This window comes from Schistocerca serialis, chromosome 2 (assembly GCF_023864345.2).
Source record: "Schistocerca serialis cubense isolate TAMUIC-IGC-003099 chromosome 2, iqSchSeri2.2, whole genome shotgun sequence".
In the NCBI taxonomy this organism is placed as follows: domain Eukaryota; kingdom Metazoa; phylum Arthropoda; class Insecta; order Orthoptera; family Acrididae; genus Schistocerca; species Schistocerca serialis.
The window spans coordinates 124,556,527-125,133,242 of record NC_064639.1 but is presented as its reverse complement, the minus strand read 5'-3'; the positions used below and the strand labels follow the sequence as shown (position 1 = coordinate 125,133,242).

Sequence of the window (576,716 nt, the reverse complement as noted above, 5' to 3'; positions counted from 1 at the left end):
CGGTGGGCTGTCGACTGGCGAATAATTTTCGAGCAGCAAAGGTCGACACCTTTTCCTTCACTCTTATTTCCTGGATGAGCTTTTCGTCCTTAAAAATGGGGCAATCTCGAGAGGAGGGTTTGGGACGTAAGGGCGAACGGAAATTATCTCATAGCCTGCTTTGATTTTCGATGGGAATTGAACTTTGTCAAATGTCAAGAAGACAGTGCGGGTTGGAATGATGTTCGTGTCAACCCTTTTCATAACCCTACGAACAGCCGTTACGCCCTGCTCAGAAAGGTAGTGCTGAATTTCTTCGTCAGACAATCCATCGAGGGAGCGTGTATAAACGACTCCACGTGAGGAATTTAAGGTACGGTGCAGTTCCACCCGGAAATGGAAGGTGTGGAGCAGAGAAGAATGCAGCAATTTTTGAGCCTGGAGGGCACTGTGTGTTTCTAACAACAGGGTGCCATTCCTTAATCTGGAACAAGACTTTACAGGACCTGCAATTGCGTCGACACCTTTCTGAATAATGAAAGGGTTGACCGTGGAGAAGTCTTGACCTTCGTCAGACCGAGAAACAACAAGGAACTGTGGAAACGATGGAAGAACTGACTGTGGCTGAGACTCAGTGAACTTACGTTTGTGAGCAGACATAGTGGAAGGTGAGGAAACCATTGCAGAAGAATCCCCCATGATTACCGGCGTCTCCGATGGCGCGCTCCTCCCTTGTGGGGGCCCTCACTGAGGGCACACCCGCCTAAGGTCACACCTCCCGACAAACGGACGGAGGGACCAATCGGCACTTTCGGAAGGTATCAGCTCGGGTAATCACCCCTCCCTGGGCCTGGCCGTTACCAGGGGGTACGTACGTGTCCTACCTGTCTACCCAGGGCGGGGAATTACGTGTTACCCCGTCACCGGCTATGCATGGAAGTGCGTGGGTCGGCCTTCGGACACGCACAGGGAGGAAAAAAGAGAAAGGGAAAGGAAAGACGAGGGGGTCTCAAACGCCGCAGCGGAGAAAAGGGCAAAGAGAAGAGGGAAGGAAAAGAGGGAAGGAAAAGAGAAGGACAGAGGAAGGACGAGGACTTGCAAGTGTAGAAAGCAACGAATTTTGAACAGTTTCGAGCGTCCGTCTCCGGACGTAGGCACAAACCATACTCCCAGAGGGGGAGACAGGGAAGGAAAGAGCCAGAGGTGAGGGGGAAGGCGAAGATGGGGGATGGGGAAGGATGCGGAAAGGGAAGGGAAGGTATGCAGCCCGGAAAGGAAGGAGGGCCACATTAGCTCGGGGTCTCGTGCTCGCTACGCACGTGTCCACAAAAGAGCTGTGGACCCACTGGGGGGAGCTATAGGAACTGTAACAGGAGCGACAGTGGCAGCATAAGTGGACGTCATACGTACTGGATCCAGTCGTTCAAACTTACGCTTAGCCTCAGTGTAGGTCAGCCTATCCAGGGTCTTGTATTCCATTATTTTCCGCTCATTCTGGAGAATCTTACAGTCCGGCGAGCAAGGGGGATGGTGCTGCCCGCAGTTGACGGAGATGGGAGGCGGGGCACATGGAGTATCAGGATGGAATGGTCGACCACAATAGGGACATATGAGGCTGGAAGCACAGCGAGAAGACATATGGCCGAACTTCCAACACTTTAAGCACCACATCGGGGGAGGGATATAGGGCTTGACATCGCAACGGTATACCATCACCTTGACTTTCTCAGGTAACGTGTCACCCTCGAAGGCCAAGATGAAGGCACCAGTGGCAACTTGGTGATCCCTCGGACCCCGGTGGATGCGCCGGACGAAATGGACACCTCGTCGCTCTAAGTTGGCGCGCAGCTTGTCATCGGACTGTAAAAGGAGATCCCTGTGGAAGGTAATGCCCTGGACCATATTCAGACTTTTATGGGGCGTGATAGTTAAGGAGACATCCCCCAGCTTATTACAAGCGAGCAAGGCCCGCGACTGGGCGGAGGATGCCGTTTTTATCAACACCAATCTGGACCGCATCTTGGACAAGCCCACAACCTCCCCAAACTCGTCCTCTAAATGCTCTACAAAGAACTGCGGCTTCACGGATATAAAGGATTCCCCATCAGCTCTGGTTTCAGACAAGATACCTGGGCGAATACACCTCACTTCCATCCAATGCCTTTCGTTCCTCCCATGGTGTGGCCAGGGAGGGGAACGATTTGGGGTCATACACATTAGCCTTAAAGTGAGCTTTGGAACGCTTAGAGACTGCTGACGGCTGGCCGCCAGCGAGAGATGATGTACCACGCTTCATTGCGGGTCATCCGCCCTGATGCCACCTACTTCGACCAAGGGCCCTCCCCACGGGCGCCACCCAGCCACAGCAAAGGCCACCTGGCAGGAGGGCCATTGACGGGAGTCCCGATGCCCCAGGGAGATGGGCATCTACTCCTTGGCATACGTGGGGAGTTAACGGCGCAGGCATCAGTAGAGCGATCCCTGTGTTGTCAGGGGGCTACAACCAACAGGGTACATGGCGGCCCCACCACAACGGACTGGCTACCGTGCTGGATTTCAGGTGACACGTCGTCCATGGTTTTTATCTGTGCAGAAACTGGCACTGCTCATCGCATGGCGGAAAGTGCATGCAGGAACGGATCCATGCCCAAGAGATGGAGAGCGGGCATGACTGCAATGCAACGACGAGTAAGCTGGCGAAAGTTCTGAACCCAAGATGGACACAATGCATGAAGTAAGGCGCCCTTCCTCAATCGGCTCGCTCTTCGGAACAATTTAGAAAGATGGAGGACAAACCCGAGAGGGGACCATCACATAAGGCCGAAACATTTGTGACTCCTTTTAGTCGCCTCTTACGACAAGCAGGAATACCGCGGGCCTATTCTTACCCCCGAACCCGCAGGGGGAGAGATTGTAAAAGCCTTAAAAACGACAAATCGCCATAAGCTGCGAGGAGTACTACTTCCAACCATGATGAAACCGAAGTACTGTTCTGTTTCCAGTCGCTAACCACAGCTGACTAACACTGTCCCCCTACCCACATGAAGTGACATCAAAACACAAATGAAATAGCTGAAGGAGGGGAGCGCAGGTGGAGACAGAATAAGAGCCAAGATGATCCAGAAAGGTGGTGATAATCTTGCAGAACACTAACCGGTGATAATTCCAAGGATCGAAGAAAAAGTACCAACAGAAATGGGAAACGCTGCTAATATATCAAGCCCATAAACGAGGATAACACAAATGTGTGTATTATCGATGAGTGGCCCTGCTTAGTCTAAGATAAATGATCCTGTCCAACTGCCTCCTGTAAAGAACTCAACTCTTGACAATCAGTAATTGGTGAATTCAGACTTGTCTCTGGCCAGGGCATTGAACAGCAGAGCAGATCTTCGTTCTCTGACAGTTCACTGAAAAACGAATAACACGGTAAAGAACTAAAGATTTTGTTGACTGAACACCTGGGAGCGTTTCTCAAAGGGAACCTTTCATATTAAGTAGAGATCAACTCTACGACCCATGCAGGAAACCAGTCCTACAGCTCAGGGTCGTTGCTTTTGTTCAGGTATGTCTCGAGACCGCTCCGAGTTCAGCTACACCAAACGTTGGTCCTACCCGCTTGCTGAGGTATGTCAAGTATGGAGAAGGGAACTCTTAACTGCCTGCTTTCCATTGGGTGACTGCATGGAAGTGAGTTAAAAATAACGCGAATAGGTTTTTCGTTAAGTGGAAAGAGTGGTAGAGAGACTGACTATGGAACAGAGAGGCGATAGTGTCAGTGGTAGAGACAGAAACTAGTGGAGACAGTTGCAGAGAATGAGAGAAGCTTATACATCCTCGAGTCATCGTCGCCGATTGTGTGTGTGTGTGTGTGTGTGTGTGTGTGTGTGGGGGGGGGGGGGGGGGGGGGGGGGGGGGAGGCTTGTCAGCTTTTCCGCATCCGCTGTAGCCACGTTTTTGTTTCCCGTGCTAGGGGAGTACGAATACGTAACTGTAAAGAGATTCGGTGGAAAGATTTAGAATGGTCCACGATTTTGTGCTCTGAGAGGTGCATTATTACGTTGTTGGTGGTGTACATCCGCACAGAGGGGATACCCTCCTATATGAATACATACATTTGAAGCGGGAAAATCTGTAGTAAACAGCTGGTGTAATAAAAACATGGAAGAAACGCCGATAAAAGCACAGTGACATTATTAGCTGAAGACTCAAAATCTGAGAGATTTGCAGTATTCTCTGACTGACTGTATAGTGTCCAACACTGCATTCTTGTGATGCAAGTAAGTACTTTAGCTAGAGCGATTATTACAATGAAATACCAGTTACGGGAACAGCTACTGTATCTTCTATGTCGCTGTACGTGACTGTCAGAGTGTGTCACTAATTATCCATCCCAGAGCCTGATACCAGTATGATGTTGCCTAAGTCACAGCTTCCAAGGACAGCAAAAATATTCTCGTCAGTATCTTGCGTGGTTATTGATCAAATTAAGAAATTTATTATACCATAATTTGCTCATTAAGGCGTACAGTATAGTACAAGTTCAACGAAATAAGACAAATAATAGTTAGGAACTGGAACAACGGAGTGCTTGTCGATTCAGCGTATATTCCGTGTGTATTCCTGGAATTCATCCATCCAGTGTTGGTGAATGAGAGCACTTACTGACTTCCAACAAACTTTACACAACTTAAAACCTTTCCTGAACATTTTCTCGGTTACATGCTTCCTATCAGTTAACACATTAACCAATTTACAGATCGATCAGTCTGAAGATCTTATGCATGGGATTCTTTATACAATCAGAGTTTAGTAACAACATCTTTAAGACCTCTATCAGGCACATCATTTTCAGACACATTTACAGTCATGGTAATATCACTGTAATGACACGTTTGCGTTGAAAATAACGTAAGCACACTAAGTAGTAACTTGTAACAAAGTTCTTTGTTTTTTATACGAGAACTAAACTATTTTGCAAACCAGTATTTGAATAATACATTACTCCGTTCATAAACATTATTTTAGTGCAAATACTACAATGATGAAACCAAGTGTTTTGTTCGGTCATTAGAAGTGAAGACATTGGTTTAATTCATTGGAGAACTTTGCTACAAATTTAACAGACTTGAGTAGTATTTCTACAATGAAACCTGAACAGATAATTGTATGGGCATCACAGAATAACAAGGTATTTCTATTACTGCATACCGAGATTCATTAAGGAAGACTGAAGGAATGTCTGTTAAGCGCAAGCAAGATTTTGCAGTGCTAGATAAGTTTCTCCCCAACAAAGTTTTCACAATATACAACTCTCCAAACTTGTTTCGCTATGTTAATGTCTATGTTAAATTTTCAATGAACAACAAACTTCCAAAGAACCCAACTAACATTGGGAATACCAGAGGAATTTGATGCTAAATTTGTGAGTAATTTGATATCTAATAATTGCACATAATTCTACTTGTTACACAGCAGCAAATGTTTCAAAACTAGATATACAGAACACTGCATAGATAATTGAGTTTCAGTAATACAAACATTTGGCATACATCCGACCATTAAAATACAGGGTATTTCACGATTCCTGTTACAGGCAAGCTTAATTGATGAAGTTTTGGTAAGGAGCTTATGTCTAGAATGTAGTCTCCTCTACAACCCATCAACGCCTGTATTAGGAATCGTGGAACACCCTCCACACATGGGACAACAGCGAGAGCATACTATAGATTTTGTATCATCCTTCGGGTGGCGAGGAGTCGAAGGACATTCACATAACCTTCAGTGCATCCAAACACACAACAGTAAGACATCCGTAATGAACAAGTGCAACAGCCAAATTGGCTTTCTCGAAATTTTACACGAGTTGTAGTTTTGTGTTCATACACAAAGTACACTGAATTATACTGAGCACAACTCAGTCTCAATTATTGTATAGCTTGGCAGTTTTATAGCGAGTAGCTTGACTGTAGTGTCACAATAAATGAATGCATTACAATAGATAAGGTTCAAATCCCGCGACATTTTTTTGATCACAAAAATTGAGTGGGTAACCACACTTTACAATGTTTATACAAGTCTTAATTTTCACGTTATAAGGAGAAATTACATAGAAGCTCTACATTCATATCACAATCTTTCACAAATTACTCTATTAAATAAACCTCTTTATTCCACTAGCTTTATCATCTAGTCAATCACTGCCCCCCCCCCCCCCCCCCAGAATATAGCAATGGAAAACTTAGTACCAGAATGCGTGTACATGAAAATCAAAGGTGTGCATTGCAAAAAACACATTTTCCTGTAAAAACAACCACACCAATCCAGCTGCAGAGTAGTTGAACAACGTTGAACAGCTCGGTGTGTGTATTTTATTAAAAATACATCTATATTTAATGTGTTTGTCATCACTGAGAATGAGCTGAACAATAAACCGGTTGAGCGTTTATGACTATTAAATTTGTGATTTCTTTCAGAACATTTAATTCGAAAATCATTCATTCTGCCTACCTATTATATGTAAATTATTCATATGTTATATTACAGCTGTCAATTAACCTAACTTATCCAGTACATTCATTTCAACATGCACATTACATTCAACGGAAGTTACGTTACTCGAGATACTCATGCTATTGCCTCGATGTTAGTCGAACACACATTTCGTCACCTGCGGCAGTTGGATCTTCCACAGGCTCTCTGCTGCAATATTCTTTCCGAAGAGAGGCAGAGAATAACCATAGAATATTCAGTAAATAAACATGCTATATGAGTATTAAATACAATCAATGGGAGAAGAAGCAATGGCACATACATAAATAGCTTTAATTCTGCCCTTGCTCGTGTGACGTTCTTGTCCCCCTCCCGGTCACAGCTGATGTCACTGCAATACATCACACCAGAGGTAACTGTAACTGGTATTACACTGAAGACAGATCAACAAAAGTGATTGGGACACAACATTTGCTCTCACGATAACATGTCTCTTCGTACTCTGGTAACCCGTATCACTGCACTGAAGAACGTCAACAAAAAAGACTATCCAGAATTAAAGTCTCCACAGATCTTTGAAGGCAGGTGGTAATACCTTGTGCCACGCATCACATTGCACTCTGCTTGTTATCCTGCCTCCCTCAAGAAATATTCAGATGTAAGTCCGGTACCAGACCGACTTAGGAACGGCTGCCCACAGAGCAACCACTGTTCTTTGAAATGTTTATGGAACGCTCACAGTCCTGTCACATCTCACTGGTTGGCCCATGAAACATCGTGATAGAATGGCGTGAAAGCGGACACCTTGGAACTTCCACTAAGGCTGGCGTCTCGCACTGTATTCAGACTGAAGTAATAGTCCACTGGTATTTAAGATTGCATTCAGCTGAAAATTCTTTGAGATACAACGATGTGTTACGAGTGACTGTCTGTGACTGCATGCTTTGGATTCTAACTTGCTTGTTTATCAGTCGTCGACTACTCTTCGTATCTTCATATCTTTGTATCTTGGTTTCTTCGCTCTTATGTTGGACGTTTCAGCAAAGGGTGAATCAAGTACATAACACGAAGAAGTGGGCTAGCTGGTTGGCAGGTACAACTTATTTGTCACAGTTTTAACACTTTTGTGAAACGATGTTGGCTTATGGGCAGCTTATGTACCGATCCCAAATGGAAGACCGCAGGTGAATATATTTCGGGCCTTTTGTCACGCTGAGTGGACATCTTACCGTCTTTCTGTCACCAAATGTGCTGAACCATCTTCTTCAGTAAGAGTCATTTCTTCTAGTAGTGGTCACCACAATACAAATGAAGACGTCTGTGTTGTCTGGGGGTGACTGTACTTCGCCACAAAGCACACTCTGTACACAGCCTTAGAAGATGCAGTGTTTCAGAGTTGTCACTGGTGCCTTAATTTCAGCAACGGTCCCCCACAATGTTTCTTCAATTTCACTTCAGTCTTCTCTTCACATCTGGCATTAACAGCATTACTTTCGTTCTGTCCCTCAGGAACATCCAACCCAGTAAGTAACGCCACAGTGATTTTGGAACACCAATCTCCTCTGTCTCAGTTCTTCACTCATCTCGCTGCAGTGTTGAAGTGTTGTCCTTCTCTCTAGGATTGTCCCTGTAGTAATGGCTCCAATATGGGGTTACCAGTTTCCACTGTTCTCAGTTACTTCTTTTGGTGATGATACTTCCGAGAGCAGCAACAGTTACCATTTTATGTGGCTTACGTATCTCACCCACTTCACTTTCGATGCAGAGAGACGTCCCCAACTTCAGGTCACATTTTTTCCAAATGAGAGGAGTCGTGGGTGAACGAACACTGCTGTCTACAAATCCATTATGGCCTATTCTGATCTCACCATCTCTTCGTCAGCCTTTATGTCCAGGGCTTGTCCTCAAGCTTGTGAGTAACAGGATTCTTGCACGTATAGATTACCAGCCTTGTCAAGTAACCCTCAGTCATGAGGACCACACCTTATCTTGCAGGTTTGCACACCTGGGAGGGCTGACTTCGCTTCGTCTATGGAGGCCATCCTGCCCATGGTATTTAAGGTTAGAGGAAGGAAATGAATGACACCCTCGGGCCTCGCAACCTAATACCGTCGGGGTCGAAAAAAAACAAGAGTTGGCCAAGGGAGGCCGACAGGAAAGAAAAAAAGAGGTCTGAAAGTAAGGGGAAGCAGTTTCAGAGCAGCCAGACATGAGATTGTGTCAAATAGTCATTGACGATCTTCCAAAAGATAAAGAGAAGAAAGATTCTTATATTAAGCGTTAGATTACAAATATTACTTACAGCTTGCTTACATGGGTTGTTGAGTGTAATAAACGCGTTTTTTCTCTCTGTGCATAAAAAGGTTTAACAGTAACAGAACTGTTATTCAATAAATGTAATTTCTACAACATGCAGACACTTTACAGAGACTTGTTACATGCAACATTCAATTAGACACTGAAAGCTGTGTATGTTTACCTGCTACACACAGGTTACTCCTTAGCTAAAAATTATATTTACTAGACATGACAGTACTTTCCTAATTTTAATAATAGTTGAAATAACTACCCATGATGTTTGAACTGGTCATAATACAAAAGATAATATTCTATACAACCAACTTAAAATAGTTGCAATGAGATCTTACAATCGTTCTCTAAAATACCAAGACATTCAATGTGTGTCTCTACAAAAGCATCGTTGAGCAGTAACACACGGCATGTTTAGCACAAAGCACACACATTTTAGAGTGATGTGACTCCATCAGTTGAAATATTATAATGCGAAATTTATTGTCATGGTGGTAACCAAATGCATCTTTGGGTTCGACTACGTTCAAATGGCTGTGTGCACTACTGGACTCTACATCTGATGTCATCAGTCCCCTAGACTTAGAACTACTTAAACCTAACTAACGTAAGGACATCACACACATCCATGCCCGAGGCAGGATTCGAACCTGCGTGTCTTGGTTGAAGTCATTGTTTAGAGAAGCCATCACATGCTCTGTATGTAATATGGAAGCACATAGGCACTTTCTAAAAACATTATGTAGCCTGTTCTGTAACCGATGTAATGAAAAATACAAAGTTTTAAAAATGACATTTAAAAGCTCTTTCACACATTCTCCACACATGTGGGCTAACAATTTATCTACTGCATATCAAGTTTGATTATCACTTGTTCTATGTGAGTCCACAGCCTTCAAATATTCCAAAAACGTACACATTGTTATAGGCTGTAAGTTAATCATTTATTTGATGTGCTACTGGCCAGTTTAGACTACCATGCTATTATCAAGCACCTATGAAAAGAGCTTACCAACACAAAGTAATATTGTTTATTTCTGTAGACAGTATAAAAGTTACATATTATGACAGTCCAATTTCAGTTTGCATTGTCGGCCATTATTTAAAGGTGCGGCACACAAAATTATCAATGCACATATGAAGCCATACATGCATAATAGAATCCTATGTATCAAATGCAAATTAAAGAGAATTTAAGTATGTGAATATCTGTAGACAGTATAAGTTTATAATCAAGAGTCTGTCTTTTCACTTCAGAACCACATTGTATCATGTACAAACCACAATCTATTAGTAACATCAACATACAGAGTCAAGTTCTAGTTAGCTGTTCTCATTTCTGCCAAAGACACAATGAAGACAATATAGAAGTCAATCTATAATGTAAGCACATATAACTGAACGTTTAACATACATCTTTAAAGCTAATGTAGGATGTTTTACAAATAGCTGGGTAAAAGTTTCAGACAACTGAGGAATAATATTTTAAGTATTTTCTAATTATGGAACATGTACCACAAATGTTAGCTGTAACTTACATGAAGGTCAACAAACATTTTCTATATCAATGGTTTACAATATTGTGTAGTGCATAAATCTGCAAATATCGTTACGTCTATATGGGGTGTACAGAATAAGACATTTAGTCTTCTAACTGAAATTCATGACGTTCTGATTGGAACAAACATTTGTAACAGTCGTTTTACAATAATGTAAGAGCTTCAATAATGGCATTTTGTGAAATGCTTATGTCTCCTTTCAAAGAGAGCAAATTAAAATGACATTGTACAAATATAAATTACAATAGATTTGTGGAATACAAATATTTTGAAGAGCATTTCTGGATAAGGAAACCAGCTGTAAGCATAGAAATTCCAATTTCATTAATTACTTTTAAGTACCAGTATACACTTGCAGTTCTCAATATGTCAGAGAGTCAACCAACATGAAAAATTATTGAATTTTACGCTAACTGTTGAATACATATCATGAGTCTGTAACAATGTGTATGGAAATCATATCAAGACAGTTAAATTTTTCTGTTGACATTATTACTAAGAAAACTATGGCTTCTTAAACTAATAATTCCTTCCTGACAAGCGAGAATGACCAAAACCAGCTGCGTTACAAAAGTAACATCCCACTAAACTATGGCAGGTAACATACTGAAGAACATACAAACAATGAGCACCAATGCATTATATGTAGTATTAGGTAAAATCAATTACATGCTAAATTCGTACAAATGAATGACAAAAATATTTTTGTTGACTACAGCTGTGTTACTATTTTTTTTAAATCATCAGAATGACAAATATCTGTACTGGGCGTATGTATTCTTGCTGTAAAGGTGCCATCAAGCGTAATAGAAAAGGCAATGTACAAACCTTAATTTATGTTAAAGGCACGAAACTCCCTTGTCAAAGGCAGCTGAATCACTAAAGATACTCAAGTCTGATACAACTGAATCATATCAAGCAACATATGATGTATTATAGTGCCATCTCTTCATAATGTTATACTTCATAAATGAGACAATGTGTTTATCAAATAATCATATCAAATAACTATCCCTACATAAGCTGATGCACAATCACATTAAATTGCCAGGCAACACATCAACAAAACAACAAGTGCTTTGTAATGAAACGATGAATCAATTGTATCAGTAGCACATGAGACAAGGGGGTGGAATGTGAACTTTAACAGGCAACCAGTATTACCGATCATACTGAGCGTGCTTCTGACATTTTTATATGCACAATTATTCACTGCAAAGTGAACTATCCGCAACTGAATCACAGACGTTCGCACATAAATATATTTACATGAAAAGATATTATACAAATATCACGAATTTATGATACAAGCACTCTCACATAGAGAGGCTCAAACGCCCAGTGTAGCTACACATAATGTTCAGGTAACAATGTAGATATTACAGTTAGTAATAGGAAACCAAGCTCAAACTACCATGTCATGTACGTAACTATAACCTATTAAGTAATACGATAGTAACAAGTGTCGGAACATGTTAAGCTTATTTCTATGGTCAAGTTTCAAAAGCGCGGATAAAAACTATGGTAATGGAAAGGCTAAAGGACACAAAGCGGGTATGTAACACATTTGTTGATTTAAGCCTTGTTTATCTCAAATGCATATCATGGAATTCAAAGAAAAGGAAGTGTGTTAAAATTTTACACTGATAATATAGTTTTCATAGGACAAGATTCATTAGAGCTTAAGCAAACTTTGAAAATGTTATTGGAGAAGGCCAGATACAAACTAGGAGAAAAAAACCTTTGCTACTGGGTTTCTAATTGCTGTTATTGTTTCTGTTGACTAAGCTGCCAATTATTTGAAGCTGTTTTATACATTGCAGTTTCTTTGAACTTCTGATACTGTGCTAAATCCTTAACGACAGACATTTAAAACATTGCCAAGTTATAGAACAGTGGATGAATATAGTCTTTCTTGTGCGTCCTGATCCGCTTTGCACACAATTTATGACAAATACGTTTTTTTCTTATGTTTAACCTTTGATGCAAGATTGTACCTCTTAATCAGCAAATGGTGACAATAATTATATGTAATACTGGAAATAAAAAAGCTGATTGCATTAAAAAAAATTACGTTTCTGTTGACCCAAGAAGCTGCCTGATAGGCAAGACGAAACTGGTACTGCATGTCACCTATCTGGTTAGTCTTTTATTAGTATCGGTGGAATTGCGTTTAGCGGAAAAATGCCCTCTGTCCTGTGTCCATCCTCGCCTGTTTTATATTTAACATCTGCCTGAAGTAGTGAATGGTGTAGAGTGCGATTTACCATGTTTGCACATGACACTAGCATGGTAGCAGAATATCTGTTAGGACGATGAGTGGAACATCTGCGAATTATAGCCTCCTTGACCCGTAATGGTGGCACCACAGGAATCGGAGGAGAGCAACGAGGAGTCATGTGGTGGAGACCAGTGTGACAAGGTAATGATGACTGCAGTATGTCCTTACTTCCATGGTAAGAGTCCTTGAAATTGTCGGTTTGGGCTGAGATTACTGATGATTATTGGACTTCCCTATGGATTAATATGGTGTTACTTGTGGCTAGAAAATGATTTATTCTATACGTCAGCTTGCACATCCCTATACATTTCTATACCTCCATTTTGCTTAAAGCTGTCTTGCATTTTCGTGGCTCGAAGAGGCAGATTTTTTCTTTTCTTCCGATGGTCGTGGCAGTATCAGGATATTCACAGTTTGAGTTACTTACGACTTTTCTCATCTCGCAATACCCTTCTGATCACATTCCCCATCTTGTTGGCCAGATATGGCATATGGCATTGTGTGTGAGAAGTGTCAGCAGTCAAAGCCGTTTATTACTTCAGTAACACATGGACAGAGAACATTAGTGAGTACATTAAACATATATTCTCACTAGTTATATTGAATGGAAGGTCAAACACTCATTGCTTCTAACCTCTGATGGGTTTGATGTAACCCTGTATAGAGATGTGGGTTTACTTAAAGATTGTAGCAGAATGTGATTAACTGATGTATATAGTTGTGTGATTAATAAGAGGAATGAATTTGAAAGTGAGAATATCCTCATTAATGCTCTCACTGTAGTTATGTGACTAGTTCTTGGAAACTAACATTCTTGAAATCGATAGCCACCACACAACAATTACGGTTGTTTCGATCTTGTGTGAAGAAATGAGTGTGACAGATGTTGCGCTTGGATGGGCATTCCAGTCCCAGTAAATGTCTGCGTCTGTAATGACTTGACATCAGTTGCCACCGACTGGTGGTTAACAGCTCTTAGGTATAGTGGGAACCACAGTGGATGGGTGAACTTCGGTTGGCCAAGGCCTGGTCAAAGGAAACTACGTTGCATTCTGTTAACCTCGTTTTCGCCTGTGTTTCACATCATCGTTATTGCATTTGATGTATCATATGTTTCAGTTTTACCTTGGGTCTAAGGTGTGTGAACTGTGGTGTCACCGCCAGACACCACACTTGCTAGGTGGTAGCCTTTTAAATCGGCCGCGGTCCGGTAGTATACGACGGACCCGCGTGTCGCCGCTGTCAGTAATTGCAGACCGAGCGCCGCCACACGGCAGGTCTAGAGAGACGTACTGGCACTCGCCCCAGTTGTACGGACGACTTAGCTAGCGATGCAACACTGACGAAGCCTCGCTTATTTGCAGAGAAGATAGTTAGAATAGCCTTCAGCTAAGTCAATGGCTACGACCTAGCAAGGCGCCATTTATCCTTTGCTATGTATCTAATGAAGCATGTACAGTAACAAGACCAATGTTCACTAAATGTGGATTAAAGTTAAGTATTCCAGAAGTTACGTACTTTTCTTTATAGCATTCATTACGTATCCTGTTTCAGACCTCACGCCAGCCTGCGTGAGTTTAAACGCGTGACTTTCGGTTACCCGTCACTTGTGGACTGGCTGTCTTGTCAGTCCACAACATGAACTGTGTAAAGATTTTAATTTATCTCCCACTGTTTACTGACCTGCATGTCTGTCTCACTCATTGACTTTGCTTACACGATTATTTTGCGACTTAAAAAGCAGGTTTAGTCTCAGCGTTCTAATAAATTGTGCAATTGAAGGACTTATTACTTGAATGTATGATTCTTGTGAATTCCCTTAATTCGTCTCTTTTGACGTAAAAATCTTGCCACGTATTTAACGTTTTGTTTTAATAAGCGTTTTGAAGTGTTACTCACCCTTTTGAGACCCTGTCCTTGCTCCAGATACCACTTGGTATGACTTGCTGTTAGCTTGCGTAGATGGGGCCAAAAAGAAGTTAAGTCTATCTAAACTGCATAATACACACAGAAAGCTAGATTAATACAATGACAGGCAGCAGGTGAGTGAGTTGGTAGCACCACGTTCCTGGGCATTTGCACCAACTGCGACATACACTAGGAACATCATACTCATCGAACTCGGAAAAAATGACCTCAGCAGCTTTTGCATCAAGGATGCTTTCTCACATTTGAGACGAAACTGCCACGAAAGCATCTTAGTTTGTTTCTGAGCACTCTGTGACACCATACAGAATTATGTTCTGGACCATCTATTCTCTTCCCCATACTATCTCCACTGATTAGTAATGTGAGTAGACTCATGTGTAAAATAGGTGGAAGAATATCCTGTTTCGAGTGTTCTCAGCGGGCTAAACGATTTGACAGTGCTTGTCAATAACTTATTTCTCTAATTTCTTTTGCTATCAAAGACTCCATTGTCTTTTTGAACACAACTCAGCATATCACACCTGTAACATTTAGAGATTCTCCGCGCTTTGTATCTGCACAGCAAGTGGACTAATGTGTGCAAACTTAGCTTACCACTTAGTTCAGATGTTTTGTCTACTTATGCGCTGTCTTCAAGCCCAGGGTGTTATTCTATATAAATATGAACCTGACCCTGTGAATCAGCTAATATCATGTGCGAATGGTAGCAAAAATCATTGGAAATGCTGTTGTCACTTAAGTCGGCTGCATGAATTCAGGTGAAAGTATGGAGTATATTCTACGAAGACGAAACAGCTATTCCCTTATTTGTTCTCCATACAACTTATCAACTGTGCTTTCAAGGGTGAAGTGATGCACAAAAATCATTTTCAGTTACTTTCGACACTCAATAACAAAATATTTAACTTTTGACATTGAGCCGTGGTGCGCCTTTTCTGGCACACCAGCTATGTGGCACGACTACGACCTTTGCCCCTGTTGTGATCTGCCGGTGGGTACTGGCGGTAGGGGAGTTGGTCGTCGGAGTCCCTACGAGGCGCTAGGAGGCACTTGAGAGGACGACGCAGCAAACACATGGGCTCAGCCAGCGGTTTGTGGTGGACCTGTCTGATGTCAACTTCAGGTGCTGCTCGTCGCATTGCTTTGGGGCCTGTTTTCTCGGAGAGACCCAACCCATGAGACCATCCCTAACAACGCTCTCCTTCGTATGTGTAAGTGGTTTTGGTGCCTTCGTTTCATCAAACGATTTGCGTTGCAGCGAGTGTATTTGTTGGTCGGTTGTAAGTTGTCGATATAAAAGCAGCCAGCAGAGTCTGTGAGACTGTATGCAAACCAGGAATTACTATTTGCTTTAAAATCCGCTGGTTAGATGACTAAGTGCAGATTGCCACTTAGGGTTATTACCATCAAGTGACGTCCCTGGTACATTGCTGTATAACCAAAGTTTGCAACCAGTTGTTCTCTTATTAGTAAAACTTGTAAAGCTAGTCATTTTATGTACTTCCTTATATACGTGCACTTACTGAATGCACTTACTGGACAGTAATTGGTTTGTGTATTCTATTGTTTATCAATTGTTTAACGCATACTGACTGATGTTTGGTTGGTGTTTGCTGTGTCTTCTGTGGTCTGTGTTCCAGTTCCTGCCAGTTGGGATGCCTGGGTGCGCCGCCACATTCCGCTTCAGTGCACAGAAGCTGTGACGTGTCATCCAATGGGAAGTGACTCCCTGTTGGGCACCGGCGTTTAGGTGATGTTTTGGACCGCTGGTCTGCTGCTCCCAGTATTTTAATTTACGTCACCTTTTGCCTAGGGGAGCCGGGCGTAACTGCCCATTTGATGAAAACCTACTACCTTATGTTTTTTAAAAAAAAAACTAAATTTGCTTGCCAATGAATTATATTAAGTGTAACGTATTGTACTGGTTGTGTTTTTGCTAAAAAAAATTTACTTCAGATTTATTGTTCATTAACTAATTCTAAAGATGGCTCAGATAATTTCATTTGCTGCTTGCTTGAAAAGGAAACTATTGGGCATTCTGGACTGTAAGACAGCCACATGTTGACAGTATGTAAGCTGTTTTATAAATGTAGTCTTGAATAAATTATTTATTTATTGACCTACTAGTGCTTGTTGTTTAAGGAGTGACATTATAGGGGCCTTGTCGTTCCACGCTAATCCCGACTTCCTAAGCTACATATTGAATTTGTAGGTGTTTCCAGGAAGTGTCCTATATATGACCCTGTGTGGTGCTAGGAAACCAACAACTGTCTGCTAGACAATAGCTGCATGTCTCAATGTATGCGAAGACATTATAGAACAGAGAAAGAATGACATATCAGAAGCTCCTTTTACAGTGGCACATACCTAGGAAAATGGGAGCAGTTGGTTGGTTGGTTGGTTGGTTGGTTGGTTGAGGTTTAAGGGACCAAACAGCAAGGTCATCAGTCCCTTGTTTCAAATATGCGCCATTCCGCTAATGGGACAACTCAGTAACGTCAGAACAATAAAACGGAAAAAGGGAAAAAGGGAAAAAGGGAAAAAACGTAAAAAGGCAGTCATGTTGTCATTGGTAAAAAACAAAATGAGGGAAGTCGGCAACAGAACGAACCCAACACTATGCTGAAGCAGCATAGGCAAGACCACCTGTGACTGAGAGGGTACAACTGCTATAATGTAGAAAGTACGTATGGGAATAGCAAGACTAACCAAGCCTTAAAAAAAAGGGTAAAAACAGAGTAAAAGTGGAAGAAAAGAGGAATTCGGTCAGGGAGGTGAATCAGGAATCTCCGAACACTGCTTACAGTGGGAGACACCCAAACACTCACCGCCCCGCCCCAACACCAGAGAGAGATTAAAAACCTTAAAACTGAGAATAAAAACCACTTTCCCGGAGGAAACAGAGAACCAGAGAGACCATCCGGGAATCGTCAGCCAACATCAAAGGTAAAGTGTGGGGGAGTCTGTACTTAGCACGCAGAGCCAAAAGAAGGAGGCATTCAACCAAAATGTGGGCTACCGACTGGAAGGCTCCACAACCACATAGTGGGGGTGGCTCATCACGCAAAAGAAAACCATGGGTCAACCGAGTATGGCCAATGCGGAGACGACACAGTGTGGTCGAGTCCTTTCGGGAGATGCGAAAGGAAGAACGCCACGGGCCTGGTGTCACCTTAATTGCACGAAGTTTATTAGACAGGGGAAGCCGTAAATCCGCTGCAGGAAGGGTTACAGAAAACGGGGGGTAAGTAACTGCTCCCCCAGCCAAACGATCAGCGAGCTCATTAACCAGGATACCCACATGGCCAGGGACCCAAAGGAAGTCAATAGAACAGGCAGCACGGTGAATATCAGCGAGATGGTCATGGATGGCAGAGACCAAGGGATGGCGCGAAAAACACCGGTCAATAGCAAGAAGGCCACTCATCGAGTCCGTGCATAACAAAACGCGGTTGTGTTGGGATTGTTTAATAAATGTAAGGGCCTGAGAAATTGCCATCAATTCCGCAGTAAACACCCCACATGTAGGTGGCAGTGTTGTGTCTAGGCAAGACAGCCTAGACACAATGAGAGGAAGCCGAAAGGCACGCGCTTAAACTCACGCAGGCTGGCGTGAGGTCTGTAACAGGATACGTAATGAATGCTATAAAGAAAAGTACGTAGCTGCTGGAATACTTAACTTTAATCCACATTTGTAGAACATCGCTGTTGATGATGCATTAATAGAATTTCAATATCAATTGAATACGGCGCCTTGCTAGGTCGTAGCAATTGACTTAGCTGAAGGCTATGCCAACTATCGTCTCGGCAATGCCGCTCTGCAGATGCCATCGAGGAGGAACTAACCCAAATGCAGAAATCATCCACATACAGGGCAAGGGCGACCAAGGGACCAACAGAGGCCACAAGTCCATCGATAGCAATGAGGAAAAGGACACTCAAGACAGAACCCTGTGGGATGCCCGTCTCCTTGGTCCGTGGAGAACTAAAAGCAGTACCAACTCGAACTCTGAATGACCGATGCATCAGGAACTGGCGGATAAAAATCGGGAGTGGGCCCCGAAGACCCCACTGATGAAGGGTAAGTAAGATGAGATGGCGCCAGGTCGTGTCATAGGCCTTGCGAAGGCCAAAAAACACTGCAACCAAATGGCGGCGCTGGGAAAAAGCCTGCCGAACTGCGGATTCCAAGCGTAGTAAATGATCGATTGAAGACTGTCCCTCTCGAAAGCCACACTGGTAAGGCGACAATAGATCCCGAGATTCGAGGACCCAATTGAGCCAACGGGCTACCATCTGTTCAAGTGACTTACAAACAACATTGGTCAAACTAATTGGCCGATAGCTGTCAACAGATAGGGGGTTCTTACCAGGCTTAAGGACAGGAACCACTATGCTATCCCTCCACTGAGAAGGGAAGTCACCCTGGATCCAGATACGGTTAAACACCCGAAGAAGATGTTGCCGTTGTTGAGCACTGAGATGTTGAAGCAGTTGGTTATGAATGGAATCTGGGCCAGGGGCCGTATCGTGAGAAGAAGATAGAGCAGAAAGAAATTCCCATTCAGTAAAATGTTCGTTGTGAGATTCTGACTCACAAGGGGTGAAACATAAGGTGGAAGCTTCAGCCAGCTGTTTTTGATGAAGGAAAGCAGCTGGATAGGAGGCTGACGCTGACACCACTGCAAAATGGGTCGCAAGATGTTCTGCAAGAACTAATGGGTCCGTACAAATGCCATCTGGGAGGTGAAGGCCTGGGAGGGTGGACTGCCGATGGCAAACTTTGAGAGAACGAAGTGTAGCCCATACCCATGACAGAGAGCAGTAGAACCAAGGGAAGAAACGAATCGTTCGCAACATATCCGCTTACCCTGTTTGATCAAATAATGGGCTTTAGCACGGAGGCGTTTAAAGGTAGTACGGCTGGCTACGGATGGGTGCCTCTTGAAGTGTTGCAAAGCTCGACGGCGATCACGGATGGCAATGGCAATGGCCGTACTCCACCACGGGACTTGCCGGCGACGAAATGGTCCAGATGAGCGCGGGACAGCAAGGCTAGCAGCGCGAACAATCGCGTCAGACACGTCACGGAGGACGTCATCAATACAACCCGACAAAGAGGGAGAAAACTCGACCTGTGCAGTATATAGAGGCCAATCGGCGCGGTGGAAAGACCAACGAGGTAACCTCTCCATCGGGGAGCGGGAAGGGAGCGTGATAATCAACGGGAAATGGTCACTATCACAAAGGTCGTCGTGTGGCGACCAGTGTAATGAAGGGAGGAGAGAGGGAGAAGAAAGAGAAAGATCAATGGCAGAAAAGGTACCATGACCAGCACTGAAATGAGTAGGGGAGCCATCATTAAGAAGGCACAGGTCGTGGTCTGCAATAAATTGGTCTATAAGGCACTGCCCCACAAAGGATGATGAGCATTAAAATCCCAAAGGAGGAGGAAGGGAGGAGGAAGTTGCTGAAGGGCAGTTAAGGCAGCAGGTGTAAGAGTCCTGTCAGGAGGGAGATAAAGATTGCAGACTGTGACTGCAGAGTCTAAGTGGACCCTAACAGCAATCGCTTCCAATGTAATTTGGAGAGGAATCCACGTGCTAGCAATGTCTGTACGGACCAACGTACAAACGCCACCAGAAGCCCGCAAGGGTCTGACCCGATTTCGACACTAAACACGGAACCCACAGAGGGTCGGTGAGTGAGTATCAGTAAAATGAGATTCCTGGAGAACCACACAAGCTGCAGAGTAGGACGAAAGAAGGGATTTCAATTCCGGAAGGTGACGATAGTATCCATTACAGTTCCATTGGAGAACCACAGAACGATGGTTTAAATGAGGGCTGAACACGCTAAATCCAGTCATACCGCCGGATCCCCATCCGTCACCGACAAGGAGGGGGCGACATCCATGAACGACAGGTCAGAATCCGGTTGTGAAGTCGGGGAAGGGATCTCCGGTGACACCAGAGGCTCTTTGTCCGGGGACTTATGTTTCTTCTTCTTTTCAGGCTGAGATCGAGGAGGACTGTGTGGCATAAAGGAGCCAGCTGCAGCAAGATCAGGAACAGAAAGAGACCGGGCGACCTGGGGGCCGACAGACCGCGGCTCTCGCGGTCGCCGCGCAACAGCAGATCTTTGACCTGGAAGGTGCCGGGAAGGGGCATCCCGGGAGTGGCGCCCTTGACCGGCAGACGCCGAAGAAGTGTCCCACTCCTTCGGCTGGGGAGGGGGAGCAGCGCCCATAGGAGGTGTGGGAGCCGCAGGGGAGGGGGGAAGGAGAGGGGTCCGGGATGGGGGTAAGGAAGGGGGAGGAAGGGGTGAAGATGTAACCAAGGCGTAACTAGATGTCATGGACACAGGGTGCAGTAGTGCATATTTCTTATGGGCCTCTGTGTAGGTTAAACGATCGAGGGACTTATACTCCTGTATCTTTTTTTCTTTCTTATATACTGGGCAATCTGGTGAACGTGGAGAATGACTACCATGACAATTTACACATACAGGAGGGGGAACACAGGGACTCCCCTCATGGAGTGGACGTCCACAGTCACCACAGAGAGGGGCCTGGGAACAGCGAGAAGTCATGTGGCCAAAACGCAAGCACTTAAAAACACCTCATAGGAGGTGGGATGTACGGCTTCATATCACAGTGATAGACCATAATCTTAACTTTCTCAGGAAGGGTATCCCCTTCAAAGGCCAGGATAAAGGCACCAGTATCAATACAATTATCTTTAGGACCCTTCTGAACATGCCGAACAATGTGAACACCCCACCGTCCGAGATTGTCCCGAAGTTCCTCATCAGTTTGAAGGATGAGGTCCCTGTGAAAAATCACCCCTTGTACCATAAGAGACTGATGAGGGGTAATAGACACAGGAATTGTGCTAAGATGGGTACAGGCACGAAGGGCCGCAGATTGGGCAGCTGAAGCAGTTTTTATCAGCAACGAACCCGACCGCATCTTGCTCAGGGAGTCCACTTCGCCAAACTTGTCTTCAATGTGTTCCACAAAGAATAAAGGTTTGACACTGGTGAAAGTATCCCATCAGTCCTGGTGCAAACTAGATAACGGGGGAAAGGTTTTGCCCCTAGACGACGGGCCTGACCCTCTTCCCAGGGGGTAGCCATGGAAGGGAAGGCCGAAGGGGCAAGAGAAGCAGCACTTGAGGAATCAGTTCCACACAGAGAGATGGCAGCAGAAGAATGGCCAGAGTTTTGGACCCGTATGCGTTATCTGCATAGCGTCCGCCCTGATACCACCCACTCTGATCAGGGGCTCTCCTCACGGGCGCCACCCAGCCACAGCAAGGGCTGTCTGGCACGTCGGCCATTGCCGGGTGTTCCGATGCTCCAGGATGACGAGCAACCACTCCAAGGAATGCATGAGGTGGTCACAGCTCAGGTATCAGAAGTGTGATCCCTGTGTGTTCAGGGGGGCTCAACCAAAAGCGTACATAGCGACCCCACCACACGGGCTGGCTACCGTGCTGGCTACGCACCCTAGCATCAGACAACGACGTGAAAGAAAAGGTGGAATGTACTAGGAGGGCACACGTCGGAGACACTAGGTAAGGTGCTCTTCCCCAAATGGCTCACACTACGGAGGAGAAATTTTGTAATGGAGGTCAAACCCCAGAGGGGGACCAAGGAATGCCAAAAGGAGGAGATGATGACGCAACAAAGCCGGAGTGTAAAACCAACAGAACCAGGAGGATAGCGGGGGCCAACATAAGCAAGGGCACCAATAGAGGGATAGGAGAGGGCGAGGGGAAAGGAGCATGGAGGGGAAAGGAGGGGAAGGGAGGGGAAATGCAGCCCGGGAGAGAAAGAAGGCCGCAATGGCTCGGGGCCCCGTGCTCGCCATGCACGTATCCAAAAACGAGTTGTTAACCCCCTGGGGGGATGGGAGCAGTTGTTTATGTCAAAGGAACAGAGAGGATTAGAGAAATTCTACAAAACATACTGTTCATAAGAAATGATGTCTTGTCATGCAGGGAAGTTGTACAAATAACTGAGATCAACTACGCTAGAGACGATAATGCAGTGATACGATATTGTTTGTGCGATTTACACTGTGCCTACCGAATATCCAACACGACCAGAATAGAAATGCTTACCTGCTAACCAACTCACGACACTACTAAGTTACCACCAAAACTGGGGAAGTAGTATCTACAATCTCTTTCCTTGGCCAACAGGTTGTTCAAACATATTAACACCCTGCTGTCGTTGTAGGAGCCCCAGCCATCACCACATGCAATGACGTTATCCATGAACTGGTACCAGCTGTGCAGCTTTGGTGGAGTAGGCAGTAGGAAACAACATCCATTTTGTTTGCAATGCTCAAGACTGCAGTGCCTTCATTTAAGCAGCTTGGATCTAGAGAACGAAACTAACTCACGTTTTGTCACTTCTGATGAAAACCATCACTTTGTCACGATAATTCAAAATTGCTTCAGATTTCCCTCATATTTAACACTGCCTCGCTCCAGCCGAAATCGTGGGAGCTATACCACTGATGTTAATTCTTCTGTCGAAATGGAACCTACAAACAGCTGATTGGAATGACTTCGTGTAAAACCTTGATGCATGGCTGCATTCAATTCCTCTACCTGCCGATAACGTCAACAGCTTTGTGAATGCAGTTACCGTAAGAGCAAAGAAGCATATACCCTGAGGGTTTCGAAGGAATATATACCAGGCTGAGGCACGAGATGTCAGGGACTCAACAATTTGAACTTCCTGCCAGATTACAAGCTTTGCCTTTAGTGTTAGATTTCTCTACAGACACACTGAAGCAACAATCTCAAATGAACTTTATCGCCCCCTTCTAGAGACTTCTGAAACGCGAATAGGTAGTCAGCATTGGTCAAATGTACAACAAGTCGTCTTTCGATCCCACACGAAACTGTGCATGCCAGGTCCAGGTCATCATCACATACTCATGTAAACTTTCTGAAGATGATGGAAACTTATTTACCAAAGTGATCTGGTATCATCTGTCACAAAACATGGTTTAAAAAAGCTTTAACGGTGTGAAATGGATCATCATCATTTCATACAGTAGACCCGGTCTAATAAATTAATGTAAGCGAAATATAAGCAGTAGCTAGGGTTTCCTCCAAAATGGCTCTCCTCAACGCGAAATATTAGTCCCACTGCTCTTTACGCATTATATAGAGGAAGTGCCAGAGCCAGCTCATGAGAAATTTGGTTAAGCTGCACATAGGAACAAGGCACAATATTTCTTGAAATGTGGAATACTGTCCTGGCTTCTAATATGTGTGCACCGACAGTAGTTCTGAACACGGAGGCTGACACCTAATCCTACTAAGACGTCGCTTCTGACAACGCAGGGCCGGCCACGATGGAAGAGCGGTTCTAGGCGCTTCTATCGGGAACCGCGCTGCTGCTACGGTCGCAGCTTTGAATCCTGCCTCGGGCATGGAAATGTGTGATCTCCTTAGGTCAGTTAGGTTTAAGTAGTTCTAAGCCTACGGGACTGATGACCTCAGATGCTAAGTCCCATAGTGCATAGAGCCATTCTGAAAACGCAGGGAGCACACAACAGATACGCTGTGTCGTCTCCGTGCAAGCCGAGAAGTGGGCGCCTGTCCAAGGAACACCGGGACTCTGGACAAAGGGCTTCGAGCCAGGCTGACAACTCTGACTGGCTCATGTGCGTAGGGCTGTCGTCCAGGGCAGGAGGCACTGACCGATATCCAGCGCAATGAAAACCAAGCTTATCAGCTGGTTGTTTAGATGCTCCAGAAATCCCTCCAGCCTGGTATGAAAGTTTCGGTGTGACCTACAGATCTTTCCTTGCATATCGTGGCCAAAGGAGGAAAGCAAAAACGAGCTACCTGAGGAAACTCCCTGCAGTTCCTGGTTTGGACCTGGACTGAGACGCTTCATTTGAACAACTCAACGTATGTTGTTTGCTGATAAGACAGAATAATCACCCAAACCAAATTTCTCTATCAAGGGGAGCAAGAACGCCCTATACCTATTACGTTGTAATTCAATACTGATGTTCCATTTTCTCAGAAACTGAACGACCTCAAATCTTTACCGCGTATTTTATTACTTCTACTTGTAAGCCAGGATTAATAACATACATTATTTAGTTACGAGTTGATTTTGTTAGTTTTGTCGTTCAATTGCTGCAGTACGCTGAGAGGTAACAGTTTAATAGACGTTTTTATTGATTATTTTAGTTCCCAATATAGTCGATCAAATGTTTTTACGGAGTCATTTTCAGGAAGTCAAGTTGTAAGATTCAGATGGTATCATGGTGACATGGCACCTGCTAGGAACTGCCAGGCCCGTAAGTAGCACTGTCTGTATCGTCGTCACCCTGCCAAATTAGACGCTTCCGTTTCCTGCCTTTTGCTGCTTTACTTATAAAAGCCCATCGTGCACTTAACGCAATTATTCAAACTCAATGCATTCGCTGAAAGGCTTCCATTGTGTTGGCTCAGTGATGTTAAGTGGTTCTAGTATACCTTCAGTCATCCATGTTAGCGTCATTAAACGTTATCACAGCATTACAAACAACTAGCTATAGGGTTTTCATTCCCTGGAACACATGGTATGCGGGTTTGAATCACATTAATGGAAGATTAATTTTAGTTGTGTGTCCAACCGAGAAGACATTTGGAGAAGAGGTGACGATGAACTAACACTAAAAACTGATTTAACAGCTTCCAAGATTCAAGATGGTCGCGAATGACCCTATTTTTGGCACCATAAAATCAAAACAAGGACAGCAAACCATGTCAGAACCGCGACAACACAAAGACGAAAAATGAGTTGAATCGACTACACGTTAAGCCCTATGGACGAAAGGATAGATAGCTGAAAACAGTAACGTGGTGAGAAGTCTACAAAATACGCCACACAGAAACGGAGGTCCTGAAGTAAAAATAGAATGGTAGAACGCGGTCGATAATGTGGTATCGATAACAACGATGCTACTGCATAGTTTCATAAGTTCGCACTATGAGACACCGATGACAGCGCAGTCTAGCCAGAGCGGGAGAACTCCACGAGTTCCGCTCCAGATTCTGCCCATTTGGTCAAGGGCAGACGGCCAGGACACTTAGCTTCAGCTTCGCACCTCATTGCATGTTATGTATTCTTTTTGCTAGAGTAAAGGTGATTTAAATTCCTACTGCAGTACCGACGTGTATTACCTTTTCCTGCTCCTACCCATGCGCCTCCTTCCAGGCGGGATACAAACGATAGCCTGCTCCTCGTACGTAAAACGGCTGAAGACTCAAATGGCAAACGTAAATGAGAACGTAAGTGGTTAAAAGAAGGGCATTGCGTCAGGAAATGGCGAACTGTCAGAAACTGAGAGCAAGGAGTGCAAAGTGGTGGGGGCGGTAGCTAAAAAGGCAGGGCCCAAAACGCAACTTAGCTAACATGATCTCGCAGCCAGAGGGCCGAGACGAAGTCAGGCGAGTCACTAGGAGAACGTGTTGCCACGAAGGGAACACGACGTGTTAACAGACAGGAACACAGAGATCGGAGGGAATGGAAGAAGTAGCGGGCCGAGGTAAAAGGACTGCAGTCTTGGCAGCAGAATCAGCAGCCTCGTTTCCTGTGAGACTGACGTGACCAGGAACCCACACAAACATCACAATGGCTCCATCAGGAGTGAGCAAGTGACAGCTATCCTGGAGCAGCTGAACTACGGGTAGGACGGCGTGCAGCACACACAGGTTTCGAAGGGCGCTGAAAATGTCTGAGCAGATGACGTACATGCCGGATGTACTGTGTGGCCTCATACAGGGCACAGAGCCCTGCTGTAAATACTGAGCAGTGTTCTGGAAGCCGATACTGGAATACGTTGGCGCCGTTGACGAAGGCACACGCTAGAACACAGTCATTCCGAGCGCCATCAGTGTAAATGAAAGTACTATTGCGAAATTCCATGACAAGGTCGTGAAACTGAAGGTGACAGAACGAGGCTGGAGTAATGTCCTCAGGAAGTCAATGAAAGCCAAGGTGAACACAGGACGCCGCATGAAGCGAAGGTGGTGAAAGGTTCACACCCACCAGCAAAGTTGCAGCTAGCATAGAGTTAAGCTGCAGAGCGATAGCCGAAAGTGAACCACAGGAGGTATCAGAAAGGAACGCGCCCCATTCTGGCGATCAAAGAAGTCTTCGAAGTAGGAAGCGTTGGATGGGTGGCCACATGTGGGAGACGAACAGCATCCATGTCTGCTGAGATGAAACTCACAGCGATAGGACAGCGGTAGTTCGGCAGCTTCAGCATACAGACTCTGGACCAGGCCAGTGTAAAAGGCGCCAGTGGCTGAATGGGTCCTACTATAGCGTATGGTATTGAGACAGTGGAACAGGGACAAACGTGTAGATGCTTAGACAAAGCCCCCCCTAGTCTAGTTTCGAACAGACAAGGGACCGGTACAAACCGAGGAGGGTGGTTGTATCCGCTTTCCATGAAATACCGCTGAAGACACGTAGGACATTGCGGAACCACGTACAGTGGGCGACCAGGTGTGACACTGAGGAAATTTTTCAATTGATCTTGAGCCTCAATAATATCAAGCCTCAGTAGTTTCAACGAATGTAAGGGCAACAGGCCCACGATGTGAAGACTGTGAAGGAAACAAAATGTGCCGCCAGAAATTCATACCAAGTGTTTTGTCAGTGGAAAAGGACATACCGTTGTTGACGGTCCACGAATAAAGACGATCGAGACAACGTTGAAGACGTTCCTGAAGGAGGTAAGTCCATGGATAACTGCAATAGATAGCAAAATCGTTATTGGTGGGCGTCTACTGCTTCCATTTCGAACACAGGCCATGATAGGGTTAATGGTGAGAGTGAAGAGCACACCGCTTAGGACGGAACCCTGATCCACACCGTCTTCCTGGATGAAGGTGTCCGACAAGGTAGAACCCCCATGTACCTCCAAAACTAGGTCTTTTACAAATTACTGAAAGAAACGGGGCATGCACCCATGGAAGTCCTACATGCAGAGGATACCACTCCTCCAGCAGGCGTCGTGGGCTTTCTCGAAATAGAAAACAACGGCCACAGTCTGGCATTTTCACAGAAAATCCTTCGTAGTATAGGCGGACAAAGTGACGAGATGGTCAACTGCAGAATGGCGCGCTCGAAACCCACACTGTGCAGTGGTTAGTGAATTTCCATACCAGCCACGCATGTTCCATATGTTCCATCACCTTACAAACATGGATGGTGAGAGAAATGTGGTAGCTAGAACGGAAAGTTCTTCTTCTTACTGGGGTTATGGATGGGTATGACAGTAGCTTCAGCCCAGCGTCTGGGGAATCTGCTCTCCACCCAGAGGAGATTGGACGTATGAAGGCGAAAGCAGTTAACATTTAGATGGTGCAGAATCTCTCTTGCAGACATTTTCTGGCCCTGGGGCGGAAGATCTACTACTGACAAGCGCGAAAATTTGACACACACATACACACTAGCCAGCTACTACAGATCGCCAAATGAGAGTTTCATCCGTCACGTGGAGCAGTGGATCACACTGTACGAGTCTGCCCTGAACTCTTGTTGCCAGGGAGATCTGCCAGCTGCTGCCACCTGTGATGGTCCACACCCACGTGCAGCCCCTGCTGGTGCTGCCACCACCACTACTGGCGCAGCTGCCCACAGAGCTGGTGCAGCCGCAGCAGGTGCCACCTGTCCGACAGCTGGAGCTCCACTTGCAGCTGCATGGGCATCGCTACTGCTTCTCTGCCCACTTCTCCATCATGTTGTGGTGGGTTCATCCATGCATTCAGGGAGCACCGACAGATGTGGCGTAAGAATCATGAGGTGGAGTCCCATAATGGCAACATGCTGTACAGTCTTAGATATAAAAACTGACTGCCGGCGGGCTGTCACAGAGACTAAGACTGTATGTCAAGTGCCCGGTAAATATCTGCCCCGCTAAGGCATTAGTCGAAACAGGTCCACAAAGAACGACCATGTCGGCAGTGTACGTCAAATGCAGCAATTTACGGAAGCTGGAGAACGTGTGCTGGACTGGTGTTGTCGGTGAGCAGTATATAGTGGACTGTGTCCCGAAGGCACAGCTGCAGATTGGAATGGCACTCCTGCCTATGTCCATCGACATCGTGGAAGAGCAGCCAATGGACCTTGCACTTGGCTTCGATATACTGCGTGCGCACCGTTGCTGCATCTACTTGCAGCTGGATGTGCTGCGTGTTGCCATAACACGGAGACGCCATTCCTACTGCAGTGGGAGCTGGCAACAGCACACAGTCCTCACAGATCAGGAATTAATTATAGTTTTCATGAATCTGTATTCCAACTGGTGTTGTGTACCATCCCCTGTACAACAGCATCACTTTTATGTTGACCTTCGGTATACACACGTATTGCACCAGTCCAATTGGTGTCTCAGATGTAACTTCAATTTCGTAAATGTTTGACTTGAAGTGGCGTTTTGTATGCATAATGTGATGCTTTATTGTTCAAAAACAGTTTTAAATATTCCACACTCTCCTGTGGCAATGGATTATATGAAATAATTTAAGTGTATCATACTTGTGAAACTGAAGTAACCTTTCATACGTTGCAGTTGCTGTCATGCATCTCTAGAGCCATCAAAGAACATCACAGTTATGACGAGACGATTTTAATTTGGTCAGACCATAACGGCAGACGTTACCCCGTATTACATCATCGCACAGTAACCTTTGTCTGGAAAACCAATCCAGAATACATTGTCAAATATGCTGGAACACCAACTACCTACACTGAGTGTGACGTAACAGGAAATACCCCACACGTGTACTAGTTGAATATATGACACACTTGGGATCTAGTTACGAGTCAGCCTTGTTGACAGTATTTGATCGAAAGTGTGAAGGACTCAGAAGTAGGATTTACACGCACAAGGACCTGTGTTTAAAGGAATAGCAGTTACTGTCAGATACGGTATGAATGTTTGATGTAACGCACGTGAATTAAATGAAAAAGGAAATAAAATTGAAAGATCACTCCTACAATAATAATTCTATAGTTAGTTTTCATTCCATTTTTACTGCACAGGATCGTCTATGTTGTAGGAAGTGTATAAGGTGCGGGGGAGATACTTAAGATCCTCCCGCCTAAAGATCAGTGATGTTGATGGACATGGTGGCGGGGGAAGGGCTATTGGGAGCTCCTGAAATGCAAGGTGAGAGTTTATGTTGTGGCCAGCAGAGAGGGAGGGCTGATTGGTTTCTCTGATACCAGTAAATGCGCGGTTACACGACTCGTGGTCTTCGCGATCTTAAGTGCCGCCAAGTGACAGATTCTGCCCATCAACGTGCGCGATTTTGACTTCGGTTTTCGAACTATGAGACAATTTCCTTATACGTGGATTAGTTTACGCATTTGAGCGTGAGGTCAGAAGAACTGGCTTAAGAACGCATTCAGACATTTGAGACTACCGTTACTCTTGTGCTGCTACTTGAGTTGCAAATGGGTCATTCATATTAGGTGAGCTCATTTTATGTCATTAAGGCCGACCATTCAGTAGCCGCACTTGCTGGTTAAACGTGCTATTAATGTTCTGCAGAGAAAGGAGTAGAAACGTTTTCTAACAACGGTTACAGCCAACAAGCTCTTGCGCAAATGTGGCACAACGTTTCCACGATACTCCGTATGTGGTATATAGGGTGGTATCAGTGTAGCATACATTCTTGCTGTGCTTTCACTGGGAAAGTACGTTTAGTAACTTTTAATTCGCTGCCATCAAGCATCTGACCGCAGGATCACCAGTGCAATGAACTGAATCGTCATTACATTATCATGGCGCAGAGCAGACACTGTACAGCTCGAACGCGATTCATCTACAACGGAGGTTTTTAACGAACACACTCGTACGTTAGCCCAAGGCAAGTTACGTCGCACAATGAGGAAACTGCAAACTTACAGGTAGTATCAATCTAGCCGAGCTGTACTCCGATTCCATGTGCAATCATTCGAGCGGGAAGGAGTGTAAACTTTAAAAGTGATCTTAACCGAGACATAACAGACCTGTGCTCTTATTGAACGGTTTAGTGTTAGGACTACTTAGTGATGGGCAGGCATTTTTATGCTGAGCCCTGCGGGAACCAGTGGATCGTACCTTTGTCTATGTCAGCACGTCAGCTGAACACTGACAGCTCGCATGATATTAACAAACAAATGCTGATCGAAGGTCTGGTGGTAGAAACGTCCAAACAGCCCTTAGGAGCACGGTATAAGAATTGCAGAAGACGAACTTTTTCATTACTTTTCAAATTTAACCTAGCCGTTCCTCAGGCATTGTATACCAGTGCGTAAGGGAGCGAAGATTTTGCTGTCAGCACTTTACACCCTTATTTTGAAGCGAAGACATGCTTAAAGTGGAGTAATGAATGTGACTTTACCCCGGCATTACAATTGTCTATGTATGTGTTCCTTTTGAATTGAAGAGGATATATATGTTTCCTTCCTGACGTTCAGTTGCCGCAGAACGTTATTCCATAGAACAATATACAATGAAAATACGCAAAATGTCAACTCACTCACTGGCCTCTCGCCAGTATTTTTCGATCATTCGACGTGAAAATGTGGCCAAAGTAATTTGTTTTACGAGTTCGAAACTCTGTTTCATCGAGTTTAATAATTTCGACGTTTCCACCCTAGTTCAAATGGTTCAAAATGGCTCTGAGCACTATGGGACTCAACTGCTGTGGTCATAAGTCCCCTAGAACTTAGAACTACTTAAACCTAACTAACCTAAGGACAGCACACAACACCCAGCCATCACGAGGCAGAGTTCCACCCTAGTTATTAATTCGTAACAATTTGTTATATTCATGTAGTAGCTCTACATATGGAGAGTAGAATGTCTTGCCTTTCTGAAACAGAGTGGCACCATTCACGGATAATCACTCAATAACACTTTTAACATCATTTTCCACTTCTACTGTATTTATGATTGATACAAATACCGCTGTTGTCAGCAACTAAATCTGCTTGTTGTACGTTAGGCCTGACGTCATGTGCTTACGACAAGTTGAGGATTTAACGTAAGCCTCGAGCAACCTCCCTAAGTGATACTCGCTAGTCAGGCGAACCTCAGCTGCATTGCTCGAATTATTGAACTGCACAGAGAGAAGTCACCGCTGTGAACCTAATGTTTCCAGGAAGCCATACAGCACTCCTCCGTCAATGGCCCGTCCAAACGAGCTTCCCAAGGAACCTTACATAATGACGTTTCGTCAGGTGTGAATCCACTTCAATGGGTCAACACACCATGATATCGCTAACCTCTATGACCCCAGCCCTTCATTTATTTCTTTAGGTTTGTGTCCACTACCGGATACCTTCTGGAAGTATTTGCGACTGTTTTTGACAGTACCAAAGCTTCGGACATTCGCTTCGGCACGTTAGGTACAGGAAGTTGTTACAGAAGATATTTGTCTTGCTATCTAACCATTGGTTCGTAGCATAGGTACTTTAACAGACGAAATAAGGGAAGGGTGTAAATATTTTATTATGGTCCAGTTCAATGGTACATTGTGATGTGGTTTTAAAATGTGCCTATATAATACTATTGAAACTGATGACAGGAGATGACTAATATATGTAACATACAATATCTGTAACCCCCTGACTCAACCATGCATGGTGTAAAAGCTTTTTTACGAATGTTAGCCGAGTTTAACCTCGGCTTACTTTAAATGTGAAATGTCCATAGTGAATCTCGTCTGACCTATCACATACACCTACTTAACCAACCTGAAAACTGCCTGAACGGAATATTTTATGTGTATGTGGTGTGCATGTGGCATGTTCTTTCTGACATATCCGAAAGGAACAACACCATTTTGATCCTGCAGCGAAGACGTACTCTGACAAAGGAATTGCAGACATTCGCTGAAAGTAGGCATTGATTTACATCAATGGCTAAAGTTGAAGATTTGTATCGGACCGCTATTGGAACCGGGGTCTCCTGCTTACCAGGCAGATAACCTGACCACTAAGTCATCCAGGCCAACTGATCGTAAGAACTGCGCTGACTACACCAGTAAGCCTGCCGTCAAACCCCAATTCATAATTTATGCACACACTAAGAATATTATATGCGACTGCAGCTGCAAGACGCTGCAGAAATTACGGATCAAGAAGGTGAAACTCCTAAGCAGACTAGCCTTCTTACTTTGGTGTCGGGAAAAGGAAGTGATGTCGCAGTTCGCGAACCTACGGCATCCTGTCAACACTACCAAGACGAAACGCATTTAGCGGCTGGCTGGTGCATCCCTAGCACAGGGAACACATACGGATCACGAGGCTGGAGCTGGACAAGAACGCCAAGAGCCTGTTCACTCTCGACCTACGTATGGCTTCCTGTCTTCCAGCACACACTTTGGAATGGACAGAGGGCAATACTTTTGCTAATAGCGAGCTGATCAAGGAGGAGGCCAACGAAAAGCAGTGTAACAAGTTCCTATGCCTTCCATGCGTACGACAACAAGTTAAAACTTGCGCTCACGAGGTGGTCATTAATCTGACGGAAAGAGAAGTGCATTAGCCAACTGTTTCGGTGCTGTCAAAAGGCCTGAATTTCGCCTCGCTCCAAAGACGTTGTCAGAATGCGGAATGATCAGTGAGAGAATCCCTCTTACGGTCTGTTCCACACCAGAGGCTGCAAGTAAGGAGAGACATTTGTGAAGTACTTGAGAAGGCAAAAATGCCTAAGAACAACATTTCGGCTGCAGAGCACAAGGCACTACGGGTACTTCGGGAAGACAAGGATATAGAGGTCCTAACAGCGGACAAAGGTAATGCAACGGTGCTGATGATGTCAGAACATTATTGGCAGAAAATCGACACCCTCCTGCAACATCCTGCTTACAAACAAGTGGGAAACGACGCGACTGCATTAGTGACACGCAAGACCATCGAGATGCTAAGTAACTCAGGAATAGACAAGAACACTACGAGGAGACTGTACCCGAGGGCACCAGCACCACCACGCCTGTACGACCTACCAGAAATTCGTAAGGAGGTGGTTCCATTAGGTCCGATTTTGAACACTATAAACGCGCCGACATACGGCATTGCCAAACATCTGGCAGAGGTGCTGAAACCACTCGTAGGGAACTGTCCCCACGATGTGAAAAACTCGGCGGAATTCGTCAAGGTACTGTAAGAAATGCGCTTGGATGAAGAAGATCTGTTAGTTTCGATGTGACGTCATTTTTCACACGCGTGGCACTGTTAGATTCTCTATCACTGCTCGACCGACACTTCGATGAGGACATAGGTCAACACTTTCGGCATGTACTAACCACCACCTACTTCAAATGTGGTGGGAAATTCTACGAGCAAATAGATGTAGTTGCTATGGGTTCCCCCTTAGCAGCAAACATGGCTAACTTAAACGTGGAATTCTTCTACGAGGTAGCATTGGACACGGCTCAACTGAAACCGAAAGCATTTTACAGATTTGTGGATGACACCTTTGTGGTATGGCCACATGGTGAAGATGAACTACTCGAGCTCCTGCAGCACCTCAACGGTATACATTAGAACATCAAGTTTACCATGGAGCTAGAGAAAAACGGAAGCCTACCCTTCCTGGACCTCCCGGTTACTATAAACGTTGGAGGCACGCTGGGAGATTCGGTATACAGGAAGGGAACACTTACGGACCAATAACGCTAGGAGCTGTCACCATCCAGCGCAACGCAGCTCTGTACGTAACACCTTGGTACACAGGGAGAGGTCCATTCGCGACAGGAAGAACTTACCGAGTGACTTACAATATCTAAAGGAGACCTTCAGAAGGAACGGCTACAGCGAAAAACTAATAGGGAGAGCTTTGAGGAATAATAAGAAGCGGAGGAGAGAGACCAGAGGACGACAACACAAGAGACTCTGCGTTCCTGCTGTATGTGGGACAAACAACAACGAATATCGCAAGGATGCTTAACAATCACCAAGGGAAGACCGTCTTCCAAGCAACAAAGAAAATCAAAGATATTCTTGGATCGACCAAAGACCCACTAGGATTAACGACACCGGGTGTTTATAGAATTGGATGTGGAATGCAGTACATAGGGCACACGCAACGTTGCATTACACAGCGTCTTCGACGGCTTGATAAGTCCGCGGTGGCGGAACACAGCATTCCTTCGAGTTTGAAGAAACGAAGTTGTGCAACTCAGGCGGATTTTGGAATTCGGTGATAAAAGAAGCGGTGGAGACTCGTCTGCATGAAAATTTAATTCATTGAGAGAGTGGATACCATCTCAGTACAGCTTGGGATCCTACAATTGGGAAAATTCGGCAAGAACGCTCCAGCCCGAAGGGGTCCGCGGCCGGCGTTGATATGAATAGACACCGGGAATCGATGCCTGCACGCGCGTCCCGCGCCCGCCCACCACCACCACCACCACCACCACCACCAGTGGCGCCAAGCGTCCAGTGCGATTCCGCTGGCACGTGATTGGTCTGCGCCCGGAATCTGATAGCGGTCCAGTGGCTACAAAGGCGCGTGACAGACAGGATCAGGCTCATGAACCTCGTCATGGAAATGATGAAGGAATTCAGGGAAGCCCAGAAGCAGAACACACAGATCCTCGCTGCCCTTCAGGCAACAGTCCAGCAGTCGCTCCCCTCTGCGACTTCCTCAGTACTATCAAAACCCCATCATGAATAGACGACCAAACATCCAAGGCCTGACGATGTGCGTCTTTAACGCAGACGGCATTGTTAATCAAGAGATCGAGTTCAGAGAACTTATGAAGGAGTTCTCCATCGACATATGCATGATTGGGGAAACCCACCTAAAACCGGGAATAAAAGCAACAGTCCCCAACTACATTAGCTACCGTAAAGACAGGCCAACCCAAGGCGGAGGAGTGGCCATATACATAAAATGAGGGATCCCACCACCAGGTATTCTTACCAGCTACCAATAAAATCGAAGCAGTGGCGGTGGAAGTAACCACTGCCACTGGATCCCTAACAATTGTTGCAGTCTACCGACCCCAACATGACCAGATAGATGAGGGAGACACAGCTGCTCTAGGGCAAATTGAAGGCAAACTCATAATAGGGGGAGACTTCAATGCCAATCACCCTGACTGGAATTCTAGAGTAACCTCCAGAGCAGGCGCCAAACTAGCGCGCACCCACCACTTCGAAACATGGGGTCCAGTCGAGCAAACGCATTTTCCGAAAAACGGAAGCAGGCCCGATGCGTTACACATAGTTCTCACTAGGAGGATCGCAGGATTTGTGACCGCAAGGACAGTCAACAGAATGTCCTCCGACCACAACCCAGTGATTCTAGAGGTCGATGTGAGAGAATGGGTAGCACTCCCACGGTACCAGACGTCTTACAATCGTACAGACTGGGAGCGATAACGAGAAACTGTCGCCTCTGATATCGCTCGCGCTCCGCCACCTACTGCCGAAACAGTAGAACAAGCGCTACTAGACTTGACAGGCACCATCTTGCAAGCAGCGGAAGAGGCCACCCCACCACAAAGGGATGGCCCTCCACCGCAAATACAGCTCCCGGAACACTTGCTAGCTCAAATTCGACATAACAACAGAGTAGCAAAAGAGTGGAAGATCACCAGAAATCAGGCCACCAGGAGGCTGCTCAATCGTCTACAGAGAGAACTGAAGGTAGCGCTCAATGAGCACAGAAACCAGCAATGGCAAAACCGCCTCACAGCTCTCAAAGTAGACGGTCATACACTATGGAAAGCAACCGAACAGTTCACAAAAAAGACGTGCTAGGATGCCGCTACTGCACGGCGAGCGGGGACTGATCTACAGCCATGCTGGGAAGGCCAACGCCCTCGCCGACTCCTTCGAGAAGCAGTACCAAGCGGCAGAACCCCAGGATGAAGAGCATGAAGAGGTAGCCAGTCGTCAACTGGCTGTCTTCCTCAATGCTGAGGAGGACCCAGAGGACGAACCCATACTTTTTGCCCCCGAGGACGTGGCAAGAGTAATCAGGTCCCTCCCTACAAAAAAGGCGCCAGGGCACGATAGTGTCACAAATCAGTTAGTCAAAAAACTCCCACCCACAGCGATCACACACCTCGCGAACGTCCTCAACGAGATTACTCGTTCCCGCGAGTTCCCAGCTTGCTGGAAACATGAGGAAGTGGTCGCGATACACAAACCAGGGAAAGACCCTCTATTCCCGCAGCACTACAGGCTGATTAGCCTCTTGCCAACTCTCAGCAAGATCTATGAGCGCCTCCTGCTAAGACCCATACAAGAACATATTACCAGAGAGCAAATTCTGCCGGATTTCCAATTTGGATTCCAGCAGAACCAATTTGCCCCACAACAGGTCATGAGAATGGTTCAGGCAGCCACAGAGGGCTTCAACCACAGAGGCTACTGCGGGATAGTGCTACTAGACGTAGCCAAAGCCTCTGATTCAGTACGGCATAGAGGACTACTCTTCAAGTTGTACACACAAGGGTTTCCCAGGAGCGTAGTTCAGCTGATCAGGAGCTACCTCACGAATAGGACGTTCTCCATCAAACTAGAAACTACCATCTCCACCAGAAGGCGTATTCGTGCCGGGGTGCCACAGGGATCAGTCCTGGGGCCCGTATTGTACAGTCGGTACACTGTGGACACTATAACGGCCCCCCTGGTGCACACTGCGCAGTATGCGGATGACACAGCCATCTACACAAGAAATGCGAACAAGGACCTGGTCATTCGTAGGCTACAAAGGGTTTTAGACGACACAGAAACCTGGGCCCGTCGCTGGCGAATCACCATCAATTCTTAGAAGATGCAGGCAATGCTGATTACCCGAAGGCTCGGAAGGCGCGAACCTCATCAACGTCCCCCCCTCCACCTCCACCTAAATGGAACCCAACTCCCCTGGCGCAGAACCGCCAAGTACCTTGGCCTAACCTTGGACTCTCGTCTTACAAGGTGGTCTGCGCCAGAATGTCCATCCTACACCCTATCCTGAACACAACCAGCTCCCTTCCCTGCCCAGTAGCAGTAAATGTATACCAGGCCATGATCCGGCCGGTAATGGAGTATGCGTGCCCTGTCTGGGGATACACGGCAAAGCAGCACCTGGACAAACTCCAGAGGCTGCAGAACCGCGCCCTCAGAAGGGCACTGCATCTACCTCTTTGATTCCCCATAGACGACATGCACGCCGCAGCCGAAGTCCCACTCCTGAGAGAGCGTTTCCAGGATCTGGCAAGGGCCTTCTATGAATGGTTGGTTGGTTGTTTGAAGTTAAAGGGACCAAACAGCAAGGTCATCAGTCCCTTGTTTCAAATAGACTCCATTCTGCTAACGGGACATCTCAGTATAGTCAGAAAAATAAAACGGATGAAGGGGAAACGTAAAAGGGCAGTCACGTTGTCATTAGTAAAAACAAATGAGGGAAGTTGGCAAGAGAACGAACCCAACACTATGCTGAAACAGCATAGGCAAGACCACCTGTGACTTAAAAGGTACAACTGCTATAATGCAGAAAGTACGTATGGGAATAGAAAAACTAACCAAGCCTTAAAAAGAAGGGGTAAAAACAGAGTAAAAGGGAAAGAAAAGAGGATTCCGGTCAGGGAGGTGAATCGGGAATCTCTGAACACTGCCTACAGTGGGAGACACCCAAACACTCACCGCCCCGCCCCAACACCAGAGGGAGATTAAAAACTTTAAAACTGAGAATAAAAACCACTCTCCCGGAGGAAACCTAGAACCAGAGAGACCATCCGGGAATCGTCAGCCAACATCAAAGGTAAAGTGTGGGGTAGTCTGTACTTAGCACGCAGAGCCAAAAGAAGGGGGCATTCAACCAAAATGTGGGCCACTGACTGGAAGGCTCCACAACCACATAGCGGGGGTGGCTCATCACGCAAAAGGAAACCATGGGTCAGCCTGGTATGGCCAATGCGGAGACGACACAGTGTGGTCGAGTCCTTGCGGGAGAGGCTAAAGGAAGAACGCCATGGGCCTGTATTCACCTTAATGGCACGAAGTTTATTAGACAGTGGAGTAGCCTCCCAAGAATTGGCCCATGACTGTGCAAAGTGGGATTTGATGTGAAGCCGTAAATCCGCTGCAGGAGGGGTTACAGAAAACGGGGGGTAAGTAACTGCTCCCCCAGCCAAACGATCAGCGAGCTCATTACCCGGGATACCCACATGGCCCGGGACCCATAGGAAGTCAATGGAACATGCAGCACGGTGAAGATCAGCGAGATGGTCATGGATGGCAGAGACCAAGGGATGGCGCGAAAAACACCGGTCAATAGCAAGAAGGCCACTCATCGAGTCCGTACATAACAAAACGCGGTTGTGTTGGGATTGTTTAATAAAGGTAAGGGCCCGGGAAATTGCCATCAATTCCGCAGTAAACACCCCACATGAGGGTGGCAGTAGATGATTTTCCGTTCCAACAAAGGACGTGAAGGCATACCCAACATGATCAGCAGATTTAGAGCCATCAGTGTAAAAAACAACAGCATCCCGAAACTCCCATAAAATTTGGCGGAAAAAGGAACGGAACACCACCGGGGGGATGGAATCTTTCGGACCGCGGCGGAGATCCATCCGAATTCGAGGCCGAGGAACTAACCAAGGAGGGATGGAGGGGAGGGAGCGAGGAAGACAGGACAAAGAAGGAAGCCGAAAATCACGGGTAAGGGACGCAAGGCGCAGCCCAACCGGTAAACCCGCCCGAGGGCGGGAGTCAGGCGGGCGACGTCCATGGTCTGGGAATAGGATAGAATAGGAAGGATGAGCGGGAGAAGAACGGATAGTAAGGGCATAAGACACCAGAAGCTGGGACCGCCGAACAGAAAGGGGGGGGATCCCAGCTTCAACCAGGAGACTATCAACAGGGCTAGTAGGGAAGGCACCGGTGGCCAAACGGATACCACGATGGTGGACTGGATCCAGCACGTGCAGCGTGGAAGGAGCAGCTGAACCATAAACTTGACAACCATAGTCCAAACGTGACAGAACTAGAGCACGATAAAGACGGAGGAGGAGGGAACGGTCCGCACCCCAGGAGGAGTGGGCAAGGAAGCGAAGGACATTGAGTTTACGGAAACATCCTACCTTCAGGAGTCTGATATGGGGCAGCCAAGTGAGCTTGTTGTCGAAAAGAAGACCTAGGAAACGAAACTGTGGAACCACAGGCAATCTTTGTGCAGCGAGATAGAGCTCTGGATCAGGGTGGACCGTAGTACGGCGACAGAAGTGGACCACCCGCGATTTTGAAGGAGAGAATTGAAACCCGTGGGAGAGGGTCCATGCAGAGGCACGCCGTATAGCCACCTGGAGCTGCCGTTCTGCAGATGCCATCGAGGAGGAACTAACCCAAATGCAGAAATCATCCACATACAGGGCAGGGGCGACCAAGGGACCGACAGAGGCCACAAGTCCATCGATAGCAATGAGGAAAAGAAGGACACTCAAGACAGAACCCTGTGGGATGCCCGTCTCCTGGGTCCGTGGAGAACTAAAAGCAGTACCAACTCGAACTCTGAATGACCGATGGATCAGGAACTGGCGGATAAAAATCGGGAGTGGGCCCCGAAGACCCCACTGATGAAGGGTTAGTAAGATGTGATGGCGCCAGGCCGTATCATAGGCCTTGCGAAGGTCAAAAAACACTGCAACCAAATGGCGGCGCTGGGAAAAAGCCTGCCGAACTGCGGATTCCAAGCGAAGCAAATGATCGATTGGAGATCGTCCCTCTCGAAAGCCACACTGGTAAGGGGACAATAGATCCCGAGATTCGAGGACCCAAGTGAGCCGACGGGCTACCAGCCGTTCAAGTAACTTACAACCAACATTGGTCAAACTAATTGGCCGATAGCTGTCAACAGATAGGGGGTTCTGACCAGGCTTAAGGACAGGAACCACAATGCTATCCCTCCACTGAGAAGGGAAGTCACCCTGGAGCCAGATACGGTTAAACACCCGAAGAAGATGGTGCCGTTGTGGAGCACTGAGATGTTGAAGCAGCTGGTTATGAATGGAATCTGGGCCAGGAGCCGTATCATGAGAAGCAGATAGAGCAGAAAGAAATTCCCATTCAGTGAAAGGTTCGTTGTAAGATTCTGACTCACAAGTGGTGAAACATAAGGTGACAGCTTCAGCCTGCTGTTTTTGATGAAGGAAAGCAGCTGGATAGGAGGCCGACGCTGATGCCACTGCAAAATGGGTCGCAAGATGTTCTGCGAGAACTAATGGGTCCGTACAAATGCCATCTGGGAGGTGAAGGCCTGGGAGGGTGGACTGCCGATGGCAACCTTGGAGAGAGCGAAGTGTAGCCCATACCCGTGACAGAGGGACAGTGGAACCAAGGGAAGAAACGAATCGTTCCCAACATATCCGCTTGCTCTGTTTGATTAAATAACGGGCTTTAGCGCGAAGGCGCTTAAAGGTAGAAAGGCTGGCTACAGATGGGTGCCTCTTAAAGTGTTGCAAAGCTCGACGGCGATCACGGATGGCAATGGCAATGGCCGTACTCCACCACGGGACTTGCCGACGACGAAATTGTCCAGATGAGCGCGGGACAGCAAGGTTAGCAGCGCGAACAATCGCGTCAGACACGTCACGTAGGACGTCATCAATACAACCCGACAAAGAGGGAGGAAACTCGACCTGTGCAGTATATAGAGGCCAATCGGCGCGGCGGAAAGACCAACGAGGTAACCTCTCCATCGGGGAGCGGGAAGGGAGCGTGATAAGCAACGGGAAATGGTCACTATCACAAAGGTCGTCGTGTGGCGACCAGTGTAATGAAGGGAGGAGAGAGGGAGAAGAAAGAGAAAGATCAATGGCAGAAAAGGTACCATGACCAGCACTGAAATGAGTAGGGGAGCCATCATTAAGAAGGCACAGGTCGTGGTCTGCAATAAATTGGTCGGTAAGAAGACCTCGTCTAGATGGATAGGCACTGCCCCACAAAGGATGATGAGCATTAAAATCCCCAAGGAGGAGGAAGGGAGGAGGAAGTTGCTGAAGAAGGGTGGTTAAGGCAGCAGGTGTAAGAGTCCTGTCAGGAGGGAGATAAAGATTGCATACTGTGACTGCAGAGTCTAAGTGGACCCTAACAGCAACTGCTTCCAATGTAGTTTGGAGAGGAATCCACGTGCTAGCAATGTCTGTACGGACCAACGTACAAACGCCACCAGAAGCCCGCAAGGGTCCGACCCGATTTCGACAGAAAACACGGAACCCACGGAGGGTCGGTGAGTGAGCATCAGTAAAATGAGATTCCTGGAGAACCACACAAGCTGCTGAGTAGGACGAAAGAAGGGATTTCAATTCCGGAAGGTGACGATAGTAGCCATTACAATTCCATTGGAGAACCACAGAACGATGGTTTAAATGAGGGCTGAACACGCTAAATCCAGTCATACCGCCGGGTCCCCACCCGTCACCGACAAGGAGGGGGCGACATCCATAAACGACAGGTCTGAATCCGGTTGTGAAGCCGGGGAAGGGACCTCCGGTGACACCAGAGGCTCTTTGTCCCGGGACTTATGTTTCTTCTTCTTTTCAGGCTGAGATCGAGGAGGGCTGTGTGGCATAATGGAGCCAGCTGCAGCAAGATCAGGAACAGAAAGAGACCGGGCGACCTGGGGGCCGATAGACCGCGGCTCTCGCGGTCGCCGCGCTGCAGCAGACCTTTGACCTGGAAGGTGCCGGGAAGGGGCATCCCGGGAGAGGCGCCCTTGACCAGCAGGCCTTCTATGAAGGTTCCTCCAGATCCGGAAATGCACTCATCCACTCCCTAGGTCGGTATGACTTGTCCCACAACAAGCACAAGCACCCCATGATGTTCTTCGACGATTAAGTCTAAGAGAAAATCCTAATACCCAATCCCTTAATCCTGTTCGTTCCTATATGACATCCATCATCTCGCCTACCTCAGGCAAGTACCAGACACAAACAGAACAGTTATATTTCACAGACACCAAAAAACTACAGAAATAATCACACACACGTACACAGGGGAGTAAAAGCCGAAAGGCTACAAACTCCCCCTCACATTTCCCCAAAGAGGGGAAAGTAACAGATTAGAGCAGCAGCTGCATTAGTCCAGTCGGTCGGTGCCAGTTGTACTGATCGGTGATCGCGCGCGGAGCTGCAAGAGCACTTACGAAACCACACTGAGCCGTAAGGACCTGCTGGCAGGTTACGTCTCGAGGGTGCGTAATGCTTTAGAACTTACGCATACGAAGGACGCAGGGGCGACCAACTGCGTTTTTATTAATATACAGTTTTGTGCTCAGCGCCCTCTGAGGGCAAAGCAGCCTCAGAAAGCATTTACAACGGTATTGTGTTTTTCGCCGCTGCGGGATGTCTTACGCAGGTGATGCCTTGGGGTCGAAGCAGTCTTCCGCTGTCGATAGAAAGCGCGTCTCGTCGCTGCCAGGGGCCGCGTTTCCGGCCGTTTCGAGCGCTCCAGCTGCTGCAGACCCAGGCACTGCCCTCCCCCGCCCCCGTCCCCCGCCCCCCAAGGTTAGGGCAAATGTGGGCCAGGGCCTGGAAACCGGCCGCGGAACCGCAGGGAAGGTTTCCGCCGCCGCCGTCGTCGTCCGGACCTCCGCGACCACTAGTTCAATAGGGCCAGCAATGCAGCCAGGCCAACTAACGGGGACTACGAAGGCTCTAACTGGCACCTCCTGGCAGCAGTCCCTTTTTTCGGCCCCGACATGAAATACACCGAATGCAGTAATGCACAATACGCCCACAGCAAAATACATCGTCAGTACCTGCGATCCCGCCCCTCCTCCCCTCGGCCTTAGTCCGCTCCTGCTTGCCAACGCCCGAAATTGCCTCGCCGAACACATCTTCGACCTAAGTGGCAAGCAGAAGTCCCGTCAACCGACCAAAATCTTTCCCAAACCCGGAACTGCTACCAAACCCCCTACTCGATCTCAGTTCCTCAAATACCCCTCACTCAAGAGCATGTCCACAAAGCAGCAGCGTGCAAAGAAGGACAGGAAAGAGAAACAAAAAGAGCAGGAATCCCACCCCTAAACTTAAATCCCTCCTACACCTGAGGAGCCCACGGTTCCTGAGCCAACGACAGCACCTGTTGTCACCCTCGAAGGGTACCAGGAAACTGCAGCCCTGGAAGCGAACCGCGAAAAAAGCGAGGACTGAGGGTTTTGTGCTGGCGAGAAAAACCTATCGCCTGCCGAGACTTCTACCTGCCTGCGAAGTGGATCTCACTGCAAACAGGTTTCAGGCTGTGGCTGATGCATCAGACGAAACACGAGAAAAAAACAGCACAGAATCACACCACACACGACCTCCCACCGATCGTCTTGGAGTTTCCCGCAACTATGAGGAACTCCACGACATGATGAAACCACAACTCGAGGCGGACAACTTTACAGCAAAACCAACAGGGTGGGGGGGGGGGGGGGGGGGCAAAAAGATTACTCCACACAACATCGAAAACTACAACACCATCAAAAAGGCCCTCACAGACAAAAATATACCCCATTACACGTTCCCCACCACCAAGACAAGGAACAAAAACATTGTCATTACAGGACCTCCCAATACAGCTCTCGATCCAGGCAGTCAAGACACCTGACAGCCCAGGGATTTGTAGTCAAAACAGTAGTGCAGATGGGTAAACATGGGCCAGAAAGCAAGTCGCCACTATTCCAGGTTACTGTGCCAGACACACCGCAGAACAGACGCAAGATAAAAGCTGTTCTGGCAGTCCCTATCACCACGGAGCCGCTCCTCCACAACGACGAGGTTGTGCAGTGCTTCAGGTATCGGACTGGATCACATTGTCGCCCATTGCCAGATGCTCATGCACCGTAGAAAATGCGCCGAACCCCACGACATTGGCACTTTCACAGTAAAACACATGGACCCGCAGGTAAGGTGCGCGCTGTGTGGGAAAAACCACACAGCAGGGTACCAAGGCTGCAAGGTCCACAAAAAAAAAAAAAAAAAAAAAAAAAAAAAAAAAAAAAAAAAAAAAAAATCACACACAGAAGGCGAAGGGTGCGAAGGCCGCTCCCCACACACGAAAACAAGACAGCTGCCCCATCAAACCACACAGAGACAAAACAGAAAAACACACACAGACAAAACTTGTGTAAAACCAAGGTCTGACACTCCAAGGGCAACATATATAGAGCTGGTATCTCCACCAAAGAACCACTAAAACGTCGAGAAATCGGTGCAAGCCCTGTCACAACACCAGAGACACATGCAAGAACACTGGGAAAAACAACAACCAGGTCCACCAAAACGGAGGAAGCTCTAGGGAACCCCATTGGATCAATTGTTAGGCATTATGGTGCAGGCCATGAACCTCATCATGGAACTGATGAAGGAATTCAGGGAGGCCCAGAAGCAGAACAATCAGATCCTCGTTGCCCTTTAGGCACCAGTCCAGCCGTCGCTCCCTCTGTGACTTTCTCGGTAGTTACAAAAATTGTTATATTAAGAGGCTAATCCATTTGTGCCAGTAAATAATTGACCAAGGTTATAAATCGATGACATTGGAGGTGGACTGGTGGGTATATTTATTTATTTTAAATTTTCTTCAGTGTGGGATCCTGCCAACTCGTGTAACATAACATACTAGGCACCCTATTTTCTCTGATAGCTAGAAAACATAGAACCAGATATTAATGAAGTTTCTTACAGTAAATGCCAATACTTCGCCTTTTTTCACAATGAAGTGTCACAAGCAATTGGCGACATGCAAATAATCAACGACCATCGCTATATACAATTTCCATGCTGACAACTAATATAAGGCAAAGGTCTCATCTAAACAGTTAGGCACTGTGACGTCTCCCCCACTTCCAGCGTCTCAGAGGCTGCAGTAGCGGCGCTAATATTCCCTTCGGATGGAGGCCGCCGCTGCCGTCGTGGTGGTGGTGCGGTCCTAGTCAGCATATCATTGACTGATATCTCACATCCTTCTTTGCAGTTACGTTTCATGCCGACGTTCAAGTGCTTGATGTTCCAGCGTAACATCAAGCAGAAGGTTACTCGTATCCACCATACTACGGTGGGTAGAAGGCGGTGTTTTTGTTCTGACGGACGTAAAAAACATTAGTAGGGGATGTCATGTTAATTTTACCGAAGAGAGTGTAATTACATCGATACAGTATGTAATGACAGTGAAAGTAAACGAGTGGGGAAAGGACTGTTGCAGCACGTGCATGGCCCCAGCACGCAGCGGACAATTAGTTCGTTGAACGCATATGAAGTCTCTGCGTTGGACGTAGCGAAGGTATTCAGCTACGAAGTTAGTGGGTAACCAGACACGTATTGTCCAGGAAGTCAAGGGAAAAATGGATGGCAGAATGTGGACCAAGTCCAATTTTTCGACGGCTATTAGACTGAGCAGTGTAATAGGGACCCTATGACCAAGTATGCAGTTATGTTAAAGGCTATGTAGACTACTAAAGTCTTTCCTCTATGATTTGAAGCAAAGAGAAAAGCTAACGTTGCAATCCAGAACGATGGAAAAGGGGGGTGGGGTGGGGGAATACGGTATTGATGAAGTCCTATCAACTTATATGAGCATCACCATCACCAAATTAATCTGTGTCGGTAACAGGGAGCAGGTTATTAAGAAGGTACTAGAGTCTGACCTGGGGTAAATGCATGCCGTCTTTCCACGTTACGTATATGTTCACTAACATTCCCGTCCATATGGTCCAGAACGATATTTGCCACAATTTAAGACCCCCACAGTTGCTAGCCTGCAGGTGAAATTACAGATGTCCTTTTGATTCTAAACTAGGTCGTACACGTAAATATCTTTTAGTTTATCGTCATATGTGCTTTCAAACACAAGGTGCGGGTATGGGGGTCTCCTTTGGCGAACTGCCTAGCAAATATTTTTATGACCAAGCTCTATCATGACGTCTTAAGTATTACCGAAGCATGAAGGTAATATTGTGATGTGTAGCTATCTCGATTAAGCATTATTCTACAGATATTCAAAGAAGAAATGTTGGGATTTCCTTGTTGAGTTGAATAGTTTGCATGCAAACGTCCAGTTCACCATATAACATAGCGAGGGAGGGAGGTTACCTTATTTGGATATGAATATTTCCCTAAAGGGCTCCGGCGTGGAATTCGATGTTTTCGAAAAAATCTTCCACTACTGATACAATACATCAGTTAAAGGCCAGGTACAGGACTTGAGAAGAACGGAAGTCAGAAGATGGAGACGCAATGCAGCCGGAGAGGAGAGTGGGCGGGGATCGTCCAGGAGGCCAAGGCCCCACGCAGGCTGCAGCAGCATGGAGAGTTAGTTAGTTAGCACATAATGAAGTATCCACAACTGACCTGGTTACCCACCGGCGCTCAAACCATCCTGTTGCGTATATGATGTCGGCTTTCCGATGTATGCTTAGGACCTAATGAGTTTTCGGAGTTACGCAATCGTTCCAATAGCGACGAAGATGCATGGCACCAGAAAATTGAACTGTTCTGATAATTTTTCGTTTTTATCTTTCCACTGCCGCTTCTGTCGCCGTTTTCTGAGACGGCAACAACGTTTATTAAGCCTATAGCGACGTTGTCGGCGCAGACAACCGGGTCCGCATGTCGTGGGGTCGAACGATAACAGCACTGACGGATCAGCGGGTTAGCAATTTTCTTTTCGGTCAGGTTCCATACACATGAACTAACGTAACTTCACTTGTCTGAACAGTGCTTTCAGCTTGGTCACTAACCGGCTACAATAAGTTATGTTCTTAAACGGCGTATTTTTGCTCCCAGATACCGAACGTTTTAATGGAAGCTGATCGACGAAGTGAAATAACTGCACTCAAACCTTTCACATTTATCAGCCATACTTGCAATACCCACGATTCGAAGCTATTTTACATAACTGGAATCCGTTACCCTGAGAGCGAATAGTTATGCAGTTAACCCTTAACCACTTTGTAAAAAGCAGACTTTACAGAAGACATCTCCTCCTGCTTTCTGTACGAATTTCCGCAGTTCAGGAAACCCAACACTGGTTTAAGGAGACATGAGGAAATTTTAGCGATGTGCATCTGAATTGTAATAAGGCGGTGATATACATCGAGACGTGGCGGCTTCTTTGGAGTCGATCCATCGCTGTTTGCCTTCGTGGCTTCATTGTCGCGTCGTGTGGCAGGATGGCGCTCCGGGCCCGGGGGTGAACTAAGCGAGGGAGACTGAACTGATGGCAGGAACACCAGTAGAACACTGGTCCTGAATGACTCAGCATCCACATTTTAAACGGAGCAGGAGTTTACAGGCTTTTAGCCTACCATACGCTCGTCAATATGACCGACACTCCGGGATCACATGGTCTATCAAGCAAACCTCGTCCAGGAATGCTCCTGGTACCGCTGGCATTGAAAAACGTGTTTTGGAACAGTTCACGAATGAAGCTGAAGAATACTTCGCGTACGTCACGAATGCCGTCCTACGGCACGAACACTTCCCTGCGTCTGGGACGTGGCCAGGGACAATATCCAAGAAGCCAGGAAATACCACTCCTTCCCACAGAAATATCGACCTAGCAGTGATGAATTTTCAACACCTGTCAAACGAGTTAAATACTCAAAAGATTCACCAGGAACTTTATCAGCATGGACACCCTAAAACCGCCAACATTTCGCTTCAAGATTCACGGTTCTACTGTCTTCCAACACAAGAAGTCCACTGTATAGTATAACACAGACACCTGCACCACCCACAATGATATGACGGCTGTGTTTCTGAAAAATGAGAAGGATTATGATCGCTTATAGCACAACGGCCTCATATGCAAACTTTGTTTTCATTTCTGGTAAGTCTCTGAAATAATAGCTACGAATGGAAATGCAGAAGTTTGATGGACTTTTTCTCTCTGAATGCCATCATGGATTCATTAAAATTCCAAAAAGCACTTTGATTGGGACACGTCGTGCGATTAATATAGCAATACACAAACATTTGTAGTCCTTAAACGCCAGGCGGACGAAACTTTGCCCTTCGAAGTTTCTGGAGAAATATAATGCCGCCCGCAGTGACACAAGGCGATCTTTTGTCAGGCGGTTGGCACAACAGTGTTCCACACCGCACAATATGTCAAGAGGAGTTGGGTGGAGCGAGGGTGTGGTGGGGGGCAGGGAGGGGAGAGGAGTGGTTTGGCTGTATGTTTCAGCCGCCCACCCGACATCCCCAGAATGAGAGTGAAACTGAAAAATCGGATATGGGATATGGTGATGCAATAGATAAATGTAGTATATTAACAATAAATTTCTTGTTCTTGATCAGGAATGTATTCAGTAACACCAGATCACCTAATTAGGCGGCGTGCTTCTGCAGTGCGTTGATGAGGCCTGTCAGCTGCTAGCTTTCTTCTCTAAAAAGCTGGCCACCTCGGAAAAGAAGGAAGTGCGTACGACCGCCAACTTCTGGCGATGTAGGAAGCTGTCTAATACTTTCGTCCTCATGTCGAGGCTCGCGCCTTCACAATATTTACAGACCACAAGCCGCTGACATTCGCCTTCTGGAAAAATGTGAACAGTTCGCAGAAACACCACATTTCGGGATCGCGTCACTAGCGTCTCTCTACACGTTACTATGCAGCACTTGCACAAGCACGGAGGTCAGACCACGAATTGCAACGCCTGTTAGGAGATGTACTGACGTCAGTGCAACTACATCCCGTTCGCACTCCAGGTTCTGGCGTGCAACTGCATTTCGGTGTGTACAGTCAAGTCATGTCCACATCAGCTTCCGAACTTCCGACAGCAAGCTTTCGAATCCCTCCACGGTCTGAGCCACCCATGTACGCGATCTACGCTCCGTCTGGTTCTACGTCGCTTAAAGTGGCCGGGAACAAAGAAGGATCGTGGAGTGGACTAAGTCTTGTCTCCAGTGCCAACGCAGTATAGTCACAGACACAAATATGCCCATTACGTAATTTCTCCGAAGTCACAGTGAGATTCACAAACCATGTTGACGTCGTCGGACAGCTGCCGCCCTCAAACGGCCAAAGCTACCTGCTCACCATCGTCGACAGATTTACTCATTGGCCCAAAGCAGTACCAATAGATATCTCGGCCGAAACCTTGGCGCATGCCTCTGTGTCGCACTCGATATCGCCGTTTAGCTGCCAGCTCAACGTCACCACCGATAGCGGCAGACAGAGTCTGGATTGTTCGCGAAACTGTCAGTATTTGGCGGCATGAACCATTTTCGTATAACCAGCTACCACCTGGCAAGCGTTTTGGTTGCTGCCGTGGATCTCTGTGCGCTAGTCGTCGTGTGACACGGTGATCAACTGGCCGCTGTTATTTTTGCCTGCTTTATCTTGCTGATTAAACCAGTTATTCAGGGTCTGGACAGAAAGGAGTGGGAACAGTGTAAAGTTTACCGTCTTACCTCCTTGCCTAGGTACGGCAGATGAAAGTTGATGTCGTCAAGCCCTGAATCAAAATTGCGCAACGGATAACTGGGGAGAGGAGCTTGAGAGCGCTACCTAGAGAGCGTGTCCTTTCTGTACGATACTAGGCAAGGGGAGGAGGAGGAGGATGATATTGATGTTTAACGTCCCGTCGAAAACGAGGTCATTACAAACTGAGCACAAGCTCGGCTTAGGGAAGGATGGGAAAGGAAGTCGGCCGTGCTCTTTCAAAGGAACCATTCCCGCATTTGCCTCGAGTGATCTAGGAAAATCACGGAAAACCTAAATCAGGATGGCCGGACGCGGGATTGAACCGTCGTCCTCCCAAAGTCGAGTCCAGTGTGCTAACCACTGCGCCACCTCGCTCGGTACTAGGCAAGGGGCTGGAGGTCTCACACGATGTGTGGGTCCCTGCATTCTACATCTTTTATTTTAACTAAATTCCTGTAACTTTACTTCTTTGTGATTTTTAAAGTATGTTAAAGATTGACGACAGTTGATATCCTATTTATTTTAAACATTATCACTCTACTTTTCGGCGATATCAGCGATTGTTTCAGTTTACAGATGTTACAATTTTACAACTTACAGCACGGGTACATTATATATTAATCTGCACGCACATTTCTACGGGTAAGACGGAATTGCGTTGGCCAAATGTATACCACCAACGTCTCCCAATATTTTACATAGGACATTCACTGAGTGAGGAGGATAACGGGCAAAGTGGGGACCAGATACTTTAACACAGGGGGCAAATTCCCGGAATTAAACGAGCACATTTATTACCTTACCCATTCCGAAGCTGGAAATAAAAGAATTAGTACAAATATTCAAATACCTCTCTTCCATGCGTGAACATTGAGACAGACGCACTAAGGGTACGTCTGCTAAGCTACCCGTCTTCTGTAACACTCCTGGAATCTGGCGGGGACCCGGAGGTGCTCCTGGGCCCCGGTGGAAGTGATGGTCGAACCACTTGGCCGTGACCAACCTCTCCACCCCAAATCTTGTGACACTGGAAAGTCTTTGACTTTTACCTACCTGCGCAGTCTCTGATCCCCTACCCAGGAGTAAGGTTGGCACTACTATACTACGGAACTACTTCCCAACATAGATTTGGCCACTCCTTACGGAAAGGTGTGAGGAGGATTAGGAACGTTCATGTGCAGATTCACATTCACGTACAAGAAATGCATAATACACGACACATGTAAATACGTATTATGAAGCCTGACATTTCTTTCCACCCGCCCACATGGGTTCTGTTGCACCCGCGGCCGGCCGCGTCGTGTAATAAAATTGGCTGCGGAGCCGCCTCTGTTTCTATTTTCCGGTGCGAGCGAGCAGCGAAACCTAATGCTTATAAAGCGCAAACTACTGTACTGTTTCACAGTTTTGGACAATGGTTACAGCCAAGAAGCTATTGCGCAAATGTGGATGATTTCCACGCTACGATGGTATCGATCTTTATCGGAAATATGGATGGTAGCGTACTTATTTTGATTTCCCTGACGTTTTATGTTTAATAACCTTTAATCCGCATTATATGGCTGCCCTCGACCGTTTGACTGCAGTATCGCCTGTGTAGTTGATTGCTGTAAACCCTGATACGATAATGAGCAGTCGAACACTGCACAGCTCCAACCTGACCCATCTAAGAACTTACTCGTACATTAGCCCACAAAAAAAAAATCAAGTCGCAGCATGAGGAAACAACGTCATACAACGTGATACATCTTCCTACAGTTTACCATCCTGCCAAGCTCAATGCAGGACAGCTACCATCAGTTGTAGGAAAAACTGGAAATGCCCGTAATCAAATGCATACTGTGGTGAGACTGACATACGGATTACAGAGCTTGCACGGAAAGCTATTTCACAACTATCACTTTGAGGCGTCCCAATGACGAATCCAACCTCTTCGTACATACCATACGACTGGACTCAAACGGAAGGGAGGAACGGATAAATCCTGATGTCCCAATAACCAAAAGGACTATTTGGCGTAGCTGTCGCCAATACACTGGCCAGCGAAGAGATTGCGAGAAAATTAATACTAAGCACCGGAGAAAGCGAGCCTATTAGGAGACGGGCCATCGACAGCCTTGCAAACGACGCGCCGCTATCGCCCTCTCGACCGCCAGTATTGATATCGCCGAAGCGTACCAGAGAGCCCAGACAGTCATTCAGTGACAGTTGCACTGTACGCACCAATCAGCCTCTGTCTCCGGCAGGACATCGCAACTTGACTAGCACTGAGGCTAACGGACTATTATGTAAGATGTTGTACCACAACACCTAGACTATCTTAGGTAACGTCTTATTCTAATGGATAAAGAACCCTTTAATACGTGTGTGCAGTTGTTCGATAGGTGGTATCCTTTTTCTATAAAGCAACATCCTCACCTTGCTTCCCATGGTACAAGCCCATAGTGACAACGAGATGGAACGAACAATATTGTCCTCTTGAGTGAGAATTCACTCCCTAAGCAATGGGCTCCTCTCGGTACAACCTGAAGAACAACTTTATTCAAGAAGTTGCAGCTCCTTAACAGTCCAAGAAGCTATACGAAATGCATTATTAAAAGGTAATCGGCACAGGGAAACTTTTGGAACTCTGTTTACATCGTCGTTTTATATTGGCACACACATCGTCCTATTGAGACCTGTGCAATTTAAGTGGCACATTGCATGGAATGCCATGCCGCACACGCACACTGTACTGACCTGCAGTTCTGGTGAGATACGGTTACGAGTCGGCACGGTAACTGGAGACATACTGCTCCGCTCCCTTCATTTTCGGAGTAAGATTCTTGTAAGCAAATCGTCGTCGATGGACCAAACGCAACGTCGAACTCAGTAGCAGTGGAACGGTGCCAATATTGTGACCAATGCCGCAGTATCGCGAGTGATGCCGATTGGGAACTAGTACCACCGATATCAGCCACAGACGACAATCGGCAACCTGATTTGCAGTCACCTCAAGGCTTCCTATGATGAAGACGTCCACACAGCGGTTCTCATATGCCAATGTCACCAAGGAGATGATATCAGGCAACTAAATGATTGCTAATACTTCACTACCGTTTACGGAGACTGACTATGCAAAGAATACTGTAGTATTTCCTATGGAACAACACAAAACAAATCAAACATTATCATTTAGTGAGCCTTAGTTTCTTTTGTGGGAGACGCTGAGTTGGTCGTCGTCTGCTAGGAGCAGGTGATGTTTGCTTCTCGTTTGGAGGGTAGCACAGGATGACCAACTTAGGATCCAAGTACCTGGACACAGAGGTTTACCCCTTTTAGTGTGAGGTTGGTTTGTCTTTGTCAGGTTAGTGGCGAAAGCGTACACCTCTGGTAGTTTTCGTTGCACCGGTAGTTAGGCGAAGCTCGGTGGAGGAAGGACACACTGCATCTAGCGGTTGGTGTGTACAGTTCGTAGCTCCTAGAGAAGGTCTCTGCTGATAGGAAGTAGGTCGAATAAAAACTTTCTTATGTTAAACCCATGTAATATTTAAGTACTTCAGCGCAACTGAAGCGCGTGTAGTTATGTATTTTCGGAATGTGACAATTATTTTGTTAAGAAAAATCGGCGCTGTTGGTGTTTGAAATTGAAAGTGCGGGAATATTAGTGTTTACGAGCGAATGTGGTTTTTATTATTATTTTCTATGTTTTCCTTGAAGATGCTATTGTATCATTGTGCTCGTCTCGTACCTCCTGTGTGGTAACCAGAGGTGTACAAATTCCCCTTGCAGCCTGCTTGCCCCTAGCACCTCTGCAACCATTCATGCACGTCAGCCTGCCGCGATGTAAACACAAGAGTGCGCGTGTACTGAGGCATAGTGGGCAATGCGGGCGATACGGGCTCCCGCAAGCCCGGGCTACCTGGGTTCCCGCAAGCCTGCCAAGCTTCACGGGACCCGCTCAGCTTGCTGCGCCTGACAACAGGTTGCGCTGTCAAGCTACCGTGACTAGAGTAGCCAGGTAGTTAGCCTGCAGTTCATTTATCGCAACGGTGGAGGCAGCACAATGAATAGGTCGAACTTTAGTGAGATTGAAAAAAAATTGACAACTGGCGAATACATGCTGGTAACGAAACAGAGCACAAGTGCCGCATGGGAAACGTTTTCGTGTGTTTATGAGGCCGCTTCAAATAAATCGGTAGGTGTGTCTCAATGCAAACTATGTAAAAAGCTCTTAAGTACTTATTCGGGAACCTCGAGTATGTTACGACACGTGTGCAAATTTGACAAGCAGTTCCCTCACTCCGTAAATATCTTGAAAGAGGACAAAGATTTAGTGGCCGAAAAGTGCGTCGAAATGTGTGCTAAGGACCTGAGACCATTTAGCAGTATAGAGGGAGAAGGATTTCTTAATTTAGGGCAGACACTGATCGACATAGGTAAAAAATATGGCTCAGTTGATATTAAAAATGTTATGCCTTCCCGAGTGACAGTAGCTAGGAAAGTTCAAACCTTACCTGATAAAGTGCGCAGCAAAATGCTCCCAGATATAGTGCATGCGATTCGTTCTGGTATATGTGCCAGTACAATTGATCTATGGACAGACAATTCATTACATGTCCGTGACAATGCATTACATAAATTCTGACTGGCGTTTGAATAAATGTGTACTCATGTGCTCTGCGTTTCCTGACTGCCCAAAAACTGGCTCGAATATTCGAAACGAGTTGGAAGATGGCTTAGAAACTATGGGTGTTTCTCGTGAAGACATTGCCAAAATTACGTTTGTCACAGACCAGGGCACTAACATTGTCAAAGCTCTCTAAGTATATCAGCGTCTTCCATGCATGGCTCATAGTATAAACACAGTCTTGAAACATGTTCTGAGCGAACAGTTTTTGAAAGAAAATGTTCCAAATATATTAGCCATTCTTAATACAGTGCGGGCTACGGTTTCGTACTTCAAGAGAAGAGGTCTCTGTGTGAGACTGAACTCATCTTTAAAGCAGTGGGTTTCAACTCGTTGGAATAGTTATTTTGACATGCTTGTATCAGTCCATTCTCAGATTGATTCAGTGAAGGCTGTTTTACATAAGATGCTGGGTAATGACCACCATATATAACTGGCCAGCTTATAGAATTTCTTAAGCCGTTTAAAGAAGCCACAGTTGATCTAGAGAGTGACAAGGATCCAACCCTACCTTTAGTTCTACCGTGGTTTTATGCCTTAAAAACTCACTGTACCGTACGGGATAACGATGAAGAGGTTTGTAATTTTATTCCATCTGAATATTATAGAACCACTTGTGAAATATGTATGTTGAGAAAACGTATTTTCAGGACATGAAACCTTTGAAACAAGCCGCTGATGCCTTCCTAGAACAGAAAATGTGCGTTAGTATGTTGCATAAAATTGCAACGTTTATGGTGGCTAACTACCCGCACATTAAGAAGTTAACCGAGAATGAAAAAATTGAAGTTTACCAAGCAGCACGACAGATGTGTGCTGAAGGTTAGTTCCTAAGATAATGCATATATTCTTCATCTACATGTACATGGTTACTCTGCAAGACACACGCAAGTGCTTAGTTGAGGGTTCATCGAACCACTTTCAAATTATTTGTCTCCTTTTCTCGAATTTCGCGCGGGATAGAACACCTACAGCTCTCCGTCTGAGCGCTGCTTTTTTGTATTTTATTCTGATGATTATTTCTTCCAATGTATATGGGACTCAACAATATCTCTTCGAATTCGGAGGTGTAAGTTGGTGATCGAAATTTCATATATAGATCGCGCCACGTCAAAAAACGCCATCGTTGAAATGATTTCCACCCCAACTCTTGTGTAATTTTCGCGACACTCTTTCCCCTGTTTTACGATAACACCAAACCAGCTGCCCTTATTTAGACTCTTTCGACCTCTTCCGTCAATAGTAAGGCTCTCCAACTTCGTAGCAACGCTCCAAAAGAGTGGTTTGTCATTAAAACGCCTACAGCATTTTCTGTGTGTCCATTCCTATTTAAGTAGGTCGTAATTGTAATCCGAGGTATTAAGTAGAATCTACAGCCTTTAGATTTGACTGGTTGATCTTGTAAACGAAGTTTAACGGACTTAGTTTAGTACACACAGGGATAACCTCGCTCTTGTCATTATTTGTTGCCAACTGCTAATTTTCACACCAAAAATATATACGAGTACCTTATTTAAGTTGTCCTGCAGTTAGTTTTGATCTTCTGGTGATTTTACAGGACGATAAATGATAGCATCATCTAAAACCTATTATAATTTCAACTATGTGTAGTACGATCTTCACATTATTCTGCAAATATTAATTGGAACCTGTACAGTTTCAGTACAAGTGCCCAATCACAGCAACCAAGAAACAAATCCAGAGCCGTACAAAATGGCGAAATTTAAGGAGTGGGCAGAAGAGCCTCCTCTCCTACATGATGAAGTCAGCAGATACTTGCAAGAACACTGTGTGAACGAGGGAGATATTCTACAGTGGTGGAAAAATAACTCCCAACGACTTCCTCGACTTGCGTGTGTGGCAAGAAAAATATTAAATATACCAGCCACTAGTGCGTCTAGTGAGAGAATTTTTAGTTGCGCTGGAAACCTAATTAGCGAAAAACGATCACGTCTTAATGCAGACAGACTTAACGATCTCGTCATAATTAATTCAAACACTAATCAGCAGACACATTGAAAATACAGTAGAACATTAAACGGGAAACTAGGAATTTGAGCGCAAATTTACTAATTAAGAGTGCAGATTTCCTTCGTGTGCTTTCTGGGCGTCAATTTCTGAGATAGAAATTTTGTAATGCATACAGTTCATTAGAAATTTTGTAATGCATACAGTTCATTTTTATTTTAGACTAAACTTTTTGATTTCAATCCTTCCAAGTGACATTAATTATTGTTTGTAAACCATTTTCTATTACTTGGGTTTGCAAAAGTAGCCAAATATTTTTAGGAGTATCTGGTTTGGCCTAAATAATACTTTCAGGGGAACTGAAGGAAAATTTATAAAGATTTTATGTTGGAAAGTGTTCTGCAAAATAAAATATTCATTTGTGGAGTAAGGCAATACACATTATGAGTTTAAATTACAATTTATTTTGTTGAGTTCCACACACATTGCAAAATGTAATTTTATTCTTGTATTTCTATATTAAGGGGAATTCCACATGCAGAGTCAAGATGCTGAAGACCTAGACACTACAAATACTCCTAAAATGAAGAGCGTCTTTTTCCATGAATGTATTGTAGTAGGAATATAATGGAAACTCTGAGCCACTCTCCACAGCGTCTATATCTGCGTCATGAGGTTTCAGACTCGTCGTTTAGGTCTGTGTTATGAGGGTCTAGAGTTGTCGTTTAGATTTGCATCATGCAAGTAAACACTCGTCGTCTTAGTCTGCATCATGATGGTCCGAAATATGGTCCCCTCATGATGCAGACCTAGACTACAAGTGTGGACTCTCATGACGCAAACGTAGGAGCCGCGAAAAATGGCTCAGGGTCGCCATTGTATTCCCAGTACTATAGTTTTTAGACGAACTGGATACGAAACAAGTCCTTCGATTTTGTTAAAATGCATTTTGGCAATTTAGAATGATTTTTCCAACTTCGAATGAATTCACAGAACCAGTAAAATACATCCTGGAAACGTAGTTAAATATTTATATAATTGGTGTCATACTTCGCTGAAACCATACTAAAGTTAAAGAATCTAGACTTTCAAAATCTTAATTTGGTTCTCATTGCAGTACAGTGGTTAATAGGGGCGTAGATAATTTATTCTTCTGGGGAGGTGACGAATCTTCTTTTTGGGGGGGGTGGAGGTTCACTTCTTTAGTACAAATATCCATCCGTTTCGGTGTTGAAAAGTGCAGCACAGACTGCATTGCGTTGCCTGGGCATTTATTTATTCCATACTCTCGTAGTCCATCTTCCCTCCCGTATTTTCTCTCTATCCATTTAGTCATCTCCCACTATGTCTTTGATCACCTCCACCCCCCCCCCCCCACTCCCCATCCCTTGGCCGGCCGAAGTCGCCAAGCAGTTCTAGGCGCTACAGTCTGGAACCGCGCGACCGCTACGGTTGCAGGTTCGAATCCTGCCTCGGGCATGGATGTGAGTGATGTCCTTAGGTTAGTTAGGTTTAAGTAGTTCTAAGTTCTAGGGGACTGATGACCTCAGAAGTTAAGTCCCATATTGCTCAGGGCCATTTGAACCATTTTTGAACCCATCCCTTGGCCCATCTCCCCCCCCACCCTCTATCCTTCTCCTCGTCCTCTCTCTGTTGGATTCCGCCACCTCAGTTCACCTCCTCTTCACCTATCTATGAAAACTCATATATATCTGTCAACTTTTGTGGTGATCAGTGAATCAGTGTCAAAGTTTATTGCTAGGTAGCATTTATTGTAATACTTTTTGATACGCAGCATTGATAGTTTTGTTTTCTGGTGCGTAAACAAATGAAGTTAAAGGTGTCCCGACAGGGCAATATGCGACATACAAATAGCCATGTGAAAAACATGATTTTCAAGATTGATGCCACAAACATATAACAACTGCCCCTGCGATTTATCTATCGACATGGCAAATGTAAGCTGCACTGGAAATTATAACCGTTTAAAGTCGAATGGCATGTCGGTCGGAATCTTAGTGATATTGGAATCAAACTGTCCTCACCTTTGTACTTTCCTTTTAAAATTGTGGCTTCGATTACGTTGTTCTTTAACTTCTTCCCCGCAAGCCGGGTGCCATTACAAAGACGTGGCTGGTTTACCTTTCGCAACATGATTGCCGATCCGACTTAATTACAGATTGGAAGGCGGTAATCCGGGGAAATCCAGCGAATTTAAAAATTCCGTAGGATAGTTGACTACATCATCTTAGTTAGTAACGGAATAAACCGACTTGTATGTCAGCAATTCGCCAGGTGTCATATTTTGAATCTGAAAATTCATTTCGTTAACATCAAGGTTTTTTGCAGCCAATATAACACGTTCACTCAACCAAAAATGGTTTGCAACTGTTAAACGACATTTGTTGTGCGCGAATTGTCCAACACAATGACTGTGAATGTGTCAGACAGCTCTCAAATTTCAAAAAGATCATAGACATTTCGTTTAAAAGAAATGCGTATATATATATATATATATATATATATATATATATATAATGAAGATAATCTTCAACCTATTGAAGAAAACAATCTCGTTCAAGGGTTGCATATCAGCCAAGGGTTCAAATTGCTGAAGCAGGCTGAGGAAAGTAGGCGCTCTAAGCTCTCAAGTGAGGAGAGAAAGCGTCGTGGGCAGTTGCATCCTGTCTCTGCTGAGGTTGAGTACTATCCTCCATCAATAGAAGATCCTCAGAAGTATAAGAGGACCTCCCCTGCATCCACTAGTCAACACCTCAACAAGGTGTTACACAAGAGCCGGCCTACACTACTTGACAGGGGTCTACTCATCTATCCCCAGGAGGTTCAGGTTCAATCCCAGAATATTCTGAGTCGTGTACCTACTGGTCTGTGGAAGAATCCCCCTCAGCTGTACTACTCAAATATACTCACCAACTCATTAGACGAAGAGTATACCAACCAAAGCCCCACTATGGAGGAGGAGACAACTCACTTGGCATCTGAGGTTGAAAATGGCGACATCGGAGGTGACCCCATGGCAACAGACGGCAATGATATGGACAACATCCCACAACCTGAACCAACTGGAGGTAATCAATCAATAGGACTTCCTCCCCCACCAAATGGCACTCATTGTGGTACATGTACATGTAACCCATGTATCTGTCACCACAGCCAAGACAGCGCACAAGGTGCATCATACGGCCCATTGTATGAAGCAAGCACAGATAGTGCTACTGCTGAGAGTCCCCTCATTCTTAACCTGGAAGGGACTGGGGCCAAGCGCAAGTGGAAATCAAGTGCAGATTTCCATACAATGACCCATACAATAAGCGTTGGCCCAGATCATAATCAAGGGCTGTTAATTGAGGCTCCAACGCTGCCCGAGAATATATATATATATATATATATATATATATATATATATATATATATATATATATTGAAAGGTGGCTACACTGTGCCACTGCGCCAGAGAGTGCGCCAAAGAGTACTATTAAGCCGCCTCCACAGTGCGTGTTTAGAGTTCGTAGCAGTCTGTGGTTGTCGAGAGTTCATGGCAGTCAGTGCTTGTGAAGAGATCGTAGAGGACAGTTTTGTCGAGAGCTCGTGGTTGTTGTGAAGTTGGAGCAAGATGTTGTAGTAAAGAGTATAGTTCCATGTCTTATGCAGTTATTTGATGGGAGAGATAGCAGATGTTATTGTAATGAGTGCATTTCGTCAATATATATGAAGGTAAAATTTATAATGTTCCTTTATTAGTTGTGTATCTGAAATAATGTGTCACTACAGGTTCAGTCAACAAAGCATCTGGCTTGTGTTCTTGTATTAGAGTGAATTTTGGTTTTCTTGCGTAATTATAGTTTTTCTAAATTTCTTTTGTCACGTCGGTATAATTGGTATTTAAGAATTCTTGTCTTGTTTGAGAAGAACCGTGCCAGATGTGGACGTTGAGTCACACTCCCACATACAGAACAGTTACTTTTGTGCTTATTGGTTTTGTTGGTTTTTTAGTTGCTGGGGACTTAATTAATTAACTGTGTTCACGAAAATTTTCTTACATTGTTTGTTGCAGTCAGATAGCGTAATAGTACTAGTCAGGGCCAGCCGATTACGAGACTTACGTAATCGGACAGACAGTTACAAAAGTATTTTCAATCACATAAATTTAAAAAAGCCCCCATGCACGTGGCGACCGCTGCTTCGGATCGTCCCTTGGATTCTTTTGATTGTAAAAATAGTAGATGGTAGTACTGTTGTAGTAATTTGTAGTTAGTAATTGTAGTCTATTTTGCATGTGTAGATTTGGTAATTGTCATTCTTCTAATGGTATTTTTTTTCTCAGAATTAAATTTGTTGTCTTGTCTATGGGTTTGACAATTTAGTGCAATTATTTCAATTGTTCGATTGATCGTGTTTGAGGGAGACATTGCGTGTGAATAGTATTGTTGGAGATAAGGGGTCATTGTGTGTGATTTTCGTACAGTGACGAATCTTTCGTATATTTTGTAAATGATTACGCGATCGATGAAAAAAGTAAAAATGATGAATAGTGAGTATAACGAAATTGTTGACATGGCGAACTCGCCAACAGAGGAAGACAGTATGGTGGATAATGGAGTTGAAAACAATGTGATAAGTCGGGAAAATAGTCCGGAACCATTTCAAAATTTTTCTCAATCAGAAAATTCACAGAATACGAGATCAACGATAGAAGATTCTGAAATAGTATCGAACACAGATAGCTTTACAGCTATGACGAAGGAAACTGGTTTTGCGGGAAATGTTAGGGGCGAAAATAATTTTGAAACAGTTACCATGGGGCAGTTGATGAGTGCTATATTAAAAATGGAAACACGGTTTGGATCTGAATTAAAAACAGTGGGATCAAGAATAGGAAAAATGGAAACAGAGATGGGAACTTTGCGATCTGAAATTAAAAATGACATAGGGACAATGGAAACACGAATGGAAACTTTAGGATCTGAATTTAAAACAGAGATAGGAACAATTAAAACAGAGATGGGAACAATGGAAACACGGTTAGATTCAAGAATAGGGACATGTTTCAAAAATATGAAAGATGAATTAAAGAAAGAAATCAGAGAGGAAGTACAACCAATTTTGAATGCTCACAATAATAGATTAATTGCAGTAGAAATCAGACAAAGGGAACAGGATAGAGAACAGGAAGAAAGAGATCGCGTGATAGTACAAAAATTTTCAGAGTTAAATTTACAACGTGCAAAGGATAAGGAAGAAATATTTGAAAGGATCGAGGAATCCGTACCAAATGACAGAATAAATAATCTAACACGACAATATGAACAGTTAACTACCAAATGTGTCAATACTGAAACGCGAGTCGCGACACTTACGGAAGATGTAAACAAACAGAAAGAAAAAATAGGCGACTTATCGGAAAGAGTTGAGGAAATTTCAGATAAATTGACAAATCTTAGTTTACATGGGGACAGAGATTCGGATGATACAGCCCCATTACCATTTGCAGAAACCGAAGAGTATCAGAACATAAATAAGCATGTTGAAAATCAGGGAAAATTTAATGAACGTGTGAAAAGGGAATTTGAGGCATTACGGAAGCAAGTCAAACAAATTGAAGGCGAAATAGTAGGAAAGGATAGTAGAAGGAACTTAGATTCACAGATAGCAGAGGGGTATGAAGAAAGTAATTTATTTCATTTACGAGAAGCAACAAGAGAGCGCCAGGCGCGTGAACTTGACAATAATCGACATTCGGACTGGGACAGACGCGGTAGGTCTTTGTCGCCACGAGGCGAAAACTTTGACTATAAACACTTTTTGACTGTCCGGAAATTTAAGATCTTCCGTAATTCTAAGAATGACATACATCCATGTGCATGGTTAGATCAATTTATGTACGCACTTCCACCAAATTGGCCACTAAGTCACAAACTGGAATTTATGTGTGGATATTTAGAAAACGAACCGGCGACGCGGATGCGCGCACTCATTAGAGATTGTAATAATCTGAATGATTTTTATCATGCATTTCTATCGGCATATTGGTCCGAAAACACGCAGGACAGAGTTAAACACAGTCTTATTATGCAGCGTAATTTCAAACAGTCTGAGTTCCGCACGCCGGCAGAGTACTTTGAAGACATGATTCGAAAGAATCCGTTCCTGTCCAACCCTTATAGCCCGACTGAATTAATTCGCATTTGTTTAACTAAGTTGCCACAATCCATAAGACAAATTGCTTTAGCTGGAAGATGTAAGGACGACATCGAGACTTTTAAGACTTTGTTGCAAGAACTTGAGTATGACAACGACGACGGGACCTCTTGTAACTTTTTCAGTAACAGTATTTACAATAGATTTCCAGAGGAAAGAGATAGTGATCGGAACGGGCGTTATGTGAGTAACTTTGAGAACGATAGACGTAACAGACACGACAATAGATACCAGCCCTATGACAATAACAGACGTTCTAACAGAAATTACACAGACAATAGCGGTAATTCGTACCGAAATGATCAATCATACGGGAACAGTAATCGGTATCATCAGGGCAGAAATTATTCATACAGTAATAGAAATTCTTACTACAGAAATAATCAGGGTAGTAGATACAACAATAATTTCAGAAATGACAGTCGAAATTACACAAGAAGTAGTTATGCAGACAGACAGGAAAACAGAAATTTTAATAACAGACACAGCCAAGAATTTGCATCTAACAGACAGGAAGGACCTAATTGGCATCCTCCACGTGACAGAACTTCAGAGAGACAAGTGCAAATCGTAGAAATTGATCCGCGAAATGACGCGAATACTCAAAGACGTGACGCAAACAATCGACAATGACTTGTAGCTTCGGCTTCTGGCAGCAATATAGACGGTTCAGAAAGTAATGACACTACGACTTTACACTACGTACGCCTGGAAGACATGAGAGATATTTTATTAGGCGAAAAGGAAAATAATGTAGACGCATTTTTACACCCTGTTATTGAAATATGTGTGGGTAAGAATAAGTTCACTGCAGTATTAGATTCTGGGAGCCCACTGAATGTCATTAGTGAATCAGTTTTTCGTATATGTGAAAGAACTATTGCCTGTCCTGTGTTACCTATTTCTAAAACTACAATTCGAGGTGCGATTTCTGGAAAAAGTGTGGAGGTCAGACAACAGACCAATTTAAATTTCATTTGTCAAGGATACGAATTTTCTGCTAATTTTATTATTGTTCCATTACTCAGTACACAAATTATTTTAGGTATGGAGTTTCTTAACGCACATAAGGCAATTTTGAACTTTAAAGAAGGAAGTGTAAATTTGACTGTTGCTGGAATGCCGAAATGTCTAAAATTCTTCGAGTGTTTAACAAGATCTGAGTCAGATACAAAATGTTTAAGGTTTCTTACTTCTGATGTTTTCGTTGAGCATTATGACGACAATGTGTTTATTCATGATAATGACAATAGATACAGAGACGCGATGGATGAGATAATTAATAGCGAAGAGTTAATTAAAGAGAAGGTTAAGAAAGCTGAAGTGCCAGATGACGTTGCAAGAGAAGAGCTGCACCACATTTTGACTTCACATGCTACAGTGTTTAGTCATCACACAGGAACTATACATGGCTTACAATATTTATTTAAAGTAAAAGAACACACACCATTTCGCGGGAAAACGTACGCTATTCCTTTGGCTCACAGAGACAAGGTTAAGAATGAACTTCAGTACATGTTAGATCAGGGCATTATTGAGCCTGCAGTCAGTCCTTATACTAGCCCATTACACGTTGTTCTTAAAAAGGATGGATCAATTCGTCTGGTTCTGGATTCCAGACAGATAAACAATATCATTATTCCTGAAACTGACCGCCCACAAAATTTAGATGAACTTCTTCAACATTTCCATGGAATTAAAGTTTTGTCCACGATTGACATGCGCGCAAGTTTTTGGCAAATAGAACTCCACCCTGATTGTAGAAAATATACTGCCTTTTTAGCTTTTGGTAACTGTTACCAATTTCGGAAATTACCGTTTGGACTTACTGTATCTTCAGCAGCATTCATTCGTAGCTTAAATGAAATTTTACCTGTTTATCTTCGTGACAATATTACTTCTTATGTTGACGACATTCTTATTGCTAAACGTTCTTGGAGTGAGCACAACAAAATTTTGGACTCATTATTACGTATCTTTGCAAAAGTTGGCATGACAGTGAACTTGGAAAAATCTGAATTTGGTCGTTCTCAGGTGAAATTTCTCGGCCACATTATTTCTACAGAAGGTATTCTCCCTGATCCAGAGAAATTAGATGCTATTCGTAATTATGCTGTTCCTACTACAAAACGTGATGTTCGTAGTTTCCTTGGTGTCTGTAATTTTCTTCGACGCTTTGTTAAATTGGACGATTTGGCCACACCTCGTTTATGTGAACTATCCGGAAAGAAATCTAATTGGTGTTGGGATGAGGAAGCTCAGTCAGAATTTGAACAGCTTCGTGATGCTTTAGTTGCTGCTCCACTTCTTTCACATCCGGATTTATCTAAAGAATTTTGTTTGGCGACGGACTCATCATACAAAGGCCTAGGTGCACATTTATTTCAAGAGATAGAAGAAAACGGCGTTGTAGTACAGAAGACTATTGCATTTGGAAGTCGTGTTCTTTCTAAATCAGAAAAGAATTATTCGATTACGGAACTTGAAGCTTTGGCGGTTGTTTGGGCTTTCACAAAATTTCGCACATTTTTGTTTGGCAGACATACTAAGGTTTACACCGATCATCGAGCTCTGGAATTTCTTATGTCAACAAAATTAACTCACGGCAGATTGTCACGATGGGCGCTGTACCTACAGGAATTTGACTTTAGTATTGTTTACATACAGGGTTCTTCAAATATTGTTGCTGATGCTTTATCACGTGCACCTATGGGTTTGAAACAAAGTGCTGAAGAGGACTGCAAGGAAGACAATTATTGTTTGATGTATATTCAAGGTGTTGCGTTTGAGAACTTTATTTCGTCTTCGCTCCAGGACATCGCTAAGGAGCAAAATAAGGATCCTATCTGGAAGGACATTAAGGAGAAGTGGAGGAAAAAGGAAAGCGTAGCGATTAGACAGCATTATTTAGTTCGCAATGACATTCTTTTTAAACGAAAATCGGTCGACAACTCCGTTTGGTTAGTTTGTATTCCTGATGAGTGGGTCAATAAATTGATTTGGTATACGCATTTCAGTTATGCACACTTTGGTCCCCGAAAATGCTTTCATAAATTACGAGAAAATTGTTACTTCAGTAATATGGAAAAACGTATTCGATCTGTTCTTGCCAAATGCAAATTATGTCAAATGGCTAAGCCTCCAACGATTTCTCACAGAGCACCGTTGTTTCCCGTCATTCCAGCGAAATTAAAGGAGATGGCTGCAGTCGATTTGTTTGGTCCAGTGGTTCGTTCTTCTAATGGTTTTGCGTACATTTTCGTAGCAGTGGAACTGACATCAAAATATGTGTGTTTTACACCTTTACGCAAAGCAACAGCTCGTTCAGTATCTAACGCTTTCATCAAACATTTTCTTAAAGAAGTTGGTCATGTTGACAAGGTTATATCAGATAATGGATCACAGTTTCATTCTAAAATTTGGCTTCGTACTCTTCAGCGTCGTAAAATTAAACCAATCTTCATTTCACTTTTTCACCCTCAATCTAACGCTTCAGAGAGATGGATGAAGGAAATCAATAAATTGTGCCGTCTTTATTGTCATCAGAATCACAGAACTTGGGATCAGTATCTTCATATTTTTCAAAACATTCTGAATGAACTCCCTAATGATTCAACTTCTTTACCGCCTCTATTGATATTAAAAAATAAAGCACCGACAAATCGCATTTCTGAAATAGTTCCTTTTCCACCTTCACGGAAACTACGGCATTCTGAAGTTGTGAACATGGCTCTACGAAATATTGCATCCGCGGCTGCTAGAAGAAAGAAATCGGCGAAACGTCCTGGTCGTTTAAAAAATTTGTCAGTTGGTCAGAAGGTATTAATTAAGTCCCACCGTTTGTCTCATAAAGGAAAAGGCTTATGTCGCAAATTTTTTCTGCTTTATAACGGTCCATACAGAATTCGCAAAATTATACATGATAACACTGTTGAAGTAGAAACTCTTAAATCTCGACGCTCTAAAGGAATACACCATATATCTAACGTAAAAATTTTTGTGGAATGACGTACTCTCCGCATGTTTACATGTAGCTGTTAGTTCTACAAAGTATAAGGATACCGCGCTGTGTTTTGGCGGCGGCACATACTCAAAGCAACAGTCAAGTCTGCGCGCCGCACAAGGCAGTCGTTGACCGCGAACAATTGCTTCCTACGTCACGCGCCTACAGCTGATCGAGCGCTCAGTGCGAATGCACTGACAGCCGTAAACAAATACACAGTCTAATTTCTCCGACTAAATTCAGTATAAAGCTATAGTGACTTGATGAATTTTGTTATTAACATTCAGTATTTTTCAGGATACGGTTGTATAAAGTATTTAAGACCTTCAGGTAAATTCTGTGCGTGTCCGACGTTAAGACGACTTGCTATCGAGAAAATTTCAGGAAGAATGTAATTTCGAAGAAGAAACTAATAAACTAAAAAGGGTAATTATTAATTGAGTTCATTTTACAGGTAACATATTTCCACTTAGGTACGTACTTTAGACATAATTTGCTGCTCGCGATTACGTGATTCATACTTTGTGCTAATTTCATGTTCTATGGATTTACTTGTGAAGCGACGTGCTTGTATACATTTACTGATTTTGACAATTATTGATTAATGAACTGGGTCGACTTGTATATATTATGCATCGCTTGGCTACTATGCTTTTTCACTGATGTCATATTTTTTAATTATGTGCCTGCTGTGCTTATTTATTTAAATTATAATTGTAACCTGATTTATTGTGCTGATGTGTTTAGGTATGTAAGTTATACTTTGTGATTTATCTGCTTGCGCCTTCATGTTTACTTATTAAGATGACATATGAACATTTATTTGCTTATGCTGATATGATGCTAATGACCTGTTTATTACGTAAGATATATGTTTGCTGCTTTTTGTATGGATTACATATTTACACATTTCTGTTTTGTTGCCATAACTGCTCTTTAATTTGGTGTATAGCAATGCTGATATACTGTGTATAAACATAGAGTTTAGGTCACACTACTGTATTAATTATAGATTGTTCGCTTGGCAAAGCCTCGTTGTAGGAATTGTGCTGCATCCACTAGTTGACATTCTGTTCTCTACTGGTGTATTTACTCGCTATTGCTTGTTTTGCTTACGCTCAGTGCCTTATATTTTAAGATAAGAAAATTAACTGCTATAATTCGACGAACGACATTAGTACAAGAAAGTCATAGAAGTCACATGAGCTGAGGTTTTATGGAAGCTGTATAAATTTATGCTAATAGGAAGGAAGCTAACGACATGACATACCAATACTAGGTTTAAACCATTAATAGTTATTACACTGCATTTTTCGTGAGCAATTGAAATAGGAAGTGACACTTGACACAAGAAATACTCCAAATGTTTGCTTCTGCTATGATTCTTGAAGTGGTGTACACACTGTGAAACATTATGATTATTCACACTCCGTAATCGTACTTAATTACTGAGAGTTATTCGAACTAAGTCTGTTAGAGGTCAGGTATGCATTTCTTTTATTTAATGATGGACAAGGAACCAAAATGTATCTTATAATTTATAATGAGTAGAAGATTGGGTCAGATGGATTACACAGAGGTTGTGTGTGGACACTGTGTCTTCGAATTGTATGGGATGCTGAATTGAGGTTTGCATTAGGATTTTATCTGTACTTGTTCGAGGAGACTGACTAGAGGAAAGAGTTGTTATGGAAGTGAAATGATATTGGTGCTGAGGTTTATATTTATCGACGTATTATTATAGGTATTGAGAGTATATGAAGTTGTTTGTGGACAAGAGGTAAGGTAAATGATGTTGATGATAAGAGTTATATGTATCGACGTATTGAAGAAGTATTAGTGACGTATTGAGATTATGTGATGCTGATGATTATCGAAGTTTTGGTGTATAAGAGGTAAAGTAAGTGAGGAGCATATTTTTTTTGGTTGGTCTTATGGAACAAGGAGGATGAAGAGAGCAGACTAGAACACTAAAATAGCAGGAAGATGGTCTATACACACACTTTGTTAAATAACTAAGCAGTATATACTTTTTTTTGGAGAGAGGAAGTAATTGCATATCTTGGCTCACTGACAGTTGTTCAACAACAGTACATTTTGATCTGGCTTGGCAAACATTGGTCTTGACATGACTATGACGTTGACTTAACTATTATTGACTGTTATACATTGCTGCCAGTACTACTTGATACACATGATGAACATCAGATTTAGACAGAATTTCAGTTACACAATTAACACTATTCAATTACACAGTAGTATTTAATGTGGATGAGAGATGCGTGAGTGTGTTTTGTGTGTTTTCCTTTCCTAATCCTACCCACCTATCTCCTAAATATTATTTTATTTGTTTGTAGTGGCTTGCACTGACACCCATGAATATTATAGGTTTACTGGTATTTGTGTATTGTAATAGTTAATAGGATAATTATCTGATATCATTTGTGTGTCTGTTGTGATTTGTATGTTACTGTAAAAGCATCTGTATGTGCATTCAAACTATTGTTCATGCCTGAACTGTCTGATTAGTGAAGATAAATATTCTGAACTGTTACCTGCACTTTTCAACATGATGTGTGACATTTGGTCGTGTTTAATTTCTGCTGATGAACAGAGTGATCAGTGCTAATGAATTTGATGGAACTGCTTCTACTGAAAAGATGTCCCCTGTTGCTGTGTGCACCTGATCAACATTGCTGATGCCACTAATGGACTGTTTTTACTGAAATGGTGTCACTTGTTGGTGTTTGCACCTACTCAACATTGCTGGATGCAACTGATGAACTGTTTTTACTGAAATGAAGTCACTGGTTGCTGTCTGCACCTACTCAACATTGCTGGGTGCCTCTGATGGACTGCTTCTACTGAAATGGTGTCACTTGTTGCTGTCTGCACCTGCTCAACATTGCTGGGTGCAACTGATGGACTACTCCTACTGAAATGGTGTCACTTGTTGGTGTCTGCACCTGCACTCAACATTGCTGGGTGCAACTGATGGACTACTCCTACTGAAATGGTGTCACTTGTTGGTGTCTGCACCTCCACTCAACATTGCTGGGTGCAACTGATGAACTGTTTCTACTGAAATGAAGTCACTTGTTGGTGTCTGCACCTACTCAACATTGCTGGGTGCAACTGATGAACTGTTTTTACTGAAATGAAGTCACTTGTTGCTGTCTGCACCTACTCAACATTGCTGGGTGCCTCTGATGGACTGCTTCTACTGAAATGATGTCACTTGTTGGTGTCTGCACCTGCTCTCAACTTTACTGGGTGCCACTGATGAACTGCTTCTACTGAATTAATGTGACTTGTTGCTGTGTGTACCTCTTGAACTTTACTGGGGCCACTGATGGTCTGCTTCTACTGAATTAATGTGACTTGTTGCCGGGTGTACCTGCTAAACTTTATTGGGTGCAACTGATGGACTGCTTCTACGGAAAACATGTAACCTGTTGGTGTCTTTTTTTGTATAAACTAATCATTGAAAACATTTTATGTGAACATTTGTATAAACTGATTTTTTTTGTATATTGTGTAAACTATTATGTAAAGCCAAATGCATGAAAAGAAGTTGTATTGCTTACTGTATTTCATATATTAGGTTAGTAAAAGGTCAGTGCAAAGCCAAAATTTTTAACTAATTATGTGATGTTTAGGTATTAATATTATCTTTTATTTTTGTCTGTATTTTTGTGGACGAATTTGGTGGTATTTTCACCACCAATGCTGGCAAAAATACCATCAAATTCTGGCCTGTGGAGGAGGGGCATATGAAAGGTGGCTACACTGTGCCACTGCGCCAGAGAGTGCGCCAAAGAGTACTATTAAGCCGCCTCCACAGTGCGTGTTTAGAGTTCGTAGCAGTCTGTGGTTGTCGAGAGTTCATGGCAGTCAGTGCTTGTGAAGAGATCGTAGAGGACAGTTTTGTCGAGAGCTCGTGGTTGTTGTGAAGTTGGAGCAAGATGTTGTAGTAAAGAGTATAGTTCCATGTCTTATGCAGTTATTTGATGGGAGAGATAGCAGATGTTATTGTAATGAGTGCATTTCGTCAATATATATGAAGGTAAAATTTATAATGTTCCTTTATTAGTTGTGTATCTGAAATAATGTGTCACTACAGGTTCAGTCAACAAAGCATCTGGCTTGTGTTCTTGTATTAGAGTGAATTTTGGTTTTCTTGCGTAATTATAGTTTTTCTAAATTTCTTTTGTCACGTCGGTATAATTGGTATTTAAGAATTCTTGTCTTGTTTGAGAAGAACCGTGCCAGATGTGGACGTTGAGTCACACTCCCACATACAGAACAGTTACTTTTGTGCTTATTGGTTTTGTTGGTTTTTTAGTTGCTGGGGACTTAATTAATTAACTGTGTTCACGAAAATTTTCTTACATTGTTTGTTGCAGTCAGATAGCGTAATAGTACTAGTCAGGGCCAGCCGATTACGAGACTGCGTAATCGGACAGACATACTAAAACAAAAAAGATTTTCTATCAATATTATATATAAAAAAGCCCCCATGCAATATATATATATATATATATATATATATATATATATATATATATATATACATACATGCAGATGTAAATATTCAAAAACCTTCTCCATGGAAACATGCGTACATAGTGAACTTTCATGGTAACCCGCAAACGATGTCAAAATCTTTTGTAAGGTACTCTCTTCAATGTACTGTCCGAAATATTATGTAGACAGTGATGTTCCTCTTGATGGTCAAGTGTGCAAAATTTCTTCAAGATCGGAATAAAATTGTAGGTTGGTGTAGAAGTGTGTACGTAAAGTACCCTCCGCCATGCACCATTCAGAATTTTAAGCAGGCAGCGCCCTTCATCCTGCTTTGAATATCAAGTGTGCCAAATTTCATCAAGATCGGAATAAATACGTACAATTTGTCGAGTTCCGTTATGTAAAGGAACCTCTACATAAAATTTGATATGGTGCATGGCAGACTGTGACCTTCCTCTTGGTTTCAAGGTATAGTGTGCAAAATTTCATCAAGATTGTATGCAATACAAACACACGGACACAATGAAAACGCACTTTAAGTTTTTGTCAAATTTTACAATTTTTCGGTCGATTTTCGAAAAATTTGTTTCATAAAAACCTTGTCCTGAGAATTACGAACACAGCAAAAAAAAATTTGCCGAACTGGTCCAGGCGTTCTCAAGTTTTACGCTTATCAAAACATTTGGCAATTAATTTTTATTTATATACACTCCTGGAAATGGAAAAAAGAACACATTGACACCGGTGTGTCAGACCCACCATACTTGCTCCGGACACTGCGAGAGGGCTGTACAAGCAATGATCACACGCACGGCACAGCGGACACACCAGGAACCGCGGTGTTGGCCGTCGAATGGCGCTAGCTGCGCAGCATTTGTGCACCGCCGCCGTCAGTGTCAGCCAGTTTGCCGTGGCATACGGAGCTCCATCGCAGTATTTAACACTGGTAGCATGCCGCGACAGCGTGGACGTGAACCGTATGTGCAGTTGACGGACTTCGAGCGAGGGCGTATAGTGGGCATGCGGGAGGCCGGGTGGACGTACCGCCGAATTTCTCAACACGTGGGGCGTGAGGTCTCCACAGTACATCGATGTTGTCGCCAGTGGTCGGCGGAAGGTGCACGTGCCCGTCGACCTGGGACCGGACCGCAGCGACGCACGGATGCACGCCAAGACCGTAGGATCCTACGCAGTGCCGTAGGGGACCGCACCGCCACTTCCCAGCAAATTAGGGACACTGTTGCTCCTGGGGTATCGGCGAGGACCATTCGCAACCGTCTCCATGAAGCTGGGCTACGGTCCCGCACACCGTTAGGCCGTCTTCCGCTCACGCCCCAACATAGTGCAGCCCGCCTCCAGTGGTGTCGCGACAGGCGTGAATGGAGGGACGAATGGAGACGTGTCGTCTTCAGCGATGAGAGGCGCTTCTGCCTTGGTGCCAATGATGGTCGTATGCGTGTTTGGCGCCGTGCAGGTGAGCGCCACAATCAGGACTGCATACGACCGAGGCACACAGGGCCAACACCCGGCATCATGGTGTGGGGAGCGATCTCCTACACTGGCCGTACACCACTGGTGATCGTCGAGGGGACACTGAATAGTGCACGGTACATCCAAACCGTCATCGAACCCATCGTTCTACCATTCCTAGACCGGCAAGGGAACTTGCTGTTCCAACAGGACAATGCACGTCCGCATGTATCCCGTGCCACCCAACGTGCTCTAGAAGGTGTAAGTCAACTACCCTGGCCAGCAAGATCTCCGGATCTGTCCCCCATTGAGCATGTTTGGGTCTGGATGAAGCATCGTCTCACGCGGTCTGCACGTCCAGCACGAACGCTGGTCCAACTGAGGCGCCAGGTGGAAATGGCATGGCAAGCCGTTCCACAGGACTACATCCAGCATCTCTACGATCGTCTCCATGGGAGAATAGCAGCCTGCATTGCTGCGAAAGGTGGATATACACTGTACTAGTGCCGACATTGTGCATGCTCTGTTGCCTGTGTCTATGTGCCTGTGGTTCTGTCAGTGTGATCATGTGATGTATCTGACCCCAGGAATGTGTCAATAAAGTTTCCCCTTCCTGGGACAATGAATTCACGGTGTTCCTATTTCAATTTCCAGGAGTGTAGATAAAATGGCAGCATTAAGTCTCTGAATTAGATCCTGATCGTGGGCTTTCAACGACAGTTTAGTACTTGTCTGATTACCTAGGAATTTGAACTGTTCATTTTCAGTAATCTTTCGCCCATTATATGAAATTAAATATTTTCGTTTTGTTGAACTGTGTATTATAAACTGTAAAAACAGTCTTATCGTGATTTTGCGTTTGTATGAAGGATGAACTAGTACGACTCCAACAATGTGCGACAGCACGAGCAACGTCTGAACGAGAACACCAGCCTGCAGCTGGGAACAGTACATAAATGACGTACATGCGAAACATATGAGAGGATCAGTAATTTATTTACGAATCCCGAAGTAACAATTGCATTTGAAACTAACAATACTTTGCAAAATAAATTAAGACATGCTGTAGGTTCTGATAACGATAGATTTCTCAGATCAGTGGTTTACAAGATATAATGTGGTGGTTGTAGAAAAATATACATTGGCCAAACAGGCCGGAGCTTTACTATACGATACAAGCAACATACATCAGGTACCGCTCGAGCAAGATTCTGGATTCGTCGGTGGGTTCAACAGCGAATAATACCGTACTGACACTACGTCGTTCGGTAACTACTGAGTCTTCATTCCGTGTCCTTATTTCATGTGCATGTACATGCGTCGTGTCCATATTCTCTGTAACTACCATCACTCTGAAGTAACGTACTTCAGAGATTTGGAGATCGAAATTCGTTTCGTTGTTTCATTTGAATGTTAGAAATGTTTTAGAAGTTGCTTATCATTAGGAATGGTATTATCGAGAAGGTATGAACATGCGGAAATCCAAACCACCAAGAGACCCATATACTGGGTGATATAAAAGTCAGTATAAATTTGAAAACTTAATAAACCATGGAATAATGTAGATAGAGGGGTAGAAATTGACACGTGCTCGGAATGACATGGGGTTTTATTAGAACAAAAAACAAAGTTCACAAAATATCCGACAGATGGCGCTGAACAGCAAAACGTCTGACTGCGCATGACTATAATGTATAAAAGGAGCTGTAATGAGAGAGTCAGACGAGCCAGCAGTCGCAGCATGTTGAAGTTACCTGAAAAGGCGCTTTTACTGAAGCTGTATAGTCAGAATGGGGAATGTGCTAGTTCAGCGTTACGATCCTATCGCCATAGGAAGGGGATTCGAACGGGTAAAGGTCCGTTGACAAATGCAGCTGCGGCGAGAATGATTTCGAAGTTCGAAGCCACGGGTTGTTTAGACGATAGATCCCGTAGTGGCCGACCGAGGACAAGGCGTAATTCTGCTGAGACAGTTCAGGAAGAAATGGAGACTGTAGCGGGTTCGTCTATGCACGGGGATGTAAGCGCTCGTGCAGTCGCACGTCGAACCGGGATTCAATACACTACTGTTTGGTTGGCACTGAGGGAGTGAAATGTCAGGCTTGTGGGTTGGTGTTTCACTGGGGAGATTGTAGCGGGGGAGCTGTTATAGTGGCAGATGAGGCTCGCCAATGGAATTTTAGATTATGTAGCCGTGACAAGGAAATCGTGGAACAAGGAAAAAGATTTGTGCCCTTCAGGCTCAACTAGGAATGGTGTGATTTCTGAGGTTTTCTCCTTCTGGCCAAGACTTTTTACCTGTTCCCAGCTCCTATAGTCTCTTTCCCCCTTCAGCCTGTCTAAATCAAAGTACTTTTCAGATCCCAGTGAGCGATCAGTCTGATTTGTCACCTGAAGTAGAAGAGCCTCCAACAGTTTTTAAGCAAGTAGGGTGCAGCAGACGCTGAACAACTGTAATGCTAGGTCGGGAGTAAAGTCAAGCAGAAAGGAAACAGTACTGCTTTAGTTAGCAGTCACAGGAGAGGTGTAGGCCAGTTGCTACAGGATAGGCTAGGAGTCCAGTACCAGGTCACAAGCATTTTACAACCTAGTGCTAAGCTTAGCCAGGTTACAGAAAACCTAGGGGCCTCGTGCAAAGATTTTGATAGCTAGGACGATGTCCTTAGCTGCATGTATGCCTAGAAAATGGGGTAAATTCAGAAGGTATAGCTGTCTTGTGTCTCTCTAAATACCATGTAACGGCAGGGATGGAGAAGTTAAATTTAAGGGATTACAGATTATCATCTTATTCATGTAGAGTCAACATGGAAAAAGTAGTTGCTGCTTATACAAAAACTGGACACGACGTCAAAAATATTGAAACAAGAAGTTTTTGTGTAGATCAGATCCTTTAAGCATGTGCTTGTGAGTCGCTACTGCTATGTACTTTTATAGTAATTGTAACAATCTACAGATCCCCTCAATGTAACTTACAGCAATTCATGAAACCTCGTGAGGCATTATTTAGCTATCTGTCTGACGAAAAGAAGCAGTTGTGGTGATTTTAATGTAGATTTCTTATAAGATACGGATAGGAAAAATGGGCTAGAATCTTTGGTTGTTTCAATCTAGTATCTGTTGTTAATTTTTCAACTCGTGCGCAGCAGGATAGTAGGTCACTTATCGGTTATGTTTCCATAGAGAGTGCTCAGGTAGAAACAATGTGTAGCCAGTTGTTAATCGGCTATCTGATCTTGATGCTCAGTTAAGGGAATAAACACACAGCACCTTACAGGATTCAGGCAGGTTCATACAAGGCAGGGAAGCTTATTAATGAGAACAGTGCAGCCTAGACGAGGTGAATGGGATGAAGTATACACAGAAAATAATGCTGATACCACATTAAATTTATTCCACCGCAATTTTGTCTCGATATTTGAGAGTTGTTTTCCTGAAACGTTATCCAAAAATGCCAATACAAAGTCAAGTGAGCGATGTATTACTAAGGGAACGAAGATGTCGTGTAGGAGGAAGAGGAAATATATGGACAGGCCTTAATAAGGTCAGGATCCGACAGTGCACAGCATACCACAGCAATGAAGCTAAATAATGTTGTTAGTGATCGTACACAAGTTGCAAGTATTTTTAACACTCGCTTTCTGAATGTAGCAGCAAAAATAGGGTTAAAAGGTTCAGTTGAAGAAAACAATGTTAGAAATGTCATTCCTCAGGACTTTAGGCCTTTAAAAATAGCACCAACATCCACCACTAAAATTAAGAGAATTATCAATATACTGTACTGAAAAACAAGAGGTAATGTGGTGTTGATGGACTCTCTAACAGAATTTTGAAGTGTTGTTCTGATTTAATAAGTGGAGTCCTTAGCGATGTACGTAATGCTTCGCTGGCACAGGGAATTTTTCAAGACCGATTGAAATACGCAATTGTCAAACCTCTTCATAAGTGAAAATAATTTACTCAGTATGTCACAGTTCGGATTCTGGAAGGGTTATTCGACTGAGAATGCTATCTACAAATTTACCCATCAAATAGTACAAGCCCTAAATAAATTACCGCTAGCTTGTATTTTTGTGATCTCTCGAAGGCATTTGACTGTGCGGATCATGTCACACTCTTAGAAAAAACTCAGTTTTATGGAACTGAAGGCTATACACACAGCTGGTTTGAATCATACTTAATAAGGAGAAAGCAAAAAGTTGTGCTCAGTAACACAATGTTGGGAGGGTGGTAAATTCTAGTAAATGGGAGTTACCACAAAGGGAGTCCCACAGGGTACAATTTTAGGTTCTCTGCTGTTCCTTATTCATGTGAATAACCTCCCACTTAACGTTCAGCAAGCGGAACTAGTACTTTTTATAGAGGACAGGAGTGTTATAATATATCTCATTCCAGAAAAAGCAGCTTAAGATATTGTCATGGATGTCTTTCAAAGAATTATTAAGTGGTTCTCAGAAACTGGACTCTCCCTTAATTTTGAAAGAACTCACTATATCCAATTCTGTAAACCGAAGAGAGTCATATCGACAACTGATGTGGCATGTAAACAGGGCTCAGTTAACAGGGTAAATTTCTCCAAATTTTTGGATGTTCAATTAGATGACAACTTTAAGTGGAAGGGACATATTACTGAACTTCTCAAACAACTAAATTCATCCCCTTTCGCTCATCGTATATTCGGTAGTCTTGGTAACAAACAAATCAGCCTCCTAACGTACTTTGCGTATGTCCACTCAATAATGTCTTATATATTAGTTTTCTGGGGTAACTCACCAATTAGACAAAAAATATTGATTGCACAAAAATATTAGTGAGAATAATTAGCGGTGTTCACCCAAGGACGACATGTAGGCACCTTTTCAAGGAGTTACGCATTTTAACTGTGCAGCATCAGAGTACATATATTCGCTAACGACATTCGTTACAAATAATCCATCTCAAATCGCGATGAACTGTGATGTTCATACGTACAGCACTAGAGGGAAAACTGACCTTTCATATCCGTTACTGAAGCTGTCAGTTGCTTAATAATGTACTCCTTTTTGAGCAACAAAAATCTTTAACGATTTGCCCAACAACAAAGTGTCTGGCAGGCAGCAGATCAAGTTTTAAATCTAGCTTAAAATCATTTCTTTGTGACAACTCCTGTTACTCCATGCACGAGTTTGTTTCACAAATGGTAAAAAAAAATTGTACCTCTAAATGTAGTTCCATGTGCATAATTAAAAATTTCAGTAATATTAATATTAGCACTATTTAATTTGTGTGTGTGTGTGTGTGTGTGTGTGTGTGTGTGTGTGTCTCTTGTAATCCGACTTTTTCCACATCATACCGATAAAATAATCGTGAAAATGATCTACGGAGCATAACATAATAACTAAAACTAAACGAAAACCACGGAGAACGAACATCTATATAAAATTCGATCAATGCGAGGAAGGGGCAACGTAGGAAAATAATAACCGAACGAAGAACTTCTGACGGCAGATTACGGATGCAGCAAAGTCAAATCAAGAACGAAATTCACATATACTTCACAGAGTTATTAGGAAATGCGACAACGAATATCTCGGCGGACGATTACTTCATGACGAGATTGACACACAGGCTCGACCCGGTAGGAGTAAACAACCTGTTTACTCAAACTACAGAAGAAGTCGCAAACGCTACAACACGAAGTCCGAAAAAATAGCCTTTTGGGCCTGACGGTATTCCGGCGGAGTTTAATCAAAAGTTCACAAGAAAGCTGATTCCCAAATCAACGTTTATCTGTGACGAACTAATGAATCCCGCCAATGACGTCCCACACGACTTCCTAGAAGGAACCATAGTTCTAATCCCGAAACGTCCTGCAGGAAACCCTGTAACAAATTTCAGGCTCATCACTGTCCTGAAGTGACTGTAAAATATTTGACCACATCATACATTAAAGATTAATATCAGTAGTGAACACACTGACTGGATCATACCAATCTAGCGTACGGAAAGACATGTCCATCTATGACAGTATCTCTGTAGTCGCACAGTATTTCCATTGCTGCAGCATATGAAAAATTGCGACATCGTATCACTGGACTTAGAGAAAGCGTTCGATACAGTCGACCATGCTTATCTTTTTCGCACTATTCGAGCCATGAACTTTCCCAAACGTTTTATCGACATTATTAGAAATTTTCTGCAGAAGTCAACATCGACAATAATTTTAAACGGTCAATCCACTAGACCCATTGCAATGGAAAGTCGGTGCGAGAAGGGTGCGCAATGTCTATCCCACTCTTTTCAATAGCAAATCGAGCCATCACGTTTTCGCCTGAGCCACAACCTGCAAGGACTCGCTACACGCGGCCATAGGATTGTTGCAGGGCATATGCCGATGACGTTGCATTTATTGTCAAAGGCAACGACGTGATAATAAATATGAACTATGTGGAGTGCTTTCTCTATTATCTGGTGCGAAACTGAATAGAGGTCCGGCTTAAAGGATACTGGAAGTGGATTAGGAGTTCCCATTCATGGACCAATAAAGGAAACTGTATATTCACCCCTAGACTTGACATGGTGACAAGGAGTATTCGGCAGACCATCGCAATTACAGATGAATCCTCACCACCATCCTTGCCTGTATACGTCAGCACAATCTCCGTACTCTTTCTATTTCATCGAGAGTGGTTATCGTGAACATTTCTTTACCCTCTAAAATAAAATACGTGCAGCAAGTCCACCCAATGCCGAGGGAAGTGGCGAACAGGGTGCTTTTGGCCACTTCGTCAGCGACGGCCGCATCTTCAAAGTCTAATACCAAGCATTGACTCTACCGACTGACAACGGTGGACTGAATCTCACAGACGTGTACAATAAAGCACAATCATTGTACGTCTGTATAACATATAAACTGTGAAAGCGGTCAGTCAACAGTGTTGCCGCATTTCTATTAAGTGAAATAGCGTCAGCAAGCAAAGACGCCCCAATTGACGTTCCCCACATCCCAAATGATGACCTAAAACATTTCTTCGTAGGACATAGCTAGACCGGGAACACCTGAGAAAGATGTAATGGAAGTCAAGAATATATACCAAAATTTAATATACTTTCAGACAAAGATCATCATACAACAAATATACGTCGGTCACGCTTGGCATAATTTCTGGAGGACCACCACCACCCGCATTTACAAACAGAAGTGCGGTCTTTGCGGTATTATTTTCAACGAACTCCAGACTACATTCCATTTATTCATCTGGCGGATTCGCCTTTGTGTATCACTTGCAACCTGATTGACACAGATGAGCATCAATTTGTCTGTGACTGCTAACGACATATGGCTGCCAATCAGAAAAAAAATTCGCAACTATGCAGTGAATATGGCTGTATTTGGCAACTCCAAGGTGCCTACATTCCGCCTCTAAAAACAATGCCGTCAATTGGTTGAAGGTACACGCAGTAGGTAGCATTGTCCAGTAAAGAAAGGAGCGAAGAAGATTTTTGGCGTACATCTCTTACCAGCACCACAAGCTACTACGCATGAATAATTACTATGACACATACGCCAACTTCCTCAGAAGAACAGTCATGTTAACTTTGGTCGTACATGTTTTTCATAGATCAGATTTTCTCTCGTTCTTCCATGTTCTGAATCGCATCATCCAAAACATCACTTAAGAAATGTTTTCTTTTCGCAAAGGCTTCGAGTACTGTAGAATTTTATCTTTTAGGCCTAATCACTATATGAAATTGATTATTGTTGTTGTACCATTTTCTGAATAAAAACAATTGATAGCGCTTCTACCATGTAAGCAGGAGATCCCGGGCTCGAGTCCCGCTCGGGGGCCACATTTTCAGAATGGCCTTTTAAGTTTTGCAATATGCAGCGGTCCTCTGTATTATTACTCAGTATCTGCTGTTTTGGGTATGAAAGCTGCGATATGTTTAGTGTAACTGATCTAGTGAAAGGATCTTACTGACTGTGTTGAATTTATTGCAGTAGGGTCTACCACAGTTGCATAATCATTTCTGTCTTCCATCTTAGTGATTGGACAAAAAAGTTAGGGAAATTTGGGCTTTTCAGTACTGAATTGAAAATTTATTCGACTGAGAGGCGGGAGGTGCACACACATTGCCGAATGGTTTTCGGGGCTGTGGCGTATCATACGGAAAAGCAGGAGAGTAGCTTTCTCCCCTCCTCGAAGCCTTTAGGTCGTATTTTTGAATAAATTTGACTGAATATTTGCATCCATTTCCATGTTCCTTTGAAGGTATGGCTTGCCCTGACAACGATACCTTTGTCGAGTGCCAGCACTAGGCCGCGCTCTCTAGCATATAGACGATGACATCTTTGTATGAGGAAGTAAATTACATTAAAACATTCACGTGTATGTAATTACTGTACTGCAGTTATTTTTATCGGGAAAATATTGGTAGAAATCGCAAAACCAATACCAATGTCGCTAGGTGAAACTGCTTCTTCCCTCATTCTCTTTGTGCATTCTCTCGTAACATGTAATGGTTTAACTCCTTACACATTTGTACCTGGCCTACGAGAATTTGTAAATCTCATGTAAAATCGGCATTTCCCTTATTGTGAAGCGTTTGCCCTTTCCTGATGCTGACATAATCCGTATTCGGCGCGGAAATGCCACGCTGCTCAACCCGGGACTGGACGGCAATCAGTCGCAGCTGCTATCGTGCTACCTCGGTAACAGCCCAGGGGCTCCCAGCAGCAGCCATAGGTGGAAATGCTACCTCATTCAGTAATTTCTTATGATGCAAACGTTGTAGTACTCACAGTATCTCTGCTTTTCCTACCCTTGCAGAGCTCGCATTCCGAAGATGGCCACAGAAGTTGAAATCCGTCACCTTAAGCAAGTATCATTGCGATGTGCACTGTTATACTAAAATTACTACAACACACCGCTGTTCTGTGCCGGAAGTTCTCTAAAGTTACGAGGCATGTGTAAACCGGACAGCCGGTTACGATTCCAACATCAACTGCTGCTTGTTCGCTTACAATTAAAATTACTTTTTTGCGGTTTCTGGAAATAAAACTGGCCGCCTTGAGGTAGATTGGATTGCTTACGCTGCATACGACACGTTTGGTATACATTTGCAGGTTCCGAAGTCATACTGCGGGGCCTTAATGAAACTAATACCAACACAAGGATATTTAAGAGCATCAGTAATCCCCTGTTCCCTAATTCCTAACGAGTATGCGGCCGGATATTATCGTCCGGACGACACCGTCTTTCGGGGACCCAACTGGCTGCCATCCTCATGTGGGATGGCAGGTGCTGGATGCTCTTGAAGTGCATCGACATTTATTAGCTGGGAAAACCTACGCAATCACAAAGTAGATCTTGATTTGCTGCTGCATCCATTACTCTAGTAGCGACCTACCGGCCCCTCGTCATCCCGCAACTAGGCGTTTGTACTATTAGTAAACAGAAGGTGAAATACACGGTCTCTGCCTGTTATGGTTGTCCCACCTGATGTCATTCTTGTAGTGGAGACTACAAGCTGACGAGAAATTGTTACTTATAGAAATTATCCATCACTTTCTCATAGTGTCTAAACAACACGTACTAAAAAAATATTTACCCTTCTAGTAATTATAGCTCATTTGACATGGCAGCTTTAGATGTTGAGGAATCCGGAGGCACACATCACCTGAAATTGTCTTCGTTCTATTGCAAGGTGTCCCTTACCACCAGCATTTTACTATATCGTATCTACATTGAAAGCATAAGGGTAATTCTACGGGTAACGTGTGTAAGTGTTCACGATATGTGAAGCCAAAATGCACTATGTGCTGATCACTTCCAGTGAGGTAGACCAGTAATGCTAAACTAAGCCGTCATACGCATTGCCGATTTCGCATAAGCAACTGTCGAAAGAAGACAAAAAGGTTGGCCAGGCGAAATCGTGGTTGAAATAGAGAGTAAATTGCGTCCCCATGAAAGAACTTCGCGGCATTTGTAGCGTGAAAATAGTGGAGCCCGCAACAATGAATGGGAGGTGACACGCCCCCCTGTCAGCATCGCACTGCCACCGCACAGAGGACTGTACAGAGCCGAGCATTGACGCCTCCACCCCTGTTCATGACCACCGAAGAACCACGCAACGGAGTCTAGCTAGGACACAAGTGCCATTGAAGCCTCAGCAGAAACTATACTTTTCAAATGTAAGCTAAACATTTACAAGAGTAGAATTTTAAAAGTAAAGGATCATTAGATGCATATAACTGCAAAGACAGTTGTAAATAATCGACACCACTGTGACAATGGTTCGCATGAATTTACCATTAGTATGACTCTCGTGCTTGATTCTCTTTACGTTCCACCTGGTGATGTTATCAGCCGTCTCCTAGATATTTCAATCACATTTATCATTCAACGACTGTTGTTTCAGCAGGCCTTTATTTTCGTGTTCTACATTTCTGACACGGGTGCGTAGTCTATGACCCTTGCTGCCATTCTTGCGGCCTAAAACAAAACGAAAAAGAGTTATAACGACTACATATCTATAGCTGTCTCCTCTTCCGTCGATTGGGATAAACAGGGACGTGCAGAAAGGTCTGAGTGATACGCCACAGAGAAACGGAGGCTTGAGATGGAGACTGCATGTTCTTTGCCATATTGCTACTAAGGATGAAAGTAAAACGCGGTCCATAGCCCGCGCGTCATTGACTAAAACGGCCGGAAACTCAGACCGCAAAACCAAGCGGCAACGTAAACGGTTAAAACATTGGACATTCCGTCAGAAGGTGGCGGACAGCTAAAACTTTGGGACAATCTGTACGAAGTGGTGGGGGAGCTCGACCCAAATGGCGACGGCTGAAAGGCAGTGGCCTCTGCGCAACCTTGTTAAAATGACCTCCCGGCGGGACGGTAGAGACTTCGTCCAAGCCGCTGGCAGATGCTTAATAAGCTGGAGCTTATTCCCGTTAAGGGAGGACCACTGGCGATGCCAGAGGGACACCACCTCCTGACCGACGGCAACACAGAGATCATCAGGGGGAATACAGGAACTAGCGGGCTGAGGTACGATTACTACAGCCTCGGCAGCAGCGTCAGCAGCCTAGTTTCCTGAGAAACCGACATGACCAGGGACCCACAAAAACATCACACTGGCTCCACCAGTAGTGAGCAAGTGACTGTTTCCCTGTACCCGCTGGACTAAGGGATGGACGCTGTACAGCGCACATAGACACTGAAATGCGCCGAGTGAGTCTGAGCGGAGGATACTATCGAAATGCTGTGTCGTCAGATGTACTCCTTGGCCTGATACAGGGCGAAGAGCTCGGCTGTAAATACTGAGTAGGGTGCCAGAAGCTGATATGGAAAAACACGGGTGCCAATGACAAAGGCACCCCCCTCACCATTGTATACACAGTTGCCGGTCGGTCTGACTAAGGTACTATCGCGAAGTTCCCTGCGAAACTCAAGACTATAGACCGAGGCTGGAGTAGTGTCCTTAGGAAGCAAGTGAAGGACAAGGTCACCTTTGCTTCGCGAAGCAGCCCAAGTTAATGTTAAGCCGCCTAAGCAAATACGGAAACTGGACTCTCGGAGGTAACAGCAGACGGACGAGCGCTCCACACTGGCGATCAAAGGAATCATCTAAGGAGGCATAGGATGGGTGGCCATGCATTGCACCCTAACGGCATGCATACCTCCTGAGGAGAAAGTCAAGACAGGAGTAGTTCTGCGGCTTCAGCAGACAGACGCAACTGAGCTGGTGTAAAAGGCGCCTGTGGTCAAACCGATGCCATGATGGTGGATAGTGTTGCGACGGCGTAAGAGGGATGGGCGTGCAGACCTATGAATAAAGCACCCGTAGTCGAGTTTCGAACGGACAAGGTACCGGTACAAACGGAGGAGGGTGGTTCGATTGGCACCCCCAGGAAGTACGATTTAGGACACACTGGACACCGAGGACACACTGGACACCGAGGACACACTGGACACCGAGGACACACTGGACACCGAGGACACACTGGACACCGAGGACACACTGGACACCGAGGACACACTGGACACCGAGGACACACTGGACACCGAGGACACACTGGACACCGAGGACACACTGGACACCGAGGACACACTGGACACCGAGGACACACTGGACACCGAGGACACACTGGACACCGAGGACACACTGGACACCGAGGACACACTGGACACCGAGGACACACTGGACACCGAGGACACACTGGACACCGAGGACACACTGGACACCGAGGACACACTGGACACCGAGGACACACTGGACACCGAGGACACACTGGACACCGAGGACACACTGGACACCGAGGACACACTGGACACCGAGGACACACTGGACACCGAGGACACACTGGACACCGAGGACACACTGGACACCGAGGACACACTGGACACCGAGGACACACTGGACACCGAGGACACACTGGACACCGAGGACACACTGGACACCGAGGACACACTGGACACCGAGGACACACTGGACACCGAGGACACACTGGACACCGAGGACACACTGGACACCGAGGACACACTGGACACCGAGGACACACTGGACACCGAGGACACACTGGACACCGAGGACACACTGGACACCGAGGACACACTGGACACCGAGGACACACTGGACACCGAGGACACACTGGACACCGAGGACACACTGGACACCGAGGACACACTGGACACCGAGGACACACTGGACACCGAGGACACACTGGACACCGAGGACACACTGGACACCGAGGACACACTGGACACCGAGGACACACTGGACACCGAGGACACACTGGACACCGAGGACACACTGGACACCGAGGACACACTGGACACCGAGGACACACTGGACACCGAGGACACACTGGACACCGAGGACACACTGGACACCGAGGACACACTGGACACCGAGGACACACTGGACACCGAGGACACACTGGACACCGAGGACACACTGGACACCGAGGACACACTGGACACCGAGGACACACTGGACACCGAGGACACACTGGACACCGAGGACACACTGGACACCGAGGACACACTGGACACCGAGGACACACTGGACACCGAGGACACACTGGACACCGAGGACACACTGGACACCGAGGACACACTGGACACCGAGGACACACTGGACACCGAGGACACACTGGACACCGAGGACACACTGGACACCGAGGACACACTGGACACCGAGGACACACTGGACACCGAGGACACACTGGACACCGAGGACACACTGGACACCGAGGACACACTGGACACCGAGGACACACTGGACACCGAGGACACACTGGACACCGAGGACACACTGGACACCGAGGACACACTGGACACCGAGGACACACTGGACACCGAGGACACACTGGACACCGAGGACACACTGGACACCGAGGACACACTGGACACCGAGGACACACTGGACACCGAGGACACACTGGACACCGAGGACACACTGGACACCGAGGACACACTGGACACCGAGGACACACTGGACACCGAGGACACACTGGACACCGAGGACACACTGGAACCGCATACAGTGGGCTGCCAGGCTAGACATGGCAGGACCAACACTGTTTCCTATCGAACATGAGCCCCAGCAGTTTCGTAGTTTCAACTAACGGAAGAGCAACACGCCCGAGATGTAAAGACGGTGGGAGAAACCAATTACATCGCCAGAAATTCATACAGAAGGTTGTGAGTGGAAAAGCGAAAGCTATTGTCGATGCTCCAGGAGTAAATGCAAACAAGACATCGCTGAAGACACCGCTCAGTGACACACGTCCGTGGAGAACTGCGTTAGATGGCAAAATCGTGAACAAAAAGGTAGCCGGAGATTCTCTTGCTGACACAGGCCATTACAGGGTTAATCGTGGTAGCAAAGAGAACGACACTGAGGACGGAACCTTGGGACAGACCGTTTTCCTGTCAGAACCCACGTGCACCTCGAAAATTTGATATTTTATATCCGAAGGAAACAGGGCAGGCTGCCACGAAACACCCACGTGTAAGTAGTACACAGGATATCAGTCCTGCAGCAGGTGTCTTAGGCCTTCTCCGAATAGAAAAACAAGGCCCAGTATGGGATTTCCGCAGAAAACCATTCATGACATGGATGGACACAGTAAGGAGATTGTGAACTGCAGAAAGCCATGCTCGTAATCTCGTAATTGCGAGACTACAGCCACCATACCATCTGGCCATGAATCGTATGTTCCATTACCTTGCAAATGCAGCTGGTAAGAGAAAGTGAACAGTAGCTAGAAGGAAGGATTCTTGTCCTTACTGGTATTAGGTATGGGAATGACGATGGCTTCACACCAACGACCGGGAAATGTGCCCTCTGCGCAGATGCGGTTTTACGTATTCAGCAGAATGTGCTTGCCTGCAACATCTCAATGTGGATGGCATCTGGCCCTGCGGCGCACGATTGGGATCACCTGAGAGCACGATCTAGCTCCCTTATAGGAAAGGCGGCATTGTAGCGTTCACGATACGAGGAACAGAACGGATCGCCCGACACGCCTCCGCTCGTTTCCCATGATGGAAGGCAGGGTGATAGTCGTAAAACCTCGAAACCTCCACAAAATGGAGGCCCGAGGTGTCAAATAGGAACAGGGTCCACGATAACATTATCTGCTGCAGTCAGGCTGCAAAGTGGGGAATGGACGATCATCCTCGAGGATCATCAGAGGTTGGCCCACACGATCGAAAGGAGAGTGGAACTGTGGAAATATCTTGCCATCCCGAAGAACACCAGACGATACAAAAACTGTTTATAATGAATGTGGTTCTCCATACGAGGATGACAGTTAAAAACGCGGGGAGCACGTCTGCGCGGGCGAATTGCGTCGACGACGCCTCAATCCAATTAGGGAACGGGACACAGCATTGTAGAGACAAAGTGCGAGGAATGGAATGTTCTGTGGCGGAGAGGGTGAGATGTGGACAGCAACAACTTGAAGTCGGGTAGTGAGAGAGATTATTTGATTATGCATGTCATCCTGGGTGAACAGCCTCGCTCCCCAATAGGAGCAATTGCTGTCCTAAACGGATTGGAAGGGCATGGGCTGCAAACCTTCCATTGGTGGAGAGTTAGGATGGGGAAAACGTAGGTGTCACCACAGCGACTGCCGAGGGTCAGCCTTCAAAGACACTGCTACAGGGCACAGAGGCAGGGGACCCTGCTCCATGAAGTCTACAGAAGTGTCGCGTCGACATTGTCGTTCTGTCGGCTAGCCAAGTCCAGGGTAGAAAAATGGTTGGTGGTGCACACCCGCAACACGGAGGTCGGCCGGGCGAGGTTATCATGTGGCGACACCATCGAAGAGATCTCAGTCGGCGAACGAGAAGACCATTTCCCTTTGTTTGAGTACTTTGAGCCTTCCTAGTTTGCACACGAAGACTCAGATGTTGGTTGGGTGGAGGGACGTAGGGTATCATCGCAGGAATTTTCCTTCAGTTCTTTCCAGTGTGCCAGCTGTGTAGCAAGTGACTTTGCCCTGTGAGGCAGAAGTCTGGTGGCTTGTTGCGTAACTGGACGAGAAGACAGCGACGCTACCATTACGATCGGAAATTTCAAAACATCCGTGTTAAGTTTGAGATCGCATGTCTGTGTGGCCATGTCCTTCGTGTAGGGAGATGTAGCAAGAACAGAACTGTAATAGTCTGATAGTAGATGGCGCGTTTTCCGACTAGCCAAGAACTTTCGAGCGACCGGGTAAGGCAGTTTCTTCTTCACCAGAATCTCCTGGACAGCCAACTCAACGAATACACCGGACAATCGCGGCGGAGGCGGCAAGGTAGCCACTGCAGTTGATACATCGGGGACGAGAAAGCGGACAATCGCCCTTGTCAGCATCGCTACCACAGGTAACATTATGCCAGATGTCGACACGACATTCGAGTGTGGTCATAACAATGATCCTGGTAGCAGCGTATCATTAAGTTCGCAATGTATGGTCGTACTGTGGTAACTTCACAGCCTGCTTTGACCTTTGATGGAAAAACCCGTCTATCAAAAGTTAGAAAGAGAGAGTTTGTGTTGGCACTAAGGATGCATATACTTCTTGCATCGCCCGATGGACTGCAGTGACACACTGATCAGAGAGTTTAAGTTTGGATTTCTCCATCAGTCAGACCATCAAGCAGCCTAGTATAATTAACACCGTGGGAAGAATTCAGCGTTTGATGGGCCTCGAAATTAACGACAGAAATGGAGGAATACAACTGCAAGCAGCTGTTGTGCTTGAGAATCGGATATCTCCAAAAGCAAAAAGCCATTTAGTAAACGAGAACAGGGTTTCACTGGGTAAGCAAGTGCTTCAAAACCTTTTTTGAATAATAATCAGATTTACCGTAGCAGAGGACTGACCGTCTTCAGTAAGTGCAACCAACAGGAAACGTTTTGCAGTTGGGAGGGTCTTTGAATCGTTAGCCTCTTTCTCCTTACGTTTGGTAGACGTTGACGGTGAGAAAGACGACTCAATCGGTACGAGACGATCCCCGTTGATTGCCATCATCCTCGATGGCACGCTCCTTCCAACTGAGGAGCCCTCAGAAGGCAGCACATCTACCTTATGTGACCGTTCACATCTCAGGTCACCCCGTAACGCCTGACAGAGGGACCATTCCGCAATTTACGCAGGTAGCGGCTCAGGCAGTCACCTCAGCCTGGGTCTGACCTTTACGAAGGGATGTGCGAACCCTATCTGGGTATCACACGATCCCAAGTCACAGGTTGACAGTAATCTGTTGCATGTCAGACGCTTGCGCTGGCCATCAGGAGCGCACAGGGAGGAAGAAGAAAAAGAGAAACCGCAAACACCGAAGCGGAAGGACGGGGGAAGCGGAACGTAAAAAGAAACAAGGAACGAAAGCCTGTGAAGAGATTGTTCTGGTATCTCCTACTGAATGTGCAAACCATTTCCAAGAACATTCCAGCGATCTTACAGAAACAAAAGAGGATAGAAATGCAGCATGGAAGAGGGTAGACGCTGCAAAGGCTGGGGGACCCGTGGTAGCCGAGCACGAAATTTCTGAGGAGTTGCGATCCCCTGGAGGCTAGTTTCGTCACGTCTTAAAAGAAATCACATCGGGTAATGACACTGTAAAGTAGCCTCTATCAGGAGTAGCAAGCCAAATTACGTTATTGAATTAGCTGAGATAGTAACTGTCTGCATTAAGTGTGTCTTAACAAAATTCATTTTTAAGTATCAGATTTATTTAACATATTAGCCTTGTCGGCGGTATTTAATTGGAACTGTGATGAACACTTTTCCTTGTCTCTGTGGGTCTCACATAGAGTCACACACAGTATCAATGTTTCATGTAACATATGTAAAGTAACTGTAGTGTCAGTAGCGTAAGGCATGGTGGCTAAGTTTGGTGACATTGGTGGACGTGGGGAATGTGCCGTTGGGAGCTGTTGAAATGCGAGGGGAGAGCAGATATTACAGGTAGGAGAGAGAGAGAGAGAGAGAGAGAGAGAGAGAGAGAGAGAGAGAGAGAGAGAGAGAGAGAGAGAGTTCGCTTTTATTTGCAGTGAGTGGAAGTTCAGGTACTAGTTTTGTGATTTTCGTCATAGGGAGTGCATCGAAGCGACAGATACTTATCACAAACTTGTGGTTACGACTTCGGCTCTCAGACCATGAGACTATTTCGTTATACGTGCGTTATATTACGCATGTGGGTATGGGGTCGGAACTGGTGTGCAAACACACTTGGAAATCAGAGCATATGAACTCGAGACTACCGTCACTATATGCCGCTACTCAAGTTGCACATGGGGCATTCTTAGGAGAGTTAATCGGGAAAATAAAGCTGCTGAATGGTGGTCCTTCATGAAGTAAACTTATTCAACCAGTTATTCAGATTCTGGAGAGGAAAGAGTAGAAACATTTTCGAACAATGGTTACAGCCAACAAGCTCTTGCGTAAATGTGGTGGAAGATTTCCACGATAAGACGATATCAATCTCGATAGGAAATGTGGACTGTAGGGTACGTTCTTATTGTGATTTCCCCGACATTTTATGTTTAATAATCTTTAATCCGCATTATGTGCCTACCCTCGTCCATTTGACTGCAGTATCGCCGGTGTAGTTGACTGACTACTCACTATTTTATCGGGCCTTGCAGCGGACTGTGTACACCTCCAATCTGGGACATCTACGAGCTAAGTATTTAACGAAATTACTCGTACGTTAGTCCAGAAAAAATTAAGTCGCAGCATGAGGAAAAACGGAATAAAATCTTTTACAGCTTGCCAGCCTGCCAAAATCAATAGATGGCAGGTAGCATTAGACATGGTCAACAGTTGTGGGAAAACTGTAAATGCCTCGTCATTAACTGTAATCTTTATGTCACAGTCTCAGCGAAGTATGCAGAGCTTGCAGGGAAGCCATTTGGTAGTCATCATTTTGACGCGTCCGAATGACGAATCCAGCCTCTTGGTACATACATCTAGACTCAAGCGGAAGGGAGGAAGGGATAAACTCTGAAGTCTCAATAACCAAGAGGACTATTCGGCGAAGGTGTCGCCAGCACACAGGCCAGCAAAGAGGTTGCAAGAAAATCGATGGTAGGCACTGGAGAAAGCGAGCCTATTAGGAGAGGGGCCAACGACAGCCTTGTAAACGACGCGCCGTTATCGCCCTCTCTGCCGCCAGTATTCAGATTGCCGAAGAGGACCGGAGGGCCCCGACAGTCATCCAGTGACAGCGATCTTTTACCACTACACCGGGACTATATTAGGTAACTTCTTATTCTAATTGATAAAGAACCCTATTAATACAAGCGTGCAGTTGTTCGATGGCTGGTGTCCTCTTTCTATGAAACAACATCCTCTCCTTGCTTCCCATGGTACAAGCCCACAGTGACAACGAGACGGCACAAGAAATATTGTCCTCCGGAATGAGAGTTCACTGCCTAAGCAGAGGCCTCTTCTCGGTACAACGTGAAGAACCATTTCATTCAAGAAGTTGCAGCTCATTATCAGTGCAAGAAGCTATACGAGATGCACAGGAAAACTTTTAGAACTGTTTCAATTATTGTACTATATTGGCACACGTACCGTCCTGTTGAGACCTGTGCAATGTGAATGGCACACTGCATGGAATACCCAACAGACACTGTTCTGACATGTAGTTCTGGTGAGACACGGTTACGAATTGGCGCGGTAACTGGAGACGTACTCCGAAAATGAAGGGAGAGCGACAGTATCATTACTAAGAGAAAATCGTCGAAATAGCAACCAGATTCAACGTGAAATTCTCGCCGTGGATGGACCAAACTCAACGTCACAGCCAGTAGCAGTGGAACGGTGCCAATTTTGTGACTAGTACCGCAGGAACGTGGCTGATGCCGATTGGGAACTAGTGTCATTGACTTCGGCCATCGTCATCGGCAAACTGATTTGCAGCCGTCTCTAGGCTTCAAATGATGAAGGCGTTCACACAGCGATTCTCATATGCCTATGTCACCAAGGAGATGTTATCAGCCAACTTAATGATTGGTAATGTTTACGCAGACTGACTATGCAACAGATAGTGTTGTTTACACGTGTTTTTTCACGTGTAGTGCAGCCGTCAACAAATGTTACTTGGCCTGCTAACATAATGAATAACTTATTATTTGAAGTCTCCTCAAAAATGAACTTGCGTGCACTTCGTGGAAAAATTCTAGTCCGACTTGCTAAGTACAGCTGCAGATGTGGTTGTGTGTATGCAACTTTCCTCACATCCAGAAATCTGACAGAGTGTCCGTTTTATAAAACCGGAACAAATTTTAATAAGGATACCGGACCAAAGTTATAATGTACGAACTATTCAGTACATATAATACGTACAGAGTCATCGTCACAGCGCTAGTGGTTTTTCCGTGTACCATGTATGTCAGGGCAGAAAGAGATGCAAAATGTAACGTGAAATTTATAGGAAGCAAGATTGGTCTATGTGACTGACAATTAGTTAACGAATGTTATCCGTAACATGCCAAACAGCGATTCCATTGCCGTTCCCTCTCGTGGCGTATGGAATATTTTTCTGTGCTCCGTGTATGCCATCATTTGACCGGGGAGCTGTCTAAATTATAGAGGTGAACTAAAGTGACAACTTTTAGTCTTAACACCAGTCCTTTAAATAAGCACGCAGACATGTTAGGAGGTAGGCATTTTTATGCAAATTCATGTGTGTACCAGTGGAACATAGATTTTTGCATCACAACTCACCAGCTGATGATCGTGAAACTTCATTGGATATTGCGAGCAACTTCTTATGAAGGCTCTGACTGTCTGTACTACCACCAATTCCTCAGGAGCATCTAATAGGATCTGACAAGGAGGAACTTTTTTTAGCAAGTTCTGTAACTCAACGTAGCTGTTTGTCAGGCATTGTATACTACGGGGTAGGTCATCAAAAACCTTGTGGCAACACTGCACCTCCATTTTGAGCGGAACACATGTTTAACGAGGGTTAACCAACGTCATTCTATTCTGGTATCTAAAGTATCTACGTCACTGTTCCTTTTGAGCTGCAGTGGACTTACACGCTTTGTTTCCTGAGGTAGGAGAGAAGGAATGTTTGGTTTAACGTCCCGTGGACATCGAGGTCATTAGAGACGAAGCGCAAGCTCGGATTGTGTCAAGGGCCGGGAAGGAAATCGGCCGAGCCATTTCAAAAGAACTGCCGCAGTATTTGTCTGGAGCGATTTCGGGAAATTACGAGAAACCTAAATTGGATGGCCGGACGGGGGTTTCAACTGTCGTCCACCAGAATGCGGGTCCAGTACACTAAAAGCTGCCCCGCCTCCCTCGGTCTCTCCCGGACGTCTGCTTAGCCAAGAACGTTATTCCGCACGACATTTATGCAAAATACGTGAACTTACTCACTGGTGTCTCGCCGAGATTTTTCGAATATTCGACGTGCAAATGGGCGCCGAAGTAATTTATACGAGTTCGAAAATCGGTTCCTTCGAGGTACCTGATCAACAGGGACAAAAATTTCGACTTTTCCAGCCAAGTTACTTCCTCGCCAGTTGTTATACTGATGCAGTACCTCTAGATGTGTTGAATAGAATCTGTTGCTATACCGAAATTGAGAGCGAGACCTTTGAGAGAGAAACACTCAATATTTTTAAGAACACTGTTTTCCGTTTCCATTCTGTACCACTCATCAGAAACTCAGTTTGCTTGTTGTACGTTAGGCAAAACGTCATGTTCTAATGAGAAATTGAGGACCTAAGATTAAGCTTTGTGGAACCTGATCAGTGATCTCTCATTATTCGTGAGGATCTCACCTGCTTATCTCTATCTAATTATTTAACGCCAAGAGGAGGTATGACTACTGTGAACTTCATGCCCACCGGAAAGAACAGACGACTGTCAACGGTGCGCCGAAACCTTGACGAAATGCCGACGTGTTGTGAAGTTTGACTCTACTTGCCAGGTCAATACATGGTGATATCGCTATCCTGAATTTTTTTTTTTTTTTTTTTTTGTTTGTGGTTTTAGGGCGCAAAACTTCTATGGTCATTAGCGCCCACCCCGTGACGTAGAAAACCGGAAAAAAACGAAATTTAAAATCAGCAGCAATGGAAACAGTCAGAAAATTGGAGAAACTAAAGGCAGAAGGAATGCTTAAAAGTCCACTATAGAAAGGGGTTGGTTGTCCACAAAAAAAAAAAGCTTCAAATGACTGACGTCATTTCACTGTCACTAATAAACTGTAGAACGCGGTCAGCTGAGCGCGTGTCATCTGCTAAAATCGACGATAGATCAGGCGATAGCTGTAGACGGGAGCGTAACGGATTAAAATAGGGGCATTCAATTAAAAGGTGTCTGACCGTCCACAGCTGAGAGCAGTGGGGACAGAGTGGGGGAGGATCACCGCTTAAAAGATGTCGAGGACTAAAAAGACAGTGCCCTATCCGGAGTCGAGCTAAAATTACCTCCTCCCGACGACGCGTTCGGGAGGAAGAGGTCCAAGCGCAAGGAACGGCTTTCACTTCCCGCAATTTATTGTGGGGAAGTGTTGACCAATGCACATGCCATAATTGAGTAACTTGGCGACATAAACCGCTCCGTAGATCGGTAAACGGAAGAGACTGAAGAGCTGGCCGAGGAAGAGAGACTGCAGCCTTGGCCGCTATATCGGCCGCCTCATTTCCACAGATACCAGCGTGTCCCGGGAGCCAGAGGAACGCCACTGAGACGCCCCCCAGGTGGAGCAAGCGCAGACAGTCCTGAATCCGGTGGACCAGAGGGTGCACAGGGTAAAGAGCTTGGAGACTTAGGAGAGAGCTGAGAGAATCTGAGCAGATTACGTACTGTATCCGCTGATGGCGGCGGATGTAGTGGACAGCCTGGAGAACAGCGTAAAGCTCTGCAGTATAAACCGAACACTGGTCGGGAAGCCGAAAGTGATTTGGGGTGTCGCCAACAATATAGGCACTCCCTACACCTAACGATGTTTTCGAGCCATCGGTGTAAATAAATGTGGCTTCCGTCATTTGTGCACATAGAGCAGCAAATGCCCGACGGTAAACAAGTGTAGGGGTACCATCTTTGGGAAATTGACATAGGTCTCTGAGCAAGTCGATCCGGGGACGGTGCCAAGGCGGTGCTGTACCCCAAGTTGTCAAGAAGGTTTTAGGAAAGCGGAAGGAAAGAGAATGGAGCAGTTGACGGAAGCGGACTCCCGGGGGTAGTAGGGAGGAGGAGCGGCCTGCATACCCGACATCAAAGGAGGCGTCGAAAAAAAGGTTATGGGCTGGATTAGCAGGCATGGAAGACAGATGGCTAGCATAACGACTCAGAAGGACTGCCCGCCGATTGGACAGCGGAGGTTCAGCAGTCTCAGCATAAAGGCTTTCCACAGGGCTGGTGTAAAAAGCTCCAGACACTAAACGTAATCCACGGTGGTGGATAGAGTCGAGACGCCGAAGAATAGACGGCCGAGCAGAGGAGTAGACTATGCTTCCATAATCCAATTTCGAGCGCACTAAGGCGCGATAGAGGCGGAGAAGGACCACCCGGTCCGCTCCCCAAGAGGTACCATTCAGGACACGGAGGGTGTTAAGGGAACGCAGACAGCGAGCCGAAAGATAGGAAACGTGGGAGGACCAGCACAGTTTTCTGTCAAACATAAGACCCAAGAATTTAGCGACGTCGGAAAACGGAAGGCTGACAGGACCTAGATGTAAGGAGGGCGGAAGAAACTCCTTACGTCGCCAAAAATTAACACAAACGGTCTTACTGGGTGAGAAACGGAAGCCGGTTTCGATGCTCCACGAGTAGAGGCGATCGAGACATCCTTGAAGACGTCTTTCAAGAAGGCTGGTCCTTTGAGAACTGTAGTAGATCGCAAAATCGTCCACAAAGAGGGAGCCCGAGACATCAGGAAGGAGACAATCCATAATTGGATTAATGGCGATGGCAAACAGTACAACACTCAGCACGGAGCCCTGGGGTACCCCGTTTTCTTGGGAGAAAGTACGGGAGAGAGTAGTGTTCACCCGCACCCTAAATGTGCGCTCTGCCATAAATTCGCGAAGAAAAAGGGGCAGCCGGCCTCGAAAGCCCCAAGAGAACAGTGTGCGGAGGATGCCTGTCCTCCAACAGGTATCGTACGCTCTCTCCAGATCAAAAAATATTGCTACCGTTTGGCGTTTCCGGAGAAAATTGTTCATGATATAAGTGGAGAGAGCAACAAGATGGTCAACAGCAGAACGATGCTTTCGGAATCCGCATTGGGCTGGTGTTAAAAGACTGCGGGACTCCAGCCACCAAGCTAAACGGTAATTCACCATACGCTCCAAAACCTTACAGACACTACTCGTGAGAGAAATGGGGCGATAGCTAGAGGGGAGATGTTTGTCCTTTCCAGGTTTCGGAACGGGAACGACAATAGCTTCCCGCCATCGCCTGGGAAAGGTACTGTCGGTCCAAATTCGATTATAAAGGCGAAGGAGGTGACGCAGGCTATGGGTTGATAAATGCAGCAACATTTGGACATGGATACCATCCGGTCCTGGGGCGGAGGAGCGAGAAGTAGAGAGTGCATGTTGGAGTTCGCGCATGGAGAAAACAGTATTGTAGCTTTCGCGATTTTGAGAGGAGAAAGCAAGATGCCGCACTTCTGCTGCACGTTTCTTCGGGAGAAACGCTGGCGGGTAATTTGAAGAGCTCGAAATCTCAGCAAAGTGCTGACCCAATGAGTTAGAAATTGCGACGGGGTCCACTAAGGTATCATGCGCGACAGTGAGCCCAGAGACCGGGGAGAAACTAGGCGCGCCTGAGAACCGTCGAAGCCGACTCCAAACTTCCGAGGAGGGAGTGAAGTTGTTAAATGAGCTAGTAAAGAATTTCCAGCTTGCCTTCTTGCTATCGCGGATGACGCGACGGCATCGCGCACGGAGCTGCTTATATCGGATACAGTTGGCCAAAGTTGGATGGTGACGGAAAATGCGAAGAGCACGTCGCCGCTCACGTATTGCGTCACGGCAGGCCTCGTTCCACCAAGGAACTGGAGGGCGCCGGGGCAATTCGGAGGTGCGTGGTATTGAACGTTCCGCAGCTGTGAGAATAACGTCGGTAAAATGTGTGACCTCATCGTCGACGCTGGGAAAGCGACGGTCATCGAATGTCGCTAGAGACGAAAAAAGTGTCCAATCGGCTTGGGCAAACTTCCAGCGTCGCGAGCGCATATATGGCAGTTGAGGCTGCAGTCGAAGAACACATGGAAAGTGGTCACTCGAGTGTGTATCATCAAGGGCGAACCATTCGAAGCGCCGAGCTAGCGGAACAGTACCGACCGCAAGGTCCAAATGGGATAAATTTGCCGTGGAGGCAGACAAAAATGTAGGGACCCCAGTGTTGAGGCAGACTAGATCCGCTTGGTGGAAGACGTCTAGCAATAGTGAGCCACGTGGACAAGGATGTGGAGATCCCCAAAGCGGGTGGTGGGAATTGAAGTCCCCAACCAGCAAATAGGGGGGTGGAAGCTGATCAAGAAGATGAAGGAGATCAGCTCGTGCCATTGGTGTAGACGATGGAATGTATACCGTACAAAGAGAGAACGTGTATCCAGAAAGGGAAAGACGGACGGCGACAGCTTGGAAGGAAGTGTTTAAGGGGATTGGGTGATAATGGAGAGTATCATGGAGCAGAATCATGAGTCCTCCATGGGCTGGAGTGCCTTCAACTGAGGGGAGGTCATATCGGACGGACTGAAAAGGAGGGAGAACAAAGCGGTCATGGGGACGCAGCTTTGTTTCCTGAAGACAGAAGATGACCGGCGAGTAGGATCGTAAGAGAATCGACAATTCCTCCCGATTGGCGCGAATGCCGCGGATATTCCAGTGGATAATGGACATAGGGTGAACAGAAAATGGAGGAACGGCACCAAGGGTGCTGTCAACTCAACGACTGCTCAGAGCTTGCGACCGACAGCATGGAATGGCATTCAGTCGAAGGCAGAAGATCCTGATCCATAGGTTGGTCAGGAGCAGCTCCTGCCACCAACGATCGGCCAGTTGACCGGCCACCAACAGTGCGCCTCGGCGACACAGAAGATGGCCGAGGGCGATTTCCGCCAGGTGGTGCTGTAGATGGGACACGCCTTGGCGGAGAAGGAGAGGAACTGTGTTTCTTCGTAGCCTTCTTGGAGGTATGTTTAGATGACGGAGGAACCGATGGTTGTGAAGTTGCAGTACGTAAAAACTCTTCACGAGAATGCTCTTTTTTTGTAGACTTGGCGTCTGACTTTTGGGCTCGAGATTTAGCAGAACCCGACGAAGGGTGAGCCATAGAGTGGGCAGGCGAAAGAGGTGAGGTTGAACGGGCGATCTTTGCGCTGGCCGATCTGACGACCGTGGTACTAAATGTGAGATCGCAAGTCTGCGTGGCCGCCTCCTTTGTTGGCCGAGGAGAAGCAAGGACAGCGCTGTATTTTCCTTTCTGAGGCACGGTGGGCTGTCGACTGGCGAGTAACTTTCGAGCAGCAAAGGTCGACACCTTTTCCTTCACTCTTATTTCCTGGATCAGCTTTTCGTCCTTAAAAACAGGGCAATCTCGAGAGGAAGCAGCGTGGTCACCCATACAGTTGATGCAGCGAGGGGATGGAGGTGGACAAGCACCCTCATGGGCATCCCGGCCACACGTAACACATTTGGCCGGATTGGAACAGGACTGGCTGGTGTGATTGAACCGCTGACATCGATAGCAACGCGTAGGGTTCGGGACATAAGGGCGAACGGAAATTATCTCATAGCCTGCTTTGATTTTTGATGGGAGTTGAACTTTGTCAAATGTCAAGAAGACAGTGCGGGTTGGAATGATGTTCGAGTCAACCCTTTTCATAACCCGATGAACAGCGGTGACGCCCTGGTCAGACAGGTAGTGCTGAATTTCTTCGTCAGACAATCCATCGAGGGAGCGTGTATAAACGACTCCACGCGAGGAATTTAAGGTACGGTGCGGTTCCACCCGGACAGGGAAGGTGTGGAGCAGAGAAGTACGCAGCAATTTTTGAGCCTGGAGGGCACTGTGTGTTTCCAACAACAGGGTGCCATTCCGTAGTCTGGTACAAGACTTTACAGGACCCGCAATTGCGTCGACACCTTTCTGAATAATGAAAGGGTTGACCGTGGAAAAGTCGTGACCTTCGTCAGACCGAGAAACAACAAGGAACTGTGGCAACGATGGAAGAACCGTCTGTGGCTGAGACTCAGTGAACTTACGTTTGTGAGCAGACATAGTGGAAGGTGAGGAAACCATTGCGGAAGAATCCCCCATGATTACCGGCGTCTCCGATGGCGCGCTCCTCCCTTGTGGGGGCCCTCACCGAGGGCACACCCGCCTTAGGTGATTGTTCACACCTCAGGTCACACCTCCCGACAAACGGACGGAGGGACCAATCGGCACTTTCGGAAGGTATCAGCTCGGGTAATCACCCCTCCCTGGGCCTGGCCTTTACCAGGGGGTACGTACGTGTCCTACCTGTCTACCCGGGGCGGGGAATTACGCGTTACCCCGTCACCGGCTACGCATGGAAGTGCGTGGGTCGGCCTTCAGACACGCACAGGGAGGAAGAAAGAGAAAGGGAAAGGAAAGAAGAGGGGGTCTCAAACGCCGCAGCGGAGAAAAGGGTAAAGAGAAGAGGTAAGGAAAGGAGAAGGACAAAGGAAGGAAGAAGACATACAAGCAAGGAAGAAGAAGAATGCGGTACATTTACAAGCGTCCGTCTCCGGACGTAGGCGCAAACCATACTCCCAGAGGGGGAGAAAGTGAAGGAAACAGCCAGAGGTGAGGGGGGGGGGGTGAAGACAGGGGATGGGGAAGGATGCGGAAAGGGAAGGTATGCAGCCCGGAAAGGAAGGAAGGCCACATTAGCTCGGGGCCCCGTGCTCGCTTCGCACGTATCCACAAAAGAGTTGTGGATCCCCTGGGGGGGCTATCCTGAATGACCCCAACGCTTACATATATGTAGATATGTGTGCACTAACAAGTGACTTCGCTAGTGCTTGCAAGCTGTGTTTACTCTTTATCTAAAAGCACTGAAACGTCTCTGTGGAGTCGTTTGATACGACGCTTGTCTCGGTGGATTCTGAGCATCCGACTGTGTCCACCGCCTGATTGCGGTTTAATTTTTTAACTCCCCGAAAGACTGAGCAATCAAACTACGGCTCATTAAATATTTTGATTTTGTATTCCATAGGAAATCATGACCTGTACTTCGGACGGTTTGTTTCTGAATGGACCACGAGTAAGTTGAAACGGTTGCCTCGCCGAGTTGATTTTTCTGCCACGAAATAAAATTATTCTGGTACTGCACCATTAAAATTTCTTACATGTGTACTAGATTTAATGCCTAATTTCTGAACAGTTAACTCGTAATCAAGTTTACCGCGTGCTGAAGTGCGGCCTTTAGTAAGCGGCAGGCGCGGATTCAAAATGTCGTAATCTACTATACAAACCTCGCGAAAGGGATAAACCTCTTTCCAAGCTAGTGCATTAGCATAATGGTGATAGGTATCTCTCCTAACTACTTCTGTTGTGGGTATATACATGGAATGAATGATTGTGTTCCACTTCGCTTGTGTGTGTTTTTCCTTTTCTAATTGCGCTATTCTCCAATCTTTTTTGTGAATTATTTACGTAAATTTTTTATTCAGGCACCAGTCTACATCTACATCTACATCTACATTGATACTCCGCAAGCCACCCAACGGTGTGTGGCGGAGGGCACTTTACGTGCCACTGTCATTACCTGCCTTTCCTGTTCCAGTCGCGTATGGTTCGCGGGAAGAACGACTGTCTGAAAGCCTCCGTGCGCGCTCTAATCTCTCTAATTTTACATTCGTGATCTCCTCGGGAAGTATAAGTAGGGGGAAGCAATATATTCGATACCTCATCCAGAAACGCACCCTCTCGAAACCTGGCGAGCAAGCTACACCGCGATGCAGAGCGCCTCTCTTGCAGAGTCTGCCACTTGAGTTTATTAAACATCTCCGTAACGCTATCACGGTTACCAAATAACCCAGTGACGAAACGCGCCGCTCTTCTTTGGATCTTCTCTATCTCCTCCGTCAACCCGACCTGGTACGGATCCCACACTGATGAGCAATACTCAAGTATAGGTCGAACGAGTGTCATGTGTATTCATGGGATGTGCATCAAATTCTGTCATGAAATTAATGCGCTACGTAACAGATAAATTCAGTGTCCTTTATCTTTCTCATTGATGCAACTTAAAAAATCAGGGAATAGAATAGTAATTTGAAAAGTGAATCTACTTGCTTGTAATGAACGAAAAGGGGAGCAAAAACAAAAGTGAACGGAGTACTGTCTCAAAATTAAGGAATTCACACGTAATTAAACAAGCTCATTGATGTCTGACATACAATGCGTTTCATCTTGTTGGTTTCTTTGAAAAAACTTGCATTCTTATAATTAAATTCTTAATTAAATTAAACTGATAAGACCGAATTGGAAATTTTCTTAATTGTTATGAACGGCTTCTGCTGGTGGCGGCCCTGTAATTTTTAAATTTAAAATTGTCCTTGTGAGGTGGCTTAACCAGAAATTGTGCATAAGGGTTACATCTCCATTATTCTTGGCACGTAATATATGGAGCCTTGGCTGGGATCAGTTTACTGTTCTACATACATACATACATACACACTTTACAGCACCGGACAATGTAATTTCAGTAACTTGCTACAGAAGCTAATTGGCTTGGTATGTGACCATTGGTTTATTAATTAAGTAGCTTCACGGACAGACTGCATACGGAAGGGTATAAAAACTCGTTATGATCTTATTGGACTGTGAGCGTCATCAATTAGACAATTCATACATTATCTACTATGCGTCCATATATTGGACTGTGTTTACTACTTGGTTGCTTTGAGGTTCTTTCCCAGTGAAGTAAACATACCGCTGGCACAGAGGCACACCGCGAACTGTCCATTATCGACAGGACCATACAGTTTGTTTTCAGCACTGCACTGACGTGCCACATGGAGGTTTACAGCACACTGATACAGTCAGGATGGCGGCTGTACTTTCAGCAGGCCCCACACGGTAAGATGTTGCCGATCGGTGACTCCTCACTCAAAGTGGTGAGTGATGTGTGGAGGATATACAAAGAGACGTGAAATGTCATACGACAACGACCACGGCAAGGTCTGTCGTTCGCAACACTAATAGAGGGTCGTTTCGTCCTCTTTTTATTCCTGTTTACAAAGACCGCTCGCTATTCCCCTTTCTGCTAAGGCACTGGAGAACGAATTTGTAACACTCGCAGTGATTGCCGAAAATAATGGGTATAAACTAGAAATTTTAAGACAACTCTATAAGAAGAGAGTAAATAAGAGAAGCACGACTTCATTATATTAGGTACCACGTCTGATGATAACCATGCGAACGTTATCTTCATTCCTTTTACAGGTAAAGCATCACATAGAACACGGCGAATTCTACAGAACCATGGTTATAAGGCAACATTCTACCAGTATCAGCCTTAAGAAAAATTTAATCCACTCTTTAAAAACAGTTAAGGACAATCTGTCTGTCCGGGCTATATAAAATCACATGCGGTGGGTGCCCTAGCTTTTACATCGGCCAAAACAGGGAGAGCTTTGTGAGCAAGATATAAAGCGCATTTGCCAACGAGAAGTGGGGACGGCATACGGGGTTCGACTTTCGCCGAGCATCTCGTTCAATTAATACTGAGCTGTTGCTCTGACAGTTAAAAAGGAACAACGCTAGGTATTCTAGAGGAGCTGTAAATTTTTAAACACTTGCTATCCGATAAAGAAACCCTTCTCAGCAATCAGCTGCTTCTGATAAATAAAATTTTTTTCGAAAGTTTCCCATCTTTGTTACGTTTGGTTTAATTTATCCCTGTTACATTGACCACAATATTTCTCTCCTGGTTGCCACATACCATGTTCAGACATCAAGCCTCGCGCTTCCCTTTACATTTAAGTTTATCCCACTACTCTTTCACGAGAATTTGGACGCTAAAATAGTCACATTTAACAATTATGCAGCACAGTAAGTAAAACTTTAGTGCTTTAAATACTTCCCCTTTCAATAATAACGATAACGTTATGGGCATATCGCATTTCTTACAGTGTTACCTGGGGAAGAATACTCCCATCAAAGGTACATTTTAGATTTTATATTAGTAAACTTGACCTATGTCGGTCAATACTAGTTACGTGTGATGACAGGGTGTAACTGGGCGTGCAAACACCCGTAATTAAATTACAGATGATTAAGGTTTGAAATAAGTGAGACAAGTAAGGTGCTCGCCATTAGGTATGTTTGGTGGTGATACTTTACGACTTAAAGCACGTATGGTCATGGTGTAAAGGTTATTCCTATGCTTTATACATCCAACCAATTAAATTTTCCTACAATTTACTAGAATTTGCGTATAGTTAATATACATAGGGACTTCGGAACTGACAACCGTAACTGTAAGCAAACTAAGCATTATGTAGACGAACACGTGATATACAGACAGTCGATATACAGCCTTGACTCTCCGTATGCGCACGCGCAAGAGATGCTATGTGCTCAGTGCAGTTCTGCGTGCAACCGTCATTGCCAACGTAGCTGCCGCTACCAACCAACCAACCAACCGCGTGGTGAAGCATAAAATTACTATAACATTCCAGAGTAAGGCTAGATTAATTTAGCCAAAACCTGGTAGAGACCGAAAATTCGCCCAACTGAGGCGGATTCTTCAATATAAGGTTGTAGGTTCGCTAACTATTATGACCTGCAAGTGAACGTGGTAGCAGCTAATTATAAATTCTTTATTTGTGAAAAACGGTCAGAAAAATCGTATCCCGAGTGGATAATAGATTTTTTGTATGACGAGGACATGCATTCTCATCTGTGATTGTGGTGCTTTATATTCCGACGTTATTATGCGTGATGTGATTGCATAAAGTGTACCTGATGTCGAACTCTCAAAACAGATTTTGAACAGTGTGTTCCATCATTTCAGCAGGTAGTGCAAGTACTAGATCAGCACGATTCAGTGCCCTGTCTGCTGATAAATTTGAGCAGCCAGCAATTTGTTCGATTTAGTCCCTTGTTTGCAACTAGCCCACTCAGCAGCAGCTTGCATTCGCCATGCCGCTTAAGCAGCTCACTCAACAGGCCACTACACTGGCGAACACAATTAAGTCTTGCCCTCCGTGTCCTTCACGGCACAAACGCCCCGACTGCCCGTGTCAGCAAGCTCAGGGTTACGCTTGTGGTGGGAAACGACATGTGCAATCGGTATGTTTGCAATGGAACGAACTTACGAATTCACCAATCTCCCAAAAAATGTTGTCATGAAGTACTTGTGATGAAGGCAGTGTATTCCAAATCTGGAACTAGGAAGCATGCTGTTTCTTCAGTAATACGCCAGTCTCACTTTTCGTTCACTTTCTCATTAGTGAGAAACGTGGGAAATTTCAGTTGGATAAGGGTGCCTCTGACACATTGCTGAATAGTCACACATATGAGCTGTTGGGCGTGGGGACCCTGTCTCAAATTACCAAGAAGTTGACAGGTTATAATGGACAAAACATTCCAATTCTCGGAAAATGTACTTGGCATATGCGAGCGATACATGACAGGCAAACACTTTTACAGTGCACGAATCACGTGATTGTGTGAATATATTTCGTCTTGATTGAATTTATTTGTTTGGCTATAACATTCAGGACATTGTACTCTTTTGCATGGAATGCATACACTGACAACACATCTTGCTGAAAGAATTCCCAGAACTCTTCTGAAAGTTTATGCAAGGCTAAAAATTTTGTTGCACGTATTACTGTGAAAGATACTGCTCAGCCGAAACTTTGCCAGGCCAGAAATGTTCCCATTGCATCAAAGGGCAAAGTCGCTGTTGAAGGTCTACAGTTGCAAGATGCGGAGTAGTGGCGCCCATACAAACTAGTCAATGGGCAGGCCCACAGGTTTTGCTCCCCAAAAGTTTAGGTCGCTTTCGCGTCTGTGTTGACCTTACGTCTACAGTCTGACATACTTACCCACTGCCACAACCAGAGGATCTCCTGGACACATTAGGCGCTGGTCGCTACTTTTCAAAAGTTATTTGCGCGACGCGTGTCTTCAAATACCGCTCCATGAAGAACCTCAAAACGTGTGTGTAGTAAATATTCGTTTGGGCTAGTTTAAATATTTCGTTTGTCTTTTAGCAGTGCTTCCGCACCCGCCATTTTCCAACGGTAGTTGGAACAGCTGACTAAACAGTTTTGTACTTCAGCAAACTATTTGGACATATTGTCGTCGCAGGTCGTACACCTGCAGAGCATATTGCAAATTTACATGCTTTGTTTCGTGTGTTATCTGATGCAGGACTAAAAGTAGACTGGAAAAGTGTGATTTGTATTTAAACCTGATTTGCAGTATCTTGGTCATGTGAAACAGTCGAAGTGTACATCCTCTTCAGTCGCACTTGTTAACCTTACGAGATTTGCCAGTTCCTCGGAATTTCACAGAATTTCAGACAGTCGTACCAGTACGAAACTGTGTATCGTCCGACAGCTGAACTTGGTAATGCAGACGCACTTTCACGTCTTCCGATTGGCCCCGATACTGACGCTTCTGCTTTATCTTGTCACATCGACGCTCAGGATTCTTAATTGCTTCTATCTTTTACGCTTAACTGTAGGAAAATTGCGCATGTCACTGAAGCTGATTCATGTTTGATCAAGTTGCTAAGATACATTCGTACATCTTCGCCTCGTTCCCTGCATACGGTAAGGAACTCTTGAGTATGCTGATGTTTTGCACGTCAACATAGCCTATCTGTATAGAAAGTAGTGGTTCTTGTTCAAAATGACAGTGGACAGTCACGTTTGTTAAAAATCCAGTGTCAATACACACGTTTGACTGTTCACTGACGTTCTTTGCCAACCATTTGCCTGCTATAACGACATTAGATTGTGGCTCAGCTGTCGTTTCTGTCAACGTTTTGTTCCCAGAAACATAGCCATCATACTGAATGATTATGCTGGTGTAAGGCAGTAAAATTCGACACGGTGGCAACCACGGATGATTTCATTAGTGTTGGTAAGAATGAACTGAAACAGAACTGATGTCGATTGCATGTCCCGTGAAAGACAACTTGGTGCTGTCAAGCTTTCTCCAAATGGTCATGGTTTCCGCGGAACGAAGCGAACTTCCGGTACTTTAAACTGACGGCGTGTGTTGCTGACTGCACACACCCGCGCTTTCTCAGGACCCTCACCCCACACTGAACCAGACCCGACGGTCGCGACCGCACTGCTGAGTACCTTCCCTCACTCCTCTCTCACCTCAGAGGTCCGCTATTTCCCACCATTTCCTTGCAACAAGCTCATTCTAGAGATTTCCTCACTTGTCTTCATGGGTTTGGCCAACCATGGGGTCGTCTTTGGCAGCGTATGTGCGTTACTGTTCAAAGCATTAGTTCACTGTGAAGCTGGTCCGTTTCGCCTACTTACACTAAAATTTTTGTAGCAGGTCATACTGATGACTTGCGGCGCGCCCAGACGTTATATGGGTCAATATTTTTCAGCCCTTCGTATGTCCCTCCCAAACTGTGCTTGCTCAGCGGTGAGAGAGTGCGCAGGAGTAATTTCTCAATACATTTTAAACACTTCATGTATGAACAACTGAAATTCCTATCTAACCCAAAATTTCTGGCCCGAAGATCAATTGGATATTTGTTCGACACACGGTATGGGTCAGATAAATGTTTATCGCACAGCCGGAAGCCCCTCGTGATACGTTTTCCGTAGAGAGGCGCTCCGTCAACGGCCAACCGAGAAACAGACATGAAAATGAGGACGGGAAATAGTTGCCTGAATTTTGACGAAATAATTTCATCAGCAGTCATGTCCGCAGCTCGTGGTCTAGTGGCTGTCTTTTGATCATGGGGTCCCGGAATCAATTCCCAACCCGACCAGGAATAGTCTCTGCCTGGGTATTGGGTGTTTGTTCTATCATTTCACCATCATTCGTGAAAGTGGCGAGATTCGATGGAGTAATGGCGCTGATAACCGCGCAGTTGAGTGCCCAAGTCTGCGAAAGCTTCGTGCATTGGAAAGATATCTGACAGCCAACAAATCTAAGATCAAGGAGGCCATTAATAGATGGCAATTTTGTGACTCATTTGTGATCCACCCCTGCACGTACCTCGTTATCCGACATCGTTTCGTCGTGATTAATTTTGTCAGTAGATCAGATCTCTTCATATCCTCTTTCGTAGGAAGCACAGCACTGGGCTCAACGCAGTGATGAATGGGAGGAGGTCCTGTAGACACACCCCCTAACAGCACAGCAGCGCCGTCGCACCAAGGTCGATATAGAGTCGAGCATGGACCTCTTACACCGCAGTTCGCGAACTCCGATGAAGCTAGATCATCAGTGCCATTCAGGTCTCAGATGGAACTGTACTTCCATAAATGCTGAACTTTTACTTCACGGGAAAAGTTCGTAATTGTATACTAAAGCGTCACATGACGCATGCAAATGTATTTTCATATATAAGGAACGTTCAAAAAGACACGAGCTCGAGGCATGATTACAGAAACCAGTTCCTGTATGTTACAAGTACTGGCCCTGGCTGTTGAGACCCTTGTCCCACTGTGACACAGGGTGGTGAATGGCTGGCTCAACAAATTCCCGGTGCTGCGATGTTAACCAGTTCCTCACGTATAGCTGGGCGTCGTCGTCCGAGGTGAATCGAAAAGGTTATGTTGACGTTTTTCTTGGGCCAAGATGGCCCCCTTCTGATTCACGTCCTGCGGCATGGGACAACAGTGAACGCCCAGCGTCACTCTCAAACCTTGACCGCCCTTCGCCAAGCAATCAAATCAAAACGACCAGGCAATCTCACCCGTGGGGTCATTCTGCTCCACGACAATGCACAGCGTCACACGGCCAACACAGTCGCGGCACTCCTGCGTAGATTCAAAATGGAGGTTCTCAGCCAGCCTCCACACACTCCGTACTTTTCTCCCTGCGATTACGCCATTTTTGGTCCCCTTAAAAAGACAGACACAAACGATTCACCTCGGACGACGACGTCCAGCTGTACGTGCTGAACTGGTTAACATCGCAGCCCCGGGAATTTTATGAGACAGCCATTCACCGCCTTGTGTCACAGTGGGACAAATGTCTGAACAGCCACGGTCAATATTTCTAAAACTATGGTTCTTGCAACATCTGAATGCAATCCACAAGAACATCCAGTTTACGATGGAAGTAGAGAAGGCTGGTTGCTTGCCGTTTTTGGACGTCTTGGTTACTAAGAGGCATTCTGTCTACCGTAAGCCAACACATACGGACCTTTACCTGCAAGTCATCATCCTTCACATACTACCGGCGTCCTTAGAACGTTGTTGCACTGGGCACATGCTTCTGATGGATACGCCTTACAAAGGAGCTGGAACATTTACAGTCGGTCTTCAGAGGTAATGGTTACTCTCCACATCAGATTAGAACAGCGCTAAGAAGGAAGAAACGTGACCACCCAGAAAATCAACAAGTTAAGGAGCTATAAGTCCAGGGCGATCCTTCCATACAACCTTTCATCTAAAATAGACAGGACCCTAAGGAAACATCAAGTTAAAGTAACCTTCCGGACACCGGCGAGCGCCCTTCTCGGTTACGATCTGGGTCTGCGGAAGGCCGGGATCTTAAATTCCTTGCCAGTGTGGCAAAGCTTACATCGGTCAGACGACACGCACAGTACATGAAAGGTGCGATGGACACCAACGCCACACTCGCCTTTCGCAGCCCAGTAAGTCGGCCGTAGCTGAGCACTGTATTACCATGGGACACGCTATGGATTTGTCTGCCACGAAAATCTTGGCCCCAGCGAAAACTTTGTGGGATTCAGTAATTAAAGAATCTGTGGAGACACGCCTGGCGCAAAATCTTACAAATCGTGATGGCGGTTTTCAACTGGACAAGGCTTGGGACCCGGTGATCTCTAATTTCCTCTGAGAGAAGACAGTTTATTCATAATGACACGTCTGGCGACATCTGATGTCTGTTTTTAGCGACGCGGGCGCACTTTCCGACAGAGGGCGGACATGATGTTTTCACCTTTACGCATGCGCCTGCGCTCCACAGATAGAACAGTACCTCCAGAGGGCGCGGATTCCGATAGAGGACGCTCCTATGACGGAGTCCAACGCGCATGATTTTTCGCGCCACTTTTTACTATAGACTCCGGGACCTTGCAGCCGCCAGTGACTGACACTCACCTTAAGATGGCTGGACGATTGCCAGCCGAAATATCGTGACAAGAAATCAACATGATCCGGCTGCAATACCGACATCTTATCGAACACACAGGGACTGGTTTCTGTAATTATGCCCCTTATATATGATACACTCCTGTGGCAATGCGTTCTATGAAGGCACGTTCCCTGAGACGGCGAGTGACGGTCTTCCTGCTGAGACAACGCACGACAAATACAGCAGACTGACAAATGGGTGGTTCACTGAAACGGCGTATCTGCTGATCGTGAGCTGCTACTGTTTTGCGGCGACGGCCAAGAGGCCTTCCTTTCAGGTTACCACCCTCTTCCTTTCGTCTAATCCACCTGGCTACCGTCGACTTGTGAAGACCCATAGTTCTTGCTGTATAGCCATTTGAAAATCCCTCAACATGGAGAGCTATTATAGCGCCCTGGTCTACCTCAGCCACATAGGCCATTTAGCGTTGACTGAATGATTCGTCGCTGTTAGTATCTGCTGCGAAAACATCTCTAGTAGGAAACAGACTGCCTCCTCCACGACTGCAGCCACAACGCAACGGCCAGGTATGTGAACCACGGAAATCGATGGCATAAACGAGATATCGCAGGCCCGCACCCGTGTCTTTACATAGTGAAGCAACGTACAATCTGTAATTTTTTCCAGAATGGACGGGTCCGCTTTTGTCATGCCTTATTCTGATAAATATCACGTGAAATCAAATGTTAACCTCTAGCATATACGGCAGGCCTAACATGAGAAACATTTCTGAAATATCTGAGGCAACCTGAAGAACACTCCGTGAATTTTGGCTGCAGAAGGTTGCCTTATAAGAAGTAAAACGTGCCTATTGAAATACTGTTATTAGGATAAACATCCCGAATGACTGTCACAAAAACATCAATTTCTACGTTTATGTCACCGCTTGTGAGTCCAGAATGCTCTATGCAACAGAAACTGATCATTTTGCCATTTTCTTTGCGAAATTGCCGGCCTATTCATGTCTGGGGTAATAATAGAGGGTTGTTTGCTTGGATTGTCTGCTACCATAGTGAACGGTGTTTAAAACCGAAAACAAACCAGACTTCCCTTGCAGTAGCGAACTCGATGGAGGCGGATAGACCATCAGTAAAGAAATTAAGAAATTCTCGCTCCTCACTACTGTTGTAGAATGTCTTACTTGTTACTGCCTACTTTTTTTCCGCTTCTGCCAATAATTGAATTGACTTGCGTGAGGCACTGAATGATTTTTAACTGAATTTCGTTATGAATCCTCAAGTATTCATAAATTTGCACATTTTCATGGTAGGTCAGCAACGGCAATCCAGTGTTACTGGTCTGAACATTGACCCAGAATGTTTCGCGGTCGAATGCGCGGAATATTGTGCTAATTCGTAAAGACCTGGGGTAGTTTCTCTTACTAAAGCAGTTATGTTATTTCGATAAGCTGAAATGCATTTTTATTAGTAAAGTTCATACTAATTAGCGTTTCTTCTTTCATTTATATCTTATATTTACATGTTTTTAACGCACTAATCTGGATTAATTTAGTCTTACACATGATTGAAAACAGTGTGCACAGGCGTGAAATTTATGAACTATCCGAACTTTGTCACAGTATGTTGGTAGCACTTCGTCGCCTTGGTTCTTATGCTGTGTAGCAGACTTTAAAGCTGTGGCGATCAGCATAACGAAAAGGCAGGGGTCTCGCTTGTTTTGTCCACGACTGTACATCATGCAGGATGTCATGTCCTTGCGAGATATCAGGCTTATATTGGATCCTGTGCTTCTCACTAGTCAGTTAATTTGACCAACCTACGCAGGTGAAATTATTCTAACGCCACGGAGAGGTGTCACGAATGTGGGCCTTTTATCTCTCAGACACAACGCAAGACTCCGTCAATGGCACATTCAGAGCAATCTTACCGAGTAACCTTGACGCGATGGCGACGTCAAGCATGATCCACGCTTAGGTTAATACACCGTGATTGAGTTTAACGACCCATACCTGCACTTTTTTATATTTGTGTCCACTGCAAAGTGACTTTCAGGTATTTGCAGCTATGTTTACAATAGAAAATGTTTCAGCCAGGCGCTTCGTCAGCTTGATTTCAGGGACTTGCTAGAGCTGCTGTTTGACTTGGTATCTCACCATTAGCTCATACCATAGGTCGTTGCATTTGCTGAGACCAAATACGGGAAGAGTATGAACTCGTGATTGGTCTAACCGTATTGGGCCTTCTTATGTGTGGCTATGATGTGCATGTATAATTTTGTACTAATTGATAACAGTGCATTGTGGTAATGATTTTTGTTTTTTTTTACAAAGATCTGTAGAATTTTATCTTACGTAACTCAAAAGGAATTCTGAAACGTCCACAGTGGAACATGTCCCCCTGAATGCGAATGTCTACTTATACATAAAATGTTATATCAACATATCTTGTCCGTTCTTTTCGATGTGTCCCAAAGGAAACAGACCATATATATATAAAATGGTCAATGTCGTGCGTAGGTGAGAATAATGCGCGTGTGCACTACGTCAGCAGTGTGTGGAGAAGTTGAGAATTTTTGTTTCACAGGATATGTGCGAGAATAGTCCGGTGAGTTGGTGTGACCTCTGCGCCATCAGGACACAGTGGTCATCCCATCTGCCTAGTATGCGGAAGAAGCAGGTTCGAATCACAGTCGGGCACAAATTTTCTACTTCGCTATTGATTTAAATCAATAGCCACTCACAATGCCTGTACTTTCTTTGTGTCTAAATATTTAAGTGCAAAGGCGGCAAATGTCTTTCTGGAACTTACTTTCCTTTGATCCATCAACGGAGGAGTAGAGATGAACTTTATGTTGGGGTTTATCGAGCCCTTGTGCTGTGCAGTAGCTGCTGTGCATTCCATTTGTACAACTTTTGCTCCATACGGAAAGATAGTCAATTCCAGGTGTTTTTTAATGTGGCCAGTATTTATGGCCAGGTACTCTTCAGTACTTTCAATGTTGCTGTGACATGTAGTCAACGCAGTCTCTCCTATCAACACAGACTGGGAACAATAGCGACAAAAATAAGAGAAAAAGAGCGTTAATACTTCTCACCGATTTCCTTGTGTTTTCTGTTGAAGTTTCACCGGCGTGATCCCTCAAGCTAAGAAATGGCGACCCGGATCACTTCCTGCCCGCACCGCCCCGCCTACCCTCCCTCTCCCCCGCGCTAAAGCGACTTCCAGCCCAGGTGCTTGTGCAAGTAAAACATAGCAACAGAATGGCGAAGAAATGAAATCAAACAAGAAATCATCGCAATAGGTGGTGTCTGCTCCATCGAGTACGAGAAGAGGTAAATGTTAAACGACCGTCAATCCCCTCATGGCTGTGAAAATGCAGGACAACAGTCCCTGGCAAGCCAACTACCTGTTTACGAAAACACTCTTAAGGTTGCCACCCCTACAGGGCGAGAGTTCGTCCGTACGAAGTCAACGCATTCGCCTGACTATTTGAAGAAATTGTGACCCACAGAGGCAGAATACTGGGAACACGAAAAAACTCCTGATGGCAGTTCGCTTTATTTCTCACACGGGAAGATTACGTCGCCGACGTCACCGCCTTTTGAACAGAGGAGGTAACAAACAATCATATCGCCGTATGTCGGTCGGAGACTGCCGGCAGAGGTACAGGACCATTATTGCAAGATGTAGAACATAAGGTGGAAAAGTTGTGGATTGAAAGTGGAACTAAGTGAGCCTACACAGCAAATTATATGGCCAGGCTCAACGCCCATGACGGGAGTATATAAAATCAAACGCGGGTTATGTGAATGCTTTTACATGGGACAAGCAGGGCGAGAGTCCAGAACGAGGTTTAGAACATGGGTAGGGTATGCGATCGACACTAGCGCATTGGGTTTTGAATTAAAAGATGAAAGGTGTACGCTGGCTGTATTAGAAATTGGATGTAGATGTGTCCACAATTGTCGTGCTAAACTCCGCAAGCCATCTGACGGTGTGTGGCGGAGGGTACCTTGAGTACCTCTATCGGTTCTCCCTTCTATTCCAGTCTCTTATTGTTCTTGGAAAGAAAGATTGTCGGTATGCCCCTGTGTGGGCTCTAATCTCTCCGATTTTATCCCCATGGCGTCTTCGCGAGATATACGTAGGAGGGAGCAATACACTGCTTGACTCTTCGGTGAAGGTACGTTCTCGAAACTTTAACAAAAGCCCGTACCGAGCTATTGAGCGTCTCTCCTGCAGAGTCTTCCACTGGAGTTTATCATCTCCGTAACGCTTTCGCTATTACTAAATGATCCTGTAACGAAGCGCGCTGCTCTCCATTGGATCTTCTCTATCTCTTCTATTAGCCCTATCTGGTACGGATCCTACCCTGGAGAACAATATTCAAGCCGTGGGCGAACAGGTGTACTGTAACCCACTTCCTTTGTTTTCGGATTGCATTTTCTTAGGATTCTTCCAATGAATCTTTCTGGCATCTGAAAATAGTGATCATAGAAAGTTGATCGTCGGTAAAGCAATCACTCCTAATTCCTACTCACGGAGAATTTATGGAATTAACTGCTTCCAGCTGCTGACCTATATTGTAGCTAAATTATATTCGATCTTTTTTATATGTATTCGCAGCACATTACACTTTTCTACATTGAGATTCAACTGCCATTCCCTGGCGTCAACTCGTTGCAGATCCTCCTACATTTCAGTACAATTTTCCATTATTACAACCTCTAGATATACTACAGCATCATCTGCAAAAAGCCTTAGTGAACTTCCGATGTTATCCACAAGGTCATTTATATATATTGCGAATAGCGACGGTCCTACGACACTCTCTTGCGGCACACCTGAAATCACTCTTACTTCGGAAGACTTCCCTCCATTGAGAATGACATGCTGCGTTCTGTTATCTAGGAACTCTTCAATCCAATCACACAATTTGTCTGATAGTCCATATGCTCTTACTGTGCTCATCAAACGACTGTGGGGAACTGTATCGAACGCCTTGCTCAAGTCAAGAAACACGGCATCTACCTGGGAATCCGTGTCTATGGCCCTCAGTCTCGCGGACGAATAGCGCGAGCTGGGTTTCACACGATCGTCATTTCGAAACCCATGCTCATTTCTAGTCTCCAGAATAGTCATACTCTAACATAATACGTGTTCCAAAATTTTACAACTGACACACTGAGGAAGGGAAACAATATACACATCTGAGAGGAATTAGAAGTACGCACATTCAATGAAGTAGCTCCAGAACTGATCATCAACGTGCATATCAGAGAATGGTTTCTTAGTGTTTTTGCGTGAATTTCACAACAAAAGATACCGAAAGTGATCACTTTTCGGAAGCTGGGCATATAGACCGCAACCTTTCCCTTTACTATTACTTGTGCCTACAGTGGTTAATAAATATCACGTTAGTCAGGTTTTTATCAATGGTACTGGAGGAAAAAGTCTTCAGTTTCCGTGTTTGACGTTGAATCGGGAAGTGCACTTCCTATGTTAAAAGGATAACATACCAGAATCACAGAAGAATTTGTCTTGATTCAGTAAGCAGAGTAGTACATAGGTAAGAGAGTAAGTTTCAACGTTTATCTTAAAAAGATAAATTTTTTTGTGTTAACTGTTTTACGCTTACGTGAAATCGCACTCCCTGTGTTTCTCTGTTTTAATGTCTTGACGTGCAGTGAAAAGTTTAGCATATTCATATCCGCAATAATAAACGACAGGATGAAACAAATTTCTTTAGCCCTTATGTTTGACGAATGGTCAAGAAGCGTGGCTGAAAGGCTAAACCAACAGTTTCGAGTCTTCTGCACTCACGTCCTTCCAAAACAAAATATATTTTCTATAATTTTTAACGCACTTCCTTGTATTTTGGACTACTGTAATGTGTCGTTTAATGTCCACATGTGCAGGCACGCAGCATGTACATTTCGTTATTGGTCGCAGTCTAAATTTTTTTGAACATACCGGAATACCTAACACTTCTTAAAAGCAAAACTGTCATCCGTTGCTGCCTTGTGAGGACATAGCTGGTACAAAATGTGTACAAGCATCCCATATTACATATCAGCTCAACTGAATTTTCAGCATAAACTAAGTTTCGCCTTCTCACAGCAACGCACAGACTGCATTCAATTAGTATTAGCAAATGCTGAGGCTCCTGGAATCCCTGACGATTCTTGCAACGTAGTTAACGGTGTTTTTGAGGGGAGTAGTAGTTCGGTTACGGAACTTGCAGTTGTGAATTCGGATGTAGGACCGCGAGGCTATTTCGTTGTTCATGGACCAGCTTACGCATCTGAGAGTGGTGTTAGAGGAACTGGCGCACAAACAAACGCACGTAGAAATTTCAACTTACTAGAGACTACTGTCACTCGTGCTGCTAGTGAATTTGCAAATGGGACATTCTTACAAGGTGAAGGTATTTTGTATCATGAAAGGCCAACATTCAGGAGCCGTATCTTGCCAGTTGAATCAGGTACTCACGTTTCGAAGAGATAGTGGACACATTTTTTAACACTAGTCGTAGCCAACATGCTCTTGCGCAACTGTGGCGAAAGATTTCTATGATACTGTGATATCGATTATGATACGTCATCTGGAGTGTCGCGTACATTATTACTATGATTACCCCGATCTTTTATGTTTAAGAAGCTTTAATTATCATTACGGGGCTGCCCTCAACCATTTCACTGCAGAATCACCATTGAAGTGGATAGACTGCTATACGCCCTTGATACGGTAGTGACCAGAAGCTGTACAGCTCAAACATGAGACGTCTGCGTGCCAAGCTTTTAACCAACAGACTCCCACATCAGGCCACGGAAAATTAAGTTGCACAATGAGGGAACATTTGTACGCAAATTTTACGGTTTGTCTGATACTACCCAGCTTCAATTGAGCTTTGCTGGCTTGTGCAGTCCACGAAAGTTCGAAGAACTTCGCAGTTCATCAGTTGATGACGAGGTGTTTCCACATTGTCGTAAGACCGAAATGGAAGAATTACGAACATTACATGGAAAGCTATTTCACATCCACCAGTTTGCAGGCGTCCCATTGACTAACGCAGCAAGATATTACCAGACGACATTCGTTTGCAGTAACCCACACAGCCACCCTGTCGTCACCGTACTGTTAGTGTTTTTTCCGCTTTGTTCACAACACAGCTGACGCTTTTTTTATATTTTTTGTTTTGGTTTTGGGGCGCAAAACTGCTATGGTCATTAACACCCGGTCTGTGACTTCGGAAAAAGATAAACTAAAATGGAAACCAGCAGCAATGGGAACGAAACTGAAAAAATTGGAGAAACAAAGCAGAAGGAAAGCTTACAAAACCACTGCAGAAAGGGGGTTGGTTGTCCCCAAAACAAGCTTCAAATTACCGACATCTCACTGGCACCAATGAACTCGAGAATGCGATCGGCTGATCGCATGTCATCTGCTAAAATAGAAGATATATCACGCGACAGCTGTAGACGGGCGCATAACGGAGTAAAATAGGGGCACTCAAGTAAAAGGTATCTTACCGTCCACAGCTGACAGCAGTGGGGACAGAGTGGGGGAGGATCGCCGCTTAAAAGATGCCGATGGCTAAAAAGACAGTACCCTATCCGGAGTCTAGCTAAAATTACCTCCTCCCGACGACGCGTTAGGGAGGAAGAGGTCCAAGCACAAGGAAGAGCTTTCATGTCCCGCCATTTATTGTGGGTAAGTGTCGACCAATGCGTGTGCCATAAATGAACACCACGTCGACATAAAACGCTCCGTAGATCGGCGAAGGGAATCGATTGAATAGCTGGCCGAAGAAGAGAGACTGCAGCCTTGGCTGCAATATCGGCCGCCTCATTTCCACAGATACCAACGTGTCCCGGGAGCGAGAGGAACGCCACCGAGACGCCCCCCAGGTGGAGCAAGCGCAGACAGTCCTGAATCCGGTGGACCAGAGGGTGCACAGGATAAAGAGCTTAGAGACTGAGGAGAGAGCCGAGAGAATCTGAGCAGATTACGTACTGTATCCGCTGATGGCGGCGGATGTAGTGGACAGCCTCGAGAACAGCGTAAAGCTCCGCAGTATAAACCGAACACTGGTCGGGAAGCCGAAAGTGATTTGGGATGTCGCCAACAATATAGGCACTCCCTACACCTAACGATGTTTTCGAGCCGTCGGTGTAAATAAATGTGGCGTCCGTCATTTGAGCACATAGAGCAGCAAATGCCAGACGAACATGTGAAGGGGTACCATCCTTGGGAAATCGACAAAGGTTACGGAGCAGGCAGATCCGGGGACAGAGCCAAGGCGGTGCTGTACCCCAAGTTGTCAAGAAGGGTTTAGGAAAGCGGAAGGAAAGAGAATGGAGCAGTTGACGGAAGCGGACTCCCGGTGGTAGTAGGGAGGAGCGGCGGCCTGCATACCCTACATCAAAGGAGGCGTCGAAAAAAAGGTCATGGGCTGGATTAGCAGGCATGGAAGACAGATGGCTAGCATAACGACTCAGAAGGACTGCTCGCCGATTGGACAGCGGAAGTTCAGCAGTCTCAGGATAAAGGCTTTCCACAGGGCTGGTGTAAAAAGCTCCAGACACTAAACGTAATCCACGGTGGTGGATAGAGTCGAGACGCCGAAGAATAGACGGCCGAGCAGAGGAGTAGACTATGCTTCCATAGTCCAATTTCGAGCGCACTAAGGCGCGATAGAGGCGGAGAAGGACCACTCGGTTCGCTCCCGAGGAGGTACCATTCAGGACACGGAGTGTGTTGAGGGATCGAAGACAGCGAGCCGAAAGGTAGGAAACGTGTTGAGTACCAGTACAGTTTTCTGTCAAACCTAAGACCCAAGTATTTGGCGACGTCCGAAAACGGAAGGTTGACAGGTCCTAGATGTAAGGAAGGTGGAAGAAACACTGTACGACGCCAAAAATCAACACAAACCGTCTTACTGGGAGAAAAGCGGAAGCCTGTTTCGATGCTCGAAGAGCGGAGGCGATCGAGACATCCTTGAAGACGTCTTTCAAGCAGGCTGGTCCGTTGAGAGCTGTAGTAGATCGCAAAATCGCCCACAAAGAGGGAGCCCGAGACATCAGGAAGGAGACAATCCATAATTGGATTAATGGCAATGGCAAACAGTACAACACTCAGCACAGAGCCCTGCGGTACCCCGTTTTCTTGGGAGAAAGTACGGGAGAGAGTAGTGTTCACCCGCAACCTAAATGTGCGCTCTGCCATAAATTCGCGAAGAAAAAGGGGCAGCCGGCCTCGAAAGCCCCAAGAGAACAGTGTGCGGAGGATGCCTGTCCTCCGACAGGTATCGTATGCTCTCTGCAGATCAAAAAATATTGCTACCGTTTGGCGTTTCCGGAGAAAATTGTTCATGATACAAGTGGAGAGAGCAACAAGATGGTCAACGGCAGAACGATGCTTTCGGAATCCGCATTGGGCTGGTGTTAAAAGACTGCGGGATTCCAGCCACCAAGCTAAACGGTAATTCACCATACGCTCCAAAACCTTACAGACACTACTCGTGAGAGAAATGGGGCGATAGCTAGAGGGGAGATGTTTGTCCTTTCCAGGTTTCGGAACGGGAACAATAGCTTCCCGCCATCGCCTGGGAAAGGTACTGTCGGTCCAAATTCGATTATAAAGGCGAAGGAGGTAACGCAGGCTGTGGGTTGATAAATGCAGCAACATTTGGACATGGATACCATCCGGTCCTGGGGCGGAGGAGCGAGAAGAATAGAGGGCATGTCGGAGTTCCCGCATGGAGAAAACAGTATTGTAGCTTTCGTGATTTTTGAGAGGAGAAAGCAAGATGTCGCACTTCCGCTGCACGTTTCTTTGGGAGAAACGCTGGCGGGTAATTTGAAGAGCTCGAAATCTCAGCAAAGTGCTGACCCAATGAGTTAGAAATTGCGACGGGGTCCACTAAGGTATCATGCGCGACAGTGAGCCCAGAGACCGGGGAGAAACTAGGCGCGCCTGAGAACCGTCGAAGCCGACTCCAAACTTCCGAGGAGGGAGTGAAGGTGTAAAATGAGCTATTAAAGAATTTCCAGCTTGCCTTCTTGCTATCGCGGATGACGCGACGGCATCGCGCACGGAGCTGCTTATATCGGATACAGTTGGCCAAAGTAGGATGGTGACGGAAAATGCGAAGAGCACGTCGCCGCTCACGTATTGCGTCACGGCATGCCTCGTTCCACCAAGGAACTGGGGGGCGCCGGGGCAATTCGGAGGTGCGTGGTATTGAATGTTCCGCAGCTGTAAGAATAAAGTCGGTAATATGTGTGACCTCATCGTCGACGCTGGGAAAGCGACGGTCATCGAGTGTCGCTAGAGACGAAAAAAGTGTCCAATCGGCTTGGGAAAACTTCCAGCGTCGCGAGCGCATATATGGCAGTTGAGGCTGCAGTCTAAGAACACATGGGAAGTGGTCACTCGAGTGTGTATCATCAAGGGCGAACCATTCGAAGCGCCGAGCTAGCGGAACAGTACCGACCGCAAGGTCCAAATGGGATAAATTTGCCGTGGAGGCAGACAAAAATGTAGGGACCCCAGTGTTGAGGCAGACTAGATCCGCTTGGTGGAAGACGTCTAGCAATAGTGAGCCACGTGGACAAGGATGTGGAGATCCCCAAAGCGGGTGGTGGGCATTGAAGTCCCCAACCAGCAAATAGGGGGGTGGAAGCTGATCAAGAAGATGAAGAAGATCAGCTCGTGCCATTGGTGTAGACGATGGAATGTATACCGTACAAAGAGAACGTGTATCCAGAAAGGGAAAGACGGACGGCGACAGCTTGGAAGGAAGTGATTAAATGGATTGGGTAATGATGGAGACTTTCATGGAGAAGAATCATGAGTCCTCCATGGGCTGGAGTGCCTTCAACAGAGGGGAGATAATATCGGATGGACTGAAAATGAGGGAGAACAAAGCGGTCATGGGGACGCAGCTTTGTTTCCTCAAGACAGAAGATGACCGGCGAGTAGTATCGTAAGAGGATCGACAATTCATCCCGACTGGCTCGAATGCCGCGGATATTCCAGTGGATAATGGACATAGGGTGAAGAGAAAATGGAGGAATGTGGCCAAGGTCGCTGTCAATTCAACAACTGCTCTGAGCTTGCGACCGACAGCATGGAATGGCATTCAGCCGAAGGCAGAAAATCCTGATCCATAGGTTGGTCAGGAGCAGCTCCTGCCACCAGCGATCGGCCGGTTGATCGGCCGCCAGCAGTGCGCCTCGGCGACACAAAAGACAGCCGAGGGCGATTTCCGCCAGGTGGTGCTGTAGATGGGACACGCCTTGGCGGAGGAGGAGAGGAACTGGGTTTCTTTGTAGCCTTCTTGGAAGTATGATGTTTAGAGGAAGGAGGAACCAATGGTTGGGAAGTTGCGGTACGTAAAAACTCTTCACGAGTATGCTCTTTTTTCGAAGTCTTGGTGTCTGACTTTTGGGCTCGAGATTTAGCAGAACTCGACGAAGGGTGAGCCAGAGAGTGGGCAGACGAAAGTGGTGAGGTTGAACGGGCGATCTTTGCGCTGGCCGATCTGACGACCGTGGTACTGAAGGTGAGGTCGCAAGTCTGCTTGGCCGCCTCCTTTGTTGGCCAAGGAGAAGGAAGGACAGTGCTGTATTTTCCTGTCTGAGGCACGGTGGGCTGTCGACTGGCGAATAATTTTCGAGCAGCAAAGGTCGACACCTTTTCCTTTAATTTCCTGGATGAGCTTTTCGTCCTTAAAAACGGGACAATCTCGAGAGGAAGCAGCGTGGTCACCCATACAGTTGATGTAGCGAGGGGATGGAGGTGGACAAGCACCCTCATGGGCATCCTTGCCACACGTAACACATTTGGCCGGATTGGAACAGGACTGGCTGGTGTGATTTAACCGCCGACATCGATAGCAACGCGTAGGGTTTGGGACGTAAGGGTGAACGGAAATTATCTCATAGCCTGCTTTGATTTTCGATGGGAGTTGACTTTGTCAAATGTCAAGAAGACAGTGCGGGTTGGAATGATGTTCGTGTCAACCCTTTTCATAACCCTATTAACAGCTGTTATGCCCTGGTCAGACAGGTAGTGCTGAATTACTTCGTTAGACAATCCATCGAGGGAGCGTGTATAAACGACTCCACGCGAGGAATTTAAAGTACAGTGCGGTTCCACCCAGACAGGGAAGGTGTGTAGTAGTGACGTACGCAGCAATTCTTGTGCCTGGAGGGTAATGACTGTTTCTAACAACAGGGTGCCATTCCGTAATCTGTAACAATTACAGGACCTGCAATTGCGTCGACACCGTTCTGAATAATGAAAGGGTTGACCGTGGAGAAGTCGTGACCATCGTCAGACTGAGAAACAAGGAACTGTGGCAACGATGGAAGAACTGTCTGTGGCTGAGACTCGGTGAACTTACGCTTGTGAGCAGACACAGTGGAAGGTGAGGAAACCATTGCGGAAGAATTCCCATGATTACCGGCGTCTCCGATGGCGCGCTCCTCCCTTGTGGGGGCCCTCACCGAGGGCACACCCGCCTTAGGTGATTGTTCACACCTCAGGTCACACCTCCCGACAAACGGACGGAGGGACCAATCGGCACTTTCGGAAGGTATCAGCTCGGGTAATCACCCCTCCCTGGGCCTGGCCGTTACCAGGGGGTACGTACGTGTCCTACCTGTCTACCCGGGGCGGGGAATTACGCGTTACCCCGTCTCCGGCTACGCATGGAAGTGCGTGGGTCGGCCTCCAGACACGCACAGGGAGGAAAAAAGAGAAGGGAAAGGAAAGAAGAGGGGTCTCAAACGCCGCAGTGGAGAAATGGGCAAAGAGAAGAGGGAAGGTAAGGAGGACAGAGGAAGGACGAAGACTTGCAAGTGTTGGTTGGTTGGTTGTTTGAGGTTAAAGGGACCAAACAGCAAGGTCATCAGTCCCTTGTTTCAAATAGACTCCATTCTGCTAACGGGACATCTCAGTATAGTCAGAAAAATAAAACGGATAAAGGGGAAACGTAAAAGGGCAGTCACGTTGTCATTAGTAAAAACAAATGAGGGAAGTTGGCAAGAGAACGAACCCAACACTATGCTGAAGCAGCATAGGGAAGACCACCTGTGACTTAAAAGGTACAACTGCTATAATGCAGAAAGTACGTATGGGAATAGAAAAACTAACCAAGCCTTAAAAAGAAGGGGTAAAAACAGAGTAAAAGGGAAAGAAAAGAGGATTCCGGTCAGGGAGGTGAATCGGGAATCTCTGAACACTGCCTACAGTGGGAGACACCCAAACACTCACCGCCCTGCCCCAACACCAGAGGGAGATTAAAAACTTTAAAACTGAGAATAAAAACCACTCTCCCGGAGGAAACCTAGAACCAGAGAGACCATCCGGGAATCGTCAGCCAACATCAAAGGTAAAGTGTGGGGGAGTCTGTACTTAGCACGCAGAGCCAAAAGAAGGGGGCATTCAACCAAAATGTGGGCCACTGACTGGAAGGCTCCACAACCACATAGCGGGGGTGGCTCATCACGCAAAAGGAAACCATGGGTCAGCCTGGTATGGCCAATGCGGAGACGACACAGTGTGGTCGAGTCCTTGCGGGAGAGGCTAAAGGAAGAACGCCATGGGCCTGTATTCACCTTAATGGCACGAAGTTTATTAGACAGTGGAGTAGCCTCCCAAGAATTGGCCCATGACTGTGCAAAGTGGGATTTGATGTGAAGCCGTAAATCCGCTGCAGGAGGGGTTACAGAAAACGGGGGGTAAGTAACTGCTCCCCCAGCCAAACGATCAGCGAGCTCATTACCCGGGATACCCACATGGCCCGGGACCCATAGGAAGTCAATGGAACAAGCAGCACGGTGAAGATCAGCGAGATGGTCATGGATGGCAGAGACCAAGGGATGGCGCGAAAAACACCGGTCAATAGCAAGAAGGCCACTCATCGAGTCCGTACATAACAAAACGCGGTTGTGTTGGGATTGTTTAATAAAGGTAAGGGCCCGGGAAATTGCCATCAATTCCGCAGTAAACACCCCACATGAGGGTGGCAGTAGATGATTTTCCGTTCCAACAAAGGACGTGAAGGCATACCCAACATGATCAGCAGATTTAGAACCATCAGTGTAAAAAACAACAGCATCCCGAAACTCCCATAAAATTTGGCGGAAAAAGGAACGGAACACCTCCGGGGGGATGGAATCTTTCGGACCGCGGCGGAGATCCATCCGAATTCGAGGCCGAGGAACTAACCAAGGAGGGGTGGAAGGGAGGGAGCGAGGAAGACAGGACAAAGAAGGAAGCCGAAAATCACGGGTAAGAGACGCAAGGCGCAGCCCAACCGGTAAACCCGCCCGAGGGCGGGAGTCAGGCGGGCGACGCCCATGGTCTGGGAATAGGATAGAATAGGAAGGATGAGCGGGAGAAGAACGGATAGTAAGGGCATAAGACACCAGAAGCTGGGACCGCCGAACAGAAAGGGGAGGGATCCCAGCTTCAACCAGGAGACTATCAACAGGGCTAGTAGGGAAGGCACCGGTGGCCAAACGGATACCACGATGGTGGACTGGATCCAGCACGTGCAGCGTGGAAGGAGCAGCTGAACCATAAACTTGACAACCATAGTCCAAACGTGACAGAACTAGAGCACGATAAAGACGGAGGAGGAGGGAACGGTCCGCACCCCAGGAGGAGTGGGCAAGGAAGCGAAGGACATTGAGTTTACGGAAACATCCTACCTTCAGGAGTCTGATATGGGGCAGCCAAGTGAGCTTGTTGTCGAAAAGAAGACCTAGGAAACGAAACTGTGGAACCACAGGCAATCTTTGTGCAGCGAGATAGAGCTCTGGATCAGGGTGGACCGTAGTACGGCGACAGAAGTGGACCACCCGCGATTTTAAAGGAGAGAACTGAAACCCGTGTGAGAGGGTCCATGCAGAGGCACGCCGTATAGCCACCTGGAGCTGCCGTTCTGCAGATGGCATCGAGGAGGAACTAACCCAAATGCAGAAATCATCCACATACAGGGCAGGGGCGACCAAGGGACCGACAGAGGCCACAAGTCCATCGATAGCAATGAGGAAAAGAAGGACACTCAAGACAGAACCCTGTGGGATGCCCGTCTCCTGGGTCCGTGGAGAACTAAAAGCAGTACCAACTAGAACTCTGAATGACCGATGGATCAGGAACTGGCGGATAAAAATCGGGAGTGGGCCCCGAAGACCCCACTGATGAAGGGTTAGTAAGATGTGATGGCGCCAGGCCTTTTTTTTTTTTTTTTTTTTTTTTTGTGGTTTTCGGGCGCACAACTTCAATGGTCATTAGCGCCCTGACTACTCTAAGAATGCACCGCGAGGCACAAGTTGACAACAACAACTAAAAGGGAAAACACAATAAAAGACAGACTGACAGGCATAGGATTAAAAAACATCATCAAATGTCCTTAGCGAGGTGTGTCAAATTGATAAAACAAAGAACACGAGCAGCTGCTCGTGGGTCATCCGCTAAAATGGCATCGAAAGTATTAGGCAGGTTAAGATCGAGGCGCAGTGTGTTAAGATCAGGACAGGACATTAAAATGTGTCTAACCGTCAGCAAGTGCCCACATGGGCAGAACGGCGCCGGCGCAGCCGTCAGCAGATGGCGATGGCTGAACCGGCAGTGTCCAATTCTTAACCTTGCTAAAACGACCTCCTCCCGCCGAGAAGGGCGTGAGGAGGACGTCCAAGCCACGGGAAGAGGTTTTAAGGCCCGAAGCTTGTTGTCGGTAAGTGCAGCCCAATCGGCATGCCACAGCGACACAACGCGCCGACAAATGACCCTGCTAAAATCGGACGAAGGGACACAACAAGAAGCTGTCCGAGGCTGGAGGACCGCAGCCTTGGCCGCGGCATCTGCAGCTTCGTTCCCAGGGATACCGACATGGCCAGGAACCCACATAAAGCTAACCGGCGTACCGACGTCCACCAGCTGCTGAAGAGAGCGTTGGATCCGGTGTACGAAAGGGTGAACCGGGTACGGATCACTGAGGCTCTGGATGGCGCTCAGGGAATCTGAGCAGATGACATAAGCAGAATGTCGGTGGCGGCAGATGTAAAGAACAGCCTGGTAGAGGGCAAAGAGCTCAGCTGTGAAGACCGAACAATGGCCATGGAGCCGGTATTGGAAACTTTGTGCCCCGACAATAAAGGAACACCCGACCCCGTCATTGGTCTTAGAGCCATCTGTATAAATTAAAGTCATGTCGATGAACTTCGAACGAAGTTCCAAAAAACGGGAGTGGTAGACCGAACTGGGGGTGACCTCTTTTGGGAGTGAGCTGAGGTCAAGGTGAACGCGGACCTGAGCCTGGAGCCAAGGTGGCGTGCGGCTCTCGCCCACTCGAAAGGTTGCAGGGAGTGAAAAATTAAGGTGTTGAAGGAGGCGACGAAAGCGAACTCCAGGGGTAGCAAGGCAGAGACATACAACCCGTATTGAAGGTCAAGAGAGTCGTCAAAAAAGGAACGATAAGACGGATGGTCGGGCATTGACAGTAGCCGACAGGCATACCGACAAAGCAGTATATCGCGCCGGTAGGTGAGTGGCAATTCGCCAGCGTCAGCATGAAGACTCTCTACGGGACTGGTATAAAATGCTCCGATCGCAAGTCGTAAACCCCGATGTTGTATGGAGTTGAGGCGGCGTAAGATGGATGGCCGTGCAGAGGAGTATACGAAGCTCCCATAATCCAGCTTGGAGCGGACGATCGACCGATATAGACGAAGTAGGACGGTTCGATCCGCTCCCCACGACATACCACTGAGAACACGGAGGACATTTAAAGAACGGGTACAACGGGCGGCCAAATATGACACATGTGGAGACCAGCTAAGTTTCCTGTCAAAGGTAAGGCCTAAAAATTTGATTGTCTCCACGATTGGGAGAGCAACGGGACCGAGTCGTAAGGACGGTGGGAGAAACTCTTTGTAGCGCCAGAAGTTAATACAGACCGTCTTCTCGGCAGAAAAACGGAAGCCATTGGCGACACTCCAGGAGTAAAGACGGTCAAGAGAACGCTGAAGACAGCGCTCCAGGACACGTGCACACTGCGCGCTGCAATAGATGGTAAAATCGTCCACGAAAAGGGAGCCTGATACATCAGCTGGGAGGCAATCCATTATTGGATTGATCGCGATGGCGAAGAGAGCGACGCTCAAAACTGAGCCCTGTGGCACCCCATTCTCCTGGCGAAAGGTGTCGGACAGGACAGAACCCACACGTACCCGAAACTGTCGATCCATTAAAAAGGAATGAATAAAAAGAGGGAGGCGACCGCGAAAGCCCCATGTATGCATGGTGCGGAGAATGCCCGCCCTCCAACAGGTGTCGTAAGCCTTCTCCAAATCAAAGAACACAGCCGCGGTCGGGCGCTTCCGCAAGAAGTTATTCATAATGAAGGTCGACAAGGTAACCAGATGGTCAACAGCAGAGCGGCGCCTTCGAAATCCACATTGTACATTGGTAAGTAGGCGTCGAGACTCGAGCAGCCAAACCAATCGAGAGTTAACCATTCGCTCCATCACTTTACAGACACAGCTGGTAAGCGAGATAGGTCGATAACTGGAAGGCAAGTGCTTGTCCTTCCCCGGCTTAGGAATCGGGACAACAATAGACTCGCGCCAGCATGCGGGAACATGTCCCTCAATCCAGATGCGATTGTATGTACGAAGAAGAAAACCTTTACCCGCAGGAGAAAGGTTCTTCAGCATCTGAATATGAATAGAATCAGGCCCTGGAGCGGAGGACCGTGATCGGCCAAGTGCGGTTTCGAGTTCCCGCATGGTGAATGGGGCATTATAACTTTTACAATTCGAGGAGCGGAAGTCAGGTGGCCTAGCCTCCTCTGCCTGTTTGCGGGGGAGGAAGGCAGGGTGGTAATGAGCGGAGCTCGAAACCTCGGCGAAAAAGCGGCCGAAGGCATTGGAGACAGCCTCAGGGGCCACAAGGACGTCATTCGCGACCTTCAAGCCAGAAACTGGTGAGTGGACCTTAGTGCCAGATAGCCGGCGCAGGCTACCCCAGACAACAGAAGAAGGAGTAGAACTGTTGAAGGTGCTTGTGAAAGCAGCCCAGCTGGCTTTCTTGCTTTCTTTAATAATACGACGACACTGAGCACGTAATCGTTTATAATTAATACAATTCGCCACTGTAGGGTGGCGCTTAAAGGTGCGTAAAGCACGTCGACGAGCACGTAAAGCGTCTCTACATGCTGCGGTCCACCAGGGGACCGGTACGCGACGTGGAGGAGAAGTAGGGTGAGGGATGGAATATTCAGCAGCAGCGAGAATGACTTCCGTGAGGTGTTCGACCTGACGATCGCAGCTTGTGAAGGTTTGATCCTGAAAGGTAGCCCTGGAAGAGAAGAGCTCCCAGTCTGCCTTGGAGATGGTCCAACGAGAGGAGCACGGAGAGGGAGTATGCTGCAGGAGATGGATAACACACGGGAAGTGGTCGCTCGAATATGTATCAGAAAGTGCATACCACTCAAACCGGCGTGCAAGTTGGGGAGTACATATAGAGAGGTCTAAATGGGAATAGGTGTGAGATGTGTCCGAAAGAAAAGTAGGGGCGCCAGTATTGAGGCAGACAAGATCGAGCTGGTTGAAAAGGTCTGCTAACAAGGAGCCCCTCGGGCAGGATGCTGGAGAGCCCCAAAGGGGATGGTGGGCATTGAAGTCTCCAGTTAACAAAAATGGTGCAGGTAGCTGAGCAATAAGTTGCATCACGTCTGCCCTGGTAACGGCAGATGACGATGGAGTGTAAACGGTACAAAAGGAAAACGTAAAAGTGGGGAGAGTAATGCGGATGGCAACTGCCTGCAGGCCGGTGTGCAACGTGATGGGATCGTAGTAAATATCATCCCGGACCAGCAACATAACCCCTCCATGAGCTGGGATACCTACCACAGGGGGTAGGTCAAAACGCACAGAGGTGTAGTGTGCCAAGGCAATTTGATCGCATGGGCGTAGCTTCGTTTCCTGGAGGGCTACGACAAGCGGATGGTGCAAGCGGAGCAGCAACTTCAAGTCCTCTCGGTTGGAGCGAATGCTGCGAATATTCCAGTGAATAAGTGCCATCGTAAGAAAAGAAAGATGAGAGAAGTGGTCACCTCGAAGGCCGCTTAGGGCCTGGCTTCGAGCGAGCACTGCCGCCGCTATCAGTAGGCGGACAGTCATCGTCCATTGGGTCTATAGGGTCATCTGCCATCTCGGGAGGATGGCCGGGAGGGGGAGCTTCCTCCGCCAGTGAACGGCCAGATGTACGGCGACCAGCGGTGCGGCCAGGCGAAACGGATGACGGCCTGGGGCGGCAGCCGCTGGGTGGCGCAAGAGAAGAAATGCGCCGTGGCGGGGAAGGAGAACTGTGCTTCCTATGCGCCTTTTTGGAAGGACGTGTAGTGGAAGTACCGGTCGAAGGCTGTGAGGTCGAGGTACGGAGGAAGTCTGCACGGGGTGGTTCCTTCTTGAAGGCCCGTGCATCTGACTTCGGTGTCTTCGTTTTAGCAGAAGCTGAAGAAGGTGCTCGTGTCTGTGGGGTGATGGGAGGAAGAGGAGACGTCGACCGCGCGATCTTAGCACTGGCCGAACGGACGACCGTGGTGCTGAAGGTCAGATCGCATGTCTGGGTTGCTACCTCCCGGGTAGTCCGAGGAGAGGCGAGGACAGTACTGTATTTCCCCGCTGGGAGCAGCGTGGGCTTCCTACTAGCCAATAGCTTGCGAGCAGCCGAGGTGGACACTTTCTCTTTGACCCGAATTTCCTGGATACAGCGTTCTTCCTTATAGACAGGACAGTCGCGGGAGGATGCTGCATGGTCACCCTGACAGTTCACACAACGAGGAGACGGAGGTGGACAGTCACCCTCATGGGCATCCCTGCCACAGGTGACACATTTAGCCGCATTGGAACAAGACTGTCGAGTGTGACTGGAACGCTGACACTGGTAGCAGCGCGTAGGTGTCGGGATATAGGGGCGAACAGAAATAACCTCGTAGCCCGCCTTGATGCGCGATGGCAGCTTAACACTATCGAAGGTCAAGAAAATTGTCCGGGTCAGTACAAGGTCATTGTTGACCTTTTTCATGACCCTATGGACAGCCGTCACGCCCTGCTCAGCGAGGAATGATTGAAGCTCCTCGTCAGTCAATCCGTCGAGGGAGCCAGTATAGACCACACCACGAGACGAATTCAAAGTTCGGTGGGCCTCCACCCGGACAGGGAACGTGTACAGGAGGGTGGCCCGAATCAGTTTTTGTGCCTGAAAGGCATTCTCAGTTTCCAGTAATAAGGTGCCGTTACGCAACCTGGTACAGGATTTGACAGATCCGGCTATGGCATCTACGCCCTTCTGAATAACGAAAGGGTTGACAGAGGAAAAATCCTTTCCGTCCTCAGTTCGAGAAACTACGAGGAACTGTGGGGCAGGCGGTAGTACTTTTGTCACTGTTGGCTGGTCACGTTTCCGTTTTTGGGTCGAAGTCGAAAGAGATGGAGTAGAATCCATTGCGGAGGAATCCCCCATGATTGCCAGCGTCTCCGATGGCGCGCTCCTTCCTTGTGGGGACCCTCTCAGAGGGCGCTCCCGCCTTAGGTGAATGTTTACACCTCAGGTCACACCTCCCGAGAAACAGACGGAGGGACCAATCGGCATGGTCAGAAGGTATCAGCTCAGGCAATCACCCCTCCCCGGGCCTGGCCTTTACCAGGGGGTACGCGCGTGCCTTACATGTCTACCCAGGGCGGGGACTTACGCGTTACCCCGTCACCGGCTACGCGTGCGAACGCGTGGGTCGGCCTTCAGGCACGCACAGGGAGGAAGGAAGAAGAGGAAAAAGAAGAGAGAGAGGGAGAAAGAGGACAGACTGTCTCAAACGCCGAGGCGGAGACCAGAGAAGGCAAGGAGAAGAAGGCAATGAGAAAGCAAGGGGAAGAAGGCAATAAGAAGGCAAGGAGAAGAAAGCAATGAGAAGGCAAGGAGAAAAAGGCAATGAGAAGGCAAGGAGAAAAAAGCAATGAGAAGGCAAGGAGAAGGCAAGGGAAAGAGTAAGGAAGACAGTGAGGTTGAGAAGAGCAAAGAAAGGAACCTACAAAAGGAAGGAAGAAACGAGAAGTGAAAAAACCAAAAGGACCACGATGATAGGTCGTGGAACCGTCCGTCTCCGGACGCAGGCGCGAACTACCCCCGTGAGGGGGATGGACTCCTTTTAGTCGCCTCTTACGACAGGCAGGAATACCGCGGGCCTATTCTAATCCCCGGACCCGCAGGGGGGGGGCGCCAGGCCGTGTCATAGGCCTTGCGAAGGTCAAAAAACACTGCAACCAAATGGCGGCGCTGGGAAAAAGCCTGCCGAACTGCGGATTCCAAGCGAAGCAAATGATCGATTGGAGATCGTCCCTCTCGAAAGCCACACTGGTAAGGGGACAATAGATCCCGAGATTCGAGGACCCAAGTGAGCCGACGGGCTACCAGCCGTTCAAGTAACTTACAACCAACATTGGTCAAACTAATTGGCCGATAGCTGTCAACAGATAGGGGGTTCTGACCAGGCTTAAGGACAGGAACCACAATGCTATCCCTCCACTGAGAAGGGAAGTCACCCTGGAGCCAGATACGGTTAAACACCCGAAGAAGATGGTGCCGTTGTGGAGCACTGAGATGTTGAAGCAGCTGGTTATGAATGGAATCTGGGCCAGGAGCCGTATCATGAGAAGCAGATAGAGCAGAAAGAAATTCCCATTCAGTGAAAGGTTCGTTGTAAGATTCTGACTCACAAGTGGTGAAACATAAGGTGATCGCTTCAGCCTGCTGTTTTTGATGAAGGAAAGCAGCTGGATAGGAGGCCGACGCTGATGCCACTGCAAAATGGGTCGCAAGATGTTCTGCGAGAACTAATGGGTCCGTACAAATGCCATCTGGGAGGTGAAGGCCTGGGAGGGTGGACTGCCGATGGCAACCTTGGAGAGAGCGAAGTGTAGCCCATACCCGTGACAGAGGGACAGTGGAACCAAGGGAAGAAACGAATCGTTCCCAACATATCCGCTTGCTCTGTTTGATTAAATAACGGGCTTTAGCGCGAAGGCGCTTAAAGGTAGAAAGGCTGGCTACAGATGGGTGCCTCTTAAAGTGTTGCAAAGCTCGACGGCGATCACGGATGGCAATGGCAATGGCCGTACTCCACCACGGGACTTGCCGACGACGAAATTGTCCAGATGAGCGCGGGACAGCAAGGTTAGCAGCGCGAACAATCGCGTCAGACACGTCACGTAGGACGTCATCAATACAACCCGACAAAGAGGGAGAAAACTCGACCTGTGCAGTATATAGAGGCCAATCGGCGCGGTGGAAAGACCAACGAGGTAACCTCTCCATCAGGGAGCGGGAAGGGAGCGTGATAATCAACGGGAAATGGTCACTATCACAAAGGTCGTCGTGTGGCGACCAGTGTAATGAAGGGAGGAGAGAGGGAGAAGAAAGAGAAAGATCAATGGCAGAAAAGGTACCATGACCAGCACTGAAATGAGTAGGGGAGCCATCATTAAGAAGGCACAGGTCGTGGTCTGCAATAAATTGGTCGATAAGAAGACCTCGTCTAGATGGAAAGGCACTGCCCCACAAAGGATGATGAGCATTAAAATCCCCAAGGAGGAGGAAGGGAGGAGGAAGTTGCTGAAGAAGGGTGGTTAAGGCAGCAGGTGTAAGAGTCCTGTCAGGAGGGAGATAAAGATTGCATACTGTGACTGCAGAGTCTAAGTGGACCCTAACAGCAACTGCTTACAATGTAGTTTGGAGAGGAATCCACGTGCTAGCAATGTCTGTACGGACCAACGTACAAACGCCACCAGAAGCCCGCAAGGGTCCGACCCGATTTCGACAGAAAACACGGAACCCACGGAGGGTCGGTGAGTGAGCATCAGTAAAATGAGATTCCTGGAGAACCACACAAGCTGCTGAGTAGGACGAAAGAAGGGATTTCAATTCCGGAAGGTGACGATAGTAGCCATTACAATTCCATTGGAGAACCACAGAACGATGGTTTAAATGAGGGCTGAACACGCTAAATCCAGTCATACCGCCGGGTCCCCACTTGTCACCGACAAGGAGGGGGCGACATCCATAAACGACAGGTCAGAATCCGGTTGTGAAGCCGGGGAAGGGACCTCCGGTGACACCAGAGGCTCTTTGTCCCGGGACTTATGTTTCTTCTTCTTTTCAGGCTGAGATCGAGGAGGGCTGTGTGGCATAATGGAGCCAGCTGCAGCAAGATCAGGAACAGAAAGAGACCGGGCGACCTGGGGGCCGATAGACCGCGGCTCTCGCGGTCGCCGCGCTGCAGCAGACCTTTGACCTAGAAGGTGCCGGGAAGGGGCATCCCGGGAGAGGCGCCCTTGACCGGCAGACGCCGAAGGAGTGGGACACTTCTCCGGCTGGGGAGGGGGAGCGGCGCCCAGAGGAGAAGGTGTGGGAGCCGCAGGGGAGGGGGGAAGGAGAGGGGTCCGGGACGGGGGTAAGGAAGGGGGAGGAAGGGATGAAGATGTAACCAAGGCGTAACTAGATGTCATGGACACAGGGTGCAATCGTGCATATTTCTTACGGGCCTCTGTGTAGCTTAAACGATCAAGGGACTTATACTCCTGTATCTTTTTTTCTTTCTTATAGACTGGGCAATCTGCTGAACGTGGAGAATGACTACCATGACAATTTACACATACAGGAGGGGGAACACAGGGACTCCCCTCATGGAGTGGACGTCCACAGTCACCACAGAGAGGGTCCTGGGTACAGCGAGAAGACATGTGGCCAAAACGCAAGCACTTAAAACACCGCATAGGAGGTGGGATGTACGGCTTCACATCACAGCGATAGACCATAATCTTAACTTTCTCAGGAACGGTATCCCCTTCAAAGGCCAGGATAAAGGCACCAGTATCAATACGATTATCTTTAGGACCCTTCTGAACACGCCGAACAAAGTGAACACCCCGCCGTCCGAGATTGTCCCGAAGTTCCTCATCAGTTTGTAGGATGAGGTCTCTGTGGAAAATTACACCTTGTACCATATTTAGAGACTGGTGAGGGGTAATGGACACGGGAATTGTGCCAAGATGGGTACAGGCACGAAGGGCCGCAGATTGGGCACCCGAAGCAGTTTTTATCAGTAATGAACCCGACCGCATCTTGCTCAGGGAGTCCACTTCGCCGAACTTGTCTTCAATGTGTTCCACAAAGAATAAAGGTTTGACACCGGTGAAAGTATCTCCATCAGTCCTGGTGCAAACTAGATAATGGGGGAAAGGTTTTGCCCCTAGACGACGGGCCTGACCCTCCTCCCAGGGGGTAGCCACGGAAGGGAAGGCCGAAGGGGCAAGAGAAGCAGCACTTGAGGAATCAGTACCACGCAGAGAGACGGCCGCAGAAGAGCGGCCAGAGGTTTGGACCCTTATGCGTTTCATCTGCATAGCGTCCGCCCTGATACCACCCACTCCGATCAGGGGCTCTCCTCACGGGCGCCACCCAGCCACAGCAAGGGCCGTCTGGCACGGCGGCCATTGCCGGGAGTTCCGATGCTCCAGGATGACGAGCAACCACTCCAAGGCATGCATGAGGAGGTCACAGCTCAGGTATCAGAAGTGTGATCCCTGTGTGTTCAGGGGGCTCAACCAAAAGGGTACATAGCGACCCCACCACACGGGCTGGCTACAGTGCTGGCTATGCACCCTAGCATCAGACAACGACGTAGAAGAAAAGGTGGAATATACTAGGAGGGCACACGTCGGAGACACTAGGTAAGGTGCTCTTCCCCAAATAGCTCACACTACGGAAAGAGAAATTTTGGAATGGAGGTCAAACCCCAGAGGGGGACCAAGGAATGCCAAAAGGAGGAGATGATTACGCAACAAAGCCAGAGTGTAAAACCAACAGAACCAGGAGGATAGCGGGGGCCAACATAAGCAAGGACACCAATAGAGGGAGAGGAGAGGGCGAGGGGAAAGGGGTATGGAGGGGAAAGGAGGGGAAGGGAAAGGAAATGCAGCCCGGGAGAGAAAGAAGGCTGCAATGGCTCGGGGCCCCGTGCTCGCCACGCACGTATCCACGAAAGAGTTGTGGACCCCCTGGGGGGACTTGCAAGTGTAGAAAGCAAGGAATTTGTAACAGTTTCGAGCGTCCGTCTCCGGACGTAGGCACAAACCGTTCTCCCAGAGGGGGAGAAAGGGAAGGAAAGAGCCAGGGGTGATGGCGGGGGGGGGTGGGGGGGGGAGCCAAGATGGGGGACGGGGATGGATGCGGAAAGGGAGGGTATGCAGCCCGGAAAGGAAGGAGGGCCACATTAGCTCGAGGTCCCGTGCTCGCTACGCACGTATCCACAAAAGAGTAGTGGATCCCCTGGGGGGGATGGTAACGTTAACGTCCCCCAACTTGTCACAAGAAAGCAACCTGCATGACTGGGCGGAGGATGCTGATTTTATCAAAACTGACCCAGAGCGCATTTTGGACAAGCCCTGCACCTCCCAAAACTTGTCCTCTAAATGCTCTACAAAGAACTGAGGCTTCACGGATAGAAAGGATTCCCCATCAGCTCTGGCACAGACGAGATACCGGGGCGAATATGTTTCACTGTCATTCGTTTCCTTTCGTTCCTTCCAGTGTGGCCAGGGATGGGAACGATTTGGGGTCATAAACGTTAGGTTTAAAATGAGCCCTCGAACGCTTAAAGACTGCTGGTGGCTGGCCACCAGCAAGAGATGATGTACCACGCTTCATTGCGGGACATCCGCCCTGATACCATCTACTCCGACAAAAGGCCCTCCCCACGGGCGCCACCCAGCCACAGCAAGGGCCACCTGACAGGATGGCCATTGTCGGGAGTCCTGATGCCCAGGGAGACGGGCATCTACTCCTTCGCATACATGGGGAGTAAACGGCTCATATATCAGTAGAGCGATCCCTGTGTTGTCAGGGGGCTACAACCAACAGGGTACATGGCGTCCCCACCACAACCGACTGACTACTGTGCTGGATCTTAGGTGCATAAATGTCCAAGGTCGTCGTCGCAGCTAAAAGCAACAGTGCAGCGTGGTAATCGCACCCAGGGACGTATCCTCGCCCAAGAGATGGATAACGAGCTGGACACCATTGGAACGATGAGGAAGCCGGCTAAAGGTCTCGATGCACGACGGATACAGTGCACGATGTAAGGCGCCCTTCCCCAATTGGCTCGCTCTTCGGAAGAATTTAGAAAGATGGAGGTCAAACCCGAGAGGGGACCATCACAAGGCCGAAACGTTTGAGACTCCTTTTAGTCGCCTCTTACGACAGGCAGGAATACCGCGGGCCTTTTCTAACCCCCGAACCCGCAGGAGGGGTGTTTCAGTTATCAGCCGCCTTCGTTTCACTAGGTTTTTGTTTGGTTTTGTTTTACAGAGTAAAAACCATGAAGGGTCACACGCGCCCGTCTCATATGTAGAACAGGAAGACACTGAGGAGTTAAAAACGACTACACACCAAACGAATCGACGGAAGGGAAGGCTGCTATAAACAGTGATGTGGAGAAATGTCTATCGTACGCCACAGGGCAACGTAGGCCTGAGCTGGAAATTACGTGTTCTTCGCCATATTGCTAAGACGGATAAAAACTGAAAGGCACTCGACAGTCCGCACCTATTTGCTAAAACTGCCGATAGCTCCAACGGCATACCCAAGCGGGAACGTAAACGGTTAAAAAATGGGCATTACGTCAGTAAATTAGAACTTAAGTGGCGACAGCTAGTATGTCAGTGCCCTATACGCAACCTAGTTGAAGTGACCTCCCAGCAACAGGGCCTGAGGTCGGCCAAGGCGCTGGGAGTGGTTTAATAACCTGGAGCTTATTCCCGTGAACGGATGCCAAAGAGACCAGGAACTGACAGACGGCAACACTGGGATCATCGGAGGGAATATAGGAACAAGCGGCCTGAGGTACCGAGGACTGCTGTCGTGGCAGCAGCGCCAACGACCCCTCTTCCTGGCACACCTACATGACCAGGAACCCACAGAAACATCACAGTGGCTCCACTAATGGTGAACAAGTGACAGTTTTCCAGGACCCACTGCACTAGGGGATGGGCGCTGTATAGCGCACGTAGACTTTCAAAGGCGCTGAGAGTCTGAGCAGAGGACACAACCGAAGAAGCTGTGTCGGCGGATGTACTCCGTGGCCTGATACAGGGCGAAGAGCTCGGCTGTATATACTGAGCAATTTCCTGGAATCCTATATCGAAAGACACGGGTGCTAATGAAGGTACACCCAATCCCACAGTCAGTCCAACAACCATCAGTGTATACAAAGGTACTATCGTGAAGTTACATGCGACGGTTGTGAAACTGAAGGCGATAGAGTGAGGCTGGAGTAGCGTCCTTCGGAAACGAATGGAGGTCAAGGTTAACATGAGCCTCTTCACCAAACCAAGGTGGTGCAGCGTTCACACCCTCCTGTAAAGTTGCAGGTAGTGTGAAGTTAAGCCGCCCTAGCAAGTGCCGAAAGCGGGCTCCAGGAGGTAACAGAACAGGGACGCACCACATACTGGCGACCAAAGGGATCATCGAAGGAGGCGGCGTAGGATGAGTGGCTATACATAGCTCTACAAATCTTTAACATATTGAAGCGTGTCAGCAACTGTGAAATGTACAGAAAATAAACAATTTTTCAGCCTTCAGTTGAAAGGTAATTTTTACTCGTTTACCTAGGTTTCGATTCCAGTAATGGAATCTTCTTCAGAACCTATAAATTAAACCACATACGGACATATATTACTCACTAAAAAGCATTATCAGTCTAATGATTGAATAAAGAAATCATGATACTTACAAAACACTGGCCATGTCACAAATAAAAAATTAGTAATATATGTACATATGTGGTTTAATTTATAGGTCCTGAAGAAGATTCCATTACTGGAATCGAAACCTAGGTAAACGAGTAAAAATTGCCTTGCAACTGAAGGCTGCAAAAATTATTTTCTGTTGCTGACACGCTGCAATATGTTAAAGATTTGTAAATTTGTACCTGCCAAGACGAGTAAAGCAGCTAACAGATATTTGGACAGTGTATAAAATACTGAAAACAGGTATGGCAATATCTTTCATTAAGCAATCCAAGCTGTCAAATGTAGTACCTGATTTTGTAAAAGGCTATATTAGTACCGAAGTTTGGTCTTAAAAGGAAACTCTTACACCATATTTTAAATGAAGGAAGTGCTGAGTTTTACTCCAAGAAAGACAGCCTGAATGAAGCAGCTTATGAACTGTATCTTGAACGTTCAAAAATTTTCTACATTTAATTTTCAAATTGATTCTTTTTGGATGCATATTAGATTATGGTTAGCAAACCGTAAAACCGAAATTAGTGTTAGACATGAAAGAAAGCTAGCCAAATTAGAAAATTGTGTTGAGGTTTCTGGCGTTCGTAACATGTAATGGGGCGGCCGCCCTAACCAAATTTTACGAACGCATAGTGAATAAGACTAATATTTGTTTCTCCGAAGCTGAGAACGGGTTTTTATGTAAAGGTTTCAAGTTTAATGTACAACCTAAATGTACTTCTCAAAGTGTAGAAAATTTAATTGTCGACCTCAAAGTTGGGCTTGATTGCGTATTTTTTGCTATTTTAGAACAAACAAGAATAGCTTATGACGCCTGTAAAATTGTCCAAAAAGATTACTCTGTTCAAAATCCTGTTTCTACTGTACATCAAACGTTGAAGAGCACTAATCTTAAGCTTAAAAATAATGAAGCACTGATAACTAAGGCCGACAAAGGCAATTTCCTAATTATCGCCCACAAAAGCGAGTACATCCGTAAAACGGAAATGTTTGAGGAAAATGGCATCGTGCCAATCGAGGTGGACCCCACACCCGTGATCCAAAACGAGATAAGGTCGGCTCTTAGCAGTACAAAAAAGTTAATCGGCGAGCTTTATAAAAAATGCCTTATAAACATTAATCAGAAACCACCTATTTTGAGAAGCCAGTTTAAGGTTCATAAAATTTCTTATCCTATCCGTCCGATCGTTGACGGTACCAAAAGTGCATACCACAAACTAGCTAGGTTCCTACACCGTAAATTTAAACAGAATTTTGTGTTTGAAAAAGATTTCTCCGTCAAAATTTCGGTAGACGTGGCCAACAAACTTAAAACTTTAGCCTGTTCTAACATCACGAAACTCCTATCATTTGATATTAAAAATTTATATACTAATGTACTTGTTGAACAGACGATGGACATTATAGAAACCAATTTGCGATACGATAAAAAATTATCTGCCCCTGAGATCGATGAACTAATGGTTCTGTTACACACCACCCTGAAGTACAATTATTTCTCTTTCAATAATAAAATATATTCGCAACCCTGTGGTCTAGCTATGGGCAGCCCGTTAGCTGGTATCGTGTCATTTTTATAAACTCAATGGAGCAGATGTTTTTCGGAATTATCCAGATTTGGCAAATAATATTCTATGCGAGATATGTAGATGCCTTGCTGTTTGTGTTTGAAGGTTCCCATGAAAAGCTAGAACTTACTTGCCACTTTCAATAACCTCCATGAAAAAAATTGTTTCACGCAAGAAAATCAGACAGCTGAAAGGACCTTAGACTATCTCGATCTGACTATCCATTATTGGCAACAAAATAGATTTCGAAATTTTTCGGAAAGCAACCTATTCCGACATCATCCCAGCTGATTCCACCCAACCTCAGGCCCATAAAATGGCCTTTTTTCACTCTAGTATCCATCGAGCCCTTTCCATTCCGCTTTCGCCAGTCAACTTACAGAACGAATTAAAAGTCCTCGAAAGCATCGCTCAGAATAATGGATATAATCGCAGTATAGTGAGACAGTTGTTCAACAACAAAAAAAAACACGAAAGAAGCCTACCACCCTTTCCAGTTCAGGTACTCACAATCAACACCAGGCAACGAAACACACATCAGTTCCCTTTATAGGTAACATAACCTATAAGGTAGGTCGTTTATTAAAAAACTAGGGTGTAAAGTTTCGTACTTTACCACCAACAACTTCAAAAAGAATTTAGTTCATTCTCTGGATAAAGGTAATGATAAATCATCGCTGTCAGGTGTGTATAAAATCACGTGTGCTGAATGTCGTCCTTATTACATTGGCCAGACAGGAAGGGCCCTGTCTGTTAGGTTTAAAGAGCATCTGCCGACAAAAAGCGGTGATGGAACTCTAGGATCTACATTTGCTGACCATCTGGTCCAAAAGGCGCATGCTCCCAGGCCTCTAAAAGACGCAGAGCTTTTGCATAATGAAGTTAAGGGATGTACGCTGGACACCCTCGAATTGCAAATTTTTAAACATCTTAATATTGATAGAGACAACTTAAAGATCAGCTGCATCTAAAAAAAATAGAAGTTATTTGAAGGATTTCAACCTTTACTCCAGTGGAGTTGACCCACAGTCCGCTTCGAATGGCCGATGCTGTTTCCCTATCTGCTTTGTCCCTTTATTATAGTGCGATTGTACATGTGTGTCTTTGTATTTCGTTATATGCGTGGTAATGGCACATAGTTGCTACGGCGTTTTTATGTTAAAGACATTTTATGCTTAGCACGCATAGTTTCGACACTAATTTTTAGTCACTGTAGCGGGGCTTCGCCCTCTTACTGTAATATTTACATGGAAAAAAAATTTCTTTATACCTTTGCTTTGTAGTTTGTTCTCAGGTAAATTGTTTAATGTTGCTATACCAATAGATAGGTTTGTCCTTTTGTAAGACGGCTTTCAGTCACATTTTATTTATATGTATATTTGCTCTAAGTAATTTTGAGACAGTTCGTCTCTCGCGCCTGAGCTTGCGCTCGCGCATGCGCTTGGCCGCGGCCGAGCCTCGCCGCGAAACTGCTCGCGACGCATAGTTTCCGAGCCGCTCACCTGTGGCCCTTATTTCTGGCCGGCGTAGCTCCGTCTACGTTCGCCTTAATCGTTTTAATTTTGACAGACGTAATCTTATGATTATGCGTCTTTATTGTTTTAATTTTTGATCTGTGACATGGCCAGTGTTTGGCTCTCAAAATAATTAATTTTTTTTAAGTATCACGATTTCTTTATTATTCAATCATTAGACTGATAATGCTTTTTAGTGAGTAATGTATGTCCGTATGTGGTTTAATTTATAGGTTCTGAAGAAGATTTCATTACTGGAATCGAAACCTAGGTAATCGAGTAAAAATTACCTTGCAACTGAAGGCTGAAAAAGTTTATTTTCTGGCTATACATAGCACTCTAACGACATGCATACCTGTTTAGAGTCACGGCAGGAAGACAGGGGTAGTTCTGCAGCTTCAGCACACAGACTCAACCTGGCTGGTGTAAAAGGCGCCTTTGGCCAAACAGATGCCACGAATATGGGTGGTGTTGAGACTGCGTAAGAGGTATGGGCGTGTGGACGCATAGAAATAGAACCCATGGTCTAGTTTCGAACGGGCAAGGGATCTGTACAAATTGAGGAGGGTGGTTCCATTGGCACCCTAAGACGTACCATAGAGGACGTGGACGTTGATTAACCGCATACAGTGGGCTGCCAGGTAAGACACATGGCAGGAGCAAGAGTTTCCTCTCGAGCATGAGCCCAGAAATTTCGTAGTTTCAATGAACGGAAGGGCAACAGGCCAAAGATGTAAAGACGATCAGAGAAATTCCATCGCTAGAAACTCATGGGCGGTTTTCTCAGTGGAAAAGCGAAAGCCATTGTCGATGCGCCAGGAGAGACGATGCAGACATCGCTAAATACGCCGCTCAGCGGGACAGGTCCATGGAGAAGTACTATAGATGGCAAAATCGTCAACATAAAGGGAGCCGGAAATGGTCGGCAGGTGATAGGCCACTGTAGAATTAATGGCGATAGCAAAGAACGACACTCAGGACGGAACCTTGCGTCACACTGTTTTACTGGATAAAGGTGTCCGACAAGGCAAAACCCGCATGCACTTTAGAAACTCGGTCTTGTAAAAATCCCCGAAGGAAACATGGCAGGCGGCCACAGAATCCCCACATGTAAGGAGTACGGAGGATACCAGTTCTCCAGCACCTGTCATACGCCTTTTCCAAATCGAAAAATACGGCCACAGTGAGGTATTTCCTCAGAAAACTATTCACGACATGGGTGGACAAGTTTACGAGATGGTGAACTGCAGAATGCCTCGCTGGAAATCCGCACTGTGCGTTCTTCAGTAAATTGTGAGATTCGAGCCACCACACCAGCTGAGCATGTGTCATACGATACATTACCTTGCAAATGAAGCTGGTGAGATGGGGCAGTAGCTGGAAGGAAGGTTTTTGCCCCTACCGTGCTTACGTATGGGTTTGACGGTGGCTTCACGCCAACATCCCGGAAATGTTTTCTCTGCCCAGATTGACTTGTGCTCTCCTTCCGTTCACCAGAGGGGGTCACGCTGCTTAGTGTGCGATCGCTGGCGGCTTTTAGAGAGAGAGAGAGAGAGAGAGAGAGAGAGAGAGAGAGAGAGAGAGAGAGAGAGAGAGAGAGAGGAGGTACCAGCGTACAGGCAGTTGCTGGCATGTGGTCCACGTGGACGGTCGCGTTTTGCGTGTGGGATTGTATCGTGCGTTGAGCTGTTTTGAGGTGAGAAGCCACGCCTCGTCGCGGTTTCGGTTACGACTCGTCCAGAAGGGCGGTGAGGCGATGTCCCTGGAGGCATGATGTTCTGCCGTTTGTATTATCGAGTTCCCGGCTTGTTGTGGTAAGATTGCTCTTATGTGTTGTAACCCTCCCCTCACCCCCCCCCCCCCCCCCACCTGCTGTGACACACTGATCAGAGGTACGTTTCGATTTCTCCCTCAGTCAGACCATCGAGCAGCCGAGCGTAAGAAACACCATGGGAAGAATTCAGCGTTCCATGGGCCTCGACATGAAGAGGATAGCCATGGACGAATACAGCTGTAGACAGTTTTTGTGCTTGAGAAGCGGAAGTTGTCTCCAAAAGCAAAAAGCCATTTCGTAAACGAGAGCAGTATTTCTCAGGGGAAGCAATTACACTGACCTTTCTGAATAATGAACTGATTTACTGTCGCAGCGGACTGCCTGTCTTCAGTACGTGAAACCAAGAGAAAGCGTAGTATAGCTGCGAGGATCTTTGAATCGTTAGTCTCATTCTGTTTACCTTTGGTAGACACTGACGGTGAGAAAAGTGATTCAGTGCGAGACAATCCGCGATGATTGTCACCGTCCCCGATGACACGCTTCTTCCAACTGAGGGCTCCCTCAAAGCGGCGCATCTACCTAATGTGATCGTTCACATTTCAGGTCACACCTCCAGAAATCTTCACCGAGGGATCATTCGGCAATTTAGGAAAGTAACGGCTCAGACAACCACCTCTGCCTTGGCGTGATCTTTACCGGGGGTACCTCCGAACCCTACCTGTCAGCCCGTGACTTGGAATTGTTTGTTACTCAGTCACCTGCTACGCGTCAGACGCGTGGGCTGGCTTTCAGGAGCGCAGGAGGAAGAAAACGAGGAACCTCAAACGGCGAAGCGACAGGAGGATAGAGGTAGTGGAACGGAAGAAAGAAAGAACGAAAGTCTGAAGAGACTGTACTGGTATCTGCTACTGAATATGCGAAACACTTCCAAGAAGATCCCAGCCATCGTCCCGAACAGGACAGACACGCAGCATGGACGGGAAAAGACGCTGCAAAGACTGGCGCCCCGTGGTGGTCAAGCGCGAAGTGGACGAACTCTTGCGAGTCCCCTGGGGCTGGTTTCGTCGGGTCGTAACAGTCACCGCATCGGATAATGACACTGTACAATAGCCTCTGTCAGGAGTAGGCACCCACATTATTGAATTTCCTGAGGTAACTGTCTGCGTCAAATGTGCCTTAGGAAAATACTGAGTATGTTCCAATTCATTTCCAAGTATCACATTTATTGAACACAACCTTGACGGTATTTGATTGGAACTGAGAAACGCTTTCCCTTCGTGCTGTAGATCCTACTGTTACTTCTGAAAGTAGTATTGGTGTTTCATGTAACATACGTAAATTAACTGTAGTATCAGTAGGGCAGGCATGGCGGCTGGAGTTTGGTGACATGGGTGAGCGTGGTGGTGGTTAGCTTGCCGCTTGGGGCTCGTGAAATGCTAGGGGAGGGCACAAATTATGGCCAGCGGAGAGAGGACTGACTTGGGTTTTATTTGATGCGAGTGCATGTTGGGCTGCGAGATTTGTGATTTTCGCCATCGGAAGTGCAGCCAAGCGTCAGATTCTGAACAAGGTTGCGGTTATGAATTCAGTGTCAGACCGTGAGACACGTTATACATGGATTACTTTACTGATCTGGGTGTGGGGTCAGGACAGCTGGTGTCCAAACGCACTTGGAAATCTGAGTATATCAACTGGAGACTACCGTCACTATGCTGCTATCTGAGTTGCACGTGTGACATTCTTGCAAGCATGAATAATTTTACTTCATGAAGGACCACCATTCAGTAGCTTTATCTTGCTGATTAAACCAGTTCAGGTTCTGGAGAGAAAAGAGTGGAAACAGTTTCGAACAATGGTTACAGCCAACAAGCTCTTGCGCAAATGTGGTGGAAGATTTCCACGATACGATGATATCAATCACGATATAAAATATGGCCTGTAGCGTATGTTGTTATTGTGATTTCCCTGACTTGTGATTAACAACCTTTAATTCGCAGTATGCGGCTACCCTCGACCATATGACTACAGTATCGCCAGTCCAGTTGATGACTTATCAGAGCGTACAGCAGACACTGTACAGCTCCAACCTGAGACATCTACGAGCCAAGTTTAACGAAATTACATTAATCCACAAAAAATGATGTCGCAGCATGAGGAAACAACAGAATATAACCTTTTATAGTTTGCAATCCTGCCAAGCTCAATGCAAGACAGACATAGTCAACAGTTATGGGAAATCTGGAAATGCCTCAATCAACTGTGTACTGTGCTGAGACTGTGAATTAACGATTACAAATCTTGCAGGGACAGCTACTTCGCAACTATCACTGAGGCGTCCCCCTGACGAATCCAACCTCTTGGTACATACATCTGGACTCAAGCGGGAGGAAGGGAGGAAGAGAGAAACCCTGATGTCCCAATAACCACAAGGACTATACGGCGAAGCTGTCGCCAACACACTGGCCAGCTAAGAGGTTGCGAGTAAATCGATAGCAGGCAACCGAGAAGGCGACCCTATCATGAGAGAGGTCAACGACAGCCTTGCAAACGACGCGCCGCTATCGCCCTCTCGACCGCCGGTATTCAGATCGCCGAAGAGGACCATAGGGCCCTGACAGTCATCCTGTGACGGCTGCGCTGAGCTGCCTGAGAGACTGAGTGGTGTGCACAGTGCGACTTGTACTTGACCAGCACTGAGGCTAACGTGGACTATTGTAGAAGATCTTGTACCACAACACTTCGACTATCTTAGTTAACGTCTTATGAATAAAGAAAGCATTTAACACACGCATGCAGTTGTGTTATAGAAAGAGCCACCGAACAACATCCTCTCCTTGCTTCCCATGGTACAAGCCGAGTGTGACAACGAGACGGCACAAAAGTTATTGTCCTCCGCAGTGGGAGTTCACTGCCTAAGCAGGGGCCTCATCTCGGTAAAACGTGAAGAACCATTTCTTCAAGAAGACTCAACTCTTCAATGGTCCAAAAAGCTACACGAAATCCATTATTGAAAGGTGATCGGCACAGGGAAACTTATGCAACTGTGTTTGTATTATCGTATTATATTGGCACACACATCGTCCAGTTTGAGACCTGCACAATGTGAGTTGCCCATTGAATTATCGAACACACAATCTGTTCTGACATACAGTTCCGGTGCGATACGGTGAAAAGTTGATGTACTCCGAAAATGAAGGGAGGTGAACAGTTCGCTATTTCGACGATTTGCTCACAAGAATCGACCAGATTGGAAGTGAAATTCTGACCGTGGATGGACCAAACGCAACGTCACACCTAGCAGCAATGGAACGGTGCAATATTGTGACCAATGCCGCAGGAAAGTGGGTGATGCCAGCTGGGAACTAATATCCTCAGAATTGAGCTTAGGTTCACTTTGCGAGAAAATTTTAGTCCGACTTGCTAAGCTTCGCTGCAGCTATAGTCATGTGTGTACAATTTCCGTGTGTGAGGGAAGTTGCGGATTGTTCGTTTTATACAAACTGAACAAATTTTAACGAAGATCTCTAACCAAAATTTTAATGTAGAAACTATTCAGTACATATAATCTTTTGCCGAATGCGTGCGGCAGTCATCGTGCTACTGGTTTTTCCCTATACCATGTAGGTCAGGGCAGAAAGTGATGCAAAGTGTAACGTGAACTTTGTAGGAATAGCAAGACTGCCAAAAGATAGGATCTAAATTATAGAGGTGATCTGACGTGATAAGTAACTTGTGTGTGCGCTTATTTAATGGATTGGTGTTAGAACTACATGTTGACAGGTATGAATTTTTATGGTGAGTCCTGTGTGTACTAGCGGGGTATAGCCTTCTACATCACAGCACACCAGCTGAAGATTGTGAAACCTCACTCTATTCTACGAGCAACTGCTGAGGAAGGCTGGCTGTGGAAACGGCCACCAATCGCTCAGGAGCATGGAATAGGATGTCTAGGAGGAACCTTTTTAGTAAGTTTTCAGATTTAACCTAGTTCTCGTCAGTCATTGTATACTACGGAGTAAGTCATCAAAAATGTTCGTGGCAACACTATACACGTCCATTTAGTGTGGAAGACATGTTTAATGTGGGGTAACGAACGTCTTTTTCTTCTGGTATTGCAATCGTCTACGTCTTTGTTCCTTTGGAACTGCAGTGAACAAACCCGCTTTCTTCCTGAGGAAGGAGGGAATTTAGGTTTGGTTTAACGTCGCGTCCACATCGAGGTCATTAGAGACGAAGCACAAGCTCGGATTGTGTCAATCATGGGGAATGAAGTCGGCCACGTCCTTTCGAAGGTACTACCGCGGCATTTGCCTGGTGCGATTTAGGGAAATTACGAAAAACCTAAATTGAATGACCGGAGGCGGATTTGAATTGCCGTCCTCCAGAACGCGAGTCTAGTACGTTAAAAACTTCCCCGCCTCCCTCGATCTCTCCCAGACGTTTATTTACCCAAGAACGTTATTCCATATGACAATTACTGTTAGTATGGAAAATACGTCAACTTACTGACTGGTGCCTCGTCAAGATTTTTCGGTGATTCGTCGTGCAAATGTGCCCAAAGGAAGTTATACGAGCTCGAAAATCCGTTCCTTAGTGTTAACTTATCTACAGGGACTAATTTCCTTGCCAATTGTTCTATTGATTGGTAACGTACCTCTAGATCTACTGAATAGAATCTGTTGCTATTCGGAAACAGAATGAGACCCTCAGAAAAAACCACTGAATAATACTTTTAAGAACACTGTTTTCCATTTCTATTACCGTACGTATGTTTGATACCAATACTACTGTTATCAGTAACTGATTTTGCTCGTTTTACGTTAGGCAGAACGTCATATCGTTATGAGAAATGGAGGACATAAAATTAAGCTTTATGGAACCTGATCGGTCATCTCGTTGTTCAGGAGGATCTCACCACGAGGTGGTCTCACTACTGTGAACTTTCGACGCACCATTGACAGTCGTCTGTTTCCGGTGGGCATGAACTTTGACGAAATGGCGACGTTTCGGTAACTGACTACTTGCGAGGTCAATACACGGTGATACTGCTAACCGGAATGATCTCAACCCTTCATTTATTAAGGTTTGTGTGCACTAACTAGTAACTTTGCTAGTGATTGCAAGCTGTGTTCACGGTAGAACTAAAAGCACCGGGCAGGGAATTTCAGGAACTTCCTACAGAACCTACCTGGCTTTGTATCTGACCATTGGTTCGTACCATAGGTAGCTTCACTGACAGTCCAATTTGACCATAACGAGTTTTTATACCCTTCCGTATGCAGTCGGTCAGTGTAGTTGTTCTGTGATTGACGACACTTATTGACATAGTGTTACGATATTATGCCTGTGAACCCTATTATCCAACCGTGCATGATTGAAATGGTTTTCCTTTTCACAAAGGTTTGGCCTACAGTCGTAAGATGCAGTCTACGATACCAGGGTCTCACTGCCGTAGGCACCTCGTGCATTATCCACTGTGAGCCCATATATTGGACGGTGTTTACTAGTTGCATACCTTGTGGCCGATTCCCAGTCATGTTAACATACCACTGCCAAGGCCACACCGCAAGAAGTCCATTATCAACAGGTTCATCCAGTCTGTCAACACTGCAATAACGTGCTACAGAGGCTTACAGCACACTGGTACAGTCAGGATGGCGGCTGTACTTTCAGCAGGCCACCCACAGTAAGATGTTTGGGATCGGTTACGTGTCACTCGAAGTGGTGAGTAATGTGTGGAGGAGGTAGACGGACTTGAAATGTGAAAGAGACCTTGCCGTGGTCGTATTATGACAACACCAATGCAGGATAGTTTCGTCCAACTGTCGCCTGCCAGATGCGGAACACCAACGGCCTGGGCAACAGAGATTCGTATGTCAGGCCTAACAGTGCGTAGGAGATTGCATCAGGGTGGTCTTCGTTTCAGAACACCACTGTGAAGTCTTCCACGGCACCGACGGAACCGTCGCAATCGAAGGACCTGGGCCTTTGCACGTCAACATTCGATCATTGCAGACCGGAGTAACGTATTTGCTGACGAGATCGGTAATGGTTTGCGACCAGACACTAGGCGTGTAAGTGTTTGGAGAAGCGAGACATACTGGCGTTCCTTGTGTCGTCTAGCTCAAGTCCATCCGTGTGCAAGCTGAGTTGTCATGTTCTGAGCGGCAATAATGATGAAACGACGGACCCTTTAATTCCACCTATGGCAATTTCAGTGGTCCTGGAGGTCTCCAAGAGATCGTGCAAACGATTGGAACACCTTACAAAAGTGAAGACGGTGACAACCTCTTGGTATCTGGAGACAGTGCAAGACTGCACTGTATCAGTGTCTCGGTATCTTCACAGATGCATCATCAATGGAGTGCATTGGGCAGCACAGCCCCCAGACATGAATATGACTCAACATCCATGGTGTAGCAGCGTAACTTCAAGCGCCGGCACGTCTGTCGGGAACGTGGAGGGCTGTGAAGAAGGTGTGAGCCAACTGCACGCGGCCCGTCCCCTCTCTAGGACAACGCGACGGCAGCGCCCTCTACGCGAGGAGAACATTAGGCTGCACCCGACTGGCCGCGGCCTGGTTCTGCGAGATCTATCGAAGCGTCAAGACCAGGGACCTCGATACAAGCATCCACTGTATTACTTCACTTGTATTACGACATTTATATACTGAAGAGTTGTATTTTGTCTGTCGCCGTTTCCCTGTCACATCTATTTCAGAGATTTAAGTAGAGTTTTTTCTGTAGTAAAAATTTAGTAATACGATTTGCTTTAATTGTTGTCTAGCGATACGAGAAAGCAAGTTTCTTAGGCACCCTGTATTTGGCGAGTAGGCAGGATGCAACAGACAGGACCTGTTTAAGGTCGTCATTGTAGAACATCTACATGACAATTCGCAGGACCTCAATGAAACTGCCGTCGAGGACGACATCACTCCCGAACATGAACTTCATGGTCTCATCCAGAGCATACCTCGCAGAGTTGAACTCATCCATGTGCTCACCACTGAAGACTGGTAGTCAACACCACGACTAAGATTTACACTGTTTTTATTTTTAAGATGTATACTCAGGAGAGCACCTGCTGTGTTTTCTATTTATTTTCTTGTAACTAGCCAAAATATTTCATTCTAAAAATAAGTATTATGTAGATTGTTAGTAAGGAATGGTACAGATGTCAATGGCTGTATTACAAGAAATCATTTTAGTGAACGCAGATATTCCGAACTGATGCTGAGGAGTGTATATATAATTTGGGATGCTACAGTCAATGGTCTCCTCAGTGCAGATGCACTCTATGTGAAATTCCGCCAGTAATCGCAGTAATGGACAGGTGCACCAGGCCAACAGCGCGTAGGCAAGTTGAGACTGGGTATGACGGGACACCTGCTAGGGTGGTCTGTGCAGCTGCCCTGACCACTGTGTGTGGATGAGGACGTGGGCAGCACATCTGTCTTTTATGCTGGAGACGCAGATTCGAATCAGAGTCCGGCACCAATTTTCAACTTCCTCCATTGATTTGTATCACTGTCCACGTGCTTCTATTGTCTAATTTCTTTGTCACGAAATATTGACAGAAAGCTGGCAAATGTAGTTCTGGAACTTTACCTTTGATGCGTCTACGGAATAGTAGAATTGAGTTTTGGAATCTTAAGGTAATTATCCACCCCATGTGCTGCGGAATAGCTGTTGTCGATTCCATTTGCGGAACTTTCGCTCGATACCATGTGGAAAAATAGTCAATTCCAGGTGTTCTTTTAATAAGGTCAGTATTTATGGCGAGGTAAACTTATATGATTGAGCGTTAACTACATGTCAGAGATTACAGTCTCTTAGTAACACCAACAGGGAACCGTATCTAGAAGTTGTGTCACCGCCAGACACCACACTTGCTAGGTGGTAGCTTTTAAATCGGCCGCGGTCAATTAGTATACGTCGGACCCGCGTGTCGCCACTGTCAGTGATTGCAGACCGAGCGCCACCACACGGCAGGTCTATAGAGACGTCCTGGCACTCGGCCCAGTTGTACAGCCGACTTTGCCCGAGATGGATCACTGACAACTACGCTCTCATTTGCCGAGACGATAGTTAGCATAGCCTTCAGCTACGTCATTTGCTACGACCTAGCAAGGCGCCATTACCAGTTTATATTGGGATTGTTTTATGTATCATCAAGAGCGATGTACACCAATTATGGATTAAAGTTAAGTATTCCAAGATTTTCGTACTTTATTTGCAATTCGCAAGACATTGTCCTGTTCCAGACCTCACGCCAGTCTGCGTGAGCTAAACGCGTGCCTGTCTGCTACCTCCGAGTGGCTTGGCTGTCTTGCCAAGTCACTACAGAAGTAGTAACAGAAAAAAAATCATGATCTTTCACCGATTGTTCTGTTTCTTCTGTTTGCTGAGAAGTTTCACCCACGTGTGCGGGGAAGCCAATAAATGACAACCTAAACGTATTCCTGATCCGTCCGCCACACAGCTATTCCGACCACAGCTGCTCACCCAGATAAAGCATAAAAACAGGATTGCGAAAAAACGTAATGCAGGAAGCAGGTGTTTGCTCAGTAGAGTACAAGTAAACCTAACTGTGTCACTGGGTCATTGCCAAATCGCCTCGTGCGTGTGAAAATGAAGGAAAACAATCGCTAGCAAGCCACCTACCCGTTTACGAGAAGACTTCACGATGCCACCTCAGCATGGCGAGACATTGTTCAGGGCCCCACAGTCTCACTCCGATGTACCAAAAGACAATTCCGAGCAGCACAAGCAAAGTACGGGGAAGATGAAACAACGGCCAAAGAAATATGGCTTCGTTTCTACCAGAAAAGAAGATTACGTCTCTGACGTGGCTGCCTCGTTTACATATGGTAGGCGGTCATTTGGTGTTCACAGATGCCTCAAGAAAGCTTCAGGTCACGACCATCTCACCACCGAACTTATTGGACACCTGTCCCAGCTAGCTGCATAAAAATTAAGGTATCTCCAACGCGGTCACGCGATTACAACAATGAACGACACAATGTGAATATGCCTGCAAGGTTATTAGAACTGTGTGTGTGTGTGTGTGTGTGTGTGTGTGTGTGTGTGTGTGTGGGGGGGGGGGGGGGGCTGTTGTCAGTTTTTTCACATCCGCTGTAGCCACGTTTTTGTTTCCCATTCTAGAGGCGTATGAATACGTAACTGTAAAGAGAATCGGTAGAAGCATGTGGAATGTTCCACGATTTTGTGCTCTGGCAGGGGCATTATTACATTGCTGGTGGTGTACATCTGCACAGGGGGTATACCCTCTTATCGGAGTACATACGTTTGAAGGGGGAAAATCTAAATAGCTGGTGTAGTAAGAACATACAGGAAACGCAGATAAAAGCACAGTGACATTATTAGCCAAAGACTGAAAATGTGATAGATTTGCAGTATTCTCTGCCTGACTGCATTCTTGTTATGCAATCAAGTATTTTAGCTACAGTGGTTATTACAATGGAGTACCAGTTACGGGATCAGCTTTATATCTTCGATGTCGCTGTACGTGATTGTCTAGGAGTGTGTCACTAATTATCCATCCTAGAGCCTGATACCAGTTTGATGTTGCCTAAATCACAGCTTCCACGGACAGCAACAATATTCTCGTCAGTATCTTGCGTGGTTATTGACCAAATTAAGAAATTTATTATGCCATAATTTACTCATTAAGGCGTACAGTATAGTACAAGTTCAACGAAGTAAGACAAATAACAGTTCGGAACTGGAACAACAGAGTGCTTGTCGATTCAGCGTATATTCCGTGTGTACACCTGGAATTCATCCATCCAGTGTTGGTGAATGAGAGCACTTACTGACTTCCAACAAACTTTACGCAACTTCAAACCTTTCCTGAACATTTTCTCGGTTACAAGCTTCAGATCAGTTAACAAATTAACCAATTTACAGATCGATCAGTCTGCAGATCTGATGCATGGGATTCTTTATACAATCATGGTTTATTGGTACATCGTTAAGACCTATGAGGCACATCATTTTCAGATACGTTATACAAACATGTTATTTTCAACGCAAACGTATCACTGCAGTGATATTACCATAAGCCCACTTACTAGTAACTTTTAACAAACTTCTTTGTTCTTGATACGAGAACGAAATTATTTTGCAAATCAGTATTTGAATAAAACGTTACTTCGTTCACGAACATTGTTTGTTTATAGTAATATTCGCACTCAGATAAAGTGTTTGGTTCAGTCATAAGCGGTCAAGTCATAGGTTTATTTCATATGGAGAACTTTGCTACAAATTTTACAGACTTGGGTAGTATTTCTACAATGAAACCTGAACAGATAATTCTATGGGCATCACAGAATAACAAGGTATTTCTGTTACTGCATACTGAGATTCATTAAGGAAAACTGAGGGAAAGCTTGTTAAGTGCACGCACGTTTTTGCAGTGCCAAATAAGTTTCTCCTCAACAAAGTTTTCACAATATACAACTCTCCAAACTTGTTTCGTAATGTTATTTATGTTAAATTTTCTATGAACAACAAACTTCCAAAGAACACAACTATCATTGGGAATACCAGAGGAATTTGATGCTAAATTTGTGAGTAGTTTTATATCTAATAATTGCACATAATTCTACTTGCTACACAGTAGCAAATGTTTCAAAACTAGATATACAGAACACTGCATAGATAATTGAGCTTCAGTAATACAAACATTTGGCATACATCTGACCATTAAACTACAGGATATTTCACGATTCCTGCCTATTACAGGCAAGCTTAATTGATTACATTCCGGACATGAGCTTCTTACCAAAACTTCGTCTCCTCTACAACCCGTCAACGCCTGTATTAGGAATCGTGGAACACCCTCCACGCACAGGGCAACAGCGAGAGCAAAAACTATAGATTTTGTATCGACCTTCGGGTGGCGAGGTGTCTGACATCCACATCACCTTCAGCGCATCCAAACACACAGCAGTAAGACATCCGTAATAAACATGTGCAACAGCCAAATTGGCTTTCTCGAAACTTTACACAACATGTTCTCAGTGTACTTCAGTGTACTTTATGTATGAACACAAAACTACAACTCTGTTTCAATTATTGTATAGCTTGGCAGTTTTATAACGAGTCGCTTGACTGCAGTGTCACAATAAATGAATGCATTACAATAATGTTGAAATCCCGCGACAACATTTTTTTGATCACAAAAATTGAGTGGGTAACCGCACTTTACAATGTTTATACAAGTCTTAATTTTCACGTTATAAGGAGAAATTACATAGAAGCTCTACATTCATATCACAATCTTTCACAAATTACTCTATTAAATAAACCTCTTTATTCCACTAGCTTTATCATCTAGTCAATCACTGCCCCCACCCCCCAGAATATAGCAATGGAAAACGTAGTACCAGAATGCGTGTACATGAAAATCAAAGGTGTGCATTGCAAAAAACACATTTTCCTGTGAAAACAACCACAACAATCCAGCTGCAGAGTAGTTGAACAACGTTGAACAGCTCGGTGTGTTTATTTTATTAAAAATACATCTATATTCAATGTGTTTGTCATCACTGAGAATGAGCTGAACAATAAACCGGTTAAGCGTTTATGACTATTAAATAAATGGCCAATACAGTGCCTTTGTGATTTCTTACACAACATTTAATTCGAAAATCATTCATTCTGCCTACCTATTATATGTAAATTATTCATATGTTATATTACAGCTGTCAATTGACCTAACTTATCCAGTACATTCATTTCAACATGCGCATTACATTCAACGGAAGTTACGTTACTCGAGATAGTCATGCTATTGCCTCGATGTTAGTCGAACACACATTTCGTCACCTGCGGCAGTTGGGTCTTCCACAGGCGCTCAGCTGCAATATTCTCGCTGAAGAGAGGCAGAGAATAATGCTCTCACAGAATATTTACTTACTGAGTATTCTATGGTTAAATACAATCAATGGGAAAAGATGGAATAGCAAAGCTGCAGGAATGGCACATCCATAAATAGCTTGTGAAGAAGTGGAACTGAACTCTGAGTTATTTGTTTCCCCTTTAATTCTGGCCTTGCTGGTGTGACTTGTCCTCCTGGTCACAGCTGATGTCACTGCAATACATCACAGCAGAGGTAACTGTAACTGATATTAAACTGAAGACAGATCAACAAAAGTGTTTGGGACACAAAATTTACTCTCGCGATAACACGTCTCTTCGTACTCTTAACCCGTATCACTGCACTGAACGACGTCTAGAAAAGACTTTTATTCTGGATAGAATTCACAGATCTTGGAAGGCAGGTCGTAGTTCCTTGTGCCACGCATCACATTGCACTCTGCTGGTTATCCTGTCTCCCTCAAGAAATATTCGGATACGAGTCCGGTGTCAGACCGAGTTAGGAACGGCTACCCATAGAGCTACCAGTGTTCTTTCAACTCTTCATGGAACACCCAGTCTTACCACACCTCACAGGTTGGCCCAAGAAACATCGGGACGGAACTTCCGCCAAGGCTGTCGTCTCGCACTGTATTCATTCTAAGCTGTCCGCTTCCACGCCAGACGGTTGTAGTAGTCCACTGGAATTTAAGACTGCATTCAGCTGAAGATTCTTTGAGATACAACGATGTGTTACGAGTGACTGATGTACAAGCTAATCAGAATCCAAATCATGAAGTCACAGGAAGTCGTCGGCTACTCTTCGTATCTTCCTTTCTTGGCTCTTATGCTGGACTTTTCGCCAAAAGGTGAATCAAGTACACGACAGGAAGAAGCACATGCTGGCTGGTTGGCAGTTACAACTTAATGTCACAGTTTTAACACTTTTGTGGAACGAAGTTAGCCTACGGGCAGCTTATGTTCCCATCCCAAATGGAAGACTGCAGGTGAAGATATTTCGGGCCTTTTGTCAAGCTGAGTGGACATCTTATCGTCTTTCTGTTACCAAAGGTGCTGAACCATCTTCAGTAAGAGGCATATTTGTTCTACTAGTGGTCACCAGAATACAAATGAAGACTATTCGTGCAGACGTCCGCGTTGTCTGGGGGTGACGGACAACTGTGAAACACTGCGTCTTCTGAGGCAGTGTACTGAAGCGTGTCTTGGGAAGAAGTACACTGGTGGTTCGTAATTTCAGCAACGGTCCTCCACAATGTTTCTTCACTTCAGTCTTCTCTTCACATGTGGAACCAACAACATTACTTTCTTTCGGTCCCTGAGTAATATGCAACACGGTACATAACGTCATCGTAATTTTGGAACACCAACACAAATCTCATTTGTTCATTTAGTGCAGTGCTAAGTGCTGAGCTTACCTCGAGGATTGTCCCCGTGAGAATGGCTCCAACATGGGGTTACTGATTTCCATTTTCCCAATTACTTCTTTTGGTGATAATACTTCCAAAAGCAGCAACAGGTACCATTTTATGTTGTTTACGTACCTCACCTACTTCACTTCTGATGCACAGAGACGTCCCCAACTGCAGGTCAGATTGTTCCCAAATGAGAGTAGTTGTCGGTGAATGATCGGAGGAACACTGCTGTCTACACATCCATTATGGCCACTTCTGTTCTCATCGTATGTCCGCCAGCCTTTATGTCCAGGGCTCGTCCTGAACCAACCACCTCTTTCTCAGCTCTTCAGCACTGCAACACTGCAGCGAGATGAGTGAAGTGTTGTGCTTCTCTCCAGGATTGTCCATGTAGTAATGGCCCTAATATGGCTTTACCAGTTTCCACTGTTCCCAATTATTATTTTGGTGATGATACTTCCAAGAGCAGGAAAGGTTACCACCTTTCATGCACAGAGTCTGCATCTATGGAGGCCATCCTGCCCATGTTATGTAAGGTTAGAAGAAGAAAATGAATGACACCCTCGGGCCTCGCAACCTAATACCGTCGGGGTCGAAAGATCAAGAGTTGGCCAAGAGAGGCCGACAGGAAAGAAAAACAGAGGTCTGCAAGTAAGCGGAAGCAGTGTCAAATATTCATAGACGATCTTTCAAAAGATCGTCTCACTTCTGACTGCTCTGAAACTAAGAGAAGAAAGAGTCTTGCATTAGACTACAAGTATTACTTACAGCTTGCTTATATGGGTTGTTGACTGTAATAACAGTTTTTTTCTGTCTGTGGATGAAGAGTAAAGTTCAACAGTAACAGCACTGTTATTCAATAAATACAATGTCTACAACATGCAGACACTTTACAGAGACTTGTAACATTCAATTAGACACTGCAAGCTGCCTGTGTTCACCTGCTACACACAGGTTACTCCTTAGCTAAAAATCATATCTACTAGACATGGAAGCAATTTCCTAATTTTAACAACAGTTGAAATAACTATGCATTATGTATGAATTTGTCGTAATACAAAAGATAATATTCTTTATAACCAATTAGACAATGATGGTACTTCGAAATGGTTGCAATGAGATGTTACAGAGACATTCGATGTGTATCTCTACAAAAGCATCGTTGAGCAGTAAAACACTGCACGTTTATCACAAATTCGACACATTTTAAAGTGATGTGTCTCCAGCAGTTGAAATATTTTAATGTGAAATGTTTTGCCATGGTGGTAACATAGTACATGTTTGGGTTCAAATACGTTCAAATGTCTCTAAGCACTATGGGACTCAACATCTGAGGTCAACAGTCCCCTAGACTTAGAACTACTTAAACCTATTTCAGTATATTGATAATTTTTTTATTATCAATATACCGTAATTTTACACACAGAGGAAGAAAGGACTACAGAAGTTGAAGATATCCTTAGGTTACTTAGGCATGGATGTGTGTGATGTCTACTTAAACCTAAGGCAGGATTCGAACCTGCGATCGTAGCAGCAGCGTGGTTCCAAACTGAGGAGCCTAAAACCGCTCGGCCACAGCAGCCAGCATGTTTGGGTAACGACTGACTTCAACCAAGACAGAAAGGATCTATTCTATTACATAGGTTACAGAACAGAGTAAACAATATTTTTCGAAAGTTCATATGTTCTTCTATATTACAGTGAATGTGATGGTTTCTCTAAATAAAGTTTATAAATGACATTTACAAGCTCATTGACACATTCTCCACATATGTGGGCTAACAATCGAACTTGATATGCAGTAGACAAAAAATTATCACTTGTTATGAAAGTGTACAGCCTTCAAATATTCCAAAAACGTAAAAATTCTTATAGCTCTATGTTTATCATTTACTTAATGTGCTATTGGCCAGTTTAGACTATCATGCTACTATCAAGCACCTATGGAAAGAGCTTACCACTGCAGAGTGATATGTAGCTTTTATATTGTCTACAGAAATCAAAAATGTTATCACAATTTAATTTCAGTTTGCATTGTCGGTCGTTATTTAAAAATGTATTACCCATCTGCACAATGTTGCAGAAAATGTAGCACACAAAAAATTATCAATGCACATATGAAGCCATACACGCATAATAGAATCCTTTGTATCAAATACAAACCGAAGAGAATTTAAGTATGTGAATATCTGTAGACAATATGCGTTTATGATCAATATTCTGTCTTTTCACTGCAGAACCACATTGTATCATGTGCAAACCACAATGTACTGGTAACTTCAACATACAGAGTCAAGTTCTAGTTAGCTGTTATTTCTGCCAAAGATACACTTAAGACAACGCAAGTCCATCAATAACGTAAGCACATATACGTGTACGTTTAGTATACCTCTTTAACGCTAACAAAGGATGTTTTACATCTAGCTGGGTAACAATTTCAGGTAACTGTGGAATAACATTTTAAGTATTTTCAAATTATGGATCATGCAATGCAAATGTTAGCTGTAACTTATGTGAAGGTTAACGAACAATTTCTACATCAATAGCCTACAATATCGTGTAGTGCGTATATCTGCAGATATCGTTACATCTGTATCTGCATACAAATTAAGACATTGAGTAATGTAAGTGAACTTCATGACGTTCTGATTGGCACAAACATTTGGAGCAGTCGTTTTACAATGCTCACAGGAACGAACACTAATGTAAGAGCTTCAGTAATGGCATTTTATGAAGTACTTATATCTTTTGAATTTCCTCTCTTTGAAAAGAGACATAACACAAATGTAAATTACGATAAATTTGTGGAGCAAATATTTTTAAGAGCGTTTGTGGATACGGAAACCAGCTCTACACATAGAAATTCCAATTTCATTAATTACTTTGAGATCTGCAAGTTTATACTAGTAATTCAATTTGTCAGAAAGTCAACTAACATGAAAAGGTATTCAATTTTACACTAACTGTTTAATACATATGAGACTAACAGTGTGTGTGGAAATCACATCAATACAGTAATGATGTCAAAAACTATGGCTTCTTGAACTAATAATTCCTTCCTGACAAGCGAGAACCACCAAAACCAGTTGTGTTACAAAAGTAACCACTGATGAGAGTGTGGCAGGTAACATACTGAAGATCATACAAACAATGAGCACGAATGTGCATTATACATAGTGTTAGACAAAAACAATTACATGCGAAATTCGTACAAATGAATGACAAAAATATTTGTTGAATACAGCTGTGTTACTAATTTTTTGAAAAATCATCAGAATGACCGATGTGTCCAGAGCGTATGTAGCTGTAAAGGTGCCATCAAGCGTAATAGAAAAGGCAATGTACAAACCTTAACTTATGTAAAAGGCACGAAACTCCCTTGTCAAAGGCAGCTGAATCATTAAACATACTGAAGTCCGATATAACTGAATGATGTATTACAGTGTCTTATTTATTAAGTATATCATTATGAAGAGATGGCAATATGTTTATCAAATAATATTTAGTAACCATCTCTAGGTAAGCTTATGTACAATCACACTGAATTTCCAGACAACACATCAAACAAATCAGCAAGTGCTTTGTAATGAAACCATGAATCAATTGTATCAGTAGCACATGAGACAAGGGGTGGAACGTGAACGTTAACAGGCGGCCAGTATTACGGATCATACTGAGTGTTCTTCTGACGTTTTTAAATGCACCATTATTCACTGCAAAGTAAACTATCCGCAACTGAATCGCAGAAGTTTCCACAAAAATATATTTACAAGAAAATATACAAAATCACGAAATTGTGGTACAAGCACTCTCACAGAGAGGCTCAAAACAGCAGTGTAGCTGCATGTAAGGTACAGGTAACAATGTAGACATTACAGTTATAAATAGGAAACCAAGCTGAAACTACCATGTCATGTACGTAACTATAACCTATTAAAGAACACGATATTAACAAGTGTCAAAACATTAAGCCAATTTCTATGTTCAAGTTGCAACAGCATGCAATAAAAACCGTGGTAATGAAAAGGCTAAAGGGTACAAAGCAGGTATGAAATACATTTGTTGTTTTCAGCCTTGTTTATTTCAAATGCATATCATGGAATTCAAAGAAAAGGAAGTGCGTTAAAATTTCACACTGATAATATAGTTTTCATAGGATAAGATTCATAGGAGCTTAAGCAAACTTTGAAAATGTTATTGGAGAAGAGCAAATACGAACTAGGAGAAAAAACCTTTGCTACCAGGTTTCTAATTGCTGTTGTTTCTGTTGACTAAGCTTCCAACTATTTGAAGCTGTTTTATACATTGCAGTTTCTTTAACTTCTGGTACTTTGCTAAATGCGAATGCCAATGTTTTAAATGTCTGTCATTAAGCAAAGGTTTGAAATTACTGTTTGTTGGAAGCAGCTCAATGCTCTAGTTATAGAACAGTGGATGAGTATAGCCTTTTTTGTGCATCCTGATCCGATTTGCACACAATTTATGACAACTATGTCCTCGCATGTTTAACCGGTGATGCAAGATCGTACCTCGTACTGAGTAACTCGTGACAGCTATTTTATTTCCAGTATTACATATAATTATTGACCGCATTTTAAAAAAATGCACGTTTCTCTTGACCCAAGAAGCTGCCTGATAGGCAAGACGAAACTGGTATTGCATGTCACCTATTTGGTTGGTCTTTTAGTAGTAATGGTGGAATTGCGTTTGGGGGAAAAAATGCCTTCTGTAACGTGTCCATCCTCGTCTGTTTTTTATTCAACATCTGCCTGCAGTAGTGAATGGTGTAGAGTGCAAATTAACCATGGGCGGCACATCTGGGAATTTATAGCCTCCTTGACCCGTAATGGTGGCGCCACTTGAAACTAAGGAGAGCAATGTGGTGGATACCAGTGACAAGGCAATGATGACTGCAGTATGTCCGTACTTGCACGGTAAGACTTCTTGAAACTGTGGATTTGGGCTGAGATCACTGATGACTGTTGGACTTTCCTATGGATTAATATGGTATTACTTGTGGCTAGCAAATGATGTATTCTCTACTTCAGCTTGCATAACCCTACAAATTTCTATACCTCCATTTTGCTTAAAGCTGTCTTGCATTTTTGTGGCTCGAGACTGGTGTAGTAGAAGGGGCAGATTATCCCTCGTGTCAACTTACTTCCGATGGTCGTGGCAGTATCAGGATATTGACAATTTAAGTTTGACTTTCCTCATCTCTCAACACCCTTTTGATCACATTCCCCACCTTGTTTGTCAGATATTGCATTGTGTGAGTAGTGTCAGTAGTCTGAAAGCCTTTTATTACTTCAATGGACAGAACATTACTGAGGACGTTGAACATATGTTCTCACTAGTTATCTTGAATGGAAGGTCAAAGAAGCATTGCTTCTAACCTCTGACGAGTTTGATGTAACCCTGTAGAGAGATGTTGGTTTACCCAAAGATTGTAGTAAAATGTGATTAACTGGTGTATATAGTTGTGTGATTAATAAGAGAAATTAATTTGAAAGTGAGGATATCCCCATTAATGCTCTCACTGTAGTTATGTGACTAGTTCTTGGCAACTAAAATTCTTGAAATCAATGGCCACCGCCAGAACAATTATGGATGTTTCGATCTTGTGTGAAGAAATGTGTGACAGATGTTGGGCATTCAATTTCCAGTAAATGTCTGCGTCTGTAATGACTTGAGATCAGTAGCCACCGACTGGTTCCCAGTATAGCTAACAGCTGTTAACCACCACAGTGGGTGGGCCAACTTGTTTTGGCCAAGGTTAAACATCGTTTTCGCCTTTGTTTCACATCTTCGTTATATGATACATCAAATGCAATGTTTCAGTTTTACCTTGAGTGCAAGGTGTGTAAACTGCGTAGAGATTTTAATTTATTCCCGACTGTTTACTGACCTGCATGTCTGTTCCACTCATTGACTTTGCTTGCACGATTACCTTGTGATTTAAAAAGCAGGTTTTGTTTTAGTGTTAAGAATTTGCGTAAGTGAAGGACTGTTAGTTGAATGTATGATTCTTGTGAATTCTCTTTATTGGCCAAGATTTTTACGTCAAAAGAGACCAATTAAGTTTAGTCTTAATAAGCGTCTTTAAGTGTTATTCTACCTTTTGAGACTCTGTCCTCCCTCCAGATACCACTTGCTGCGAACTCCTTTTTGGCCCCACCTACGGAAGCTAAGTTGATCTACACTGCATAATAGTGACAGAAAGCTAGATTAATACAATGACAGGCAGCAGGTGAGTGAGGTGGTTGCACCACGTTCCTGGGCATTTGCACAAACTGTGACCTACACTAGGAACAGCAGCTTTTGCATCAAGAATGCTTTCTCACATTGGAGATGAAACGGTCATGAAAGCAGCCTAGTTTGTTTCTGTGCCCTCTGTGAAGTCATACAGAATGGACCACCTATTCTCTTCCCGATACTACCTCCACTGATTAATAACGTGAAGAGACTCATGTGTAATGTAAGTACAACAATATCCTGTTTCAAGTGTTCTCAGCTGGCTAAGCGATTTGACAGAGCTTCTCAATACATTTATTTCTCAAATTTCTTTTGGTATAAAAGACTCCATTGTCTCTGAACACAACTCAGCATTTCACACTTGTAACCTTGAGAGATTGTCTGCACTTTGTATCTGCACAGCATGTGGACTAATGTGTGCAAACATAGTTCAGATGTTTCTTCCATTTGCACATTAAGTGGTAAGCTGTCTTCTCAAGCCCAGGGTGTTAGAAATTCTATATAAATATGAACCTGGCCCTGTAGATCAGCTGATATGTCCGAATGGTAACAAAAATTATTGGAAATGCTGTTGTCACTTAACTGGACTGCATGAATTAAAGTAAGATTATGGGGTTTATTCTACTCCCTTTTTTGTTCTACATACAACCTAACTTGTGCATCACTTCACCCTTGAAAGCACAGTCATATTCAGTTACTTTTAACAGCCAAGAACAAAATATTTGGCTTAGGACATTGGGCCATGGTGCGCCTTTTCTGGCACACCAGTTATGTGGCACGACTATCGATTACCCGGCTGTACTACGATCTTTGCCCGTGTTGTGATCTCCGGTCGGTATTGGCGGTACGAGAGTTTGTCGTCCCCTGAAGCACCTCCTAGCGTCTCGTAGGTACTCAAACGACCGAGCGAACACATGGGCTTGGCCAGCTGTGGCGCAGCCCGTCTACCTTGCAAGACGGTCGCGAGTTTGTCGTGGACCTGTGATGTAAACTTCAGGTGCTGCTCGCCGTATTGCTTTGGGGCCTGTATTCTCAGAGAGACCCATCCCTCGAGACCATCTTTAACTACGCTCTCCTTCGTATATGTAAGTGGTTTTGGTGCCTTCGTTTCGTCAAACGATTTGCCTTGCAGCGAGTGTATTTGTTGGTCGGTTGTGAGTTGTCGAAATACGAGCAGCCAGCAGAGTGTGAGACTGTATGCAAACCAGCAGTTACTATTTGCTTTAAAATCCGCTGGTTAGATGACAGTGCAGATTGCCACGAAGGCGTGCGTATGATTTAGGGTTATTACCATGAAGTGACGTCCCTGGTACATTGCTGTATAAAGAAAGTTTGCAACCAGTTATTGTGTTTTTCGTAAAACTTGTAAAGCTAGTCATTTATATGTACTTATATACGTGCACTTACTGTTCAGTAAGTGCATTCAGTAATTGGTTTTTGTATTCTATTGCTTATCAGTTTAACGCATACTGACTGATGTTTGGTTGGCGTTCGCCGTGTCTTCTGCGGTCTGTTTGTGTTCCAGTTTTCTTCGAGTTGGGATGCGTGGGTGTGGCGCCACATTCCGCTTCGGTGCACAGAAGCTGTGACGTGTCATCCAATGGGAAGTAACTCCCTGTTGGGCACCGGCGTTTAGGTGATTTTTTGGACTGCTGGTCTGCTGCTTCCAGTATTTTAATTTACGTCACCTTTTGCCTAGGGGAGCCCGGCGTCACTGCCCATTTGATGAACACCTAATATATCATGTTTTTAAAAATTAAATTTGCTCGCCAATGAATTATATCAAGTGTAACGTATTGCACTGGTTGTATTATTGTGCAAAAAATTATCTGAGCTATCTTTAGAATTACTTAATGAACAATAAATCTGAAGTAATTTTATTTGCTGCTTGCATGAAAAGGAAACTATTGGTCATTCTGGACTGTAAGACAGCGACATATTGATTGTATGTAAGCTGTTTTATAAATGTAGTCTTGAATAAATTATTTATTCATTTATTAATTACCTACTAGTGGTTGTTGTTTAAGGAGTGACATAGGGGCCTTGTCGCTCCATGCCAATCCCGACGTCCTAATTTAAAGACATATTGAATTGATTATTGAAAGTGTTATCCGTAACTGTAAAAAATTTATCACATGAAAGAATGGTTCAAAAAGTTCATGTACTCTCCACCAACTCAGTGCATTGACCAGCTACGACATCATAGATGTCATTCAGCTAATGAAGATTTTAATCGATGAGAACCGTTCTTGTAAGGGTAGGTTAGTATCGTAGTTTTTGATACTCAGTGGCCAAAGCGCACTCAAGCTGGAGTGAGCAAAATTTCGACTCAACATTTACTGTGGCCTAGTAAGTGATGGTACTTTACCAAGTAGCATCTGCAATGGCGTTGTCTTGCGCTGGATCCGAAACTAATTCTCTGGCCTTGACTGAATTCGCAAGTCTCAACTCTCGTGCGGTGCACAGAACGTTAATTTTTCCCCAGTCGAAATAATGACTGTTTCACACTTGCTAAGGGTTGGAGCAACTTGCACAGCTTCTTTGCCCACAAGAAATTCCTGCAGGAATAATTAACTACCTATTTTCTACCCGCTGCCACGAAACTTTAAGCGGTATCGTCCACACTTCGCAGGAAGCAAAGCTCTCAACACCCTCGCTATTTTCCTCACACTTGTGCGGTCCACCGCGAGACGAGAGAAAGATTTAGGAATTTTGGTCCTGAAAATGCTTTTATATAATGGGGATCTCCCCACTGAGGCGTCTGTGTCGCCCAGTATGGCTTCAACAAATTGCCGTCTCACTAGATGGGAATTTTATTTTTCTTGCCGGCTCGCAGCCTAGCCCTGTTAAAGCTGTCCAGCCATTTACTCTTGGTCCCGGCCATATTCACATTCGAAAGAGAACGGCGAGCTTCAGTGCAGAAAGGTATAAGGACAGAATACATTATTCCTTCGAAGTGAGATTTTCCAGTGACATTAACCACCTCCTCGGTTCATCTCCAACATGCGTTTCACTTTACCAATATGGATAGGGGCATGATTAAATAATTTGGCTATTGTTTTGTTAGTTTTTGGTACATTAAATTACTGAAACTCCCTTTTGTTGATATACTTATTTTCTGACCATCTCATACTGTATTGTACTGTCATTATGAATCAAACTCATGTAAGATCCGTAAAACCTGAACGCATTGTAAAATCTGGACGCCTTACAAATTCAAATAAAGGAATGAGAGTTACGTAACTTGATACTGCTGCGGGCAGATGGTACGTATGCTGCTATAATGTTTTCACCTCCTTCCCGCTGAGCTGAAAAGCTTACAGAATATTACTCCGAAAGTCAACAGCACCAGTGTCTCCCACCCATCATTCTACTCTGTTGAGCAGTATGTGAACGGACACCTTACATAAAGTAAGATGAAGCTTAGGAGTTCCACAATTGACAGCTGTTTCAGGGGTCGATGTAGCTTCCGATCTGTAGCTGTTACCAGGAAGTGTCCTACAGATGACACTGTGTCGTGCTACGAAACCAACAACTGTCTGCTGGACAATAGCTGCACGGCTCAATGTATGCGAACACATTGTCGTACAGAGAAAGAATGCCATTTCAGAAGCTCCTTTTACAGGGGCACATACCTAGGAAAATGGGAGTTGTTTCTGTGAAATTAACATCGAGAGCATTAGAGAAATTCTACAAAACATATTGTTCACAAGCAACGATGTCTTGTCCTACAGGGAAGTCATACAGATAACTGAGATCAACTACTTTCTAGAGGAGAGAAAGCTGTGATACGATATTGTTGGTGCGAGTTACACTGTGCCTACCGAGTAGCCACGACCAGAATAGAAATGTTTACCTGCTAACCAACTCACGAGACTACTAAGTTACCACCAAAACTGGGGAACTAGTACCTACACAATCTCTTTCATTTGTCGACATGTTCTTTAAACATACTGACACACACTGCTGTCTTCATAAGACTCCCAGCCATCACCACATGTAATGACGTTATCCACGAACTGGTACCAGCCGTGCATGTTTCGTGGAGTAGGCAGTAGGAAACATCGATTTTGTTTTCAATGCTGAAGACTGGTGCCCTCATTTATGCAGCTTGAATCTAGGGAACGAAACTTGCGTTTTGTCACTGCTGAATAAAACCATGGCTTTGCCACGACAGTTCAAAATTGTTATCTGCAGGTAGAGGCATTGAATCCAGGCATGCATCAAAGTTTTATACGGAATCTTTTGAATCAGCTGTTTGTAGGTTGCATTTGGACAGAAGAATTAACATTATGAATGGGATAATTCCCACGATTTCTACTGGAGCGAGGCAATGTTAAATATGAGGGAAATCTGAAGCAGCTTCGTGAGTGTAGTTACCATGACAGCAAAAGCATAAAACCTGAGGCTACCGAAAGAATAAATTGTTAAGTTCCTGACATCTCGTCTCAGCGTGGAATATGAACTTTCTGCCAGATTACAAGTGTGTGCTAGACAATAGAACTCTACACCTTTGCCTGTAGTGTTCAATTTCTCTACCGACTGTTACAGATATGCTGCAACAACAGTCTCAAACATCTTTCGCTTTCATGAATTTGCAGCCTAGGATATCGTCTGCAGACGAGGCCTACTGTATGAGATGAAGATAATCACATTTCAAAAGGTAAAGGCTTGTTGAAAACCTGTTTTGTAACCAATGATACGAGGTAGCTATAGTAAATAAAATAAGTAGCTAGGGATTCCTCCACAATGCCCCCCCCCCCCCAAAGCGGGGGGATGCGACAGAAACAGCTTGTAAGAAATGTGGTTGAACTGCTGGTTGGGTCATACAAACAAGGCACAATTTTTCTTGGAATATGGAAAACTTCCTTACATCTAATTTGTCTGTATCGACAATGCTTTTGAAAATGGAGACTTACACGTAATCCCTACTAACACGTCGCTTGTGACTACACAGGGAGCAGCACAACAGATACGCCGTCTGTCGCCTCCGCGCAAGCCGAGGAGTGGGTGCCTGGCCTAGGAACTCCAGGACTCTAGACAAAGGTCATCAAGCCAGGTAGACGTAACTGACTGACTGGCGCATCTGGGTGGGGCTGTCGTCCAGAGCAGGTAGCATGGTGACCGATATCCAGGCCAGTGAAAACCATCGTTATCAGCTGGTGGTCTACATGCTTCAGAAATCTCTCCAGACTGATATGAAAGCTTCGGTGTGGCCTACAGATCTTTCCTGTTTTGGCCACGCCATGTGAGGAAAGCTAAAACGAGCTATGTGCGGGAACTCTCCTTAGACTTAGAGTGAGAGGCTTCTTTTGAACAACTACACATATGTTTGGTGATGACACAGGAATTTGGTTTGGGTAATTATTCTGTCATAAGGGGAGCAAGCACAGCCTATACCTATTACGTGGTAATTCAATACTTATGTCCAATTTTCTCAGAAACTGACAGACCTAAAATTTTACCGAGTATTTTGCTACTAATTGTTACAGCCAACAAGCTCTTGCGCAAATGTGGCAAAACCTTTCCACGATACCCAATATTTCGAATACAGAATGGTGTCAGAGTGTAGCATACGTTCTTGCTGTGCTTTCCTTGAGAATTTGTGTTGAATAGCTTAATTCGCAGCGCTCAAGCTGCATCGCACGATCACCTATGAAGTGAACTGAATCGTCACTACACTACCAGGGCGCAGAGCTGACACTACAGCTCGAACCCGAGTCACCTACAAGCCAGGTTGTTAACGAACACACTCTTACGTTAGCCCAAGGGAAATTACGTTGCACAATGAGGAAACTGATGCTACCTTTAAGATTGCTATCCAGCCAAGCTCAATGTACGCTACGTAGCTTGAGGTATGGTCAATGCTTGTTCTCGGTAATTTGGAAATGCGTACAGTCCTAATCCCTGAATATAAGTTATCACAAAGCTTTCCCTGTAAGCTATTTCACAACTATCACTTTGTCCTACTGACGAATTAACCTCTTGTTTCGCACGTAAAATCTCACGCTGAACGAAGGCAGGAACCAAGGTTAAACCCTCACGTCGGAATAATATGTTATTAGAGACAGAACAGGGATAATCGGGAAAGAATAACGAAGCAACATGGCTAAATCCTTTTCAAATAAACCGTCGCACCATGTGCATTGCGCCATTTACGGGGACCATTGAAAGACCAACCTGGATGGCTGCCAGGAGACCTGAATAGTGTCTTACAGAAAGCGAGTTCCGTGACTGACGAGTCGGTTCTTCTCGATACAACACGAAGAACCATAAGCCACTAACAGCTAACAACTATCTTACTGAAGAAGTTGCAGCTCGTCAACAGTTCGAAGAACTATACGTAATGCATTATTAAAATGTGACCGGCACAATAAAGTTTGTTAGGAAGTCACTGTATATTCTCGTATTGTACCTCCACACGTATCGTCCACGCTGAAACCCACAACGAGACCGGTTCATCGTCAGGACAGAGCGTCTGTTCTGCTGCGGTACGGTCAACAGGTGCAGCCCAAGGTCCGAGTGTAGTGTAGCCTTAACTTGAGATCTACTGCAAAAAAATGAAGGGAGCGGGACAGAACCATTCTTTTAGGCAAATCGTCAAAATAGCGACCAGATTCAACGTGAAATTCTGGTTGTTGATCGACGAAACGTAATGTCACACCCAGCAGTAGTGGAACGCTCCCATTATTGCGACCAACAGCACAGAAACGTGGATGATGCCGATCGGGGAAATAACGTCATCGACATCGACCACAGACGATAATACTCAACCAATCTGCCAACTGATTTGCAGCGATTTTAAGTTGCTTGACTTCAGATAGTAAGTTAAACACTATGGCAAGCCAACTTAGAAATAAGCTTGTGCGGAAATAGACCGTACGTAATTGGACACTGAAATAGAAACAGCTACAGCCATGCTAATGATGTGTGACTGGCGTTGCGTCTGTATGTTTCATGAGCCGGAACAAAATTTAATAAGCATATTGATCCACAACTGATGTACGCACTACTCGGGTAACTTCACCTATACGACGAAAGATTAGACGTACAGTCATCGCCCTACCAGTTGTTCTGTATGCCATGTATGCTAGGACATATATAAAATATACAGTTTAACCTGAAATATAATGGCCTACTTTTGAAAGGCGTCACTGGCAATGGAATAACCAATAATGCCCCCTAACTCACCGAATACCCATTCCGTTGCACTTCCGTCTCGTGGAGTGTGAAAGTTTTCTGTACTCCGATTCGATGTGCAATCATTCGAGCGGGAAGGAGTGTAAATTTTAAAAGTGATCTTAACCGAGGAATAACAGACCTGTGCTCTTATTTAACGGTTTAGTGTTAGAACTGCATACTGATGGGCAGGCATTTTTATACATACTGATGGGCAGGCATTTTTACGCAGAGCCCTGCGGGAACCAGTGGATCGTACCTTTGTCTATTAGAGCACGTCAGCTGAAGACCGTGACAGCTCACGCGGTATTACGAACAAATGCTGATGGAGGCTATGGTGGTAGAAACGGCCACCCAGCCCTCAGGGACACAGTATAAGAATTGCGAAAGACGAACTTCCTCATTACGTTTTCAAATTTAACCTAGCTGTTCCTTCGGCATTGTATACCAGTGCGGTAAGGGAGCGAAGATTTTGGTGTCTCCACTTTGCACCCCTATTTTGAAGGGAAGACATGCTTGAAGTGGAGTAATGAATGTGCCTTTTTCTCCCGGCATTATAACTGTCCTTGTCTGTTCCTTTTGAACTGCAGTGGATACATAAGTTTTCTTCCTGACGTAGAGTTACTGCAGAAGGTTATCCCACAGAACATTATACAATGAAAATACGCAAAATGTCAACTCACGTACTGGTCTCTCGCCAATACTTATCGATAATTCGACGTGCAAATTTGGCCAAGGTGATTTGTTTTACTAGTTCGAAAATCTGTTTTATCGAGTTCAAATATTTCCACGTTTCCAGCCTAGTTATTAATTCGTCACAATTTGTTATATTCATGATCGGTGTGGTATCTCTAGAAATTGAGAGTGCAAATGTGTTGCCTTTCTGAAACAAAGCGACCATTCACGGAAAACCACTCAATAATACTTTTAACATTACTTTTCATTTCTCGTAGTGTATGTATGTTTGATACAAATACTGATGTCAGCAACTAGATCTACTTGTACGTTAAGCAGGAAGTCATGTGGTTACGAGAACTTGAGGACCTAACGTGAGCCTTGAGGAACCTCCGGAAGTGATTCTCGCTAATCAGACGAACCGCGCCTGCTTTGTTCGTATTATTGCACTGGACGGAGAGATGTCATCGCTGTGAACGTGGTTTCCCGGAAGCCATACAGCACTCCTCCGTCAATGGCCCATCGAAACATTTTTGCCGAGATACCTTACGTGATGACTACGTTTCGTCAGGTGTCAATCCACTTGAATGGGTCAACACAACATGATATCGCTAACCTCAATGACTCCAGCCCTTCATTTATTTAGGTTTGTGTCCACTACCGGATACCTTCCGGAAGTATTTGCGACTGTGTTTACACAGTACCGAAGCTTCGGAAAGTCGCTTCGGCAAGGTAATTTCAGGAAGTTGTTACAGAACCTATTTGGCTTGCTATCTTACCACTGGTTCGTAGCATCGGTAGTTTAACTGAGACGAAATAAGGGAAGGGTGTAACAACTTTGTTATGGTCCACTTCAATGGTGCACTGAGACATGGTTTCAAAATGTGCCAATGTAATATTATTCTAATTGACGACAGGCGATGACTAATATATGTGACATATAGTATCTGTAACCCCCCGACTCAACCATGCATGGTGCAGAACTTTTTTTACGAATGTTAGCCGAGTTTAATCTTGGCTTACTTTAAATGTGAAATGCCCATACTGAAACATGTCTGACCTATTACATACACCTACTTAACCAACCTAAAACTGCCTGAACAGAATATTTTATGCGTATGTGGTGCGTATGTGGTGTGGTGTGTTGTGTTCTTTCTGACATGTCCGAAAGGACCGACACCATTTTGATTCGGCAGTGAACACGTACAAAAACAAAGGAATAGCAGACACTCGCTGAAAGTAGGCATTGATTCACATCAATGGCTAAAGTTGAAGATTTGTATCGGACCGCTATTGGAACCGGCGCCTCCTGCTTACTAGGCAGATAACCAGACCACTAAGCCATCCAGGCCAACTGATCGTAAGAATTGCACTGACTACACCAGCAAGCCTGCCGTCAAACCCCAATTCATAATTTATGCACACACGAAGAATGTTATATGCGACTGCAGCTGCAAGACGCTGCAGAAATTACGGATCAAGAAGGGGAAACTGCTTAGCACACTATCTTTCTCACTTTGGTGTCGGGATGATGAAGTGATGCCGCAGTTCGCGAACCTACGGCATCCTGTCAACACTACCAAGACGAGACGCATTTTGCGGCGGGCTGGTTCAGCCCAAGCACGAGAACACAGCCGGGTCACGAGGCTGGAACTGGAAAAGAACGTCAGGAGCCTGTTCACTCTCCACTCACGTATGGCTTCCCGTCTTCCAGCACACACTTGAGAATGGATAGACGGCAATAGTTTTGTTAGTAGTGATCTGATCAAGGAGGAGGCCACCGAAAAGCAGTGTAACATGTTATTTCGCCTTCCATGTGTACGACAACATGTTAAAACTTCGTCATTAATCTGACGGATGAGCAAATTGTTTCGGTGCTGTCAAAAGGCCTGGATTTCGCCACGGTTCCCAAGACGTTGCCAAAACGCGGAACCACCAGTGGTGTGGAACAAACCATAAGAGGACGCCCCTCAGAGGTTGCAGAAGAAGCGAGACATTTGCGAAGTACTTGAGAAGGCAAGAATGCTTAAGAACTCTCCCGCGTGACAGGCGGGGATACTGACAGAAGAGCAAGTATGGCACCAAGCTTTGGACCTCTAACAGCCTTACTTTGTTACCTAAGATCAGAGGGATTATTTAGGCTAAAACGGGAGGCTGCTTGTGTAAGATCAATGGGACACATGCCTTACAAAAAGACTTGGTTCAAGTGCTGAAAGGAAAATCTGCCCATGAATGCTCTTCAGTTATAACTCCTTTAGCAGATACTCTTCTTATGGTATGAAGTCGTAATGCTCATAGGATATTCTTTCCCATCTTACGTTTTACTGCAGCTTGCAAGGTTGATGTCACTGAAGCAGATCCTATATGGAGGCCAACCATCGAACTCTTGAAACTTGTTAACTTTTCAGGAGATGGTGCTTTTGCAATGTACAAAAGAATGTGCTCCCTTTGACTATTTACTATGCATGGAGACATGACTGATTCCCAGGCTAAGCAGATTCTCTATCATAGCATGTTTGGAACATTTAAGGAAGATTTGAACCTACTAAAAGAGATAACGAACTTTGGATCATGGAGTACAAGATCGCAGCTAGGGAACTGTCTTAGCGGAATGGGAAAATGAGATAAAGAGGTCCAATTCCAACCCATAACCGAGAGATACTACTAAAAATTGGCTTCAGCAAACGTTTCCGGTCTTTTAAGTGCATCATACACACAACTTTCTTATCAAGGTGTGTTCAGTGGAAAAAGGAGACAAATATTTAGTCAAGAGTTCTATGATGCAATTGGAAAGGGAATGGGGACTTCAGTGGGGATACGGTCTCTCGATGACTTACAAAGTGTGTCTAGAAAAGTGTTAAAAGAAGTGCTGAAAAGAATCAGTGCAACGTCCAACGTCCTCAACATGGGTACTGTAGAATGGAGAACAATGTAGAAGCTGACTGATGGAGAAGGGAGAGCCAAAAGCTCTCCGTGTTCCTACTTCACATCTATATTTCCTTGAGCCTTCAGAAGATGAAGAAAATTGTTGTTGATGTATTTAATCGTTGTGTTATAATTCATATTCTTCTGTATTCCTGTGGCTGCAGAGCACAATGCACTACGAGTACTTCGGGAAGACAATTATGTAGTGGTCCTAACAGCGACAAAGAGAATGCGACGGTGCTTGTGGCGTCAGAACATTACTGGCAGAAAATCGACACCCTCCCGCAACATCCTGCGTACAAGCAAGTGGGAAACGACGCGACTACATCAGTGACACACAAGACCATCGAGTTGCCCAAAAACTGAGGACTATGAAAGAACACTGTTAGAAGACTGTACCCGAGGGCATCGGCACCACCATGCCTGTACAGCCTACCAGAAATTCACAAGGAGGTGGTTCCATTACGTCCGATTCTTAACACTATAAATGCGACGACATACGGCATTGCTAAACATCTGGCAGAGGTGTTGAAACCACTCGTAGGGAACTGTCCCCACGATGAGAAAATCTCGGCGGAATTCGTAAATGCACTTGGATGAAGAAGATCCATTGGTCACCTTCGATGTGACGTAATTTTTCACAGGGGTGGCAGTGGAAGATTCTCTAGCACTGGTCGACCGACACTTCGATGAGGACATAGGCAATGTAGAAGCTGACTGATGGAGAAGGGAGAGCCAAAAGCTCTCCGTGTTCCTACTTCACATCTATATTTCCTTGAGCCTTCAGAAGATGAAGAAAATTGTTGTTGATGTATTTAATCGTTGTGTTATAATTCATATTCTTCTGTATTCCTGTGGCTGCAGAGCACAATGCACTACGAGTACTTCGGGAAGACAATTATGTAGTGGTCCTAACAGCGACAAAGAGAATGCGACGGTGCTTGTGGCGTCAGAACATTACTGGCAGAAAATCGACACCCTCCCGCAACATCCTGCGTACAAGCAAGTGGGAAACGACGCGACTACATCAGTGACACACAAGACCATCGAGTTGCCCAAAAACTGAGGACTATGAAAGAACACTGTTAGAAGACTGTACCCGAGGGCATCGGCACCACCATGCCTGTACAGCCTACCAGAAATTCACAAGGAGGTGGTTCCATTACGTCCGATTCTTAACACTATAAATGCGACGACATACGGCATTGCTAAACATCTGGCAGAGGTGTTGAAACCACTCGTAGGGAACTGTCCCCACGATGAGAAAATCTCGGCGGAATTCGTAAATGCACTTGGATGAAGAAGATCCATTGGTCACCTTCGATGTGACGTAATTTTTCACAGGGGTGGCAGTGGAAGATTCTCTAGCACTGGTCGACCGACACTTCGATGAGGACATAGGCAAACACTTTCGGCATGTTCTAACCACCACCTACTTCAAATGTGGTGGGGAATTCTACAAGCAAATAGACGTAGTTGCTGTGGGTTCCCCTTAGCATCAAACATGGCTAACTTATACGTGGAATACTTCAACGAGGTAGCATTGTACGCGGCTCCACTGAAACCCAGAACATTTTACAGATATGGGAATGACACCTTTGTGGTATGGAAACATGATGAAGATGAACTACTCGAGTTCCTGCAGCACCTCAACAGTATACATGAGAACATTAAGTTTAACATGGAGATAGAGAAAAACGGAAGCCTACCCTACCTGGACCTCCCGGTTACTATAAACGTTGGAGGCACGCTGGGACATTCGGTATACAGGAAGGAAACAGACCAATAACTCTAGGAGCTGTCACCATCCAGCGCAACGCAGCTCTGTAACACCTTGGTACACAGGGCGAGGTCCATTTGCGACAGGAAGAGCTTACCGAGTGAATTACAATATCTAAAGGAGACCTTCAGAAGAAACTCCTACAGCGAGAAACTAATAGAGCTTTGAGGAATAAGAAGAGGCGAGAGACCAGAGGAGGACGACACAGGAGATTCTGCGTTCCTGCCTGCTGTGGGACAAACAACAACGAAGACCCCAAGGATGCTTATCACCAAGGGAAGACTGTCTTCCAAGCAACAACAAAAATCAAAGATATTCTTGGATCGACCAAAGACCCACTAGGATTATTGACACCGGGTGTTTATAGAATTGGATGCAGAATGCAGTACATAGGGCACACGCAATGTTGCATTACACAGCGTTGTACGGAACATATCAGAAACATGCGTCTTCGACAGCTTGATAAGTCCGCGATGGCGGAACACAGCACCAACGAAAAGCATACCTTCCAATCTGAAGAAACGAAGTTGTGCAACTAAGGCGGATTTTGGGATTCGGTGATAAAAGAAGCGGTGGAGATTCGTCTGCATGAAAATTCAATTCATTGAGAGAGTGGATACCATCTCAGTACAGCTTGGGATCCTACAATTAGGAAAATTCGGCAAGAACGCTCCAGTCCGAAGGGGTCCACGGCCGGTGCTGATATGAACCCACCGGAAATCGACGCCCCCTCCCCACCACCGGTGGCGCCAAGCGCCCGGTGCGATTCCGCTGACACGTGATTGGTCGGCGCCCGGAATCTGACAGCAGTCCAGCGGCTAGAAAGGCGCGTGACAGACAGCATCAGACCACTCGCTGAGTGGCAGTCAAGGGTTGAGCTTGCTCCTCTTACTCGCACACTGTCAGTCATAGGCCCCCACTTGTACGGGTGACACACTAGGGGTATTTACGGCTTTGCTCTTATTAAAGAATCGGCGGGAACCCAGTCAAGGTCTGCAGCAAGGACTTACGGCGGGCAGGATATTTTTTGGCGACGCCCAACATTAAAATTGTCGTGTCCTTTTTCGTTCTGCGGGATGACGAGCTCCAGTGGTGCTTTGGGGTCGAAGCGGTCAACCGCTGTCGACAAAAAGCGCGTCTTGTTGCCGCGGGCCGCGTCGTCGGCCGTCTGGAGCGCCCCATCTGCCTCAGAGCCAGGCTCTGCCCCCCCCCCCCCCCCCCAAGGTTAGGGAAAATGTGGGCCAGGACCTGGGAGCCGGCCGCGGAACCGCAGATAAGGTTTCCGCCGCCGCCGATCAGACCTCCGCGTCCACTAATACAGTAGGGCCAGCAATGCAGCCGGGATACCTAACGGTGTCAACGAAGGCTGTAACTGGTACCCCCTGGCAGCAGCCCCACTTCCCGCTCCGGACATGGCGAGAAACACAGCAAACAATGCAGTCATACACAGTACGCCGACAACGAAATACATTGTCAGTACTTGCGATCCTGCCCCTCCTAACCTCGTCCTAACTCCGCTCCTGCTTGCCAACGCCACTGGCACACTCCCCGAGTACATAGCGTCCATGAAGAGAGGCAAGCAGATGACCCGTCTGCCGACAAAAATCCTCCCCAAACCCACCCCCTCGTCTCAGTCTTCCACCCGCTCCAAATACCTTAAATCCCCCCCCACTCAAGTCCACCACATCCAACCAGCGGCGTGTAAGAAAGGACAGGAAGGAGAAGCACTCGAAGGGGAAGAAGAAATCCACCACCCCCACCCCAACCGCTTCCACACCCTCTGAGGAGCCACCACCCCCGACAGCACCTGTCGTCGCACTGGGAGGGGACCAAGAAAAACTGGCACTGGAAGGGAACCGCGTAACCGGGCAGGATTCCGACGGTTTCGTGCTGGCGAAGAAAACGTTACGCCAGCCGAAGCTTCCGCCAGCCCGGGGAGTGGAACCCACCCCGAACAGATTTCAGGCGGTTGCTGATGAGCCAGAGACAACAGAAACCACAACGCTAACACAGAACCAAGTCGCCCACCACCTCCCCCCGATTGTCTCAGAGTTTCCCCAAAGCTATGAAGAGCTCTTCGAGCTGTTGAAGGCAGAAACCGGGGGAGGCAGTTTCCAGGCAAAACCTGCTGGTGGAGATAAGATCAAAATCACACTACACACACTTGAGAACTACACAACAGTCAAAACGCTTTTTAAAAAACAAAAACATACCACACTACACGTTCCCCACAACAAAAACAAGGAATAGAAACATTGTGATAAGAGACCTCCCAAGACGAGTGTCCCCCCAGGCAATCAAAACAGACTTGACTGCCCAGGGGTACGTCGTCAAGGCAGTCCAGCAGATGGGCAACATCAACAGCAAGTGGCCACTATACCAGGTCACACTCCCAGACATCCCCCAGAACAAAAGGGAGATAAAGATGGTACTGGCTGTGCCTGTCACCACTGAACCGCTGCACCGTAAGAACAAGACGGTGCAGTGCTTCAGGTGTCAGGGCCTGAATCACATCGCCGCCTACTGCACCATGCCAGTAAGGTGCAGGAAGTGCGCAGAGGCCCACGACACAAGAACATGTGCTCTTCTACACACGGACCCACAAATAAGGTGCGCGCTGTGTGGCAAAAACCACACAGCGGGCTACCGAGGTTGTGAGGTCCACAAACGACACACACAACAGGCAAAGAGCGCAAAGGCGGCCGCCCCCCCACACACAAACAAAACACCACAAACCCACCCAGACACACAAGAAAACGAAACATGACAACACACACGGACAAGGCCTGGGTAAAACCAAGGCCGGACACACCGAGGGCGACTTATGCGGAAGTGGTTTCTCCTCCGAGGAACCATGAAAGCGTAGCCCAATCATCACAACACCAGACACTACCATGAGAACAACACTGGGAAATACACAGCAACAACGACCAGGTCCACCATGACGGAGGAAGCCCCAGAGAACCCCACATACACTCCCCCCCCCCCCCCCCCCCCATGGATCAGTTGTTAGGCGTAATGGTGCAGACCATGAACCTCGTCATGAAAATGAAGGAATTCAGGGAAGCCCAGAAGCACAACACACAGATCCTCGTCGCCCTTCAGGCAACAGTCCAGCAGTCGCTCCCCTCTGCGACTTCCTCAGTAGTATCAACACCCCATCATGAATAGACGACCGAATATTCAAGGCCTGACAATGTGCGTCTTTAACGCAGACGGCATTGTTAACCAAGAGGTCGAGTTCCGAGAACTCATGAAGGAGCTCTCCATCGACATATGCATGATGGGGGAAACCCACCTAAAACCGTGAATAAAAGCGACAGTTCCCAACTACATTAGCTACCGTAAAGACAGGCCAACCCAAGGCGGAGGAGTGGCCATATGTAAAACGAGGGATCCCCCACCACCAGGTATTCTTACCAGCTACCAACAAACTCGAAGCAGTGGCTGTGGAAGTAACCACTGCCACTGGACCCCTAACAATTGTTGGAGTCTACCGACCCCCACATGACCAGATAGATGAAGGAGACATAGCTGCTCTAGGGCAAATTGAAGGCAAACTCATAATAGGGGAAGACTTCAATGCAAAACATCCTGATTGGAATTCTAGAGTAACCTCCAGAGCAGGCGCCAAACTGCAACAACTAGCGCGCGCCCACCACTTCGAAACATGGGGTCCAGTCGAGCCCACTCATTTTCCGAAAAACGGAAGCAGGCCCGATGTGTTAGACAGCTCTCACTAGGAGGATCGCAGGGTTCGTGGCCGCAAGGACAATCAACAGAATGTCCTCCGACCACAACCCAGTGATTCTGGAGGTCGATGTGGGAGAATGGGTAGCACTCCCACGGTACCAGACGTACAAACGAACAGACTGGGAGCGATACCAAGAAACTGTCGCCTCTGATATCGCTCGCCCTCCGGCACCCACTGCTGAAACAGTAGAACAAGCGCTACAAGACCTAACAGGCACCATCTTGCAGGCAGCGGAAGAAGCCACCCCTCCACAAAGGGATGGCCCACCGCCGCAAATACAGCTCCCGGAACACTTGCTAGCTCAAATTCGACACAAGAACAGAGTGGCAAAAGAGTGGAATATCACCAGAAATCAGGCCACCAGGAGGCTGCTCAATCGTCTACAGAGAGAGCTGAAAGTAGCACTCTATGAGCACAGAAACCAGCAATGGCAAAACCGCCTCACAGCTCTCAAAGTAGCGATCATACACTATGGCAAGCGACAAAACAGTTTACAAAACGACGCGCTAGGATGCCGCCACTGCATGGCGAGCGGGGACTGGTCTACAGCCATGCTGGAAAGGCCAACGCCCTCGCTGACTCCTTCGAGAAGCAGTTCCAAGCGGCAGAAACCCAGGATGAAGAGCATTAAGAGGTAGTCAGTCGTCAACTGGCCGTCTTCCTCAATGCCGAGGAGCACACGGAGGACGAACCCATACTTTTTGCCCCCGAGGACGTGGCAAGAGTAATCAGGTCCCTCCCTACAAAAAAGGCGCCAGGGCACGACAGTGTCACAAACCAGTTAGTCAAAAAACTCCCACCCAAAGCCATCACACACCTCGCGAACGTCCTCAACGAGATTACTCGAACCCTCGAGTTCCCAGCTTGCTGGAAACATGCGGAAGTGGTCGCGATACACAAACCAGGGAAAGACCCTCTATTCCCGCAGCACTACAGGCCGATTAGCCTCTTGCCAACTCTCAGCAAGATCTATGGGCGCCTCCTGCTAAGACCCATACAAGAACATATTACCAGAGAGCAAATTCTGCCATATTTCCAATTTGGGTTCCTGCAGAACCACTCTGCCCCACAACAGGTCATGAGAATGGTTGAAGCAGCCACAGAGGGCTTCACTACAAGTTGTACACACAAGGGTTTCCCAGGAGCATAGTTGAGCTCATTAAGAGCTATCTCACGAATAGAACTTTCTCTGTCAAAGTAGAAACTGCCACCTCCACCAGAAGGCGTATTCGTGCCGGGGTACCACAGGGATCGGTCCTGGGGCCCGTATTGTACAGTTTGTACACTGCGGACACTCCAACGGCCCCCCTGGTGCACACTGCACAGTACGCTCACGATACAGCCTTCTACACGAGAAACGCGAACAAGGACCTGGTCATCCGTAGGCTACAATAGCTTTTAGATGACACAGAAACTTGGGCCCATCGCTGGCGCATCACCAACTCCGAGAAGACGCAGGCAATGCTGATTACCCGCAGGCTCGGAAGGCGCGAACCACCTCAACGTCACCCCCTCCACCTTCACCTAAATGGAATCCAACTCCCCTGGCGCAGAACCGCCAAGTACCTTGGCGTAACCTTGGACTCATGTCTTACGTGGAAACCCCACATAGACGAGGTCCACAAGAAGGTCTGCGCCAGAATGTCCATCCTATACCCTATCCTGAACACGAACAGCTCCCTTCCCTGCCCAGTAGCAGTAAATGTTTACCAGGCCCTGATCTGGCCAGTAATGGAGTATGCGTGCCCCATCTGGGGATACGCGGCAAAGCAACACCTGGACCAACTCCAGAGGCTGCAGAACCGCACCCTCAGAAGGGCACTGCACCTACCTCTTGGATTCCCCACAGACGACTCGCACGCCGCAGCCGAAATCCCACTCCTGAGAGAGCGTTTCCAGGATCTGGCAAGGGCCTTCTATGAGGGTTCTTCCAGATCCGGAAACGCGCTCATCCACTCCCTAGGTCGGTACGACATGTCCCGCGATAAGCATAAGCGCCCTATGACGATCTTCGACGATCTTCGACGATTAAGTCGAAGAGAAAATCCCAATACCCGATCCCTAATCCAGTTCCTTCCCATATAACACCGATCTTTTCGCCTACCTCAGGCAAGTACTAGACTCACAACAAACATCACAAGTCACAGACACCAAAAAACTATAGAAAAATCACACACACACACACACACACACACACACACACACACACACACACACACACACACGTTCACAGGGGAGTAAAAGCCGAAAGGCTACAAACTCCCCCACACACACTTCCCCAAAGAGGGGAAAGTAACATGTGAGCAGCAGCAGCAGCAGCAGCAGCAGCAGCATCGGACCACTCGATGAGTAGCAGTCGAGGGTTGAGCATCGCTCCTCTCACTCGCGTACTGTCAGCCATAGGCCTCCATTGCACGGGAGTAAAAACAGAAGTGATCTCTGCCTCTGTTTTTATTAAAACATTGACGGGCACTTGCGCCGAGGTCTTGTGCCCGAGGTATTAGCACGGACGGCACTTTGAAAAAATTTTGCATGGCGTCGCCTGGCAGAATTGTCATGTCTTCTCGTCGTTGCGGTATGTCGAGCTTGGGTGGCGCCTTGGGGTCGCGGCGGTGTCTTTCCGCCGACGAAACGAGGCGTGTTTTCTTGTTGCCGCGGGCCGCGCGGCCGGCCGTCTCGAGCACCTCAGCTGCCGCAGAGTCAGTCTCTGCCCCCCCGCAAGAACAGGGAAAAAGTAGGCCAGGACCTGGAAGCGGGCCGCGGAACCACAGAAATGTTTTCCGCCGCCCCCGTCCAGAATTCCGCGTCTGCCATCGTCATAGTAGGGTCAGCAATGCAACCGGAAAACCCAACGGTGACAACGAAAGTTGCAACTGACAGCAACCTGGCAACAAGCCCCCTTTCCGCCACCGACATGGCAAAAATACACAATACGCAAACAAATACATCGTCAGTATTTGCGATCCCGCCCCTCCCTCCCCCCTCCTCAGCCTTCTCCTGCTTGCCCACGGCTGTAACCGACTAGCCGACCACATCCTCAACCTGAATGGCAAGCGTAAGTCCAGTCAACCGACTAAAATTGTTCCCAAATCCGCAACTGCCACCCAACCCTCTACCCGATCCCAGTTCCTCAAATCCCCCCACACAAGTCCACCACATCCAAGCAGCGGCGTGTAAGGAAGGACAGGAAGGAGAAACATACCAACTGGAAGAAGCACTCCACCACCCCCACCCCAACCACTTCCACACCCTCTGAGGAGACTGCGCCCCCGACAGCACCTGTCGTCGTCCTTGGAGGGGACCAGGAAACACCGGCACTGGAGGGGAACCGCGCAACCGGGCATGATTCGGACGGTTTCGTGCTGGCGAGGAAAACCTTTCGCCAGCCGAAGCTCCCGCCGGCCCGGGGAGTGGAACCCACCCCGAACAGGTTTCAAGCGGTGGCCGATGAGCCAGAGACACAGGACACGACAACACAAAAACAGATCACCCACCACCTCCCTCCGATCGTCGCGGAGTTCACTCAGAATTACGAGCAACTCTTCGAAATGTTAAAAGCAGCAATCGGGGGAAGCAATTTCCAGGGAAAACCTGCTGGTGGTGACAAAATCAAAACAACAGTACACACACTCGAGCACTACACCACAATCAAAACACTTAACAACAAAAACATACCCCACTACACATTCCCCACAACAAAGACACCAAACAAAAACATTGTCATCAGAGACCTACTGAGATGAGTGGCTCCCCAGGCGATCTTAACAGACCTGTCTGCCCAGGATACGCCAAGGCGGTCCAACAGATGGGCCACATAGGGAGCAAATGGCCCCTGTATCAGGTCACACTGCCATATGTCCCACAAAACAAAAGGGAAATTAAGATGATCCTGGCTGTCCCTGTGACCACTGAACCACTGCGCCGCAAAAACTAGATGGTGCAGTGCTTCGGATGTCAGGGCCTCAACCACATTGCGATACACTGCTCCATGGCAGTGAGGTGCAGGAAATGCGCAGAGGCCCACGACACAAGAACATGCAACATAAAACACACGGACCCGCAAATATGGTGCGCACTGTGTGGCAAAAACCACACAGTGGGTTACCAAGGTTGTGAGGTCCACAGAAGACACAGACAGCAGGCAAAAGGCCGCCTCCCACACGCTTAAACAAAACACGACAAACCCAACCAGTCACACAAGAAAACAAAAACAATACACACACACACACACACACACACACACACACACACACACACACACACACACACACACACACACACACACACAGAGAGAGAGAAGGCCTGGGTAAAAGCAAGACCCGACACACCCAGGGCAACCTATGCAGAACTGGTTTCTCCTCCGAGAAACCATGAAAGCGTGGTCCTGTCACCACAACACCAGTCACAGTCACAAGAACAACACCGGGGAACACACAACAACGACCAGGTCCACCAAGACAGAGGAAGCTCTAGGGAACCCCATACACAGTGCGCCGCCCGCCCCCCCACGGATGAGTAGTTAGGCGTTATGGTGCAGACCACGAACATCGTCATGGAAATGAAGGAATTCAGGGAAGCCCAGAAGCAGAACACACAGGTCCTCGTTGCCCTTCAGGCAGCAGTCCAGCAGTCGCTCCCCTCTGCGACTTCCTTAGTAGTTTCAAAACCCTGTCATGAATAGACGACCAAATATCCGAGGCCTGACAATGCGCGTCTTTAACGCAGACGGTATTGTTAATCAAGAGGTCGAGTTCAGAGAACTCATGAAGGAGTTCTCCATCGACATATGCATGAGGGAGGGACACACACCTAAAGCCGGGAATAAAAGCGACAGTCCCCAACTATGTTAGCTATCGCAAAGACAAGCCAACCCAAGGCGGAGGAGTGGCCATATACAAAGAAAGAGGGATCCCACCACCAGGTATTCTTACCAGCTACCAACGAAATAGAAGCAGTGGCGGTGGAAGTAACCACTGCCACCGGACCCCTAACAGTTGTTGCAGTCTACCGACCACCACATGACCAGATAGATGAGGGAGACGTATCAGCTCTAGGGCAAATTGAAGGCAAACTCGTAATAAGGGGAGACTTATATGCCAAACACCCTGACTGGAATTCTAGAGAAACCTCCAGAGCAGGCGCCAAGCTGCAACAACTAGCGTGCATCCACCACCTCGAAACATTGGGTCCAGTCGAGCCCACACATTTTCCAAGAAATGAAGGCAGGCCCGCCGTGTTAGACATAGCTCTCACTAGGAGGATCGCAGGGTTTGTGGCTGCAAGGACGATCAACAATGTCCTCCGACCACAACCCAGTGATTCTAGAGGTCGATGTGTGACAATGTAAGACGTCTGGTACCATACAGACTGGGAGCCATACCGAGGAACTGTCGCTTCTGATATCGCTCACTCTGCCACCTACTTCCAAAATAATAGAACAAGCGCTACAAGACTTCCGCTGCCTGCAAGATAGTGCCTGTTAAGAGGACACTCCTCTAGGAAGGGATGGCCCACCGCCCGAAGTACAACTCCCAGAACGTCTACTAGGTCAAATCCATCACAAGCACAGAGTGGGAAGGGAGTGGACGATCACCAGAAATCAGGCCACCAGGAGTCTGCTCAATCGTCTACAGAGAGAACTGAAGGTAGCGCTCAGTGAGCACAGAAACCAGCAATGTCTACTGTGAGCTGTGAGGCGGTTTTGCCAATCATACACTATGGCAAGCAACCAAACATTTCCCAAAAAAACGCGCTAGGATTCCGCCACTGCACGGCGGGCGGGGACTTGTCTACAGCCGTGCTGGAAAGGCCAACGCCCTCGCCGACTCCTTCGAGAAGCAGTTTCAAACGGTAGAACCCTAAGGTGAAGAGCATGAACGGGTAGTCAACTAGCTGTCTTCCTCAATGCTGAGGAGGACCCAGAGGACGAACCCACACTTTTTTCCACCAGGGACATGGCAAGAGTAATTAGGTCCCTCCCTACAAAAAAGGCGCCAGGGCACGACAGTGTCACTAACCAGTTAGTGAAAAACCTTCCACCCACAGCGATCACACACCTCGCGAACGTCCTCAACGAGATTACTCGAACACTCGAGTTCCCAGCTTGCTGGAAACACGCGGAAGTGGTCGCGATACACAAACCAGGTAAAGACCCTCTATTCCCGCAGCACTACAGGCCGATTAGCCTCTTGCCAACTCTCAGCAAGATCTATGAGCGCCTCCTGCTTAGACCCATACAGGAACATATTCCCAGAGAGCAAACTCTGCCGTATTTCCAATTCGGGTTCTGGCAGAACCACTCTGCCCCACAACATGTCATGACAGTGGTTGAAGCAGTCACAGAGGGCTTCAACCACAGAGGCTACTGCGGGCTAGTGCTACTAGATGTAGCCAAAGCCTTTGAGTATGGCCTAGAGGGCTAGTCTACAAATTGTACACACAAGGGTTCCCCGGAAGCATAGTTAAGCTGATCAAAATCTATCTCACGAACGGAATTTTCTGTCAAAGTACAAAATACCACCTCCACCAGAAGGCGTATTCATGCTGGGGTGACACAGGGATCGGTCCGGGGCCCGTTTTGTACTGTCTGTACACTGCGGACACTCCAACAGCTCCCTGGTGCACACTGCACGGTACGCAGACGACACAGCCTTCTACATGAGAAAGGCGACCAAGGGCTGTTAGGGTTTTAGATGACACAGAAAGTTGGCGTTTCACTATCAACTCTGAAAAGACTCCGGCAATGATGATTACCCGCAGGCTCGGAAGGCGCGAACGTCCTCAACGTCCCCCCCCCCCCCCCCCCCCCCCCTCCACCTGAATGGAACCCAACGCCCCTGGCTCAGAACCGCCAAGTACCTTGGTGTAACCTTGGATTATCGTCTTACGTGGAAACCCCACATAGACGAGGTCCACAAGAAGGACTGCCCCAGAATGTCCATCCTATACCCAATCCTGAACTCAACCAGCTCCCTTCCCTGCCCAGTAGCATTAAACGTGTACCACGTCCTGATCCGGCCGGTCATGGAATATTCGTGCCTTGTCTGGAGATAAGCGGCAAAGCAGCACCTGGACAAACTCCAGAGGCTGCAGAACCGCGCCCTCAGGAGAGCATTGCATTTACCTCTTGAATTCCCCATAGATGATCTGCACGCCGCAGCTGAAATCCCACTTCTGAGAGAGCGTTTCCAAGATCTGGCAAGGGCTTTCTATGAAGGCTCTTCCGGGTAAAGAAATGCCCTCATCCACTCCCTAGGTCGGTATGACACGTCCTGCAAGAAGCACAAGCACCCCATGATGATCTTCGACGAGTAAGTCTAAGAGAAAATCCCAATACCCAATCCCTTAATCCTCTCCCTTCCTATATAACACCAATCATCTCCCCTACCTCAGGCAAGTACCAGACACAAACAGATCATATTTCACAAACACCAAAAAACTACAGAAATAATCACACCCGTACACAGGGGAGTAAAAGCCAAAAGGCTACGAAGTCCCCCTCACACTTCCCCAAAGAGGGGAAGTAACTAATGAGAACAGCAGCAGCAGCATCAGCATCAGTCCAGTCGCTCGGTGCCAGTTGTACTGTGCGGTGATCCCGTGCGAAGCTGCAGGAGCACTTACTCAACTACACCGAGCCATAGGGACCTGCTTGCAGGTTACGTCACGAGGGTGCGTAATGCTTTAAAACTTGCACATACGAAGGACGCAGGGGCGACCAACTGCGTTTTTATTAAAATACAGTTTGGCGCTCGGCACCCTCTGAGGGCAAAGCAGCCTCAGAAAGCATTTAGAACAGTATTGTGTTTTTCGCCGCTGCGGGATGTCTTACGCAGGTGATGCCTTGGGGGTCATGCGGTCTTCCGCTGTCGATAGAAGGCGCGTCTTGTCGTTGCCAGGGGCCGCGTTTCCGGCCGTTTCGAGCACTCCAGCTACTGCAGAGCCAGGCTCTGCCCACCGCCGCCGCGCCCCCCCCCCCCCCCCAAAGGTTGGGGAGAATGTGGACCAGGGCCTGGAAGCCGGCCGCGTAACCACAGAGGTTTCCGCCGCCGCTGTCCGGATCTCCGCGACCACTAGTTCAATAGGGCAGCCGTTAGGTGTAACGGTGACAACAAAGGCTGTAACTGACACCTTCTGGCAGCAGCCCCCTTTTCCGCCCCCGAAATGAAATACACCGAATGCAGTAATACACAATACGCCCACAGCAAAATACATCGTCAGTACTTGCGACGCCACCCCTCCCCCCTCGTCACAAGTCCGCTCCTGCTTGGCAACGGACGAAATTGCCTCGCAGAACACATCTTCGACCTAACTGTCAAGCAGAAGTCCGGTCAACCGATCAAAATATTTCCAAAACCCGGAACTGCTACCCAACCCCCAACTATCTCAGTCCCTCAACCCCCCCCCCCCCCCCACTCAAGAGCACATCGAAGAAGCAGCGGCGTGCGAAGAAGGATAGGAAAGAGAAAAAGATCAGGAATCCCATCCCGCAACTCAAATCCTCCTCCCTACACCTGAGCAGCCCGCGGTTCATGAGGCAACGACAGCACCTGTCGTCACCCTGGAAGGGAACCAGGAAACCGGATATTTTGCACAGCAGCTCAAGTTCAGCCTGTATTTTAGCACTGAGGGCTTGATGGCGTAATGGAATGCCGCAACAGGTTGCTTCTGTCCCCTATCGACCAGTCGTCCCTCCTATCAACGCTGGATGAAGTCAACCATATTAAAGTATCCGAAGGCGCCACAGGAATGCAAGTAGAATGCTACTGTGGACTGCGCCATATTGTACTGTCTGGAACAAAGACTGCCGAAAATCTTTATGAACTGGGGTACCTGACGCGAAGTCGTGAATATGGAAGTAGAGCAGAGGATGGAGCAGCCATGGCGTCCCTCAGGAAAAGAGAGAGAGAGTGAGAGAGAGAGAGAGAGAGAGGCAGGCAGCAGAGGACGTGGGCGAGACCGAGGTAGCGTGCAGCAGCAGCAGTCACGGACACTACCCGCACCAACGATTTAGGGTCGAGTGAAACCCGTGCCGCCAACCGTTCCTAAACCAATGCACCTGTCAAAGACACCTTCGAGACTGTCTAATGACCCTCTGTGGCACGAGTCGTTCGTCATAGACGGTGATAAGGGCTTTGTAGAGGATGCCGGAGAAAAGGTTTACAGACACATTTGATGGGTTTGTGACCCTTGTCAACTCCACGTATGTAGTAGTGTGTGCAGCTGATCGAGAGTTTAACAAATATGTGTTCCAAGGCATGTATCAACATTATATCATGCACTTGTGGGGGAGAATTGCCGCAATTCGGGACCACGATGGTAGAGCAACGCCAGAAGGAAAGAATTTGGTAAGGTACATTCGGTCAAATCAGTAACCAGTTCACTCGGTTATCAATGACTACTTACGAGGAATTGGGAATTTTGAGGACCCGGATGGTATCTTGCATAAATTTCGTTTGATGAGACTCACGAATCCGACAGTATTCGACCGAGTTTCTGGATTCTTCAGTCATTTAGATGTAAATACAACTTATACGAGGGACTCCCGCACCAGGTGTTGCAGTACACCAGGTCAAAGACATGGAGTACACACTGAACAGACAAGCTCGAGTACGATGGGATTTACCCCCTGAACTACGACCAGAACACGTGGTGCCTCCCCAGCAGCGGCGCCGCCTCCGACGGATGAGAATATGGAAGACTATGGAGAAGTGGGCAACCAGGAAGCGCAACCGCAAGAGGCAGGACAGCAGCAGCCACCACTGGCAGCTCCCCCTCAGCAAGCAGCTCCTGGACCACCACCACCACCACCACCACCACCACCACCACCACCACCACCACCACCAATTGTCCCACTGTAAACTTAATTGGATGGGCACCGGCTACAGTGCTAACACACGAGCAACAGATGCTGGAGAGATTGGGAATACCCGAGGAGTTTCAAATCGACTACCCTAGGTTTGCACTCAACGTCGGGCTATTGGAAGCAATTGCAACAAGAGTTAGAGCCAGTAGTTCGAAGTACAAATTAGGATCGCCATTGCATGAACATGCAAGTGGATCTGTGGCGCAGTGTCCCTTTGTGGAAAAAGAATTTACAGCAATACCTTTTTCACGACTGAGGTACTACTGTGATGGAGTACGCGGCTCCTCCAGTTAACTTGACAAGAATTGCCGTAGCATCAAGAGTAACGAGCTATAGGGTAAGGAAAGAACCTGACCGAGATGGAAGACGCTATTGGGCGTGTTATGATTTCAATCAATACGCAGACGTCCCTCGAGCATGGATTGACAATAAAAATTTACTGTTTGAGTTTCGTGAGGTGGAAAAAATAATGCAGACAAACACGGCTTACACCGAAAAGGACAGGTTACGGACTCCCTGGGTTGATGGAGGAGCGATAAAAGATCAGCTATTGTACTAACTGTACGCATTCGGATTCCTGGTCAAAACGTCGAACTCTTGCGAAGGTATTTGTCCAGCAGAAGCTTCTGCGTTAAGATGGACACCACGACATTCTCCGAACGCAGGAGCTCGACTTACACAGGGTTCGTGCAGGTCCCTGTGTTATCCGTCTCATACACGAATGACACCGATTCACTATACCTTTCATCAGCCCTCTATTCTGATGACAAAGTGTTCTCAATCAACAAATATTACAAATGAACGCGTTGTCCCTTTTGCAAGATGTGCTACCGCAATTGAACCCAGTGTTGTTTGTAACAGGTAGCCTAAAGAGACTGAGGGCATGCTTCAGACTGTTGAATGTGAATAAAATACCCACTAAGGGAAGGCATATATTGTCTGCTTAACTTTGCCTTTTCCACCATGATGTGTCTGAAGCAACTGCGACATGCGAATAATCTGTCTTTCGCTATACACAATTTCCATGCAGACAAATATAAAGCAGAAGTCTCATCTCAACAGTTGGGCACAGCCAGTGCCCTCACAGCCAGTGCCTCCGAGGCTGGCAGGAGTGGCAGTTATATTCACAACGGGAGTGGCCTCTATCGGAAGAGGTGTGGTCCTAGCAGGCTGTTCCAACCGAGCTCCAGGGAGCCGGAGCACTCCAGACCGGTCACTGCTACCGCTAGGAGTCTGCGTGGAGGGGGAAAGCGAACTCACTGCCCCCTGGCCGCAACTGACGCAATAATCCGTGTTTAGTGACAGCTATGAGTAGCCGCGGGAGCCCTGAACCTCTATTGGAGGACACCTTTCTATTCATTGAGAGGGATGGTCGTCCGCAGTGTCTTGTATGTCATGAAGTATTTAATTCTGCGAAGAGGTACAATATACAACGGCATTATACAAGTCTTCACGCAGCGCACTACAATCAGATAGAAGGCGTTGCACGCAGAGAACTGGTAGCGAGGCTTAAGAACAACGTAACAGGAAACTCAAGTTTAAAAACGGTTTCGTAATACGGGGGGTATCAAAACATGCAACATAGTTTGTGTTCTGTAATGCGTTTATGATTTTCACATGAATGAGAGCGGAGAAAATATTGAATCTGCAATTCGAGGAAGATACGGGGACGCTCACATCGTTGCGACGAGTGGCAAGCCATTTTCGGTGGGATCACTTGTAAAATCGTGCATGGTAGCAGTTGCAGAACGTTTCCAAGGGAGGTGCAGGCATCTGAAGGCGTTTGCCTGTCGAAGCAAACAATGTCTCGTCGAATGCTGGACATGGCAGCGGATTTAGAGAGACAGCTCAGGAAAAAGGCGGAGAACTGTAAGCTGTGTCGGTCCTTTCGTCAAGCGCTAGCGAAAATGCAACAGTCTTTGTGCGTGGTGTCGACATGAAGCTGCAAGTAACTGAAGAACTCTTGGATGTGGTACCACTCGATTACACCGCAACAGGACGTGACATTTTTGAAGCTGTTTGTGAATCCGTGGGCAATATGAATCTGCCGTGGGGGCGTGGGATGAGCTCCATTCAGTAGCGACAGACGGTGCACCACAAATGATCGGTTTTGCTTCTCGCTTGAAAAACAAACTCAAGGACGAATTCGGGATAGACATTTTGACTGTTTTATTCGCCAAGAGGCACTATGTGCTGAAACATTAGATCTATGTGGCCTAATGAAAGATGTGAAGTGTGTGAATTTTGTGCGGCTTCACAGTATGAATCATTGCCAATTCAAAGGATTCCTGAAAGATATGGAAGCGGAGGATGGGGGATATACCGTACCACAGTACAGATCGTTGGCTGAGTCGGGTAAAAGTTCTTTATGTTTTCTTTGCCATTCGTGAGGAAATATCCCTTGTTCTCGAAATGGAAGGGGAAGAAATGCGTTGTCTTAAAGATACAAAATGGATATCAGACCTGGCGTTCCTAGCTGACATGACTATGCATCTCAATAATTTAAATGTCATTGCAGGGCAAAGGGCAGCTAATCGTTGACATGCACGACCAGATCAAAGCGTTCATGTAGAAGTTACGTTTATTTGAGAGGCCGATGAGTAATGGACATGTAACATTCTTCAATCGTCTTGCTTCTTTAAAACTACCTGAAGGTACTACTTTCGGCGATTACCAAGCAAAGTTAAAGCACCTCACCACGTCGTTTGAAACACGATTCCGAGACCTCACGTGTTTGGAAATGGAACTTAAGGTATTCACACTCCATTTTCAGTTTCCCCCGATGACTTGTCATTGTCACTTCAATTGGAGATTGATTTGCAAAATTCAACTTTGTTGAAAGAGTTACTGCAACACGTTGGATTTTTCACGATGGTATCGTTCATTACAGCAAGAAACATTTCCCAAGCTTCTCACCAATGCCGCTCAGATCATGTGCATGTTTGGATCTATTTATTGTTGTGAGCAGCTTTTTCTCAGCACTGCAAAGAGTAAGAAAGTAAGGAACGATCGTTTCTTCAGGATGCAACCATGAAGGCCATCCTCCGCATTAACGCTGCGAACACTTTGACGCCTGATATTTCCGATCTCGTAATGAAAAGAAAATTTCAAGCTACAGAGGCCCAATGAATTTAGTATGCAATTTCTTATAAAACAGTTGTTTGTTATTTCCTGAACATGGTATTTCCTGGTGTAGCATGTCACCACGTCTTAGCAGCTAAGAGTGTGAGGTTGTCGATCTTGTAAGACGCAGCTGGCACATCAAAACGCTCGCTTTGCCGCCTGCCTCAGCCAGCCGTGCCACGTGCCGGCCCACTTTACTGGTCACAGCGAGCGACACGGCTCCCTGGAGCAGGGAGCGCTCCGCGACTCAACGGAGCCGACGAGCTGGAACAGCGTCAGTGTACTAATGGCTGACATCTCACAACCTTCTCTCCCATTACCTTCCATGCCGACGTGCCGACGTGCCGGCGCTTGAGGATACGTCGGAATATGAAGGATACGGTTACTCGTAACCATGATACTACGTTGGGTAGAAGGGGGAGCTTATGTTTTGATGGACGTAAGAAACGTTAGTAGGTGATGTCATGTTAATTACACTCAAGAGAGTGCAATTACATTGATACAGTATATAATGATTGTAAATGTAAACGTGATGGAAACGGACTGCTGAACCATGTGCAAGGCCCCAGCATGCAGCAGAGTATTAGTTCGGTGATCGCATATGATGGCTCTGCATTAGATGGAGCTAATCTGAGTACTGCTGAGCGTAATAAGGTTGCTATTGCGGTCAGTATGTTGTTTGGTATAACAATGTGAATAGGCTTGCGTCTGTCAGAGTAACTCACGACGTGGTACACGGAGTTTTATTGAGGTATTCAAGTACGAAGTTTGTGTCTGATTAACCAGTAATTGTCCAGGAGGACAAGGGCAAACTGGATGTGGCTTTAGTTGAGTGGCAGTCTGGACAAAGTGGAATTTTTCTAAGACTGTTAGACCGAGCAGTGTAATAGGGACCCTACAACCAAGCATGCGGTTATGTTGAAGGCACTGAAGACTAAGGTCCACCGTTTGAAGCATAAAAAAAGCTAAGGTTGCGATCCACAAGGATCGAAATAGGAGGGGGGCGGGGAGAGGGGTGCACCGTATTGATAACGCTCTAGCAACTTACATAAACATTACTTTCACCAAATCAATCTATGTCTGTAATAGGGAATACGTGACGAAGGTATGCAATGTGTGACCTGCGGAAGGCGTCTTTGAACGTTACGAATATGTACACTAATTTTACTGTCCATCTGGTCCAGGATGATACTGGCCTCAATTTAAGACCCCATAGTTGCCAGCCTGCAGATGCATTGACAGATATCCTTTTGATTCTGGATTTAGTCTCACACGTACTTATCTTCACGTTTATCCTTATATGCACTTCCAAACACAACGTGTGGTTATGTTATCTCCTTCGGCGAACTGCCTAGAAAATATTGTTACGACCAAGTTCGAGCAAGAGGTATTTACCATTACCGATGAATGATAGAAATATTGTTTAGGTCTCTCGATGAAGCGTTATTGTATAAATATTCGAAGAAAAATAATTGTGATTTCTTTGTGGAGTTAAATAGTTTGCATGCAAACGTCCAGTTCATCTTAACGAGTTAGGGACGTTGCGATATTTGGATATGAATATTTCACTACGGGGCTCCAGCGTGGAATTAAAAGTTTTCGGAAGAATCATCCACTACTGATTCAATTAATCGGTGAAAGAGTAAGTACAGGACATTAGAATAATGGGAGTCATAAGGTGGAGACGCAAGGCAGCCAGAGAGAAGAGTGGCCGCAGATCGTCCAGGAGTCCAAGGCCCCACGTGGGCTGTAGGGGCAAGGAGAGTGAGTTGTTAAGTATACAATTAAGTATCCAGAACTGATCTGGTTACCCACCGGCGCTCAAACCATCCTGTTGCGTATACGATGCCGGCTTTCCGATTTATGCTTAGGACCAAATGAGTTTTCAGAGCTACGCAATCGTTCCAATAGCGACGAAGATGCTTGTGTTGGTACCAGTAAAAGGAACTGTTCCGATAAATACGCAAAATTATCTTCAAACTGTTGCTCTCTGAGAAAACGGCGACAGAAGCGGCAACGCTTATTAAGCCTATAGCGACGTTGTGGTTGCAGACAACCGGGTCCGCATGTCGTGCGGTCCAATGGTAACAGCACTCCCCTCAAAACCGACCTATCAGCGGGTTAGCAATTTTCTTATCGGTCAAGTTCTCCAGCTATGAGGTAACGTAGCTTTATTTGTCGGAACAGTGCTTTCAGTTTGGTGACTAACCGGCTACAGTAAGTTATGTTCTTAAAACGCGTTTTTTTTTTCCGGGATACCAAACGTTTTAATGGAAGCTGATTGATTAAGTGAGTGAACTAACTGGACTCAAACCTTTCAGCTTTATCAGCCATACTTGCAATACCCACGATTCGAAGCTATTGTAGATATCTTGAATTCGTTACCCTGAGAGCGAATAGTTATAGTCAACCCTCAACCACTTCGTAAAAAGCAGACTTTACAGAAGACATCTCTTTCTGCTTTGCTTTCTGTACGAATTTGCGCAGTTTAGGAAATCGAACGCTGGTTTAAGGAGACACGAGGAAATTTTAGTGCTGTGTATCTGAACTGTAACAGGGGGGTGATATACATCGAGATTTGGCGGCTTGTTTGGAGTCGATCCATCGCTGTTTGCCTATCGTGGCTTCGTTGCCGCGTCGTGTGGCAGGGTCGCGCTCCGGGGCCGGGAGTGAAAGAGAGAGAGAGAGAGAGGGAGAGAGAGAGAGAGAGAGAGAGAGAGAGAGAGAGGGAACTGATGGCAAGAACACCAGTAGAACACTGGTATTGTTACACCCAGCAGTCACATGTCAAACAGAGCTTTCAGCCTGGCATAGGCTCGTCCAAATAACCGACACTGAGTCACATGGGCTATCAAGTACACCTTGGCCAGGAATGCTCCTGGTACCGATGGCATTCAAAACCTGATTTGAAACACTTATCGGATGAAACTGAAGGATACTTCGTATGTGTAACGAATGCCATCCTACGGCACGAACGCTTCCCTGCGTTGGGGAGGGGGCCAATGTCAATGTCCAGGAAAGACTACTCCTTCCCAAAGAAATATCGAGCCAGCAGTGATTAGCCAGTTCAACTAGTGTTGAAAGAGTAGTACTCAAATGACTCACTAGGCACTGCTTCAGCATGGACACCCTGAAACAGCGAAAATTTCGCTATAGGATTTCGTATAGTGGAACACAGACATCTGCAGCACCCGCAATGCTACGAAGGCTGTGTTTCTGAAAAAACGAGAAGGCTTTCGAACGCTTATGGCACAACGGCCTCATCCGCAAACATTTAAGGTAAGTCTCGGATATAATACCTAAGAACAGAAATACAGAAGATTGATGGGCTTATTCTCTCTAACTGCCACTTACAACCATTATGGATTCACAGAAAAAATGAAAAAGCGCATTTCTTGAATCTACTAGTATATTGCTATATTCATCGCACGATGTGTCCCACCAACATTTGTAGTCTTCAAATGTCAGGCGGATGAAACTTTGCGTGCGGCATTAAATTTCTCCAGAAACTTTGCCCTTCAATGACAAGACAGTCTTTTGTCGGACGGTGCGCACGACAGTGTTACACGCTGCACAATTTGTTGCGACGAGTTAGGTGGGGTGGGGGAGGGAGGGAGGGAGAGGAGGGGTTCGGCTGTCTGTTGCAACTACCTACTCGACAGCCCCAGAAGGAGAGTGAAACTATGAAACTTGGGATATGGGATATGGTGTTGCAATAAATAAATGTATTTTTAATACACTGCATTTCTTGTTCTTACTCAGCAATGTATTCAGTAACACAGAATCACCTACTTCGGCGGCGTGCTTCTATAATGCGTTGATGAAGCCTGTCAGCCGCTAGCTTTCTTCTCTGAAAAGCTGACCACCTCGGAAAAGAAAGCAGCGCCTACGACCGCAAACTGCTGGCGATGTATGAGGCGGTCAAATACTTTCGTCCTCATGTCGAGGCTCGCACCTTCACACCACAAGCCGCTCACACTCGTCTTCTGGCAAAATAGTGTTCGCGGGAGAGACAAACTGCCTTACGTTGCGTAACTCACCACGAGCGTTCAACTAATTTCGGGATTGACAATATCGTAGCGGACTGTCTCGCGTCAGCAGCGTCTCTACACTGCACTATGCAGCACTCGCCGAAGCACGGAGGTCAGACCAAGAGCTGCAACGCCTGTTACAAGGTGCACGGACGTCACTGCAACTACAACCCGTACACACTCCAGGTGCCAGCGTGAACTTTATTCCGATGTGTCCACAGCCGAGTCACGTGCAGAACGGCCTCCGAACTTACGACGGCAAGCTTTCGAATCCATCCACTGTCTGAGCCACCCAAGGCACGCTATATACGCTCCGTCTGGTTTTACATCGCTTCAAAGTGGTCGGTAGCGAAGGAGGATTATGGAGTGAACGAGGTGTTGTCTCCCGTGCCAACGCAGTGTAGTCACAGACACAAATATGCCCGACGTCACAGTGAGATTCACTTATGTTCACGTTGACGTCGGACAGCTGCCGCCATCAAACGGCCAAAGCTACCTGCTCACCATCGTCGACAGATTCACTCGTTGGACCAAAGCAGTACCAATAGATAGTATCTCGCCGAATCCTTGGCGCATGAATTCGTGTCGCATTGGGTAACACGGTTTAGTTGCCAGCTCCACGTCACCACCGACAGCGGCAGACAGTCTGAATTGTTCGCAAAACTGTCGGTATTTTGCGGCATGAACAGTTTTCGGACAACCGGCTACCACCTGGCCGTTTCGGTTGCTCCCGTGGACCTGTGCCCGAGTAGTCGTGCGAGACAGTGATCAGAAAGCAGACAAAAACCACAGCGGCAAGTTGAAGTCCCGTCTCCTCGAAAATGAAAGAAAGGGTTAAGAAGGGCTGGCGGTTCTATTCTGGCGACGTCATAGGACTATGAAAATGGTAAAATGAAGCATGACAACTCCTTGAGTCTCCAAGAAAGAGGAGAGACTGGTGACAGTGCCAGGCCAGCACAAGGCAACTGGCAACTGGTCTCTAGCCAGCTACTACAGGTCGCCAAATGGAAGTTTGATCCGACATGTCGAGCAGTCGATCACGCTGTACGAGCCTGCCCTGGACACTTGTCGGAGAAATCCGCCAGTTGCTGCCACTTGTGCTGGTCCACACCCACGTGCTGCCACTACCACTGTTGGAGGAGCTGGCCACACAGCTGGTGCAGCTGCAGCAGGTGCCACTCGCCCCACACCTGAAGCTCCAGTTTCAGCTGCCGTGGGCATCGCTATTGCTGCTCCGCCCCCTCCTCCAGCATGTCGTGACAGGTTCATCCATGCATTACGAAAGCACCGACAGATGCGGCACGAGGATCAGGAAGTTGAATCCCGTACTGTCAACATGCTGTACGTCAATTGCTGGGTCAATGGCTGCCACACCAACGAAGCGGCGGCGTATGTGGAATGCAGCAATTTACGGTGGCTGGCGAACTTGTGTTGGATTGGTGTTGTCGGTGAACAGCATATAGATGACTGTGTCCACAAGGCACAGCTGCACATTGGAATGAAACTCCTGCCTATGTTCAGTGACATCGTGGAAGGGCAGCCGATGGACCTTTTACTTCGCCCAGATATGCTGTGTGCAGACCACTGCTATTTCGGTTTGCCAACACTGCGCACCCGACAGAACAAGCACAACCTAGAGCAAAACCTACAGCAATACCGCCTGTTTGCCTGTTCTCTCAACAGGAAGAGGAATGGCTCGAGTGGTTGCAACAGTTACGTAACTGCTTACAATGTACCAGGTACTGTGAAAAGCCATTACTTTCTATCCACAGTGGACAGGGCATTGTTCCGAGTTACAAGCAACCTATTCCGTAACGCCACTGAGTGTAATATCATATGAACAGATTTTAGATTCTTTAACTATTGTGACCTGCAAGTGAATGTGGAAACAGCTAGGTATCAATTCTTAAATTGTAAAAAACGGTCAGAACGAATGTATCCTGAGTGGGTAACATTTGCTGGGTATAACGAGGACATCCCTTTTCAACTGTGATTGCGGTGCTTTGTGTGCAATCACATCACCCATAGTAACTTTGGAATATAGTGCACCTAATGTCAAACTTTGAGAACAGATTTTGGAACGGTGTGGTCCATCATTTCAGCAGCAGGAAATTTCTTATGTTTAATTCCTCGTTCGCAACTGGCCCACTCATCAGCAGCTTGGCTCGCCACGCCGCTTAAGCAGCTCGCTTAACAGGCAGCTACACAGCCGAACACAATGAAGTCTTGCCCTCACAGTCATTCACGGGACAAATGCCGTGACTGCCCTGGCAGCAAGCTCAGTGGTACGCTTGTGGTGGGAAAGGACATCTGCAGTTGGTAGGTGTGGTGTCACCGCCAGACACCACACTTGCTAGGTGGTAGCCTTTAAATCGGCCGCGGTCCGGTAGTATACGTCTGACCCGCGTGTCGCCACTATCAGGGATTACAGACCGAGCGCCGCCACTCGGCAGGTCTAGAGGGACTTGCTAGCACTCGCCCCAGTTGTACAACCGACTTTGCTAGCGATGGTTCACTGGCAAAATATGCTCTCATTTGCCGAGACTATAGTTTAGCATAGCCTTCAGCTACGTCATTTGCTACAACCTAGCAAGGCGCCATTACCAGTTACTATTTATACTGATACATGTACCGTCAAGACCGACGTTTTTCATTAACGGATTAAAGTTAAGTATTCCACCAGCTAAGTCCGTTTTTCTGAATTCCAATTTCCTTGTCCTGTTCCCGACCTCACGCCAGCCTGCGTCAGCTAAAACGCGTGCCTTTCGGCTTCCTCTTGTAACCTGGCGTTGGCTGTCCTGCCAACCGAAACAGTAGGTTTACACACGAACAAATATGGGCTTCGTGACTAAATTTTTGAGAGAGAGGTGAATTCTTATGTCATGAAGGCAGTGTATTCCCAGTTTGCAGCTACCAAGCATGCAGTTTCGTCACTAATACGGCAGTCCAGCTTTTCGTTCAGTTACTCATTGGTGTGGAACGTGGGAAATTTCGGTTGACACGGGTGCCTCTCTCACATTGCTAAGTCGTCACACATATGAACTGTTAGGTTCCCACGCCTGTCTAGAAGTAGCAAGCAACCGACGGATTATAACGGACAAGACATTAACATTCTCGGAAAATGTACTTTGCCTGTAATGTATCGCTCGCATTTGTGAACATTGGCTTTTACAGGGATACAATCACGTGATTGTGCGAATGTATTTGGTCGTGATTCATTTTATTTGTTTGGCTTTAACTTTCAGGACTGTGTTGCCACTGTCTGCATTCAAGGCAAGAGACAGTGTAGATCTTGCTGAAAGAATTCCCCAACTCTTCTGAAGGTTTAGGCAACAGTAACAATGTTGTACATATTACTATGAACGACAATGCTCAGTAGAAACTTTACCAGGCCATAACTGTTCCCATTGCACCATGGGACAAAGTCGCTGCTGAAGGTCTACTATCACAAGGTACCAGAGTTATGGCGCCCATACAAACCAGTCATTGGGCAGGCCGACACGTTTTGCTCCCCGTAACTTCAGGTCGCTTTCGCTTCTGTGTTGACCTTACGTCTACAGTCAACCCACGGACTGTGACTTATCCACTGCCACGCCCAGAGGGTCTCAGTGGCAGATTAGGCGTTGGTCGCTATTTTTTAAACGATGATTCGCGCGATGCGTGTCTTCAAATATTGTTCGATGAAGAACCTCAAAATGTGAGCGTAGTAAATACTAATTTGGGCTTATTTAAATATTTGCGTTTGTCTTTTGGCAGTGCATCCGCACCCGCCATTTTCCAACGGTATTTGAAGGGAGTGGAACATGTGGCTGCTCAAGTATCAAACTATTTGGACATATTGTCGTCGCAGGTCGTACAATTGAGAAACATATTGCAAATGTACGTGTTTTGTTTCGTTTGTGATGTGATGCAGGACGAAAGTGTAGACTGGAAAAGTGTGATGTTTTTTAAACTGAGCTGCAGTATCTTGGTCATGCCAGTCAGGGTGTACATCATGTTCAGTCACATTTGCTAGCCATATGCGTTTTTCCGTTTCCTCGTCATGTCACATAAATGCTGGCAGTCTTAGGGAGAATGAGCTTTGTATTCGGTTCATACCGAATGCGGCACAAATCGCAGCTCCATTGCATCGCTTGTGTCGCAAGTATGTTTTCTTTGTTTGGACAGATGAGTGCCAAGTAACTTTTCAGAAACATGCATTGATCAGTGACCGACACTTAGTTCACTTTGATCCTGACAAACCGGTTGTACTTCAAGCTGACGCCGCCTCTTACGGGATCGGTACAGTCATTTCGTACAGCATTGGTGATAAACACAGGCCTATTGCTTTCGCATCAGAAGTGTTGTCCAAAGCTCTGTGCCACTATTCACAAACTGAAAAGGAGGCTTTGGCTACTGTGTATGCTGTCAGCAAATTCCACCGCTATTTGTATTGCACAACATTCTACTTAGTAACATATCACAGGTTATTCAGTCCGTATTCCATCCGACGAAAGGTTCCTGTACGAACTGTCCAAACATTGCGAAGATGGGCTTTGTTGTTGTCTCAATACCCGTAGGAGACTGTGTATCCTCCGACAGCTTAACATGGTAATGCGGACGCTCTTTCACGTCTTCCGATCTGCCCTGGTACTGACGATTCTGATGCATCTATTTGTCACATTGACGCTCAAGATTCTGAAATGTTTCCATCTTTTGCGCTTAACTATATAAAAATTGCGCATGCCACGGAAGCAGATTCAGATTTGAACGTTATGCAAAGATACGTTAGCACATCTCGGCCTCGTTGCCTGCATACCATAAGGAACTGTGCAGTGTACCGATGTTTTGCATGACACCATAGCCTAGCTGTTCAGAAATTAGTGATTCTTGTTCAAAGTGGTGACAGTGGACAGCCACGTTTGTTGATCTTACGGCTTTGTAAAACTAAGTGTTGCGGTTGGTTCACCAAGGACAATGCCGATTGATCGCACGGATCAGTTAGTGGATGAACACTGTTCTACTTGGGCGTCCATACCCTGACAAGTACAGATGACCCATGTGTGGAAGACCAGTCCGCTCCGTCACAAAACGTCTGTCCTTGGGCTAAGTCGTAATCACCATGGCAACGTGTGCATTGTGGAACTTTCATTGATTGATTGTGGTGGACTCACATAGCAAGTTTCCTTTTGGTGTGCCAATGAACTCGACAACGGCATACAGCACACTTCAGGCGTTATCCTCTATTTTGTGCCTCGAAGTGCCTTAACTCTTAGTGCCTGACAACGGCCCTGATCATATCAAATGAATTTGAAAATCCTGTGATCGCAATGGCATACAGCATTCAAGTAGTGCACCGTTGTAACCACGGTCAACATCCGAAGCGGAACGTTCTGACAGAACCTTCAAGCAGCAGATGGCGAAACTTTGCTCCTCACATACCAGGGATCGAGCATTGCAACCGTTTCACACCCACGAGATGGACCATCGCCGGCGGAATTCCTTAACGGCCGCCACCATCGGTAACTGCTCCACACTCCTCAGCATCCGGCTCCGAACGAAGGCCTCAAGTATCGCTTCGCGCCGCATGATGCTGTCTCTTACACGGTTTTTAGCGGCATCAGACTGTGGGCGCCCGGTGAGATCGCCCGTCGACTTTGCGCTTGCATGTATCTTACTTCAGGTCCAGATGGCTTGTAGCGCCGGCATCACTATCAAATTTGCCACTGTCCTTAGCGCGATCTTTCTGTCTCTCTTCCCCCAGATTCACCGATCCCGAGAACAACGCGGCCACAGCAGCCGCGAGAGGGTGCCATCACGACACCGAGGCATGACCCCATTGAGACGGAGCCTTCGCCTTGTCTCGTCCTACCGAAGGAGCTGAACCCGCCCACACTGCAGCAGGCGACGCCTTCCGCATCTGGTTAGTGGCCTCCGGAGGTGGACCCGTACCCTTCTCGTCGTTTTACAGGGAACATTTCCGCCAGACCGAAGGCTGGATAGCGGGGTACGACATGAATCTTTGCGTCAGCAGGAGTAGCTTCCGGTCCAGCGTAGCGCCCACCCTCTCTTCTCCCCCGCCGTTGACACACTCCCTCCACGGCGACGGTCCGTCGCCTTGGGAGGGAGGGAGGAATATTCCGGCGTGACATCAAGCGCCGGCACGTCGGCCTGGAAGGTAACAGCTGAGAAGGCTGTGAGAGGATGTCACCCAATAGTAACGCTGTCTAGAACCGCACCATGACAGGAGCTGCACCTATACGAAGGGAATGTAAGCGCCGCTCATCTACCTACGGCCGCACGAGAAGACGAGCCGTCACCCCAATTCTTCAGTCGTGACTTGCATGGAAATTGTATACATCCAAGGATATTGATTATTTGCATGTCGCCAAATGCTTGCGACACCCATGTACAACCGCTAACTTAATTACAGTAAATTGACAATATTTAACTCCATTAATAAGAATTGCGTCTGTGGGAGGAAACAGCATCCTAAGCAGCCTGTATTAGACGAGTGGGCAGGATTGCACACTAACTCTGGTAGAACCCACTGCCCACTAGCCTACATGTGGAAAATCCACTGGGCGAATTACACAATAACTCGAAATAACGCGTTCGATTGTGAATTAGCGGATGAATCTGATGATCATTTCTTCATCTCATCCTCCAGAAGAAAAGCGAAAGTGCTTTAACAGTTTGTGGGGGACTCCCACAACCCACGAAACATCTACCCTGCAGGGTTCGTTCCAGAGATCTACGTCAGCAACATCAAACGCTCAGGAGATTACGGCAAGCAATTCGAGTGAGGATTGGATTATGCACATCACGTATGACATTCGTTGTTGTCGACCAGGACGTCCATGCTCTTCAGTACGTAACTGCAGGAACTTTCACACCAAAGTTCCAGGACTGGCCTATCACAAACAGTTACGTACCACAGCTCTATAAACAGAAGACCATCTAGAAACAGACTCGGTAGGACAACATAAAAGACCTCTTCCTAGATGAGACTGCTGCAGCTGTACCAGCTCCCAGTGTTGACGAAAAGGTTAAGAAGAAATAAGCTTTTTTCCGTAATCCAGCCGTTTTTCGTGAACATCAGACAATTACTGACAGCTGAACAAGTAATCTCGCTGAGATGTACTATCATTTACCAACAAGTTAGGTAATGAACATACCGCTAGAACGAAAGGAAAAAATGGAAGTTAATTATGTAATGAAGAGATTCATTGTGAATATCTTCTAATAAGAACGTTACACAGTACGAGCTTTATGTAAATAATGCTGTGAGAACGGGAAAAGTGTGCGTCTTATCACTACCTGTGATTCACTTACATATTACATTCAGTTAAGTAGAAATTCAGCATTTGACACCATCTTGGTGATCTCAAAACAACCATGTAGTAGCCATAACAAAGATGAAGTACGAATTGATTTCTGTAATGAGAGAAACCCTTCATTAGGTAAATGCAAAAATAGTCTCATCCTACCCCTTCTTTTGATTCTGGTGTTCATAAAAATCTATTATGGACCACGTAGAAAGTTCAAAGTAAGTCAAGCGGGCCCATCTTCAGTCCATGATGTAATGAAGATTCACCTACAGAGGATGGCAGGAACGTCTTGTCACACTGGTCACTCCTGAAATTCGTGAGACACCGACCGTCGATAATGGAAATCCGATCTTTCACAAAGTGGACGAAGTGAAGGTTATGCAGTATCGCCTAAGATCCACCTACGAGAATCCCTCATGAACAGACCAAACAAACCATTTTCTGGGAAACCTATGGGATACTGCACGCCTTATATACTTTGCAGTTGACAAAAAGAAGTGAAAAGTTAAACCAAATTTGATGGAAGAACCAGTCAATCAAAAGTGAGGAAAGGTGCGCGTGCGTGCGAGCGCACTAAGGATCCAAGTACTTTTTGCATCGCCCGATGGACTACAGTGCACGCTAGGCTGCTCAATGGTCTGACTGAGGGAGAAATCCAAACGTACTTCTCTGATCAGTTCCAATAACACCGTAGGAAGAATTCAGCGTTTTATGGGCCTCGAGATGAACATGATATCCATGGAGGAATACAGCTGTAAACAGTTGTGCTTGAGAATCTGAAGTAGTCTCCAAAAGCGAAGAGCCATTCAGTAAACGAAAACAGGTTTTCAGGTTTTCACTGGGGAAGCAATTGCATCAACACCTTTTTTGAATAATAAACGAATTTACCGCAGCAGAGGAGTGACCGTCTTCAGTATGTGAAACCAACATGGAACGTCGTGCAACTGGTAGGGTCTTTGAATCGTTAGCCTCTTACTGTTTACGTTTGGTAGAAGTTGACGGTGAGAAAGATGACTCAATCAGTGCGAGACAATCCGCGGTGATTGCCATCGTCCACGATGGCACGCTCCTTCCAACGCCTGATAAAGGGACCATTCCGCAATTTAGGAAGGTAGCGGCTCAGGCAATCACCCCTGCCCGGGTCTGACTTTTACGAAGGGATACGAGCGAACCCTGTCTGGGTAACACACGATTCCAAGTCACGGGTTGACTGTCACCTGTTTCATGTCAGATGCTTGGGCTAGCCTTCAGGAGCGCACAGGGAGGAAGAAGAGAAACCGCAAACACCGAAGCGGAAGGAGGGCAGGAGAAGGAGAACGAAAAAACGAAAGAAGAAACGGAAGTCTGCGAAGACACTGTCCTGGTATCTCCTACTGAATGTGCAAACCATTTCCAAAAACATTCCAATCATCTTACCGAAAGGGAAGAGGGCAAATGCATCATGGAAGAGGATAGACGCTGCAAAGGCTGGGGGCCCACGGTAGCCAAGCACCAAATTTCTGAAGAATTGCGATCCCCTGGAGGCTAGTTTCGTCAGGTCATAAGAGACATCGCATCAGTTACTGACTGTACAGTAGGCTCTTAAGAGTAGCAACCCATATTACATTACTGAACTTGCTGAGACAGTATCTGCATAAGTGTGCCTTAAATAAATCTGATACAAAAGAATTGGTACATATTCAGTACCTAGTTAACGTATTAACCTTGTCGACGGTATTTGACTGGAACACTGATAAACACTTTTCCTTGTCTGTGTAGATCATACAGATACGTTTAAAGGAATTGAAGGAATAATGTTTCGTGGCAGACGCGGTATCCATGTTTCAGGTAACATGCGTCAATTGACTGTAGTATCAGTAGGGAAGGCATGGTTGCTGAAGTTGGGCGACATTGGTGGACATGGTGGTGGGGTATGTTGTGCCGTTAGGAGCTGTTGGAATGCTAGGGGAGAGCTGATATTACGTCCAGTGTAGAGAGAGAGAGAGAGAGAGAGAGAGAGAGAGAGAGAGAGAGAGAGAGAGATATAGATAGATAGAGACACTGAGTGGTGTGGTGTGCACAGTGCTACTTTTACTTGACTAGCACTGAGGTTAACGTGGACTATTAAAGAAGAACTTTTACCACAACACCTCGACTATCTTAGCTAACTTCTTGCTCTTATGAATAAAGAACCCAGTTAACCGTTGCAGTTGTGTTATAGAAAGAGGATACCGGCCACCGAACAACATCCTCCCCTTGCTTCCCATGGTACAAGCCGAGTGTGACAACGAGACGGCACAAAAGTTATTGTCCTCCGCAGTGAGAGTTCACTGCCTACGCAGGGACCTCTTCTCGGTACGTGTAGAACCATTTCTTCAAGAAGTCTAAACTCTTTGTTAGTTGCATAAGTTTCCCTGTGCCGATCATTTTAATAATAGATTTCGTGCAGCTTTTTGGACTGTGTTTGTATTATCGTATCCTATTGGCACACACATTGTCCGTGTTGAGACCTGCACAGTGTGAGTGGCACATTGAATTACCGAACACACAAACTCTTCTGACATACAGTTCCGGTGCGATACGGTTAAAAGTTGACGTACTCCGGAAATGAAGGGAGCTGAACAGTACGCTATTTCGAAGATTTGCTTACAAGAATCAACCATATTGGAAGTTAAAGTCTGACCGTGGGTGGACCAAACGCAACGTCACACCTAGTAGCAGTGGAACGGTGCCAATATTGTCACCAATGTCGCAGGAACTGGGTAATGCCACTTGGGAACTAATATTATCTTCAGAATTGAGCTTAGGTGCACTTTGCGGGAAAATTCTAGTCCGACTTGCTAAGCTTCGCTGCAGCTATAGTCATGTGTGTACAATTTCCGTATGTGAGGGAAGTTGCGGATTGTTCGTTTTATAGAAACTGAACAAATTTTAATGAAGATCTCTAACCAAAATTTTAATGTAGAAACTATTCAGTACATATAATTTTTCGCCGAATGCTTGCGGCAGTCGTCGTCGTGCTACTGGTTATTCCCTATACCATGAATGTCAGGGCAGAAAGAGATGCAAAGTGTACCATGAAATTTGCAGGAATAGCAAGATTGCCAAAAGATAGGATCTAAATTATAGAAGTGATCTGAAGTGACAAGTAACTTGTGTGTGCGCTTATTTAATGGATTGGTGTTAGGACTACATGTTGACAGGTAGGAATTTTTATGGCGAGTCCTGTGGGTACCAGCGGGGCATAGCTTTCTACATCACAGCACACCAGCTGAAGACTGAAACCTCGCTGGATTCTGCGAACAACTGCTGAGGTAGGCTCTGACCGTGGGAACGACCACCAATCGCTCAGGAGCATGGAATAGGATGTCTAGCAGGAACTTTTTAGTGCGTTTTCAAATTTAACCTAGTTTTTCGCCAGTCATTGTGTACTACGGTGTAAGTCATCAAAAATGTTCGTGGCAACACTACACACGTCCATTTAGAGTGGAAGACATGCTTAATGCGCGGTAACGAACGTCATTTTTTCTTCTGGTGTTGCAATTATCTACGTCTTTGTTCCTTTCGAACTGCAGTGAACATACCCGCTTTCTTCCTGGCGAAGGAGGGAATTTAGATTTGGTTTAACGTCGCGTCGACATCAAGGTCATTGGAGACGAAGCACAAGCTCGGATTTTGTCAAGCATGGGGACGGAAATCGGCCACGCTCTTTCAAAGGAACTACCGCGGCATTTGCCTGGAGAGATTTAGGGAAATCACAAGAGACCTAAATTGAATTGCCGGAGATGGGTTTGAATTGCCGTCCTCCCGAATGCGAGTCCAGTACGATAAAAACTGCCCCGTCTCCCTCTATCTCTCCCAGACGTTTATTTACCCAAGAACGTTATTCCATATGACATTTACTGCAAGAATGCAAAATACGTCAACGTACTGACTGGTGCCTCGTCAAGATTTTTCTATGATTCGTCGTGCAAATGTGCCCAAAGCAATTTATACGAGCTCGAAAATCGGTTCCTTCGAGTTACCTGATCAACAGGGACTCAAATTTCGACATATACAGCGAATTTATTTCCTCGCCCATTATTATATTGACAATTGATAATGTACCTCTATGTGCTGTATAGAATCTGTTGCTATTCGGAAACAGAGTGAGACCCTCAGAAAAACCACTCAATAACACTTAAGAACACTGTTTTCCATTTCTATTACTGTACGTATGTTTGATACCAATACTACTGTTATCAGCAACTGATTTTGCTTGTTTTACGTTAGGCAGAACGTAATTTCTTTATGAGAAATGGAGAATATAAAATTAAGCTTTATGGAACCTGATCGGTGATACCTCGTTCAGGTACATCTCACCTGCTTATCTGTATCGAATTATGTAACGCCACGAGGTGGTCTCACTACTTTGAACATTCGACGCACCATTGACAGTCGTCTGTTTCCGGTGGGCATGAACTTTGACGAAATGGCGACGTTTCGGTAATTGACTTCTTGCCAGGTCAATACACGGTGATACTGCTAACCGGAATGATCTCAACCCTTCATTTATTTATGTTTGTGTGCACTAACTAGTAACTTCGCTAGTGATTGCAAGCTGTGTTTACGGTAGAACTAAAAGCACCGGGCAGGGAATTTCAGGAACTTCCTACACAAGCTACCTGGCTTTGTATCTGACCATTGGTTCGTACCATAGGTAGCTTCACTTACAGTCCAATTTGTCTGTAACTCGAGTTTTTATACCCTTCCGTATGCAGTCGGTCAGTGTAGTTGTTCTGTGATTGACGACACTTATTGACATAGTGTTACGATATTATGCCTGTGAACCCTATTATCCAACCGTGCGTGATTGAAATGGTTTTACTTTTCACAAAGGTTTGGCTTACAGTCGTAAAATGCAGTCTACGATACCAGGGTCTCACTGCCGTAGGTACCTCGTGCATTATCCACTGTGAGCCAATATATTGGGCGGTGTTTACTACTTTCATGCTTTGTGGTCGATTCCCAGTCATGTTAACATACCACTGCCAAGGGGCACACCGCGAGAAGTCCATTATCAACAGGTTCATTCAGTTTGTCTTCAACACTGCAATAACGTGCTACATAGAGGCTTACAGCACACTGATACAGTTAGGATGGCGGCTGTACTTTCAGCATGTCACCCACAGTAAGATGTTTCCGATCGGTTACATGTTACTAAAAGTGGTGAGTAATGTGTGGATTAAGTACACAGAATGTGAAATGTGAACGACAGACCTTGCCGTGGTCGTATTTTAACACCAATGCAGGATTGTTTCGTCCAACTGTTGCCTCCCAGATGCCGAACACCAACGGCCGGGGCAACAGGGATTCGAAAGTCAGGCCATACACTCCGTAGGAGATTGCATCAGGGTGGTCTTCGTTCCAGAAGACCACTGGAATGTCTTGCATTTCACCGACGGAACTGTCGTCATCTAAGGACCTGGGCCTTTGCATGTCAACATTCGATCATTGCAGACTGTAGTAATGTATTTGCTGACGAGGTCAGTGATGGTTTGCTACCAGACACTAGGCGTGGGTGTGTTTGGAGAAGCGCTGGACGACACAAGGAACGCCGGTACGTCCCGCAGGTCCATCCGTTTGCAGGTTGAAGTGTAATGTTCTGGGCGGCAATAAAAATGAAACGGAGGCCCCCCCCCCTAATTCCTACAAATGGGCATTTCAGTGGTCCCGGAGATCTCCAAGACATTCTACAAACGATTGAAACGTCTTGCAGAATTTAAGTCTGTGACAAACTCTTGCTAGTCGGCGACAATGCAAGACCGCACTGTATCAGTGTGTCGGTATCTTCACAGATGCAACATCAATGGAGTGCATTGGCCAGCACAGCCCCCAGACACGAATGTAACTGAACATCCATGGTGTAGGAGCGTATATTCAAGCGCCGGCACGTCGAGGGCTGTGAAGGTGGTGTGAGCCAACTGCACGCGGCCCGTCCTCTCTAGGACAACGCGACGGCAGCGCCCTCTATGCGAGGAGAACATTAGGCTGCATCCGACTGGCCGCGGCCTGGTTCTGCGAGTTCTATCGAAGCGTCAAGACCAGGGACCTCGATACCAGCATCCACTGTATTGCTTCACTTCTATAACTACTTTTATATACTGATGAGTTTTATTTTGTCTGTCGCCATTTCCCTGTCATCTATTTCAGAGATTTAAGTGGAGGCATTTATTTTCTGTAGTAAAAACTTAGTAATAGGATTTGCTTTAATTGTTGTCTAGCGATACGAGAAAGCAAGTTTCTTAGGCACCCCATATTTGACGAGTAGGCAGGTTGCAACAGATAGGACCTGTAAGGTCGTCATTGTACAACATCCACATCTAACTGGCAATCTGCAGGACAATGAAACTGCCGTTGAGGAGAACATCACACCCGAACATGAACTTCATGGTCTCATCCATAGCACGCCTCGCCGAGTTGAACTCATCAATGTGCTCACCACTCAAGACTGATTACCAACACCACTATTAAGATTTACACTGTATTTAAATATTAACATGTACGCTCAGGAGAGCACCTGCTTTGTTTTGTATTTTCTTATAACTAGCCATAATCTTTCATTCTAGAAATAAGAATTATGTAGATTGTTAGTAAGGAATGGTACAGATGTCAATGGCTGTATTACAAGAAATCATTGTAGTGAACGAAGATACTCCGAACTGCTGCTGAGTTGCGTATATATAATTAGGGATGCTACAGTCAATGGTCTCTTCAGTGCAGATGCATACCATGTGAAATTCCGCCAGTATTTGGTTGGTTGGCTGGGGGAAGAGACCAAACAGCGAGGTCATCGGTCTCATCGGATTAGGGAAGGACGGGGAAGGAATTCAGCCGTGCCCTTTCAGAGGAACCATCCCGGCATTTGCCTACAGCGATTTAGGGAAATCACGGCAAACCTAAATCAGGATGGCCGGACGTGGGATTGAACCGTCGTCCTCCCGAATGCGAGTCCAGTGTGCTAACCACTGCGCCACCTCGCTCGGTGCCCCAGTATTTGGAATAATGGACCGGTGCACCAGGCGAATAGCGCGTAGGCAAGTTGAGACAGTGTGACGGGTCGCCTGCTAGGGTGGTCTGTGTAGCTGCCCTTACCACTGTCTGGATGAGGACGTAGGTAGCGCATCTGCCTTGTATCCTGAGACGCAGGTTCGAATCAGAGTCCGGCCCAATTTTCAACTTTCCCCTCTGATATTGGCTTCCCACGTGCATCTATTGTCTAATTTCTGTGTGTCAATATTTCGTGACAAAGCTGGCAAATGTATTTCTGGAACTTTACCTTTGATGCGTCTACGGAATAGTAGAGGAATTCTGGAATTTTAAGGCAATTATCCACCCCAGGTGCTGCGGAACAGCTGTTATAGATTCCATTTGCGGAACTTTCGCTCGACACCGTGTGAAATATAGTCAATTCCAGGTGTTCTTTTAGTATAGTCAGTATTTATGGCGAGGTAAATTTTTATGATTGTAGATAACGCTCAGTCTCTTAGTAACACCAACAGGGAACCATATCTAGAAGTAGTAACAGAAGAATCATTAAGATCATTCACCGATTGTTCTGTTTCTTCTGTTTGCGGGGAAGTTTGACCCACGTGATTCGGAAAGCCAATAATTAATGACCTAAACTTATTCCTGACCCGTCCGCCACACAGGTATTCCGCCCACAGCTGCTCACCCTGATAAAGCATAAAAACAGGATTGCGAAAAAACGTAATCTAGCAAGCAGGTGTTTGCTCAGTAGAGTATAAGTAAACCTAACTGTGTCACTAAGCCATTGCCAAATCGCCTCGTGCCTGTGAAAATGAAGGGTAACAAACGCTAGTAAGCCACCTACCAGTTTATGAGAAGACGCTTTAGGATACCACATCAGCACGGCGAGACATTTTTCAGGCCCCATAGAAAGCCAATGCACTCGCCGATGTACCAAAAAACAATTCTAAGCACCAGAAGCAGAGAAAACTAAACAACGGCCGAAGAAAGATGGCTTTGTTTCTAACTGAAAAGATTACGTCTTTGACGTGGTTGCCTCGTTAACAGATGAGGCATCTGGAAACAAATCGCCTACCAAGAAAGTTTCAGGACACGACCATCTCACCAACGATATTTACACCTGTCACAGCTAGCTGCATAAAAATTAAGGTATCTCAAATGGGGTCACGCGATTACAACCATCAACGACGCAATAGGAATATGCCTGCAAGGTTATTAGAACCATGTATGTGAGTGAACAACATACACCGGAGAGATTTTTCCGTTTTCTGTTGCTATTAGAAGAAATGTGTATGGATTAATGTACTTTGTTCCTGTATCAGCCGTTTTAACGTATGTCCTCTAATCATAATTTTGAGCTGTATGCCCTTCTCTTCAACTGATGCAGTTCTTCCTCCCTTTTCAGGTTCCTGTCCTGCTACTCCTTAAACATCACCCTCGGCAACTCTGCTGCTTGTTCCATATTAGACAATACTTTTTTTTCTACTAAAAACTGACAGGTTTAAGCTGAGATGATTGTAAAAGAAGGCCACAATGATTGTGTCTTGTCTCCAGTTACTTCCCCTTCCCTTCAACACCAAGTCAAAATTGTTAATGAAATACTGTTTCTCAAACGTATGTGGTACGATACAGCAACAGGTGCCCCCAATTTGGCTGTGCGCCGTAGGTACATTTCTACTCCAGCAACAGAGAGGATTAAGCTTGTTCCTTACAAGTTTTGGCACCTTGATGTTCATGTATGCCCCAATGAAACTAGCATCGTAGCATCAAAGCATCGAAGCTATAGGATCTGTGTACGCCCAAGAGCTGCGGAAGTGGATGCACAGATAGTGTTCAGTAAGTCAGCAGAGGTACTTCCTGTACAACACACATTGGTGCAGTCACGACGTATTCTTTAAATATGTTAATAGAACAGCGAACTAGCCAGTAACACTTAACTGTCAGTCGAAGCGATCGACCTGATGCCTTTATAGTCACCGTTTGTTGAAGACACTAAAATGCAACTATTTCACAAATCTACATCTACATACTCAACAATCCACCATACGGTGCGTGGCGGAGGGTACCTACCACAACCAGCATCATCTCTCCCTGTTCCACTCCCAAACAGAACGAGGGAAAAATGACTGCCCATATGCCTGTGTACGAGCCCTGATCTCTGGTCTTTCCGCGAAATGTAAGTTGACGGCAGTAAAATTTCACTGCCGTCAGCCTCAAATGCTGGTTCTCTAAATTTTCTCAGTGGCGATTCACGAAAAGAACGTCTCCTTTCCTCTAGAGACTTCCTCCCGAGTTCCTGAAGCATTTCCGCAACACTCGCGTGATGATCAAACTGACCAGTAACAAATCTAGCAGCTCGCCTGTGAACTGCTTCTATGTCCTCCCTCAATCCGACCTGCTACGAATCCCAAACGCTCGAGCAGTACTCAAGAGTAGGTCGTATTAGTGTTTTATAAGCGGTCTCTTTTACAGATGAACCACATCTTCCCAATATTCCAACAATAAACCGAAGACGACTATCCGCCTTCCCCATAACTGCCATTACATGCTTGTCCCACTTCCTATCGCTCTGCAATGTTACGCCCAAATATTTAATCGACGTGGCTGTGTCAAGCGTTACACTACTAATGGAGTATTCCAATATTACGGGATTCTTTCTCCTATTCATCTGCGTTAATTTACATTTATTTATATTTGGAGTTAGCTGCCATTCTTTACACCAATCACAAATCCTGTCCTAGTCATCTTGTATCATCCTACAGTCACTCAACGACGACACCTTCCCGTACACCATAGCATCATCAGCAAACAGCCGCACATTGCTATCCACCCTATCCGAAAGATCATTTATGTAGACAGAAAACAGCGGACCTACCACACTTCCCAGGGGCACTCCAGATGATACCCGCACCTCCGATGGACACCATCGAGCACAGTGTACTGGGTTCTATTACTTAAGTCTTTTTAAATAAAACTAAAGGCATAACCCACGATATTATTGAGTGTACAACTCACCATGCAGGAGGTTCACAGTAGACTAAGGTATTCAATTCCAGGAAGCATTGTCAGAGAGAAAGTTGGACAGCTCTCCGACTAACATGCAATGATTTCGTCAAAAAGGTCAGGGGTCACAAGGAACTGGACTGGAAGGACCACGCACTACTTAAAACAGCAATGGAAAATTCAAAATTCGAGAGCCTAAGGTCAAAAAAGTGAAATTGTATGACCATCCACTCCCAGATGTACTTCAGATGTTATTCAAAAGGCGATATTTCAGGCATAGTGATGATTGGTCCATCAAGGCCTCAAAATTAACAGACCCCATTTCGCAAATCCTACTGTATTTGACGCCTGTAAGATTCTTCGTCTACCTCACAGCTACATTTGGAATATTGTCTCGCCTACGAACTGAACTGAGTGGCACCCTTGTGACACCTTGATCAAATCTTATTTTGCTGCACACAATTTGAGACTTAATTCGTATGGGCCACCACAAATATGTACATTTTTCGTACCTTATTTTAATGTGTCCCAAACGTAAATAATGTCACGTTTTTTGTAGCTGATTTGTCGATCTACCCTTAGTTGGTAATGAACGAACGTGCGTATGCTTTATTAGCAGCTTTATAGTTTTCTCTTACTGGCCTAACAATACATAACTAACCTTTTAATCAATTTCAAGAGATCGCTCTGTTATACATGTAAGTTTACTAAAAGCTTAGTGAAATGTTTTGCAGTAATCTATTCATTGCATGAGACCGCACCAGTTTTCGTTCTTTGTACTACGATCTGTACCTCATTTACAGTATCGACCAGCCTGAAATTATCCTCAACGGAGTAGATTTGCAGTCGAACACACATCGCTCGTGATAAAAACTATTTCTGCAGGTAACTACTAAATAAATATGGAATGACGTACGCGAAAATACCCAACGTTTTCTTCAGTTGTTGGTAGCTTAACTGGACGGGGATGCTATTGTAGAAGTAACTAAATGACGAATAAAACCAACACTCCAAGTTTACCCTTGCTTCGACGAACTATTCCTGGATTTATCCTGTGATATTGCAACTGGCCCGTAGGATAACAATTGGTAAGCAGTCGCGTGGATCAGTTCCAAAATGGCCACTTTTACAACTGGTATCAGTATTTAAGTTATTGACTAAGTTTTTAACTAATTATGTGCTGAAGTCCCATATCAAAAATAGTGGACATTATTCACAACCCAGTGAACTCTGTTTAGCCTTGACACCCTTTTTCTCTCTTATTAATGATAATTTCGTACAGAGAATTTCGTACAGAGACTTTTAAACCTTTAAGGAACCTTGGAATTCTGTATATAGAACAATGCAGCTAATGAATTACGAGGAAAGCTCTTAAACTGTGTGAAACCTAAGTGTGTGTGGCACCACAAATGGCTTCTTACATCACATCAATAATTATTTGAAGGCACCCATCTACTTTTGCAGGAGACTGCAGTTTAAAAAAGGAGCAATCGTTTCCCACTTCTGCTGGAGGCTGTAGGACCTGGTTTCCAAATGAACGCCCCAATAAAGGATTTAGTATTAAAAGGCCAGATTACTGACGTACTTTATGAGCAATGCTGTATGAAGGTAATATAAATCTTATGCCGACAGCAGGAAAAGGGTCAAAAATTATTGATCCTCATTTTTAGATAATGATGACTTTAGTTTATCCTAATTTTGTCGTAACATCTGATTTACAAACTGATGCCTGAACGATTCTTCACCGACCTCCACAACGGAACATAATGCAACACGCCCCTCACCAGACAACATGGCGATTGGTAAATCATGAACTACGACCCATAAAATGAGTAGGAACCTATCCTTATATGAAGTAAAAAGCGAATGAATTCCTCAACAGACGTTTGGTACACCAAAGCCGAAAGCATGCTGTTATCCAAGCTTGATTAATGAACCCTGGATCGGATCCCAACTTATAAGGAATGCAATATAATAAGTTAACCCAAGAAAGAGGCACGATATTTTAGAACTGTTTGGGCAAATTGAAGATCATAGCACAGAGGGAAATCATTTGTAGACGTGTATCAAATGTTAGCAGATAATGGATCCGAAATGTGATTTAATCAAGAAGAAAAATTCTTGACTATTTTCTCCATCTGATTTCTACGTTTGTGATTACAACTGTTAAATGTGGAATCTAAATCACACACCACATTCTGGAACTGGGTCACTACCAGGATCAACGTGATTCAGTGCACGATCTGATCGATAGAATAACCAACCCTGTGTACGTTCTGGATCAATGGGTCACCAGGAAGCTACAAACATTTATCGAAGTGAGTCAGGACTTCATATACGACTTCAACAAAGGTGCCGAGGGAACAGCGGGAAATAAGGTGGAATCGAGTACGAGAAACAGTTGTCTTAGGACGACCATACGAAGCTTACTTCGAGTACACTTAACCAGGAAGAAGCGTGTCAGGGGTTCGTGCCAGTCAAGTGAAACTGAAGGACCACTAGTCTTTATGCGACATTAAGTACAACCCACTTGCTGATCAGTTTTACCAAAGCCTGGGTTCAACACAAACCGGTACACGCTAACATACGTATCGATTAAGATCTCTTACATATTGTGTGTAGAAACAGCATAATACACCACAAAGTTTTTATCGAAGCTATTGTAGCTTAACAGGGTATAGAAATATGTTTTTGGTATTTCCAGTGATGAACATTGACTTCTTTTGGTTCTTCTGTAAAACTGACGCTTTGGAGTTAATATATTAATACTTGGTGCCGTCAATATTGCTACATTAGTAAGTACACTTGTCTTACATCTAAGGTACTCCCAAAATTACTTGTTATTTGTACTTCGTCTAAGGCATGAACAGAGGTATGCTGGTACTACGAACAGAGCTGTTGTGAAGCTACCGGCGATATCAGCACGTGAAGCAACTGTCAGTGTTCGTGTTGCGTGGCTGCCGAAGGAAAGCACCTCCTGACACGCATGAGAGATTCATGCAATTAGTTAGAATTAAGTGAAGAGTATTGGTTCAAATTCAGTATAGCGCGCCACAGGTGCTCCTTTCGTGCTGTTGATTACAGCAGTAGTTGCAACAGCTATTGCTTTATGACTAAGTAATAGTTTAAATCGTGCCTATACTCTACCTATTTGATGTGTAAGTGAACAGTAAGAGGCTTTATGAGCAGGCATTCATCAATGCAGCTGGCATGAAAGTGTTCAAGCAGGGGGGTCTGAACGTCCTTATCGATAGACCAAGGGCGAAGGGCTAATGCATTGTGGCTGTTTTGTTAGCAAATGAAACGGAGAGAGTAGTGAATTTTGATTGACATTTCATCTGGCGACATGCAACACCTGGTTTCCAGAAAAGAATAGGCACATGTCAAAAATGGTTGTATGTTGTGTTTGTGTCCAATTACAATGTGGAAGGGCAGCCAATGGACCTTGCACTTGGCCTACATCCGCTGCGTGTAATAGTTAACATAAAGTTAATGAAAATAATGAGTAAATGATCCGCTTCCGTACAATATACCGAGCGCCTTTGGCGGTGCGCACGGAACTACTGACGCACGGGCGCGCGGACAGACAGTAGGCGACTGCGATCCTTGCAAACTGATCAGTTTCCTGTTTTCTAGGTCGTAGTACCTCAATAGTTACTTATTTACACGTCTTGATCCGTATAGAAAATTCTTAAGGCCATGGAACGTATCGATACGTGAAATTACAACATACAAGTGACAACAGACAAAAAGCTTATGAACCCAAAGAAAGTCGAATCATCAGCTTAAGTAAACGCAATCTACAATGTAACATAAGACTCAGCTTAATTATTCAAAGTACTCTTAACGGAACTCTTCATTTAGGATTTGCAAGCGTGTGGATTACTGCTAAGATTTTCGAATTCTTGTGGTAGCTTATTGAAAAGTGGATGCAACAGTGAACCGCACCCCTTTATGCACTAGAGTTAAGTGGGATCCCAAAGCAGATTGGATTTATGCTGAGTATTAACTGAGTGAAAGCTAATTCTTGGGAATAAGCTGATACTGTGAACTATGTCATACAACCACAGTGCCGCCTGAGAGATCAATCCGCCGAAGGCGACTCTCGATATACGGAACATAAGAACGGCTGTGGTAGCCAAGGAGTACACAGCCAGTCGCAGTACTTATGCTCGCCCGAGGCGCCGCTAGGGCACTTCATGTGTCGCTGTAGTGCAGTTGTGTCAGTCTACAGTTTGTAGCCGCGCTCAGTGGCCAGCCAGCGCCGAGGGTTAGTCATCGTCTGCAGCTCAGTGATTGTCGCGATGAAGTCTTTCTAGCCCACTTCCAAGCTGGTCTTCAAATTCCCCGGATTCGACATTGAAGAATACGAGAGATTAATTCGTCACTTCAAGATTTGTGAGTAGCGAATTATTCTACAGACGCTTAGTCTAGTCGCTTCTACAGTTGTCAAACAGATCATGGACTACAACAAGGTAATACAAACTTTCTTATATTGTACTCCCGCCAATAAATTGTGTTTTCCTGTTGTAGCTACCAAGCTGTCTTGGCAAAGTAGAACCCACATTCCACCTCCTTGCCTACCTGATGATTGACTTAGTTATGGTGGAAGATCGAGAGCCATCATTAACAGTAACGTGCAGCCAAAAATGTATATATTGATGGGGCAATATCGAAATACCCAGACTAGGTAATAGGGGTAGACAAGAAGTTCGCGAATTTAGACCACTTATTGCCGGAAAGAGCCCGATTCTGAGCCAAAACATTTTTGGGGTAGCACTTACCCTTCTAGAAGGGTACCACCATATGACATAAGCGAATGGAAATCAACGAAGTAAACTAATTTTCGTGTCGAAAAATCACTTCAGATACCGTTCAAATAGAGAAAATGGCAGCATTAACTCTTTGAATCAGATCCTGAACTTGAGGTTTCAACGACTGTTTAGTACCTATCTGATTACCTAGGAATTTGAACTGCTCATTTTCAGTAATCTCTTGCCCATTATATGAAATTAAATAATAAACTGTAAAAACTGTCTTATCGTGATTTAGCGTTTGTATAAAGGATGAATTAGTACGACTCCAACAACGTGCGACAACACGAGCAAAGTCGAAACTAAAACATCGGCCTGCAGCTGGCAACAGTACATAAATGACGTGCATGCTGAACGTATGAGATAGGATGAGCGATTTAAGAATTCCGAAGTAACAATAGCATCTGAAACTACAGTTATACTGTAGTTATAACAGTAGATTTCTCATATCAGGGGTTTACAAGATACAATGTGGTGATTGTAGAAAAATATACGTTGGCCAAACAGGCCGGAGCTTTACTATACGATACAAAGAACGTACATCAGGTACCGCTCCATCAAGATCAGTCTTCCGTCATCATGTAAATAAACATCCAAAGGGACGGAACAACAATTTTCAAGTCCATTACGCTAATAGAGGCTTATTAAATATTTTGGAGGAGATCGAGATATACGCCCATTAGGGAGATGAACCGTCTGTGCTTCTCAATGAGCATTTGGATTCTCGTGGAAAACTTTATTTTGATCTCTTTGACGAAATTCTACTAACACGTATGTACTGTCAGAAAATCATAGGACCCAGTTGTATCCATGGCAGATATGTACCTTAGAACAGTAAGCAATTATATCACAAACTAGAAATGTTGCGAAATAAGACTCCATTGTTAATAAATTTGTTTCATGACATTTTAAGAAGTGTAATATCCTTGCACTCTGCAGCTGATCATATTCCATTATTACATATATCACAAGTGGAAAATAAAGTTAATACAAGAGACAATCCAGCGTAAGTGTGTACTTGCAGTCGAGTCACAACTCACATCGATATGATGCCGCAATGCTTAAGACCTCCACATCATCGTGGACTTTTAAACTATTGTGGTAATACTACCTTAGCCCGTAGATGGCACTGAGTATACATCGTCTGTACAGTTATTTTAAAGCTTTTGATCTTTTATACAATATTTAAGTAGTTCCATGTTTGTAAAGCGATTTTTTATATGTATATTTTTATGTTATTATACTTTATGTTTTGACGATTATGTTAACCCGTTTTACACTGATTGGTTGACGTGAGGTAGAGGGAGAAGAGGTAAGCGGAGCATCTTCGTATTTAAGCGTATGCCCGTCAATTCCGCTGGCACCAGTTGACATCACAGCAGCTGGTAAGAGTGCTCCACCTACCATCTTCGAAGGACGCCATGGTTATAACAAGTCTTATTGTATTTTATCCTTTTAAATATTTTGTCGAACTAGTGAGGTTTACATTACTTTTTAAATTAAAATTACATGTCTGATGAAGGTCATGTGATATGACCGAAACCGGTCACCTATGTTCTTGTAGCATAGGTGGTGCCATCAAGACAATTTTAAAAAGGAAAAATTACAAACATTTGAGTTCCTTAATGCAAAAATATGTAAAATGAAGTTTTCATTTCTTGAGGTTAAATTTTCATATTAAATTCAGATATAATACTGTAATGTTTCTCCGTAGATCTTGAGGCACTGAATGGATGAGAATCATTTCCTTACGACTAGTGTGTAAACTCAGCTTCGCAAAACGCCGCGTTTCTGATCGATATTTAGTATCAGATTTCAGTATGAAGCATGCACTCTTGATTCATGGATATTTCCCATTTGAGTGCTATAGGCTACTTCATTCTTAAATGAAGTCGCTTGTGAGCTCTGCAACTTCCATGCATTAATTTTTATTTACATGACAAACCCTATTTTCAGGGCTATATTTTATTTTGGACTAATGGATCTATGCAGATATTTGTAAAAACGGTAATGACATTCCATATTTATGTAATACTGCCGCCTTCTGAAGAAGATAGATTTAAATCTGTCGAAACCCATGTGAAGATTACTTTATCCATTGCAACTGGTCGGCTGTTTTTAATCTTATTACGTGGAACCGTTGCTGTTGCGCAGCTATGTTTAAAATAAGAAGAATGAAGTACGAACATACATTCTCACGGATGTAACGCTAAGTTATATCGTTTGAGACAGCATGGACGTTGTCCCTATACGCGAATGTTTGCAGTGTCATCTACTGAGTTCATGGAAGTATCAACGCGGCAACATACAGGCTACATTGTCTGTGGAGAAACCAGGGATCTTCGATTCATTTTATTTCATCCCACTCCACGTTTATGTTACTGTATGCTTGAATTATCGATTTTGTTCATTACCTCTTGATGCCTTTTATCTGGCTGGGAAAACGTGAGACTTCTACGATTTTGGTAACTGTCTGGTTTTTGTTTTTGTAGTTGATACTTTTGATAGCTGTTAAGATCACAATGCTGTGAGAAATCGTAACGGAACATCCACTGAACAATGAGGGTAAACCGACAGAAAGAACGGCCGCCATCTTGAACTTTCGTCAAAGTTTCTCGCCAATGTGAAACACTACGTGACAAACGTCGCGAACAGCACCGTACACGGTCGAACATCTGGCAAGCACAATTAATTCTGATAAAATGTGATTGTTTACAGGGGCCTTAAAGCGTTCCGGCAACAATGAGGCTTTTCTATAGAGACGTTTACAGAATGGCGTATCGATTTGTTGCAGGAAGTGCGCGAAGGTGCTGAGCCCGGCCCACTACAATTGTCCAGGATCTCCTTACAGCGACTGGACTATAGATTCTGTTAGAGAGTGACTTGCGGTTCAGAAGAACGGAACGGTAAGTGTTTCGAATCCCACATGGCCACAGTGACTATGACCGGAGCGGAGTTTTCACGGTTTGGTGCTTAATAGTGTCCCACATAACGCTGCTAAATTAGTACGGCAGTTCACGCTGCAGAAAAATACGCTGCAGACGATGTCTTCATACGCCTTGAAGACGTCCTCACACAGGTCGTGTTTTTCATGGCGAAGCGCGCCAGAGGACGTGTCTGTTGCCACACGCTCTGAAACCACCTGCTCCCCCAGGAATATCACGTGATCCTCATTGTGACTGCGACCTAGCGCTCTGCAGCGGCTGTCAGCGCCATCTGGCACGTGAATCTTTTTTATGAGACTTGTCGCGCGTGTAATAGCTTCATTAGCTCTTAATGATTATCGAAGGAAAGTAGAGGAATTAGCGAGGAAGATTCTGGACTCGTCGATGGGTTCTGAAGTGTTGGCAGAAGAGCCAACACCGTGTTGCTAGAGGAGGCCGAAATGCACGCGTTTAATTACACGCAGACTGGCGTGAGGTCTGGAACAGGTCAGAGAAATAAGACTAGCAAAACAGGAGGTACTGGTAGAATACTTAACTTTAATCCAGAAGTGTTGTACATCGGTCTGACGGTACAGGCATCACAAGTTATATATCTACTGAATACGGCGCCTTGCTAGGTCGTAGCAAAGGACGTAGCTGAAGGCCATGCCAACCATCGTCTCGGCAAATGAGCGTGATTGTCAGTGAACCATTCCTATGAACCTCGGCTGTACAACTGGGGCAAGTGCTAGTACGTCTCTCTAGACCTGCCGTGTTGTGGCGCTCGGTCTGCAATCACTGACAGTGGCGACACGCGGTTCCGACGTATACTAGCGGACCGCGGCAGATTTAAAGGCTACCACCTAGCAAGTGTGGTGTCTGGCGGTGACACCACAGGTTCAACAGCGAATAATTCCGTACTGACAAAGTTATTCGGTAACTACTGAACCTTCATTGAGTTTCCCCTTTTGTATTTAATGGACATGTGCATGCGTAGTCTCCATATTCTCTGTGACTACCATCACTCTGAAGTCATGTTTTACACGTTTCTCATCATTGCGAATGGTATTACCGAGAAGGTATGAACATGGGAATGTGAACAACCAAGAGACCGATATATATTTTACAGAACGTTTCGTACTACCAAAACTTAATTGTTATTGCTGCTGGTGCTGATTTAGCGCCTGTGTCTTATGTAAATGGTCAATTACCGGATCAATTTGAAGTCTGTAATACACTAATCGCCTGGAGTAGAGATAGCTAGAAACGACCACTTCCCCTTTCAGGAGTATGCTCGAACGGTTGAGCAATTTCCCTTGCCGTATTACGACGAGCAACAAGTAAAACTTAGTTTACAGCTCGCGCTGTATCTACAAAAAATAGTTGATAATTCTGATGGAGAACATACATTAAAAGACACTTACAAAATCGGCATTGGGTTAGGAAACCGCGCACTGAATGGTTGGTTGCCGTAAGCACAGTACTGCGGATCTCCACTTAAATGACGGCGACAAACGACAGTGACACAATAAGCAGCCGAGCTAAAGTTATCTAGTCTCTAGACGAGAGGGGTGGAGGGAAGTCTTCCAAACCGTCGATGGGTGTTTAATTTTCTGGAGTTGGTTCTCATATAGAGAAGATCAATGCTCATGCCAGAAGGACACTGTTCCCATACGCAGGAACAGGGTAGCTTAAACGTTCAACTGCAGCCTTGGCAGCAGATAAGCGTAACCTTAGCTGAGTCATCAGCGAGCAACTGGAGGCTTTCGTGGATTCGTTTCACTGGGTATAGTGCACGGTGGTTCTGTAGGGCACTAAGCCTGAACATAATAAACTTAAGAAGCCAGTGTAAACTTTACTTCCTCACAAACTGGCAGTTATATTAACATTTCTTACCACTGTGCAAACATTCCTGTCGTGTTCCATTTTGAAACTAAAGTCGCCCATACAGATACGTTGAATGGAAGTGTAAGAATGGATAATGCTGTAAATGCATTTTTCAGTTAACTCAGGAATAGCAGCAAAGCAGCGTACGATGTGAAAAAATTCAAGAGAAGGTAAAAAATCGTCTCCGAAATTTACAAACTCAGAGCTCCAATAGTCACAAATTTCCTGCCAGGCATTCGCTGGCCACCTGTACAGAAAGGAAGTATCTGTTAGCAATGTGTAACTCCTTAATTGGGAATATTATCAGGCTTATTCTTACCTACGTGAGAGGTGACCGGTAATATCGGAAATTAATGAAAAGTTTTCTAAAATTATCGTATCTCATCAGAATAAAGCCCACAGCAAAGTAGTGCCCCAGGGAAACCAAAGAGGGTTCGACGTGGCTACGTTTGTCTCTAAATACTATAAAAACCATGAGCGGCTGTTAGCTCATGCCTTGTTTTCTCTGCTCTGATTCAAAGTCTACGCAGCTGCGGCGTGCGATAGAGCTGGCGTTTCCGTGTCAAGGTAAGAGATGAGGGCACTTTCGTTGACCTGCATTAAAGTTACTAATTTATACATCAAAGGTAAAGAGTTAAGAATATCTGAAGAACTGTGGACCCGACAGAAAGTAGCGCTCAGTATTAAATTCTATTACATGCCGAATAACCGACAATACGATCTGCAGACTATACGAAGAGTCAAATTAAATGTAAGAACGGAATTGACACTCGGCTTTGTGAAATTAAAACTTACGAAGTTTGACTTCGTAAGTCTAGTAATGGACCATAGTCCTTGCTACAGTATCAGTGATTGACGATAAAAGTAACGGACGCCTTAGTTGCCGTAACTGCTGAGAGTTATTTTAGGATCAACCCTCCTTTTCCTATATACAAAACGCAATCAGTCGATCATTTAATTATTAAGTAATCTTAAAAGGGTAAAGTGTTTTCAACAACAGCGGATCAGTAAATAATAACTAACATCGAAAGACGTTATTAAGTAGCTTAACTTTGTTAAAGCAGCAACAAATGAAGGCTGATCGACTGAGTAAAAAGTCAAAATTAATTATCTTTATGGAAACCCAACATTTAGTCGCCGTTGCAGTGAAGATGTTTGTGGCTGCTCGATCTCAGGTGTCGATATAATGAAAAGTCGGGCTGTGCAGTAGAGAATATCTTAGGTCAGAGAAGTCTGCGACAGCAGATCGACGGAGGACGACTACAAGCAGTAACACTTGTCCTTTCGGTTTGAGTGAACTTACACGACATCCGAAGACACTGCACGTGTGTACCACTGGGAGTTCACCGTATCTATAAAACAAATTACATTGAAGTATCAATCACACTTGACTGGTGAGGCTCCGTATATGACAGAACCTTCACTATAGCTGAAGAACCGTTTCACATAGATTTCAAAATCTACACCTCTTTCCCGCAGAAGATGGTATCACACACCCATGAACATAAATGTAGCATTCACTAAAACCGCATTTATCCTGTTAAATACTAGATAGCTAACAACTGTATAGTTTAACGCTCACGAAATATGATAAACGAAAACTTCCTTGCGTGGACTACACGCTGCACCTCTTAGCCTCAGGAATGAAGTTAGTGAATTAAATAGAAGACTTGTTTGACTTGCAGTTCGTTGCAGTGGCCATATTTCTCGTGGGGCACCAAATTCCACGCTGTGACGTCATCAACTCATCCACATGAGATTCCGTCACGTCGTCAGATGACAGCTTTACTGTTAGACTCCACATAATCAACCGCGAAGAGAATAGAACACTACGTTAACGCAATAAACGGACCTTTTATCTCTCACCTTGTTTTGGAAGGACAGCTTGCAAGGAGCTGGCGTTCAATACTGTAAAATCATTAGCCCAGGAAAATTAACCCTAAGAAAGACGCGCTAGCTAATGAATGGGGACATGCTAAAAATAATTTTAATCGACGCGCCATCCCAAGTAAGAGTTAAATGAGTCTGCAACGGTATCTGCACTTTTGGAGGCTGGAAACCAAGAAAGTTTTGGACTTTCCGACTTTTGTTTACGACTTGGGAATGATGCATGCTACACAGTATGTTCGGCGTATCAAAATGAAACAAATTTTCGCTTAGAATGACCAACTTGAAAACTAAAATCTGTGCAGACTTTCAGCCACAATCCAGTCAAAATTCTGCAATTTTTACGAGCTAGGCGGCAAAGCTAATTACGCTCATGTTCCAACGCCTGTAACAAAACTGCTGCTCCAAATGAAATTTTGTTCATGGAAATTTTAGAGGATTAAATTGTGCGTCAAATTAACTGAATTTTAGGATTCACTCGTTTGCAAAGAAAGATATTCGTAGCGCTAAATATCTGTTGCGACTGTCTAGTCAAATTACTTTTCGACGACAGGTCACCCACATTCGTCCAGATCTTCAAATTTCAGGGCAGTCTTGACAGATACGTATCTACCTACGTACATAGCTGTATTTATTAATTATTCCTGTAGGTTATTTACAGCGTATTGTGTCATGGTTATTGTAGACATGCAATGAGTCTAACGAAAGGGCGACACATGGAAGATATTTAAGTGAAACTAAGGAAGTGCAGTTCTAGAGGGACCGAGGGAGGACCGTCCTAGGAACAGAGCTCGCATCCACCACATGCGAAAGGGGGGGGGGGGGGGGGAGACCAGTGCCAAGCAGCTTGTGTCACTGAGGAAGCTATTAAGTGCTCGGCTATATGCAGCAATTGCTAGGTTGTCTTGACTCCCTAACACATCATCCTTGATTAGACGACACAAACCTACGGTACTGACTTTGAGGAAGAAATTATGTAGATCCTGTGCCAGAGGAGGACTAAGAATTGAATGGCGTTTCCTCCTCCTGACCATTCCCGAATTGCAGAAAACAAGAAAAATGTAAAGTAAAGCTTCGATAAGTTTGAAATCTTAAATTTTACAATTTAAATATTTTTCCGTTAATCATACCTTTCATTTGTTTTTATTTTTAAACACGTTTATTATCGTCTTGGACTGGCATGGTAGTAATGCATAGTACTAACTACCTAGGTAGGCTGATTCCTAACTGAAGTACCCTTAAATTTGAGTATTTACACGAATGTGCAGGATTTGGCTTTCGAAACTAATCTTAATTCACGCTGAAGTCCTAGCAGGAATTTAGCGCTTCTCTAATACTTCCGCGTTCTCATTTGTTTCAGAAGGTGTGTATGAATCTTAATACTCAGGAGCTCTTTATACGCACAATTTGATGTTCTACTACTTACGTGAACTGCACTTCTCATTTGGAGTAGCCAGGTTTGAGTTGTAAGTGTTTGAACTTTGGCATAGCTCTCTCTTCCACCAAGTTCGTAAAAATTGCCGTTCTTCGGCGATCGATTGTGGCCGAAAGTCTGAACCGATTTAAACTTAAGTAGGCCATTCTACGAGAAATTTGTGCCGTTTTCGTGCTTCGGAAACTTTATGCAGGATTCGTCATTTTCTTGGTATCAGTGAAAAGTATAAAAATTCCGTTGTTTTTGGCTCTCTAAAGTTTAGCACAGAACCATCGCGAACATATTTAACTTTTTTCGAGATGCCTAACGGCGGTTGTAATTATCTGCAGCATGCACGTATTTAATGGTCAGCCAAAGTAATTTGCCTATAGTATTTATATGTTAGCTTATTAAATTTTACGTATGCATTAACGCATTAACAATTTTAGAATACATTGCGTGTGTACCTGTACTCCTTTTTAATCTTATCTGTTTACGAAGGGCGTCTTCACATTTTAATTTGTACATTTAACATTTATCAATGTTGCAAACGTAGATCAATCACGTTGCTTTAGCCTACGAGAGATTCAAGCTCTCTTTCAGCAAGAAGCTTAACTCGTTACCAGCAGCAGGTACCGCCGTGTTCTGTGTCCTCAACCGAGGGCAGACGTTTGAAGTCCCACAGAACTATGTTGGTCACGTCAAAGTAATCAACCGATTATTCTTCTGCAGAAATTCGTGAAATTGAGCCGTCCCCACCTACAAAGTTTACCTTTCAAGGAATCAGTGTATGTATGGAGACTCATTTGGTTCCCTATCAGACACAGATTTTGTGCAACCTCAGCCCAATCGATTTTAGTTTGAAACACGGAAGTTAATCTGTCACTGTCAAAGCCGATTACATTAAAATTACAGCACTAGGTAAACGTTTGTAAGGTCAATATGCTTCGCCCTCTAGTTTTCTCCATTTACAAAATTAAGTTACTGAACTAATTCAGAATTATCTGATTAAGTAAATCAGACTCTCGCAAAGGAAACTAGCTGAACATGTTTCTTGGGACTAACGGGGTATTTCATTGGCGAGGACACTAAGCAGTACCTTCGAGTGGCTGCAATCTGGAGAAATACACTGAAGAAAGTATTTCAAATTCGATAAACCTTTTTATTACCAAATTTAACAGACGTTTAAATTCACTGCCGCAGTAAAAGGCAGTGTTTCAAACATGTTTTTGAACCTTTAAATCGTGGAATACGGCCGTCAGCACAGGAAGCTTTACTTCAAAAGAGCAGTTGTATTTTTTGGATAGAGCTGATAAATATAAGGAAATTTAAAAATGACTTATCAGCTAGTTACCGCCATAACGGGAAGGACTCAATTTTGGAGTTCAGTTATACAATCGGTTAACTCCAAGGAAGTAATGACTCAGGACCTGCAGGGATTGTCTAATTAGACTATTTTCATCGTCTGTCATCTACAGCTGTCTATAGCTTCAGTGAATGGAAACAACAATTCAGGTCACCAAAGTTTCAAATGATTGTTCATCTTTTCTATCTAAAATGGGTCACAGTAATGAAGGAGGCAAATTAATGTCTGCTCTCCAACCAGGACAACATGTTGCATGCATCTATGAAAACGTGTGGTGGATTGGGAATATCTGTGAGACCTCCACAGAGCAAAGGGATGCATTAATAAACTTTATGCACCCACATCGTCCATCAAATTCATTCTATTGGCCACCAAGAAGTGACTAGTGCTGAGTTCCAGAACACCACATTATTGCAGTTATTCCAGCTATTCCAGCTTCATTAGTAAATTCGTCTGGCCAGCAATACACCATTCCTCTTGATATTCATCAGAAAAGTAATGTAGCATATCAAAAATTGAAATAGGTTAGAGGAAACAATCTAAGGAACCCAAGAGCGCCTTCTAATTTTACACAGGGCACTTAAATAATTTTACTATCAGGCTTGTGATCCTGTGGTAAAGAAACCCACCTGTGACTAAGGTATCGGGCGTGGCCCCTACGGCAATGAGAATGCTGGTTTTCTCAGGTGAAATGAAACTAGCAGTGGTTAAGCCACCATGGACCATAGGAACTCATTTATACACTTCTTTTCCATCAGTAAGCTGGTGTTCATTAAACAGGCAACTAATAATTAGATTACTATGCAAATAAATTTTACGATTTACATTCATTGTTAACAGTAAGAGGTGTGTGTGTGTGTGTGTGTGTGTGTGTGTGTGTGTATGTATTTTTATTCTTTTGCTATTCGGACTTAAGCTAGGTCCTATTCATCAGGACTTCTTGTTTCACTTATCCCAGACATTAATAAACATGTCTAAGGCAAAATAAAAGCTTTCGGGTATAATTTTAGTGCCAGAAAAAGTGTGTTCAAACTTCCAGTGCGCCTCTTTGATGATGCTACTTTTTAGGGCCTTATATGCTTGCATTGCAAAACCAAATCCATTTTTCTAGACAGTTTAGAATATGCCCCTTTCTAATGACCATAGTTTAGAAGTGTTTGGAGAAAACACTTTTTTGAAAAATTTGACCAAAAATACCCATTTTTAGCACTTTCTGAAAAATCGTCAACTTCAACCAAGATTTGTGAAATAATGGAAAGCAATAGGAGAATGAAATTTTATATTCTAAGACCTTGTGTTGGTGAGATATGGTGTGCGAAGTTTCATGTACATCCCACAATTACTTTTGGAGACAAACAAGTTCGCATTTTTTTAAACAGCTATTTTTTCGCCCAACTTTGCTTCAAATTATCTATATGAAAATTGCTCAGAAATACTTTTCTTACTATTTTACTTTAAAGAGCACTAAAAGTTGTATAAGATTGCCAAGTTTTGTTTCTTTCATGCAAATACTTACATAGATATCTCAAAGTTGTTGAAAATTCAAGGACGCACTATAGAAAGCTGTGGTATGGTCTTAAACAAGTGACCATCTCCGAAAGTATTGAATTTCTGAAACAAACTTCACCAGTGTTCATTGAGAACATGTGTGAATTTTCATACAAAATTTCATCAAAATCCATGAGGGTCATGTGGGAGCCTCTAGACCACTTGACATGGAATGACCCAGTAGCATGCACATGTCTTCATAATACTACAAGCGTTTCGCTTTATCTACATGTGAAGTCCAGAAATACTCCGATAGCTTATTTAAAAAGCAATGTAAAGCGACTGCTGAATGATTAGGCTTGGTTTTAATCAATTTTATCACGACTAATGGCTAAACATACCAATTATCCATCAGAAAATTGGATATAGTAATGTGTATGGGAGACAAAGATTCTAGTAGTTTGGTTAAGCAATGTTCGCAGTTCACGAAGCTCACCGAAAAATATACTGCCAATCAAAACATAGCCAGGAAAAAATCAGGGGCGCTTAATCAGAAAAACCAATGGTAATTTATCACGCCTCTGTGTCTGCCAAATTTGACATTTTTGTTTGAGAACAGTGAATATATTTGTGTAGGATTCCGTAGCTAGGGAGTTTACATGAACGTTTTATAGACACAGTTCTGTGTCCTATCGGATATGTCACTGATGGAACCAACGTTTCTGCCAAGATTACAATTGCCTCCACTGGTGTATTTTTGCAGTCGAGGCGTCCGGTCCCTGACAAACCGCGCTTAGCTCGTCAGGTGATGCTCGTATGACACCTACGCTTATGCGACTGCGAAGATGGTCCTTCTCCGTAGGTTACAACCCCAAATCGATCCGGACATCAATGAAACTGAATAGAAGAGCGGAAATAGGCCGGACATCGACAAACTACGGGCATCAGCGCGTTTCACGTATTGCCAGAAGGTCACTGACCGCATTGGTGAGTATTTTTGCCGAGTTGGTGTTCAGCCAATCTTCAACAACCCCAAGACCAATGACTTGCTAGGCTCCAACAAGGACGAAGTAGATGCTGTGCGTACTACAGCCGTATAAAAGATGAAGTGATAGGGACTTCTGCACAATCAACGAAATCATCGGGGTAGTAGGGAAGCGTATGGGAGCACGAGCATTGCACTCTACGTCGGCAGCACAACAAATCTGGATTGGCCAAACAGTGACTGTTATAGGGAAATAAAGATTCAGGGAAACCAGCGTACTTTCCAAGCGGCCGGAGACGAAACAAAACACTAACATTAATACAGAGGATGGAATTAGGCTTGCATTATCCTGGCCGTCAGAGCCCCATTCGCCACAATAGCACAACACGCGAGCGTTGCCGCCACGCGGCTTTCCTTCGAGCAGGAAGAAAACAGAGTCTACAATCCGTTCGCCTATACACTGTTAAGGCCCCTACACGCACCACCTTATCGGCCGACCGACCAACCAACCAATTTTGTGGCAGCCTACACGTCCCGACCGGCTGCACTCAGCCACTACAGCGCCGCTCTGCCGCGATTTGCTCATAATAAGTTCATTGTTTATGACCTACGAGATTCCGCTTTGTCATACACAGAAACAATCTTGGCTGTTTTAGAGGTAACAAGGCCGAAGGAAAGCAGAGAGAAAGTTGTGGGTAAAGGAATGACTAATGCAGAGGAGGAAATTTGCCCGTGTTGTTACTTAAGCAGCTCGGAGCCAATGATTTTCGGAACTTATTGAAGAATGGACCAAACGCATTTCGACGCTGCTGAACCTCTTGAAATCATTCTGAACGCTGAGGAATAGTCATGAGAAGCGCAGTAAGCTGCAAGGAGAGGCTGTTAGCTACGGTATGATTTCTGGTTACTGGCAGAAGTTCCGACGACCTCAAATTCAGTGCTGTTGTATCGCCACAACGACGTAGCATGAGTCATGAAACCTGCAAAATGATTTTTAGTTGCCTGAAGTAATACATCACGGCGAAGCAAAATAAAATATTCACTTCAAAGTTATTTTTATACGTAGCATAAAGTAATGAACTCATTTCAAATTCCAGGAAGACTGCACACAGCGTGGCGCACATCTAAAATTCAACAGATACATGATAAGTAAGTTAACTGTTACAACTGTAGATAATATCCCGATCTTCGCTCAGAGGGCAGAGGTTCTGATACAGAATGGGATTTTTTAACACTTGCACTAGCGAAGCGAGGGTGGCTATTTAATTTGCATGAAATGTAGATATTCCAACTTAGACTATTTCCGGAAAGTATCGGAAATAAAACGATACAAACGGTGACGTATGTATTCTAACTATACGCCACAAGTAATTGTTATGGAGTTGTTGAAAATGGAAGTGCTTCATTTCTCGCGTCTATATTGTTATACCCCTCGTACGATGTGTTCCAAACACTTCGTAGTCTTTCAATTTCTCCAGAATCTAAGTTTCGCCTGCTTCACGCTCTTATGTATATTAGAATGTCATTGAATCCCTAGTGCCATGATAAAGCCAAACTTTTTCGGGTGGTTAGTACGACAGCGCTACAAATGGCGCAATTTGTTCGGTGGAGTTGTGGCGGCCGGCTGTCAGATGCTCCTATACGCCCGACATCTCGACAACGAATATTTGTCAACTAATCGGTCAAAACGCCAAACACGTCCAATTTGTCGGACCGTCGGATGGTGCGTGTGTAGCGCCCTTTAGACAATGCAGTATAGCAGGCCCCACTACCTCCACCACAAGAAAGCTTTTATAACTGCTTCTATTCCTGCCATTGGCGACCAAAAATGTCTAAATTGTTATGTCGCGCTCAGCAGAGCTGTCATTACGAAATGTGAGCGACTTACAAATGCAGCAGTAGACCTGTAAGACCACTACCGCTGCGGCCGAAACGTTTGTTTCGTCAGTTTACAATTATGACGCGGCACCATACCCGTGAAACTAATGCAGTGACTAAAGTTTCAGGCATTTTACATATTGGGAGTTGTCCATGACGTAGAAAAATATTCCTAGCTTATATACAGTTCGTTATGTTTCCTGTTGGTTTCAGTGTTTTGCAGACTTTAGTGTAACTAAGCACTAAAAAGCGTGCTACATTAGAAAGAGCATGTAGAAGACCGCATTCCAATTAAGTAATTCCACACTCTCTTGTTTATTAGTGATCCAATAATTAAGGACTAAGTTTTTCCTTCGGAGCAACTCTTACCACTTCCCCGAAAGTGTTTTAACACACCTAATCGTTTCCCGAGTAATTCTCTAGCACCAGTAAAATGTTCTGGCTGTTTCCTTTGAAATATAAATTTCTGTCTACGACATTTATCGTCAAATTTAAGTTTAGTAAAATATTCTCCAATTTCAGTGGTTCAGTTTTCTACGTGGCAATACAAAATGTTTCAATGGTATTTCTCTGGAAGCACGCAGTGAGATACGTATGTTACCTCACCTCCGCTTCATTATTTGTGCAAATTACAAAGGCAAATATGACGTGCCTGGTAAATACGCAGCAGTGAAAATAGATCTTTCACCATTCTGAGAAAAGCCGGTATCAATAGCTGCAGCTGATAGGAAATTGTGAAACTAATTACGAAAGTATTACGCTCACGAAATCTAAGTTAAACAAAACTGTCTTTACGTGTAAAATTACACCATTAAATGGACCGAATGATATTTCGGCCACCCAACTCGGTATGAAGTAAACAATCGCACCGAAAATACAGTCATGGAGGGCAATAAGAATAACTTGCTCAATCGGATACTAGCGAAGACATTTTCATTTTGATGCATGAAAAATTAGCTACCGTTCAAGTATAATAAAGCCTTGAATGTTGTGGAGACATTACCACTGTTGAAACTAGAATCGGCGAGATTATGTATTTATTACAACTAAATAACGGAAAACGTAACGCAACTGTACGTCAGGACAGGATACTAGCATTTTCTACCTATCAGTTTCATGAAATACCCTAGTAATGCTGGTCAGAAACCGAAATAACAAACATTTCCCCAAAACAATATAAAAATCTGATTCCGGTCTTTTCAAGGAACTTCCATGCCATACTCGTTTCACATGAATGAGAAGCTCGTTTAGCAGTTCCATAAATTTTACATGGAGAAGACGAATTTCATTTACCGTGGTTGATATGCAATTTTGGTGCATAACATGTACAGGAACACTGACTTTTCCAGGATGATTTTTTCTGAATTTAGCTTGCCTGCGTTAAGTATTGCGAAGTCTGACATATGGCACTAACGTAAACGTTAAGCGACACCAGAGATCAAGGTTGTTACCCCATTACTGTTAGATTCACATTTGTGGGTGTCAACCAAATCACGTCTTAACCTAATTTGGACCTCGAGCTTCGCTGCAGCTCGGACTGTCGCAAGAACAAATGTCACGCTCTAGCCTAGCATTTGCACTTATGTTCGCAGTACTTCAAAAGAAACAGCTGTTACCAAAACCAACGTGACCTACAGTGCGGACAACGCAGCAATCTGCCGCGAGCTTTAAACACTCGTCTTCCAAGGTTTGATGGGCCGTGCGTGACGTAGCGTATCCCGCCTCCTTCATACATTATGTTCTGTACTTCTAGGAAAGCGGAATTGTACCCGGTATTAGAATCATTCCAGTAATCAGTCCCTTCACTTATTTCAAATTTAGAAGAAACGATCTATTTGACGAAGAAAACCTTAACATAAAATATTTTGTGAAGTTACTGCAGTAGCGACGTCATTAACGAGGTACTGAAGGTCCGACTTAACCGGTATCTTACGCACGCACACCGCCAGCCCCCTCCCCCCCCCCCCCCCCTACACACACACACACACACACACACACACACACACTAGCACGTCCAGGTCCCTACGCAATACCTATTCGTACAGTTTGTAACTGAACATGTATCTTCATTAGTTAACTGACAATTACGCAATGCATATCACACACGACGTAGAACACCGTTGCCAACTGTGGTTGCTCTTTTAATTGAATCTACGCGTGAAAAATTCTACCACGGTATACGGTTGCCTCAGCGGGTAATGCGAAAACAATACTCAATTTCGGAAGAAACTTATTCTCAGAAAAATTTCTGAACCACGTAACCACCAGTATGTCGACAACTTACGTTTTACCTTTGTTCCGAATACGGAAGTAACTTTCTCTTCGGAATTATAGTAATGCAAGGTTCACTACAGAAAGCCACATAAGACAGCACGACTTTAGATTACTCGGAATCTAGCCACGAGTTAAACCAAGAATTATTACATGATCAGGAACATGAGAACCTCACCAGAAGAATAAAAGAAATGGTAAAGTGTAGAGTACAAAAAGATGCACAATATGAATTCGAAGTGACTCGTCCCACATCATGACGATTTATCATGCAAAAATGATCCACGGAACATTAAAGTAGCTCACACTTAACCGAGTCAATTTTCTCCAACACAATTGCGCTTTGTAGGACATTAGCAAAAAATGTTTGTACTTACCAAGAAATGCAGCGTCAAACAGTAAACAGCAATGTGAGGCAGACCCAGAATATTCCGCTAGCAGAATACGAATACCCGTGTCACCAACGAAACCGGCGGCTGCTGCTACGATTCCCACGCGAAACGAATGCCACGCGTCCGAACTGCGGAAGTACACAAGACTGAGGTTTGTTACCATACCACAGCGTGGAGCGATGCGTCACGTAGCGACTCCAGCGCTCTCTGCACCTGGCATCGACACGGACCACTCGCAATCTCCAAATAGGAAGCGAACTATGCCAGCAGACGTCCCATTAATGACTGGGGACGTCGAATGTTCATTTTAACACCAACAGCCTTTGTTTCTGGCAATTTACACAGCATTAATTTATGGTTAAGGTGTTCAGCGCGTATTGAAGTCCAATTTTCAGCCGTTCTGCGCATCCCCCTCCACTAGCCACTGGGAGCCAATAATATTCATTCTTTTTTCGCGCGACTAGCTGCGAGTTACAGCTAAACAACGAGAATCTCGCTCCTACATGCTGCACTGTTGCCGTACTTCTCGACAACAGAATTATTTATTCAAATAAGTTATTTTTGTTTTCATTTTCTTTCTTGTAGGAGTATAGCAGTGAAGTCGTATCTGCATGTGTTTAAGTGTGGTTAATACTAAGTCAGGTGACGGCAATAAATGTGAAGTGCTTCACAAACACAAACAATGTCCATTCCATTCAACTGCTCTTCCAAGTCCTTCGCTGCCTCTGACAGAATTACAATGTCATCGGCAAACCTTAAAGTTTTTATTTCTTCTCCATGGATTTTAATGCCTACTCCGAACTTTTATTTTGTTTCCTTTACTGCTTGCTCAGTATACAGATTGAATAACATCGGGGAGGGGCTACAACCCTGTCTCACTCCCTTCCCAACCTCTGCTTCCCTTTCGTGTCCCTCAACTTTTATAACTGCCATCTGCTTTCTATACAAATTGTAAATAGCCTTTCGCTCCCTGTATTTTACCCTTGCCACCTTCAACAAACAAAAGGAAACGGCATTTATATTTGCTCCTGTGTCAGTAATAGCTGTCGTCCTAGTTCCTTCTATACATATATATGTTACCGCCTCTACTTGATTGTCGTCCGAGTCTTCTGTTTCAGTAATGACGTTTTTATGCAGCAGTTCGTCTCGTATATCCTGTTTGTCATTATACCGTAAAACAAGTACGTTAATAGTAAGTCAGTGGAAGTAATTACCCTCTTCTTGTGTGTCAGCATCGTTTAAGGGAGTCGTCAGATGCTGAAACTAGTTTTCCGTCGTCTGCTGGCTATTTGAAGTACTGTTGTTGTTTGTCAAATTCAGGGCTTGTAGTTTTGATTGTTGCTGTTGTTATTCGGTTGATTGAATGATGGCTAAAAATTATTGTTAGGCTGTGGACTGTAGTTCTGTTGAGAGGTGTTGTAATTTTGGCGACTATTTTTGAAGTTTCTTGGTGCGTTATTATTTTGACTCTGTTGGTAATACATGGGCGATTGTTGTTGACTTGCATTCCACGGCTGCGCTGTTTGTTGATAGCCGCGCTGTCAACTGCGATTATTTGAATTATTGCCATCCGACTGGTACGGAGGCTAATTTCCGTACTGCCTTCGATTAGTGTCATTCATAGGATTATAACGATTCCGATTATTATTCCGGTTTCGCTTGAATGGGTAGTTATTGTCTGTTTTCCATTGAAAATTACTGATATAGCTACTGTTGTTGTCGCTTTTGTAGTACTTGCGTTTTCTGTTGTCCGACTGACAAGAATTACTGTTATTGTAATTCGGGGATTTCCAACTGTTGTTATTTGAACTGTGTTTCTTATTGGCGCTAATCTCCTCATGAATAAGAACTAATGAGTTTAATACAGACAGGAAACCTTCCTATCATCCTCCGATACGTTAACTAATTTCTCTTGTATGGTTGCTGGAAACTTCGACTTCAATATCAAAATGACATCTTTGCTCGAAATCGGGGTATCGCAATACCTAATCTTACCTCGATGCTTCTCAAAGTACTTGCTTAGGCCTCTATTCTTTTCATTAAAGGGTTCAGCCTGATAAACGTCTTTCCTTAGAGTCTTTTGTACTCCCTCGCACCAAAACTTGGCTAAAAATGCCGTTCGATATCCCTATAAGTATGGCATCGATCGAGCATCTCGGTGCCCCATATTACGGATTCGCCGGTAATAATTATGTCCTATGACATATTGGATTCGCTCTGTCCGTCCAGCTATTCGGAAAAATACCACAGAAAGACTGAGAAATACAATAAGGTGAAGATTCCTTTTGTCTACGTTAAAGGACTGGAAGTTTCTGTCCTTAAGAAGACTCTCTTCTTTCATTAGTTGGACCAATGATGCAGATTCATTTATTGTTTCAGGCTATGTCTTTACATTTGTGTTTGCATGATCGGGTCTATTGTCTGTGGGGTATTGGTGGTATTGTGATTCCTCGTCTATGTCGCTTACGGACAGCAAAGAGTGTGGATGGCGCTGAGACTGTTCTCTGTCTTTCGATTGAGCTTGCTGCTTTAGGTTTTGCAATCGTTGCGTTATTTGGTTCTTCCATGTTGGCAGTTCGTTAGTCACTACACGTCTGATCATTCCTAAGTCACTCACAATGGTGTCTCCTGACGATCCAGGTGTATTTAAGACATTCAGTGCGGCTGTTTGGACTGCTTCCGGTATATCGGTTCGTAATTTATTTGCGATATCTTCATCCTTAGATGACAACCAATTTTTGTATTTTTCATCTATACTTTTTACTTTCTCACTGAGATGTTCGGCTATTTTTTTCGGTATGCAATGATAACTGTTTAATTTCATCTGTCAGATGGTCTACTTGTTCTTTGACAGTACCAACGTCGTTGTTGATTCTGTCTAAGTGCTGATCAATTATTTCAATACTCGAGTTTGTGTCAGTAATATCGCGGTATATTATACTAAAATTATCGGAAGTTCGTTTGCTAATTCTGTACAGGCTGCCTGAAACAGATTATCTATTTTAGCTTTTGTAACAAGATTAAATAGGTCTGCTTTTGTCACTTGAGATTCAGTTAATTTAGACATATCTGATTTAGTTTCATTTGCCTTTGCATTCAGATCAGTGGCTAATTTAGCCATTATTTCTTTCATTTCTTGTAGCCAAGATTCATTGGGGGCGGTGAGTCGATCCCTGAAGTCGGTATATTCGGCACAGGTGGGCTACTGACTACGGAAATTTGAGCTGCAATCTTTTCAGTCATGTGATTCATTTCCGTGATTCGTCTTGTGTCTATCTCCTCAGTACGTTCAGAACTGTCAGTCCGTGCTGTCTTAAGTCTTGATCTGAGGTGGTAAGGCACGTCGGTCGTATCGTCTGTCAATGGTATGCGATTGTCTGGCGTCGCGTCAGTGTTTGTAAACAGTGATGCGGCGCGGCAAGGAATTTTAACGCTGCGCATTCGTCAGTTGTCAACAAAGCGGTAAGGAGGCTATCACGTCATTGTTGCCTACTGGGACAGTCTACGTAACGCATACGTCATACAAACAATTGCCGATACTAGTGGGGAAAACAACATGGATGCGCCAGAAATAAAACAAAAGAATTCCAACGCCGTAAACGAATATGGACGACAACAATTAAACATGAAAATTTTACAAATATTATCGCAATGCAGCTAATGCTTCTACAATGCCAATTTCTACTGAAAGCAGATTTTAGGCTGGAAATTACGTGAAAAAGAATGGGATTTGACGGGATTCACAGATGTTACGGTCGTTATTGGATACTAATGAGGGTCGACTGCAGGAATTGAAAATAGTACTCACCGCTGTAGTTTTCGTACTCGGTCGGCTAACTTAGTTAAAAATTTTCCACGTTTTCGTCCGTCGTGTTTGGTGTCTGCTTTTCTGACTCCGTTCAGTATTGTCATAGGGGTTGATATTGTGCATGAAATAAAAAGACAAAATTATGCCACAGGACTTAGAAATTCTTCACTAGCCACTGGTAGAATAAATTGTATATGTGGCGTTTCAGAACAAGTTCGCAAGCAAAAATTTCGGTCGCGTCCCTGTTCGGACGCCAGTATATTATTATAAATATTTTGAATGGGGAGAAATGGAGAGATTATTTTGCTGTTAACTATGGTACCTGATGTTTTAGAAGATGTGGTTTTTTTAGCCTCGTGCGAGTACGCCGGATTTCGACATAAGCGCACCTTGTTCCATGCAATGACTTGTCGGATACTGAAAGAAGCGATCAATAATGTTGATACACTTTCCTGGGAAACAAAAATGGGGATTGTAATCAAATTTTCACCGCGTAGCTTTTGAGCCTGGATTTCAACAAGATTACCGAAGGGACCTACGTTTGGAAATAAAGTACAGCGAATTACGATTCAGTGACGAATAGTAGTTTGCTGATTACGACAACTTCTTTCAAGTTCCTTCGTCCTGTGGAGCCGTCAATGATTTCTGTGAACACTTGTACTAAAATGACAAACATTTATAAACATAGGGAATGAGAAATTAGCTGGCGATCGCTATTTACACAAGTCACATAACAGCATTCAGATTAGAATTAATTTTTAATAAGCTAAAGAGAAACTTACTTTAAACATTTTTTCACACATTATCGTGGCTGACAATGCCACATATACCAGCTTTTGTGCTAATAATTACAATTCCTCAGAAACAGGCAAATATCCATTGCCTTTTTTTGTAGTCATACTTCTTGATATATTTGAGACGTTTCACATCGAAACTACTCACATTACTTATTTTTAAATATAAATTACAATGAACTGTAATAAAGTGCGTCTACACATACAGACAGACAAAACATAAGCGGTATAGGATTTAGTACACATTTTGTTTTCACATTGTATCTCATATTTTGTTTCACTGCGTTCGGGCTGAAAAAATATCTTTGACCGCTTTTGAGTATATCTAATCGCAATAGTAATCTTTGGCACTCTGCGTCACAACAGGTCACGTCGTATCACGCAACTTTTACAACTTCACTCAGTCTTTCATTCTCTGGAGAACTTATTCAGTTAAATTCGGTCTATGGAAGCACATAATGTTACAACCTGTAGCGTGGGCACAGTCTGTGCGGCATGCTGAAAAGCTTCAGAAAGAATAATTTGACAAGGAAGTGAAGATGGATATAAGACTTGAACCTATCATCGTAAATTTACAATCAGATTGTTCGGAAACAGATTCGAATAGAAGTGACGGTGGTATTGCAATGTAGACTTAAGAACGAAGCAATAATATTTCTTAGTTTTAAAGACCCGTGGTTTTAAAAATTTGTTTGTCAACATATCAGTTGCGCACATAATAACGAGTACTTCTTAGCCTTTTTGATTAGGACTTTGTATCCTTCGAATTATGCAGACTGTAATGTTCAATATTTCGTCGAAGGAGAAGTTAAGCTTCTCCCACCATGCTGTATGCTCTAATAACAGGCTAGAATGCAGCTGGATAAATTCGTGAAAAGTCCGATATTTCCATGCAAACCTCTGTCAGTTTCAAGGTACGAATTGGATAAGGACCTACAATGGCAGTAAATCTTGTCGAGATATCGGTCGTTTTCTGTGTTATCGGTCATCATTCCCTGGAGTTATTCGCATGTGATGGTTAATTGTTCGCTTGTTCAATGGATTATAAATGCGGCCTCTCACACTCATAATGCTCGTTAACCGCGAAAAATATGACAACTTGCTGATCATTTTTACAATAGTCTTTTCATCAGTCTTTTCTACCATTACTTTTTTATGTGCAGTGATTATACTGAACTACAGTCAAACGCATCAACACGCGCCTTATACACATTTTTAAAAACTCTATTGAGTAGAATCAGTTGTCAAGCAGATATAATGATTTCGGTTTGTGCTTGAAGTTAAATTTGTGTGTAAAATTTTTACTTGTAAAACAGTTCAAATCGCAATAAATGATAATTAAAGCAAGCAGTTTCAATGATCTTGTCGTTAGGCAATTGTCATGTTGAGGAAAATTGTATTTCACGTCTTCACAAAGCTGTGTCAGCTGTTCTCGCCTCCCGATGTCGCGCAGAGTAAATCTGTGGAGCCGTGGACGCAACGTCGTCAAGACGTGAACTAATATTTCTCTCAAGACGACTGATCGAAATTGCTTTTAATATTTACTATTGCCCTCATAGATTTGAACGTATAATGTGACGTACCGCAGGCAAATGAGCCTCAGTGTTGTGCGCAGCAATGCAGTTCGGCTAGGTGGACTCTCCGCAGTTCTCATCCCTACGCTGCTCCACCCCTATGTGCTGAAACGTCGTCTTACGTGACGCGGGCTATAATTCGTTGGGCCATGTGGAATAGCTTCGGTTAACTCACAAAGGAAATTTAATGAACATGATATTCTGCTAGAGCAAGGAAGAAGGCAAAGAAACGGTTGAAATGGCTCTGAACACTATGGGATTTAACATGTTAAGTCATCAGTTCCCGAGACTTAAAACTACTTAAACCTAACTAACTTAAGGACTTCACACACATCCACACCCGAGGCAGGATTCGAACCTGCGACCGTAGCAGCAGCGCGGTTCCGGACTGGAGCGCCTAGAACCGCTTGGTCACAGTGGCCGGCAGGAAGATGGGCAAAGTAGCGTCATTCTAGGATGCTTGAAAGCAACACTGGCCTATCTCTTATTCTATGGCGTATTTTATAACCTATAAATCTCCTCACCATGGATCTAAGGAACAACAATATATGAAGTATAATAAAATTTGCAGTAGCTGTAAGAATTTATTTATTTAACGTGTAACACTATACATAAAATACAATAAAAGGAAGATGTAAATAAAAACAATACACTGAACTAACAAACAGTTGTTATATACTAACGACCAGCCTCCTTATTCAGTCCAGCCTTGATGGTATAGTTATGAAAAAGTCGTTGGGATTACCCAGGTAGGCTCTCAAATCACATTCTGCGTTAATGTGCCGGATGGTCTGGTTCACTGCTCCACTATCACAGCTTGGGCTGGACTGCTTACCCCACTTATTCTGGTTGTCCTGTGTCCTGTTCGTATACGATTTATACTCTGCTGTTCGTGCCAAGGATTTCAAAGCCCTTCTGTGCCTATAGAGGGCCAGTAAGATGCACTTCAGACAGTATTCGTAAACTAGGTTTCATGCCATTTGCTGTCAATGGCGAAGTTGCTATCAGAAACCTGTTGGATCAGTCCTAGGGGTGAATTTCTGGAGCAGAGTCTGTTTATCGTCAACCCATGGATGGAACATGAACCATGAACCATGGACCTTGCCGTTGGTGGGGAGGCTTGCGTTCCTCAACGATACAGATAGCCGTACCGTTGGTGCAACCACAACAGTGAGGTATCTGTTGAGAGGCCAGACAAACGTGTGGTTCCTGAAGAGGGGCAGAAGCCTTTTCAGTAGTTGCAGGGGCAACAGTCTGGATGATTGACTGACCTGGCCTTGTAACACTAACCAAAACGGCCTTGCTGTGCGGGTACTGCGAACGGCTGAAAGTAAGGGGAAACTACAGCTGTAATTTTTCCCGAGGGTATGCAGCTTTACTGTATGATTGAATGATGATGGCGTCCCCTTGGGAAAAATATTCCGGAGGTAAACTAGTCCCCCATTCGGATCTCCGGGCGGGGACTACTCAAGAGGACACCGTTATCAGGAGAAAGAAAACTGGCGTTCTACAGATCGGAGCGTAGAATGTCAGATCCCTTAATCGGGCAGGTAGGTTAGAAAATTTAAAAAGCAAAATGGATAGGTTAAAGTTAGGTATAGTGGGAATTAGTGAAGTTCGGTGGCAGGAGGAACAAGACTTTTGGTCAGGTGAATACAGGGTTATAAATACAAAATCAAATAGGGGTAATGCAGGAGTAGGTTTAATAATGAACAAAAAAATATGAGTGCAGGTAAGCTACTACAAATAGCATAGTGAACGCTTTATTGTGGCCAAGATAGACACGAAGCCCATGCTTACTGCAGTAGTACAAGTTTATATGACAACTAGCTCTGCAGATGGTGAAGAAATTGATGAAATGTATCATGAGATAAAAGAAATTATTCAGGTAGTGAAGGGAGACGAAAATTTAATAGTCATGGGTGACTGGAGTTCGACAGTAGGAAAAGGAAGAGAAGGAAACATAACAGGTGAATATGGATTGGGGCTAAGAAATCCAAGAGGAAGCCGCCTGGTAGAATTCTGCACAGAGCATAACTTAATCATAGCTAACACTTGGTTCAAGACTCATGAAAGTATGTTGTACACACGGAAGAACCCTTGAGATACTAGAAGGTTTCAGACAAATTATATAATGGTAAGACAGGGATTTAGGAATCAGATTTTAAATTGTTAGACATTCCAGGGGCAGATGTGGACTCTGGCCACAATCTATTGGTTATGAACTTTAGATTGAAACTGAAGAAACTGCAAAAAGGTGGGAATTTAAGGAGATGGGACCTGGATAAACCGAAAGAACCAGAGGTAATACAGAGTTTCTGGGAGAGCATAAGGGAACAATTGATAGGAATGGGGGAAAGAAATACAGTAGAAGGAGAGAGGGTAGCTTTGAGGAATGAAATAGTGAAAGCAGCAGAGGATCAAGTAGGTAAAAAGACGAGGGCTAGTAGGAATCCTTGGGTAACAGAAGAGATACTGAATTTAATTGATGAAAGGAGAAAATACAAAAATGCAGTAAGTGAAGCAGGCAAAAAGGAATACAAACGTCTCAAAAATGAGATCGACAGGAAGTGCAAAATGGCTAAGCAGGGATGGCTAGAGGACAAATGTAAGGATGTAGAGGCTTATCTCACTAGGGGTAAGATAGACACTGCCTACAGGAAAATTAAAGAGACCTTTGGAGAAAAGAGAACCACTATCATGAATATCAAGAGCTTAGATGGTAACCCAGTTCTAAGCAAAGAAGGGAAAGCAGAAAGGTGGAAGGAGTATATAGAGGGTCTATACAGGGGCAGTGTTCTTGAGGACAATATTATGGAAATGTAAGATGAGGTAGATGAAGAGTTTGACAGAGCACTGAAAGACCTAAGTCGAAACAAGGCCCCGGCAGTAGACAACATTCCATTAGAACTACTGACAGTCTTGGGAGAGCCAGTCCTGACAAAACTCTACCATCTGGTGAGCAAGATGTATGAGACAGGCGAAATTCCCTCAGACTTCAAGAATATAATAATTCCAATCCCAAAGAAAGCAGGTGCTGACAGATGTGAAAATTACCGAACTATCAGTTTAATAAGTCACGGCTGCAAAATACTAACACGAATTCTTCAAATGGTTCAAATGGCTCTGAGCACTATGGGACTCAACTGCTGTGGTCATAAGTCCCCTAGAACTTAGAACTACTTAAACCTAACTAACCTAAGGACAGCACACAACACCCAGCCATCACGAGGCAGAGAAAATCCCTGACCCCGCCGGGAATCGAACCCGGGAACCCGGGCGTGGGAAGCGAGAACGCTACCGCACGACCACGAGATGCGGGCCACGAATTCTTCACAGACGAATGGAAAAACTAGTAGAAGGTGACCTCGGGGAAGATCAGTTTGGATTCCGTAGAAATATTGAAACACGTGATGCAATACTAACCTTACGACTTATCTTAGAAGAAAGATTAAGGAAAGGCAAACCTACGTTTCTAGCATTTGTTGACTTAGAGAAAGCTGTTGACAATGTTGACTGGAATACTCACTTTCAAATTCTGAAAGTGGCAGGGGTAAAATACAGGGAGCGAATGGCTATTTACAATTTGTACAGAAAGCAGATGGCACTTATATGAGTCGAGTGACATGAAAGGGAAGCAGTGGTTGGGAAGGGAGTGAGACAGGGTCGTAGCCTCTCCCCGTTGCTATTCAATCTGTATATTGAGCAAGCAGTAAAGGAAACAAAAGAAAAGTTCGGAGTAGGTATTAAAGTCCATGGAGAAGAAATAAAAACTTTGAGGTTCACCGATGACATTGTAATTCTGTGCCGGCCGCGGTGGCCGTGCGGTTCTGGCGCTGCAGTCCGGAACCGCGAGGCTGCTACGGTCGCAGGTTCGAATCCTGCCTCGGGCATCGGTGTGTGTGATGTCCTTAGGTTAGTTAGGTTTAAGTAGTTCTAAGTTCTAGGGGACTTATGACCTATGTTGTGTCCCATAGTGCTCAGAGCCATTTGAACCTTTTTTTTTTTTTTTTTTTTTAATTCTGTCAGAGGCAGCAAAGGACTTGGAAGAGCAGTTGAACGGAATGGACAGTGTCTTGAAAGGAGGTTATAAGATGAACATCAACAAAAGCAAAACAAGCATATTGGAATATAGTCGAATTAAGTCGGATGATGCTGAGGGAATTAGATTAGGAAATGAGTCACTTAAAGTAGTAAAGGAGTTTTGCTATTTGGGGAGCAAAATAACTGATGATGGTCGAAGTAGAAAGGATACAAAATGTAGACTGGCAGTGGCAAGGAAAGCGTTTCTGAAGAAGAGAAATTTGTTAACATCGAGTATAGATTTGAGTGTCAGGAAGTCGTTTCTGAAAGTATTTGTATGGAGTGTAGCCATGTATGGAAGTGAAACATGTACGGTAAATAGTTTAGACAAGAAGAGAATAGAAGCTTTCGAAATGTGGTGCTACAGAAGAATGCTAAAGATTAGATGGGTAGACCACATAACTAATGAGGAGGTATTGAATAGGATTGGGGAGAAGAGAAGTTTGTGGCACAACTTGACCAGAAGAAGGGATCGGTTGGTAGGACATGTTCTGAGGCATCAAGCGATCACCAATTTAGTACTGGAGGACAGCGTGGAGGGTAAAAATCGTAGAGGGAGACCAAGAGATGAATACACTAGGCAGATTCAGAAGGATGTAGGCTGCAGTAGGTACTGGGAGATGAAGCTTGGACAGGATAGAGTAGCATGGAGAGCTGCTCAAACCAGTCTCAGGACTGAAGACCACAACAACAACAATGGAACATTAATATTAAGGAATACTCTTTCGTCAGGACTTATTGTCTTGAGACACGGCTATGTGGCTGAGTATTAAAAGTCAGTATAGTGAAATAGTTTTTATGCATTATCATGGGAGCACACTCTTTTTTTCGTGAGGGCTATTTAGCTACAGAGAACCCAATACGCAACTGTAGAGAACGCTAAATTGCACGCAGAGGCTGGAAGCCTTATCTGCTGATGATCCCTAGTTATTATCGCAAAGTTTCTAGATAAGACTGTTTCCTGAGTTTATTTCCCAAGCAGGTTTTACGAGGTGCTTCCTGAAAGATAGTGTGGTATCAAGGGTCATTCCAAGTTACTTTGGGTGATAAGCAGCAAAACTGTTTCGTTCATGTGGACCTCCAGTTTATAGTCTGCTGCTCTGATTTTTAGGTAACAGTTAATAAAATGAAAGAAAGCCTGTGGCTCGACAGAAATATCTACAACAATATACACATATGTATTAACACAAAATTAAAACACTGTACCAGAATGTTCATACGCATATTTGCTTGAAGATGAACAGAACGGATATGGTAGAAAGAAGAGTATTAGAAAAATAATGGTGGGTGGAACATAAACTACAGATGGTTGTTAAATGAGAATGTCTGAAGTAATGTAAGGGTTAATCTCCTTTTGATACCTTTACCGAATGAAGGAACAACCTAATGGAACAAATGTTCCTGTATTTCTGTTAAAAGAAATCAACAGTATCAAGGACTGCAAAAATAAGAAAAAGCTAGAAAGAATCCACATCAAAGACTCCTAAACAACAGAGAGAAATCTTCTTAAGGATGAAATATTAAATTTAGAAAGGTTTCAAGGCATAAGTATGAAATTGGTAACAACGTGTACAGAAGGAAGGAGAAGCCGACATAAGAAGATGAAGCAGTGGCTGCAAAATAGGAAAAAACAACGGTAGAACAGTAACCGAAATTGTGACGTGATCCTGTTTGGTCTACACAAGGAATTAAAAGGAAAGTGTCCCACTGTCTACGAGATTTGTAGAAACAGATGGCAAGTTACGATAAGGACAAGGATTCAGCAGGAAACTGGCGGTGTACATTTCTAAGGAATTCTCTTGGTATTGGCGTAACAGAATCAGGGAAACTATAAAAATTCTAAGTCAGAGTAGACGGAGGGGGAGACTAATCCAGCGCGTGAAGGAACAGAGTTGGCTGTCTGACATATGTACTCTCATGTCAGGAATAGAGAACGGAGCAGTTCAAAACGTTGTCATCATTTGTTAATACACAGTCTAAGCTTGCGAATGACACTGTTCCCTTCATTCCTTTTGTAATATAATGTTGTGGCTTCATTAAGGTAAGTATTACAGAGAGGAACAGGGAGAGATAGGAAATTTACAGAGCTGTATAAATCAGAGATATAATGTGACCTACTGAGGAAAACTGTACTCTTTTCATACCCTCTGTAATATGTTATACTTTTGTTGCCTCATCAAAGTAAGCATTACAGAGACAGAGTCTTGGCATCACAGTTCCGTTTGGTAAATATTGCAGTCTTCCTCGAAAATTTTATGTGTGTGTGTGTGTGTGTGTGTGTGAGAGAGAGAGAGAGAGAGAGAGAGAGAGAGAGAGAGAGAGAGCGGGAGCGTGGGTGGAAAATCACATTGTGAGACATTTGAGGTTAACCAAGCATATTTTCTATTGCTGATATATTCTGCAGACATTTTAGACGTTGAATGAACATTGTGGCACTTACCAAGCATTGCACAATAATTTAGTTATGAAAAATAATTAATTCGAGGATCTGTTGCACATTAAATCATGTATGGTACAATAATCGATCTACGCATATGGACATCCGTTGGCGAAGGCAAGCAACAGGAACATAAAGCAGAAATTGATTTTATTTCACGTGTTAAAGGTTTTCAGAACAGTCGTTACCGCAAAACTCATCTTTGGCAACTATATACGAGTATTTCGAAAAAGAATGAAAAATGTTGCTATCATAGCACAGAAAGGCGAATATGTCCTGGACAGAGTTAGCGATGTGAAACAAGGGGACTAGCTTTTCGACTTAGCTGGCAGCTTCAAAGACAATTTAATCAAAACTTCTTGTCATATTCCTTCATTTTTACTTCTTTGTGTTAGTACCCATGTCATGTACTATAATGCGTCGTGTCTGGTAAAGTAACATGATACACGATGTCATCCTCCCCCTTCCCCAGGAACAAATCTACCCCCAGAAATTTTATCCCTCCGAAAATTTATTTACGTATTATTTGTATGCTCTTCAGCCATATACACTACTGGCCATTAAAATTGCTACACCAAGAAGAAATGCAGATGATAAACGGGTATTCATTGGACAAATATATTAAACTAGAACTGACACGTGATTACATTTACACGCAATTTGGATGCATAGATCCTGAGAAATTAGTACCCAGAACAACCACCTCTGGCCGTACGAACGGCCTTGATACGCCTGGGCATTGAGTCAAACAGAGCTTGGATGGCGTGTACATGTACAGCTGCCCATGCAGCTTCAACACGATACCACAATTATCAAGAGTAGTGACTGGCGTATTGTGACGAGCCAGTTGCTCGGCCACCATTGACCAGACGTTTTCAGTTGGTGAGAGATCTGGAGAATGTGCTGGCCAGGGCAGCAGTCGAACATTTTCTGTATCCACAAAGGCCAGTACAGGACCTGCAACATGCGGTCGTGCGTTATACTGCTGAAATGTAGGGTTTCGCAGGGATCGAATGGAGGGTACAGCCACGGGTCGTAACACATCTGAAATGTAACGTCCACTGTTCAAAGTGCCGTCAATGCGAACAAGAGATGATCGAGACGTGTAACCAATGGCACCCCATACCATCACGCCGGGTGATACGCCAGTATGGCGATGACGAATACACGCTTCCAGTGTGGGTTCACCGCGATGTCGCCAAACACGGATGCGACCATCATGATGCTGTAAACAAAACCTGGATTCATCCGAAAAAACGACGTTTTGCCATTCGTCCACCCATGTTCGTCGTTGAGTACACCATCGCAGGCGCTCCTGTCAGTGATACAGCATCAAGGGTAACCGCAGCCATGGTCTTCGAGCTGATAGTCCATGCTGCTGCAAACGTCGTCGAACTGTTCGTGCAGATGGTTGTTGTCTTGCAAACGTCCCCATCTGTTGACTCAGGGATCGAGACGTGGCTGCACGATCCGTTACAGCCATGCGGATAAGATGCCTGTCATCTCGACTGCTAGTGATACGAAGTCGTTGGGATCCAGCACGGCGTTCCGTATTACCGTCCTGAACCCACCGATTCCATATTCTGCTAACAGTCACTGGATCTCGACAAACGCGAGCGGCAATGTCGCGATACGATAAACCGCATTCGCTATAGGCTGCAATCCGACCTTTATCAAAGTCGGAAACTTGACGTTACGCATTTCTCATCCTTACACGAGGCATCACAACAACGTTTCACCAGGCAACGCCGATCAGATACTATTTGTGTATGAAAAACCGGTTGGAAACTTTCCTCATGTCAGCACGTTGTAGGTGTCGCCACCGGCGCCAACCTTGTGTGAATGGTCTGAAAAGCTAATCATTTGCGTATCACAGCATCTTCTTCCTGTCGGTTAAATTTCGCGTCTGTAGCACGTAATCTTCGTGTTGTAGCAATTTTACTGGCCAGCAGTGTACATTTTTACTATGGCTGGCGAATCTTCCAGATTTTGGGCTCAGGGTCAGGAACTTTAGCCTGTAAAGTACATGATGCAGGCGTGCCAACACCTTGCATCTAAGAGCGCACACTGTGCTGGGGAAATGGTGTTAACTCGTAAAAAGGGGTCGAACATGTTAAGATGTTTTGGTTTAAATGTCTCTGAAGCTGCTAGATAAGTCGAAACGCTAGTTTCCTTCTTTTACACTTCCAACATTACGCATGACTTTTCGCCTTTTTTTGTGCTCTAATACGAGAATTTTCCGTTCCGGTTCCCAACTTTTACTCTATCATAATTTTGACATTCGACTGTCATAGCTTGACAACCAATGTAGGTTTTTGTTGACTCTGGCGATGACTGATCCAGTATAGGTTTTTCTATTGTCTTTCGAATCATGTTGCTTATACCGTGATAAAGGAAAAATATCTTTCACAAAACAACAGGATGACCATTAATTACATGTACTTGTCTACCTTCTTACAAAATTTGAAGCTATTCACACGGGTCTGAAGTATAGAAGCGGCGTGCGTAAAAAAACTCACGAAAATCGTGTTTTTTGCACGTAAAATCCGAATGCAGCTAGATTCTTGAAAGCGAGTTTTCTGTTTTATCGTGCGAATGCGTTTTTTTCTTTGTTTGAGTAATTGTAAACCATTTCCGCGAATTCAGTTCACGTTGGAATGAATTTTACGTGGTACATTTATCTCGACTTTCAGCCACTATACAACGGCAACGGATAAAGATTATTGTATAAAAAATTTCGTTTAGACTTAATCCACTTGTCAACCTTAGTGTAAAGTTTCAACTGATTCGTACAAGTTTAAAGCAAGAAAAGGCGCGCCCCAAAAACCAGCCAGAAAACCGTGTGTTTTTCACGTATTTGCAAGTAAACTTCGAACGGTCGACATACAAATAATGCCATTGGGTGAACATTAATTTCAGCCCAACTAACATCTTTTGCAGAAGGAAGTTATCGATTCACACAATATTCCTGGGAGCCAGCTCAGGATCATTCGTTCAAACCTTGCATAATATACTGTAACGTATCTACAGTGACGAGAGGTTCGAATGGCTGTAGGAATGGTTAACCGAAAAACTTTATACGCCATGTATCCATCCCCACCCCGTGATTCTGTGCGCGGCCTTCGTACAACGATTACTTAACCACCCTTCATAAGTGACCTCTGATTTTTTGTATATTTATTAAGAGTGTGTGTCATTCTCAGTTCATAGTTTCCTAAAACATTTACAGATGTGAGATGAAATTTACTGGCGTGACAGTAGAGAACTTGAATAAGCAATTTATTTAACGAAGTATAAAACCACAGTTGGCAATATTCTTTTTCTGACATGGCGCCATTTGTGTGTGTGTGCACGCGCGCGAGCGCGCGTGTGTGTATGTGTATTTTGCTGACGTTTTAGATATGGAAATACTACACGTTACGCACTTCACATAATGTTTCGAATAAACAATTTTGAAAAGAAAGCACGAAGAATTCAGATATTTTGGATTCTTTTGAGCAAAGCCAAGACACATGCTCCGGAGCTACTTGCTGATTTAATTTTACCGACCACTATTATACTACGGTGTGATCGATTGTTTCGTTTTAATACTCCACTCATATTGGCTGTAGGGGAGAGGGGGATGGGAGATGGAGGGTAAGGGGAGATGTGTAGGATCACTTGACAGGTAAGGAAGTGCGGGTTATCGCTTGATAGGTAGGAGCTGGGGGGGGGGGGGGGGCTTGTCATTTGATACACACGGGGACGTGGTACGCTTCGCCTTGCATTTTTTTTTCCCGCCACCACAGGCGACTGCTGCGCCGCTATAGCAGCGCTATCTAGTAACGAAAACTTGAACTGTGAATCGAAGTCAGCGTACGTGTCACAGTATAACATAACAGCGGTGACACTCCATCTCTTCTTTGTTACACAGTGGGACTGGAGGGCGCTTTGCGTCCAGGAACTTTTTTACTGTTTTCAGCTAGATCTTGTGAAAGGGAAAGGGAATCCTGATTGTTTATATTGGTCAGCAGAATAGTTTTCACAAACGGGAGCATCTATAGCGCAATAAATTGCAGCAACAACAAGAAGAAGACACGGCATTTGTCTTTTTCTTCTAGGTTTCTAACGATCCTAGGAAATGTAAACCGCTACATTACTAAACAGTTTATTTGCGATTTTCTTGTAACCTACAGATATTTGCTGGAGAATGTGATGTTCTTTAAGGGCAAAAAATTTTTTGGTAGACAGCAGAAGGCCTGGCACTTTGCAAAAATCTCTCTCTCCCTCTATCTCTATCTCCTCAAAAACGCGAAGTTTTCTTCGATACACTTCAGTCAAATCAGGGAATGTGGAACATAGGTAGCGTGTACCGAATGCAATACCTACATTATTTAACGTAGCAGATATGCTATGACAACTGTAGCTGAGGGAAAAGCCACACAAATGTAATAATAAAAGAACAAACGTAACAAAAATGTTTCCCAACGCGAAAGAAACCCAATCCACAATTATTGCTGCGTCTGAGCCAGAAATGGCAAGAATATGCAACACATTCACTTTTGAAACAGAAGCAATTATGTTTACAAAAATATTTGTGTATTAGAAAGTCGAGTGAAGTGTAACACTGTACGAAATATTACGAGCCCTAGAAAGTTGTTACGTGTCAAGCAAAGTGCCTGTCATGACACACAGAAAGACTACAAAAGAAATATATTTCTCTCATGCATGAAATATGTGTTTGTATTTTCTTATTTTCATTGGAGTAAGCCGCAGTTATACACATAATCGAAAGTATTTCAACACCATTAAGTTGTAGCTAATGTCACTGATTTAAGGACATTCGGCTGTTTTACATGTCTTTCATGATCATTCATTTCTCTTGATAATTTAATAATCCTAGGAACGCAAAAATTTAGTAACTATTTCGTTAAATAACTAGAAATATGATAAAAAACAAACTTTAATTTTACGGCTGCTTTCTCGACGCTTGAGGTGCTAGTGGTGCACCGACTGTCAGCTGGTAATAATTTTCACAGCAGTGTCGCGACTGTAATTCGTCTGCTGTTAACGTCGACGGTCGATAATAGTCGACTTGAGAACATAGATATCACATGACGAATTGGTAGAATGAAATAAACAGTAACATACAAATATGTCCAAGATCATATTTATTAATCAATAAATACGACACCACTTAGCAATCCATGTTGCACAGCATATTGTATACACACCGAAGAAATAAAATTTTAGGGCAAAGTTCCGGCTACAGTCTATTGCGCTGTTGACAGATAGCACATAATCCATTCGAGAACCGCCTTTCAGAAGCAAACGATGCGGCTATGCAGATTAAATACTTCAAGTGCAGTATTTTGTAGCTTCATATAGGAAGTTTCTATGACGACTTCTAAAGAATCTTGTTTAAGATGGAAGACGATCTTCAGCTCAGTAAAAGTATTCGTTTCTATTCCAGTTTGTAAATTATTCTTTTCTTGTGCTATTCTATAACGTTCACTCCAGAAATGAAATTTGGTTCCTCTGTTTTCCCGTAATATATCAACATGTTGCCCATCCTCACTGAAAATCATATCAGCAGCTCCAAGAAGGTCCTTGATGGTTTTCGTTGCTTTCTAACGTGATAAAGCATCTTGAAAGTGTGTGTTAATCTAGGATCGAACAACAGTAATGCGCCAATATGTTGATGTACCCAGTTGGTAGTAAGCGCTTTTTGATCCTGTTATGATGTTACACTTCATATTCTCTCCACACTAATTATTGGGTTTACTTTATTATGTACAACGTAATTTCCTATGCAAATTGCACGAGCAGCCACATCCAAAGCCTGCAAAAACCACAACCATCAGCCAGATCTACAATATCTGCCGCTTTCTGCATGGATGGCGCACTAACGTTGGAGTTTTTGATATTATTTATAGCTGGACGCAGCTGTAAAAATTTTCAGTCCTGTCGTTATGTTCCTCAACCACTACACTACTGTCGTTATGAGTTGTGAGACAGGTTTACAGAACGATCGTTAAAATGACGTCGAATTATTGATAATGTTCATTAAGCAGCTTGGTTGTTTGTCAACATCGATGGTCCGTATTTTGTGTTTATCGTCGATATTACGACATTTCAGTAACTTTGGTATATAAATTAATGCACCGATGTTTAGAATCCCAGCATCGACATTTTATAAATTTGCACAAACAAGTTTACGATATGTCAAGCTCAAAGTATCCCTCCTTGTAAATGAATATGCTATCCTAAAACCGGTCATCTCCGTAGCTGAGTGGTTAGCACGTCCGATTTTCATGCAGAGAGCCTGGATTCAATTCCCGTTTCTGCCAGAGATTTACCTTTGTTGGGAGGTGTGGAACAGGGTGCGCCCTCCCTCCGGGGACAATTCAGGAGCTACTTCAACGAGAAGAAGTCTGCAAGTCGACAACGGCTCTGTGAGTGTTGTGCTGATCCCATGTCGCTCCACAACGGATGACTCACCTGACGGTGAACATCGCATCGTCTTCTGGGCCCGATAGTGCATTTTTTTTTAAATCAGAGAACCAAAGGTCACTGCTAAGAGCAGAATAAATTAGTAGAATGAAAACAGCGACATAACTCACTTCTAAACGTCTCAAATGCTACAGCTGCACTGATGGAAAACTAGCTTCGTTCCCATCTTGCTGATTCATGTTAGCTTGCACAGTTTTTCCTCCACATACACGCCCCAATCCTGTTGTGCACCTGCACCTGAGATTGTTATCGGAAGTGGAGGCCTTAATTTCTGAATGACGACCGCACACGTGTAGCCACATCTGTACAGGCAAGCGTGCACAGGTTCACCTGTCACGTTGACCTTTCACGCTTCAGTGGGCACACCTGAGTCAGGTAACATTTCAGCTTCTTGTTTCATGCAACCTCTACAGACGACGCTCTAGCGATACTAACAGGGTATGAGTGTTTTAAACTTAGAAAAACGTGTTCATCGTAGTAAAAGCAGGGTGAAAGAAGGACTGAGTGCAAAGACGTTTCAGTTTCTTGGAAAAGGCTATTATTAATGTGACTCTTCAGCTTCTCCTGGTATAAGTCGTTAACGTATCTGATGATGCCAACATGGTCGTTTACCGAAATGTTGTGCTCTCTGGACACTGAACTCCCGCAGTTCACTTGTGAACTTTTCGTCATCATTATTATTTTTCATTTGTCTCTGCTCCAGCTCTGGTATCGTCGTCATCACTTTCGATATCTGAACAGCAGTTCAGAGGAACATTTTCTAAATTCAGAGGTCTGTACAGCTCGAAGTACTGCTTCCTGTACTTCAAGTTATCTTTTTCTTATTGCTTCCTTCAGATTATCATATTATTTCTTATTTTGGAAAGTACAGTCCCTTTATTAGAAATGGTGCTATACTTCTTTCAGTTTGCTATTAGTTTTGTAGCCCCACCTAACCATAGATTTTGTTCGCAGTTTATACTCAAGTTCTACGTTTTATCCGATGTAAGTAGACTAATGTATATGTAATAGTCTATTACGACAAGATCGCTTTGTAACTACATTTTCACATTACCGGCTGCGGTAATTTATAGCCATCTTCAGATGTGATTAATCTACTAACAACATAGTCATAATACATAAGAATTTAAGTCATGCCCATGGAACATCGTGAAGGTTTATAAAATATGTTATTTAATTATATATCATATCTTCAGCAAAGAGACCGTCGTTTTTACTATATGAAGACTTGACGTGTAATTCATTAACATATTTTTACTCTTTCATCATGTTCACAGTGCATGACCTGAATTTTTATATATCATGACGAAGCTGTTTATATTAATTTCTATTAAGCGCATTTGAAGATGATCACAAATTACCGAGACGGGTGAAATTATAGTTATAAGGCGATCTTAACGTACCTGCACACATTTATGACGTTGCATACCTCCGTTTGGCAAAGTACAAATTCTTAAGCATGTGTTTTAGGGAATCTACGTGGATTTATTCTTCTGTGTCGATGAAACAGTACCTCTTTTCCCCCTCCCCCTCCCCCATCCCTCGACCCCACACGCGCAATTTTTCGATGCCGAGAGAGAGGAGTAGCGAAAACGATCGCCAGTTTCAAATATCCTACAAAAAAACAGAAATCACAATACTTTCAGTTCTTCGAGCCTTGACAGGCAATGACGAGTGAGGCGCTTTGAGCAACGACACCTGTAGAGCGGCGAGCGAATTGTAGAGAGAAATTTGTATTCAGTGAAGATATTAAAACATATTATTTTGTATTCAAGGGAATATGATCAAGCGCAGTGTGCTGATCAGAGGAACACTGAAGCTCTATTTCTTTGAGTACCTCATTCAGGAAACTGGAAGTGAAATATTCTCTAATAGTCAAATATTCACTATTTGGTACTTTCGTTCAGTGGATATCATGATCCACTTGTATTTGGAAATGCTACAAAATTGCTTAAAACCAAATATTAAAACTATTAGCACAGACTCAGTTCACAAATACAGCAATTTTCATCAAAGTAATTTACAACGCAATGTTCAGGAGTTCTTAACCTCTAGATTGCGAATTCGCCAGCTGATACGCATAACTGTCTTGGCCGCGAGAGCACCTCCGCAGATCCACCAGTGCACTTTCGCGCTTTCTAGTGTATGTGTGTGTGTGTGTGTGTGTGTGTGTGTGTGTCGATTTTGGAAGATTTTAATCAAATTGTTGGGAAGATGAAACACTGCACTTTTAAAAACACATCAAAACAGAACTACCGCAAGATTCAATGTTACGGAAAAACATATCCACGATTTGTAGTAAATTAAGATGGGAAATATCTGAAGAGTAATTTTAGATAAATTTTAATTTTGGCAATTAAATGTTCTAGTATCTACTTGTAGTTGCGCAATAATTACATTCTTATTCCAGCCATTTTTTAGATACATTTTCCTACACGGTGACCTTCGCGAATAGAGCAAAACGTATTTTTCAATAACGCAAAGCGGCGTTCGTAAAGTGTTTTTTTTTACGATGTCGTTTCTTGTTCAATTCTTGTGTATTAAACAGAAAAGAAAGAAGAAAAACGTCACTGATTTTTGTTTCAGTATTTATTATTAGCATCGAGCATGAATACTGTTTAACCATCACAAATTGAAAGGGCGGAAAAATAACATCACATATCAAAGTAACATTTAAGTTTTACGGTATATTCATTTTACGGTATACATTCGTAAATTATCTTCAAAATGAAAATGTTGTGTATATTCAGATAGACTTCTAAAATGGTTGACACCTAATTACTCGTTTATATTAACCCTAGCAATACCGCAATACCTACGCAGTTTTCATAACGAGTAGATACCAAGGGGCACCACAAAAAAATCATGAACTGTGTAACTTTTATTGATCTCTTTCTTTACTACGTACTTTTTAAACAGGTAGTTTCGTATAAGTAGGCTACAGAACCTAAAGTGTGTTAGCACAATAATCTTCGTAACACCAAGTCATTTTCCGTTATGTTTACAACGAGCGGAGCGGTACTTTATGAACACTACAAAAAGCTTAAAAAATACAAATTTCGTTAACTGTCGTTGACCTTCATTCACAATATACTTCTTAAGGTTATACAGATGTTCGAACATTCTGCTTGGTGTCTGTTTGTTCTAAGTCGTGTCTCCCTACCACTTTCGCCCAACGACGCTCTGAGCATGTTTTTTAGGGAATTGACTAGTTTGAACCTGGGACCTGTTGCTGGTAAGGAGACGCCAGACCACACATGACATGTAGAGTTCAGAAGAGTTCAGTGAGACTAGCGATGATATAATCAAATACTTAATGTCTCGAAATTTGGTGGAAAATCCGAAGAAATTCTGGTCGTATGTAAAGTACACAAGCGGCAAGACGCAGTCAATACCTTCGCTGCGCAGTCCCGATGGTACTGTTACCGACGACTGTGCCGCTAAAGCATAGTTATTGAACGCAGTTTTCCGAAATTCCTTCACCAGGGAAGACGAATGGAATATTCCAGAATTTGAAACACGAACAGCTGCTAGCATGAGTTTCTTAGAAGTAGATACCTTAGGGGTTGCGAAGCAACTCAAATCGCTTGATACGGGCAAGTCTTCAGGTCCAGATTGTATACCGATTAGGTTCCTTTCAGATTACGCTGATACAATAGCTCCCTAGTTAGCAATCATATACAACCGCTCGCTCACCGATAGATCTGTACCTACAGATTGGCAAATTGCGCAGGTCGCACCAGTGTTTAAGAAGGGTAGTAGGAGTAATCCATCGAACTACAGACCTATATCATTGACGTCGGTTTGCAGTAGGGTTTTGGAGCATATACTGTATTCAAACATTATGAATCACTTCGAAGGGAACGATCTATTGACACGTAATCAGCATGGTTTCAGAAAACATCGTTCTTGTGCAACGCAGCTAGTTCTTTATTCGCACGAACTAATGGCCACTATCGACAGGGGATCTCAGGTTGATTCCGTATTTCTGGATTTCGGGAAAGGTTTTGACACCGTTCCTCACAAGCGACTTCTAATCAAGCTGCTGGCCTATGGGGTATCGTCTCAGTTGTGCGACTGGATTCGTGATTTCCTGTCAGGAAGGTCGCAAATCATCGAGTAAAATTGTAGTGATATCAGGTGTTCCCCAGGAAAGCGTCCTGGGGCCTCTGCTGTTCCTGATCTATATAAATGACCTGGGTGACAATCTGACCAGTTCTCTTAGGTTGTTCGCAGATGATGCTGTAATGTACCGTCTAGTAAGGTCATCCGAAGACCAGTATCAGTTACAAAGCGATTTAGAAAAGATTGCTGTATGCTGTGGCAGGTGGCAGTTGACGCTAAATAACGAAAAGTGTGAGGTGAACCACATGAGTTCCAAAAGAAATCCGTTGGAATTCGATTACTCGATAAATAGTACAATTCTCAAGGCTGTCAATTCAACTAAGTACCTGGGTGTTAAAATTATGAACAACTTCAGTTGGAAAGACCACATAGATAATATTGTGGAGAAGGCGAGCCAAAGGTTGCGCTTCATTGGCAGGACACTTAGAAGATGCAACTAGTCCACTAAAGAGACAGCTTACACTACACTAGTTCGTCCTCTGTTAGAATATTGCTGCGCGGTGTGGGATCCTTACCAGGTGGGATCGACGGAGGACATCGAAAGGGTGCAAAAAAGGGCAGTTCGTTTTGTATTATCGCGTAATAGGGGAGAGAGTGTAGCAGATATGATACGCGAGTTGGGATGGAAGTCATAAAAGCAAAGACGTTTTTCGTCGCGGCGAGATTTATTTACGAAATTTCAGTCACCAACTTTCTCTTCCGAATGCGAAAATATTTTGTTGAGCCCATCCTACATAGGTAGGAATGATCATCAAAATAAAATAAGAGAAATCAGCGCTCGAACAGAAAGGTTTAGGTGTTCGTTTTCCCCGCGCGCTGTTCAGGAGTGGAATGCTAGAGAGACAGTATGATTGTAGTTCGATGAGCCCTCTGCCAAGCACTTAAATGTGAATTGCAGAGTAATCATGTAGATGTAGATGTAGATGTAGATGAGACTTCTGCAGTTCTGAGTGAAGCCTTATGCGCTCAAAAATGCGGCATCGTGTGCATTCATTACCTTGTCGGTGTTTAGGCAGCGTCAGGGGCGGCGGGCGGCACAGCTCCACACACCTCGCCGTCTCGGAGGCAACTCTCTCCTAACTTCTCCTTACTACAATTTACCGAAGTTGGTTTTAAAAAATCAATCTGGCTGTGTTTTCAACTGACCAATCAGGGTCTCAATGTTAACCTTAAGCTCCACCTACAAAATTCTGTCTATCCAATGAGAAACGTTATACTTTTCGTGGTGGGGCAATGTTTTTAACGTTTGCAACGTAACAGAGACGCGAAAAAGTCTCACGCTAAAACTTGCAGCTAGTGTGGCCCTTTTAGTGTTATCGTAAGATCTATACTGTTCTTCTGGAGGGCTCTATCTTTTAACATGGGCTGGGGGGTGGTTTTGGCGGTCAGCTGGCGATGTGGGTGTCCGTCCCTTATCGTAGGGCCTCCTAGCCTACACGATTCTGCTCTCGGCTTCTGTTCTCGTATCTCCTCTCGGAACTGCGTCTGCTTCACGGTGGGGAGGTGTTACATGCATTTAGGCGTTCTTGTGTTAGTCTGTGGTATTCCATTTGCTCACTCGTTGATCATATTACTTTGGTTAATTTAATGTCAGGACTTATTCGGAGCTATGTGACATACTGCCGGATTTGCTATTCATGTCAGGGGTTTCATGGAAGGTGTTGGATTTGCCTGACGCCTTACAATGTTTAACAGGAGTCCTGAACCTGAAAATATGCCTGTAACATTTGTTGCGAAAGTCATATTCACTACTAACCCCGAAAGTTTTAAGTTTTACAGAAAAAATTATGTGGCATCGATAGTTAGGATGCCACGGCGTAGCTGCCAGTTAAGTTGGCGCTACGACAGACAACGACGATAGCGCCCTCTAGCAGGCACTGTTCAGCTCTACGAGAACCACTGTAGATTCATCCCACTTGATCAAGAGCAGACTTCGCTTTATCTTGAGACTGTGCTCATCTGTACAAAGTTATATATCCCTCTGTATTTATTCAGGCTCCAGTAAACCACTTTTATTTACATGCAGTACCGACGTATTTTTCCTGCTCCTACCCACGTGCCGCCTTCCAGGCGGGATACAAAGATTTAAACATTTACGGACTATGACATAAGAAATCATTAAAAACTACAAATATTTTTTTCAGATTTTTGAAATATAAGATACCAGACCTCATTGCTTTATTTCCAAAAGGTGAGCACAAAGCACCCCACCCTCCCTTCGCCCTGAAATCGCGAGGGCTTCAGCAGGCAATTGTAATTCGTGAATTAACTCCAATTACTACCATTCCTTTTAGATTTCTGCTTGCGCTAACAACGTGGCTAAGTCATCATAAACACTCCTGGTGTTATCTCCGCGATCCAGGATAGTGCAGCAACCAAGTCTCTAGAGCTCCTCTAAACATTTGACTCTGCCTCTCTCGTAGCGCTTGAACTGAAATTGGATGTGATTTACATCACCAATTGTTACGTAATCACATTGACAGTAGTGTGTGATTTACATCACCAGCTGTTAGTCATCACATCGACAGTAGGGTTTCACGTCTTCTGTGTAAACGTTGGAGAAAGATCCATGATTCAAACGCATTCAGTTAATGAATGCTGTTATTTTCCTTGAGTGTCTGGAATTTACAAACTTTGGTGGCTTGGAACGAACGGGTGTATACTTGCGTAGCTTTTACACGTTGCTTTTTGGCTTTCGTTCCATTCTTCGCGCCACGAAAGCATCGCTTGTTGTTTTATTTTCAGAAGTATGGGAGTTCCATGTCCATAAGTCTTTCACTGCTATTTGTAGATCTGCTTTGTCAGTGTACTTGACCCTTTCGACTCGCACAGATTCTCTAATTTGGACAGTAGATGTACAGGGTGAAAAGTATTTAAACCGACAAACTCTGGGAGGTTGTAGGGGATATCAAAACAAATATTTTTCCCTAATGTCATTTTTTCCTGTGAGGAGTATTTAAACCGATGGAGGCCGTATTACGCTCTTCAGTTGTTAGAGGCCGTATTACGATCTTCAGTTGTTTGAGGGCGTATTACGCTCTTCAGTTGTAGGCAACTGCTGTCCACCAGTGTAGTAGTGCATTGTCTCTGTTTACTAATAGAGCAATACACCTGGAGTGAGTACACTGATATGGTTGGTGCGTACTACGTAGCGCACCACAACGGACGAGCTGCACAGCGGGTTTATCAATAATATCCTAATCGCCGTATCCCCCATCATACGACCTTTGCTGCTGTGTACCAACGTGTGGGTGAGACCGAGTCATTTAGCAGATTACCTGGACAGGGACGCCGTCGCACGGTAAGAATGCTTCAATTTGAGGAAGCTGTCTTGCAGCAGCACTCGTGCAATTGCACGTAACATGGGGACGAATCAGACGAATGTAAGAACAGTCCTTGGAGAGCAATTGTTGCGTCCATTTCACTTACACAATGTCCACAACCTGCAACCAGTTGATTATCCATCCAGATCACAGTTCTCGCAGTGGTACCTGAAACAGTGCGAAATGCATCCTACATTTCCATCCTCTGTGTTGTTTACCAATGAAGCCACGTTCGAGCGTGATGGAGTCTTGAACTTGTACAATTCGCATGTTTAGAGTGAGGATAACCCACATGCCATAGTTACTAGCGCTCATTAAGTGCGGTTCTTCGTTAATGTGTGGGTCGGTGTTGTTGGGGACTGTTTAATTGGGTCGTATCTGCTACCTAGACCATTAAATGGCAGGCACTATTGCAATTTTCTCGCCAGAGCATTGCCAGAGTTGCTGGAAGACGTCCTACAAGACAACGTATGTGGTTTCAACATGACGGGGCGCCGGCACATTTCAGTCGTCGTGTGCGTCAGTTCCTGGACCGACGGTTCCCAGAAACGTGGATTGGCAGAGGTAGTCCTGTACCATGGCCTGCTCGATCCCCAAATATGTCCCCGCTGGACTTTTTTGTGCGGGGAGAGATGCGCAACCTTGTTTACGCAACTCCTGTTGCGTCAGAAGAGGATCTGGTTGCCCGGATAGTAGTAGCAGCAGGAACAGTTCAGGATACCCATGGGGTTTTGCCCATGTCAGACAGAACATGATCCCACGCTGTTACCTTTGTTTACGTGTAAATGAAGGCATTTTTGAAAACCTACTGTAATTGAAATTGGGTTATGTTAATGTGTTGTATCTTGGTCATAAAAAAATGGAAAAATGTTATTTGGTTTAATTAATTTGCCGCCAGAGAAATCTTCCTCTACCGGTTTAAATACTCTTCATAGGAAAAAAATCACATTAGGGAAAAATATTTGTTCTGATGTCCCCTACAACCTCCCAGAATTTGTCGGTTTAAATACTTTTCACCCTATATTGTAAATGTAAATGGTCATCGAACACTCCTGATTTCCACAAATAAGTTCCCTTTTTATTATGTTCAACGAATTCTGCGGTAGAGACGTGCCTTTTACTATTTACAATGCTTTTAAATTAACGTGCTTACCTGAAAAACAAAGGTCACTAGTGAGTGCACTGCAAATCAACAAAATGCAAACAACAGAACTCCTTTTTGAACGCCTCATATACTACACCTTACCTTTCTACACAGCTTCGTTCTCCTGCGACCAACTGTACAATCTTTCTGATTTACACAATTTTGTTGATACACAACACCCAGTTTGTCTGTACAGCTACATCAGGTGTACAGGCATATGGAATCACCACAAGAAATAAATACAGATACTAACCAAGCAGGGGAGGTTGAACTGTTATATTGACCACGAACGCCACCTATGCAATGTTCTCAGTACCGAGTTGTAAGTGCATTATGTCGGAGCTCAGTGCATTCGAACTTAGCAAATACTGTTGGTGCTCGTATGACGGATGCTTTCGTAACGAAGGTACATGAAATGTTTGATGTTCCAAGACGCGTCGTATCGAAAATTTACAACGTGTCAGGCATGCTAATGTGATGTGCTTTTGGTGTTTGCATACTTTGGTATACCCCTGTATGCCTGGCTATGCCAGAACGTGTGTGGGGAAAAGCAGAATAACATCATCTACCAAAATGAGATTTTCACTCTGCAGCGGAGTGTGCGCTGATATTTTCCTGGCAGATTAAAACTGTGTGCCGGACCGAGACTCGAACTTGCAGGAGAGCTTCTGTTAAGTATGGAAGGTAGGAGACGAGGTATTGGCAGAAGTAAAGCTGTGAGGACGGGCGTGAGTCGTGCTTGGGTAACTCAGTTGGTAGAGCACTTGCCCGCGAAAGGCAAAGGTCCCGGGTTCGAGTCTCGATCCGGCACACAGTTTTAAGCTGCTGGGAAGTTCAGCATCTACCAAGTTACAACGCGGACGAAAGCGTGTGCCATGTGATCGTAACAGACGGTCATTGACGAGGATAGTGACGAAAACTAAGCTGCAAAAGGATCTGCGGAACTGGATGTCGCTCTTGCGAACACTGTCAGCGGAAAAGAACCACGAAGGGAGGTCCATATGCAGAGAGTTGCGCGCCGAATTGGAATTCCAAAACTGCACATCAGTGTCGGAAATGCTCGTAACAGGAAAACGTGCTGCAGAAGCTGTAGAACCTGGAAACAATGAAAGAAAGCAATTTGGTCAGATAAGTTTTGTTTCCAACTCCTGGCCGAGTTCGCGTCCCAAGAATGGAATGTGACGGAGATTCGGTAATGATTAGGTAGCCATATCGAGCAATCTAGATTGCTATGTCGGCAAAAAAGAAGGAACTGGTATGAAGTAAATGAACCGGGAATTCTCGTTTACGTAAGGAACCGAGTGCCTCCTTCTCCCCCCTCCCCCCTTCCCACAGCCTTCCCCCACCTGTCACCACCTTTCACTCTTGTCAGTTTTCGGTACTGATTGTGATACGAACTGTAGAAAAATCGTCTGGGACGCCTTGGCGACCTCCTCAGCTTAGCGCCCGAAGCGACTGTTGCTACTTGTGATAAGTCCCATACAGAAATCTCCCAGCTAAGGCGTCTCTCTTGGCATCACAAGCGATGGATTGTGTCTTTTGTGCCTTAAGCCGGTCCTGCTTATCATCCCCTACCCCACATGCCCCCCTCCCCCCCCCCCCCCCCCCCAGATATTGAGAGAGGGTAGTACCGTAAACGATCGACAGTTTGGAAGATCATACAAAAATCAGAAACCACAACACTTTCGACTGTTTCGAGCTTTAACCGTTTCATTGTCGATGGCATGTGTGCTGCTTTGAACAATGGCTTCTAGAGGAGGACGACTTAAATTACAACAAACTTGTCATCAAAGATCGAGCAGCTCATTCATGACACTCCAAAAAAGAATATTCTACGATATTCGAATATTCCCAATTATGGCACTTCATTCAGTGAATATCCCTCTACAGCCTGGAGCCGTGGTCTAGAGGTTCCTGGAAATCGAGAAATCACGGGATCGGATTCCAGTCGGGCCAGGGGGTTTTCAGTTTGCGCTTTAACCAAGCCTTCATCTCGCAACTATGTGAAGAGTTGCCGGAAACAATACGTGTTAAACCAGAGGCCCCCTTTTTCCATTTGGATTACATTGATAGGTTACGGACACGAAAGTCCCCGAGAGGGACACATGAAATTAATATTACGAGTATTATTACCTCATTACAAGAAACGTGTATTGAGACAAACTATAAAATTGTTGCACACGTCTGAGTGCGATTCACGAATGCAACTTAGCACGTTCAGTCAAAATAATTTGCATGGCAATGTTATGGAGCTCTTACCTGCCAGATCGTAAATTTACTAGGTTATCTGAATGAATGTTAACACCAACTGCTGTCTTGGCCTCTCCACAAATCCTGCAGAACACATCACAGTTAACTATTTGCAAGAGTCGACATTACGGAAAATCATATCGAGCATTTGTAATATACAACAGTGAAAAAGTCTGAAGACCATTATTAGATAAGTTTAAATTTTTGGATAACGTAAAACATATGAATGGAAAAGAAAATTGATGATGTGTTAGTGACGATCAGTTTCGCTTTAGGAAAGGTAAAGGCACCAGAGAGGCAATTCTGACGTTGCTAGACTAAAGAAAAAGCAAGACACGTTCATAGGATTTGTCGACCCAGAAAAAACTTCGATAATGTAAAATGGTGCTAAATGTTCGTAATTTTGAGAAAAATAGCAGTAAACTATAGGAGATAGGTAATATATAATATGTACAAACAAGGGAACAACAAGAGTGAACGACCAAGAACAAAGTGCTTGGATTAAAAAGGGTGTAAGATAGGAACTTAGTCTTTCGCCTCTACTGTTCAGTCTGTAGATAGGAGAAGCAACGATGGAAATAAAAGAAAGGGACAGGAGTAGAATTAAAATTCAAGCTGAAACGATATCAACGGTACAATTCGCTGATAACATTGCTATCCTGAGTGAAAACGAAGGAGAACTACAGGATCTGCTGAGCGGAATGAACAGTCTAATGAGTTCTGAATATAGATTGAGAGTGAATCGAAGAACGACGAAAGTAATGAGAAGTAGCAGAAATAAAAACAGCGAGAAACTTAACATCAGGACTGATTTTCACAAAGTGAAATTCTACTACCAAGGCAGTAAAATAATCAGTGACGGACGGAGCAAGGATGACATCAAAAGCAGACTATCACTGGCAAAAAAGGCGTTCCTCGCCAGGGGAAGTCTACTAGTATCAAACATAAGCCCTAATTTGAGGAAGAAGTTTTTGAGGTTGTACGTTTGGAGTACAGCATTGTAGGGTAGTGAAACAAGTACTGTGGGAAAACCGAAAAGAAAGGCAATCGAAGCATTTGAGATGTGGAGCTACACACAAATGTTGAAAATTAGGTGGAATGATAAAGTAAGGAATGAGGAGATTATGTGTAGAATCAGAGAGGAGAGGAATATGTGGGAAACACTGACAAGGAGAAGGGACAGGATGATAGGTCATTTGTTAAGATATCAGGTAATGACTACCATGGTCCTAGAGGAAGACAGCGATTGGAATACAGCCAGCAAATAATTAAGGATGTAGGTTGCAAGTAGCTAGTCTTAGATGAACAGGGTGGCACACAAGAAGAATTCACGGCAGGCCGCATCAAACTAATCATAACACTGATGCGTGGAAAAAAAAAAAAAAAAAAGATTTTTGCCTCCCAGTAGTTGGCAAGAGCACAGGGCCGCCAAAGTACCACGGCCGTTCCAGAGGCGGCGACTGTTGCTGGCGAGCCAAGGTACAGGTACAAAGCCAAGGTACAGGTACAAAGCCAAGGTACAGGTACAAAGCCAAGGTACTGGTACAAAGGCTCGGCCAGAAATGTTTGTCAGATCCTCATATTCTCCACATTTACACAGAAAATTAACACAGTATCACTACCTCATAGTTTCTCATACTCGTCTTTTTATTTAATGAACAATTTACTATTGAGCAAGTATATTAAATGTTGATTGCAAGTGCTATTAAAAAACTGTACTAATTTTAAAGTGGTCAACCGCATGTGTTAGCTGACACCACCATTGAAAAGAGAACCAAAAGATGCTTCTGTCAAGCAGGCATAAGTAATTCTTTAAGCTATATGTAATGATAGTTTGTTATCATTCAATGTGAGGGCGCTTTTGTGAGAATACTAGATTATTTATTCATGAAAAACCCGTTATTTTTAATTATTGTGAATGATCTGAATGTGGTCGAATACGTACAACATTCTTTTATTTAAATACTGTTGTAACATGTTAATGTAGTGTGGGAAGTGGTAATTTTTAATCAAATCATGTCTGTAGGGCTTCAGAACGATGTATGTGTGGTGGGGACGCCATCGGCCACTGGGAAAGCAGACAGTAGTGGAACAATTGAGAAGTCAAATGGAGACTGGGCCTTTGAGTGAAGAGCTCAAGGGAGGGATCCTGAACACTTGGATATTCATTCTGGAAGAAGACAGACCTGCCCGTGATAATGTGTGATATTTGGTCACGTCGGTGATAGACTCTGGGCAAAGAACGGTCGCTTAAATAAGTTGACTTTTGAAGGGACTTTATGTATCGAGAGGTCTGAATGTGCTCCAGAGTTGGTCTCTAATTGTTTCCACTTGCATTACGGAATTGAGGTTAGGCATATGAGATATTATTCTTTGTGTCTTGTGTGTTAATTTTTGAATCATCATGTTGAACACTGAACTGTTTTGAATGGTTCAAATGGCTGTAAGCACTATGAGACTTAACATCTGAGGTCATCAGTCTCCTAGACTTAGAACTAATTAAACCTAACTAACCTAAGGACATCACACACATCCATGCCCGAGGCAGGATTCGAACCTGCGACCGTAGCAGCAGCGCGATTCCGGACTGAAGCGCCTAGAACCGCTCGGCCACAGCGGCCGGCTAACTGTTTTGAGCTGATGAATATTTCGTATATTGTGATCACGAAACAGACGTAGTTGTCGCGTATCTTTGATGACAATTTAGTTTGGGGATTTTGTTACCAGTTTCGTGTTACTCTCAACGTAACTTTGCTGTATTTTAGACGGGTATTTCTGTTTGTATTGTACTTGAATATCATATCTGAAATGTCTTTCCTTGAATAAACATTATTCAGCATAATTCTCTGTCTTCTACATCAATTATAGATGTTAGAATAGAACCCTTGCTATTAAATTATTCATTTAACTTTTATACTTCTGTGTATTTTATTAACTCGCAATTCTAGCCAATGCAGAGAGAGTTTCACTGCGGGATCACTGATACAGGTTAATACTGCAGCTCGACCCTGTGACTAAATCGAGCTATTCTTTTTAAACAGAGCCCTGCCTGGCCCAGGTACCTAAATTACGAGTAACCATAGGTACAGACGCAACTGGTTTGCTTGTATGGGATGCTATTTGGAAGAGCAGCCACTCAAGCAGTAACCGTTAGGTGCCGTCGCAACTTCCCGCAAAAGTGACGTCATTCAGACGTCACATGCAATATCGACAGCGAGACTCGCTATGGACTTGGTGACATGGAAGAAAATGAACGTTATTGTTCCTCGTTTCACTCGCAGCAATTTGAGCTGTCCACCTACGTTCCTGCCTAACCACACACTCGGAAACCGCCACACATTCGGAAATGAACAGCCAAATGTTTGTGAGAAGGAAGAATATGAAATTTATTGCTGCTCATTATATGAAATTTATTGCTGCTCATTTCAGTCACATCAGTTAAGCTGTCCTGTTAGGTTACTGCCTAACCGCACACTCGGAAATCGCCACACAATCGGAAATAAACAGCCAAATGTTTGTGAGAAGGAAGAATACGAAATTTATTTGTTGCTCATTTCATTCGCAGGAATTTAAGCTGTCCTCTTAGGTTCCTGCCTAACCACACACTCGGAAATAACCAAATATTTATTTTATCATCCACTTTGCAAGCAATTAAAGGTCTTTACATGGATAGTCAGGCAGCAGTTAGAGTTGACGGTAAACTGAGTTCATGGTTCAGAGTAGTTTCAGGGGTAAGACAAGGCTGCAACCTGTCTCCACTGTTGTTCATATTATTTATGGATCATATGTTGAAAACAATAGACTGGCTGGGTGAGATTAAGATATGTGAACACAAAATAAGCAGTCTTGCATATGCGGATGACTTAGTTGTGATGGCAGATTCGATTGAAAGTTTGCAGAGTAATATTTCAGAGCTAGATCAGAAATGTGAGGACTATGGTATGAAGATTAGCATCTCCAAAACGAAAGTAATGTCAGTGGGAAAGAAATATAAACGGATTGAGTGCCAAATAGGAGGAACAAAGTTAGAACAGGTGGACGGTTTCAAGTACTTAGGATGCATATTCTCACAGGATGGCAACATAGTGAAAGAACTGGAAGCGAGGTGTAGCAAGGCTAATGCAATGAGTGCTCAGCTACGATCTACTCTCTTCTGCAAGAAGGAAGTCAGTACCAAGACTAAGTTATCTGTGCACCGTTCAATCTTTCGACCAACTTTGTTGTATGGGAGCGAAAGCTGGGTGGATTCAGGTTACCTTATCAATAAGGTTGAGGTTACGGATGTGAAAGTAGCTAGGATGATTGCAGGTACTAGTAGATGGGAACAATGGCAGGAGGGTGTCCACAATGAGGAAATGAAAGAAAAACTGGGAATGAACTCTATAGATGTAGCAGTCAGGGCGAACAGGCTTAGATGGTGGGGTCATGTTACACGCATGGGAGAAGCAAGGTTACCCAAGAGACACATGGGTTCAGTAGTAGAGGGTAGGAGGAGTCGGGGCAGACCGAGGAGAAGGTACCTGGATTCGGTTAAGAATGATTTTGAAGTAATAGTGTAGGGAAGCAGCCTACTCACGCTGTAGTAAATTCACATCAGTTTCCATTGTGTACCAGCCAGTCTGCTGCAACTAGCTCTGACGTCATAAATGTTGCGCAATACTTTAAAAATCAAGCAAATGACCTAAAACTTTTCTAGCATGTCAGGAATAATACTAAATTAATGTGTGTTAAATATCAGTTCGATTACTTCAGCCATTTTCGAAATTTGGACATTTTTCTGAAAAAATCATTGGCGCAACAGAAAAGAGCTAGATACTTCAAAATTTATATTTAGATTCATCTTTCATAATGATTTAATAAAAACAGTACTTTGGATATCACAAGATAAGATTTTAGTGGAAATTCATGATTTTCTGGTTTTCATCTCAAAACTGAAGGAAGCAAGATAGATTAAGTAGGTTAATAAATAAGGCTAGGATGTTTAGATTTAAATAGGTTGGAGGTCCGTTATGACTATGAAAATGTGAAAAGTTTCTTTTGAATACCTATGAAATTATAGCGATAGCGGATCTCAAAAGGGACAGTTCAGAGCTCATCTACTGCTTGCAGTGTAATTTAATTAATTCTCTCGCCCAAAATATTTAACTTAGGCACGTCAAAATTTTATTATCAATACTTACCTGCGTGCTGAATGCACGTTTAAATTAAAAGCTTCATCGACCATAAGCAAAAGAAGCTATAAATTATTCTGTAACTTGAAGTGGTGCGTTACTAGCCCAGCGGCTAGTCGAGAGAGCCGAAAAGATCAGGCGTTCCCTTCGCCGTCCGCACCGCGGGTTTGTATATAAGGACGCTGCGCGAGGAAAGAAGGCCCCAGTTCTCTCCAGACGCTGAATGACACGCCATCTGTGTCGGTAGTCGCGTCGCATCAGTGTATCTGCTACAAACAGCCTCGGGTGCCGTATTAAGTTACTAGAGATACGCGGAACCATGAAAACATTTCATGTGAAGTGTTAATTCGGGAATGATTTTCATTATCTAGCTTCAGTTTGCGTATTGTCGTATTTTCACGTGCCGTCGCGAGACAGACATTCTACCAAATATTTAGCGTGGCGTTTGATGAAATATTTTCATCAAATTATGGCGAGCATTCTTTTTAACATTTAATTCGGACATTTATAGTTGCATCAGCGCAATAGACTCTGAACTGCTCTGTTAGTTAGGTTGTAGGGATACTTGTGTTTTTTATCAGTGAATTTCAGAATATACTCAACTATTTTGGAAAACCGTTTTTAATTAGAAATCCCGGACAATCTCCTAATTCCTCAGAGCTATAAGCTGCAGCTATAATGGTATCTCAATTGAAGTGGGCACTAGGATCTCTAAATACTGGCTCCATGTTTTATTAAATCACTTTCTGGGTGCCAAGAAGTAAATAGAGAGCCAGTGTTGAGAACGGCGAAAGACAGCATTAACAACATTCTAAAAGCCTGAAACTGATTCAACTTGCAAGCATTTATCCAGCAATCAACAGCAATTAGATTATTTTTACAAAACTCATCCGCCGCCCCACAATAAGTTAAACATCAGAAGAGGCACCAATGTTAGCACTGAATAGGGGATCATGGAGGAATTTTATAAGGGGGGCTATGCTCCAGACTGAACGCTGAAAGGCATAATCAGTCTTAAATGATGATGATGATGATGATGATGATGATTTCACTCTCTAATCAGTCTGAAATGGACTTACTTCGAATATTTCAGAACATATTTGTATTACATTAGTAAGAAAGTTCCAGATTATGTTAACAATTCTCAAGATGGAAAAAAATATGTACGTGTAACAGGATACGCAGCTACATCCTTCGATTCCGTTAACTACATCACCATCCCCAAAGCTAGCGCTTGGTCATGTGGGCTCCTGTCTCGGTTATTACAGCATCTCTTGAAGACTTATATCGTTGATCCTGTAGTAACTGAGATTTAGTGATAAACGGTGACGCGTTTGCGGTAAATTTCCATTGTTCTCTTGCTCTGAAACTGCACACTGCAAGTTATAAAAGAAAACATCTACATACGACAAAACGAATACGGCGCCTGCCGCATCGATTGTCGATATTGCGCGTGACGTGAGAATGTCGTGATGTTTGCGGAATATCTTGTGAGATGGGCACAGAGTACATATATCTCTGAGGTGACGTGAGCATTGAGACGTGCTGAATTGATTTCTCGCTGTCAAAATACAATGCAACCAGGGTCACGTGATCTCGGGACAGCGCAGGTTTGTCGGTAATGCTTCTTATAAATTTTGAATTTCATTGTATCGCTAGTACAGACAAATTTTCTTCGTAGGTGCTGTGGGTTTGTACAGACATTTTGTAGACACCATAACAATTGCACACTGCCCGTCAAGTCAGTTCGTTTAGCCCAGCATCGAAGTTAGGCTATTTGTCACTATCCGTGTTCAAAAAGTTAGAGCGTAGTATCGGAATTGAGAAACTAACAAGAACAAACTTTATTAATTGCCAAAGCAAACTTCATAAAGTACGTTCTTGTTCAATTCTGTTTGGCAACTTGCTTTTAAGTGAAGGAACATGTCAAAACATCGACTTTATTTGCTAAAAATATATACCCAGAGACACGGCGAACAATACAATTAATGTATTCGCAGTTGCGAATATGAACAACCATCAGCTGTATAATGGAATGACGGCAAAAAAAATTTGTGTCTGACCGAGACTCGAACCCTCATTTCCTGCTTCTCAGGAGCGGTTGCCTTACCGTTAGGCTCACGATAAGCGGGAAATGCGGGTTCGAGTCCCGGTCAGGCACAAATTTTCTTGTCATTCCATTATACAGCTGATGGTTGTTCATATTCGCAACTGCGAATACATTTACTGTGTTTCATAACGGCTCTTGTCGCCGTAGTGCAGGCATGCATGTCCGCAGGAACTACACACCAACGTTAATAATCGTTTTGTTGCCAGTGCCCCATTGATTTTAAAAATTCCGATTGAATGTATCTATCCCTTCTACTTTCTTTGATTTTAAGTCTTTGAATGCTCTTGTGCTTCCTGCTTTAATACTGGAACCCCTATCTCTTCTCTATCGAATCCTGTTTCTCCTTCTGTCCCGTCATCAGACACGTCCTTGGTCTCACAGAGGCCCTGAATGTACTATTTCCACCCATCCACTCTCTCATCTGCTTTTAACAATGGAATTCCCAACTCTTAATGTTATTGCCCTTGCTTTTAATTTCTCCGAAGGTTGTTTTGACTTTCCTAAATGCTGATTCAGTCCTTCTGACAATCGCTTCCTTTTCGATTTCTTCAGTTTAAGCCTTAGCTTACCTGCACTTTCTAATTATTTCATTCCTAAGTGACTAAAATTTCTGTATTCCCAAATTACCTTGAACATTTTGTCCTTACTTCTTTCGCTGATCAACTGTAGTACGCATTAACCTGTGATCTACCAATGTTAAATCAGTGAAATATATTACCTAGACAAATGTAGTCCCGAAATTTCATTACTATACATGAACTATTTTTTGGGGTTGCGATATTTTTTCCGTTAGTGTGTATTAAAGTTCAGTTGAAGGTCCTTAAAAAGGCTATCGCAAGGTGTACAATTATCTACTTCACACAATACTTGCTTTGCTGAACAAAACTTTTTATTTACTTTAGGTGCATTGCCTATGAAATAGCAGGCGGGAACCTCTCCACTTGCTATGGTTGCACTCCTGTTACTAATTAAGCTTTTTCTATTCATTTTCCACTTCTTGTCCAAGTGTCTATGAACTACATGTGCAGTTTGTACAGTACTTGAGACTACCAAAATTTAAATTAGGTTTTGCCTCCCTTCGATATATTATTCAGGCTTTTCCTTTTGCAGTGTGCTGATTTGATCAGCAGCATTAGCCGGAAACTGTTAATTAAAAGTTATTAACAACTGAAAGCTTTGCTACAATACGAGATAAGGGACTTTGACTGAGATAATCAGTCAGGATGAACATGTTTGCATCACTCTATAGAAATACTGGCATCCAGACTTTATAGTAACGTATTTTGGTTTTCCTCAAATTGATTATCTTACTAGATAATTAATCTTAAATATGAGAAGCATCTACATATTTTGCGTTGCATATTTGGCCGTTGTACTCGTTATCCTCCAGCGTTTAACACTATAACTCTTTGCTGTAATTTTTAATGAACCAAATAATACGCTATACCAATTCATTCAGACATTGATTAAGAATTTGCAAAAGTTTGGATCAGTAATTATAGCTGGCACCTGTACTCATAAATCTGTTATACCCAACGTGGATGTACAAAATAATTCCATGAACTTTACAAAATGTGTAGTAGTTTAGGAAAATGTAAGCAGAGTTTCTGTTTTATCATACAGCTCATCAATATTAGCAAAATCTAAACATCCTAGCAGTTTTTCAAACCACTATGTAGTTTCCGAAATACTGCAACGTTCATACACCAGTCTTTACAAACCAACCCCCTCCCCAATCTTTAGTCAGGGCTTGGACATCTTAGAGGCAGCATCTATGAGGAAGTTTAAGAACCCATGTCCAATCATATTAAAGTCTGCTCCCGATCAGTAAATGATTAATATCTCCATGAAAATATGCCACTTGCATTCCTATGCTTAACATCTTTGTATTACCATGTGCTGTATTGTAACTTCTTTGACCCACTCAGGGGCTAACATCTACTCTTAATATGCATTTTGGCCAACTTCATGAGCATCTGTGCGTTAGTACCATGTACTTGGAAATGTGACGTATTAGCTGACTGTATAATGGAAAACCAACTTTGAGAAGTCATTTGGGAATGTGCGCTGTAGATGGTCTGCCACTATCGTATTGTTTGATGGACTTCAGAAAGTGACTATCTGTAAGGCCTGGCACTGATCATCATGTTGTTTATAGTGACAATTAATGAGATGTTGAGTTCAAAAGGAGGATATGTCTGTAACAGAAGTTTTGAGATATATTGAAAAGACTGTATAATCATTAAAGTATTATTCCCAAAGCTTATAATTTCTCCCAGATGTTCATCAGAAAGAATACAATCTTATACCAAAATCTGTAATTATAGAATAAAGGCAAATAATAGAAAATAGTAATAGAAAATGGGCCAATGACCTTGGCACAGTGGTAGCACTGGTTCCCATCAGATCACCGAAGTTAAGTGCTGTCGGGCTGGGCTAACACTTGGATGGGTGACAATCCGGACTGCCAAGTGCTGCTGGCAAGCGAGGTGCACTCAGCCCCAGTGAGGCAAACTGAGAAGCTACTTGATTGAGAAGTAGCCGCTCCGGTCTCGTAAGCTGACGTATGGCCGGGAGAGCGGCGTGCTGACCACGTGCCCCTCGACGCCTGTGGGCTGAGGATGACACAGTGGCCGGTCGGTACCGTTGCGCCTTCATCGCCTGTTCGGGTGGAGTTTAGGTTTTTTAATAGAAAATGACCGACATATCCTCTTTTTGATTTAAACAACACTCAGTTTATCATGACTAACATGTAATTAAATAAATAGTAAAATGTTCATTTTAATCATTGCAACATGTTCGTCCACGTTCCTATTACTTGTATAAACATTCGTAACTAGCAACACATACGAAAATAGAGAATACAGTGGAAGTCAGTATCATTTTTAGTGCCTTGGCTTGTAATTTGGGAGAGTAAAAAGGTGAAATCACAACATCTTCAGCCGTCCAAATTTCCAGTTTTATCTTCTTTTTGCTATCGGTTTCACAGTTACACTGCGCCATCATCTGCCCCCTGACCTACGTGTAGGAAGGCTCTCACCTCTTGTACAATCAAAATAGGGGCCAGCATACTGTCGCTGATATCCGACTTTTAATTTTCTTTCATTTGTTTGCTTTGTTTCCCTTCTTTTGGCAGCTTTCCCAAAACCATTTAACAAAAATTTAACAAGGAATTTTGAAAATTTGAAAAAGAAGTACAAATAAATAGTCAACAATGAAGAAGAGTAAAGAAGATAGGAAAGGAAGAAGTTTACAGTCCCGCCACCCTGGGATACTGATGACGTGCGCCTTGAAATTGGTCGTCAAGCGACTGATCCTCAGGCTCCAACACCTTTCGATTTAACCCATAGACTTAGAAGATCTATGCTATACTATAGCTACTACTAAGCTAATTACTAGAGCTATTACTAAAATAATTACACTATTGACAGGTTTAAAGTGCCATGTTTGCGTGTGGCAACTGTGACGGTGTGCTGACACTGTTTACATCTATGTTCATGTATGGGTCTAATTTAGCTTTATCCATTGTGATAGCTATACTTACGTTAAGTCTAGTGTATTTTTGTCAGCTTTTTTATTCTGGCTTAGTTTTCATCCTCCACACTATGGTGTCTGTCTAGGTGCTGCATATAGGTTTGTCATCTGCATGGTCTCTCGTGTCTGTATACTTTGTGGCATTCGTCTGAAATTTATTCTGTTAGTATTAGAGATGTTACTTTTCAGCCAAATAGCTTCTGAATTGGCCTGACAAAAACTGACTCCACCCTGCTGCTTGCCAACAGCGCTCGGCAAACCCAGACGGTCACATCCAAGTGCTAGCCAAGCCTGATGCTATTTGCTTCGATGATCTGATGGGAATTGGTGTTACCACTGTGGCAAGGCCGTTGGCTTAGACTGGCAACAGTTACACTAAAATTAGCTCCTTATTTAACCCTGTACCTACCTCTACTGTTTTTGCAATCCATTTGTACTATTCCTTTTATCTACAGCTGGTAATCTAAGACCATACCATCACCAACAGTACATCAAGCACAGGAGGGTTACAAGTGAGGACATCAAGACGTAACTAATTTCATTCATCTCTTATCATTATTTTATTTATCTTTGTGACTCAGTGATGTGCCAGAATACAAATCGACAGGACACAGGTTCGATGCCCAATCACTCCAAGGTTTTCAGTCTGTCGCTTGTGACTTTTCGTTAATGTGAAAACTGTCGAGTTACACCGTGGTTCAGAGTCCACATTGGACTCTGGCTGGGTAACTTAGATCGAAAGCTGGAGGAAGGCAGTGGCATATTGCAAACATTAGGATCATACTAACCGGTAAAATGTGGAGATGAGCGTCCCGTTCAAGAAGGGTATCCAAACAGATGTACACTACTATAGATCTATATCGCTGATGTCAGTCTGTCGTAGAATTTTAGGACCGTTTCGAACTCTCGTGTTATGGCCCTTCTACAGACCTAGCGCCTCTGTAAAAAAAAAAAAAAAAAAAAAAAAAAAAAAAAACTAATTCTACAAAGAAGGATCGTATGAACCCTGCTCGTTCTATCCATCCACAAGGTCCAGAAGGCATCTGATACCGGCACACAGGTGGATGCCATGATCCTTAGCTTCTAGAAGGCGTTCGATACAGCTGCCCAACCAACAAAACAACAGCGCATGGAGTATCAAATCAGTTTTGTAACTGGGATGGAAAACTTGTAGCAAATAGAGCACAACATAGATGTCAGATTAAACACCTCTCAGCCACCTAGTTTCCAAACTTATTTGGCAAATAAAATAAGTATGGAAACTAGACATCTGAAAGGTGTTTAATTTGACATCCTATATCGAACAGTCGACTCCCGCACCATCTCTGAAAACATAGACATACAGAGAAAACAACATGTCTTTCTTATCGGAGACAGATCTTCAGAAAAGAAAATTGTAGTCAGAGTGTGTTATAGGACATTACTCTTCACAGGGCATGAAGGGCGAACACGAAATCCACAGACAAAACTTCGAACGTTGATAAGGCGTAATTTCCGACGATTTTGGAATGAAGGACCCGTGGTCTTGGATGACTTGTTACAGAGTAATGTAGCTAAGAGTTATTTGTTTTGTTAGTGTTCGAACATGTCCGAAAGAATAGATACCATCTTCATATAGATAAGCCTTACCGCCCAATGATCTTCTTCCGTGCGGATGCATTCACATTGGTCAAACTCTTACGGGAATCAGTAGATTGACTGCTGCGAGTAATGAGTATAGTGGGTACGGACACTACAAATGTAGTGTGTGGACAGTAAGTTGGAAGCGTGGGTCTCACGGGGAGCGTGCTGGAGACAAGCACCTGCAGTTGCATTTGTGTCCGTGAAGGCTCAGCCGGATAGAGCGCCTGCCATGTAAGCAGGAGATCCCTCGTTGGAGTCCCCGTTGTTATTTATCAACGCCTGTAGGCAGCTAATTGTCTGGATTTCATTGTAATTTCATTCTTCGAGAGCTTCAAGATAAAGTTATGAAATGTTAAAATATTTGTTGTTGCATACTCAAGCGTTACTGTGAAAGTTTCGTCGTTCCCTAGTTGCTCAGAATCCATGTAGGTACGTTCCGTCTTTACGACTAAACTAAAGGCAGTTTGTCTTTTTGCGATATGCGTTTCGCTTTTTTGTATCCTGTCTGGATAGGCGGCGCGTGGATCTGCTCCTGTGAACTGCTTCCGCAAAATAGGCCGAGAGTGAAGGACGCGAGTAGGAGCAGGAAAAGGTGAAGTACTTCGGTACTGCGTGTAAATTTAAAGCACCTTTACTATCGGAAGAATATGAATACATAAATTATTACTTAACTTTGGCTGAGATGAGCACGTACATGAATCAAAGCTAACATCAACTATAAGTTACAAAGGCAAAATCTGTAGTGGCTCGCCGACTATGAAACAGAAACAATGTTGCTTTACTCGTCTACTCGGAATCAAATGGGTAGAATCTGGAGCGTCGCTCGTAGAGCTGCACAGCGCCGGCTAGAGGGCGCTGTCGTCGGTGTCTGTGTCGTAGTGCCAACCTAAGAACTTGTACCTACGCCGTGGCATCGTAGCTATCGATACCATACGCGTCTTTTGTTTATGAAGCATATTCAATGGCTTGTTGTACATGTTTGTTTTTATATGCATAACATGTGCATTATGTAGTAGTTCCAAGTATGTTAGTGTGTTGTGTTTTCTTTTCAGGTTACAAGCAACTTCTGCAACACAAGTTTAGGGAGTTTACATTATCGTTACGATTTTCAATGTTGTTAGTTCATGTGCGCCACGCTGGAGATGTGTTACTCGGTCTCTATAACCCAGATAACCGGCTTTTGTCATTTTCGCAGCTGTATTTATTACAAAATTTCACATGCACTTTGCACCGTGTGTTGGACGTGTTTGTGTTGCCAACTGTCGCTGTGTGTGTAGTGTTTTGTTTGTGCTGTGTATTTGTGGTTTGATATTTGTTCATTTGTTCACCCTCTCTCTCTCTCTCTCTCTCTCTCTCTCTCTCTCTCTCTCACACACACACACGCACGCACACACACACTCACACTGAGAATAGCACACTCACCCATAACAAAACACCTCGCCCCCACAGACACAACAAATCAGCAAATGTCAAACTACACATACACAACATAAACAAAAGACGAAAGTTAAACCCACAGCGACAGTCAGCAACACTACACACTATAAACACACACATGTTCAACACGCAGTGAAAAGTGCAACTGAAGTGTTGTAACTAACAACATTGGAAATCGTAAGTAACACCAAACGATAACATAACCTCACGAAAATTGTGCTGCAAACAAGCCGATAAACAAGAGAGTGAGGTGAGAAAATGTAGCAGATTAACATACTTGTAATTACTACACAATGCACGTATTATTCATATAAAAACAAACATGTATTACAAACCACTGAAGATGTTTCATAAATAAAAGAAGCGAAACGCATGTGGCAAAAACCAAATTGCCTTTGATTTAGTTGCAAAGACAGAACATACCTCCTTGAATTTTATTATTACTTGACAGACGATATTAATCCCATTTAACGTGTGTTCACAGATCGTGTCTCAATTCAGCACTCAAAATAATTTTTTATTAAGTCGTGGCCCACATTTATTTGGCCCTCCTGGGGCACAGAGATTGTGGACCTTATATTACCACAATTGCCTTTTTTCCGTGAAAGAGCCTTCACAAGAACTAAGAACAGCCGGCCATATGCAAACACTGAAATGTACAAAACAGAACACAAAGAAATGCAACAATCCTCAGATAGATACAAAAGTACTATGATGTGATTTACACTCCTGGAAATTGAAATAAGAACACCGTGAATTCATTGTCCCAGGAAGGGGAAACTTTATTGACACATTCCTGGGGTCAGATACATCACATGATCACACTGACAGAACCACAGGCACATAGACACAGGCAACAGAGCATGCACAATGTCGGCACTAGTACAGTGTATATCCACCTTTCGCAGCAATGCAGGCTGCTATTCTCCCATGGAGACGATCGTAGAGATGCTGGATGTAGTCCTGTGGAACGGCTTGCCATGCCATTTCCACCTGGCGCCTCAGTTGGACCAGCGTTCGTGCTGGACGTGCAGACTGCGAGAGACGACGCTTCATGCAGTCCCAAACATGCTCAATGGGGGACAGATCCGGAGATCTTGCTGGCCAGGGTAGTTGACTTACACCTTCTAGAGCACGTTGGGTGGCACGGGATACATGCGGACGTGCATTGTCCTGTTGGAACAGCAAGTTCCCTTGCCGGTCTAGGAATGGTAGAACGATGGGTTCGATGACGGTTTGGATGTACCGTGCACTATTCAGTGTCCCCTCGACGATCACCAGTGGTGTACGGAAAGTGTAGGAGATCGCTCCCCACACCATGATGCCGGGTGTTGGCCCTGTGTGCCTCGGTCGTATGCAGTCCTGATTGTGGCGCTCACCTGCACGGCGCCAAACACGCATACGACCATCATTGGCACCAAGGCAGAAGCGACTCTCATCGCTGAAGACGACACGTCTCCATTCGTCCCTCCATTCACGCCTGTCGCGACACCACTGGAGGCGGGCTGCACGATGTTGGGGCGTGAGCGGAAGACGGCATAACGGTGTGCAGGACCGTAGCCCAGCTTCATGGAGACGGTTGCGAATGGTCCTCGCCGATACCCCAGGAGCAGCAGTGTCTCTAATTTGCTGCGAAGTGGCGGTGCGGTCCCCTACGGCACTGCGTAGGATCCTACGGTCTTGGCGTGCATCCGTGCGTCGCTGCGGTCCGGTCCCAGGTCGACGGGCACGTGCACCTTCCGCCGACCACTGGCGACAACATCGATGTACTGTGGAGACCTCACGCCCCACGTGTTGAGCAATTCGGCGGTACGTCCACCCGGCCTCCCGCATGCCCACTATACGCCCTCGCTCAAAGACCGTCAACTGCACATACGGTTCACGTCCACGCTGTCGCGGCATGCTACCAGTGTTAAAGACTGCGATGGAGCTCCGTATGCCACGGCAAACTGGCTGACACTGACGGCGGCGGTGCACAAATGCTGCGCAGCTAGCGCCATTCGACGGCCAACACCGCGGTTCCTGGTGTGTCCGCTGTGCCGTGCGTGTGATCATTGCTTGTACAGCCCTCTCGCAGTGTCCGGAGCAAGTATGGTGGGTCTGACACACCGGTGTCAATGTGTTCTTTTTTCCATTTCCAGGAGTGTATTACGGTCTGGGAACATATCAGCATAGGTTTATTCTTCTCTTCCCCTGAATTCAGTGAAACTAAACTGTACATGTGCTGCATATTGATCTACTCTCCAACAATAAACCTATCCATATTAATGTGTATCACTGTTAACGAGCAACCAGTACCGCCGGAAAAACAAACGTTATACAGAACCAAGAAGCACTGACAGCAAGCCTGAGGACAAAGAGTAATGCAGGCGTTATTGTCATCAGCAGCAATACCGTGAGTGCGTGGAAGCAGTTTGTATCTGCAATGCACTGAACATATCTGCACAGCAATGCAAATGTTCGATCTTAACTGCTGTGTGTTTTGTTCGGAAACAAAGATGATGGGTGTTAAGAAATCAGACGACAATGCAATTACCAATAATGAGCCAACAAACCCCAGGGGTCGTTTGTACCAAAAAACTTCCCAAAACAGCCTCCGCAGTTACGTCTGTGGATTTCGGGTTCGCGATGAATAGCACAGCAAGGACGTCTGATACACTCCAAACTCGGCCGATACGTTTCGGTGCTAATTTGCGTAATACGGTATCGGCCACGGTATGCAAAACTTCATGCATGCACGATGTGCTGCACGCGTATGGTGGAAGGTTGGGCCAGTTTCGGCTTCACTCGGTTCTTCTCGGAACTACTCGTTACTGCGCGATATTTCATTTAGCAGTGCGGTGCGACGCTCTTCCGGCACTTGGTGCCTCATTTCGTGGCCGGCACAGCTTTCTTCAGTTCTGCAGTATCGTAGAGTTTATCCTTCGCTATTTGTTTGTGGTATAAAGGAAGTTCATAGGTCCAGTGGTTGTTAGCACAAAGAAAAAATTTTGGAAATTCGTGGTAAGGACTATGGGACCAAACTACTGAGGTCATCGGTCCCTAGGCTTACACACTAATTAAACTGTTGTTGTTGTGGTTTTCAGTCCTGAGACTGTTTTGATGCAGCTCTCCATGCTACTCTCTCCTGTGCAACCTTCTTCATCTCCCAGTACCTACTGCAACCTACATCCTTCTGAATCTGCTTAGTGTATTCATCTCTTGGTCTCCCTCTACGATTTTTACCCTCCACGCTGCCCTCCAATACTAAATTGGTGATCCCTTAATGCCTCAGAACATGTCCTACCAACCGATCCCTTTTTTTTTAAAAAAAGTCTCTGGTTGCTTGCCAGATTGTGGCCTCTACAGCCAGAGACTGTGGTCAAATGGTCATTATTCCATACTGGATTTTCCATTGTTTGAAACTCTCTTCATTAGTGAATAAAGGTCATTATCAAGGAAAGCGCCGATTTTACATGGTATTAGTGTGATATGCCTTGGCGGCAGGTGGGGGGCTAATTTTCTTTGGTAAACTTATTTTTGTGTCTTATATTTATATTGTATAAATCAGTTTAAATCAAAATTATGTTCGTTATTAGCCCATTAGGGATTAAAGGTGTTGCTAAGCAAGCTCAAGAATTTGAGATGTTTAAGGGGCCTCTGCAGCCTGTGTAGTTATACATTTAACTCATTGCACACATTTCTTACATTTGCTGAATAAATACTTACATACTGGGATTGTTCCATAAGATGATTCCAGAGCACAACAGGGGGTATAAATATTTATAATTTGCTGTCACTCTTTACTTAATGTTACAATGAGTGATACTTTAAGAACAAAATCTTCCAAATTAACTGACTGAACAACAAGGAATTTACATACAGCGTTGCGTTCCATTTCATTTAATGTATGACCATTAATCTCCATTATTGATAGCAACAGGTCAGTTTACCTTGACTGTCTATTAATTGCAGAATATGATAGCTTCCCAAATATAATTTTCTCATGAAAACAACTGAATTACCTGGCCTGAATACAATATTACTATGACAGATTAATTTTTCATGATTAGTTCTATTAGGTATTTGTCAGGTAATAAATGGTATTGTCTGTAGGAAATCCTTTCCCAAACTTATACTAATAAGTACTTTAAAATGGAGGTCCTTGAAAGAAAACAGCAAATTTGTGCAATTAAGTCAGAACAGAATGAAATAAAGGGTGTATTTAGGTGTACAAAGTCAAGGGAGGCTAATGTTATGCAAAGTATGAACTCCAGAGGAAGAGATTAATGAATGTGTGCCACAAATTTCTCTTCTCCCCAATCCTATTCAATACCTCCTCATTAGTTATATGATCTACCCATCTAATCTTCAGCATTCTTCTGTAGAAACTAATTAAACTAACTTAAACTAACTTACGCTAAGGACAACACACACGCCCATGCCCAAGTGAGGGCTCGAACCTCCGACGGGGGGAACCGCGCGAATTGTGATAAGACGCCTCAGACCGCACGGCTATCCCGCGCGGCTTAGCACAAAGAGTTAGTCACGCAACCTGTAAGGGACGTTCATAGAGAAACGAGCCGGAGGCATAATTACAGAAACCAGTACCTGTATGTCAGAAGTATTGACCCTGGCTATTGAGACACTTGTCCCACTGTGACACAAGGCGCTGAATGGCTGTCTCATAAAATTCCGGGTCTGCGATGTTAACCAGTTCCGCAAGTACAGCTGGACGTTGTCGTCCACACGAGCGCAGGGAAGGTTATGATGACGTTCTTCTTTGACCAGTATGGCCCCCTTCTGATTCACTTCCTGCAGCACGGGACAACAGTGAATGCCCAGCGTTAGTCGCAAACCTTGACCACCCTTCGCCAAGCGATAAATCAAAACGACCAGGCCATCTCACCCGTGGGGTGATTCTACTCCACGACAATGCAAAGCCTCATACGGCCAACACAGTCGCCACCCTCCATATAGTCCGGACTCTCCCTGTGATTACGCCATTTTTTCTCCCATTAAAAATGTTTTGAGGGGCAAACGATTCGTCTCGGACAACGATGTCCTACTGTACGCGTGGAGATGGTTAACATCGCAGCCCGGGGAATTTTATGAGACAGCCATTCACCGCCTTGTGTCACAATGTGACAAGTGTCTCAACAGCCAGGGTCGATACTTCTAAAATACAGCTACTGGTTTCTGTAATTATGCCTTTGGCTCGTTTCTTTTTGAACGCCCCTTATATCAACCTACCCTTAAAAAATGAATACGAATCACAGAAAGGAAAGGTGAGAATTCTCATTATCTATTATATAGTCGCATAATCGACGGGTGCTGAAAATTTGCTATGGAATGGCTTTACTACGCCATGCAGAAATAACTGAAGGATTTAACTGATGATAAAAGAGCAAAAAATTACAACAATGAACGGACGATTTCTCCAAGATTTATTGTTCTGTACATCGAGAAGCATTTTGTGTTAAATTAGCAAATGTGGAGCACTTGAGGAAGTTGGTGGTACGAATGCTAAATTTCCTAAAGTCATATACGCATATTATTATAATCTACATAAGAATATACAGCCCTCAGTTGCAGGTTAACTTTATCGGTTACCTAGGTTTCAACGTTAGTAATAACGTCTTCTTCAGAACCGGCAAAAAGTTAATATTATAATGTGCTAGTAAATTATATTAGATATGGTCATCCTACAGGATGCAACGTGTAGTACTTACATAAAATATTATTTAAATGTTTGCCTAAAACAAGCCATGTCCTAAGTCAACTTTATAAAACTTGATGCATAACTATAAGGTTTTGTCACTTCTATTACACAAGCTGTAGCACATTCACTTTAAGCCCGCTGTATGGGCCTCGTCGTGTGGCTAGAGACTGCGGACCGCGGGGGCTTCGCGGTCTGCCTCACAGAGGGCGGCGCGCATGCGCGAGACGTATATAGAGTCCAACTCTTATTACGCACGCGTCAGATAACACTTTTGCTATGAACTAATTTTATACTTTACTATTGTAAGTTAATTACAGTATCCAGCATGACTACGTTTTACATTCTACTACAGAGCCTTATAAACTGACCAACAAATCTCGTATGAACATCTGTAGGAAAGGTTCCATAATTACAGAAACTGTAATGGTCACATGCATTATGAAATATTGTGAACCTAATACAGTCTGGAAGCCTTCGAAGTATGCCTAATTTTTAGATACAGTTGATCGTTCAGTAAATTGCCTCTATCTGTAATTAGGTGTGCATAAATTTGTAGTTCCTCAAGCGTGTCGAGTCTATAGCCCTTAACTTCATGATGTAGTAGCTCTATGTCACGTAAAGGTTTAGGTGTATGAGCCATTTGCACCAGATGTTCCGCAGAGACTGACCCCCGTGTTCCTACGCCCTTTATTGGAAGATGTTCTTTAAACCTTACTGCTATAGCTTGTAAGTAGGCTGTTTAGGTTTTTTCATTGGTAACGCCACCTCTGTATGAAAATCATTGGCTGTGCTGTGGGCAGTCTGTGTCTGCTTTGCATTGTTGTAATACTCGCCATTGTAGTGTTGGGCAGCGGCAGCTGGCTGTGAACAGCGCGTAGCGTTGCGCAGTTGGAGGTGAGCCGCCAGCAGTGGTGAATGTGGGGAGAGAGATGGCGGAGATTTGTAATTTGTCATGAACTGATATATATATTAAGACTTGTGATGATATTAAGGTAAATACATTGTTTGTTCTCTATTAATATCTTTCATTTGCTAACTATCCCTATCAGTAGTTAGTGCCTTCCATAGTTTGAATCTTTTATTTAGCTGGCAGTAGTGGCGCTCGCTGTATTGCAGTAGCTTGAGCAGCGACGATTTTTGTGAGGTAAGTGATTTGTGAGAGGTATAGTTTAATGTTAGTCAGGGCCATTCTTTTGCAGGGATCTTTGATAGTCAGATTGCGTTGCGCTAAAAATATTGTGTGTCAGGTTAAGCACAGTCTCGTGTAGAATTGTTCAAAGGGGACGTTTCATATGTCGACCCTTAGCCTAGGATACCTCACTGGAATCTTCTGATTTTTTTCTTGTAGTTTGTGTAATTAGTGTAGATTTTGTTTATTGCTAGCGCGTAATTATAGAGAGAATTTCCTTTGTAGTTGCAGTCTTTCATTGTGGTACAGTAAAACAGTTGTAGCATGCATGCAGTTTTACACCAAGTATTTCTCAGCAGCGCGTGCAATTAACTAGATATTTTTTCAGTGTTATGTTAATGTGTTCTCTTATTTTTGCTCTTCAAATTGTGCTTTTCTGTGTTGTCGTGTGAAATATTGTGACAATAATGGCGTGTGAAAAACGTAATACTAGGCTCCAAAGTAAACTGAGAAATGACAGTGAAGATGAAAGCAGTGTGTTAGCGCCGCAGAGTAATGAATTAACAGACATTCAAAGTAGTAATTTGGTAACTGTGCATAGGGAAATGGAGCGGGCGGCAAACAATGGCGTGGACAGTGAAACAATTAGTGAAGAGGGACGCATTATCGAACGATCGGTCGGCAACAGCTCGCCTCAGGAATCCGAAATGACAGGAAACAATCTCGCAAATACTGTAGATTCAGGTTTTGGTTCCTCACCGTTTTCTCAAATAAGTCAAGACACATTTTCTGCTTGTCAAAATGTGAATGTTGCCGGTGCAAATTCACTGCCGAAAAGCACTGAGGAACATGTTCCAGACACCAGTGCATTGTTATTACAATTAATACAGCAAATGGGACAAACACAGCAAAAGCTTCAAAAGTTAGACACAATGGAACAAAATCTTCGAAAGTTAGACACAGTGGAACAAAATCTTAAAAAGTTAGACTCATTGGAACAAACTCTTGAACAAACACGTGAAGACTTAACTACTGAGTTACATAACATTGAATCGAAATGTCAAAAAGTCTGTAATGACGTAAAAACACAAATTTGTGAGCATTTTCAACCTATTTTTTCGCGGCATGAAAATGCATTACAGAATCACGAAGCAGCCATAAAAGAACTGCAAATTATTGTTCATGAAAATCATGAGACCTTGCAAGCTAAATTTGACTCAGTTGCATCTACCGATTCGGTTACGCAACTTGCAAAAACTCAGGATAACTTAAAGGACACAGTAGATTCGATTTCAACACAAATGGACACTCTGAAACTTGGTTCAGAAAAACACACTGAGGAAATGTGTTCATTATCAGAGAAAGTAGTTCAACTTTCGGATCAGCTAAATAATTTATCTACGAAGGTAGATGATAATCTGAATGACGCAAAACCGGTAGTCTTTAATGACACAGAACAGAGTGAACAAATTAGGAAACTGAAACAAAATCTGAATCAAATTGATACGCAACACCAGAGAGAAATCCGGGAAGTACAAGATCAGCTGACACAGGTAATACAAGAATTACGTATTTCAGAAGACACTCGCGCTCCAACACGGGAAGAGGAACTTAGAAATACGCAAAAGCCACAAAATAATAACACAGGGCATTTCGGTAATTATGAAAGAAATTGGCAAGGTACACCGAATTTTGAGATGGAACCGCCGACACGACGTAACTATGACCGAGATGCTACTCGCAGACACGATGATTTTGACTATAAGCTGTTCATTACTACACGTAAATTCAAAACGTTTAAGAATTCTGCCAACGACATTCATCCACAAGCGTGGCTCCATCAATTCTCTCATTGTTTCCCTCCCAACTGGTCATTGGAGCACAGGTTAGAATTTATGTGTGGCTACTTAGAGAATGAACCAGGTGTAAGAATGCGATCGGTCATTCACGATTGTCACAGTGAAGGAGATTTTTATCATGCCTTCCTCTCAGCGTATTGGTCTCAAGCTACACAAGACCGTGTAAAACATAGCATCATGATGATGAAACACTTTGAACAATCTGAATTTTCCAGTCTTGTCAAATATTTTGAAGACATGTTGCATAAGAATCAATATCTATCAAACCCATACAGCCCCTCAGAACTCATCCGTATTTGCTTACTCAAATTGCCTGAACATTTACGACATATTATTTTAGCAGGACGCTGCAAAGATGACATTGAAGCATTTCAGGGTCTGTTACAAGAACTGGAAATTGACACTGACAATCGGGGAACGCGGAAACAGGAGCACAACAATTACAGGTCACATCTGTCACAATTCCACGATGAAAGAAATAATAACTGGACACGACAAGGCTATTCTCACAACACATATCGTGACCAAAACAGACACCACCCGTATGACAACCGTTGGCAGAGTAGTAATAATTACAGGGAAAGATCACCTCTCCGCAGTAATGACTATCACAGAGACAATCAGAGAAACAGACAATATGGGAACCAAAATAATTATTATCAAGGGAGACAGAATAACTTCAGACGCAACGGTCCAGCGCGCAGTTACGATTCAGGGAGAAATTCTCCACCACGTGACCGACAAGAAAGATACTATCAAATCTACCGACATAACGACAGACCTGAATTCCATCAGAACTGGCGAGCTTCAAACAGGGCAGGGCCCTCTCGTCAAGGTGAATTTTTAGAAGTTCGGTCTCCTAATCCGAATAACGACGCGCGCCAACAAAGAAACAGACAATGACCCGCACAGCAGGCAGCCGCGTGCGCCCGCTCGCTCCGAGAAAAATAACAAAGATGCTAGCCTTGAGAAAAATTTTAGCATTCTTTACCGATGTATACCACATGATAATTGTGTTGAAGTTGAAACTCTGCGTACTAGGAAGAGTAAAGGTTTACACCACATTTCACATGTAAAACCATTTATTGACAGATAATCTGTCTTTTAACTTTGTCTTTACCATAAAGCGTTTCACTTCACGTTACTAGTATGCTTTAGAAACTGTTACCATGCAACAATGTTTGAAGTTAAATATCCAGCCAAGAACCAAGAGAAATTATTTAAACAGAAATTACGAATGCATTGTTATTGTGGACAGACGACACAGTGTTATTGTGTGTGTGCATTCTTGCTTGTTTGTTGCACGATTACGTAACGACTATAAAGCTCACATACTTAGAACATTTACCAGTACTGCTGAGATTTTAATGTAACATTTTGGTTTATTTGAAAATACATTCCGGATTTAAAGTACTTTCTGTGAGATACCAGATGAGACAATAGTTAGTTTATGTGACAGCTACACGATTTTATCACGACGCTACTAATGAGTGACAATTTACAATGTTGATTTTGCGGTGTTTCTGTTTTATATCTGCACAGTTTTTCTGTATTATTCTGGAAAGTAAAACATGTTTTAGTAGTAACTTTTATGGTATAGCTACAAGGAGACAGCCTTTTCTGTAGCACAACAATACGTTACAGCACAGTACTTTCTTCATCACGGCAATAAGCGTAATAAGTATGATATCTATACGCAAAGCATTTCACTTTGTTTATCATGAGGTCAGTACATTGACTTCTGCAGAACTTAGCTTTCGGAGGACGATAACTACGACACTTCCACAGAGATTATGTTGCAACAAGACGCACATTTAGCGCTACAGGACACGTATTTGAGTGATCAATTTTGTACTAAAAACATTTATTTTCAAAGATATTTGATACACAATGATACAAAGTTTTTCCGTGATACATTTCATTCCATTGCAATAATCTGTAGCACCTGAGGGTATAATTACATTAATCCTCAGGGAGGTACACGCCTACTTTGTGTACCATGTGTTTGGCAAGCACAAGGAGCCCTAGCTAATATGGTATTTGCTTATACAACTTTACACATCAGTACCATATTTCTCTAACACAGAATTACACAGCTATCTGGTTATTTAACTGAGAGATAAACATGTTTTTTACTACGTCAGTGACACATGTTTACGTAATTACACCGTTGGATAACTTCACAGTTACGAAATTGTATTTTGTCTGTACTGTGTGAACTCTTCATATTTTTTCGGAACCATTGTGATACTATGAGAGCTTTGAATGATGTATTTGGTAAAGGGATTATGATTTTTAAAGTACGTTTGAGGCAGATGACACTTTTGACATGAGCAGAGAATTTTTTTAATTATTGAAGGAAGCTACGACGATTTTGAGATTTGACCGAGGTGTTACGATGTTATTTTTACGACGACGATGTGTATTATGCTGCTGAGGTATGTTTACGATTAATAGGCTGAGGCTATATGAGTTATTTGATTATGCTTCATATTTATAATGACGAAATATTGACGAGTGTCGATGGATACGTATATGTGTAATAAGGTAAGGAGTAATGAATAGTGGGTAGGGACTCTTGACTTGTGAAAAAGGATGTTGGAAACCAAGAATCGTACTTTAAGAGTTATGACATGTGTGAATCATGTGTGAATGTATCACAATGCCACTGAACATTTTTTGGACACTGTTATATTCGTAGGATTTTGTTTCTACAGATTTGCAACGCTAATTCTTGACCTGTGAAATATTTTTATGTGAGGCTGTCACTGTAGCGGTAAATATTTCCGTAAGAAAGTTAAGTGACCACCTGCACGTAATGCGTCGCGGGCACCCAGCTGTGTCAGACGCCTGGAGAAAAAGCCATTATTGCGAGCCCTTTTCAGCGGCACAGGTAGAAAAAAAAAAAGGGGACGTGGGACGTGGCAAACACCTGGAGAACAAGCCATTAGGGTGTGCCTTTCATCGCTAATGCGACACCCTCGTTACTTGAAAACATATGGTTATTCGCACTTTGTGCTAATTACTGAAATGCTTAGGAATTGATGGGAAATATTCGTACATCTGCACACCTGATTACGACAAGCGTCTTTCTACGAGAGTTGAGAGAATTTCTACTAACTTATGAAATGTCACATGACTATTGAATGATATTTTTATGCTTTGGTTTGCGTAACTGCTTATTTCATTTGATACCTGTTTTTCAGCTGTGTTGCAGCATTGCTTTTATAAAATGAAATGCATTTGCTAATGTGAACACTTTCTGTCAACAGATCTATTAAATAATTATTTTATGATCCACATTCTTTAAAAAAAAGGAGCACTTGGAAAGGAAAGAACAATAAGAAGGAACTAATAACAGTAACACATAATTTTCTTTTCAAGTACTTGGTAATTTCTTTTGTAGAATAAATTGTGATGCATCACTCTAATGTTAAGATGTGACATAGGTATTAGACATGGCCATTTTAGTGTAATATTTTTTCTGCTTGCGCTATGTCATGTTTAGGTATAAGTTGCTGCTGTTTGCCAGGCATAGTGTTATTGAATTTGACTTTTGCTCATTTATGCTGCTAGCTTTGCCAATTTGCATTTTTTGCATTGCTGTTTATAATAATTGTTTTACGTGCTGCTGCATTGCCTCGTCCCTTAGTTTAGCATCTGAGCTCAGTAGATTTAAGTTAGCTTAAGAGGGGGTAGACTATATGAGAAACTGACTATGGAGAATAGGTAAAGAATGCATTGCGAAGTTATATAAAAAGGATTTGGGCCCAAATGAGTATTGTACAATCAGAAATAATTATTTTGAAAGAAATATGAACAGAATACAGAAAGCATGCTTGGATAAGATTTTTTTGGTGGAAGCAAAGGTTGAAATAAGACGAAAGATCTATGGAATGAAGTTTTGGGATGGACTGCAGTACCAAATGTTACACTGAAAACGAACCCTGTCCTTTCCTTTTGTGTTATCCCAGTATGTGTTTGTGTATCCTTGTGTATTTGTTTTCTTCCTGTCTCTGTGTAGTTTCATAGAATTTTTCCCTCTTTTAATATTAAGCTACATTGACTATGATGAGGAATACTGTTATCATCAAATATAATTGGCATTAATAATATGTTATTTACTTTGTAAAGATATTAGACATTATTCATTCTGTTTAAATGCTTATGTGTGAAGTTGATGTTTCGAAAGTTATTCTGATCTTTTATGTACGTACTCATGTCATAATTCCTGTAACACTGATGTCTATGTTAGTTCGATTCTTTTGTAAAGCCTGTACTACAAATGTTATCTGTATTGTTATGTTATTTAATGATGTATTTTGTACCTTTGTTATTGTATTCTTCTGTTATAAAATTGTAATTGTCACCAGTTCATGATATTATTAACTTGTAAGTTACATTTCACTGCACACGTTTCTGTTGGTCATAGTATATGGACAATATGTGAGAAGTTGGGACTGTTAGTGTTTGCACATGTGTTAATAATTCCGCAAGGGACTGGATAACAGCATTGCTGGTTCTAAGGACATGTCAAACAAATTTTTTGTGAGTGGACAAGGGGTGGTTTATGGACTTGCTATATTCTCCGCAAGACTCTTCGATGGTGATTGTGCACCTGCACAGGCGCAACAGATGGCTGCTGGCCGTGTCTACAAGGACTACAGTAGGTCTACATCTTTGATGATTCATCAATACCATTATTTCTACAAGGACTGCAGTGGGGTCTGCACCTCTGGTGGCCCACCAATACCGTAATCTCTACCAGGACTACAGTGGGTCTGCTCTGTGATGACCTACCTACCAATATTCATCAAAACTTCGACTGACTCTGCAGTGGGTTTGCTCTGTTGTGGCCCATTACCTGTCAGCATGTCGAGAGTCAGCACTGACTTTCCGTTGGAAGGACAACACTACTTCTTCAAGACTGCATGGAAATCCACTACTTCCGTGTGCATTTTCTTCTACTGCTCAGACTTTGAGAAAAACACTATTTTACTGTGATGAACAATGTGGACTGTCTTTATGGACTGTGAGAAATTTTTAGCTTTTGACCAACGTTGTATCAATAAGTGTGTGCATTTGATTTCTTTGTTATTGTAATTATGAAAAATTTTTTTCAATTCTGTATTGGCCACTGCCCAATCCTATTTGTAAAAATTTTTGTGGGGAGCATGGGGGCTATGTAAGTAGGCTGTTTAGGTTTTTTCATTGGTAACGCCACCTCTGTATGAAAATCATTGGCTGTGCTGTGGGCAGTCTGTGTCTGCTTTGCATTGTTGTAATACTCGCCATTGTAGTGTTGGGCAGCGGCAGCTGGCTGTGAACAGCGCGTAGCGTTGCGCAGTTGGAGGTGAGCCGCCAGCAGTGGTGAATGTGGGGAGAGAGATGGCGGAGATTTGTAATTTGTCATGAACTGATATATACGAGGGTTATTCCAAAAGTAAGGTCCGATTGATTGCCAAATTGAAACCACAGTGAACATCAGAAATGTTTTACTTGTAACAATTAGCTACACCTTTCAGCTACTTCTCTACGTAGTCGCCGTTCTGACTTAGACTTTTGTCATAGCGTTGTACCAACTTTTCAATAGCCTCATCATAGAAGGCAGCCGCCAGTGCTTTCCGCCAATTCTCCACGCTGGCCTACACCTCGTTGTCTGTGTCAAAATGTTGTCTTCAAAGACAGCGGTTCATGTGACCAGAGATGAAACTCAGGGGGAGACAAATGCGGCTGAGAATTGTCGTGAAGACGAAACAGCACGACAGTTATGTAATGTTGGCTGCATAGCTTCAGGCGAAATTTCTCACCAGGCCCTCGTACTTGGCGGCAGACACTATTTTCTAGACATCTTTACGCACTCACTGCGAGCCCAGAAATGAGAAGAGCGACGTGATGCTAACTGGGGTTATACTAGAGACACTACCCAACACATCTGTGCAAAGCTTTATCGGATTTTCATAGTCGTTTCCATTTCGCGACCGATCGGACCTTACTTTTGGAATAACCCTCGTATATTAAGACTTGTGATGATATTAAGGTAAATACATTGTTTGTTCTCTATTAATATCTTTCATTTGCTAACTATCCCTATCAGTAGTTAGTGCCTTCCATAGTTTGAATCTTTTATTTAGCTGGCAGTAGTGGCGCTCGCTGTATTGCAGTAGCTTGAGCAGCGAAGATTTTTGTGAGGTAAGTGATTTGTGAGAGGTATAGTTTAATGTTAGTCAGGGCCATTCTTTTGCAGGGATCTTTCATAGTCAGATTGCGTTGCGCTAAAAATATTGTGTGTCAGTTTAAGCACAGTCATGCATAAATAGTAAAAAAGGGGACGTTTCAAGCTCTGCCTGTTTGACCTATGTAATAACATGGGCGATCATCACACATAATCTTATATACGCCTGATTTCGGTGACTTATTGCAATCTTTCTCAAGGGAATGAACCGACTTTTGCTTTAAACCAGGGGTCTCCAAACTTTTTAGTCCGCGGGCCACATTAACTCCTACACGAAGTAATAAGGGCCAAGATCTACCTAGTGGGATTAAAGCACCCTAGCACTCCAAGATCACCGTAATGTAAGGCTAAACGAAAGATGAAATGACAAAAATCTGAGGTTGTGGGAATACCTAGCACTGAAACGAACTACGATTTTTATTTAATTACATAATTTTGATTGGTGGACGTACCTGACCGAAATTCTGGCGTATTTTATTCTGGCGAATTTCACCGACAAAAAAGTATGTCACTGCACATCCTTCACGAAAGCGTCCTGCAAAGTTAACGAAATATCAAAATCATTGTTATCGACACTATTACTGCAAGACGTAACAGAGGTAGAGTATGTCAACGCATTGTTATTTCAAGCGGCGCAACAAGAAGTTTAGTTATGTAGTCTTGTACCGAGTAGCAGAGCCAGAGCATATATTTGAGACTTCTGTTGCGTGATCGTGTCTATGTTGCGAGTATCTCACGAGTTTTTTAGTGTTTTATGCGCTATGCTAGTAGGTGAGACGACGAAGTGTAGGGCAATTCAAAGTTAGAATTCGAAGAGACAAGGAAAATCTGAAAATCGAAATATATATCGCACGACTTGAGTATTTTTTCACTGTATTTTTTAGTGGAACTACAGTGTAATTGCATTTAATTTAGTAATTGAAGTACCTTAAAAATAAATTCATTGCATTTTCTTTAGGCAGACTACTCCCTAGATTTTTTCTTCTTTCTTCTTCGCGGATGGATCACTTAGGACCATGCGTAATCAACATTTGTTGGCCTTCCTTTTCGCCCAGTATTCCTTCATAAACAATGAATGGGCTAGCTTTCGTTGCGTAGACCATGTATGTCGGTTAGTTTTTCCCTCTTCTTCCTCAAAACCCCGTGTGTTTGTGATTTTTCTGATTTCATTTCTGTCATGTAGATTTGGAGACCCTGATTCTCTCAGGTCTTTTTCCGTCTGTCTGTACCAGTTCGGTCTCGTAGTTTTGTTCTTTAAAAATGTATGGATTTTGTGCGTTAACCTGTTTGAGTCCATTCTTTCTAAGTGCCCCATGAATTGGATTCTTCTCATGCGCATTGTGTCTGTTAGTTTGGAGATATTTTTATATATTTCTGCATTGGGTTTTGGATAATGTACCCCATCTTTAGTTCTTGGTTCTAGGATTTTCCTCATTATCTTACGTTCTTTCACTTCTAATTCCTCTTTTAGTGTTCTGTGTTGAAGGTTTAGTGTCTCAGATGCGTAGAGAGCTTCGGGTCTAATTACTGTTGTGTAGTGTCGTATTTTGCAGTTGCACGAGAGACTCTTTTTGTTGTAAATGTTTTTTGTTAACTGAAACGCCGTCTCCATTTTATGGACTCTTGATCTGACAGATTTATTTTCATTACGATTTTCTGCAATCCATTCAACTAAATATTTAAATTCTTTTACTCGAGAGATGTAGTTATTACCAATTTTGAGATCAGAAGGTGCATCTTTGACGTCAGTCATAAATTTTGTTTTTTCAAATGAAATTTGTAATCCTATTTTAGCTGCCTGTTCTTGTAATAATTCTAACTGTTTCTGTGCATCGGTAATGTCTTGTGCGATCAGTGCCATGTCATCAGCAAATGCTAAACAGTGTAATTCTATGCCCTTATGTCTTGGTCCCAGTCTGTGTGCTGGTGCACCTGCTTTTTTCCATTCTCTAACGACTTTTTCAAGAGCACAATTGAAGATCACTGGGGGCAGTACATCCCCTTGTCGTACTCCTGTGTCTATTTCAAATTCTGTGCTCAATTCTCCCATAAATTTTATTTTGGCTTTGTTCTCCGTGAGTGTTTCTTTTATGATGTTTGTTGTCTTTTGATCTAGTCCAAATTCTGCTAATACTTCAAAAAAGGATTCTCGGTCTATACTGTCATATGCTTTTTTAAAGTCGACAAACGTGATGACATAACTTTTGTTTGAAGTACTATGTAAATATTTCATTGAGTTTTTCAAGTTAAGGGTTTGTTCTACGCAAGATCGACCTTTTCTGAACCCACCTTGGTATTCGCCTTGTTTTGAATCCAGCTGAGGTTCTGCGCGGTTTAGTAGGGCTTTAGACAGAATTTTGTATGTTATTGACGATAAAGAGATTCCACGATAGTTGTTGGCGTCTGTTTTACTTCCTTTTTTGTACAGAGGGTGTATGATTGCAGTCTTCCAATCTGTGGGGATTTTTTCAGTTTTCCAGATTTCATGTATAATTTCTTTGAGTTTTGCAATAAGATTTTCTCCTGCATTTTTCCATAATTCTGCGATGATTTAGTCTTCTCCTGATGCTTTGTTATTTTTCAGTGACTGAATTATCTCTTTAATCTCTTGTAAACTTGGTGGCTTTGAGTCTGGGTTTCGTTGTGTACGATGGAACTCAAATTTTTCTGCAGTCTTTTCACAATTCAGTGATTTAGAAAAGTATTTTGCAAGAATTTCACAGTTTTCGGTGTTCGTATGAGCAATTTCCCCATGGTCATTTTTGAAGTGGAGTGATGGAGGAGAGTACTTTGTTAATTTTTGTTTCAATACTCTGTAGAAATTTCGGGAATTGTTTTTCTTGAAATCATTTTCTATGTCTTGCAATTTTTTGTCTTCATGTTGTTTACAGACTGTTCGTATTGCTTTTGTGACTGTTTTCCTGGTATCTTTGAGATCTTCCAGGGTCTTTTGATTTTTGTTGCACAACCAATTTTGCCACGCCTGTTGCCTGAGATTTATCAGTTGGTCACACTCATCTGTCCACCATGGGTGTTTACGTGTTCTTGTTTGCGGTGCTACAGTTTCAGCTGCATTTAAAAGTCCTGCTTGCAGTTGTTGCCAATTTTGTGGTTTTAAATTTTGCGTTTCTTTTGTAAATTGTTCATTGCCATTTATCTTTTGTACATCATATTTACGGTGTGGGGATTTCTTAGTGAATTTTCTTTTTTCTGGAATGACATCTAGGGAGAATTTTGTTGGGTAATGGTCGGAATCTAGGTCTAGTCCATTAAGGACTTTAAGTTTCATGATTTCTACTGTATTTACGCGGGAGATCATTACATGATCCAACTGATATTCACCTAGTAATGGATTAGGTGAGATCCAAGTTTTCGTTTTCGAGGCTCTTTTCTTGAAAAATGTTGATTTGAAAAATAGGTCATGGTTTTTGCAGATTTCAATGAGTCGCATGCCATTCCGGTTGGTCTGTGTACGCCCTGACCATTTACCTACCCAATATCGATATTTCTTTTCTTTACCGATTTGTGCATTGAAATCGCCCATAAGGATTTTGACATGGTTATTTGGGATTTTTTGGAGAATATTATCTAATTGGTTCCAGAATTATTCTACTTCTTCTATTTTGTTTTTGTTAGTGATGTTAGTTGGTGCATGTCCGTTGATTAGGGTGTATATCTTATTAGCTGATTTTATTGTCATCGTGGAGAGCCGACCCGAGTAAGATTTGAAAGTTGCGACTGAATCAAGTATTGATGTATCTACTATAAATCCAGTTCCAAATTGTCGACAATTTGCCATGGCTCGTTTTCCAGGTTTTCCTTTGTATATCCTGTATCCTTCCGAATCAAAAGGATTTTCATCTGTATATGGTGATTCCCGAAATGCAATAATATTGATTTTACGTTCTCTGGATTTGTCCAGGATGTTTTTTAGTTTTCCCATTTTTAAGAGAGAATTTACATTAAATGTCATTAGCCAAATTCTAGATTTTGGTTTGATTTTGTTATTACAGGGATTTGAGGTACTCCGGTTTACCTCCATGCACACTTCTGTGGTCTCCCCAGAATCCGAATAGACCACTTGCGGTTTTTCGACCGTGGGATTTGACCCACTGGGGTAATTTGTCTTTGAAGGTGCTGTATCCATGTTCATTTAATTGGACTGGGTTTGTGACTGAAATTGAGATTTCAGTCTGGTTAAGCTCAGAGTTCCACTTCTGAGTTTTATAGATCAGCCGCCACTAACATGTGGAACAGACGCTGTAGGGTTACCGCCACTAACCTGTGGAACCGTCGTGCCCTTTGTCCAAATAGCCTTGGACGATAGCTTTTATAGTATACCAAAAAGCAAGGTTGCCTCTTCCGCCAGTTCCACCATACCGATGATCTTCATCTCCGCCTTCACTGCCGTTGAGGTCTTCACCGTGTCCCTGGCAAGGGGCCCTCACGAGGTACCATCACCCGGGCCAGTTGAACCAAGGTTTTTTTATGAGGTGTTACTCCTCCCCCTCCTCCTTTTTCAACCGGGCTTGGGACCGGCTATGGCGGAGTTTAATTTTATTAGTATTAAATAGCACAGTTTTATTTTCAGGTTACAATCTTTCGTGAAGTTCTGTACAAATATGGAAAAGAAATGAAAGGCTGACAGAGAATGTAGAATTTTTAAAGAGCAGTGGGGATGTCAATATTTTGTGGTGGAGTCAAGCAACAAACCAATGTGTATTATTTGGAATGAAGCAATATCAGTCTTCAAACAATACAATATAAAATGTCATTATGAGACTAAGCGCTCTCAGAATTACTCCAAGTTTACAGGATGTGAACGATTAGAAATGTATGAGTCGCTGAAACGCCAGCTAAAAACCCAGCAGTCGCTGTTTAAGAAAGTAAATGCTGAACAACATGCAGCAACTTGTGCTAGTTTTCGTGTAGCTCATTTAGTAGCGAAACAGTGTAAGCCACTTACCTAAAGTGAATTAATTAAGAACTGCATTATTGCAACAGCAAAATAAATGTGCCCAGGAAAAGTTAATTTATTTAAAAACATAAGTTTGTCGGCAAACGCTGTGGCTCGAAGAATAGATGACATTGCACAAAATATATGAGCACAACTGCGTGACAAAAATCAAGACTTAGGACTGGTTCTCTTTGGCCGTGGATGAGTCAACAGATGTATCAGATACTGCTCAAGTACGACTTTTTATTCGAGGGATTGACAAAAATGGAGTGTATGAAGAGTTCCTTGACGTTCACAGTATTCACGGGACGACCACTGGCAAAGATATTTTTAAAGGAGTTGAATGGGCAGTTCAGAAAAACAATCTTCAGTGGAAAAAATTAAGATGTATTACAACTGATGGTGGCAAAAACATGTGTGGGAAAAATAAATGTGTTGTTGCTCTCCTTTCTAAGGCTGTAGAAAATGACGGTGGTTCAAAACCATTAGTAGTGCATTGTATTATTCACCAACAGTCTTTGTGTGGAGGACATTTAGATATGTCAGAAGTTTCAAAGCCAGTTATTTCAGTTGTTAATTATATCAGATCCCATGCACTCAGTCGTCGCCAGTTCCGCGAGTTTCTTGAAGATATTGAGGAAATCGACTTGCCATATTATACTGCAGTGCGCTGGCTTAGCTGTGGTAAAGTTCTGACCCGTTTTTTTGAACTCCGAACAGTTATTGCAATTATTTTGAACGAAAGGCATCGCCCTCTGGCTGAGTTACGGAACGGTGAGTGGTTATGGAAGCTAACATTTTATACAGACTTAACTAAACATACGAATGACCTTAATTTAAAATTGCAAGGTGAAAACCAGCTTCTGCCTGATCTATACACGCATGTTAAGTCCCTTCGACAAAAGATTGCTTTGTTTCAATCTCAGTTGAACAAAGTATGCTTCACGCATTTTAATACATGCCAAACATTCAGTCAGCAAAGTGAGATTCCGTTTCCTGTAACTTTGCAATTGAAGCTTTGGGTGCTTTAAAAATTAATTTTGAATCACGTTTTTCAGATACCGATGCAAATTCAAACGATATCAAGATATTTCAAAATCACTTTGACGTCGATATAGAAGCGCGACCCGCAGAACTTCAGTTTGAAATTATTGATTTGCAATAATCATTCAAACGTTCAAAGTCAACATTACTGGAATTTTGTAAGTGTTTTCCATCCACACAGTTTCCAAATTTTCATAAATTTCCGTGTGGTTTTTTTTCTGCTTTTGGCACTACTTATCTGTGTGAAAAAACCTTCTCCAAAATGAAACATGCAAAAAGTATTTACAGATCAAAATTAAGCGATGAGCATTTGAAATCGCTGATGGTTATCTCTACCAGTAGACTTGATCCACAACTGGAGGAAATTATGAAAGGAAAGTTACAGCTACCTAAAAGTCACTAATTGTCACTAAGATGTTAAAATTCTTTACGTGAATACTCCAACACTGTGAGTTTTCAAGACATAAATTAATTACAGCTATTTTTATACATCAGTTACAACTAAAATATCCAATATCATTATGTACACCAGGCCTTGTATTTTCTTTAAATTGCCTTTAAATAATAACATTTTATACGACTTACTTGCTATGTGTATTTTACAATGTAATCAAAAGAAAGTGAAACCTCGTTTAAGAAGCATCTTCGATAATGATTGATTACTAAGGCTAGTCACCGAAGTGGGGTCCATTTGAAAGACTTGGACCACACTCTTGAAGAGAATAAAATGCAAAGAATTTTTTTACTTAAAATCTTTTCGCCAAACTAGTCTGTTAACCGTCCTTTTTTTTTCTCTATCGCACGGAGAATGGTCTGTCTGTTTATTGTGCATAGACACAAGTTTAACCATGACCTTCCGCTTTGTACAGATAGAGCTGCGACAATGTCGTGGTGTATTGGTCACGATAGGTCTCGAAACTCAATTGTTGGCGGGCCGGATACCGGGGATGTCCGGCCAGCTAACGCGGGCCGGTTTGCCGGACCTTGCGGGTCTATCTTTGGATCATAGCCATTATTCTGCGCAATACTCTCGAGATTTTGAAATTATTTTTCGAGGTTGACATCTGACAACGGAATAGAATCGCCCGATGGATACTAGAATGGAAAAACGCCATTTTATGCGCTTGGGGGTGGGTTGAATCGGCCGGGATGATGTCTGAATATGTTGCCTTACGGAATGTGTTGAACTCTATTTTAGCATCTTTAATAGTCAACGTTAAATCAAGATAATTTAGTGATCTATCAGCTGAGTCCAATTCTTGTGTGAATTTTATTTTTTCATGTAGACTGTTAAACGTTACGAAAATTTGCTTTATTCCTTCTGGAGAATTATTAACCAGTAGAAGAATGTCAGCCACGTATCTCGCATAAAAGATGATGTTGTTCACTAATTCTGGCTAATTTCGGAAAAAAAACAATTCCAGAGAATTTATAAAAATTTCAGACGTGATACATGCAAGTGGACTCCCCATAGCTAGGCCACATGGCTGTGAATATAATTTTTTATTGAATGAAAAGTAATTGTATCTAAGAGTCGTTCTAAGAAGTAACATTAGCTCATCAATTTCTATGGTGGATAATTTTTTGTGGTACTTTAAGTTTTGTTCTATAATGTTCAACGTCTGATCCACTGGTACGTTTGTGTACAAGCTAATGATCAAATGACACCAATTTGGTGTTTTCAGAACATGTTGGCTAAGTCCATTGAATTTTTAATCGAAAAATTATTTTGAAACACGAAATATTCTTTAATTTTATAATGTAAGTGTCTCGCTAATTTATGATAAGCACTATTGGTGCCATCCACAATAGGGCGGATCGGATGGGAAATTTTGTGGAGCTTAAACTGACTCCTTAGCGTCGGGGCCTTGGGGTTCATGTTTATCAATGCCTTTTTTCTAAATTCTCGGATCAACTTCTTAGTATTGCTAAGACTCGCTCTAATATCCCTCTGTATGGCGGGCGTTGGGTCTACCTCTAGTGGTACGATGCCATTCTCTTCAAAGAACATTTCCGTTTTCTGAATATATTCTTTTTTGTAGAAACGATAATCGTGTTCCCCTTATCGGCCTTAGTTATTAGGGCTTCATTGTTTCTTAGTTTTTCGTTAATGTTTTTAACATTGCGCATATCTTTCGTGAACGTATTACTACCTAGACACTCTTTTTGTATTATTTTACAAGCATCGTAAGCAAGCCTCGTTTGGATACTTTTATCTACTTTACCGCTATCAAGGCCAACCTTAAGATCCACTACCAACTTCCGAAGATTTTGAGGGGTTAAACTAGGTTCTACATTATATATGAAGCCTTTACTTAACAATTTATTTTCGTCCTCTGTGAAAATAATATCTGTTTTATTTACAGCGTGTTGATGAAACACAGACTGGGCAGCCTCCCTTTTGCATGCATTTTAGGATACGCCGGAATTAACTCGACTAACTAATTTCTTTAACTTTTTGTCATGTCGTTGAGCAATTTCAATTTTACGATTATCTAACCATAAGTTGACATGCAACCAGAACCCATCTATCTGAAAATTGTATTTATCTCTAAATGTTTTAGACAAAAATAATTGAAGGTCATATGCTTCAGCGTTGAGGTTGTCTTTTTTCGTGTAAAGCTCCACCGTTCTTTCAACTAATATTTGCTGTATCAATATCCGTTTAAGACTAGGCGACTTATTGCACATTTTACTGTTTATAAAACCTTTAACAAATTCCGGGATTACTTTGCAAAATTTACATTGTTTAATAAAAGTGATGGCCATACCTGTTTTGCAGATCTTATGCATAACATCTACATACTTATTAGCTGCTTTCTGGGCCTCAGCTGGCACGAATTTAATAATTTTTAACATTTTTATGCAGCGACAGCAACTGATATTGTTTATATAAGAACATACAGCCCTCAGTTGCAGTTTAACTGAGGGCTGTATATTCTTATATAAACAATATCAGTTGCTGTCACTGCATAAAAACGTTAAAAACTATTGTAATCAGTTGCAACAGTTTTTAATGAAACTGAATAAAGAGTATGGAGACGTTATATGTTACTACAAATAACATTATTTAAGTCAAGGGGCGTACCTGAAACGATTTTATGATGCTGAGTTTCTGTAGGAGAAAGGAAAGCAGGAATGAGAAGTGGAACATCCACAATTGATTGCAGACCTCGTCTTTAGGTGGACTAATTTGACTTGACTGCACGCTCCTAAAGGGCGAGAGCTTGTTTCTGATTTGATGCGGATTCATTTAAAAAGAAAATCGCATTGTAGAAGGTACAATTTCTGACAATAAACTGCCAGTGGCGCCAGAGATAACGCGAGTTTTGTAGAATTCGTCGTGGCGCTGAAAGAATTTCAGCAATAGTAGTCTAAACATTTTGAGGAAACAGCAGTTCTCCCATCCTGTTTTTGAACTGTTTTGAGACCATTTGCCGTTCCAGTTGAAAGCACCCCTTTGAATGTGCATACAGAACCAATCTATTTGTGCTGCAATTACCGTTTAAAAGACTTTTTTTGCGACAAAACTGTTCAAGACTTCTACATTTTTTTTGTTGGGAAGAGTTTCCAAGTATCCATAAGGAGGCTGCAAACGTGATAATGTGTCGACCAACGTATGAGCATAAAAGGCTTTTTCCAATTATGAAATCAATTGAGTCTCAAAAATTATGAAAGTAACTGAGTGACAAAAATCTGCAAAGTTGTCTCTATCAGTCTGTAAGCAGACAGCTTATACCAGATACCAATTTTATTGTGTTTACAGTGCGCCAAAAATAGTAACATAATATTGAATTTCTTTGTGATCTAATTTGCTATAAAGTATGAAATGAAGCCACATGCAGACGTTCAGTGTCCTTTGTGGGACTGCATTTGCCATCCAAATGTGGTATGTTTGCAGTTTTCCCTCTTTCCACAGAGACAACGTGGCGTTACAGTGGGGAAAATGCACAGCCAGGCGACAAACTTTGCACGCGAGCAAGATCACTGCACGCCTGCAGAATTCTTGGCCACTGATATGCAGATAACAGCGCAAAACAACATACATGACAAAGATTTGACGACACTGTTGGTGCCACGTCGTACACCCAAATCATGGCAGAGTATTTCCTGGAAATTTTGTCATCATAGCTGTTAAGGCATTTATGAAAGTATGCCACGCGTTTGCAGCAAACCAAAACATATCACAAATATCGTGCTGAAAAGACTTTATTTAAACTATCCTAGAATACAAACGTCAGAGAATCATCTCTCACCGACACCGTAAATGGTCATACTATTGAAATTGATTGTTCTGCGTAACTGACCGGTTAGATGTCGGATCCTGTTGCTCGGATGATGATGTCATGTACCTGTAACATATCACATTGTAGACAGTTAGTTCCTCATTGCTCTACACCTTAGAACTATGACGATTGATAAGCATTTAAGTTATATGATAACAAAACAACCAGCATAATTATATTACAGAATCTTTCCCTCGTGTGTGTTATTTACGACTACACATTACGTACCTGAACCAAGCACTCTAGTATCTCAAGTTTAGAGGAATTTAGGAGGCACATGATTCTGTAAATCTCACTCGCTGCTCGAGACGTCATCTCCAGATTATTGTAAATATGATGATTCAGACTTTGCACATCTCATTTAGTCCTTTACATTCAGCAGCGTAATTTAACTATCTGCTATCTGGTAGCTTATTATCACGAGGAATAAAGAAAAGAATTGACACACAGAAACCTAGTCTGACCGCTATTGGCTCATAAGGCTGTGTTTTGTAAGTGGCCAGTATCATGATACAGGGAAAACATTTATTCTAAATTTTGTGCCGCGCATTAATCATTTTATGCTATATTTCATTCTACAGATATGTGTCACTGTTATCAACAGTTCAGACTCGGTATCTTTTTTCCTCGATACCCCACACTCTGCAGCTGTGTGAGATGATACGTTTATGCTGTCTGGCGAGAATCTGGTTATTACAGCAGTGTGCAAAAACTGATACAGCCAACTGTAGATGTCACCTCTGAAATTCTTATATTGATGACTGCCAATTTCAGACTGATCTGGCTCTGAGCACTATGGGACTTAACATCAATGGTCATCAGTCCCCTAGAACTTAGAACTACTTAAACCTAACTAACCTAAGGTCATCACACAACACCCAGTCATCACGAGCCAGAGAAAATCCCTGACCCCGCCGGGAAAAACTGATCTGGGGTATCTTCTATAAATGTACAATGTATTGTAATCCTATCTATACAAGAATTCGAATTTTGTTTTACGTTTCTTTCTGAACGAGTTCTCTGCAGATAATGACATGTATAGTCGGTGACAGAATTAGCGAGACCTCTTTCCTCAACGTTGGCCTGAACTGGGCAACCTTGATGACTGTTAACACAGCATAACATGCAAGGAGAGTGCTACGAACATGTTGTCTATAGACGTGAAATCGAAAAAAAACCTCTCCGAACATTGTTTGACTCTTTTAGACAGTGTGGGTGACTATATTGCTACTGATTCATTTATCTCTGATGTTTTATCTTTTGTGTTGAATATACCAATGAAAACACGCACGGTACTAATGCAAATCAATTACAACTGATCACAATACTGTTACTTAAAACTGGTTTTTCCATAGAAGAAAGCATCCCAAATTGTCACGAACTACCAGGACAAAACGCGCTTTCGGCTTCGAAATGGTCTGTCTCTACGTTCAGTCCACAGTCTATGAAGTAGCGTTACATGAGGGACTACCACGAGATTGTATAAATGTAGCAGTACGTATATACACCTAACGAAATCCAGCTAACAAACCATTCAGTGCTGTTGGTAGTGCCTCTTTAACATAAGAGGTAAAAATCTTGGCTCCGGCGAGATTAGAACCGATAACTAATGCACTCTTCCGCTTGAAAGGCGAACACTTTGCCGCTAAACTAACAGACAACTGCATCAATCTTCCTTCTCTTGCTGTCTCAACAACGGCCAAGAGAATTCTCAAGTTAAATGGCAAGGTAAGGTGCACTTTCTGCTATTGTAAATATTACGGCACTTGTTGTCAGATCTGATTCAGTGGACAACGCTAATTGTAATTTCATTTCGAGAATATTGGCAACGCAGAGCCTTTCCAGATAATCATTGTGCACATCAACGTATCTCCTGAGACAATTGTTCATCGGTTCTTGCTTAGCTTAAAAAGTTGAGGGTCACGTTAATAAGGTTAATGCAGAAGAACAAATAGGCATGGAGAGTAAACACCTCACTCTTTACATCACCGTCGAATAACTTGAAAAAGTTAAGCTTTGGTGAGGCAACGGATCTAAATGAAATGAGTTTGATGAAATAAGTTAAACATTTCGTGTTTTTGAAACGAAACCTAAATTATGTCATCCGTAAGTATTTCCGTTCTGATACCCTTTTTACACAGCAAAGAAACAGCAAATACGTGTAGCTGAAGAGCTTTTCGAATCGTTTTAAACGCTTTGATTACTCGAGGTCCGCTGCCTGATCCTGCCATCATCCCCGTCCCGGTGCGGTCCCCAACTAGCATCCTAAAATTTCTTCACAAAACTCAGCAATGACATAATTTCAGAAAGAGAAGAAAAAAGTCCAAAAATTGCAGGAAATGAACATATCAGTTTCCATTGAGTCAGTATGATTATTCTTACTTTGTTGTTGTTGTTGTGGTCTTCATTCCTGAGACTGGTTTGATGCAACTCTCCATACTACTCTATCTTGCGCAACCTTCTTCACGTCCCAGTACCTACTGCAACCTACATCCTTCTGAATCTGCTTAGTGTATTCATCTCTTGGTCTCCCTCTACGACTTTTACCCTCCACGCTGCCCTCCAATACTAAATTGGTGATCCCTTGATGCCTCAGAACATGTCCTACCAACCGATCTCTTCTTCTAATCAAGTTGTGCCACAAATTTCTCTTCTCCCCAATTCTAGTCAATACCTCCTCATTAGTTACGTGATCTACCCATCTAATATTCAGCATTCTTCTGTAGCACCACATTTCGAAAACTTCTATTCTCTTCTTGTCCAAACTATTTATCGTCCATGTTTCACTTCCATGCATGGCTACACTCTATACAAATACTTCCAGAAACGACTTCCTAACACTTAAATCTATACTCGATGTTAACAAATTTCTCTTCTTCAGAAACGCTTTCCTTGCCATTGCCATTCTACACTTTATATCCTCTCTACTTCGACCATCATCAGTTATTTTACTCCCCAAATAGCAAAACTACTTTACTACTTTAAGTGTCTCATTTCCTAATCTAATTCCCTCGTCGTCACCTGATTTAATTCGACTACATTCCATTATCCTCGTTTTGCTTTTGTTGATGTTCATCTTATATCCTCCATTCAAGACACTGTCCATTCCATTCAACTGCTCTTCCAGGTCCTTTGCTGTTTCTGACAGAATTACAATGTCATCTCCGAACCTTTTTATTTCTTCTCCATGGATTTTAATACCTACTCCGAATTTTTCTTTTGTTTCCCTTGTTGCTTGCTGAATATATAGATTGAATAACATCGGGGATAGGCTACAACCCTATCTCACTCCCTTCCCAACCACTGCTTCCCTTTCATGTCCCTCGACTCTTATAACCGCCTAACTTTCTTACTTTAAGAAACGTAATTACATCACTGTAGTCCAGAGGGATGGTGGTTAATTTCGACTGTGTATTAGTTTTCCAAGACTGACTTTTGGGGTCTGTAGGGACTCGCCGATCTACATTTCTGGTGGAGAAATATTGCAAGACCTTCATGTTCTATGTGAGGACGTGGAGTTTCCTGACATATCTTACAAGTAGGAGCCACAATAGGTCGCTCTCTGACACAGTCGAAACTTCGCTTGATGAAAGTAGGAGGAAAATAAATGGACACTTATTTTGTGTTAGAGACGTAAGATCAATAGTTTAGGAGAAAGTGGGAGTCAGAGTTTTAACGCTACTGCATGTTGTTAAAGTAAGCGCGTAGCTAACAGCACAAGTTGGAATTAAATCCAGTCTCAAGATATTATTTTTTTCCTTTTGGTGTCACTAAAGTATGTGAGATCAGTGACGTTAATGCTTTTGCGTCATCGTAAAATATAATGAAATTATTTACAAAATAAGTAAGCATTTTAAATATTGTTAAAATTAGATTTTATCGTCTCATATCTTATACATCCTTACGACTCGCCAGGTTAGGCGAGAGCGCTAATGCGCCGCTTCCTGGACTCGGGTAGGCACTAGGTGAATATCGGGCTGGTCCCCACATCCCGCCTCAGTTACTAGACTCGCAGACATTTGTAACACTTTCGCTCTATTTCATGATCAGTTTTTGCTTTGATTTTTACTTTTGTACTGAAAGAGAACCCGTGTATTCCCTAGGGTGATGTCTATCATAAAAATGTTCAAAGCATAAGAAGTGGAAGTACTACCAGCAGTGTGCGAAGCCACATATGGCGCAGTCACGTTCTTTAATGTAATTAAAATTTAGAAAAGCAACTTCGTTACCGTTGTAAATATCTCGCGATATGGCGATCATTTCGCGGAAAATCAAGCATATCAAAACATTTTCTTGAAAGCTGGAGCCTGCATTTTATTACGGATGCAGCTGTATATTTTATTAATTTCATAGCTTATACTTGTGATTTTCATTTGTTGTGCTATGACAATAGGGGTACTTTTATAAAGAACGAATTTAAATTTTAACATGTCAGTAAAAGTATACATAGTAGAGTTAACAGAACAGCGTACACTCTGACGGCATTACTTTGACATTACATTGATAATCCGATTTGATCAACAACCAGCCTGTCTTCTAAGGAGGGATGGCTCTGCGTATCCGACGGTTCAATAATGTACAGGAACGGCTCAATTTTTAGGGATCCGTACCTCAGTTGGTAAAAACGGAATCCTAACAGTATCACTTTGTTGTTGGTCAGTTCGTCCCGCCTCTGTCGGACTGTTAACACAAGATAACAAGTTGACATTATTGTGAGGTACTAAGGTCTGTGGCACCTAGGCGATGGAAATTATTTAAGCTTCTAAGCCTCCCTCCTCGATTCAAATTCTCACTGCTGCCTCAGTCTACTTTAAATTACCCTTACGTATGAACAGAATTACCGAGGCTCTCCATGTTGTGGAATAGCACCTCAGCATCGAACTTAAATTGGGGACCTCCCCTGAAACCCAGGAGCAGGTACTTATACAAATGAAATGACCCAGTTTCAGTGACTTTACTGGTCTCGTGCAGATACGTCATTTCATCTGTATAAGTACCTGCTCCTGGTTTCAGGGGAGGTCCCCAATTTAAGTTCGATGCTGAGGTGCTACTGTAGAACAAGGAGAGCCTCGATAATTCTGTTCGTGTGTAAAGGGTAATTTAAGGTAGACTGGGGCGGCAGTGAGAATTTGGATTGCGTAGGGAGGCATGCCAGGGTAAGCTGTGTAGTGGTGCGAACTGCTGTGCCAAAGTGGCTTAGTGGCTAACGCACCTGCCTAGTAAACAAGAGACTGGGGTTTCATTCCTAGACATAGTACAAATTTTCACATAAAATTTTATCTTTACAAGACAAGTAAAGACCTGAAACTGTGGCATTTTATTTGCTTGATGTCGGACGACCCACCGTTGGAACACAATACAGCAGCGATTCTGCTTGGCATGGGATCGACAAGTCCTCAGTAGGTTTCCGGAGGTATATGGCACCAGATGTGTACGCACAAGTAACGATGTGCAGTAAATTATGGGCCTGTGGTGAGCTGGTGTACGCTGGCGCCCGCACACCAAGCGACTTAGAGGTTAAGAGAGTATCGATAGGGGTCAAAGACAAGACTCGCTGGAAACGCGCCGCCAACGCCCTCTCAGCTGCCAGTATATAGGATCGCCACCGCGAACCGGAGGGCCAGTTAGCTAGCCAGTTCGTTCGAGTTTAGCCACTTACTCACAGTTAGAGCGTAGCATGTCAGTTGGTTCGCGTCTGTTCAAATGGTTCAAATGGCTCTGAGCACTATGGGCATTAACATCTGAGGTCATCAGTCCCCTAGAACTTAGAACTACTTAAACCTAACCTAAGGACATCACACACATCCATGCCCGAGGCAGGATTCAAACATGCGACCGTAACGGTCGTATGGTTCCAGACTGAAGCGCCTAGAGCCACTCGGCCACCCTGGCCGGCGTTCGCGTCCGTACGCCATGGAGTTCCAGCGTTTCACCGTGACCGAGCTGCAGACTTAGCCTCTAGCACAGAAACAGGCAGCACATAGCAATCTTATAGTTAATATAGAATTGGGGCTACGTGAACTATGCAGAAGAGAGCTTGTACCACAGCACATGGAAACTTAAGTGGCTCTTTGTTTATAAATAAAGAACCCAGTTACTTATTGCGTGCAGTTTGTGTTACAGAACGAGGATACCGGCCACCAACCAACATCCTCTCTTGCTTCCGATGGTACAGCTCTACAGAGACAATGAGACGACATACAAGCGGTTAAAGAAAATACAACAGGTAGTTTGTGATCGTGATGCAGGCCCTCGAGAGCTTCTCTGCCTCTGTTATATATTTCAACTGCATCATGTGTTCGCTCAGCCACAGGCTCTCGACGGACAGCGATCGTAATGTTTCGGCTCACAAGTAAGTATATACCAAGGAAAACAACGGGGGCAGAACAGAACCCTGTGGCACGCTAACTGTGTAGATCACAGTGCACCGATCAGCTATTTAGCCGATTTAGAGCTTATTTTTGGCGTACACCTTGATTTCAGGGTGATGTTGTAAGCATTCAAAATAAGCGCGGTTCGAGTCTGATTTCATTTGATTCGCAATTAACTTTATGTTAGAGACTATGTCAAGTTTCTATCCTTCAAACTGTTTGTACAGGACAGGGACTCACCTGCACGCGAGGGTGCTGTGACAGCATGAAGACGACTGCCTCTGCAATGTCTTCAGGCTCCAGGAAAAGGCCCTCCCAAAAGTCGTCCGGCAGGCCGGTCAGCTGCTTAAAGATCTCCGTCCTCACCACTCCCGGACAGATCTGCTGTTGGATAAATATAGCAGCGTGAATAACTACAAGTAAAGGGAGCAATACATGGAAAACAAGTGGCATGAGCCAAGTTTTGGATGACAGATAACGTTAAGTAACGTGCTTCTGTGCTTCGTTTTGTTAAATTTACGACGATTTTGAAGACAGAAATTTATTTTCCAACTACAGTCTTGCTATAGCGTAATATTTTTACGAAACTGCAACGCAAAGTAGTCGTTGAGTAACTTAAGAAAGTACTGCTTACCAGTTTCCACCAAGAAGGCCTTTTTGCTAACTTTTACCTTATCGTACTACGGTGGTTTCAAGGTGAGGACTTCTCCTGAGTTAGTGTTCAGTTATCTTTCAAAATGATCTGTGGAACATCGAATTGCAGGGCGCCCAGAACGAACCTTTACGTGTGAAACTATTTCATTGTAAGTTTAATAGCATTTATTTCTCCAAAATGTCAGTATGTGCACCACCATTATTCCTGTTCTATGTCATCCTACTCCTTCTCGTTAGCAGCTGCTGTCTCTTTGAACACACTTACCCGCAACGCATAAATATTCCTGTTCCGCCTTTTACTGATAAAATGATTTGATGATCCCCCACAGAACGTTTGGTTGAGTCTTGAGGTCCAGCTTTCGAGGCGCCTAACGTAAGGACTTCGTAGGTCAGACCCGTGTCCTATCCATTGGCCAGAAAACAGAGCAGCGAGCCATTCCTGAACAGCAATTGCAACGTTGCGGATTCCCCTGGTGTCGGTGAATAACCTTGGTGTTGATGCCCAAATTCTATAGCCTTGAAGGAAGCCAGTCACGGAACATCTTCAAGTAAGTATCATAGATCACGGTATCGTCAAACAAGTACGGATCAAAGATTTCAGTCCTCCCTGCCCAAAGTAATACATGCGCTCCGCATGTCTTACTTTGGGCGGGGTGGGTTTTTCTTTGAAGATGTTTCTATCCCGCATACTCCAGTAAATAAAACGTTCATCAGAGAAAAGACTACACGTCCGAGCGGGAATGTTCGGGACAGCCTCCAACCAGATCCTGTACAAGTTCCGACATAGTTGTGAATCGAACAGTGATCCAAAAAGTGTAGAATAAATCTTTACTTCCAACTGTGATAACAACATGTTAGGTCCTAAGACTACCGGTTTCGATCGGTAATGACCATCTTCAGATGTGCAGCCACTGGTCGCCAAGAATATACAGCGTCTGCATTAACTCTGGAACCTTATTAACGCCGCCACCGACGTTTACACGCCATTTCTTATCGCGCTATGTTCTGCTCCACAGCTCGGAAATGCTACGCTGCGGTTTCGTCTCTTGGACTGGTGTACCTGCTGCTCGATGTCGACTTGGCCACGCACTGGATTTAGAATCTTGCTGCCACACTGGAACTTGGACTTCTTCACTAGGTTTATTAGTCAAAGGACTTGTGATTTCCGCCGGAATTGCACATTCCACTTGAACCGCCTGGACATTGGTATAACCACCATCGACTTATACTATTTTCATAAAGTGTTCGCCTGCCACTTGGTGCTGCTTGGTGACAGAATTATTTGTATCAGTTTTGTGTTAGTAAACTGTAGAACATTTGTTGTTTTATTCCTGGTTACAACACAATAAAAATCGCGACGAGCCAGCAACCATCTATACTGGAAGCGCTTCTCACGCAACTTATTCAGCAGCTGGTCGAGAACCAGAACCAGAAGCCTCCAATCACTTCCTAAAGGTTTCCTGCAGACGCAAGTAACACAGCAGGTGCCAGCTTTTCCTTCGTTTGATGAGGCATTGGAGGATTGGGAAGCCTATGAATTAAGATTACTGGAGCATTTCCACACATGCTAGATAACTGATACCAGCCTCATGAAATCTTTGTTTTTTGTCTTCGTCAAAACCTGAGATTTATGGGCTACTTATCTAAGCCTTCGGAGTTCACTTTTCAAATAATCGCTCGTTGCTCACTAAGTCTTACCAGCGGCATATCCTTGTTATTTCATCCCGTGTAGTCTTTTACCAATGCAAGAAACAGCCAAACCAGACTCATGGAGAATGAGCAGCGGAGTTGCAAGACTTAGGGCGAAAATGTCCTCTTGTTACGCCTAAAGGAGAAGAAATGATCAGGGACATGATGATCCGGATACTCCAGACAGGGATTTTCAGGATGAGGCAGTCCAACTCAAGACTCATCATTAGACAAAGATTCGTAGATAGCACAAAGCTTCGAAGTGACCTGAGCGGCAGGCAAGAAACTTAAGTCGTTTATCGACGCAGCAGCCGTTAATGTAAATACATCGGAGGCAGCAGCCAGTAGCGATTTGGACGCAGCAACAGTACAGGCGGGGCGCCGTACCATTAACCAATAACGTCCCGCTCGAGCCGGTCGAAACCGATCTTGGGTACCGAAAAGTTCGCCTTCATGTCCGGATTGTTTTCAAACACATAAAAGCGAGGACTTCCGACGGTCAAATAGCTTCTGTGTGTCACAAGTCCCGTCAGGCAAGACAACCTCCTGCAAACAGAAGGATGTTAATCTGGTAGCCACTACAGACCATCAACTGACCTCCTGTAAGCTTTTCACAGAAGTACAAGTTGCAGAGAAACCCTGAGCATCCTGAATTACGCTACCTGTTTGATATTTGGAGATACTTCGTTGCAAGAAACAAAGAGACGTCTAATGACGTACGATAATCATACCATTCCAGTACGTAGTCGCACTGCCAAAAACATATTGTAATTTCACTCGCCTTCTTAGTAGTTAACAGTGACTCCATTCCGATTACCTTTTCAGAAATTTGGATTTTCGATAGACGATTCTGTGAATTCAGTTTCCGAAGGCGTTCCGTACTCGGACCTAGAGGCATTTTGCCTGTATTATGAGGACATGTTCACCCCGGAACTCGGCATCGCAAAGGATTTCGAGGCACATATCGCAGTCAGACGCAATGCATGGCCTCGGTACTTCCGAGCCCGCCCCGTTCAAAAAACAAACAAAAAAATGCGTGTGAAATCTTATGGGACTTGACTGCCAAGATCGTCAGTCCATAAGCTTGCACACTACTTAACCTAAATTACCGTAAAGACAAACACACACACCCATGCCCGAGGGAGGACTCGAACCTCCGCCGGGACCAGCCGCACAGTCCATGACTGCAGCACCCTAGACCGCTCGGCTAATCCCGCGCGGCCCCGTTCCATTATCTCTCAGGTACCAAGTACGAGTTGGATCGCCTAACTGCAATTGAAGTAATAGAACCTTTTCCTTCTAATCAACTGACAACACCGTTAGTCATAGTGCGAAAGCCACCAGAGATGGTCCGCCTTTGCGGAGGTTTTAAAGTAGCCGTCAACGCCCAGAAATTGAGACATGCCCTATTCCGAAGCAGGAAAAACCACTGTCCAGATTAAAAGGTGGAAACTTCTTCTCTAAAACAGACCTAGCGGATGCATACTACCAACTTTCCTTTGGTGCAACAGTTTCTTGCATTTAACACGCCGCATGGGTTACATCGTTTGAAACGCCTACCATTTGGTATTGCAAGTGCTACCGCCATTTTGCAACGGTGTTGGGAACGATCAGTACTCAAAGTGGATGGTCACATTAACTATCTAGACGACATCATTGTAATGGAGAACCGCAGAGGAACGCGTTCTCAATCCGAGATCTTTATACAGCGTCTTAAGGGAGGCTGGCCTAAAATGCAGGAAAGACAAATGTTGTTTCTTCCAAACTGGGACTGGGTACCTCGGCCACATCATTTCCAGCTCTGGCATCCGTCCACTGGATAAACATGTCGAAGTCCTAACCAAATTCTCCAGATCAACAACGCTTAAGTAACTCTGGTGCTTTCTGGGAAGATGTCGAAAGTACTTACTCGCAGCAGCAACAGAATCCGCCCCTTTGTCTCCGTTATGCAAAAGAGTGGTGCCTTTCCAGCGTACACCAACTTGAGAGCGCGCCTTCCACTGATTGAAATCCTTATATGGATATGGTGTCCGTTCTTTCGGACATGTCCGAAAGACCAGACACCATATCCATATAAATGCATAGTTCTGGCAATACCGGCCATGACCTCCTTCTTCTGTGCGGATGCACACATATTCCCCGAACTCTTACGGGACTTGGCAAGAATGTCTTCCACGAGTAATGTGCGTGTCGGGTAGGGACACTACGAATTTAGTGTGTAGACGTATAAGGTGAGAATGTGCATTTCGCGGGAGGAGTGCGCGAGATAGTCCCTGCAGTCGCGCCATCCTCTGTGCCCTCGGCGGCTCAGGTGGATAGAGCGTCTGCCATGTAAGCAGGAGATCCCGGGTTCGAGTCCTGGTCGGGGCACACATTTTCACCTGTCCCCGTTGATATATATCAACACCCATAAACAGCTGAAGGTATTAATAAAATTCTAATTTCGATTGAAATCCTAGTTGTCGACGGTCCCGTGTCTCGCACGTTTTGATCCAACAAAGCAGATAGTTGTTGTAACAGACGCGTCTGGTTCAGGCTTTGGAGCGGTCCTGGCACACAAGGAGGGGCATGGCTCTGAGCGCCGTGTGGCCTATGCATCGAAAACGTTGACTGACACACAACGCAGGGGCTCCCAAATAGAACAAGAAGCGCTCGTCACCGTCTTCACGTTATAGAACTTCCTTGGTTTTGTGTACGGCGCAAAGTTTCACCTTGTCTCGGATCGTAAACCTCTCACCTCGCTACTCAGTGCAGCACCAGACAGGACTGCTCACCGCCTCCAGCGCTGCGCTTTACCTTTGGCGTGCGACCAGTACGAGATTCACCTCCGCGACACGACTGAGCATGCCAACGCTGATGCCCTCTCGCGCTTTCCATGGGAACCCGATCTGGAGTTCGATAATGAAGAAATTCTGTTCGTGGAGATATGTTCCCTCTGTGTAAATAACTGAAGGCAATTTCTTTATTGCCATACGCGTTTCGCTTCTTTTATTTGTGAAGCATCTACAGTGGCCTGTGCTACATGTTTCTTTTTGTACATACAATAAGCGTATTATGTGGTAGATACAATGTGTTGCTGTGCTACATTTTTTTCGTGTTTTTCTCTTGCCTTTCAGGTTAGAGTCAACTGTGTTATATTTTTTCGTGTTTTACTCTTGCATTTTAGGTTAGAATCAGGTTTTGTAGTACAAAATTCCGTAGTGTGAAATTAGCGTTGGGTGTTACTTACGATGTACAGCGCTTTTAACTCATGCGTGAGGTCCTGGAGGTGTACTCATTAGTTCCCATGCTCCAGCTGTGCCGATTTCTGGCGTTCTTTCACTCATAAATGTGAGTGCCTTCGATTACTTGCAAACACGGAACATACCTCCACGAATTTAAAACAACTAAGGAAAGACGGAAAACAGAAAAAAATGACGAAGAAATTCTGTGTTTTCACATAGACAAAGAAACATAAGCACTCACAGATTTATTTCCCATTACCAGCTCCCTGTAGCAGACTCAACCGGCAACGACGAGGTACACTAAAAACTGTGGTATCGATAGCTACGATGCCACAACGTAGGTCTGCTCTGCTAGGTTGGCACTAGGAGAGACACAGACGACAGCGCCCTCTAGCCGGTGCTGTCGAGGTCTACGAGCTCCGCGACTGTTTCAGCCCATTTCATCAGGTGCAGACAGCCGGGACACTTCGGTTCAAATTCGCACCACCTTGCAAGTTATGTAATATGTTTGCATATGTTTATCCACTAGTAAAGGTGCTTTAAATGCATTGGCAATACCGACGTAATTTCCCTTTTCCCGTTCCTACCCACGCGCCGCCTACCAGGCGGGATACAAAAGAAACTACGCATACTTGATGGATGTCACGAAGGACAACCTGCCAGGACGTCCGTGGCACTCCGTCAGTTCTTTAATGCCTGCCATCAGCTGATGTTGATCGAAAGACTAATTCAACTCGTTTCCGACGAGGGACACCCACGAGTAGTCACTCTCATTCTCTTCGTCAGAACATCCTGCAACTACTGGACCAAGGTCACTGGGGAATATCCTGAACTTAACTTCTGGCTAGCAGGTTCACTTACTGCCCGGACTTGAACCAGCAGATTCAATGACTCACCCGAATATGTCCATTCTACCAAAGCCAGTAGGCATCAGCACGACGTTCATGTTCTTCTTGGCCACCACGGGCTCGTCTTTGGGAATGGGTGCACATTAATGTTGCTGTTCCAGTGTTGAACGCCATGTTGTTCATAGTGGTTGACGTTTACTTCAAATTTCTGTACATGGTCCGATGTAATGCCACGTCAACCACCAACACCATCGCAGCTTTAGAAAAAAATTTTGCGATTGAAGGTCTGCAGGAAGTGCTCGTAACTGACAATTCCTTAGCGAGGAGTTACGTGTTTCCTGTTGTAACAACAACGACTCTGTAATATTGTACATATAAGTAATTCTTCCCATCTGATTCTGTTCTGATTTCAATTTTTGTTTTGTTTCATGCCATTGTGTTAAGCAAACTGCAAACAAGTTTGAATGTGAATATTAATGTTTATGTCAAATGCCAAGTAATATTGTAATATAATTGAAATGTAACAAATGTTGAGACTGTTGTAAGATGTTTAAAATTGTAATGTGCGTCTGGTCCATACGTAGGCAATATGTTAGGATATCTAGAATGCAAAACCTCGGGTGAACACCCGGGCTGTGAGGGAGCGGTAAAAGGTGGATGGCAGGCGAGCGCGGGAAAATGCGCACGGGCACTGCACGGCACAACGGGCTCAGTTGTTGTTGGAGTTTGGCATTGGTCTGAGCAACACCTTCTGGAGCGAGGAGGCTCTCCTGGAAGACGTAGCTCCACTGAGCCTCGGGTATGCTGTTCCAACGCCCACACAGCATGGCGAAATTCCATAGGCACTAAATGGAAAAGTATTGCGACGCTAAGAAGAATTAAAGTGCCGATACATCAAGAGCCATAGCTGTGGTTGTATGCGTGCTCTGAGCCTCGCCATCTCGCCGTCCGCCAACCGCCGCATCGACACTAGCAAGTTGAAACTTTTAGTACTGTATTCGTGTGGATCAGAGAGTGAACTGTGATTGTCTGGTGCAATAATAACCTAAATTTTACCAGAACTTTCCTATCATTTAATTATCCTTACAACTAACCTAGACAGGGTCCTTTCCAAATGTTGTGCAATCCGAGTGTCCCGAAATGAAAATTAAAATTTGTGTTAATAATAATTATTTGCAGAACTAGCTATGTTAGAATGGTGTTTAAAGAAATGTTTTGTTAATGAACCAGTAAATGAGTAACGAAGGTCTAACGAAGTTGAAAGATAACTTTAGTATTGATATAGTAATGAAGTTTATTATTTCGAGACAGATTTAAAGGCATTTAAATGAGCAGTAAGTAAGATGAAAAGAGTAGTAAATTATATACTGGAAATCTTGAACGCATAATAAAGTCAGTAATCAATTTTTTAAATACAGCGATCATAACAGTTTCAGGGTCCCCCCTCATTCATTTGAATTCTGAAGTGTTCTAAATTGGTTTCACCAGCAAAAGTGAAAATATAAAAGTCAAAATTTGTCAATGTTTTATGTTTATCAAAATCGACATTTTGTGTGTGACACGAAAGTGCAATTTCTAGGATAACCTATCCCCGATTTTAATCAGATTAATACACAGTATAAAGTTTTGTAGTACACATTGTAGTGTAGTGTTATGTATTCATCCATATCAGTACAGAACGTGAAACTATCAGTTCAATAGCTTTTCTGGTTCTAAAATTCGACTATATTATGCAGTCCAGAATGAGATTTTCACTCTGCAGCGGAGTGTGCGCTGATATGAAACTTCCTGGCAGATTAAAACCGTGTGCCCGACCGAGACTCGAACTCGGGACCTTTGCCTTTCTCGGGCAAGTGCTCTACCAACTGAGCTACCGAAGCACGACTCACGCCCGCTACTCACAGCTTTACTTCCGCCAGTACCTCGTCTCCTACCTTCCAAACCTTACAGAAGCTCTCCTGCGAACCTTGCAGAACTAGCACTCCTTTTATATTATGCAGTGTTACAACTTGTTATTTTGCATGAATATATACCAACTTGTATAGGGAAGAAACTCAGTTAATGCCTAATTAGGCTGGCGACCGTATTATTATCTCATTGGTAGCATCTTCTGGGTTGCTTTTGATCCATCCTGACGTGTAATCGCATTTCGAACTTACTTGACGGATCATTGTTATTACAGAGTGGATGTAAGTCTGATTTGCCACCATTCAGGTACACGCGGTCGATAACTATACAAAAATCCTTTCTCATAAGGTGAATACCGCTCACTTATCATAGCACAGGCTTTAACGAGTACTGTGTCAGGGATTACACTGTGCCCAGCATGCCTTTCAGCACGTCAGAACGTCACCCTTCCATCAGCAGGCTAAATGGAGAAACCGAGAGGATTGTCCGCACTTTCAAAACACAGACGAAGAAATACCTGCAGGATCACTCCACTGATGCCTCACTAACTTTTTTTACCAGCTGTTACAGATCCACACCCATCGGAGACGAAAATTCCAGCGAAACTTCTCTACGGACGGCAGCCCCTGGTCCTCCTTGAGCTCAACCGCTGCCCACTTCCAAGTTCCACTCCGGGGCTATGGTGCGGCCGAAAGGATATGGCCGGCAAGCAGCATGGATTCCAGGAACCATCGTCCAGCCGTGGGGCCGGAAAGTCTTCGGGGTGCAGCTTCCGGATTGGGAAGTTTTCCGACAAGCCAGTTGCTCCTCACCGGGCAAAGGGGCAAAGGGGCAAAGGGGCGGGCAAAGGGGCAAAGGGGCAAAGGGGCGCTCCATTACGTTGGGCCGAGAAACCCATCGTTGGCCGCATTTCTCCATGCGCGGCCACCTGTTAGCATCACAGACCGCGTTCGCGCGCGTGCGCTCCAATCCACAGCTATTCGCCACCCAGACCACACAGCGATTGGCCTCCCAGAATATACAGCGATCCCAGCCGCCGGTTTCATTAACTATGGAGCCTTATTTAACGCTGCCACCGAGTCTACAAGCCACTTCTCATCGTGCTATGTTCCACTGCATAACTCGGAAGTGCTACTCTTGCAGTGGACTGCTTCGTCTCGTGGACTGTTTACCTACTGCTCAATGGCGACTTGGCTGCGCTATGGACTTAGAATCTGTGTGCCATGCTGCACCCTGGACTTCACCGATTACTGCCTTGGTATGTCAACGGACTTGTGGTTTCCACCGGAATTCCACATTCCACTTGCACTTCCTGGAAATTTGTGCAACGCCATCCATTTATATCATTTTGGTAAAGCGTTCTACATCTACATCTACATTTATACTCCGCAAGCCACCCAACAGTGTGTGGCGGAGGGCAATTTACGTGCCACTGTCATTACCTTCCTTTCCTGTTCCAGTCGCATATGGTTAGCGGGAAGAACGACTGTCTGAAAGCCTCCGTGCACGCTCTAATCTCTCTAATTTTACATTCGTGATCTCCTCGGGAGGTATAAGTAGGGGGAAGCAATATATTCGAAACCTCATCCAGAAACGCACCCTCTCGAAACCTGGCGAGCAAGCTACACCGCGATGCAGAGCGCCTCTCGTGCAGAGTCTGCTACTTGAGTTTGTTAAACATCTCCGTAACGCTATCACGTTTACCAAATAACCCTGTGACGAAACGCGCCGCTCTTCTTTGGATCTTCTCTAGCTCCTCCTTCAACCCGATCTGGTACGGATCCTACACTGATGAGCAATACTCAAGTATAACGAGTGTTTTGTAAGCCACCTCCTTTGTCGATGGACTACATTTTCCAAGGACTCTCCCAATGAATCTCAACCTGGTACCCGCCTTACCAACAATTAATTTTATATGATCATTCCACTTCAAATCGTTCCGCGCGCGTACTCCTAGATATTTTACAGAAGTAACTGCTACCAGTGTTTGTTCCGCTATCATATAATCATACAATAAATGATCCTTCTTTCTATGTACTCGCAATATATTACATTTGTCTATGTTAAGGGTCAGTTGCCACTCCCTGCACCAAGTGCCTATCCGCTGCAGAATTTCCTGCATTTCGCTACTATTTTCTAACGCTGCAACTTCTCTGTATACTACAGCATCATCCGCGAAAAGCCGCATGGAACTTCCGACACTATCTACTAGGTCATTTATATATATTGTGAAAAGCAATGGTCCCATAACACTCCCCTGTGGTACGCCAGAGGTTACTTTAACGTCTGTAGACGTCTCTCCATTGACAACAACATGCTGTGTTCTGTTTGCTAAAAACTCTTCAATCCAGCCACACAGCTGGTCTGATATTCCGTAGGCTCTTACTTTGTTTATCAGGCGACAGTGCGGAACTTTATCGAACGCCTTCTGGAAGTCAAGAAAAGTAGCATCTACCTGGGAGCCTGTATCTAATATTTTCTGGGTCTCATGAACAAATAAAGCGAGTTGGGTCTCACACGATCACTGTTTCCGGAATCCATGTTGATTCCTACATAGTAGATTCTGAGTTTCCAAAAACGACACGATACCCGAGCAAAAAACATGTTCTAAAATTCTACAACAGATCGACGTCAGAGATATAGATCTATAGTTTTGCGCATCTGCTCGACGACCCTTCTTGAATACTGGGACTACCTGTGCTGTCTTTCAATCATTTGGAACCTTCTGTTCCTCTAGAGACTTGCGGTACATGGCTGTGAGAAGGGGGGCAAGTTCTTTCGCGTACTCTGTGTAGAATCGAATTGGTATCCCGTCAGGTCCAGTGGACTTTCCTCTGTTGAGTGATTTCAGTTGCTTTTCTATTCCGTGGACACTTATTTCGATGTCAGCCATTTTTTCGTTTGTGCGAGGATTTAGAGAAGGAACTGCAGTGCGGTCTTCCTCTGTGAAACAGCTTTGGAAAAAGGTGTTTAGTATTTCAGCTTTACGCGTGTCATCCTCTGTTTCAATGCCTTCATCATCCTGGAGTGTCTGGATATGCTGTTTCAAGCCACTTACTGATTTAACGTAAGACCAGAACTTACTAGGATTTTCTGTCAAGTCGGTACATAGAATTTTACTTTCGAATTCACTGAACGCTTCACGCATAGCCCTCCTTTCGCTAACTTTGACATCGTTTAGCTTCTGTTTGTCTGAGAGGTTTTGGCTGCGTTTAAACTTGGAGTGAAGCTCTCTTTGCTTTCACAGTAGTTTCCTAACTTTGTTGTTGTACCACGGTGGGTTTTTTCCGTCCCTCACAGTTTTACTCGGCACGTACCTGTCTAAAACGCATTTTACGATTGCCTTAAACTTTTTCCATAAACACTCAGCATTGTCAGAGTCGGAACAGAAATTTTCGTTTTGATCTGTTAGGTAGTCTGAAATCTGCCTTCTATTACTCTTGCTAAACAGATAAACCTTCCTCCCTTTTTTTATATTCCTATTAACTTCCATATTCAGGGATGCTGCAACGGCCTTATGATCACTGATTCCCTGTTCTGCACAAACAGAGTCGAAAAGTTCGGGTCTGTTTGTTATCATTAGGTCCAAGATGTTATCTCCACAAGTCGGTTCTCTGTTTAATTGCTCGAGGTAATTTTCGGATAGTGCACTCAGTATAATGTCACTCGATGCTCTGTCCCTACCACCCATCCTAAACATCTGAGTGTCCCAGTCTATATCTGGTAAATTGAAATCTCCACCTAAGACTATAACATGCTGAGAAAATTTATGTGAAATGTATTCCAAATTTTCTCTCAGTTGTTCTGCCACTAATGCTGCTGAATCGGGAGGTCGGTAAAAGGAGCCAATTATTAACCTAGCTCGGTTGTTAAGTGTAGCCTCCACCCATAATAATTCACAGGAACTATCCACTTCTACTTCACTACAGGATAAACTACTACTAACAGCGACGAACACTCCACCACCGGTTGCATGCAATCTGTCCTTTCTAAACACCGTCTGAACCTTTGTAAAAATTTCGGCAGAATTTATCTCTGGCTTCAGCCAGCTTTCTGTATCTATAACGATTTCAGCTTCGGTGCTTTCTATCAGCGCTTTACCAACGCAGCTTCGACAGTTTACAATTACAATACCGATTGCTGCTTGGTCGCCGCATGTCCTGACTTTGCCCCGCACCCGTTGAGGCTGTTGCCCTATCTGTACTTGCCCAAGGCCACCTAACCTAAAAAACCGCCCAACCCACGCCACACAACCCCTGCTACCCGTGTAGCCGCTTGTTTCGTGTAGTGGACTCCTGACCTATCCAGCGGAACCCGAAACCCCACCACCCTATGGCGCAAGTCGAGGAATCTGCAGCCCACACGGTCGCAGAACCGTCTCAGCCTCTGATTCAGACCCTCCACTCGGCTCTGTACCAAAGGTCCGCAGTCAGTCCTGTCGACGATGCTGCAGATGGTGAGCTCTGCTTTCATCTCGCTAGCGAGACTGGCTGTCTTCACCAAATCAGATAGCCGCCGGAAGCCAGAGAGGATTTCCTCCGATCCATAGCGACACACATAATTGGTGCCGACATGAGCGACCACCTGCAGATGGGTGCACCCCGTACCCTTCATGGCATCCAGAAGGACCCTTTCCACATCTGGAATGACTCCCCCTGGTATGCACACGGTGTGCACATTGGTTTTCTTCCCCTCTCTTGTTGCCATATCCCTAAGGGGCCCCATTACGCGCCTGATGTTGGAGCTCCCAACTACCAGTAAGCCCACCCTCTGCGACCGCCTGAGTCTTGCAGACTGAGGGGCAACATCTGGAACAGGACAAGCAGCCATGTCAGGCCGAAGATCAGTATCAGCCTGAGACAGAGCCTGAAACCGGTTCGTCAAACAAACTGGGGAGGCCTTCCGTTCAGCCCTCCGGAATGTCTTTCGCCCCCTGCCACACCTTGAGACGACCTCCCACTCTACCACAGGTGAGGGATCAGCCTCAATGCGGGCAGTATCCCGGGCAACCACAGTCGTAGTCCGATGGGGGGATGCGTGGGACGAGCTGGCTGTCCCCGACAAACCCCCATCCGGACCCCCACAGTGATGCCCATTGGCAAAAGCCTCAAGCTGTGTGACCGAAGCCAACACTGCCTGAAGCTGGGAGCGAAGGGATGCCAACTCAGCCTGCATCCGAACACAGCAGTTGCAGTCCCTATCCATGCTAAAAACTGTTGTGCAAAGAACGTCTGAACTAATCTATAGAGAGCGCAAACAAATCGACACAAAATTTAAACGGTTATTAAAATACAAGGTTGCCTAATTAATGCAGTAATGCTGCTACTTGCGCACTGTTGACACACTGCTCGGAGGCGGAAGGAGACTACGCGATTTTACACTATTCAGGTACTAAAACGCGATGCTACAACTCTCAAATACTATAATACGCCAGAAATTTATGAATTGAACAATGCAAGTACCAAAAACACGCAAAGAAATTAAGAATTGAACTATGTAACAAATGAGTGAGTTAGGAGTATACGACTTGCTGCTGCAGCTGTTTGTCCAACGGCGGCAGGGAGCACACGTTCACCTACCACTTGACACTTGGTGACAGAATTATTTGTATCAGTGTGGTGTTAATAAACTGTAGAACGATGATACATTTGTGGAGTTATTCCTGGTTATAATAATACTGTGTGAATGAACAACATCGTCGGAAAGACGCAAGCTGGTCCTCCACAATTACATTTGTGCCAGGATTATACAGTTTCGACGTATTTCCACCCACGTACCCCAAAGACCTCTTATAAGTGCCAGTTTGTCATTTACTTTTCGTGCTCTTCGATCAGATTTGTCATCGAAACGTAACACACGTCAGTGGTAACGGAACCGTTTCAGCGGCAGTACGACAGGAAAGATGGCTCTTTCTGTTTCTGGACCCCACAGCCTCTTTGTTGCTTTACCATATGATTTATACACACCAGGCAGTAATAACAGGACAGTATAGGCTTCAAGTGTAATTTTGTCTAATGCTTGCCAGCTATACCCATAAACTCTTCGACCCTCAATGTTAGCCGTTTCCACCACAATACTTATATTATCGTTCATCATAGATTGAAGAGATGACTTTATATCAGTTACTCTGACGATAGAGTAACTTATTGGCCAAAGAGTCCGTTTTATAATGTTTGCACTACATGTTCCTCCAGTCTGCGGAAAGGATTGTAAGTTCCACGTGATTTTATTTTTTGTCTTTAGACTGAATCAATTGAACAGCTTGCACATTGTTATTTGTGGTATTACTTTCTTGAAATGTCTTCTGAATCAGCTGAAGGATGAATGTTGTCATCACTGTTGTGATTTTCTTCTTCAGAAATAGTATCCTCACCTGTCAGAAACATCTACTAATGCTTCCATCGGAAAGAATCGTTTTAAGGGGGGTAGGACGTCAAACGGGCCGACTTGGAGCAGGAGAGGTACGGCAGGACATTTTAATTTCCACTGTCTATACTTTTACAAATAAATTCATAAAACTTTAACAGCATGACCAGGAAGGATTCAGGATTCATACTCATAGCAGTGGAAGCTCAAAAACGTAAGAAAACACATTTTTTACATGTGAAATTTCATCATTTTTCACTTACTACTGGCTGCATTTGTTGCTATAGGTACACTTTTCTTCCTAAGTAAGACAGATTCTTCGATGGCTTTTGCACAGCATACAAAACATAGTTACAGGTGTATGAAACTCTAGAAGTTATTTAATTTATGAAAAAATGAATGAACTGTTACATTTTAAACTTCATGTTTAGAAAAAATTCAAGTTTTATAGTTAATTATCTCAATTTTTTTCCACAGTTTTTTAATAGATTTGGAAAATTCTAGAGTTTCATACGCCTGTAACTACTGTTTGTATGCAATGAAAAATTCATCGAAGAATCTCTCTTACGTAGGAATAAAAGTTTACCTATAGCAACAAATGCAGCCAGTAATAAGTGAAAAATGATGAAATTTCACATGTAAAAAAAAGTATTTTGGTACGTTTTTGAACTTCCACTGCGATGAGCGTGAGTCCTCAATCTTTCCTGGTCATGGTGACAAAGGTTTATGAATTTATTTGTAAAAGTATAGACAGTAGAAATTAAAATGTCCTGTGGTGACTCTCCTGCTCCTAGTCAGCCCGTTTGACGTCCTACCCCCCTTAACATGATGTTGTTGTTGTTGTGGTCTTCAGTCCTGAGACTGGTTTGATGCTGCTCTCCATGCTAATTTATCCTGTGCAAGCTCCTTCATATCCCAGTACCTACTACAACCTACATCCTTCTGAATCTGCTTAGTGTATTCATCTCTTGGTCTCCCTCTACGATTTTTACCCTCCATGCTGCCCTCCAATGCTAAATTTGTGATCCTTTGATGCCTCAGGACATGTCCTACCAACCGATCCCTTCTTCTAGTAAAGTTGTGCCACAAACTTCTCCCCAATCCTATTCAATACCTCCTCATTAGTTACATGATCTACCCACCTAATCTTCAACATTCTTCTGTAGCACCACATTTCGAAAGCTTCTATTCTCTTCTTGTCCAAACTATTTATTGTCCATGTTACACTTCCATAAATGGCTACACTCCATACAAATACTTTCAGAAATGACTTCCTGACACTTAAATCTATACTCGATGTTAACAAATTTCTCTTCTTCAAAAACGCTTTCCTTGCCATTGCCAGTCTACATTTTATATCCTTTCTATTTCGACCATCATCAGTTATTTTACTCCCCAAATAGCAAAACTCCTTTAGTACTTTAAGTGTCTCATTTCCTAATCTAATTCCCTCAGCATCACCCGACTTAATTCGACTACATTCCATTATCCTCGTTTTGCTTTTGTTGATGTTCATCTTATATACTCCTTTCAAGACACTGTCCATTCCGTTCAACTGCTCTTCCAAGTCCTTTGCTGTCTCTGACAGAATTACAACGTCATCTGCGAACCTCAAAATTATTTATTTCTTCTCTTTAGATTTTAACACCTACTCCAAACTTTTCTTTTGTTTCCTTTACTGCTTGCTCAATATGCAGCTTGAATAATATCGGAGATAGGCTACAACCCTGTCTCACTCCCTTCCCAACCACTGCTTTCCTTTCATGTTCCTCGACTCTTATATAGCCGGCCGAAGTGGCCGTGCGGTTAAAGGCGCTGCAGTCTGGAACCGCAAGACTGCTACGGTCGCAGGTTCGAATCCTGCCTCGGGCATCGATGTTTGTGATGTCCTTAGGTTAGTTAGGTTTAACTAGTTCTAAGTTCTAGGGGACTAATGACCTCAGCAGTTGAGTCCCACAGTGCTCAGAGCCATTTGAACCATTTTTGACTCTTGTAACTGCCATCTGGTTTCTGTACAAATTGTAAATAGCCTTTCGCTCCCTGTATTTTACCCCTGCCACCTTTAGAATTTGAAAGAGAGTATTCCAGTCAACATTGTCAAAAGCTTTCTGTAAGTCTACAAATGCTAGAAACGTAGGTTTGCCTTTCCTTAATCTAGCTTCTGAGATAAGTCGTAGGGTCAGTATTGCCTTACGAGTTCCAATATTTCTACGGTATCCAAACTGATCTTCCCCGAGGTCGGCTTCTACTAGTTTTTCCATTCGTCTGTAAAGAATCCGCGTTAGTATTTTGCAGCCGTGACTTATTAAACTGATTGTTCGGTAAATTTCACATTTGTCAACACCTGGTTTCTTTGGAATTGGAATTATTATATTCTTCTTGAAGTCTGAGGGTATTTCGCCTGTCTCATACATCTTGCTCACCAGATGGTAGAGTTTTGTCAGGACTGGCTCTCCCACGGCCGTCAGTAGTTCTAATGGAATGTTGTCTACTCCTGGGGCCTTGTTTCGACTCAGGTCTTTCAGTGCTCTGTCAAACTCTTCACGCAGTATCGTATCTCCCATTTCATCTTCATCTACATCCTCTTCCACTTCCATAATATTGTCCTCAAGTACATCGCCCTTGTATAGACCCTCTATATACTCCTTCCACCATTCTGGTTTCTCTTCTTTGCTTGGGTTTCCATCTGAGCTTCTGGTATTCATACAAGTTGTTCTCTTTTCTCCAAAGGTTTCATTAATTTTCCTGTAGGTTGTATCTATCTTACCCCTAATGAGAGAAGCCTCTACATCCTTACATTTGTCCTCTAGCCATCCCTGCTTAGCCATTTTGCACTTCCTGTCGATCTCATTTTTGAGACGTTTGTATTCCTTTTTGCCTGCTTCATTTACCACATTTTTATATTTTCTCCTTTCATCAATTAAATTCAATATTTCTTCTGTTGTCCAAGGATTTCTACTAGCCCTCGTCTCTTTACCGACTTGATCCTCTGCTGCCTTCACTATTTCATCCCTTAGAGCTGCCCATTCCTCTTCTACTGTATTTGTTTCCCCCATTTCTGTCAGTTGTTCCCTTATGCTCTCCCTGAAACTCTGTACAACCTCTGGTTTAGTCAGTTTATCCAGGTCCCATCTCCTTAAATTCCCACCTTTTTGCAATTTCTTCAGTTTTAATCTACAGTTCATAACCAATAGATTGTGGTCAGAGCCCACATCTGCCCCTGGAAATGTTTTACAGTTTAAAACCTGGTTCCTAAATCTCTGTCTTACCATTATATAATCTATCTGATACCTTTTAGTATCTCCAGGATTCTTCCATGTATACAATCTTCTTTTATGATTCTTGAACCAAGTGTTAGCTATGATTAAGTTATGCTCTGTGCAAAACTCTAACAGACGGCTTCCTCTTTCATTTCTTACCCCCAATCCATATTCACCTACTATGTTTCCTTCTCTCCCTTTTCCTGCTGTCGAATCCCAGTCACCCATGACTATTAAATTTTCGTCTCCCTTCACTACCTGAATAATTTCTTTTATGTCATCATACATTTCTTCAATTTCTTCGTCATCTGCAGAGCTAGTTGGCATATAAACTTGTAGTACTGTAGTAGGCATGGGCTTCGTGTGTATCTTGGCCACCATAATACGTTCACTATGCTGTTTGTAGGAGCTTACCCACACTCCCATTTTTTTTATTCGTTATTAAACCTACTCCTGCATTACCCCTATTTGATTTTGTATTTATAACCCTGCATTCACCTGACCAGAAGTCTTGTTCCTCCTGCCATCGAACTTCACTAATTCCCACTATATCTAACTTTAACCTATCCATTTCCCTTTTTAAATTTTCTAACCTACCTGCCCAATTAAGGGATCTGACGTTCCACGCTCTGATCCGTAGATTGCCAGTTTTCTTTCTCCTGATAACGACGTCCTCTTGAGTAGTCCCTGCCTGGAGATCGGAGTGGGGGACTATTATACCTCCGGAATATTTTACCCAAGAGGACGCCATCATCATTTAACCATACAGTAAAGCTGCATGCCCTCGGGAAAAGTCACGGCTGTAGTTTCCACTTGCTTTCAGCCGTTTGCAGTACCACAACAGCAAGACTGTTTTGGTTAATGTCACAAGGCCAGATCAGTCAATCATCCAGACTGTTGCCCCTGCAACTACTGAAAGGGCTGCTGCCCCTCTTCAGGAACCACACGTTTGTCTGGCCTCTCAACAGATACACCTCCAGTGTGGTTGCACCTACGGTACGGCTATCTGTATCGTTGAGGCACGCAAGCCTTCCCACCAACGGAAAGGTCCATGGTTCATGGGGGGAGGCTTAACATGATAAGCATACAGAAATTACTACGATAAATACATGAACTGCGTCTTCACACAACGGTTGATAAAATATAACTGTTGGGAGAGAGTGCTATAATAATTTGAAGTCAATCAGGGCTTGAATTGTTACGTAACCTTCCACATTTCAACACCAGGGAAGAAGATATTTTCTTGTCATGAAAATCTCTTATACATATACCTCAGGCATGTAGAAATAAAACTTGACTATGATACTTGTATATTCTGTGAATGTTTAAGCCACTCGAACCATACTGACCCAAAGAACACAAGTGAAACAAGCAAGGAAGACAAAAGTAATTTTTTAATTAAGGTATTTAGAATGTTTAGAAAACAAAGTCATTGAGTCTGGAACGATACGATTCAAATATTAAAAATCTATGGAAGAACAATTTCGTTTTCATATCATGTTGACCCGAAGATAACATCAGGGTTACCGATCTGGAGGGGATTCCAAACACTCGGAATAGTACTCAAGAATGGATCGCATTAGCGATCTACTCGCCGTCTCCTTATACAGATGAACCACGGTTTTCTAAACTTCTCCCAGTAAATCCATCGTTCCCCTACATTACTACAGTCCTTATCGTGCTCATTATGTTACATATCGCTCTGCAACGTTATTCCTAGATATTTAATGGTCAGGACTGTGTCAAGCGTCACTCCACTAGCGCTGCATTCGAACATTACAGGATTGCTTTGCCGTCATCTGCATTAATTTCCATTTCGCTACATTTAGAGCAAGCTGCCACTCATCACACCAACTGTAAATGTTGTCCAAGTCATCTTGTATCCTCCAACAGTCACTCAAATTCCACACCTTACCGTACACCACGGTCCTATCATACTTCCCTGTGTTACTCTCTGACGAACACTCTCCGTCGAGACGACGTATGACAACGATCTTCATCACATTTTATCGTAGAAAATTCTTCGCAAACTGTCACGTCCTCCCCTATGAATGCACGAAAACTTTAACAAGGAAGTCAAACATTACTCCCTTCTGTTCTAACTCAAACTTACTGTAAGGATGTAGTGAAGGCTTATTCCAAAAGAGAATTGCTGCGTTTTATTATTCTAGTCTGCCACGCATATGAAGTGCGCGATATTCGCTTGAATGACAAGCACAGTCCTTTGTACTTAGGTACGCTCGTTGTCTTGTTTGCAGAGTGCCAACGTCGGAAGCTTATTTTTATCTTGCTGCAGCGTAGCTTTTAGAGTGCAATTCATCTGCATCAAGGAGGTGAATTATCGTTTTACAGCTGCTCGCTAGCCCGCTATATACATCGACATGTCCTCAGCAGCATTTTCTCATAAACAGTATAAGTCTCAGTTTAGACAACGCTAATACCACAGAAAAATTAGGCCTTTTATGTTCAAGAGGAAATCTTATTTCGTGAATAAATCCCTTAAATTCGGATATATCACCTCAAATCAATCCAGCCTCTCAAAAACATAGTAGCACCACACAAATTATTCGTGTTTCAGTTGTGTTATAATACTATAAGTTCGCTAACTTTTGTCAGAAACATTTATATTATTGCTAATTATATATTACTGTGGCCAATGTGTTTAAAATGTTATGGAAACAACAAAATTTAAATGAAGCGAATGGGTACAAATGTGTAGTAAAACATCTGAAAAATAAAATCTCAATTTCAAGTGAATCATACAAAAATGGCTTGGCTCTGAGCACTATGGGACTTAACATCTGAGGTCATCAGTCCCCTAGAACTTAGAACTGCTTAAACATAACTAACCTAAGGACATCACACACATCCATGCCCGAGGCAGGATTCGAACCTGCGACCGTAGCGGTCGCGGTTCCAGACTGAAGCGCCTAAGAACCGCTCGGCCACTTCGGCCGGGATGAATCATGCAGATACATTAAATTTGCTACAGGACATTCTTGTATCGTTCAATCGTTCTCGCGAATTTCTGGTGGGCTATGGGTAGTGTATTTAATTAGTAATCATAATGACTTCGGTTCTCTGTTCGAAACCGATCATCTCTTAAATTTTGAATAAGTATTAACATTGTTGGCCGAAGACTTCCTGCATAAGAAGTCAACCTCTTTCATCCAGCGGCCTTGTCAAAGAGGGCGGAGGAGCGGACACATGTTCAAAGTACTCTATTGCCTTTAGGGAGGGAAAACTACCTCTAAAGGCGAAAGAATCAGCAATGATCTGCGGCGTGAGGATGCAGAAGGCGTATATTGCGTATCCACAAGATATGTGACTGTTGTGTACATAGTTCCGAGCGTACACAACTTTCTCACTACAGCGCGCCACGCTAAGCACAACAGCGCAGGCGCAGCGCTTGTCCGTCTCCGCACTACGAGATGGCGCTGTCTTAGAGACGGACCAAATTCTGCTTCCACCGATCTGCGTATTAATGTGTCACGCAGCCAATGAGATTGCTGCTAACGTAGAACCTTTTCTCCTCGCGGATCAAACTCGCGCAGTGAGACCTGAACGCTCGAGGTATTATAACGAGTGTACAGACTTCCGATTAGTCAGTCTGCATCAGTCTGCATTAGTCTATAGTCAAGTTTCAGTCTACGCCTAATAAGATTATCATATTCCTGTACATAGCCATGAAGAGAAATGTATAGACATTTTGTCAAGTATCAGAGATATGTGAGAATAAGATTAACGTGTCAAGACCAAAGGAAATTCAGATTGTCAATTGTAAATAGCATCCAGAATCAAGTTAAGTAACGTTTATGATTTGTATTATTTTAATAAATGTGTGTGAAAATTAATCAAGTTCTGTTTAAAGTTGGTCACCGTCAATCTGCTACTCTAAGCGTGCAAGTGGTATTTCTATCGTCTGACCTAACGGCAGAAGATAAACATGCCACGATAAGACCACGAGACATATTGCTGACACTCGCTTACTTCGCTATAGCGACAAGCCAAATAATCTGATGGTGTGTGTACTGAAGGTCTTACAGTACGCACACCACAGTGACTTGTAACTGAAAAAGTGTCATGATGATCTCTACACTGGCTAAATATGTCGGACTATCTCGCTTTCGGATCTCCGGGAGGGGACTGCCAAGGGTGAGGTGACCACGAGAAAAATATTGAATAGCAAAAGAAAGGATATAACGTTCTACAAGTTGGGGCGTTGAATGTCAGAGGTTTGAACGTGATAAGGAAGCTAGAAAATCTGAAAACGGAAATGCAAAGGCTCAGTTCAAATATAGTGGAGCTCAGTGAAGTGAAGTGGAAAGAAGGCAAGGATTATGGTCAGATGAGCATAGATTAGTATCAACAGCAGCAGAGAATGTTATAATGGGAGTAGGGTTCGTTATGAATACGAAGGTGAACACAGAGAGTGCTACTGTGAACAGTTCAGTGATAGGATTATTCTAATCAGAATCGACAGCAAACCGACACTGACAACAACAGTTCAGATATACCTGCCAACGTATCAAGCTGAAGATGGAGAGACAGAGAAAGTGTATGAGATACTCAACGGGGAATTCAGTACATAAATGGAGACGAAAATCTGATAGTCACGGGGGACTGGAAAGCGGTTGTAGGGTAAGCAGTAGAAGAAAGCGTTCGGGAGAATATTGGCTTCGCCTTAGGAATGACAGAGGAGAAAGAGTCATTGAGTTCTGCAATAAATATCATCTAGTAATAGCGAATACTCTGTCCAAGTACCACAAGAGGAGGAGATATACTTGGAAAAAGCCTGGGGATGATTTCAATTAGATACACCACGGACAGACAGAGATTCCAAAATTAGATACTGGGTTGTAAGTCATAACTGGGAGCAGATACAGACTCAGATCACAATATAATGAAGAGCATGCTGAAGGTTAAGAGATTAATCAGGAAGAATCAATAGGCAAAGAAGTGGGATTCGTAAGTACTAAGGAATGAAGAGATGTGCTTGAATTTCTGTAAAGCTACAGATACTGCAATAATCAATAGCTCAGCAGGCAGTACAGTTGAAGAGGAATGGATATCTCTAAAAAAGGCTATCACAGAAGTCAGAAACAAAAACACAGATTCAAAGAAGATAGCTGTCAATAAACCATGACTATCAGAAGATATACTTCAGTTGATCGCTGAGAGAAGGAAGAACAAGTATGTTCAGGGAAATTCAGGAACACACAATTACAAGTCGCTGAGGAATGAAATAAATAGGAATTGCTGGGAAGTTACGACGAAATAGGTGCGTGAAAAGTATGAGGATGTAGAAAAAGAAATGATTATTGGAAGGACTGATGCAGCATACAGCAAAGTCAAAACAACCTTCGCTGAAATTAAAAGCAGGGGTGGTAACATTATGAGTGCAACGGGAATTCCGCTGTTAAATGCAGAGAAGAGGGCGGATGGAAAGAGCACATTAAGGGCTTCTATGAGGGGGAATATTTGTCTGTCTACATCTACATGGATATTCTACTAATCACACTGAAGTGCCTGGTGGAAGATTCATCGAAATATCTGACGTGATAGAAGAAGAAAGAGAGTCGATTTAGAAGAGATAGGGGATCCAGTATTAGGTAATACTTTGAAACAGTTCTGAATGACTTAAGATCGAATAAAACAGAGGGGATATGTAATATTCCATCTGGATTTTTAAAATCATTTGGAGGAAGTAACAACAAAACGACTATTCACGTTCGTGTGTAGAATGTATGAGTCTGATGATATACCATCTGACTTTCGGAGAAACATCATCCACACAATGCCGAAGGCTGCAAGAGTTGACAAGTGCGAAAATTATCTCACAGTCAGCTTAAAAGTTCATGCATTTAAACTGCTGACAAGAATAATATGCAGAAGAATGGAAAAGAAAACTGAGGATGTGTTAGATGACGTCAGTTTGACTTTAGGAAAGGTAAAGACACCAGAGAGGCAATTCTGACGCTGCGGTTTATAATGGAAGAAAGACTAAACAAAAATAAAGACACGTTAATCGAATTTATCGACATGGAAAAAGACGTCGACAATGTAAAATAGTGCAAGATGTTCGAAATTCTGAGAAAAATTGGGAATTTACTACCTCGGCAGCACGACTTACGGAGCAAGGAGGAGATAAAAAGTAGACTAGCTCTGGCAAAAAGGGGATTCCTGGCCAAGAACAGTCTACTAGCATCAAACATATCCCCTAATTTGAAGAAGAAATTTCTGAGAATATATGTCTGGAGTACAGCATTGTATGGCAGTGAAACATGGACTGCGGGAAAACCGGAACAGAAGAGAACAGAAGCATCTGAGATTTGATGCTACAGAGTAACATTGAAAATTAGGTGGTCTGATAAGGCAGGCAATGAGGAGGTTTCCCGCAGAATCGCTGAGGAAAGGATTATATGGAAAACACTGACAAGAAGAAGGGACAGGATGGTAGGACACCTGTTAAGACATCAGGAAATAACTTCCATGGCACTAGAGAGAGCTGTAAAGAATAAAAATTGTAGAGGAAGACAGAGATCAGAATGTTGTTGTTGTTGTGGTCTTCAGTCCTGAGACTGGTTTGATGCAGCTCTCCATGCTACTCTATCCTGTGCAAGCTTCTTCATCCCCTAGTACCTACTGCAAACTACATCCTTCTGAATCTGCTTAGTGTATTCATCTCTTGGTCTCCCTCTACGATTTTTACCCTCCACGCTGCCTTCTAATACTAAATTGGTGATCCCTTGATGCCTCAACACATGTCCTACCAACCGATTCCTTCTTCTAGTCAAGTTGTGCCACAAACTTCTCTTCTCCCCAATCCTATTCAATACTTCCTCATTAGTTATGTGATCTACCCATCTAATCTTCCGCATTCTTCTGTAGCACCCAATTTCAAAAGCTTCTATTCTCTTCTTGTCCAAACTATTTATCGTCCATGTTTCACTTCCATAGATGGCTACACTCCATACAAATACTTTCAGAAATGACTTCCTGACACTTAAGTCTATACTCGATGTTAACAAATTTCTCTTCTTCAGGAAACGCTTTCCTTGCCATTGCCAGTCTACATTTTATATCCTCTCTACTTCGACCATCATCAGTTATTTTACTCCCCAAATAGCAAAACTCCTTTAGTACTTTAAGTGTCTCATTTCCTAATCTAATTCCCTCAGCATCACCCGACTTAATTACACTACATTCCATTATCCTCGTTTTGTTTTTGTTGATGTTCATCTTATACCCTATCCATTCCATTCAACTGCTCTTCCAAGTCCTTCGCTGTCTCTGACAGAATTACAATGTCATCGGCGAACCTCAAAGTTTTTATTTCTTCTCCATGGACTTTAATACCTACTCCGAATTTTTCTTTTGTTTCCTTCAGTTTTTGCTCAATATACAAATTGAATAACATCAGGGAGAGACTACAACCCTGTCTCACTCCCTTCCCAACCACTGCTTCCCTTTCATGTCCCTCGACCCTTATAACTACCATCTGGTTTCTGTACAAATTGTAAATAGCCTTTTGCTCCCTGTATTTTACCCCTGCCACCTTCAGAATTTGAAAGAGTATATTCCAGTCAACATTGTCAAAAGCTTTCTCTAAGTCTACAAATGCTAGAAACGTAGGTTTGCCTTTCCTTAATCTAGCTTCTAAGATAAGTCGTAGGGTCAGTATTGCCTCCCGAGTTGCAATATTTCTACGGAATCCAAACTGGTCTTCCCCAAGGTCGGCTTCTACTAGTTTTTCCACTCGTCTGTAAAGAATCCGCGTTAGTATTTTGCAGCCGTGACTTATTAAACTGATTGTTCGGTAATTTTCACATTTGTCAACACCTGCTTTCTTTGGGATTGGAATTATTATATTCTACTTGAAGTATGAGGGTATTTCGCCTGTTTCATACATCTTGCTCACCAGATGGTAGAGTTTTGTCAGCACTGGCTCTTCCAAGGCTGTCAGTAGTTCTAATGGAATTTTGTCTACTCCTGGGGCCTTGTTTCGACTCAGGTCTTTCAGTGCTCTGTCAAACTCTTCACGCGGTATTGTACCTCCCATTTCGTCTTCATCTACATCCTCTTCCATTTCCATAATATTGTCCTCAAGTACATCGCCCTTGTATAGACCCTCTATATACTCCTTCCACCTTTCTGCTTTCTCTTCTTTGCTTGGGTTTCCACCTGAGCTTTTGATATTCATACAAGTGGTTCTCTTTTCTCCAAAGGTCTCTTTAATTTTCCTGTAGGCTATATCTATCTTATCCCTAGTGAGATAAGCCTCTACATCCTTACATTTGTCCTCTAGCCATCCCTGCTTAGCCATTTTGCACTTCCTATCGATCTCATTTTTGAGACGTTTGCACTCCTTTTTGCCTGCTTCATTTACTCCATTTTTATATTTTCTCCTTTCATCAATTAAATCTAATATATCTTCGGTTACCCAAGGATTTTTACCAGCCCTCGTCTCTTTACCGACTTGATCCTCTGCTGCCTTCACTACTTCATCCCTCAAGACTGCCTATTCTTCTTCTACTGTATTTCTTTCCCCCATTTCTGTCAATTGTTCCCTTATGCTCTCCCTGAAACTCTGTACAACCTCTGGTCCTTTCAGTTTATCTGGGTCCCATCTCCCTAAATTCCCACCTTTTTGCAGTTTCTTCAGTTTTAATCTACAGATCATAACCAATAGATTGTGGTCGGAATCCACATCTGCCTCTGGAAATGTTTTACGATTTAAAACCTGGTTCCTAAATCTCTGCCTTACCATTATATAATCTATCTGAAACCTGTCAGTATCTCCAGGCTTCTTCCATGTATACAACTTTCTTTTCTGATTCTTGAACCAAGTGTTAGCTATGATTAAGTTGTGCTTTGTGCAAAATTCTACCAGGCGGCTTCCTCTTTCATTTCTTACCCCCAATCCATATTCACCTACTATGTTTCCTTCTCTCCCTTTTCCTACTGCCGAATTCCAGTCACCCATGACTGTTAAATTTTCGTCTCCCTTCATAATTTGAATAATTTCTTTTATTTCATCATACAATTTCTTCGTCGTCTGCAGAGCTAGTTGGCATATAAACTTGTACTACTGTAGTAGGCGTGGGCTTCGTATCTATCTTGGCCACAACAATACGTTCACCATGCTGTTTGTAGTAGCTTACCTGCATTCCTATTTTCCTATTCATTATTAAACCTACTCCTGCATTACCCTTATTTGATTTTGTGTTTATAATCCTGTAGTGTCCTGACCAGAAGTCTTGTTCCTCCCTCCATCGAACTTCACTAATTCCCACTGTATCTAACTTTAACCTATCCATTTCCCTATTTAAATTTTCTAACCTACCTGCCCGATTAAGGGATCTGACATTCCACGCTCTGATTCGTAGAACGCCAGTTTTCTTTCTCCTGATAACGGCATCCTCTTGAGTAGTCCCCGCCCGGTGATCGGAATTGGGGGACCATTTTACCTCCGGAATATTTTACCCAAGACGACGCCATCATCATTTAACCATACAGTAAAGCTGCATGCCCTCGGGAAAACTTACGGCCGTAGTTTCCCCTTACTTTCAGCCGTTCGCAGTACCAGCACAGCAAGGCTGTTTTGATTAGTGTTACAAGGCCAGATCAGTCAATCATCCAGACTGGGGGGGGGGGGGGGGGGAGATCAGAATACATCCAGCAAATAACTGGGGCTTAGGTTACAAGTGCTATTGTGAGATGAAGAGTTGTTTTGGCACAGGAAAGAAATTCATGGCGGGCCGCGTCAAACCAGTCAGAAGACTGATGAAAGAAGAAAAGAGAATCTGGTTCGAGGTTGTTGTAGCATGAAGTAACACAGAGAATGAGCTGAGATTCTTTACTAACTTTACTTTTCGTACGTTGTGGAGATAGAAATCTGTACACATAACGGTGGTCTTTTGAGAAACCTTCATCTGTATCTACACCTACACTCACGTGGCTACTCTGCAAATCACACTAACATGCCTGGCAGAAGAACCACCTTCACAATAATTCTCTATTATTCGACTCTCGAACAGCACGCGGAAATAATAAACACCTATAATGAACACCTACATCTTTCCATACGAACTCTGATTTCCATTATTTCATTGTGATGATCGTTTCTCCCTATGTAGGTCGGCGTCAGCAAAATATTTTCGCATTTGGCGGAGAAAGATTGTGATTGAAATTTCGTGAGAAGATCCCGCCCCAACGAGAAGGGCTTTTGTTTTGGTGATGTCCTCCATATATCCTGTACCATATCCGTGACAGTGTGTTCCCTATTTCTCGATAATGCAAAACGTGCTGCCCTTCTTTGAACTTTTTCGATGTACTCTGTTAATCCTGTCTGATAAGGATCTCACAGCGCACAGCAGCACTCCGGAAGACGACGGTCAAGCGTGGAGTATGCAGTGTGTTTAGTAGATCTGTTCCCTCTTCTAAGTGTTCTACCAAAAAAACGCCGTCTTTGGTTTACCTTCTCCACAACATATTCTTTGTATTCTTTCCAATTTAAGATGTTTGTAATTGTAATTCCTTGGTATTTAGTTGAATTTACGGTTTTTAGATTAGATTGATTTATCGTGAAACCGAAGATTAACGAATTCCTTTTAGCAGTCATGTGGATGAACGCACACTTTTCATAATTTAGCGTCAATTGCCGATTACCGGACCAAACAGATATCTTCTGTAAACCGTTTTGCAATTAGTTTTGGTCTTCTGGTGACTGCTGGATGGTAAATGACAATATGATCTGCAAACAATCTGTTCAGACTGGTGTTTGCAGACTGTAATGAAATTTACGCGAGCAGTCACATGTTAGGTGGAGAGTGAGAATCTAAAATTCTATTGATAAACGAACTGTACCTGAAGCTACACCAATCAAATTTAGGTCTTTAGATTTCAAATCCGTTGTTTTAAAATAGTCACATATATTTGGGTCTCCCTCTCCCATGCTCCAAATTGCCATGAACCTCTGATTTGCTAAGTTTCAGGTATGGTATTTTTTAAAGACTCATTTAACCAAACAAATACTAAGCTCCTCACAAGCAAGTATTCTGCATTCATACTTCCAAAACATCAGCAGAAAAACACTAATCGGAACAACCAAAGAATGATCTCATCAAATGTCAATTACAAAATACAACAACTCATATATCAGTTGTTGCTCGTTTTTGAGACATTGGCGCACGGATTTTGAGGAACATAGTATGAAATCACAGGACCATATCACTAACATGGATATGCAGCAGGATCGTTGAACATATATTGTGTTTGAACATTACGAATTGCCTCGAAGAGACTGGTCTACTGGCACACAGTCAACACGAATTTAGAAAACATCGTTGTTTTGAAACACAACTAACTCTTTACTCATACGAAGTATTGAGGGCTATCGACAAGGGATTTCAATTTGATTCCGTATTTCTAGATTCCCAGAAAGTTTTTTACGCCGTACCTCACAAACGGCTTGAAGTTGCAATTACGTGTTCATGGAATATCGTCTCATTTATGTGACTGGATTCGTGATTTCCTGTCAGAAAGTCCACAATTCTGACAACTGAAGTGATTTCTGGCTTTCCCCAACGTAGTGCTATAGGCCCTCTGCTGTTCATTATCTGTATAAACGATGGAGACTTCCACCTGCTTCTTATATAAGTGGGTAACAAATCCAGGCTAATAATAAATTTGCATTATTGGAATGTATTATATGGAATTTCTAAGTTCAAATAATTGTGAATAACGGATTACTTGACAGCGAATTTAGCAAAGCAATAAGCTATATAGAATGAAAAGAAACGAGAAAAATATCTAATACTTGAAGACATTTGTATATTCCAATTCACTTTCATGTAGGAATGATATACTAGTACATGGCAAATGAAATCAGAAAATAATATCCCATAAATCGCAACCAAAGATCACATTCACTAAAAATTGGATATACTGACTGTGGGAACCTCTAAGCACAAATGTATATATGGTGGTGGGAAAGACAAGCAGGCACAAAGAGCTATAAATTTTAATGGACGTAACAAGCATTATATTATAGTCAAAGTAGGTGTTCATACCAAATAATGACAGTAATCCACTGGGCAGTAAACATAAAAGAGATTTTGTAGCCTACAACAAAATGGAAGTGAGGAATTCATTTACATGTATGAAATATACATAAATAAACATGGCCAAACGGAGATCACTCAACTGTAATTTCCTTACTGATCATATGAATGGAAAAATGTTTCAGTGAAGATACAAGTAGATGATAGTGACAGTATATCACTGTACAACTGTAAGGTAAGAGAGTTGTAGGTAAAATCAACAGTGAGTGTACATAGAAAATGTCACTAATCAACCTCCAAAGTTTTATCTGTTCATTCTCTACACGGCTGATTTCCCATTTATATACATAAAGCTGAATTACCACTTTTTTTCAAATTATAGACTGTATAATCAATTCTAGTATATGAATACCATCAGAGGAAATTGCAAAAATAATTTGTTTAAAATAACAATTGACTAGTTTTCTATAAATAGTGTCTCTCTTAATTAAAGGGCACAACATTTATGATAAACTTAAAGGGTGGACAAGAGTTAATAAATAAATCATAAACTTTAAAACTTTTTGATGAGCATTTAAATTTGAGAAAAAATGTATTGTCGAGCTACTTTAGCAACTCAGATGCAATACAGATTTCTCTAAAACTGACAATGGCACAATCGGTAAGCTAATATATTTTTCTGTTTTCATTCATCAGTGAGATAATGAATTATATTATGGGCTAATTCATGTTTTTTTAAGGTTTCCATTCTGCATATGGATGCTGTGAAAATAGTAAATTGTTCTCGCCTATGTTCAACTTGCAGACAACTATTTAACAGTCATCAGAGTACATATTTCATCTAACAGTATTTGATGTAAGTAATGCATTAGAGTCCAGAAAAGAAAATGTTGTCGATTATTACAGTATGAGAAGAAAAATTACACTTACAAGAGGAAAAATTGCCTTCAGTACTCTTCATTAAAACTGAGAGTGGTAGTAGTACTACCATCATTTTCTGAGCTGAAAGCTTTGATCATTTAGGCAGTGATTCTTTGTACATACCACACTGCACAGTTAAATTATGAAGTACACTAAATATTTTTCTATTCCACATAAGGATTTTTGTTTAGGAACTTGTAGCTAATTTAGAGCAAAAATATTACATATTTATCAAACCTCTTCTCATTGTGTGAACTCATCTGTAAATTACAGCATTTGGCCATTTTCAGATACAAAATAAGTAAATGACCTGTATATTGACTTATTCCAGATCATTCAAGTATGTTGTGAAAGTTAACCATAGATCATAATTGAGAAATAAATTCATTTCAGAAATGACTGTTTCTGTATCACAGTAAACTCCTTCTAGTAAGGATATACAGAATTAATATAAAATATGTTACCACCTTACTGAATAAGGAGCTAAAAAGAATAGGAAAATAATCATTCAGATCACAAAGTTTCTAAAATATTCAAAAGTAAAATAAAAAAGCAGTAAAATAGAATAACAAAGCTTGCAAAGAAATTGTACAATGGAAAATAAGGGAAGGTAAGATAAATAGGTAAGAGTTGTCAGGTGTGTCAAAACCAAAGTTTTACTGGTCCAAATTCTTTTCTGGCATATGTCGAACATAGATGGGAAAAGAAGCATATAAAAATGTGTTACGTAAAGATCAATGGGTAGTATCTTATAAAAAGATTATCTGCAGTCTCCAAAGAAGACCTAGAAATCTATGAAATAATAGTGCATAATTGTAAATGAGTGTTCTAAATGATTCAGAAGTAGAATGCTTTCAGGGGTCATAAAAGAACTGTTGACATATATATGCCATTTATATTGAAAAAATGGCGCTGATAACCTTGGCGTTGAGCCCCAACACAAACACACACACACAAATATATATATATATATATATATATATATATATATATATATATATATATATATATATATATATTGTAAAAGTTCGGTTTTACATAAGTGTAAATACATAAATGTAACTCATCACGTTGGAAACAAGGTAAAGTAAACATTTATGTAATGAAATAATGTAGTTGCATAAAACAAATTTAATTTTTTACCTGTTTTGGGCACTTAGTACCTTTCGCCAGAAGGTTATTATATACTGTTCAGTTTAAGCATGGTTCCTTTTCTTTCATTTGCAATATTCATACCAGCTTTGTGAGAAAGATATAGATTACTCATAGAAATCAAATGTCTCTTAAACAATATGTCAAGCCGTATTGTCCAGTGTAAAGTACACACAAGAGAAAGTGTTTTTAAAATATCATACTGAGTATTACTACCCTTTTCTCATTATTATTAGTCTAAAAACCAGTATACAGGGTTAAACTGTCATTTGAACAACACAATAATAAACAACTGATCAATTCGTGAGTTTTGGAATAGGTCTGTTATTTAATATTAGAAAACGATAATTCACCTATAATTTTACTACCAACCAGAGTAGAACAAAATGCCATTTCATTTCTAAAAGCAGAGGACTGCACGTGAAAATTTTAGTGTAATAGGGTGATTTTGTGGCACAAAAATCGACATAAAAAACGTTTGTGAACAAAATTAGGTATCAATAAATTCCATAAATTTCATTCAGTGGTATATTAGTGTACTGATGCTACTGCTGGAGATGTTCTATTTTCTGAAATGGAACGGATTTATAGACAATTCTAGTGGTACCACATTGATGGATGCACTATATTCTGAAATGGAACGGGTTTACAGGGCTTCCTGTCAGTTACCCCATTCCCAAAGGTTTTTGCTAGCCGAGAGCTGTATAATTATTTTAATGTTTCGAAGTACCAAGGAGCCCTTTTAGCTTCTCTTTTTCTATAAACATCATAATTCTGTTTTCACACCAGCTGTAGACATATTTACAAAACGATAAAAAGACCGTTCTTTGAGCACATAGAGAAAAGGAGCATTCCATTATATCTATTAAGAAATTGCAAATCATTAAATGATGCTAATGGGGGATAGCGATTACCTGATGTCGACTTTTTTCTACTTCTGTTAATTAACTGCTGTGATGGCGAATAGGGCAAAAGACATTAATTCATATACTTCTTTTAAGCTACAGTATTTATAATATGAATCAGTGAAGTGCACTTACTCCAACTCGTATATCGCTCTTCCTAGCAACCAAGTCCTTTCTTAGTCCTTCAAGCAGCGTTTTCACAGCTACCTTGCTGGCATAGTACATGGAGTACTCAGCGTCGTGTATTGGCACGTGACCGGCGATACTAGCAAACAGAGAGGCATATACCTTTGTAACAGTCAAAGCAAAAAATTCAGACGAATCACGTAACACAACAGGTGTAAAGCCAGGCAAAGTCCTATAGATAGGGATCCTGAATGGCAGGCGTAGCTCTCAAAAGGACAAAGCGTGACGCCTTCAGTCGGTACAGGTAGCAGAATCTTAACGAAAAACTTCTTACAAAGCCCAATAAATTTTTGTCGTATTTAGAGGCTGTCAGTGCCACCAAAGCTAGTCTCAAGACACTCATGGGTGTCGAAGTAGCTGAAATTGAGGATAGCAAGAAATAAGCAGAAAAGCTGAACGTTTTCACATTTTCCTTTACTGAAGACATTCCAAGAACACTAGCCCAGTTTAATTCTTACTCAACTGCGAATATGAGTGAAATGAATATTAGTGTCACTGGCAGTGAGGAACAACTGATATCAGTAAAACTGAACATTTGACTTCAGGGAGTTTTGGAATGTCTATCAGATTCTACACGTAATATGCAGACGAATTAGCCCCTGTTAACTGTTGTATACTGTAGGTCCCTCAAATGAAAAACTGTGTCGAGTAGTTCGCAGAAAGCAAATGTCTGACCAGCCTACAGGAAAGGTAAGAGAAGTGGTCCACAAAACTACCGTCCAGAATTCTACACATCCATCTCTTGTAGAGTCGTACTATATTTCATTACGTTTGAACACTGAGACCTGTCTCGTTTTTCTCACATGATATCCTGAAAGCCAAGGGATAAAAGTGGTATTTCTTGACTTCCAGAAAGAATTTTCCTCAGTACCACAGAAACACTAACTAACGAAAGTATGAATTTATGGAGTATCAAATAAAGTATGTGACTGGATTGGTGATTTCTTGGTAGGAAGGTCGCAAAATACTGCTTTCGCTGGAGGAGAGCTATTGACGTGTTGTGACGTTAAGGGCAGTCTGGCTCGCAGGGGAAGTGCCAATGGTGTTCAATCGATAGCTGGCCGAAATATTGCCAGCCAGTCGAGGCAAGCGGGCAGAGACAAGCGTTCGGGTAGCGCTGGTGGCTGAGTTACAGGATATGGGTTGCTCTGGGATGCAGGAGCAAGCTAGCTCTCCTGCAAGTGGAGGCAGGACTATGGTGGATACAGATGGTTGAAATGAGAGTGTGAATATTAGATTTCTACTAAAATTACGTTACGTACTATACAGACGTGCTACAGAAAAACTTAAACATACCATAAAAGTCACGTCATTGAGTCGAGGCCGCTGCAACTTTAAGCATAATTCTAGACCCAACATTTTAAAAGTTATAATTATTTTAGGTACAATAGCTTAAAAATTATAACATATGAGCCATTTGAGCAATGTATTCATATGATATGCCATATGAAAGCTGACATCAGAAATCTTCATAATGAACTACGTTTATAATCAGTCATCTGTATGAATAATTATAGATGAGCTACTAAGCTGATATGCAGTTTTTGCCATTACTATAAATTCTCAATAGATACATGTACTGTGAAGGCAGCATGAGTGTTCAAGATTGTTACATAATATTCTTATGGCTGAGCAACCACAATCTGTTTCTTCATAATTTTTTAATGTTTTGCAAGTTTTAACACATTATAAGGCCGGATGCGGCCATGCAACTGTGAACTTTATTAATAACTTTTTTTTAATACTGAGTCGCTGTTGCAACGAGATGTAAAGTCGTCGTAATAATTTCTCGCTATATATATATTAGGCAGAAGAGATCGATAAAATTCCATCGGAATTTCTCAAAGCATAGGTGAAGGTGGCAACTAAGCGACTATTCAAGTTGATATGTGGTATCTATGACCTTGGAGGCATTCCAGCCTCCGAAATAATATCATCAACACAATCCCGAAGATAGCAAGAGCAGATAAGTGCGAAAACCGTCGCACAATCAGCTTAACGGCTCATGCATCCAAGCTGCTGAACGAATTATGTTCAGAAAAATGGAAAAGTAAACTGATGATCTAATAGATGACGATTAGTGTAGCTTTCGGATAGGTAAAGGCACCAGAGAGTCAGTTCTGACGTTGAAATTGTTCACGGAAGTAAAACTAAAGAAAAATATATCTACGTACGAACTGTCGACTTTGAAAGTGGGTACGACAATGTGAAATGGTACAAGATGTTCTAAAATATGGGAAAATAGGAATAAGGTCCTAAAACATGAGAAAAACAGGAATAAGCTATAATGAAACCCGGATGGTATCCAACATCTACAAGAGCCAAAAGAGGGAAAATAAGATTGAAGTTCAAGAATGAAGTACTCAGATCAGTGAGGGAATAAGACAAGGAGGCAGTCTTTCGCCCCTACTATTGAGTCTATGCATCGAAGAACCAATGACAGATATAAAAGAAACGTTCTAGAGAGGGATTAAAAACTAGGGTTGGAGGATGTCAGTTCTAAGATTCGATTATAACATTGCTATCCCCAGTCAAAGTGAAGAAGAATTTCAGTATATATAGGATGAAATGAATCGTCTAATGAGTACAGACTATGGACTGAGAGTAATCTGAAGGAAGAGGAAAGTAGGCCTAATGAGGACTATCAGAAGTGAGGTTAGTAAGAACCTTACCATCAAAATTGGAGACCACGGTGTAGAGTCCGGAGGTAGGGAATTCTGCCACCCTGTGGCCACAAAAAACGCATAGAAAACGAAGAAAGGAGCATGGAGCACTCAGACAGGCACAGACAAAGTAGACATCCTGACCATTTCTGCTAGTATCAAATATAGGCCTCAACATGAAGAAATTTCTGAGACTGCACGTCTGGAGCGCCGTCTTGTACGATAATGAATCATCGACTGTGGGAAAACGGGAAAAGAAGAGAATCGAAGCGTTTGAGTAGCTGGTACAGAAGAAGTATTTTGAAGGTTAGGTAGAATGATAAGGAATGAGCAAGGTCTCCGTAAAATCGACAAGAAGAACGAACGGGATGATAGTACAAATGTTAAAACACCAAGGAATAAGTTCTACGGTAGGAGACGGGGCTGTGGATGGTAAAAACTGTAGGGGAAGACGGAGATTACAATACGTCCAACTGATAATTGATGATGTAGAGTGCAATTGCTACTTGAAATGAGGAGGTTTGCACAAGAGAGAAAGTCGTAGCGGGCCACATTAAACATGATTATATGACTGATGACTCAAAAAAAGAAGTAGAGTTATTTTTCGACAGTCGTGTAAACATCGGCGCTCTCTTACCTACAAATGTGCACAATGAAGCCGTCGTCGACACCTCTCTTGAACATGTCCTGCACGGCCTCCCTGGTACAGATGCTTAGCCCCAGCAAGTTCACATCTAGCATCAGTTTCCAGTCCGACGTTGGAGCAGCTGTTGGCAGTGTAATTACTGACATGGAAACCGTGTCAAAAAAATTCTGAAAACAACAACATGCTAACTTATTTACAGTTGAGGGTCGCAGAAGCCTCGGTGAAAATTTTCAGGCCCAACGACGGTAACGTGGGATCAGGAGCTAAGCGGATGTTGGTAGCTCTGGTGATGGCGAGACCGAGGGAGTGGGGGAGAGCAGGAATAGTCTTCCGGGAGATGTTGCTGTGTGCGTGAAATCAATTAACACGCATTTCGAGTGATTATCCGATTCATCTCTTGCACAAGCACCTGCGACTTCTCCCTTTACCGGCACGAACGATTCGTGTTCAGTAATTTTGATGATGATGACTTGTAAGGAATATGGTATATCCTTCATGCTGGTGTCACTCAACACAAGAAAAAGTCATATTTGAAAGAGACAAACATATAAACGGACTTAACCGGCCCTTTTAGCTGTTAGTAAGACAGACAATGAGAAGGTGACCTGACCTTAAAAATACTGCTATTATTCTCTTACCGATCCAAGAAATGTTCGAAGGATCTGAACAAGATTCGTTGAATTATTAATTTGATTTACATATAAAAAAGTGAGAAGAAGCAAGCCTTTATTATTTGATTGGTTGACACAGATGTACAATAATACACTACTGGCCATTAAAATTGCTACACCAAGAAGAAATGCGGATGATAAACGGGTATTCATTGGACAAATATATTATACTAGAACTGACATGTGATTACATTTTCACGCAATTTGGGTGCATAGATCCCCAGACATCAGTACCCAGAACAACCACTTCTGGCCGTAATAACGGCCTTCATAAGCCTGGACATTGGGTCAAACAGAGCTTGGATGGCGTGTACAGGTACAGCTGCCCATGCTCCTCAAGAGGAGTGTCTGGCGTATTGTGATGAGCCAGTTGCTCGGCCACAATTGACCAGACGTTTTCAGTTGGTGAGATCTTTGGCATGCACCACTATCTGAACATAAGTAAAACAGAACTTGTTACAATGCGCAACAAAAGAAAGACAAATTTTCTTCTAATTCGAGATATCGGACAACAGATGATTAAATAATGTACCACATTGCCTGTTGCGATTACTGCTTCTTTACCCTTTCATCTCGTTTTTTTTTTATCTGCCCATATTTATCCTTGTGTATGCAGAACGTGATCTTGTTCCGTCCTTCCTTTTGTTGACTGCTATTCTTATGAATTATCTTGACTGCTTAAACAAAAAATACAATAGTTATATAGATGCTCTTCTTTTCCAGTTACTATTCATTGTCATCATTAGGTTTTTGTATTGTCAGTTGTTCGTCCATAAGCTAGTTTAGCATACTACAAAGATCTTAATTTATAATTGTTGGTTGGGTTGTTTTGGGGGAAGAGACCAAACTGCGAGGTCATCGGTCTCATCGGTTTAGGGAAGGACGGGCAACGAAGTCGATCGTGCCCTTTCAAAGGAACCATCACGGCATTTGCCTGGAGCGATGTAGGGAAATCGCGGGAAACCTAAATCAGGATGGCCGGACGCGGGATTGATCTGTGGTCCTCCCGAATGCAAGTCCAGTGTGCTAACCTCTGCGCCACCTCGCTCGGTTTTATAATCGTCCTCTTTAACCAAGGAAGCCAAAAACTTGCTTACAATAACTAATACCTGCATCTTACGCTCTCAAACAAAAATAAAAGATAATGTCCCCAACTACGTTATATTTGTGCCCACACCTACAACTGACGTTGAACTCATTTGATACGACACTACAACACTACACTCTCTTCGCACATGGATCCTGATGTATTCTTTTGTGTGTATATTAGTTATCTAACTCAAACTTCATCTCGCACTCTAGACCCTCATTTGGTGAAAACAAAAAAAAAAACCCTTTAACTAGAATGCAAATCTTTCCATCAGCTAAGGACAATTAAAATAATTTTAAAAATCCAGATATCCATAACTATGTTGTTCACAGAGACTTCCTCACGTTGCCTCAAGACTCCAATAAAATTGCATCATTCTCCTTTGCTCTTCACTCACATTTATGGTTCTTCACTGCATTCGTGAGATCACTCATTCTTTTTAGTCGTTATGTACTCATTTTATAACATCATGCCTGCATACCCTCTGTTCATCTTACATCTGCATTTATTAATTATCTTCTCACATATATCCACTGATAGCAATTTTAACGAGTCTCGTACTCTGACTTTCATTAAACGATACTCTTATTTATAGGACAGAAATACAGCTGCAACAGACAGTTTAATATCGACAATTATTCAAGATCTCCTACTCTTATCAAGTTTACCATTTACAACGAGCACATGATAGCTTTAACATAACCTCGTACTGGTAACGTTATATATATTTGAAACTAAGTAAAACCCCTGCTTTACGAGACAAATCGAAAATTCACATACTGAAATTAGCTGCTGCTTCCAGTCAAAAATGAAATTTACGTGGTCCCATCGTCATTTTATTATTATTTATTCGAGGAAAGCCTTTATGATAGTGATGTGCTGAACCATACACAATTTTCCCATCTTGATGCTCTCAACTGTGACTCATACAAATTTCCCCGTATGTTCAATATGCCACATGACTTCAAAGCCTGGGTTATTGTTTAAAATGTTTTCAAACATCTCTTTAAATTTTTTTGGGAATACCTCCGGCAATGAGTCGTTCACTAGAACAACTTTATTCATTAACTGAATAGATTCATTCAGCGCCAGATCTTGAGTTTCAAGCTTTTTAATACTTGCAGGTATATGCGAAAATGAGTGGTAATCACAGCAATGTCTTTTTTAATACCGGAATCATTAAAAGCTTCCATGCACTGGAAAACTGCCAAAGCCTGTGCACTATCGAAGTCGTTTACTACCCCTCTAATGGCCTCGAAATGTTCATTGTAAAACAACACAGCTTCGACCCACGTACCCCAAGGTGTTACCACTGGTTCGGGAGGTAAAAGCACATTTGGTAGTTTTTCTTTGTCGGTCTTGATGCGAGCAGGAGCCTTTAGAAACAGTTTCTTTGTGGACGAAATCAATTTATTTACATTCACAAACGTGGAAAGTACTTCTTCAGCAAGCCGATGTATTCCATGAGCAAAGAACGTCACATGAACCAAATTGGGATAAAATACTCGGAGGGCTTTTCCCGCTTTGATCATATAGAGAGTACGATCTGAAATAAACTCAAACGCCCTTTCACCTCCAGAACATTCTGGAAATATTTTCTAATACTCTCATTCACGAATCTGGCGATCGTAGAATGATATACTTTTTCAAGTTCTTTGCACGCCGCTAGCTAGGAAGAAGAATTCTCTTCTTTTAAAGCACCAACAATTAAATTTGCGACGTAACGGCTCAAGTGTCTGTCGTTGTGTCAACTGAAATCCAGATAATGCTGTCCTTGAGTTCACTGCGTATTTCTTCTGTGGTGTCACCGCCAGACACCACACTTGCTAGGTGGTAGCTTAAATCGGCCGCGGTCCATTTAGTACATGTCGGACCCGCGTGTCGCCACTGTGTGATCGCAGACCGAGCGCCACCACAAGGCAGGTCTCGAGATACGATAGAGCACTCGCCCAGTTGTACGGACGACATTGCTAGCGACAATACGGACGAAGCCTTCCTCTCATTTGCCGAGAGACAGTTAGAATAGCCTTCTGCTAAGTCCATGGCTACGACCTAGCAAGGCGCCATTAGCCTTACATAGTTTGAGAGTTATCGTATAAATGTCTCAAGAAGAACGACGTATACAACAATGATTAAAAGTTAAGTATAAAGCAGCTACGTACTTTTCTTGCTACCATTCAATAGTTATCCTGTTCCAGAATTGACGCCAGTCGGCGTGTGTGTACGCGTGCCGTTCTTTCGGCTCACTTCGCAATGTGGCGTAACTAGCTTGTTACGCCACAACATCTTCCAGAACATTTACGTAGATTGTCGGTATGTAATTTTTACGCAATGTTGATAAATCTGGTATATTTTAATTCAAGCGATATTTATGCAGGAAGCCTTTGAGGATAGGGTTTGTAAGTTTATGAAGAGGAATATTACTTGCAATGAATGTTTCACATCGATCCATGTGAAACCGACTTTTTGGATACCTTCTGACAAATCCCTGCTACTGCAACTCGCTGTTGTCAGAAGTTGTTGTCGTGGTCCTTTCTTCTGCATTCCTGCGATATGAAGACTTGTGTAGACATGCTGGTCTATTTGCAACATTTTTTCCCACGAAGTGTTTTTCTCGCAAACTCGATAATATAAAACAATTCCCTCATACGCAAATGTTCCAGGGTGGCCAGCTATCCACGAAATGACGTTTTCTTCAGGCGGCATGGCGCACAACACGTTACATTCTACAAGTCGTAAACACGTTCAACTGTGTACAAGTAAATAGAAAGCTGAATTGAAACAATGGACGTGCGACTAAAACCTTACGTATTTTAATTTAATTTTTGCCGACGCGTTCGGTATGAGGGCGAAGGGGATTGACAGGGGGCGCGAGCCCAGGAACCTTCTCTGTCTGCCTGTTCCTGTTTCTCGTCTATGATGATTTCACCAGGCAGCGGTCTCTCGGTTAGCGATTGCACGCAGTTCTAGGTCGCAGTCAATCTGTGAGACATCCGAACTAGATCGGAGTAGAGACAGCTCGTCTAAATTTTTAAAATATTGTAAACATAGCTCGAAAATATGCATCGTCACTAGATTTTAGTTAAAATATGCAATAACCGGTGAAAAGGAGCCAAATATGCAAATGCATATGCAACATGCAAATGCATGTAATTTGGTCTCTAAACATCAACTTATTCGGTGATGTATTTACTCATTGTCTTGGCATGTTATAGCGTGAAATGTCACAAAATGATACACTGCTCAGCTAGCACTGTAGGGTATACAGATGCTTTACCTTCATCAGGTAGGCAGTTGTGCAAACACATAAATTGCTGTGTTTGCTGCATGCATCACCTTAGCCCCCGATCTGGCGCCAATGAGAGGGCACACTGCGTACTTTGCACACACATATAAGGAAAAGCTGTCTGTAAGATACCAAGGTAAGCATGTTTGAGCAGAATCACAGTTTAATCTTAGTTTAGTTAAACAACGGTAAAATTAACTGACAAGAGTTAAATCACTGTTTAATCAAACAGAATTTGTGTTTAATCACGCAGCAATAAAAGAATCTTCCATTGCATCACTCTGTCGCCACACTGTTACCACACAGTAATGACCCACACGGAGCATTGAACAGCGCGGTTGCATCAGATCCACCCCAAATACTTATTCCATTACTAATTACCTTGTAAGCAACTACTTCATTAAGAGGTTGTGCTGTTACCTCATAATATGGGTTATTTTCTTCTGTGGATTCTAAATTTTGTCTCACCTGGCATGGTGTTTATTTTATATTAGTGCAACTGACTTGGATGAATAAGAACACTGCTTATCACTGCATTAGGCAACGGCCTTGCCGCAGTGGGTACACCGGTTCCCGTGAGATCACCGAAGTTAAGCACTGTTGGGCCTGGCCGGCACTTGGATGGGTGACCATCCAGCCGCCATGCGCTGTTGCCATTTTTCGGGGTGGACTTAGCCTCATGATGCCAATTGAGGAGCTACTCGACCGAATAGTAGTGGCTTCGGTCAAGAATACCATCATAACGACCGGGAGAGCGGTGTGCTGACCCCACACGCCTCCTATCCGCATCCTCCACTGAGGATGACACGGCGGTGGGATTGGCCCGGTTGGCCACTCGTGGCCTGAAGACGGAGTGCTTAACACTGCATTAGCTGAAGCAATTGTGAAGAGATAGAAATTGGCTTCCAATTGTAAAGCAATAATGGAATGATACAACACAAGGTTTTTTTGGTTGGCGCACTTCATACAGGGTTAACAGTCTGATAATAATGTCATGTTTTTCATAAATTATTCAGAACAAATTCCCTGAGAGCACAGGGCATCCTCAACTAACGTTTCCTGCTGTTTGGCAGAGTATGCTATAATGTCATTATTTTATACTGCAAAAGTACCTTACCGCGCCCTTTTTTTAAATCAGCTTCTCGCTACAGCGATTAGCAGAACTCACATAAGTGGAATAATTTGTTATGGCAAATACTCACACCCTAATCCTCACTACAAAGCACTGAACTACACTCCTGGAAATTGAAATAAGAACACCGTGAATTCATTGTCCCAGGAAGGGGAAACTTTATTGACACATTCCTGGGGTCAGATACATCACATGATCACACTGACAGAACCACAGGCACATAGACACAGGCAACAGAGCATGCACAATGTCGGCACTAGTACAGTGTATATCCACCTTTCGCAGCAATGCAGGCTGCTATTCTCCCATGGAGACGATCGTAGAGATGCTGGATGTAGTCCTGTGGAACGGCTTGCCATGCCATTTCCACCTGGCGCCTCAGTTGGACCAGCGTTCGTGCTGGACGTGCAGACCGCGTGAGACGACGTTTCATCCACTCCCAAACATGCTCAATGGGGGACAGATCCGGAGATCTTGCTGGCCAGGGTAGTTGACTTACACCTTCTAGAGCACGTTGGGTGGCACGGGATACATGCGGACGTGCATTGTCCTGTTGGAACAGCAAGTTCCCTTGCCAGTCTAGGAATGGTAGAACGATGGGTTCGATGACGGTTTGGATGTACCGTGCACTATTCAGTGTCCCCTCAACGATCACCAGTGGTGTACGGCCAGTGTAGGGGATCGCTCCCCACACCATGATGCCGGGTGTTGGCCCTGTGTGCCTCGGTCGTATGCAGTCCTGATTGTGGCGCTCACCTGCACGGCGCCAAACACGCATACGACCATCATTGGCACCAAGGCAGAAGCGACTCTCATCGCTGAAGACGACACGTCTCAATTCGTCCCTCCATTCACGCCTGTCGCGACACCACTGGAGGCGGGCTGCACGATGTTGGGGCGTGAGCGGAAGACGGCCTAACGGTGTGCGGGACCGTAGCCCAGCTTCATGGAGACGGTTGCGAATGGTCCTCGCCGATACCCCAGGAGCAACAGTGTCCCTAATTTGCTGGGAAGTGGCGGTGCGGTCCCCTACGGCACTGCGTAGGATCCTACGGTCTTGGCGTGCATCCGTGCGTCGCTGCGGTCCGGTCCCAGGTCGACGGGCACGTGCACCTTCCGCCGACCACTGGCGACAACATCGATGTACTGTGGAGACCTCACGCCCCACGTGTTGAGCAATTCGGCGGTACGTCCACCCGGCCTCCCGCATGCCCACTATACGCCCTCGCTCAAAGTCCGTCAACTGCACATGCGGTTCACGTCCACGCTGTCGCGGCATGTTACCAGTGTTAAAGACTGCGATGGAGCTCCGTATGCCACGGCAAACTGGCTGACACTGACGGCGGCGGTGCACAAATGCTGCGCAGCTAGTGCCATTCGACGGCCAACACCACGGTTCCTGGTGTGTCCGCTGTGCCGTGCGTGTGATCATTGCTTGTACAGCCCTCTCGCAGTGTCCGGAGCAAGTATGGTGGGTCTGACACACCGGTGTCAATGTGTTCTTTTTTCCATTTCCAGGAGTGTAGAATGTAGAGCATATTGCTCTAAAGCAGTGGGGCTGATTGGTCCTCTCACCAGCATGAAATACAGACAGCAAATGCTGGCAGTCATACAATCGGATCATAAAAGTTAGACTTGGTCAAAGGGCACAGGGATGAGCTTGAGCGCCATAGGCTGAGACATAAGTGCGCCGGGGCCCATAAGCGATTGGTAGACGCAAGGATGATGTCTTATAATACGACTGGCTCTCCTCCCCTGCCCAGCCTCTTCTCTCCCTCCTCCTTCCCCTCCCCAGGAGTGACAGGCGTCACAGGTCGCCAGTGACCTTGAATACTGTTGAAGTGTTCTGTGTTCCCTTTCCCTCCTTGACACTCTACTCTCGGCTAAGAGTGGTACAGTGTCGAGCTGCTTTAGAAAATCTAGGAACACACAGCTGCCTACCTGTTGCCTTCTTTGTTTACAAGATATAGTGCATGCTCCCTTTCAAACGAGTGGTTTTTTATTTATAAATCTCTGCTGAGACTTAGAGAGAAACTTTTAGTCCTCTGGTAGCTTACTATTTTTTTAGCTTATCATGTGCCTTACGATTCGGCAACAGTCGGAAGTTAGCGATATTTCGTCTAGAATTCTGTGCATCCAATCTATTAAACCACTTGACATTAATATTGCTACACCACGAAGATGACGTGCTGCAGACGCGAAATTTAACCGACGGGAAGAAGATGCTGTGATATGCAAATGATTAGCTTTTCAGAGCATTCACACAAGGTTGGCGCCGGTGGCGACACCTACAACGTGCTGACGTGAGGAAAGTTTCCAACCGATTTCTCATACGCAAACAGCAATTGACCGGCGTTGCCTGGTGAAACGTTGTTGTGATGCCTCGTGTAAGCAGGAGTAATGCGTACCATCACGTTTCCGACTTTGATAAAGGTCGGATTGTAGCCTATCGCGATTGCGGTTTATGGTATCGCGACATTGCTGCTAGCGTTGGTCGAGATCCAATGATTGTTAGCAGAATGTGGAATCGTTGGGTTCAAGGAGGGTAATACGGAACACCGTGCTGGATCCCAACGGCCTCGTATCACTAGCAGTCGAGATGACAAGCATCTTATCCGCATGGCTGTAATGGATCGTGCAGCCACGTCTCGATCCCTGAGTCAACAGATGGGGACGTTTGCAAGACAACAACCATCTGCACGAACAGTTTGTTTGCAGCAGCATGGACTATCAGCTCGGAGACCATGGCTGCAGTTACCCATGACGCTGCATCACAGGCAGGAGCGCCTGCGATGGTGTACTCAACGACGAACCCGGGTGCACGAATGGCAAAACGTCGTTGTGTTACGACCCGTGGCACTACCCTTCATTCGATCCCTGCGAAACCCTTCATTTCAGCAGGATAATGCACGACCGCATGTTGCAGGTCCTGTACGGGCCTTTCTGGATACAAAAAATGTTCAACTGCTGCCCTGGCCAGGACATTCTCCAGATCTCTGACCAATTGAAAACGTCTGGTCAATGGTGGCCGAGGAACTGGCTCGTCGCAATACGCCGGTCACTACTCTAGATGAACTGTGGTATTGTGTTGAAGCTGCATGGGCAGCTGTACCAGTACATGCCATCCAAGCTCTGTTTGACTCAATGCCCAGTCGTATCAAGGTCGTTATTACGGCAAGAGGTGGTTGTTCTGGGTACTGATTTCTCAGAATCTGTGCACCCAAATTGCGTGAAAATGTAATCACATGTCAGTTCTAGTATAATATATTTGTCCAATTAATACCCATTTATCATGTGCATTTCTTATTGGTGTAGCAATTTTAATGGCCAGTAGTGTACCATTTTTGCGGAAAAGGAGTGAACTGCGCTATTTTCCAGTCAAACGGAACTGTTCACTGCGCGAACGATTGTCCATGAATATGAGCTAGGAAAGGTGTCAATTGCGTGGTGTACTCAGTGTAACCTCTAACTGGAATTCCGGCAGAGCCTGGTGCCTTGTTCGCTTTTAGTTTTAGATTCGTGCATAAGTTCATAGCGTTTTTGTTCTGCATATCAGTATTTCGGTTGCTATGGACTTTATCAACTGTTATTTTTTATTTGAGTTTGCATATTATCATTTCATCATCTGAAGATAGTGAGTGGGACTGTGGACGTTAGAAAATGGAGTACCAAGTGGAGCAGTCGGAACATTTCCGACATATTCGTCTGTTTGAGTTCAGTAGAGGAATGACTGCAGCGGAGGCAGCCAGAAACGTTGCTCAGTGTGTGGTGATAATGTCATTTGACAAAGCGCCACAAGAGAATGGTTTTCTCGTTGCGAGGAGTATTTTTTTGACATCAGTGGAAGGATTTGGGGGTTTCGTAAAGAGCGTTTAAATGCATCAATTCACAACGATACCCGTCAGTGTACTCGTGGAATGGCAAATGTGATGAACTGTGACCATTCTACCATCGTGCGATATTTGTATGCAGCGGGCAAGGTTCAGAAATCAGGCGATTCGCTCTAAGCCAAAATCACAAAAAAGCTGATGACCATCGTGTCTCTGCTTGCTCGTCATTAATTGGCTCGTGAACAACACCGAGCATTCCTATCCCCTATAATTTCTGGTGATGAGAAATAGTGTCTTTATTCTAAGACGAGGAAAAGAAAGGAATGTTTGAGTTCAAACAAAGCAACTCCCCGCAGAAACACCTGCACGTATCCACCAACGATAATGTTGTGCATGTGGTGGAACAGTGACGGTGTGGTGTAGTACTAATTGCTTCCCCGAGGTGTAACCATCACTGCTGTCATTTACCGTCAACAACTGAGACGTATTGCAGACAGTGTCCAAGAACAAAGACCAGGAAGACTGCGTGAAGTGATGCTACTCCACCATAACGCCTGCCCACATTCTGCAATTTCATCTGTTTCGATCTCTAACTTCCTTTCCGGACAAAAATGCGCTCCGAACATGGTTTGACGAGTTCTTCGCGTCAAAACCATATCATTTTTACCGTCGCAAAATCGAAAAGTAACCCCAGTGTTTGGAAATTGCTGTAAATAGTGAAGGAGAATATATCATTGCCGACTACAGTCTCAGGCATGCATATGTGTTGTAAGTACTTCCAGCATTGCAGCGCGTCAGCAATCGTAAGTATCGAAATAATTATGAAAAATCCACCTCGATTCCACAAACTACCTGGCGTTTACCTAGGTTTCAGCGTGGGTAACCACGCCTTCTTCAGAACAAATATAAAACAGCTTGCCGAAATAGGCATAGTCAAATGCTAAAATCAGCACCTACAGCGGAAAGACCCCATAAAAAATTATTACAAATACACGGTACATATGTACCAAGTCAATAATACTACACTCCTGGAAATGGAAAAAAGAACACATTGACACCGGTGTGTCAGACCCACCATACTTGCTCCGGACACTGCGAGAGGGCTGTACAAGCAATGATCACACGCACGGCACAGCGGACACACCAGGAACCGCGGTGTTGGCCGTCGAATGGCGCTAGCTGCACAGCATTTGTGCACCGCCGCCGTCAGTGTCAGCCAGTTTGCCGTGGCATACGGAGCTCCATCGCAGTCTTTAACACTGGTAGCATGCCGCGACAGCGTGGACGTGAACCGTATGTGCAGTTGACGGACTTTGAGCGAGGGCGTATAGTGGGCATGCGGGAGGCCGGGTGGACGTACCGCCGAATTGCTCAACACGTGGGGCGTGAGGTCTCCACAGTACATCGATGTTGTCGCCAGTGGTCGGCGGAAGGTGCACGTGCCCGTCGACCTGGGACCGGACCGCAGCGACGCACGGATGCACGCCAAGACCGTAGGATCCTACGCAGTGCCGTAGGGGACCGCACCGCCACTTCCCAGCAAATTAGGGACACTGTTGCTCCTGGGGTATCGGCGAGGACCATTCGCAACCGTCTCCATGAAGCTGGGCTACGGTCCCGCACACCGTTAGGCCGTCTTCCGCTCACGCCCCAACATCGTGCAGCCCGCCTCCAGTGGTGTCGCGACAGGCGTGAATAGAGGTACGAATGGAGACGTGTCGTCTTCAGCGATGAGAGTCGCTTCTGCCTTGGTGCCAATGATGGTCGTATGCGTGTTTGGCCCCGTGCAGGTGAGCGCCACAATCAGGACTGCATACGACCGAGGCACACAGGGCCAACACCCGGCATCATGGTGTGGGGAGCGATCTCCTACACTGGCCGTACACCACTGGTGATCGTCGAGGGGACACTGAATAGTGCACGGTACATCCAAACCGTCATCGAACCCATCGTTCTACCATTCCTAGACCGGCAAGGGAACTTGCTGTTCCAACAGGACAATGCACGTCCGCATGTATCCCGTGCCACCCAACGTGCTCTAGAAGGTGTAAGTCAACTACCCTGGCCAGCAAGATCTCCGGATCTGTGCCCCATTGAGCATGTTTGGGACTGGATGAAGCGTCGTCTCACGCGGTCTGCACGTCCAGCACGAACGCTGGTCCAACTGAGGCGCCAGGTGGAAATGGCATGGCAAGCCGTTCCACAGGACTACATCCAGCGTCTCTACGATCGTCTCCATGGGAGAATAGCAGCCTGCATTGCTGCGAAAGGTGGATATACACTGTACTAGTGCCGACATTGTGCATGCTCTGTTGCCTGTGTCTATGTGCCTGTGGTTCTGTCAGTGTGATCATGTGATGTATCTGACCCCAGGAATGTGTCAATAAAGTTTCCCCTTCCTGGGACAATGAATTCACGGTGTTCTTATTTCAATTTCCAGGAGTGTACTTATCCCAACCCCGTCTATGCTGCCTCGCCCCTGCCAACGTACGATGGTCACATGCTATGACCAAAGTAACCCAGTGTTTGGAAATTGCTGTAAATAGTGAAGGAGAATATATCATTGTCGACTAAAGTCATATGCTGTGACCATCGTACGTTGGCTGTGGCGAGGCAGCATACACAGGGTTGGGATAAGTAATATTATTGACTTGGTACATATGTACCGTGTATTCGTAATAATTTTTTATGGCGTCTTGCCGCTGTAGTTGTTGATTTTAGCCTTTGACTATGCCTATTGAAAGGTGGCTACGCTGAGCCACAGCGCCAGAGATCGCGCCAGAGATTTTTTTTCGGCCGCCTCCACTGGCAGTGATTATTGAGAAGTAGCGGAGTGCAGTGCTTGTCGAGGACTCGTAGTAGACAGTGCTTGCTGAGATGTGGTAGTGAAAAGTTCTTGTCGAGATGTCGTAGTAGTGAGTGCTTGTACTTCGTGATTTATCTGCTTGCGCCTTCATGTTTACTTATTAAGATTACATATGAACATTTATTTGCTTATGCTAATATGATGCTAATGACCTGTTTATTACGTAAGTTATATATTTGCTGCTTTGCCTATGGATTGCACATTTACACATTTCTGTTTTGTTGTCATAACTACTCTTCAATTTAGAATATAGCAATGCTGATGTACAGTGTACGAACATAGAGTTTAGGTTACACTATGGTATTAATTATAGATTGTTCGCTTGGCAGAGCCTCGTTGTAGGAATTGTACTGCATCCACTTGTTGACATTCTGTTCTCTACTGGTATATTTACTCGCTGTTGCATGTTTTGCTTACGCTCAGTGCCTTATATTTTTAAGATAAGAAAATGAACTGCTATAATTCGACGAACGACATTAATACAAGAAACTTGATAGAAGTCACATGAGCTGGAGGTTTTATGGAAGCTGTATAAATTTATGTTACTAGGAAGGAAGCTAACGACATGACATACCAACATTAGGTTTAGACCATTGACAGTTATTACACTGCATTCTTCGTGAGCAATTGAAATAGTAAGTGACACTTGACACAAAAAATACTCCACATGTTTGCTTCTGCCATGATTCTTGAAGTGGTGTACACACTGTGAAATATTACGATTATTCACACTCCGTAATCGTACTTAATTACTGAGAGTTATTCGAACTAAAGTCTGTTAGAGGTCATGTATGCATTTCTTTTATTTAATGATGGACAAGGTAACCAAAATGTATTTTATGATTCATAATGAGTAGAAGATTTGGGTCAGATGGATTACACAGAGGTTGTGTGTGGACATTGTGTCTACAGATTGTATGGGATGATGAATTGAAGTTTGCACTAGAATTTTATCTGTACTTGTTCGAGGAGACTGACTAGAGGAAAGAGTTGTTATGGAAGTGAAATGATATTGGTAATAAAGTTTATATGTATCGACGTATTGAAGAGGTATTATTGAGGTATTATTAAGATTATGTGAAGCTGATGATTATTGGAGTTTTGGTGGACAAGAGGTAAGGTAAATGATATTGATGATAAGATTTATATGTATCGACGTAAGAGGTATTATTGAAGTATTGAGATTATCTGATGCTGATGATTATTAGAGTTTTGGTGGATAAGAGGTAAAGTAAGTGAGGAGCATATTTTTTTTTGTTGGTATATATGGAACAAGGAGGATGAAGATGGCAGACTAGAACACTAAAGTGGAAGGAAGATTATCTACACACACTTTGTTAAATCAATAAGCAGTATATACTTTTTTTTTGAAGAAAGGAAGTATTTGCATATCTTGGCGCACTGACAGCTGTTCAGCAACAGTACATTTGATTTGGCTTGGCAAACATTGGTCTTGACATGATGACTATGACGTTGACTAACTATTATTGACTGTTATACATTGCTGCCACCACTACTTGATACACAAGATGAACATCAAAATTTGACAGAATTGCATTTACACAGTTAACACTATTCAATTACACAGTAGCACTAATGTGGACAAAAGATGAGCGAGTGTGTTTTGTGTGTTTTCCTTTCCCAAACCCAAATTGGTACCGACCTATCTTCTAAATATTATTTTACTTGTTTGTTGTGGCTTGCACTGACACTCATAAATATTATAGGTTTGCTGATATTTGTGCATTTGTAATAGTTAAGATGACAATTATCTGATATCATTTGTGTGTTTATTATGATTTGTATGTTTAGTGTAAGAGCATTGAGAATAATTTTGTAAAAGCAATTGTGTGTGCATTCAAACTATTGTTCATGCCTGAACTGTCTGATTAGTGATGGTGAATATTATGGACTGTTACCTGCACTTGTTCAACATTGCTGGGTGCCACTGATGGACTGCATCTATTGAAATAATGTCACTCGTTGGTGTCTGCACCTGTTCAACATTGCTGGGTGCCACTAATGGAACTGCTTCTACTGAAATGATGTCACTCGTTGGTGTCTGCACCTGTTCAACATTGCTGGGTGCCACTAATGGAACTGCTTCTACTGAAATGATGTCACTTGTTGGTGTCTGCACCTGCTCAACATTGCTGGGTGCCACTGATGAACTGCTTATACTGAAATGATGTCACTTGTTGCTGTCTGCACCTGCTCAACATTGCTGGGTGCCACTGATGGACTGTTTCTACTGAAATGATGTCACTCGTTGCTGTCTGCATCTGTTCAACATTACTAGGTGACAATGATGGACTGCTTCTACTGACATAATGTCACTTGTTGGTCTCTGCACCTGTTCAGCATTGCTGGGTGCTACTGATGGAACTTCTTTTACTAAAATGATGTCACTTGTTGGTGTTTGCCCTTGTTGACCATTGCTGGGTGCTGCTGCTGGAACTATCAACTACTTGTTTTTTTTTTTTTTTTGGATAATTAAAAGCATTTTATGTGAACATTTGTATAAACTGATTTTTTGTGTATTGTGTAAACTATTATGTAAAGTCACATGTATGAAAGAATTTGTATTGCTTACTGTATTTTATATATTAGGTTATTGAAAGGTCAGTGCAAAGCGAAAATTTTATCTAGTTATGTGATATTTATGTATTAATTTTATCTTTTATTTTTTGTCTGTACTTTTTTTTGGACGAATTTGGTGGTATTTTCACCACCAATGCTGGCAAAAATACCATCAAATTCTAGCCCGTGGAGGAAGGGCATATGAAAGGTGGCTACACTGAGCCACAGCGCCAGAGATCACGCCAGAGAGTTTTGTTCGGCCGCCTCCACTGGCAGTGATTATTGAGAAGTAGCGGAGTGCAGTGCTTGTCGAGGACTCGTAGTACGCAGTGCTTGCTGAGATGTGGTGGTGAAAAGTTCTTGTCGAGATGTCGTAGTAGTGAGTGCTTGTTCCATGTTTTATGCAGTTATTTGATGGGCTAGATAGCAGATGTTGTTCTAATGGAGATGTTGTAATGATTACAGTGCTTTTCGTCAATATATATGAAGGTAACAAAACTCGGTTTTTTTCTCATTATTTCAATGTCTTGAATAATGCGTCATTACAGGTTCAGTCAACAAAGCATCTGGCTTGTGTTCTTGTATTAGAGTGTAATTCTGGTTTTCTTGCGCAGTTATAGTATTTCTAATTTTTTTATCACTTCAGTATAAATGGTATTTGCAATTTCTTGTCTTATTGAAGAAGAACCGTGCCAGATGTGTACGTTGAGTCATACTTCCACACACAGAACAGCTACACTTGTGCTTTGTTGGCTTCGTAGGTTTTATAGTTGCTGGGGACTTAATTAATTAATTGTATTAACGGAAATTTTCATTTTATTCTTTGTTGTTGTTCTATGCAGTCAGATTGCGTACTAAAACTAGTCAGGGCCAACCGTTTACGACACTACGTAATCGGACATACAGCGACTAAAAAATTTAAAAGTATTTGCATTACATATTTATATAATTAAGCCCCCATGCACTATTTAGGCAAGCTGTTTTATATTTGTTCTGAAGAAGGCGTGGTTACCCATTCTGAAACCTAGGTAAACACCAGGTAGTTTGTACAATCCAGGCGGATTTTTCAAAATTATTATATGTGCTGTGTTTATTAAACTTATGGTAAAACGTTACGATGTGTCAACCTAATACTTCCCATTGTTTTACAAAACCGTGGTTCTTAAACCGGTATCACTCTTTTATGTGTCTGTGCCACAGTCTAACTTTGGTAAGACACTATCCTTTTGCGTGAGAACGTTTATAAATACGGAATTTAAATTTTGTGCTTTCTGTCTGCTGTCTTCTGTTTCAAAGAAGACGGATCCACGAGAGACCGTTCATTGACTTCACTTATGACCGGAATTCCCTACGACTTTCTGATAAATCTTCAGATGGAATGGCTGATGGAGGCAATGGGACTGTTTATAGTTATCTGTAACGCCAAAACGTACAGTTTGTGGTGGGATGTCACATATTGCAGATTAGGGGCGTACCAAAGTTTGCATGGAGATAACTCCTTTTGTATCAGTAACATCGAATCTCCCAACTTTCCTCTCCACTCGCTTCTAATACATTGAAGCGCCAAAGAAACTGGCATTCACGAACAGAGATATGTAAACAGGCAGAATACGGCGCTGCGGTCGGCAACGCCTATGCAACACAAGTGTCTGCCCCAGTTATTAGATCGTTTTCTGCTGATGCAATGGCAGGTTATCAAGATTTAAGCGAGTTTGAACTTCCAGTACGGCCATTTCACGAGTGTACCGTGAATATCAGGAATTCGGTGAAACATCAAATCTGCGACATCGCTGCGGCCGGAAAAAGATCCTGCAAGAACAGGACCAATGACGACTGAAGAGAATCGTTCAACGTGACATAAATGCAACTCTTCCACAAACTGTTGCGGATTTCAATGCTGGGCCATCAACAAGTGTCACCATGCGAACCATTCAACGAACGTCATTGATATGGGGTTTCCGAGCCGAGGGCCCACTTGTTTATTGTTGATGACTGCACAACACAAAGCTTTACGCCTCGCATGGACCCGTCAACACCGATATTAGACTGCTGACGACCGGAAACATGTTTCCTGGTCGGACGAGCCTCGTTTCAAATTGTATCGAGCGGATGGACGCGTACGGATATAGAGGCAACCTCTTGAATCTACGGACCCTGCGTGTCAGCAGGGGACTGTTCAAGCTGGTGAAGGCTCTGTAATGGCGTGGGGTGTGTGCAGTTAGAGTGGTATGGGGCCTCTGGTAGTCTAGATACGACTCTGACAAGTGACACGTACGTAAGCATCCTGTCTGATCACCTGCATCATTCATGTCCATCGTGCATTCCGATGGACTTGGGGAATTACAGAAGGACAATGCGACATCCCACATGTCCAGAATTGCTACAGAGTAGCTCGAGGAACACTCTTCTGAGTTTAAACACTTCCACTGGTCACCAAACTCCCCAGACATGAACTCTATTGAGCATATCTGGGATGCCTAGAAACGTGCTGTTCAGAAGGGATCTCCACCCTCTCCTACTCTTATGGATTGATGGACAGCCCTGCAGGATTCATTGCGTCAATCCCCTCCAACAATCGAGTCCGTGCCACGTCGTGTTGCGTCACTTCTGCGTGCTTGAGGGGGCCCTGCACGATATTAGGCAGGTGTACCAGTTTCTTTGGCTCTTCAGTGTATCTCTTGCAGAGAAAGATGCTTATCATACTGGTAACTCAAGCGAAGATTTCATCAGACTAAAACGTATTGTGAGCTCAGCTATTCCGACTTGCTTGTTGGTTTTAACAATATCTCATTTTTAACAACGTTCCTGTTATTGAGTTCTTTCTTCTTATACTCACACATGTTTCAGCATGATATAACCTTAACGTTCTACGATTTCTACATCAATATCAAACAACTTTTTAGTTGCTAAGTTATCCAAAACACAGATTGATTTGTACTCGTGTATCTACTTCGTACACTAACAGAGAATATTCGTCACTCACAGATCAAGCTGCAATTGCGACACAATCCCGCGCAGTTGACGAGAATGTCGACGCCTCCCAAGGTATCAGTAATCCATTTGAACACAGAAAGTATGCTTTCCTCGTCACTGACATCTCCGTATAATGGATGCAACTGCCCGGTGAAATCATTCAGTTGCCATTCCTAGGGAAAGAAAAACATAATTGCTGTTACTATTACAAAATGTTATACTCAATAAAGGGTTCAAAATTGTGAAACTAAGCACATGCAACATTACAACGAAAATACGTTCGTAGACGCAGTTTACATCTCGATTACAGCATGGCAGAGCAGTGGTTAAGACATGCATCCCGGCAGACAGCAGTTCAAATATACATATGGCCAACCAGATTTAGGTTTTCTGCGGATTTCCTACCAATCTGATGAGGAGCTGTTCGGGGAGGGGGTATTTGTTGAGAAACACGTCTGTCGAGAATCATAGGCATGCTCTATAGTCTATAGGTTTAGGTTCATGGAGCACGCATGCCATTCCTCACGTTCAGTCTTCACTTACCAGTGTGTTCCACATCTTAGCGGTCCTTTGTAGGCAGGCATTGTCTCCACAAATAGAAAACTGAGACCAAGCGCACCCATAAACAGACGGACAGAATCCAGAATAACCTCCCTGTAATATCGCTGTGCTGTAACGGTACCTCACCCAAAGACAAGCAGCGGTATTTGGCCATTTGCGCCTAGTGCCTGCCCACACCATAACGCCTAGGTAATAGCAACGGCGTTCATGAACATTCTGTGGTATGAAGCGTACTCCCCACTCTCTCCACGCTAACTGGTGATCAGAATCACTTGTCACAGCGAAGCGCGGTTCGTCGGAAGAACATCACACTGGATCACTTTTGCTGACCCCAACCAGCATGTTCCGTACACCAACGAACTCTTTCTCGCCACCACTGATGACGGTTGCAAGGTCTGCTGTGATATGCCTAGGATGGGGTGGCCCATCTACGAGCGACGGCATGAATTTCGCATAGCATTTCCATCTTCAACGATCTTTTCTAATCGTGAGATGACACTTTTGGACACATCCATTACTGTGGCTGTAGTAGTAACTCACCAGACTACTCGTCCACGATCGCAAACACTCAAATGATGTCTTGCACACGTGTTGCCGCAGCAAACGGAATGTCGCACTAATAGGTTCCACAACAAACTTAGACAAACATCGTACGTCATGAAATGTCGAATACGTACTGGTATTCGCGCACAGGCTTCGCTGCTGTGAACAACTCCAGTCCTCTAGATCTCCTTTTACTATCATAAGTTGGGTGTTCCATAGCACTTGCCAGTTGTTCCCTAGCAGTTGGCAGTTGTTCCATATGCAAGTGTTAGTTGTTCCTTAGCAACTGTCAAACAATCTACGTAATTCCCTTTCAAATTTAAATTTTTGTCTTGGTACTCCATAAGCCTTCCACATACTCAGCTCTGCCACGTTCGTATGCCAGTCAGTACCGTCCTCTTTTAGACTGTTGTCATTCCCATAGTGCTTTCCGCCCAAAAAATCCTTCAATTTTGAGGAAAGATGGACAAAGTCAGGATAAACTTTCCACTTAAGTCGCCAAGCAGATTCTTTGCCAACGCGACAGAATGCCGGCTAGAAATGTGTGATGATTCTGGGCGGGAAGGAGCGCCTGGTCCCCGGCACGAATCCGCCCGGCTGATGGTTTTTAGGCGGTTTTCCATCTGTCTCGGTGAATGCGGGCTGTTTCCCCTTATTCCGCCTCAGTTACAATGTGTCGTCGATTGCTGCGCAAACAAGCTCTCCACGTACGCGTACACCACCATTACTCTACCACGCAAACGTAAAGGTTACACTCGTCTGGCCGGCCGGAGTGGCCTTGCGGTTCTAGGCGCTACAGTCTGGAACCGAGCAACAGCTACGGTCGCAGGTTCGAATCCTGCCTCGGGCATGGTTGTGTGTGATATCCTTAGGTTAGTTAGGTTTAAGTGGTTCTAAGTTCTAGGCTACTGATGACCTCAAGCCATTTGAACCATTATTTTCTTTCGAACGGAGCGGCGCAGTCGTTATTCATTGTCTCTCTTCCAGGCATAATGACAATGAGCAGAACGCCCTTTCGATCCCAAAACATTCTGGCCATAACCTGTTTCATGCTCAGAATGTGTTTGGCTTTTTCTTCTTTTGTTGGGGATAGTCAATGGCGTCAGTCGGTTGATTGGCGCACAGTTTCTAAACTTTCATGCGAAACCTAGATCTCGTCAACAATATGACTCAAAACTTCCTAGCCATCCTTGTCGTACAGAGTGAGAAATCCAACTGCAGCTCCAATTCGCTGTTGTGACGTTCGTTTGTCAAAAGGAAACCACTTGTCGCAATTCTACAAATTTCATATAGAACTGGTAGTGAAATTGCAGGAACGCACAAGCTCAATCCATCAGGCAGTGAAACGCCAATGGTGTTGAATTTTTTCATCAGTTCTACTTTTGAGTTCATCACTCGCAACTAAGAGTCAGCCTGATCGTTCCACATCATGAGTAGTCGTTCGTCGTCCATTAAACATGAGACAACATTTTCGAACTGAGGCTTCTTTCATCATGTTTCTATAAACTTCTGTTACCTGCCTAAGCATTTCGATATTGTGGACTTCTTTTTGCATTCAGAAACAGTATTACTCCACGAACCTTACACTATGCCGGATCGTAAATTTGGTAACAAATGTTAGGATCGTACAAATAAACAGCGGACGACCGTTCCTGGCACCTGTTACTGTGATCCTGACGCCACTGTTATACACGAGGGGGGGAGGGGAGGGGATAGGACGAAATGCGAGGCTTTTCAGGTCAGAACGTCCTTTCCTTTTAGAATGACCCTCTTTGTTTCGGAATTTTCACTTGTCGAAAAATGCTGGGCTTTGGCTCAGAACGTCCTTTCCTTTTAGAATGACCCTCTTTGTTTCGTAATTTTCACTTGTCGAAAAATGCTGGGATTTGGCTCACTCACAAATTTCGTTAAAGAATATAGGACTTCGCACTTGTAAATTTATTTTACCAACACTTCACTGACAAGCGCCACATTTACGAATAGTGAAGAGGACTGTGGACTGCGTATAGAAAATATATGTATTTACAGTCTAGTTTAGTTGCAAAGCAGATTTCGACAGTAACCATCACTGAACGCTATCGTGTATAAAACCTTTCAAAAGACAGAACGCTTCTGTACACTGAAATATCCAGCACATCGCTGCAGACAACCAAGAATGGAAGAGAAATTAAAAAAAAAAAATGTTTGAGAAAGATATTACTCGGATAAAGCTAGCCCAAGATAAGTGGGACTGTTTACACAAGACATGTTTACACCCAGAGCTTTGGGAGTGTTGGCGCTATTGTTTCATAAGGATGGCCTCCGCAGTTGCCCTCTCGGGTGTTGGCAGGTGCACGTCGAGTTGATATTGTGGACTTCTTTTTGCACCCATCGCGGTTCTGAGTGCAACCAGTGCCGGAAGTATACAATGTGTCCGCAATCATCTGAAAAACTTATAACTTAAAGACTATTAGCGATAGAGTGACGTGGTCTGTTGTAAAACGTTTGTTGTTGTTGTTGTGGTCTTCAGTCCTGAGACTGGTTTGATGCAGCTCTCCACGCTACTCTATCCTGTGCAAGCTTCTTCATCTCCCAGTACCTACTGCAACCTACATCCTTCTGAATCTGCTTAGTGTATTCATCTCTTGGTCTCCCTCTACGATTTTTACCCTCCACGCCGCCCTCCAAAGCTAAATTGGTGATACCTTGACGCCTCAGAACACGTCCTACCAACCGATCCATCCTCTTGTAAAGTTGTGCCACAAACTCCTCTTCTCCCCAATTCTATTCAATACCTCCTCATTAGTTATGTGATCTACCCATTCTTCTGTAGCACCACATTTCGAAAGTTAATGTTAAATGTTCCACATTAGATTTTGTGAAGGAGAAACTTTATTTTGAATACAATTTTCAAACTGAAGAATTGGGTCTTTGCATATTCCCTTATCAGTACCTCATCCTCTTCCATGTCGTGTTTATTTAAATCCAATGAATATTTTTTAAAGAAATCGTCTTTCAATCAGAGTAAAAAAAACCAGCTATCGGCTGATATCGTCGCTATTGGCCATCGAATTTGGCGCCTCCACGCATGCGCACTTCCTGCCTAAGACTGGATAAATAGGGGGCCCTAGTCATGCCTTCCCCCCATGAACCATGGATCTTGCCGCTGGTGGGGAGACTTGCGTGCCTCAAAGATACAGATGGCCGTACCGTAGGTGCAACCACAACGGAGGGGTATCTGTAGAGAGGCCAGACAAACGTGTGGTTCCTGAAGAGGGGCACAGCCTTTTCAGTAGTTGCAGAGGCAACAGTCTGGATGATTGACTGATCTGGCCTTGTAACACTAACCAAAATGGCCTTACTGTGCTGGTACTGCGAACGACTGAAAGCAAGAAGAAACTACAGCTGTAATTTTTCCCGAGGGCATCCAGCTTCACTGTATGGTTAAATGATGATGGCGTCCTCTTGTGAAAAATATTCCGGAGGTAAAATAGTCCCCCATTGCGATCTCCGGGCGGGGGCTACTCAGGAGGACGTCCTTATCAGGAAAAAGAAAACTGACGTTCTCCGATCGGAACGTGGAATGTCAGACCCCTTAATCGGGCAGGTAGGTTAGAAAATTTAAAATGGGAAATTAATAGGTTGAAGTTATATATAGTGGGAATTAGTGAAGTTCGGTGGCAGGAGGAACAAAACTTCCGGTCAGGTGAATACTGGGCTATAAATACAAAATCAAATAGGGGTAGTGCCGGAGTAGGTCTAATAATGATTACAAAATAGGAGTGCGAGTAAGCTACTACAAACAGCGTAGTGAACGCATTATTGTGGCCGAGATAGATACGAAGCTCACGCCTACCACAGTAGTACAAATTTATATGCCAGCTAGCTCCCCAGATGACGAAGAGATTGATGAAATGTATAATAAGGTAAAATAAATTATTCAGGTAGTGAAGGGAGACGAAAATTTAATAGTCATGGGTGACTGGAATTCGATAGTAGGAAAAGTCAGAGAAGAAAACTGTAACACCTTAAGAAGCCTGAAAATCCAAATTAGAATGTCATGATAATTTAAAGTAGGGAACAGTGTTATCCTGACAGGTACGACAACTGTGACAATAATATAACACCTTAAAGCTTTGATGAACACCAGTTTCGATAATTACTGAGTATATCATGATATAAAGCTAGAAAGAAAGAAAAGTTATTTTTAATTAGCTATCATACATCTTAGTAATAACTGCGAATCAGTACGACGAAAGTTAAGTCCAAAGTAATATGTTGGTCAGAAATAACATTTATTGTCAAAGAGAGTTGCAAACGCGGCGAAAAGGAAATTCAATGCGTCTACAATGCTCGATCATGGAAAAGTTAGTCGCTTGCTAGCTTGCTTGCTATCATGTCGAGAGAGAGCACCGTTTGCTATAGTACTACAAACGGAACGCTACGAGATTGTTTCTTTTAGAAAAAAAAGCAATATTGTGTAATAGAGATGCGCGGACTTTGTTCTCAGTTATTCTGACTTGAGAACTTGAACTGAAGTGATATTCTGATAGTGTACGATGAGTTAATGAACTTTAATTATTAGATATATTATTGTTGCACTCAACCTTCGTCAAAGTGAACAGTTACAACGAAAATGGACATAGTATCAAAGACTGCAAATCCTGATTAGCCTGGAGTACGAAACATTAATACGACCACACGAAGATAATACAAATATGCTGATTGTAAAAGTTGTAATTGTCACGATCACCGAACTGAAAAGAATCGTAATTGATCTGATCCATCTGTGTGCGTGTGGTGTGACGATTATAAACTAAGTGCTAAGAAGGAACAATAAAATTGTTCGTCAGTAATGGAAATCTCACGTGTTGGCTCCATCATTAACTGAAGTGGTGTGATAGTTGATGATCAAAATTAATTAACGGTGAACATTTTAACTGAAAGAGTGACTTGATGAACATTGAGCATTGAAAGGAGTGTTTTGCCGAAATAATATCACTACGCATGAAAGCAAGATAGCATTGTAGATTATCTCTGGATTTACGTCGTGCCGTAGTGAACAGTTCTGCCTAGCAACGTAACAACAACTACTGATACTGAACCGCAAATGAATTTTTCCTCCCTTCAGTGGTGTGAAACGACGCCGGTGATGAATGATTCACTCAGTACTGCAATAACTAACTAACCGGGCGTAGCAAATAATCATATAACCATAACAGACAATTAAAATCAGCAGAAGACTGTGCGGACTCGCAAACGGACTTTCATACATTACGCGAGGAACAATTTCCTTTAGATATTTTCAGGTGCTGTTCCACGTTATCCGACGGGGACAACCATCACTGCGCGTTGCGTCTCCATTCCACCGACCGAGCTGTAGCAGTAGCGGCTCAACATCAACAGCGACAACAGAAAGTGGAGAGGGGACGTCACAAAAGTAGTAGGTGAATATGGAATGGGGGTAAAGAATGAAAGAGGAAGCCGCCTGGTAGAATTAATCATAGCTAACACTTGGTTCAAGAATGATGAAAAAAGGTTGTACACATGGCAGAGGCCTGTACATACTGGAAGGTTTCAGATAGATTATATAATGGTAACTCAGAGATTTAGGAACCAGGTTGTAAATTGTAAGACATTTCCTGGAGCAGATGTGGACTCTGACCACAATCTAATGGTTATGAACTGTAGATTAAAATGGAAGAAACTGCAAAAAGGTGGGAATTTAAGGAGATGGGACCTGGATAAACTGACAGAACCAGAGGTTGTAGAGAGTTTCAGGGAGACCATTAGGGAACGATTGACAAGAGTGGGGGAAATAAATACAGTAGAAGAAGATAGGGTAGCTTTGAGAGATGAAATAGTGAAGGCACCACAGGATCAAGTAGGTAAAAAGACGAGGGCTAGTAGAAATCCTTGAGTAACAGAACAGATACTGAATTTAACAAATGAAAGGAGAACATATAAAAATGCGGTAAATGAAGCAGGCAAAAAGGAATATAAACGTCTCAAAAAATCAGGAAGTGCAAATTGGCTAAGCAGCGATGGCTAAAGGACAAATGTAAGTATGTAGAGGCATATATCACTAGAGGTAAGATAGATACTGCCAACAGGAAAACTAAAGAGACCTTTGGGGAAAAAATAACCACTTGTATGAATATCGAGAGCTCAGATGGAAACCCAGTTCTAAGCAAAGAAGGGAAAGCAGAAAGGTGGAAGGAGTATATAGAGGGTCTATGCAAGGGCTATGTATTTGGGGACAATATTATGGAAATGGGAGAGGATGAAGATGTAGATGAAATGGGAGATCTGATACTGTGTGAAGAGTTTGACAGAGCACTGAAATACCGAAGTCGAAAGAGGGCCCCAGGAGTAGACAACATTCCATTAGAACTATTGATAGCCTTGGGAGAGCAAGCCCTGACAAAACTCTACCATCTGGTGAGCAAGATGTATGAGACACGAGAAATACCCTCAGACTTCAAGAAGAATATAATAATTCCAACCACAAAGAAAGCAGGTGTTGACAGATGTGAAAATTACCGAACTATCAGTTTAATAAATCGCGGCTGCAAAATACAATCGCGAATTCCTTATAGACGAATGGAAAAACTGGCAGAAGCCGACCTCGGGGAAGATCAGATCGGATTCCGTAGAAATGACGCAATACTGACCATACGACTTATCTTAGAAGATAGATTAAGGAAAGGTAAACCTACGTTTCTAGCATTTGTATACTTAGAGAAAACTTTTGACAATGTTGACTGCAATACTCTCTTTCAAATTCTGAAGGTGGCAGGGGTAAAATACAGGGAGCTAAAGTCTATTTACAATTTGTGCAGAAGCCAGATGCCAGTTATAAGAGTCGAGGGGCGTGAAAGGGAAGCAGTGGTTGGGAAGGAAGTGAGACGAGGTTGTAGCCTATCCCCGATGTTATTCAATATGTATATTGATGAAGCAGTAAAGGAAATAAAAGAAAAATTTGGAGTAGGAATTAATATCCATGGAAAAGAAATAAAAACTTTGAGGTTTGCCGATGACATGTACTTCTGTCAGAACAGCAAGGAACTTGGAAGAGCAGTTGAACGGAATGGACAGTGTCTTGAAAGGAGGATATAAGATGAACATCAACGAAAGCAAAACGAGGATAATGGAATGTAGTCGAATTAAGTCGGGTGATGCTGTGGGAATTGGATTAGGAAATGAGACACTTAAAGTAGTAAATCAATTTTGCTATTAGGGGAGCAAAATAGCTGATGATGGTGAAAGCGGAGAGGATATAAAATGTAGACTGGCAATGGCAATGAAAGCGTTTGTGAAGACGAAAAATTTGTTAACATCGAGTGTAGATTTAAGTGTCAGGAAGACATTTCTGAAAGTATTTGTATGGAGTGTAGCCTTGTATGGAAGTGAAACATGAACGATAAATAGTTTGGACAAGGAGAGAATAGTAGTTTTAGAAATGTGGCGCTACAGAAGAATGCTGAAGATTAGATGGGTAGATTACGTATGTAATGAGGTGGTACTCAATAGCACTGGAGAGAAGAGGACTATGTGGCACAACTTCACTAGAAGAAGGGACCGGTTGATAGGACGTGTTTTGAGGCATCAAGGGATCACCAATTTAGTATTGGAGGGCGGCGTGGAGGCTAACAATCGTAGAGGGAGAGCAAGAGATGCATACACTAAGCAGATTCAGAAGGATGTAGGTTGCAGTAGGCACTGGGAGATGAAGAAGCTTACACAGGATAGAGTAGCGTAGAGAGCTGCGTCAAACCAGTCTCTAGACTGAAGACCATAACAACAACAACTGTCTAAACTGCCTGGAGACAAAAGCCAGAGCGTTATCGCTGACAAGGGCCTAGGAAGAGCCAAACCACGAAAAGATGTTGATTAGGTGATGGATGCCAACTAACCTGTATCCTGGTAGAGGAAGCCTCCGAATTATCTGCTTATTTAGAAGTGTTCAGATATACCAATAATTTCAGAGTCAACATCTATAAGCAGTTCACTAACTTTATCTCTAATACCTTGTATATTTTGATGAAATATACTAATTCCCTCATTACTCGGATACCTAAGCTTTGTCGAAAGTGGTTCCTTTGTTAGAGAGACTTCCCTTAAACAGGAATACCTATCAGCTGACTTCAATCTAAAAAAGGTGCAGCTCTAACACCCACTACCACCGGAATTTTGAGGTGCAGGCCATGTCTTGTGAAACCCGTCCTGCTGATAGACTCCACCGACACCACTCAAATGTGACCCATGCCTTCATCTTGAGGAGCCCTTCGCGTGGGTGCACAGTTTTACTGGCTATTTGTCATTTGGTGAGTATCCTAATTAAAGTGTCTATTAGCTCCTAAGAGTCCCCAGTAAAGGCAGATCTCGATTTTTAAAATATTGTCTGAATTGTTATATAATTATTCTTTTAAATGAACTTTGTACATTGCTCCTTATTTTTTGCTAGGAATGTTAATTTGCAAAGTTATGGGCGGACCGCTCCCATACTGAAATTTTAAATAGTTCAGTAGAAACGTCTCTGTGAAGTCGTTTCATAAGACGCTTGTCGATTTCGGTACAACCTATTCACTTTACTACCTGATTTTAGCTCAATTCAAGAACTCTTCCAGAAAGACTGAACACCCAAATAAGGCCTATCGAATATTATATGTGTGTTTTAATGTTGGGTTTCGGTTTTGTTTTGTGGGAAACGCTGAGTTGGTCATCGTCTGCTGGGAGCAGACATGTTGCTTCTCGTTCGAAGGAGAGCACAGGATGACCAACTTAGGTTTCCAATACCTGAACAGAGATGTTTACCCATTTTAGTCGAAGGCTGTGTCGAAGGCTGTTTCTGTGTGTGGTTGGTGATGTAGGGCTACCTCTCTGGTAGCTTCCGCTGCATAGGGAGCCAGGTAATCTCGAAAGAGAAAGCGGCACTCTTCGGTGAATGCTTGGTGAGTACGGATCGTAGCTCTTAAGGGGGCTTTCAGGTGATAGGAAGCAGGTTGAGTTAGGACTTCGTTATGTTTAACTGTTGAAGTACTTAAGAACTTCAGCTTAACTGAAGCGTGTGAAGCGAGTTATTTTTCCGAATGTGCCATAATTATATTGCTTTAAATAGGCGATTTTTGGGTGTTTGAGTTAAAGTGTGGAAGTTACTTTGTTCATTTTGAACAACGATGAAGTAGAATTTCAAACGGTAAATCTGATTAGGAAAAGCTGGTTAGCATCACTTCAAAGCATCACTTCAACCGTACGTGAGTGTAATACTGCCTCGAAGCGAGTATGATTTTTAATGATTTTTAGTCTTATATCTTGTGGAAGTTGTTTTGGTCTTTGTGTGTCGATTTTGTGGCACGTGTTTGGTAATCAGTTATCCTTCTGGTCCACCACGGCACCGCAATAGGCATTATTTTAACAGTTTGCTTGTTTAATCAGCTATAATTTCTGCAAGGACGTCTGTTCTTTCGTGCGCTTTCTGCAAAGCAGCACAACAGTTTGATTCGGAATGCACCACGTGGTCTATTTCGGCCGTTTGCAAGCAGCAGACGCAGTTTGTATGTTGAATAATTATCTCACAACCTCGTGCATTGGTTAAACCTCTGTCCAGAAAAGTGCATGCGTAGAATCGTAATACGAATCTCAGATATTTTTGTGGTATGAATGCAAAAGAGATTATAGTATCGTTGTCTCCCACCCCAGTTTACTGTGTTTCTTCTTGCTGTACGGTGGCTAGGACAGTTGCAAAGTCGAAGAGAAAGAAGAAGGTTCTATTGTTAGGTAGTTCTCATGGCAGAGGTGTAGGCCAGCAGTTGCAGGAAGTGTTGGGGAGTGAGTGCCAGGTCACCAGGCTCAGGTGAGTTAACATAGGGGGGTTATGTAGGGATTTTACTAAAGAGGATCAGGTAGTGATTGTGGGTGGGGCTGGTAACAGTATTGATATGTATGGGGAGTATGACATTGATGGTGACCTGGAAAAGATAGCCACTCAGACTGGCAACACGAATGTGCATTTCATGGGACTGTTTCAGCGTCACGATCGGCCTCATCGTAATACAGCCGTCAGGCGTAATAACATGTGACTTGGGGATGCGCTAATTACAGAAGGCATGGGTCACATTTGAGTGGTGTCGGTGGAGTCTATCATCAGGACGGGTTTCACAAGACATGGCCTGCACCTCAAAATTCCGGTAGTAGTGGGTGTTAGGACTGCACCTTTTTTAGATTGAAGTCAGCTGATAGGTATTCCTGCTTAAGGGAAGTCTCCCTAACAAAGGAACCACTTTCGACAAAGCTTAGGTATCCGAGTAATGAGGGAATTAGTATATTTCATCAAAATATACAAGGTATTCGAGATAAAGTTAGTAAACTGCTTATAGATGTTGACTCTGAAATTACTGGTGTATCTGAACACTTCTAAATAAGCAGATAATTCAGAGGCTTCCTCTACCAGGATACAGGTTGGCTGGCAGCTTTTCTAGGAGCTCTTTGCAGTGTGGGGGAGTAGCCATGTATGTGAAAAACGGCATCCCACTTGAGTCAATTGATGTTTCAAAGTACCACACTGAAAAGGTGTTTGAATGTTGTGGAGGTATGGTTAAATTTAGTGGAGCTAAACTTCTAACTGTTGTTATTTATAGATCCCAGACTCCGATTTCACAACATTTTTTCTAAAGCTAGAGGAGGTTCTTGGTTCACTTTATAGGAAGTACAAAAAGTTAGTTATATGTGGTGACTTCAATATTAATTGAATCAGTGATTGTGCAAGGAAAGGGATACTGGTAGACCTCCTTAATTCATATAATCTTATGCAAACCGTATTATTTCCAACGAGAGTGCAAGGGAACAGTAGAACAACCATAGACAACATTTTTGTTCATTCCTCATTGCTAGAAGGGCATTCCGTTAGCAAACGGTTAATGGCCTTTCAGATCATGATGCACAAATTTTAACTCTAAAAGATTTTTGTGCTGCAACACATGTTAAATATAGTTATCAACTGTTTAGGAAAGCTGATCCAGTTGCTGTAGAGACCTTTGTAAACCTTATCAAGGAACAAGAGTGGCAAGATGTTTATAGTGCTGATACAGTAGACGACAAATATAATGCTTTCCTCAAGACTTTTCTCGTGCTCTTTCAAAGTTGCTTTCCGTTAGAACGTTCAAAACAGGGTACTAGCACAAATAGGCAGCCTGGGTGGCTGACTAGAGGGATAAGAATATCCTTTAGGACAAAGTGGCAATTATATCAAAACGTTAGAAACAGTCAAAATCTAAATGGAGCAGCCCATTACAAACAGTATTGTAAGGTGCTTAAAAATATTATTAGGAAGGCAAAAAGTATGTGGTATGCAGATAGAATAGCTAAGTCTCGGGATAAAATTAAAACCATATGGTCAGTCGTAAAGGAAGTGGCTGGTCTGCAGACACAGGTCGAGGATATAGAATCAGTGCGTAGTGGGAATGGCCGTGTTACTGATAAGTCGCATATATGTACAGTATTTAATAATCACTTTCTGAATATAGCAGGTGAACTAAATAGAAACCTAGTCCCAACAGGGAATCATATAGCGCTCTTAGAAAAAAGTGTTCCGAGACTATTACCTGAAATGCTCCTCCATGATACTGACAAGAGGGAGATTGGGTTAATAATTAAATCACTAAAGACCTAGAACTCTCATGGATATGACGGGGTATCTAGCAGAATACTGAAGTATTGTTCTATGTATGTTAGCCCAGTATTTAGCCATATCTGTAACTTTTCCTTTAGGAGTGGTCAGTTTCCTGACGATTAAAGTAATCGGCAGTGAAGCCACTTTATAAAAAGGGAGACAGGGATAATGTTGACAATTTTAGACCTAATGCTACGCCACCGGTGTTTGCTACAGTTATCGGAAAGGTTGTATATATAAGGTTACTGGAGCATTTAAATTCACATAATTTGTTGTCAAATGTACAGTCTGGTTTTAGAAATGGTTCAACAACTGGAAATGCAATATTCTCTTTTCTCTGTGAGGTTTCGGACGGATTAAATAAAAGGTTGCGTACGCTAGGTGTTTTCTTTGATGTAACGAAGGCTTTTGACTGTGTTGACCACAAAATATTACCGCAGAAGTTGGACCATTATGGAGTAAGGGTAGTAGCCTACAATTGGTTCGCCTCTTACTTTAAGAACAGAAAGCAGAAGGTAATTCTCCGCAATATTGAGAGTGGTAGTGGTGTTCAGTCCCAATGCGGCACTGTTAAGTGGGGTGTTCCCCAAGGTTCGGTGCTGGGGCCACTGCTGTTTCCTATTTATATAAATCATGTGATTTCTAGTATTACAGGTGATTCAAAAATAAGTTCGTGGCTTGTGGAAAATCATTTGATGCTACATCACAGTAAGACTCAGCTTTTACAATTTCTAACTCACAATTCAACAAGAACCGATATTTTGATCAGACAGAATGGGCATATTATAAGCGAGTTATAAGCGAGACAGAACAGTTCAAGTTCCTAGGCGTTCGGATGGATAGTAAGCTGTTGTGGAAAGCCCATGTTCAGGATCTTTTTCAGAAACAAAGTGCTGCTTTATTTACCGTTAGAACAGTATCTGAAATAAGTGACAGTTCAACACGAGAAGTAGTCTACTTCGCATATTTTCATACGCTTATGTCGTATGGTGTTATTTTTTGGGATAATTCTTCTGATTCAAAACGGGTATTTTTGGTTCAAAAACGGGCTGTTTGAGCTATATTTGGTGTAAGTTCGAGAATCTCTTGTCGACCCCTATTCAATAGTCTGGGAATTCTCACATTACCCTCACAGTATATATTTTCTTTAATGTCGTTTGTTGTTAGCAATATTAGCTTATCCCAAAAATTAGCAGCTTTCACTCAGTTAATACTAGGCAGAAATCAAATCTACATGTGGAATGCACTTCCTTGACTCTTGTGCAGAAAGGAGTGCAGTATTATGCTGCATCCATTTTCAACAAGCTACCACAAGAACTCAAAAATCTTAGCAGTAGTCCAAACACTTTTAAGTCTAAACTGAAGAGTTTCCTCATGGCTCACTCCTTCAATTCTGTTGAGGAGCTCCTGGAAGAGCTGAAAAATTAAGCACATTCCAGTATTACATTGTTGATTTTCTTTATTTAAACTTACGACTTGTCGCCTGAATATATTTCTTATAGTTCTTTTTATCTGTTTCTACTATCGTGTTATAATTTCATGTGTTGTCTCGTTCCATGACCATGGAGACTTCTCCTTAATTTGGTCCCACGGAACAATAAATAAATAAATAAAAGAAATAAATGTAGTTAAATTGTGCTCTGTTACATTCTCACGTAATTCTTACTTAAATATTTCTAGTAAGGTACGAGATATGTGTAGTGTAGGACGTCCAACCAAATACTTAGATACAATAAATAATCTACGTGAAAGATAAATTCTGTGGGGTTGATCTTATCTACTTACTCCGATTTCCAATCCTGAATTAATCAAGTTGTTTCATGCGCGACATGGAGTGTCTAGTATGATAAAAAAAAATTATTATTATTACTATTAAATATATTTCAATTCTTTCAATTTAGATCGGTATTTCATACTAGAATGTCGTGTTCCCAGTTTGGCACAGCTTTGCCACAGGACACACGAAAGCGGTCGAAGACGTCCGTCTTCTGGTCGGCTCCTGGTCGTTGTCAGAAGGAGACTAGTTTTTGAATACGCAAAGACTTCTATTACTTGGAAAAGAACAACCCGGATTTCTTTACGTAATCAGTATGATTTTTAAATTACCTAAGGGACCTTTAACAATGAACAGTAAGAAAAAATGCATTTGCAAATGAAATCATTCATAAATGGGGCTGCTATGAGTTGTACAGAAGATAAGGGGCGGCCTTCTGTACACGACCAGGATGCCGCAGTATTCTCTGCTGTAGTAAAAGCTGTTTGACATTCATAAAAATAATATGGCATGGAGATAAAAAAAGTATAAAGAAAAAAAAACAGAATAAGAAGTCTGGTAAACACTAAATATATTCAAACAATTCTCACTAGCAAATTAGGGCTTATTTATAAACAATACAACTTACATAATTACTTTTCTAACAGTATGGTGCGATCAGATTTCAGCCTGTCCTGTGCTGTTTCCCATGTTCGCGTTTTTTGTCACAAATTACAGTCACTTTTCTCCTTCGTTGAAGACAATTCTTGCACTGTCCAACACCCCCGATAACAATAGCTTGCCGAGTTACAATTTCGAACATAAATTACTTGAATGTTATTAATTAATAATGTTGTCTGCACGCTGGCAAGACCGCTCACTCTTTTAGCTTAAAGTCGACCTCCTTTACGCTTTCACACCACAAGCAGAAGTACATTAAAATCTGAAGATCTACAAACGTTTTCTACCGTCATCTTTTATTTAGATCGAAGCGGAACGACAGTTCAGCTTCTGTTAAAATGTTTCTTTGACTGCGCAATCGATGTATTAGCGTCCGCGCTAGATGCGCATCTTTACAGTTACGTAAATTATACAAAACAAATGTCTTTCAAAGAATACTCAAAGCTTTCGTAGTACGGAAATACCAATAATATTACATCGCTTCCCGCGTGAGGAGTAATGAGTCTGAAAGATCGTTACGACTCACGCGCAGTCGTAATATTATTGGATTCACGTACTTAGTGAATGAAGTATTTAAGGATGTCTCCTTGTAGGGAGCAAAACAGACATAACATAAGGCACATAGAATTATATGCGTTTCATACTAAGTCGTCAAAGCTACTCACAGTTGCTTGATCATTAACAAACTTGGTTGTGGCATGATGTCATCATAAGTGTTCAAGGATTTAACATAGGTTCTCAAGAATTACTCTCATTCAGTCAATTGAAACATTGAAATACTAACATAGATACAAGTACAAATTAAATACACATACAGATACAAAATACATAAATATTGACAATAAGAAAAAAAATCTATTACAGTATTGGTGCATTTCCGCCAATTGTGAACAGAACATAAAACTTTTATCAGTCTTTCTCGTAGCGACGTCACTCTTCACTTTGTAGTTGGGAGTATTTCCCATGAACTCGGGTGATTTTCACAGGGGAATTCTTTCATCACCTGTCACTTTTCACTGCACTAAAACTGGGGATCACCTTTTCACATTCTGGTGGAAAAACACTGGGAATTTCACTATGTGAAGGGGAAGTGATATTTCTTGACTCGACGATCCACCGGGTCATGTCGGGAATCAGGAAAGTTGATGACTGGTTCAATGACGAATGAGTCAGTTTGGTGGCTGTCTTAATCTCATTCCAATTCATGTTTCAGCACATGAAAATACAGAAAAAAAATCTGTATTAGGACTTGCTCATTAACTAGCATCTTAATCTAAGGGAATATAGAGTAAGAATTTAAGACAATAAAAATTACTACATAGACTATGTACATATACATTATATATTATTCATATTTTGTGTCTAGGTTTTATGTTCTTTCGTTAGCAAATATTAGCAAAACACGTTTCATCTGGTACAGGTCTTTCTTAAGCAATGTATTTAGCAATATTGCCGTAGCAATTTTTATAGTTAAGGAAAAGTCATCATTAGTGTCCTTTAAATGTAAATATAGTAAAATCGTGCGTAGTTTATCAACGTTTTATTATTTTTATGTCCATTTTCATCTCAAATCTGGAGCACGCTTGCGCCCGTTATGGAGAGGAATGCTTATTGTTGAGTACGGGCCGGCGAGCAGTCATTGAATGTTGCCACAGTGCTTCACAGTCACGTGGTAACGAACTGGCGGTTTAACAGCGTTGGCAGTCCGCGTCCTGCACGAGGCAGATAGTTCTGTGGCTGCCAACCTTTCTTTTAACTTGTGCATTTTGTTGAATCGTGGGTACTGGAGCAGCTCGTCAAGGCGACATGGTCAACCTGGACGGTAAATTGACTGCACCAGCGACGAAGAACAGTCATCGATGAAAATGACTACTGTCTCCTATTGCAGTAAGTACAATAGCTTGTCTATCCTTTGACTGATAGTCACTGTATCGTCGTTGCAACGTGAGAATACTTGTAATGCTACTTCACACGCGGCACATCACTCGTGTCCATAAGTTTATTACAGTTCTGATTCACACAAGAGATAACTAGTTTCTCGTGCCCATACATGTGTCAAATTACTATTTTACACACGTGTCCATCATTTTGTCACAGAGTCACACGCAGCAATCCATACGTGTCCATATAGGTCTCTCTATACCACAGAGTAGCACAGGTAATGCTAAAATTACTTATCATGAAAGGATCATTTACAAAATATACATAGTTTTTTTTTTTAATTACTGTCCAAGACCTAACGAAAAACGTGTTTGCTATTCTGAATGGTGCTTCTGAAGCACGTTAGATTTTATATATATTTTAAATCTGATTCTTTTCCTTTTCTTATTGTTCTATAACAGCCCCTTTTTTTTCATTTATTCGGTTACATCAATAATCAGTAAATATACCCACTTTGGCGTGCCGAACAGTTCACGTTCAAAACTTCATCTAGCAGAAATCGGGAAAATTATTCCTATTTCCTGGGATGCTTTTGCTCACAGCAAATCAGATTTACATCACGTTCCGATAAGTAACCGCAGATACGCATTAACCAACGAGCCACGATCGTCAATACACACAATATACACACGTCAAGTCTTTTGAACCAATTTCCAAATTTCTTCCCCTACCAGGTAGGGTAGAAAGGTAAGAACGCTAAAGAAGAAAACTACAATAGGATAGTGCAAGGAAATGAAAGATACGAAGATAGATAATAGGTGAAATAATCAGTTGAGCAAATTCATTCTTCGGCTCCACCGTTTTTAATGTCATCCACGTGGCATAACTTGACTTCAGTATTAAAATTTCGCACAAATCCGTTTCCAAAGCATCTTCAAATATATCTCAACATCACGGCATGCGGACATAGCAGAAGAATATAAGCAGATTATCTCAGTCCTCAACTAGGTGTCTTAATATCGAAGGTTTCTGTATAATACTCGTGACATAGGAATAGTCTCTCTAAGTTTCTCCAATACAGGACCTAATTCTTATTATAAATGCAAATTTCTTAACTGGTTGACTCATAGTAACAAATAAATTAAGGTTGCTCTCCAGTTGCGAGTACCATTAGTCATTTCTTTGTACATTAACTATATGTTGCTGCTTATACTCGGTGTAATCTACAGATTACAATGTATCAGTTTTGCATCGTACATGGTTCTAGCGACTTAAAATATCAATCCTTTGAAGGCTTAACTTAGGTTAATACTTCACATATACGGACATTCTGGTCTGAATGAGGGATTTAAAGAAAACCTTTACTACTTGGTAAAAAGGAGATTTGCCATAACTTAAAACTAAAGCAGCAGGTGGCACTTTGGCACATCCCTTACTCAATCCAACGACTGCAGTCTTCTCGTGCTCAAGAGACTTAAAACTACCTTAAAACTAAAGCAAATCTTATTTTCCAAATACGTAGAGTACCTTCTTCAATCACTTCATATCTTTCAAGCTCCATCATTACTTCATGACCACTTCACTCAAATGATTACGTCACCTGCAGAATACATGTACATGCTGTTGATTCACTTACTTTCTAAACAGATCACACTCTTGTTTCAAGTTGCAGCTTAACATAATAAATGATATTTTTTTTTAATGTTTTTCATGGTACTTCTTCAGGTCTAAATGGTGGTAAAGTCCTTTTATTCGTCCACTAACTGGATCTGCCAACACGTAACAACCAATATGTGGCTTCCTGACTATAACAAACGGTCCTTCGTATAAGTGTTGCCACTTACGATTTTTACGTAAGATGAGAGATGGTTTGAAGTGTGTCCTCAGAAGAACACGCTCGTTCAGGCGATACGACAGAACTTTATTGACATGCTTGTCAAATGCCTTTTTTCTTAAATTGGCATGAGTTGTGAGAGAGATCAGGGCTTGTCTTAACTTATTATCTAGGTTGACTTCTGGATCTTCTATCTTGGGAATGGGATCAGTCCATTCATTGCTTTCCCTTTGCCTTGAGATTAATTCTGAAGGTGTGAAACCGGTCGAAGTGTGCGGAAGATTATTTACAATCTCTTCAAATGGAGTAACGAAATCGACCCACCGTGTTTGCTGGTTCGGTACATATGTGCGAATAAAACGATTAAATTCTTTGAAGACTCGTTCTGTCGGGTTACTTTGCGGTCTAAATCTTGAGATTAGAATCTGTCTAATACCATTATTGGCAAGAAACTGTCTCCACTCTTTTCCAACGAAGTTTGAAGCATTATCAGACAACATGGTTTCCGGCTTACCAAAACGAGGAAAATAATCCTTTTCTATTCGTCTTATTAAAGATTTTGCACTGGAAGACCTCATCGCGTATAAACGCACGTGCTTAGTGAAGAGGTCTAGCAAAACAGCAAGGTACTTAGCACCTCCTCTTCCTCTAGGAAGTGGACCTGCATAGTCGAGACTGACTATTTGGTTAGGACGCTCAGTGTAGATAGGATTCAATGGTATGACATTCGAAAGATTGAAGGGCTTTGCCTTCTGACAGATTACACAAGTGCTTAGCAGTTTGTGAATTCTCTTATGCAGATTGGGTACGTAGCAATAGGCAGAGATCTTTCTTTTACACTTCTCGGAGCCATAATGTCCCCAGGATAGGTGAGTGTACCATATGAGATATTCAACGTACTCCTCAGGAATACAAACACACCATTGCTCCGTCAACATAGATGTACGATGAAATAAAACACCATTGTGTGATTTATAAAATTTCGACAAACGATGATTGGGGTTGTCTTGTAGAAGCTGTTTGACTCTCTTCCATTTTCGGTCACTTTCTTGCAGTGTACCCATCTGTCGGCAAAGACGTAGAAAATAACTACGATTCAAGGGATCTTTCATAAGGAGTATCTTGTGATTGGAAATCTGTTCTACAAGTTCCGTAGGCTCCGGCATACCTTCCGGCATGCGTGACAGTGCATCTGCAACGATGTTGTTCTTGCCTTTCACGTAAACAATTTCGAAATTGTACTCCTGTAGAAATAGGCACCAGCGAGTAAGCCTCGGATGATAGAGCTTACACGAAAGGAGAAAGCTAAGAGCTTGATGGTCGGAATACACTTTGATCGGATGGCCATAAACGTAATAATTAAAACGGCGGAACGCCCACACAACTGCCAATCCTTCTAACTCTGTAACAGAATACGATCTTTCGCACTCCGTCAGCACACGACTGGCAAAACTAACTATCCTAATCTCTTCTTTATCTCTAGTTTTCTTTAGCTGGAACAAACAAGCGCCCAAACCTTGAAATGAGGCGTCACAAGAAATGCAGAATTCGGAGTTCATATCCGGATGACTGAGGATATTGCTATTCAGAAGAACTTGTTTGATTTTGTCAAAGGCTTGCTGACATTCAGAGGTCCATACCCAATGAACGTTTTTCTTTAATAGATTGTGCAACACTGGACTGTTCATGGATTGATTTGGTATAAAGCGACGAAAGAAAGACGTTAACCCTAGAAACCCTTTTAATTGTCTTTTGGTGCAGGGCACAGGGAAGTTCCTTATTGCAGACAGTTTGTTAGGATCGGGAGAGATTCCCTCAGAAGAGATAATATGACCAAGGAATTTTACTTCCTTTTTTACAAACTTTGATTTCTGTAAATTGGCAGTAACGCCAAAGTTAGCAAACCTCACGAAGATTTTCCGAATCAAGTCAAGATGTTCCTCCCATGAAGTCGAGGCTACTAAGATATCATCGACGTAGACAGTTATTTTGTCCAGTAAATCATGACCTAAGACATGGTCAAGTGCGGCAATAAAGACACCTGAACTAATATTCAAGCCAAAGGGTACGACACGAAATTGATATGACCGACCCGCAAAGATAAAGGCCGTGTACTTCCTTGAAGAAGGCGACAACTTCACCTGCCAATAGCTACTTCGAAGGTCGATGGAGGTTAGAAATTTGATACCATAAAACCTTTGCAGTTGCTCCTCCAATGCTTCCGGTCGGGTACACACAGGAACAATAATTTTGTTGATGTTCCTAGCGTCTAGAACAAGCCTAACGCTTCCGTCCTGTTTAAATATAGACAATAATGGGCTCGAATATGGAGAGTCAGAGGGCTCAATTATTTTCCAGTTTAACATTTTTCGGATTTCCTGTCGTACTGCTTCCTTGCGGGATTGCGGAACTGCATAGGTGGTTTTACAGTAGGTGCTGTGGGGCTTAACCTTCATGTCGAATACATAGTTGGCTATGATTCCCGGTTTCTTAGAAAACACTTTGGTAAATTGTGCCAACTGATCGTATAGTTCCTTTCTTTGTCGGTCACCTAATCCTTCAGATTCACTAACCTTCGTCAGTAATTCTTCATGTGTCGGTAATAAGTCAAAGTCTTCGTCCGCATCTCCTGACTCATTTAAATAATTTAAATATTGTTGCCGCGATGTGAGCTTGCGGAGCTTTACTTTATGTTCTTGGCTGGACAACTTAACTTTGGTCCTCATAAGTCGAATCACTATACTCTTATCACTGCATCTGAAAGTACATGTACCTTCATGCAAATCTATGATGACACGATTCTTACGTAGAAACTCCATTCCTAGGAGGCAAGGTACTGACAGATTTTTAACAACTAGAAAAGTACATGGTATGGTGTCTGATGCAAATCTCACTGGTACATGAATTTGTAGCGTCACCTTTTGAACTAGAGAGCCTACAGCTCCGGAGACGGTACACCCTTGTACTGGCAATGACAGAACTTTTGCTACAGAACACACTTTCTTATATACACATAAAGACAAAACATTGATATTGGCACCAGTATCTATTATAGCGACAAGTGGTACATCATGAATATGAATCATAGTGGATGCCTGAACCTGGTTTTCCCATAAATCCTCACCATTCAAAACGTCATTCTCCTTCAGCAAGTCATCTCGTAAGTCAGAGTCATTGTCATATCGTATAAGGTTGATTTGCCCCCTAATGAAATCGCCCCCAACATGTACCGCAGCTTCCCCAAGGAGGCAAGAAAAAGAAGCTGCTTTTAGTTTTCCGCATGTTCATTAGATTGAATTTCGCTCACAATTACTTTTGAAGTACCGGGCGGTACGCTCGGTACGAGGTTTGCTTCCGTATTCCACCTAAGTTGCGAGCTATTTGCCGGAATTTCAGTCGAGATGGTGTGTGTTGGCGGGTTTGCTCGGGCATAATAGATGCAAGAATTTTGAGGTTCATGATTGTGACTTTGATAGTTGGTAAAAGGCGGAGGACTATTCCTAAAGTTTGGAGCATACTGTTGTTTGTATTGCTTGGAAGGATCTGGAGGATTTCTCCCTTGAGAACGGTGCTGGAATGTAGGCTGGTTACCATACTGCTGCTGACTGTTGGAGTTAAGCCAACGTCCTTTTCCATTGAAATTATTATTATAGCGATCATTGTAATTAACTGGTGAATTACCGTATTGCTGTTGTGTTGTCTGGTATATGGGGTGGTACCTGTTTTGATCCTGGAATTTATGTTTCTGCTTCCCGTTACGGCGATAGTAGTTGTTATTATCGCACGGAACGTCGTGTCCTTTACTGTTGTTGGGTTGGTATGACACACCTGAGTCTGCGCCTACACCGTGCGGCTGTGTAATGTGCGGGCCAAGATTATAATTACTCCGCGCACTAGCACGAACGTCTTCTTGAATCATGTCAAGGTTGTCAAGTACTGACAGAAAAGCCTCCGTGTCGTCGTCACTGACATTTACTAACGTCTCCCTGATTGATACCGGTAGCTTTGACTTAAGGATCATAATTACGTCCTTCGTGGAAATGGGCGTGTCCCAATATTGTATTTTTCGCAGGTATTTCTCGAAATACCTACGGAGACCAGCACTTCTCGTGTTAAACGGTTCAGCATTATATACTTCCTTTCTAAGGCGTTGTTGTATACCTGAACTCCAGAATTTGTTCAGAAATTGCTTTTCGAAGTCAGCGTAATTATTACATCTGTCAATTACTTCTGTTCCCCAGACAGAACCCTCTCCTTGAATGTAACCTACTATAAAGCGCATACGTTGCTTGTCATCCCAGCTCTCAGGAAAAACACCATTAAATGACTTCAGAAAAACCATTGGGTGGATGTTGCGTTTCTCTGGCAGAAAAGGCTGGAATACGCGGTGCTTGAGAACGCTTTCTTCTTTCATGAGCTCGACAAGAGTTACTTGATCATTCTGGTTGCATACTAAAGGATTCTTACTACTGTGTCCATGTACAAGTGGAGAGAATTCTACACGAGACACGGGATTATTATTGTATTCATGTTCTGAAGAAAGCAAGTGTGAATGCTCACTTCTATTGTCATTAGGAAAATCATTGACTTGTCGTTTCAACTGCTCGATTTCCTCAGTGAGGTGTCGTTTCCACTCGGGAAGATCTCGGTGAAAAACTCTACGAATCTCTCCTAATTCAGTGAGAATCGTATCTCCTGATGTACCTGGAGCAGCTAAAACTTCAACTGTGGCTGACTTAACGGCTTCTTTTAAGTCGTGTTGAACCTTGTTTGCTATGTACTGTTCCTTAGTCTCGACCCATTCTACATATTCTTTTCCTATCGTGGAACGTACGTTGGCTGCAGCATCATTCACCCTCTTTTCAATGTTTATTTCGGATAGCGCCTGTGTCAGGTCATTGACCTGGCCTTGCAGAGTGACGACATTGTCTGCAAGCTTGTTTACTTTAGCTCCGACCTCAGCGGACTTTTTTGAAACTTCTGTTGTAACTGCCTGGCAACTTTCGATTTGTACTTTGATGTCTTTGTGCACGTTACCTACTGTGCTCTCACATGCATCTACCTTCTGCAGAATACCTTCTATCCGTTCATTAACTTTAGTACTTAATTCCGAAATATATTCCACCGTGACTGTCCTAATTCTTGCCTCTAAGTTGGCATCAATATTATCTAACCTATTTTTCATTGTACCAATCATGGTATTCAGGTCAAACCATTTTCGCTCTGTCTCCCGTTCCTTTTCCCTTTCTTTTTGTTCCCTTTCTTGTCTATCTCGTTGTTTTTGTAATTTATAAGCTTCCCTTTCCCGTTTCTCCTGTTCTCTTTCTTGAAAAAAAATTCTCATCATTTCAACCATCAAATTTTCTCCCGCTTGCTGTGACGATGATTGCTGTGACGATACGTCACGCACACCATCATCGTCTACCGTTCTCTCCATTCGCGAATCGGGTCTGCCTGTTCCCGTTCGCGAACGTAGTGGGTATGACTTGACAACTGTGTCATCACCGTCATCCAGACTGTTTGTCGGCTTTCCTTTGTCATCTGCCATGTTTATTTTCAAGTTTGTGACGTAACTGCTCAAAGAAATATTTCGCGGTACGCCGATCGTCAACTCTCAGATGCGCGCGCTGATAGTCAAACGTCACACCGCGGTAGGTGACAATTGCAGAGCTATACCGGGTAGAAGACAAGATGGCACCTAACTTTGAAAATAAGTGACAAACACCTACTAGACACTGAATCCTGCTATTATGGCATCCATCTTGTGTTCTTAACCGTAGCAACAATGAAGATGCTCATAATACTAACAAATAAACTTTGCATGAAGAGATGATCAGAAATGAATTCTAACTACGTAAATAAGCAACTCTGCAAGGAAATAACAGCGATAGGATAAAATGAAGCAGTAAGGAAAGAAATTCCGGAAATCAGTTACATTATACAAGACGCGAGATTTTATGCGTAATGAAAACCGTACTTACATCAGTCGTTTTGCGCACTGCTGTTATTTTTCGAATTTTTCTCTTTGTTTTTTATACTTCCTCGATTTCGTTCAGTACTTCCTTTACGGCTTCCCGATGTCCACCGGATGATGTCATGAAACAATAACAGAACATATTAAAATTTTTTTATCAGGTCCCTGTTCGGGCGCCAGATCTAGTATGATAAAAAAAAATTATTATTATTACTATTAAATATATTTCAATTCTTTCAATTTAGATCGGTATTTCATACTAGAATGTCGTGTTCCCAGTTTGGCACAGCTTTGCCACAGGACACACGAAAGCGGTCGAAGACGTCCGTCTTCTGGTCGGCTCCTGGTCGTTGTCAGAAGGAGACTAGTTTTTGAATACGCAAAGACTTCTATTACTTGGAAAAGAACAACCCGGATTTCTTTACGTAATCAGTATGATTTTTAAATTACCTAAGGGACCTTTAACAATGAACAGTAAGAAAAAATGCATTTGCAAATGAAATCATTCATAAATGGGGCTGCTATGAGTTGTACAGAAGATAAGGGGCGGCCTTCTGTACACGACCAGGATGCCGCAGTATTCTCTGCTGTAGTAAAAGCTGTTTGACATTCATAAAAATAATATGGCATGGAGATAAAAAAAGTATAAAGAAAAAAAAACAGAATAAGAAGTCTGGTAAACACTAAATATATTCAAACAATTCTCACTAGCAAATTAGGGCTTATTTATAAACAATACAACTTACATAATTACTTTTCTAACAGTATGGTGCGATCAGATTTCAGCCTGTCCTGTGCTGTTTCCCATGTTCGCGTTTTTTGTCACAAATTACAGTCACTTTTCTCCTTCGTTGAAGACAATTCTTGCACTGTCCAACACCCCCGATAACAATAGCTTGCCGAGTTACAATTTCGAACATAAATTACTTGAATGTTATTAATTAATAATGTTGTCTGCACGCTGGCAAGACCGCTCACTCTTTTAGCTTAAAGTCGACCTCCTTTACGCTTTCACACCACAAGCAGAAGTACATTAAAATCTGAAGATCTACAAACGTTTTCTACCGTCATCTTTTATTTAGATCGAAGCGGAACGACAGTTCAGCTTCTGTTAAAATGTTTCTTTGACTGCGCAATCGATGTATTAGCGTCCGCGCTAGATGCGCATCTTTACAGTTACGTAAATTATACAAAACAAATGTCTTTCAAAGAATACTCAAAGCTTTCGTAGTACGGAAATACCAATAATATTACAAGTGTTATTTATCTGGCTACTTAAAGAAATTTGCATACTTGTAATTAAATTATTAAGGTAATTAAACTAATAATTTTCCAGCTCCGTTTCTTTCTAAATGGTTAGGAAAGGCTTGGGCTGGTGGCGACCCTGAACTTCTGAATTTTTATCATTATTTGTGTGAGAGAAGCAGCTAGAATTGCGAGATAACGTATATGGCTCGATGAAATATGTTGTAAAGATAGTAATACGTTACAGAGTTTTCAATTCCCCGTTTAAGTATTAGGGTGTACGTCAATTTTTATCAAATTTGTTTTGGTGTTTGCTGTTTGATAAATGTTGACAGCCTTGTATCGGCAGCGGTTGACGCGTTGCTGTTCTGCTGGTCCGGGGCAAAGACGCGTTTTCTTTCTGCTTCCTCAGGCTTCTGGTCATCACGAGAGGCATAAGTGTTGGCGGATCACACGCGATTCTGCGGATCGCCCGTTCCAGCCTCAAGTTGAGTAGTTTGTTGTTATTCTTTTGGCATCAGGCCACAGCGGGGGAGTCGCCGGATTAGGAAGTCATTGACACAATGCTCCTGTTACTGTGTGGCCCTTGTGGGCGTGTAATGAAAGTCCTTGGGCAAACTGAGGACTGAGGTTCTTGATTTCTTTAAAAAATTAAGGGTTTGTCATTTTCATTTTAATTGTGCTATAGTGTATTTAAGTAATTCAGGTAATTAACGTGATTTGTGTGTAACAGGCTTGTGGCCAGTCAGTGGAGTACTACTGTTGCTCGGTTTTACTTGTGGGTTGCCTTTGAGCAATTTGGCCATATGGAGATCAGAATAACCACTGGAGACGTATGCATTTTAAAAGTTTTTTTATTTAATGTTTGTTGAATTTATACTCGTATTTGAGTCCTGTTTTGGGGTTAGCCCCCAGTTGTGATCAATTTGCGGGGCCAGAGTACCGCTGTAGGTTCATGTAATTAAGTAGCTATTTGTAGTCAGGCGACTATTGTATTGCACAGTTGACATTTTGGAGTACTATTTATAGTTTTATATGTAATACAAATGTTCTTATACATTGTGAATTTAATTTAAAAATCTTAACTATTTATAATTATTTCATAAGAATCTTGGTAACTATCAGTTTGTAACGTTCTCTGGCAGCATGCATCCAAAATGAAAGTTAAAAGAACATTTCGATTTATAATGCTCACTGTAACAAATAATTTATATGTATGTCTGTTAATAGAATTTCAGAAAGACACTTCATTTTGCGAGGAAACAGATAATTATGAATTCTGCTATTATAAATGAGTAGTGACTGGCGTATTATGAAGAGGCAGTTGCTCGGCCACCATTTACCAGACGTTTTCGATTGGTGAGAGATCTGGAGAATGTGCTGGCCAGGGCAGCAGTCCAACGTTTTCTGTATCCAGAAAGGCCCGTACAGGACCTGCAACATGCGGTCGTGCATTACCCTGCTGAAATGTAGGGTTTCGCAGTGATCGAAGGAAGGGTAGAGCCACGGGTCGTAACATATCTGAAATGTAACGTCCACTGTTCAAAGTGCCGTCAATGCGAACAAGAGGTGACCGAGACGTGAAACCAACGGCACCCCATACCATCACGCCGGGAGATACGCCAGTATGGCGATGACGAATACACGCTTCCAATGTGAGTTTACCGCGATGTCGCCAAACACGAATGCGACCATCATGATGCTGTAAACAGAACCTGAATTCATCTGAAAAAATGACGTTCTCCCATTGGTGCACTCAGGTTCGTCGTTGAGTACACCATCGCAGGCGCTCCTGTCTGTGATGCAGCGTCAAGGGTAACCACAGCCATGGTATTCGAGTTGATAGTCCATGCTGCTGCAAACGTCGTCGAACTGTTCGGGCAGATGGTTGTTGTCTTGCAAACGTCCCCTTTTGTTGACTCAGGGATCGGGACGTGGCTGCACGATCCGTTACAGCCATGCGGATAAGATGCCTGTCATCTCGACTGCTAGTGATACGAGGCCGTTGGGATCCAGCACGGCGTTCCGTATTACCCTCCTGAACCCACCAATTCCATATTCTGCTAACAGTCATTGGATCTCGACCAATGCGAGCAGCAGTGTCGCAATACGATAAACCGCAATCGCGATAGGCTACAATCCGACCTCTATCAAAGTCGGAAACGTGATGGTGCGCATTTCTCCTCCTTAGACGAGGCATCACAACAACGTTTCAGCTGGCAAAGCCGGTCAACTGCTGTTTGCGTATGAGAAATCGGTTGGAGACTTTCCTCATGTCAGCACGTTGTAGGTGTCGCCACCGGCGGCAACCTTGTGTGAATGCTCTGAAAAGCTAATCGTTTGCATATCACAGCATGTTCTTCCTGTCGGTTAAATTTCCGCATCCTTAGCACGTCATCTTCGTGGTGTAGCAATTTGAATGGCCAGTAGTGTATTGCCTGCACTAATGTCATCAACTTCGATCCATGCCAGGTCCTAAGTGTTCAGTTGCTGCACGATCTGGATCTTGCACGGGTACCAGAGTAAAATAGACGGCAAATGTTTCCGTCATGTTGAACATGGGATGGAGAATTCTCGTAGCGCCGAACGAGCACTGCCACCACCCGGGGCCCGTGCTGCGTGCTCAGTTACAGCAACAACAACCTCATAATAAGTGCCTCTTCCACGTGCCACACCAAGCTCACCCATGTAATCGATTTGCTTTGTCATATTTTTGAAGCGTTTAATGATACCAGGGCCCTCCCCAGACCTTTCAGTCGGCGGTACCTTCTCAGTGCAGCCCTGTAACTGCTGCTTTCACGCAAGGTAGCTAGACATATAAGGTAGGCCATTCGGCAGTGTCCGCGAACAATTTACCCACAGTACCCTTCGCGCTGTGACGTCACCGGGCAGAGAGCATTGAGTGCGGCAGCAGTGTGTTTATTAGTGGCGCGTGTTGCGAGCAGACCGAATTATGAATAGAAATACGAGTAATTGTGCAGTTTCAAACTGTAAAAATTATGGAACTAAGACTAGTGGTATAGTGTATCATCGTTTTCCCAAGAATTCCCTACAAAGGGATTGGATATCTCGGTGCGAGCGAGCTGACGAAATTAATGTTATTAATACCCGTATCTGCTCCATTCATTTTCTTCCTGAGGATTACGAGCGGGATTTAAAGAACGAACTCCAGGAGGTGCCGCAAATGCAGGAACTTAAAGCAGATGCAGTTCCATCTCAACATTTACCCAACTGGCACGGAGATTTACGTACAGCTGAAAACAGCACTGAACCTGACAATGAGGTAAGGAAGCTGCTGTGTTATACTGATCAATTAGATCAAGGTGCTAATTCGTTAAGTTTTATCTTCTCAAATGAGTTATTTTTTAGTGAAAAAGTATCATTTTAGTACTAATTATTAATCATAAATGAAAAAATTAACAGGCTTTTCTGTTCCTGTAGGATGTTCGTGAGCGAGCTCTACGTTACCAGAAGAGAGAGATGTGCGCAAGAGAGCGATTGGTACCTTGCGGTCTCTGTTCCCAAGGAAAGGGAAACTGGGCCGAGACACAAATACGGTGCCCATTTGTGAACTGTCTGATTTGAAAGTGAAGGACGAAGAAATAGAAGTTATTTATAAGAAAAATGCCGTGCTTGAAAGTAGCCTTAAAAAATGTGAAGCAGCCCTGAAGAAAGCCAATACTGTTAGACGCGTCTTATTAAGGAAGACAAAATTAAGTGCTACAGTGAAAGAAAGTTTCGTAAAGAAAAAAGTAGAAAATATCTTATCCAAGTGTCTCACTCCAGGACAAATTCGCTGTTTGTTGCCAGGCAACAGACGTGTTAAATGGAGTGGTCAGGATGTTGCCAATGACCCAACTCTAAAAGCTCTCTCTCAAAAAGCTTATACATATCTGAAGAAGCGAAATATTCCTTTGCCATGTCGAGCAACACTCCAAAAGTGGACTACGAATTTTAAGTGTAATCCAGGTATTTCAGAAGAATTTTTGGCAATTTTGAAAGCAAAGAGTCGTACGTTTACTCCCCTACAGAAGACAACTGTGTTGTGTTTCGATGAAATGAACAGTTATGGTAGAATCTGCTATGATCCTTCGGAAGACAGGATTTTAGGACCTCACACAAATGTTCTAGTTGCAATGATTTGTGGTTTGTGTTCATCTTGGAAGCGGCCGATTTATTACAATTTTGATGTGACAATGAACTGTGGCCTGCTGCTAGATATAGTATTAAAAATTGAAAATTCGGGACTACATGTTGTGGCTGTAACGTGTGATATGAGTGCAAAAACCTCTAAACTGTGGAACGAACTTTGTGTCAATATCTCAAAAACCTTTTTCAAAAATCTAGCACACAATGAAAGGAAAATCTGGGCTTTTTGCGATGTACCACATTTATTGAAGCTTCTTGGGAACCACTTTTTAGATGAAGGGTTATCTCTTCCTGATGGAAATTTGATAGCCAAGAATGCAATTGAGAATTTGTTAGACAGCCAGAAAGGCAATCTGAATGTAGTACATCACATTTCAGAAGCGCACATCAGTGTTACAGGACGTGGTCGACAAAATGTTGGACGGCAGCCCGCTTATTTTCACGTCGCAAGGCTAAAGCTCTCTTGTATGTTCAGGGAAAAGAACGGGAAAGCCTGTTCTTTGTTTCAGTAAACGATGTTTTCGACGTTTTAACCAGAACTCCCATTGATGATGTCGCGTCTTTACGTTGCGGATTTGGTCTGAATTTTAAAAGTCAAGAGAACACTTTAAAAAGGTTGCCTTGACATGCGCTGTGGAAACAGGAAGGGTTTGTTGCCATTTCAGTTGGGTTCAATAGTCTCAATCACATCCCTTCTAGGATTACTCGAAGAGGTAAAGAAAGATAACGTGAAGTTTATCTTAAGATCACGTCTAAATCAGGACTGCTTGGAAAATTATTTTTCTACAGTTCGAGGGCATGGTGCGTTCTACAATAATCCCACAGCTGTAGAGGTCAAATACAGAATTGGGCTCCTTCTTTTAACTGGAAATGCAAACGACATACCTTTATCAGGCAGTGCAGCAGCTGCGGAAGAAACAGTCACTGCCGTTTCCGCAGATACTGATACTGAGACACACCATTGACGACATCTTGAAGCTCATCACAAGTGAACTCTGTATTGAGATAACAGACGAACGACAAGTGAAACGTGCAGGTAGTTGTGACATCTTAGGTATAGTCGAAGAGGAAGAAGAATTCCTGAGAACTGTCCACGAAATTGATCAAAATAGTGCTGATATAGAAGATGCTAGTCCTCACTCTGTTCAATACTTGGCTGGCTATCTCGCATTCAAAAGTCGTTCATCGAAGTTATATTTTCAGGTTTCCGTGGACAAACAATTTCGAAATGTAACAACGTAATTAAAAGTTTAACTTCGATTATCAAAACAAAGTTTCCTCATGTACACGAAAACGTAATTAGTTTGTATGTTAGAACGCGAAATTTTATACGTATCAGGCATTTAAATAAAGAAAGACTAGTAGAAGCAAGAAAAAAGAGTGACACAAGGAAGAATCTCATGTGGACGGCATCTAAACCGCGTAAGAAATGAAGAGCCGCTTGTCGTCAGCAACTACAGCCGATCGAAGCACTTGACAATTACGGAATGGTGGTAAGTTTGTTTTACGCATTCTTTATCACCTCCTATGTCGAACTATGTTAGTTACGTATTTTTTTTAGGTTTAGTTTTCAGTGTATGTTTATGTATACAGAGTGGTCCATAGATCGTGACCGGGCCAAATATCTCACGAAATAAGCGTCAAACGAAAAAACTACAAAGAACGAAACTTGTCTAGCTTGAAGGGGGAAACCAGATGGAGCTATGGTTGGCCCGCTAGATGGCGCTGTCAAACGGATATCAACTGCGTTTTTTTAAATAGGAATCCCCATTTTTTGTTACATATTCGTGTAGTACGTAAAGAAATATGAATGTTTGACTTAGATCACTTTTTTCGTTTTGTGATAGTTGGCGCTGTAATAGTCACAAACATATGGCTCACAATTTTAGACAAACAGTTGGTAACAGGTAGGTTTTTTAAATTAAAATACAGATCGTAGGTACCTTTGAACATTTTATTTCGGTTGTTCCAATGTGATACAAGTACCTTTGAGAACTTATCATTTCTGAGAACCCATCCTGTTACAGCGTGATTACCTGTAAATACCACATTAATGCAATGAATGCTCAAAATGATGTCCGTCGACCTCAATGCATTTGGCAATACGTGTAACGACATTCCTCTCAACAGTCAGTAGTTTGCCTTCTGTAATGTTCGCACATGCATTGACAATGCGCTGACTTATGTTGTCAGGCGTTGTCGATGGATCACGATAGAAAAAATCCTTCAACTTTCCCCACAGACAGAAATCACGGGACATCAGATCCGGTGAACGTGCGGGGCCATGGTATGGTTTTTCGACGGCCAATCCACTTGTCATGAAATACGCTATTCAGTACCGCTTCAACCGCACGCGAGTTATGTGCCGGACACCCACCATGTTGGAAGTACATAGCCATTCTGTGTATGCAGTGAAACATCTTGTAGTAACATCGGTAGAACATTACGTAGGAAATCAGCATACATTCCACCATGTAGATTGCCGTCGATCCCACGCCCGGGTTTCCGGGTTCGATTCCCGGCGGGGTCAGGGATTTTATCTGCCTCGTGATGACTGGGTGTTGTGTGCTGTCCTTAGGTTAGTTAGGTTTAAGTAGTTCTAAGTTCTAGGGGACTGATGACCATAGACGTTAAGTCCCATAGTGCTCAGAGCCATTTGAACCATTTGATTGCCGTCGATAAAATGGGGGCCTATTATCCTTCCTCCCATAACCCCGCACCATACATTAACCCGCCAAGGTCGCTGACGTTCCATTTGTCGCAGGCATCGTGGATTTTCCGTTGTCCAATAGTGCACATTATGTCGGTTTACATTACCACTGTTCGCGAATGACGCTTCGCCGCTAAATAGAACGCGTGCAAAAAATCTGTCATCGTCCCGTAATTTCTCTTGTGCCCAGTGGCAGAACAGTATACGACGTTCAAAGTCATCGCCATGCAATTCCTGGTGCATAGAAATATGATACGGGTGCAATTCTCAACACCGACGCTTTTGAGATTCCCGATTCTCACGCAATTTGTCTGATACTGATGTGTGGATTAGCTCCGATAGCAGCTAAAACACCTACTTGGGCATCATCATTTGTTGCAGGTCATGGTTGACGTTTCACACTTGGCTGCACACTTCGTGTTTCCTTAAATTACGTAACTACCCGGCGAACGGTCCGGACACTTGGATGATGTCGTCCAGGATACCGAGCAGCGTACATAGCGCACGACCGTTGGGCATTTTGATTACAATAGCCATACATCAACACGATATCGACCTTTTCCGCAACTGGTAAACGGTCCATTTTAACACGGGTAATGTATCACGAAGCAAATACCGTCCGCACTGGCGGAATGTTACGTGATACCACGTAATTATACGTTTGTGACTATTACAGCGCCATCTACCGCAAAGAGAAAAAACTGGTCGAACTAAACCATTCATATTTCTTTACATACTACACGAATATGTAATAAAAAATGGGGGTACTTATTTTAAAAAAACACAGTTGATTCGCGTTTGACCTATGGCAGCGCCATCTAGCGGGCCAACCATAGCGCCATCTGGTTTTCCCCTTCAAGCTAGACAAGTTTCGTTCTTTGTAGTATTTTCGTTTGACGCTTATTTCGTGAGATATTTGGCCAGGTCACTATCAATGGACCACCCTGTATGTGTGTCTAACGTGCCTGAAAAGTTGGTATTTCATTTACAAAACGACGACATTGCTTTTGTAATGCGCTCTGTGTTACGCAGGCGCGGCTTTTCTGCCGGGTGACGTAATGCGAGCGCAGCCAACCGCAATGCGATTGACGGAACAGCCCTCGCTGGCTTTCACGTAAAACAGTTTCACTAGCAGAGCACCGCCTCTCTTCTCGACAGCCATAGTGTTCACTCTCCTTCAGTCATATTGTTGAATCCTCGTTAGCCGCTGTTATATCGTCTCGTTGTCTCTGTAGAGCTGTACCATGGGAAGCAAGGAGAGGATGTTGGTTGGTGACCGGTATCCTCGTTCTATAACACAAACTGCACACAGTTATTCACAAACAAAGAGCTACTTAATTTCAGCTTTCATGTGATGTGGTAAAAGCTCTCCTGTATAGCCTCACTGCAGTTGACGTACAGAGTCCTCTATGAACACTGTTCGCTACGTGCTGCTCCTGATTCTAAGCTAGAGGCAGTGACTGCGTTCTCCGTCTCGCTGACACTCTGGAACTCACTCGGCGTAAAGACTGGAACCAACTCGGCTTAACAGGCTCGAACTAACTGAACAAACTAACTGGCCCATCTGTCTGCGGTGGCGATCCTAAATACTGGAGGCTGAGAGGGCGTTGGTGGCGCGTTTCCAGCGAGTCTTGTCGTTGTCCTCTGTCGATACTCTCGTAACCTCTATGCCGCATGGTGTACTGGCGCCAGCGTACACCAGCACACATACCATCATACAAACATTGCACAGCGCCAGATTTGCACCTGGTAGCTAAATTTGGAACTAATTTTTTTCCAGCGTAAATCGGTTCCACGTTAACGTATTAGCATATCTACCAAGTTTAACTGCTGTACGATAATTACAGCCCACCCAGGACATCCCCTACATCTACATCTACATCTACATGGATACTCTGCGAATCACATTTAAGTGCCTGGCAGAGGGTTCATCGAACCACCTTCACTATTCTCTATGATTCTAATCTCGTACAGCGCGCGGGAAGAATGAACACCTATATCTTTCCGTACAAGCTCTGATTTCCCTTATTTTATCGTGGTGATCGTTCCGCCGTATGTAGGTCGGTGTCAACAAAATATTTTCGCATTCGGAGGAGAAAGTTGGTGATTGGCATTTCGTGAGAAGATTCCGTCGCAACGAAAAACGCCTTTCTTTTAATGATATTCAACCCAAAAACTGTATCATTTGGCTGGTCCTGGCGGAGGTTCGAGTCCTCCGTCGGGCATGGGTGTGTGTGTTTGTCCTTAGGGTAATTTAGGTTAAGTAGTGTGTAAGCTTAGGGACTGATTACCTTAGCAGTTAGGTCCCATAAGATTTCACACACATTTTTTTACTGTATCATTTCTGTGACACTCACTCCCATATTTCGTGATATAACAAAACGTGCTGCACTTGTTTGAACTTTTTCGATGTACGCCGTCAGTCCTATGTGATAAGGATCCCACACCGCGCAGCAGTATTCTAAAAGAGGACGGACAAGCGTAGTGCAGGCAGTCTCCTTAGTAGGTCTGTTACATTTTCTAAGTGTCCTGCCAATAAAACGCAGCCTTTGGTTAGCCTTCCCCACAACATTTTCTGTGTGTTCTTTCCAAATTAAGTCGATCGAAAATGTAATACGTAGGTATTTAGTTGAATTTACGGCTTTTGGATTAGACTGTGCCGGCCGGTGTGGCCGTGCGGTTCTAGGCGCTTCAGTCTGGAACCGCGAGACCGCTACGGTCGCAGGTTCGAATCCTGCCTCGGGCATGGATGTGTGTGATGTCTTTAGGTTAGTTAGGTTTAAGTAGTTCTAAGATCTAGGGGACTGATGACCACTGATGTTAAGTCCCATAGTGCTCAGAGCCATTTGAATTTGATTAGACTGATTTATCGTGTAACCGAGGTTTAACGAGTTCCTTGTAGCACTCATGTGAATGACCTCACACTTTTCGTTGTTGAGGGTCAACTGCCAATTTTCGCACCATTCAGGTATATTTTCTATATCGTTTTGCAGTTTGTTCTGATCTTCTGATTACTTCATTAGTCGATAAACGACAGCGTAATCTGCAAACAACCTAAGACGGCTGACCGGATTTGTCTCCCAAATCGTTTATATAGATAAGGAACAGCAGAGGGCCTATAACACTGCCTTGAGGAACGCCTGAGAAATTACTTCCGTTTTACTCCATGACTTTCCGTCAATTACTACGAACTGTGACCTCTCTGACAGGAAACCGCAAATCCAGTCACATAACTGAGACGACATTCCATAAGCACGCAATTTCACTACGAGCCACTTGTGTGGTACAGTGTCCAAAGCCTTCCAGAAATCCAGAAATACGGAATAATCTGAAATGCCTTGTCAGTAGCACTCAGCACTTCATGTGAATAAAGAACTAGTTGTGTTTCACAGGAACGATGTTTTCTAAACCCATGTTGACTGTGTGTCAATAGACCGTTTCCTTCGAGGCAGTTCATAATGTTTGAACACAATATATGTTCTAAAATCCTGCTGCATATCGACGTTAACGGTATGGGCCTGTAATTTAGTGGATTACTCCTACTAGCTTTCTTGAGTACTGGTGTGATCTGTGCAACTTTCCAGTCTTTGGGTATGGATCTTCCGTCGAGCGAACGGTTGTGTATGATCGTTAAGTATGGAGCCAAAGCATCAGCATACGCCGAAAGGAACCTAATTGGTGTACAGACTGGACCAGAAGACTTGCTTTTATTGAGTGATTTAAGTTGTTTCACTACTCCGAGGATATTTACTACTACGTAACTCATGTTCGCAGCTGTTCTCGATTCGAATTTGGAGTATTTACGTCGTCTTCTTTTGTGAAGGCATTTCGGAAGGCTACATTTTAATTATAACTACCTAGCAGAAGACCATAAAGAGCAACTACCTAGTTTCAGACTACTTGAAAACACTGTTCAGAGTGATTAATCAGCAGTACTCCCGAGTCCGCTGTAGGGGCACCTACCTTCATCCTGTCGGGTCGCAGGTCGACCCCCACGACGGTGACCCCTCGCTGCAGCAGCGCGCGCGCCACGGCGGCCCCTATGCCGGAGCTGGCTCCTGTCACCATGGCAACGCGTCCGACGTACCTTTCCATCCTGGTAAGTACTGAGCTCTGCCGCGTCTGGTATGTCCTTTGCACCGCGAACCTGCCGTACGAGTAAACACGATAACGATAAGAGTTTTTTGCGCTCTCTGTCTTAAGATTGCACTCTGCACGTTGAGCAAACGTGAAAAACCGGTTCCAATCACAAGTCGCACGTTTGTTAATATGCTGCATGAACCACGTAATTTAGACACCCTCAATTTCTTGTAAACGGGTATAGATATCAATATGTTTTCGGCAATTACACTACTGGCCATTAAAATTGCTACACCAAGAAGAAATGCAGATCATAAACGAGTATTCATTGGACAAATATATTATACTAGAACTGACATGTGATTACATTCTCACGCAATTTGAGTGCATAGATCCTGAGAAATCAGTACCCACAACAACCACCTCTAGCCGTAATAACGGCCTTGATACGCCTGGATATTGAGTCAAACAGAGCTTGGATGGCGTCTACAGGTACAGCTGCCCATGCAGCTTCAACACGATACCACAGTTCATCAAGAGTAGTGACTGGCTTATTCAGACGAGCCTGTTGCTCGGCCACCATTGACCAGACGTCTTCAATTGGTGAGAGATCTGGAGAATGTGCTGACCAGGGCAGCAGTCGTACATTTTCTGTATCCAGAAAGACCCGTACAGGACCAGCAACATGCGGTCGTGCATTATACTGCCGAAATGTAGGGTTTCGCGGGGATCGAATGAAGGGTAGAGCCACGGGTCGTAACATATCTGAAATGTAACGTCCACAGTTCAAAGTGCCGTCAATGCGATCAAGAGGTGATTGAGACGTGTAACCATTGGTACCCCATACCATCACGCCGGGTGATACGCCAGTATGGCGATAACGAATACACGCTTTCAATGTGCGTTCACCGCGATGTCGCCAAACACGGATGCGACCATCATGATGCAATAAATAGAACCGGCATTCATACGAAAAAATGACGTTTTGCCATTCGTGCACCCAGGTTAGTCGTTGAGTACACCATCGCAGGCGCTCCTGTCTGTGATGCAGCGTCAAGGGTAACCGCAGCCATGATCTCCGAGCTGATAGTCCATGCTGCTGCAAACGTCGTCGAACTGTTAGTGCAGATGGTTGTTGATTTGCAAACGTCCCCATCTGTTGACTCAGGGATCGCGACGTGGCTGCACAATCCTTGACAGCCATGCGGATAAGATGCCGGTCATCTCGACTGCTAGTGATACGAGGCCGTTGGGATCCAGCACGGCGTTCCGTATTACCCTCCTGAATCCACCGATTCCATATTCTACTAACAGTCATTGGATCTCGACCAACGCGAGCAGCAATCTCGCGATACGATAAACCGCAATCGCGATAGGATACAATCCGACCTTTATCAAAATCGGAAACGTGATGGTACGCATTTCTTCTCCTTACACGAGGCATCACAACAATGTTTCACCAGGCAACGCCGGTCAACTGCTGTTTGTGTATGAGAAATCGGTTGGAAACGTTCCTCATGTCAGCACGTTGTAGGTGTCGCCACCGGCGCCAACCTTGTGTGAATGCTCTGTAAACCTAATCATTTGCATATCACAGCATCTTCTTCCTGTCAGTTACATTTCGCATCTGTAGCACGTCATGTACGTGGTGTAGCAATTTCTATGGCCAGTTGTGTATTTCCCTCTCTTTTGGCTACAAATCCCTATTTTTCAACACAGTCTCCTTTCAGTGCGACTACCATACGTGACATTACTGCGACGGCTTGTATGCCCGCAAGCTACCACTATGGTGGTCGACGTCTGAACCAACGTCTTGCTACATCAAGAACCTCCCCATCATCCACGTACTGCTTCCCGTGGTGTGCATCCTTCATTGGCCCAAGCAGGTGGAAGTCAGAAGGTGCGAGATCCGGGCTGTCGGGTGCATGAGGGACGACAGATCATGAAGTTTAGCAAGCTCCTCACGGGTGCGCAAACTTTTCTGAGATCTTGCGTTGTCACAGAGAAGTTTGTCTGCAGTTTTGTGGCGACCGACACGCTGAAGTCGTTTATTCAGTTTCTGGTAGTTGCACAATACACTTCTGAGTTGATTGTTGCATTATAATGGAGGACATCAAACAGATTATCCCTTTTAAAGTCGCAGAAGACATTTGCCTTGACTACCGGGTGAGGGTGCTGCTTTGAAATTTTTCTTCGCAGGAGAGGTGATGTGGCGCAACTACATGGATTGCTGTTTGGTTTCCGGAACCCATGTTTCATTGTCTGTGACGATGTTCGACAAAAAAAAATGTCACGATCAACCTCGTAATGTGCAAGCAGTTCCGCCCAGATGGTCCTTTGTTGCTCTTTATGGTCTTCTGCTAGGCGGTGAGGAATCCAGCGAGGACACACCTTAAAGCGAGTGAAATAGAGGGAAATATATACTCTACTGGCCATTAAAACTGCTACATCACAAAGATGACGTGCTACAGACGCGAAATTTGACCGACAGGAAGAAGATGCCATGATATGCAAATGATTAGCTTTTCAGAGCATTCACACAAGGTTGCCGCCGGTGGCGACACCTACAACGTGCTGGCATGAGGTATGTTTCCAACCAATTTCTCATACACAAACAGCAGTTGACCGGCGCTGCCTGGTGAACGTTGCTGTGATGCCTCGCGTAAGGAGGAGAAATGCGTACCATCACGTTTCCGATTTTGATAAAGGTCGGATTGTAGCCTAACACGATTGCGGTTTATCGTGTCACGACATTGCTGTTCGCGTTGGTCGAGATCCAATGACTATTAGCAAAATATGGAATCGGTGGATTCAGGAGGGTAATACGGAACGCCGTGCTGGATCCCAACGGCCTCGTATCACTAGCAGTCGAGATGACAGGCATCTTATCCGCATGGCTGAAACGGATCGTGCAGCCACGTCCCGATCCCTGAGTCAACAAAAGGGGACGTTTGCAAGACAACAACCATCTACCCGAACAATTCGACGACGTTTGCAGCAGCATGGACTATCAACTCGAATACCATGACTGCGGTTACCCTTGACGCTGCATCACAGACAGGAGCGCCTGCGATGGTGTACTCAACGACGAACCTGAGTGCACCAATGGGAGAACGTCATTTTTTCAGATGAATTCAGGTTCTGTTTACAGCATCATGATGGTCGCTTCCGTGTTTGGCGACATCGTGATGAACGCACATTGAAAGCGTGTATTCGTCATCGCCATACTGGCGTATTACCCGGCGTGATGGTATGGGGTGTCATTGGTTACATGTCTCGGTCACCTCTTGTTCGCATTGACGGCACTTCAAACAGTGGACGTTAAATTTCAGATGTTTTACGACCCGTTTCTCTACCCTTCATTCGGTCCCTGCGAAACCCAACATTTCAGCAGTATAATGCACGACCGCATGTCGCAGGTCCTGTACGGGCCTTTCTGGGTACAGAAAATGCTCTACTGCTGCCCTGGCCAGCATATTCTCCAGATCTCTCACCAATTGAAAACGTCTGGCCAATGGTGGCCGAGCAACTGGCTCGTCACAATACGCCAGCCACTACTTCTGATGAACTGTGGTATCGCGTTGAAGCTGCATGGGCGGCTGTAGCTGTACATGCCATCCAAGCTCTGTTTGACTCAATATCCAGGCGTATCAAGGCCGGTTTTACGGCCAGAGGTGGTTGTTCTGGGCACTGATTTCTCAGGATCGATGCACCGAACCTGGGTGAAAATGTAATCACATGTCAGTTCTAGTATAATATATTTGTCCAATGAATACCCGTTTATCATCTGTATTTCTTCTTTGTGTAGCAATTAATGGCCAGTAGTGTAGATCGCGAAAGGCATTTACGTGTGTATGATAAATCCATTCCTTCGAAAATTCCCTCCCTTCTTATCTCCTCTGTGTTACCAACATATGATGTGCCACTGATCTCATTTGTACTAAAACTGCAGTACATGCGAAGAGACTAGTGCTTCCACCACCCTGAGCATTCATAATTTCTTAATCATGTTCACCTACCTGCAGTCTTCTGTAGTTTTTGTCCTTTGAGGAGACACCAGCACGTAGATCGTGAGTCCGTTATCTTGTGGCTGTAGAAAAACTGTTAGCGAGGAGCTGGTATTGTAAAAATAATTAAAGCATGAATTGGTTTCTTTAAACGGGATTCCGCCGCTTTTTATTAGCATAATACGAGAAACTACCCAATCGCAGCCCACTTTATAAATCACTAATAATTTCTATTCTTATCACTTCCACAGAAAATAAACAAAATAAAGAAATGTGTGTTTGCGTGATTACTGTCAAGTTAGTTCTCAATCACGTGGCAAAAAAAAAAAAAAAAACAGAGATTGCTAGTTAACTCTTAACTGATACCGACCGCGGCAGATAACATGTTTATACTCCGGGAATGACGAACCAGCTCTGATCTTACAGCCGGACCACTTCGCCTGCCATCCAAGTTACACACGATCCGAAGATCTCCGAAAAGATTCGTCTCCCTTGTCGTTTAGCAATTGTTTATTATTCTGCTGGTAATTAACACTTTTGATATAATGGAATGATAGCCCGCTACTGATACTTTTACATGGAACGCAAATAAATTCACTGTTCAGTTTTTGTAGTGTTAATAAAAGAAGTTTATCATTTTGGCGCGCTACTTCCGAACACAGCTCCCAACAGCGGAGAGGGACCACAATTTAGGCGTTCTTTCTCACGATATATGTATCGAATACACCTTCCTTCACCGGTACCTCACACCACATTTCGTCATCTTCCCACTGCTGCCTTCTTATCTGCTCTAAGAAGAGCTTCTTGTAACTCAATATACTGGCTGTAAAGAACGAAATATTGTACATAACCTTCCGTCTGAGATTTCCAAAAATTGGGATGTTTTAGCAGATGACAGTCAATTTTGAAAACAAGCACATTTTTTGTAAATTTTTCAGTTATCATCTCTCAGGAGCCATACCATTCTACTACGCTTGTGATTCGTTACTATTTTTCAAAACTTGAATTTGCTTTACATTTTTTGATTCTAAAATTATTAAGTAATTTATGTAATCATAGATTTAATTGGCTCAAATGGCTCTGAGCACTATGGGACTCAACTGCTGAGGTCATTAGTCCCCTAGAACTTAGAACTAGTTAAACCTAACTAACCTAAGGACATCACAAACATCCATGCCCGAGGCAGGATTCGAACCTGCGACCGCAGCGGTCTTGCGGTTCCAGACTGCAGCGCCTTTAACCGCACGGCCACTTTGGCCGGCATAGATTTAATTATTTTGTGATTAGAATAACTAATTATTACCTTCAGTAATATCGTGTGTAACTTTATGCCCCAAAATCATTAATCATTAGTTACACTTTCTATACTTATTACGTAATGCTTTTAATAGTAAAGATTTTCAAAGTAGTATTACTATGAACCTCTATGTTGCTGGTAGTCTTTTGTGGTATTCCCAGCACACTCTCGACACTGTGGATATCGGAATATTGAAGTCCCTAAAGAGTTCCGAAATGTCAATTTTAGTGCCTTTCCATTGTAAAAAGTGGACGAGTGTGTATTCCAAGACCGATTTTCACAACCATGACTTCGCATCCATTGTAGACAAAATCAAACGAGAATTTTGTTATTTGCTATCCTTCCTGGTGTTGAAATTTTAATGGACAATAGCTACGGACACATAAATTTACGAATCTGGGATTAATTCGCCGTATAGAATCCGACGAGATGAAATTCAGCGAAACTGCAGCGTAAAAGTGAGGTGCGAAATCCTGCGCCACTTCATTGCTGGACCAAATTTTAGTAAAGGATGACACAATTTACTCAAAGATAATAGGCAGCTGTTTCTCCAGATATACCCCTAACAATACCTCGTATAATGATGTTTCAGCGTGATGATTATCCAGCACACTGTTTGAGCATCAAAGCAGATAACGAAGGCTATTGAGAGGGACACGGTGGCGCTGTCTCATTGCTAACACGCTCTCCTCAAACGCTAATGGTCTGCCATGCTGCTGGTGGAGCTTTGAACAGTACAGTGTTACAGAGTGTCCTCGATGAAATGAAGAAAAGCTTTCTGGAACCCTGGGCCCACAGGCGGACAGAAACACTTCCTTCCGTTCTTCGTTCTCTGTCTGCTCGTTTACAGACACTGATGCAAATCATATGGAGTGTCTGATCTGCCAATGAATCGTATGCACTCTTTTAAAAACGTTTTGTATGTTTATGTTGATGTTTCTTTATTCTGTACTTTTGTTCTGCTGCTACTGTGTCATGTACGAGGGGCGCTCAATACGTGATGCAACACCTTTTTTTCTGAAAGTGGTTGGTTTTATTCTGGATTACAATACGTCATATTATTCCCCACACTTTTGGCTATAAAATGCTATTTTTCAACGCAATCTCCTTTCAATGTGGCGGCCGTAAACGGCTGTTATGGGAGGGCCTGAATGCCCACATGGTACCACTCCACTGCTCGACGTCGGAGTCAGCGTCTTGCTGCATCAATAACCTCCCCATCAACCACGTTGAGCCGTGGTAAAAATTGTTGTTTTGAAGAGCGCGCCGCAGCGCGTAGTGTGAAGCGGTCGCCCTCCCTTTTTGGCGGTGGCGCCGCTGTGGCAATCGCAGCTTTGGTGTCTCCCTCTGATGGGAAAGGGGAAAGGTTGACTGTTCACGTGCATTTAAGGGGCGCTATGAGCTCGCCAGTCGGTCAGTCTGGGTCAGTCTCTCGTCCGAATTTGTGAGGCAGCTAGTGTCTGTCTGTCGTCCGGAGTGCTAGTATGTCTTTCGTTCGGCTCAGTCTTTAAAGCCGGATAAATGAGAGTCTTTCAACTCCGCCAGTAAGAGAGCGAGGGGTCGCCCTGTCGGGGCTTAGTTCCTACATCTGAGTCGGGGCGTTAGGCCACCAGTCTGCTCGAGTTTGCTCAGGCAACGGTCATTGGCGGTGGGATCGATCGGTTGGTCGGTCGCGCACTGAGACACAAGATGACTTGTCCGTCTTGGGCGTCGGCGCATGTGAGGTCGCCACGTCAGTCCAGTGGGCCGCGCCGTATAGCGAGGGGTAGTGACTTCGCGGTCGACGAGAGAGCAAGAGAAGTCAACGCACGACATCATTCTGGCCGGTGCGAGCTGCGACGCCGCGGTGTAACTGGTTCTCCGAGCGCTTCTGGGCCCCTTCAGTTACCAAATTGTGGAGCTTGGCTCGGTCCTTTCCTGGTGCCAGTGGGTGTGTTTCCTCTGCATGGTTAGGTCCGGGCCAGTATTTCCGCCGTCGTGTGTCTGGAAGTAGAGTGGCCGACGCACCAGCAGTGCAGTCGCGACGGAGCAGCGGGCAGTCGGTCGGTTGGTGCGGACCAGGAAAGACGGGAGATCGGCGCGCCTTCCTGCGCCCGTTGAAACGGATGGCAGCGGACGGTTCGGGAGAGCGATTTGGGAGTGCTGCGCCAGGTCTTCTCCAGAAATCGCAGTTTATTAGAAATTAAGTGATTGGTGTTATGTTGTTTCATTTACTTGTTAAATTCTACTTGTTTTCTTGGTGAGGTCACTAGCCGCTTGTTTGGGGTCGTCCCACCATTCTTCTCCGTTTGCCCACCAGCGGGAAGGTGGTTATTTATGAACTGGGTGGTCCGTTTTTCCCTTGTGGAGTAGGGGCGGGTTACAGCAACCTGCGGTTCGGGTTCTTCGTTAATCTCCCTATCAATCTGCCGTACATTAGTAGCTGGCTCTGTCATGTTTGTCGGATTCGGCGTGTTAACGAATTTATTGCTTGGAGTGTAACGGCCTAATTCCTGAAATATGTTTTGATCTTGCCTCTCATCTTGAGAGGCGGTATCTGTATACTGTAGAGCATGTTAATTTGTTTGGCCAACCTTCTATAATTTTATATAATATTGCATTTCATGGGCTTTTATTTAAATGGTCATTTTAGTATATAAAGTTGCCACCCTTCCACCGTAAGACTTTTCTTAGAAGTTAAAATCAAGCTGCACCTTCGGTGGCAAAGTTAATTTTTTTTTTAATTTTAGTGTTTTTTTACCATTTCCATCCTCCTACGGGGTGGATAGTTTGTCTGCTTCTGTGAATTGTTAAAACTTTTAGTTTAAAGTAATCTCGTGTGTTGCAGATTTGCACCAGTGTAGTCTTTCAGAGGTGGTTGTGAGCGGTCGTGACTACGGACGTGCCAAAAGGGAGCGGCAAGGTTCTCAGCACAAAAGCTCATACATTCAAAAATTTGTTTCTTTCTGCCTCTGAATAAATTGTAACTTGATATTTAGAGGGTGCTTTCTGCTTATAATTTTAAATCTGTTTCTTAAAAAAAAGAGCTTTTAGGAATAAAATTCCCATTTGTCAAAAGCAATTTGATTTTGTTTTCATCAGTTACTCCCTGGCAACTACTTCCACGCTCACATAGTGTGATTAAATGTGTTAATGTTCTTGATGAATCGCTAGTAAGTGGAATAAATTCTCAAGAAAATTCTTTGAAAGTAAATCACGGTTCACATGTACTGCTTCCCGCTTAGTGCATCCATCATTGGGCCAGACAGATGAAAATCTGAAGGTGCGAGATCCAGGCTGCAGGTGGATGAGGAGCAACAGTTAAATGTTGTGAGCTCCTGTCGGTTGCCCAGACTTCTGTGAACGTTTGCGTTGTCATGGAGACTAAGTTCGTTTGCACTTTTTGGCACGATCCAACGTTGCAGGAGTCACAGCAAGCGCGAGTTCGAACAGGTTTGCGCGACCTTGTTGCGATGAACACAGACTTCAACGACTCACCATGCTTTTATTCACTGTCAGGTCTCCTTAGACATTCTGCAAGCGCTTATGAATATCTGCTATGCTCTGGTTTCCCGCCAAAGGAAATTCAATGACACCTGTCTGCTTGCAACGCGCCTCCGTTGTAGACGCCAGTTTGAATGCTACATATATAACGCCGCCACGTGTCGGAACGTCATGACATTACAGGGGCTGAAGAGGGAATATTCCGCGACTTCCCACAACGAAATCCGCATTTTTTCAAGCTAGATTGACCGAGAAACAAAGTGTGTTGCATTACTTATTGGGTGCCGCTCGTACCCCCTGTGTTCTTAAATCAGTAACGGACTGGTATTAACTAGTTCCGAGAGTTTAAAGTCCGCGGTCTCGAAGTAATTTCTGAATGATAAAACCATTTCAGATGTTCACAGTGTCGTGTTCTGACGTAGGTGGGAGAGCGAAAAATGGGTTGCTGGTAGGTCTGCGGTCCCGAGCGGTACAGAGAAGAATGCAGAAGGACAACTCACAGTGAAGGCATTTGATTGTTTTCTTCTATCTGAGCCAACACTGGTACAGGCGTTTACTGGGAATGCAGGTGGTGAGACTCGGTAGGGAACTCGTTGTGGAGACTCTTGGACAAACAGGGTTTTGAGATAGTCGTTTATTCGAAACAGGACTAACTAATACACTGGAGGCTAGTTTTAGAGTTAGAAAAAGCATGAATAACACTGTTACAACAGAAGCCAGTGCAGAAGTTCCAGGAGTGGATACTAACCACAGTAGTAAACACTAGCAGCATCTTGAGGCAACAACTTAGTTGCAAAACGAAACATAGTGAATGTGACACTGTTCACTGAGGCACTCCAAGTGAGAGAACAGACTTACGCGGAGCTGGACCGAGGCTGGAGTCAACGGACGCGGATTCGGCGCCCACATTGTCTGACTGAGAACTCTGCCAAAGTGCGGAATCTAGGGGTTTTAAAGAGTCGCGTGGGGTCACTGTTTTTCCCACTTAAAGCCACCCAGCCAATCCCGTAGGTCTCTCGCAGTTGCCTGCCAATCACGATTTAGTTAGGTCCCCTGCTCCTGCACTAAATAAGTCCGTATTTGGTATCAACATTGTTCAGCTGAAAGCTAAACGTAACTGCTCTGCCAAATAAGGCTTGCAACATTATTGTTATACGTCATTTAGCCCCGCCCAACGGGCTCCCCGGAGTAGGGACTGCTAGGTCAACAGTTTTTGGCGTTTTCGTTCTCTGTCTAATCCTTGTGAATCTACTGACGTTGCTGTTCTTAGGGCTGGTATCAAGCTGGCTTTATACAGTAGTACGTGCCTGTTGGTTACAAAGTTCTTCGGTGACAACCTACTACAGCGTCTCGACGACATATGAAGTAACATGTCAATTCCTTGAAGAGTAACTAATGCCCTGGGACCGCGTCTGGGGGCGTCTGCATTTTCGCAAGGCTCTCCCCTTACTGTCTACTTCATGCAACAATATCTCTCCTAGTTTCGTCTGCCCTCAGCATCGTCTCTGCTTCCGCGCCTTGGAACGCCTGTCCTCCTTTCTCACAGCATCAAGATAACACTACAGTAGCAAGGAATCATCAATATATTACAACAGTAGGCTGTCAAACTCTTTATTCAAGATGATCTCTGTTGCATTACGTATTACGTTACACTACTGGCCAGTCTCGCTTCCTTCAGTCGCACTTTCACTTTCGCAGCTGTGGATCCAGTTGTCGTTCATCAGTTCCAGTCTACAGCTCCAGCCGACGCTGACCAACGGTTGCCGCCTTAATAGCAAGCGACTTACTCCGACTGATCGTCGGACAGCTAAACGCTGAGTGTGTTGTGGAACTCGCATTCAAAGACTGAATTTAATAACCGTCGTAGACAGCAGTCTAAACAGGGCTCTATAGATTAGGTGGTTAACTGTCAGTGTTTTACAGGATAGGACTTGACCAGCTGAATAAACCTCTGTTAACTAGGTTGAACATTGTGTACACAAGGGGACTCAGCTGCCCCTACTGCTGGGTTTTACGTAACCTGCAACACCTTCAAATACCACTTGCAGGATAATCGTATTCTCTGCCTTGCAATTCCAAACGACACTCATGCTCATAAATTAAGGATAATTGCAGAATGTGGTGCCACACAACGTGGCACTACACAAAACTGGCGCTAATAGCATAGGCACATAGGGAACACACACGACACAGATCTGTAAGTGAACAGTATTGGTGATAAGTTGTGAAAACCGTCCCGAAACACATGTTCTACAAAACGCCACTGTTTCCTGCGCATGTACCCCTACATCAATATGGGATATGATCATCATGCACACGTACACAGGGCGCACAACGGGTTGGCATACTCTGGATCAGGTGGTCGAGCAGCTGCTGGAGTACAGCCTTCCATTCTTGCACCAGTGCCTGTCGAAGCTCCTGAAGTGTCGTAGGGGTTTGGAGGCGTACAGCGATACGTCGACCGAGAGCATCCCAAACGCGCTCGATGGGGTTTAGGCCTGGAGAACAGGCAGGCCACTCCATTCGCCTGATATCTTCTATTTCAAGGTACTCCTCCACGATAGCAGCTCGGTGGAGCCGTGCGTTATCATCCATCAGGAGGAAGGTGGGACCCACTGCACCTCTGAAAAGGCGGACATACTGGTGCAAAATGACATCTGACGTGTTACAGTTCCTCTGTCAAAGACATGCAGAGGTGTACGTGCGCCAATCATAATCCCACGCCACACCATCAAACCACGACCTCCATACAGCTCCCTTCCAAGGACATTAAGGGGTTGGTATCTGGTTCCTGGTTCACACCAGATAGGATTCCGGCGAGAATCACAGTTCAGACTATACCTAGACTCGTCCGTGAACATAGCCTGGGACCACACCACTGTTCCAAGGACCACGTACTGTGTTCTTGGCACCAGGTTTTACGGTCTCTCCTGTGACCAGAGGCGAATAAACCATGTCTGTTCAGTCGTCTGTAGACTGTGTGTTTGGAGACAATTGTTCCAGTGGCTGCGGTAAGGTCCCAAGCAACGCTACCCGCAGTACTCCGAGGCCGTCTGCGGCCACTGATGGTGAAATATCGGTCTTCTTGTGCTGTTGTACACTGTGGACGTCCCGTACTATAGTGCCTGGACACGTTTCCTGTCAAGGGTTCACCCCAAGCCCACGGGTGATGACAGTGTCCAGTGAATCTAGGAGCTGGCTGGTGGGATGTCGATTGGGAGTAGATTTTGTGGGCTCCAGACTACGAGGTCTAAGTCCTGTTCCAGTCGGTGTAGTTCAAGTCCTCTGAGACTGGTGGTAGAGGAGTGTCAAGTGGGATGCTTGACATTTGAGTCGCCACCTATAAATGACTTGCCATGAAGAGCTGAGGGTTAGGGCAAAGATATGCCGTTACAAATCTCTACAAATCCCACCTCACCCTGTTCCGTCCAATCTGTTTTGTATTGTATTGTATTGTATGTTAACCGGGGACCTAGAAACGACGGAGAGGGTCTGTTCCAGCCGCATCCGCAGTGGTCCACAACCCCACGACGACTACCACAGTCCACTTCACCCCTCCGCCGCCCCACACCAAACCCAGGGATATTGTGCGGTTCAGCCCCCGGTGGACCCCCCAGGGAACATCTCACACCAGACGAGTGTAATCCCTATGTTTGCGTGGTAGAGTGATGGTGGTGTACACGTACGTGAAGAACTTGTTTGCACAGCAATCGCCGACATAGTGTAACTGAGGCGGAATAAGGGGAACCAGCCCGCATTCGCCGAAGCAGATGGAAAACCGCCTAAAAACCATCCACAGACTGGCCGGTTCACCGGACCTTGACACAAATCCGCCGGGCACATTCGTGCCAGGGGCCAGGCGCTCCTTCCCGCCCAGAAAGCCGTGAGATAGACGGCATGGCCAACCGGGTGGGCCACTCCAAACTGTAGTGACGTTCTTTTCCATGTCCTATAGATGTGGTAGAACTACTTCGCTATGTGTGATGTTGCGGTGAAGGAAGATCACTCTGGCGCCAGCACATCCCTGAAGTCGGTCATGGCGGCAACCCATCGTATTCCTATTGTTGTTGTTGTGGTCTTCAGTCCTGAGACTGGTTTGATGCAGCTCTCCATGCTACTCAATCCTGTGCAAGCTTCTTCATCTCCCAGTACCTGATGCAGCCTACATCCTTCTGAATCTGCTTAGTGTATTCATCTCTTGGTCTCCCTCTACGATTTTTACCCTCCACGCTGCCCTCCAATACTAAATTGGTGATCTCTCGATGTCTCATAACATGTCCTACTAACCGATCCCTTCTTCTAGTCAAGGTGTGCCACAAGCTCCTCGTCTCCCAAATTCTGTTCAATACCTCCTCATTAGTTATGTGATCTACCCATCTAATCTTCAGCATTCTTCTGTAGCACCACATTTCGAAAGCTTCTATTCTCTTCTTGTCTAAACTATTTATCGTCCACGTTTCACTTCCATACAGGGCTACACTCAATACGAATACTTTCAGAAACGACTTCCTGACATTGAAATCTATACTCGATGTTAACAAATTTCTCTTTCTCAGAAACGCTTTCCTTGCCATTGGCAGTCTACATTTTATATCCTCTCTTCTTCGACCATCATCAGTTATTTTGCTCCCCAAATAGCAAAACTCCTTTAATACTTTGTCTCATTTCCTAATCTAATTCCCTCACCATCACCCAAATTAATTCGACTACATTCCATTATCCTTGTTTTGTTTTTGTTGATGTTCATCTTATATGCTCCTTTCAAGACATTGTCCATTCCGTTCAACTCCTCTTCCAAATCCTTTGCTGTCTCTAACAGAATTACAATATTTTTATTTCTTCTCCTTGGATTTTAATTCCAAATCAAAATTTTTCTTTTGTTTCCTTTACTGCTTGCTCAATATACAGATTGAATAACATCGGGGAGAGGCTACAATCCTGTCTTACACCTTTCCCAGCCACTGCTTCCCTTTCATGTCCCTCTACTCTTATAACTGCCATCTGGTTTCTGTACAAATTGTACATAGCCTTTCGCCATCTGTATTTTAACCCTGCCACCTTTAGAATTTGAAAGAGAGTATTCCAGTCAACATTGTCCAAAGCTTCCTCTTAGTCTACAAATACTAGGAACGTAGTTTTGCCTTTCCTTAATTTTTCTTCTAAGATAAGTCGTAAGGTCAGTATTGCCTCACGTGGTCCAATATTTCTACGGAATTCAAACTGATCTTCCGCGAGGTCGGCTTCTATCAGTTTTTCCATTCGTCTGTAAAGAATTCGCGTTAGTATTTTGCAGCTGTGACTTATTAAACTGATAGTTCGGTAATTTTCACATCTGTCAACACTTGCTTTCTTTGGGATTGGAATTATTGTATTCTTCTTGAAGTCTGAGGGTACTTCGCCTGTCTCATACATCTTGTTCACCAGATGGTATAGTTTTGTCAGGGCTGGCTCTCCCAAGGCTATCAGTAGTTCCAATGGAATGTTGTCTGCTCCCGGGGCCTTGTTGCGACTCAGGAAAAACATGAAAAGAGCGCTGATCACCCTGCTGTTTAGCGCCCCCAGACAAGAATCACAACAACATGAAAACAATATTCTTTATAACAATAACTCTACATATACATCCGTACTGTGCGGCATCTGTGAAGTGCATGGCGTAGGGTGCTTCTCATTGTACCAGTTATTAAGTTTCCATATCGTTCCATTCACGTATGGAGCGCGGAAAGAATGACTGCTTAAAAGGCCTCTGTGGGCGCTGTAATTAGTTTAAACTGTCCTCGCTATCGCTACGGAACCGATGCGTGGGGGTTTTAGAATATTCATATATTCATCATTTAAACCTCGATCTTGGGACTTATTAACAAGACCCTCTCCCGATAATTTGTCTCCATCTTCAAGCATTTGCCACTTCAGTTTCATCAGCATCTCTTTCACACTCTGGCACGGGTCGAACAAACCTGTCACCATTAATATTATCTCTCTCGTTTTCGTTGAATATCCTCTGTTAGTCCTATTTGGTACTGGTCCCACACACTTGAGCAGTATTCTAGTATGGGTCGCATGAGTGTTTAGTTTGCCGTCTCTTTGGTATACTGACTGCATTTTCCTAGTATCCTATCACTGAACCGAAATCTGCTCCCTGCTTTACCTACGACTGAGTCTTTGTGATCACTCCATTCATATCCCTGTGAAGTGTTACACCCAGGTGTGACCTGACCGATTCTATTTGTGACTCGTTGATATTGTACTCACAGGACACCATATCATTTTCCTTTTGTGAAGTGCACAGTTTTACATTTCTGAACATTTAAAGTAAGTTATCACTCTTTTCACCACATTGAACTCTTATCAAGATCTAACTGAATAAGTGTGCATTTTTTTCAGATAGTACCTCATTACGGAATATCGGCAAGGTCATTACTATACAAAATTAACAACAAGCGTCCCAAAGCACTTCCCTGGAGCACATTCGAAGCTACCTCTTCATCTGTTGATGATTCTCTACCCATGAAAACTTGCTGCTTCCTCCCTCTCAAGTTGTTCTCAATCCAGTCACAAATTTCGTACTCTTGCTAGTAAGCATTGATGTGATATGCTTTTCGGAAATGGCGAAATGACTACCTTCACCCATGGCTTTCAGGACGTCATGTGAAAAAACTGGGAGCTGGCCCATTGTTAGTGCAATCAGCTTGACAACCTACAGACTGGCAAAACATACTGCAGGATTGTTAGCGCCAAAACCGAGATATTGTGAACACCATGTTGTAAATTCGCAGACATTTGTTGAAACACGCAATTAAATGAAAATAGGCCGAAACGACGTAATGGTTGGTCTGGACATTGTCACTTTATACGGGGATGCCAGTACATGATATGCTGAATCTTTTGACCCAACAGTTTCCATCTGGAATCGACCAGTTGTTCCATCATTTTCTAAGGACAACGTACTACTTGTACCACGACGAATATTATGAGCTGACTGATGTTCTCACCACTGTCCCCCGCTGTCGCGTTTTTCTTCATGGAGCACATTGAGGAGCAGGCTCTGAACTCGGCGGCATTAAGTCCGTCTTGCTTCCTAAGGTATGTCGATGATACCTTCCTGCTATGGCCTCACGGTGAAAATACACTGCAGCAGTTCATCGATCACGTGAACAGTGTCCATCCCAACCACGCCAAAATTAAACTTACCATCGATATGGAAAAGGATGACAAGCTACAGATGTTGGATGTTTTAGTTGAGCGGAAGGCAGGAGGTCGGGTTGGTCGCTCAGTGCACAGGAAACCGATGCATACTGACCGATTCTAGAACGCCGATAGTTTTCAACACCCTGCAGGGTAAGGTGGTACAATTGCAATCATTTCTGACAAATGTTATTGTAACTGGAAATATATTGAGAAAAGAAATAATTTTAACTATGGCACTAGTTCTTGGATGTTTAATGAATATGTAACACAAATATTAGACAATTACAAATGTTCGTATAAACACAAATAGGTTACAGAATTGAGAAAGTCGATCGAAAATGTACCACACTGGGTACAATTGTGATCACTTTGAAACGTCCCCTTTGAACAATTATACAGGACTGTGCTTAAACTGATACACAATATTTTTAGCGCAACGCAATCTGACTTTCAAAAAATCCCTACAACAGAATGGCCCTGACTAACAGTAACCTATACCTTTCACAAATCACTTACCTCACAAAAATCTTCGTTACTCAAGCTACTGCAATACAGCGAGCGCCACTACCGCCAGCTAAATAAAAGATTCAAACTACTGAAGGCACTAACTACTGATAGGCTTAGCAAATGAAAGATTCTAATAGAGAACAAACAGTGTATTTACCTTAATAGTCATAATATATATAGCAGTTAATGACAACCAGTCTTACAAATTTCAAAACTCCGCCATTTCTCTCCCCACATCCACCACTGCTGGCGGCTCACCTCCAACTGTGCAACGCTACGCGCTGTTCGCATCCAGCTGCCCAACACTACAATGGCAGACAACAATGCAAACTAGCCACAGACTGCACACAGAACAGCCAGTGATTTTCAAACATAGCGCTACGTAACGTTGCCAATAAGAAAACCTAAACAGCCTACTTACATAGCCCCATGCTCCCCACAAAAAATTTTACAAATTGTTTTGGGCAGTGGCCAATAATGATTTGATAAAATTTTTCATAATTACAATAACAAAGATCAAATGCACACTCTTATTCATACAATGTTGGTCAAAAGGTAAAATTTTCTCACAGTCCATAAAGACAGTCCTGATCAGTCATCACAGTAAAATAGCAGTGTTTTTCTCAAAGTCTGAGCAGTAAAAGAAAATGCACACGGAAGTAGTGGATTTCCATGCAGTCTTGAAGAAGTAGTGTTGTCCTTCCAACGGAAAGACAGTGCTGACTCTCGACATGCAGACATGTAATGGGTCACAACAGAGCAAACCCACAGCAGAGTCCTTCGAAGTTTTGAAGAATATTGGTAGGCAGGTCATCACAGAGTAGACCCACTGTAGTCCTGGTAGAGAGTATGGTATTGGTGGGCCACCAGAGGTGCAGGCCCACTATAGTCCTGCTAGAGATTGTGGTATTGGTGGGCCACCAGAGGTGCAGACCCACTGCAGTCCTTGTAGAAATAATGGTACTGGTGAGTCAGCAAAGGTGTAGACCCACTGTAGTCCTTGTAGAGATTACGGTATTGGTGGGCCATCAAAGATGCAGACCCACTGTAGTCCATGTAAAGACGGCCAGCAGCCATCTATTGCGACTGTGCAGGTGCACAATCACCATCGAAGAGTCTTCCAGAGAATATAGCAAGTCCATAAACCACCACTTGTGCACTCACAAAAAAAATTTTTTTTTGACATGTCCTTAGAACCAGCAATGCTGTTATCCAGTCCTTATTAACACTTGTGCAAACACTAACAGTCCCAACTTCTCACATATTGTCCATATACTATGACCAACAGAAACGTGTGCAGTGAAATGGAACTTACAAGTTAATAACATGATGAACTGGTGTCAATTACAATTTCAATAACATAAGAATACAATTGCAAAGGTACAAAATATATCACTAAAGAACACAACAATACAGATAACATTTGTAGTACAAGCTTTACAAAAGAATCGAAATAACATATGCATCAGTGTTACAGGAAACATGAGTATGTACATCAGAGATCAGAATAACTTTCGAAAAATCAACTTCACACATGAGCATTAAAACAGAACAGAATAAATAATGTCTAAACATCTTTACAAAGAAAATAACATTATCAGAAAAATTGTACAACATAACTCCTATTAGCTAAACACATTAAGACAGGAAAAACACAAATATACAAGAGTACACAAACACATAGCAGAATAACACAAGAGGAAAGGGCAGGGTTAGTTTTCAGTGTAACATTTGGTACTGCAGTCCAACCTAAAACTTCATTCCATAGATCTTTCATCTTATTTCAACATTTGTTTCCACCAAAAAAAATCCTATCCAAGCATGCTTTCTGTATTTATATGTTCACATATTTCTTACCTCATTATTTATTTTCCATTATCGTACCTCATCATTTATTTCCAAAACCTGTTGTCCTTAAACCCTACTTTTTTTGTTCGTATCCTCTTTCAAAATACTTTTTGGCCAAACCATTTTCTTATAGCTTCTCAATCCATATCTTCCAATTCATCACAAATTATTCTCTTATATAGCCTACCCCATCTTAAGCTAACTTAAATCTACTGAGCTCAGATACATATACCAAGGGACGAGGCAATACAGCAGCACATAAAACAATTAATACAAACAGCAATAAAAAAATGGAATTTGTCAAAGAAAGCAGCAATATTACAACTAATATAAGGCAATGAGCAGCAAACAAGAAAAATAAATCAGTAGTGAAACTAGCTTAATACAATGTAAAATTCAGTAGGACTATGCCTGGCAAACAGCAGCAGAAAATGAAATAACTTATACCTAAACACGACAAAGCTCAAGCAGAAAAAATAGTACACTAAAGATAACAATGCAGATAAGGGAAATATATAATCACATCTCAATGTCTATGTAATTAAAGTGGTGCACCACAACTTATTCTAAAAAATAAATTACCAAGTACTTGAAAAGAAAATTATGTATGCAGTTCCTGTGAAGGTAAATGTCTTTTTTGTGCTCCCTCATTTTTTTGGAAAAAATTATTATTTACTCTATCTGTAGACAGAAAATATTTATATTAGTACATCTATAAAATTTTATTTTAACCAATGCTGCAGTGCAGCTAGAAACTAGGTATTAAACAAAATGAGTTAATAAATACATAAAGCAAGCCATATGGCATTTCTCTCAACTAGCACGACAATAGCCGTGAAATGTTTCTCATCGTTTCATTAGGCATTTTAGTAAATATCATAAATTAAGAGCTCCACAGTATAATCATATGTTTTCAAGTTTGAGCGTGTCGTATTTGCGATGCTTTCGACAAAGAAATGTCAATAGCGAGGATAATAGCCTCTCTCCTTTTTTTTTTTCTCCACCTAATGGCTTTCTTTTGTCAGACGACTATCTCACAGCTGGGCGCTCAAAACGCATTACGTCAAGGTCACTTACCTTTTTTTCTGAAATATTTACGACAGCAGTTTGCTACAGTGACAGTCTCATATAAAAATTTCACAAATCGAGAATTTGCGTTACAAATGTGTAGAAACAAAATCTTATGAATATAACAGTGTCCAAAAAATTTTCGCCAGCATTGTGATACATTCGCGCATTTACACACATTTCATAACTCTTAAAGTACGATTCTTGGTTTCCAACAACCTTTTTCACAAACCACAGTCCCTAACCACTACTCATTATTCCTTACCTTATTCGTCGACACTTCTACAATATTTCATCATAACAGATACGTAGCATAATCAAATAACTCATATAGCATCAGCTTACTGATCACAAACATACCGCAACAGCATAATACACATAGTCATCGTAATAATATCATCATAACACCTCAGTCAACTCTCACACCGAGCGAGGTGGCGCAGTGGTTAGACACTGGACTCGCATTCGGGAGGACGACGGTTCAATCCCGCGTCCGGCCATCCTGATTTAGGTTTTCCGTGATTTCCCTAAAATCGCTCCAGGCAAATGCCGGGATGGTTCCTCTGAAAGGGCACGGCCGACTTCCTTCCCCATCCTTCCCTAAACCGATGAGACCGATGACCACGCAGTCTGGTCTCCTTGCCCAAACAACCAACCAACCAACCAACTCTCAAAATCGTCGTAGCTTCCTCCAATAGTTTCAAAACCTAAAAAAAATTCTCTGCTCATGTCAAAAGTGTCATCTGCCTCAAACGTACTTTAAAAATCATGATCCCATACCAAATATATCATTCAAAGCTCTCATAATATCACAATGGGTCCAAAAAAATATGAACAGTTCACAAAATACAGACAAAATACAATTTCGTAAGTGTGAAGTTACCCAACTGTGTAATTGCGTAACATGTGTCACTGATGTAGTAAAAAAGACATGTTTGTCTCTCTCAGTTAAATGATCAGATAGCTGTGTAATTTATGTGTTAGAGAAATATGGTACCGATGTGTAAAGTTGTGTAAGCAAATACCACATTAGCTAGGGCTCCTTGTGCTTGCCAAACACATGGTACACAAAGTAGGCGTGTACCCCCCTGAGGATTAATGTAATTATACCCTCAGGTGTTACAGATTACAGCAATGGAATGAAATTTATCACGGAAAACCCTTGTATCATTGTACTTCAAATATCTTAAAAAACAAATGTTTTAAGTGCGAAATTAATCACTCAAATATGTGTACTGTAGCGCTAAACTGTGTGTCATGCTGTAAGATAATCTCTGTGGAAGTCTCGTAGTTATCGTCCTCCGAAAGCTAAGTTCTGCAGAAGTCAATGTACTTACCTCATGATAAACAAAAGTGAAATGCTTTGTGTATAGATATCGTAGTTATTACGCTTATTGTTGTGATGAAGAAAGTACTGTACTGTAACGTATTGTTGTGCTACGGAAAAGGCTGTCTCATTGTAGCTATGCCACAAAAGTTACTACTAAAACATGTTTTACTTTCCAGAATAAAACAGAAAACTGTGCAGATATAAAACAGAAACACTGCAAAAGCAACATTGTAAATTGTCACTCATTAGTAGCGTCGTGATAAAATCGTGTAGCTGTCACATAAACTAACCACTATGTCATCTGGTATCTCACTGACAGTACTTTAAATCCAGAATGTTTTTTCAAGTAAACCAAAATGCTGCATTAAAATCTCATTACCAGTACCAGTATATGTCCTAAGTATGTCAGCCTGATAGTCGTTACGTAATCGTGCAACTAACAAGCAAGAATGTACAAATACAACATTGTGTCATCTGTTCACTATAACAATGCATTCGTAATTTCTGTTTAAAAATGTTCCCTAGGTTCTAGACTGGATATTTAACTTCAAACATTGTTGCATATTAACAGATTCTAAGTCTGACAAAGCATACTAGATATGTGAAGTGAAAAGTTTTATGGCAAAGACAACGTTAAAAAGCAGATTTTTTTTCAAGAAACGGTTTTACATGTGAAATATTGTGTAAACCTTTACTCTTCCTAGTACGCAGAGTTTCAACCTGAACCCAATTATCATGCGGTATACGTCGATAAAGAATACTGGAAATTTTCTCAAGGTTAGCGTCTATGTTATTTTGTTCTGAGCCAGCCGGCGCACGCGGCTGCCTGCGGTGCGAGTCATTGTCTGTTTCTTTGTTGGCGCGCGTCGTTATTGGGATTAGGAGACCGAACTTCTAGAAATTCACTTTGACGAGAAGGCTCTGCCCTGTTTGAAGCTCGCCAGTTCTAATGGAATTCAGGTCTGTCGTTTTGTCGGTAGTTTACATAGTTTCATGTTTGTCGGTCATGTGGTGGAGAATTTCTCCCTGAATTATCACTGCATGGTGGACCGTTGCGTCTGAAGTTATTCTGTCTCCCGTGATAATAATAGTTCTGGTTGCCATATTGTCTGTTTCTATGATTGTCTCTGTCATATTCATTACTATGGAAATGCGATCTTTCTCTGTAATTATTACTACTCTGCCAACGGTTGTCATACTGGTGGTGTCTGTTTTGGTCACGATTTGTGTTGTGAGAATAGCCTTGTCGTGTCCAGTTATTATTTCTTTCATCACGGAATTGCGACGGATGTGACCTGTAATTGTTGTGTTCCTGTTTTCGCGTTCCACGATTATCAGTGTCAATTTCTAATTCTTGTAAGAGTCCCTGAAAAGCTTCAATGTCGTCTTTGCAACGTCCTGCCAAAATAATTTGTCGTAAATGTTCAGGTAATTTGATTAAGCAAATGTGGATGAGTTCTGAGGGGCTGTATGGGTTTGACAGGTACTGATTCTTGTGCAACATGTCTTCAAAATATTTCACAAGACTGGAAAATTCAGATTGTTCGAAATGTTTCATCATTATGATGCTATGTTTTACTCGGTCTTGTGTAGCTTGAGACCAATATGCTGAGAGGAAGGCATGGTAAAATTCTCCTTCACTGTGACAATCGTGAATGACTGATCGCATTCTTACAGCTGGTTCATTCTCTAAGTAGCCACACATAAATTCTAATCTGTGCTCTAATGACCAGTTGGGAGGAAAACAATGAGAGAATTGATGGAGCCATGCTTGTGGATGAATGTCGTTGTCAGAATTCTTAAATGTTTTGAATTTACGTGTAGTAATGAACAGCTTATAGTCAAAATCATCGTGTCGGCGAGTCGCATGTCGGTCATTGTTGCGTCGTTTCGGCGGTTCCATTTCAAAATTCGGTGCACCTTGCCAATTTCTTTCATAATTTCCGAAATGCGCTGTGTTATTATTTTGTGGCTTTTCCGTATTTCTAAGTCCCTCTTCCCGTCTTGGAGCGTGAGTGTCCTCTGAAATACATAATTCTTGTATTACCTGTGTCAGCTGATCTTGTTCTTCCCGGATTTCTCTTTGGTGTTGTGTATTAATTTGATTCTGATTTTGTTTGAATTTCCTAATTTGTTCGCACTCTTCTGTGTCATTAAAGACTACCGATTTTGTGTCATTCAGATTATCATCTACCTTCGTAGATAAATTATTTAGCTGATCCAAAAGTTCAACTACTTTCTCTGATAATGAACTAACTTCTTCCATGTGTCTTTCCACTGTGTCCTTTAAGTTTTCCTGAGTGTTTGCAAGTTGCGTAACCGAATCGGTAGATGCAACTGAGTCAATTTTAGCTTGCAAGGTCTCATGATTTTCATGAACAATAATTTGCAGTTCTTTTATGGCTGCTTCGTGATTCTGTAATGCATTTTCATGCCGCGAAGAAATGGGTTGAAAATGCTCACAAATTTGTGTTTTTACGTCATTACAGACTTTCTGACATTTCGATTCGATTTTATGTAACTCAGTAGTTAAATCTTCACGTGTTTGTTCAAGCGTGGAGTGAAGATTTTGTTCCATTGCGTCTAACTGTTGCTGTGTTTGTCTCTGGTGTTGTTCCATTGTGTCTAACTTTTGAAGCTTTTGCTGTGTTTATCTGTGATTTTGTTCCATTGTGTCTAACTTTTGAAGCTTTTGCTGTGTTTGTCTCTGATTTTGTTCCATTGTGTCTAACTTTTGAAGATTTTGTTCCATTGTGGTTAACTGTTGCTTTGTTTGTCTCTGATTTTGTTTCATTTGCTGCATTAATTGCAATAGTAATGTATTAGTGTCTGGAATCTGTTCCTCTATGCTTTTCGGCAGTGCATTTGCACCGGCAACATTTACTTTTTGACGAGCAGAAAATGTGTCCTGACTTATTTGAGAAAACGGTGAGGACCCAAAACCTGAGTCTACAGTAGTTGCAATATTGTGTCCTGTCATTTCGGATTCCTGAGGCGAGCTGTTGCCGACCGATCGATCGATATTGCTTCCCTGTTCACTACCTGTTTCACTGTCTACACCATTATTTGATGTCCGCTGCATTTCCCTATGCACAGTTACCAAATTACTACTTTGAATGTCTGTTAATTCATTACACAGCGGTGCTGGTAAGCTACGCTCGTCGTCACTATTATTTCTCTGTTTACTTTGGAGCCTAGTGTTACGTTTTTCACACGCCATTATTATCACAATATTTCACACGATAACACAGAAAATAAGAGAACACATTAACATAGCGCTGAAAATAATATCTAGTTAATTACAAGCTGCGAAATACTTGGTGCAAATTTACATGCGTGCCACACCTATTTTACTGTACAAAAATGAAAGACTGCAACTACAAAGGAGATTCTCTCTACAATTACGCGCTAGCAATATACAAAATCTACACTAATTACACAAACTACAAGAAAAAATCAGAAGATTCCAGTGGGGTATCCTCGGCTAAGGGTCGACATATGAAACGTCCCCTTTGAACAATTATACAGGTCTGTGCTTAAACTGATACACAATATTTTTAGCGCAATGCAATCTGACTTTCAAAAAATCCCTACAAAAGAATGGCCCTGACTAACAGTAACCTATACCCTTCACAAATCACTTACCTCACAAAAATCTTCGTTACTCAAGCTACTGCAATACAGCGAGCGCCACTACCGCCAGCTAAATAAAAGATTCAAACTACTGAAGGCACTAACTACTGATAGGCTTAGCAAATGAAAGATTCTAATAGAGAACAAACAATGTATTTACCTTAATAGTCATAATATATATAGCAGTTAATGACAACCAGTCTTACAAATTTCAAAACTCCGCCATTTCTCTCCCCACATCCACCACTGCTGGCGGCTCACCTCCAACTGTGCAACGCTACGCGCTGTTCGCATCCAGCTGCCCAACACTACAATGGCAGACAACAATGCAAACTAGCCACAGACTGCACACAGCACAGCCAGTGATTTTCAAACAGAGCGCTACGTAACGTTGCCATTAAGAAAACCTAAACAGCCTACTTACAACTTCCTGGTACAATTTTGATCACTGGCATCTTCCACATAAAAAACACTTTTTCCCTGGGCACCAACGGGTACTTCGTGGTACCAAACGGTTCAAATGGCGCTGAGCACTATTGGACTTCACATCTATGGTCATCAGTCCCCTAGAACTTAGAACTACTTAAACCTAACCAACCTAAGGACATCACACAACACCCAGTCATCACGAGGCAGAGAAAATCCCTGACCCCGCCGGGAATCGAACCCGGGAACCCGAGCGTGGGAAGCGAGAACGCTGCCGCACGACCACGAGCTGCGGACTCGTGGTACCAAACATTGCATTTTTGGCATCGAATCCAGTCACCCTTACCTACTGATTCTGCACTATAATAATTCAGTAAACTAAATCCACAATTATTCTCGTTGTTTGCTGGCGATTTGAAGCTTAGTACACCTCTTTCATCATTAGTTACAGACGTACATTTTTGTTTATTGTTCTTGTTGCATTTGCTCATTGCTTTCCTTGTGCCCTTTTGAAAAGTTTTCTCTAGCCGCGAAGGTTTTCCAGGTTTTCATCTGAAATGAGTCTAGCTGATGTCTGTGTTTTCCTCTTTCGAGACGATAATTTGTCCTCTGGACTTGGCAAAACGTCCGTGAGAGCATTGTGCTGAGAAATGGTACTGGACCCTGGCGTTGCGGATTTGCCGTGTTCTTCAGTTACATCTTTCGAATATAAGGGCTCTTCTCCCATAATGCTGTTATTGGCTTGACTGGTGAAGATTGAAGGAGCAGGAGCCTCGAATAACGTTGAACTCGCAAATTTCTCCTCGGGAACAATGTCTTTGCAAAAGGGCATTATTCCTACACATTGGAACACTTTGACTGCGCACCCAACGGACGCAGTTTTGCTTCAGGCATCACAGAATACAGTACAGAATCGTTAGTTTGTAATGCTTTCATTGGGATTGTGATGAATCCAGTCAGTTGCTTTTCTGTGATACTGAGCCTTTAGGGACTTGAAGAAAGTTCTATCTAATGGTTGCAGTACATGTGTACTGGGCGGAGGCAATCCCAAAAGTTCTATCCCATTTTCTCGACAATATTCAAAAATGGTTCAAATGGCTCTGAGCACTATGCGACTTAACTTTTGAGGTCATCAGTCGCCTAGAACTTAGAACTAATTAAACCTAACTAACCTAAGGACATCACACACATCCATGCCCGAGGCAGGATTCGAACCTGCGACCGTAGCGGTCGCTCGGCTCCAGACTGCAGCGCCTAGAACAGCACGGCCATCCCGGCCGACGACAATATTCAATAGCATCTAAGCTGGTATGGCTGACATTGTTGTCAATAGTAAGATGTGTAATGGTAAATACGTACCACTTGCATTCATGCATGCAGCAACAGTCACATTTTGTCCTGTTTCCACGTTTGTTAGTGAAACAACTTCTCGCTTTCCTTTACGACTTACTAATTTTGTGAGTCTGTTGTTAAGAGGAAATCCGGATCCATACATATTATAAATACACTTTGGTTTATCAAACAAATCATATTCCTTTAAGATTTCTTCTAAATTCTGAAAATATTTACTTACTTCTGCTTTATTTAAGTCTTCAGCTCCGGCTCGCGAAAGATCCTCGGGTTTTCTCAGGCTAAGGTGAGTGTGTCTCTTAACAAATCCTCTAAATCAATCTATTCCAGCAACTTCCCTTTCTAAGTTCCATGGATGTTTCAAATTATTTTTCTCAGCTAGCCGAAATGCAGCTTTTCTTAACTGGAGTGGCGACTGATCCAATCCTCGCTGTTCTAGAAATAAAGCTCTCTGGACCAAAGCACCTTCCATTTCAGAACTGAATACAGTTGGATGACCAATTCTGTTTTCTATAGGACTATTTCGAGTTAATCCAGCATGGATTTACATTTTAATTTGCACTTTACCATGTAAAGTGCTGAAAGAGATGTCATATAATTCTGAAGCAACTCGAAGGCTCAAATGTCCACTCATTGCGCTCTTTATTGCCTCATCCAATACAGCTGGACTACATGTATCATATATTTTCTTTCTGCTCGTTTTCGTGGAATCTAGAAAATAAGAGGTGGCTTTAAAAAATCGAGTAGGAAAATGTTTGAATATACAGAATTTATTTGCAATAATTGTGTGTAATATGTTTATGGTAACCAATCGTGACGGACTAAACAAAAAACTGCATTGATCGAAATTGTACTAGGGTATCGAAATTGTACCATTTTTCTGATCGAAAATGTGCTATTGGAGTGAGTGAAATCACGAGTAAATAGCAGTGAATTGTTGCCGAGACATGGCAGCACCTATCACGGAGGTTATCTCTGTGGGTGCCTCAGAATATGCCCGAACGGAAAACAAGTTTCTAACCTCACTAATATAGAATTTGCAAGCGCGTGCAAACTAGAAAATTTATATGAGCGCGTTAGACCAAGTAGCTTCACTTACCTCTTAACAGGAAAAAATTCATGTCTCCGTAGCACAAAGTGGTGTATTCTTGGAAAAGACAGGAGGATCTGTAGAAACCTGCTACACTACAACGCCACACGAAGGCAAGTGATACCAACACTACAAGACTGACAAATGGCGCGAAACATTATGTTGATCGGAATTGTACCTATATCGAAATTGTACTACCTTACCCTACACAAGAAGGCGGACCTGAACACGTTAATACACAGAGCAAACGTTATCTCTGAAGACGATCACTGAATTGTACTACTTAAGACCCGTGTTCAGTGAGAATGGTTACAGCGAGACAGACATTGGGAACGCTTTCTGTTGTCACCGAAGAAGGACGCCTTGTGAATCGGCTGCAGAGGCCAAGCAGGCTACTTTCCTGCCATACCGTGAGGCAACAAGCAGCGAGTTAGAACGTGGGCTGCAGAGACCAGGGTGTTCCGGCCCGACCCCAAGATACGAGATGTGCTGCGCCGTGTTAAAGACGACATAGCCCATTGTGCTCCCAGTGCATATGGTGTCCCTTGTAAGTGCGGCAGCATCTGCATAGGTCAGACAGTTCGCACTGTTGAAGAGCGTTGTATGGAGCATAGATGACATATTGCCTTCAGTGTCGAGTCCCGCTTCGAATAGACGCCCAGTGATCAGCGAGGAGGTGTATGGAAACGACCCAGACAGTGGTGGGATACCGGACCGACTGTAGCCCGTCATGTGTCCCAACAGCCAGGACTTATCGTCTGGGGTGACATTTCTTTTCGTAGCAATAGCCCTTTGGTTGTCATCCGCGGCACCCTTACAGCACAGCACTAAGTCGACGATTTTCTACGTCCCGTTTCGTTGCCACTCATGGTAAGCCATCCTGGTCTTACATTTCAGCAAGATAATGCCCGCTCGCACACGGAGAGAGTTTCTACCGTTTGTCTACACATTTGTCAAATTCTGCGTTGGCCAGCAAAAGTTTGCCGGATATCTCTCCCACTGAGAACATTTGGAATATTATGGGTAGGGCCCTTCCACAAGCTCTCGGGATTTTGATGATCCAAGGCGCCAAATAGAGAATCTTTGGCGCGATATCCTTCAGGAAAACATCGAACACCTCTGTCAGTCACTGTGTGTCGCGTGCCCCCGGACTCCAACCGCGTGCTCATGTAGTCGGAGCCGTAGAGCTGCTACTGCCACAGCTCTCGCGGCAGAGTAGAGACACGATGCGATATAACGTCAGTCCCCTTAGATTAACGCGAGAAAAAAACCTGAAAAACTTCCGAAAAGGCGTTCCTCGCGTAGTCATTGTATCTCAATTACAAGTCCGCAGCGTTTCCACTTATGCAAACTCGTATAATTGATGCTTTTTATTATTAATATTGTATTGTTAACTGCCCAGATTTGCAGTAGTTATTAATTCTTCTCTCGTTCGCATAGCACACACCACTGATTGCGTGGAAATATTTTAGTTAACAGTTTTTTATTACGCTGTTGTCTCGTTGCTATGGAATTGTGCTCGTATGCAGCGAGATCCAGAGATACCCTTTGATTCAGTCTTTGTAAGATTGCGTCGTAATACGAAAATATTTTAAAGTTCACTTCTCAACTTATGACGTCAATATTTGCACTTCAATGAAATAGTCTTTCATGAGTAGTCGTTGATTTAGTCATTTATCAAACTATTTAATGCTGTAGTCCACACCGGTTATTTAACTGGCAACGAACAGTTTATTGCTATTTTGTCACTAAATACTTATAACTCCCGCACCACACGCACACGAAATAGTTTAGTTAATTCAGTCCTATTGAGTTATAGTTTCTTGGCAATTACCACACTCAACACTTTAGCGTAATTGTTTTATCTTCATGATGTCGTGTACTTGGGTCCTACTCAAGGCTAATTGCGTGTATTCTTTCATAGAATGTTCACTTCTCCTGAAGGTCCAACTAATTTAAAGTCAAGTCCAATGTTCACTAATTCCGTTATTAGATTTCAATTAACCCGTAGTGCACGGTTATATGAGTCTGTCTGTTCCTGTCTCAGTTCATAAAATCAGTCTCTTAAGCCGTGAATCCCGTCACGCAACAAACAGTTCTAAACTCGAAAACAATCTCGTCACGATTCGCAATCTCAATAATTCAGATTGGAACTGCTACTGTACGTCTGTACTGGATGAGTTCTAGCAAGCGACTTCTTCTGTGGAAGAGCATTGTAGGCGCATTGAATATCTTCGTTGCGCTTACAACCCTCTTCCACATAAAAGTTATCTCTGATGACATTACTTTGGACTTAAACTTTGAGATATTAATTTCACATTTGTCACATGAATGTTTGTCCATTGCTGAAATACGATGTTTCTTCTTTCTCTTTCGCTAACACATATGCTCAGTGGTGTACAATGTAGTTGTTGACAAAACTCTTTCGTGTTAGCTCATCGGCAAAGATGTCGTAACTGCCAAGATAACTTTCTCTACTTTATGTTCTTTCTTAATTGACTTTAAGGTGGTCGTTGGGGCGTTACAACTGCAAGTCGAATAACCGCTTGCTTAGAAGCCGGAGGTGGACCAACGCGTTCTTGATTTGTTCAATTTGTGAAGCTCTTTCTTTTGAGTAAATCATCCAGTCTTTCTGAAATTGTAACTATTTGTTTGACCGTAAATGTACATCGTGATGGGTGGTCTTTTACCTTTCTTAGAGTGTATGTGCTAAAATTATACAACTATATATCTCAAAGATACTGGACTTTAGGTTTGTGGTTCACTTCTGATACGTTTCTTGTTTATGCGTCTGACCTGTGCTTTGTTCCAACGACGAGGCTGGGTACAGTGTTTTGTTCAAGGATCTACGATAATGATTAAAAAAAGGGCTAAATCAAACGAAAATCGGTATAGAATCTGACAGGAATTTCATCGCATGCCGAAGCTTTGCTAACGTTTAGCTGCTTCTCTTTGTAGTTGCGCGAGCAATAAGGAATAATACTCCTGGATAATTCTGCATCATTATTGTTACTGCTAACGCGAAGATACATGATCATTATGAAACTGTATACCAAGTAAGATAGCACCGTCCTTGCCACTGTGGTAGCACCGCTTCCCGTCAGATCATTGAAATTAAGCGCTTTCGGACTGGGCTAGCACTTGGATGGGTGAGCATCCAAGTGCTAGCCCATCCCGACAGCGCTTAACTTCGATGATCTGACGGGAACTGGTGTTACCATTGCGGCAAGGCCGTTGGCAAGAAAGATACACTAAAATAGCAGAGTATTCGTCAGAACTTACCTAACCAAAGAACAAAATGTTTTAAGGTGAAAAAGCATTACGATTTTTCATATTAGGACACAGTGTGCATGGTAACGTTACCGATGACAGTGTCACTAAAAAGGGAGTTACTAAATCCGGTTGTCTGAAAGATTCTTTATTAAAGAGGAGGAACTAAACAGACCAGAATTCGAATCAAGAACTACTGCCAACATGACTAACTTGGAAGCAAATATCCTCAGTGCAGCGAAACAACTCAAAATCACTTAATGAAGGAAAGTTTTCCGGTCCTGATTGTATACCAATTAGGTTCCTTTCAGAGTTTTCTCATATAATAGCTCCATATTTAGCGGCCGCATGCAACCGATCGCTCGACGAAAGATCCTTGCCAATAAACGGGAAAGTTGCACAGATCACATCAGTACTCAAGAAAGGAAATAGGAGTAATCCGCTGAATTGCAGACCCATGTCACAAACGTCGATTAGCGTTAGGATTTTGGAACATAATTATACTGTGTTCGAACATTAGTAATTACCTCAGAAAAACGATCCATTGACACATAGAGAGCACGGATTCAGTACAATAATTGTGAAAGACAACTAGCTCTTCATTGTTAGTAAGTAATGAGTGGTACAGGCAGGGGGTGTCAAATTGATTCCAGATTTCTAGATTTCTATAAGGCGTTTGATACGGTTCCTCACAAGTGACTTCTAATCAAACTGCGTGTCTGCGGAATTCGTGTCAGCTGTGCGACTGTTGTGGTTTCCTGTCAGAAACGTCACAGTTCGTAGTAACTGACGGAGAGTCATCGAGTAAAACAGAAGTAATGTCTCGCGTTCTCCAAGGAAAAGTTAAATTCCCTCTGCTCTTATTAATCTATTTAAATGATTCAGGAGGCAGTCTGAGGAGGCCTCTCAGATTGTTTGCAGATGATGCTGTCATTCATGTCTAGTAAACTCATCAGAACATCAAAAGCAATCACAGAATGATTTAGATGAAATATCGGTGTGGTGCGAAAAGTAGTAACTGTGACGCTAGTGAGGGGCATCCACATGAGTAGTAAAAGCCGTTAAATTATGATTACACGATAAATTCAACAAATGGAAAGGCTGTCAACTCAACTAATTACCTAAGCACTAGAGCTACTAACAGTTCACTTGGAAGGATCACATAAATAATGTTGTCCGAAAGGCAACCCAAGGACTGCGTTTTAGTGCCAGGAAAAAAGATGAAACAGATCTACTAAAGAGACTCCTTACACCACGCTTGTCCATCCACTGCTAGAGTACAGCTGTGCTGTATGGGTTCCTTACCAGATACAACGGAGAGAGGACGTCGAAAAAGCGCAAAGAACGGAAGCTCATTTTGCGAAATATGGGAGGGAGTCGCATGGATATGATACGCCAGTTGGGATGGCAATTATTAAAACAAAAGCGTTTTTCGTTGCAGCGAGTTTGTAACGTATTACTATCTTTACGACGTTTCTCATCGAACCATATACGTTATCTCACATTTCTCGCTGCTTCTCGCACACCAATAATGAAAAAAATTCAGAAATTCAGGGTCGCCACCAGCCCAAGCCCTTCCTAACCATTTAGAAAAAACGGAGCTGGAAAATTATTAGTTTAATTACTTTAATAATTTAATTACAAGTACGCAACTTTCTTTAAGTAGTCACATAAATAGCACTCCATGTCGTGCATGAAGCAACTTGATTAATTCAGGATTGGAAATCGGAGTAAGTGGGTAAGATCAACACCACAGAATTTATCTTTCACGTAGATTCTTTGTTGTGTCTAAGTATTTGGTTGCACATCCTAACTACACATAACTGGTGTCTGACTAGAAATATTTAAGTATGAATTATGTGAGAATGTAACAGAGTAAAATTTCACTACAGCAAGAAGAAACACAATAAACGGGGGTGGAAGACAATGATACTATCATCTCCTTTGCATTCATACCATAAAAGTATCTCATTGAGATTTGCATTACGATTCTACGAATGCACTATTCTGTACAGAGGTTTAACCAATGCACGATGTTGTGCGATAATTATTCGACATACTAACTGCGTCTGCTGCTTGCAAACGGCCGAACTAGAGCACGTGGTGCATTCCGAATCAAACTGTTGTGCTGCTTTGTAGAAAGCGCACGAAAGAACAGATCTTCTTGCAGAAATTGTAGCTCATTAAACAAGGAAATTGTTAAAATAAAGCCTATTGCGGTGCCTTGGTGGACCAGAAGGGTCATTGATTACCAAACATGAGGCATAAAATCGACACACAAAAAGCAACTTACACAAAATATAAGATTAAAAATCATACTCGCTTCGGCACAGTATTACACTCGACGTACGGTTGAAGTGATCCCAACCAGCTTTTCCTAATCAGATTTACCGTTTGAAATTCTGCTTCATCGTTGTTCAAAATGAACAAAGTAACTTCCACAATTAGCCGGCCGGAGTGGCCAAGCGGTTCTAGGCGCTTCAGTCTGGAACCGCGCGACCGCTGCGGTCGCAGGTTCGAATCCTGCCTCGGGCATGGATGTGTGTGATGTCCTTAGGTTAGTTAGGTTTAAGTAGTTCTAAGTTCTAGAGGACTGATGACCTCAGATGTTAAGTCCCATAGTGCTCAGGGCCATTTGAACCATTTGAACTTCCACAATTATAACTCAAACACCCAAAAATCGCCTATTTAAAGCAATATAATTATGGTACATTCGGAAAAATAACTCGCATAACGAAGTCCTAACTCAACCTGCTTCCTATCACCCGAAACCCCCCTTAAGAGCTACGATCCGTACTCACCAAGCGTTCACCGAAGAGCGCCGCTTTCTCTTTCGAGATTACCTAGCTCGCCGTGCAGCGGAACCTACAAGAGGGGTAGCCCTCCGTCACCAACGTCACACACAAAAACAGCCTTCGACTAAGATGGGTAAACCTCTCTGTTCAGGTATTGGAAACCTAAGTTGGTCATCCTGTGCTCTCCTTCGAACGAGAAGCAACATCGTCTGGTCCCAGCAGACGATGACCAACTCAGCGTTTCCCACAAAAAAAACCGAAACCCCACATTAAAACACACATATAATATTCAATAGGCCTTATTTGAGTGCTCAGTCTTTCTGGAAGTGTTCATGAATTGAGCTAAAATTAGGTAGTAAAATGAATAAGTTGTACCGAATTCGACAAGCGTCTTATGAAACGACTTCACAGAGGCGTTTCAAGTTCTTTTCACGAAATTTCAATCACCAGCTTACTCCCCCGATTATGAAAATGTTTCGTTGACGTCCACCTACACATACTTAGAAGTTCGTCTTTCCTGCACGCTGTTCGAGAATGAAGTGAAAGAGAAATAGTGCGAAAATGGTTGCATGAACCCTCTGCCAGGCGCTTAAGTGTGAGTTGTAGAGTAGTTATGCAGATGAAGACGAAGATATGCATCATAAAAGTAGGATCTAAAAGTTAAAACAAGTAGAATCGGTGTTATATGAGTATAAAAGAGGGACTATCGTAGAGTGTTATGCAGGCAACTAGTGCCACTCTTGCTCTTCTTCCAGCAGTAGACTATTTTGTTCACTCCGGTCATTTGCATGGCGATGCGGCTCGGTCAGGGCTTTCTACCATCCTATTGCGGCCGTAAGGGGGGGGGGGGGTGGGGGGCTATCGAGCGAGGACTCATGGTGCAGTCAGGCTCTGACGTAGTGAGCGGATAGTTTCCAGGTAAACTGAGTGCAGATGGGTGCAAATTTCACTGGGTGCAGTTTTAGTGTACCCCTCAGGCAGCGTCCCGCTATTAACATGCTCCCAAGTGTTCCCTGGGGGTAGCACAACTGTGTGTCGGTCAGTGCCCCTCGCTTTCTGTTAACGCTGGCTGTTCACGGCCTCGGCTTGTAAGCAAAAAAGTACAGTCATCCAACAGTTCCCTATTACCAGATAATAAAGACATTAATGAAGGTGGATTGACTATACAATCGCTGTTGGTATCCTCGTCATCTTATTAAAAAGTAGTGAGTTGATCGGCCTATTCATGACTTCAGTCGGTTTTCGATGTGATTTGCATCTCGTAAAAATGAGAAGTACCAGGCGGGGAATAGCTTGATGTCTTTCATCACACCCAGACCGTTTTCAAAAATTCGTGCGGTTGCTGTTACACCAAGAATTGTGGTGTACCACTAACATTCAAATTTTTCACAAGTTTTCTTTGCCAGCCAACAGAAATATAGAAATCTTTCATGCACACTTGTGGGAACCACCTGAGCTCAATCGTTCTTTTCTCTGAAGACTTTAATAGAAAGTTGCCTTGCCTTGCTTTACAATGGCAAATATGAACAACTGATTCCATGAATATATGAAACACTGTCACTACAAATTTAACTTTTACAATGTATGTTCGTAAAAGTCTTCATTCACGCCTTTAAATCTTTACAATAGTTTAAAAATATATCCCTCTATCAGTCATCCTTACATTTCGTTGGTGGTTCCCGTGAATTCATTCTATTCATTAATAATTGAACATGTAAGGTGAAATTTATCCATGTATATAATCGTGAATGGTATCTTGCTCGCAAAGAGCCATTCTTGTCGTTATCTTTGACTGGTTAACTGCACACATCCCTAAAGTAAGACACAATAAAATATGAAATTAACTGTAGCAATTATATGTGTTATAATCCATCAAACAAAGTATATACACATTCAAATAAGGTAAATTAATGACAAGACTGAACAGAAAAAACGGTAAACCACATCATTAAAATGTTACTGTAGGTCAATTTCATTATTAAAGATAATCATGAAATATTCACTAGTACAAACTTGCCACAAGAATTGTTCAATAGTATGTCGTGGATACGTTTTTATTACTGGTATTTGTTCACATACGATCATAAACGAGTTTCTGTTAAAAGAAAATCATTATTTAAGACTATACGTGCATAATTATGGGGATCATGTTACAAGCTACATTTAAATAAAAGAAAGTAAATTAAGGTGCATGTGTCCTGAAAAGAGTACAACTAACGTGAGTGTGAAACATATTATACGTAAACAAACACCTACACACTGAAAAGTATCTGCTCGATCCCTCTCATTAATTTCTCCTGGCCACTCGCTACCTGTTTCAGACTGTAAGTAGTCTCGAGACCGTCTTTTCATTTGTACTTGTATTTGAAGACTACCAATATTTTCCATGGCCCTATTCTGCATGAGAAGCAGTGTAACTGATCGCTTTGAATGAAACGTGCAGGTGATGGAAATTAGCATCTGCTGCACAGGAAAAGCAAGTTATGAGATGTAGAGGATGTTCACAGAGATTACCCGTATCAAGGTTGCTGTTGGTTTGGTCAAGGAAGTACCGCTTGGTTAGCAAGGAGACCACTAATCGTCTTTCGCTCGCCTGCCGCCTCTCCACCTCCCGGGTTGGCGAGGAACAGAACAAGTGGTATCGGTCATGTTTATCCTTCTTCAACAAACTGGGTAGAAGAGTTGTTGGTGCAGCTCGCGCTGCTATGCTATGGCGGAGGTAGCCATATTACTTTTAACTGAGTTAATACAATAATAAACCTCTCTCTTTCAGTGATACGATGACAGGAATGAGCAATTTCGAGTGCAATTATATGCGTGTGATTGTTTATTAATATTTACGTTTGATGCTTTATTTGAGATTCAGACTGACACGTGGCCCCAGTAGTGCAAAGAAGACATGTCCTTTCTCGTTGCTAACATTAGTAGGTTCACTCTCAGCACTTAGCATTCCCTTCACGAGAGTAAATGCGCTTGATGGTGACAACTGATAATAATGACCGAATCATGCCTTGTGTGAAGCTGATATTCGTAAGAACGCCCGAAGTCAACTAGAACCAAATTACACCCTTGCTCATTTATTTTACTAGTGGACTCGGTATCATTGTTGAGTATCCCACTGAGGAGAGATACTGTGCATAACGCAGAATTAAGGTCGATGATACTTTTCGGATGAGGAGCTAGAGTGGTTGGTTCTTTGCATTTGTGTCATGTAAATTGAAATACTGTTGAAGATCAACATGCTTTAGCACGTCTGGGTGCTTTCGGTAGATGTTGTAGCGATCTCGTAGTTTCGATTGGTAGTCGAAAAGTAGAATTTTATTTCACGGAAGTACAAATCGATGATTTTTGGTTGCTTCTTAGTACGATTTGTCTCCTAGTCCAGTGTGTTATTCCCAAAATACTGCTGACTTTTCGAATAAAAGTGTACATCAACCACACCTGTCGGCAGCTGAGGGTTTCAATTAATTATCATTTATTCTAGAGAAGCTGCACAGTCATCAATGGTATCTGTTCTTTTGAGAACAGTTACTATCTTCATATATACAGGGTGAATCACCTAACGTTACCGCTGGATATATTTCGTAAACCACATCAAATACTGACGAATCGATTCCACAGACCGAACGTGAGGAGTGGGGCTAGTGTAATTGGTTAATACAAACCATAAAAAAAATTCACGGAAGTATATTTTTTAACAGATACCTACGTTTTTTAAAATAGAACCCCGTTAGTTTTGTTAGCACATCTGAACATATAAACAAATACGTAATCAGTGCCGTTTGTTGCATTGTAAAATGTTAATTACATCCGGAGATATTGTAACCTAAAGTTGACGCTTGAGTACCACTCCTCCCCTGTTCGATCGTGTGTATCGGAGAGCACCGAATTACGTAGGGATCCAAAGGGAACGGTGATGGACCTTAGGTACAGAAGAGACTGGAACAGCACATTACGTCCACATGCTAACACCTTTTTATTGGTCTTTTTCACTGACGCACATGTACATTACCATGAGGGGTGAGGTACACGTACACACGTGGTTTCTGTTTTCAATTACAGAGTGGAGTAGAGTGTGTCCCGACATGTCAGGCCAATAGATGTTCAATGTGGTTGCCATCATTTGCTGCACACAATTGCAATCTCTGGCGTAATGAATGTCGTACACGCCGCAGTACATCTGGTGAAATGTCGCCACAGGCTGCCACAATACGATGTTTCATATCCTCTGGGGTTGTAGGCACATTACGGTACACATTCTCCTTTGACGTACTCCACAGAAATAAGTCCAGAGGTGTAAGATCAGGAGAACGGGCTGGCCAATTTATGCGTCCTCCACGTCCTATGAAACGCCCGTCGAACGTGTACCTCACCCCTCATGGAAATGTACATGTGCGTCAGTGAAAAAGACTAATAAAAAGGTGTTAGCATGTGGACGTAATGTGTTGTTCCAGTCTTTTCTGTACCTAAGGTCCACCACCGTTCCCTTTGGATCCATACGTAATTCGGTGCTCTCCGATACACACGATCGAACAGCGGAGGAGTGGTACTCAATCGTCAACTTTAGGTTGCAATATCTCCGGATGTAATTAACATTTTACAAAGCAACAAAAGGCACTCATTACGTATTTGTTTATATGTTCAGATGTGCTAACAAAACTAACGGGGTTCCATTTAAAAAAACGTAGGCTTGTGTTAAAAACATACTTCCAAGCATTTTTTTATGGTTTGTGTTAACCAGTTACACTAGCCCCTCTCCTCACGTTCGGTCTGTGGAATCGTTTCGTCAGTATTTGATGTGGTTTACGAAATATATCCAGCGGTAATGTTAGATGACTCACACTGTATAGTTAAAGGCTACCCAGCCGTTGACCTTCGTCTGTGCGAATGTGCACAGGTTGCCCGAACTCTTACGGGAATCGTCACCTTATAGTGCGTGAGTAATGAGTGGTTGGGCAAATATCTATTAGGTACAATACGTATGTATATTGTGGACATTTGCGTATGTGGGTCTCACGAGAAGCGTGCAAGGGATAAGTCTCTGGAGTCGCGCTATTCATCTGTGTCCTCTGAGGTTCAGATGGATAGAGCGTCTGCCTTGTAAGCAGGAAATCCCGAGTTCCAGCCCCAGACGGGGCACACATTTTCAGCTGTCGCCATCGAGGTATATCAACAACACCTGTCGGCAGCTGAGGGTTTCAGTTAATTATCATTTATTCTAGAGAAGCAGCATGGTCATCAATGGTATCTGTTCTTTCGAGAACAGTTACTATCTTCATACCTCCTGAAGGAGGTGGTGGAACCCGGCCGCCAGAGAGTAGGGTGCCGCTTTCCGCGCGAGGCGGCTGGAACGCTGCAGTGGCGGCATTTGCGAGGCAACATCAGGCTGGGCAAGCAGCATGGGAACGTCCGCGTCGTCCAACCGACCATCTGAGTTTTAAAAGTGCGAACAAGGCGCTCCGCCTCTCCATTGGATTGGGGATGGAAAGGAGGGGTAAAGACGTTGTGGATACCATTATCGTGACATAATTTGGCGAACTATTGAGTGCGAAATTGCGGACTGTTGCCTGATAGCCGCGCGGAATTAGCTGAGCGGTGTAAGGCGCTGCAGTCATGGAGTGAGCGGCTGTTCTCGGCGGAGGTTTGAGTCCTCCCTCGGGCATGGGTGTGTGTGTTTGTCCTTTGGATAATTTAGGTTAAGTAGTGTGTAAGCTTAGGGACTGATGACCTTAGCAGTTAAGTCCCATACGATTTCACACACATTTGAGCATTTGTTGCCTGATACCAAGGTGACAGGAACGCCTTCAATGGAAAATATTTTTGACAGGGCCATGATGGTATTCTCTGTGGTGACAGAGGAGCATCGGATAATGAAAGGGGAGTAGGCATCCGTGACAGTAACCAGTAAGTGCCGAGGAAGGGTCCTGCAAAATCCACATGGATGCCTTCCCATGGGAGGCAAGCGGCCGTCCAGGATTGGAAGGACCAGCGCGGTGTGGGAAGGGCCTGGGTACACTGCTGACACCCCCGAACCATGCGCTCCACGTCCGCTGTCATGCCTAGCCAGAAGACATGGCGACGTGCGAGGGTTTTCGTCCGGGCAATACCCCAGTGACCTTGTTGTAAGACGTGGAGAAACCGGAACTGCATGCAAGTTGGTACGATGATTCGTGGAGGGGCGTCATTTTCCGCACGGTGGAACACCCCGTTGACTGCCACCAGTTGATGGAGGATAGAGAAGAAGAATCGGAGGTCAGCCTGGGTGCGAGGCTGAGGAAGCATCGGCCAGCTGTGGAGAACATAGCAGCACACCAGTTGGAGGAGCGGATCGGCGGTCGTCACTGTGGCCACTCTCTCAGCTGTGACTGGGAATGCAGCTAACGCATCCTATATGTCATCATCAACCTGAAAAATTAGGAGGCCCGAAGAATCGAATGCCGAATCCTGGCCGAGACAAGGCATTGGCATTGGCATGCTGGGAGGTGGGCCAGAAATGGATGGTGTATGTTATATCCACCGATTAACATCCATGTGGGAACAAAAAATTTTTGTTAGGTGGAGCAACGCCAGCGCTTAATTTTACCAAAAGATAAACGTTCTTCGAAGACAAAAGGCTTCTTCTCCTACCAAAATGATATAACAAGCCAAAGAATATGCCAACTTATTGAACTGAAGTATTAATAATTGAACTGAATTTACGTTCCTTTGTCGGGTTTTCTCTCGACGCTTTTTGCGGATGCCCGGGAAGTAGACCGGCGCAGAGTCCGGGATCGATCTCTGGCGTAGCGAAGACGTGGCACCTGGACGTTCCGGCTGTGTCGAAGTGTTTTCCGGGTGGCAGTCCGCGGCGGGTCGAAAGACTCTTGCTTCCCTTTCTTCCGGCTATTTAACACGGCGTCTCCAGTCGTCCTCCGCTGATACCCGAGCGATGGTTGGCGGCCGTTGGCGATCCCTGATTGGTGGATGGTGATATCATAGTGTGACAATCAGCGCCGGAAAAAGGCAAGTGCGCATGCGTAGTTCGCGGCTGATTGAATGTTTGCCGGGAACGCCTCTAGCGCCGACTGGCGGAACGCGCCGGCACAAAGTTGCAGGCGCCGCTGATCTCTGCCACGGTAGCCGATTATTGCGGTTGTGTGGCTGTGCACGCCACGGCAGTGTACCTAAAATGTGAAAGGAAAATGGCCCATCGCTGCAGGCGGTGGGAAGTCTTCGTGGCCAACTGGGCTGACGGGGAAAATAGGGCCACGAGGGGCTTATGGTCAGTGATTAAGCGAAAAGATCTACTGCAAAGGTACGGGAGGAATTTGGTACAGGCAAACACGATGGTTCAGGCCTCCTTCTCAATTTGAGAATATTTGCATTGGGCCTCTGTAAGGGATTTAGATACGTACGCCACCGGGCGTTCTGATCCATCGGGTAGACGTGCGAAAGGACAGCTCCAATACCATAGTCTGAGGCGTCCGTAGCCAAGAGGAAAGGAAGAGAGGGGTTGTACGGCATGAGACACTCCGTAAAGTGCAACCTCCGCTTTAAGGATTGGAAAGCCAATTCACAAGCCAGAGACCAATGAAAAGGCACGTTCTTTTGGCATAGGTGATGGAGGGGCGCCGCAATGTCGGCGGCGGAGGGAATGAACTTTCGATAGTAAGCAATTTTACCCAGGAAAGAGCGCAATTGCTGGACATCGCGTGGACGAGGAAGGGCTGTTATAGTGGCGATGTGGGAGAGGTAGGCGAAATGCCGTCGTGGGAAATGATGTGACCCAGGCAGGAGATAGCAGGTTGAAAAATGGAGCATTTAGGAAGGTTGCATTTTAGGCCTGCAGTTCGCAGGTGCAGGAACAATTGTCGCAGATGACCGAGATGTTCATGTGCAGTACGGCCAGTGACGACGATGTCGTCGAGTTAGCTTATACACCCTGGCACATCCCGCAAGAGCTGTTCCAAGTAATGCTGAAAGGTGGCCAGTGCGCTAGCGATGCCACACATGAGGCGGTTAACCGTAACAGCCCAAACGGGGTGTTGACGACGGCCAAGTGAGTAGAAGGCTCACCTAAAGGTATCTCGAGGTAGGCCTCGGCAACATCGATCTTCGAAAAAAATTGTCCCTCTGCGAGATTGGAGAACAGGTCTTTTCGGATGCAGGAGGAGATATTCTTCAACCTGTAGCTGAGGGTTAAGCTAAGCGTAGCCTTGAAGTCGCCACAAACTCGAAGACGCCCATGTGGTCTCTTGAGGACGACCAAGGGTGTCGCCCACTAACTGTAACGGACCCATGCCCTCCAGCAGCCTCTTCAACAAGAAATGAACCGTCTCACCATGGAGGGAGTCAGTGACGACTCCCTCCATGGTGAGACGGTCCATTTCTTGTTGAAGAGGCTGCTGGACGGCATGGGGAACCTGCAGGCCCTGGAAGTACTTCGGGCAGGCAGACGGTTTCAGCTGGAGTGATGCTTGAAAATCTTGAGCACAGCTGATGCTCAGCGAGAAGAGGTCCTGGAATTCCCTGCACAAGGTATCGACTGCCAGAAACAGAACCTGGGAAGACACCAGATGAACATTGTCGTCGATGACAAAGCCAAAGGCCTGGAAGGCATCCAACTCAAAGAGATCCGCTGTGGCTGCATTGTTGACCACAAGGAAAGTAACTTCCCGGCGAAGCAATTTATACATGACGGGAGCCATGAACTGACTCAAGTGGGTGATTGCTTCCTTATTATAAGTAAGGAGGCGCCGAGGTGTGAGCGTCAGGGGGGGGGGGGTGCTCCAATCTTCGCATAAGAGGAATAGTTGATGAGTGAGACCACTGCTCCTGTATATACCTGCATCCGCAGCGGCCGACCGTTGACCTGAACGTCGATCGTCAGCTCAGAAGATTTCGAAGACTGCACCTGGTTGGCATTCATGGGTACAGGCCCCCGACGGTCATTGGCCCTATGAGGACTGCCGAGATCGGCCCGAGCTGACATGTCCGTGACGGGTACACACTGCACAAAGGCCCACCTGTCAGGGCACTCTTCCCGTGCATGGTTCTTAAAGCATCGCGGGCAGGATAGCAGTTGGAGGGGCTGGCGGCGCTGGCGATGGCCAAGGGGCCTCCGTGCACTGACGGTTTGCGCTGAACCCTTGGAGCCGTTCGAGGGCGCAAATTCCTGGACAGGGCGGCTGCCCTGTCGACGCTGTGCAGAACAGGATGGCATGCGCCAGTCATCGGAACGGACGGCGGCAACGTCTGCAACCTCCGCCAGTGATGCGACAGGCTCTGAGGCATTGTGGTCTCGGAGGACCGCCACTTCCGCCCAGCATTCCAAACGTTTGTTGACCGCAGTAGAGACTTTGTACTTGAAGGCTAGATCAATGATCTGGTCCAGAGTAGGATCGTCGAGTCTGATGGCGTCGCGCCGGAAAGCCACATCAGGGGCGGCCTGGATGAGGTGGTCGCAGACCATCTCATCCATGTAGGATTCTTTGGAGACTCGTGTGTTGAAGTAACATTTCCGGCTGAGACCTTGAAGTTCTGTTGCCTACTGGCCATAGGATTGGCCAGCCTTCCTGTGACACTGGTAAAATTCGACATGGGCAGCCACTACATGGAACCATCATTGGTAATAAGCTGCGAGGACCTCATAAATCTGGGATAAAGTCAAAGAATCTGGAGGTCGAGAATGGAGTTTCGTCAAGAGAACATACACTTTGGACTGGTTCGTCGTAGGAACGACGAGCAGCCTCCTGGAAAACCTGGTGGATTTGAAAATGCTGCTGGAGCGGCTTCTTGTATGTTTACCAGTTTTCAGCATCCTCGTTGAAAGTGGGAAACGGCAGGGGCGGCTGAACCAGGCGGTTTTGCAAGAGTTCAGTAAATAAACCTGTGTATCCTGAGAGTTCTTGCAAAACTGTTGAAAATCTTGTAGTAAGTCATTCACACTTTGGATCAGCAGCCGAAGGACAGCTTCCGCCATGAGGAAGTTGTCATCAGGAACCAACTCGTCACCACTTGTGTTGTGACTGACAATTCGCAATTTCTCACAAACACAACTTTTATTTATGTACGTTCACAAGGTTTACGACTGAACATATAAACGAAAGGTAACAAAAACGAAAGAAAGTCCCCTAATTGAGGCAAACAAAAGTTCACTTCTAATTTTTCCACAAAGGTTCGTGGTAACACACACACACTAGTAACAGTCCACTTCCGAGACGAAAACGTAATCTTCAACGGTCGCAGTACATGAGGTCAGCATCTGGCGTGAACTGAACTTTGGGCCTGGTTCTAGCCCCTAAATAGCTGCCTCCATCCAATCAGTTTTTGGCGTAGTGATACTTCCTGCACGCCGAGGCTCCAGGTCCCCCTGCACGAAGTAGTGCTCAGCATGTCTGTTTCCATTATCTTATATGTAAATAGCCAGTGTTTACCATGGTGCTTTTGGGTACACCATGGGCATAGACAACCTCCTCATCTGTGGTGTTATATGGGTTGCCGGCCCTCAGTGGCTACCTCGGCTCCAGTATAGCAAAAAGTATGACCGTCATACACCAGCCATTTAAAGTTATATTTCATTTATGGATGGGAATCTACTAAGTCACTCAAATTTGTAAAAGTCTTCATGCTGCATTTCGGTTATGGATAATAGATTTAAGTGTGATATTGACATAATGATGTACACTCCTGGAAATGGAAAAAAGAACACATTGACACCGGTGTGTCAGACCCACCATACTTGCTCCGGACACTGCGAGAGGGCTGTACAAGCAATGATCACACGCACGGTACAGCGGACACACCAGGAACCGCGGTGTTGGCCGTCGAATGGCGCTAGCTGCGCAGCATTTGTGCACCGCCGCCGTCAGTGTCAGCCAGTTTGCCGTGGCATACGGAGCTCCATCGCAGTCTTTAACACTGGTAGCATGCCGCGACAGCGTGGACGTGAACCGTATGTGCAGTTGACGGACTTTGAGCGAGGGCGTATAGTGGGCATGCGGGAGGCCGGGTGGACGTACCGCCGAATTGCTCAACACGTGGGGCGTGAGGTCTCCACAGTACATCGATGTTGTCGCCAGTGGTCGGCGGAAGGTGCACGTGCCCGTCGACCTGGGACTGGACCGCAGCGACGCACGGATGCACGCCAAGACCGTAGGATCCTACGCAGTGCCGTAGGGGACCGCACCGCCACTTCCCAGCAAATTAGGGACACTGTTGCTCCTGGGGTATCGGCGAGGACCATTCGCAACCGTCTCCATGAAGCTGGGCTACGGTCCCGCACACCGTTAGGCCGTCTTCCGCTCACGCCCCAACATCGTGCAGCCCGCCTCCAGTGGTGTCGCGACAGGCGTGAATGGAGGGACGAATGGAGACGTGTCGTCTTCAGCGATGAGAGTCGCTTCTGCCTTGGTGCCAATGATGGTCGTATGCATGTTTGGCGCCGTGCAGGTGAGCGCCACAATCAGGACTGCATACGACCGAGGCACACAGGGCCAACACCCGGCATCATGGTGTGGGGAGCGATCTCCTACACTGGCCGTACACCACTGGTGATCGTCGAGGGGACACTGAATAGTGCACGGTACATCCAAACCGTCATCGAACCCATCGTTCTACCATTTCTAGACCGGCAAGGGAACTTGCTGTTCCAACAGGACAATGCACGTCCGCATGTATCCCGCGCCACCCAACGTGCTCTAGAAGGTGTAAGTCAACTACCCTGGCCAGCAAGATCTCCGGATCTGTCCCCCATTGAGCATGTTTGGGACTGGATGAAGCGTCGTCTCACGCGGTCTGCACGTCCAGCACGAACGCTGGTCCAACTGAGGCGCAAGGTGGAAATGGCATGGCAAGCCGTTCCACAGGACTACATCCAACATCTCTACGACCGTCTCCATGGGAGAATAGCAGCCTGCATTGCTGCGAAAGGTGGATATACACTGTACTAGTGCCGACATTGTGCATGCTCTGTTGCCTGTGTCTATGTGCGTGTGGTTTTGTCAGTGTGATCATGTGATGTATCTGAACCCAGGAATGTGTCAATAAAGTTTCCCCTTCCTGGGACAATGAATTCACGGTGTTCTTATTTCAATTTCCAGGAGTGTATAATCAAATAATAGTTGGTTTCCACAACTACGTGCGCTTGTGATAGTAAATACTGATTTTATTTTGAACTGAGCTTTGTAACATGTATCATGTTATGGTTAATGTGAATTTTAGTATGACAGGAACTTTAAGAGAAAATATGTGTTAACATCTTTCCATTGCAAAACTGCTCACACCCATTCTCTTTCTTCGACAAGGAGAATGATGAAATGTCTCTGTTCGATCCCTCTCATCGCCGGCCGTTGGGGCCGAGTGGTTCTAGGCCCTTCAGTCCGGAACCGCGGTGCTGCTACGGTCGCAGGTTCGAATCCTGCCTCGGGCATGGATGTGTGTGATGTCCTTAGGTTAGTTAGATTTAAGTAGTTCTAAGCCTAGGGGTCTGATGGCCTCAGATGTTAAGTCCCATAGTGCTTAGAGCCATTTGAACTACCTGATTTGATCCCTCTCATCGATTCTCTTGCTATCATATTATCTCCTGACCAGTGTTACGCGGCAGGTTTTGTCTTAAACCGCCACATAACGTATTTCAGAATTTTATATGCTCATCCTCTTGAACAAAGCACTCATTCTCTTATGCTAATTCATAATTACAAATCACATTCAGTACCACCAGTGGCTGTCATCTTTATCGCCTTCTTTTCACTTCTGTTTTTTTAGTATGGTGAAGGGACGGCAGTTCTGAGTGCCTGTGAGCTAGCTAGCAAAGTATAACAGTTTTACTGAAAGCTATAGGCTAGAGCATAAAAATGTTCAGAGTCCAAGGGCAGGTAACCGACATGGCTTCAGTTCCCCAGCCCCATACTGCAGTCATTCGATGGGCAACCTACCTCCTGACGAAAATCACAGCATTGATCAAAGAAGCCTTTTGGGAAGATAAAGAGTTTGGCCTGGTGCCACTTTCCAGTGTCCACTATGACAGCTGCCATTTGCCTCGGTGGCCACACTGTGGGATAACGTTCTGTTTAAATTTCTCAAACGAGCTTTGCTGTTGATTCGTAGTGCTATTTTCTGGAGAGCATGCACTTTTTCATTTGTGCCTATGTGTGAGCCCTTCAGTAGGTCAATCTCATAAATGTATCGCTGACTGGGGAAAATCTCTTGGATTCTTCCACATGCCACAACACTACTGGTTAATACAAACCAAATCTGCTAGAATAGAAGTTTGTTTAACATTATTACTAAAATTTCGCTGGATGGAACTTGCAATGTCTGCTTCTATTGGCAGCAAGATCGCTGCTCTGACAGCGAAGTCCTAGAGAATTAAGGGAGAGAAAAGAATTGGGCCGACGACGGAAGAGTAAAAAGGATTGAAGACATGAACATTGCTGTCCTTTAGAAGGATGTCTCCACTTGAGCACTGAGTACAGAAATAGAGCTGAACCCAGAATCTCGAGCTGCCACCTTTCATATTCAGGTGGTATGAGTATGCTAAGAATGAGCCAGGATTGATTTCCGAAATCCTGCAATCTTCTGATTTACACATTTACTTCTTACGTCGACAAAATAAGATTTTGTTGACCCTTAGCCAGGACCTATGAAGCATGAAACCTCGAGTTTCTTAGTGAAATTTTCTTGTAAGAGATTGAAATTTTAACTGGAGAAATAAGAGCTAAGAAATAAGAGCTAACACTTAATAATAGATGAATATCAAGAATTTAAAAATAGTTGTAAGTCACAAACGCCTTTACTGATTTGCACTTCTTATGATCGTTGATAAGTAAAAGTCCACCATTGTTCTTATTTTTCCTCGTTGTGATTTTGAGGGAAATATTTCCATGTGGTTGTATTTGATTAGGAGTTTATGGTGTTTTATGACGTGTAGCTTAGTAATTTAGTTATTTGGGGGGAAAGTGCGAAAATTTTGAGCCAGTATGTGCCTAGATTAACCATGCTCATGCGCATAGTTTAGAGACCATGAGTGCGGTATATAAGAAAGAAACGAGTCAATTTGTAAATCGAGGGTTTAACACGGAGGTCGAAAAAGGCAGTTTGCACAGTTCCGAGATGAGGGAGAGTCTTGAAAGTAATATAGACGAATTATTGGCGACAAACAGAGAAACAAGCAACGTACAGCACAGTACAAAACAATCAGAAGTAGAGGTGTTAAATGAAAAGAATGTCGCAATGTCTGAGGCAACAGAAGAATCCGTAGCCGCTGACTACGAAAACGGGACACATTGTGTTGCCAATCATGCTCCAAATTCTCCGCCCTCTAGTGACTGGCAGTCATTAATATTACAAACATTATTAAAGACAAATAAAAAGGCAGATGAACAGCATGGAAAGTCAAACAAGAGGTCAGAGGAATTTGTCAAGTAGAGAGACGAACACTGTAAAAAAAAAAAAAAAAAAGACGAATATTTCAAAAAGGCAGATGAGCGCTGCAATTAGACGGAGTAAATTTTCAAAAAAACAGACGAAATTTTCAAAAACATAGACTAAAATATGAGAGAAGTTGACGAAAAAGAAATGAAGAATTCTGAAGAGTGAACGAAACAAGTCATTAAGGACAAGACAGCAATTGCGAAACTAAAATTAGGCATGGCACTACAAGAAGTGAACTGTTAAAAATGTAACCAATCGTAGTGAAAGAACAGGAAACTGGTGTTAAAGATATAGAAGAGACTAAAGTAGTCAAGATTGATCTTCCACAAACGGAATTGCCAGTAAAGATATCAGATATAGTGAAAGTAACAGGAAACTAATGTTAATAAAAGGGAACAGGTATAAGTGGGCGATAGGTTCATAACTGTTAAGGTAGTTGTAATCAGAATTGAAGAGCACACTGTAATGAAGTAGGTTACAGAAATTCAAGAGAAGATTGATTGTTTCTTTACCTGAGGAGCATACGGTACAGGTTATCCAGGAACCAGGAGATGTAATTCAACCGAGGTTAATTACTAATGAGTCAGATGTAACAAGTGTGGGTGAACTAAGAGCATATCAGGAGACTAGTGATAGAGAAATACACACATCAAAAAAAGTTTTGCGTCACCTCGGTTCCGAGAGTTCCGGAACATTTAAGGAAAACTGGAATAGAGATCAACACAAACATCATTTCCGCCCTTTTTATTGCTCATGAAAACCACACATTGCATGTTGTACCACCATACAGCGAGACCTTCAGAGGTGGTGATCCAGATTGCTGTACACACCTGTATCTCTAATACCCAGTAGGACGTCCTCCTGCATTGACACATGCCTGTATTCGTCGTGGCATACTATCCACAAGTTCATCAATGCACTATTGGTCCAGATTGCCCCACTCCTCAACGGCGATTCGGCGTAGATCCTTCAGAGTGGTTGGTGGGTCACGTCGTCCATAAACAGCCCTTTTCAATCTCTCCCAGGCATGTTGGATAGGGTTCATATCTGGAGAACATGCTGGCCACTCTAGTCGAGCGATGTCGTTATCCTGAAGGAAGTCATTCACAAGATGTGCACGATGGGGGCACGAATTGTCGTCCATGAAGACGAATGCCTCGCCAATATACTATCGATATGGTTTCACTGTCTGTCGGAGGATGGCATCCACGTATCGTACAGTCGTTACGGCGCCTTCCATGACCACCAACGGCGTACCTCGGCCCCACATAATGCCACCCCAAAACAGCAGGTAACCTCCACCTTGCTTCACTCGCTGGACAGTGTGTCTAAGGGGTTCAGCCTGACCGGATTGCCTCCAAACACGTCTCCGACTATTACTTGGTTGAAGGAATATGCGACACTCATCGGTGAAAAGAACGTGATGCCAATCCTGAGCGGTCCATTCGGCATGTTGTTGAGCCCATCTGTACTGCGCTCCATGGTGTCGTGGTTGCAGAGATGGACTTCACCTGTGGCTGCACGAAAAGCCTTATTCAACATGGTATCATTGCTGTCAGGGTTCCTCCGAACGATAATCCGTCGGTAGCGGTCATCCACTGTAGTAGTAGCACTTGGGCGACCTTAGCGAGGTATGTCATCGACAGTTCCTGTCTCTCTGTATCTCCTCCATGTCCGAACAACATCGCATTGGTTCACTTCGAGACGCCTGGGCACTTCCCTTGTTGAGAGCCCTTCCTGGCACAAAATAACAATGCGGACGCGATCGAACCGCGGTATTGACCATCTAGGCATGGTTGGACTACAGACAACACGAGCTGTGTACCTCCTTCCTGGTGGAATGACTGTAACCGATCGGCTGTCGGACCCCCTCCATCAAATAGGCGCTACTCATGCATAGTTGTTTACATCTTTGGGCGGGTTTAGTGACATCTCTGAACAGTCAAAGACACTGTGTCTGTGATGCAATATCCACAGTCAACATCTGTCTTCAGGAGTCCTGCGAACGGGGGTGATGCAAAACTTTTTGATGTGTGTAGTTAAGGAAGTAGATGAGATGCTGCATGTTGTAGGTTTGAATAAAACGACAATGTCGAGAGAGTATCAGGAGAACAGTGATCAAGAAATAGTTGACGAAATGACGAGGTCTTGCCTGCTGTAAATTTGAATCAGTCGACAAAAAACGAAGCTGGAAATGTAGTGATTAGGCAACAGTTGTAACCACTTTTGGAGGTTAATGCGAATGTTGCAAAGAAATTGATGTTTCACCTAACGAAGTTAGAGGTGAAATATCAGATGGTCATAGAGGTGCGAGCAAATTAACTGATAAGGAAAATTCTGAGAGCAGTAGAGTTTCACTGTACAGGAACGTTGGTGAATTGTTGAGAAGTATTTCTCCATGCGTATTTGTAGTTTCAACTATCGAAACCAGACGCTTGGGTGCAGTACACTACAACTGAAAAAAAATAGATATAAGGAAAGTTTTCTCTTCTTTATATTTTGTTTTATTTCTTTTTCTTTTCTTGGGTCATCATTCTTCTGCCTGGCTTGATGCAGCCCACCACGAATTCCTCTCCTGTGGCATCTCAGAGTAGCACTTATAACACATGTGGTCAATTATCTGCTGGGTGTATTCCAATCTCTGTCTTCCTCTACAGCTCCCTCTAGTAACATGGAAGTCAAAATGGTTCAAATGCCTCTGAGAACTATGGGACTTAACCTCTAAGGTCATCAGTCCCCTAGAACTTAGAACTACTTAAACCTAACTAACCTAAGGACATCACACACATCCATGCCCGCGGCAGGATTCGAACCTGCGACCGTAGCGGTCGCGCGGTTCCAGACTGTAGCGCCTAGAACCGCTCGGCCAACCCGGCCGGCATGGAAGTCATTCCCTGATGTCGTAACAGATGTCCTATCATCCTGTTCCTTCTACTTTTCAGTCTTTCCCATGTATTCCTTTCCTCTCTGATCCTGCGCAGAACCTCCTTATTCCTTACCATATCAGTCCACGTAATTTTCAACATTCTTCTGTAGCACAACATCTCAAATGCTTCGATTCTCTTCTGTTCCGGTTTTCCCACAGTCCATGTTTCACTACCATAAAATGCTTGTTCGCCTAACGTACATTCTCAGAAATTTCTTCCACAAATTAAGGTCTATGTTTGATACTAGTAGACTTCTCTTTTGCAGGGATGCCCTATTTGCCAGTGCTAGTTTGCTTTTGATGTTCGTCCTGGTCCGTCCGTCTTTGGTTATTTAGCTGCGTAGGTAGTAGAGTTCCTTAATTTCATCTACTTCGTGACCATCAATACTGATGTTAAGTTTCTCGGTGTTCTCATTTCTGCTACTTCTCATTAATTTCATCTTTCTCATGTACATTGACCACATTCCTGCGAAGTCTTTCTGCCGTATTGTAGAAGCAACATCCATCCGCTCGTAGCCCTATCACACGACCGCGTTCGAACACAGTGAGGTGTTGATAATGGCCTTCTTTGTCACCTTAAATGCATTCTTATATAACATAAACTCGCCACGTCCAGTCTTGAAGGTAACTAGTGCCCACGACCGTTACAGTGTATAATTAAAGCAAATCTGATCTGCATCCTCATAGCGGCGCTCCTAGTGCCAGTCTTATGGGAATGGCGCGATAGTTGTAGAAACCTGCCTACCAGCTTTCTTTAACGTCGCAAAATGGCTCTGAGCACTATGGGACTTAACATCTATGGTCATCAGTCCCCTAGAACTTCGAACTACTTAAACCTAACTAACCTAAGGACAGCACATAACACCCAGCCATCACGAGGCAGAGAGAATCCCTGACCCCGCCGGGAATCGAACCCAGGAACCCGGGCGTGGGAAGCGAGAACGCTACCGCACGACCACGAGATGCGGGCTTAACGTCGCACAACTCCTTCTTGGTGCTAAGATTTTTTCCCTGTCAGAGCACAACGAATATAGTCTGGGTAATTCGCGAGTCAGACAAATACACTGTGTAATTTTAATACTTGACTTGTGTCAAACCGTTAACTTAAACTTATTCTTCTTAGTGAGTACTTCGCAAAACATTTTAGATTCTGAAATTCGGTCAAAAATCGTGTGAAATACGGAAAATCAAATTTTTGCTGTCCCAGTAAGCTGTGGCTAGCAATCACGTAGTGGGAAATAGTGGCGTGGTTATCGGGTGACCGTTTTAATTGTTTAATAATATCGATATATGCTACTCGTTTGCAGCAAACAAAAACATATCACACACATGATGAAATGATTTTATTTGAAGAGCACAAAACCACCTATTACCGACACCGTGAATGGTCATACTACTGGAAGTGATTGTTCTGAGAGGCATCAACTGCTGCGGAGGCTAGGGCTGAGATCCTGTTGGTCGGATGATGATGTCATGCACCTGTAACATTACACGTTGTAGGCAGTTAGTTGCTCATAGCTCTACAACACAAAATCATTACATTTGACAAATATTAAAGTTATGTTCTAACAGAAAAGGCAGCACAATTATGGAAGGCAATGTATTACACATGTACGTTAGTTCCTCCTATTCAATATATACGCGAAACATGCACTCAAGTGTTTAAAGTTCAGAGGAATTCAGCAAATACAGAATGTCCATTCGCTGTTGGAGAAATGTCTTCTCCAGACTACTGTAAACTATTCAGACTTTCCATATCCAATTTAGCCCTTTCCATTTTGTATTGCCATTTAACCATGTCCTATCTGGTGGACGCCCAGGTAGTTTATTGATCTCGAGGAATACATCAAAGAATTGATTTTCAGTAACATAGCCTGTATTCTAGCAGCTCATAAGGCTGTATTTTATAAGTCGTCATTAGGCGCACAAGCATGAAACAGCAGTAATGTTTATTCAATATTATGTTTCACTTATTATTTATTTCATGCTGTATATAATTTTACCAGTATGCTTCGTTGTCGTTAATGCTGGATACTAACCACTATCTTCCTCTTTTTTCCTAGCTATCTCACACATTGGGGCCTGTACGACTTTAGAAGGTAGATGGATGAGACGATAAGTTTATGCCAACTGGCGAGAATCTAACAATACCGGATCGCAACAATTTGTACAGCGAGATGTAGATGTCTCCTACACTGAAGCGCCAAAGAAACTGGTATAGGCATGTGTACTCAAATACAGAGACATGTAAACAGGCAGAGTACGGCGCTGCGGTCAGCAACGCGTATATAAGACAACAAGTTGTAAGTAGGCTGTTTAGGTTTTTTTATTGGTAATGCCACGTAGCGCTCTGTATGAATATCACTGGCTGTGCTGTGTGCAGTCTGTGGCTGGTATGCATTGTTGTTCGCTATTGTAATGTTGGGCTGCTGGCTGTTAACAGCGCGTAGCGTTGTGCAGTTGGAGGTGAGCCACCAGCAGTGGTGGATGTTGGGAAGTGAGATGGCGCATTTTTGAGAGCGGATGATCTAGACGTGCGTCCATCAGAAACAGTACATTTGTAAGAATGGATGTCATGAACTGCTATATATATTATTTTTGAACACTATTAAGGTAAATATATTGTTTGTTCTCTATCAAAATATTTCATTTGCTAACTATGCCTATCAGTAGTTAGTGCCTTCAGTAGTTTGAATCTTTTATTTAGCTGGCAGTAGTGGCGCTCGTCGTATTGCAGTAGTTCGAGTAACGAAGATTTTTGTGAAGTAAGTGATTTGTGAAAGGTATTGGTTAATGTTAGTCAGGGCCATTATTTGTAGGGATTATTAAAAGTCAGATTGCGTTGCGCTAAAAATATTGGCTGTCAGTTTAGTGTTGATCAGAATAGGTAAAGAGCGAAATGTCTGAGTACGTTCAGTTCTGCTCAGCTGTTTGAAAATCAAATAATGTAAGAGGTTAATCAGCACAGTAATTCATTAACTTTTCTAAGGGGGCGTTTCACATGTCGACCCTTAGCCGAGGATACCTCACTGGAATCTTCTGATTTTTTCTTGTAGCTTGTGTAATTAGTGCAGCCTTTGTTTATTCCTAGAGCGTAATTGTAGAGAGAATTTCCTTTGTAGTTGTAGTTTTTCATCCTTGCACAGTAAAACAGTTGTGGCATGAATGTATATTTGCACCAAGTATTTCGCAGCTGCGCTTGCAATTAACGAGATATTATTTTCAATGCTATGTTAATGGGTTTTCTTATTTTGCTCTTCAAATTGTGCTTTTCTGTGTTGTCGTGTGAAATATTGTGACAATAATGGCGTGTGAAAAACGTAATACTAGGTCCCAAAGTAAACTGAGAAATGACAGTGAAGACGAAAGCAGAGTGTTAGCGCCGCCGACTAATTTGGTAATTGTGCATAGGGAAATGGATCGGGCTGCAAATAATGGTGTAGGCAGTGAAACAATTAGTGAACAGGGAAGCATTATCGATCGATCGGTCGGCAACAGCTCGCCTCAGGAATCCGAAATGACAGGACACAATCTTGCAAATACTGTAGATTCAAGTTTTGCGTCCTCACCGTTTTCTCAAATAAGTCAATACATATTTTCTGCTTGTCAAAATGTGAATGCTGCCGGTGCAAATGCACTGCCGAAAAGCATAGAGGAACAGATTCCAGACACTAATACATTATTATTGCAATTAATGCAACAAATGAAACAAAATCAGAGACAAACACAGCAACAGTTAGACACAATGGATCAAAATCAGAGACAAACACAGCAAAAGCTTCAAAAGTTAGACACAATGGAAGAAAATCTTCGGAAGTTAGACATAATGGAACAAAATCTTCAAACATTAGACACCACACTTGAACAAACACGTGAAGATTTAACTACTGAGTTACATAACATTGAATCGAAATGTCAAAAAGTCTGTAATGACGTAAAAACACAAATTTGTGAGCATTTTCAACCTATTTTTTCGCGGCGTGAAAACGCATTACAGAATCACGAAACAGCCATTAAGGAACTGCAAACCATTATTCATGAAAATCATGAGAACTTGTGGGCTAAAATTGACTCAGTTGCATCTACCGATTCGGTTACGCTACTTGCAAAAACTCTGGAAACTTAAAGGACACAGTAGATAATATGAAAATCGGTTCAGAAAGACACATGGAGGAAATTAGTTCATTATCAGAGAAAGTAGTCGAACTTTCGGATCAGCTAAATAATTTATCTACGAAGGTAGTGATATTCTGAATGACACAAGACCGGTAGTCTTTAATGACATAGAAGAGTACAAACAAATTAGGAAATTCAAACAAAATCAGAATCAAATTAATACGCAACACCAAAGAGAAATCCGGGAAGTACAAGATCAGTTGGCACAAGTAATACAAGAATTACATATTTCAGAGGACACTCGCGCTCTAACACGGGAAGAGGGACTTAGAAATACGGAAAAGCCACAAAATAACAACACAGGGCATTTCGGAAATTATGAAAGAAATTGGCAAGGTGCACCGAATTTTGAGATGGAACCGCCGATACGACGTAACAATGACTGAAATGCGACTCGCCGACACGATGATTTTGACTATAAGCTGTTCATTACTACACGTAAATTCAAAACATTTAAGAATTCTGGCAACGACATTCATCCACAAGCGTGGCTCCATCAGTTGTCTCATTGTTTTCCTTCCAACTGGTCATTGAAGTACAGGTTAGAATTTATGTGTGGCTACTTGGAGAATGAACCAGCTGTAAGAATGCGATCGGTCATTCACGATTGCCACAGTCAAGGAGAATTTTATCATGCCTTCCTCTCAACGCATTGGTCTCAAGCCACACAAGACCGAGTAAAACATAGCATCATAATGATGAAACATTTCGAACAATCTGAATTTTCCAGTCTTGTGAAATATTTTGAAGACATGTTGCACAAGAATCAGTACCTGTCAAACCCTTGCAGCCCTTCAGAACTCATCCGCATTTGCTTAATCAAATTGCCTGAACATTTACGACATACTATTTTGGCAGGACGTTGGAAAGACGACATTTAAGCTTTTCAGGGACTCTTACAAGAACTGGAAATTGACACTGACAATCGCGGAACGCGAAAACAGGAGCACAACAATTACAGGTCACATTCGTCACAATTCCGCGATGCAAGAAATAATAACTGGACACGACAAGGCTATTTTTACAACGCAAATCGTGACGAAAACAGACACCACCCATATGACAACCGTTGGCAGAGTAGTAATAATTACAGGGAAAGATCACCTCTCCGCGGTAATGACTATCACAGAGAGAATCAGAGAAACAGACAATATGGGAACCAAAGTAATTATTATCAAGGGAGACAGAATAACTTCAGACGCAACGGTCCAGCGCGCATTAGGATTGAGGGAGAATTCTCCACCACATGACCGACAAGAAAGAGACTATGGAATCTACCGGCATGACGACAGACGATATGATCGTAACGACAGACTTGAATTGCATCGGAACTGGCGGGATTCAAACAGGGCAGGGCCCTCTCGACAAGGTGAATTTGTAGAAGTTAGATCTCCAAATCCCAATAACGCGCGTGCCAACAAAGAGACAGACAATGACTCGCACCGCAGGCAGCCACGTGCGCCGGCTGGCTCAGAGAAAAATTACATAGACGCTAACCTTGAGAAAAATTCCAGTATTCTTTACCGACGTATACCGCATGATAATTTCATTGAAGTTGAAACTCTGTGTACTAGGAAGAGTAAAGGATTGCACCACATTTCACATGTAAAACCGTTTATTGAAAGATAATCTCCTTTTTAACTTAGTCTTTGCCATAAAATTTTTCACTTCACGCTACTAGTACAATTTGTCACACTGAGAAACTGTTAACATACAAGAATGTTTCAAAATAAACTATCCAGTCTAGAACCTAGGGAACATATTTAGACAGTAATTACGAATGCATTGTTATAGTGAACAGGTGTCACAGTGTTATTGTGTGTGTACATTCTTGCTTGTTAGTTGTACGATTACATAAGGACTATAAGGCTTACATACTTAGAACACATACAGGTACTGCCAATGAGATTTTAATGCAACATTTTGGTTTACTTGAAAATACATTCTTTATTTGAAGTACTTTCCGTGGGATTAAAGATAACTTAGCATTTGGTTTCTTTGACAGCTACACAATTATATCACGGCGCTACTAATGTGTGACACAATTTACATTGTTGCTTTTGTAGTGTATCTGTTTTTCTGAATTCTTCTGGAAAGTAAAACATGTTTTAGTAGTAACTTTTGTGGCATAGCTACAATGTGACAACCTTTTTCGTAGCACAACTATACGTTACAGTATAGTACTTTCTTGATCACGGTAATGTACATAATAACTACGATATCTATACGCATAGCATTTCACTTTTGTTTATCATGAGGTAAGTACTTTGACGTCTGCAGAACTTAGTTTTTGGAGGACGATGACTACGACACTGCCACAGAATTATCTTATAGCAAGACGCACATTTAGCGCTAAAGGACACGTATTTGAGTGATTAATTTTGTACTTAAAACATTTATTTTTAAAGATTTTTGAATTACAATTATACAAGGTTTTCCCTGATACATTTCATTCCATTGCTGTAGTCTGTAACACCTGAGGGTGTAATTACATTAATCCTCAGGGGGGTACACGCTTACTTTGTGTACCATGTGTTTGGCAAGCACAAGGAGCCCTAGCTTATATCGTATTTGTTTATACAACTTTACACATCGGTACCATATTTCTCTAACACAGAATTACACAGCTATCTGATTATTTAACAGAGAAACAAACATTTTTTTTACTATGTCAGTGATACATGTTTACCCAATTACACAGTTGGATAACTTCACACTTATGAAATTGTATTTTGTCTGTACTGTGTGAACTGTTCACATTTTTTCGGAACCATTGTGATATCATGAGAGGTTTGAATGATATGTGGTATGGGATCATGATTTTTAAAGTACATTTGAGATAGATGACACTATTTAAATGAGCAGAGAAATTTTTTTAGGTTTTGACATTATTGCAGAAAGCTACGACATTTTTGAGATTTTACTGAGGTGTTATGATATTATTATTACAATGATGATATGGATTGTGCTGTTCAGGTATGTATATGATCAATAAGCTGATGCTATATGAGGAATTTGATTATGCTATGTATTTATTATGATGAAATATTGAAGAAGTGTCGACGAATATGTATATGTGTAATAAGGTAAGGAGTAATGAGTAGTGGTTAGGGAGTCTGATTTGTGAAAAAGGTTGTTGGAAACCAAGAATCGTACTTTAAGAGTTATGAAATGTCTGTAAATGTGTGAATGTATTACAATGCTGACGAAAATTTTTTGGACACTGTTATATTAATAGGATTTTGTTTCTACACATTTGTAACTCACATTCTTGATCTGTGAAATTTGTTATATGAGACTGTCACTGTAGTGCAAACTGCTGTCGTAAATATTTCGGTAAGAAAGCCAAGTGACCTTGACGTAATGCGCTGTGGGAGCAAAGCTATGCGACAGGCACCTCAGAAAAAAAAATTGCCTTTCAGAGGCACAACAAAAAAAAGGAGAGGCCATCAACCTAACCTCACTAGTGACATTCCTTTCTAGAAAGCATTGCAAATACGACATGCTCATTACTTGGAAAAATACTTACATCTGCACACCTGATTATGACAAGCGTCTTTCTACGAGAGTTGAGAGAATTTCTACTAAGTTATGAAATGCCTCATGACTATTGAATGATATTTTTATGCTTTACTTTGTACATAGTTGCTTATTTCATTTGATGTCTGGTTTCCAGTTGTGTTGCAGCATTGGTTTTATAAAATAAAATTAAATGCATCTGCTAATGTGAACACTTTCTGTCAACAGATCTATTAAATAATAATTTTATGATCCACATTCTTCGAAAAAGGAGCACTTGGAAAGGAAAGAACAATAAGAAGGGACTAATAACAGTAACTGCATACATAATTTTCTTTTCAAGTACTTGGTAATTTATTGTAGAATAAGTTTTTGTGGTGCACCACTTTAATTACATAGACCTTAAGATGTGAATAGACATTTCCCTTATCTGCATTGTTGTCTTTAGTGTACTTTTTTCTGCTTTTGGGTTTGTCATGTTTAGGTATAAATTATTGCATTTGCTGCTGGTGTTTGCCAGGCATCGTGTTACGGAATTTCACTTTGTATTACTCTGTTAAGCCAGTTTTACTACTGATTTATTTTTCTTGTTGCTGCACATTGACTCATATTAGTTGTAATGTTGCACTTGCTCTGTTAGTTTAGATTTACTGATGCTTGCTTTGCCAGTTTGCATTTTTTTTGTCATTGCTGTTTGTGTAAAATTGTTTTGTGTTGCTGCATCGTCTCGTCCCTTAGTTTAGCATCTGAGCTCAGTAGATTTAGGTCAGCTTAAGATGGGGTAGGCTATATAAGAGAATGAGTTGTGATGAATTGGAAGAAATGCATTGAGAAGCTATAAGAAAATGGTTTGGGCAAAAAAGTATTTTGAAAGAGGATATGAACAAAAAAGTAGGGTTTAGGAACAACAGGTTTAGGTAGGTTTTTCTTGGAAATAAATGATGAGGTAAGATAATGGAAAATAAATAATGAGGTAGGAAATATGTGAACATATAAATACAGAAAGCATGCTTGGATAGGATTTTTTTGGTGGAAACAAATGTTGAAATAAGGCGAAAGATGTATGGAAGGAAGTTTTGGGTTGGACTGCAGTACCAAATGTTACACTGAAAACAAACCCTGTCCTTTCCTCCTGTGTTATTCTGCTATGTGTTTGTGTACTCTTGTGTATTTGTGTTTTTCCTGTCTTTATGAGTTTAGCTAATAAGAGTTATGTTGTAGAACTTTTCTAATAATATGTTATTTACTTTGTAAAGATGTTAGACATTATTAATTCTGTTCTGTTTTAATGCTTATGGGTGAAATTAATGTTTCGAAAATTATTCTCATTATTTTATATATTTACTTATGTCATAATTCCTGTAACTCAGATGTATATGTTTATTTCTATTGTTTTGTAAAGCCTGTATTACTACAAATGTTATCTGTATTATTATGTTTTAATGATGTTTTCTGTACCTTTATTATTGTGTTCTTATGTTACAAAATTGTAATTGACACCAGTTCATCAAATTAAGCAACTTGTAAGTTACATTTCACTGCACACGTTTCTGTTGGTCATAGTATATGGACAATATGTGAGAAGTAGGGACTGATAGTGTTTGTACGTGTGTTAATAATTCAGCAAGGGACTGGATAACAGCATTGCTAATTCTAAGGACATTTCAAATACATTTTTTTGTGAGTGCACAAGTGGTGGTTCATGGACTTGCTATATTGTCCACAAGACTCTTCTATGGTGATTGTGCACCTGCACAGTCGCAACGGATGGCTGCTAGCCATTTCTACAAGGACTACAGTGGGTCTACACCTTTGATGACTCACCAATACCGTTATTTCTACAAGGACTGAAGTGGGTCTGCACCTCTGGTGGCCCACCAATACCATACTCTCCACCAGGACTACAGTGGGTCTGCTCTGTGGTGACCTACCTACCAATACTCTTCAAAACTTCGACTGACTCTGCTGTGGATTTGCTCTGTTGTGGCCCATTACCTGTCTGCATGTCAAGAGTCAGCACTGGCTTTCCGTTGGAAGGACAACACTACTTCTTCAAGACTGCATGGAAATCCACTACTTCCGTGTGCATTCTCTTTTACTGCTCAGACTTTGAGAAAAACACTGCTATTTTACTGTGATGAACGATCAGGACTGTCTTTATGGACTGTGAGAAAATTTTAGCTCTTGACCAACATTGTATCAGTAAGTGTGTGCATTTGATATCTTTGTTATTGTAATTATGAAAAATTTCTTCAAATCATTATTGGCCAGTGGCCAAAACAATTTGTAAAATTTTTTGTGGGGAGCATGGGGGCTGTTTAGGGTTTTTTATTGGTAACGCCACGTAGCGCTCTGTATGAAAATCACTGGCTGTGCTGTGTACAGTCTGTGGCTGGTTTGCATTGTTGTTCGCTATTGTAGTGTTGGGCTGTTGGTTGTTATCAGCGCGTAGTGTTGCGCAGTTGGAGGTGAGCCGCCAGCAGTGGTGGATGTGGGGAGAGAAATGGCGGAGTTTTAAGAGCGGATGATCTGGACTTGTGTCCATCAGATACAGTACATTTGTAAGACTGTATGTCATGAACTGCTATATATATTATGACTATTGAATACTATTAAGGTAAATATATTGTTTGTTCTCTATCAAAATTTTTCATTTGCTAAATATGCCTATCATTAGTTAGTGCCTTCAGTAGTTTGAATCTTTTATTTAGCTGGCAGTAGTGGCGCTCGCTGTATTGCAGTAGCTTGAGTAACGAAGATTTTTGTGAGGTAAGTGATTTGTGAAAGGTGTAGGTTAGTCAGGGCCATTATTTGTAGGGATTATTAAAAGTCAGATTGCGTTGCGCTAAAAATATTGGCTGTCAGTTTAGTGTTGATCAGAATAGGTAAAGAGCGAAATGTCTGAGTACGTTCAGTTCTGCTCAGCTGTTTGAAAATCAAATAATGTAAGAGGTTTATCAGCACAGTAATTCATTAAGTTTTCTACGGGGGCGTTTCAAAGTGTCTGGCGCAGTTGATAGATCGGTTACTGCCGCTACAATGGCAGTTTATCAAGATTTAAGTGAGTTTGAACGTGGTGTTATAGTCGGCGCACGAGCGATGGGACGCAGCATCTACGAAGCAGCGATGAAGTGGGGATTTTCCTGTGCGACCATATCACTATTGCACCGTGAATATCATGAATCCGGTAAAACGTCAAGTCTACGACATCCCTGCGGCCGGAAAAAGATCCTGCAAGAATGGGAACAACGACGACTGAAGAGAATCGTTCAACGCGACAGAAGTGCAACCCTTCCGCAGATTGCTGCAGATTTCAGTGCTTGGCCATCAACAAGTGTCAGCGTACGAACCATTCAACGAAACATCATCGAAATGGATTTTCGGAGCCGAAGGCCCACTCGTGTACACGAGTGCATGGACCTTGCATGTGGAGGCTCTGTGGAGGCTGGTGGAGGCTCTGTAATGGTGTGGGGCATGCGCAGTTGGCGTGATATGGGACTTCCGATGCGTCTAGATACGACTCTGACAGGTGACCCGTACGTAAACATCCTGTCTGATCAACTGCATCCATTCATGTCCATTGTGCATTCCGACGGGCATGGTCAATTCCAGCAGGACAATGCGACACCCTACACGTCCAGAATTGCTACAGAGTGGCTTCAGGGTTCATGGTGTCAATTCCCTCCAGCCCCAATTCAATTCAGAAATTAGTCGCATCCATGCCACATGGGGATGCAACATTTCTGTGTACTCATGGGGGCCCTAAACGATATTAGGCAGGTCTGTCCGCAGCTCGTGGTCGTGCGGTAGCGTTCTCGCTTCCCACGCCCGGGTTCCCGGGTTCGATTTCCATCGGGATCAGGGATTTTCTCTGCCTCGTGATGACTGGGTGTTGTGTGATGTCCTTAGGTTAGTTAGGTTTAAGTAGTTCTAAGTTCTAGGAGACTGATGACCATCGATGTTAAGTCCCATAGTGCTCAGAGCCATTTGAACCATTTTTTTAGGCAGGTCTACCAGTTGTTTTGGCTCTTCAGTGTTTGAAATTCTTGTGTAGATGATGGCCAAGCTCCAACTGTAGTGAGCTATTCCATTAAGTTTCGGGTGTGCAGCCGCAAGAATTCTCGTTCTTCTTTTATTATTTCGGCCGTATAACGTTCAGCCATCTTCAGAGTGAGCCGCAAGACAAAGCGAGCACTGGAGCCGCAGTCTTGCGGCTCACTCTGAAGATAGCTGAACGTTATACAGCTGAAATAACAAAAGAGGAAGGAGAATTATTGTGGCTGCACACCCGAAACTTAATGCAACAGTCTTTGCGCCGCCAAAACCTGAACATTCACATATGTTGATCTATGTTTGGTAAATGTGTGACGTGAAAGGGTCCTATTTTTACCTCCTTCCATATAAATTCCTTTTATTATATTTTGTTTGTTTTGAAATCAGCCTACCAGCTTAATTTTCTGCTATCCTTTGTCACATTTGTGTCCTGTGCGTGGAGAAAGAATTCGCAGTCCCCAGATTGTTTTATTTGTGCCTCATTTCAGCAACTCCTGTCCTACATGAAGAAGCTCTGTAGTGTATGGATGGGTTGGTGATTGAGTGTGTATATGTACTACTTAACCGTGATATTATTGCACTTGGCCATTATCGGTAATGTGGTGACACTGCAGTAAAAAAATAAATTGGTGACTAAAAAACGCATCGCAGTGTTCACGCTTTCAGATTACTTGTGGATTTACTATCAGCCCTAATTACGCAAGTTGACTCGCGATAATCTGACCAAAGTTCTCTCACCCCCAGGTACAATAACACTGTGGTCTACTAATACCGGTACGAATCAGGGTAGTTTCTTTCTTTTCTGAGTACAGCCGTGGAAATTTTCTTTTGAGTCCTCTTCAGACACGCCCTGTAACGGACATCCCGTCTTTCCAAGAGTCTCGCCAGACACCCATCGGCTCTTTTAGCTTTTGTTCGACTGGGCCAGGAGTCTCCATCCATTAAAAAAGGCAGACTCTGAGCAGTTAAAAATTTCTGGATACTTTTCCCGGGAACACCACTGTGAGTGTTCGTGTTCTTCGGAACCCGCTCTGTCATAAGATTCAGGCTGCTTGGAGTTAATTAAATATTCGTTGTCAATGTAGCTAATGTCGTGCTTTAGTAGAATTAATAATCAAAAGTTGTATGCAGGAGGGACTGCAATTTTATTCTAAAAGTTTTTCAGGATAATGAGGCCTTTATTAGCATTTTGTCGTCTGCCTTATGCTGAAGACGTGCCTTTAGCACGTCTATGGCTACATTCATAACTTGTTTCTGCTTTGATTACTTAACTCATGTACAATTGTATTGACCAGAGTGAATGTTGAGTAATTTTTCTTGCTTCCTCGAACCGTTTGTGCGGCCTTCGTACCGACTTGCTGCTGACGTCACAAGCAGAAGGCGAACATACAGAGAAAGGAGTAAGTGGATATGGTACATGTAATTCATGACGTATAGTGACATGAAAATATAATAATCGTGGGTGTTTGGGATCGTGCAGTAGCGAAACAAATAGAAGAGCGTTTCAGAATATGGACTCGATAATAGGAATAACAGAGATGGAAGTTGAGTTCTGCAACAAATCTTAGCTAATGATAGCAAATACACTGTTGAAAAATCCCAAGAGGAGGAGACACGGGAATATTCCAGCCGGGTTACGTCATGGTTGGAGATTCCGAAATCAGATACTGGATAGTAAGGCGTACTCAGGAGCAGACAGAAACACAGATTACAATTTTTTAATGATGTTTAAGAGACTCGTTCGAAAGAATCAGTGTGAGAAGAAGAGGAATAACGAGATCCTTTTGCATTTCTCTAAGTCTCAGGTATTGCGATAATGAATAGCTGAGTAGGCAGTAGATGAGGAATGGCCGTCTCTAAACAGGCCAGTCACAGAAACTAATCAGGCAAACGTAGGTACAAGAAAAGCACTTATGAAGGATCCTTAGGTAACAGAAGTGCTTCAATTGGTCGACGAAAGAAGGAAGTATAAAAATATTATGGAAAAGACAGTATTATACTAATACAGATCAGTTAAAAATGAAATAAATCCGAAGTAAAGAGAACTCAAGGTGAAATGGCAGTAGGAAAGCTACAGTCCCGATCTCTCTCCATGCGTTTTCCACATTTTTGGAACCCTAGAGAAAGACATTCGTGGCTGTCGATTTGCTTCGAATGAAGAGATGCACGCCTGGAAGGAATTACGGTTCCGTAGGCAGCAAAAAACAGTTTCCCGTAAGGATATGACGGTCTTGTCTCACTGTCGGATAAATGCATTAACAATTACGGTTATTACTTTTGAAATAATAAACAGTTTACTTACTTTTTTCATCTATCTTGTTTTCAGTTGACTGCCACTTGTAAGTGCGAGAACTAACACGCAATCAGGTTAACAGAAGAACTTCTGAGGTAATAAATTATACAGCAGAAAGGCAAAGGTAATTAAGGATGTTTTAGATGACGATCAGTTTTTTTAGGGAAGATGAAAAGCACAAAAGAAGTAGTTACGCTATTGTCATTGATAGTGGGAGCAAGACTTTGGAAAAATTAGTATGTTTCATGTTGATAAGAAATGTTGACCTAAAAAAGCTTTCGATAATGAAAAGCTGTGTAAGATTTTCAAAATCCTCAAGAAAACTGGTGTGAGCTATAGGAAATGTACAAGAATCAAGAGGGGGAAAAATAAGAATGGAAGACCAAGAATGAAGAGTTTCGGAACAGAAGGAGTATAAAACAAGGATTTCGTCTTTCTATCCTACTGTTCCATCTTCATACCGCAGAAGCAATGACGAAAGTAAAAGAAAGTTTCGGGAATGAGAGTAAAATTCAGAGTGAAAAGCTACCACTGATAAGATTCGCTGATGAAATTGGTTTTGTCAGTGAAGACGAGGAAGTACTGCAGTACCTGTTAAATGAGAAGAACAGTCTAGTGAGCACAAGATTGTCCTTTATTTGAGGAAAAAATTTCTGTGAATCTATGTTTGAAGCATAGCATTGTATGAATATGAGTGATGTAGAGTTTGTTAAAACCGTAAATGAAGAGAATCGATGCGTTCGAGGTATGCTACTACAGATGGATGTCGTAAGCTACAGGGACCGACAAGATAAGAAATGCGGAGGTTTCCCGCGGAAACTACATCTACATCATGCTCCACAAGCCACGTGGTGGTGTGTGGCGGAGGGTACTTTTTGTACCACTCCAGTCCTGCTGCACTCGCGAATAGGCCGTGGGAAGAATGATTGTCGGTAAGCAACTGTAATGACTGTAATTTCTCGAATTTTCTCCTCATGTTCAGTACGCGAGATGTATGTGGGGAGAAGTAATTTGTTGTCCGACTCTTCCCCGAAAGTGCTTCCTCGAAATTTCAGTAGTGAATCTCTCCGTGATGCACAACGCCTCTGTTGTAACGTCTGCCAATGGAGTTTTTTGGGCATCTCTGTGACTCTCTCGCGCCGACTAACCGATCCCGTGACGAAACACGCCACTCTTCATTGGATCTTCTCTATCTCTTCTATCAGAGTGTGTGTGTAACTGTGTAATTTCTTATTGTTGGAACATTTCGTATGGTTGAAGTTTACTGTACAAGTATTATAATGCAACATATGGTTTTGTCTTATAACAGAAACAAGTGTCAAGGAACGTAACTGTACGCAGGAAAATCGTTAAGAAATATTTTGGTAACTTGTCTAGTTGTTAGAACTTTATGAAAGGGTGTATTGCTGTTACGGGTTAATGAAGCATAGTTATACTTGGAGTCTTTGTTCACATTTATCAGTCGTTAAGACTAGTTCCCCACTTTCATTTTCTTTCATGACTGTGTCTGCCTGCTCACATTGCTCATCGCGAGTTGTTTACTGAGAAGCCTTTTGTGAAAGTCGGTAACATACCGTCTTGCGTTGCACATCGCAAGTACAGCAAATGAAATTTGGTTTCGGCCAGTGAGATCAATATTCTTAATAGCAACAGGTTGCAGAACAGACAATGGTTCCGAGCGCACAGGTAAGCCAATAAATTTAATTACCGTCAAAATTCATTTCCATTGTATGGCATAGTGATTGTCAGAGTGTTCTTGTGAAAATATCAGTATCAGTTCAGAAGCTTACTACCCATAAATGATTTCTCTTAAGTGCTATCTTGTGAATTTTCAAGCAGTTTTATCAGATAGACAGATGCGTTAATTTTTACGTTCATTTACTCTACAGTCGCAAAACAGTTCTGATAAAGTGATTGTTTGCAAGGCTAAAGATAAAGATTAGCTGTATTCAGAACGAACATTTTAGCCTGAGTCGTTTGTTTTGCAGTCAGATGGCATATGTAAATTTTATTGAAAACGGATTGCCTTCTCGCAGGTGAATTGTTTGATGTACCAGCTAGTATGGATTTCGCATGATGTAGAGTGGGCTCTACATATTTCCGTACAAAATATCCGTGAATTGAGATTTGCATATTTCAGTATCAAAATAAGTTTTATTCGTTTCTCAGATACCAACTAGGCATTTACAAACACGCGCTTAAATAAATACGATCCAGTTTCAACCGTTCACATCCATACCTTAGAGCAGCGTTGCATATATTCCTCATGTGCTCATTTCCACCCTACGGACTTATTTATTTGATGTTACGGCCCGTCTCAAGCTTCTGTTCCTCAAACTGATTGTACAGGACGGGGACTCACCTGCACGCGAGGGTGCTGTGACAGCATGAAGATGACGGCCCGTGCGATGTCGTCTGGTTCCAGGAAGTGGCTGTCCCAAAAGTTGTCCGGTAGGCCAGTCGCCGCGTTATAGATCTCCGTCTTCACGAACCCCGGAGAGATTTGCTGTTGGATAAATGTACGAGCATGAATAACTGTGACTAAAATGGGGAATGCGTCCAACGCAAGTGGCATGAAACAAGTTTTGAACGACAGTTAACGTCAAGTAAGGCTTCCTCCTTCGTTTAGTTGAATTTAAGATGCCTTCGAAGCTTTCCTGTAACAGAGTCAGTGTTTTATTTTCAAATTTTAATGTTATCCGACTGTCTGTCTGTCCGTCCGTTAAGACTTCCTTTTCTGAGGGAGATTTGAAGTATGAAGTTCAAATTTATGTCAAATACTACAGTCTACGGTCCATTGGCGATGTATAAAATTTAACCTTTTAAGTCAATCTAGTCAAAAGATACGGCCATTTATATCACATATTGCCGGCCGCGGTGGTCTAGCGGTTCTAGGCGCTCAGTTCGGAACCGCGCGACTGTTACGGTCGCAGGTTCGAATCCTGCCTCGGGCGTGGATGTGTGTGATGCCCTTAGGTTAGTTAGGTTTAAGTGGTTATAAGTTCTAGGGGACTGATGAGCACATATGTTAAGTCCCGTAGTGCTCAGAGCCATTTGAACCATATTACATATTCCGATACTCGCAAAGTCACTCAGAATCTGTAGGGTACTTCTCGTTGACGTAGAATCGTGCAATTTTGCAAGAAGATAGGTTTCACAGTGCAAGTTCTTAATTGTATCACCTCAAAAAATGTCTTCTTTGTCATTTGCTATCCGTCTACCTGTCTGTCCTGTTAAGACTCCTTTTCTCAGGAAGCGAGAACGCTACCGCGAGACCACGAGCTGCGGCCTTTCTTGTAATTATGGCAACAGAATATCCCTGCAATCACTTTGTCCACAGTATCCACTCTCAGTAACGATGATTGGCTTTCCTGTTTCGGGATCGATATCATATGAATAATGCGTTGTGGACAGGAGTATCACCGAAAAAAGAGGTTTATTACCTTGAAAGCCAAATTTCGAAACGCCGACAGGTTGGCGTTTAGAGGAAAAAATTCATGCGGTGTCTCCGTTTTGTTCTTGCGATGACTAACTGGCAGCTCGTGTACCAGTTGTCAGTGGTGACACATCCGTGTCTACCTTCGATGTTGTTGTCAAGCCTTTTTACAATTTCTGCTGGGCTGTTCGATTCTTGAAACGGCCCATATGGCTGCTTTCCCTGATACGCTTCAGTATTGCAGGTGTAAAAACTATTTGTATCACACATGGCAAATATTTTTGTCCCGTATTTGGCGGATTTGGATGATATACGCTGGATCGAGGAGCAGCGGCCTCTAAATGCAGTCAACATTTCATCGATCGTCACATATTCAGTTGGATTATGGGATCGTTTTAGATTGACTGTAAAGAAAAGTACAAGCTTTCTGACAGCCGGTGAGCTGTTAAGTTTTATCCTTTCATTTCGAATGCAAACGTCATAGAAAGTTGTACAACGCTTTACAAATAGAAATCTCTCATAGCTCATTGGGGCCCTCGGGATATATATTCCTGTTCCGTCTGACTCCCAAAGTTGTATTTACATTTACATGTTGACCTTTCTTTATACCTATCGAAAATAAAACGCTAAATAATGACGTAATTTCACATCAGTCAGTAAATTTACAATCTCTTGTACGTTCGTAGTTCGTTCTAAGGTTGTCATTATATTTGTTAGTATGGGATAATATATCTATCATGTCAGTTTGTCTATTCCGACCTTTGTATCTGCACAGTGAGTGTACTAATGTGTACAAACTTAGCTTACCACTTATCACACAGATGGACATATCATCTGAACTGTCTTCTCAAGCCTGGGGTGTCAAACAGACATTCTATATAGGTATTAACCTGTCCCTGTAAGTCAGCTAATATTAGGAGCGGATCGTAACAAAAATCATTAGAAATGCTGCTGTCACGTAACTAGAATGCATGAATTAATAAAAGTGAAAGTCTGGGATCTATTCTAGAAAGACAAAACAGCTATTCTCTTTTTTATTCTGCATATAATTTATCTTCTGTGCTTTCAGGGATCAAGTCATACGCAACCATCATGTTCAATTACTTTTGACACTCAATAACAAAATATTTAACTCTTGGACATATTGAACCGACGATTATTAAAATCGTTAACTTTACATTTGAAAAATTTTTATCACAGGAAAGAATGACGAAAAATTTTCATCACCTCATTTACATCTACGTTGTCATAGCTGGTCAATGCACTGAGTTGCTGGAAAATAAATTTACTTTTTGACCCAATGGAAAAAACTCTCATATACTCAATGTCAGGGTAGGTTAGTAGCCAAGCTTTTGATATTCAATGGTCAAAGTGTATGCAAGTTGGAGTGAGCAAATTCTAGACTCAACATTTACTGTGACCTAATGTGCGATAGTACTTTACCAAGCGGTATCTGCCATGGCGTTGTCTCTGTGCTGGAAATGAAACGCTAATTCCCTACTCTGGCCTTGACTGAAATCACTCAGTCCCAACTTTCCTGCGTTCCGTAGAATGTTAATTTTTCCCTAGTCGAAGTAATGGCTTTTGCACACTCGCTAAGGGTTGGAGAAATGTGCACATTTTCTTTGCCCACAAAAGTTTCCGCAGGAATATATAACTACCACTTTGCTATCTGTCACCACGATACGTGAAGCGTATCGTCCTCACTTTGCAGAAACCAAAGCTCTCAATTCCCTCGCTTATTTCCACACACTTGTGTGGTGCACCGCGAGATGAGAGAGAGATCTAACCATTTTAGTTCTGAGAAAGCTTTTATGTAATGGGAATCTCCCCACTGGGTCGCGTCTTCGTCGCCCAGTATGGCTTCAGCCTGTCATTGTCGCGCTAGATGTGAATTTTATTTTTCTTTCTGGGTGGCAGTCTAGCCCTGTTAATGCCGTGCAGCCACTTACCCTTGGTCCCGGCTATATTTACGTTAAAAGGAATAATGTATTATTCCGGCCTTATGCCTTTCTGTGCTGAAGCTCGCCTTTCTCTTGTTAAATGGGGTTTTCCGATGTCATTTTTAACCACCTACTTAGTTTGTCTCCAAAATGCGTTTCACTTTAACAAGTTTACTCATGTCCCTGTCCATAGTACATAAGATTAACCGCAATTGCCTTTGTTGATATAACGTAATATTATATTCTGAGGATCTCATATCGTATCGTACTGTCATTACGGATCAAGTTTATGTAAGGTCCGTAAAATCCAGACGCCTTAGAAGTTTCGAAAAGCTTAAAAAACGCAACGATATTTGACTAGCTTGTGAGACCGGGTGAAACTTTCACAATAATCTTCGGTTTGTTGTTTTTGTTTTAGAAATCGGTTTCTTTCCTCCATTTTGATAGTTTGTCTTTGTGGTGTCACCGCCAGACACCACACTTGCTAGGTGGTAGCCTTTAAATCGGCCGCGGTCCGCTAGTATACGTCGGACCCGCGTGTCGCCACTGTCAGTGATAGCAGACCGAGCGCCACCACACGGCAGGTCTAGAGAGACTTACTAGCACTCGCCCAGTTGTACAGACGACTTTGCTAGCGATGCTACACTGACGAAGACTCTCTCATTTGCCGAGAAGATAGTTAGCATAGCCTTCAGCTAAGTCAATTGCTACGACCTAGCAAGGCGCCGTATTCAATTGATATTTATTATATGAAGCATGTATCATCAAGAGCGATGTTCTAGAATTATGGATTAAAGTTAAGTATTCCAGAAGCTACGTACTTTTCTTTATAGCATTCATTGCGTATCCTGTGTCAGACCTCACGCCAGCCTGCGTGAGTTTAAGCGCGCGCCTTTCGGCTTCCTCTCATTGTGTCTAGGCTGTCTTGTCTAGACACAACAGTCTTTTCCTGAAAAAACTCAATTTCTGAACTTCTTTCCTCCTCACTCCCACTTTTGTCTTCCTGTTCAGAGTTAGTTTATGGTCTGGGTCGCTAAGATGAACTTCTTCGTCAGTAAGATCGCCTTCGCTTTCAGCTAACTCAGCAATATTTATTCCAGGACTCGGCATTGTCGATTTCTTGAAGGTATGCGGGTATGTCCTCAAACTTTATAAAATCTTTAGACCTACAAACAAATAGACAGGGAACACAAAGTGTTGGCTAACAGCTCTTACATCGCAAAAAATATACAGAAAAATTACTTGCATCTTTTTCGATTCTTGTAATAAATACTGTCGTGAAAAGGTACTTTTACAGTTCAATCCTTTGCTCAGGTAAAGTGAAAATTGCAGAAACAAGGATAACACTAGCGGGTGCGTAGTATACGGAATGCCCCACAACAGTTTTCCTTGCGAAACAACGCAACACTGACAAGGGAACCTCCCCATCGCACCCCCCTCAGATTTAGTTATAAGTGGGCACAGTGGATAGGCCTTGAAAAACTGAACACAGATCAATCGAGAAAACAGGAAGAAGTTGTGTGGAACTATGAAAAAATAAGCAAAATATACAAACTGAGTAGTCCATGCACACGATAGGCAACAACAAGGATAATGTGACCTGAGGAGCACCGTGGTCTCGTGGTTAGCGTGAGCACCTGTGGAACCAGAGGTCTTTGGTTCAACTCTGCCCTCAAGTGAAAAGTTTATTTTTTTGTTTTCAGACAATTATCAAAGTTCAGGCACTCACACATCAATTTCGCTCTCCAAAATTCCAGGACATGTCCAGATTTGCTTGGACATATACATGATTTGACGTTCTACACAAGGAAAAATTTGAAAACGTTAAAAACATATGTTTTGACAGAGCACAGGGAAAACTGTACGACTGTGAAACTGTTGCATTCATTTGTTGCAGTTTGTGTGACAAACTCTTATGTTTTCATCACTTTTTTGGGAGTGATTATCACATCCACAAGAAAACCCAAATCGGGCAAAGTAGAAAAATCTTTTTACCCATTCGCCAAGTGTGCAAGTTAGGTGGGTTGACAACATATTCCTGTCATGTGACGCACATGCCGTCACCAGTGTCGTATAGAATATATCAGACGTGTTTTCCTGTGGAGGAATCGGTTGACCTATGACCTTGCGATCAAATGTTTTCGGTTCCTATTGGAGAGGCACGTCCTTTCGTCTACTAATCGCACGGTTTTGCGATGCGGTAGCAAAACACAGACACTAAACTTATTACAGTGAACAGAAACGTCAATGAACGAACGGACAGATTACAACTTTGCGAAAATAGAGAAATCAAAATTTTCACTCGAGGGAAGACTTGAACCTCGGACCCCTCGTTCCGTAGCTGATCACGCTGACCACGGGACCACGGAGTTCCTGAGCTGAGCGCATCCTTGATGTTACCTATCTTGCGCATGGACTACTCAGTTTATATATTTTGCTTTTCTTTTATACTTCCACACAACTTCTTCCTGTTTTCTCGATTGATCTGTGTTCAGTTTTTCAAGGCCTGTCTACTGTGCCAACTTATAACTAAATCTGAGGGGGGTGCGATGGGGAGGTTCCCTTGTGAGAACTCTTGAGTAGAGGCAGGTGGCTAGAGGAAAGAAAGGGGACAGGGAGGGTCAGGTAAACAAATACTGGAGCTTTGACGTCGCAGCGCAGGGCTCTGCGTCACACTGCAGGACTACGAAATAGTGCGATGGGTACTCAGTACCCCAGCGCACCTGCTCGAAGGTTAAAAACATCCGCGGCCGTGACTGCTCGCTCCCGCCAGAATCTGGAGCCGTTATAATGACCGACAGGACCTAACTCACCTGGAACGCTAGCAACGACTACCGGCTTCCGCACACTGATAATATTACACGACAGAGAGCGAGAGAGAGTGAAAGGCAATTACACCCCGACTAACGGTCGGCGTACCTCAGCTCGCAGAAAATCACATGCCTTGGCTACTCGCAAAACGTAAGAAAACGTGCCTGCACAACTGATATACGAGGGGGAGAGAGAGAGAGGGAGAGAGAGAGAGAGAGTAGCTTCTTTGTAGCACCTGTAGTATGTGAGAGGCAGTTCTGACTTTCAAGTTCACATAGAAACAAGGCTGAAGGAAAATCCAGACACGTTCTGACATTCGTCGACTTGGAACAAACATTAGACAGTGTAAAATAGTCCAAGATTTTCGAAATTCTGAACAAAATAGGGATAACCTACAGAGAAAGATCAGTAATATACAATATGTACGACAACGGAGAGGGAACAATAGGTCTCGAAGACCAGGAACGAAGTGCTCGCATTAAAAAAGGTGAAAGACAGGGATATAGTCTTTCACTCCTACTGAGATATACTTGGAAGCACTTTGGTTTAGCTCCAAAGGGGACAAATCAAGTAGTTAGTATCGAAGTCGGCCAAGCCCGTCTTTTAACACAATTTTACGACATGACTATTGGTTTTTGGCAAGTTTTCGTAACTGAAAGCCAATTTATTTGACAGTAAAAGAGAGCAGACAAAAAATGTCACAAACGTGGGTATTTTTCTAACAAAATTTTCAATTCTCCGCCTCTCCTGTAAAAAAAATCGAAAATGGACTTGGCCGTATATGGTACTAGGTTTTTAATTAAACGGCAATGCGGAACGGTGTTAAATGCCGCACTGAAATCATGGAACACGGCATCAACCTGAGCGCCGTTGTCTCCACTGAGCTGTGGATCTCATGGAGGAAAAGAGCGAGCTGAGTTTCGCAGGATCTTTGTTTGCGAAATCCATGTTGATTTTTACAGAGATGTTCATTTTCGAAAAACGTCATAATTCTTGAGTGTAAAACATGTGCCATGATTCTACAACAGATTGACATCAGCTATATCGGTCTATAATTGTGTGGCTCTGTCTTACGGCCTTTCTTAAAAACGGGAATAACCTGAGCTTTTTTCCACTCGTTAGGTACCTTCCATTGCTCAAGCGATCTACCATAAATTACTGCTAAAGGAGGAGCAGAATCTTATAGGAGTCTCATCTGATTCTGACGCCTTTGCACTACTAAGCCATTGCAGTTGCTTTTCAATTCCGCGATAGATTATCTCGATATCTGTCATTCCGACGTTCGTACGACGATTGAAAGGGACAGTGTTACGATCTTCCGCGGTGAAACAACTTCGGAAGACCGAATTCAGTACTTCGGCGTTCTCTCTGTTATCGGTGCCAGTGTGGTCGCTGAGAGAATTAATAGATGATTTTGACCCACTTCTTGATTTTACAACCAAAAGGTGTATAAGATGACTTGTGAAACACCCTGTATACTGCTTTTAATTCATTTAGAATATTTTAATGTTTACAGGAACACGATATACAAATGGCGATAGAGCAACAGTCAAGATTTAAATGCCAATTTAAAAACTGTTACATTTAAACCGATCATCCAAAAAGGAAACACAAAAGAGTAAAAATAAACATAGTTCCAACTTCCGAAATTTTCTGCACAATTCGTGTGATGCGCATGCTTCAATTTATGAAGAAAGCAGATCCAGTCTTGGTTGTATCTGTGAAACAGCAATTGGCAGATCCCTTTCCAACTGCAGTCGAGACCGATATTTCATCTTGATTGATACCATTGTGGAAAATGTTGACTTACAAAAGTAAGTTGATGACACGTCCACTGTCTTCCTTCCTAAATTGGGATATTCATTCCGAGTCTCTACCCAAAAGTTTTCAAGAGACGTTGATTTAAATTAATTTCGAAGTGTTCTGTCTCTTGAAATTTCTGTTAGCTCCTTCTGTTCCACTGCCGACAAAATGGTCTGTTTTAATTGTATCGAACGTATGGTGAATCTAGTCACGTTCAGATGAAAGTTCTGAAAAGTTATCCTCGAATTATTGACGAAGATTTTCGACATGTATTATGCCAGTTGTACTAATTTCTCCTACATGCAACTCATTCTCCTTCACGACATCAATCAGACGGCCGATAAATACGATATTGGGGTGCATATGTTATTCCGAGTTACGATGTAAAGGTCCTTCGCCGACACTGGGGAAGCGACTTCCAAGTAAAACCTCTCTTGTGTACGGGACTATATACAGGGTGAGTCACCTAACATTACCGCTGGATATATTTCGTAAACCACATCAAATACTCACGAATCGATTCCACACACCGAACGTGAGGAGAGGGGCTAGTGTAATTGGTTAATACAAACCATACAAAAATGCACGGAAGTATGTTTTTTAATACAAATCTACGTTTTTTTAAATGGAACCCCGTTAGTTTTGTTAGCACATCTGAACATATAAACAAATACGTAATCAGTGCCGTTTGTTGCATTGTAAAATGTTAATTACATCCGGAGATATTGTAACCTACAGTTGACGCTTGAGTACCACTCCTCCGCTGTTCGATCGTGTGTATCGGAGAGCACCGAATTACGTAGGGATCCAAAGGGAACGGTGATGGACCTTTGGTACAGAAGAGACTGGAACAGCACATTACGTCCACATGCTAACACCTTTTTATTGGTCTTTTTCACGGACGCACATGTACATTACTATGAGGGGTGAGGTACACGTACACACATGGTTTCCGTTTTCAATTACGGAGTGGAATAGAGTGTGTCCCGACATGTCAGGTCAATAGATGTTCAATGTGGTGGCCATCATTTGCTGCACACAATTGCAATTTCTGGCGTATTGAATGTCGTACACGCCGCAGTACATCTGGTGTAATGTCGCTGCAGGCTGCCACAATACGATGTTTCATATCCTCTGGGGTTGTAGGTACATCACGGTACACATTCTCCTTTAACGTACCCCACAGAAAGAAGTCCACATTCTCCTTTAACGTACCCCACAGAAAGAAGTCCAGAGGTGTAAGATCAGGAGAACGGGCTGGCCAATTTATGCGTCCTCCACGTCCTATGAAACGCCCGTCGAACATCCTGTCAAAGCTCAGCCTAGTGTTAATTGCGGAATGTGCAGGTGCACCATCATGCTGATACCACATACGTCGACGCGTTTCCGGTGGGACATTTTCGAGCAACGTTGGCAGATCATTCTGTAGAAACGCGATGTATGTTGCAGCTGTTTGGGCCCCTGCAATGAAGTGAGGACCAATGAGGTGGTCGCCAATGATTCCGCACCATACATTTACAGTCCACGGTCGCTGTCGCTCTACCTGTCTGAGCCAGCGAGGATTGTCCACGGACCAGTAATGCATGTTCCGTAGATTCACTGCCCCGTGGTTTGTGAAACCCGCTTCATCGGTAAACCGGTAGAACTGCAACGCATTCTCTGTTAATGAACATTGACAGAATTGCGCTCGATGATTAAACTCATCACCATGTAATTGCTGATGTAGCGACACATGAAACGGGTGAAAGCGGTGATGATGCAGTATGCGCATGACACTGCTCGCCGACCGTGGCCCGTGTTTGTTACAACACGCAACTGAACGTCGGAGGTTTCAAGCGTCAACTTTAGGTTACAATATCTCCGGATGTAATTAACATTTTACAATGCAACAAACGGCACTGACTACGTATTTGTTTATATGTTCAGATGTGATAACAAAAATAACGTGGTTCCATTTAAAAAACGTAGGTTTGTGTTAAAAAACATACTTCCGTGCATTTTTGTATGGTTTGTATTAACCAATTACACTAGCCCCTCTCCTCACGTTCGGTCTGTGGAATCGGTTCGTCAGTATTTGATGCGGTTTACGAAATATATCCAGCGGTAACGTTAGGTGACTCACCCTGTATAATGTATGTGAGAGTGCAAGATTTTAACACGTGGTTGACGACATATAGGAGTTTGGGCCTGGCAGAGCTCGGGTAGCCAAATGGTAAGGCGACCGCTCGCCGCAAGCGGGTAATATGGGTTCGAGTTCCGGCGCGGCACAAATTTTCATTTGTAGCCATTCCATTACACAGCTGGTGGTAGTCCACATTCACAGCTACGAGTACATTTCATGTATTTCATGACGGCCTTAGTGAGCCGTAGTGCCTGCTCCTTCGGGTATGCATATATGTACAAAGGAACTTTAAATAGTAATTCAGAATAACACAAGCACTGCAGTATCGTGAGAATAATTAAAACTGAAACAATAACTGGGCTAGTAGGTTCAAGGAGAACGTTCATGGAAAGGTCTAATACTGAGCTGTGTAAGAGCTGGTGTACTGGCCGATATTGTGTTGCATTTCTCTTGACTGAGATAGTGGATTCTAATGGAGCTGTCAATGATGAAGCAGTGGCTGGCACACCGAAAGCCTTTTATGAAAAATGGAAGCTGTGTTCCATCACAGATTATGTAATTCTCAATGAACATTAACGTCTAGTCCTATAGATTCTTTTCTAAAGTGTGAAACTGTTGATTGGTTACTGACCTGTCTTGGTATTAGCTGCTATGTTTACGAGTATGTGGGTCTCGTAAGTCAGTGTGAGAGAAGCAGTTCCTTAATATCTGCGCAAAGTAAACACCGTTATCGTAGGATAAATTTATGTTTACTTTCTTAAATTGTGGAATTTATTATTGGTCTACTCATTTGATTGGGAGGTTATTCGTTCCATTCTAAGATTTAATTCAGAACCAAAGTATTGCGTTCTTAAATATTTGCGTCTGAAAGTAATTGTTGTTCCAGTGTTTCAATGTTTAATACTGTTATAGTAACTGTGGACCAGTCTAATGAGAAATTTTTGTGCGGTCATTAGCGAAGGAAATTTCATCCAAATTTGGTCTTTAATAAATACTTTTAAAAATGCAAAATAATCCAGCCTTAATAAATACCTCCGCCATTTCTCACTGTGGGCCAACGACCTGTAAGAATGGGATCTACATCTACATGGATACTCTGTAAATCACAAGTACCTGGCTGAGGGTTCATCGAACCACCTTCGCAATTCTCTATTATTCCAATCTCGTACAGCGCGCGGGAAGAATGAACACCTATATCTTTCCGTACGAGCTCTGATTTCCCTTATTTTATCATGGTGATCGTTTCTCCCTATGCTGGTCGGTGTCAACAAAATATTTTCGCATTCGGAGGAGAAAGTTGGTGATTGGAATTTCGTGAGAAGAATCCGCTGTAACGAAAAAAGCCTTTGTTTTAATTATGTCCAGCCCAAATCCTGTATCATGTCAGTGACACTCTCTCCCCTATTTCGCGATAATACAAAAGGTGCTGCTCTTCTTTGAACTTATTCGATGTACTCCGTCAATCCTATCTGGTAAGAAGCCCACACCACGCAGCAGTATTCTAAAAGACGACGGACAACCGTAGTGTAGGCAGTCTCCTTAGTAGATCTGTTACATTTTCTAATTGTCCTGCCAATAAACCGCAGTCTTTGGTTAGCCTTCCCCACAACATTGTCTATGTGTTCCTTCCAATTTAAATCGTTCGTAATTGTAATTCCTAGGTATTTAGTTGAATTAACAGCCTGTAGAGTTGACTATCTATAGTGTAACCGATATTTAACGGATTCCTTTTAGCACTCATGTGGATGACCTCACACTTTTCGTTATTTGGGGTCAATTGCCAGTTTTCGCACCATACAGATATCTTTACTAAATCGTTTCGCAATTTGTTTTGATCTTCTGATGACTTTATTAGTCGATAAACGACAACGTCATCTGCAAACAACCTAAGACGCCTGTTCAGATTGTCTCCCAAATCGTTTATATAGATAAGAAACAGCAAAGGTCCTATAGCACTACCTTGGGGAATGCCAGAAATCACTTCTATTTCACTCGATGACTTTCCGTCAATTACTACAAACTGTGACCTCTCTGACAGGAAATCCCGAATCTAGTCACATTACTGAGACGATAGTCCATAAGCACGCAATTTCACTAGAAGCCGCTTGTGTGGGATAGTGTCAAAAGGCATCTGGAAATCCATAAATTCGGAATCAATCTGAAATCCCTTGTCAGTAGCACTCAACACATCATGCGGTGAAGAACTAGTTGTGTTTCACAAGAACCATGGTTTCTAAATCCATGTTGACTGTGTATCAATAGACCGTTTTCTTCGAGGTAATTCTTAATATTTGAACACTATATATGTTCCAAAATCCTGCTGCGTATTGACGTTAAGGATAGTAGTAGTAGTAGGCTTCTAAGGGACTCGAAGCTCCTGTGCCTGTCTTACATGATTCCTCCAGTTGCTCCTGTCTTGTGCTGCCTCTTGCCAGTTATTTATTCCCAATCTTTCTCATATGCAATCAGTTTCATTGCGCCAAGTACTCCTGGGTCTCCCCCCTTGGTCTTTTGCCGTATGGCTTCTCCCTGAATATTCTTAACACAGTCAGATGACAAGCCCGTTGCAGTCTTCTAGCAGCATTTATTATGTTTACTATCGTTGATTGTTATGATGTTGTTGTTGTTGTTGTTGTGGTCTTCAGTCCTGAGACTGGTTTGATGCAGCTTTCCATGCTACTCTATCCTGTGCAAGCTTCTTCATCTCCCAGTACCTACTGCAACCTACATCCTTCTGAATCTGCTTAGTGTATTCATCTCTTGGTCTCCCTCTACGATTTTTACCCTCCACGCTGCCCTCCAATACTAAACTGGTGATCCCTTGATGCCTCAGAACATGTCCTACCGACCGATCCCTTCTTCTGGTCAAGTTGTGCCACAAACTTCTCTTCTCCCTAATCCTATTCAATACTTCCTCATTAGTTATGTGATCTACCCATCTAATCTTCAGCATTCTTCTGTAGCACCATAGATTGTTATGATAGCTCGTGGATTTCTATGTTGTGTCTTCTATTCCAGCACTGTGATTCATTGTCATGATATGGACGAAAGATTTTTCGATGAACTTTATTCTCAAATACTTGTAAATGGTGGTGTTCTGTTTTCGTTTGGCTCCATGTTTCTGCCCCATAGATTAGAACGGTTTGATGATTGTATTATATAACTTTATTTTAGTTTTCCTAGTCAGCAGTTTGGACCCTAAGAGATTTTGCATTGCATAATAGGCTCGATTAGAATATTGCAGTCTCGCTTTTATTTCTGTCTATCTCTGATTTTGTTCATCTACCACTGATCCCAGAACTTTGAACTGATCAACATGCTCGAATTTGTGTTCACCAACTATTAGATGTGATTGGTTATCCCATTGATCTCTACATCTTTGAACTATCATGTATTTCGTTTCCTCGTCATTTACTTTCCGGCCAAGTCTTGATGCTTCTGTTGCAAGCTCCACAAACTCTACATAACTGTTTCTAATTAGCACTATGTCATCTGCGCATGCTAACACGTTAATTTGGTTCTCTTGGTGGATCCCAGCAGGTACCAGTTTGAGTTTCTTCACAACTCTTTCTAAGGCTATATTGACGAGAACTGGGGACAAAGCATCTCCTTGTCTTATACCCAGGTTTATTTTTAAAATGGTCAGACTTTAATCCATTTAGTAAAACCCTGGTTGTATTTTCATCTATGCATACATTGCAGAGATTTATCAATTTAATTGGGAAACCAAATTCAGTCATTACATTCCACAAGCTTTGTCTGTGGATGAAGTCATAAGCTTTCATGAAATCGATGAACAGATAATGTATTTTTTGTTTATATTTCCAAACCTTTTCATTTATTAATTTGATTGCAAACATGTTGTCAATGGTGGATCTGGGTTTGTGAAAGACATTTTGATAATCCCCAAATATATTTTCTGCATAGGGTTGTAAGTGGCATAGCAATAAACAAGATAAGACCTTATAACCTGTATTGACTAATGGTATTTCTCTATAGTTGCTGAGATCTTCCCTGTCTCCTTTTTTATATACATAGAGTATTAATGATTCTCTCCACCCTGTTGGAATGTTCTCTGTTTTCCAGATTATCTGTATTAGATGAAATAAACATGTGTGGAATGCTTCTCCTCCATATTTTAGCATCTCAGCTGGGATGCTGTCACTGTCAGTTGCTTTACCATTTTTAGGCGTTTGATACGCTCTACAACCTCCTCATATGAGGGTTCTGAAATTTCCTCACAGCTGTGACTGTTGCTGGAACTAGTAATTGGTGCTTCTCGATCAGAACAATTCAGTAGGTTGTCAAAATACTCCTTGCTTGTCATCAAAATTTTTCTTGATTCAATCATCATATTGCCATTTAAATCCTTTATCACCTTGGTTTTTAACTAAAATCTTTTCTATTTTTGTTGATTGTGCCATACATTTTCCGGATGTTGTTATTTTGATGGTATTCATGAACAGATTCAATCTGTTGTTTTAGGAATTGTTTCTTTTTCTTCCGGTTAATTTTGTTTTCCTGCGTTTGAGCCTGCCGATAAGCAAGTTCTACTTCAGGATTCTTATTTGTTTGCAACCATTTTTCCGTAGTTTCATAACCTTGTCTTCAGCTTCTTCACACTCTTCATCGAGCCATTTCTTCCTGCCTTTCTTAGCTCTTTCCAGATTATTATTTGCAGCTGTGAGGATGACGTCTTTTACATTGTTCCAGTATTCATCACTGGTCATTTCAAGGCATTTTTCCGTATTACTTAAGGCCTCAAACCGGTTTGAAACCTCAACTTTGTACTTCATTATTCCTTATGCCCCTATCACATTTTGAAAATAAAATCTATTCATGTTTTCTGGTCTAGATTTCACTTTTGGTGCTGCCTTCAGCTTGATTTTCATTGTGCTTATTACTAGATTAAATATAATCTGACCCCATCTCAGTTCCTTGGAAGGGTCGTACATGACTAATTGTTTTTCTGTGTTTGATATCCATAAGAACATGATATGGGCCTGTAATTTAATGGATTACTCCTACTACCTTTCTTGAATATTGTTGTGACCTGTGCAACTTTCCAGTCTTTGGGTACGGATCTTCCGTCGAGCTAACGGTTGTATATGATTGTTCAGTATGGAGCTGTTGCATCAGCATACTCTGAAAAGAACACTCCGGACCTGAAGACTTGCTTTTATTAAGTGATTTAAGTTGTTTCACTACTCTGAGGATATGTACTTCTACGTTACTCATGTTGGCAGCTGTTCATGATTCGAATTCTGGGATATTTACTTCGTCTTCTTTTGTGAAGGCATTTCGGAAGGCCGTGTTTAGTAACTCGGCTTTGGCAGCACTATCTTCGATAGTATCTACATTGTTATCGCGCAGAGAAGGCATTGATTGTATCTTGCCGCTAGCATACTTTACATACGCCCAGAAACTCCTTGGATTTTCTGTCTGGTTTCGCGAGAAAGTTTCAATGTGGAAACTACTATAAGCATCTCGCATTAAAGTCCACGCTAAATTTCAAGCTACTGTAAAAGATCGCCAGTCTTGGGGATTTTGCGCCTCTTTAAATTTGGCATGTTCGTTTCGTTGTTTCTGCAACTGTGTTCTGACCGGTTTTGTGTACCAAAGAGGATCAGCTCCGCCTTTTGTTAATTTATTTGATATAAATCAGTCAAGTGCTGCCGATACTATTTCTTCGAATTCAAGCCAAATCTGGTCTACACTTACATTGTTAATTTGGAAGAAGTGGAGATTACCTCTCAGGAAGGCGTGAAGTGAATTTTTATCTGCTTTTTTGAATAGGTATATTTTTCGGTTATTTTTGGAGGATTTGGGGGTTGCAGTATTGAATCTTGCTACGACAACCCTGTCTGTGTTCACTAATTCCTGTATCCGTTTTGAAGCTCGTTTTTAAGTTAGGATTATTTGTTGCTAACAGGTCAAGTGTCTTTTTACAACTGTTTACTATTCGCGTGGGTTCATGAACTAACTGCTCTAAATAATTTCAGAGAATCCGTTTAGCACAATTTCGGATGCTGTTCTATGCGTACCTCCGTTATTAAATATGTATTTTCATCAGCATATCGAGAGTACATTAAAGTCACTACCAATTATAATCGTATGAGTCGGGTACGTGTTTGAAATCAAACTCAAATTTTCTTTGAACCTTTCAACAATTGTGTCATCTGAATTATTATTTTATTCTGGTTGCCAAGAGTGGCCTCTGCCCACAATAATTCACAGGAACTATCTACTTCAATTTCGTGACAAGTTAAACCACTTCTAACAGCATCAAACACACCACTGTCAACCGTGTTTAGCCTATCCTTTTGGAACACTGTTAGGTTCTTCGCAAAAATTTCGGGTGAGTTTTTCTCCGCCTTTAGCCAGCTTTCAGCGCCTATAACGATTTGAGCATCAGTACTTCCTATTAGCGCTTGGATCTCTGGTACTTCCCCAACACAGATACGACAGTTTGCAACTGTTATACCTCAATTTCCTTCATCTACGTTCTTCCTGTGTTCGGCGTGCACACGCTGTGGCTGAAGCCCTTTCCGTGTTTTCCCAAGACCATCTAACCTAAAAATCCGCACAGTCCACGTCACACAGCCCCTGCTGCCCGTGTAGCCGCCTCCTGCGTATAGTGAACTCCTGACCTATTGAGCGGAACCAGAAACCCAACCACCCTTTGGTCGAACATAAAACGTCTGTTTTGAGGCATAATTTACTGGTGCAGCGTGTCGTGAAAGAGTTGCCATTCATATTGGTTAGTTACCCCCTAAAAATTAACGTCACAGACACTATTTGGCCGTTATGCACCAGATTTAGCTGCTGCAAGGTCACTTAACGAGCCGGCTCGTGAACTTAAGTACGGGAATCAGGTTCGGAGGTCAGGAAAGGTTGCCCACGCCCACTCTAGACAGTAATTATGAAACTCGGATTCGAAAAAGATATATCATTGCAGTACCTCGTGCAACTAACAGAATGAGAACTTAGTTCAAAGACCAAATCTGTACATATCACTGAAAATGGCGGAAGGCATCACCACAATCGCTATACAAAATACGAGGATAGTTCAGAAAGTAAGTACTGTTTGGCAACAAAAAAGGAATCGAATACAGATAAAGAAAGCAGTTTATTTCACAAAAATCTATAACACTTACACTACTTTTCAACATAGTCCCCGTAATTTTCCATGTATCTCTCATAGCATGTTGAATGTTTAAGTATTCCTTCGTCACAGAATGTTGCCGCCTGTATTGTCAACCTCGTGGTAACACGTCCTTTCTTTACCTCTTCATCGCTATTGACGCTCTTACCACCAAGGAACGACTTCAGTTACCGAAAGAGATGGAAATCGCTAGGACCGAAGTCGGGACTGAACAGAGAGGATAGCCAAAAATGTCCCAGCCAGAGCTCTGGAGGAGTTGTTTCGTCACATTCACAGTGTGTAGGCGGGCGTTGTAGTGAATGAAAACCATGTCTTTTGAGAGCACTCCTCTGCACGTGTTCTGTATCGCACGGCGTAATTTCTTAAGTGTCTCTCAGTAAACATCCTTATCGATTGTTTCACCTCGTGGTGAAAAATCCGCTGCTCAGCTGGGTGGTAACGTGCTTGCCTCACGTGCAGCGAGCCCAGATTCTATTCCTGTCCGGGTTGGAGATGTTCTCCGCTCGCGGACTGGGTGTCGTGTGTCCTCATCATCATTTCATCCTCATCACCGGTACGTAAGTCGCGCAATCAGGCGTCGACTGAAATAAGACTTGCACTCGGCGGCCGAACTTCCCCAGATGTGGCTTCCCGGCCAACAATGCCATATGCTCATTTCATTTGTACTAAATCACTGCGCACATGGCTTTTCAGGGCGTCAACAGGTGCTTGTGTTTACAGTTTCCTGGGGACGAAGTGTGCTTCAATTCCATCAATTGCCGTTTCGTTTCAGGGGTGTCATAAGCAACGCAAGTTTCATTTCCTTGTGACTATCTGCGATAAAAATTTCAGGCCATGATCATTGTAACTTGTCAAAAAATCAAGTGTGGCGCCCATCCTCTGCTGCTTGTGTTGTTCACTAAGAAATTTAAGGCACCCAATGTTTATGAGAATCCACTTTTTCAGTAACAATCTCGTAAACTACTGTTCGTGAAATTTATGAAAGCTGACGAGCAATACCTTTAATTACGTACCTGTAGGTGTTTTAATCATTTCATCGACTGCACTAACCAGTTCATCGGAAACCAGAGATGGTCGTCCACTTCGTCATGCACTTCATCACACCCTTCCTTAATTGTCAGACCCATCTTCTCACAAATGAAGCACTCATTGCATTTTCTCCGTAATCCTAACAGATCTGTCGATGAATGTCAGTTGGTTTAACGATCTTAGCATCCACAAAACGAATCACGGATCTCAGTTCACACGCGGCGGGATTTTCGATCAATGACGCCATTACAAACAATCACTATGAAAGACACACAACACAGAGCGAGCCGAAATAGTGTCATTTCGTTCTGCTTGACCAGAGATAGTACTGTGCGTGATCAGAACTGCGATAGTAGCAGTGCCGTGGAGAAAAACCGAAACGAAACTTACTTTCCGAACTACACTCGTATGTCTCTATTATGTGTATATACACACTGAAAAGTCTGCCAAAGCAATCTGCATTCTGGAAGCAGCATCCAAACTTAACCTTTCTGAAGCTGGACCTACTCGTACGAAGAGCGGGGTATTTATTATCTGGAAAGTGAAAGAGCTGTACATGACTGAAATTTTTGATTATACATACACTGAACAGTCAGCATTCGTGAACTGTGGATGAAGCCCGACCAACAGGGAATTACATGCACTGAGCGAAAACAATAGTGCATTGAGAATGGCTAGCTTCTGGACGAAATCGAGATCTGCACAATAAAATTTAAAAAGGACGACTGATCGCTGCAGTCTATAGTTTGCAAATCAATATAACAGTCGCTGAGTGCAACAGCTTTCTGAATGGAAGGTAACCTGATGAAGTCAATAAGGTGTGGGTGTGCCTCTAGTGGGTCTACCTCTAGCAACTATGTGGGCAGCTATTCGGCTTGCCATTCATTGACTGCTGGATGTCCTCCTAAGGGATATTGTGCTAAATTGTGTCCAACTGGCGCGTTAGATCGTCAAAACCCTGGACGCCCCTGCCCATAATGCTAGAAACGTTTCCAAATAGGGAGAGATCCAGCGACCTTCCTAGCCAAAATAGGGTCTTGCAGGCACGAAGACAAGCAGTAGACACTCTCGCCGTGTGCGGTCGGGCAGGCATGATCTTGCTGAAATGTAAGCCCAGGATTACTGTCCATGAACGGTACGAAATGGGGAATACAATGCTCGTATGTCGACGTACTGCTGTGCTGAAAGAATACTGCTGACGACAAAAAAGAGGTCCACGAAAAGAAATGGAATCACAGACCACCACTCCTTGTTGCCAGGCTGTACAGTGGGTGACAGACAGGTTAGCATTCCACCAATGTATATGGCATCTCCAAACACGTCTTCAGCTGGGAATCTCGTTGACTGAAGTAAAACTGCCTTCAGTGATTAGGCCAGCTTCGAACTGAGTGCTCATGACCAGTTTATACGAGGTGTGATTGCAATGTTTTAAGAATGGATCCGCTACTGCTTACTGGTTTGGCGGGCAGGTACATGGAGGGTGGGGAGTGAGTCATTGCCTTGTCCTTGAACGCCCTCTCACAAGAAACTGCGTTTCCTTTATTCAGTTCGTTGTGGCAGCTGGTTGAGTGCGGGTCTGTTAGGGCTTGTTGCCGGATCCCTCTGCGTGAAAATAGACGTAAAAACAGATTAACGAGTTTGTGTGAAATTTTGTTTTAAAACCGTGAAATCAGCTTCTGAGACTTACGAACTATTAAAATCAGCTTTTGGAGATAATTGTATGAGCCAGTCAAATGTTTTTGTCTGGTTCAACAGATTTAAAAATAGCCGTGAATCATTTGAAGATGAACCACGGTCCGGCTGTCCTTCCACCTCAAAAACGAATGAAAATGTTGTGGAAGTTCGCGACTTAGTGCGCTCTGATCGTAGACTTACAATTAGGAAGATGGCTAATGAACTTAATTTAAGTTTCTACGCACTTCAGTCAATTTTAACTGAAGATCTGAACATGCGACGAGTGTCTGTAAAATTATTTCCAAAAGTGTTGTCAACTGACCAGAGACAATACCGACTTGAAGTGTGCAAGAGCTGGTTAATCGGAGTAAAAGCGACCCAAATTTGTTAAACAGGGTAATTACAGGTGACGAATCGTGGGTATATGGATATGATCCTGAAATCAAAGTGCAGTCTTCGCAGTGGAAGACTCCAGGTTCACCACCACCGAAAAAAGCACGGCAAAGTCGGTCGAAGGTGAAGACAATGTTGGTGACTTTTTTCGATTCTAGCGGTATTGTGCATCATGTGCATCATGAATTTACAGCTGTAGGACAAACAATTAACCAGGAACACTACAAATGTGTCCTGAAGCGTTTGCGCAAAAAGGTGCGGAAGAAAAGGCCTGTGTTGTGGAAAGACACGAGTTGGCTGCTACACCGTGACAATGCTCCGGCTTATCGTGCCTTCTCCATCGTTGAACCTTTGACCAAATTAAGAATTCTTGTGCATCAACAACCGCCATATTCCTCTGATTTGGCCCCTGTGGACTTCTACCTGTTTCCTAAACTGAAATTTTAACTGAAAGGGAAGCCATTTGACTCGACTGCAGACATCCAGGCAAATACGGATAGTGTCCCAAACACACTTCACGAAAAAAAATTTCCAGGAATGTTTCCAAAAGTGGAAACACCGTTGGTGTCGGTATGTTCAATCAGAATGGGACTATTTTGAAGGAGATGCATCACAGTAGCATGTAAGTACCACCATTGTACAAGCCCATTCTTAAAACTTCCCAATCACAGCCCGTATATGAATAGTTATGATGGCATACACAAACAGCAGTAATACTGAATTCATATTCCTTATTGACTTCAAACATACCAGACATCATCTCCTCCATATATAAAAGGCAATGTTCTGAATGACTGACTCATCAGTGCCCAGCCAAAACCGCTAACGATAGGAAATTTAAATTTGGATAAGGTGTGGATCTTATATTTTAGGCGCCATTTAAGAAGGGATTTCCCGAAATTCCAAGCCTAAGGAGGTGAAATAGGGGACGAAGGGTTATTTTGAAAAAATGCCGCTATGAAGTAAATTGTGAAGCTCGATCTACGAAAATTGGTATTCGGTTTCTCAGTCAGAAATAAAGAAGTACACGTTTCAGCATTTTTTGAAATTTAATCATATAGGGGTGGAATAATCGGTGAAAACTGTTTTTGAAAATGTTGTTGTTGTTGTGGTCTTCAGTCCTGAGACTAGTTTGATGCAGTTCTCCATGCTACTCTATCCTGTGCAAGCTTTTTCATCACCCAGTACCTACTGCAACCTACATCCTTCTGAATCTGCTTAGTGTGTTCATCTCTTGGTCTCCCTCTACGATTTTTACCCTCCATGCTGCCCTCCAATACTGAATTGGTGATCCCTTGATGCCTCAGAACATGTCCTACCAACCGATCCCTTCTTCTGGTCAAGTTGTGCCCCAAACTTCTCTTCTCCCTAATCCTATTCAATACTTCCTCATTAGTTACGTGATCTACCCATCTAATCTTCAGCATTCTTCTGTAGCACCACATTTCGAAAGCTTCTATTCTCTTCTTGTCCAAACTATTTATCGTCCATGTTTCACTTCCATACATGGTTACACTCCATACAAATACTTTCAGAAATGACTTCCTGACACTTAAATCTATACTCGATGTTAACATATTTCTCTTCTTCAGAAATGCTTTCCTTGACATTGCCAGTCTACATTTTATATCCTCTCTACTTCGACCATCATCAGTTATTTTGCTCCCCAAATAGAAAAACTCCTTTACTACTTTAAGTGTCTCATTTCCTAATCTAATTCCCTCAGCATCACCTGACTTAATTAGATTACATTCCATTATCTTTGTTTTGCTTTTGTTGATGTTCATCTTATATCCTCCCTTCAAGACACTGTCCATTCCATTCAACTGCTCTTCCAAGTCCTTTGCTGTCTCTGACAGAATTACAATGTCATCGGCGAACCTCAAAGTTTTTATTTCTTCTCCATGAATTTTAATACCTACTCCAAATTTTTCTTTTGTTTCCTTTACTGCTTGCTCAATATACAGATTGAACAACATCAGGGAGAGGCTACAACCCTGTCTTACTCCCTTCCCAACCACTGCTTCCCTTTCATGCCCCTTGACTCTTATAACTGCCATCTGGTTTCTATACAAATTGTAAATAGCCTTTCGCTCCCTGTATTTTACCCCTGCCACCTTTAGAATTTGAAAGAGAGTATTCCAGTCAACATTGTCAAAAGCTTTCTCTAAATCTACAAATGCTAGGAACGTAGGTTTGCCTTTCCTTATTCTTTCTTCTAAGATTAGTCGTAAGGTGAGTATTGCCTCATGTGTTCCAGTGTTTCTACGGAATCCAAATTGATCTTCCCCGAGGTCGGCTTCTACTAGTTTTTCCATTCGTCTGTAAAGAATTTGTGTTAGTATTTTGCAGCTGTGACTTATTAAACTGATAGTTCGGTAATTTTCACATCTGTCAACACCTGCTTTCTTTGGGATTGGAATTATTATATTCTTCTTGAAGTCTGAGGGTATTTCGCCTGTTTCATACATCTTGCTCACCAGACGGTAGAGTTTTGTCAGGACTGGCTCTCCCAAGACCGTCAGTAGTTCCAATGGAATGTTGTCTACTCCGGGGGCCTTGTTTCGACTCAGGTCTTTCAGTGCTCTGTCAAACTCTTCAGGCAGTATCATATCTCCCATTTCATCTTCATCTACATCCTCTTCCATTTCCATAATATTGTCCTCAAGTACATCGCCCTTGTATAGACCCTCTATATACTCCTTCCAGCTTTCTGCTTTCCCTTCTTTGCTTAGAACTGGGATTCCATCTGAGCTCTTGATATTCATACAAGTCGTTTTTGAAAATAGATCATTATTAAAGAACTACTAAAGTATTTTTAAAGCTACATTCATGAACATCGGTATTTGACACCTCGGTTACAAATAAAAAAATACATTTGTCAGTGGTTTTGGAGATCGAACCGCGAAGGGGGTGAAATAGGGGATGAGATTTTTTTTATGAACATATTTCATTATGAAAACATTTTTAAAGCTAGAACTACAAAAATTTAAGATTCGCATCTCAGTTAGAAATTTAAAAAAACACGCGTTTCACTGTTTTTGGAAATTCAACCCCTATGAGGGGTGAAACGGTGGCTCAAAGTTTTTACGGAAATAATGGAAATATTTTATTGTCCATACATTTTGGAAGCTAAATGTATGAAAATTTGTATTTGGTTTCTCTGTTAAAAATAAAACGTACAGGTGTCACTGTGTTTGGAAATTCAAGCACTAAGGGAGTGACGTGGGGGGTGAAACGTTTTATGAAAATATTTCATTGCGAAAGTGTTTTTAAAGCAAAATCATTTAAAATTGAAGTTTGGGTTCACGGTTAGAGATGAAAAAATACGTGTTTCACTGTTAGAGATAAAAGAATACGTGCTTCACTGTTTTTGTAAATTGAACTCCTCAGGAGGTGAAATAGCGTCAGACTCATTCACTGACTTGTCATCGCCCAGCCCAAACCGCTAAAGACAGAAACTTGAAGTTTGGAGAAGGTGTGCGTCTTACTTCACACGACTGAAATGATCCAAACGTTGTCTAAGAACAACCACGGAGAGATAACTGAAGTGGTCTCACCAAAATCTCCAACATCGCGACTGTCGCCTCCAAACTGCTTAGCTTCCATAACACCCAGTGTGAATTCAAATACACATTGACATGTGGCCAGGTGGATTACACGCATCCGTCATTGCTTAAAGACAGAGCGGCTCACTAGAGGTAAAAACACGCTACAACAAAGCCTCAGACAGAGACCGTAAAGAGTTTGCACGACTGTTAATAACGATTAGAGATGACTTTGTTCAGTATTGCAAAGACTATTTCGTGATTTCAAAAAAATCAAAACGCTGGGTAACAAATCAAACTGCAGTTTATCACTCAGCTTTCAAGTTAATAAGTCAGTCTGAAACACTTACTTATTGATGGTAATTTATATTCGAAGACAATGTGTTTTTGAACTTCTTAAGCACTTGGAACCAATTTGTTTCTCTCTAAAACTGGCAACGGCACAATCAGTAAGCCTATGTATTTTCCCCATTTTCATGTGATATGGAATTACAATATGCAATACTTCATGTTTCACTTACAAAATTTTGATCCACAGAAGCAATCTGTAAGAATAGTAAGTTGTTCTTGCCTATGATCAAACTGCAGATGACTGTTAAAGGAACAACCAAGTAGGGCAGACGCAGGCTGGTTGCCCCACTGTTTTCTCCTTGATTTTTCCAGCTTGTATTTTAGATATTTCCATTGTTCTTTTTATGTGGAAACATTGGTAAATTCTTTCAACACCTGTATGACTAAGTAATTATGGGAGCTCGCTGATTATTTATAAAAAAAAAGTTTAGTGCACTAATACCACCAGGGACAACCTAAGCCACCCACGGCTACAGTGGCCCAGCAGTTTGGAGCAAATTGATCAATATAATTTTATCATTTAATTAATCATGACATTGGTTATTTAACTAAAGATATAGTAGTCGCCGTTTAATAAAATGTAGCTTTACGACAAAAGCAACAATCATTAATTGTGTTATCAGTGTTATAACAGTTTGACGGAAAGGTACGTCCAGAGCTTCCATAAATCTTCATCAGAATACCTAATAGGATCTTCCCAGTTCGAACGTTCTAGAAAAATCGTTCTTTAGCGTCATTTTAACACAAGACGGCTGTTCCATCCGCTTACAACTTGTCCACAGTATCCTTTTATCGCCTGAATAGCTGTGAGAAAATTGTTAAGACACTTAAGACAGAGGGCATCCTCATCTTCTTCATCTTGAAGAACCTTTTTAGGAATGCTTACTCCTTACTGCGTTTTATTTGTGGAGTTTATCATGTGGTTTAGCTTGACCATGGGCACTCTTTTTTTGAGAAATATAGGTTTTTGCGCAGGACATCTACATTTCCCCTTAAAATGATCTCTTTTCTTTTGAGACTTGTTGTTCGCGTTGTAACACATCTTCCATACTTGTATCTGCCAGTATTGTTGAAGCTCTTTATCGTTACATTTTTGTATTTTTTCCTTGGTTGCCACTTCTCAAATGGCCGGACTTTTTCAGGCATTCGGTAGCATGTTTATTCAGCTGCAGCAACGTTCTACTTAATAAGCCTTCTTTTGACAGTATAGGCCTATCATTCTGTTTTTGAGCAATTTAAGAGCCAGTTTCAACAATGAAACTATAATCAACAGCGCCATAATCAGATCTATCTGCTACACACGAATGCATCTGTGCAAATCAAAAAATTAAATAGAAATACAAACCAAAATCGCACACATGTTACCGGTTTAAATCAATATAGGTCACAATTTGCTTATGTAAAAATTGGATTGGATATGATTTAGACTTTGATTACGAATGTACTTATTGCATAAGAGTACTTACATAAAGACAGCGGGGTAGGTGGCCATGTGGGGCGACGAGCCCTATTTAAGTGGAACATTTTACCTTGTCGCCATATTGGAATTATTTTAGTTTGTTTACGAGAACATTTTAAACATTTATTCCGTAAAAAGCGTAAAATTAATCCTTAAACTATGGACTTTAATAGTTGTACTTATTTGTTTAGTAAGACAGTTGACTTCGCGTTCATAACAAAATATCTTGAGTAAGCAAAATTTACTTTGACTAGCAAGAAAACATAAAGTGGGTGGCCATCCTGGGTGAACAATTTAACTGTATTGTGTTTGTGGGCCAACGACGGTATTGTTGCTACCAACCTCCTTCGTCGGTGGCGTATTCTGACTGCAGTTTAACGAAGTAACAACTGGTCATCATGTCTCTAAGGTCAATTTGCCTCAGTCTTTCCTATGTACACTGAAGCAAAAAATCGCAACACCAAGGAGTTTTATGACATAAGCGGGAGTTGATAGGCGTGTTTCTATATACGAAAGATGACGTCTATTAAAATTTCGCACTAGTAGCATAAGAGTGTCGCTAGTGCGGCCACTACGAGGATGAAAATAAGTTTTGCTTTAAATATACCCTGCTACGGTTCAAAAAATGGTTCAAATGGCGCTAAGCACTATGGAACTTAACATCTGAGGTAATCAGTCCCCTAGACTTAGAACTACTTAAAGCTAACCAAACTAAGGACGTCACACACATCCATGCTCCAGGCACTATTGGAACCTGCGACCGTAGCAGCAGCGCAGTTGTGGAGTGAAGCGCCTAGAACCGCTCGGTTACAGCGGCCGGCTTCTACGGTCATGAGCGTTAGCTACCTTTGAGATTGGAAGTGGTGAGTTTATGTCAGTCAAGAATTCCTTTCAGCTGACAAAGACACCACTATCAACACCTCATTGAATTTGAATGAGGACATGCAATAGGGCTACAAGACGCTGTATGTTTCTTCTGCGATATTGCAGAAATACGTGGCCGGAATGTAGCCACCGTACATAATGGTTGGAAGTGGTGTCCATGACAGTGTAGGTCTCAAGAAGACCGGGATCCAGACAACCACCCCGCACTACCGAAAGGGGAGACCGTCGTCTTCGGTATACAGCTCTGGCACAACGCACTGCGGCATGCTACAACAATTTGAGCAGCAGTTATCACCACAGTTACGCGCGGTCACAAATCGGCTACTTCTTGGTCAGGTCCGAGTCAGACGCCCTGTAGCGTGCATTCCAACTGAGCCCAAACTACTGCCATTTGCGACTTCAGTGGGGTCAAGTGAGGGATCATTGCAGGGCGGGGTGGAGGGTAATGAAAGCCGGTTCTGTCTCGGTATGTTGGTTAAATTTGTACGTCAGTCTGGTGATTAGTCTGTTGTGATACCAATCATGAGCAGCATTCCAGGGGGTGTTTTCCAACAGGATAACGCTCGCCCATATACTACCGTTGTAGCCCAGCACGCCCTCTAGAGTTAGACATGTTGCATTGGCTTGTTCGATCACCAGATCTGTCTCCAGTCGAGCTCGTCATTGGACGACAGCTCCAGCATCATCCACAAGCAGCATTAACAGTCCCTGTATAGACTGGCCAAGTGCAACAGGTATGCATACATTCACCATTCTGGCGGTTACACTGATTATTAATGTACCAGCATTTCACGTTTGCAATGGCTTATTTTGCGCTTACATTAACTGGTGATCTTGCAATGTTAGTCACTTAAATACTGAAATGTCCCCTTAGAAAAATTTATGAATTACTGTGCTGATAAATCTGTACGTTAATTGATTTTCAAACAGCTGAGCAAAGCTGAACGTACTCAGACATTACTCTCTTTACTTATTCTGATCAACACTAAACTGACACACTATATTTTTAGCGCAACGCAATCTGACTTTCAAAAATCCCTACAAAAGAATGGCCCTGACTAACAATAACCTATACCTTTCATGAATCACTTGCCTCACAAAAATTTTCGTTACTCGAACTACTGCAGTACAGCGAGCGCCAATACTGTCAGCTAAATGAAAGATTCTAATTACTGAAGGCAATAATTACTGATAGGCATAGTTAGCAAATGAAAGATTTTGATAGAGAACAAACAATGTCTTTACCTTAACAGTGTTCAAAAGTCGTAATATATGTATCAGTTCATGACATCCAGTCTTACAAATTTACCCTCTCTGATGAACACAGGTCCAGATCGTCCGCTCTCAAAATTCTGCCATCTCTCTCCCCACATCCACCACTGCTGGCGGCTTATCTCCAAATGCGCAACGCTACCCGCTGTTCATATTCAACTGCCCTACACTACAATAGCGACTATTCCAACAAAGCCAACCAGCCACAGACTTCACACAGCCCAGTCAGTGATTTTCATATAGACCGCCCCGTGGCGTTACCAACATAAAAACCTAAATAGCCTACTTACAATACGTTACCCAGACAAATGTATTCCCGAAATTTCGTTATCTACAGTAATTATTTTTTGGTGTTGCGATTTATTTGTCAGTGTATTTCATTTAACAATATTTAATGTAAATAATCCATAAGAGGTCAGAAAGAATAGCGATGTCCAAAATTACAGTACAAGAAGAAGAACGACCTCCATTACTCCAAATTAAAACTGAATGTGGTTACAGCACTACCACCACTTTCTGAGTTGAAATCTCTGATCCAGTGATTCAAAATGCATCACATACTGGACAGCTAAATTACAAAGTAAACTAAAAGAGTTTGTTTCTATGCTGTAGAAGGATTTTTGTTTAGAAACTTGTGGGTAATTTAGAGCAAGTATGTTACACACATATTTTATGCTATGCAAACTCATCTGTAAGTTGCAGCATTCAGCCATATTCAATACAGAATAACTTAGTAACTTGTATATTTAACCATTCCACATCATTCCAAGATATTGTGTAAGTTAACCGTTTAATGATATTAATGAAATAATTTATTTTAGAAATAAAAATTATTTCTGTACTACACTAATGCTCCATATATAAAAGACATACAGAGTGAAATCAAAATATATTTAGGACCTTGTTGATAAATCAACTTCAAAGAATTGGGAAATGATCATTTAGACCACAAAATTTGTGAAATATCAGCCAAGTTAACATAAAAGGCAATAAAATCGAATAAATAGGACAAAGGAAAACATGGGAAAGAACAGTTCTCAAAATAAAACATTTACTGGTCGCAGGAGTCTTCTGGTGCATGTCGAGTATATAAGGGGAAACAAGACAGAAAAGTGTTACATCAAGGTCAATGGGTATAGTTTTGCAAAAATGGTATCTCCATTCTCTAAAGAAGGACAGTAAATGTATAAAATAACAATGTAAAACTGTAATTAAGTAAAACGAATGATTAAAAAATAGAAAACTTCTAAGAGTCATAATATACATAAACCCTTGAAGTATATATGCCACTTATATTGCAGGTTCTTTTTGGTAGATTCGTAAATATATGATGGATAGAAAATTTATCTCATCAGAATGTAAGCAAATGAAAACACTGTCCATATTTAAAGCAAGAGGAAATAGCAAGCACTGAATTAATTGTACTAAACATAATGTTACGACAAGTAAGTATAATAGGTGATCAAAGAGTTTCTGTTCCAAGACCATACAGTCCAGAATCGGCAATCATCCCACCGATGCACCAGGTTGAAGATACTCGTTAGGTAAAACACTGTGTCTTGGTGTGTGATGAAGTCCGTAACTGCCTGCTACACATCCTCGCCCGACAGGAATTGTCCACCCTTCAAGGCCTATTTTAAGGGACCGATGGCGTGATAATTGCATGGGGAGAGATCAGGGCTATAGGGGGGAGCGAGGGGGGGGGGGGGAGGCGTGCTCCCACTTCAGGTGGCGTACCTTCTGCGGAGTTTCCAGATCGACCGACGTGTTGTGTCAAACTGCGGCCACCCAGAACTTAGTGCACCATTCCAGTTTTCGATGGACATGCTGCCCCATTCACGTTCTTCATTCTCCAATGGATGTCTACCGGCATTTGTCCTTCGGCAGCCCAGAAAAGAATAACGGAGCGTTGGTCCTGCTTGGATGTATCTCGTAATAACTTCGCCACAGTTCACATTTCCTCATTTACCAAACGAAAATTGGTTCATCGCCGCTTATGCAGTCATGGTGACAAGAATGTTGGTCTCTTATGATTATCTCCACAAGTTTGCCAAACAGTGTGACTATAGGAAAGAAAGGAGTAACATAGGAAATAACAGAGGAACACTATGAATTCAGTAATTTATGAATAAAGCGGGAGTGTGTTCATGTAAAAGCTTTGGATCAAGTTAAGGAAAGATAACTTTCCAACGTACTGTAAAACAGTCACATACTTTGGTTCTTACAAAATTCAACAGAAGTAATTATCACTTTTCCTAAATGTCAATACCTAGCAGTACAATAATAAAAAGAAAGTTACAAAGATTGGCTAGTAGAATAATGTAATTTAATATAGTGACAAAGACAATTTACAGTGTGCTGCATCCCGTTCACAAAACACATAATCAAAACTTCAGACTCTCATTTTCTAACTAAAACCGCAAAGTAATGACTTTTCAAGGAAAGAATGAGGCCGTGTTCATTGTCAATACGTCCCAGGGATGGCAGCACTGTACGGCAGATGGAATTTTACCGCCAGCGGCGAGAATGAGAACTGTTTTAAATACTTAAAATGGCGACGTTTTCCTTACTTGAACAGCGTGCAATCATTCGTTTTCTGAATTTGCGTGGTGTGAAACCAATTGAAATTCATCGACAGCTGAAGGGGACATGTGGTGATGGAGTTATGGATGTGTCGAAAGTGCGTTCGTGGGTGCGACAGGTTAATGAAGGCAGAACATTGTGTGACAACAAACCGAAACAACCTCGGACTCGCACAAGCCGGTCTGACGACATGATCGAGAAAGTGGAGAGAATTGTTTTGGGGGATCGCCGAATGACTGTTGAACAGATCGCCTACAGAGTTGGCATTTCTGTGGGTTCTGTGCACACAATCCTGCATGACAACCTGAAAATGCGAAAAGTGTCATCCAGGTGGGTGCCACGAATGCTGACGGACGACCACATGGCTGCCCGTGTGGCATGTTGCCAAGCAATGTTGACACGCAACGACAGCATGAATGGGACTTTCTTTTCGTTGGTTGTGACAATGGATGAGACGTGGGTGCCATTTTTCAATCCAGAAACGAAGCGCCAGTCAGCTCAATGGAAGCACACAGATTCACCGCCACCAAAAAAATTTCGGGTAACCACCAGTGCTGAAGAAGTGATGGTATCCACGTTCTGGGACAGCGAGGGCGTAATCCTTACCCATTGCGTTCCAAAGGGCACTACGGTAACAGGTGCATCCTACGAAAATGTTTTGAAGAACAAATTCCTTCCTGCACTGCAACAAAAACGTCCGGGAAGGGCTGCGTGTGTGCTGTTTCACCAAGACAACGCACCCGCGCATCGAGCTAACGTTACGCAACAGTTTCTTCGTGATAACAACTTTGAAGTGATTCCTCATGCTCCCTACTCACCTGACCTGGCTCCTAGTGACTTTTGGCTTTCTCCAACAATGAAAGACACTCTCCGTGGCCGCACATTCACCAGCCGTGTTGCTATTGCCTCAGCGATTTTCCAGTGGTCAAAACAGACTCGTAAGGAAGCCTTCGCCGCTGCCATGGAATCATGGCGTCAGCGTTGTGAAAAATGTGTACGTCTGCAGGGCGATTACGTCGAGAAGTAACGCCAGTTTGATCGATTTCGCGTGAGTTGTTAATTAGAAAAAAATTGGAGGCCTTAGAACTTGATTGCACCTCGTATGTATAAGAAATTTCGTATTTTGCATTGAACATCGATTTCTATATGATTACTGACGCGCTTTGTAAAAGTTACACACAGTTCTCTTCAGTCTTTCTTAGTAGTGTAAACGCTAGATATTTAATACGTGTAAGAGAAATTTAGGGCATTAATAAAATCAAATATTTCTTAACGGAAGTGGCAAAATTAATTTTCTTGGATTTTGTGCAGAATAAGTTACCATTATTATCAGTAAAGAAGAAAGACAGTAGTACCACCGCCAGCAAGACTGATAGATTATTTGACCATCATTATTTTCATCACCAGGGTTATAACTACAATAATGAGTCTTATAACTGTTTCTCGTAAGTACTAGTCTAAAAGTTGAAAACGGAAGTTAAACTGTCATTTGAACAACACAATAACATACCACTGATCAGCGCATGCATTTGGTATTTGACACAGCTAATGCACCTACTTGTTTATCACTAATCCCGACAAATAAAATTAACCCGTTTAATTTCCAAAATCAGATCGCCGCACGAAAAATGTCTGATGTAATATCGTGAATTTACCCCCCAAAACTCGATATGAAAACGAACATAGGTACCATCAAGAGCCTAGCACGTCATACAATGGTATATTAGTGCAGTAGTGCCACTTTTATGCGCTGGAGAGCCAAAGAAACTAGCACATCAGCCTAATATGGTGAAAAGCTCCCACCAGCACGCAGAACCGCCGCTACTCGACGTGTCATGGACTCAAATGATGTCTGAAGTAGTGCTGGAGGGAACTGACACCATGAACCTGTAACAGTACGAGGGGGAGGACGTCTCTTCTGAACAGCACGTTGCAAGGCATCCCAGATATGCTCAGTAACGTTCATATCTGGGGAGTCTGGTGACCAGTGGTAGTGTTTAAACTGAGAAAAGCGTTCTTGGAGCGACTGTGTAGCAATTTTGTACGTGTGGGATGTCGCATTGTCCTGCTGGAATTTCCCAAGCCCGACGGAATGCACAATGAACATGAATGGGTGGAGGTGATTAGACAGGATGCTTACGTACTTGTCACCTGTCATAGTCGTAGCTAGACTACCAGGGGTCCCGTATCACTCCAACTGCATAAGCCCCACTCCATTACACAGACTCCACCAGCTTGAATAGTCCCCTGTCACATGCAGGGTCCATGGATTCATGAGTTTGTCTGCATACCCGTACACGTCCATGTGATCGATACAATTTGAAACGAGACTCGTCCGGGCAGGCAACAGGTTTCCAGTCATCAACAGTCCAATATCGGTGTTGACGTGCCTAGGCGAGGCGTCAAGCTTTGTGTTGTGCAGTCATCAAGGGTACACGAGTGGGCCTTCGGCTCCAGAAGCCCATATTGATTATGTTTCGTCGAATGGTTGATGGCCCAGCTTTAAAATCTGCAGCAATTTGCGGAAGGGTTGCACATCTGTCACGTTGAACGATTCAATCGTCTTTGGGCCCCTTCCCACAGGATCTTTTTCTGTCCGCACCCATGTCGGAGATTTGATGTTTTACCGGATTTCTGACATTCGCGGTACACTCGTGAAATGGTCGTATGGTAAAATTCCTGTTTCATCGCTTCCTCGGAGGTGCTGTGCCCCATCGCTCGTGGGCCGACTGTAGCACCACGTTCAAACTCACTTAAATCTTGATATCCTGCCATTGTAGCTGCAGTAATCGATCTAACAACTGCACCAGACACTTCTTGTCTTACATAGACCTAGGCGTTGCCAACTGCAGGGCCGTATTGCGCCTGTTTACATATGTCTGTATTTGAATACGTACGCTTATATCAGTTTCTTTGGCGCTTCAGTGTAGAGTACTATGTTCAGGAGTAAAACAGATTTCAGGGGGTTCTTGTCATTACTGAGAATGTTATGCACCAGTTATCGAAAGTGTGATACTTTGAACACAGCTGGCGCAAAGCTTCCGTGCCATTAAACTCCGCCAAAAGTAAAAACCTCTGCTACAAACACGCACTGACGAACCTAAAAATTCCTCCTATAACACCTCACTTTGGCGTGTTGGACTCCCAAGGCAAGTCATAAACTGAGCCTTGACAGTGTGACACGCCAACATGAGATGTTCATATAAGAATAGTTTTTAGGTTTGTCAATGCGTGTTTGCTGCTGGGGCTTTTACCTTTGACGGTGTTTAATAGCGTAGAAGCTTTAAGCACTTGATAATGAGATAACGTAGTCCCGAAACAAGTTGTGGTAAAAATATCACACGTTGGACAACTACTGGGTAATATTCTCAGTGGTGATTCATGAGACAGTGGTGCGATGGCTTCACAGCAGAGTACTTGTCAATTATCCAGTTGCTAAAGTTTTCCTGTGGCCAAAACTTGTATCATTAGTTTAATGTTTTGAAGTACAAAGGAGCTATTTCATCCTCGGTATTTTTCTTAAATTTATGAAACTGTTTTCGGAATAGCTGTACATGTAATTAATAGCTTCCCTAACGCTAAATAATGAAAGAAACATTCTGTGAGTACATGGAGAAACGGAGTTTGTTTTATAACTTTTACCAAATTTCACTTAGTTAAAAGTCGCTAAATGGCGATACCAAGACGTTTAATCTTTTGAGATCAATTGATTTCGTCTTTTTTCTACTGCTGTTAATTAATAACTTAGAAGATATGGGAGAGCAAAGGATCTAATTCACAATCTTCTTTTAAGCTCGAATACTGGTAATGTGGAGGAGTAAACTGTACTTACTCCAACTCGTATATTGCTTTTCCTAGCAACCAAGTCCTTTCTTATTCCTTCGAGCAGCGTCTTCACAGCTACCTTGCTGGCGAAGTACATCGAGTTTCGAGAGTCGCTCATAGGAATGTGACCAGCGAGGCTAATAAACAGAGAAACACGTACCATTTTAATAGCCATAAAGAAAAAGCCATCGGAAGCGCATGACACAATAGGCTTAAAACAAAGTATAGGACAATACATAGAGATACTCTGAATGACAGGTGTTCGACTTTCATAAGGACAATGCGTGAAGCTTCCAACGAATATCGTAGCAGAATCTGATCGAAGGACCTCTCATAAAGCCCAGTACATTGTGGGTATGTTTAACGGCAGTCAGTGGCACCGAAGGTGTCTCCAGACACGCTTGGATGACGCAGGAGCTGATATTGAGGGTAGTAAACAAGAATTAGAAGAAGAAGAAGGAAAGGTGATCGCTTTCAAATTTTCCTGAAGGAAGGGAATTCCTGGAACACTACCCCACTTTAATTCTTACAACACTGCAAACACGAGTGAAATAGTTATTAATATCCCCAGAAACAGCTGAAATCGGTCAAATTGAACAACGCTTCAGGGCCCGTTGGAATCCCTGCCAGATTGTGTACGGAAATTGGAGGTGAATAACTCCTCTATTGTATCCATAGATCACTCCAATGAAAAACTGTGAGCGGTAGTTAGAAAGAAACCCATGTCTGACTGGTCTACAAGAAGGGTAAAAGAAGTGGTCCATAAAATTACCGTCCAAAATTCTTTGCATCCATCTGCTGTAAAGTCTCATTTCAATAAGTCAGGACTCAGAGATATATTTCTCTTTTCTCATATGCCATCCAGAACGCCACGAATCAAGGCAGTATTTCTTCATGTCCGGGAACGCATTTGACACAGTCCCACAAGAAACGCCTATTAACAAAAGTATGGCAATATGGAGCATCAAACAAAATATTTGACAGGGTTGATTGGAGACAAGTCATCGTAAAAAGTAACTTCTATCGTGTCCCAGGGTACTGTACTGGGATAGTAGCTGTTGTAATAAAATGAAATCCCTGCAGCGGTCGTTTTTATGTTGTTTTATTATACTGCAACCAGTTCCGGTAAGTCGATACACCATCTTCAGGCTTTAACTGACGCATATGGGGGTGAACTCCTATGGTATACAAGATCCTATCAGTGGCCAGTTCATCGAACTTGGTTATAATATACAGTAATTAAATGACGTCGAAGGGGTGGATGTACTGTTTTACATTATTATGTAAGTGAACGGCCGAAGTACCACATACCATCAATTACAAGGATGGACATACCACCAAAAGTAGCTGTTGTTGTCTGCTAATAACTGGCAGACGCTGTTAATAGTGTAGTGTTGGCAGAAGATATATGGTTCATATGGCTCTGAGCACTATGGGACTTAACATCTATGGTCATCAGTCCCCTAGAACTTAGAACTACTTAAACCTAACTAACCTAAGGACAGCACACAACACCCAGCCATCACGAGGCAGAGAAAATCCCTGACCCCGCCGGGAATCGAACCCGGGAACCCGGGCGTGGGAAGCGAGAACGCTACCGCACGACCACGTGATGCGGGCTGCAGAAGAGCCAACACTGTGTTTCTAGAGGAGGCCGAAATGCACGCGTTTAATTACACGCTGACTGGCGTGAGGTCTGGAACAGGACAATATTGAGAATTGCAAATAAGTACGTAGATGATGTAATACTTAACTTTAATCCACAATTGTAGAACATCTCTTGTTACGGTACATGCTTCATAATATTAATTATCAATTGAATACGGCGCCTTGCTAGGTCGTAGCAAATGTAGCTGAAGGCTATGCTAACTATCGTCTCGGCAAATGAGAGCGTAATTTGTCAGTGAACCATTGCTATGAACGTCGGCTGTACAACTGGGGCGAGTGCCAGTACGTCTCTCTAGACCTGCCGTGTGTTGGCGCTCGGTCTGCTATCACTGACAGTGGCGACACGCGGGTCCGGCGTATACTAATGGACCGCGGCCGATTTAAAGGGTACCACCTAGCAAGTGTGGTGTCTGGCAGTGACACCACAAATAGTATGCTCTGATTTTTCACAGGCTATATCGTTATCTGCAAGAAACCACTGTCTGAAAGATTATCGAGATCTGAGTGACAAGCCGTAATCATGGAAGTGCACCGTTTCACCGGTCGGGCAGCTGACGGATCAGGTGCAGTTCTTAACGAGTGCAAGTTTTAGCAGCCATCTCGCACGCTGACACCCACTTAGAAAATCGTCTAGACCTGTAGTCGACATGGCGCAAGATGTTCCGTGTCAGCTCGCAGTGCTGTTGCCAGCATTCAACTGCAAACTGCGAACCGGTGCAGTCGAAAACAGTAGTCATCCATAGAGCTGTGACAACTCTGAAGCGTTGCGGTAGAGTCGTTTACAAAATCGCGTTATTTTATTGGTTAAGGTAGGCCTGTGAAGCTGCCACGCCGAGTCCACTGCAACTGTCAAGAGCAACTTAAAGCGACGACTCAGCTATGGTACGTCGCTCTAATCCCCCGATCCTCTGAAGCACGAGATGGTCCACAAAGGGGAAAAATTCCCGACACCAAAACAGTCGCCTGCAATCTACATCCACATGTACATGTGTGTCCTTCAAGCCACATCTACATGTGGTTCCTTTGAAAGGGCACGGCCGATTTCCTTCCGCATCCTTTCCTAACCAGAGTTTACGCTCCGTCTCTAATGACCTCGTCGTCCGCCCCGGTAGCTGAGTGGTCAGCGTGACAGACTGTCAATCCTAAGGGCCCGGGTTCGATTTCCGGCTGGGTCGGAGATTTTCTCCGCTCAGGGACTGGGTGTTGTGTTGTCCTAATCATCATCATTTCATCCCCATCGACGCGCAGGTCGCCGAAGTGGCGTCAAATCGAAAGACCTGCACCAGGCGAACGGTCTACCCGCCGGGAGGCCCTAGCCACACGACATTTCCATTTCCAACGACGTCATCGTCGACGAACGTTAAACATTGATCTCCTCCTCCTCCTTTGTGTACCATTGGTACTTCCACCCTTTTCTGTTTCAGTAGCGTGGTAACGACTATTGTTGATTGTCTCCGTACAAGACCGCATCTCCAATATTACCTTCATGGTCTTTGTGCCAGATGTATGTAAGTGGAAGGAATACAACGGCTGATTCTGTAGGGAAGCAAACTGATGAAACATACAGTAAACTGCAGCGTGATGCACAAAAACTCTCTTGTACTGTCTGCCACTGGATTTGGATGGGCATTTCCATGACGCTTTCTAACCTTCTAAACGAAGCTGTAACAAAACGCGCTGCTATTCTTTGGATATTTTCTGTTCCCTCTAACAATTTTTTGTGGTATGGTTCGCATACAGACAATAGGTGTAGATTGTCTCCTTCTCTGAAAATTTTTATTAAAAATGAAATTCCTCCAGCTGTACTTAAGATTTTATATTTACTTCGCTACTAGTTACGACGTTGCGTCAACGCTATCTTCAGGCCCGTACACTGTGATAAAACCAGTTGCGTGTGGCTCAGTCTGGCAGTCTACATCTACATCTACATCCATACTCTGCAAGCCACCTGACGGTGTGTGGCGGTGTGTACCTTCAGTACCTCTATCGGTTCTCCCTTCTAGTCCAGTCTCGTATTGTTCGTGGAAAGAAGGATTATCGGTATGCTTCTGTGTGGGCTCTAATCTCTCTGATTTTATCCTCATGGTCTCTTCGCGAGATATACGTAGGAGGGAGCAATATACTGCTTGACTCCTCGGTGAAGGTATGTTCACGAAACTTCAACAATAGCCCGTACCGAGCTACTGAGTGTCTCTCCTGCAGAGTCTTCCACTGGAGTTTATCTATCATCTCCGTAACGCTTTCGCGATTACTGAATGATCCTGTAACGAAGCGTGCTGCTCTCCGTTGGATCTTCAAATTGTTCAAATGGTTCTGAGCACTATGGGACTTAACATCTGTGGTCATCAGTCCCCTGGAACTTAGAACTACTTAAACCTAACTAACCTAAGGACATCACACACATCCATGCCCGAGGCAGGATTCGAACCTGCGACCGTAGCAATCGCGCGGTTCCGGACTGCGCGCCTAGAACCGCTAGACCACCGCGGCCGGCGTTGGATCTTCTCTATCTCTTCTACCAACCCTATCTGGTACGGATCCCACACTGCTGAGCAGTATTCAAGCAGTGGGTGAACAAGCGTACTGTATCCTACTTCCTTTGTTTTCGGATTGCATTTCCTTAGGATTCTTCCAATGAATCTCAGTCTGGCATCTGCTTGCCGACATTCAACTTTATATGATCATTCCATTTTAAATCACTCCTAATGCCTACTGCCAGTTGCTGACCTGCTATATTGTAGTTAAATGATAAGGGATCTTCCTTTCTTTGTATTCGCAGCACATTACACTTGTCTACATTGAGATTCACTTGCCATTCCCTGCACCATCCGTCAATTTGCTGCAGATCCTCCTGCATTTCAGTACAATTTTCCATTGTTACAACCTCTCCGCGGTGAGACCAACAAGTGCTCCACATGGATGGCGGGCAGTAACTAGTTATGTGTTGGTCTCACCGCGGACTGCTATACTGAGCCACACGCAACTGGTTTTATCAAAGTGTACGGGCCTGAAGATGGCGATGACGCAACGTCGAAACTAGTAGCGAAGTAAATATAAACTCTTAAGTACAGCTGGAGGAATTTCATTTTTAATAAAAATTATACCAGCTGTGTCCCACCTTCATCCAGTTTAAATATGGATGTACGAAGATTCTCTGTAAATGTTTGATGTACCGGCGTTGAACAGCGCCCTTGACGATCTTCTTGTTTACATCTTTTGGGTTGAGGATTTTTGTCAGTGCACAGAAATTCACTGTGTGCCACTGATGTAGTGCCCAGACTTCCTGCAGTTAAGTTGTTCCAACGCTGCGAGTAGGTGTACCCTGTGCAGGCTACCCGCCAGTTAGCCGCTCTCTGCACGTTCTGCACATGTGTGAAGTGAACCAGCTCATCATCATTGCCTGCGGAATCGCGCGTACACTGCAGCCTACCTGCTCGACTTCATGCACTCACGTGTTCGCAGACGCCTGCCAGCTATTGCCTACGGGTGCCTGGTTAAGGATTTTCCGATACAAGTAAGTATAAACAATTATTCGATACTTTTCTTTCGATATCGAGTACCTTAAGAATCTAATAATTAAAGTTTTTCTACAGAATCGATTTTATGGATGTTAAATATCCAGAATTATACTGATGATTAGTTGTCAACAAAATTAGTATCCCATCAACCTTACTAACTGTCATAGAATGCAAGGACGTTTTATTGAGGCAACTGAAGAAATGTTATTGGTTAAATTAGATAAATGATCATGCAGCAGTTGCTACTCTACTGTATCTGGGGTTCAAAAACTTGCATTTTCAAGATACTGAGATCCAGAAGCATGCGGATGACTTATACAGTAACTTAAAAGTATGCTTTATGAGCAACAAAGCACACTGCTGTCCAAAATTGAAGTAACAAACGGCTGTTTCCACATTCTGTGTCTAACTCATGATGTAATATCAAACTCTCAAGAGATGTCCGTACGATAGTGTTCTGCACGGAATGTGGCATTCCGGTCAACGGACAACCACGCCAAAGATGACGTCAGGGCACCTACCGAACGGGGTAGTGTTTGCTGGGCAGTCCTTCATCCATAATATCTGTGTAATAGATCTAAACATTTCGTAAAACACTTATCATAACCAGAATAAATTAATGTAGTGGTTCTGCAAGGTAGCATATTAGTACCAATACTATTCCTGATATAGATCAATGACTTTCCCAGTAGTGTTACTCGTGGTGAAAAAATCCTCTTCGCTGATGATAGCAATACTATAGTCACTGATAAAGAAAGAGACTCCTCGCAGAGAAAGCAAATGAAAATCTCAAGGAAGATTACAATTGGTCAATAAGCAATAAAGTCACATTGAACATAAAGAAAACTAATGCCATGAATTTCAGCTCGAAGAGGTAAAATGACAATGTTAAATTAAATATTGATGGCACCTCTATAGACTGGTAACAAATGCAAAATTTCTAGGAATGATTATTGATTCTCAGTTGAAGTGGTGTGAAAACACAAAGGTACTTGCAAACAGAATGTCATCAGCATGTTATGCCCTTAGAATCCTATCATCAATGTGTAAAATGCAGTGTCTTTTATTAACATACTCTTCATATGTACACTCAATTCTTAGCTATGACATTCTGTTTTGGGGAACAAATGCACAAAATATGAACAAAAGTTTCAGTCTCCAGAAAAGAGCCATAAGAATAATAACCAAAATCAGTAGCCGCGCTCATTGTAAAGATCTGTTTAAAACTGTGGGGATTTTAACTGCACTATGTGAATACATTTATCAGTCAGTTGTACACATCAAAAATAACATTGGTAATTACTGCACAGACAGCTCTGTCCATGACCATGGAACAAGAGCTAGACTCAACTTACATTTACCAAGAAAAAATCAACATAAAACTCAAAACAGCATTTTCTACTAAGGAATAAAACTGTACAATAAATTACCAAAAGTGATAAAAAAATTGCAAAAATACACTTATTTAAAAAAGCGGCTAAAAAGTCCGTGTTATGCAAAACATTTTATACATTGAAGGACTGCTTAGATAAAACAGAGTAGGGGTTTGGTAAAAAAAGTGTCATACAAATAAATAATAATAATGATTATAAAACATCCAACATTCCACATAACACCTTCACCCTATGGTTTCTTTCCCTTCTTTTTCCGTTGTCTTTAAATACTTACCCCCAAGCTATGCGTAGCACAACACTAACACCTGTTCCTCTTTCTGAGCTCAGCATCTCACTCATTATAGAGGGATGCTGACTCAGTTATTCAGGATAGCAAATGGGAAGTTGTGGTACGGAAAATGTCCCAGAGCTAACCAGTGTGTGTGTGTGTGTGTGCGTGCGTGCGTGTGTGCGTGTGTGTGTGTGTGTGTAGTGAGTGAAATGTTACGAAACAATGTGTTTATAGTGTTTGCAGTGACTGATAGTGAGATATGAGTGAACAGTATAGCATTACATTATTTAATAAGTTATTTGTAAAAAATAAGTATTGTATACCAGGAGTAAATCTAATGATAGTCTCTAACTAGAAGTCTGTAAATGTATGTGTGTACGAATTAGCTTACTTTAAATTGGTCTAAACTTGTAAATACTTTGACATGTCCTATATCCCTGCAAAAAGAGATCTACAGATAAATGAAGCTGCTGGTGCTCCTACTGCTGCTGCTACTACTACTACTACTACTACGCAGTCACAGACGGTGCACTATGGCACAGAGAAGAGGCCTACCACGCTATATGTGGTGTAGGGCCATGGGAAGAATGGAAGCAGGAGAGTGCAAACCGATGTGGCCCAATGGCTTAATGTGAATCGTTCTGTTGTTTCTCGGCTGTAGTGTCAGTTTACAGAGACCGAATTTGTATCCTGAAGACCAGGGCAGGGCATACCACATGTGACGCCAGAAAGAGAGGAACGTTACTTGGCTTTAAGGGCACAACGGTGCCGCCTTAGTACTGCACGGCAATTGGCATCTGACCGCGCAACATCCGCTGGACGTTGTATCGGGACAAACGGTGTGCAGAAGGCTTCAGCAGAGTGGTGTCTGTTTACCTCTGGCGTGTCTTCACAGAAGGGCCTCTAGAGTGGAGCCGTCAGCATGCCACCTAAATGGTCGAAACAGTGGGCCAATATTCCTTTCACAGACGAGTCGCGATTTGGTCTGGCGGGAGATTATCGACGGATTCGGATCTGGAGCCAACGTGGAACTCGAGTTCTGGACCCAAACACTGTGGAAAGAGATCAATATCGAGTAGGATCCCTAACGGTGTGGGCTGGGATTATGTTAACCACACGAACACCTCTCCACGAAATTGTATGGGTGAATCGGCAAGGCGTAGCTGATGCAGGTATCGTGACGAGATCTTGGGACCTCACGTACGGTTGTTGCGAGGTGCTGTGGGCCCAGACTTCATACTGAAGGACGATAATAGCCGACCTCACGGGTAGTTAACGCTATCTTGATGACAGAAGTTGCTGCACCCATGGCGTGACCTGCTTTCTCTCCTGATTTGAATCCCATAGAGAATGTCTGGGATGCACAGAGAGAAGGTTTGCATCGCGCCAGCTTCCACCAACCACTCTCCAGGACTGCCAGCAGCTCTGCAGGAGGGACGGGCGTTATTGCGTCAACATGAGATTGATGACGTCATTCATAGCATGCCCAGCCGTTCTCATGACTTTCTTGCTGGCAGAGGTGGTCAAACTCTATATTGAGCACATTAACCAGTTGTTAGAATGTGTGTGAAAATCCGTAAAGTTGAAAAAGAGAAGAACATTGTTGTCTACCGTTATGAATGTTGCAGCTTTATACGTTCTGTATTCTTTACTTTACTATCACCTGTTTACACCGTTTTGTCACAAAATAAACCAACCTTGCAAAACTTCCGTTTGTTGCTTTAATTTTGGACACCATTGCAGTTCATGTGAATCGGAGTAGATGCTCCTTCCTCTACTGTAACCAAATGGGTATAAAACTTCTGGGAACATCGTAGACAGCCAATGCGCTGTCACAACAAGAAAAAAGGAAGCACACAAAAGTGAAGAAGTATGTCCTTATTTGTCAAACCCTGTAAGACACTGACGGGAAAGGAATTAGTACTCTCTTTATGAGGTTTCCAATTCATTCAAGTTTTATTGTTGTAACAATGCGTATGGAGTATCCTAGGTGATTACGTTGACATATCAGTAGCACAAACGGCTCTGTAGTACGATGTATCAACCCATGCTGAAACGCCCATATTTGTACGTGGTGTAGCCCTCACTGGCGGCAATACTGGCTCTAACTCTGACATTCAGTCGATCTTACAGACTGCAGACACTGTCCTGGGGATACGTTGTGCTACGTTGTTCTGTAATATTTGTTGGTTGACGAGTCGCATGAGTCGTTTCTCATCATATCGTATCCAACACACGCGCTATTGAAGATCGTGCTGGCCAAGACTGTAGCTGCACGTTTTGCAGAGCATGAAGGCTTTCATCGCTGAAGACCACGGCGCGCCTTTCCATCTTCCAACTGATCCTCCGACAGCAACAGTTCAGATGTGCAAATCGATGCTGTGGCGTGAGCAGGGCCGTAAACAGGCTAGAGGTGTGCCTGCCTGTAGTCCCACAGTTAATAATCGATTCGCAATAGTTTGTGTTGCTCATGTCTGGGCTAGCAAGCCCTCTTACCTGTGATGTCGTAACTGTAGAATTTGGAGCTGCTTGTCTCATAATACGGCGATCCTGGCGGGCGTATGTGCTGCAAGATCTGAGTCTATGTGTCTGAGAATGTCCACTTGACCACGAATATCAGCATCGTTGCGCAAGTGACCAGCACGTCGAACTGATGTGGCGGATCTCCGAAAGGATCACTATTTGATCCGTTTCAATCTCTTTCAGTTGCCTGCTTCCTTCACATGTTTGCAGCATACTGAGCCCTAAGGCAGTGAGCATTCCCTATTAAAGGATAGAAACAGATGGCGCTCTGGTAGCGACGCCACTACCCCATCTCTTGGCAGAAGACTTTGAAACTACTATCAATACATCTACTAATCTGCGGTATCGATAGTTCCGATGCCACAGCGTAGGTGCCCGCTCGTAGGTTGGCACTACCAGAGCGGACGAACTACACCGACCACAGCGCCCTCTAGCTGGCGCTGTGGAGCTCAACAAGCGCCGCTGTCTTTTCGAAAAATGGTTCAAATGGCTCTGAGCTCTATGGGACTTAACTGCTGAGGTCACCAGTCCCCTAGAACTTAGAACTACTTAAACCTAACTAACCTAAGGACATCACACACACCCATGACCGAGGCAGGATTCTAACCTGCGACCGCAGCAGTCGCGCGGTTCCAGAATGTAGGGCCTAGAACCGCTCGGTCATCCAGGCCGGCCTTTCCTTTCGGCTTGGTAGATTAAGAGCAGACGGCCTAGCAACTTAGCTTCTACTTGTAGGGGGGGGGGGGGGGGACTATCCATTATAGACTTTGCAACTTCTAGTAACTGTTAGTTTTGATACATGAAAGGCTTCGCACCTACGTGCTCGTCTGTACCAAAATTTAAGTAATGTGTTTGTATATGTTTATACACCAGTAAAGGTGCTTTAACTTTACATGCAGTACCGAAGTGCTTTACCTCACCTTGTCCTACTCGCTTCCTTCATTCGGCGTAATTTGCAGGTCTCAGGAGCAGACCCACGCGCCGCCTTCCAGGCGAGATACAAAACTATCCCCTAGGTGGTACACGCCGTCATTGGATCAAAACTTTCCAGGTGCACTATTTTTTTCCCTCAGTGTATCTTTAAAGAGCAACTCATTTGCAGAAAGGAGGGTATGGAAGTCATTTTTCCGTGTTTGTACCAACAAGCTCAACAGTATAGTATCTTCGTTGCAAAATCTGTGCCTAGTGAATGTTTATTTCCAAAAGGTGTTACAACTACGACCCAGAACTGAAATAAGTTCTCCCCTAAATAACTGCATTAATTGCTCCTTTTCGGAATGGTGACTTTTTGTTTAAGTTTCCTTTAATTTTCGTCTATGGTCACAAACTTTTTATTAACAGATTACCGGTTTCGGTCTTTAATGACGATCATCAGATCTGTTTCATAGAAACAAAGTCCTAATGTACTGCAGCCATGGTGGCATCGTCAAATGTTAAATGCGGAATCAGCACCTGCATCGTCAAATACATATAGATAACATCACATGCATGAGTCATGTTGTCAGTAGTACTACTGTTTAAAACAAGCAGCTCGTGATGTTAGACGAGTATTGACCATGCGAAAAGTAATGCAGTAATGTTTATCACGCAGACAGTACATGTTCAGATCCGACCCGTGCACTTTTTTTTCAGTTTCATCCTACAGAATATGATTACATAGCGTAAAAATGTAACATTACTGTGTGTGTGTGTGTGTGTGTGTGTGTGTGTGTGTGTGTTCCACCTGTCGTCCTAAACGACTGGACTGATTGCAACGAAATACACATACTCCTCTGCGTCAGGCAACAATCGCTGTGGGAGTAAGAACGACTTACCTGTCGTAGTTGAGAAGATAAGACGCAATAAACACTGCCGCATAATGCATGACGTTCAGATTTAGTACTTACTTGCTACTAACTCTATTCGCAACACATTTTACAGGCCGCTGAATGTGCCTGCACAAATATATCATTGTACGACACAAAGTTGAAGAGATGTGACGTCATACACAATGAGATGCGTGAAAAATGCAGCATCATGCATGGAGTTTCAATACATTTGTCCTTTAGTACAAAGACACGCCTACAGTCGAGTCAAGTTAAGGACATCCCCGACACCTGGGTAGTGCTTCTCACAGCTTTCAAATGCGAAGCGCAAACTTATTGTAGGCGAAAGGAATTGCTGTCTATAGACCTATGAACAGGTGTTGCCGTAAAGACGTTTACAAAATCGCGCTATAGATAGGCGAACCAGCTGCGCCCAGCGTACAGAAAATGTATTTTTCTAATAAGAAATTGGCAAAATCAGTAACCGGGCAATGGCGGGTTTGTCACCCAGCAACATTTTATGGTATATGTCATGCAAAATTATTCACATAATCATTTTCGCCGAAGTAGTTTCGTTAGTAAATCTATCACTACAGCAAACTTTCCTCACATGTGTACTCCGTTTGTCACAGAATAGATTGCAGAACCATCTTATTCCCTATCACTTACATCGCTTGCTGCGCTAAAATTCCGGATGGTATGTGTCGTAGAGGCATTCGAAGTCCGACTTCAGGCAGCACCACGCACATGTAATGAAAGGCACAGGCTTGGCGGTACGCGGATGTTTCAAAACCGACGCAGGAAAACACGATTCATTTTAGTACAAAAACATTATTCTTTCTTCGATCACCTTCGATGCGAATCACGCGTGTTTGGTCATTCCTGTGAAATCATTTGCACAAAATTGTTACAGAATTAAAGAACGTATTTTTATGGAATATTCCATAGAAGCCATTTCTCTATTACTTTTATGATAGTTGCAGGCTTTTTTATTTTTTCGTCAAAATTTCTTCCTGCCTCAAAAAATAAATACCACAAGGTTGGCACAGTGTAGTACATTTCCGTGAGATAATTTCATGGTGTACATGGTTACTTTTCTTTCCTCTACAGAGACTTGATTGTAAATTGTATGCTCAGTGTGCCCTCCCCACGAATCAAGCGAAAGTTATGCAAATATGTGGCATTTTAACTAGGAACGCCAACGGAATACACATTGAAATATTAATGCAATTACTACAGCGAAAATGACTCTTTATGAATAATTTTGCACGACATATACTATTTAACGGTATTCTGTATGATGAAGTTGAAAAAAGGGTACACGAACTGGGTCAGCACATGTAGCATCAGCCTGATAGCCGTGAACATTAAATGCTGCGTTACGCTGATTTCGCCGAAACATGACTAATGTAACAGGGATGCCTGTAGATGTTCCAAATAAAACCTCAGAATCTATCTTCTCGGAAACTAGGGACCGTCGCGTGAAAATCAGCTAGCCAGATACTCACGACAATTTCCTCTACAACATACCTAAGACTCATCGGATTCTCTGATGAACAGTAGTTACGGTCACTCTGAAAGAGGAAACTATACTCGCACAGTGAGATATTGGGAACTATTCAAACGTTTTCAGTAACGTTTCTCGCATTCCAGTACTGAATGAATCAATGGCAGTAACTTAATATTTGTACCACACTGGGACTCGAACCCGCATTTCCCGCTTTGCGTGACAGGTCGCCCTAACCGCCTCAGACATTTGCGTACGCTTCAAATCCGACCCAGTCTATTGCACACTAATAGCGTAGAGTCTTCTATGCACGAACCATCTCTTGCCATTTCGGATACCTGCAAGAGGTCGGGCTTGTTGTGATATTCAGTCCAGAGACTGGTTTGATGCAGCTCTCCATGCTACTCTGTCCTGTGCATACCTCTTCACCTCCGAATAACTATTCCAACCTACATCCTTCTGAATCTGCTGTATTGATCTCCCTCTACGATTTTTACCACCCACATTTCCTTCCAATACTAAACTGCTGATCCGTTGATGTCTCATAATCCGTCATACTAACCGATCCCTACTTCTGATCAGGTTGTGCCACAAATTTCTTTCTACTCAGTGCTGTTCAGCACCCCATGACTAATTACGTGATCTACACATGTAATCTACAGCACTCTTCCTTAGCAACACGTTTCGAAGGCTTCTATCTTCATTTTCGCTAACCTGTTTATGGTCTCTGTTTCATTTCCATACATGGCTACACTCCATACAGATACTTTCAGAAAAGACTTCCTAACTCTTAAATCTACTCTCATGCTCATAAATTAAGGATAATTGCAGAATGTGGTGCCACACAAAGTGGCACTATACAAAACTTGCGCTAATAGCATAGGCACATAGGGAACACACACGACACAGAAATGTAATTCCACGGCATTGGTGATAAGTTGAGAAGACCGTCTCAAAACACATGTGCTACAAAACGCCACTGTTTCCTGCGCATGTACCCCGACATCAATATGGGATAAGATCGCCATGCACATGTACACAGGCCGCACAACGGGTTGGCATACTCTGGATCATGTGGTCGAGCAGCTGCTGGGGTATAGCCTCCCATTCTTGCACCAGTGCTTGTCGGAGCTCCTGAAGTGTCGTAGGGGTTTGAAGACGTGCAGCGATACGTCGATCGAGAGCATCCCAGACGACCTCGATGGGGTTTAGGTCTGGAGAACAGGCAGGCCACTCCATTCGCCTGATACCTTCTGTTTCAAGATATTCCTCCACGCTGGCGGCTCGCTGGGGCCGTGCGCTATCATCCACCAGTGGGACCCACTGCACCCCTTTCAAGTACATTAAGGGGTTGCTATCTGGTTCCTGGTTCACAACAGATGAAAACCAGCGAGAATCACCGTTCAGACTACACCTGGGCTTGTCCGTGAACATAACCTGGGACCACTGTTCCAATGACCATGTACTATGTTCTTGACACCAGGCTTTACGGTCTCTCTTGTGACCAGGGATCAGTGGAATGCACCTTGCAGATCTCTGGGCGAATAAACCACGTGTGTTCAGTCGTCTGTAGACTGTGTTCCAGGAGATAACTGTTCCAGTGGCTGCAGTAAGGCCCCGAGCAAGGCTACTGCAGTACTCCGTCGCCGTCTGCGGACACTGATAGACATCGGTTTTCTTGTGGTGTTGTACACTGTGGACGTCGCGTACCGTAGCGCCTTGACACGTTTCCCACGTTTCCTGTCTGCAGGAATCGTTGCCATAATCGTGAGAGCCGGCCGGAGTGGCCGAGCGGTTCTAGGCGCTACAGTTTGGAACCGTGCGACCGCTACGGTCGCAGGTTCGACTCCTGCCTCGGGCATGGATGTGTGTGATGTCCTTAGGTTGGTTAGGTTTAAGTAGTTCTAAGTTCTAGGGGACTGATGACCTCAAGAGTTAAGTCCCATAGTGCTCAGAGACATTTGAACCATAATCGTGAGATCACACTTTGTGGTACACGGAGGGCACGTGCTACGACCTGCCGTGTTTGACCAGCCTTCAGTCGCCCTAGTATTCTACTTCTCATAACTTCATCAGGATGTGTTCTTTGAGCCATTTTCAACACACAGTCACCATTAGGAAGTGTGAAAACGTCTGCACACTTACTCGCTGCACCGTACTCTGACATGCACCAACACACCTCTGCGTATGTGGACTGCTGCCAGCGCCACCGTGCGACGACCGCAGGTCAAATGCACCGCATGGTCATACCATGAGGTGATTTAAACCCGCAAACCGTCCATCAGAGCGTTGTTTCACCATGTATCAGCATAGCCTTAATTTATGAGCATGAGTGCATATCCTTACCTACCTTGCATTTATCATAAATCTCTCGCCCAGCATAAAGTCCCAAGTGAATGAAAAAAGCGCTGGTGACTCCGTTACATAATAAAGGTCTAAGAACGGACGCGCAAGAGTACAGACCAATATCCTTCTGTTTATTGCAGAATCCTTGAACATATTCTCATCAGTTCGAATATCATAAACTTTGTTGAGACTGAGAAGCTTGTGTTCACGATTTAGCATGGTTTTAGAAAGCTTCGCTTTTGCGAAACTCAGCTTGCCCTTGTTTCACATGATAGACTGCGAATTATGGGTGAAGGGCAACAGCCTGACCCCATATTTCTAGATTTCCGGAAACCATTTGACACAGGGCACCACTGCAGGCTGTTAACGAATGTACGAGCATATGCAATTAGTTCACAGACTTGAGGATGCGTCGAAGACATCTTAAACAATAGAACCCAGCATATTATCTTGGAGGGCGAGCGCTCATCAGAGAGAAAGGTTTCGTCAGGATTGACCCAGGGAAGTGTGATAGGACATATACATAAATGATTTGGCGGACAGAGTGGGCAGCAACCTGCACTTGTTTGCTGATGATGCCGTGGTCTACGGTAAGGTGTCGAAGTTGAGTGACTGTAGGAAAATACAAGACGACTTAGACAAAATTTCCAGTTGGTGTGATGAATGGCAACTAGCCATAAATGTGAAAAAATGTAAGTTGATGCGGATGAGTATGAAGATCAAACCAGTAATGTTCGGATACAGTATTACTTGTGTCCTGCTTGACACAGTCAAGTCGTTTAAATATTTGGATATAACTCTGCAAAGCGATATGAGGTGGAACAAACATGTGAGAACTATGGTAGGGAAGGCGAATGTTCGACTTCGGTTTACTGGGAAAATTTTAGGAAAGAGTGGTTCATCTATAAAGGAGACCGCATAGAGGATTTCTTGAGTACTGCTCGAGTGTTCAGGATCCGTACCAGGTCGGACTGAAGGAAGACATCGAAGCAGTTCAGGGACGGGCTGCTAGATTTGTTACCGGTAGGTTCGAACAACGCGTAAGCGTTACGGAGATACTTCTGGAACGCAAATGGAAATCTCTGGAGGCAAGGCGACGATCTTTTCGAGAAACACCATTGAGAAAATTTAGAGAAGCGTCATTTGAAGCTGACTGCGGAACGATTGTACTTCCGCCAACATACATTGCGCGTAAGGACCAGGCAAATGAGATACGAGGAATTAGGGCTCATAAGGAGGCATACAGACAGTCGTTTTCCCCTCGCTATATTTGCGGGTGGAACAGGAAAGGAAATGACAAGTACTGGTACAGGGTACCCTCGGCCACGCACCGTACGGTGGTTTCCGGAGTATCTTTGTAGATGTAGATGTGTTTTCGATGTTAACAATTTTCTTCTCTGTATAAACGCTTTTCTTGCCGTTGCCAGCCTAAATTTTATATCCTCTCTACTTCTTCCATCATCAGTTATTTTCCTGCCCAAATAACAAAAATCATCTACTACCTTAAGAGCCACGTTTCCTAATCTAATTCCCTCAGCATCACCTGATTTAATTCTCCTTGTTTTGCTTTTGTTCATGTTCATCCTATATACATTTTTCATTTCACTGTCCAATTCGTTCAACTGCTTTTCCAAGTCCTCTACTGTCTCCGACACAACTACAGTGTCATGGGCAGTCTCGAACTTTAATTACTAATCCAAATTTTCTTTGGTTTCCTTTGATCCTTGTTGAATGTACTTAGCGAATAACATTAGGGATAGGCTACAACTATGTCTCACTCCCTTCTCAACCACTGATTGTCTTTCACCACCCTCGACTCTTATAATCACCGTCTGGTTTCTGTACAAGTTGTAAACAGTCTTTTGCTCCTTGTCTTTTACCCATGCTGCCTTTAGAATTTGAAAGAGAGTACCGGAGTCTTTTTCTTTCTCTAGATCTACAAATGCTATGAACTTAGGTGTACCTTTCCTTAACCTATTTTTAAGATAAGTCGTAGGGTCAGTATTGGCTCACGTGTTCCTATATTTCTCGGGAATCCAAACTGATCTACCCCGATTTTGGTTTCTACTAGTTTTTTTTTCATTCTTCTGTAAAGAATTCGTGTCAGTACTGTGTAACCATGACTTATTAAACTGACAGCTTCGATAATATTCACACCTGTCACCACCTGCTTTCTTTGGAACTGGAATTACTGTATTCTTCTTGAAGTCCGACGGTATTCCGACTGTCTCATACATCTTGCAAACCAGATGGGAGTGTTTGTCATGGCTAGCTCTCCCAAGGCGATCAGCAGTTCTGACGGTTTGTCATCTACACCCAAAACCTTGTTTCGACTTCGGTCATTCACTGTTCTATCAAATTCTTCTTGCAGTATCATGTCTCACACATCATGTTCATCTACGTCCTCTTACAGTTCTATAACACTGCCTTCAGTTCCCTTGTACAGACCCTGTATATACTCCTTCCACCTTTCAGCTTTCTCTTCCTTGTTTTGGACTGGTATTCATACAGCTACTTCTCTTTTCTCCAAAGGCCTCTTTAAATTTCCTGTGGGCGGTATCTGTCTATCGCAACTTTTTGATAATTATGTATACTGGCGGAGAAAATGGTACACCTGGAAAGACGACGTTGAGTTTCATCCGATCATGGCATATACCACCTGGGGGGATAGTAGATGTACTGATAATGGCTTCAATGCCGTCCGCCAACAGATAGTGATATAGCTAGCAAAATGTCGTCTGTGTTGCCGCGTCCCAGCACAGTTTTGTAGTGCGGTCGGAACGTTGACGACAATCTGAGGGTTGTTTGAGTGTCCACCTTTATTGTCGGAGATGAGAGGGAGAAAGCTCTCTGAGGTAGAACTGGGTGGTTGTTGGTTACAGTGGTAATCTTTTAGGATTAATAGCAGGCTGGGCATGCTGAAGAATTCAGTGTTTATTTAAGTAATAGCTTTATTTTCTTTGAGAACTTATAAATGAGGTGCCAGTTCCTAATCCCTTTCTGTATTACTTGTCAGACCCAATTTACTCTTATGAGCAGGCCACTTGTCTAAGCCTACAAAAGACAATTACTATTCCGTAAATTGTTCTCGTTAATTACGAAGCTACAAGAGCTAGCTGTTCCTTGAGACAAAGACAGATCGTCTCTGTTCAGAGCTATTGCCCAGACTTATCTTGCAGTTGCTGTGTGTGTCTCCAGATCTGATCACCGACTTCTCGCTGCGAACATTACTTCTGCATACTCAGATTGCGGTGGACTGGCGTACTACTGCTCTCGGACTCCTCCTTCAGACTTCTCCATCAGAATTCTCCATCAATCTTCTCCATCAGACTGACTCTTCTCATTTTACCTCTTGCTTACATGCCGTCTAAGTTGCAGATGACCCTCGATAATAGCCTTTCGGGATATTTCCATTACCTGGCTCCCTTGACACGTAAATAGTTTAATGTCGGATTTCTCCTAGAGGTTTCTGCTCGATCTTACCACTTATGTATACTGCAATGATTTCGTTGACGTCAGGGCTTGGCGTAGTCTCAAATAGTACCATCACATGTTTAGTCCGTGATCTGATGGGCTACTGGAGGACCCTACTTTACATAACATATGGAACACTTCTGTTGTCGTCCAACTGCAGTTAAAATAATGTCTTAATGTGCGTGGTTTGATCGTATACGTCTTATCTCTCTTCCCTTCACAAATGTCCTCCACCAGGGTTTCTCAATGCTTAAACTCTGAGGTTTCTAACTTCATGAAGTGACATTTCTTTTCAGCTCATTTCATCTGATAAGTACTGCTTAGTAAAATCATCATTATTATTATTATTATTATTATTATTATTATTTTGGGACTGGACAATGTATGCTCTCTAATAGGGAATGCTCACGGCCAGAAGACTTCGTGTAGTGCAAAGGTGTGAAGCTAGCAGGCAACCATGCCATGGAGACGCAGTCATGCTTCCTACAACCAACTGAGCGAGTTGGGTTAAGGTGTAGCCTTCCGAGTGATGGCATGGTCCTTTCGGACTATTGCCACGCTATTTGGACGGGCTGCGTGAGTTATGTAACGATCTTGGCATCAGTGATCAAAGTGAACCTACACCCATAGATATGTATCTCTACGTTCACACAGCACAGGCGCCCGCCAGGATCGTCGTATTGTAAGGGTAGCAGTGGTATGTCGTACAGCTACCATAGCATAGAACATGAACTATTGCGAACTGGTTACTAGCGGTGGGACTCTAGCCCGTCTTCCACTCACACCATAGCATCGATGTGCACTGCTCGGCCGATGCCGTAAGCGGATCACTTGGAAGATGGAATGGCGCCGCGTGGTCTTCAGCAATGAATGCAGATCCTACCTGCACACAAGTGACAGTCCTTCACACATAAGATGTAGACCTGGTGAGCGCTGACTTGTAGAGCGTATTCGTCGAAGACACATTGTCTCCACCCCAAGCTCTATGGTCTGGGGTGCGATAAGCTACAACCCTCGTTCACTTTGGTGTGCCTGGAGGGGATGCCAACCAGTTCTCGGTACGTGCAGAATGTTGTTAGGCTTGTTCTTTTGCCATTCTTGTAACAGAAAGGTGATGTGTTGTTCCACACAAAGCACATGAAACTCAATTCCGCAAGACGTGCAGCAACTTCCCTGGCCACCACGATCTCTGTACTTGTCTCCAATTGAGCACGTGTGGGATGTGACTGGATGAGAATTGACTCGCGTGACTCGTCAACCAACGTCTGTTACAGAACTTCGAGAACAGGTCGAGCAGGCGTGGAATTACGTATCTCAGGACAGTATTCGCCATCTGTACTATCGATTGGATACCAGAGTAAGCCCCTGCATTGCCGCGCATGGAGGCTAGACAAACTGACTTTTACGTCAGATGCTCTTTTGCTATTTATCAGTAAATGTAATCAATTCATGTACTCCATATTCACTCTTGCAACAATAAATCTTGAGTGAATTACAAACCTCTAAAAGCGTGTACTGGCATTTTATATATAGCGATGAGTGTTGTACAGGCTCGTTGCAAGTGGGTGACATAGACTGCAGCGTCAACTAACTCAGTGGCAGCATGGTAGGTGACCACTGGTGACGAACGCGACCGTGGTTAGTTATGGCAGGGGCGGGCTCATTAGCGCACAGCGCTGCACGTGTGCCGCTCGCGTGCAATCGTCGACCGGGGCAGTGGCGAAAGCCGGCAGGTTGCGGCAGCGTAGTACCAGGCTAAGCTGAGGACGTTGATGAGAAGCGACCACTACGTAGGGAACGTTGTATTTCAAGAACCGGAAAATACAGAGTGAATCAAGGAAACGGAGAAGTGGAGATTTGCCATCTTTTAAAAAGGAATGGGAGACTCATTTTTTCTTTGTGTAAAAAGGTGACAATTCGAAATGTGTAATGCGGTGTCACCGCCAGACACCACACTTGCTAGGTGGTAGCCTTTAAATCGGCCGCGGTCCGGTAGTATACGTCGGACCCGCGTGTCGCCACTGTCAGTGATTGCAGACCGAGCGCCACCACACGGCAGGTCTAAAGAGACTTACTGGCACTCGCCCCAGTTGTACAGCCGACTTAGCCAGAGATGGATCACTGACAACTGCGCTCTCATTTGCCGAGACGATAGTTAGCATAGCCTTCAGCTACGTCATTTGCTACGGCCTAGCAAGGCGCCATAGCATTTGATATTATTTTATATTGTGGTTATAACATGTACCGTCAAGAGAGATGTTCTACAATTGTGGATTAAAGTTAAGTATTACATCAACTACGTACTTTATTTGCTACTATTAATTCCTTTAACTGTTCCAGACCTCACGCCAATCTGCGTGAGCTTAACGCGTGCCTTTCAGCTTCCTCTCATTGTGACTTGGCTGTCTTCATAAGGACGTGTACAATTTATTGTCGGATTCTGAGCGGATGGGGTAATTGACTGAGCTTAAGAAGAGCGATCTCACGATATTAGATGAATCTGACGTAACTTGCTGTTGTCACGAGAGATCTGCGACTTTCTGTCGTCATGTCTTTCATCCAACTGATTTAACATTTTATGGAGCACTGTTTTCAATTATTCAGGACACAGCAATGATAGCCCAGCGGTACGTGCAAGTTATAAGACTGTGCTTAATATAGCGAGAGCTGGAAAACCATTTGCTGAAGGTGAGTTTATAAAGAGTGCATCAATGACGCTACTGATTTACTTTGCCCACTGAATGTAAATCAGTTTCGAGCTATCACTTTTTCTCGTCGAACTGTAAGTCGCCGTATAAGTGCTATGACAGGTGACGTTTACCGTCAATTAAGGAGTGCAGTGCAGGAGTTTATTGCATATTCCATCGCACTTGATGATTCCACATATATTTCAGATACCGCGCAATTAGTAATTTATGTTTGCGGCGTGGACACTGCTCTGCACATAACAGAGGATTTTTTTAGATATGATATCTTTAAGAAGCACGACCACTGGCGCGGACATCCTAAAAGCCATTAAAGAAGCTGTCGATTCAGCTGGCTTAAACTGGGAACGTTTTGTGTCTGTGACAACAGACGGAGCACCTGCAAAGACAGGGGAACAAATGGGATTTGTTGGATTACTAAGAAAAAAGCTACTGCGTGCAGAAGAATCATTGTACAGCATCCACTGCATTTTGCACCAAGAAGTACTCTGTGCAAAAGCAGCAAAACTGGGGGACGTCATGCAAGTGGTTATTCGGGCAGTTAATTATTTGAGATCCCACGGGCTTACACATAGACAGTTTCATATATATTTAACTGAAATTGCGGGAGAGTACGGTAACATACCATACCACAGTGAAGGCCGCTGGCTTCGGTAATGTACTCAAAAGATTTTTTGAGCTGAGAATACCAATAAATCAGTTCTTAAAGGACAAAGGAAGGTACGACCCCAAGTTAGAAGATCCAGAGTTGGTTGCCGACGTTGCATTTTTAGTGGGCATTACCGGACACATGAATGCATGGAACACAAGTTTACAAGGAGAAAATCAGCTAATTTGTGAAATGGCTGAAAAGGTACAAGCTTTCACTAGCAAGCTTGAGCTGTGGGAACGACAGCTCTCGTCAGGTAACGCAGTGCATTTCCCTACTCTGTCTACTGTGCGAGAACAAAACTGCAAAGATTAGATTAGATTAGATTAGTACTTGTTCCATAGATCATGAATACGACACTTCGTAATGATGTGGAACGTGTCAGGTTAATAAAAGGTGTCTATACACGATATTACATTACACAAAATATGTTTCAATACTTAGTGCAATAAAAGAGGAATTTTTCAAGCGATTTGGGGATATATCATATTTATCCCAAGCTTTTGAATGGTTCTCGAGACCATTTGCTGTTTCTGTAGATGATATTCATCCCAATTTGCAAATGGAGTTAATAGATCTACAGTGTAATTCTCGTGTGAGAGATAAGTTCCTTTAGGCAAGACGTGTAGTAGACTTTTATCACGACTTTACACAGGCAGAGTTTCCTCGTCTCCATCGCGAAGCCGGAAGATAATGTCAATGTTTGGCTCGACATAGGTTTGTGAGAGATTTTTTCTGTTATGAAAATTAATAAGCCTTGGTTAAGAGCAAATATAAGTGATGAAAATTTATGTAACTCTTTGCGTTTGTGTGTAGAAATTTAGTTCCAGACATTAAACGTATTGTAAACACCTGTGATAATTAAATAAAATGTATCGTAGGTAATAGGTAATCTTTCAAACCATGATTTCTTTCAAGCACTCCTATTAACCTTATTCATTTATTCAATAAAGCAAGCTAGGAAACAAACCACATTACAGAGGAAGGAGTGGAGAGATGGTACGGTGGGGAAGGGAGAGAAGCGGGTGGCCAGCTGGCCCCTGTGTGCACGCAGAACACCTGTTAACGGCACGCATGCAAGTGCACCGCATACGTGCAGGATTCCTGCCCACCCCTGAGTTATGGCGTCCGTCGATCTTCTCGCGAAGCGACTCATTTAATAGCAAGGCTGGACACTCCACGCTAGGCTCCAAGGTAACAGAGAAAATCATGCTGAAGGCTACACTCATGCCCTTAAATTAAGGATAATGCTGATACAGGGTGAAACAACGCTCTGGTGGGCGATTTGCGCGTTTAAATCACCTCGCGGTTTGACTATGAGGTGCATTTGACCTGCGGTCGTCGCACGGTGGCGCTGGCAGCAGTCCACATACGCAGACGTGTGTTGGTGCATGTCAGAGTACGGTGCAGCGAGTAAGTGTGCAGACATTTCCAGACGTGCTAATGGTGACTGGGTGTTGAAAATGGCTCAAAGAACACATATTGATGACATTATGAGGGGTAGAATACTAGGGCGACTGGAGGCTGGTTCAAAATGGCTTTGAGCACTGTGGGACTTAACATCTAAGGTCATCAGTCCCCTGGAACTTAGAACTACTTAAACCTAACCAACCTAAGGACATCATATACATCCATGCCCGAGGCAGGATTCGAACCTGCGACCGTAGCAGTCTCACGGTTCCGGACTGAAGACTGGAGGCTGGTCAAACACAGCAGTTCGTAGCATGGGCCCTCCGTGTGCCACAAAGTGTGATCTCAAGATTATGCCAACGATTCCAGCAGACAGGAAACATGTCCAGGCGCTACAACACAAGACGTCCACAGTGTACAACATCACAAGAAGACCGATATCTCACCATCAGTGCCCACAGACGGTCACGGAGTACTGTAGGTAGCCGTGCTCGGGGCCTTACCGCAGCCACTGGAACAGTTGTCTCCAGACTCACAGTCTACAGACGACTGAACAGGCATGGTTTATTCGCCCAGAGACCAGCAAGGTGCATTCCACTGACCCCTGGCCACAAGAGAGACCGTAAAGTCTTGTGTCAAGAACACAGTACATGGTCATTGGAACAGTGGTCCCAGGTTACGTACACAGCCGAGTCCAGGTATAGTCTAAACAGTGATTCTCGCCGGGTTTTCATCTGGCGTCAACCAGGAACCAGATACCAACCCCTTAATGTTCTTGAAAAGGACCTGTATGGATGTCGTGTTTTGATGGTGTGGAGTGTGATTATGATTGGTGCACGTACACCCCTGCATGTCTTTGACAGAGGAACTGTAACAGGTCAGGCGTATCGGGACGTCATTTTGCACCAGTACGTCCATCTTTTCAGGGGTGCAGTGGGTCCCACCTTCCTCCTGATGGATGATGACGCACGGCCCCACCGAGCTGCCATCGTGGAGGAGTATCTTGAAACAGAAGATATGAGACGAATGGAGTAGCCTGCCTGTTCTCCAGACCTAAAACCCATCGAGCACGTCTGGGATGCTCTCGGTCGACGTATCACTGCACGTCTTCAAATCCTTACGACACTTCAGGAGCTCCGATAGGCATCGGTGAAAGAATGGGAGGCTATACCCCAGCAGCTGTTCGACCGCCTGATCCAGAGTATTCCAACCCGTTGTGCGGCCTGTGTATGGCGTTTTGTAGCACATTTGTTTCGGGACGGTTTTCTCAACTTATCACCAATACCGTGTACTTACATATCTGTGTCGTGTGTGTTCCCAATGTGCCTATGCTATTAGCGGCAGTTTCGTGTAGGGCTACGTTCTACAATTATTTTGAATTTATGAGTATGAGTCTAGCATGGCGGCAAACTGCTGTGCCCATGTTCCTTTAGACAAAGAACGGATGAGCAACCGCAAACCAATGGGAAACGAATGACACACGACTGAGCAACGAATTAGAGACAGATCTCTGAGGCAGAGTGGTGTCCTTGATCATGCTTCCGTGGCTACACAGCTAGAATCGTAGTCCCGATTTCCAACCCAGCAAGAGGGCTACACTCATCTATTTTTGTTAAGATTATAATGAGATCCAAGGTCCCTTTTAGCTCTAGAGCTGCCTTCAAGAGGTGTCGTCAACGCAGGTAAACGTCTTCTTCCTCAACCGTATAAGCCGTGAACAAATGTTGAACATAAACAGCTATTTCCTAATGGCCAATATAATGCTACGATTTTCAGTGAAACTGATTTATGAAATTATTCTGACATGACTGTCTTATCCTTCCACAACACTCTAGTATATTCAGGATTCCACGCATAATTAATTTACGTTTATGTACTTTCTTAATATACCCTATAATCGACTTGTGATTGCAGTCATTCGATGTATAATTTCATAAACTATTGGAATCTGTGATCTGAATTTATTTGTTATAATTTACGCTGTCTGACAAAAGGTGAAGCACCCAGAAAGGAAGGAAGAAAATCGAGTCAAACGGTTCAAATCACTCTGAGCACTATGGGACTCAACTGCTGTGGTGATAAGTCCCCTAGAACTTAGAACTACTTAATCCTAACTAACCTAAGGACATCACACACATCCATGCCCGAGGCAGGATTCGAACCTGCGACCGTAGCGGTCGTGGAGTTCCAGAATGTAGCGCCTTTAACCGCTCGGCCACTCCGGCCGGCAAAATCGAGTCACATTTACAAAGAAGTTGGCAGTCTGAGTCAATTTATCAGAATGACATTGTACCCCATCTTGCCCGGACACACACCCTCATTGGATTGGGAATGATGTCACTGTTGTGTACGACTTCGTACAAAACAGCAAGGTGAGATGGCTACGTAGTGGTGCGGTAACTATCAACGTAGGAAAGCTGGACCAGAGTAAAAATGATTAACTAACAAGTGAACACAAAAAACAGTAGATTTACTTGACTTTTATTTCACCAAACGTACGAAAACTCATTACAAATAATGCAGCAACAAATAAAGTCCTGCTCTCAGTGTCGACAAGGAAGAGGCTCACTGTACTAAGCAAGAACTATTGTGTCGTAGCAAAGAGATTCCGAGTGCAAATGGGTTGAGTGGCTGCCACCGGCTGTCCTATATCACGGCAGCAAAGGGCGTTCCGAGTCCAGAGCCATTGCAAGCTTGGCTGAGCGGGTCCACATCACTGGGTTCGACAGATACTGTGCAACAACTGTTGCCATCTAAAGGAAACTTGCAATTTTGTTGCCAACTTTGCGACGCCTGGGGGGTGATACTACAGTCATAAATTCGTTATCGTCTCTTGAGGCATGCAAGCCCACAACTCTTGTAATAGGTCCTTGATATCCTGAATACTGGCAATGGGATGGAGTTGGCATGCTAGCTGCTCCCACACATGTTCTGTGGTGGACAGATCAGGGGATCCTGCTGGCCACAGGAGTACCTCAGAATCGTGCAGTTCACAGAGACATATGCCATCTGTAGACAAGCATAGCCCTGTTTTAAAGTTGCAGCATGGTACTGGCATTTCAGAGACAAAACATGATGCTGCAGGATCTCCGTGCTGAACCATTATGCTGCCTGACTTCCCACAATCACTACCAGCCTCGAGCTGAAGTCGTACCAAGTACACCATGACGTGAGGAGCTAAGACCGCTGTGCATCTCCAGAACATTTAGAGAATGGGTCCTCTGGCCAGGTCGCCGTCATGGCACTGTACAAAACTTGCGCTAATAGCATAGGTACATAGAGAACACACAAGACATAGATCTGTAAGTCCACGGTATTGGTGATAAGTTGAGAAAACCGTCCCGAAACACATGTGCTACAAAACGCCACTGTTTCCTGCGCATGTATCCCGACATCAATATGGAATATGATCGCCATTCACACGTACGCAGACCGCACAACGGGTTGGCATACTCTGGATCAGGTGGTCGAGCAGCTGCTGGGGTATAGCGTCCCATTCTTGCACCAGTGCCTGTAGGAGCTCCTTAAGTCTCGTAGGGGTTTGAAGATGTGCAGCGATACGTCGACTGAGAGCCTCCCAGACGTGCTCGATGGGGTTTAGGTCTGGACAACAGGCAGGCCACTTCATTCGCCGATGCCTTCTGTTTCAAGATACTCCTCCACGGTGGCAGCTCGGTGGGGCCGTGCGTTATCATCCATTAGGAGGAAGGTGTGATCCACTGCACCCCTGAAAAGGCAGAGGTACAGGTGCAAAATGACGTCCCGATACGCCTGACCTGTTACAGTTCCTCTGTCAAAGACATGCAGGAGTGTACGTGAACCAATCATAATCCCACCCCACACCATCAAACCATGACTTCCATACAGGTCCCTTTCAAGGACATAAATGGGTTGGTATCTGGTTCCTGGTTGACGCCAGATGAAAACCCGGCGAGAATCACTGTTCAGACTGTAACTGGACTCGTCCGTGAACATAATCTGGGATCACAATTCCAATGACCATGTACTGTGTTCTTGACACCAGGCTTTAGGGGATCTCCTGTGACCAGGGGTCAGTGGAATGCACCTTGCAGGTCTCCGGACGAATAAACCATGTCTGTTCAGTCGTCTGTAGACTATGTGTGTGGAGACAACTGTTCTAGTGGCTGCGGTAAGGTCCCGAGCAAGGCTACCTGCAGTATTCCGTGGCAGTCTGCAGGCACTGATGGTGAGATATCGGTCTTCTTCTGGTGTTGTACCCTGTGGACGTCCAGTATTGTAGCGCCTGGACACGTTTCCTGTCTGCTGGAATCGTTGCCATAATCCTGAGATCACACTTTGTGGCACACGGAGGGCCCATGGTACAACCTGCTGTGTTTGACCAGCCTCCAGTCGCCTTAGTATCCTACCCCTGATAACGTTATCAATATGTGTTCTTTGAGCCATTTTCTACACACAGTCACCATTAGCACGTCTGGAAACGTCTACACACTTGCTGCACCATACTCTGACATGCACCAACACCCCTTTGCGTATGTGGACTGCTGCCAGCGTCACCATGCGACGACCGCAGGCCAGATGCACCGCATACCCCGAGGTGATTTAAACCCGCAAACCGCCCACCAGAGCGTTGTTTCACCATGTATCAGCATTATTCTTAATTTATGAGCATGAATGTACAAGCCGATGGCGTGTACGTGTATGACCATGTCTTCTGGGTGATTCATTTATTTTGTGGGGCAGTGTATGACATGCTCTTTCTTTGTGTGTGCCCTCACGAAAAAATCTATGATTTACACGGCGATACGAAACCGTGACCGATTTCGATTTGTTAGTAAGTCATTGTCAGATGCATAGAATCCATCAAACTGAGTACTGTAAGCGCTGCTCTGTCTGTTCAGTTAAAGAGATACTAAGCAACGAAGTCAACACCTGTAGTGACAACTTACTGAGATGTAGAAACAAGTTGTGATACTATCTGTGTGACCCAAGGCTGACAGTTACAATAAATGAATGTCGATACTGGTTACAAGTAGAGCTGCTTTCTGGTAATCATATAAACAACAGCGTTCTCCTACCTGCAGAGGTTGACAATGAAGCCGTCGTCGACACCCCTGCTCAGCATGTCCTGCACGGCTTCCCTGGTGCAGATGCTCAGACCCAGCACGTTCACGTCCAGGATCAGTTTCCATTCAGACAATGGAGCAGCTGTTGGCAGAGTAATTACTGACATGGAAACTGTCTCAAAATAATCCTGAGAAAAATAATAAGTGTAAACACATTTACAGTTCAGATCGCAGAAGCTTTTGTGAAATATGTCAGCACCATAAGGGTTGCGGCGTCGTTCTGATTTACGTTTATTTATTTTCACATCAACTTCCGTAGGACCAAATTGAGAAGCAAATCTCCAAGGCCATGGAACGTGTCAGTATATGAAATAACAACATAAAAGTAATAACAGATAAAAATAAAATATTTATGAACCAAAATAAAGTGAAACCATAAGTTAAGGTAAATGCAATCAACAATATAACATAATAATCAGTTTAATTCTACAAGGAACTCCTCAGCAGAATAGAAGGAGTTACCTGTGAGGAAAATCTTCGGTTTCGATTTGAAAGCGCGTGGCTTACTGCTAACATTTTTGAATTCTTGTGGTAGCTTATTGAAAATGGATGCACCAGAATACCGCACACCTCTCCGTACAAGAATTACGGAAGTCTGATCCAAATGCAGGTTGGATTTCTGTCGAGTATTAACTGAGTGAAAGCTGCTTGTTCTTGGGAATAAGCTGATATTGTTAAAGGAAACGACAGAAAAGAATATATATTTTGAGAAGCCAATGTCGGAATACCAGACTAGTGAACAGGGGTCGACGTGAGATTCGCAAACTTACACCGCTTATTGCCCGAACTGCCCGTTTCTGAGCCAAAAATATCCTATTAGAATGGGAAGAGTTACCCCAAAATATAATACCATACGACATAAGCGAGTGCAAATAAGCAAAGTAGACTAATTTTCGTATCGAACGATCACATACTTCAGACACCGTTTGAATAGTAAAAATGGCAGCATTAAGTCTTTGAACAAGAGCGTGAACGTGGGCTTTCCACGACAGTTTAGTATCTATCTGAACACACAGAAATTTGAACTGTGCAATTGTACTAATCATATGCCTGTTCTGTGAAATTAAAACGTTGAGTTGTGTTGAATTGTGTGTTAGGAACTGTAAAACCTGAGTCTTACTGTCAGTTAGTGTTAGTTTATTTTCTACAAGTTGCACTATTTGAAACTGAGCCAATGTCGCACACAACATCCTTTACTACCAAGTTAGTGCCAGCAGGCATATTATTTATATAACTAAGGAGCAGGAATGGCCCCAACACTGATCCCTGGGGCACCCCCCATTTAGCTGTACTCCACTCAGACCCCACATCACACCCATTCTCAGCCTTAGTTAAATCGAAAAATCTGCCTACTGTTAGAAATCTTTTGTTTAACCCATCTAGTAGCTCGCAGAGAAAAGAGGATATAGCATTTTCAGTTGTTAAACGACTTCTAAAGCTGTACTGTACATTTGATAGCAAATTATGTCATACAAAATGATCAATTATCGTTACAAACACAGCCTTTTCAATAGCTTTAGCAAACACTGATTGCATAGAAATAGGTCTAAAATTGTCTACATTGTCCCTTTCTCCCTTTTTATAAAGCGGCTTTACTACTGAGTACTTCAATCGTTCAGGAAACTGACAGTGGTCATAGGTGACTTCCTGTTTGTCGTAACGTGCAAGAGATAATGTATTTTCTTCTTGCTATTCAGCACACTAAAAGATCTTTTCTTTATAAGAGAAAAACAAATAAAAGGACTTTTTGTTATCTTTAGCAGCGAGAACATAATTGAAATTTGCCTACCAGAATCGAGTTCACTATAATGAAGTTATCACCTACCTAAGGGTATAAGGTACCTAGGAATTAAATGGACCAGTACATTAAAGAACGAGCGCTAATTTTAATGGGAAACCTACAAACAACACACTGCTCTTCTACAGGTAGTAGGGAGAACTGGAAGAATGTAATCTGCTATAGCATGTTAGGCAAGCAAAGACGAAACGGGCTCATCGAGAGGGTCTGAGAGCGACCAACTTGCTCATCTGTTAGCAAAGACTTTTGCGGCCTCGTACTAGGCGTGTTCAAGAAGTGAAACAACGCATTTTTTTCTGAAAGCAGGTTGGTTTTAGTCAGGATTCCAGTACACCATATTATTCCCCTCGCCTTTGACTACAACACCTTACTTTTCGACATAATTTCCGTTCATGTGACGGCCTTACGTTACCTTACTGAGATGGCCTGTATATCCGCATTGTACCACTCTACTGGCCGATGGCAGACCCAACGTTTTGCTACGGCAATAGCCTTCCCATCATTCACGCACTACTTCCCGCAGAGTGCATCCTTGGTTGGAGCAAACACTTGGAAGTCGGAAGACGCGAGATCGGGGCTCTAGGCAGGATGAAGAAGAACTGTTCAATGAATTTTTTTTTCAGCTTCTCTCAGGTTCGCAGACGTGTGACTTCTTGTGTTGTCATGGAGATTTTTGTGTTGACGAACAAGCTGAAGTCGTTTCTTCAATTTCCCGAGCATAGCACAATACACTTCACAGGTGACAGTTGCACCATGAGGGAGGACACCAAACAGAAACAAAAGAGCTCCAGAAGATGGCCGCCTTAACTTTAATGGCTGAGGTTGCGGCTTTGAATTTTCTCTTCGGAGGAGACAGGTGGTGTGGCACCACTCCATGGATTGCCGTTTCGTTTCCGGTTCGAAGTGATCAGCCCTTGTTTCATCACCTGCGAAGATGATCAACAAGAAATTGTCACGATCAGGCTCTTAAAGCGCAAGTAATTCCACACCAATGATCCTTCAGTGTTCTTTACGGACTTCTGCTGGGCGGCAAGAAGCCCAATCGGCATCCACCTCTGAGTAACACAACTGGTGGACAAATGCGACCAGTCAGCGTGCACGAGATCGGACAGGTTTCCGCGACGAGGTTGTGATGATGACAGACGCCTCGCACAACGACTCTCCGTGCTTTTTTTCACTGCCTGATCTCTGTAGACAGTTTACAAGCGTCTATGGATACCTGCAATGGTTTGCTTTTCCGACAGTAGAAACTCAGTGACAGCTATCTGCTTGGAACGCAGCTCCATTACTGACACCGATTTGAAGGCTGCGTTTGGTGCCTCCACCAATCGGAACTTCATGAAATTGTAGGGGTTGAAGTGGGGATGTTCCACGAAGTTGTACAGCAAATTTCGAGCTATGGAAATGGAAATGAGCGTTTGGCGTCATTGGCCTGGAGGCCCCTTACGGGGCAGGTCCGGCCGCCGTTTTTCAGGTCTTATTACATTCGACGACGAATTGGGCGACCTGCGTGCCGGATAGGGGTGAAATGATGATGAAGGCAACACCCAGTCACTGAGCAGAGAAAAACCCCGACCCAGTCGGGAATCGAACCCGGGCCCCTTAGGACGGCAGTCCGTCATGGTGACCATTCAGCTCTCGGGGCAGACAATCATGTACAGTGGCTACATCACCGCCAAGTCTTGCTACAACATCGCGGAATGAACATTCATCTTCTCGTGTTACACGACCTCTTCAAACTCGGTAAGCTGTTGATAGTGGCGTCTCGTTGTCTTAGAGGCATTCTCGACTGTCATCAGCTCATTACGTCCAATCTCGAAGATAACTAACGCTCAGGACCATTACAGTGCGTATTCAAAGCAAACCTGATTTGCAGCCTCGTAGTGGTGCTACTGGCACCACCCTTATACAGCTGCCTTGAACAATGAACTTTCGTTTGTCTCGCACAACTCCTTGATGCTGAGATTTTTTTCTGTCCATGTAGTTTAATACTGAGTGGACGTCTTTTCAATTTCATTCAAAGTATTTAATAGCGCAGATGTAGTTAAGTTATTGTATACACATTATTCCAAGAGGATTATTACAATACTCGTAATGCAACATACTAAAGACTTTTATCAGCTCAACAATTCGGACTTGTTAGAAAGTTGTAATGAAATCTAATTTTTTTAACAAAGTGAAAAATGGCAAACGGATACCCCTTCCCGCAGCCACAACGATCCGCATTGGTTGGACCTTGCTGCAGGCTGATCACTCCCCATAGAATCACATATAGTAATCAGAACTGTCGCCCAACAGAATAATGTGATGAAAAGATTGGCCATGAGAAATGAGTTTTGTGTGATGGTTCTCTCAAAAACCATTACTCATCTCGACAAAAAGGGGTTTCATGTATCTGAAGAAAAAAATGTCGGTCACATTGACCCCCTTTTTAGGAGAAAGTATCTGTCTCAAATGCATAACACGAATTTTCTGAAACAATTACACACAGAACAAATAAAACAACTAAGCTTCACCGATAATGAGTAATCTAATGATTGATTCACTGGACAAAGACCATGAGGATTAAGGATAATCGTTAGACATTCGACATCAAGCGATAACGTTCTTTTTTTCCTTAATTCCCTGATGCCTTAACAGATGTTCTAGCATCCTGTCCCTTAATCTTGTCAGTGTTTTCCATACATTTCTTTCATCTTCGATTCTGCAGAGAACCTCCTCGTTCCTTATATTACCAGTTAATCTAATTTTCAAGATTCTTCTGTAGCACCACATTTCAAATGATTCCAGTCTCTCTATTCTGGTTTCCACAGTCATTATTTCACTAACATACAATTCTGTGCTTCAGACATACATTCTCAGAAATTTCTTCGTCAAATAACGCCCAAGCTTAATACTATTAGACTTCTCTTATCCAGGAATGCCGTTTTTGCCTGTGCTAGCATGTTTCTTATGTCCTCCTTGCTCCGCCCGTCATGTGTTATCTTGCCTCCTATGCAGCAGCAGCCCTTGGCTTCATCTAATTCGTGATACCCAATTCTAATGTTAAGTTTCTCGCTATTCTCATTTCCGCTACTTCGTATTACTTTCGCCTTTCTTCGATTTACTCTCAATTCATATTATGTACCCATTACAGTGTTCATTCCATTCAACAGGTGCTGTAATTCTTTTTCACTTTCACTGAGAATAGCAATGCCATCAGCGAATCATGCTTATCCTTTCAGACTGAATTTTAATCTTGCACTTGAATCTTTATTTTATTTTTTTTTTTAATTTTATTTTTCTCTCACTGCTTCTCCGATCTATAGATTGAATAGTGCGAGTGAAAAACTACATTCTTTTCTTACACCCTTTTTAATCCGACCACTTCGTTTTTGATCTCCCAGTCTTACTGTTCCCTTTTGGTTCTTGTACATATTACATATTACCCATCTTTCCCTATAGCTTCTCCAACTTTTCTCAGAATTTCAAACAGCTCGTATCATTTTACATCGTTGAACGATTTTTCCAGGTCGATAAATCCTTCGAATGTGTCGATTTTTATTCAACAGTGCCTTCGTTATCAAGCGCAATGTCAGAAATGCTTCTCTGGTGCCCTTACCTTTCCTAAAGCCGAACTGATCGTCATCTAATAGATCCTCAATTGTCTGTTCCAGTCTTCTGTATATTATTCTTGTCAGCAGCTTTGATGCAAGAGCTGTTAAGCTGACTGTGCGATAATTATCGCGTCTGTCGGGCCTCGCTATCTTCGGAAGTGTGTGGATGATGTTTTTGCGGAAGTCTAATGATATATCCGCAGTCTCATACGTTCTACACATCAACGTGAATAGTCGTTTTGTTGCCACCCCCCACCCCCAATGATTTTAGAAAGAATGGAATGTTACCTGTCCCTTCTATCTTATTTCATACTAAGTCCTTTAAAGCTCTTTTAAATTTTGACTCTAATAGTAGAACCCCTGTTTCTTCCCTGTCAACTCTGTTTCTTCTTCTATCACGTCATCAGCCGTCTTACCCCTCTACTCTTTCCATCTATCTGCTCGCTCCTCTGCATTTAATAATGGAATTCCTATTGATCTTTTAATGTTACCACCCTGATTTTAATTTCACTGAATATTATTTTGACTTTCCTATAGACTGACTCAGTTCTTCTGACAATCACTACTTCATTTTCGATTTCTTCACATGTTTCATGCAGCCGTTTCGCCTTATCTTCTCTGCAATTTCTATTTATTTCATTGCTAAGTGACTTGCATTTTTGTGTTCCTTAATTTCCCTGAATGATTTCGTACTTTCTTCATTCGTCGATCAGCTGAGGTATCCTCGCAATTACCTTACTTTTACCAACATTTTTCTTTCCAGCTTCTGTGATTGCCTTTTTTAGGATTATCCACGCAAACTGAGAAGTCTACTGAGCCTGAGAGAACATCAAGCCCTTCTCTTCATTCCTTAGCATCTCCGTATCCCACTTCTTTGCAGATTGTTTCTTTCTGTCTCGTCTCTTAAACCTCAGCCAACTCTCCATCATTACTAAATTGTCAGCTGAGTCTATCTGCTTCTGGGTACGCGCTACAATCCAATATCTACTTCACCATTATGTAATCTAACTGAAATTTTCCCGTATCTCGAGGCTTTTTCCAAGAATGCCATTTGCTCTTGTGATTCACTCGCTGTTTATAGCTGAAAGTTACTGCAGTACACTAATAGTCATCCTGCACTCTCATTCCTAGTGTCAAGCCCATATTCTCCGCTAACCCTTTCCTATCCGCCTTCCCCTACAATCCCCCATTATTGTTAGGTTTTCATCTCCCGTTACGTACTGCATCACCAGTTCAATATCCTCATATACTTTCTCTATCTCTTCATCTTCTGCTTGCGATGTCGGCATGTATACCTGTACTACTGTTGTCTATACTTCTTATTCCTAGCGAATCCTTCGTGTTACACTATTTTCTGCTGCTGTTATTATCCTATACTCATCTGACCGGAAATTCTTTTCTTCTGTCCATTTCACTTCACTGACCCCCACTGTATCTAGACTGAGCATTTGCATTTCCCTTTTCAGATTTTCTAGCTTCCTTATCACGCTCAAACTTCTGACATTCCACGCTCCAAGTCGTAGGACGTTATCTTTTCGTTGGTCATTTGATCTATTTCTCATGGTCACATCCCCAGCACTATATATTCCGATACGCCGCGCGTGAAAACGAAATTCTTCCAAGGTTTATACTTCGGGTTCCAGTCTTAATAGAAAGGTTGCAGATCTTTTGGATAGACCATGGGTAATGGATCATTTGTATACCCAACAGAAGGATCGTATTAGGGTCACTATCGTACAGTACAGGATCGAACTATGAATACTACACATTTCCTCCTGCTTAGGCAAATGGAGCAAACTTGTTGGTGCTTTTTTGCATTTTTGTTGTCTATGGTGGGCCTTAAGGCGCTTATGGAGACATCATCGGTTCATGGACGGTTCCTTAGCAAATTTCCAAAAAATGATATTTATAACATTTTTTCGAAGCGAAACCGAACCGTGGATTCCAAGTCGGTTACGCACAGCAATTTCAGCTATGTGCTGAAATTTTTACGATATACTCCTAAGATACCGATCTCTAAGAGCCTTGAAAAGTTTCTTGGTAGCCTTAATAGTTTCCGAGATACAGAGGTTCTAAGTGGTCTTACTTCTACATGTGAAATACGATCGTAAACTGCGGTGTGACGCTAAATCGAAATAATAAATAACCGCAGTAACGTACTCAAATTTTAACGTTATATTCTCTTCATCTAGGCATTTATCTAGAAGTGACATCTTCCCATTTTCAAAAATCTTTACCGAGAAACAACCCAAAAATATGTCTCCGCAATGTCTTTTCTTTCAGGAGTGCTAGTTCTGCAAGTTTCGCAGAAGAGCTTCGGTAAAGTTTGGAAGGTAGGAGGCGAGGTACTGGCAAAATTAAAGCTGTGAGGACGGGGAGTGAGTCGTGCTTTGGCAGCTCAGTTGGTAGAGCACTTGCCCGCGAAAGGCAAAGGTCCCGAGTTCGAGTCTCAGTCCGGCACACAGTTTTAATCTGCCAGGAAGTTTCAACCCAAAAATATAGTTTTTGTGTACTAAAACCAGCCTCAGATTCCAAAATGGCTATGCACAGTAAATGGGAGTACTTTTACGATTTATTCCCAAGATCCCGATATAGAACAACCTAGGAAATTTTCTTGATATCTTTATCCGTTTCCGAGATAAAGAGATTCCAAGTTACCGTACTTGTATACGTAAAATCCGGAGTGAGGCGAAAACATAGTTCGTAAGGTGACGTAAAAGTATGCCATAAAGTGTCTCAGTTATCATCAGAGGATTCTGGTAGCCCATGTTGCACTGAGGTGCATGAAAAAATTGTTTGCATCTAAAACGCGGTCTGAAGTGCAAAATTAGTTTTTCGTTATTTCAATTTCACATAAGTAAACTATCAAAATTTTACCGGCCCATAAAGTTCTTTCCACGACTGACATGTCCTGCTGTAGCAGGGAGGAGAAGGGAACCATCAGAAAAATGCTCTTATCGGGTCAAAAAAGGCGAATATACTCCAGTTTAGCAGACTGGCTGGAAAATGCGGTACCAGCTGTCTCATTCTACCCTTTTCAGCACCTTTAAAATTTTCCCGAAAATTTTGGCATGCGAACATAATCGCGCTTCCTGATGCTGAGAGAGAACGGGCAGTGGCATTGGGGAAGAGACGGAAAACTAATAAATACTGGACGATAGTAGAGTGGAAATTGATTGTGATATAAAAAAGACGAAGGAGAGAATGGCAGTGTAGGAGAAAGACAAGGATATAGTGACAGAGCAGCGCTAGGGAAAGAGTGAAGGAGACGGTGCCAGTGGGAGAGGAATAAAGAGAGGGAGAAAGTAGAAGTGGGTGAGAAACAGTGATAGTTGAGAGGCAGAATCTATGACTTTGACAACGAGGAAGAGAGAGATAGTGACAATGAGAAGAGACGACAGCAGTGGAAAGGAATGGATGTGATAGTAGCAGTAAGAGAGAGCAAGTGGAAGACAGTGACATAGAGATCAGAGTAGTAATAGGACTGAACGGGGACTAGCTGTGAGGCAGGAGACAGTGACAATTAAGGAGACGCAAAGAGATAATGACTGAGATAATGACTGAGTGAAAATGGGCAAGTGAGAGTGGATGGATTTTCCAAAATTTTTGGGAAAAGCTTTAAAGGTGCTGTGGAAGGTAGAGTGAGGCAGCTGGTAACCCATTTTTTAGTCAGTCTTTTAAACAGGGACATATTCGACTTTTTTGTGCTTTGATAGGAGAGTTTTTCCTCTGATGACTGATTCACTCAACACAAACCACGAGAATTAAGGAAGAGGGTGATACCGTCATCTTCCAAATCAGTGATGAAAAAAGACGTTACTGCAAGTTATAGAATGTCACACGCGACTACTATAACTAACTGGGACGTTAATGAGCCTTGGAATGCGCAGTCAGAAGTACTGAAATTCTAGAATCTAACTTAGCCAAAACCATGCGCCTACCGACGATTTATACCTCTCATTCCCGGTCGCCTGTGCTGCTGAATGTCAACATGATTTAAGCTTTAGCAAGGAGTAATGTGGACCAGTGCCGACAGATGGCCGCTGGACGTCGTCTCCTCCGTCAGAAGTAGCTCCGTCTTCGTCCAGAGTCATGGAAGGAGCTTGGTAGTAAGTGTGCTGTCGTCAAGGTGTAAAAGTCATGTGTTTCTAGAATGAAATTTTCACTCTGCAGCGGAGCGTGCGCTGATATGAAACTTCCCGGCAGATTAAAACTATGTGCCGGACCGAGACTCGAACTCGGGACCTTTGCCTTTGGCGGGCAAGTGCTCTACCAACTGAGCTACCCAAGCAAGAGTCACGCCCCGACCTCACAGCTTCAGTTCTGCCAGTATTTCGTCTCCTACCTTCCAAACTTCACAGAAGCTCTCCTGCAAATGTCTCATGTGTTTCTGCTCTCCCCATAGTTAATGTCAACTATCTTTCGTCAGTGGCATGACTCCGTTAATTCTAGTCAACTAAACTGATCATAAGAAAACTGCTAAACCCCCCTCCTATGAGGGACTGTTAGTGGCCTGTCTTTCTGTGAGTAGAATTCCTAAATTCCGGCTTTTCACATATGTTCTTTATTTCCGGTAATTCATGTTTCTCTCACGTATGTAATTCTTAGAATGCTGCCTGCTGTCTACCACTACCTCCTAATTTTTTTAGGAGCAGCCAGTGCAGCTCCTTCCTTGAACTACTTCTGATCCCACGAAACAGCCAGAGATGTTTATCTGCGAGTCACATGCCAATCTCCTACTTTCAGGGAGGGCATCCGACTGTGGGAAACCAAATTCTATAGACCCGTGCTCTGACCAAATAGCTTTTGCTTGTAAAAATGGGCAGTATTCTGCAGACAGCTAAGATTGTATCATGGCTCATACCGGCGTTTTAAGGTGAAGTCGCTGGACCCTCATGCTGCGCTGCCCACCGTATTCAAGGAATACGTCTACAGTCGGCGGCAGTCCTAAACCTCAGACAAAGATGCTCGCGCCTGAACAAAGCGAAGGGCCGCCTACCCGCCCTGCACGAGGCCCAATCGGCCGTCTGACCGTCTGACGGCAACTGAATAAAACACAATTTTAGTGCCATACGCGTTTCGCCTTTATTTTCTGCAAGGCATCATCAGTGGCCTGGAATATGTACATATGTTAAAAAAATTATCAATATACCGTAATATTACGTGCAACTGAGGAAGACAGGACTACAAAAAGTTGAAAAAAATTGGATGATTTGTTCAAGAGAAAGAGCTTCGTAAACTGAGCAAGTCAACAACGCTTTACAAATATCATGCCGAATTCTGTCCAATTGGTGCGTTAGACCGTCAAAATCCCGAGCTGGTTGGAGAGCTCTGCCAATAATGCTTGAAACGTTCTCAACTGGAGAGAGATCTGGCGACCTTGCTGGTCAAGGTATGGTTTGGCAAGCACGAAGACAGGCAGTAGATACGCTCCCCGTATGTGGGCGGGCTCCATCTTTCTGAAAATGAAAACCAGGATCCCGTGCCATGAAGGGGTTTAGAATACCGTTGACGTACCGCTGTGTTCTAAGAGTGCCGCAGATGACAACCCATGGGATTCTACTACGAAGAGGAACAGAACCCAACACTCGTGGTTGCCGGGCCGTATGACTGATGACAGTCAAGTTGGTATCCCACCACTGCCCGGAGTGTCTCCAGACATGTCGTCAGGAACTCGTCACTGAAGACCGTTCTACTCCAGCCAATGAGATTCCAGTCCGGAGAAGCGTCTGGAGACGCCCAGGACAGCGGTGTGATACCGCTGTCGCCCGCCGTAACGCGCGACAGCCAGGGTTGATGGTCTGCGGTGTCATTTCTTTCCATAGCAGGACCCCTTTCGTTGTCATGCGCGGCACCCTTACAGCGATACTTCGACGATATTCTACGTCCCGTTTTGTTGGCCTACGCGACAAGCCATTATAGGCTTATATATCAGCAAGATAACGCCCGCTCGCACACGGCGAGAGTTTCTACTGCTGGTCTTCGCGCTTGGCAAACCATGCTTTGGCCAGCTAGATCGCCAGATGTCTCCCAAATTGAGAACGCTCGGAGCATTATAGGAGGGTCCTCCAACCAGCAGGCTATTCTGACAGTGTAACGCGCCAGCTGGGCGGAATTTGGCACGATATCCATCACGAGGACATTCCAAAACGGTTTACGTAAGGGCCAGAGGTGGGCCAACGTGTTACTCACTTTTCGCCGTGTGGGATTAGCCGAGCGGTCTAAGGCGCTGCAGTCATCGACTGTGCGGCTGATCTCGGTGGAGATTCGAGTCCTCCCTCGGGCGTGGGTGTGTGTGTTTGTCCTTAGGATACTTTAGGTTAAATAGTGTGTAAGCTTAGGGACTGATGACCTTAGTAGTTAAGTCCCATAAGATTTCACACACATTTGAACATTTTGTTACTCACTTTTCAATTTGTGAAGCACTTTCTCTTAAATAAATGGTCCAATTCTTCTGAAGCCAGATAGTGTGACCGAGCGGTTCTAGGCGCTTCAGTTTGGAACCGCACGACCGCTACGGTCGCAGGTTCGAATCCTGCCTCGGGCAAGGATGTGTGTGACGTCCGTAGGTTAGTTAGGTTTAAGTAGTTCTAAGTTCTAGGGGACTGATGATCTCAGATGTTGAGTCCCATAGTGCTCAGAGCCATTTGAGCCATTTGAATTCTTCTGAAACTGTAATCATTTGTTTGACTGTACATGCAGATCACATATGCCATTTTCCATCCCGTTGTCTCAGACGCGAAAATCAACTAAATAAAAATGAGACGAGTCAGATCAGAAGGAGTGACGCATTTCAGAACTTCCTCTTATTTATCATCTCTGAATAACAGACAACTTCTGGCATGTGATATCCTTGACGTTCTACGATTGCCGTATCAAACCAATTGTTAGTTGGTAAGTAATTCTGATTTATAAACCAGCTTCATACTCTTATAGAGAATATTCATCACTCACAAATCAAGCCAGAATTGCGAAACAATCCCGCGCTGTTGACGAGAATGTCGACTCCTCCCAGATTGTCAGTAATCCATTTGAATACAGAAAGAATGCTTTCCTCGTCGCTCACATCTCCATATAATGGGTGCAGTTGGCCAGTGCAGTCTTTCAGTTGCCAACCCTACGGAAAGAAGAAACATATTACTGATACTGTAACAAAACATTAGTTTTAATAAACCTTCTAGGCGCTACAGTCTGGAACCACGCGACCGCTACGGTCGCAGGTTCGAATCCTGCCTCGGGCATGGATGTGTGTGATGTCCTTAGGTTAGTTAGTTTAAGTAGTTCTAAGTTCTAGGGGAATGATGATGGTTCAAATGGCTCTGAGCACTATGGGACTTAACATCTGAGGTCATCAGTCCCCTAGAACTTAGAACTACTTTAACCTAACTAACCTAAGGACAGCACACACATCCATGCCCGAGGCAGGATTCGAACCTGCGACCGTAGCGGCCGCGCGGTTCCAGACTAAAGCGCCTAGAACCGCTCGGCCACCACGGTCAGCGGAACTTATGACCTCAGAAGTTAAGCCCCATAGTGCTCAGAGCCATTTGAACCATTTAATAAACTTTCCGGAATTGAGAAACTGAGTGCTTATAACACGAGGTCTGTAATCCACGAAAATATGTTCTTAGACGCAATTTATGTCTAAATTATAGTAACACAGCGAGAGAAATAGAGCACTGACTATCATTCGGTAAGCCACCTGTTCAGATAACCACTTGGCTTTCTTCCGGGTTTATTGGAATAGTGAATGACGCCATTCAGTGGACTGGCGCTTCCTTGCTGGACTATTAAGACGAAGTGAGGTAACAGTGTTGCTCAAAACCTCCTCGCTGTCATCATAGAGAGCGAGAACAGTTAGTGCAGCTCCTGTTCGTTGCTTTATGGGACATTTTTGTTACAGCCCAAATCTTACTCAATCCTACTTTTTCTTACTCTCCTAGACCCAGAAACTGGAGTCGGTGTTTGGCGTCATCAAGTAGCCTGCTCCACAGCATTCTGTCCCCAGCATCTTCTTACCTTGCTCCATGTACCTGGAGGTCCTTGATCAGTTGATCCTCTCATCCTATTTTCAGTTTGCCTAAAGGTCTTCCCTGAAACTTTTCTGACTAGGGATCCCTCCTCTGTTTTATAGACGTGGACAGTCAATCCCATTCTCCTCGCATTGGCTTCCACAACAACATCTGGTTCGTTATACAGGGCGATTCAGGTGTCCTACCGATAGGTTTCATGCAGCCTGCAATGCAGCCAAATACCATGTCCATATTCTCTTGCTTGCTACACACAAATTATTAGTCCTGCAAAAAAAAAAAAAAAAAAAAAAAAAAAAAAAAAAAAAAAAAAAAAAATTAATAAAATAAAATAAAAAATTAAAAAAAAATTAACATGATGTTTGTAGGAGATTTATTGCAGTTAAAGTTTGTTGTGGGACAGGTTTTCGCTGGAGGCCACAGTTTTAGAGTTATTCAAGAAAACCACATTTCAAGGTCAGTTTTGAACATTTTTCTTGAATAATGCGGAAACTAAGTCTTCTAGCGAAAATGCACCCCACTATGAAATTTAACTTCATTAAATTTCCTGCAGAAGATTTCTGTTCTTTATTTTATTTTATTTTAGGACGAGTAGTTTGCATGTAACGGACGAGAGAATATGAAAATTATATTCGTGGTATTTGAAAGTATTGCGGTTTGCATGAAACGCATGGGTAGGGGCACGTGTATCATCCTATGTACCTCTCTGAGCTACCTGTTCTTTCTCCTTCCCCATTCTGCTCCATCAAAGAGAATCCAAATCGCAACAAACAATTTGATAATCAACTGATCATTACTTGGAGGTAAGCACAAGCTCAGTCCATCAGCACTGAGACAACTATCACATTGGATTTTTTCCTCAATCCTTGATTTGAGTTCGGTAAATCACTACTGAAGAATGGCCTGATTGCTCTTTATTGTGAATATTCTTTCAGCCAGCAATCTGTCTGTTAATTTCGATAGGGCAAACCTTTTCTTTTTTCTTTCTTTTGCATTCAGTAAACTTATTATAATACGAACCTTACGCTTGGATCGATCATTAATTTTTCCATAAATGTTAAAATCGCAGTAAATGACCGTTACTGCTCGATGTTAGCATCGTATTGGCGCCAATGATTAGGAAGGTCCGTAAGATGACAGGGTTGGTGGGAGAATTTCGCTGCTCGTAAAATCAAAACGTTCTTTGCTTTTAGAGTGACCCTCATATAGGTCTCTATTGGTAAGCAACTGTAAGCATACTATAATAGGGTGCTAAATTATTTATAAAGACAGGCCATTGTTTGCGTAAGGAAGGTTGGTCTTTGGTTTACTCTCAGAGTTCCTTACAAAACATTCGATTTCAGCTTGTAAACGTACTTTACTGATATTGAATTGACAACTGCCGCCTTTACAAACAGTATAGAATATTGTGTGTAACAAATATATGTAATTATAAACTAGCTCAGTTGCGTAGCAGACTTCCACAGTAATAATCACTGTGTATCAACTTACACAGTCCCACGGCGTTGCCGTAGTGGTGAAACCGCTTCCCGTCAGATCACCGAAGTTAAGCGCTGTCGGTCTTGCCTCGCACCTGAATGACTGACCGTCCGATCTGCCGAACGCTGTTGGCAAGCGAGGTGCACTCACTGAGAAGTAGCGGCTGCGGTCACGAAAACTTACAACGGCCGGGAGAGCGGTGTGCTGGCCACATGCCCCTCCACGTCCACATACAGTGACCCGTATAGGCTGAGGATGACACGGCGGTCGGCCGGTACCATTGGGTCTTCCGAGACATGTTAGGACGGATTCGTCAGAGCGTTTTTCAAATCAATGTACATAAAATCACTTAGCACACAAAACGCTGCTGTTTATTCTTCATGCCGGCCGGGGTGGCCAAGCAGTTAAAGGCGCTACAGTCTGGAACCGCGCGACCGCTACGGTCGAAGGTTCGAATCCTGCCTCGGGCATGGATGTGTGTGATGTCCTTAGGTTAGTTAGGTTTAAGTAGTTCTAAGTTCTAGGGGACTGATGACCTTAGAAGTTAAGTCCCATAGTGCTCAGAGCCATTTGAACCTTTTTTTTTAATTCTTCATCACATCGATGCAGACCCACAAAAACAAAAATAAAATTAAAAAATTCTCTTCAGTAATCTTTTGCGAAGAAATCGGATGAAACTAACGCAGTACAAGCGAAACTTCCTGCTCAATAGGCGTTCACAACAGTACCTTTAGAAGAATTGGTCGTTTTGTTTCGTAAGTGTGACCGCAAAAGATGCCTGTCCACTATTGGCAACTGCGGGTGGAGCCCCATTATTGATAACATTCCCCATGTAACAGGACATGGCACTTTCGAGTACAGTCAGTGCTTATGTGTACTTCACAGTCAAGCATGCCAGTATGTGAGTGATCTCATTAAAAATGTACTGGAGAAGGAGAATGGGGGTTCTAATGACTTGACCTGTTCTAGTAGTGACCACCATTACTGCATGCGTAATATCTACACCTAGCTGCATGTTTAAGGAACCAGTGCGGCGCAGATAAACAGCATCTGAGTTACAAACATGTATGAGACTGCAAAAAAACTTACAATGATTAAGGAAATTTCAGAGCTGTAATACACTACTGACCATTAAAATTGCTACACCACGAAGATGACGTGCTACAGACGCGAAATTTAACCGACAGGAAGAAGATGCTGTGATATGCAAATAATTCGCTTTTCAGAGCATTCACACAAGGTTGGGGCCTGTGGCGACACCTACAACCTGCTGACATGAGGGAAGTTTCCAACCTATTTCTCATACACAAACAGCAGTTGACTGGCGTTGCCTGGTGAAACGTTGTTACGACGCCTCGTGTAAGGAGGAGAAATGCGTACCATCACGTTTCCGACTTTGATAAAGGTCGGATTGTAGCCTATCGCGATTGCGGTTTATCGTACCGCGGCATTGCTGCTCGCGTTGGTCGAGATTCGATGACTGTTAGCAGAATATGGAATCGGTGGGTTCAGGAGGGTAATACGGAACGCCGTGCTGGATCCCAACGGCCTCGAATCACTAGCAGTCGAGATGACAGGCATCTTATCCGCATGGCTGTAACGGATCGTGCAGCCACGTCTCGATCCCTGAGTCAACAGATGGGGACGTTTGCAAGACAACAACCATCTGCACGAACAGTTCGACGACGTTTGCAGCAGCATGGACTATCAGCTCGAAGACCATGGCTGCGGTTACCCTTGATGCTGTATCACTGATAGGAGCGCCTGCGATGGTGTACTCAACGACGAACATGGGTGCACGAATGGCAAAACGTCGTTTTTTCGGATGAATCCAGGTTTTGTTTACAGCATCATGATTGTCGCATCCGTGTTTGGCGACATCGCGGTGAACCCACACTGGAAGCGTGTATTCGTCATCGCCATATTGGCGTATCACCCGGCGTGATGGGGTGCCATTAGTTACACGTCTCGGTCACCTCTTGTTCGCATTGACGGCACTTTGAACAGTGGACGTTACATTTCAGATGTGTTACGACGCGTGGCTGTACCCTCCATTCGATCCCTGCGAAACCCTACTTTTCAGCAGGATGATGGACGACCGCATGTTGCAGGTCCTGTACGGGCGTTTATGGATACAGAAAATGTTCGACTGCTGCCCTGGCCAGTACACTCTCCAGATCTCTCACCAACTGAAAACGTCTGGTCAATGGTGGCCAAGCAACTGGCTCATCACAATATGCCAGTCACTACTCTTAATGAACTGTGGTATCGTGTTGAAGCTGCATTTGCAGCTGTACCTCTACACGCCATCCAAGCTCTGACTCAATGCCCAGGCATATCAAGGCCGTTATTACGGCCAGAGGTGGTTGTCCAGGGTTCTGATTTCTCAGGATCTATGCACCCAAATTGCGTGAAAATGTAATCACATGTCCGTTCTAGTATAAGACCCTGCATTTCTTCTTGGTGTAGCAATTTTAATGGCCAGTAGTGTAAATGTCCAAGGGGATGATACATCAATTTATACGTTCACATGGTTCAAGAGATTAATTGTAAGCAGTGACTAGTTACCCTCTTTGCGGCTTTCCCGACGTAGCAACTTCTTGAAAGTTTCTCGTGGGTAGCGTCAGATCTTATTGTTTAACGGCACAATATTTCCGTAAGACAGCTGGACGTCATCTTAAGGTTCGACTGTGGCCAGTTGTTGCGGTTCGTAGAAAACAGTTTTGATACGGGACACGTCTACATCTTCATGGATACTCTGCAAATCACATTTAAGTGGCTGGCAGAGGGTTCATCGAACCACCACGGCATGAATTAAGGAGCGATGACCCTCTCATCTGCCTGCTTGCGCTGGGACTCTTGTTACTAAAGAAATAATCGATAATCGAAACAGGTATAGCTAACAACAGACACACATTTTTCAATTCAATAAAGCAAAGGAAGCAGCATTGTTGGCACTAAGGAATCGTCGGCCGCACACAAACGAATTCAGCGAGATAACAATGGTAGAGAATCGAAGTCAGGACAGCTGAGCGAGCACCAGCATCTTGCCCAGTTGCCTACACTGGGATCAGTGGCTTTCGGCTGGGCTTTCCCGCGCCGCGTATACGGGAGTGTGTGGATAATTTCTCCGGCAGGGTGCTCTGGACATCAACGTCCTTTACGATGATGTAATTGCTGTGACCTGACGAAATTACAATCGTCCGGTCATAAATATAGGTTCTTTGATAGCTCTGGGAGATGACTGATCGGAACTACAGCATATGAAGCGTTCGTTCACTTTATTACTAGGATGACACAAAGATCTACTTTATACAATCGATTGCCACAGGGGTGTGCGAATATTTACAACTGTCTTTGAACAGTAATGCGTCACTTAGTGGGAGTGGGATGGGGAAGTGGGGGGAGAGATTAGCGTTTAACGTCCCGTCAACAACGCAGTCATTAGATTTTCGGACAACATGGTTGTGGAGATGAAGCAGCGATTAGTATGATTAATCAATTATTCAAAAACAGTCTTAACCGCATTTATTATTATTATTATACCGCCAACCAGTTTCAACCTGACATAGGGGTCATCTTCTGGGTGTTCACACCATTGGCCGACTGCTGGTGGTGTCACTCCTATCTACATAACGGCAGGAAACTATGTTGACAGGAGTGACATCACCAGCAGTCGACCAATGGTGTAAACGCCCAGAAGATGACTCCTACGTCGGGTTGAAACCGGTTTGCGGTATAACAAAAATAAATGCGGTTAAGACTGTTTTTGAATAATTGAGCAGTCATTAGAGACTGAGCACCAGCTCGGATTAGGGAAGGCTGGGGAAGGAAATCGGCCGTGCCCTTTTAAAGGAACCATATTGGCATTTGCCTGAAGCAATTTAGGGCAATCACGGAAAACCTAAATCTGGAAGGCTGGATGCGGGTTTGAACCGTCGTCCTCCCGAATGTGCTTCACTTGATGCACACAAGTATTCTCCTGAAGAACAAGTGCATCATTCGCTTAAGCACATTTCCTTCTTAGACTTGAATAGCACTGGTATCCTAACCAGAAAATGTTGACTACTTCACTGGAGGTCACGAAATGGCGCAAAGCTCGTTCATGCTCAGCTCTATATCTACCTCTGTGAAATGGTGCAGTGGTGCTGAGAGGGGGGGGGGGGCGGGGGGGGGGCACGTCTTCAGGAGCGTCTCCTATTCGTCGTAGCGGTCTGCAGTGAGACATCGCTAACCTGTTGTCTGTGCTATCAAAGTGCATGCCGACTTTGTTGTGGCACCGTGATCTTTGGCCGATGCGATAGTTATAGCCCTACCTTTTGACACCTATGCACTTCTAGCGAAGCAGTGTATACATTGGAGAGCCACAACAGCCAGCTGTATATCCATCCCGAACACCCACTGTGGCTTTCGTGCAACTACTTCAGCAACGACCAAGTTTTCAAGAACTTTTTGAAAAATTTTATACAAAATTTTTTATTTGTCTAGACCACAAACAACATTTAATTCGATAACCAATTTTGGGTGTTCATACAACCAACCTCACATATGAAAGAACAGGCAGAAATAGAAAATTTCTTTAGGTACGTTGATTTAGATGGACTTGAAAAATATACATATTTCGAGGACAACTTACATACACTATCTGGTCACATTAATTTGACCACCTCTCAAAAGCCAGAACAACCAATGTTTGCAGTGCCGACATGCAGGTCGAGAGTCATTGAGGTTCTGGGAGGAACCGACTGGGATGTGGAGCCATGCTTACTTCATTCCCATGGTCAAAAGCACAGGGTTTTTCGGTTGAGGATTCATGACGCGAAGTACCCGATCGAGGTGGTGCCGCAGATTCTCTATTGTATTTACGTATGATGCTAGAGGAGTACAGCAAACTCATGCTGGTGCTCTTCGAACCACGTTCGTACACTGCGAGCTGTGTGGCATGTTGCATTGTCCTGCTGGTAGATACCATAGTGCCGAGGGAAAACAAACTCCACGCAGGGGTAGACATGTTCGCAAAGATACACTACTGGTCATTAAAATTGCTACACCAAGAAGAAATGCAGATGGTAAACGGGTATTCATTGGACGAATATATTATACTAGAACTGACATGTGATTACATTTTCACGCAATTGGGGTGCATAGATCCAGAGAAACAGTACCCAGAACAACCACCTCTGGCCTTAATAACAGCCTTGATCCGCCTGGGCACTGAGTCAAACAGAGCTTGGATGCCGTGTACAGGTATAGCTGCCCATGCAACTTCAACACGATATCACTGTTCATCAAGAGTAGTGACTGGCATATTGTGACGAGCCAGTTGCTCGGCCACCATTGACCAGACGTTTTCAATTGCAGAATGTGCTGGCCAGGGCAGCAGACGAACGTTTTCTGTATCCAGAATCGCCCGTATAGAACCTGAAACATGCCGTCGTGCATTATCCTGCTGAAATGTAAGGTTTCGCAGGGATCGAATGAAGGGTACGGCCACGGGTCGTAACACAACGTAAATGTAACGTCCACTGTTCAAACCGCCGTCAATGCGAACAAGAGGTGACCGAGACGTGTAACCAATGGCACCCCATACCATCACGCCGGGTGATACGCCAGTATGGCGATGACGAATACACGCTTCCAATGTGCGTTCCTCGCGATGTCACCAAACACGGATGCGACCATCATGATGCTGTAAACAGAACCTGGATTCATCCGAAAAAATGACGTTCTGCCATTCGTGCACCCAGGTTCGTCGTTGAGTACACCATCGCAGGCGCTCCTGTGTGTGATGCAGCCCCAAGGGTGACCGCAGCCACGGTCTCCGAGCTGATAGTCCATGCTGCTGCAAACGTCGTCGAACTGTTCGTGCAGATGGTTGTTGTCTTGAAAACGTCCCCATGTGTTGACTGAGGGATCGAGACGTGGCTGCACGATCCGTTACAGCCATGCGGATAAGATGCCTGTCATCTCGACTGATACTGATACGAGGCCGTTGGGATCGAGCATGTCGTTCCGTATTACCCTCCTTAACCCAGCGATTCCATATTCTGCTAACAGTCATTGGGCCTCGACCAACGAGAGCAGCAATGTCGCGATACGATAAACCGCAATCGCGATAGGCTACAATCCGACCTTTATCAAAGTCGGAAACGTGATGGTACGCATTTCTCCTCCTTACACGGTACATCACAACAACGTTTCACCTGGCAACGCCGGTCAACTGCTGTTTGTGTATGAGAAATCGGTTGGAAACTTTCCTCATGTCAGCACGTTGTAGGTGTCGCCACCGGCGCCAACCTTGTGCGAATGCTCTGAAAACCTAATCATTTACATATCACAGCATCGTCTTCCTGTCGGTTAAATTTCGCGTCTGTATCACGTCAGATTCGTGGTGTAGCAATTTTAATGGCCAGTAGTGTAGATGCGTACCTGCGTTGATCCAGCGTGCCTTCCAGAATGACGAGATCAACCAGAGAATGCTACAGAAACACTTCACAGAGAATAACGGCCCCTCGTGGTTGCAAGATCTTTCATTTCAGACGTTTCACACTGTACACACCAACAGCGATCTGTCCGATTGAGTATAAAACGTTCAAATGGTTCAAATGTCTCTAAGCACTGTGGGTCTGAGGTCATCAGTCCCCTAGACTTAGAACTACTTAAGCCTAAGTAACCTAAGGACATCACACACATCCGTGACCGAGGCAGGATCGGAACCTGCGACCGTAGCAGCGCCGCGGTTCCGGACTGAGGCGCCTAGAACCGCTCGGCCACAGTATAAAACTTGATTCATCTGGGAAGGTCAGCCGGTGTTGGCTTTCAAATTCCAGCCCTTGTCGCCAATGAACAGCAGTCAACATGAACACATGAACAAGGGAACCTGCTGCGGAGGCCTCTACAGAGCAATGTTCGCTGAAACGTGGTTGAGGAGACACTGTTGGTAGCCTTCGGCTCATCTCGGCGCTCAACAGTTTTACGTCCAGTCGCCTGCAAACATCTCCACAGCTGTAGTTCACCCATGTTATCTATGGCACATGTGCACCACAGTTGCCGCAGGTCCACTTTTGGGTAGCCCAATTTTGTCATTGTGGTGTGCGTACAGTAAGACCTTCGGTACACACACCATCAGATTATTGGACTTGTCGCTCTAACGAAGTAGGCGAGTGTCAGCAATATGTCTCGTGGTCTTATCGTGTCGTGTTCATCTTCTGCCGCTAGGTCAGACGATAGAAATGCCACTTGCACACTTAGAGTAGCAGATTGACGGTGACCAACTTTAAACAGAACCTGATTAATTTTCACACTCAATTATTAAAATAGTAACAAGCATAAGAATAACTTAACTTGATTCTGTATGCTATTTACAATTGACAATCTGAGGTTCCTTTGGTCTTGGTATGTTAATCTTATTCTCACATATCTCTGATACTTGACAAAGTGTCTATACATTTATCTTCATGGCTATGTACAGGAATATGATAATCTTATTAGGCGCAGCCAGAAACTTGACTATAGACTGGTACAGACTAATGCAGACTCGTGCAGACTAATGCAGACAAATGCAGACTGACTAATCGGAGGTCTGTACACTCGTTATAATACCTCGCGGATTTAGGTATCACTGTGCGAGTGTGATCTGCGAGGAGAAAAGGTTCTACGCTAGCAGTCAACTGCATTACATATTAATACGCAGATCGGCGGAAGCAGAATTTGGTCCATCTCTAAGGCAGCACCATCTCATAGTGCGGAGACGGACAAGTGCTGCGCCTGCGCTGTTGTGCTTAGCGGGGCGCGCTCTAGTGGGAAAGTTGTGTACGGGTTGACTACGCGGAACTATGTACACAACAGTCATGCACGATGTAATTCTAAACTGATACGGATAAAAGAAACAAACAATTTATTATGTTATGTAGTTCTAAGATTGCAGTCGATGTGATCTCTACACTTTGACACTGTGTCATTTTTATGAGTGGTATGTCAATAGCTTGTAAACCTGTATCTTGAAATATGTATATACTTGAAGAATAAATCAGTTTACCTAAATCAGTTTTGTTTCTGTTTGTTCTTTCAGATTTGAAGATGGTTTTATGAATAATCGAAGCTAGTTATCAAATTTAGTGTTGTATATTGTTTTTGATCTAGACAAACATTTTTTTAAATTTTGAAATCACTGAAGATCCCTTTTCTCCATTTCCTGATAGTCCTAGGTATATGCATTGTCAGGCAGTTGGAGATGTGAATAAGTCTTCTCAAATAAGGCAGAGAATTGCAAAAGAACATTCAAAAATTGTTCTCAACAAGGACTGTATAGAACTAAGCCTTATCCCAGAGTAGGATAAGAAAACGGTCTATTGACACACAGTCATCATGGGTTTAGAAAACACGTTCTTGTGAAACACAACTAGCTCTTTACTCACATGAAGTGTTGAGTGCTATTGACAAAGGATTTCAGATCGATTCCGCATTTCTGGATTTCCAGAAGGCTTTTGACACTGTACTACACAAGCGACTTATAGTGAAATTGCGTGCTTATGGAATATCGTCTCAGTTCTCTGACTGGGTCTGTGACTTCCTGTCAGAGAGGTCACAGTTCTAGTAATTGATGGAAAGTTATCGAGTAAAACAGAAGTGATTTCTGGCATTCCCCAAGGTAGTGTTATAGGCCCTTTGCTGTTCCTTATCTATATAAACGGTCTGGGAGACAATCTGAGCAACCGTCTTAGGTTGTTTGCAGATGTCTCTACTATTTATCGACTACTAAAGTCATCAGAAGATTAAACAAACTGCAAAAAGATTTAGAAAAGATATCTGAATGGTGTGAAAATTGGCAGTTGACCCTAAAAAACGAAAAGTGTGAGGGGTTGCACATGAGTGCTAAAAGGAATCCGTTAAACTTCAGTTACACGATAAATCAGTCAATTATAAATGCCGTAAATTCAACTAAATACCTATGTATTACAATTACGAACAACTTAAATTGGAAGAAACACATAGAAAATGTTGTGGTGAAGGCTAACCAAAGACTGTGTTTTATTGGCAGGACACTTAGAAAATGTCACAGACCTACTAAGGAGACTGCTTACACAACGCTTGTCCGTCCTCTTTTAGAATACTGCTGCGCAGTGTGGGACCCTTACCAGGTAGGACTGACGGGCTACATCGAAAAAGTTCAAAGAAGGGCAGCACGTTTTGTATTATCGCGAAATATGGGAGAGAGTGTTTTGGTAGTACCTACGGTACGGCCATCTGTATCGCTGAGGCACGCAAGCCTCCCCACCAACGGCAAGGTCTATGGTTCATGGGGTGGGGGTGGGGGGGGGAGGGGGGGGGTTGATGACATATGCATTGTTTATTTGTTGCTATATCTTTGCAATTTTCAAGCTGCTGGGTTAGTTTCGTTATCGCTGCCGTGCTGTTAATCATGGCTGCTCCACTGCCTATTTGCACCAAAGAAGAGTAACGCTCAGTGATCCGTTTTTTTGTGGTCGGAAGGCGTATCAGGGGCCGAAATTCATCGAAGACTTTCGGTACAGTACGGGAACGGTGTTTTACCACAACGGAGTGTCTACGAATAAATTGAAAAATTCCGAAATGGTCGCACAAGTGTTACGCACGATGAAGGAGCCGGACGACCGTTTACCGCCACAAATGAAGAAACCATTGAGCGTTCACGTGGAATGATTCTCTTAGACAGACGAGTAACTATTGACGAAGTGGCACACCGTCTGCAAATATAGTAATTGGCTTACCCTAGTAATGACTGTTAATGGTATGACATTCGCCAGGTGTGCCGTTCTTTTCAAACTCGTTTTTCGAAATATCGCCCTCTGTTAGCAACTGTTCTGCCGTAAGAGGTCATGGCTTCATCACTACATTTTTGATGCTAGACTGTCATGCACGTTTGCCTTTTCGTTCTTGTTCGTCGTTCTTTCTCTTACACTTTAATTCTATAATAACGTCCCTTTTATGTAATACGTTTTGTAACCGTGCATACCTGCACGCCACGTGCCGGTTTATCTGGCTTTTGTTTATTTGCCTTCGCAAGCACACACAGCTGTTAGTCTGCTTAAAGCTTAATAGGCCCCAGACAAATCTGGCTACTTTGCATAGTTGTATATAGTATCTTACCGGTTTTCTGTGTAAAAATTCTATACTCAAGTGCTATTTTATTAAACATGGTGTGTTGGTTTATTTTTTGTTATTATTCACGTTCTTTGCTTGTTATAACTTATAACATTCATCCTGTTTTATTTCATTGTCTGTAATGAAAGGGTTCTTTTATTTTTTATTCTTTATCTCTTTTGCATACTCAGTTTGTCTCTTCATCTGATTTCTGCGTTTCCTTCCTTTCGTAATAACAAGATACGCAGGCGATGAGGCCTACCCTTACTGTGAAGTGGATAAAAGAAACAATTTATTTTTTATGTAGTTCCTAGGTATGCAGCCGATTTGGTCACTATACATTGACATTACATCTTTTCCCTGATTAGTACGTCATTCCATTTTGTACCTTACTTTACCTTGAAATATGTATATTCTTGAAGACAATTGAAGTCAATTTACCCAAAGCAATTTTCTGTTTCTGCTTGTTTCTTCAGATCTGAGGACTATTGTACGAACAACCTGAACTTGTTATCAAATTTAATGCAATCGTTTGCAATCTAGACATTGAAACGGGACCTTATATATCGTTTCATTACTGTCATTTTGATGTACCTTGCATACAAGCAACGTTAACTCTCCTGCTGTGTATTTAACTGGTCAGTGTACCAATGCCCTACGGCAAAGGAATAGGGCGACTTGTTCATTTACTCATCAGTACACATCCTTTCTAATCCTTATGTTTTCTTCTCTTTGCTTCTAAAGTGAATCTACTGGAAGTCTGAATCGTTAAATGGAGCAGTCGCAAATGTAAGAGCAAGACAGAATCATTGCCAACCCAATTTCATGGGCAAGTTTAGCAAAGAGCAAAGACTAGGAGATGAGTCAAAAATACGCAGTGCGATCTAATTTTGACATAGCAACCAGGTCCTTCCCTATTTCAATGGGGAGCCATTTCTTTGGCATCCAGAATGATAGGCATTCGGTATCTGGAGTGGCAAGTGAATTCTGTTGCACAATCTTTCCTGTGTCGTGGGTTCTGGCATTAGACTGTGTTATTTAGTCATAGAAACATATTCCTTTTCTTTCAGATTATCGACGTTAGATAAGTGAGCAATGGTCCTTTAATTTTGATTACATATCTATGGTTCGCAGGAGAGCTTCTGTAAAGTTTGGAAGGTAGGAGACGAGGTACTGGCGGAAGTAAAGGTGTGAGGAGGGGGCGTGAGTCGTGCTTGGGTAGCTCAGTTGGTAGAGCACTTGCCCGCGAAAGGCAAAGGTCCCGAGTTCGAGTCTCGGTCCGGTACACAGTTTTAATCTGCCAGGAAGTATCACTCTACATATGTGTTTGGATGGGGTCCAACTTTACGAAAACACAATTTTGTTTTGTATCCCAAAGACGTTTCACTGCAAGTGCAGCGTCATCAGTGGGCTTTTATTTTATGGATTTTTACCGCATGGTGTGGTCTTCCTGAGGGATTAAGTTTTTATAGTGCCTTTTTTCTTTCCAAGTTTATCATGTTTTCTTTTTTCCTCATCTTCTTCACTGTGAAGTTCCGCTTATTGAGCTGTCACTGTCACTATTTCATTGTTTACTGTGAAAAAAATGACAAACTGTGAAAGAAAACAGACACTATAAAAACGTAATGCCTCAGAGAAACGACACCATGTGGTAAAAAGCCATAAAATAAAAGCCCGTTGATGATGCTGCAATTTCAGGTTAACATGTTTGGGATATAAAACAAAATTGTGTTTTGCTAAAGGCTGACCCTCATCCGAAAACAAATGTATTGTTAAAGCAAACATGGAAAAAAGAGCTTCAACCTCAACATGATTATTTTGATTACTCTGCATGCAAAGTGTAGTTCAATGGTGATCTCTCTGTGCTAGTTTGAGGCACCGATATTTGGCTAAGTACGAGGGTTGCCGAGAAAGTAAGTTCCGATCGGTCGCGAAATGGAAACTTCCGGGAAAATCCGGTAAAGCTTTGCACAGATGTGTTGGGCAGTGTCTCTAGTATGCCTGTCGATCGTGTCGCGTCGCTATTTTCAGTTTTGAGTCAACAGTGAGCACGTAAAGATGCGCAGGGAATAGCGCCTCCCGCGAAATATGATGGCCGGGTTAGTGATTTCGCCTATGTCACGCAGCCCACATAACACAACTGTCGAGCAGTTCCTCCTTCAGGTCATTTCTCGGCCGCACACTGCAGGGGCAATGAAGACGCTCCTGCAGCGTTTCCAAAGAGAAGTGTTTGATGACCCACAATACAGTCCGTAATTGGCTCCCCCTGAGTCTCATCTCTGCTCACAAGAACCGCTGGCTATGAAGACAAAATTTTTCCACAGACAGCGAGCTGCAGACTGTAGACCACCGACTGCAGACTGGCCGAAAGCACAGGTGGCTGCTTTCTATGACGAGGATACTGGAAAGCTGATACAACACTTCGACAACACTCGAAGTTGGAGCAGAGAAATATCTACTTATGTAGTTCTGGCAACACCGGACATGACCTTCTTCTTCTGTGCGGATGCACACATATTACCCGAACTCTTACGGGACTTGCTAAGAATATCTTCCACGAGTAATGAGTGTGTTGGGGTGCGACACTACGAATGCAGTGTGTGGACATACAAGGTGAGAATCTGGGTCTCGCGGGAGGCGTGCGCGAGATAGTCCCTGCAGTTACTCTATACTCTGTGTCCTCGGTGGGTCAGATGGATAGAGCGTCTGCCATGTAAGCAGGAAATCCCTGGTTCGTGTCCCGGTCGGGGCACACATTTTCACCTGCAGCCGTTGATATATGTCAACGCCTGTTATCAGCTGAAGGTATTAATATAATTCTAATTTCGTTCTAGACGGCTGCAGGTCGTCAATGGTGTCTGTTCTTTCGTACATTTCAGAACGAACAGACAGCATATCCATATCAGTATACGTGATAAGCAAGTCCGTTAGGATGCTGCAGTGGGACCAATATTAAGACAACTGAATGAGAACATCTAAAGTGAATTAGAAGCAGAGAACGAACAATATATGAATAAAATCTTAAATAACATTCGGCATTTAACTGTTGTTAATTTGCCACTGTACGTGTATTTTCCTTATAGGACGTGCAGTGCGTAGTTTCCAAGTACTACGAAATTTTGAAATCTGAAACATGACAATTCGTCAACTTTTTGGAAATTAGGCGCTGAATTGTTTGTCGTCCATAAACAGCCCTTTTCAATCTATCCCACGCATGTTCGATAGCGTCATGTCTGAAGAACATGCTGGCCACTCTAGTCGAGCGATGCCGTTATCTGAAGGAAGTCATTCACAAGATGTGCACGATGGGGGCGCGAATTGTCGTCCATGAAGACGAATGCCTCGACGATATGCTGTCGATATGGTTGCACTATCGGCCGGAGGATGGCATTCACGTATCGTACAGCCGTTACGGCGCCTTCCATGACCACCAGCGACGTACGTCGGCCCCACACAATGCCACCCCAAAACATCAGGGAACATCCACCTTGCTGCACTCACTGGGAACTGTGTATAGGTCATTTAGGCTGGCCGGGTTGTCTCCAAACACATCTCCGACGAATGTCTGTTGAAGGCATATGCGAGACTCATCGGTGAAGAGAACGTGATGCCAATCCAGAGCCGTCCATTCGGCATGTTGTTGGGCCGATCTGCACCGCGCTGCATAGTGTAGTGTTTGCAAAGATGGAGCTCGCCATGGACGTCGAGAGTGAAGTTAAGCACCGTGCAGCCTATTGCGCACAGTTTGAGTCATAACAGGACGTACTGTGGCTGCACGAAAATCTTTTTTCAAAGTGGTGGCGTTGCTATCAGGCTTCCACCGAGCCATAATCCTTAGGTAGCGGACATCCACTGCAGAAGTAACCCTTGGACGGCCTGAGAGAGGCCTGTCATCGACAGTTCCTGTCTCTCTGTATCTCCTCATTGTCCGTACAACAACGCTCCGATTCACTCCGAAACGCCTGAACACTTCCCTCGTTCAGAGACCTTCCTGGCACAAAGCAACAATGCGGACGCGATCGAACCGCGGTATTGACCGTTTACGCATGGTTGAACTACAGACAACACGAGCCTTGTACCTCCTTCCTGGTGGAATAACTGGAATTGTTCGGCTGTCGGACCCCTTCCGTCTAATAGGCGCTGCTCATACATCGTTGTTTACATCTTTGGGCGGGTTCAGTGACATCTCTGAACAGTCAAACGGACTGTGTCTGTGATACAATATCCACAGTCAACGTCTATCTGAAGAAGTTCTGGGAACCGGGATGATGCAAAACTTTTTTTTGACGTATGTGTTTTCACGATACAGTATATGTCGTTTGCATTTATGAACTTTGAGAATGTTCATATTTTTTTCAGTCCTAATATGCTGGTGGTTGTTCCACTGATTGAAGTAAAAAAGTGTTTTGGATAAAATAAAGTAGAGTACTGCTCCTCGTCGTTGTAGCTACTGAAATTGCTGACGTTCCGATCGACTTTGTGCGGTCGTCTTCAGGCCGTTTTACTGCTGTGTATTGATGAATGTCTTCCATTGTATACTTCATTTTCACTTACCCGCTGACTACCGATGTTATATATCTGAAATGTCTCTGGACAATTTGAAGGGACTGTTATGGAGTGGTGGTTGTACAGTATGCTATTGCATGTGCTACCCGGATGGTTGACTAGAGTGCTGCTCAGTAGGTAATTGCAGAAGTTAGCGTATCGGCTGTCTGTTGCCTGTGCCTCTGTGGTACGTGATTGGTGGGCAACTCCTTTGGTTATTAGAAGGCAATAGCAAATCGACAGGCTGTATGCAGGGGAGGATGCTTTTCTGCAGCGAAACGTTAAGGCCACACGGCAGTTCCCTCGCAGTCACCTTTTGTACTACCGCCGGCCAGATATCCGCTGGGCTCGAATCGTCGACGGCCAGTCTGCAGGTAACTTGGAGCTGTCCTCCCTTTTCACGCTGTTAGGGCGGTTAATTATATCACTAGGCTCTCTTATTTTCGGCAACGGCCTTGCCGCAGTGGATACACCGGTTGCCACCAGATCACCGAAGTTAAGCGTTGTCGGGCGTGGTCGGCACTTTGATGGGTGACCATCTGGGCAACCATGCGCTGTTGCCATTTTTCGGGGTGCATTAAGCCTCTTGATGCCAATTGAGGAGCTACTCGACCGAATAGTAGCGTCTCCGGTCAAAGGAAACCATTATAACGACTGGGAGAGCCGTGAGCTGGCCACACGCCCCTCCTATCCACATCCTCGGCTGAGGATGACACGGCGGTCGGATGGTCCCGATGGGCCACTTGTGGCCTGTAGACGGAGTGCTTTTTCTCTTATTTTCAGTTGCTGTTTCTACAGCTGCCGCACAAAGATCCGAAATTCTTGAAAATTGACAAGACGGCCACATTCTTGGCTGTGTTCTGCTACAGCTGACTTGTTCTGTCACAGTCGTACGTAACGTTCATGTTCCGAAACGCGAGTGCTAATGGGTCTCCGGGTTTCCCCACATAGACTTTGCCGGATTCACGCCTAAGTTCCTACACACCTGCAGTGTGGTCCTAGCATGTGGAATATGAGCGGCAAAGTCGTTATTGTGTCGTCGTCAAATATCGCAGCACCACGCCGAAGTCGGCAACCGCACATCGATATAGGACTGTTGATGTTTTTAGATATACCGGTAATCCGATATATCTATCTTGAGGAAAGTGTCATTACAGGGTCTCGATAATCCGAAAAATGATATCGATATATGGAGATACAGACGGATAAGATATCGACGTACCTGCCTATAAAAATATCGGTTGCACGTTGTAAGTATACTGACGGTTTTAGAGCTGTATATCTAAGTATTGATTTATTATTGGATATTCTGTACATCAACAAGCTAGCAGCCTTCCTATCCTCCTCGGAAAAAGAATTGAGAGGAAAACGATGCATGGTCACGCCTGGCGATAACCACTTTGCTAACAATGGTAACTGCATGTTAGTGGCACAATAACAGGTATCCGATGGATCTGTCATTCGGTTTCGTCAGAGCTGCTGAAATATATGGTTACTAAAATGCCACCTAATTTTAAAACTAGTTACACATATGTAGCATGTGAACTGCTAAGCCATACTTCGTTGGCTTTGCATCATCTTGTATCTCGAAACGGAAGAAGGTCTGCTGCCATGGAACACGTGATGTTTGCTAATGAACCCAGTTTCTTTAATTTCTTAATGATTTTACCTGTACTGAAAATGGAAAGTTATGTTAGTTTCCAATAGCTTCTATATCAAAATGTATTTAATTTTTAACTGGTTTTTGATAATACGAGGGTTATACGTAAAGTAAATTCCGAACGGCCGCGCAAACGAAACCACAGTGAAAATCACAAATATTTTATTTGCAACAATAAGCTGCACCTTCCACCTACTTCTCTACATAGTCGCCACTCCGACTGAAACATATGTTGCAGCACTGTACCAATTTTCAAATACCCTCGTCGTAGAAGGTAGCCACCTGCGCTTTCTGTCAATTCTCTACTTTGATTTGCTGCTTGTTGCCTGTGTCAAAATATTGTCTTCATAGCCAGCGGTTCATATCAGAAGACACGAAAATCCGAGGGAGCCAAGTCTGGGCTGTAAGCTGGGTGATCAAACATTTCCCATGGAAAATGGTGCAGGAGCGTTCTCATTGTCCCTGCTGTGTGCGTCCGAGATTGTCACAAAGAAGGAACTGTATGACAGTTACGTTGTGCGAGTTGCATGAAATCAGGCGAAATCTCTCGGCAGGCACGCATACTTGGTGGGTGACACTATTTTCTAGGCATCTTTACGTGATCACTGTGCACTCAGAACTGAAAAGAGCGACATGACGCAATGACAGGCGTACTAGACACAATGTACAACACATCTCTGCAAAGTTCTATCGTATTTTCACTGTTGCTCCATTTCACTGTCGATCGGACTTTACTTTCCGAATAGCCGTCGTACTTCTATTTAACTTGATTACATTTACTATAGGTGGGCGGTAGAGTTTACCCATCAGTGGGTAAAATAATGTACTCTACCTCAATATATCTTCAACTGTGAGTGCTAGTCTTCTGTGACCGGTGCTGCCATCTGGTGCCCATCTATACGAATAAGTGTACAGAACGCGGGAACCTCCCAGTTGTCGGCGCAAGAAGCATAGTTTGTTTTGTCTTTGTTTCTTCTAGTATTTGATCTCTAATTTCTAAGTGTTGTGTACATAGTTTCGCGTAGTCAACGTGTACACAACTTTCCCACTAGAGCGCGCCTCGCTAAGCACAACAGCGCAGGCGCAGCGCTCGTCTGTCTCCGCACTACGAGATGGCGCTGCCTTAGAGATGGACCAAATTCTGCTTCAGCCGATCCACGTAATAATATGTAACGCAGCCAATGAGATTGCTGCTAACGTAGAACCTTTTCTCCTCGCAGATCACACTCGCGCAGTGATATCTGAACGCGCGAGGTATTATAACGAGTGTACAGACCTCCAATCAGTCAGTCTGCATTAGTCCGTACAAGTCTGCATTTGTCTGCACCAGTCTGTACCAGTCTGCATTAGTCTGTACCAGTCTATAGTCAAGTTTCAGTCTGCATCTAAGAAGATTATCGTATTCCTGTACATAGCCATGAAGATAAATGTATAGACATTTTCTCATGTATCAGAGATATGTGACAATAAGACTAACGTACCAAGACCAAAGGAACTTCAGATTGTCAATTGTCAATAGCATCCAGAATCAAATTATGTAAGGTTTATGCTTGTTACTATTTTAATAAATGTGGGTGAAAATTAATCCGGTTCTGTTTAAAGTTGGTCACCGTCAATCTGCTACTCTAAGTGTGAAAGTGGCATTTCTATCGTCTGACCTAACGGCAGAAGATAAACACGCCACGATAAGACCACGAGACATATTTCTGACACTCGCTTACTTCGTTAGAGTGACAAGTCAAATAATCTGATGGTGTGTGTACCGAAGGTCTTACAGTGCGCACACCACACTAAGAGAGAAGCTATTTCCTATTGTGTTAAAAACAAGTTTTTGTTGTTATGCCTATCTCTGGTCATTAACACTCACGATTATGTAAGTATTATTTCTGTTAAACAAATCGCGAAAGTGGAACTATAATTTTACAAAGGCCATGCTTGTCGGGGCTAATTTGACACACAGACACCGAGAGCGTCTTTTTATCCTATTTCAGTTTCAAACCAATGTAGATAGAAGGTAAATTACATACGTTAACCTATGTTTAATGGCGCCCAAGATAACATAATACGTTATTTTTATGGGGATGTGTTTCTCTGTTCCAATGCGGAGGACGTACATCCGTAAAATAGAGAGCTTCTGGGACTGCAGGTGAATTAAGAAATGCCGTTAATGCTGTTCATAAATGGGACCTCTGTAAGGGAGAGCGCCATCCAACACAACGTACCAGAAGGAAAGATCTGTGCGTAGTATGTGGTGGATTCGACAAATATGACGAGGAATTGTACTCATGTATTTGTTGTGCTTTTTGGTGTCATTCTCAATGAAGTGGGTGGGACGGTCTTGAAAACTGTAACTGTGACTCCTGCCTGAAGAAGCGTTAGTTGTCTAGAAAGAGACCAAAGGCGTGTGTGAGATAGTCCCTGCAGTCGCTCTATTCTCTGTGCCCTCGGTGGCACAGATGGATAGAGAATCTGAGATATAAGCAGGAAATCCCGGGTTCGAGTCCCAGTCGAGGCACACATTTTCACCTGTCCCCGTTGATATATATCAACGCCCGTCAGCACCTGAAGGTATTAATATAATTGTAATTACTGAATACGCTCCTCTTTTCTGTTGCTATTTTATAAGAAAATTATTGTTACTGTTTTCGATCTATTCCACAGCTAATTAAGCTAATATTTTCGCTATTTTCTTCTTGTAAACTATCTTGTTCATAGTTTTGATTTTACCCCATTTACTCCGTCATTTTAACTGGTATATTGGGTAAACTGACGCATGTAGGGAGTTATAATCATCAGTTTCTTTTTCTGAAACGTACTGCTTTATATTTATGGTTATGTTACAGTAAACATATTTGGCTAATGATATACGAAAATTGACGCCTCTAGCTATTACAGAATAAAGATGATAGTCAAAACGCTTTAGGCACGCTAAATTCCCCCACTCTGCCCTAAGCTACTGACCAAATTTTCACGACTGTAACACCTTTAAATTTCAGTAAAATATTCATATCAAAAAAGGTTTTGCATCACCCCTGTTCCCAGAACTCCTGAAGACGTTGCCTGTGGATATTCTATCACAGACATAGTCTCTTTCCCTCTTCAGAGATGTCACTAAACCCGCCCAAAGATGGAAACAACTATGCATGAGCAGCGCCTAATAGGGGTCCGACAGCCAATTAGTTCCAGTCATTTCACCAGTACGCGACTTTTGTTGTCAGTAGTTCAACCATCCCTAGACGGCCAATACCGCGGTTCGGTCGCATCCGCATTGTTACTTTGTGCCAGGAAGGGTTCTCAACAAGGAAAGTGTCCAGGCGCCTCGGAGTGAACCAAAGCGATGTTGTTGGAGGAGATACAGAGAGACAGGAACTGTTTATGGCATGCCTTGCTCAGGCCTCCCAAGGGCTACTACTGCAGAGAATGACCGCTGCCTAAGGATTATGGCTCGGAGGAACCCTGACAGCAACATCACCATGTTGAATAATGCTTTTCGTGCAGCCACAGGACGTCGTGTTACGACTCATATTGCGCGCAATAGGCTGCATGATGCGCAACTTCACTGCCGACGTCTATGGCGAGGTCCATCTTTGCAACCACGACACAATGCAGCGCGCTGCAGATGTGCCCAACAACTTGCCGAATGGAACGCTCAGGATTGCCATCACGTTCTCTTCACTGAGTGTCACATATGCCTTCAACCAGACAATCGTCGGAGACGTGTCTGGAGACACTCTGTCCAGCGAGTGCAGCAAGGTGGAGGTTCAAAAAATGGTTCAAATGGCTCTGAGCACTATGGGACTTAACATCTGTGGTCATCAGTCCCCTAGAACTTAGAACTACTTAAATCTAACTAACCTAAGGACATCACACACATCCATGCCCGAGGCAGGATTCGAACCTGCGACCGGAGCGGTCACGCGGTTCCAGACTGAAGCGCCTTTAACCGCACGGCCACACCGGCCGGCGTGGAAATTCCCTGCTGTTTTGGGATGGCATTATGTGGGGCCGACGTACGGCGCTGGTGGTCATGGAAGGCGCCGTAATGGCTGTACGATACGTGAATGCCATCCAACGACCAATAGTGCAACAATATCGGCAGTATACCGGTGAGGCATTCGCCTTCATGGACAACTCGAGTCCCCGTCATGATCGTCTTGTGAATGACTTCCTTCAAGATAAGACATCGCCCGACTAGATTGGCCAGCATGTTCTCCAGACATGAACCCTATCGAACATGTCCAGGATATATTGGAAAGGGCTATTTATGGACGACGTGACCCACTAACCACTCTGAGGAATCTACGCCGAATCGCCGTTAGGAGTGGGACAATATGGACCAACAGTGCCTTGATGAACTTGTTGGATAGTATGCCACGACGAATACAGACATGCATCAATGCAAGAGGACATGCTACTGGGTGTGTACAGCAATCTCGACCACCACCTCTGAAGGTCTCGCTGTATGGTGGTACAACATGCAATGTGTGGTTTTCATGAGCAATAAAAAGGGTGGAAATGATGTTAATGGTAATCATTATTCCAAGTTTCTGTACAGATTCCAGAAACTCTCGGAACCGAGGTGATGGAAAACTTTTTTTGATGTGTATATTTGCTTCTACATATTTGACCATGTCGTATCTTGGAACGTTTTTTTATAAGAAAAGACTTACTTTTTTGGAGTAATTTTTGTAATTTTAGACAAATATTGCAGCTCATGTACAATGAATGCTATCATTTACAAATGAAACTATTAAATACATTAAACCTGTGTTAGGCAACTGGCTAGAGGCGAAAGTCTGAAACTCGTTCTATGCTAGAACACTCTCCCCTACTGGGGAAGTGACATCTTGTTTTTCGGTTACAATTAAGAGACCGGCAGCCTACATAGGCTCTGATATGAGATACTGGTGGGACGTGCGCTGAGGAGCCGATGAAGTTAACATAGTGTCTGACCGCAACCAACCCAAGTGGAGGTATAAGCCGCTGACAGGGTCAAATAGTTGTCTGTTACAGACGCAACGCATACCAGCATTCTTGTTTAGTTCTTACCGCATAGTGGTCTCGCTGTTCGTGACTTATTGTATCACATCGCAATAACGGAGCTCCGATGGAACAAGTGACTGTACAATTTTACGTTTAACACCTTATGGAAATAGGTTGCTAAGCGTCTAGAGGGCATAGAGATATTTGGTGACATTATTTTCTGATAAAGTATGCAGCTTCTAGTGTGTATGGAATGCAGGTGAATCAGAAATTACACATTTCTCGACGCGAAAAGTTACGCAACTGATTATCATGATTTAAACGGCCTCTCGGTCAGAGTCGATGCAGGAAAGATACCCGAAGAGGTCCTACTCAGGACACTCAGGTTCGTAAGAAGGATGTTCAATATCAGCTGACCATAGAAGTCATGACCAGAGCAACGAGTGAATATTTATCCAGAATATTGAAAAAATAAATAAGGCGTGCTTTCTCATAATCCCTCGGGACGTGAAGAATCATACAGGTAAAACTGCTCAGCTCAAAAGAATCAATAGTATCTCTAGCACCAGCGACCCCCGCTGAAATAAAGCGCAGCGGCGTGCATGTATATTTGGCCTGGGACGTGAAAAAAAGAAAAAAACAACAGTGAAGTTCCGTACTCCAGTAACATACTCCAAAATGTCCATTAACGAAGCCAGTTTTCGAGTTTGGTAATTAAAATAAAGAAAGGTAAGGCATACAGCCATTTAAAATGCTTGAAAATGGATTAACTTTTTGGTTGAATGATGAGCCAGATTGTAAAAGAAAGCTAATTTAGCAAAAACCAACAGATTTTACGTAATATCTATGTCTTCAATAGTTCAGCCACAACTTTTAAACATAGTAATTTTACAAAATCTCCCTAAAGAAGAAATGCAAACATTACGAACACACGCCAGCTGCAGAATTTTAGCGCCAACCAGAATACGTGGAGGGCGATAACGTCTTATTCACCCACGAATTGACCAAACCATAAAAATTGCCAAAGGGTCGGTTGCCTATTCTGAGATAAACAAGCAAGCGAATATAGAGAGCATTCGTTCCAAGTAGGAATCAGTTTCCCCCAAGTCTCAAAAAAGGTTGAGTAACATGCAGCCTGCAAATCAGAGGACGCACAAAGTCGATTTCACGAGCTTCCCTCGTCCCCAAAATATTTCGAGCAAGTATCGAAAACATTATGCGAATACATCACTAGTAACAGTATGGAACGCAGTATCCGACCAAAACCTCGTGAATCCACAAAATAACTAAAAAATCTACTCTGTCCGAACTGGCCTGCGAAGCCCACAGGTACTGACCGACATCCGTTTCATCCTTAGCCGGAAACTGTCATTGGATACGAATACAAAGGGACATGTGGTCAGCACACTGCTCTCACGGCCGTTGTCAGTTTTCGTGACCGGAGCCGCTACTTCCCCATCAAGTAGCTCCTCAATTGGCCTAACAAGGGCTGAGTGCACCCCACTTGCCAACAGCTCTTCTGCAGACCCGGACGGTCACCCATCCAAATGCTAGCCAAGCCCGACAGCGCTTAACTTTGGTAATCTGACGGGAACCGGTGTGACCATGGCGGCAAGGCCGGTGATGAATGCACACATGTTATTCTGCTTCCAACGTAACAGAATTCCTTTACTTCTTCTACTCTGTGATCCTGAATTTCGATGTTAATTTTATTACTAATCTCGTTTCTGCTACTCCTCATCATTTTCGTTAGTCTTCGGTTTGCTCTCAGTGCATAGTCTGTACTCAGTAGACTGTTCATTTCTTTCAGGATGCCCTGTAATTCTATTTTGCTTACACTGAACATAATAACATCATGAGCAAATCTTATCGCTGATAACTCTTCGCCCCGATTTTTAAAACCCACTCCTAAGCCCATCTTTTATTTCTGTCGTTGCTTCTTCTTTACGTAAATTGAACAGTAGGGAAGACAGGTTGCATTCTTCTCTTACACTCTTTTAAGTATTACCCTTATTTCCCTATAACTATATTTCTGTGAATTTAGAACATCTCGCACCATTTTCTAAATCAAGAAATCTATTACGTATTGATTTTTCGTAAGTCTTGCTTCCATTATGATTCGCAACAACAGAACTGCTGATCCGATGACTTTATCTTTTGCAAAGCCAAACTGATCCTCATCTTAGATATAGTAAACAGCCAATCGGTTTGCAAATTGGAAGGTTTATTAAAACGCCTTTATCATGATTTCAAAGTTTATAAAATAGTTTTCTTCAGAAGAAAATATCACGCCAAATTTGCTTAAAAATCAGAGCATATTTAGTTGTGTGCATATATCAACGAAATGTCCATACCTGTAGAGATCTCACCATGCTTTCAGCGTTTATAAAAACGTGTTCTTCGGAAGGATATATCATGCGAAACTTGCTTAAAAACCACATAGTATTTAGCTATGTACACGTCCCACCGAATAGTCCATATATGTAGAAACCCCCTTTTAGATCTAGACAGTCAAAAAATTTTAAAATTTTATACATGGCTGGAGCAGCAGCAGTAGAATGAAATCATCTTGTAGAAGCAGTAAACAGACAATCAGTTGCATATTGGAAGGTTTACTGAAACCACTTTATCGTAGTGTCAACTTTTATAAAAACGTCTTCTTCAGAAGGAAATAACATGTTCACTTGTTTAGAAATCAGATCAGATTTAGCTGTGTACGTATTCCAACTGACTGGCTGTTTACTATTTCTACAAGATCACTTCATCCTACACTTGCTGCTCCTGACATGCACAAAATTTTAAAATGTGATCCTCATCTAAGAGATCTTCTATTTTCTTTCCCATTCTTCTTATATTGTTCTTGTCAGCAACTTTTATGCATAAGTTATTAAGCTCATTGCACGATAGTTGTCGCACTTACCTGCCCTAGTTTTGAGGACTGTATGGATGATATTTTTTTTCCGAAAAGTTGGGATAGTACGTATCCAGTCGCATACATTCTAGACACCAACTTCAATAGTCATTTAGTTGCCATTTCCCCTAATAATTTAAAAAATTCTGAAGGACTCTTATCTATGCTTTCCATCTCATTTCATCTAAAGTGTTCTGAAGTTCTATTATACTCTGACTGCACTACTGGATCACATATGTCATTCATACAGACTCTGAATTCTTCATCTACCACGTCAGTAAGACACACAAGAAATGACTACTTTGACGAAAACCGGGTTATCTTTTATGTATTGGACCCTTTCTGTTACTGGGCTACAATGGAGAGGAACAGGAGACTACTGATTGCGGAATTCAGAACTAATTATTTTGTACGGGATACTGAAGTTACTCGGGAATTTTTGAGCCTACCTCAGCACTGAAAACTTGCGTAAGGCCGGAGGTCATCGAAATAAAAATAACATTTATAAAACGACAGCAATGACGAGTGGTCATTCACAAAAACAGAGAGACCAATAATGGGGCCAGAATGGACCCCTGTGGTACTCGTGAGAGAACAGGACGACTTTAGATTGCCACAGACAACACGAAATATTGAACAGGTAAATAAAAGAAAACTTAGTCCGTCCACCGCCTGCTGCTTTTCTCGAAAAATGATAAGCAGTTGAATATTAATTGCAAAACGATTTAGAAAAGATATCTGAATGGCAGTTGACCCTAAATAACGAAAAGTGTGAGGTGCTAGAAGGAATTCGTTAAACTTCGGTCACACGATAAATCAGTCTAATCTGAAAGCCGTAAATTCAACTAACTACCTAGGTATTACAATTACGAACAACTTCAACTGGAAGGAACACATAGAAAAAGTTGTGGGGAAGGCTAACCAAAGACTGCGATTTATTGGCAGGACACTTAGAAAATGTAGCGCATCTACTAAGGAGACTGCCTACACTACGCCTGTCCGTCCTTTTTTAGAATACTGCTGCGCGGTGTGGGATGCTTACCAGATAGGACTGACGGAGTACATCGAAAAAGTTCAAAGAAAGGCAGCACGTTTTGTATTATCGGGATATATGGGAGAGAGTGTCACAGAAATGATGCAGGATTTGGGCTGAACATCATTAAAAGAAAGGCGTTTTTCGTTGCGACGGAATCTTCTCACGAAATTCCAATTACCAACTTTCTCCTTCGAATGCGAAAATATTTTGTTGACACCGACCTACATAGGCAGAAACGATCACCACTATAAAATAAGGGAAATCAGAGCTCGCACGGAAAGATATAGGTGTTCGTTCTTTCCGCGCGCTATACGAGATAGGAATAATAGAGAATTGTGAAGGTGGTTCGATGAACCCTCTGCCAGGCACTTAGATGTGATTTGCAGAGTATCCATGTAGATGTAGATGTAGAATACTGCAAAAAAAGAGAAAAAATCACCAGTATTCTTCTATTGATTCTAATTTTTTGAAACTCTGCTCAAAAGTCATGTTGTAATAGGGGATCTTACCAGTGTTCGGGCATTACGAATAGTTACTCCCAAAGGGTGAAAACTGACTATGAAGAATTCTGTAAATCGAGCTAATTTGTCAGTTTTCAAGGGCTGCAAGCGGATAAACGCATATTATGTAGACACAGGCACCAGATCAGCTACGTTCTATTTTTGTTGTGTAGTATGAATCAAGGTTATTAAGTCTTTAATTAATTAGTGTTACCATAATTTGCTTCCTCTTTTATTATTTCATAAAAATGACAGACAAATCATTAATATTTTCAAGCAAATAAAGCATTGTACTTAGACAATTTGCCGATGATGCTCTAATGTACAGGAAAGAAGTATCACACGAAAGTTGTGAGCGAATCAATGAGGATTTGTAGAAAATAAATGCGTGGTATAATGACTGGTAGTTATCTCTCAATATTAGTAAGTGTAACCTACTGCTTATAACAAGGCGAAAATCCCCACTAATGTACGAGTACAAAATAAATGCCCAGTCTTTGGAAGCAGTAACAATCATCAAGTATTTGGGTGTGACTATTCGAAATGATCTCAAATGCAATGATCAGATTACACAAGTATCGTGCAAGGCGAAACTCTAGATTGTGGTTTATTGGTAGAATCCTGAAGCGTTGCAGTACTTCAACAAAGGAAATTGCTTACAATACGTTAGTTCGTCCAGTCTTTAGAGTATTGTTCGTCTGTATGGGAGCCTTACCAGTTGGGTCTGATTCAAGAGATTGAGAAGGTCCAAAGAAGAGCGGCAAGATCCGTGAGTGTACATTTAACCATTGCGAGAGCGTTACCAATCTCATAGAAAGTATGAAGTGGGACACACTTGCAGATAGACGACGCGCTAAACGGAAGGGGCTGCTCACTAAATTCCAAAGTCCGATCTTCATCAAGGATGTAGAGCATATTTATTACCATCAACTTTAAAATCGCACAATGATCACCATTCAAAGATAAGGGAAATTAGATCTCGTACTGAGGCGTTCAGACAGCTGTTTTTCCCTCGTGCGATCCGCGAGTGGAACAGAGGGGGGCAAATATGACTTTGGCGCGAATTGTGCCCTCCGCCATACAGCTTGGTGGGTAGCGGAGTATATATGTAGATGTAGATGTAGACTGTTACGTCACTTTGTAAAAATATTATGGATTAAGGTTGGTGCCATTCTTCAATAGAACGGATGTTCGGCGACGACAGCGAGAAGCTACCGTACAGACTAGATTTTTTTTTTTTTTTTGGGGGGGGGGGGGGCGGCAAGTCTTGCACACAGCACTTCCACGCTTACCTTAACCCACTACACACGGCAAGAGGGACATTGTTCCCTTACAAATACTGTACCAGTTCTTAACTTGTGTACTTGTTCCTCGTTTCTGTCGCCATTGCGATTAAAATAGCACTGATAGATTTTGCCATTTTCGCAATATTTTAAACGAATGCACATTTCACAAATAAAAATTACTCAAACTGGCGTTTATCTGGTAATAAATATGCAACCAGTCGCTTTATTTTAAGATTTATTCAACCGTGAACGTGTTTTCGAGCCACTGCAGGCTCATCTTCAGATGGAGGTGTTACAAGAACATTATGTTGTGGACCAATTGTAGCTATATGCAGTGCTGGTGCTGCTGGCAGAGACGACGGAAATTTAGTAATCGGTGACGAAAAGCCAGTTTAAATCACAGTCGCAGTTCGTCATTCACAATGGATATACTGAAGAAAAAAATACTCAATTTTTAAAAAAGGTTTATTTAAAAAAGAAAAATTTCAGCACTCCTGCTACGGCTAACTGATATTGCTGTTTTTTTTACTCGGTTATTAAAAAACGGCAGCTGTTATCACCGAGACCAAACAAATACCGAAAAATACCTTGTACTCAGAACGAAAATACAGGTATCGGTTTTAACCTGTCCCTACTCTACAGGCGCACGCACCTTCATCCTGTCGGGTCGCAGGTCGACCCCCACGACGGTGAGCCCGCGCTGCAGCAGCGCGCGCGCCACGGCGGCCCCTATGCCGGAGCTGGCGCCCGTCACCATGGCAACGCGGCCGGCGTACCGCTCCATGCTGACGCCTGCAGACCTCTGCTGCTACTGAGGCGTCCTTCGCGCCGGGAACCTGTCGCACGTGTAAATACGATAACAGTTCTTGTTTTCCCTGTGTCTTAAGATTAGATTCTGCATGTTTTAACAAACATGAAAGCTCCGCTACAACCACACGACGCTCATTTCTTATTACACTGGGTGAAGCACGTAATTTCTACACCCTGCATACATTTGTGATATTAAAACGATATTTTCGACAAATTTTTAAAGGAATTTGTTTCTATATAACCCCTTGCGCTGCTGATAAACAAAACCCTGTTTCATAGCAGTTTCAATGAAAACGACCATCGTCGACAACCTTTGTAGCAGCTCATAAAATACGAGCAGAATTCAAAAAGTAAGTTACACGTGTTGCACAACTCTAAGGTGATTCGCGCAAGAGTGGTGCATTTTCAGAAGAGACTCCATGTTCTTTGTTTCCAACAGCCGCAGTTCTCTTCGGGTACGAGTAACAGGTGCATCACAGCGTGGGAGTGAAATGCTGCGACAACCGGAAACGTACTCCAGAGTACTAGTACGCGGGGTAGAATGATTCTTGTGGGCAAAACGTCTTAATCGCACACGGATTTACCGTGAAATTCTGGCGGTATATGGACCAAATGTAATGTCGTGCCGCCAATTCCTCTCCTGTGTCAAACTCTTCATCTCAGTGTAGCACTTACAATCCACAACCACAATTATTTGCTGGATATATTCCAATCTGTCTTCGTCTACAGTTTTTACGCTTTACAACTCCCTCTAGTACCATGGAAGTTGTTCCCAGATGTCTTAACAGATATCCTACCATTGTGTCCCTTCTGTTTGTCAGTGGTTTCCACATATTCCTTTCACTACCGATTCACCGAAGAATCTCAGCATTTCTTACCTTATCAGTCCACCTAATTTTCAACGTTCTTCTCTACACAAAATCTCAAATGCTTCGATGCTCTTCTTGCTGGTTTTCCCATAGTCCCTGTTTCACTGCCATACACTGGTGTGCTCCAAAAGTACATTCTTAGAAATTTCTTTCTCGAATTAAGGCCTACGCTTGATACTAATAGATTCTCTTGGCCAGGAATGTCCTTTTTGCCATTCCTAGTGTTTTTTACGTCCTCCTTCCTCCGACCGTCGTGGTTTATTTTGCTGTCCAGGTAGCAGAATTCCTTAACTTCATCTATTTGGTAATCACCCATCTTAACGTTAAGTTTCTCGCTGTTCGTATTTTTACTACTTCTCATTTCTTTCGTCTTTCTTCCTTTTACTCTCAGTTCATGTTCTATACTCATTAGACTATTCATTCCATTCAGCAGATCCAATCAGTCTTCTTCAATTTCACTGAGGATAGCAATATCATCAACGAATCTCATCTATGATATCCTTTCACCTTGAATTTTAATCCCATTCTTGAATCTTTCTTTTATTTTCGTCATTGCTTCTTCGAGGTGTAAATTGAATACAAGCGATGAAAGACTACATCCCTGTCGTATACCCTTTTTAATCCGAGCACTTTGTTCTTGGTCTTCCATTCTTATCGTTCCGTCTTGGTTCTCGCACATATAGTATACTACCCGTCTTTCCCTGTAGCTTACCCCTATTTTTCTCGGAATTTCGAGAATATTGTGCCATTTTACAGTGTCGAACGTGTCTTCATTTTTATCTAGCCTTGCTTCCAATATCAACAGCAACGTCAAAATTACTTCTTTGGTGCTTTCACCTTTCGTAAAGCCGAATTGATCGTCGTCTGAAACGTCCTCAATTTTCTTTCCGTTCTTCTGTGTATTAGTCTTGTCAGCAACTTGGATGCTTGAAGCATTAACCTGAATGTGGGCTAATTCTCGCACTTGTCGGCTCTTGCTCTCTTCGCGGAATTGTGTGGGTGACGTTTCTCGAAGAGTCAGATGGTACGTTCTACACACCAACGTGAATAATCGTATTGTTGCGACCTCTCCAACGACGATTTTGGAAATTCTGATGGAATGGTCTCTATTTCTTCTGTCGTATTTGATCTTAAACCTTCCAAAGCTCTTTTAAATTCTGATTCTAATACTGGACTCCGTATCTCGTCGATATCGACTCCTGAAACTTCCTGGCAAATTAAAACCGTGTGCCGGACCGAGACTCTAACTCGGGACCTTTGCCTTTCGCGGGAAAGTGCTCTACAATCTGAGCTACCCGAGCACGACTCACGACCAGTCCTCACAGCTGTACTTCCGCCAGTACCTCGTCTCTTACCTTCCAAACTTCACAGAAGCTCTCCTGCAAGGTTCGCAGGAGAGCTTCTGTGAAGTTTAGAAGGTAGGAGACGAGGTACTGGCGGAATTAAAACTGTGAGAACGGGTCGTGAGTCGTGCTTGGGTAGCTGCTAGAGCACTTGCCCGCGAAAGGCAAAGGTTCCGAGCTCGAGTCTCGGTCTGGCACACAGTTTTTATTTGCCAGGAAGTTTCATATCAGCGCACACTCCGCTGCAGAGTGAAAATCTCATTCTGGGAATATCGACTCCTGTTTCTTGTCCTATTATGTCATCAGACAAGTCTTCTCTCTCATATAGGCCCACCCATCCGCTGTCTGCTCTGCATTTAACTGTTAAATTCCCATTGCACTCTTTAATGTAACCACCCTTGCTTTTAACTTCACTTCACCGAAGGCTTTTTCAACTCTTCTACATGTTGAGTCAGTCCTTCCGACAATCATTTCTTTTTCGACTTCTTTACACTGTTTCTGCAGCCATTTGGCTTTAGCTTACCCGCACTTTCTAAATCATGTAACACAGCAATCAATCGTCCTTTACTTTTAGGCTTTATTAAAGCAAATCTTGAATGAACTGTGATAGGAGCCCAAACAACAGGGAACTGACGTACTAGGACATACATTAAAGCTCTGAAATACTGCATTGATAATGGATAATTACTAGCTGAAATCGAGATTTGCTTTAATAGAGACTTTTGGTCACAATCTGTCAGGGTCACTCAACACACTATTTCGTCGGCGTTGTGATCTAGCGAATGATGCTTCTCCGCCTTTCCTGTATGGAGTATAAATTTTCGATGCGCTGCCTCTTGAAGCACGAAACACTCCGGCCTCCTTGCTTATGGCAACACCGATTATACGAGCACCAATAGTTTGCCACCTTTTTCAGAGTGATGTTGACTTCGTGTGATACAAGTCTTCGGCCGCTGTTTCTGATAACTTCTATCCATAATTTAAGCAGTGACTGGATTCGAACCAGGGACCCAGGACATTTTGATTTCGAGTCGAAAATATTATCCCCCTCTTTGACAATA

At 43.6% G+C, this 576,716-nt stretch overlaps 1 protein-coding gene, 2 non-coding genes and 1 pseudogene across 4 annotated transcripts; 1 reads left to right on the top strand and 3 right to left on the bottom strand.

The window, feature by feature from the left end:
* Positions 1-302,937: 302,937 nt before the first annotated feature.
* LOC126455460 (dehydrogenase/reductase SDR family member 11-like) lies at positions 302,938-573,417 on the bottom strand. 2 transcript variants are annotated; one of them, XM_050091208.1, is made up of 6 exons: positions 573,286-573,417; positions 364,295-364,457; positions 345,848-345,977; positions 342,497-342,626; positions 309,610-309,753; positions 302,938-303,064 (listed from the first exon to the last, which is right to left on the bottom strand). In XM_050091208.1, the coding sequence occupies exons 1-6, from the start codon at positions 573,415-573,417 to the stop codon at positions 303,023-303,025; spliced, it is 741 nt and encodes a 246-aa protein (XP_049947165.1). In that variant the 3' UTR covers positions 302,938-303,022. The 2 variants fall into 2 exon arrangements, with proteins under 2 accessions (XP_049947165.1, XP_049947166.1); XM_050091209.1 differs by lacking the exon at positions 573,286-573,417 and adding an exon at positions 401,229-401,347.
* Positions 317,591-317,665, bottom strand: Trnas-aga (transfer RNA serine (anticodon AGA)). The gene has a single exon. It is a non-coding gene; the product is annotated as a tRNA-Ser (tRNA).
* Trnaw-cca (transfer RNA tryptophan (anticodon CCA)) lies at positions 540,299-540,373 on the bottom strand. Its single transcript has one exon. It is a non-coding gene; the product is annotated as a tRNA-Trp (tRNA).
* On the top strand, positions 560,703-560,820 carry LOC126459703 (5S ribosomal RNA; annotated as a pseudogene).
* Positions 573,418-576,716: the final 3,299 nt, after the last annotated feature.

Excerpts from the sequence above, each read along its gene's own strand:
- LOC126455460 (XM_050091208.1), bottom strand. The coding sequence starts at position 573,417 with ATGGAGCGGTACGCCGGCCGCGTTGCCATGGTGACGGGCGCCAGCTCC. Across the intron at positions 342,627-345,847 it reads TTCATTGTGCACATTTGTAG|TATCGCCGGTCACGTGCCAA; the intron begins GTAAGAGAGCGC and ends TCTGTTTGCTAG. Across the intron at positions 309,754-342,496 it reads AGAGCGATATACGAGTTGGA|CAGATCTGTCCGGGAGTGGT; the intron begins GTAAGTGCACTT and ends TTTATCCAACAG.